The 444,396-nt window shown below is 35.0% G+C and overlaps 19 protein-coding genes and 1 long non-coding RNA gene across 32 annotated transcripts; 9 read left to right on the top strand and 11 right to left on the bottom strand.

Moving 5' to 3' along the window:
• Nucleotides 1-2,243: 2,243 nt before the first annotated feature.
• On the top strand, nucleotides 2,244-5,783 carry LOC113511166 (cytochrome c oxidase subunit 6C-like). Its single transcript, XM_026894776.3, has 3 exons — nucleotides 2,244-2,399; nucleotides 4,237-4,409; nucleotides 5,628-5,783. The coding sequence occupies exons 2-3, from the start codon at nucleotides 4,237-4,239 to the stop codon at nucleotides 5,689-5,691; spliced, it is 237 nt and encodes a 78-aa protein (XP_026750577.1). The 5' UTR covers nucleotides 2,244-2,399; the 3' UTR covers nucleotides 5,692-5,783.
• A 1,790-nt stretch (nucleotides 5,784-7,573) lies between these two features.
• On the bottom strand, nucleotides 7,574-74,689 carry LOC113511207 (NACHT and WD repeat domain-containing protein 2). Of its 3 annotated transcripts, XM_026894825.3 has the most exons (25): nucleotides 74,429-74,689; nucleotides 44,925-44,963; nucleotides 36,090-36,241; nucleotides 33,235-33,423; nucleotides 32,579-32,746; nucleotides 30,443-30,593; nucleotides 29,131-29,287; nucleotides 28,385-28,549; nucleotides 28,071-28,249; nucleotides 27,449-27,541; nucleotides 26,326-26,454; nucleotides 26,100-26,205; nucleotides 25,534-25,696; nucleotides 24,931-25,139; nucleotides 24,344-24,602; nucleotides 23,594-23,775; nucleotides 21,513-21,589; nucleotides 20,410-20,958; nucleotides 18,636-18,753; nucleotides 17,858-17,987; nucleotides 16,859-16,931; nucleotides 16,305-16,441; nucleotides 15,526-15,726; nucleotides 14,799-14,933; nucleotides 7,574-12,786 (listed from the first exon to the last, which is right to left on the bottom strand). In XM_026894825.3, exons 1-25 carry the CDS (start codon nucleotides 74,494-74,496, stop codon nucleotides 12,548-12,550), a joined length of 4,068 nt encoding a protein of 1,355 aa, XP_026750626.1. In that variant the 5' UTR covers nucleotides 74,497-74,689; the 3' UTR covers nucleotides 7,574-12,547. The 3 variants fall into 3 exon arrangements, with proteins under 3 accessions (XP_026750626.1, XP_031767920.1, XP_031767921.1); XM_031912060.2 differs by lacking the exon at nucleotides 44,925-44,963 and having other exon boundaries at nucleotides 36,090-36,262; XM_031912061.2 differs by lacking the exon at nucleotides 44,925-44,963.
• A 1,719-nt stretch (nucleotides 74,690-76,408) lies between these two features.
• Nucleotides 76,409-80,886, top strand: LOC113511208 (neurotrophin receptor-interacting factor homolog). Its single transcript, XM_052900287.1, has 5 exons — nucleotides 76,409-76,436; nucleotides 77,018-77,629; nucleotides 78,853-79,036; nucleotides 79,874-80,005; nucleotides 80,694-80,886. The coding sequence occupies exons 1-5, from the start codon at nucleotides 76,409-76,411 to the stop codon at nucleotides 80,884-80,886; spliced, it is 1,149 nt and encodes a 382-aa protein (XP_052756247.1).
• Nucleotides 80,887-81,222: 336 nt separating this feature from the next.
• Nucleotides 81,223-120,247, bottom strand: LOC113511209 (MTOR-associated protein MEAK7). Of its 3 annotated transcripts, XM_052900309.1 has the most exons (11): nucleotides 120,004-120,245; nucleotides 118,794-118,956; nucleotides 102,286-102,418; nucleotides 101,862-101,953; nucleotides 100,805-101,001; nucleotides 99,404-99,540; nucleotides 97,743-97,889; nucleotides 95,992-96,218; nucleotides 95,266-95,451; nucleotides 91,541-91,668; nucleotides 81,223-87,733 (listed from the first exon to the last, which is right to left on the bottom strand). In XM_052900309.1, the coding sequence occupies exons 2-10, from the start codon at nucleotides 118,953-118,955 to the stop codon at nucleotides 91,558-91,560; spliced, it is 1,392 nt and encodes a 463-aa protein (XP_052756269.1). In that variant the 5' UTR covers nucleotide 118,956; nucleotides 120,004-120,245; the 3' UTR covers nucleotides 81,223-87,733; nucleotides 91,541-91,557. The 3 variants fall into 3 exon arrangements, with proteins under 3 accessions (XP_052756269.1, XP_052756270.1, XP_052756268.1); XM_052900310.1 differs by lacking the exon at nucleotides 81,223-87,733 and having other exon boundaries at nucleotides 87,942-91,668; nucleotides 118,827-118,956; nucleotides 120,004-120,247; XM_052900308.1 differs by lacking the exons at nucleotides 81,223-87,733; nucleotides 120,004-120,245 and adding an exon at nucleotides 119,768-119,992 and having other exon boundaries at nucleotides 89,633-91,668.
• Nucleotides 120,248-123,557: 3,310 nt separating this feature from the next.
• Nucleotides 123,558-124,960, top strand: LOC113511059 (26S proteasome regulatory subunit 8). Its single transcript, XM_026894640.3, has one exon. It carries the CDS (start codon nucleotides 123,692-123,694, stop codon nucleotides 124,898-124,900), a length of 1,209 nt encoding a protein of 402 aa, XP_026750441.1. The 5' UTR covers nucleotides 123,558-123,691; the 3' UTR covers nucleotides 124,901-124,960.
• A 1,101-nt stretch (nucleotides 124,961-126,061) lies between these two features.
• LOC128201917 (uncharacterized) lies at nucleotides 126,062-126,780 on the bottom strand. Its single transcript, XR_008253503.1, has 2 exons — nucleotides 126,565-126,780; nucleotides 126,062-126,324 (listed from the first exon to the last, which is right to left on the bottom strand). It is a non-coding gene; the product is annotated as an uncharacterized LOC128201917 (long non-coding RNA).
• Nucleotides 126,781-127,752: 972 nt separating this feature from the next.
• LOC113511210 (prolow-density lipoprotein receptor-related protein 1) lies at nucleotides 127,753-188,615 on the bottom strand. Its single transcript, XM_052900305.1, has 36 exons — nucleotides 188,524-188,615; nucleotides 186,359-186,571; nucleotides 185,087-185,250; nucleotides 184,055-184,169; nucleotides 183,288-183,458; nucleotides 182,586-182,849; nucleotides 179,376-179,473; nucleotides 178,800-178,907; nucleotides 177,405-177,589; nucleotides 176,603-176,795; nucleotides 174,131-174,293; nucleotides 170,299-170,448; nucleotides 151,801-151,950; nucleotides 150,873-150,998; nucleotides 150,297-150,441; nucleotides 149,233-149,339; nucleotides 148,272-148,364; nucleotides 147,760-147,912; nucleotides 146,953-147,297; nucleotides 145,488-145,604; nucleotides 144,693-144,867; nucleotides 143,599-143,684; nucleotides 143,049-143,188; nucleotides 142,383-142,459; nucleotides 138,907-139,088; nucleotides 138,408-138,563; nucleotides 136,962-137,169; nucleotides 136,625-136,777; nucleotides 136,246-136,348; nucleotides 135,936-136,079; nucleotides 134,128-134,354; nucleotides 133,541-133,874; nucleotides 132,727-132,893; nucleotides 131,717-131,797; nucleotides 129,562-129,658; nucleotides 127,753-129,249 (listed from the first exon to the last, which is right to left on the bottom strand). The coding sequence occupies exons 2-36, from the start codon at nucleotides 186,558-186,560 to the stop codon at nucleotides 129,172-129,174; spliced, it is 5,457 nt and encodes a 1,818-aa protein (XP_052756265.1). The 5' UTR covers nucleotides 186,561-186,571; nucleotides 188,524-188,615; the 3' UTR covers nucleotides 127,753-129,171.
• Nucleotides 152,547-160,502, top strand: LOC128201916 (uncharacterized). 2 transcript variants are annotated; one of them, XM_052900306.1, is made up of 4 exons: nucleotides 152,547-153,050; nucleotides 154,800-154,890; nucleotides 155,221-155,355; nucleotides 159,919-160,502. In XM_052900306.1, exons 1-4 carry the CDS (start codon nucleotides 152,926-152,928, stop codon nucleotides 160,177-160,179), a joined length of 612 nt encoding a protein of 203 aa, XP_052756266.1. In that variant the 5' UTR covers nucleotides 152,547-152,925; the 3' UTR covers nucleotides 160,180-160,502. The 2 variants fall into 2 exon arrangements, 1 of the variants encoding a protein (XP_052756266.1); XR_008253502.1 differs by lacking the exons at nucleotides 152,547-153,050; nucleotides 154,800-154,890 and adding an exon at nucleotides 156,323-156,466 and having other exon boundaries at nucleotides 155,222-155,355; nucleotides 159,919-160,055.
• Nucleotides 188,616-189,731: 1,116 nt separating the features above from the next.
• LOC113511107 (trifunctional enzyme subunit beta, mitochondrial) lies at nucleotides 189,732-202,583 on the top strand. The gene is made up of 11 exons (XM_026894700.3): nucleotides 189,732-189,951; nucleotides 191,561-191,732; nucleotides 192,864-193,051; nucleotides 194,041-194,228; nucleotides 194,735-194,909; nucleotides 197,379-197,509; nucleotides 198,419-198,520; nucleotides 199,115-199,228; nucleotides 200,094-200,168; nucleotides 200,655-200,732; nucleotides 201,502-202,583. The coding sequence occupies exons 1-11, from the start codon at nucleotides 189,894-189,896 to the stop codon at nucleotides 201,634-201,636; spliced, it is 1,416 nt and encodes a 471-aa protein (XP_026750501.2). The 5' UTR covers nucleotides 189,732-189,893; the 3' UTR covers nucleotides 201,637-202,583.
• A 1,714-nt stretch (nucleotides 202,584-204,297) lies between these two features.
• LOC113511211 (uncharacterized) lies at nucleotides 204,298-239,291 on the bottom strand. The gene is made up of 16 exons (XM_052900304.1): nucleotides 238,755-239,291; nucleotides 235,234-235,485; nucleotides 234,273-234,386; nucleotides 233,640-233,704; nucleotides 232,146-232,328; nucleotides 231,795-231,892; nucleotides 230,102-230,246; nucleotides 228,225-228,358; nucleotides 220,054-220,225; nucleotides 218,869-218,985; nucleotides 217,066-217,211; nucleotides 216,080-216,317; nucleotides 214,695-214,928; nucleotides 213,909-214,004; nucleotides 213,169-213,381; nucleotides 204,298-212,487 (listed from the first exon to the last, which is right to left on the bottom strand). Exons 1-16 carry the CDS (start codon nucleotides 238,918-238,920, stop codon nucleotides 212,362-212,364), a joined length of 2,499 nt encoding a protein of 832 aa, XP_052756264.1. The 5' UTR covers nucleotides 238,921-239,291; the 3' UTR covers nucleotides 204,298-212,361.
• A 2,082-nt stretch (nucleotides 239,292-241,373) lies between these two features.
• On the bottom strand, nucleotides 241,374-255,479 carry LOC113511023 (probable ATP-dependent RNA helicase DDX27). Its single transcript, XM_026894581.3, has 15 exons — nucleotides 255,275-255,479; nucleotides 253,876-253,962; nucleotides 253,015-253,156; nucleotides 251,736-251,836; nucleotides 250,742-250,940; nucleotides 249,890-250,038; nucleotides 248,806-248,889; nucleotides 248,040-248,167; nucleotides 247,534-247,731; nucleotides 245,878-246,022; nucleotides 245,010-245,192; nucleotides 243,664-243,844; nucleotides 243,226-243,429; nucleotides 242,843-242,991; nucleotides 241,374-241,741 (listed from the first exon to the last, which is right to left on the bottom strand). Exons 1-15 carry the CDS (start codon nucleotides 255,365-255,367, stop codon nucleotides 241,388-241,390), a joined length of 2,397 nt encoding a protein of 798 aa, XP_026750382.2. The 5' UTR covers nucleotides 255,368-255,479; the 3' UTR covers nucleotides 241,374-241,387.
• Nucleotides 255,480-255,904: 425 nt separating this feature from the next.
• On the top strand, nucleotides 255,905-274,730 carry LOC113511212 (phosphatidylinositol-3-phosphatase SAC1). The gene is made up of 14 exons (XM_052900302.1): nucleotides 255,905-256,048; nucleotides 258,476-258,570; nucleotides 259,626-259,744; nucleotides 260,076-260,168; nucleotides 260,758-260,889; nucleotides 261,692-261,800; nucleotides 262,681-262,796; nucleotides 264,120-264,344; nucleotides 266,524-266,691; nucleotides 267,668-267,892; nucleotides 268,517-268,684; nucleotides 269,029-269,130; nucleotides 270,764-270,900; nucleotides 271,373-274,730. The coding sequence occupies exons 1-14, from the start codon at nucleotides 256,011-256,013 to the stop codon at nucleotides 271,452-271,454; spliced, it is 1,809 nt and encodes a 602-aa protein (XP_052756262.1). The 5' UTR covers nucleotides 255,905-256,010; the 3' UTR covers nucleotides 271,455-274,730.
• A 1,010-nt stretch (nucleotides 274,731-275,740) lies between these two features.
• Nucleotides 275,741-318,458, top strand: LOC113511213 (zinc transporter 2-like). 2 transcript variants are annotated; one of them, XM_052900300.1, is made up of 9 exons: nucleotides 275,741-276,116; nucleotides 299,134-299,262; nucleotides 300,195-300,357; nucleotides 302,778-302,969; nucleotides 303,502-303,700; nucleotides 304,810-304,903; nucleotides 305,959-306,199; nucleotides 307,716-307,915; nucleotides 308,920-318,458. In XM_052900300.1, the coding sequence occupies exons 1-8, from the start codon at nucleotides 275,985-275,987 to the stop codon at nucleotides 307,868-307,870; spliced, it is 1,305 nt and encodes a 434-aa protein (XP_052756260.1). In that variant the 5' UTR covers nucleotides 275,741-275,984; the 3' UTR covers nucleotides 307,871-307,915; nucleotides 308,920-318,458. The 2 variants fall into 2 exon arrangements, with proteins under 2 accessions (XP_052756260.1, XP_052756261.1); XM_052900301.1 differs by lacking the exon at nucleotides 275,741-276,116 and adding an exon at nucleotides 285,943-286,228.
• LOC128201915 (uncharacterized) lies at nucleotides 293,331-295,496 on the bottom strand. Its single transcript, XM_052900299.1, has 2 exons — nucleotides 293,930-295,496; nucleotides 293,331-293,565 (listed from the first exon to the last, which is right to left on the bottom strand). Exons 1-2 carry the CDS (start codon nucleotides 295,318-295,320, stop codon nucleotides 293,562-293,564), a joined length of 1,395 nt encoding a protein of 464 aa, XP_052756259.1. The 5' UTR covers nucleotides 295,321-295,496; the 3' UTR covers nucleotides 293,331-293,561.
• Nucleotides 318,459-319,763: 1,305 nt separating the features above from the next.
• On the bottom strand, nucleotides 319,764-341,482 carry LOC113511159 (SH3 domain-binding protein 5 homolog). The gene is made up of 9 exons (XM_026894769.3): nucleotides 341,252-341,482; nucleotides 340,094-340,285; nucleotides 339,124-339,312; nucleotides 337,797-337,918; nucleotides 332,833-333,014; nucleotides 332,496-332,707; nucleotides 332,010-332,229; nucleotides 330,911-331,028; nucleotides 319,764-329,831 (listed from the first exon to the last, which is right to left on the bottom strand). The coding sequence occupies exons 1-9, from the start codon at nucleotides 341,330-341,332 to the stop codon at nucleotides 329,699-329,701; spliced, it is 1,449 nt and encodes a 482-aa protein (XP_026750570.2). The 5' UTR covers nucleotides 341,333-341,482; the 3' UTR covers nucleotides 319,764-329,698.
• Nucleotides 341,483-342,219: 737 nt separating this feature from the next.
• Nucleotides 342,220-344,684, top strand: LOC113511079 (dynein light chain roadblock-type 2-like). Its single transcript, XM_026894664.3, has 4 exons — nucleotides 342,220-342,369; nucleotides 342,447-342,525; nucleotides 342,671-342,771; nucleotides 343,502-344,684. The coding sequence occupies exons 1-4, from the start codon at nucleotides 342,367-342,369 to the stop codon at nucleotides 343,610-343,612; spliced, it is 294 nt and encodes a 97-aa protein (XP_026750465.2). The 5' UTR covers nucleotides 342,220-342,366; the 3' UTR covers nucleotides 343,613-344,684.
• Nucleotides 344,685-346,760: 2,076 nt separating this feature from the next.
• Nucleotides 346,761-358,575, bottom strand: LOC113511215 (KH domain-containing, RNA-binding, signal transduction-associated protein 2-like). 4 transcript variants are annotated; one of them, XM_052900273.1, is made up of 8 exons: nucleotides 358,231-358,574; nucleotides 357,152-357,276; nucleotides 356,582-356,691; nucleotides 356,229-356,434; nucleotides 352,987-353,118; nucleotides 349,443-349,636; nucleotides 348,653-348,873; nucleotides 346,761-347,511 (listed from the first exon to the last, which is right to left on the bottom strand). In XM_052900273.1, the coding sequence occupies exons 1-8, from the start codon at nucleotides 358,439-358,441 to the stop codon at nucleotides 347,484-347,486; spliced, it is 1,227 nt and encodes a 408-aa protein (XP_052756233.1). In that variant the 5' UTR covers nucleotides 358,442-358,574; the 3' UTR covers nucleotides 346,761-347,483. The 4 variants fall into 4 exon arrangements, with proteins under 4 accessions (XP_052756233.1, XP_052756234.1, XP_052756235.1 ...); XM_052900274.1 differs by having other exon boundaries at nucleotides 349,443-349,618; XM_052900275.1 differs by lacking the exon at nucleotides 352,987-353,118 and having other exon boundaries at nucleotides 358,231-358,575.
• Nucleotides 358,576-359,784: 1,209 nt separating this feature from the next.
• Nucleotides 359,785-368,927, bottom strand: LOC116413373 (uncharacterized). The gene is made up of 6 exons (XM_052900343.1): nucleotides 368,748-368,927; nucleotides 367,571-367,652; nucleotides 366,299-366,399; nucleotides 363,390-363,477; nucleotides 361,278-361,378; nucleotides 359,785-359,922 (listed from the first exon to the last, which is right to left on the bottom strand). The coding sequence occupies exons 1-6, from the start codon at nucleotides 368,796-368,798 to the stop codon at nucleotides 359,785-359,787; spliced, it is 561 nt and encodes a 186-aa protein (XP_052756303.1). The 5' UTR covers nucleotides 368,799-368,927.
• A 6,341-nt stretch (nucleotides 368,928-375,268) lies between these two features.
• LOC128201905 (dynein light chain roadblock-type 2-like) lies at nucleotides 375,269-393,114 on the top strand. Of its 2 annotated transcripts, none has more exons than XM_052900279.1 (4): nucleotides 375,269-375,632; nucleotides 390,605-390,683; nucleotides 391,072-391,172; nucleotides 392,995-393,114. In XM_052900279.1, exons 2-4 carry the CDS (start codon nucleotides 390,626-390,628, stop codon nucleotides 393,100-393,102), a joined length of 267 nt encoding a protein of 88 aa, XP_052756239.1. In that variant the 5' UTR covers nucleotides 375,269-375,632; nucleotides 390,605-390,625; the 3' UTR covers nucleotides 393,103-393,114. The 2 variants fall into 2 exon arrangements, with proteins under 2 accessions (XP_052756239.1, XP_052756238.1); XM_052900278.1 differs by lacking the exon at nucleotides 375,269-375,632 and adding an exon at nucleotides 389,458-389,548.
• On the bottom strand, nucleotides 377,178-408,544 carry LOC113511019 (transient receptor potential channel pyrexia-like). Of its 3 annotated transcripts, none has more exons than XM_026894577.3 (11): nucleotides 408,385-408,544; nucleotides 398,368-398,482; nucleotides 394,961-395,161; nucleotides 394,216-394,433; nucleotides 387,296-387,477; nucleotides 385,515-385,696; nucleotides 384,564-384,792; nucleotides 383,219-383,377; nucleotides 381,133-382,248; nucleotides 379,020-379,280; nucleotides 377,178-378,091 (listed from the first exon to the last, which is right to left on the bottom strand). In XM_026894577.3, exons 1-11 carry the CDS (start codon nucleotides 408,398-408,400, stop codon nucleotides 377,225-377,227), a joined length of 3,546 nt encoding a protein of 1,181 aa, XP_026750378.2. In that variant the 5' UTR covers nucleotides 408,401-408,544; the 3' UTR covers nucleotides 377,178-377,224. The 3 variants fall into 3 exon arrangements, with proteins under 3 accessions (XP_026750378.2, XP_026750379.2, XP_026750377.2); XM_026894578.3 differs by lacking the exon at nucleotides 408,385-408,544 and adding an exon at nucleotides 407,024-407,180; XM_026894576.3 differs by lacking the exon at nucleotides 408,385-408,544 and adding an exon at nucleotides 399,596-399,650.
• Nucleotides 408,545-444,396: the final 35,852 nt, after the last annotated feature.

The raw sequence follows: 444,396 nt of genomic DNA, 5'->3' as shown, positions 1-444,396 counted from the left end.
TTAATACCCTAATTTCACCATATCAGCTTTAACTGTTCACTGTTAAACACAAGCCTCCCCCTTAAGAGGTTTTGCCAGTACTTGCCACGCTTAGCAGGTGAATTGGCAACCGCAATTAGGCTTTGGAGATGTTTTAAGAGGGACGCTGCTGCCCATTCCTCGTCTTCCTTAGTCGCCTCTTATGACACCCACGGGAAAGGAAGGGGTGGCCTATTCTATGTCGGAACTACATGGGAACTCAAATATATATAAAACTATTTTTACATTAAAATATTTATGATCCTTTCCCTTAGCATCTTAACAGCTTGGTTGCAGATGAAAGCAGGTAATTCGGATATATTCTTCTAATATTATAAATATGGAAGTATGTTTGTTCGATTTTTACATCTTGGAGCCTTAACGGCTTTATTAATTACTATGAATTTTGATCTTAATAGACGGAAAGCAGGTAAACTTTTTTATACAATTTTGCGTAATAAATAGGTGAGTGATTTCTTTATAACTTGTATATTCATTTTGTCTTATAAATTTTGCACCATGTTAATGCGCAAACCTCATTTATTAAATTATTAAATAGATACGTCAAGGTACATTGTGCGCGCAAGTATATAGAACACTAATAAAAAAACGAGTCGGGTAATTTGACAATAAGCTGACAAAAAGTTGATCCGTTTTTGAGGCTCGATACTCTATCTATAGAATCTAAAAATTTGATATACTCGTATTATATGGTATGGAGAAGAATATAAATGATTTTTATTCCGGTCAGTGAACATATGCCGGCCACGCGTAAGAAGTTGCGGGTAAAAGCTTGTTTATTTATATTTCAGCTCATTATAAATTTTTATCATTGACCTTTTATCCTCACCTATCATCACTCACTAGGGGCCCGCCAGTCTACATCGATAGCGCCGGTGGATTACCATTGCATTTTCGCCCATTAAAAAAACCTTTAAATGCAATTATCATATATCGTATTTTATAAAATAAATAAATTCCACACTAAATATATATTCGGTAAGATAATGTAATTTTTAAATTAAAAAAAAAAGAATATCGAAATCATTTCACTTATTAAAAAGAAATTGCTATTATTTTATTATTACATCTGTTATTATCAATAGTCTGATACCAAATTTGATCCAGACCGGTTTCTGTATTTACATTAAAACCCGGTCACGGATATACGTAGGTATACTACGTGTATGGGGTATTACGGATTATATATTTATTTTCGTGCCATATGGTACAGATTAGATATTACAGTGTAATAGGTAAGTACATAACGCATGTGACACCCGTAGATGCACTGCAATTTCCAGACAGAACTATACAGGTTTATAACATTTCGATCTGCACAATTATATTATGCTTTATATTTAATAAAATAGGTTCCACCTTTAGAATACCTGTGTAAGTAAAGAATAGGACTAGTGGTAAATTTACATATTTGCTCTCAGTAAGCTATTCAAATTTTGTCGTTCTGTTGTAAATAGCAGGATGCAGTAATAAAACATATACGTATTTGAGATATAAAATAATAAGTTTAGTGAAAAAAAAAAAATACGAGATTTGACTTTTAAAAATCTGACATAGAACAAACTTAAAAATAATACATTGTTCTAAAAAACCTGTGTCAACAGCCAGTATTAAAACTTCAACATTGTTGTAAATAGCAGGATGCAGTAATAAAACATATATGTATTTGAAATATAAAATAATAAGTTTAGTAAAAAAAATACGAGACATTTCTTATAAAAATCTGACATAGAACAAACTTAAAAATAATAGGTACATTGTTCTAAAAAACCTCAGTGTCAACAGCGAGTATTAAAATTTCAACAGTTTCTACCGCCCTCTATTATTTAAAACAGGTGTTCACAATTATATTAATTATATTTTTTTACTAATGAAAATATAACTTTATGATTATTAATAAAAATGGGCTTCAAATTTACTGAAGGTATAATGAGCCTGCTAGTAAATCCGGCGTTGAATAGAATTATTAGTCTTTGACTAATGCAATAAAAGAACATTAAATATTTTTTGTGTGGCGTACTAATAAAATCGATGGTAAGTAGTAACTAAAAATGTGAAAAAAAAAATCACATTATATATTATAATAAACAACGTCCTTCTCTTTTTTACACCACGTTAGGAATGAATACAAAGAGAACATACTGAGTCCAAAAGAAATTCTAGCATTGGATTGGTTGATTTAGTTTATGTCATATTTAGTTAGAACACAACCAATAACAAAGCTTTTGAGTTAGATTGTGTCAAATCAAATAGAAATGTCAAATGTTACGTAAATGTAATTGAAATCAGACTGATTACTTTTGCACTTGCTGCGATATATCGATTTGGTCTTAATTTTATAAATTATTTACAAAGTTACGGTAAGTAATAAAAATAATATAAAAATATCACAAAATCTGTATCAAAAATTTTCATTTTATATAAAAATGTAAAATGTTTAAATACTTTTAAGCATAACAAATCAATGTTATGTAATGTGTCCATTGACGGTGCTCACCCACGAGATTTTATCAATTTCAATTTTAAATCTCGATTCTAGCTGTGATTTGTGTTATAAAAATTTTTGAAAACGATTAAGATAATAGATATAGTCTATAAACTGTGTAAACATTGATATATCATTGTTAGAAGTAAGTACAAGATAGCGTTTTTAAGCAATTTTTTCAAGTGTCTAATAGGAAAAGAAAACTGAATTAGTTACATTATTGTTGTAAACTGTTTTTTTTTTTAATGGATGATTATGGAATGGTAATCCCGTCTGCGCTATTGGTATACACTGGCGGGGCCCATAAAAAGTGAGGGACGATAAGTGAAAATGAAGCAGGTCAGTTAGCTCATTGTGACAAATTCACCAATGGATCGGCCACGATGGTTTCCAGGGGGAACCGCGAGGAGGTCGACCTGATAGGGTATATTGCTAGTAATAGGGTTGCTAATCCCCATTACTAACAATCCCTTTTCACCCATTGTAAACTGTAATTGGAGTTAATATTATTTATTTGAAGTAAATGTCTAAGTAAAATGTAGGTAGTGTTTTCAATTTCTTTGCTATAAGCAGGTTATTAGTGTAAAATATATAGTTAGTGGATACCTTTAGGGGTGGTTTATTTTTAACAGGCTTTTCCTATGTATTAGTTTTGAAGAGGATTTTTTAGCGTAATAGTTACACTTCTTTATCTAAACATCTGATATTCTCTTCGTATTGTCCTCATGGGATAAAATATACTGAGTTGAAAGAATGTTTAAGAAAAGACATGATTATCATCATTCCGAAAAACTTTAATTCGTTCGAGAAAGGACAGTTGTACAATATTTTTACCTATTAAAATCATGTGTTGTGTCCAGAAGAACTATAGGTAGTCAACCTCAATTGGAGGCTGCAATCTCTAGGCTGGTTACATTAATTATTGTTGAAGGTTACAATATATATATCTTTTTATTTAAGAGTTTCCTCTTGTCGATGCAACTAATTCACGCATCTTCTTCCATCCAGTTCTATCCCATTTTATTTATTTAATACTTTATTGTACACACCACTTATTTATAAAAATATGACAGAGGTAATCAAATGTACAAAGGCGAGCTTAACTCTAAAAGAGTTCTCTTCCATTAATATAAATCTAGATATTTGACACTTCCTACTTGACAAGTGACAAAAAATAGCTGAGCTGATTAAAGATTGTGTCCCATAAAAAACTTACTTAAATTGTAGCAAAACTAGAAATTTTGATTTAAAAACTAAATTATTGAGCCGATTTTGATAAAATTTCTATTGTAAGTATATAATTCCAGATAAAAAAGAATTTTCCAAATTGGTTTATAACTGTCAGAGTTGTGAAATAAAAAAAAATGTACAAACACAAAAAAAATACCAAATTGAAAATCTAATGAAGTTGATTAAAAAGTGTCTTGAATTAAAATTGGTTAAATGTTATAAAATTTTAGAATAAATTTGAAACTGCTTATAATTCTCATGTTGTATTGAGAAAATATTTTAAATGTTGTCATTTAAAATAATTTCTCGGCACATTTGGTTACAAATATCTTTGGATCTGTTAGAAGTGAATCGGTATGTTATAATTTAAATAATTTTAACTGCCATTCATGTAACTCTTAGTGTTTTTTTTTTATATTTTTTTTTATTATAGCCACTAAAAAAGTAAATCATTTTAAGTCGAGACATATAAATCTTTGCAGATGGCTGGTGACAAGGCAGTGTCGACCGCGAGCAAGCCCCAGTTGCGTGGCCTCCTGACTGCGTCCATCAGACGTAATTTGATCGTAGCCATATCGCTTAGTGCCGTCGCTGCTTTCTCTTTCAAACAAATCGTTGGCAATGAGCGCAAGAGGAAATACGCCGAATTTTACAGGTTTGTTAATAATACGTTAGTATGAAAAGTGGTAAAAACGCAGTGTAGGACAATCCCCCCATTAGAGTGACAACCTGAAATGCGTTGCAGGGAGTCAGTGAATGCAGGTGGCTCAGGACCATTCTTTATGGCAGTCTATGGGGGAGGCTTATGACCAGCAGTGGACGGATAATGGCTGAAATTATGATGAAAAGTTGGGAATTATTGTTGATATATAAAAAATAATTCCCAACAATATATAAAAAACTATTATAAATTCAATTCAATTCAAATATTATAAATGTGAAAATGTATTTCTTCATTACTTCTTAATGCATTAATGGCTCAACCAATTGTTGTTAAATTTTCATGTAATAAATACCGGTTTAACTTAAACACGTCTGACACAGTCAGGCTCGTGCTTGCATCGCAGACGCTCGCGATTAAAGATCACGAATTGATTTCTAAACTAGTCGAGCTTTTTCGATCTAATTACACGTAAGTTATACCGGTAGTTACATACATTAAAATATAATGTGTGCTCACGAAATGTTTAACAATAAAATAGTCATTAAATTTTATATAAAATTACTATTGCGATGGAGAACCTATTTCCTTCTCTATCGCTCTTATTTATCTCGGTCAATCATCATGTCACATTTACGCGGATGAAAACGTGGGTAAGACCTTGTATGTAAATGTAATTGAATCCGGAATGATAGGGTTTTTTTAATGGGTGATAATGGAATGGTAACATTAACCTGCTCTATTGGTATACGTTGGCGGGGCACCCATGAGGGATGATAGTTGAGTATAAAAAAACAGTGATAAATTGAACAAGAATTAAGCACTATGGTTTCCAGGGAAACCCCGTGGAGGTCTGCCTAACAGGGTCTATTGCTAGCAATAAGACTGTTAGTCAGTATTACTAACAATCCTTTACTCTCCGAAATGATACGTTAGGTTAGTAGTTATTTAGCGAAAGTGTGATAAATTCACTACGAATTCACTAAAATGGACATGGGACTGCGTGGGGATTGTATCTAATCCTCTCTCGATCATATACTGTTTAAGAGAGCAGCAAAATATTTACTAAAATCTGTTTGCAATGCATTTATTATATGCATGTCTAGTTATAAATGTAGACAAATCAAGAGAGGTATAAGGCTGTAGACACTCTACCTACCCCATGACAGACATAGCATGAAGATAGATCATTAATACTGCTATCCTTTTCAGGACATACGACGCCGAGAAGGAATTCGAAGAGATGAGGAAGAAGGGTCTATTCCAGTCCTGTTGAACAGCGACGCATGTAGTGTAGTATTATTTTTATTTTGCTGTGAATAATGTTATACGATATATATGCAATAAAATGTACTATTATTGTTTTAATGCTCATGTATTATGTTCCTGGTTTTCGTCCAACAATTGTATTAGAACACTTACAGCGCCCCCCCCCCCCTCTCGGGTCCTTTTTTATGGGATGATAATGGAATACTATGGAAGAGATGATAATTTATTTGTTAATATATATATATATATATATATATATATATATATATATATATATATATATATATATATATATATATATATATATAACATAATAATAATAATAATCTTTATTTAAAACAGTAAATTATAAAATTGCTTAACTATTAAACCCCATATGGGTCGAGCCTGTATCTGAGGAACCTATTAAATATTTAACTTATTAAACTTGACTGGATAGTTATAATTTTAATATAAATGTATATAATAATTTGTAATAGTTTGTGCGTGTGTCGGTGTGTGTGATATGAAACTATAATATGTTTGCATTTTGATAAATATTTCAGACAATAGGTTTTATCATGCGCATACAGAGGACTTTTGTTTATTTTTTTATTGGATGAAAATGGAGTGGTAACCCCGCCAGCGCTAACGGGATACGCTGGCGGGGCACCAGTGAAGGGTGATCGAGGAGAATGAAAACAGACCAGTTAGCCCATCATGATGAATTCATCAGGAATTAACCATGATAGTTTCCAGGGAGAACCGCGAGAAGGTCGACCTGGTTGGGTATATTGCTAGCAATGGGATTCTTAGTCTCCATTACTAACAATCCCTTTCCCCCCGCATACAGAGGACTGTATGCGCATAAGTTAGAGATTGTTTCCAATTACGTATTTTTAATATTTCTTCTTTCACTGAACATCGGGTGATATTGCACTTTTTTGATATTTTATTATAAATATAAGGAAACATAAACATTGGTAAGCGGGAAGCGAAGTAGGACTTCACACAAGTTTGGTGTACAGAAGGGTCTTTTTACCGGCAGTCTGGGGTTATGACAGTAACCCCCTCCCCCCTCATTACAACAATCCCAATCCTCCCACACGAATTCCCTAGGTTTTGATTGCATCTACCTCTCAGGTGTGGTGTGTGGGCGAAAGGGTTGGGAATTTGGTATACGCTACTGGGGCATCAGTGAGGATGCAAGCAGATCAGTTGACCTATCGTGACAGATTCAAGAAGTGATCCGTTTATATTCCGTTCCCTTTGGATAAGGTCGTCGTAATAATAGAATAGAATAGAAAAATTTTGTTAACGGAGAGACTGGCGAGAACAGCGCTGTACAGCTGTACACATTGCACTGGGGCACTCATAGCATCAGCTGAGCCAGTTTCTAATGCCTAATATGAGACACTATTTATATATGTAACATTTTTGTATTTTCTTTTGTCATTATGTTTGTCTGGCAATAAATATTTTCTATTCTATTCTATATAATGTATTCGTCATGATCGTCCAATTGATGTGAGTATATCTTCATTCGTTAATCATAAACTGATACTGGAACGGCGTCCCTATCCGCGCTATCGGTTCATCACGCAATAGATTTTGATACCAGTTTTACTGATTTTTAAATTTATTATACGGAAAGTAGATATTATGCTTAATCTATGGTTTGTATACTATGTTTAATCTATGGTTTGTGTACAATGTAGTTGAACTTTTTGGTAGAACAGAAGCTATAATTAAGTGACTTCGAAAAAGAGAATCTGTCTAGTTTTCTTGAGGCCTTTCGTTTTAAGGTAGAACATTGGGCCTTTTAAGGTGAGGCATTGCCCCTCATGCCCCCCCCCCCCCCCCAGTTACGGCCATTGTGCGGGTCACTAATTACAAATGAAAATGTCCAATAATTTTCCAATAATTTATTCAGGACATCAAGTAATTACGTAACTTTCCAGAATACATAAATAATTTGAACATGAACAGCTCAATCGATTACACTATCGCCTTAACGATTATTTTACATTATATCTTATTAAATTTTTCAAATTGATTTATTCACTATAAAAACATACAGAATATCAGTAATACAGGGACCAGCCTGTTTCATCTACAAATTACAATCTAAATAAAATAAATTATTTCTAAACAAATTATATAAAATACATACATAGATTTTATTCATTTGATGTCCGTCTCAATGTTTGGATTTGACATTTTTTTGTGTAAAAGTTATCCAAACAGAAGTATGATTTTAAGCGTAGTTTTTTTTTTTAGTAAAACATTATTAATGTAACAGGCCTATTTAAATTAATAATTAAAATGAACCTAATAATGGTGCTTTTTTTTATTAAATATTAATGAATATACACTATGATAATGAGTAGGTAATAAATATAATAGGCAGATTTATAAGGAAGGTAACAAAATTTATAATTTTAGAGTAAATAATATGTTTTACAAATTGTTACTTAAATAGAATATTAAAAAGTGGTTCTTAATTAAATGACCTGCGCAGACAAAACTCAATATTCAGCATATATATTAATTTTAACCTCTCAACTGATTAAAGTACCAATCTCGGCAGGGAGCAAGAACACGAAGCCAATTCTCATACTAAACCTCACCCATTTGGAAGATTTTGAATGTAGTTTAAAGAATATTTGCGTATTGAACAGCTTTAATGAAATAAATTTTTACGAGTGATGTTGGTAGGTTCACCTCCGATCAAATGGCAACGGCCACAGACGATAAATACTTGATGAATTAATCTTAAGTACTTCTTCAAAGTTATTAACATATTTGTTTGTTTAATATTTCTAGAATATATTGATAGTTTTCGTTAGCGTCTCATTGTTTTAAAAAAATATTGTCCTACGCCAACAAAATGCCCTTCATTTGCACAGGTCCAAATCGAGTTTATTTTTTTTGTTACATATTATTGCGCAATGGAGATATGAATAACTTATTAAGTATTTATTTTTTGTTTCAAAAACTTATAAAAGTATATAGATAGTAAAAAATATTGGAATTAATGTCTAATTAAATATAGCAGTAATTCAAAAGATTTTGGAATATATGGAACGCAAAAATCGATATAGCGTGTGCTCATCGTGTTTATGAAGTTACCATTGTGTTAGAAAGAGATAGATTTAAAAACGCATCCACCTTTTGAACAAGTCCATATAAATATTATTCATGACACATAAAATTTTAGTTTTTACTTGCCTTGCCTTGCCTTAGGAAAGAGGCAACCATATTATTTACTTGCTTTTATTTAATCTGTTCTTTTCCTTCTATTTTAGTCTTTGCTCTTAGAGCAATTTACACTAAACAAATTACATAGAATTTTTTTTGAGAGAATGAATGAATGAAATTAATCATTCATTCATAAAGAATAACAATAGTAAGCTAAAATTGAAGGAGAGAATGGTATTATAATTTAACTAATATTAACAGAATCGGTAATATGTTTGTTGTATATTATATTTCCAAACGTGAATTAGCCTATGTTTATATAATATATTATTTATGATATATAATTGTGTAAGTATAGCTTATATATTATGATAAAGTAGAAAATGGCGGTAAAAAATAAAATTAGGACAGTCTTAGTACAGTTGGCTCTGTAGGAGATTCCGAACAATAACGAGCGTGTTAATTAAAAAGTTACATGTCATTATATACTACAATAATAAGTGTCACATTTTTCAAAATACATTTATAAATAAATTTCACTCAGGCAAAACCTTTAGGTATCCCCCACTGTTGTGGAAATGTCGAGAAATCCCTTTTTAAAAATAAGTACCTAGGTAGAATATTAGATTTTGGTCTTAGTGTTTCTTATTCGATTCCAGAGTCTACACATGAGGTAAAATTCTATTGGCAATGTTAAAGCATAATGCGTGGGATTGGCGTAGGTTTACTTAAAAGATAATTAAAATACATATAGTACAAGAATTGCTTGCATATTACATTGTTTTTTGTGATCTGAGTAGATTCAATGGTATGATGTATATTTGAGTTGCCATTTATACACATACCACGTCAAGTTAGTTCAACAATATGTTATGGCCCCAGGACGTGTATCAATATTAGTTTTTTGCTCTTTTCCATAAACAACATTGCTAACAGAATGTTACTTCGCCAATAAACCCTATTTACTCCAGTTAAATAATCGCATATACATTTTACATTACTTAATTTGATTGTTCCTATAATTTGGTTTGTTTTTAATTTAAACGTGTCTAAATGTTGACTATATTTCATATATTTATTTCTATTTCATTTAGAATATGTAACGCCATATTGGAGCAAACTATAGTGGTAACTGTCGAAAACAAAAGTAGGTACCTATTATGTTAGCTGAAATATATTTTTAGTATGAAAAAAGAAAAATTACTTCGGTCAGGCGGTGACATGTAAATCATACCATTTCCTTAAATAAAAGACAAACGAATGTATCGATATACACGATATCGCTACTGCGAGCATGATATAAAACGAGACAGCAAAGTCTTTTTCATGGTTACACAAATGAATATGTAGTATGAATATATTCGTATATCTGAGTGAAGTTGAGGTGAAGACAAATGGATAAAATGTGTTGCTTATATAGATAGGTACCTACTTATTACAACAATATATATGTATGTAATTGTATTATAATAATATATTTAATAAAGTATAATAATATAATAGTTTTTAAAATTAAATTACTTAACTACGCAATATATACATACGAAATACAAGTTTTTATTGCTAATGTAGGTAAACATTTTTTAATTAAAAATTCGACAGATACCATGATCTCCATCTTTTTTAATTTTATATGTGCGATCTCAAAGCGGTCACAAATATGGAGGCATTATAGTTAATACCAACTTTATAATGTTGAGTTCGCATTTTAATTATATTAATATTACAATAAAATAATAGACAATTTTACGATGAACCAGCATCTATAATTATTCTCACACCATACGTCGTGACTAGGTTGAACGAAATAATTAAATTACAGGTACTTCAAAAATACTATAAAGGCAGGTATAAAATTTATAATCAACTTTTCACTTAATATTTTGGCGTAGCATGATTAGTCGGCATGCATTTATTTTCTTATAAAAATATTACATTTCCATGTTCAAATTATATTAAAATAAAACGGTAAACTTAATTGGAATAGGTATGTGATTTGAAGATATTAATCTGTAAAAAAGCGCGGGAAACAATATACAATTTAAAATTGAGAAACTACTCTACGTGGTGCAAAAATGGTCGTAACTTATCGCGAGATTATACGATATTTGTTATATTTATTTGACTACAGTATTAAGTACAAATTTTTTATAATTTAGGTTAGATGTAAAAGAATAAATATACAGTACTTATATATTTTAAAATAATAATTATGTACAATTATATTGATTGGAGCCACAGATTAAATTAGAATTTAAATTAAAAATGTTTTGTTTTTTTTTTTTCTACGAATTGCATTTTTTTAAGATCAATGGATATAGATAAAGGCATAGGTTAATGTATGGTTTATTTCTTCTTATAAGGAAAAGTGACCAAAATATTTTGTAAGGTTCTATTGATGTGTAGTAACATTAGCAGATAGCTATTGAAAAACAAAACTGAAAATTGACTTATGAGTACAATTAATTTAACCTTACATCTATTTTTCACCACAAAATTACGTCTAAACATCAACATTATAGATAGAGAACTCACTAAATATAATTTAATTTAATAATGTAATTAATAAGCGTAATAGATCAAAAACATTAATGTTTTTTTTTTATTATTTCATATTTTCTTCATTCTCTCTTCGTGGTATAAGCCACTATGAAATTGCTTCCATTTCGTAATATTTTATAACCATTTGTAATTTTTATTAGGTATTTTGATAAGTTGTTATCAATAATTCAATCAATATTCCATTTAGAGTTTCAATTTTGTGTACTTATTTACTTAGGTATATTTGTTCAAATCGTCACGCTGAAAAAGACGTTTGGTGATTTATAAAACAGTAACTAGATACATATATATTTTGTAAGTGAATCAATTTTCATCATCATCACCCATGATCAAAATCCCATTTATAATTGTCTTAATTTTTATATTGAATACACTTGATTCCAAAAAATCATGGACACAAATCATATTATTCACCATTTATTTTTTAACAGATTTGTTATTCTTCTATGATTCATTCTGGTGATGAAAACGCTCAGTGGATTTTTATTAAGATAATTTTCATAATTTTGTTATAATTTAGAATCGTGACCACATTTAACCAAGTCTTCTATCTACATATATTAAAAGTATTCAAAATATTCAATGTAGATATGCGAAATTCGATTTTCCCGCCATTATCACATAATAAACCTAAAAGAATTTAAAACTTTGATTAGGTACTAAAGATATGATCGATACTGTTTTATTGGTAAAAAAATAGCAAATAAGAAAGCGACCCATCCCATGGAAAGTGATAGGTAACCACCATCTACAGACATGAACATTAGGTGCTATCGTAAATCTTTCTGTAGGTCGTCTATTCATAACACCATTTTAACTAGGTATCTAGGTATTTTAACATAAAAGTTTTTCATTGTTTCAATTGGAAATAAGGAAAACATTTTTGCAAATTTATGTAAAGAAATACGGTTAGGTGGTAGTAGTAGTAACTAAATAAGCTTAAAAACATTGTTAAAAAAAGGACTTAGAAAGAAATATGACAGATTTGAATATGGCTGAAATGAAATGTCAAAATTTGACATTTGACATTTAAGAGGCGGGTCGTATATTAATTTTCGTAATGATTAAACGGAGCCAAATGTAGTCACGCAACTATTAAATGATTAATTAATAAGTTATTATCAGCAGCCTTCACTGCCCCTCACGGAGAATGTTTTCCCTTCGCTGCCCTCGTCACCGTAGCCCTTGTCGTCGTACTCGCACTCCCTGCCAGCCTTCACTGAGTCCACTAGTGGGCCTTCCAACTTGACACACAGTATCTCCTTGAAGTTCTCCAGGGCGATGGCCAATACTGATCCGCCGAGTAATACTTCGCACGACGTGATTCGTTCCGGTGGCGTGTATACAGCGATTAACTTGCCTGTAAGTCAGAATAGAAAAATAATAAGGTCAAGTAATTCTTAATTTTTTTTTTTATACAGCTTAGAAAGGCAAACAAGCTGACGGCCCACTTGATTATTAGAATTGCATTTCCGTCTTATCGGGAGAGATCTGTTTCCAGTAGTGGCGTAAAGTATTTAGTTGTATATCATCAGAATCAACATTTTTTTTTATACAACTTAGAATGGCAAACAAGTTGACGACCCACCTGATGGAAAGTGGTAACCGTCGCCTATAGACATGAGCGGTACCATGGACATAACAGAGTATACTGTTTCGCTCATGATACCCCCTATGCGTTGCCATTCCTGAGGACTTTAATATATAAGTATAAAATGTAACATTATGGCTGGCATATTCGTGTCTAAACTAAGCCTAACTGTATCTTAGACACCCACGCCTTCAATCAGATACATATTTTCGTGCAGTTTTGGTATATTACAATCTATATCTACATCTACACTAACTAATAATATTATAAAGAGGAAAGATTTGTATTTTTGTGTGTATGTATGTTTGTAATGAATAAACTCAAAAACTACTTTGCCGATTTCAAAAATTCTTTCACTATTAGAATGCTACATTCACCCTGAGTAACATAGGCCATATTTATTGCTAGAAAAGATTAGGAATCCTTACTAAAACTTTAGTAACGTAACTGAAGGTGTCAATAAAATGCTATAAAATATCTTTCGTCGCGTGCGCTGCTGAAACTATTGGTGATAGAACAAAAGTATGTTCTACAATATTGAAGAAAATATTAATAACTACAAAAAACTTCGCGATATTATATGTCCAACTATTATCGTTATGTCACAATAACCACTTTATAAAATGTTGTAAAAAAGTCTACCCGTGCGAAGCCGGGACGGGCCGCTAGTTGGGTATAAAATAAATATGCTTTATTTTAACGTGAGCTAAAACTATTCAGTAAAACCGTTTCAATATACATGAATCACGTCGGGTTATGTATCGTTACATTGGTTTGCGTTCTGTCAACCATTTTACACGTGCATAGTCGAATTGGAGCTTCGAAAGTAATAAGGGAAAACATGGACGATGCTGATGAAACATATCATACGGGGAATGGATTAAACGCAGAATGAGGGACCTGTTAATAGAACAACCAATCTATTGCATAGTGTCTTCGCTAAATTAAACGTTTTATCGTCTCAATGTACAAGAATCGCGGTAGAAAATATAAATGTTTAATGAGGCCTATACAATCAAAGGCAGCTAAATGCCATAAAATCAATTTTATTTTCACTTTGTACTCAAATATAGAGGGAGTTTATAGGGAGGGAGTATATATTTTAAACCAGATTGAAAAAATATTTTAATTTTTTCAATCTGGTTTAAAATATAGAATATCGTCTATGTAGTTTCCTGAACATTTGACAGACTTAGATTTAGCTGTCTTTAATTTTATAGGCCTCAAATATTCATATATTTCTCAAAATAAACTCAAAATTTATAGGTCTATAAGTCTATTGTTAAATAAACAACCTATTAATCAACAACGTTTTATCTGTAAGTATGTTATTTTTCACAAGATTGTATGTATGTATATAATTAATTTCGGCGAACTTATTTCATTAAAGTCTTGCTAGCTAATGTTGAGAAAGGACCAGAGGGCCTACCATGAAATGTTTTCCGAAATTTCGGAGTCAAACGAAACAGAAATTTGATGTTAAAATTACATAATACATGCTGTTTGGAAATATTAAATATGTTAAAATATTGTTCCTTTGGACTTTTATGATAGGATGTATGACGAACGAAATGTTACACTCCATTTATTGGTCCGATTTTGGTATAAACAAAAACACGAAATTGTGTCCGAAATTTCGGAATTTCATTTCATGGTAGACTGGCAGTTTTATTGTAACTTATGTTAAATCGCTGCGATTAGATATTATGAACAAAAGTGGAGGTGTATTGAAAAATCCTTTAAAGGTATTGTATGAGATATCTAGTAGGATGTATAGCAACCTGCGTGGAGGTCCCAGAGGCGGACGGAGAGGTCCCGACAGGAGTGGTCGGCAGACATGAGCACGCCGCCCGACTTGGCCAGCCGCAGCAGCGACGGCGCCGCCACGTGCCCGCGCAGCGTCAGCCGACAGTTGCCTGACAAATTTATTTATTTAATAGTACATATACGTGTACAAGGCAGACTTAATGCGAAAAGAATTCTCTCCCAGTCATCCTTAGGAAAATGGTAGAATACTCGAATGCGGTACTAGTAATATACATACTAAAATTTACATATATATACAAGTATATATATATATATAAATAACAATTATATTTACACATATATAAAATGGAGCAATAACTACATGGGACAGATAAAGGAAACACTAGGCGTCATGTCGTATAGGGAGATAAAGGATATGGCCTGGGATAGAGCTGGCTGGAGGAAGATGCATGGATTAGTTGCACCGACAAGAGGAAACTCTTAAATGAAAACAAAAGATATATTATATACAAAAATGAGAATGGTAATACAATTCATCATCAGCAGGTAGATTGCGATAAACTGGTTGGCCATACCTGCTCTAGAGTATGTGATACGAGAGAAAAGTTGAGTAAAGAGAAGTAATATCTCTCTACTATTAAAAAACACGTTCATTTACACACAAACTCGTTGTAATTATTTGGCTATACATTATTACTAAACCCGAGAACGTTATTTTCTATTCCTTCATTTCAAACTCACCAGTGACCAGGTCCCAGACGAGTATTCTAGTGTCAGCCAGACCTGACACCACGCACCCATCCACCGAGCTGATTGCGAGCGCCACAGTGTCGCACCCCGGCTTCCACTTCTTGAATAACGTTCCCGATTGCAAGTCGTACACCACGATGAAGTTTGGACTGGGCTCGTCTAGTTCTCTGGACACCACGCACACATAGGAACCTGGGGGGTTTCATAATATGACACAAGTGTGTATGTTGTCGCCTTGGAGCAAAAATAGACATAGAGCAAAATTAAATAATCAAAATTGAACATGGGGCAAAATTTGATACTGGGTAAAAATAAGTACTTGTGATTATCAAATCACTATGATTTATAATTTTTTTTTATACAACATAGAATGGCAAACAAGCTGACGGCCCACCTGATGTAAAGTGGTAACCGTCGCCTATAGACATGAGCAGTACCATGGACATAACAGAGTATACTGTTTCGCCTATGATGCGTTGCCATTCCTGAGGACTCAGGTGTTATTCCTCTGTACCCAGTAAATTCACGCCTTATCCCACCGTTCAAACCGAAACACAGCCATGCAAACACAACTGCTTCACGGTAGAAACACGAATGGTACAGAGGCACCCAAGCAATCGACTTTTGTACAAAGTCTCCCTCTGGTTCCCTCATCTCATTCCTTCCTATGTCTTCAATATGGCTATCCTTATCTATGGTCCTGGTAAATAATGCAACGAAGAAAATGAAGTCACGGTCAAAAGCCAGTATATAATCGAAAATGTAAGTACCTTCGTAAGTGATGGCAGCCTTGGAGGTGATGAAGTCGTGATGCGGTATCCGCAGGTCGTAGAGCAGCTTGCGCGACGCCAGTGACCAAACCAGCAGTGGAAAAGGTTTCTGGGTCTCGTCACCGCATACAAGGATTCTAAACATAATAAGCCAAGGTTATTTTTTAATTTTTTAACAAACCTTGCAGTTGTAATAACTTAATAATTAACTATACATGACAACATTAAGCTAATAAGAAGCTACTGGGGGGAAAGGGATTGTTAGTAATGGAGACTGAGAATCCCATTGCTAGCAATATACCCAACCAGGTCGACCTCCTCACGGTTCCCCCTGGAAACTATCATGGTTAATTCCTGATGAATTCATCATGATGGGCTAACTGGCCTGTTTTCATTCTCATCTATCACCCTTCACTGGTGCTCCGCCAGCGTATCCCGTTGGCGCAGGCGGGTTACAATACCATTTTCACATATAAAAAAAAAAAAAAATAAGCAGCTACCACATATAGTTAATGAAAATTGAATTACAGTCTAGATAATTAATAAAGATATACCTTCCATCGCCCGACACCAATAAAGAATTGAGAAATCTATCTTCTCCAGCTTTGAATGTCGTAACGCAATCGCCTGGAAAAACAGAAGACAGCTTTACCAGAGGGAGACTTTGTACAAAAGTCGATTGCTTGGCCACCTCTGTTCCATTCGTGTTACAACCGTGAAGCAGTTGTGTTTGCATGGCTGTGTTTCGGTTTGAAGGATGGGATATGGCGTGAATTTACAGGGTACAGAGGAATAACACCTGAGTCCTCAGGAATGGCAACGCATGGGGGGTATCATGGGCGAAACAGTGTACTCTGTTATGTTTATGGTACTGCTCATGTCTATAGGCGACGGTTATCACTTTCCATCAGGTGGGCCGTCAGCTTGTTTGCTATTCTAAGTTGTATAAAACAAAAGATCTATATCAAACTTCTAATTTACGTTTGTCTGTCTAGTATCTCTGTCTGTTTAGTATTTACAATACAAGATGTATTGGCTTGATAATAAATGACAAAGACTTGTTTATTACTTATTGGTTTAATGATAGAGGCCGACATTAGTACAATGATGACGACATATATAGGTATATTAGCACTTATATGTATGTATTAAATGTGATATATCTTGTACCCAATAATAATTTTGCATGCTTTAGAATATAAGGCGAACATTTGTGCTTCACCTAATAGATCAATATCTGTAAAAAACAATGTAAAGAAATCTAAATCTAAAATCTATAATATTGAGAGAGGACGCGACACTAGTGATGCGCCGTTCCATTAGTGACGTGACCTTAACTACTTAAATCCACTTTGGGTTTGCTGGAAGAAAACTCTATCAGAGTTAAGCTCGCCTTTGTACATTTGTTTACCTCTGTCATATTTTTATAACTAATGTGTACAATAAAGTATTAAATAAATAAATAAATAAATAAATCTATATTCATAACACAAGAGAGCTAAAATAGTTGTGTGTGATATGAATGAAAATATACACAAACTTAATTAGCTTACCGCTTTCAATATTCATTAAGTTGACATACATCCTATTTCTAGAGAGCGCGACGAGGTGTTTGCTGTCGTGCAGTCCGTAGTATGGCATCTTTTGGTTCATAACTCCTTTTAATGCAACTAAGAATTTGCCCTGTAACAAGTTGTTAAATTATTTACATACTTACATACATATCTGTCACGCCTGTCTCCCATTAGGGTAGGCAGAAACAATGGAACGCCAAATGCTTCAAATCAAACAAACTTCTTTCGCTTCTTCCACATTCATCAATCTTTTCATACACGCTCGCCGGTTACGGGTACTTTTAATTTGGCCCTTCTTCAGCACGTCGCCTATTTGGTCGACATACGTCCGTCTAGGGCGGCCCCTATCGACATCTCCATTCATTCTTGCTCGATAAATCTCTTTCGTAATTCTTCTTTCATCCATTCTCTCCAAATGGCCGAACCAACGCAACATTCCTTTTTCGATTTTTGTTACTACATCGTCTTTCAGTCCACACTTGTCTCTAATCATAATTATTTACTTCGTTAATTATTAATTCGTTACGATTCGCTCGTTAGCGAATGCTCTTTAAAAGAAATAATAAATAAAGTTCATATATCGTGTGGTCCCGGCATAGAATACGCCATCCCTTCCTTTCCCGTGGGTGTCGTCGTTGGTTTTGGAATTAATGCACGAATCATAAATGATTTAGACCCATTACTTGTTTTAGACAATAGACTAATTAAAATAAATAACGGTTATTTATAAATATAAATTATAATAAATATATAATACCTGATCTAAATCGTACACCCTTAATTCCCTGCGGCATAGCACCACACATCTGTACTCGTCTATGGGGACGAGATTTATAGGATGCGTCACACCCACCAGCTTCCTCACTAGTTGGCACCTGAAAAATGCAATTTGTTTTTATACCAATGAGGTGGAAAACAAGCATACGGCCCACTTGATAGTAAGCGGTTACCGTAGCCTGCAATAGCAGGGGCATTGCGCGCGCGTTGCCGACCCTGAAGAAATCTCTTAACCCCTTTTTCGAAGATCTAGACTTTTGTACAAAGTCTACCAGAGGGAGACTTTGTACAAAAGTCGATTGCTTGGGTACCTCTGTCCCATTCGTGTTTCAACCGTGAAGCAGTTGTGTTTGCATGGCTGTGTTTCGGTTTGAAGGGTGGGATATAGCGTGAATTTACTGGGTACAGAGGAATAACACCTGAGTCCTCAGTAATGGCAACGCATGGGGGGTATCATGGGCGAAACAGTATACTCTGTTATGTCCATGGCACTGCTCATGTCTATAGACGATGACCACTTTCCATCAGGTGGGCCGTCAGCTTGTTTGCCATTCTAAGTTGTATACAAAAAAAATCTTTGAAGGCAATTATTCAACTGTATTTATTTGTCGTTTCGTAGTCTATAAAGAATAGTTATTTTAGCGAAACAGACTGTTGTTAGCTAATTATGGTATATTGTTCATAAAGATACATAAAGGCATATAATTATGTAATCTTAACATGCAGTACACACACCAACCCATACAGATATACCATACACACATACTTAACGCACACAAACACACTACACGCCGTCACCTAATGTTTTATAATATAAGCATTAGTAAAAAGGTACTGTTACTTCAGTTCACAATAAAGCAATGTAGTAAGAAAACGTGTCATTTGATTTTCTAAAACAGATCAAGCAAAATCATTTTTGAACCTTAAGTGCTACAACACAAACTATGTGTGGGGGGAAGGGATTGTTAGTAATGGGGATTAGCAACCCCATTGCTAGCAATAAACCCTATCAGGTGGATCTCCTCGCGGTTCCCCCTGGAAACCATCGTGATTGGTTTATTGTTGAATTTGTCACGATGGGCTAACTGACCTGCTTCACCCTCATCTATCATCCCTCACTGGTGCCCCGCCAGCGTATACCAATAGCGCAGGCGGGGCTACCATTCCATTATCATCCATTAAAAAAAAACACACACACTATATAGTTTAACCAGTCCCTTTAGACCAGTGTTTCCCAACCTTTTTTGTGCCATACCCCACTTGAACATTCCTAAAATTTTTATGCCCCCATACATAATTTTTTCCGACAAAGTTTACTTGACGACTCTAATTGCCTAGTTGATATTTTGGTAACGTCAAACGAAATTATACCTAATAAATATTTACAGCATTTTTTTTTTATTTACTTTTTTTATTAAATTTGTCACCGATATCTTCTCGTAGCATTGCATTTAAATGGCTCGGAGCAAGAGGGTTAAAATAGCTTCGAGTCCATTTTTTAATTGCCCCCCCCCCCTTTGACTATCAATTTGCTCCCCTGTGGGGCTTGGGTCCCACGTTGGGAAACACCGCTTTAGACAAATGACAAAGGAATCTATAATGTTGATTAGTGCTCAAATGTTAAAGAACAGGACACCGGACACTACCATCTTACTGTATCTGGTAGCAGTTACTAGAGCTAATGAATTATTTGGGTAGATTTGTTTGCTACTTATTTAGAAGGACATGGTATGAGAATCCAATATAATACGTACTTGGTGACATCCCAAACGCATATCTCCTCTCGCTCCGTGGAAATCGTCGCCACAAACTTCCCTCTCGTGTCGAATCGTACAATCAGATCGTACGTCTTACTATCAAACCCTTCCACCATAGACAAGTCTCTTTTTTCTTTATTCTCGACGATTTTGTAGAAGCCCTCGTTTGCGGGATAGAATGTTGGCACTGGTGGCTCCCATATCTCTTTGGACCAGTTCTGAACGATCTCACTTTTGATTGGTATCCCTTCTCTTTGTCGTTTCTCCATCGTCGTTCGCAGAAGACCGTAAAATTGTCTATGGTCGTAGTCCAAAGCGTACGAGTGTACTTCGAACACCTCTTTGAGTAACTGTATATGTTCCGGTTGAGGGTCTATGTGGACTAAGTCCAGATCTTCGAGGAAGTGGCTGCAGTCTGTGGCGGCTAATTTGTCGTATACGTAAGATAAGTCCGTGAAGTAAGGCTGGTTGGCGAATGTTTCTGGTTCGTCCTTGTACAGGTGATAGTGTTGATAGGGTATCTCGTCTAGTTTCCGAGTGTTGTAACTGAAATTAAAGAATAATTTGGGTACTAAATGAAAATAGAAATGAGAACTGTGTGCGAGTGATCCACCGTCCTTACGTATAAGGATAGAAGTGACGCGTAATTTTTTTTATTGTTCTTAAGACTTAATTGTGCTAGTACGTATGTATAAAATATAATATAACGCTCGAGGTAAGGCGAAAGTGCAATTTGATGATGTACTATTATCGGTTGCTCAACGGCGGAATAGACAATCCTGCAACTCTTAGCCGTTGTTCTTTGTACGCACCTCAACGCTGGATGCGATTGCGTGCTTATCGACTACTATCGGCACCGCCGGTTCGCACTTGTACTGCTCAGTTTGCTCCCACTTATCAAGTTATTTCTCTGCTCAATTCTCTGATTGCTCAGCAGCCAGATATTGACATATTTAATTACAAAATAAATATATTTTTAAAATGTTGTACAAAATTTGTAAGTTTGTAAAATAAAACTATGGCTCACTGCACATTTTGGGAAACTGTAAGTGTGGTGAGTAATTTTCTAATAAATAAATAAATAAATAAATAACACGTACCATTCTTCAGAAAATTTGTTCTCCTGCGATATCAGACGTCCCGCCATTTTAGGATCATTTTCTTTATACCACACACCCTGAAACGATAAACCTTATATTGTAATTATACATCTTATAATTTGAATTTTCAGAAATATTATAAAATCGATTTTGAGTTTAATAAATAAGAATCTGCGTAGATGTTCGCAGTCGGCGAGGTAGCGGTCGCGCGCGTGCTGCGCGGGCGGCCGGTCGGCCAGTGGGAGCTACGCTAGCAGTAGTGCGAGCGGCCGTACCTCGTAGTAGTGCAGCAGGGCGCGGCGCACGCGCGGCTCGCAGTCGGCGAGGTAGCGGTCGCGCGCGTGCTGCGCGGGCGGCCGGTCGGCCAGTGGGAGCTACGCTAGCAGTAGTGCGAGCGGCCGTACCTCGTAGTAGTGCAGCAGGGCGCGGCGCACGCGCGGCTCGCAGTCGGCGAGGTAGCGGTCGCGCGCGTGCTGCGCGGGCGGCCGGTCGGCCAGTGGGAGCTACGCTAGCAGTAGTGCGAGCGGCCGTACCTCGTAGTAGTGCAGCAGGGCGCGGCGCACGCGCGGCTCGCAGTCGGCGAGGTAGCGGTCGCGCGCGTGCTGCGCGGGCGGCCGGTCGGCCAGTGGGAGCTACGCTAGCAGTAGTGCGAGCGGCCGTACCTCGTAGTAGTGCAGCAGGGCGCGGCGCACGCGCGGCTCGCAGTCGGCGAGGTAGCGGTCGCGCGCGTGCTGCGCGGGCGGCCGGTCGGCCAGTGGGAGCTACGCTAGCAGTAGTGCGAGCGGCCGTACCTCGTAGTAGTGCAGCAGGGCGCGGCGCACGCGCGGCTCGCAGTCGGCGAGGTAGCGGTCGCGCGCGTGCTGCGCGGGCGGCCGGTCGGCCAGTGGGAGCTACGCTAGCAGTAGTGCGAGCGGCCGTACCTCGTAGTAGTGCAGCAGGGCGCGGCGCACGCGCGGCTCGCAGTCGGCGAGGTAGCGGTCGCGCGCGTGCTGCGCGGGCGGCCGGTCGGCCAGTGGGAGCTACGCTAGCAGTAGTGCGAGCGGCCGTACCTCGTAGTAGTGCAGCAGGGCGCGGCGCACGCGCGGCTCGCAGTCGGCGAGGTAGCGGTCGCGCGCGTGCTGCGCGGGTGGCCGGTCGGCCAGTGGGAGCTACGCTAGCAGTAGTGCGAGCGGCCGTACCTCGTAGTAGTGCAGCAGGGCGCGGCGCACGCGCGGCTCGCAGTCGGCGAGGTAGCGGTCGCGCGCGTGCTGCGCGGGCGGCCGGTCGGCCAGTGGGAGCTACGCTAGCAGTAGTGCGAGCGGCCGTACCTCGTAGTAGTGCAGCAGGGCGCGGCGCACGCGCGGCTCGCAGTCGGCGAGGTAGCGGTCGCGCGCGTGCTGCGCGGGCGGCCGGTCGGCCAGTGGGAGCTACGCTAGCAGTAGTGCGAGCGGCCGTACCTCGTAGTAGTGCAGCAGGGCGCGGCGCACGCGCGGCTCGCAGTCGGCGAGGTAGCGGTCGCGCGCGTGCTGCGCGGGCGGCCGGTCGGCCAGTGGGAGCTACGCTAGCAGTAGTGCGAGCGGCCGTACCTCGTAGTAGTGCAGCAGGGCGCGGCGCACGCGCGGCTCGCAGTCGGCGAGGTAGCGGTCGCGCGCGTGCTGCGCGGGCGGCCGGTCGGCCAGTGGGAGCTACGCTAGCAGTAGTGCGAGCGGCCGTACCTCGTAGTAGTGCAGCAGGGCGCGGCGCACGCGCGGCTCGCAGTCGGCGAGGTAGCGGTCGCGCGCGTGCTGCGCGGGCGGCCGGTCGGCCAGTGGGAGCTACGCTAGCAGTAGTGCGAGCGGCCGTACCTCGTAGTAGTGCAGCAGGGCGCGGCGCACGCGCGGCTCGCAGTCGGCGAGGTAGCGGTCGCGCGCGTGCTGCGCGGGCGGCCGGTCGGCCAGTGGGAGCTACGCTAGCAGTAGTGCGAGCGGCCGTACCTCGTAGTAGTGCAGCAGGGCGCGGCGCACGCGCGGCTCGCAGTCGGCGAGGTAGCGGTCGCGCGCGTGCTGCGCGGGCGGCCGGTCGGCCAGTGGGAGCTACGCTAGCAGTAGTGCGAGCGGCCGTACCTCGTAGTAGTGCAGCAGGGCGCGGCGCACGCGCGGCTCGCAGTCGGCGAGGTAGCGGTCGCGCGCGTGCTGCGCGAGCGCCTGGTCGCGCCAGCGCGCGGCGCCGCCGGCCCCCCAGCGCAGCCAGGGCGCCAGCAGCGCCGCCAGCTGCGGCCAGAACAGCGACGCCGGCGCCCACGGCACTGCGCCGCCCGCCGCCGGTCACCACACGTGTTAGTTTAAACGATACGCACGAGCGCCGCGCCGCCGTGTACAAACGGTGCGGTTTTCACACACCGCTGTATGCGCAGCGGCTTCCGCGGTAAAACACGGTTAATACATTTGTGTGTGAAAACCACGGAGCATTTGCAACGGTGACGTGGCTCGTGCCTTGATCTAGATATATTTTTTTATATATTGTCTTATATAACGCACCTACTGTGTATTTTAAGTAGAACTTTTTATATGCCAATGTTACCAAAAGATTAGAAAGTTGATGCAGCATAATATTTTCGAAAAGGTGCAAGAGTCTTAGTTTTAGTATTAAGAAATACAAATCTGATGCATTATTTCCATACATCTACATACTTATTTTCAATAGAATACCCCTAAAAATACATGTGCATGATACAATACACATACATAATTTCCTATCTTCGCTTCTTTATTCCTTTTAAATTTTTCTTCGTTTAATTTTAAGATGTTATATTACACTAAAAATTGAATGAAAATAACAAGAACTTTATTAAAATAGTTATTTAACAAACTTACAATATGTTTCTTCGCTTCTAAATAGTTCATCATGTGCTAACATATCTAATATTTCCGTGTCATCTAGTCCTCTCCGTGATGCTGTCAGTAAGGCTAAACAGTTCTTCACTCTCTCAGCTCCAAGTGCCGCTTCTGTCGTTATTAGGATTTGGGTCAGTTGACCTTCCAGGTCCTCACAGATGACTAGTTCAGGTGCTGTTTCAGGTTCAGACTGCTCAGTGAAGGTCTCGGCCGAGAGTGATATTTGCCAAGCTAAGATCTGGAATTGAGAATTATTAATGGAAATATTTATTGAACTTGCATTATATTTTACCATAACTATAACGATAAAATAGATTGGTGTTTTTTGTGAAAAAGAAAGGTAATTGGAAATAGTGTTGTGTAAATTAAAATTTGAAGCGAGTAAAATATTTTCTTTGATATTAAAAAAACCCAGTTTGATTATGTTGAATTTATTTCCATAAATCAAATATAAAATAATATTATAAATAATAACATTTGTTCATATGTAGTCTCATAGAAATCCGACGATAATGTTTGGTTCCAAGTATTCTGAACCAATTTCATTTACTACTTAAAGTACTTGCCTTGGCGTAAAGTGGTAGGGTACATTTTTGTACAGCTTTCACTGCAGCTTCAGGTGGCGATGCTGCTCCCGTCTTGCTGTAAGTAGCGGCACAAGCAGTAAGAACTGCTTTGGCCTCTTCGGGTCCTACCGGAGGAGCTCGCACTACTTTTGGTCCATCTTCAGACGAGAGCACTGCCATGATTGCAGAACTAGATGGTTCGTCGGTTTCTAAAATGTGTGAGAATGATAATATAAATAAAATCATGTAGAATATAGATGCTGATTTTGAGAAACTAGATTGACAATTTGATGTTATAAATACCAAAAAGCTGATCCAATATAAAAATAATTCTTTGTTATAAAATAGAAAATTAAACCTGAAATTTTATTCAGTCTGAAGCAATTTGTAGTAAAGAATAAAAAAGAATAAATAAAACCACTGAAAAATGTTGAAGAGCATACAATTATTTCTTTTAAAAGAACTTTCATACAATTATTTTTAAAATTAGGCAATAATTTTTTCTATACATTTATGTAGGTGTATTTTGATTGAAACATAATTTGTTTTTTGTTTCAATGAATAAAGGGCTTGACTCGCCTAGTTCTAGTTTCGCATACAAACCTTCAGTAACAGTGACAATCATTTTGACATTATCAGGTAGCCGCGAAGGTAGCCAGCGTGCGCCTCTCAACGCATCCGCTCCAACCACCGCTAATAGAACTGGTCGTGCGCGCCCCAAAGCTGATAATAAACGCGTCAGCGTAGCTGACAGAGATGGTACATCCTGAAAATTAGATAATGTGGCTTCATTACTTATTATATTCATTAATCAGTCTACTACAGAAACTTTTTAATTTAATACATGTGCGTGGATACATAATTTATCATTGATTTGAATAAAGCGTTTAAACAAGTCATTTAGGTTTATTTGTGTTAAAAAATAACATTAATTTACTAATATATCTAATAGATAGTGTAATATAATTGCATATTTAGAACGAATATATAAAGTAAACAATCGTATTTAAGTGTAATCAAGCAAATAACATAATAAGGTTTGGAGTATCTCAAGGACTACATCTCGGCCCCCAACTACTATAATATAGTAAATAATGCAAAATAACTGTATTTTTTGTTTATATATTATTTAAAGTTTATATTGTTTGTTATATTAATATATTACTTACATTACGTCCCCTGTATACGGTGCCTGTATGCAAAACGTGACATTGGTCCACAATAGATTTTAGCAATAAATGCGAGCTACTTGATTGTGAGGTTAAACCCACGAATCTGCAAAAAAATATGCATTGTTTTAGAAACATTATTAAATGCTCCACATTACGTATATATGTATGTGTTCAATTTCAAGATAAGCTAGATAGAGTAGCGGATAGGTTTTGCATCACTGACCTGATGATGAGCGCGAGGTCCTGCTGGCAGGCGGGCGCGAGGCTGGCCGCTCGTGCCACTAGTGTGGCTTTACCGCAGCCAGCGCCTCCTATTAGCGCCAGCGGCACATTGCTATCCCCCGTCATGTATCTGTCACATTATATAGATTATATTATTGTCTATATTTTTAACTATATATATATATATATATATATATATATATATATATATATATAACTAATTATAATTATTGTTAAACCTCTTGCTGAATCATTAGAACATAGATTAATGGCATTTTACTTTTTACGACCACTAATTAGCCATAAACAAATATGGCAGAAAAGCAGAAATATAAGTACATTCTCAATTTTTTTTTCTTAGTAAAGAAGTTATGTTTATATACTAGTCGAGTTCATGACTTCGTCCCTCTAGTGATTGAAAATGTTTGCAAAATATTTGTTTACAATATTTTAATTTTTTTAAATGGTCATCATCATCATCATCATATCAGCCTTTAACTGTTCACTTCTAAACATAAGCCTTCTCCTTGGGGCGTTCTGTCAGTAGTTGCTACGCTTGGCGGGCGGATTGGCAATCGCACTTAGGCTTTAGAGATATTTTAGGAAGGACGCCGCTACCTATCCCTCGCCCTCCCATAGTCGACTCTTACGACATCCACGGGAAAGGAAGGGGAAGCCTATTCTATGCCGGGTCCACACGATTATTAGGACTACATATTTTTAAAATTGCATAGGCTACTTATCAATATGGTTAATTAATATTCCTGTTATAAAAATAAAATTGCGGGTAATCCCGTTTTTTTTTTGATAATTTATTCAATAATTGATACCTGCTGGGTTCATTATTTGACCACTTCTTAGCAAAATGTATACAAAGGATATCTTGTGTTATGAGATAACAGGCAACGAACAGACCCTAGCCAATACCGAAAAGTTCATATCCAAAATTGGCCCGACTGGGAACCAACAAGGGATCTCATTTACGCAGAACATCGTGCCTACTATTGCGCCACAAAGGTCCTCATTTATAAAGCTAACTCTTCTTTGTTCTAAATATATATTTTTTTAAAGTTTCGTTAACAAGAATCGTGTTCTTTATACGATAAAATGACAAACAAACTCACGTTTTGAGCTCATTCAGTGTGATCTCCCTGTTGGACGTGCACTGCGCTGCCTTTTGACAAAACGACAGATGCTCGTTGATTTCGTCGAATAAACTGCCATGAAAGAATGGTATTATTTATTTATGTCTCCTCACAAACAACTTAAATTTACACATAGGTATTTAGGATAAGATAAAATTAAAATAATATGGAACTCTGCTATTTATTTATGTATTTATTTATTAGAAACCAACGGCGTTACAGTTAATATTTACAGACTAGTATTTAAAATATTAAGGCTAATAACAGGTTTCTTATTTTTATAAAAGTACAAAATTGGTTTGCGCAAAAAAAGAAAAGTACAATAAAGCACACACACATACACTCACACCATGCAAATACAATCACACCGACCCTAAGATTTTACTTAATTACCTAATTAACCTATTGATTCATTGATTCATAGTTCTTACAACAAGCTTCTTAAATGTCAATTTAGATTGAAAGAATAGATCCACGTCACTAAATTCATTATTATATACTCGAGGAATTATATGCTATGAGGAGCAGGTGTCTGTAATAAATTAAAACCTGTAGTTTAGATGAATTTTATAAAAATTTATAGAAATTTCGTATGTTATACCTGGTAGGTATGCCATTATATCCGGCGGGCACTTCGTTCTCGGCGATGAGCGTATCGAGCAGCGCGTCGAGCCGCTCGCCGAGCGCCGAGCGGACGCCCTCCGTGTACTCGTCCTCGCCGCCGGGCGCGGACCGGCCACGGATACTGGCGCGGATTATGTTCCTCTCGCTCAGGTGGAGCTGTGCAGAGGGCGGAATGAGAAGACTGGAGACTTGAAAAATATTCATTAGGAGGAGCATTCCTGGTAGTTACGACACTTAGCCTCGTGGAATTAACTGAGAAGATAGAGTATCAGATTTCTGGTAGACACATACCTTAAGGTCTTTCTGGAGGTTGTTGAGCCGTCGCTGCAGCTCATGGTGATGGGCGGCGGAGGCATCAGCACCTTCCGGCGGCGGGTCCGCTGTAGCGCCCGCGCGGCACACCCACACGCAGCGTCGTGCTGCTTCCACACTCAGCAACACCGTGTGTTGCACCTCCTGCATACGATACCATAAGATTATATTTCGTCATCCAGGAGAAGATTGTTAAGGATTTTTTTTCAAGCATAACCTCACCTGCACTGCCGATAATATACATTTGCAAAATTTTATTACAATTGGCTTGAGCGGTTTTGCAGAGTAGTCTTAACGAATATTGTGATAAGAGATTTTTGTGCATTAATATGTACGGATATAACCATAACCTGAGGTATAATAATTAAAGTTTAAAATCAGTGTATACATAAACATTTTTTTTACAACATGAAACCACATCGTCCTAAGAGAACACAGGAACAATATGAATAAATATACATAAATGCGATCAACCGAAAAAAGATTATATGTTTCTCAATGATTGGCTGCATTATTCCGGTTCATTATTTTTTAAAGTAATCAAATTGCTCTTACAAATTACTGTATTTGCTGTCTCGATCTAGATATTATTTATTTAAAATTACTACTAAATAGCAATACTGATCACCAAAAAAGAATCATTAATAGTGTGTTTTAAATAAACTTTTCCCTTGTTTTATGATCCTTCGAGCCGGATAGCTTAAAAATAAGTATTGCTCACTGACCTGCTCCACAACGGTGGTGAGGTAAGCATCACAAGCCTCTTGCGGTAGCGTTCTGACCAGGACATTGAGGGTTTTGGCCATCTCGCGACGCCAGCGCGCTGGTGCCCCTCTCACCAACCGATAGCACGGTGGAGTTGTGCTTGCATCTAGACTGTACCTGGGAAGTCAATTTTGATTATTAATAATAAAAAAAAATCATTGCATATACTCTTATCTTAATAGTGTTACGTAGCGAGAAGGTTTGGGTACCAAGGGGTGAATTAATGCAATGAAATCAAAGAAATACAATTTATTTTAAGGCTTACTTCAGAAACGATTACGATGTTACGAGACATCAATTAAACAGCCTACCTACTACATCTCTATACGTGTTTAAAAATGGCCAGAATTTTTATCGTATCACCAATGAGACTGATTATAATTGCTCCTCTCTATCTATAGGTTGGCTGGAAGAGATTGCTCTTAGCGATATTATGTCGCTTTTAGGAATAGCGATAAAGTCACCCGTTGTTTTCTCAGTGTGATCTTTTTTTTTTTTCAAGATTCAAGATTTATTTATTTGTAAAACATGCGTATAAATACATGTAGATGTTGACAATATAATAACGTTCGACATATTTAGCCTGTACGGCATACAAAAATATGTGGTTACACAGATAGTTCACATTATACATCAAGTCCATTTTATACCATTAATCGCCATCACATTCCAATTTTAAATACATTTAAATAAATAATAATTGTCAGGCAAGAATAAAAGAACGATGTTACAATGATGTTAATAAATATAAGTAAATATTCGTTTTTATCATTAAAGAATTCACATACATTATAATAACATTTATCAATTAAGATTTTTTTTAATTTTTACTTAAATACATTAGTTGGTGCATCCTTTATAGATTTTAGTATGTTATTATAGATTTTTGGTGCCATACATAATATACTATCGTGCATAAGTTTTTTCTGTAATTGTTTGTATTTATAATAAGTTTGTTACTGTAATCAGAGAGAGGAGGAGAGGAAACAATAAATAGTATCGATCTATCTATCTATTGCTCATAATAACATTGATAAAAGAACCTCTCAAGATTTGTTTTAGTTTCTATTGGAATGGATATTTTAGTAATTTAGTAGGAGGAGTCTTAGGAGCATTACTGTGTTCGTCATTTTATGATGTAAATGGCATTGTTCAAGTCTCTAGTCGACGGTTACCACCTTCCATCAGATGGTAGACACATTTTGATGGTTACAATTTGCCTTTTAAACTTTGCAAAAATTTTCAATTACCGATTACGAAGATGGTATTTACCATTTATTTAAGAGTGCTTTATCATTTTCGTCTTCAGCGGCTTCGAGTGCGGCCTTAAAGTCTGCACACTCCAGTGTGTGAGGCAACAGTGGCGTGCCCAGTCCCGAGTTCAGGAACAGTACGGGCACCACAGCACCGAGTTCTGATTGACCTGTAATATAACGCTTTTTATATCAACCTGTTAAATAACTTATATTGGGAGAAACGGATTATTAGTAATGAGGTCAAATAGCCCCATTACTAGCAGAATATAGTAACATATATACCTGACAGGTCGACCTCCACGTGGTTTCCCCTGGAAGTCATCGTGGCTAATTCTAGTTGAATTCGTCAGGATGGGCTAACTGATCTGCTTTCATCCTCATCAGTCATCTAGCACTTGTGCCCCGCTAGTGTATACCGATAGTGCAGACGGGGTTACCATACCATTATCATCCATTTAAAAAAATAACCTACATTATGGCGCGGGGGGGGGGGGGCGATAGAGACATCGGTAATAATAGGGTCCAATAAAAATGATAGCAACATACTTTATGAGGTCGATTAAGTAACTTAACTCCAGCCAATGTAATTACGTGGCCAAAGATACGCTGAATGTGATGCCAGCCTTAAGAAAATTAACGAATGAATGGTGGTAATTAGCCATTTCCAGCAAATTATCTATGTTTAAATCAAGTCCCTTGCTGAATAAGCACAATCAACCAATCGGGTGCTGAAGGTACCCTTACACATGACTTTTACTTTATCGATTAATATTTAAAGCAATGCATGGTCATGAAGATTACTGTATATTCTGAGGTTTCCTTTATGCTCTTCATGTTTACAGGGCATGATTTCCATCAAGATTAATTTAAATTGGATAAAACATATTCTATCGTCTTATTAACAAAGCTATCAGGTATAGGTACAGGTAGTTGTTACAACTAGAATTCGCGTGAAGGTATTTTACCAGAGGGAGACTTTGTACAATTGTCGTTTGCTTGGGCGCCTCTGTCTCATTCGTGTTTCTATCGTGAAGCAGTTGTGTTTGCATGGCTGTGTTTCGGTTTGAAGGGTGGGATATGGCAGTGAATTTACAGGGTATAGAGTAATAACACCTGAGTCTTCAGGAATGGCAACGCATGGTGGGTATCATGGGCGAAACAGTTTACTCTGTTATGTCCATGGTACTGCTCATGTCTATAGGCGACGGTTATCGCTTGCCATCAGGTGGGTCGTCAGTTTGTTTGCCATTGTAAGTTGTATAAATAAAAAAGTATTTCTTTCAGATATTAGAACTTTCAAGGCCACTTTAGTTGTACTTTTGTAGCACGAAAGATTCTGATACGGCCTTTTTTTATGGATGACAAATGGAATGGTAACCCCGCCTGTGCTATCGGTATACACTGGCGGAGCACCAGTGAGGGATAATTAGTGAGGATGAAAAGACAGGTCAGTTAGCCCATTGTGACAAATTTAATGACGATTTAATTCAGTCACGATGGTTTCCAGGGGGAACTGCGTGGAGGTCGACCTGATAAGGTATATTGACAGCGTCTTATGTGGCTTATTGTACGACGGCATTACGGGCCCTGGGTAGATGTTTCTTGAGCTGGTCACGAGCAAAGGGAAAGAGAGTTAGTAATGGGATCTAATAGTCCCAATGCTAGCAATATACCCTATCAGTTTGACCTCCGAACGATTTCCTCTGGGAATCACTGTACTTCATTTCTGGTGTATTCGTCATGATGAGAGAACTGACCTTAGTTCATCCTCACCTGTAATTACTCACTTATCATGCTGTACGTTGATAGTGCAGGCGGGGTTACCTTCTCGTCTTCGTCTAATAAAAAAGTACCCACAAGCTAGCTCCACATTGGTAGCGCAGGTGAAATTACCATCCTGTTATCATCCAAGTTTCATAGCTAACAATATATCCTGGCAAATCGACCTTCACGTGGTCCATTCTGGATACCATCGTGCTGAATTCCAGGTATATTTATCATGATGGGCTAACTGATCTACTGTCGATTATGCCAGCTTGACTCGCCTTTTCATTCCCACCCATCATTCCTCACTGGTACCCGCCAGCGTATACCGTTAGCGCAGGCGGGGTTACTATTTCATTATTATACATTAGCAGAAAAAAGTACTCACGAGCTAGCTCTGCAATACACAATACAGGGAACCGATGATCCCGCTGCTGTTCGAGCGGTGACCGCCAATGTAAGTCGGCGACGTGGATGCGCCATCCACGCCGCCGGGCGCGAACTCTCAGCCGAGCAGCCGCACCACATTGAAGCGCACCTTTTTCGGCACAGCAATCTGGGAAATACAAGAAGTACTACAAAGTTACAAAATCCTAGATTCTCATCAAATTTAACATCGTCATCATGATTATTGTTCCATAAATGGTGATGCAGTGTGGTCTTGACGTAGAACGAGCCACCTCTCCCTTTCTCGTAGGTTTCGTAAGAGGCAACTAAATAAATTTACTGGTTGAGGGATGGGCAGTAACGTTCTTCTTAAAATATCACCAGGCCTAACAGCGATTGGTTGATTTTTTTTATGCCACTGAGATGGCAAACAAGCATACGGCCCACCTGATGGTAAGTGGTTACTGTAGCCTATGAACGCCTGCAATACCAGAAGTATTAGGCGCGCGTTGCCGACCCTGAAGAAACCTCTTTACCACCCATTTGAAGAACTCCATGCTGTAGTCTCTTGGGAATACCTTCTTCATAAGAGAAAGATACTAGCCTACCATTAGCATGTTGGTCAGTCCCCTAAGATTAGAGAATGTTGAAGGTTACCTTGTGAGTCAGCAGCACACACGTACACGATCATCGCCCGCCGTCGCCGGGCGCGTTGGCTGGGCAGCCGGCCGAGGAGGTAGGACCGGTGCTCGTCCGGCAGCGCCGCCACGTTGGCCGGCATCGGTGGACCCTCCACATCCTCGCGGGGGGAAGCGCACGCCACCGGCGACGACAGCGAGATAGAATCTGACGGGGTAACAATATACGAATATTTTATACATGTAAAGTTTTATGACCACTTTTTCGTTTTGACATTTAGAAGTTTGAATATTTATTAGGAATTTAATTGAAATGAAATGAAATTAGTTTATTTGCATTAAACAGTCTTAAAATTATTACAAAAGCCACGTGATACTATTTTGGCACCTGTTTAATTGCCTTAAGCGTAGGCATGCAAATATTTACATTTTATAACAAAAGTGAATAACAAAATTGTGATTTAAATATATCATTTAAATTGTCATTACATATTAAAAGTCTTAAAATTAGTACAGACATAAAGGGTATCCCATTACTACTATTATAAATGAGAAAGTTTGTCAAGATGAATGGATGTTTGTTACTCTTTTGTGCAAAAACTACTGGACGGGTTTGAATAAAATTCGTCATATGGATAGATTTATATCCTAGGATATTTTATATACGTTCACGCAAGTGAAATAGGGGGAAGCAGCTAATAAATTATATTTTCTCAATTGTATAGGACACACAGGCATTGTTTACATTCGTATTAATCGAAACAACTATTGTTGATTATTGGCTTATATTTGATAAACATTTGAATTCAAAAGAACCAAATTTTATCATGGGGACAATATAGTTTAGAAAATATTAATTCATCTGTGTGGTCCCAGCATAGAATGAGCCACTCGTTTCTTTCTCATGGGTGTTGTAAGAGGTGACCAAGGAAACTTAATGTTCAAGGGATGGGCAACAATGTTCCTCTTAGGACACGAAAAGCCTGATTACAGTTGCCAACTCGTTTGCCAAACGTGGAAACTATTAGGCAAAACCCCCTAAGAGGTAGACCTATGTTTAGCAGTGGACAGTCAATGACTAATATAATGATCATGATGATACCTAGCTCAGAAAGATATATCTAAACAAAATTGGTGATGAATATGTAAAGCCAATTATATCAGAACTGTCTTTAAGACTAGTGTAAAAGTAATGGCGTCGATTGCAAAAAGAATTATTAAAATCTACTAAAGAAAAAAAATACAAACGAATCGAGGACCCTTCAGAAGTGGCTTGATCTCTGTGAAATATCATCAGAATTGATACGAAGATGGCGAGTGACATAAGCCGTGGTGGTCTACGAACAATGAGTTATTGTTACCGGCCAGTGACAAATGGACGGAGGCACATGATATTGGGCGTTCCGTTTCACGTTTTACTTCTGAAACGTTGAAACGGAAACCGTTTCGGTTCTGAATGAATAATAAGGGTAATTTAACATCGACATAGCTATAAGAGTCTTTCAGTATCGACACCCTAGCTATAAGTACACTTTCCCTTGCCTATCTGTGAGAGGCAATCTCTAAATATTTTTAAGAGTAGACTTGAAGAACATCTATCTTCATGGTAGTATATATATATATATATATATATATATATCAAGGTCGAGTTAGTAGAGGAAAGTATATTCGACGGTTAAAGGTCAATAACTCCTCACCAATATCTCCTTAACAACAGATTATCTATAATTATTATAGGTATCACTCTTTGAAATCAACATCCAGCAGCAGTATTTCCGAACCGATACGACGACATAACCTTCAAGAGAAGAGCATATTCCTTTTTAAAACGACGGCAGCACACCTGCAATATCATTGGTGTTGTAAGTGACCATAGGCGGCGGTAGTCACTTACCATCAGGTGAGCTGCATACTCGTTTGCCCCTTTGTTGTAAAAAAAAGGTATCTATGCCGTGTGGCCCCAGCATAGATTAATTAGGCCATCCCTTCCTTTCCCGTGGATGTCGTAAGAGGCGCCTAAGAGAACTTAATAGTTGAGGAATGGGCAGCACCATTCCTCTTCAAACATCACCAAAGCCTAACTGCATTGCTTGCTAAATCTGGCAACTACTGACCAACGCCCTTTTATGGGGGAGGCCTAAATTAATTAATTTATATTTAATTAAGGTGAGTTTAGGTACTTGATGCTTGATGTTGGGTGCTTGAATACAAAATGTGTGAAATCATTGTAATACTACCATTTTATTTTATTTATTTATTTATTCTTTATTGACCACATTACAAAAAAATGTCTGGTACAAAAGGCGGACTTAATACTATATAGCATTCTCTCCCAGTCAACCTTTGGCAAAACAGAAATTTTATTATGCGGTGAAAAAAATTACAACACATACAATAGAGAACTACTACACATTATGATTATATAAATATACATACATGAATACATTAAACAAATATTACATAAATATACAAATATGTAATAAAAATACCTACATACTTATAGGTTATATACGACAACACAAATATATATAACTTATTATACCACATTTTTAGCAATAAAATTCATTCATTCATACCGATTCAAGCGGGCATAGTCGCACTCATGGCGGTTAGTAGTTAATTATTATTAAAGACTTAGTCATTTTTGCTTTAGTTTACTATTTATTTATTTAATTAAATTTTATCGACCAATAAAATGTGAAATAAAAGGCGGACTTAATGCTACAGACATTCTCTACCACCTTAAGGATCTATCTGACGTATTTGCAAATATTTAGGATACTTAAGATGTTATACTGTATTGTTTAGGATATTAACTTAACAAACAGCTGGACACGGGATTTTTATATATTATGATATGAAATGTATAGACACCTGAGACGCTGGAGCCAACCGGCCTTGGTCCCTTGAGCTGAGGCTTCTTGTCCTTGATGGAGGGGGTGGGCTCGAGTAGGTGGTGCGCCGGCGGCGGCGGCTGCTCCGCGCTCGCGTCCACCGATGGCTTGGTGACGCGGTACGAGGGCGACCTGCGTGCACAACAGTTTGATCTACGCTATATTAATATGGTCAATTGAACAAGTAACGCTATATTAGTATGTTCAATTAAATAAGTAACGCTATATTAATACCTATGTTCAAATAAATAAGTAACGCTATATTAATATGTTCAAATAAATACGTAACGCTATATTAATATGTTCAAATAAATAAGTAACGCTATATTAATATGTTTAAATAAATAAGTAACGCTATATTAATATGTTCAAATAAATAAGTAACGCTACATTAATATGTTCAAATAAATAAATAACGCTACATTAATATGTTCAAATAAATAAGTAACGCTACATTAATATGTTCAAATAAATAAGTAACGCTACATTAATATGTTCAAATAAATAAGTAAGGCTACATTAATATGTTCAAATAAATAAGTAACACTACATTAATATGTACAAATAAATAAGTAACGCTACATTAATATGTTCAAATAAATAAGTAACGCTATATTAATATGTTCAAATAAATAAGTAACGCTACATTAATATGTTCAAATAAATAAATACCGCTACATTAATATGTTCAAATAAATAAGTAACGCTACATTAATATGTTCAAATAAACAAGTAACCCTATATTAATATGTTTAATTAAACAAGTAGTGTTATATTAATATGTTCAAATAAATAAGTAACGCTATATTAATATGGTCTATTAAACAAGTAACGCTATAATTATTATAGAACAAAATCTATATAACTGAGAGAAAACCGTTTTGATTATAAAAAATCATCGACATCGGTTCAGAACATGAGAATATATTAATAAATTCACATACATTAATTAACATACAAAAAATATTAAAATTTACATGAAAACGTATCTAATTGAGATATTTCTACTTTTTAAGTGTTTAAGGAACTTATGCAATTAACACACACACACACACACACACACACACACACACACACACACACACACACACACACACACACACACACACACACACACACGCACACGCACACGCACACACGCACACGCACACACACGCACACACACGCAGAGAGATACAAATCAGACAAAAACTTATAATACTCCTTTTTTACGTTAGGGGTAAAAAACACGTAGTCATACTACGCAGTCGTAGACATTCGTAGCAGAAGCTACAGGTCCGTGCCGGAAAGTCTACGCCGTAGCGCGCGTAGCCGTAAATTTACGAATGGCGTCACACATTAAGAATACGTAGAATACAATAAATTGATTCAGTAATTTGAATACCAATAAAGGCCGACCGAACTTCGATTTTCAGTGTACCTTAGGGACGAGATAGGGTTGGCACTTCATTTTAAGAGAATGCGAAAACCAATATAACCTTATTATGGAAAACAAACGAAAATATTTGTTTTGTTTCTAATCTTACAAAAGATTAACTTCAATTTTAACCCGTAGATTTTTAATTAATTACTCTGAGCTCTTGAGGGTGAGGAAATCCGTATTGTAATAAGTACATTAATGTATTGTAATAATAAATAAACAATAATTTCGAACCAGTTTTGATAATATTAAAAGTTACTTTATATATAGGTTTTTTTTTTATACAACTTAGAATGGCAACCAAGCTGACGGCCCACCTGATGGAAAGTGGTAACCGTCACCTATACACATGAGCAGTATACAGGACATAACAGAGTTTACTGTTTCGCCCATGATACCCCCCATGCGTTGCCATTCCTGAGAACTCAGGTGTTATTCCTCTGTACCCTATAAATTCACGCCATATCCCACCCTTCAAACCGAAACACAGCCATGCAAACACAACTGCTTCACGGTTGAAACACGAATGGGACAGAGGTATACAAGCAATCGACTTTTGTACAAAGTCTCCCTCTGGTAATGTACATGTATTTGTATTATTGTTTAACTTGTAACAACAAAAAGTGCATAAATAAATTAATTAATTTATAAAGAGTTTTCATTAATTAATTAATTATGTCACGACTGAAGTGAACTACTTCAGTTCCGTTCATTCCATGGATTAGAATTTTAAAATAAACACGAAAATTTCATGCCCTATTTTTTTTTAAACGACAAAATAAGCATCTTATCAGACTTTGACATTATATAATAACAGCGGCGTAGGATTGTGTACACAGAACTTCGGTATATAAAAGAAAAACATACAGTTAAAACTTCACAGAAATTTGCTCCAGTAAGCGGTATCGAGGCAGGGCCCTACTTATAGGCGTATTTAATGGGGGGCCAAGTCGGCCATGCCCACCTAAGAATTGTGTAGTAGCTATCCCAATATCTAAGTGAGGCGTGCGACATAATTTTGTATTAAGAATTCTGTAATTTTATATATATATATATATATTTGGATGTAGATCCGAGTACATTTTTACTGCGCGCTGGGCTCATAACCTATTGTAAATTTAATCAGCAGATGTATAGTCAAATATAATAGGTACATAGTCATATCTGAAAGTATATATACGTCTTTTTTAAGAGGCCAGGTCCACCCTGGAAAGAAATCTTGAATATAGCAACGACGCAAAAAAATGCCTGAGTAAGGCTCAGGCATTTTGTTGCGTCGGACAAATATAATGTTTACCAATAATATTGATTTGAAAAATGTTGGGTGAAATTGAAACCTTTAGCATGATTTTCAAGGAGTGTTCTGCCTGTGAATGTAAACATTTTCTTCAAAGAGTTATGGGCCCAAAAATGTTAATAGTATGTACATGGTACTGCTCATGTCTATAGGCGACGGGTATCACTTTCCATCAGGTGGGCCGTCTGTTTGCCATTCTAAGTTGAATAAAGAAAAAAAATCTACCATACTAACTTAATAATTAAACGCGCTGTTTTATTAGATAGATAGATACTTTTAATTGTTTCCTCCAAAAGATGACGATAGTAAACTTATTATAAATATAAACAATTAAAAGAAATAATCACAATGAGAAAACAATGGGCGACCATATCGCTTATTATAGAGTTTTGTGTCATTCTTTGATGTGTTTCTTTAAAAAAAAATGGTCAACTATACTAGTAGAAGACTGCATTAAAATATTTTTATTTAAAACGATGCATACCTTCTATATGAGGAAGGACTCAAACTATTAACACTCTCTATATGGGAAAGGAATTGTTAGTAATGGAGATGTAACACATCCATTTTTAGAAATATATCTTATCGGGTTAATTCTTGTAGAAGTCATCACGATGTGATTTCTGACCAGCTTTCATCCTCACTTATCATTCTTTACTAGTGCCCCACCAACGTATACCAATAGCGCATGTGCATTTTTTTTATACAACTTGAATGGCAAACAAGCTGACGGTCCACCTGATGGAAAGTGGTAACCGTCGCCTATAGACATGAGCAGTACCATGGACATAACAGAGTATACTGTTTCGCCTGTGATACCTCCCATGCGTTACCATTCCTGAGGACTCAGGTGTTCATCCTCTGTACCCTGTAAATTCACGCCATATCCTACCCTTCAAACCGAAACACACCCATGCAAACAACTGCTTTACGGTTGAAACACGAATGGGACAGATATACCCAAGCAAATGACTTTTTTTATACAAAAAGTAAAAAGTCTCCCTCTGGTTTGTTTATTTACATTTTAATGTACCATTTATGAAAATAATATAGTAAATTTTAATGAGGCGTAATACAAAAGGCTGCTTTATCGCTAAGTAATCTTTTCCAGACAACCTTTGGGTTGAGGACATTGAGGAAAAAGAGAAAGGGTAGGTGATCTCGGTCTTGGTAGGTCGGGTTCTCGCTCGTTAAAAAAACTATACAAGCTAAATAAGAACAATGACGATTTACGACTGACAATTGTTTAGCCGTCGGAAAAATTTTAATGCCCCTGCCCATAAAATTTCCATCTGCTTGATGGAAATTTTATTATCGAACATGCAAAAAAAAGTAGCTTCTTTAACCGAAAATATTATTAAACTACCTTATTTTAATGCATAAAGTGATGCTCAAATTCATTCGTCTGGCCAAATAAAGTTAAGCCGGCGTCTCCCCTTGCGTATCAAATCAAGCCCCCCTTTTGGGGGGTGGCGCGGTAGGGTGCGGTTTCGTTTGGGCGGATGGGGTGGATAAAGGATGTGCCAAACCGGCTCCGGTGGTTTACTTTACTAATATTGGGCTATTGGCTAAGTTCTATTGTTTGTGTTTTATTTACGTATGTTTGTGAAGCGATTTCAAAAGGTGGACGTCATCGTTTCCACTCTATTATTTTGTGCGTGTTTGCCAATTTTGATAGTTTGTTTCTGTAATCCAAAAAGCTTAGTCCCGTGTTGGTCTTATACTAATTCTATGGTCAACATATCATCGTATTGTATTAACAAAATTTGTAACTTTGTAATTTTTTTTTTCATATACCTACATAAACCGATTGTGTACATAATTATGGAAATGAGATACATATATGTACATAGTTATATATATGTACATGGAGATATGTATGTATGTATATATATATATATATATATATATATATATATATATATATATATATATATATATATATATATATATATATATACATAGTCTGTTTCAATAGATTTTAATAAAAATGTAAAGAAACGAATAAAAAAATCTATTAATTAATTAAATATTCCTATTTCTTGTTTTCGCAGTTTGGATGCTGAATGGTTTTTTAATCCTTTGAGTGCCGACGAGCGCCATCGCGCTCGTGCGCATTGCAACTAAAAGTGCCACGAGCGTCATAGCGCTCATGAAATCAGTCGCTGTTTAGCTTGCTGTAAAAAAAAATATATTAAAATTGGATAATTTTTGGAGGAGATACAGTTTTTTTAGAGACAAGGGTAAATGACATCAACACGACAAAGATTTCTTTGGCACTTTTAAGTAGATATGAGTAAAAATCAATGGCACTAAAAGGGTTAATGTTTTTTTTTTATATAACTTAGAATGGCAAACAAGCTGACGGTCCACCTGATGGAAAGTGGTAACCGTCACCTAAAGACATGAGCAGTACCGTAGACATAACAGAGTTTCGTCCATGATACCCCCATGCGTTGCCATTCCTGAGGACTAAGGTATTGTGCCTCTGTACAATACACTGCGGTATATCACCCTTCAAATAGAAACACAACTGCTTCAAGGCAAAAATACGAATGAGATACCCAAGCAAACGACTTTTGTACAAAATTTCTCTCGGCTGAAAATGGAATGGTAACTCCACTTGCGCTATTGGTATACGCTGATGGGGTAACTGCATTTAGTCATGCATCATCCACAACTGCTAGAGACAGTCCAACTATAAGACAAGATTGAGTACCGAATGCTTATGTTAGCGCGCGCCGTCATCTGGTTACGTTTAATGTCCCGCCAGTAAGAACTAACGTACTTCAGCGCGCTCCCTTAACTCACGCAGTACGGTTATCAAATAATATTATAAACATCATTGATATATTTAGTAGCAGCCTGCCAGAGATATTAGAAGCGGCTCAGAGATATCTAGAGTCGGGTTAAATACATTTATTATAACGTTGTATGTTAGCACACTAGGTTTATAACATTGAATTGGATTTTGCTGTCATAATGTTATAATTATTTTTAATGAATAAATAAAGAAATAAATAAATTATATTACAATTATAAAGTCCAAGCGTTTTACAAATTACAGTATTCTTTATGTCAAATTATCATATAAAATTATGGTTTATATTTAAAATAATGTTTCATACATTACATCTTTTAATAGATACATTGTTTTGTCATTTAAATATTCAATAACTGCATAGTAGCATTTTTCTAAGAGAAAGTGAAATAAGTTTGATTTAAATCTCTCTATCTGAAGATCCTTTATTTCCGGCGGTAAGTTATTTTTTTTTAATGGATGATAATGGAATGGTGACCTCGCCCGCGCTATCGGTATACGCTGACGGGGCACCAGTGAGGGATGACAGGTGACGATGAAAGCAGGTCAGTTAGCCAATCGTGACGAATTCAACAAGAATTGTTCACGATAGTTTCCAGGGGGAACCATGTGGAGGTCGACCTAATAGGGCATATTGCTAGCAATAGGGCTGTTGGGCTCCGTTGCTAACGATCCCTTTTCCCCTCGGAGGTAACCTATTGTAGACCCGTATTGCCATTGGATAACAGCTGTCACTGTATAAAGTTGTCGACATTGCGGGCAGCACCAGTTTATCTGGGAATCTTCTACGATAGTTATCAATTACATTACAGTTTCTCACTACATAGTATAAAACAAAGTCGCGGTCGCTGTCTGTCCGTCCCTATGTATGCTTAAATCTTTAAAGCTACGTAACGGATTTTGAAGCGGTTTTTTTAATAGATAGAGTGATTCAAGAGGAAGGTTTATATGTATAACACATGCAGAGAATAATAACATTGTAGAGAAACACTGATTAATTTAGAGGTTTCTAATGTGATATCGTAAATAAACCTCTTACCAGAGGGAGACTTTGTACAAAAGTCGATTGCTTGGGTACCTCTGTCCCATTCGTGTTTCAACCGTTAAGCAGTAGTGTTTGCATGGCTGTGTTTCGATTTGAAGGGTGGAATATGGCGTGAATTTACTGGGTACAGAGGAATAACACCTGAGTCCTCAGGAATGGCAACGCATGGGGGTATCATGGGCGAAACAGTATACTCTGTTATGTCCATGGTACTGCTCATGTCTATAGGCGACGGTTACCACTTTCCATCAGGTGGGCCGTCAGCTTGTTTGCCATTCTATGTTGTATAAAAAAAAAACATATTTATTTGCGCTTACATTGTAAACGCTGGCTGAACCCCACAAGATAAATCAAAATATTGGACTACAACAATAATAATCTATCTTCTCGGAATAACATAGGCTATTTTATGTTTTTTTTTTGTAAAGAACCCGTGCGAAGCCGGGACGGGTTTGCTAGTTTCAAATAAATATGGGCGCTGGCTTCAAATCGCCGATCCCGGCTATACTCACAGGAATTAAATAAATTCAATAGCTGTTTCCATTCCACGCAGATAAATTAATTAAGATGCCTTAATTGGATCTACTTTGAGTGCCGAATTCCATCGTAATCGAAAATCGCTCACTATAATTCCGAAGTGAATTAAACGGTTCTTAATTCTTTAAATGAGTCTTTATATTACATATGGAGGCGATGTCGAGAACAATGTAGACAATTGATGTAATATTGTTTAGTTTTATCCCTTAAAAGCCTGATTTTTTAAATCAAATTAAAAAATATATAAGTGTACCCTTTACTGTGTTTACTAATGGGGAAAAATAGTAAAAAAATCAAAACGATATTTTTATATATTTATTAAAAAAAAAAATTGGTAACATGTAAACAGCCAAATATTAAAATAAAATCTATTTGTAGGCGCCCAATGCGATTTATAATCCCGGTATCAAATTTGAAACTTCAGGTATTTAAGGGTTATAGGTAAATAGCTTTTGTCCTCCGCGGCTTTGTCCACGTGTCCGGGATACGTTTATTGACCGTGATAAAAAAACAAGATGATGGCTGCGTTTCAAATAAGACGTCAATTTTAAGTCATTTTAGGGTCGGTGACTGAAAATCGACGTCAATATGACGAGTAATTGCTACCTGGGGAGCAGTAGACACAAAAAAAAACTGTTGATTTATGTTTTTTTTTTTCTTAATTATAATTAGTATTTCTGTGTATAGTTTTTAGAAAACTTGGATATTATTTCATTGGGTTCCATTGAAACATACTATATTTAGTATGCCAGTATCATCCAAGGACAATTTGCTAAAATATCAGCAAACAACTTCCAGTCAGGCGTGTTTAGTCAAGCACGTATGTACTAGCTCTTTATGGATTAGATGTTGCTCTGTACACGGATCCTGTTCCGAATCTATCCTATCTACGCTATAGACGGGGCGGGCGTGGCCGGAGGAGGGGCACTGACGTCACGGCAGCGGCGTGACGTCAGCCGAGCGTGACGCGCGCGCCCCGACCTAGATACGAAATGCGTGAGCTTTTGAATTTCGAAGAGCTTTGTTTTTATTTTCTATCGGCTATTGTTTCACAGGTGGCTCAGGACAACGGTCCTGAATGCCAAAATGACAGCCTTATGACAGTATTAGCTCGTTCCCCGAGGCTTTGCTTGCGTGCACTAGTATATTAACTATATAAGTAACATGTGTGGATTAATAAATATATCATAAATCAATTTTTTCTAATAATTTTGACTTAAATCTATGTATAATTTACCATTAGTTGCCACCTGGAGGGGGGGGGGGGGGGAGGTAAACATGTACGAAACAGTATACTTTATTACGTCAATGGTACTGCTCATGTCTATAGGCGACAGTTACCACTTTTCATCAGATGGGCTGTTAGCTTGTTTGCCATTGTAAGTTGCATAAAAAAAAACGCTTGGCAAGCGGATTGGCAACAAGAGTTTGGCCTTGGAGATGTTTTAAGAGGGACGCAGTGGCCCATCCCTTGATTATTAGTTATTATAAGTTAGTTCCCTTAGTCGCTTTCAACACCCACGAGAAAAGGTGTAGCCTATGCTGGGACCACAAAGCATTCTGTGTTACAGGGTTTATGATTAGTATTAGTGTATTAGTAACATTAGTAAATGGTATATTATTTATAACGTGCCAATAAAAAACTGTTAAAACATTAGTCAAGCAAAATGAATGCCGTGCCGACATATACCTAACCTGTTGGATTTTTTTGCTTTCTCGGATGGCAACGTGTACCTGCACAGAAGTAATAGAAGTTTAATAAAAAAAAAATAATAATAAAACAATAATCTTCCTGTAGTTAATCGTAAAGAAAGAAAGAAAGAAGGGAATGCTTTTTATTGAAGTAAATTTTAGTTTAATCATTTTTGAATAGTCATTTTTTATGATTCTACCGTCCATTTAGAATGTAAGTTGAATAAAATGGGCAAGAAACTCGGCTGTTATTTTTTTTTCAAAAACTTTAATTTTAAAGTAATTTGTAAAAGGGTATATCAAACCGAAACCCATATACAGTGTTAATTAAACTGAATAATTTGCTCCTAAAGAAGAATACTAGAAGGAGACTTTGTACAAAAGTCGTTTGCTTGAACACCTCTGTCCCATTCATGTTTCTACCGTGAAGCAGTTGTGTTTGCATGGCTGTGTTTCGATTTGAAGGGTGGGTTATGGCAGTGAATTTAAAGGGTACAGAGGAATAACACCTGAGTAACCTCAGGAATGGCAATAATTTGTGACAGAGTGTACAATGAATAACAAACACATATGAAAAGAAAAATATATAAAAAGTAAATAAAAAAAAAATTTTATGTGGTGTGGGGATGGGTGGGGGACACCACAGTACTAATAAATTATTAGGTGCGTCGCAATTCGTATTCAGCGCCTGTTACCAGGAGGTCGTGTTTATTGACCTTGGCATTATCAAAATGTGATATTGACAAGGTTTATCTTTGATATATATATATATATATATATATATATATATATATATATATATATATATATATATATATATATATATATATATATATATATATATATAATTCCTCGTATATAAAAGGACTAACTGTAACCCGCAGCTCTGCTCGCGTGACAGTACATAAGGGTGGATAATATAGAGCAATCTCTATACATTGGTCCAATAACGAATACGTTAAACGCTGTTACCTAAAAAGTAATATCGGATAACAAACTTCTAAGATATTCAAAAATAAATATCGGACCGATATCAATATATACCATAGGGAGACTTTGTACAAAAGTCGATTGCATGGGTACCTCTGTCCCATTCGTATTTCTACCGTGAAACAGTTGTGTTTGCATGGCTGTGTTTCGATTTGAAGGGTGGGATATGGCAGTGAATTTACAGGGTACAGAGGAATAACACCTGTGTCTTCAGGAATGACAACGCATGGGGGGTATCATGGGCGAAACAGTATACTCAGTTATGTCCATGATACTGCTCATGTCTATAGGCGACGATTACAACGTTCCATCAGGTGGGCCGTCAGCTTGTTTGTCATTCTAAGTTGCATAAAAAAATTAAAAAGAAACACCGATAAATTTCTGGTTTTCAATTGTATAGACATTTTATTTATTCATTTTTAACTATAACATTTAAGTCGATTGGTAGACATGTATGCATGTAGCTACCTACTAATAAACTGTCAGTTTATCTCATATTGGGTTTGCTGGAAGAAATCTCTTTTAGAGATAACCTCGCCCTACTATGTTTATTTTTTCTTTTTTTTTATAATTTAATTCCTTTTTGTGTAGAATAAAGAATAATTCAATAAGACTAAACCACGACAGGTTCCAGGGGATCGCGTGGCGGCCGACATGATAACTAATTTCCTGTTACTGATAATCCCACCCCCCAATTCATCCTCTTACGGAGTTAGAAGCCCCTCCTGCGAGTGTGCGAGTTTGTACAGTGTGTTGTTTTAGTAATTTTGTAAATTACTCCCTGAGGGGTTGAAACGGGGGGTGAACTCCCGGCCAGTCCTATCGTATCCCAAACACAATAAATGTTATACATATATATCTGTTTATATTATACTAGCTTTAACTCGTGTCTTTGTTCGAGTGACCGGTATATGAAAAAGGGGAAAGGGATTGTTTGTAGTACTCAAGAATGGCAACGCATGGGGGGTATCATGGGCGAAACAGTATACTCTGTTATGTCCATGGTACTGCTCATGTCTATAGGCGACGGCTGCCACTTTCCATCAGGTGGGCCGTCAGCTTGTTTGCCATTCTAAGTTGTATAAAAAAAAAGTAGGGAGCAGTAGCTCCATTGCTAGCAATATACTGCTAGCCTATCAGGTCGACTTCTACGCAGTTCCCCCTGGAAACCATCCTGATTAATTCTTGTTTAATTCGCCACGATGGGCTAACGGACCTGCTTCCATCCGCATCTGTCATTTCTCACTGGTGCCCTGCCAGCGCATACCGTTAGCGCAGGCGGGATTACCATTCCATTATCATCCATTAAAAAAAGAAGACCGGTGTATGAATGAATGAAAACTCTTTATCGTTCCCTTCAAAGAATGATACAGATTATAAAGATAAACAACATGTACACAAATCTCCCTCTTAAAACATCACCAGAAGCCAAATTGCGGTTGCTAACCCGCTTGCCAAGCGTAGCAACTACTGGCAAAACCCCTCTTATGCGGAAGGTTATATTCAGCAGTGGACAATTAACGGTTGATACAAAAATAACAACAATATAAACAAAATATGTTCACTAATTGGGATAAAAAGTAGCCTACATCTCTTCTCTGTACCATATAGTACATCATCATATCATATCATGGCGTGAATTTACAGGGTACAGAGGAATAACATCTGAGTCCTCAGGAATGGCAACACATGGGGAGTATCATGGACGAAACAGAATACCCTGTTATGTCCATGGTACTGCTCATGTCTATAGGCAACGGTTACTACTTTCCATCAGGTGGGCCGTCAGCTTGTTTGCCATTCTAAGTTGTATAAAAAAATATCATATCATGGGGAAAACAGTATACTCTGTTATGTCCATGGTACTGCTCATGTCTATAGGCGACGGTTACCACTTTCCATCAGGTGGGCCGTCAGCTTGTTTGCCATTCTAAGTTGTATAAATAAAAATATCATATCAAAAGGGAGGTTTTGCCATTAGTTGCCACGTTTAGCAGGTCGTTTGGTAACTACAGTTAGGTTGTTTTGATGTTTTAAGAGAAACGCTGCTGCTCACCCCTCGATCAATAAGTTCCCTTAGTCGCATCTTATGATACCTACTTAGACCATATAGACAACAGTGTCACTATAGAAATGCTTCGAGAGAAACGGATCAACTATTTCACACAATTTGCGTGATAAACAGTTATAAGTGATTCCCTTATAACTTCTATATTTATTTTGTCTTAAATTTTTGCATTTTCTTAATGCGTAAACACTAATTTTATTTATTAAATAATACGTCTAAATATATTTTATGCATATGTAGATAAAACAAACTGAGTCAGCTAATTTGACAATTGGCTGACAAAAAGTTGACCTGTTTTCGAGGCTCTCTATAATTTAAGGATACCTACTGGAAAGGAAGGGGTAGTCCATTCCATGTTGGGACCACGCGGCCAACGATCATATAGTACGTGTATACTAAATTCCATAATGATTGGTTAAGTCGTTGAGTCGTTAAGAGGTAACAAACAAACTGACTTTCATATTAATATTTAGAATAGTGGTCTCATCAAACGCATTTAATATTGACTAAAGCAAAATCTGTCTATATGTATAGTGGTTTTGTATTAGAGATTTTCGAGGAAAATTATAATATTCTCAGGAAGATAATATTTTGCGACAAATAGGGTCTGATTGAGGCAGCTCGACGTAATTTAACTCGGCCCTCGCTGGAGGTGATATCCTCCTATGCTCGGAGTTATTACTAAGTTTGCTCTCTGTACAATGAATCCCTAATTCAACAACAAAACGTAGCTTGTATTTATTTAACTCTAATTTCGATTATGCGAACATCAATTATCCGAATGTTCGATTATCCGGATTTATTCTTCACCGCTCTAATTACCGATTTAGAAATTATGAAAAACCTTTTACATAAATATTTTACATAATACAAAAAATATATATTAAAAATAAATTATTGTTTTATTTGACTTTGAAATCGATTATCCGGGTTTTCGTTTATACGGATTACTCCTGGTTTTATTTCGGATAATCGAGATTCTGCTGTATACTACGACTATTAGAAAGATCAATTACAATGCATTACCTACGATAAAGTACAGATCAAAATATAGACATAAAGATATTGTAGGCGGTCTTATCACTAGATCAATCTGTTGTATATATGGCATCCCTAAATGATTTAGTTGGGTGTTACCAATATAAGCGTAACTACGGTTGTCAACCCGCCTGTCAAATGTAGCAACTACTGGCAAAACTTCCCAATATGGGGAGGTTTATGTTCAGCAGTGGACAGTAATGGCTAATATCATAAACTATAAAATATGCAGAGCGAAAGTTTAAAAATAAAATTGGTATCAAGGACCCCACATTTACATGCCTATGTATGGTGAACATGTTTCATACCATATACTTATATATATATTTAATATTTTCTTAGATATTTCCATTTTTACAACCGACTTGTCACCTTTGAATAGACAATACAATAAAACTATTCGACCAATTTGAAAACATTCTTATGTTTTCGAATTCTAAATTCAAAAAGATGAAAATGCCATATTTTTTTTTAATAATCGCGGGAGGTTGACTAACGACTTGACTTAAAAGACAGCTCTTGTATTCTTCCTTAAGCTTTTTATAAGTAACGCCTTATATCTCATATTTCAAGTGAATAATAAATAAATAAATAAAAGTTAATATGCATTTATTATTTTAATATTATCTCGGAGGTTTCTGATAAAATTGCATTTATAATAAATATCCGTGTTTTTTTTTTTTTTGTAGTCGATCAATAAAATTATTTCTAGTTGACACTATTTATATAAAATATTGTTTCTCACAGTGTATCGCAGGCGCGTGCACGTGCGTTATTTTTAACACCAAGGTGTCACGCCGGCGGCACTAAATACGAGACTTGTAAGAAATAATCATATAAGTTGTTTTGTATACATAATTGTATTTTGTATACAAAACAAATTACGCACGGTTATCCGGCTGAATCCCTCAAGGTATAAATATTTATTTGTTTCATAATCAGTCTTCACTCGAGAATTTATTCGCTTGTCCAGGATATGAATGAGTGAAAACTCTTTATTGTTCCCTTCAAGGAAGTGCGTGCGTGCGTGCGTGCGTGCATGCGTGCATGCGTGCGTGAATGCGTGCGTGCGTGCGTGCGTGCGTGCGTGCGTGCGTGTATGTGTGTGTAAAAATATATAAGTTAAAGTACTTAGATTAAGGTATATACCTTACATCTAAGTATTTTAACTTAATTACAAAAACTTAATATAATATATTGATTAATAAGGATAAATAATGTAATGTCTTTCTGTCTTTTAAAATATATACAAAAATTTCATGACGATTAGTTAAGCTGTGAATGCGTCAAACGAATAAACTCACTCTCGTGTTAACAATATTAGACTAATATATATAACAGACTAGTAAGAATTATTTTTAACCGACTTCAAAAAGGAGGAGTTGTTATGATCGACTGTATGTATTTTTCATATGTCATCTATAGGTACATAAATAAATAAATACAAATATACACATACATAAGTATATATTTTGTGTATAAAATTCATACGTAAATACGGGGTGCCTAACCCTTGTGTATGTTCAGGAGTCGACGATGTATTTGTTGGTGGGACAGGTAAATATTTACCGCCAAAAATTTCCGTAAGAGGTAGACAAAGAAATTTAAAAAATCTGACGTCAAATTCATTTATTCATTCAAAAATTGTTTAATAGTAATATCAATGGAATTGCTCAAAGAGTCGTTGACGATTTACCGCCAAAATTTAGAAAAAAAAACCATTTTCTTTTTTTAAGCAGACGGATTTGAGTAAAGAATTTAAGAATTTAAACGAGACAATTATTTCTTTGGATAAACAACAAGGACTTTTTTGAAGAGGAAACAATTTTTTAATGAGGAATGTTACATAGAATTGTCTGTGACATTCATTACAAATGTATCTACAAAGGAAATTACAAAACGGGAAACAATACTAGTATTTTCCTTTTTCAAACAATATATTCTTAGTTTGTAGCGTCTTTAACTAAATGTAAAAGTTGTCATAGCTTATACCATATAGACAGAGCATTGAATGTCAAAAAGAGTGCAAAATTTAGTCACTTTAGTTGATGGAATATTGACATAACTTTTTTTAAACTAAAATTATATATATTGGACAATTGATATTTATTATATACCTTATTGGGTAAATATTGCAATTACAGTATACATATTGCTTTTTTTATACAACTTAGAATGGCAAACAAGCTGATGGCCTGCCTGATGGAAAGTGGTAACCGTCACTTATAGACATAAACAGTACCATGGATATAACAGAGTGTGTTTCGCCCATGATACTCCTCATTCGTTGCCATTCCTGAGGATCCAGGTGTTATTCCTCTATACCCTGTACCACTGCCATATCCCACCCTTCAAAGCGAAACACAGCCATACAAACACAACTCTTTCACGGTTAAAACACGAATGGGACAGAGGTACACAAGCAATCGACTTTTGTACAAAGTCTCCCTCTAGTAAATATATTACTCATTTCTAATATGACCGTACTTTAGCATATTGACTTCCATGGTTCCTTCTGGACACCGTCATGGATAATTAATTCGTTACGACATACCTAGCAGACCTGATTTCGTAACATAACTCACCTCGCTAATTCATTTCAAAGGGTTCATTTTTCCACATTATTTTTTTTTCCATTAAAAAAAAGTCTGTTAAGCCCGAATCCGCGGACAGAACATTAAAATAAGAGCGCCATCAACACCTGATTCGAACGACGCGAAACTCTTTGATGTGTTGCCAAGTGCATCGCCCCGAGCGGCCGCATTTCCTACCCACTGCATCGATGTATAAAACCATTCGATTTATTACGATTAGGTGCGATGTATAAAAATCGATACTTTTAAATGGCATAGTACGTTGATGCTCTTTTAGTGATGAAAATGGAATACTAACTTTACCTGCGCTATTTTTTTTTATGGGTGAAAATGGCATAGTGGCCCCGTTTGCGCTATCGGTATCAATGAGAAGTGATAGGGGAGGATGAAAAGGCAGGTCAGTTAGCCCATCATGACGATTTCCACTAAAATTAATCACGACGGTTTCCATGGGGAACCGCGTGGAGGTCGACCTGATAGGGTGTATTGCTAACAGTGGGTCAATTAGACCCCATTACTAACAATCCCTTTCCCCTCACACTCGATCGACTAGACGACTCGACCATCAACATTCTAAGTTGTATAAAAAAAAATAGTTAAATCCTAATTTAGCACGAAGGATACTTAATGTGCTGATTCACGCGGGTAAAGCCGCGGGGAATAGCTAGTGTAGAATAATTTGTACTCTCTCACTTGGCACGTTCAATTTGATTACATCTCTTGATATTGACTTGGAGTGTGTCTATTCCAACATATATCTAGTCTCATAATGTTACAAATTGCCTCTCAATTAATTCGAGTAATTAACAATTAATTGATCAATCACAAGTGACAAGTGCCTACGTGTCTCTTGTAGATTTAGTGAGCGGACAGATACATATGTACGTCATGTGAACTGATTGGATGCAGTGCCAAATTGTTACACGTTACCTAATTGTATCGCCGTGTGGTCCCGGCATAGAATATGCCACCACTGGGGGGAAAGGGATTGTTAGTAATGGAGACTAAAAATCCCATTGCCAGCAATATACTCAACCAGGTCGACCTCCTCGCGGTTTCCCCGTGGAAACTATCATGGTTAATTCCTGATGAATTCATCATGATGGGGTAACTGGCCTGTTTTCATTCTCATCTATCACCTTTCACTGGTGCTCCGCCAGCGTATCCCGTTAGCGCAGGCGGTGTTACCATATCATTTTCACCCATAAAAAAAAATATGCCACCACTTCCTTTCCCGTTGGTGTCGTGAGGCAACTGAGGAAGGGCAAAGAATGGGTAGCAGCATCCCTCTTAAAACATCTCCAAAGCCTAACTGCGGTTGTCTATCCGTCTGCCAAGCGTGGGAACTACTGGCAAAATCGCCACAAGGGGGAGGCTTGTGTCCAGCAGTGGACAGTTAAAGGCTGATATGACGACGATGATGTTAATTATCATCGTCATATCAGTAATAATGTAAATGTATAATGATTTTTTTTAATGAATGATAATTGAGAGGTGAGAGGTTAGCCCATCGTGACTAATACACCTGAAATTTAGCACGTTTCCAGGGGGACCACGTGGAGATCGACCTGACAGGGTATATTGCTAGCAATAGAATTGGTAGTCCTCATTACTAATAATCCCTCTCCCCCATTGTAAAACGATCTTCTTCCAATACAAATACAATTTTTTAGTCCCCAGACAGACATTATGATTTTCTTTCGTTATACACTAGCTTCTTGTCGGAGAAAAAGGGATTGCTGGTAATGGGGTTTAACAGCTCTATTACTAGGGAGGGGGGGGGGGGAAGGATTGTTAGTAATGTGGACTACCAGTCCCATTGCTAGCAATATACCATGTCAGGTCGACCCCTGGAAACCATCGTGCTGAATTCCAGGCGTATTTATCACGGTGGGCTTAACTAACCTGCATTGGGGGAAAAGGGATAAATATTGTTAGCAATGGAGTTTAACAGCCCTATTGCCAGCAATATTAGCCCCCCTGGAAACCAACGTGAACAATTCTTATTGATTTTCTATTTCAGTATCACCCATAAAAAAAAACTGACCTGCATTTTCATTCTCACCTCTTGTCCTTTACTGGTGCCCTGCCAGCGTCTACGTTAGCGCAGTCGGGTCACCATTCCATTATCATCCATTACAAAAAAAAAACTCTATTACTATTATTCTTATAACTACGATAACCGCATTCAATTTGGTGCAGCAGTTTTTGCGTAATGCCAAACAGACAGATGAATATTCTAAGTGATCGTTTTATTTTCTTTTTCTCTTATTAAGATCTCTCATATTGAATTTTTCTTTTAAATATCAATTATATACAGGCATTGTATAACTTAAATTTTATAATATTTGCTAGAGCAAGATAGCTGTTGTTCGTAGCTTAAATCGGTACTTGTCTCTCGTTTTCTCGGGAATTTCAAAGAATTCCTTCCTAATTCTAAGAGAATCGAAGTCTAGTCGTTTGTTACTCCGTCTTATAGACCGCAAAAGGAATGAGAATTGAATCAGCGTTCATTCGTATTGTTGTGTTTTTTAATTTTTTTATGCAACTAAGAATGGCAAACAAGCTGACGACCCACCTGGTGGAAAGTGATAACCATCGCCTACAGACATGAGCAGTACCATGGATATATCAGAGTGTATTGATTCGCCCATGACACCCCCTACCTAGCATTGCCATTTCTGAGGATTCAGGTGTTATTCCTCTGTACCCTGTAAATTCGCTGCCATATCCCATCCTTCAAATCGAAAAACAGCCATGCAAACACAACTGTTTTACGGTAGAAACACGAATGGGACAGAGGTGCCCCAGCAACGACTTTTGTACAAAGTCTCCCTCTGGTATATATTAAATTACGGATTAACTTTCCGGTGATAGGAAACATCGATAATAAACTAAATGAAATTTAGTTTTTTATCGATGTGTCCTATCACCGGAAAGTTAATCCGTAATTTAATATACTCGTATTTGAATTTTTTAATTCTAATATACTTTATTTTACTGAATTAGGTTAACACCTGATGCTCTCTTGAAGCGAACGGTTAACACTAGGCTCCGAGCAGGGATCTAATAGTTTGCCTGCAATTGCCTCGTTTATTGGAGAAACACGTGTCGCAAAACGTGCGCAAACTAAATGACAGTCGGAGATTGATGGCTATATTATAGCTATATGAACTGAGTGAGTTTTACAGTTTCCCAATACTTTGAAAAGCATCAGTACAGTAATACATATGAATAATTAAATCGAAGGTTGTAGAACTTCTGGTAGTAATAGTGGTGGCCAATCTTCGAGTATTCGTAGTACAGGCATCGTATTAAATGCTTTTGACTTACATTCTTTATGACTCTAAAATGCGCTCGCTGATACTATCAAGACAATTTCGACTAAACCGTCATTCAAAATAAACGTTAATGCTCACTTCTATACTTTGTCTGAGCAGTAAGTACTATCAAGTACTCTCATTTTTGTGTATAATATAGTATCTTATATATATGTAAATATATCTGTTATTTATATATATTTATTTGTTTCTATATGTAAATTTTCGTATGTATATGTGTCAATTATTACTAATACTGTATTCGTGTATTCTGACACTTCCCTAAGGTTGATTGGGAGAGAATGCATTTATTTAGCATTAAGCCCGCCTTGTACATATTATGTACTAATGAATAAATAAATATTTATATTGTTGCGCCAAGATAAGTTTGGAATATTAACTTTCCTTTTAAATCGAGGAGCTGCAATGTTTTTATAACTATACCGAGAATCTGAACACGATAATTCAATCAACAACGCGTCACAGAATTTACACAGTAATTCGTCAGAAGTCCCGACACGTAATCAATCAACATTCAATCGATGATCCGAATCGGAAACTTTAATGTACGAATTTCCCAACACTAAAGAGGTATCATGAAATTGTCAAGGGACTTCGCCCAGAACGTAGAAAGAGAATTAATGTTCTTAATCTATGGGTCAATTCCATTTTGGAATCATCTTAAGAAATGGGGACTGATTTTAAGATTGTGAACAAATAGAGGATTTTTAAATTATACTATAAGAGAAACTTTTTAATAAATAAATAAATAATCTTTATTTACTACTCACAAGGAATATTTCATATTATATGACTATTTAGAATTTTAACTTAAAATTATTATCCTTGTGAGAGTCTGGAGTCTGAACTAGGTCGAAACCTGTACTACAGATCTCCAGGCTCTCTCCGTGGTTTTAAAATACTTTACTGAACATCAACATTATTATATCAATATAAGTATTGTGAGGCAAGTATTCTTGGTATTTCTTATATTTTAAAGACGAATGTATGAAGAATGTATTTTGAGTGTTATGTTTGTGTGCGAGCGTGCGTGCGTGTGTGTGTGTGTAGTATTTATAGTTATGTAGTTTTAGATTTAGTTTTATTTTGGAATTGACAACAACTTTTCAGTTTGGTCATACGACAATGTCAGTAACTAATTAGTTATCTTTCTCTTACATTTACTTTTATTTTCAGAATAGATTGACAGCTTCTTGTTCACCCTGTTGTACGGATCCAAGATATTCTAAGATTATTAACTAATAGTGGAACGGATTCTAAACATGTACTATTCTAATTCTATGGATTCAAAAGTTATATAGAGAGGTTGCTTATAAGATTTTAAGATATGGATTTCGGCATAAAATGGACCATCCCTTCCATTTCTGAAGGTGTCATTAAAGGCATAGGAAGCAGCGTTTTTCTTAAAACATTACCGCAGCCAACTTGATTGCCAATCGTGGCAACTGGCATAGCCCCCCTTTATGTGGAGGCATATGTTCAGCAGTGGACAGTTAATGGCTCTTTATAATAACATAAACTGGACTTTATATTTAAAAGTACATAAACCCTGTTTTATAATGTAGCAAGTGTGGTAGAATTTATTAACAATGTTTGTTAACTAAAATACCTAATCTGAACAAAAAAAAAAAAATTCGTATTTTACACAAAAGCCAGATGCTTGGATACCTCTGTCCCATTCGTGTTTCTACCGTGAAGCAGTTGTGTTTGCATGGTTGTGTTTCGGTTTGAAGGGTGGGATATGGCGTGAATTTACAGGCTACAGAGGAATAACACCTGAGTCCTCAGGAATGGCAACACATGGGGGATATCATGGGCGAAACAGTATACTCTGTTATGTCCATGGTACTACTCATGTCTATAGGCGACGGTTACCACTTTGCATCAGGTGGGCCGTCAACTTGTTTGCCATTTTAAGTTGTATAAATATATATATATATATATATATATATATATATATATATATATATATATATATATATATATATATATATATATATATATATAAGTACGTTCAAAATGGTGTTGGTCTAAACTATTGTTAAAGTTTTCAGCAATAACTTCTTCCTGTAACTTTATTAGTTTAAAAACATGTTTCTAGCATAATGTGCGACATTATAACAGTGCATTAACTTTTATAGCAATCATAAACTTAGAATACAGCACGCCAGTTGACGCTATAATATCTATTCTAATCCTATTTCTAAGTTTATGATAGCATTTATGTACTAAATGTCGTACATTTAGTTGAGTTTATCTAAGTCTATTTTAACTTAAGATATGAATTAGTAACCATTATTAAAAAAAAAGAATACAGATTAAAAATGCAATAGACGTAATGATTGAGAACATTCTTCTTATTGAAATAGGTTGATAAAAACCATAGACTTTTTTTTTCATTTATTGTGACTTTGGCGAAAACCATCAGCCAAAAAGTAACAATTACAAGGTAACAATATAAACCATAGACTAAAAATGCGATAAACGTAAAAAAAACTAGCACTATATTCATTGTGATATGTACACACTATACGCGCGTCAAGAAGTCTAATATTGACAAATTCGAGCCAAAAAATATAAATCTGTCACGAAGTCGCATAACTATTTCCACGATATTCGTAGTATCCAAGTATTTCGTTTCGTAATCACTCAATATTTTATTAAAACTAGATGTTCGCGTGACGGACGCACGCCGTTTCGTCACGCCAAAGACTAGACATTAAACATGTGACGTATCTACTGGATTACAAGATCAATGGAAATAACTATGCAGCAGTAAAATCTACATATAAGAAGACGTAATAATAGAGATAATAAACTTTCTCAAATAAACTCATATGAAAACAAAGTCATATAAAAATATTGCCAATTTGTAATTTTCACTAAGTGTTCACAATCAATGAACGCCAATGTAGCGATGCGCGGCTTTAGTAATCGATTACTAATTATTCGATTGAGCAAAACATTCGAATGGTTTTCAAATTATTCGTCTACTAATTTTATTCATCCGACTACTTATGTCAGTCGACTAGTGAATGAATAAATGTAGAATTGTTGTATTTGGCCCGTGGGTTTTTTTTGGTCGTCGGTCGTTATCACCGATATAGCTGTATAATAGTAGTGGACTTGGTAGTACCAGATACAGGTATAGGACATTCTTGTAATTAGTAACTAATTAGTAAAATCATTATGGAAATATTACTAATTTAGTAGTCCAATTATAAAATTAGTAATTACTAATTATACGAATAACAAAATCATTTGTATTAGCGCATCGCTACGCTAATATTTATTTCATATTGACGCCCATTCTGAGGCGTCATCTCTCTGAACTTATCTCTTAACCTAATATTTTAATTTGACAGTTTCGCGAAATTACTATATTATGGACTATCATAAACTAAATTTGTAATAATTTTGATTTAAATATATTAAAAATTTAGTTTATATTGGTTCTTTGAATAAGATTTTACTGTGATATCAAATTGAATTTTTAATTTTAGAGATAAGTTTGGAGAATTAGCACTTCAGAATGGACTCATTTTCATTATTTAGACTATAATTATAAACCACACAGTGATTACTTGTTCTGTGCTATAAAGTCTTACAATAAAGATAAATCGAAAAGCACCTTATTTGATTTCATTCATAGGTTCCAAGTTAAAAAAAATACATTCTGTCCACAAAGCAAGTGATCACTATATTATATTATATTTGTTAAAGATCGGGAGATCGGACATACTTGTTGAAAAAAGTACACTTAAAAAAAGAGATAAGCAAGTAATGAGCTAAGAACAAGAAATTACATATAAGGAACGATAAAATAAAAACTGTGAATCATATGGTTGCCTCATTTCTCCTTATGCAAATATAAATAGTAAAAAAAGGACGAAACATACACCATCAGTTGCTTTCTTGTCAATTCAAAGCATACTAGTGTATAGAAAATGTTATACGGCTGTATACATGTAATACTACCAAATTCAGATACAACTTGCTTGCATATTTTCTACATAAACTTTGTCGAATATATAATCTAGTAAAGTAAAATTTATCATCGACAAATAATTGACATATTAAACATTTTGTATACACTAGCCTGTTATGAATTGAGAAAAAAAGAAACTGATGGTGTATCTGACGTCCGCTTTTTCCTAATTAAATCTGCATAAGAAGAAAGGAGGCAATCATATGATTTACAGTTTTTATTTTACCATTCCTTCTATGTAATTCCATGTTCTTAGGTAATGAGGTCTAGTGACATAAATTAACGATATGATAATCTGCAGTTACTTTACGGCGAAAGGAAACAGAAGCAAATTATGAAAAATAAATATAAAATAAAAATTATGTTTAATATTCCGATTTCAATGGCTTTCTGAATATCATTTACCCTCGTTTAATATAAATTAAATTCATTTATTTACTTATTCTTGATTGACTACATTACAAAAAAAAAGTTTAGTACAAAAGGGAGACTTAATGCTATGTAGCATTGCGGATTAATACATTTCCCGCCAAAAATATAACATGGCCGACAAACAGTGTTGCCACACATAATTCTAAATTACACGTGCAGAAGTTCTGCCTGTAATGAAACATAGTTACATTGTATTGTTCCTCACCCTTGTCGAGGGCTTAATTGTGATAAATTTATTCTATTACAGAAATTTAAACATTATTCACGTAAGCGGCTTTTGTATGCGTGCGTATTCAGATATGTTGTAGCTATGTTGTTAGGAACTAGGAATAATACCGACTTGTCCTTGAAATGTTAGTTCTAGATATTCATAGTATGGAAGGCGTTAGAATGTTCTAATTAGATAAGGCACTTACATATAGTTTGGTTTGGGGAAATTTTGACCTTGATATGTATACGTACTACCATTTAACTATTTCTGTTATAAAGTAAATATGTATATATGTATGCATGCGTGTTTAGTTTTTGTAATTAGAAATATCAAACAAGCTGTTAGCCCACTTAATGAAAAGTAGTAACCGTTGTCTATACATATGAACAGCGTCGTAGACGCTACCTGTTTTTTTTACTAAGTACATCACAGGAAACACGGTAATATCTGAGGTAACCGTACCCTTAGACGTACCCCCATCCTTGTTCTTAGACCCCCATGTGTTGCCAAAAGGACTTAGTAAAATTACAGAGTACCTACCCTTGCATTGTAATGAAATTACAGAGTAGATGACTACTCTGTAATTTCACTACCAGGCTAGTATATAGAAAATGTTATACGGCCGTATAACCTTACCAAATTCAGATACAACTGCTTGCAAACTTTTTACATAAACTGTATCGAATATATAATCTAGTAATATAAAATTTGTTATTCACAAATAATTGACATATCAAATATTTTCTATACACAATGCTATGAATTGAGAAAAATAGCAATTAGTTGTGTACTTTTCATCCTCTTTTTACTAATTATATTTGCATAAGAAGAAAGGAGGCAACCATACGATTTACAGTTTTTATTTTATCATTCCTTTTATATAATTCCTTGTTCTTAGTTGCCATGCAAGCATAGCTGCTTAAAAGCACGAGTGCGGGGGAGGTAATTATGGAGACGACTTTTGTACAATGCCTTCCTCTGTTATGATGCTTTGATCTGAACAGTAGAAGCCGTCTACTTAGTTTCTAAAACAACAGTCTTATAATTAATATAGAATAAAATATTTATGAATATAATAATATAATTATACATGTAAATTTAATTTTAATTAGGTCCTTATTTATGATTTTACCGCTCAATTTAGAATGCTAATTTAACTGAAAAGAACGGGTAAGAAACTCAACTATTGCTTTCCCTAGATTGCATATGCATAACCTATCACGCAAACAAAGTTGCAGGTAAAAACTAGTGAACAAATAATCGTGATAAGAGCCTGTCAGTTACACATGTTACGTTTAAAGACAACCGCGAAAATTTAACTAGTTTCACATTACTTAGTCTACGGTACCTATTATTATCATTCAAAATTAAAATTAGAATTCATACAGATATGTTTTGTAATCAGTCGTTGAGTGCCCTTCGTGTCTATAACTATAACGAATCCCCTTCTATATGTATCTACTGAGCGTGGTGACCCACATACTGTATGACGCACGTGCTACGTCATTCTTTGTCTTGTTACATTGTATTTAATTACATTGCCAGTCTACGATGGTCTATATAATTCGTCACATTCTCGTAGTTATGTATATAATAACTACGCCATCGTATGCTCTGAATTGATTTCGTAACTTATGTGTTTAAAATACAATGAATTTAGAAATGACGAGAAAAACATAAAAAAAAATATACAATTACGATTATTTTTAACACAAGATGAACAACGAAAATTTGAAATTATTTGAATTTCGAATGTGGAACTGCGTGTCTAAAAGATCTTCCTTCGCAACAAACAAGAATATTTTATCTTATGTTTATTGGCCCATCTTGACAATTGTATTTATAAAACACTAGCTTTGTCTATTAGTAATAATAGAGCAAAACTTTAATTCATGATCACTAAAAAAACCTGTTCAAATATCTATTCCTTTATTTCCCGTATTGTTTCCCGCGTGTTGTAAATGGGATATTGGGCAACACTAGCACATTGCCAAATTGAAGAAAAAAAAAGCAAGTCTATATTTTGGTTTTAATTGTAACAAAGTTAATATGAAATTATCACGGAAGTAAACTTTACCGATTATATAAAGAACAGCGAAAATCGATTTAGATTTGACAATGTAACTGCGTAACATAATCACAAAAAAAGTTGCTTAAAACAGTTTCTTTTAAATAATCATATCGTGACCAATATTTATATTAAGTAGTAATTAATTTTAGAATTAAACTAAGTAACGAATATGGAATTCTGTGCATAGAAAATTTTATTAAATCGATAAATAAATAAATTTTTCAAATGTCTTTAAAGATGAATAATGATTATACTGAACCTATTGCAAATAAATAAAAAGTAGTAACCGTCGCCTATAGACATGATCAGTACCATGGATATAACAGAGTATACTGGTTCGCCCATGATACCCCCCATGCGTTGCCATTTCTGAGGACTCAGATGTTATTCCTCTGTACTTTGTAAATTCACTTTGCTTTACAGTTGAAACACGAATGGGACAGAGGTGCCCAAGCAAATGGCTTTTGTACAAAGTCTCCCTCTAGTCTTGTAGGAATGGCTGTACCACAAGGATAAATTCTCGGTCCCTTTTTAATCCTAACATAAATGATTTTATTTTACATATAAATAATATAGAAGTTAGACATCGTTTCCTATTAAATATCAATTCCTATTTTTTTTTTTTAATAAAATTGTATATTTTCCTAATGGGCATTTTGAACTTTAGTAACGAAGTAACGGAATGGACAATCAATCGAATTAATTACACGTCCGAGTGATCCAATCGAGTCAACGAAGCAGGTTAATTGATATAATTGCCCTAGCCGGTATTAGTCGGTTTGTACTCTTCATTACTTAATTCTTTTAATGTTTAAGAGTATTCCAAAAAGAGTAAGTTCTTTTCGTCTGTTTTTTTTTTGTAGTTATGTTAAGAGATATCTTTGCTAATTCTGCGCTGATTTTGATAATTATTTTTGTATTCGATAGACTTTACTCCTCTATTGAATTAAACATTAATTTCGTGCTGCCATTTTTATTTAAATAATAAAAATGAAATACGAAAGTAATAGACGGGAAAATATAATACTGTATATTTTCCCGTTGTTATGGTTTTTTATGTCACGCTTTTTCCGTAAATTCACTTTCGCAGAGCTATACATAGATAATTCCCTATTAAAATTCGGTAGTTATTTAGAAAACCTAACTTCATTTATGGGTGAATATCACACATTAAGTGTTGCAATAAAAAAAATATTACGTAACGTATTTGACCTCTAAAAAAATTGAATTTAAAAATTTCGCACATATACATTTTTGATATAGATATAATATAATAAAATACTATGGTCATTTATAATCATAAAATCATCCACGAGCCTATAACGTACCCTGGCGTACAGCCAAAAAATGTTTAGCGCGAATAGTCAAATTTTTTCATGCTGTTTACATCCTACCTATAAGTAAGCATATAATCAGAACAGATGAGTCTCTGTGTGTAAATAGTTCTAATTATAGATATGTTTATTTTTATTTCGTACAATTAGAGGTTTTATAACAATGATAAGTTGCCAGTGTCAAAATTTAACATGCGCAGTGCGTTTGGAATGTGATAATTTGAATTTGGAATTCTGTATTCGAATACGTCATGCTTGGGTCATTGTTCGGATGCCTCATCTTTTAGATGAATTACTACTATATACTAGCTGAATCCCGTAGCCTGTCTATATCAGTATGTAATGTACCCTTGTAGCAAATTTCAATCATATCCTTTTGGTCGTTGAAATGTGATTGAATAACATATATAGAAACATGTAAATATCTTTACAACTTTCACATTTATTAGTAGGATGTATTTTTACATCGCAGTTGTGTCCCGTCATTTCTCGTTCGGTGGCCTTCATTTCGCTCATAAACTTGTCGTCTCGCCTCAATATCTGTGGTCATTACTTATAATAATAAACAGTTTATACTTGCTATTAAAATAGACAGCACGTGGTTATGAAGATATTCTAACATATTACAATGTGCATTGCAGTGCATTGAGAGAGAGAGAGAGAGAGAGAGAGAGAGAGAGACTTTGTACAAAAGTCGATTGCTTGGGTACCTCTGTCCCATTTGTGTTTCAATCGTAAAGCAATTGTGTTTGCACGGCTGTGCTTTGGTTTGAAGGGTGGAATATGGCGTGAATTTACTGGGTACGGAGGAATAACACCTGATTCCTCAGGAATGCCAACGCATGGGGGGTATCATGGGCGAAACAGTATACTCTGTTATGTCCATGGTACTGCTCGTGTCTATAGGCGACGGTTACCACTTTTCATCAGGTGGGCCGTCAGCTGGTTTGCCATTTTAAGTTGCATAAAATAAATATGGTGTGTTCATCACTAAAACCTTAGAAAAAAAATGTATCAAAACGTAATACACGGAGTCAATAAAACTTAGATTAGATTATATGTATCATAAAATTCTGTTCCAATTAATTGCAAATCGATTCAATTGTTTAGTTTTTAAATTAAAATAACTGATTTTGTCACAAATGAAGTTTTTTTTTAATTTTTCTTTAATTACATTATTATGACGTAAGCAATTTCCATGGAGATTTCAAGAAGTCTTTCCTAGTCTACGAGAATGGAAGACGTGGTAAATAAATAGAAGGTAGGTAGCTAGTAACTCCATAAGGAATACAATATGGCTTCTAACACAATAAAACCGTACGAATAAGCCAAGTGAGGATTATGGAGATTTAAAATTAAAATGGAGCATTCATAAACAGCCAAATACGAAGTTTAATTTAATATTTGACAATGGCCCATTTATTAATTATTCTTCAAGAGTCGATTTGTATTTTAGTTTATTTTTTATTGCTGTTTTGACATTTGGTAAAATGCTGCGGTTGAAGACTGCGATTGTCAATCCGCTTGCCAAACGTGGCGACTACTGGCAAACCCCCTCAAGGGGGAGGCTCATGTTCAGCAGTGGACAGTTAAAGGCTGATATAATGATGATGTCCCAATTTTTATTATGTCCTTGTTACGAAACAACCTATTGGTAGACAAATTCACCTTCCATTATCGTATTGCATGTTCGTAGATATATGTATGTATATATGTACGTACATAAAGAAGCTTATAGCTTATAGCATATGCCGGGAGCTTCTTTGCGTGATAGAATCCGAAATGAGGATATCTGCCGAAGAATCAAAGTGATCGACGTAGCTCGGAGGATAAGCAAGCTGAAGTAGCAATGGGCTAGTCACATAGCTTGAAGAACTGACAACCGATGGGGAAGAAAGATTCTTGAGTGGCAACCCCGTACGGGTAAACGCAGAGTAGAACAATCTCCCATTAAACGGAGTACAGGTAGTCAGTGAATGTATGTGGCTCAAGACTGTTCCTGGTAACAGTTAACGTGTCTACAGACATTACCATTTTCCATCAGGTGGGCCGTCAGCTTGTTTACCATTCTAAATTGTATAAAAAAAAAAGTGGAAAGCGGTTTATGTTACGGACAGATAATAAAATAAATATAAAATAGATAAAAAATACATAAAGAAAGCTGATATGATGATGAGAATGAACGTAGACACACGATGTGTAGACAATATGAATAAAACAGAATTTACTTTAAAAAAAAAAACAGAAAGATTGATTTTTTTTTAGGTGAGTAGAGTAGCTTTGATATTGGATACGAGCGGCGAAGCTTTCAAAGTGTCTAGTGTAAGAGAGCTCTAAAACATCTAAGAAAATTAAATGTGGACCTTTGAGAACCTTGGGATCCCCAGGGTATTGCCCAAACGGAGCCGTCACCGTGGGTTTACTCCTAATTGGTAATTGTGGCGTCCCTGATAATCCCGGCTGTACAGAGAATAGTGGCTAGAACGACCCGAAAAACCCGCTTAATCCCAGTGACGACTATGCATAGAGTTATATAGACCTATATACTTGTGAAAGTGTAGGCAATATATCCTTACCAGCTTTATGGGCGCCGAACGGTTAACACTAGGCTCCAAGCAGCGATCTAATAATTCGCTATACACTTTTTAGCCCGGTCAGTGAACATATTCCGGTCACGCGGAAGAAGACGCGAGTAAAAACTAGTAAAAATACACATACATATCTAATATAGGTACTAAATTCTGATATATTGAATGAAATATTTATTTAAACTTTTTTTTTTAAGTAAGTGTACATATGGTGGACTTAACACCTAATGGCGTTCTCTACCACTCAACCATGAGACAATAAGAAAATTAAGTAGGCGGTGCATTGCATACATATACATCCATAAATATTTAATAATTATATAAATATAATGCAACTATAATTTTAAAGATGATAAATTTTAATAGCAAAATAAAAAAAAATAAGGCAGGAAAATTGCTACGACTGAACCAAAAAGTATAATTAAAAAGCAAAACAAAAAAGAGAGAGAAAAAGAAAGTATTTAAAAAAATATCGTCGTAATGAAACGTATTCATGAATAATCTAAGACTTAAACCCTAAACTTACATAAAGTATTTATGTACTTAAACAGAATAAAAGTATTCTCGATGATCATAGATAAGGAATAGCAGCTAGAATTGATGAGCTTACCCCAAACAGGATGCACCATTGTCAAGGCCGAATTCGATACAAGATTGTTCAACGGTTACAAAATATAAATAGCCGATTACAATTCGTCCTGCGCCTCGCATTAACTATACATACATATACAAGAATGTAATTTGTTCCGGACGTGTACCGAGTTACAAATGATACGATATTTTGCGCAGTTGTCACAAGAAATGAAATAGTTCGAGTGCTTATTGAATATACAATATTTATATTAGATATTTTATTGATTTCCTTATTATTTATAAATGGGAAAATAAGTTTGTTTGTTGCCTTTTAACGAGTCAACCAATTGTTACCAAATAATGCGTGGGATTCATAGAAGGGAAATGGAACGTAAGGTAGGGTTCAATTCTGAGGAGTCATTCTCTAAATTTATCTCTTTGATATAGTATTTTAATTTAATAATTTCGCGAAATTAATGTTTTATCATCATAAATTAACTTTATAAGGCTTTAGGCTGGCCTATACTTTGGTCAACGCATTTCCATAGCTATTCTATTTAATAAAATATAAAAAAAATATCATCTTTTATGTTTTATTTATTTATATATTACTTATATTTTATATTATATTATGTATTATTTATCGTGTATAGGTATACATTAATAACTGTTATTTTCTTTAACTATCCCAATGATGAAATACCGCGTTTGTGATTCACTGTTCATCCCAAAGGTTGACTGGTAAATAATACTACTGGTATTTTTTTTTTAATAGGTGATAATGGAATGGTAAATCTGCCTGCGCTATCGGTATACGCTGGCGGGGCACCAGTGAAGGATGATAGGTGACAATGAAAGCAGGTCAGTTAGCCCATCGTGACAAATTCCACTACAATTAACCAAGATGGTTTCCAGGGGGATCGCGTGGAGGTCGACCTAACAGGGTGTATTGCTAGCAATAGGTCAGTTAGACGCCATTACCAACAATCCCTTTCCGCCCTACTACTGGTATTAAGTTTGCGTTTTTTACCTTATTTTATTTAGGTCAATAAAAGTTATTTAAATAAATAAATAAAATTGAATTTGAAGTCGCGAATAATAATAATAATATTGTTTCCGCATTCCATTAGGCATTTACATATATCCATTAATTTGCATATAACATACCACCAACAAGTTGCCATTAAAAGTTTGTTTTTAGAATTTAGGTCGCTTTGTTGCGTGCATTGTTAGAGTAACAGAATGTTTGTAATATTTTTAAAATTTTAACTTTAATAAGATTTTCGATTGCCAGGTTCTTCTTCCAAGAAAATTTTCTATTCTTAACCAATTTTAATAATTCTTTTTGAAATAGATAAAAATTACACTTGTGTTAGTTTCATATTAATAAGAAACAATATATCTATATTTATATTGTAAAGAGGAAATATTTTATTTCTTGTACGTTTCTTTGTAATAGATAAACTTGAAAACTACATCAATGATTTGAAAAAAAATTATTATCTATAGAAAGCTACATTAACAGCGAGTAACATGGGCTGTATAGTTAAAAAAAAAATAGAATTATCTACGAAAGTTACAAAGTTACAATAATATAATCCAATATATCGAAAATTTGATTATTAAGACCAATATAAAATACTAATTCATTTTTCTTAGTAAACTCTAAATAAATATTTCTTTCTTTCTTTTTGGGTAGTAATATAGAATAAATTTTTTTGAATAGGTCTTGGGTCCTCAAGCCCCATCTTAGACCACATCACTTTCTATCAGGTGCGATTGTGATTAATCGCGGTATCCTTTCAATAGTAACAATATATATATATATATATATATATATATATATATATATATATATATATATATTTATGGCATTGCATTATTGTCATCAGTCATACATAATAATAACTAAGAACCATCCGGATTAAAGTAGTTTTTACGACTTCATATGTACATACACCACTTCATTAAAATTGCCTTGATACATTTATTTTTAGATACTCAATGAAATACGAGTAGTTATGCTAAACCAGAATACTGTTGAAAGTAATTAAGAAACAGTGATATAAGATGGCTGTATGCGTATAGTCCTTTTGCCTTTTCTGATGTAATGAGTGAATTTAAAAAAAAAATACGCATTTGCAATTATTAGCAAGTCTATGACATGCTACATGTATTGTATATTATAATGAATGGTTTTTCCCAAGCGCTAATGAACATAATTTACTATTCAATGTACAAATAATATTTTTAATAGTCTAAATAATCATATATTATTGTGAAATGTGTTCTTCATGATTAATTTACTTTAAAATTATCTGATTGTGTAATATCGTTGTGTATTTTTAAAATCGTTTAAAATAAAAAAAAAAAATAACAAACTATTTATTTCAGGCAACATTTTATTTACTACGAGTATCAAAAAAAGTCTTATGAACGGTATAGTTTATTTCAATAGTTAACGAATTTATTCTCCATGATTAATTTATAGGAAAATCTGACTGTGTAATACTGCTGTTTATTTTTAAAATTATAAAAATAATTTATTACAGGCAACACTGTTTATTATAGTAGAGCATATTATACGTTCATCTAGATCTAGTGTTAAAAAGACGTGAAAATAATATTTAAATAAATAAATATGTACACATCTAGATGAAGCGTCGAGTCGTCATAAACGTGCCTAAAACGATCAGTCAATTATAAGCTGACGTGTCATTTGTCAAAACAGGCTTCAAAAAGAGGAGCTTCTTAATTTGGCTGTATTTTTTTTATGTTTGTTACCATATAACTATTGTAGTTGTAAATCGATTTGGAAAATATTTTTTTGTCTAAAAGGATAAACTTATAAATCGGTTCCATAATAATTTTATCAAAATCGGTTTAATAATTAAATTTAAAATTAAATAAACAGGTTTTGCTTATTTTTTTTATAAAACATTATACTTATTGTTTAAATATCAATTTTCTTGTTAGGGTTAAGGTAAATTAAAAATCTAATATTTATATTATAATACATATAAAAATATAAAATGCCCCTTTGTGTGAATACCTAATCATAAAAAACAAACCACTTCAAAAAGAAGTCAGGTTGTTTTTGTCAAAGATACCTCATCAGTCCATCTAGATGTTATTAAGATAAAGATCTTACCATATTATTTAATGACTTTCTCTAATTTTAGAAATTTTTTGTGTGTTTACAGAAAAACAAGCTTCAAAATTATAATACATACAATATACATATATATATATATATATATATATATATATATATATATATATACACATTATCGTACGTATTATATCTCTATATTTATAGTATTTAAAGTAAATAAACAGAATTTCCTGCCTCCAGTCACACTGTTTATAATTACTCCTCTCTATCCAAAGGTAGCCTGGAAGAGATTGCTCTTAGAGAGCGATAACGCCGTCCATTGTTTTGTCAGTGTAATATTTTCTTGTAATTGTTTGTATTTATAATCAATTTAGTATTGTAAACTTATGGAGGAAACAATAAAGAGTATGTGTCTATCTATCTAATATTATAAACGTGAAAGTGAGCTTTTTTTTTATACAACTTAGAATGGCAAACGAGCTGACGGTCGACTTGATGAAAAGTAGTAACCGTCGCCTATAGACATAAGCAGTACCACGGACATGACAGAGTATACCGTTTCGCCTATGAAACCTCTCATGTGTTGCCATTCCTGAGGTCTTAGGTGTTATTCCTTTGTAACCTGTAAATTCACTGCCATATACCGAAACATAGCACTTCAAACACAACTGCTTTAATGTAGAAACACGAATGGGACAGAGGTATCCAAGCAAACGACTTTTGTACCTGTCAACCTGGCTCCCTCTTATACGTCTATGGTTAAGTTACCTTATTGCAATTACTATGTTTTTCATTAAATAATAAACAAAAGAGATCTCATTAATCATTAAGTAACGAAATGAAATAAAAGGCGGACTGAACTACGCAAGAGATCTTATTAAAGTAATTGTAGGTACGTAAACATCAAAAATACCAATAGCCAATATAAAAATATATAAATGAAAGCTTAATGGCAAAAGAAATGAAAACAAATATTTCGAGTAAAATAAATAAGCCACGATTACTGATAGCTATCTCTTAATATCGGGTAGATAGTTTGTTTTGTGAATTGAACGCAATGTTTGTACGGGCCGACATTACGTTCGTACATTCTAATATTTAAACGTCGTGGGAATTCTTTGTTTTTCACATCATTTCAAAATATTCTGGAATGTACTAGAAAAAAATATGCTGATCATAACAACGCTACAAATGAAACTTCTATTATTTTCGGTTGATTTGTTAGATAGATAGATAGATAATTTATTTGCATTACTTACAGCACACAAATTACAACATACATACACAAAAAGAAAAGCAAGATAACATAAATGACAAAAAAAAAATACACAAAGCCAAATACAACTTTCGTTTGTGAGTGTGCCATAGCAATACAAAGGTTTTTTTTTTTTTAATAATAATCATAGATATTCGTGTATTGTTTTATTCGAATTTCAAAATAACGTAGATTTTTAACGTCCCAATTTACTTTAGGCCTATATTGTGTTCGTGGACTTTTGATTTTAAGAGGCCATTCTTCTTTTTTCCCTTAATTTAATATTTTATTTTGATAGTTTCGTGAAAGTGTTTTTTATGGACCATCTAAAACTAAATTTATAATAGTCTTGCCTTACACCTATTCAAAATTTAGTTAATATTGATTCTGGGGGGAAGGGATTGTGAGTAATGGGGTCTAACAGTCCTATTGCTAACAATAAACCCTATCAGGTCGACCTTCACGTGGTTCCCATTGGTAACCATTGTGGTTAATTCTTGTGGAATTCGTCACGATGGGCTAGTTGACCTGCTTTCATCTTCACCTATCATCCCTCACTGGTGCCCCGCCAGCGTATACCGACAGCGCAGACGGGGTCATCATTCCATTATCATTAATAAAAAGAAAATTTTGATTCTTAAAAAAAAAAATTCGTTATGTTATCAAATTGAAATTTAATTTTAATGATATGCTTAGAGAATGTCGCCATTGTATTTGTTTGTATGTATTGTTCTTCTACGTACATTATTATCATACAATAATCAGTTTCAGGTACTTTAAATATAGTGTTGTCCAAATAAAAAAAATATTTTTTAAAGTTTCAACAGAAGGGCTGTAACTACGTCGGAATATCGGGAAATCACAAAGACTAGAAGACTCCCTCTGGTTGTATAGTGACACTAATATGCAATCAAATAGAACAACACAGAGCCATTATGTCGCTAGTATTGCAAATCGAGAGTGCGAAACGTCTCAATTCTAATTTATCGATCAATTTCAATTCGCTTCAAGAGTAACCCCATAGAACTCGTCAACAGCGCGGTCTCGAAGTCTCAATTGTTATAAAGTTTCAAGAAAGCATTCCATGTAAAATTGTGACAGACTTTAGACAGACTCATGGTGCCAGTTTCTGATTGAAGTTTAGTTAGACGAATTTATGTTTGAAGAGACAAGCTTATGTGTTTATTTGAGTACAAAATGAGAATGAAAAGGAGTTAAGGGGCCGTCTGAAAATCAGGTTGCTATATACGAGTAGGTACATCTCGCTGGAGCTGTACATATATAGCAACAGCTGAGGCGGCTCCTATTACCAGCAACATTAATTGTTGTTTTTTTCTTTTTGTTGTTTTAATATTTATTTTCTTAATAATGGTAATAAAGGTCATCTATCTATCTATCTATCTAAAATCAATGGCTTTTAACGATGAATAATCATAAGCTTCACTCTGCAATTACAAAACACGGTTACTATCCCATGAGCTTTGGAATCCATGATATCAGCATCTCTAGTGGTATTCAAATACATAGATTCTAATGTTGATCATACAGAATTTGTTACTAAAACTGTAACGTTTTTAATTGTGTATTTTAGTATTTTTTTTTATTTTAAGATTGTCGTTTTCGAAGTAAAAAAATCTGGTCACATGTACAGTGTTGCTATTGTTGTAAATTCTAAAAATGGCCAAAGTTGAACTTCTAAGACTGCCATCTTCTGCATGTTTTACTCCTTGTACTCGACCTAATGCAGACTATTAATTGTAATTATCCAGAGCCAGGGGACTACAGATATCTTAAACCACGGGTTATCGCTAAGGTAACACATAGGATTTATGAAATGATGGTATAAGGTAGGGGGAAGCACAAAAGATCCCGATGGGTCGACGTGCAACGGCTTAGCTGATCCCCATATGCGAATATAAGATAAGATAATTATGTAAAATGTTATAATTATTATTAGAGCATCCACTCATTATCACCAGTACATGTTCACATCTTGAAATCAAATATATAGTGCTGCTTCAAAGGTTCCTTCTATGATCGCTCAGATTAAAAATTGAGGGTAGTTAAATTTTTATTTAACAGTTTTGTATTGGCATTTTATAAATACTAAAACATTTACTAATATTACTTACTAATAGTAATCATAACCCCTATAGCACAAAATGGTGTATGGTCCCGACACAGAATAGGCCATCCCCTTCTTTCTCATGGGTGTCGTAAGGTAGATAGATAAAAGATGGACAACAGCGTCTGTCTTAAAACACCGCTAAAGCCTAACTGCGGTTGCCAATCCGCCTGCCAAGCGTGGCGATTATTAGCAAAACCCCCCAAAAGGGAGGCTCATATTTAACACTGGACAGTTAAAGGCTGATATGAGGATGATGGCGAAGGTAGCTCATACTTTAATTTAACATATTCCAAAAGGTTACAACATTTGTATGGGGTTTTAGATAAAAATGTGTTCACACTTCTTCAGGGTTGGTCGGATGATGTGCTTGATCAGAAACTTAACAATTAGATTTTTCCAAGAGACTACAATATGAGGTTCTTCAAAAAAGGGGTAAAGAGATTTCTTCAGGGTCGGCAACGCGCGCGTAATGCGTCTGGTATTGCAGACGATGATAGGCTACGATAACTGCTTGCCATCAGGTGGGCCGTATGCTTGTTTGCCACTTCTGTGTATAAAAAATTTTTTACAAATATCCGAATACCGTGTATTACACGGTAACAGTATATCAACAGGCGTCTCACGTGACCGATCGCTCCCTTAAAGGTAAAAAAACTGTTGCATGTCATTCATATAAGCTCCTTTAGCGATGGCGAGCATCGTGATGTAAAGGTCAAGGTCATCATATCGTCGCTATGTACAAACATCTATAGCACTAGGGGAGTCGAGTTATGGCTGTAACGCCTCTCGCAGCGCAGTGGTAGGCACGTTGTTTTACGTAAATAAGGTCCTGGGTTAGATACCCGATTGAGCCAATTTTGAAGAAGAACATTTCAGATTTGACTCAGGTTTAAGTGTTCTGGGCTGTGCCCCTAGATGTCCGTTACTTAGCTCCACATAATACAGAATATATTAGCTTAAAGACCAAGCCATTGGTTTGATAATGTGGCATTTATTATTACGAAATTACCACTCTACAATTTCGGATATTTCCGTCTTCATAATATATGTTTTTTTATTCAAAAACCTTATAGATATATCTATGGCATTAAACTAACACCAAGTTTAATACTGTCGCCATCTCATCTCATACATCCCATTGATTTTGCCCCCAAGGGAAGAAAACTTACGGCGCAGTCGAAAGGATCAACGATGTCGGACCTTGACTGCAGCCTTGACCTTACAGTCCAGACGTTCGATCCCGTGTGAACTACATGAGACGTCGACGAAGATTTTCAGTAATTAAAAGCTAATTTAGTTTTTTTTTCATATATATTAAGTAGGTAGATAGATATTTAGACTACCTACAAATGTAATTCAGTCTATTGTAGCTCTAGTTTATTGAAGTCATTTAATAAATTGAATATCATCATACAGCAAGCTAAAGACATGTTATTAACTTCAGAAATATCTATTTATATTGAGTGCTGGGTACCTATATGCATATTGATTAATATGTACCCTTTATACCCCACGATTCCCTTTTCTCCAATGAAAAAATATCGATTTATTTTCCTATATCGAGTTTACGTATCTACTGCTTGTCAATTTGAACGTATCGATTTATATTGACAATTCCAACATGCTTATCTTCTCGACTACTGTTCGACAATATTGCACAAATAAGACAACGCGTGACATTTGTTTTCAGCCAGTCCATTTAGCTAACAAGAGTATTGTAATCGAGTGTTCTGACCTTCATGCCGCATCAGTCCCATATTCATAAACGAGCTAGTACTCACTCTTCTGAGTGTTGTGACAAATTGTCCTTATCCTTGTGGGCCTGCCCTGAGCTGCACGAGTTGCCCATGTCGCCGGCTTCGCCTGGCCGCCCTTCGCTCTCGGCCTGCCCGTCACCGCATAAGTCAAGTCACAACACAAATTTTACGTGGACACAAACACACACGGAAAAACTGATGACGCCCAAAAATTTAACATTTCCCGGCGTCTCGATTTCGAGCGGCAATTCTAAATTTAAACGCAGCGCGTGCCGACTCAACGGACGCTCGACAACGAATAATCGATGGGCGCCCTCTTGCAACCCCCCCGCGCCGCGGCAGCACCGCGCGCGCGCTATCATTATCTCCATTTTTCACATAACACCACTACATCCACTAATCAAAAGCTTCCGAACGATGCACATTATGTGATTTATCATAAAAGCATCTCGAAAAAGCTGGAATTCTAATATTTGCTCAGTAATCATATCAAAAGCTTACGCTATCAGCAGGTATTGCCTATCTACCTATACAAATATCAACTACCTGCGAACTTAATCAGTATCAAGTACCTACATCCCTCAGGTGTAGGGACTAGATGTTCTAGCGACTATAGGATTCGACCTACTTACGTACCTACGTAGGAAACGTACCTATGTTTCCTAGATTAATGCTAAGCCCGATAATTTTTAAAATTGAATAGGTAGAACAATTGCTTTTATAGTTAATTTTCATAAATTTCTTTTTTTAAATTTTACTGTTAAAATTGGAGTATCGCATTCCAACTCTAATTCCATAAACAACATTAAAAAAGAAAATGATACTCGCGGTCGCCGACACTGGCAGCCGATGGCCGCGACCGCTGGATTCGAATTTGGAATTCTTAAAATAAATTTACTTGATTTCGGTTGTTTGTGTCGCGTCACAGCAAGTGCCCTACTGTAGGTGTGATGTCGGTTGAATACTTTTAATTGATATTTTACATTATATCTACATTTTAGGATATTAATTACAGTCTAAGCGTAATGCCTAAATGTTTTATAAACTCTGTACGTCCACTTAATTACAGTTTCATACATGAAACGGAGAATATTTTCAACGAAAGTAAGTATTTATGCACCGAGTTATAAGTCATCGACTCGAATTGTAACAATTTAGAAAATTTTAAATTTATGAATTAGACTGTAGAAGAATGTAATCTTGTAACTATTTACAAAAGTAGAGAAATACTATTACGGCTTTATCAGACACATTTTTAATTAATTCTCTCCATCCTGAGGTTGTCTGGAAGAGATCGCTATTTAGCGATAAGGCCGCCCATTGTTGCTTCTTCACGATGAAGAGGTAACAATGGACGGCCTTATCGCTTTTGTATTTAATTTTTTGTGTCATCATCATCATAATCAACACATCTTTTTTATACAACTTAGAATGGCAAACAAAAGCTGACGGCCCACCTGATGGAAAGTGGTAACCGTCGTCTATAGACATGAGCAGTACCATGGACATAACAGTGTATAGTTTCGCCCATGATACCCCCCATGCGTAGCTATTTCTAAGGACTTAGGTGTTATTCCTCTGTACCCTGTTAATTCATTGCCATATCCTACCCTACACCAGCCGTTAACTGTCCACTGCTGGACATACGCCTCCCCCTATTGGTGGGTTTTGCCAGTAGTTGTCACGTTTGGCAATCGGGTTGGCAATTACAGTTAGAATTTGATATGTTTTGACAGAGACGCTGCTGCTCATGCCTCGTCTATAATCATATATCAATAAAAATCGCATCCAATTTGGTCTAGTAGTTGTTGTGTGTCGCTGGGAACAGTCAGACAAAACTGTTTTGATTCCTGTTATATTTTTTTTTAATATTAAATCTCCTATATACAGATATACAGACATGATATAGGTGGTTTACTGTGATCGAATGTGCCTTTTCATAGTAAATAAAAAAGTATAGTTTTAAAATTCTTGTTGCGTGTTTCTCTGGTATTGCAAGTGATCATGGGTGAGGGTAGTCACTTACCATCAGGTGAGCCGCATGCTCGTTTGCCTCCTGTTACAAAAAAAAGTTTAAAAATATTATAAATAAAAACTTTAGCTACTCACTCATTTGGGACATTTTAATTAGATTTTATTATTATGTACATCAGCCGTTAACACTGCACTGCTGAACATAGGCCTTCCTTGTAAGGGGAGTTTCGCCAGTAGTTGCTAAACTTGGCAAGTGCATTGGCAACCACAGTTAGGCTTTGATGACGTTTTAAGAGGAGTGCTGCTACCCGTCCCTCGCCCTCCCTTAGTCGCTTCTTACGACACCGACGGGAAAGGAATGGGTGGCCAATTCTATGCCGTGACTACACGGCCATATTAAACAGATACGTAGTGGCATTATAAACAATAATGGCTGAAATGACGATGATCACTATTAAAAGTAGAAATTTTTTTTATACAATTTAGAGTGGCAAACAAGCTGATGGCCCACCTGATGGAAAGTGGTAACCATCGCCTATAGACATGCAGTATCATGGACATAACAGAGTATACTGTTTCGCCCATGATACTCCCCATGCGTTGCCATCCCTGAGGACATACAGCTTTTTGTTTTCACAGGCGAAAGCAGGCTGCGTATAACGAAGATCAATTTAAAAAAACAAAAGAATTTACTGAAGAGCAACGAAACGATTTACCACGACAAAGTGCCTATATCCACGCGGTTTTATCTACAATTGCTGAAACGTAGCCAGTTTCAAGAAAGTTTCATCAACACTGAAATCTACGAGTATGCGTCCGAGAATGAGAAAGCCGTTACTCCGCCTGAAGGTAAAAGAATCACGGCACAAAAAAAAGCAACAGATAAAACGACGTACAATTTGAGATCGAGCGACGGTAGAACGGAACGTAAGATTTTTTACCAAAAGAAGCGAACGAGAAAACGGAACGTCGATAACGGAACAGAAAATATAAATCGTAATTTAAAAATGGAACTTCCTAAAGAAAAGGCGCGAAAGGAGCCTCTGGCGCCCATTATAGAAGAAATAAAGAAAAGGGAACCATTGAAAACTAACAATAGAGGTGCCGAAATAGACAAGATTGCTGAAAAACTGAGGACTCTGATGAAAACAAACGCTGAAGTGAAGTTGGATAAAGAATTATTGACGTGCAAAGAGTCGTTTGAGGAGGCAATTATTGAGGACGCGAAGGAAAATCAAATTAAAAATATAGGTTTGCTTTTTAATTTTATCAGAATTGATATACAAGTTCATTTACAAATATGGAGGAACCACTTTTGAACTTTTAAATTTGTTTATTTAATAATTTTGTAAGCCAACAAGTAAACAGCCCATCTTATAGTAAACAGTTGCCGTAACCTATGGATGCGCACAATATTCCCGTTGCCAGAGCGACAATTTATAACAAAGGTTTATGTCTTAAATCTAATAGCTATTAATCTAATAATAATACTTATTTCTGGGGGGAAAGGGATTGTTAGTAACGGAGACTGAAAATCCCATTGCTAGCAATATACCCAACCAAGTCGATCTCCACGCGGTTCCCCCTAGAACCTATCATGGTTAATTCCTGATAAATTCATCATGATGGGCTAACTGACTTGTTGCATACTCACCTATCATCCTTCACTGGTGCCTCGCCAGCGTATACCGATAGCGTAGACGGGGTAACTATTCCATCGTCACGTCACGTTACGAATTTTCAAATTCAAATCATCTTTGTTCAAATAGATTTGTCTACAATGACTTTTAAATCGTTATTTTTTTTTTAATCAACTCAGGATCTTCTCAGCAGATAACAATCTGCTGAAGCAAAAAAAAAATCCGCAAGAAACTCTACAATTACTCTTTTAAATATCCGTTATCTAAGTACACATATATTTATTTAAATGTACTTTGTCTAAAATTACATGGTCGTTAAAAGCCCGTGCATGATCAACTAACACCATGCACGTTTGTCATTCGAGTAATCGTTTAGAGTGTAGGCTTTGTTCAATAAATGTTTTTTAATAACAGTTTTAAATTTATTAAAAGGAAGATTCAAAATATCCTTTGGTATCTTATATATTTAATGTTCATTCCCATAAAAGACCTTTTCATCAATTAAAACAATTAATTGTGTATTATATATAATATATATCTATCTATTTATATGTAATTACTTATATATATATTTTTATTTATTTATTTAACCTATTGGTCTTTTCAATTGTAAAGACATTTTATTTATTTTTAACTATAGCATTTAAGTCGATTGGTACACGTGTATGACTGTAACTACTAATGAACTGTCAGTTTTCTCATATTGGGTTTGCTGGAAGAAATATCTATTGGAGATAAGCTCGCCTTTGTGCACTATTATGTTTGTTTTGACATTTTAATAACATTTTGTGTACAATATATATAAAGAATAAAGCCATAATCATAAATTCTCAGACGTAAATCTGCCACTGAACATAGCCACTTGGTCAGGGCAACGAGCTCGCGTCAACCACACATGTTCGTATTGTGGTAAAGGCTTCGACCGGCCCTGGGTGCTGAAGGGACACCTTCGTCTGCACACAGGAGAGAGACCTTTTCCCTGTCCACATCCAGTTTGCGGGAGGACATTTGCAGATAGGTAACACATATTCAAAATTATAATATCAGGGGATTATTATTATTCTTTTTTTATACAACTTAGAATGGGAAACAAGCTGACGTCCCACCTGATGAAAAGTGGTAACGGTAGCCTATAGACAAGAGCAGTAGCATGGTTATAACAGAGTATACTGTTTCGCCCTTGATACTCCCATACGTTGCCGCTCCTGAGGGCTCAGATGTTATTCCTCTATACCCAGTAAATTCACGCATATACTTTACGCAATAGTAATGGAAATTAGTAGCCCTGTCGCTAGCAATATACCCTGTCACGTCGACCTCCACGCGGCTCCCCCTGGAAACCATCGTGGTGAATTCCAAATGAATATATAACAAGTAACCGACCTCTTTTCGTCCTCATCTACCATCCTTCACTGGAGCCTCGCCAGGTTATAGGGTTAGTGCAGGTAGGATTACTATTTCATTATCATCCTTTAAAAGAACCCATCCTATCCTAATGTTTAATAAATTAAATAAGAACTTTGTATCACCTGTTCAAAGCATATATAATATTTAATTCTATCTTATCCCAACCTAACCAATCCTATCCGGGGGAAAGGATTATTAGTAATGGGGAGGTTAGTCCTCATTGCTATCAATATACCCTATCAGGTCGACCTTCACAAGGTCCCCCTTGGAAACTTTGGTGTATTCATCATGTTGAGCTAGCTGTCCTGCCTTTTCATTTTTATCTATCATCCCTTACTAGTGACCCGCCAGTGTAAATCGTTAGCGCGGGCGAGGCTACCATTCCATTATCATTCATTAAAAAAATACCATCCTATCTTATTCTAAGAGTGGTACTTTCGTATCCTAGGTCGAACCTGCGCGCCCACCAGCGTACTCGCGGCCACCACTCGTGGCAGTGGCGCTGCTCGCAGTGCGGGAAGGCGTTCAGCCAGCGGCGCTACCTGGAGAGGCATCGGGAAGACGCTTGTCGCAAATATAAGTAAAATAATAGCTTTGAACATATTGCACAGACATAACGCTTGGGTCCCAAACTAAGCAGAATTTTTAATGGGTAAAAATGGAATGGTAGCTCCGCCTGTGCTACCGGTATACAATGGCGGGCACCTGTACAGATGGTAGGTGAGAATGAATGCAGGCCAGTTGACTCACCACGACAAGAATTAATCACGATGGTTTCCAGGAGGATCCTTGTGAAGGTCGACCTGATATGGTATATTGCTAGTAATAGAGCTTTTTTTTTATAATAGTGATAATGGAATGGTAACCCTGCCTGTGCTAACGGTATACGCTGGCAGGGCACCAGTGATGGATGATAGGTGAGAATGAAAAGGCAAGTCAGTTAGTTCATCGTGGCGAATTCAACGATAAATTAGTCACGATAGTTTCCAGTGGGAATCGCGTGGAGGTCGATCTGATAGAGTATATTGATAGCAATGGGGACTAACCTCCTCATTACCAATAATCCCTGCCTCCCCCCTCTCCTTCACTAAACAGGGTTTGTACTATGAGTACTAGACATCTGTACAGACGTAGACGTAATATATTTTCCAGTAGGGGCGGGCTGAAAGTCATAGGCTACTTTTATCCCCTTCAGTGGAACGGTCACGTAAACAGAATCGCGAGTAAAAGCGAATAGTTTTTAATTTTGTTGAATTTTCTTTTTCAAGAACACATCGTACTCGGAATAGCACAAAATGGCAAGACAACTTTTCAAATCCCATACCACAAAGTACTGTAGTGCTTGCCGCACCTTTGCATGACACCATGCAAGATGAATTACCAGAGAGCTCCCACGACATCCACGCTTCTGGAGTTGTGGATGAACCTATAGACTTGTCTATTGGTAACAAGAGATTGTAGAATAAGATTGTCAAATAAGTATTAAATGGTGGTTCGATTTAATTGTAGTTTTATTTTCAAGTAACCTTAAAAAAATAAAGATTTTCAATACAACAACATTCCATTATAATTTTATTTTACATAGATACTGTTTGTTTATGATTTATTCTATTTAAGTTTGCAAAATTTCAATTTCTTTTTTTTATGCATCTTACAATAGCAAACAAGCTGACGGCCCACCTGATGGAAAGTGGTAACCGTCGCCTATAGACATGAGCTGTACCACGGACATAACAGAGTATACTGTTTCGCCCATGATATTCCCCCTCCCTCATGTGTACAATAAATAAAAATAAATAAATTTCAAATAATTTATTATCACAATAAATTAAACAATTAAATACAATTAGATACAACCCACTCACATTTCCTTGTTCTAGTACACATAAAAATAAGCGTTCACCGTATCTCATAATTCACGTTAATAAATATCTTTGGACACTAACAAAAAAGGGTAGGTAAGTAACGATAAGTTTATTTAAGAGGATTTATCAGTATTACCTGTTCAAACTTAAATATTTTGGAATGGTAAATAAGCTGATGGAATATGGTAACTGACGGTCGACATGAGGGTGACTGTGACAGTGAGACTTAACTGGTGTCTCTCTGATCCACCTTGTTTAATTTCTACCAAAAATTACAATTATTTTTATAAACGAAAAAAAAATTTATTTAAATTATATTTAAATTTTAATAAACAGGTAATATCGACTTTCTTGGTCTTAAACACGATCTCTTAAATATATGTTGTGTTGTTACTCTATTTCAAATACAAAATTCCATTTGATAAACAGAGAAATTTAACTTAATAAAGTTTAAATTAGGGTTCAATTTTAAACATCAAAATATTTTTGTCGTATTTGAAATAGTGTAGTAATTTGACATAAGTGTGACATACATGGAAAGCTTATTTTACATTTTCTTGTTTAATTTGAAGTGAAAATTGGCCACAAGGGAGATTGGATGGCTTTAAATGTGACCATAATCTTGAAAAAAAAAAAACTATAGTGCTGAATTTTTTAGTAATGAGGTAGGAATGTCACAAAGATTGTGCTTTGAAGTAGACAAATATATACTTTATGTTATAAATAATATGGCTTTCTATTCATTGGCACTTGTTTAACATGATTAATGTATTTATATCGAGCTACAGAATTATGATTTTTGTAAAAACTGGACAAACGAAACCTTACGATTATAGCCGTAAAGTTTATTTCTAACCGTCCGCTAATTAAAACTTTTATGTGCGTGCAATTTATCTATGCAGATATAATATATTAAAAAATAATATTTAGTTGGCGGGAAACAAAACCATAGATATTTTTTTTTTTAATTTATTCATGACCAAGGATACAAGTCCTTCAGTCGCAGACATAAATGATAAACCATAGATAATGCAACTTACGCATTCGATTTGTTTTTATGTAAAATTACTACAGAGCAAATCATATTGCGTAATTGCGTATTATTTGTATTTATACCCGTGTATACGTAGTTTATTAGATTTAAAAAACAAAATATGTCTGACTAGTTGCCCCCCTAGAAAAAGTATAACATATGTTATACTTTTGTAGAACACACTATAGCTATGTGGTATAAAACGACAAACTTAGAGATTAGCATAATATGTTACCCGAATCGTTGCATATGTTTTGTTTGACGGTCAATCTCATAAGCACATGCAATTACAGCTTATAATAAATTCACAAATATATGTTAATTATTAAATTAATTGCCGTGTGGTCCCGGCATAGAATGGACCACCACTTTCTTTCTCGTGCGTGTCGTAAGAGGCGACTAAGGGAATTTAATAGTAGAGTGATGGACAGCAAAGTCACTTTTAAAACATCACGAAAGCCTAACTGCAGTTGCCAATCTACCTGCCAAGCGTGGCAACTACTGGAAAAACCCCCAAAGAAGAAGCCTATGTAGCCAGTAGTGGACAGGCGGCTGGTATGACGATAAAATTAATTGGAATTGATTCTAAAAGGTATTATTCTTTAAAACAGAGATTATTGATCTTATTTCGTTTACAACCCATTTTGAGAATCAATCATTAATTTCATTAAATATTACCAAACATGAATCACCAACATTTAAAAAGGTGCTCACTCACTTTCAGAATTATTAATTCAGAATTATAATTTCAGAAGTATTACCTATATAAATCTAACTCTAAAATTAAAACATTTATTTGATAGTTAAGCAAAAATTTCATATTTCCTTTCATTAAGAACTAATTTTAACGCGATTTCGCCTCAGATCTATTATAAATTTAATACTGATCCATGGAATAGATTTCATTATACGTGTAAATTACGACAGACCCATACTTACCACAACACTACCTAGCGGCGCAACCGCATGAAGTTAGCGCAAGTGTGACGTATTGGTCTCGGGATGGTTTGTGGGACCATCGGCTGTAGTGTTCGCACAGTATACCTACAGTGCGAGCATTGTAGCGTATGCACCATACTAATATTGTTACAGAATATGGTTTTATTTGCTTAACGGATGCTTATGTTTTGCGCTGTGGACAACTATAATTGGCTAGCATGTAGTAAATGTAATGTAATATTTATTCAATTTTGTAAAAAGCTGTTGTTATCCCAAATAAAATAAATAAATACCATCAAAATAAATATTTAATTTTAGAGATAGACAGTGGACTGTTAGAGTTAAAGCTATTGCATGCTAATGCATAATTGTAGAGACGAGAAAATAAATACAAAATATTCATTACCTCCCACAAAAGCGTTCACCCAAATAGTTTTTATATACTTTTTTAAACAAGATCCAATACAACGGGGATGGATGTAACTAAAACAAAATTAAAACGCTGTTATAAAGCGCATTTCGTTTAGAATGACATATTGAGCTAGTTATGCAGAACGGCCATATCAGAGGGCCAGTCAGAGGTCGCTGCTCGTTCAGTTCGGTCGACTTTCATTGCCTCTCTGATGTAGAAATTGTGCAAGTGCATTATTCGATCATGACAAGTCAAAATAATGGAATGGTCATTAATGAATTGTTGTGCTTCCTTCAATGTAAAGTTGATATCATGGATGAAATAAGTTTAGTGCAAATATGTGATTCAAACTTTTCTGAAAGTGCAATTGAAACGGCTAGAAATATTATTGGTGAAGCAACAAATAATATTCTGCGCTCTTCGAGGAAAGGCGAGGGCAAATCTAAGCGCTTACTGCAAGATATAATAAAAATTCTTAAGGAAAGTGAAGGCAAAACGCTGCCCATTTTTGTAGCTAAGGATTTATACAAACTACCGCCAGTAACCTTTGATTACGTGGACGTCACTACGCTTTTAAAAGATATCTTAGTACTAAAACAAGATATTCATCGCATTCGAAACGATTATGTGACATCTTCTGATCTAGTAAATATACAAGAAAAGTTGGAACAATTAACATCATCGCAAACCAAAAATAACCAAGAAGAGTGTATGAAAAATCAATTGGAGAAGCAAGGTGAGGGTAAGCGAGTTTATGATAGCAACCGACAACCGTGTACTTATAATAAGTTGACTCATTCTCCGCAACCTTCCGCGACCTCTACCGTCGCGCTGCCAATAAAAAGGGCAGAACGCCCGCTAACAGTTTCGCGGCTTTCAGTGAATAGGAATAGGATTGAACAAGAACAATTGTTGACGTATGCTGCCGCGAGCGCGTCGAGTAGCCCAGTGCAAAATAAGTTTAATAATAGTAAAACTTCTGAAAACTCCAGTGTTGATAACAGCTTTACGACTATTGTAAATAAAAGAAAGAAATTTCACAAAAATATACAAAGAAACAACAACAAACAGGGAAAACGTCTATTAACATCTGATATAATTAAAATTGTACCAAAGTTATCCTACATTTACGTTTCTAGATTTGACATACAGACTACTGAGAATAAATTGCGTGAGACAAGGGTTCCACCTAATATTACAAATATACTGGAATTTTGGTACGAAAACCAGTTAAATCAAATTAGATGGGGTAACGTGTTGTCGGAGAGCTACAAACTTACATGTGGAGTTAGACAAGGTGGGCTGACCTCACCTGTTCTGTTTAATTTATATATCAATGATTTGATTGGCCGACTCGGTGGGACTAGAGTTGGCTGCCATATCGGTGGTGTAAGCCTAAATAATATCAGTTATGCGGACGACATGGTCTTGCTGAGTCCGTCAGCCAATGGTCTTAGAAAACTAATTGAAATATGTGAACAATATGCAAAGATACATCATTTAACATATAATGTCAATAAATCGGAAATTATTATTTTTAAATATGGAAAGGGACCTGAAATTTTGCCAAAAATTAATTTATGTGGGAATACTTTAAAAATAGTTAATAAATTTAAATATCTTGGACATATGTTGACAGAAGATCTGAAAGATGATAGCGATCTGGAGAGACAAAGGCGTAACATTGCATGTAGAAGCAATATGCTGGCTAGACGATTTAACCACTGTTCGAAGCTAGTCAAATTGACATTGTTTAAGTCTTATTGTCAGGCTTTCTACACCAGCCAGTTATGGTATAGTTATACGAAAAGGGCTTATAACACACTGCGTGTGCAATACAATAACGCATTCCGAGCGATGCTCAACTTGCCATGGCGGTGTAGTGCGTCTGGCATGTTTGCAGAGAACAGGGTTAATGATTTTTTTGCTATTTTACGTAATTATAAGGCAAAATTTCATGACAGATTAATGACAACAAGTAATAATATTGTAAAGACTGTATTTCTCACAGCATACCTGACGACAAGAGATTTTATAACGAAATAATTTAAATTGGTATTTTATAATTGATGTATATTTTAAAAATAATAATAACAATTTATTTAATTAATAATATAAAAATGTTAACTATGGGTATATACCTGAAAATAAAGAGATTTATTATTATTATTATTATTATATTACCTATGATGTTAATAAATGAAAAATTTTATTACACTCGGAATGGCAAACAAGCTGACGGTCCATCTGATGGGAAATGGTAACTGGGGATACACCAATATCTATATATAATATATGGAATGAAGCAGCGGATTGTATTTAATACAGATATCCGACTGGTATGGGCGATATCGAGATGGGTGGTGACCTTTTTTCGCCATGAATGTTCAGAGAAACCCAATATTAAGATATATTGGAGGGTTACAGATTTTACCCATGTCTAGTGGTAACCATTTCAATGGATAATAATGGAATGGTAATCCCGCCTGCGGTATCGGTATACGCTGGCGGGGCACCAGTGAGGAATGATAGGTGACGATGAAAGCAGGTCAGTTAGCCCATCGTGATGAATTCCACTAGAATTAATAACGATGGTTTCTAGGAGGAGCCGCGTGAAGGTCGACCTAATAGGATGTATTACTAGCAATGGGGGGAAGGGATAGCGCGGGTGGGGTTACCATTTCATTATCACCCATTACTGGCAATGGCGCAGTTAGATCTCATTATTAACAATCGCCTCCTCTCCCTCCCTAGTGGTAACTAGCCATGGATAATACAACGCTACGCCGCGCAATTACAACAACTCTCTTTTACAAAATGTGTTAGCGCACAGCGCAGTACCGGGATATTGTTTGAGAAAGATAAAATAGGCTTTGGGCGTGGAGAAATATTTGTAAAATGTAAATAAATGCAATAAAATATAGAGTCAGTCATAGAGGAAAGTCATTTTTTTTTCGTAATATTTTTTGGCACATTTTTTTTTTATACTACTTAGATTGGCAAACAAGCTGACGGCCCACCTGTAGGAAAGTGGTAACCGTCGCCTATAGACATGAGCAGTACTATGGACATAACAGAGTATACTGTTTTGCCCATGATACACCCCATGCGTTGCCATTCCTGAGAATTCAGGTGTTATTCCTATGTACCCAGTAAATTCACGCCATATCCCACCCTTCAAACCAAAATACAGCCATGCAAACACAACTGCTTCACGGTAGAAACACGAATGGGACAGAGGTACCCAAGCAATCGACTTTTGTACAAAGTCTCCCTCTGGTCATGACATGACAAAATACAGTATAGCTATACGAGATACAAGTTATCCTGTGCCTTTAGACATAATTCTGAGTTAACACATTGATCCAGCGTAGTAAGGTGCGCCTGAGTTACCAAGTTGACGCAGAAAAAATAATTAAGTTACCCATGCCACTAGGGTAACCGTTATCTATAGACATGATCTGCACCATGGACATTACAGAATATACTATTATGCCCAGGCTACCGCTCATATATTGCCATTGCTGAACACTACCTTGCTATGTCTCTGTACCTTGTAATTTCACTGCCATATCCCACCCTTCAAACCGAAACACAGCCATGCAAACACAACTGCTTCGTGATAGAAACACGAATAGAACGTAGGTGCTCAAGCAAACGACTTTTGTACAAAGTTTCCCTCTAGCTGTTTTCTGCCTAACTAGCTCCATATTGTCATCAACTTATGTACGTATTATTAACAAGAACACAATACGAAAACAATAAATGCTGCATAATACTAAAATTATACTAATATTACATATTTGAAGGAGATGAATAAATATTGCACTATTTTTATACTACTTCTAAAAAGGAAAACAATCCGAAAGCCAGGGATAGTATTCACTAAATTATATAATATATATATATATATATATACACGAGTATAATTCTTACTAATTTAATAAATGTGAAAACAAGTTTATTTATTACCTCTTAGTGCCTTAACAGCTAAATTAACCAATTACTATGGGGAGGAGAGTGAGTTATGCCCACTTCAGGATCGAGCGGAGATATTAGCTGTGGGCAAAGATAAGAGCACATATGAGCCTTTTTAAAGGACCAGTCCTCCCCCCCCCCCCCCCCCCCCCCCCGGACAATAATCATAAATACACAATGACCTGTTTTTTTTGTCAAAAAACCACTTAATATTATTTAAGATACATTTAGTTTAATTTGCTTATTTAAGTGAAATAACCGTTTCAAAACTCCCCCCCCCCCCCCCCTTTCCATTATAGATGAGCCCTACGACCCTACTCTAATGAACGGCTGCCCCTAACCGAAGGTCCTTATTTTCACATTTCGACGTTTCGCGGGAAAAGTTTCAAGTTCTTTGAATACTATCATCGGATTTCGGATTGTTGCACTTCTATTACACCTCGTGTATACATTAATTGATTTTTAACACAGACGTACGCACAGATAGACAACGCAAGCACTTTTTTGTGAAAACTAAGCGTATCAATATTAAACTTGAGGCAAGTGATACAAAACTTACTTTTGAAACTCCCTCTCACAGTAAACCCTTTTAAAAATAATATTTGTTTTGTTGTCATCATCATGTATCAGGATTATTTCGGATTGAATTTAACCAGAGAATTAAAAAAAAATTTAATCATGAATGAATTTTTTTTTGATCCTTCAAGCCGGATCTATATGCAAGTAATCGAGTAAGAATATGGCGTGTCACCACTTCATATCCCTAGGATATCGTAAGAAATTACTAAAGAGAACTCTAAATAAAGAGACCTGTACTAAACTCTTTACCCAGGGGAGAAGGGATTGTTAGTAAATGGGGATCATCAGACACATAGCTAACAAAATATCTTGTCAGATGATCTCCTCAGTCTCCCCTGAAAACCATCACCTTGACCATGAATTAACCAGGAGGTTAATTTGTGACGATGAGTCGACTGGCCTGACTTCATTCTCATTTATCATTCCTCACTGGTGTAAACTTATTAGGAAGGGTGGGTTTATCTCTGAAAGAGATCTGTTCCACGCTTCTTAATGCAGTGACAGAGAAAGTGATCAGCGGTTATACTTAGTGATAAGCCTAATTTAGTAAAAAGATATAATACAAAAAGTGCATGCATTATCTATTTCAATTTATAATCTGTGATTTTTAAACATTACTGCAATGACTAGTTACTTGACGTAGTTTTGTATCGAATACAAAGCGAACATTAATATAAAATAGTCAAAAATTTCACTAACTTTAGCATTATACAATATAAAATGTATTGGGTGAAATTAAAATCACTAGCAACCTTTGAAAAGAGTGGTTTATCACCGACACGGGTCGAAAAACAACAAAGTGTTAAATTTCCCATACTAACTTGACAGTTAGATGAACTGTTATAAGTATAGTGTTGTGGTGGTTAATTAAGATAAAACAAGTTTCTAAATACAAACTGGTAGAATATTCCCTTTAAAGGATGCCATAGACTTATTTTTTACCTTATACATTGCATAATATGTAATTTGACTGGTGAAAGTCTAAAAAATTTCTAAACATAGCGCATTGTGCTGAAATAGTCATTAAATTCATCATCTGAATCATTCATCACCACTGTTGCACTTGGTTTTCACCCAGACCAGCTAAGGAACAACTCAAACATTTTCCAGTATAGTTAACGTAATCTACCATTTCTACTAATTTGGTAGTTGTGAACACAAGCTTTAAATATTAATTTTATATATTGACCATGTAATAATATAAAAACCTTATATTTTATATATTATACAAGTTATGTTAACTGTATAAACCGTAACTCTAATAAATTGAAATAGTAAAAAGTTTATTTTTAAACAGCGATTTTTATGCAGTACAAAATTGTAACACGATATATACTTAATTATGTGAAATACAAAAATTTTAATTCTTGAGTACAAATATTATACATACATACATATATATATATATATATATATATATATGGCACAATTCGTAAACGATCTTTGCTTCTTTTTTTTTATTGAAATATGTAACAAATAATGAAAAAAGTAATTTTTATTATAGTAAAAATAAACATTTTTGAATAGTCCTTCAATAAATAACTAACAAAATTAAAAAGTAAATTGTATAATTGGTCATATATTTTTACAAATTGGACAAAAACATACTAAGATCGTTTAGAGTTTGTGTCAAAGATATTTTTTTTTTCAATATAAAAACTATTTAATTATATGACAGTTTTGTATAAATACTAATAAGTAAGAAAAAGCGAACGGATATTTTAGGATGGCAACAATTAATTTATACTAAAATTTTTACTAATAATTCAATAAATATCATAAAAGGCACCATCCCGTAACTTTCTATGCATAAATTTGAAGTTATGAATAGATGAAGGCGGTATATGGTATTTTGGGATTTTTTTACAACACAGGGGCAAACGAGCATGCGGCTCACCTGATGGTAAGTGACTACCGCCGCCCATGATCACCCACAACACCAACGGCATTGCAGGTGTGCTGACGGCCTTTTAAAAAGGAATATGCTCTTTTCTTGGAGGTTATGATGTCGTATCGGTTTTCGCTTTTCGCTATTCTATAGTATGAATGGGCGTAGACGTTTGGAGGTGCTATGTACACACTAACATGACTTATACTTACACAAGATTACTACAAATTATGGCTAGATACAGAATTTTCGAAAATACATACAATATAAAAAGTTTCAACCAATTCAATCGGTTATTTTATAGCATTTTATATGTGATTGTTTAGATTGATATAACTTTTTTATTTATGAACCGATTGAAATAAAACAAACACTAAATGTTAAGTGGAACAAACCGCAACGCATTAGTGAAAACTGTATTAAAAATCGGCTAAGCCGTTTCTGAGAATAGCGTGCACAAATGTACAAACAGACAAAAATACTAAAAACAATTGTTTTCGGTTCTATTGCGTTATTGTAGCTCCCTATATACTATAATAGTTTTTCTTATATATCATCCATGTACAGACACCGACCAATTACTATTTTATTATATGTATTGATATACACATAACACCTCCATCCAGAGAATAAAATCTGTTTATAATTACTCTTCTCCATACAAAGGTAGCCTGGAAGAGATCGCACTTAGCGATAAGGCCGTCCATTGTTTTCTTAGTGTAATATTTTTTTGTAATTGTTTGTATTTATAATAAGTTTACTATTGTAATTTTATGGAGGAAACAATAAAGAATATGTATTTAACGAAAAATCTGAAATTCGATATATCACCTTCATACATTCATGTCTTCATTTATTGCTGTACAAACATATTACATTTTATATAAAAAAAGTTAGAAATGCAAAGAAATAATTACATACAGCTACAAGTTACTCATTTATGGTTTCATTAAGACCAAATGTAATACTATTAATGACTGATTGTATAATTAATTTGCTAAAAAAACATACTATTTTATAATTATGAATCTCATTTTTTTATGATACCAATAAAATGGTTTCAGAAAAGATATAATTAAAATAGAGTAATATACCAATGTGTATTCATACATATTTGATATGGAACCCATGTATGAATATATCTTACTTTATACCTCTTTAAGACTCTTAAAAGTACAATTCATTGTCTGATTGTCTATGGAACGGTGCAACTATAAAATGGCGGGAAAAATGTATTCACTTACCTATAGTTTTTTTTTGCCAGCTCAAACCATTTATTGTAATCATTCAATTTATCAGCCACAGTTGACAAAGCTCTTACTATCATACATCAATTTAGTCAACATTATTTATCTAATCAATTATGTACTTTTAATGACTTTGTTTATGGTCAAGTGGAGTGAAGCAAAGAAACTACCTACATACAGCCGTGTGTTCATTATAATGGCGGCGGTTCACGGATTCCTTCGCTGTGACGGGTGCGGCCAGCCATATCCAAGATGGCCTTTGCTTCTGGATTTGTATCCAAGACACTCACATCGCGTTCGTCCTATAAAAAAAAAATACGTGAAAAAAATATTTAAAAAACGAACAGAATTTGCTGCTTTCTCTGAAACTGTTTATAATTACTCCTTTTCACCCAAAGGCTGGAAGATATCGCTTTTAGCAATAATAACGACTATTGTCTTCTCAGTGTGATTTTTTTGAATTGTTTGTATTTATAATAAGTTTACTATTGTAATCTTTTAGAGGAAACAATAAATAATATCTATCTATTTATATATTCTATTAATACCTGATATTACGAATATTACGACGAGGCATGGGCAGCAGCGTCCCTCATAAAACATATTTAAAGCATGATAGCAGTTGCCAATCCGCTTGCCAAGCGTGGCAAGTACAAGCAAAACCCCCCAAGGGGGAGGCTTATGTCCAACAGTGGACAGTTAAAGGCTGACATGATGATGATGATAATTCCTAATATAGAATCAATACGGTAATCTAGTAATTAAAATACGAAATTACTCAACGCAATATATAATATATAATTATATATATATATAATTATATACTACATTCTAGTTACAAGTTCTAAGGGAAAGCGTAATACCTAAAAGAAATTATTCATATTGGCTTGCGCATATATTTTGTCTATAGACAATATTCCCTTTTGTTTCTTCGTATTCATTCGTTATTAGGTTCGACGAGAGACAGCGTACAATGTAAATTTTAATCCGCTTATAATAAAACTTAAAATCGCATGCTACAACGCATTGTACAATTCATGCAGTTTAAACAAAGGGAAATTTAGTCCGCGGACAAAATGTCCGTCGTGTGTGTGCGTGTGGCTTCATATTCTAACCGGCCGTTTGCACTTGTTTATATATATAAAAAAAAAAAAAAAAACTATATGCCACACATCGAAGTTATTTATTTAATATTTTTACAAAAGAAATTGCTCAATATGATGCCCACGGCCACTTTCTACCATCGTACGGCTCGCTATCTACAGGGACTTCACTCTCATACCCTACAGCCTAAATGGTCGCGTACAACACGGTTTCAGAGATGTTTTCTCCCACGAAGACTCAGAGCATAGGGTTTTTCAAAAGGGGGGTAAAGAGGTTTCTCAGGGTCGGCAACGCGCACGTAATACCACTGGTATTGCAGGCATTCATAGATTACGGTAACCGTTTACAATCAGGTGGGCCGTATGCTTGTTTTGCCACCTCAGTGGTATAAAAAAAACACAGTTAACAGTGTACTTTTAATTAATTTGAAGGTCCACTTGACTCGCGACATGAAAGACCTATGGTTCAGGGTTTAATTGAGCCTGGATGATAAATCCAACTAGTTAATTTTACTGGCCAGACCGGCGGGCAGAAACCAGATCTGTAGCTGGGGGCAGTAATTTAGCTAGCTAAATTACGACTGGCTGATTGAGTTTGTATGAGTTTATATAGGCATAATACTGCTGATTTAAATGGAAATAAATGATATTGCTATTCAGCAATAACATATCTACATGCTAAGGTTGTAACAGTAGGTGTGGATTCCAGAAGTAGGAATACTAATGATTTTTAAATGGCGTATCAAGCTGGAACATATACCAGATTTTAATTTCTTTCAGGAAGACAACTGTAAACTGTAAAAAGCATGTCCAATTTGATGCAAGTAGTTTTTGCGTAATACCGGAATAAACATACAGACAGATAGATAAAATTTCTAAAAATTTCTCTTCATTGTTTTGACCTCTATTAGTTATTAAGAACTCTCATATACAGACATATTTACAATTTATATTAGTAAACTGAATTTAATATGTATGACTCTACTAGGCTACAGTGTTAAAGTACTAGGCGTCAATAACCTTCTAGGAGTTCAAATTAAACCCTCTTGTTGTTTTTGACTCTATTATAAATTTCTAGGCTACAGTACTAAAGTACTAGGCGTCAATAACCTTCTAGGAGATCAAAGTAAGCCCTCTTGTTGTTTTTGACTCTATTATAAATTTCTAGGCTACAGTGTTAAATTACTAGGCATCAATAACCTTCTAGGAGATCAAATTAAGCCCTCTTGTTGTTTTCGGCATAGTGATTAGTTTGAGGTAGTTATGATCCGACTTGTGGGTCTCGAGTACACTGGTGCGCGACGATATTGTGATTGCCTGAGGAACAGGAGGAGGAGGAATAGTAGGTAAAGGGGGGGAGAGGAGATCTTAATCATATTCCTTAGTCGGCTTATGGAATTCGTCACGATGGACCGATTGACCTGCTTCATCTTCACCTATTATCCCTTACTGGTCCTCCAGCATATACCGATAGCGCGAGCGTAGTTACCATTCTATTTTCACCCATTTAACAACTCCGCCAGCATATTTTTACAACGAAGGCGGTTTTACCATTCCATTTTCATACATTAAAAAAAAATGGCAGGATTTTATAGTCACGATAATATAGAGGAGCGAAAAGTATACAATTGTATGTATGTACACGATTTTAAATTCCCGTGTTCGTCCATAATATCGTCGTGAAAAATTAAAAACATCTCCGTACATTTGCATACATTTTGCTCTCCTTATAAATCGTGATGGTAATATCGTACAATATCGTGACGTGAGACGGTAATTTATATAAGCGTCAAAATGACGTCTCGACGACAATAATCAGGTCAGCAGATGACCATTATTTCCCACTTTAATTATGTCAATTAGTCATATGTTTGATGTTATCACGCTGTGTAAAGTACTAGGCGTTAATAACACAACAGGAGGTCTATTAAGTATCGATTGATAATAAAGCTTATGACAGTGGACAGAGAGAAAGTGGTAATTGGATAGGATTATTTGATTTTAATTGATTTGAAACCCTAACTCTAATATAAATGCGATTTAAATTAGCGTAGGTTCTGATCTAACTGACAACTAATATTTGTATTAAAGGCCGTGGATAGTAAAGAACAATTTATAAACCTAAATGAGTGAGACAGTAGTAGGCCTAGTTCCTTATATTTTCAAATACGGAGTCTTGTATGCATGATAAGGAAATTAAAGTTTGAAGAAAATGCAAATTTAATTTCAATATTCAATTGTACTCTTAAAGTCTGATGATCAGTCCAGGAGGCATTATCTTTTTAATTTGCTACAAATGCTGGGAATCAGGCTAGCTCTTTGCTGAGCCATCGGTACCCTCGGTAGATATTAGAGGATTGTCGATAACTAACCCTGCCGAAATGGTCCATTTTCACCCAAGAGCATACGATGTATTTTTTTTTTATAATTTAACACAAGAATTCCTTTCACTGTCTCCTTATGGATGACAGGTTTGTCCCCATAATGCCAAACCTGGAACGGTTACCCCGCCTACGCTATCGGTATACGCTGGGATACCAGTGAGGGATGATAGGTGAGGATGAAGCTGGTCAGTTGGTACTACTTTAACAGTAAAATTAATCACAATAGTTTCCAGCGGGATCCTCGTAGTGGATAGGATGTATTGCTAGCAATGGGATTGTTAATTCCCATCACTACCAATCCCTTCTGCCCCCCTCCCCCTCACGTATGAGTTGGCAAACTTATTTGTATGTAAGTGCGGGCTGTCCACCTTCAAATATCGAATGTTAATATAACGCAATGGTTTCCACTCACCGATTCCTTATCGATGACCGGCTTGTCTCCAACGCCCCAGACCTCGAGACTGCGTATATGAAAGACAGGCTCCTTGCTGAGCCGCCGGTACCCCCGGTAGGTACTACAGGACTCCGCGGACGAACCCTCGCCAAAGGGGTCCGCGTTCACCCAGATCCCGCCGAATTCGAACTGGCCGCCCATTATCTGAGAATGTTCGAGGAATGTTTTGTTTTTTAATATATATTATAGAAATAATATCTTGAGACGGCACCAACTAATTCTAAGATAGGAGCGGCCCACCTGGCCCCCTCTATATTCTGGTATCATTAATATGCTTAGGAGACTTTGTACAAATGTCGTTTGATTAGATACCTCTGTCCCATTCGTGTTTCTACCGTGAAGCAGTTGTGTTTGCATTGTTATGTTTCGGTTTGAAGGATGGGATATGGCGTGAATTCACAGGGTACAGAGGAATCTCTGAGGAGGAAAACATCTGAGTCCTCAGGAATGACAACACATGGGCGAAACAGTATACTCTGTTATGTCCATGGTACTGCTTATGTCTATAGGCGACAGTTACCACTTTCCATCAGGTGAGACATCAGCGTGTTTGTTATTCTAAGTTGTATAAAAAATTAAGAATCCCCTTTTGAAGTAGGTAGACAAAATAATTCTAATCAACTCATAAATTTGGCAGGTTTATATTTTTTTATAGTACACGTGGACAAAATGTCCTTTACGTACCAATCCATTGGGCAGCGTCTTCGTATGATGGTTCATATATTGGTAATGATTGTTGTATGTCGTCGCCGGGTACATCCGCATCTTGGGCGCGAGGGTGAACAGGAAGGAGTCCTCGTTGCCAATAAAGTTCGGGCCCAGAGACCAGGGCACAGGGGCGTAGCCCCCGAAGATGTAGCCACTGTTGTCTTCGATTATGAGAATGGAAGCGCCCTGGTCTTGTATACGACCTGCGAAAGAATATTATAAATATGACAAACAGTTTGTTTGTTACCTTATAACGCCTTAACGGCGGTGGGGGGGGGGGGGTCGTTAATAATGTGTACTACCTATCCCATTACTAACAATATATCCTGTCAGGACGACCTCTACGTTCCCCCCCCCCCCTGGAAACCATCGTGCTGAATTCCTGGTGCATTCGTCACGATGGGCTAACTGACTTGCCTTTTCATTCTCACCTATCATCCCTCACTGGTGCCCCACTAGTGTATATCGTTAGCTCAGGCGGGGTTACCATTTCATTATCATCCATTAAAAAACGCATTAATGGTTAACTAATCAGTATATTTAGAAAAAAAAAGGAATTTTCCAAATCGGTTTACAACTAACGGAAGTATGAGGTAAAAAAAATACCACCCAATTGAGAAGCTTTTCCCTTTTTTAAAGTTCGTTGAAAACAAAAAAAAAATTCCGAAGCTGTGACAGCGCAGTCGGATAAGGTTTGACTGCGGAGATTCCAATATACCAATTTTGTTGAAATGTCTTTGGGTTCAATCTAAAGGTGTATTGCTTTAAATAAAAAAAAAAATTATAAGTGATGAAGTACTGAGGATAGCGGATAGGATAGGATAGAGAATAGGATAGGATACATTATCTGTGCCTGAGATAACAAATGAAAAAAAAAACAATGCAATCGAATTGCTCCTTCTTTTTCCAACCGACTTTAAAAAGACGAAGCTTCTCAATTCGGTTGTATTTTTTTTTGTGTGTTTGTTACCTAATATCTCCGTCAGTTGTAAACTGATTTGGAAAATTGTTTTTATAATCTGAAAGGATATTTACAGACTAGTTCCATACAAATTTAACCAAAATCGTAAAAATTGTAGTTTTATTTTTAGACGAAAACAAAAACTGCTTTTGTCACAACTGAAGTCGATCAATCTTTAATTACTTCAAAGTAGATTATAAAACATATTTTTTAAAACACAATTGAGACTTAACGCGATGTAAAAGCTTTCAGGGGTGAACAGTATCAACATACCTGGCCCTCCAGACAAGTGGCAAGCAAATTCGTCGATGGAATCGACATCGCTAGCGATCCATGAGTTGGAACGAGATATCCGACGTTGCTATCTCATTCTATCTTACGGACTTACTGGAGCTGTCGATTTCGATTCGATTCGATTGACGAATTCGCTTGCCACTTGTCTAGAGGGCCTGTGGGTCTACCATGAAATGAAATTCCGAAATTTCGGACTCAATTTCGTGTTTTTGTTTATACCAAAATCGGACCAATAAATGGAGTTTAACATTTCGTACGTCATACATCCTATCATAAAAGTCCAAAGGAACAATATTTTAACATTTTTAATATTTCCAAACGGCGTGTATTATGTAATTTTAACATCAAATTTTTGTTTCGTTTAGCTCCGAAAATTCGGAAAACATTTCATGGTAGGCCCTCTGCTTCTTTATTGCCGACGTTCCGTTCGTTTTTGGTTATTAAACATGCTCTAATTAATTCAGAGACTCACCGGCCATGGTGGAGAATGATTCACCGTGAATATGCGATGAGAAGAGGAATCTCCACTTGTGCTGATGCTTCTGCGGTATGTGGCTGTTCAACCAGACTATGTGGGAGAGATCGATGAACGCTGGGTAGTCGGGCATCGCGTCTAGACCTAGAAACAATAAAAAGTCCTTCTATACCAGAGGGAGACTTTGTACAAAAGTAGTTTGCTTGGCCACCTCCGTCCTATTCGTATTTCTACCGTGAAGCAGTTGTGTTTGCATAGCTGTGTTTTGGTTTGAAGGGTGGGATATGGCAGTGAATTTACAGGGTACAAACGAATAACACCTGAGTCCTTAGGAATGGCAACGCATGGAGGGGGGTATCATGGGCGAAACAGTATACTCTGTTATGTCCATGGTACTGCTCATGTCTATAGGCGACGGTTACCACATTCCATCAGGTGGGCCGTCAGCTTGTTTGCCATTCTAAGTTGCATAAAAAATTCAAATACACTATTGGGACTTAATACGATGAAAAATTTGCAGGTAAATAGTACCTTCATACCAGCTTCTTTATTGCCGACGGTATTTTAAATCCTGTCGTGACCACGACGTAGTGCAATCCACGAATTCACATGCCAAGCGTAGCAACTACTGGAAAAACCCCCCCAATAGAGAAAGGCCTATGTCCAGCAGTGGACAATTAACGACTGATATAGTATGGTATAGTAATGCTTACGACCGTGTGGTCCCGGCATAGTATTGCCAACGCCTTCCTTTCTGGGGGGAAAGGCATTGTTAATAATAGAGACTAAAAATCCCATTGCTAGCAATATACCCAACCAGGTCGACCTCCTCGCGGTTCTCCCTGCAAACTATCATGGTTAATTCCTGATGAATTCATCATGGTGGGCTAACTGGCCTGTTTTTATTCTCATCTATCACCCTTCACTGGTGCTCCGCCAGCGTATCCCGTTAGCGCAGGTGGGGTTACCATACCATTTTCACCCATCAAAAAAAAAAAGAGGTACGCTGCTGCCCATCCCTCTCCTTTCTTTAGTCGCCTCTAAAATGGGTGAAAATGGTATAGTAATACCATTTTCACCCATCGAAAAAAAACCCCTTTCTTTCTAGTGGACGTCGTAAAAGGCGAATACGAAGCTCTTAAAACATCACCGCCAATGCGGTGGCAATTACTGGCAAACCCCCCAACAGAGGGAGCCCCATGTTTAGTAGTGGATTAACTAACGGCAGATGTGAATGATTTCAGATTATATAGATAGAGCATCGAGCCTCAAAAAAGGGTCAACTTTTTGTCAGCTAATTGTCAAATTAGCTGACTCGTTTTTTTTTTTCACATATAAAATGTATCTTGACGTATTATTTAATAATTAAAATGAGTGATTACGCATATAAAAATATGCAAAGTTTATAAGACAAAATAAATATAGAAGTTATAAAGGAATCGCTCATAACCATTTATTACGGAAAATTTTATAAAAAAGTTGACCCGTTTATCTCGAAGCATTTGTATGGAGACACTCTATCTATATATTATATAATCTAAGAATATGGTATGTTACATTGAAACCTCCAAGGTATGGCAACATCGCAATTGTCAGTCAATTAAAAAAATAAAAAAGAAATTATTCAAATTGGTTATTTACCCATAATAGTCACTTACCATCAGGCAGCGGGAGGAGCGAGGGCATGGCAGCCGGCACCGGGGTAGGACTCTCGTCCCCCGCTTTCTTGTTTATCCCGTACAAGTTCAGGAACACTAATTCCGCTAACTGCTTTAATAACGTATTTGTTTGTAACCTAGAAAGCAAATATAATAAATAAAAGTCACTGGCTGCTTACCATCCAATTCCTTGTCGTAATATATATATATAAAGAAAATATACAATTGAATTTAGAATTTTCTCTTTTATAAAATTTTATTTGTAAAGGAAATTCTAAAACTCAACATTTTTACGAATTATTAGGTGCTTAAAACTCATTTCAACCTTTGAAGGGTAGAAATTTAGAAAAAAATCACAAAAAATATGCACTGACCATTTGGACAACTGTTCAACTGTACCAAAGTAGTGGGGTGTGTTTTTTATGCAACTTAGAACGGCAAACAAGCTGACGGCCCACCTGATGGAAAGTGGTAACCGTCAACCTATAGACATGAACAGTACTATGGACATAACAGAGTGTACTGTTTCGCCCATGATACCCCCTCATTCGTTACCTTTCCTGAGTATCCAGGTGTTATTCCTCTGTACCCTGTACCACTGCCATATCCCACCCTTCAAACCGAAACACAGCCATGCAAACACAACTGCTTCACGGTAGAAACACGAATGGGACAGAGGTGCCCAAGCAAACGACTTTTGTACAAAGTCTCCCTCTGGTGTGTACAAATACTCAAAAATAGTATACTGGAAATAGATATTATAATTCTAATCATAGTATTGCTAGACAATATATCCAATTAGACGGACTTCCATGTGGATTCCCCTTTATCTTTCACTAATACCCTGTCGGTGTGAAACAATAGTGCAGGTAGGTTGCCATTCCATTTTCACCCATTAAAAAGTCCCTTAATCCCCTTCTCGACACAAACCCTAATGCGTGTTCAACATCTTAATAAGCAACCTCTCTAAAACCCAATTTCAACCCTACTCTATAATATAGAGAGATTGGGGGAAAAGGATTGTTAGTAATGGAGACTAAAAATCCCATTACTAGAATATACCCAACCAGGTCGATCTCCTCGTGGTTCTCCCTGAAAACCATCATGGTTAATTCCTGATGAATTCATCACGATGGGCTAACTGGCTTGTTTTCATTCTCATGATCACCCTTTACTGGTGCCTCGCCAGCGTATCCCATTAGCACAGGCGGGGTTACTATACCATTTTCATCCACCAAAATATATATATATATATATATATATATATTTGGTAAATAAACTCATTTCATTTTATTTAATTTCATTTCATAATCTTCGAAAATTTCATCTACCCGTGCGAAGTCGGGGCGAATCACTAGTAAGGTATGAATTTAGAAATAATCATAAAAAATATCCACCGACCATTTGGACAACTGTTCAGCGGTGCAGTGATGGTGGGGGGAGTCCAAATCCCCCCCAACGGTGGCCGCTACCGCCTCACCCAGCGCCTGGACGTGCGACGCGCGACCTTTGAACCCCTTCTCGATCCACGTGCGCGCGCGTTTCGACGATGAAGACTTTAATATCTTTATATACGTCGATGCTATGCTTTCACAGTACTGGAATAGAAGATTTTTGGTATAAAAAATTTAAAGAGAGGTAATAATTCTTACTAATATAAGAAATGTGAAATGGACTTTGTTTGTTTGTTACCTCTTAGCGTCTTAACGACTTGACCCATTATGGTGTAATTTGGTATACACGTACTATATCATATATGGGATGGTGAAGGAAGATAGGGTACCTACGTTTTATCCCTGTCAGTGAACATATAGTGGTTACGCGAACAAAGTCGCGGTTAAAAGCTAGCTAAGTTAACATGTGCCATAAAATCTCAAGCCTATGAGATACAACCTAGAAGATCCAGACCCAATACCCAGCCGTCAACTGTCCATAGCTGAACATAGGCCTCTCCCATAAGGAAGGGAAGGAAAATGAACTGTCAGTTTTCTCATATTGGGTTTGCTGGAAGAAATCTCTATTGGAGATAAGCTCGCCTTTGTGCACTATTAGGTTTGTTTTTACATTTTAATAACCTTTTATGTACAATAAAGAATAAAGAATAAAAGGTTTTGCCAGTAGTTGCACTGCTTAGCTGGCGGGTTGGCAATCACAGTCAGGCTTTGGTGATGTTTTAAGAAGGACGCTGCTGATCATCCCTCGACCATTAAGTTCCTTTAGTCGCTTCTTAGGACACCCACGGGAAAGGAAATGGTGGCCCATTCTATACCGAGACCACACTTAAATAAATATCCACCGGACAAGAAGGAAGACCCAATATAAAGGACATAACTTGGAACACCCAGACCCAGTATCAAGTTTAAAACAATAAGGCACTAGTTCTTCTCTCTCCACCCCGTTAGGGAATTGGCGTGAAGATAGAGCGATTAGATAATAAAAAAATTGGGAGGACTCCTACTTCTTTCAGCAGCTGGTATGGTAACTCGACTGTCTCGTTGTAGTCTTTGCCCAAACTGTTGTATGTGACCATCATTCTTTCATCCACTGTACCTGTAACAATGGGATATGGCAGTGAAATTACAGGGTACAGAGCTGTCAGATCTGAGCCTTCAGGAATGGCAACTCATGGGGGGTATCATAGGCGAATCAATATACTCTGTTACGTCCATGCTGCTGCTCATATCTATAGGCGACGGTTACCACTTTCCATTAGGTGGGTCGTTAGCTTGTTAGCCATTCTAAGGTGCTTAAAAAAAAACAAATTATTGGTGTTAGTAACAGGGTCTAACAGCCCCATTGCTAGCTATTGCTAGCAATAAAGTTTTTTTTAATTATACATATTTTGTTTTGAGAGCTAATATAAAATTAGACAGAGAACTTACCTCTCACATTGTATACGTACAACTCGGCGAATCTATTGAACTCGACCGTCGGTGACTTCTGCTGACCGGAACCAAATAAAAAATTCGAGAGGTACTGCGCCAATCTCGGGTCGATTTGGGGTCCCCAGAATTTCTGTAAACGTGATCAATTAATATTATAAAGTGGAAAGATTTGAGTTTGTGTTTGTAGTGGATAAAACAATACTAAGGTCATTAAATTAAATATTACACAAAATACTAAATGGCTCCAAAATCGAGACTTGTAGTTTTTGCTGATTATTTTGTAATTAAAGATAATTTGAGGCAAAATTTCTAAATTGGCGAATGGTTTTATTTATTTTTTATCGACATAATAATAATTTATTATAACTTTTGTCTTTACTCTCTTGTATTGTACAATTTTATAAAAACACACTAGCAAGAAACAATGCAATTGTGTGGACTATACTAATTCATTCAGAATAAGATCGCGTTATCTGTTATTTCACATTTACACATAATAATATATTTATCCTCTTTTTACTTATTATATTTTATTATTAATTAAATTTTTAAAACGTGTGCTAGTTTCTGACCTCACTTTCTAATACATGAGACTGTATTAGTTTATCATAATCGTTAGAATTCTTTCAGGTTATAATATATTGCATATTTTATTATTTCCCGTGTTTACCTTCATTGCGTATAAACATGAAATATTGTACAGGAAATCCATATTTTTTTTGATGGGTGAAAATGGTATGGTAACCCCGCCTGCGCTAACGGGATACGCTGGCGGAGCACTAGTGAAGGGTGATAGATGAGAATGAAAACAGGCCGCTAAGGCCATCATGATAAATTCATAAGAAATTAACCACGATAGTTTCCAGGGAGAACCGCGAGTAGGTCGACCTGGCTGGGTATATTGCTAGTAATGGAATTCTCAGTCTCCATTACTAACAATCCCTTTCCCCCCTGCCACTGTGGTTGGTTAGGTTGACTGCTAACATTTTAATTATCATTGCTAACATTGTTATTAACTTATTGTTGTTACTGTATGTTTAATCATCATCTTCCTACCCTTATCCTAATCATTTAGGGTCGGCGTAATATGATTTTATCCATATTACAAAAAGATTTGGTTTTTAGTTTTATGATCGGCCACCTGCCTGACGTCAACCCTCTTTGGGAATGCATTTGTTGGTGATTTCCATCACCTACGGTTTGAAAGAAAGGATTGAGACAAAAAGGAAGGGAACGTTGGAAAAGGAAACTGTATGTTTAAGTACAGTAATATATATTCCCCCCAGGAAATCCAGATTTAACAGTATTAAACAGTAACATGAGATTTCCTAAATATTCCCATGTAAACAGGAACTACACAATCGATGCAGGGAGCTTGTTATAATCTAAAATTTCATAACAAAAGATTTACTTCTGTGTTGAACATATACCAATTACCAAGACTGTTTTTGAAAACATATACACATACGTTAGGGTTATTTCCCATTGGAGTGAACAAAAACAATGGAATGCTAAATACACCGATTCAAACGGACCTCTTTCGCTTCCTACACATTCATCAATCTATTCATACACGCTCGCCGCTTACGGGTACTTTTAATTTGGCCCTTATGCAGCACGTCGTATATTCGGTCAAATGTCCGTATAGGGCGATCTCTGTCGACGATTTTAGAAAAGTCTATAAATATATCAGTGTTAATTACTTGAACAACATTCGCGTATTTAGAATGTATTTCCTCATCAAAGCAATATTCCCATTCGTGTTTCAACCATGAAGCAGTTGTGTTTGCATGGCTGTGTTTCGGTTTGAAGGGTGGGATATGGCGTGAATTTACAGGGTACAGAGGAATAACACCTGAGTCCTCAGGAATGGCAACGCATGGGGGGTATCATGGGCGAAACAGTATACTCTGTTATGTCCATGGTACTGCTCATGTATATAGGCGACAGTTATCACTTTCCATCAGGTGGGCCGTCAGCTTGTTTGCCACTCTAAGTTGTATAAAAAAAAAACTACTTCAAAAAGAACAATGTTCAATTTGATTATATTTTTTTACATTTGTTACGTCATAACTCTGTCAATTATAAACCGATTTGGAAAATTCCTTTTTATCTACAAGGATATACTTACAGATAGGTTCAATGGAAATTGTAATCACAATCAATTCGGAATTATAGTTTTTAAATTAAAAAAAATTTTGAAACAATCTTTTGTGTTTTATATTTCTCGTATTCCGTTATTGTGTTCGACATCAAAGAATTAGAAACATTACAAATGGGAGTGTTATGAGTAATGAAAATTTTCCATTCGGTTAACTAACATAACATTATATTCGTTTATATTGTATTTGATTACGAAGGAACAGGGTTTTTTTTTCATATTTTTGTTCGTACCAAAATCATTTTTTTTATTTTTTATACAACTTAGAGTGACAAACAAGCTGACGGCCCACCTGATGGAAAGTGGTAACCGTCGCCTATAGACATGAGCAGTACCATGTACATAACAGAGTATACCGTTTCGCCCATTCACGAATTCAGTGAATTCACGCCATATCCCACCCTTCAAACCGAAACACAGCCATGCAAACACAACCGCTTCGCGGTAGAAACACGAATGGGACAGAGGTACCCAAGCAATCCACTTTTGTACAAAGTCTCCCTCTGGTAAGTCTCATCCCAGTAAATGGAGCTTAACATTTCGTTCGTCATGAATGCTACCATAAAAGTCCAAAGGAACGATATTTTAACCTTAGAATATATAGATAGAGCATCACACTGTCCAAAACGGGTCAACTTTTTGGCACCTAATTGTCATATCGTCATAGTCGTAGAATACTGACGGATCTGACAAAGATTACATATAAAGATCCGTCAGTATTCTACGACTATGACGATATATTCACATATTAGCTAGTTCGTCTTTTTATTAATGTTTTAGTGACTAGTTGTTTTTTTTTCGTTTTCATATTAAATTTAAGTTTACTTAAATAAAAAAAATATTTCCATTCTATTCTAATCTCTTCTGTGTATTATGTTATGTCTAACAAATGTTCTGGCACATATCAAAAGGTAACCTTGCATTTAGGTGCTGTCGAGTTGGGAGCTAAAATTTCTTAACCTCGTATAATTTAACAAACATTCGATATTACAAATATATATAAAAAAAAAAAAATAAAAAAAAAAAACTATGTGGTCTCAGTATAGAATAGACCATTCCTTCCTTTCCCGTAAGTGTCGTAAAAGGCGACTAAGGAAGTGTGAAGTACGGGCAGCTACGTCCTTCCTAAAACATCTCCAAGGCTCAACGGCGGTTGCCAATCCGCCTGCCAAGCATGGCAACTACTGGTAAAACCCCTCAAGGAGGCTTATGTTCAACAGTAAACAGTTAAAGGCTGATACGACGATAATAGGCTACAGTGACCGTTTACCATCAGATGGGCTGTATGCTTGTTTTACCTTTGTAGTATAAAAAAAAAAAAACAGATAAAATAGTTAACCTCCTTTAAAAAAATCTCTTAAAAAATTCGTCTGCATTTTATAAAGTCAGAGTCGGCAGTAAACAATGGTTAACAATATATTGTAACAGCTATTTCGGTGCATTCTAAAATAAATTTAACAGCCCCGCGCAATACGCCCGCTTGCGCCATAACTGTAGCAAACACTAAACACTACGAATTAATAAAACGTGATTTCTTTCATAAAACCCCATCGGCACCGTATCTTTCATGTGTTATGGCTATTTAATGGTGGTTTTATTGGCTGTGATGACAATAAAGGCGATGAGATAAAGATGTTATAATTTAAGTTTTTGTTCCACGAGAAACATCGACTACAAATCAGCGCCGAACGAACATCAGTCCAGCAAAAGCTGGGTTTGTACCTATTGCCAGGCGCATACGAATACTGCACAATATATTGATTAATTTATATATGTACATTATAATTTCTGTAAAGAATGGCAATAAATTGAATTATTATTATTACAATAGTGGTAAAATCAGTTATTTTGATTTAGAAACTTAGCTGCTTAACCAATTTTGATAAAATTTCTATGGTACCAATCTGAGGTTTTATCTTTTTGTACAAAAAGAAACATTTTTCAAATTGGTATATAAATGACGGATTTCTAAAGTGACAAACATAAAAAAAACAATCAAATTGAGAAACTCTTTTTTGAAGTCGACTGAAAAATGACAGTCTACGTAAGAGGACAATGTTAGTTTAAAAAAAAATAGTAGCCCTTGAATAATGCCGTAAAGTTAATTTTTTCTTTACTTATTTTTTTTTTATACCACAAAAATGGTAAACAAGCATACAGCTTATCTGATAGAAAACGGTCACTGTAGTCTATGACCACCTGCAACACTATGGGTGTCGCGTGCGCGTTGCTGATCCTAAAAATCTTTAATACACATTTTTTTTTTATGTTTTTTTTGATGGGTGAAAATGGTATGGTGCCGCCTGCGCTAACGCGATACGCTGGCGGAGCACCAGTGAAGAGTGATCAATGAGAATGAAAATAGGCCAGTTAGCCCATCATGATGAATTCATCAAGAATTAACCATGATAGTTTCCAGGGAGAACCGCGAGGAGGTCGACCTGGTTAGATATATTGCTAGCAATGGGATTCTCAGTCTCCATTACTAACAATCACTTTTCCCCCAGTTTATTAATATTGAATTAATATCAATTTTGTTATTATATTTGTTTAGAAAGAAAGAAAGAAGAAATAACAATTTTTATTCAACTTAGATTTAAGCATTTTTGAATAATATTTTTTTCATTACCGCTCATTCGGAACGCAAACTCAGCCAAGAAGAACGGACAAGAAACTCAGCTGTTGCTTTTTTTTTTCAGAAAGTTTAACTATATAAATAATTAATTTGTGTGAATACAAACTACTAAGCAGTATCAGATTATAAAATTAAAAAAAAATATATAGTATTTAGAAAACAAAAGGATGGGTCCTGTTCATATTTAAAAAATAAGTTCCTAAAATAAAAATATAATAATAATAAAAAAAAAAAATCTGAATTTGCTACGTAATCGCATAACATATCGCAAAAACAATATGTGTTATGTAATTTTAACATCAAATTTGTATTTCGTTCGGCACCGAAACTTCGGAAAACATTTCATGGTAGACCCTCTGGTGTAATTCCAGCGTTCATATAATTCCGTGCGCGGTCAGGTGACTTTGTAAGACGTATGTTGCAGACCGTACAAATATCAACAAATCGTCCACTAAACCACAGAGATATTTATTCGTGGTTATTTTTAATCAACCTCCAGAAACCATTTGAACCTCTGCGGTAGATAAATTTGTTTTTTTTTTTTTAATTCCACTGTAATAACTCACAGAGGCATTCAAAATGTACGTATTCGCTTGCAGTACGTGGCTTTGACCGCGTGGATGGGATAATGACTTGTGAATCCTTACAAATAGGTATTATAAACGTGAAAATCAGTTTATTTGTTTGTTACTTTTTAGCGCCTTAACGTTTCAACCAATCATCATGACATTTTGTATATACGTATTGTATGGGATCGATCCATGTGGTCCCGGCACAGAATAGACTACACCTTCGTTTCCTGTGGGTGTCGTGAGAGGCAACTAAAGGAACTTAAGGACTAAAGAACTAAAGGAAATTAGTTCGGATATGTGCAGAACTAGAAGTGCATGACATGTAAATTTTATACAAAACTTGAAGGCATTAAGCCTTCAAGTATATTCTTTAGACGACAAGTCATGAATGATACTCAGCTAGAGTGTACATCCTCTTCCGTGGGTGTCGTATGAGGTGACTAAGAGAACTTAATGTTAGAGGAATAGGCAGCAGCATCCCTCTTAAAACATCTCTAAGTGCCTAATTGCGGTTGTCAATCCGCCTGCTAAGAGTGGCAACTACTGGTAAAACTCCCCTTGTGGGGAAGGCTTATATTCAGCAGTGGACCAAGATCGCTCTTCAATGATAAGGCCGTCCACTTCTGCCCCCTTACCATGCTTTTTATTTAGATTTTTTTATAAAATTGTATCTTTCATTAGGAAGAACAACAAAGAGTTTTCATTCATTTTAATCCATTCATTCGCTATATAATTCGGTCTCATGACGCATCGACGGCACAAGCAATCGTTATGGAATTTGGCGTACACATAGTATTTGGTAAGGAGAAAAATGTAACTTTTGTTTTTATCCCGGCCAATAAATCCCGGTTATACGAACAAGACCGCGGGCTGAGCCAGTTTACAATATTCATTTATAATCAACCTTCCAGAAACTCGGAACCTTTACAGTCGATTAATATACCATGTTTTTTCTGTACACAAATTCTACCGTAATAACTCATGGCGGCCTTCAATATTTACGTGGCGGGTATGGTTTTCTTCAATCCTAGCCTATAACAATAGATTAATGTGCATTGTGTAAAAACGGCGATGGTTCAACGAGTTCTACTTCGAACGGAATGTAACGGAATGCGCAATTAAAAATTTGAAAAATGAAGGAGTTCAAATTTTTTTCAGTAAATGTTGAACTATGAATATTCTAGGTATAAAAATTTAAATGCAGCAAAGTTGCACCTAAAGTTTATATAACAAGCAGATTTTGTTTAATAAATAACAAAATGAAACGCGATTAACAAATATAGAAATATGTTTATAAATTTTCACATTTATAACAATAGCAGGATAAATTAGAAACCTCACTATTCTTATTTCAAAATAAATTGAATCGACGAAAGACGACAAGTTTCATAGGCACAGGATTTGAAAAAGAATATTTGAATTTAGAACGCGGAATTGCGTACAGTTTCTAAATCGACTTAAACTAAAAAACCCGAAGCCAAATTAGAAAATAATAAAAGAATTTGTGACTTTAGCTTACCGAAGTGTGGCAACGTTGCAATTGCAATATTTGTAATTTTCAAACAACAATTCATAATTTTTTCAATTATCAATTAACAGTTTAACAATATTTCTGATTAATTATTTAAAACGCTGCTGCTCATCCCTCGACCATTAAATACGGGTGGTACTTAATGGTAGAAATCGAAACTTATACCTTCATGAGCATATTATGTAAATCGCTATTATATGTCACCAGTTCTATACTATTTCATCCGTTCACTATCCACTGCTGGACATAAGCCTTCCCCATAAGGGGAGGTTTGTCAGTAGTTGTCAAACTTGGCAGGAGGGTTGGCAAGCAGTTAGGCTTTAGAGATATTTTAAAAGGGGCGCTGCTGCCCACCCCTCGCCCTCACTTAGTCGCCTCTTACGACACCCATAGGAAAGAATGAGGTGACCCATTCTATGCCAACACCATACGGAATTTAGCATATAACAGAGCTAAATGATATTTCAATTTGCATGTATTAATAATAGGTTTCTTGTTAACACAAACTGCCAATCGCAACGCGCTGTGTTATAAAATTCCATCGTATTAATTTTGTTTATTGTACCCGTCTACGTTAGATTTATTTACAAAACTGTCTATAGTCTATACAATTTACAAAGTTAGCGGATTTTTATCGCCTGATGTATTAAAAGTGTACAAAGATCTGATATTAATATAGGTTAGGTATCTATTGAAAATCTCCTCAGAAGAGAATTTCAGTTCTACGGATAGATCCTTATTGCAGAAATACACGCTTTTTTTTTAAATGGCCCGATCCTCAAGCTCTTTGCGATATTAGGAATCAGGTAATGAATGTCTGAAGACACAACCTACAACACCCAAATCTAAGCCGATTAAAAAAACTTTGAATGAATGAATGAATGAGTATACTTAATTTGCATTATACAATATAGGAAATAAGCAAGACAATTTACAAACACAACGATACAATTGTATAAGTACAGTAAGGCGGTCTTATTGCTGAGAGCAATCTTTTCAAGACAACCTTAAGGTAATGGTTTGTCTTCTAAATTGGCTCGACCGGGCCAATTTAGAAGACAAAGTTTAATCGTAATCGGGACCTACGCACTTTACGCTATACAGGTCGTCAAACTCATATTCATAATCGTCTATTTTTAAATCAACGACCAAAAGAAGTTTATCTTTTGAAATTTTGTGTATCTTACGCGATTACGCGCCAATTCTGGGGGCCTACCATGAAAAATTCTGAATTTTCGTACTCAATTTCATGTATTTGTTCGTACCGAAGTCGATCCAGTAAATGGAGCTTAACATTTCGTTCGTCATAAGTCTTACCATAATAGTAAAAAATAACGACAATTTAACATTTTTAATATTTATAAACGGTACGTATTGTTATTTTAACACCATATGGTAAAAATTTCATGGATGATCCTCAGAACCAATTTTTACAATTCTTTATGCAATCGGCAGAGTTTATTCCGTTTCTTTCCGAAAAGTAAAAAAAAAATATGTTATAATAAAAACCTAGTCGTACGAGTAGACATACGACTCCCCATTCTAAATTCAAATATTTTCAATGTGTTTACGAAATATCTAGATGTTCACAATGACTTTTTTTAACACTATCATAAGTTTTGCATTATTTCTTAATAATGGTATCCCCGCCTGCGCTAACGGTATATGCTAGCGGAGTACCAGTGAATGATAGGTAAGGACAACAGGTCAGTTAGTCTATCGTGACGAATTCACCCGGAATTAACCACCATGGTTTCCGAGAGGTACTGTTAGGTCGACCTAATAGGGTATATTGCTAGCAATGGAGTCTAATTTCCTCATTACTAACAATCCTTTCCCCTCCCGGCCATTTATTGATGTAAGTACTCGTGATTAAAGTTGTTGTTGATGTTGTTTTAAAATTCGTCAAAAATGGACAAGCAAAGAGCATGGCCCATACAGCCTTGTCATAAGTTATTATCGGTGGGGGGAAAGGGATTGTTAGCAATGGAGTTTGACAACCTCATTGCCAGCAGTATGCCCTATTAGGTCGACCTCCACGTGGTTTCCCCTGGAAATTAATGAGTATACTTTATTTGCATTTTTTTTTTAATGGATGATAATGGAATGATAACCGCACCCGCGCTATCGGTATACACCGGCGGGGCACCAGTGAAGGATGATAGGTGAGGAGATGAAGTAGATCAGTTAGCCCATCGTGACGAATTCAACAAGAATTGTTCACGATGGTTTCCAGGGGGAACCACATTTTTTAAATGAAGAAACAATCAGATAGAGAAAAAATAATCTTTCACTTGTCGTTTGAAAGCATCAATGGATTTTGTACTTTTAGAGAATTTATATATTTCGTAGAAAAAATTAAAGTAATTGTTTTTGCAGAGCTTACTTTTTGACCCAATAGAATATCTCATTCGTATGGGTAAATCTAAAAAAAAAACCGCGCCAACTACGTCACGAGCATACACTAGCTATTCTATTATACAATCGATAACCATCAACTAAACGACTCATACATTTTCCTATATTTTCTATAATTAATCGCATTATACGAAACGCATTTGACAATTAGCATTAAGGTGATGGCTGGTTTGGTAAACAAAGGGGGTTTGACGTCACGTCGAAGTCGAATCGAGCGTGTTATGAGTCGAACGACATGACACAGGTTTGTTGCTCTAAAACTAATGTATTTACAGTTGTACACGTGTGTTGTACAGTTTACACAAGATTTTAAGTAACCGCAAAAGAAACTATGTAAATTTAACTGCTAGGAGTACGTTCCAAGACACTTCCAAATTTAAAAACACTTTTAGAAATTTTAAAATTTTTGGAACGCGTATATGAAATTAATATTTTTGAACTTCTGTGCAAAATATGTCATCATGATCATCATATCAGCCTTTAAGTGTTTTTTTTTTTATGGATGAAAATGGTATGGTAACGGTAACTTCGCCCGCGCTAACTGGATACGCTGGCGGAGCACCAGTGAAGGGTGATAGATGAGAATGAAAACAGGCCAGTTAGCCCATCATGATGAATTCATCAAGAATTAACCGTGATAGTTTCCAAGGGGAACTGCGAGGAGGTCGACCTGGTTGGGTATATTGCTAGCAATGGGATTCTCAGTCTCCATTACTAACAATCCCTTTCCCCTCGTCTTTTACTGTTCACTGTTTAAGATAAGCTTCCCCTTGGGGCTTTGCATGTAGTTGCCACGCTTGGTAGACGATTTGGCAACTGTAGTCAGGCTTTAGAGATATTTAAAAGGGACGCTGCTGCTTATCCCTCGCCCTCCCTTAGTCGCCTTTTACGACACCCACGGGAAAGGAAGGGGTGGCCTATTCTAGCCATAGCCAATGTTATAGGGTATAACATTGGCTATTGGTCATATCCTATAACCTAGGGGGAAGGGATTGTTAGTAATGGGGAGGTTAGTCCCCATTGCTATTAATATACTCTATCAGGTCGACCTCCACGCGGTTCCCCCTGGAAACCATCTTGATTGATTAGTTGTTAAATTTGTCACGATGGGCCAACTGACCTGCTTCATTCTCACTTGTCATGCCTCACTGGTGCTCCGTCAGTGTATACCGACAGCGCAGGCGGGGTTACTATTCCATTATCATCCATAAAAAAAAAACAAAATGCAGGTCGCAGACACTCGAGTCTCAGCCGTGTCTAGTCACCACACCCCGCCCAATTAGTATTGACCATTAGGGCAGACATTTGCTGATGACGCACGCTCGCGCCCTCTGTTTGCTGTTAATGTTTACATATCATTGACCTGTTATTTGTTATGCAAATATTGCCAGGAAGTCTAGACAATCCCATTAGGGTTTTGGTAGATTTACAACCAAAATAAGCTGCACGGTAAGAAAAGAGTGTAATTTATTATATCCCTTTTATCACAGAAAAATAGAATAGTAATAAATTTTATACACATTTGCTTAATTCTAAGTATTTTTGTTTTTTTTTTTAAGATACAGGTGTCCGACAAAGGGCATAAAATTTAAACAGTGTGTCCAACCAACTTATTAATATATTATTTACGGGTAGTATTTAACTTAACTAGTAGAACATTGCCTAAACAATTATGTTTTTTTTTTTTTTTATTTTATCCTACATACACGTAGACGTATTTAGAGAGTAGGCCGGATGGGCCGTGACACCTCAAAAATATCTAGTGCCACCCCAGAATTACTAAGGGCCCTTTCCATAGACTGCCATAAGGATCGACCCTGAGTCACCTGCACCCACTGGCTCCCTGCTAAGCATTTGGTGTCGTCACGCCATCTAGTGTGTGTGGCACTTATTATCAGATTCTTAAAAAAAATACTTATTATTCTAATTTAAAAAATCAAGCTCTTTCGGTAAAAAAAAACACGAGTGCAAATCTAATCGTTTCTTAAGTTCTATTCCAGATCCAAAGTTTACACCTCCTTACCGATTCAGTTTGCAATAAATCATTGCGGTCAGCCATTAACAATTACGACCGTTTCAAACACGACTGCGAAGTGAGATGCGAAAAATGGCGGGAAACAGTGAGAAAATTAAATTTCAACTTTTTAAAAACTTTTAATACCGAATGACAGAAAATGTGGGTATTAAGTAGAGATGCTTAATATCCGATTTCTATATTTTCTTAATATCCGATATCTATATCTATATTTTCACCAGAGGGAGACTGTACAAAAGTTGATTGCTTTACGGTTGACAATGGGACAGAGATACCCAATCTCTGTCCCATTGTCAACCGTAAAGCAGTTGTGTTTGCATGGCTGTGTTTCGGTTTGAAGGGTGGGATATGGCGTCAATTTACTGGGTACAGAGGAATAACACCTGAGTCCTCAGGAATGGCAACGCATGGGGGGTATCATGGGCGAAACAGTATACTCTGTCATGTCCATGGTACTACTCATGTCTATAGGCGACGGTTACCACTTCGACGGTGGGCCGTCAGCTTGTTTGCCATTCTAAGTTGTATAAAAAAAAAATTCTTCTGTACATTGAGCGATACCGGCGATACCAGTCTGATATCTATATTCATTACGAGCGGATTCTTCTTTTCAATATCACATATTGGAAAACCGATAGTTAATATATCTGTTATTGCGTCTATATATGTATAGATATTGTATCTACAATATATAGATCTTGATATATATATCCTGAGTACTAAGAACGTTCATAACTTCAGCTTACCGAACTGTGGCAACATTTTAATTATCTGTCAAGTTAAAAAAAAAAACAAACAATTTAAGAACTTACAATGATTATGACTAATCCTTTAATAAGTTCTCTATTAGCGAAATGAAACATTTATCATGCTACAGTATTTTTATAAAATTTTAACCGAATTATTTTTTTTTTTTTTGGATGACAAAAATGTAATGGAAAAATTCCAAACCAAAATAAGAAGTAGATACAGTTTTCAGTGAGTTTATATGCAACGTATTCCATTATTATTATTTTAGTTCGCTAACACAGCACTTTTTAAATATTCAATCAGAACCATTTTTCAATCTTATTTTGAAAGTTGACAGATAACTGCGATGTTGCCATACTTTATTTTGAACAATGTTCCTAAACTTATTAAGAACACGCGAAAAGTAAAAATAATTTCTTTTTTGGCGGTCGGTTAAAACGTTTAAAATAAAGTCACTACACTACAGTATGAAATTCAGCGTCACAGCTACCAGTTTATGGCCCTATATCCCCACCGTATACAATAGATTTAGTTGAAACTAATTAAAGTTTTGACAATTGGCCAAGCGTAGGTCATTCGACAACTATTTTTCAATACATACCAACCAGCACTTATTGTTACTTCCCATTTTTAAATATATTTTAGCGATTTTAGTGATCTAGCAGTTTAAACATACAACCTCTACTTACTAATGCCGGTTCGATTCCCATACAATACAAGCACGGGATTTGGCGTTCCAATATTTCTGCCTACCCTAATGGGTGACAAGCGTGAAAGATACGTATGTATCACTATACATACATATCTGTATTCATGAACCAAAAATGACCAGCTGATGTTACTTATGGATAATATGGACCACTTTGCTAGTAATTTACCCTATTAAGTCGATCTCCACGCGGTTCCCCCTGAAAATCTTCGTAGTTAATTTTGGTGGAATACGTCACGATAGGCTAACTGACCTGCCTACATCGTCACATATCATCTGCCATTGGTGCCCCGTCAGCGTAAACCAATAGTGCAGAAGGGTTAACCATACCGTTCTCATCCATTAAAAAAAACCATTTGCTATATTTTTATATATTTGGCGTTGTCAGTAATCGATGACCTGCTTGCATCATCACCTATCATCCCTCACTGGTTCACCACATCCATCAGCGTACTTATTCCAATAGCACAGGCGTGACTACCATTCCAATTTTACATACGAGTAAAATAAAAAAAAAAAACTATTTGCTATTAGACACAGATCGTATGAAACAGTTTCTTAGCTCTATAATTTTTTATACAACTTAGAATGGCAAACAAGGTGACGGCCCACCTGATGGAAAGTGGTATTTCAGATTGAAGCTTTCTCTAATACACATTAGAACTTTAACAAACACAGGAATAAGACTAAAACAATGTAATACAGCTTATAAACAAGAATACCTGTAAAAACTAGGTACACCTGGAAAATATTGAAATTGTATATTACGGGATCGTTCTTCTAGTGAAATTGAACATTTATTCCAAAGTAACATTACTCGTCCTTAACTTGAAAGACGTCCTATATTAGTATGGAGAGTTCAATTTTTTTTAACGTTCTCGACATTGATATATGAGTTAACAACACAGATTCGGGGGAAAGGGATTGTTAGTAATGGAGACTGAGAATCCCATTGCTAGCAATATACCCAACCAGGTCGACCTCCTCGCGGTTTCATCAGGATGGGCTAACTGGCCTGTTTTCATTCTCACCTATCACCCTTCACTGGTGCTCCGCCAGCGTATCCAGTTAGCGCAGGCGGGGCTACTATACCATTTTCACCCATCAAAAAAAAAACAACACAGATCCACAGTTACAGACTAAAAATGCCATTGAAAATTCAGCGTAGTTACTTGAATTTTGAGCTCATATCTACATCTACATTTGAAGCGAAACGTGGAAAAATATTACTACATTTTTTTATGCAACTTAGAAAGGCAAACAAGCTGATGGCCCACCTGATGGCAATTGGTAACCGTCTCCTATAGACATGAGCAGTACCATAGACATCACAGAGTATATTCCTGAGGACTCAGGTGTTATTCCTCTGTAGCCTGTAAATTCTCTGCCATTTCCCACCCTTCAACGAAACACCCTTCACCTTCACCCTTCCCGAAACAGCCATGCAAACACAACTGCTTCACGGTAGAAACATAAATGGGACATAGGTGCCTAAGCAAACGACTTTTGTACAAAGTCTCCCTCTGATATATTTGTAAAAACGTAACGTCTAGACAGACATGTGGTTTTTTATTTACAATAAAAAAAAAACACATGTCCTTTAATAAATATTCGTTGTTTTATTTGCAATTTGGAATAGTATAACTTCTAGACGGTGTTGTAAACCTTGAGTTTTGTCCATATTAATGTCTTTCAATTTAAAAATGTTCAATTCCACTGTTAGAACATTCCATAATATGGTAATAATAAACAAATCACTCTGCATAAGACACAAGTGCCGTCTCCGAGTGTTAACAAAATACATAGACTAGTGCAAATTGTGAACAGAGATTAGCACTTCGTATGGGACTTACAAAACGAAATATACATTGGGTACGTAACTTAAAAATATACTGATATTACATACAAGTGGAAACAAGAAATTAAATACAATGATCGAATAAACAAGACAGGTTTGTTTTATTAGGTTGTTATAGACATTGTTGCATTGCGTAAATTGAGATGTTCTTGAGAAATACTGTATTTAAAAGGGTAATTGTTTAGTGCGTAATTTTAACTTATTTATGTGTATATAAATATGTAATTTTACAAGTTTTATATCTGTATTATATTCAGGTATAGTATCTGGTAACACATAAGTAATCCTAAATAAATAAGTCAAAGGCTTGGTAAATCACTACAGGCCATTAATTTGTACGTTTATGGTCCTATCTATCTATCTCACTCTATTATGCCTATTATATTCTTTTTCCCCTTATGCTTTACCATTCATTATATTATTTATCTACGAATCAAATATTACAGTGGTAACATTTATTCCTCTATCTATAATTAACTAGAACATAATACTCTTTTTGCCATTTTTATATAGGCATCATTAAAGGAATGAATAACGTTGTAAACATTATAAAATAAACACACCGACTGTCATGCGTTGCCGTTCTTAAAAACTGAAGTATTATGTCGCAATAGCCTGTAATTTTACTAGTATATCCTTCAAATCGGAATACAGCCATACGAGCACAGCTACATTGTTGAAGAAACTCAAGTGGAACAGAGGTACCGTGCAGATAGCTGTTGTACAAAGTTTCCCTGTGATTTTTTTTTTATACCACTGAGGTGGCAAACAAGTAAACGGCCCATCTGATGGTAAGCGGTTACCGTAGCCTATGAATGCCTGCAATACCAGAGATATTACGCGCGCATTGCCGACCCTGAAGATAAGTCCATTTGTGACTTTCATCTCTTGTATTTATCGCAATAAAGGCCATTAGAATGTCATTACCTCTATTCATTCATACAGAGTAAATAAACAACTAGGAACAACCCACTCCCGAAGCCACAGATTAACACATGGCTGTTTGTTGACGTCTAGATTGCGCGCCAAACCGCATTGTTCGACGTTTAAAAATGTATGAAATAGTTCTGCCATGTCAAGGTCAACGGTCTATTTTCGAATTCCAGCATATGTTTCCACAAATTATTTTCACTATTGATTAAGTTTTTTTTTAATTACGCGAAAGAGTAAAATTTACAATGAAACAGGCAAAAATCCTTAATTTCTAAAACAATATTATTTAATTTTAAAACCTGTCTTGTCTATGTCTAAGAACTGGTGATAACTATTAACACAATGGCTAGACATATACTGATGAAATTGTTCTACTTCACTCACCAATACTTGTATGTAATGGATATTCAGCCAGTGACAGGTATCAAGTGATATGAGTTTCATGATCGTTTTGAGCTCTTAGATAAACAACTGTTTGTTTTTTTTTTTTTTCATTGAATTCATCAACACACATTAAACGAATTATTTTTTATATATTAAATTTGAGCGTGTTTGACTATAATTTCACCTGATCTAAAATAACAATGAGATATAAGGTGTTGCATGTTAATTTACAAAATAATTAATATCAAATAATAATTTACTATTAAGATTTAGGTTTCTTTAATAAGAAGTATTTATAATATAATTTAATTTTTGTGACCATTAAACAAATTACTGTAGTTTAAATATGCTTATAGACTTTTTCAATAAAGATTCTGGACTTGCACATAAATGAAATATTTTTTAAATTTAGAAAAAGTGCACAAAAATGTTACATTCATATTATTAAAAGAAAATACTGTCACTGACTAAATATAAAAAATAAATTCTTTAAAAAGGAAAAACAAAAAATGAACACACTTCTAGCAACACTGCATCTACTTTTCCACTCACGATGAGATCATCCTCCCGTATTCTCTCCGAGTTTTTGCTGGCCGCCCTGAATGTTGCCGCTACATACTTCTGCTCATCTTTGGTAAGTAATGTACATTTTGCAGCTAACTTCTTACTTGTGTTGCCCATTCTAAAATAGTTATAATTAAAAAAAAAGCTGTATTGAATCTTATATTTAATTTGTTATCTTATTTATATAAATTAACATAAGTACAAAATAAAACTAAGCTGTAAAGTCAAACAACCATGATCCATTTGAAGAACACAATTATGAAAAACAAATATAAAAAATTAATATAATTTCTAAAAATAACAACAAACATATCAGAAAAAAATTATAAAATGGTGATTGAGAACCATTCACAGTTCATCACAGAACTGGTAAAAGGATATTTATTAGTTACTAGCTGTACCCATCTGTGATCAGAATTAGTAACTAATGTCCTTCTATTTCCAAATACTATACACACATAATATGCCAAATGACCTTGACAATTGTTTGAGCCCTTAAAGTATTGAAAGGAACAAATAAACTTTTATAATTTACATGTAGGTTTCAATGTAGGCGACTCATAAATAATTTTCACTAATATTGAGTAATATTATTACTGTCTAATAAAGTAAAATTTTATATTTCCCTATCACATATTATAAAATTATATATACATAAGTTAAACATAAGTACTGTGAGAGCAAATTTATTTTTTATGTATTAAAATAGGTTAAGAATATTACAAGATATAAATCTCTAGAGGAAAAACATTTGCTTATTTATGACATTTGTCACAATCACCTGACCTTACATTACAATTCAAGTTCAAGCTTGTAAGGATATGTTCAGAAAGAAGATTAGTAGGTTTTATTTTCTTATTTATATCCAATATTCTTATTATATTTTAATGTCTTTTATTATATACAAAATTCTAAGTTGTATAAATTACCTGTTCCCCAATAAAGTAATACAGAATTAAATACAGAAATAAAAACATTGATCAGATGGTTATTATATTCCTAAAAAACTATTTTTGTAGTTTTGCACACATGCCAAATGTCTACATTATGAATTAATTAACAATAATACATCTAGATAATATTATGTTCTCGAAAGATAGGGACATTTATTAAAAATCCAATCAATATTTTTAAAGAAACGAAAATAAATGTAAATATAGGTTACCTGTCAATGTCAAATATTTTTTTGTTTTTATTTTTTTTACGAACTGTTTTCGTGACGAAGATATGAATTCCGAACGGATATCGAACACAAATAACACAACTCACTCCGGTCGTCGCGTCTCAGCGACTACCTAACTCTAAACTACTTTGCCTTTTCTGCTGGAATATAACGATAAAGTTATAGTCTAGAAACACAAACATAGGTAGATTCTAGAAATAAACCTCCACAAAATACACCATCGGTCTATGAGAATATACTATTAAGGCGGTGTTTAAATTTAAAATTTACGTACGCATGTTTTTACTTAATACGTTATCCTTAAAACAATGAATCATATTGGATATATGTTCTGTTTTTTCTGTATGTATGCTTTGTTTCATTCATTCTCATCTTTAGGTACATTAGCTAGTATTCGTTATGTAAATAAACTTTATTCACGAGACTTTACTATCTTTGATCTAAAAATTGGCTAAGCAAATCAAAAAATTATGCATCAATTGCAAGAAAAATAAACAATGTGGTATTTCGCTTACTTCTCATTTTTTCACAACCACATCTAATAGATTTTTTTAATAGAAGATAATGAAATGTTAACCCCGCCCGCGCCATTAACATACACCGCGAGGTACCAGTGAGATGATAAGTGAAAATCATACCCATCGCGATGAATTTGACAATAATTAATCATAATGGTTTCCAGGGCGAACCGCGTGGAAGTCGACCTGACAGGATATATTGGTAGCAATGGGGATTAACGTCCCCATTACTAACAATGTTTCTTCCATCTAATAGATTAAGTATAGTGTTTGAATGTCTCACTAGCGACACTTCAAATGTTTCGCTTATCCATCTATTTAGGCATTACTCGATAAGGTTAGTACATAGATAATATTAGTATGATTCAAATTAACATAAGGTACAAGTCCTTTAGTAGAAATAACCACTATATAAATATCCAATATTCCAATTTGTAATCTTGTACATATATATATTCATATTATGTATTTTACGGCCCCCGCATAGAATAGGCCACCCTTTCCTTTCCCGTGGGTGTCGTAAAAGACAGCTAAGGGACGGCGAGGGATGGGCAGCGGCGTCCCTCTTAAAACATCTCTAAACCCTGACTTCGGTTGCCAATTCGCCTGCCAGGGAAATACTGGCAAAACTCCCTAAGGGGGAGGCTTATGTTCAACAGTGGGAGGTTTTTTTTTTTTAATGGGTGATAATGGAATGGTAATCCCACTCGCGCTATCGGTATACACCGGCGGGGCACCAGTGATGGATGATAGGTGGGGATGAAGCAGGTCAGTTAGCCCATCGTGACGAATTCAACAGGAATTGTTCACGATGGTTTCCAGGGGGAACCACGTGGAGGTCGACCTGACAGGATATATTGCTAGTAATGGGGCTATTTGACCCCATTATTAACAATCCCTTTCCCCCCACAGTGGGAGGTTAAGGGCTAATATAATGACGATTATGTATCAACAGTTATGCACCTAATTTCGGTTTAGCTAGTTGATTTTGTTATTTAGTGATTAAGATAGTGTTCCACAAAAAAAAAAACGAACCAAAATAAACTAAATTTTGATTTTTAAAAACTACTGCGACGATTTTGATAAAAATTCTATGGGACCCATCTGTAAGTATATTCTTTCAGATAAAAACAAAATTTTCAAAATCGGTTTACAACTGATATAGTTGATGAGGTAATAAAACATTAAAAAAATTATATTATGTATCACATCTCCCATATTTAGAACTAACAAATTTTTTTATCGTACCTCCCACCAAATTGTTTATAATTACTCCTCTCCATCCAAAGGTTGCCTGGAAGAAATCGCTCTTAGCGATAAGGTCGCCCATTGTTTTCTCATAGAGATAATTTCTTGTAATCGTTTATATTTATAATAAGTTTACTATTGTAATCTTTTGGAGGCAACAATAAAGAGTATCTATCTATCTAAAAAAAAATATAACCAAACTGAGAACCTCCTTATTGAAGTCGGTTGAAAAGTATATTATTGTTTAAGTATATATTAAATACAATATCTAAGGGTACAATGTTTCTTTCAACTCTATATTTCCGTTACAATATTTTAAATTTATAATGAATGCTACAATGATAGACGTATTAAAATATATTGTTTGGTGCCCACCCCAGAATAAGGAGCAGAGCTTTCAACTATAGGCAAAAATATATCAGAGAGTATATATTCTTATGTCTTTTTTAAGGAATTAGTTCCTCTCTGGAAAATAATCTTAAAACCTGGTGGTTACAATAAATTTGCTAAAGTCCATACAGTAGAGCATAATGTCACTGCCGCATATCCACGGAGAGCTTTCGTAAATGCATCATTTTCAATATGAGCCGCAACATGCCTATGAAGAAGTATTATCATATGAATTTGTGGCGGTAAACTTAAAGCAGTTGCTAAAAACTTGACCCTAGGGAACAAAAACCCTGGAATAAGTGTTCCAAAAACAATAAAGATGAATAAACTCCCGCTGAGGATTATGCTGCGGTGCGTTTCTTTTGGGTACACAGTAGATCCGATAATATAACTCCAATGGGCTAAAGATCCGATTCGTATGATCCACAACAATTTTAATAATGCCTTATTGCAAATTAATATAGTTAGAGAAGTTATAATGCACATCATGTACTATTTCCATCTATTTTAATATTATAGAATTCAAAGAGTACGTAAGTATCATAATATCAAATAAAATATTATGTTATATGCTGAGAGTTATATGTTTGTAACATTATGACAAAGATGACTAGGTGTTTAATACAAAATGACAAATAAAGACAGTTTGATTTAAGTAAATTATTTTTCACTTTATATTATCTTTATATATGTCAGTAACAAATTTTACATTACTAGTTGAAATATTATCCTTCTTTATATATTAAGTAGATCCTGTGTAATGCCTTAAATAATAAAACATTATATTACATAGCATAATTGAGTCCTAATTGCATTATTTTCTGTAATAAACAGCCTCATTTGTTATTAAATAGCAAAAAAAAATAAAATTAATCCACAATAGTAATTTTAGTTCCTTTATCGCTCTATAGAGGCAACACCATCGAAAGTTTGCTATTTGCTTAAGATAATTAAATTTTGTTAATACAAAATACTCAAATGAATTATTTTAATCTATCAAACAATATTTGTTATAAATAAAGCCTGATAGCAAATATCATAAAATTTTTGAGTATCGCACTATTCTGCTGTTATTTGTGGATATTACTACTAGATCGATATAGAACGAATATTATAAACACTAAATTATTGAACGAAAATAGTAACAATGTTGCCATATTAGAATTTATTATTGTTAATAGTATAATTTGCAATGATTGCAAACATATTGTATTTTAAATAAAATTATGTAATTATTAGTAAATTCTATAAAGAAAAAAGGTTATTAAATAAATGGATAATTTATTTTTTTTAAATCAAAGCTTCTCCTTAATATATGATTTTCTAGCTATTTTTACCTAAATACCGATTTCAAAATTTCAAATAGTAGAATTTTTATTCATTTATATGTCACACGTCAGCGTGACTGGGAAAAACTAATTATTGTGGTTGATTTGTGTCTTATTTATAGTGGTGAATAAAATTTAATGAAAATTCACTAATTATTAAATTAATGCGAACAACACAACATCAAAATGACTGTAACTAAAATGGAAATAGACCCTGTTAAGGGCGATGGTTTCCGACCTTACTACATAACTAAGATCGAGGAACTTCAGCTGATCGTAGCAGAAAAATCCCAAAATCTTCGGCGTCTGCAGGCGCAACGCAATGAACTCAACGCCAAAGTGCGGATGTTGCGCGAAGAGTTACAACTTTTGCAAGAACAAGGGTCCTACGTCGGCGAAGTAGTCAAGCCTATGGACAAGAAAAAAGTACTTGTGAAGGTACACCCAGAGGGCAAATTTGTCGTTGATTTAGATAAGAATGTAGATATTAATGATGTTACCGCCAACTGCCGCGTTGCACTGCGTAATGAGAGTTACACCCTCCACAAAATCCTGCCTAATAAGGTTGATCCATTGGTCTCACTCATGATGGTTGAGAAAGTGCCAGATTCTACTTACGAGATGGTTGGCGGTTTGGATAAGCAGATTAAGGAAATTAAAGAAGTAATTGAGCTACCCGTGAAACATCCTGAGCTGTTTGATGCATTGGGAATTGCTCAACCCAAAGGTGTACTTTTATATGGCCCTCCTGGCACTGGTAAGACATTGCTTGCGCGTGCCGTAGCTCACCACACTGAATGCACTTTCATCCGTGTCTCGGGTTCTGAATTGGTACAGAAATTCATTGGAGAAGGAAGTCGTATGGTCCGAGAATTGTTTGTGATGGCTAGAGAGCATGCCCCATCTATCATATTCATGGATGAGATAGACTCGATTGGTTCATCTCGTATTGAATCTGGTAGTGGTGGTGATTCTGAAGTACAGAGAACTATGTTAGAGTTATTGAATCAGCTAGATGGATTTGAAGCCACAAAGAATATTAAAGTTATTATGGCTACCAATAGAATTGATATTCTGGACCCTGCTTTACTGAGGCCTGGACGTATTGATAGGAAAATTGAATTCCCCCCACCAAATGAGGAGGCTAGGCTGGACATCCTAAAAATCCACTCTCGTAAAATGAATCTGACTAGAGGCATCAATTTGCGGAAGATCGCCGAGTTGATGCCTGGGGCTTCTGGTGCTGAGGTGAAAGGAGTTTGCACTGAGGCTGGTATGTATGCACTGCGTGAACGCAGAGTACATGTCACTCAGGAAGACTTTGAGATGGCTGTCGCTAAGGTGATGCAGAAAGATTCTGAGAAGAATATGTCTATTAAGAAGCTCTGGAAGTAACTACCTTTATTATCTTTTATTGCATAGGAAAATATAATGTATACTTAATGCTTTTTAATATATCTGTGTTTTATTTACTACCTTCATCCTACTGTTTAGGGTCATCTTGATAATTCTTTGACTTCAATCTCTCTTTGAAATATTTTATACAACCATTTATCTCTGTTCTTATACATATTATTCTATAAAATAAAAATTTCCTTTTTTTTTCTTTGAAATAATATTAAGTAGCAAAATATAAAAAGAATAATGCATGGGATTGCTGGAATACCAATCCACTGCAATATTGCTTGCTTTAGAACACTTATAATCTAAATTTGTGCTTGGAGTAAATGCCTACTATACTTATTTTTAAAATCTGTACTAATATAAATATTCAAATAAGTTTATCTTTTGGCACCTAAACGACTTGACCGAGGAGGAAGGGATTGTTAGTAACGCGGACTACCAGCTCTATTGCTAGCAATATACTGTCAGGTTGAGCTCTACATGATCCCCCCTGAATTGTATTGAATTCCAGTTGTATTCATCACAGGCTAACTGATCTGCCTTTCATTTTCACCTATTATACTTCACTTGTATCCCGCCAGCGTATAACGTTAGCGAAGGCGGGGTTACCATTCCATTATCATCCATAACAAAAAAATCGTTTTACGATCAAGTGGCAAAAGCACAAATTTATAGGGGAAAAAGGGATTGTTAGTAATGGGGTTTAACTGGCCCAATGCTAGTAATTATTAGGTGGCAAACAAGCGTGCCCCATTGCTAATAATACACCCTATCAGGTCGACCTCCACGCAATTCGCTCTAGAAACCATCGTGGCACCTTCTAGTGGAATTCGTGATGATGAGTTAACTGACCTATATTCATCGGGGGAAGGGATTTTTTGTAATGGGGAGGTTAGTACTCATTACTATCAATATACCGTATCAGGTAGACCTCCACGCGGTTCCCTCTGATAATTATCGTTGAATTCGTCACGACGGATTGACTTGCCTTTTCATCCTCACCTATCACCTCTCACTGGTGACCAGCCAGTGTATACTGCTAGCATGGGCGGGGCTAACACGTCATTTTCACCAATTAAAAAAGAACGTACATACATTCTTACCTAAGAACAAGGAATTACATAGAAGGAATGATAAAATAAAAACTGTAAATCATATGGTTGCCTCCTTTTATCTTATGCAAATATAATTAGTAAAAAAAGGACAAAAGATACACCGTCAATTTTTATTTTTGTCAATTCATAGCAGGATAGTGTGTAGAAAATGTTATACGGCCGTATTCTTCTTTTCATTTAGGAGTTTCCTCTTGTCTGTCAGTTCTATCCCAGGCCATATCCTTAACCTCCCTATAAGACATGACACATATTGTTTCTTTTACCTGTCCAATGTAGTTATTCCTTAGTCTTCCCCTTCCTCTGAAAAGAAAGAGATTGTTAGCAATGGAGTTTGACAGCCCCATTACTAGCAATATCAGGTCGACCTCCACGTGGTTCCCCCTGAAAACCATCCTGAACAATTCTTGTTGAATTCATCACGATAGGCTAACTGATCTGCTTCATCCTTATGTATCATCCTTCACTGGTGCCCCGCCGGTGTATACCGATAGCGCGGGTGGGGTTACTATTTCTTTATAACTCACCCCCTTCCTCTTTTACCTTTTATTTTTCTTTCCACTATGCTCTTAAAAAAATTGTTATGTCGTGTAAGGTGGCTCCGCATTTTGCCTCTTCTATTCTCTATATACGGCCGTATAACACTACCACATTCAGATACAGGTTGTATCTGCTTGCATACTTTCTACATAAACTGAGTCGAATATATAATCTAGTAATGTAAATGAATAACAATTTTACATACACATTCTTTATACACTAGCTTGCTATGAATTGACAAAAATAGCAACTGACGGTATATCTTTCGTCCTGTTTTTACTAATTATATTTGCATAAGAAGAAAAGAGGCAACCGTATGATCTACAGATTTTATTTTATTATTCCTTCTATGCATTTTCTTGTCCTTAAATTGTTAAAAGGAGACATTAACCTTTGACCACTAATTGTTTTTAAGCAATATAGAATAATATTAAAATGAAATGAAAAAATATCCTGCGGTTAGGTTTGCTTAGATTTATTGTTATAAAGAATCGTTGCGAAAGCAGCTTTATCTTTTTCTTTAAATTGTTTTTTCAGTGTTATATCTAATATATAAAATTCTCGTGTCGCGGTGTTTGTTACCAAACTCCTCCGAAACCGCTTTACCGATATTTATGAAATTTTGTGTGCATATCGGGTAGGTCTGAGAATCGGCCAAAATCTATTTTTCATACCCCTCAATGATAAGAGTGACCCACTCCTAAATATTTTTTTTTTGCAATTTTTTTTATTTTTTTTATTTTATTATGATTAAGCATTGAAAAATACATACAACTTCAAATTTTCACGCTTTTACGATCAACTCCTGTGTTTTAATCGCGATTTTTATATTCAGCAATATGGTTGCAAGATGACAATCGAATATAATAATTGTAGTACGATGAATTTCATGTATAGTTCTCGAAATAATGTATATGGTAAAATAACGTTTCCCGAGTCAGCTAGTAATATGTATAATGTGCTAGAGTTTGACTCAAGCCGCTAGAAGGTTTACAGATCGGACTCGTAAGGTCTCATTCATACTGAACATAAACTTTTTAATTTGATTTTGTGTCTTTATGTTAATAATAATAAGTTTTACTATTTGTTAAATAATAATTTGACGATAAGATAAACAAGGTATAAATTACATATCATAAAAAAATTACTAAGTTGGTATTCAATAATAATAAAAAATAATAGTTTATTTAATCCAAACCATACAGATAGTTACATTTTATTTAATTTTTTTCATACAATTTGCAATTTATTATGTTCAGTCATAATCAATTTTTATAATAAAATATCATGCATTATATAAAATATTATACATTTTCATCAAAAATATTTAACAATTTAGGTAACATGAATTTATTTTCCATTGAAATATATAATCCGACAAACGATAAGTATCTAGTATACATAATAAAGAGGTATCAAATAGTATGAGAAAGAATCAGTTAAAAATTTGCCCTCTTTGTCTGACCTATACTGAAATGCGGCAACGTCCGCTAACTGCCAGTATACCAAAACTAAAAAATATTGATTTTTAAGGAAATATTAACATTTTTTATTTCAACGTCTTATTCATATAAGTATTTCATTAGTATGTACCTATTCGAAAAAGATATGTTAAGATATTAAAGATAATTAATCTTTACATTAAGATAAAATACACACATTAGTAATATTATTTCTACATTCCTTTTTTTTTTCCATGTCTTGGACATGGGAAAAAAGGCATTAATACAATCTTACCATATATAAAACAACATCTATGTAATAATAGGGTATTCTTTAACTTGAATGGTAATGAAAACTCCACACTCCATTATGAAGAATCATAATTAGAAAAAAGAAGCTTATCTTAAATATTTCATAAGTATCTATCCACTAATAAATTTAAACCATTCAGTCTTTCAAATGTAACAAACATAATGTTTTTTTCTTAACAAATTGTGTGATTTGATTGTTGTAAAGTTACTCTATTATAACTTAGTACATAAGTTATTTATTAGTATTATTGATATAATGAAAAGTTTACATAACTTTATTATTTATAAAGTTGCAACAAAATGTACTCGTTTTTGTCGATGTACTTATATATAGCATATAATTCACGAGAAAGCTATTTATATCTTAGTTTTCTATTTATAAAATAAATCAAAGTAAATTATAGGATACTTATTCAATCGAAACTTAAGTAACGTTAGAAACGTTAAAGTATAGCTATCTTCCGGTACCTTAATATTTAGCAGCGCCTATTGACTAATTCAAACCATAATCCATATCTCGTATTTGATGGAGATTGTCCACCAAGCTCACACAAGTTCTGTGTATATGTAGTAGTTGGTATAAATATAACATTTAAAATTTTTTTTAGAAGTGTGCATAACATAATGTTAACGGTAAGCACTAGATTTTCGTCAAGCTGGCAGCAAATTTAAGGCTCCTGTATAACGTTTTCACCCAAACACATATTTGTAACAAACCAAGGAACTTTACTTATGCTGCCTGTCTTAAATATATTAAATCGTTATAATTATTTTTGTACCACAAAAAAAGAACCTATCTTTCAGTTATAGTATTCTAAAAGGATGGTTAATTTCAATCAATAATTCGCTGCTTCTCCTAATCATCTAGGTCTGATTCTGTGTCAGAATGTTCTTTTTCAGTCTTGGGAATTTGAACATTTAAGCCTGCTGTACCCTGAAAAAAAATGAAAAAAAAGATACTTAGATTTATAAAAAAGGTAACAGTCCATCTGATAGAAAGTGGTAACTTATAAATTACTTATAAATATGAACAAAACCATAGATATTTCAAAATATACTGTAATTCCCACGGTACCCTTCATATGTTGCCATTTCTAAGGACTATAGTTTTATTCGTGATAATATTAAATTACAGCAGTTGAGTGTTTGTACTGAATATTATATTTAAATAAATAAACCCCTTTTATTCATTCATTAATTTAATGCTAAATACCTAATATTAGAAAATTTAAACTGTTATACTTACAATAGGTTTTCTTGGTTTTCGAAGCACGGACTGGCGCCATATATCCTTCACAAACTGTATTGGGTTCATGTACTCTTGTGTGCTCTCACTAGGGGTACTGAAAATATTATATAAAAATAAATTAATGAAGAATTCCTACTATTGATAATACTCCCTACCATTATCTACTATTTATTATGATTAAGTATATAATCGAGTCAATTGATATAATATACTTAAGCTATACATATAGAATGATAATATCAGGAAAAAGAAATTATTATAAAATGTATCTCTTGTGCAACAAGTGTTCTTCATGAAGTTAAGCATATACGATACTACATTCTACATTTCCGTGTTGCTCGCGTCCGCTCTCTTTATGTACCCCTCCAGAACTTAAACATGACATGATAACAACTCCCTTCTACAAAGGCAGTCCAGCAATAGCCATTTAAGCCCCACGTGGCATGGCAATAGTTGTCCTCTCCATAAGTAAAGTCATGTGTCCCGCATCCACACTAATAGTTGTTAGACTCACTCGCCGCTTTTTGTTGATGTCCAATAGTTCTCTTTATATTCAAGGGCGTGTATTTAGCTGTCTGTCATTGCTAACGTACAGTTTTATATACACGTTATTTTCGTATTTACTTGGTATTGTGTGAAAATATAGTCACTTTCAACTTATCCAAGTCAATTGGTTTTGCTATCACAAAATGAGAGAAAAAATCTTTGAAAATTATATTCTTTTTTGGACCGATCTATTATTGTATATTTGTGAAATAGACGATCGGTCATTAAATGTAGCTAGATATGTATCTTTAATGTGGTAATTATTATTCCAATAATACATATTCGTGTGGACGAGTGCTTACTTTTTGTTGTCCTTTTTCTATTTCATAGATAAAATGTCTACTTAGTGTTGTCTATGGTAGGTGACGTCTATTTTGTTTTTTTAAAATACAATAGTTAGCGATTTTCTTTTGTTTCTTAAATTATACTACTTCGATAACTTTCTTTAGTGTAATCCATAAATATTGAATTGATTTCTATAACTATTCAAATGATATTTCTAAAATTGTGATACGTTTGATAGATTGATCAAAGTTGATTGTATTTCGTTTTCTCCATTTTGGTTTTATGTATGGGTTTTTGTGAGGAACTGTCAAATTCAGCATGTATTTGTTTTGGCTTGCTCATCTATTTTACAAATAGTTTCTTTCTTATCTTACCTGTCTTTCTAGAAATATATCCTGGTGGTTCTGTTTTAATTTACTTAATGGTTCTATATCTAAACGAAATCTTGTGTTGTCGGTTATCAAAAACTACAAAGATCGTGGGAAATTGAAACAAAATATATACCTGCATATGCCGAAGCTACATATTGGTTAATAGTAATGAAACGACAAAGGTTCATTGTTCTTGAGTCCTGTTTTTGTTTGGGTACGTAGAGAGGTTAGTTTACTTCAAATTCTACAACAATTTCAAGTGTCCAAAGCTATATTGAGTATAACATTAATATAGACTGAGAGAAGCATCATTATTGTTTGAATTAGCCTAGTCTTAGAAAGACATTATTTGTTTTGTGGAGAGAAAATGTTATAGTCTTATGTGCTTGAATTATTGATAGGGTTTATGGTTGTTAACAGACATATTCCTTCTTTTTATAGGTTATTAACCTATGTAAGTCATTAAAGACATGCAACTTGTTATATCTACTGTTCTGTATAGTCTATATCTATAACCAACTTCGAAAAAGATGAAGGTTCTATTTTGTATTATATTTCACAATTACTTTGGTTACAAATTTGCTGTTTTGAATTATGTTATTATCATGTGGACTGTTGCATTTCCTCTATTGTATATAAGGCCGTATTGCCACTTGTTATCTCAGGTTTGTCTTATTATATTGTATTGTTCTTCCTTGTTTATATTTTTAACACAAATTGTAATAGAAAACAAATTGTTATAAAAAGTTTTTCAGCTAAGAAATGTTGGTGTAAAGAGTAAAACCTGGATACCTGATGGGTTCCACTTTAAATAAATAAATAAATAATGTAAATTAAAGTAAAAATATATATATATATATATATATATATATATATATATATATATATATATATATATGAAACTGTCTTTATGTTTCTGATTATTATAAGTATAGTAAAGATAGCTATACCTTGGCTCAGGAACTTCAATTGTAGATGTTGTTTGGGATGATACCGATGGGCTGCGTGGATTGGTATTCTGAAATCTTACTCTGAAAATAACAACTGTATATATATCTCATTCAGAGATATTCTCCAGGGAGTGCCACTTCTTAGGATTAATAACTACCAAAGTAAAATAAAGAAAATTACAATTACAATTGATCATAATGCTGTGTACTGTTTGTAATATTTGATGTCTAAAAAACATAAATTTTGGAAAACAAAGCTATTTGTCATCAAATATTGAAAAATATTTGTGGCAACAACTTTCATATTGAGAACAATCTTGCCTTTTTAAGCTCTAGACATAATTTTATTTATTAAACATGAAAAATTTATTTAATCCTTGGTTGGCGATTTGTTTTTCTTATTGCATCTAAAGATGAGACAGCAAGTGGTTTACTATGTTTTTCATATTTTTTCTAAAAGCTTATTGTTACTAACTTCGGGAAGTTACATTTAAGACCTACTTGTAGGCAAATGTATTGTGCTTTCTCTTGTCAGTTGGGTCGGAATATTGTCTACGTAGCTGCTGACCAAAATTAATGGCAACTATTGTTTATATAGTTCATTCTTGCCCTTTCATATGCATATTTTTTAAAACTAGATTCATTTTGAGAGTGGCTATCCCATTTTTCTAACATTGACTTATATTATTGAAATATTAAACTTTGTAGTTTTGAAATTATAATTTGCTATCAAGTCTTGGAATACTTTTTATTTTGTCATTTATTGTTTTTAAGATGATTGTAGAGGTCCAATCAAAAATAAGTAAGGCTTGTAATAAGTACGGTTTGTTAGCTGTTTAAACTACATTTTACAATAAAGTTAATACATACATCAAAAAACATTGTCAGTGGAAGTCGGTTATATAGGCAGAGTAAGAATAAAAATTAAACAAAAAATTGTCTTTAAAAGTAGCAAAAGAAAAATTTAAAAAATTTGAAAATGTCATGGAAAAATAAAATCAATAACTTACTCCATATATGTGGAGGCGCGAATCTCCCTTGCTCGGTACACATAGCGATAGTATATGAACATAGAGAGATAGATCACAAACAGCACCCCAGCAGCGGTGAGGGCCGCAAGCACGGCTTTGTTGGCGCTTGTGTAGTCTTCCTGAACCCAGTTGTCGAACAGCGGCAGCTATAAACAAAGGGGTATTGGCTGCTTTGTAATATATCCGAGCACGGCATAGTAATATGCGAACGGCATAACGCTATCGTGTCTATCGTCATCGTAAACTTTTACGATGTCGTACTAAAAATACGTTACTTTTTGCTCTTCTCTTGTCTTATCGTGACGATAAAATCTACTTTTCATACGACTTCAAAAAGAAGTAGGTTCTTAATTTGGTTCATTTTTTTTTTTGTTTGTTACCTCATAACTCCGTTAATTCTAAACCGATTTGGAAAAAATCTTTTTTTATCTGTAAGAATATAGTTAGCTATATACCCTGTCAGCGACCAGTCAGAGGGAAGAGATCGTTAGTAATAAGGATTACCAACCCCGTTGCTAATAATTTACCCTATTAGATCGACTGCCTTTCGATTTCCTCTAGAAATCATCGTGATTGATTTATTGTTGAATTCGTTACGATGGGCTGACTGACCTGCTTCATCCTCATCTATCATCCTTCACTGTTGTTCGGTCAATGTATACTCATAGCGCATGCAATCCATTATTACCCATTATTAAAAAAATCCCTGACTGATGCTCCACCAATGTGCTCCATGGAGCACAAGTGCGGTTTCCATTCTATTCCTAATAATAAACGAGATTAAAATACTCACCATACTCCTTTCCGCCTTAGTGCAAAGTCCATTTTTAGCGAGAGTTCCATCATAACATACGCACAATGGACCTGTTTTGTCCAAAACGCAAACGTTGGAACAAGTGAATTGCTCGCAACTATTCTTCAAGTCGTCTCTTTGGACGCTCTCGTGACTTATCACAAATGTATTTGCCTCAAACATGCGGTATATGAATGGCTCGCATTGCTTTTTGCCAAAGAGCTGGCAACGACTGAGTTTTGATGTGTTATCCGCTAAGAAGTAGATGCTGTCTTCAAAAAGTGCTAACCCATTCGGTTCTTGAAGTTGTGGGTGTCCAAATATTACTGTTTTGCTGAAATAAAGACAATGGGAAAATGATTTCAGTAATGAACTGGACAATTCATGTTCAAATTAGAGTGATTTCTAGTCATTATATTTGCCCATGTGGTCTATATACAAAAAATTGCTATTTTTTAAGTTTTCACTGATTAACTGATTGTCGAGAAAGGTTTGTACATACAGTTACTACTTTTTCACCGCTATGAGTTTAACAGGAACAAGAACTCATACAGAATTTAAAAGTCGATTTGATAAAACAAACTTACTGTCTGTCTCCATCAAAGTTCATTCTGGTGATAAGTGAAGGCCCCGTTTCGGCGACATATAGCCTTTTTCTGAAGGAATCCACCGTTAGTCCCGTGCAATTTTGTACTGTGCTCAAGTCTACAACGTTTTGACCAGCTAGTGACGCTGACCATACTACAGATTCGTAGTGGTTGGTTATGCAGTAAAACATTCTGCAGGATGCAGGGTCGACTTTTAGGGACGTCATCTGTAATCATATCAGTACAGGATTAATAGAAAAAAAAAATAAAAAAAGAACAACGAAACCTATTGAACTTTAATACACTGTGTTTAGTCCACTGTTTGAAAGGCTGTACTTGGGCCTGGATCTGATACCCATCTGATGAGTGCCTTCTGGTTGTCGAGTCGAGAAATGCGATTTTATCTATTCTAGAAGTATGTTAGAGGTTATATAGGCGGATTTTTGTGACATACATATAAACCATTGAACCTTCTTTCTAGTGTTTTTTTCGGAATATGGTAGATAAAAGAGGTCCTATAAAACGTTATCCCTTCACAATGTACTTCTGTTATAGCATTTCTTAAGTCTTAATCGCTCCAGGCACCTTATATGTAAATGCATAAATTACCCAATATTTAAATGCGTAAATAATCTTTAAAAATCCTCGGTCATGATACAACTAAGATAAAATGAACGTTGGGAGTAAGCCTGGAGTTTTATGAAAATACGCTGATTTTTTGGGATATAATATTTAAATCTGTAGTCTTCAAAAATATGAAAAGTTAATCAAACCTTTGGATGATTTAAAAGTTTGATTAACTTTTCAACTATCAAATTCAGTGTTATATTTTATGCTTATTCAAACTTCTTATTCGTTTTTTTTTTACGAGGGCGCAAATGTTTGCACCATATAGTGTTTCAATTATGCTATCCGTTATTTTTCTTGAAAGCATGGGATATATAAGAATGACGAAGCCTTCCAATTGTCAGGCTTAGTGGCCATCTGGTGTGTCGACTAAGTGTTTTTTAAGATTTTGGTGTGCTAGATCGTCTATTCCAATGGCGGAGCTACTATTGTAGGACATAATAGTATTGTTTAAGTGGTAATAAAGTTTTGTTTACACTAGTTTTCTTCAAATAATTGACAAAAATGGAGTGCACGTTGTTGCTTTTAAATCTGTTGTTGCTTCATCAAACTATGAAACATCAATTTCGTTTTAAATTACAATGCACAGGCTTGTGTGTCAAGTGTGGATACAATTACACTGCTTGTAAATCGGCAGTGATTACATGAAGCGTTCTTTTTTCGCAGCTTCTTTGTCTACAGTCTTATAGTCTTTTCCGGTCTAGGTAATTCTTTACGGGATACATGTTATTGAGACTTCCTCTGTAATCTTTTTCTTCATTACCTTTTTACAGGTACCATATACTCCTCGATTGTAGATACGCAGTATTGTCATTAGTCAATTTCTTGCTTTTTATAATATATGTCGATCGAAACTCATTTCAATGAGGTGGCTGCCAACCAGAACATTGAAATGCATTGCCCACATAATTTTAAATTACAAATGTAGCCAACATTTGTAAGGTACACAGAATTATCCAATGCTAGTTACGCAGATTGGTACTATCCCGACGACATGTTATTCTCTCCATTAGAGCTAACAAATTTAAGTTAAAATTACTGTATGGGTTCTTGCGATCATTTCAACCGTTGATAAATTATATCCGAAAGCTGACTTCTGAACTTTAATAGTATTTTCATAAATAATATTATCATGCATTTATAAAATTACATTCAACAAAATTAAACTATTTATTACATACCTTTGCATTACCACTTATAGGGAGTTTCTGCAGTTTAGCACATCTTTTATTTTTAAAATTACATACTCTCATGTGGTTATTTGTTGTATTCGCCGTGCTTTTGTCTACGAAATATACATTTCCCGTTATCCAATCCACCGCAACCTGTAATGATAGGATTATTTTTTTACTTTTTCGTTATATCTCATCAGTTAAGAGTGACTAAAAGTAATTATTTTCTGTTCTTTATCTCTTATAAATAAAGGACAAGAATGCTCTTTTTTTTTTTGCAAAAATCGAATAAAAATAACTAACAAATAAATTTACTTGCCATTGTAGGTCTGCCTATGTTTGTAATTTTTATCTTATTATTGTCTTTTTGTATCTCTACCAGTTTGCCAGCATCGGGAATTGTTACATAAAGCGTACTTTCTCTGAAATAAAAGATAATGTTTTCTATTTTTGGAAGCAATAGTTATCAAGTTTGGCATTATTGAACTCTTATTACCTAAGTTTTGGTTTAATAGCCTTAACGCTATCAACTAGACCAGGAAGGTCTTTTAGGAGAATTTGTTAGTTAAAGCATTAACTCGTAATAGAATTACGAACAGAAGTATTGTAACAAGAAACGTCGATCCAGTAGGAGAAGTCTCTTTAAAATTAGTGCGCTTTCTTTTTTTATTATAAAACTAGATTTCAAGACTACTAACCGCACATTATTATCCACGTCGAAAATTTTGTCGCTCGCTTCACTATATTTTATAGTAGATGTCCCATCTGCAGATATGGAACGAACCGTGTTACCCGATACATATAATATTGACATATTGCCCTTAACCGCTTTGCAGGAGCGACGGTCAGATCTGTAAAATATTAGATACATAAACCAATTTTATAAAAAAGCAGAAGAATTAAATGAGAACAGATTTACTCCACCTATTTACAAGCCTATGACTATCAGCAGGAATAAAAGCGTCAGGTGCGCACATTTATGTGCGCACCTGAGTATGTTTATATATCCATCTATCTCGTCATGAATAGGCTTACCTAAGGGCATATCCATGGTAGCAGGAACAAAGAAAAGAGCCCGGTATATTCTCACAACGTTGCGAGCATGTATCTTTGACACACTCATCGATGTCAACACACGTCTGACCTTCGATGTCCATTTTATATCCGTTTGGGCATATGCACCGTGGCCCTGATGGCGTGGACACGCAGCTGAACCTGCACGAGTGGTTGTTACAGGCCGAGTCTGGGGAATTTAAATTAGATTTTAATAGTAATAATTATAAGTACCACACAATTACACTAATGACTAGTTTCGAGTTAGGATATCTTGTGTTATGAGAGGCTTGGCAACTAACATCTAAGAGCAAAGTATACCTACAAATCAAGTTAATGCAGGAAAGTTCGTTTCCTAAGTTGGTCCAACCGGTAATCGAATCTGTGATCATTTACGCAAAATTATGTGCCCACTACTGCATTACGAAAGTCCTCGGTAATAAGCAATAAGTGTTATCTATTTTTTTCTTAATATCTAAGTATTCTCAGTTGCTATGTAGGGGAATATGGTTTGAGATGGCATAGATTTTGAAATCATTATTTATCAAAAAACAAACTGAAATAGAAACAAAAAGGCATTCTATATTAAAAAGTAATTTATTCTTAGCTAATTAATCAGTTTCAAAGTTGAACTTGTAAAACGAAAGAATTGAAAATCCATCTCATCCTACCCCAATAGTAAGACGGCTTACTATTATGCGTAAGATGGTAGATAGATGATAAACATGCAAAATTAATTATTTGTCAGGTTTAGTAAGTACAGTTATTTAGATAAAAACATCATATATAACTGTTTTTGCTGTTTTCGGTAATTAGATGCATTCCGCATAGACACCATTGGTGGTAAACTTGGTATTGAAGACAATGTTCTCTTGCACGAGAGTAACTCCAAAGCTCTAGACAATAAATACAGATGCGTTTTCGTTGTCCGATGCAATTGGCTCTTCGATGTCACTAGAAGATTTCTTTTGAAGATTTTTTTTCACTTGTCGACCAGATTTTCTTTTTCAGCAATAATTCTTTAAGATGTGCTATATCCGGTGAAGCATTTAGCATTCCATATTTACCTTTATAACGATTACTTTTTTTATTTTAATTGCGAAGATTTAGGCAATGGGCTAATCTCTGCTATAGTAGGACTTGGACTAATTTGGATAATCCATCAGAATCTTTAATTTTTTTATTTATATTTCCCTATTATTCGAAGACACCTAAACCGATTCGAAAAATTCTTTTTTATCTGAAAGGGTACACCTACTTTCAAATTGGTCCTATAGAAATTTTATTTAAATCAGTTCAGTGGTTTAGTCTTTAAATCAAAGTAACTGGTTTTTATAATTAAAGATATTTTGGTTCTGCCACGATTGAAGTTGTTTTTTTTTTTTTGTCTGGTATTCACTTCATAAATCAAGTTGAATTAACACTCACAGCAATCGCCGCCTTCGTCTGATCCATCGAAGCAGTCGGGCATGCGGTCGCAGACTTGTTTCAGTTCTATGCATTGCCCACTTTTGCACAAGAACCCTTTGCGACATTCGTCTGCAGGGTATAAAGGTGGAGGGAAAAAACTGGACGTTCTGTTAACTGAAATGTAAAGGGAAACATTAAAAAACTGTATAAATTCAAGATTCTATTTAAGCCCAGTGATTATACCGTATCTGAATAAATTAAAAAGGATTATTATTAGAGTAACAATAGATCAAAATTAATTACTTGCACCGATAAGATAGAACTCTTAAATAAAGGGAGAGAGAGATCAAAATTTGTTGTAGTTTATTGGTAACTTACGTTACTGACCGATATTGAAAGAATCAAATACACCAATAGATAGTTTAGAGACATCGAATATTTTGTAATTAACCATATTATGTGTATTAAATAAGCAAAACTTTTTCGTTACAAAAATTTTTATGAAAAATAAACAAACCCATGCTGCAAACTTCGGGTATTTCATCCGAGCCGTCTAAGCAATCTTTGACACCATTGCAGAGTTGTTTCACAGCCAGACATATCAGTTCCTCCTTGCACTCGAAGAGACCGCGAGGTGCACAGCGCAAATCGCATCCTATCTCGTCAGTGCCGCCTGGACATTCTGTCTTGAAGTTGCATCTGAAAGTTGAAGTTACAAGTGTACTGTAAGATTTTGTAATCAATAAATGGTCGTTATGTCTTCGAAATATATTACCGTACGCAATTTGAATTATAAATAAATAAAAATAGAAATTATTTTGATATTATAGACAGATATACAAATAAGGACAGTAATTATATCGAGTAGACACGAAAGGCAATTTGATATTTTGTGATAAACATTCGACAAAATAGCACTTCCACCAGTTATTTCCATTACCACTACTTTATTATATAATTAGATATAATGATAAAGTGGTTACCACATAGTTAAAATATCACAATTGACAGTAAAAACCAAGTATGTAGGGAAAATCTTGGAACTTTAGTGGTATTACACTCCTCGTAAAAATTAAGGGAACATAAAAATTTTTGAAATTTTTGGGTGATTTTCAACAGGCTGTATTTCAGTGAAAAATAATCGTACAGGAAATTAAAAAAAAGGGTTTTGAAGCTTGAAAACTCTAGTTTTCAGATTTTTTTGTGAAAAATTTTTTTGAGCTCCGGTTTCCATGCAATTCTTAAACAAAGCTGAAAATAAATTTTTTCTAAATTTTCTAGGTTTCGTTTTTCACTCTATGGGCATGGAAAAATTTTTTCGAGCTACTCCATTGTATAGGTCTCTTAGCGTGTTTATTCAGCTTCAAAAATCGCTTTGGATGGCTCAATTACGACCATTTGTCTCCGAGATATCGAACTTTGAATGCAAAAGCATCCTTTTCCATTCAACTGCTAATATCTCTGGAACTACTGGTCGCACAGCAAGCGGGCGCCGAGTTTCTTCATCTGCATAAAATTTCCAATTAAGCACAGTCAAGAGTTAGTGAAGAAAAAATGTTTTTCCACCTCTAACATTGAATTGAAAAAAGTGGAAAAAAGTGACTTTTTCTCCTTTTTTGGTTGGCTGTATCTTCGCTAATATGGGCGGGAAAGCTAAGGTTTGAGGAAAATTTTACAGTCTATTGTTCCTTAAAGAACCCCCTAAATCCCTGGAGCGATCGGTTCAACGGTTTTTCCCGGACCAATTGATTGAAATTTTGGAAAAAATAAGGGAACAAGGTTTTTGTCCCTTAAACTCACCCTAATCCATTCAAAAATCAATAATTTAATTTGTTTTTCACTTTTTACTCAATTTTTTTGTTTTTTAAAAATTCATTATTAAAAAAATCGAAAAAAATCAAGAAAATTTTTAAGAAAATTTTTTTTTTGAAAAGTCGAAAAAAGTTTACAAAAATTTTTTTTTTCGTTTTTAAGGAAATCAAAGTTTTTGACAAAAACTTTGATTGATGATCGATTTACCGCCGGCATTAGCGTTACCCAAAGCATACCACGTGGAGGTTGCACGGTCGGATTTACGCTTCTTTTGTGCTTACGCACGTGTTTATGATATGGGATTCTTCAGAAAAAATGAGACCCTGTGGTTCGTCAGCTCCGCAGTATTTCGTGACTCCAAACTCATTTTCTGAAGAGTGTGTGTGTTAGTGTTGTGTAAGTAATTTTTAGAAGAAATGAGACCCCATGGTTCGTCAGCTCCGCAGTATTTAATGACTCCAAACTCATTTTCTAAAGTGTGTGTGTGTGTGTATCGTGTTTAGTATCGAGTGTTCCCGCCTCTACTCCTGATGACAGCTTGCAATCTTTGTCGCATATTCGAAATGCAATTTCGGATCATCCGTTGAGGGATCTGACGCCAAACTCTTATCAAAGCATTTTCTAATGCTGCAAAATTATTCAAATTGGGATAATTTTGACGCAATCGACGGCCCAATATGTCCCAAACGTGTTCTATTGGATTCAGATCAGGACTCATTGCAGGATGCCTCAACAATCTAATGTTGTTTCTCTGAAAAAATCGACGGGTGATATTTGCCGTATGATTATGCCGTATATGCCGTAGCATTATCCTGCATAAAAATAAATCCTCTCCTGTTTGCTGCTAAAGGCAACACCTGAGGTCGCAAGATTCGGTCAATATAACGTCTAGCATTGAGAGTGTTCCGAACAATCACTAAAGGAGTTCGAGAATTTCTCGAAACTGTAGCCCAAACCATCACCGATCCTCCACCGTAAGCAGCTGTCGTAATGTTTTTAAAGGGAAATTAAGGTTTTAAAGTGTCTATGGCTTCGGAAATAAGTAAGTAACTGATTATAAATTTTATTACAATGAAAAAAAAATTTTTTTTCTTGATTTTTTTTTTGATAATGAATTTTTAAAAAACAAAAAATTGAGTAAAAATTGAAAAACAAATGAAATTATTGATTTTTGAATGGATTAGGGTGAGTTTAAGGGACAAAAACCTTGTTCCCTTATTTTTTCCAAAATTGCAATCAATTGGTCCGGGAAAAAACGGTGAACCTATCGCTCCAGGGATTTAGGGGGTTCTTTAAGGAACAATAGACTGTAAAATTTTCCTCAAACCTTAGCTTTCCCGCCCATATTAGCGAAGATACAGCCAAGTAACCAAAAAAGGAGAAAAAGTAACTTTTTTCCACTTTTTTCAATTCAATGTTAGAGGTAGAAAAAAATTTTTTCTTCACTAACTCTTGACTGTGCTTAATTGGAAATTTTATGCAGATAAAGAAACTCGGCGCCCGCTTGCTGTGCGACCAGTAGTTCCAGAGATATTAGCAGTTGAATGGAAAAGGATGCTTTTGCATTCAAAGTTCGATATCTCGGAGACAAATGGTCGTAATTGAGCCATCCAAAGCGATTTTTGAAGCTGAATAAACACGCTAAGAAACCTATACAATGGAGTAGCTCGAAAAAATTTTTCCATGCCCATAGAGTGAAAAACGAAACCTAGAAAATTTAGAAAAAAATTATTTTCAGCTTTGTTTAAGAATTGCATGGAAACCGGAGCTCAAAAAAATTTTTCACCAAAAAATCTGAAAACTAGAGTTTTCAAGCTTCAAAACCCTTTTTTTAAATTTCCTGTACGATTATTTTTCACTGAAATACAGCCTGTTGAAAATCACCCAAAAATTTCAAAAATTTTTATGTTCCCTTAATTTTTGCGAGGAGTGTATAATTATGTAAGAAACGGTATTAAGTGATTTTATGATGAATTGAAATAGATACAAAAAAAAACAGCACTAGAAACTTTCTTTAAAACTACTCATAAATTACAGAATTAGAATTAATATCGCTGCATTTTAGCAACACATGCACCACAAATCCCAAAACCTTATTGGTCGACCATTTAGACCCAATCGAATAGACATTTGACGGCACAAACATGGAATCAAGACTCGGTATTTCCAATTATTTCTAACCGTGCCGTGAATGGTAAACAAATGCTTCTGTTTAGCTCACAAGAGTACTCCCTCTCTTCACAACGAGGCACCAACGTCTGCAGAATATATGTGACATATAAATATTTTAGTGATACATTAAAATATAGAAAGAGCATCTTTTCTGCTCAAAAAAACAGTAGTATCACATATGATCTGTATAATATTATGACTAGCGTAATTATAAAGCATTAACATGGTTTCAAAGTGATGAATAAATGTTGGAAAGTGTAACTATGGCCTACAGATCTGAATAGCACGATTGGATATCACAGGCCTGCATTGTGTTGCTTATTATTTTCTAGGTTTTATTAGTTTCTTGACGTTCTTTTACAAGAAAGAAACATTTTTATAGACTAATAATTATTTTTATATTTTTAATTCATAAATATGAAATATTATCAATTACTTATCTATTGAAATTTCAAGATAAGGTGATAATTGTTATGCTTTTTCTATTTCGATCTTTTATACATATTATCTTTGTTGAAATGCCGGAGTGTTAGTTTTTTTTTTTTTTTTATAAATAAGTACATTTCGTAATAAATTGTCTCTTTAAATACATTGGGTGTAAAATAGACAAATTTGACAGAAATTTTCAAATTTCATTCTGAGTATAAATGTCGAAAAGAATATGTTATTACTGACCTCACCAAACATCGTGACTGGTTCTTCGCACAGTTCCTCGTCAGAGTGATCGCTACAGTCGTTCTGACCGTCACACCTCTTCCGCATCTCGATGCAGTTTTTGTTACGGCATTGGTAATATCCGAAAGCGCAGGTCTTATCTATAGTCAAATCGAAATAAAACCTTTAATAAAAATAATGAAAATATTTTTGTTGTTCACTAAAGAACAGTGGAAGTATTATAAAGTAGTATAAAAGTATTATAGTATAAGTAGTGGAAGTACAAAACTACTTTTGAAAAATATACATTTGAAGTAGACACATACTACGGAATAAATACACTCTTATAAGATTTATGTATTATAGAATTTATTTATTTATTCAATTTAATCCAAATAGCATGATATTATAAGTTATTGCTTCTTAAATTTTAAAGAAATTTGCTCAGTAATACTCAGAGATGCGGATTTGAAAACTGTTTGATTGTGTTGTCTGGTCTCTAGCTCACTTTAGGATGATGTTACTGTAAATTTTAATACTTTTTTTTTTTTTTTTTTTTATAAATACTTACTACAATCAGCTTCATCGGAGCCATCTGCGCAGTCTTGTTCGCCATCACACTTGAAAGAGCTCAAAATACACGAACCCGAAGTGCACCTATTATAACAATAATGAATTCTTAAAATTACTTCTAATTTAAAAAGAGAAGTCTAGAATATAATTTGTCCACGTTACTATGGCATGCCCCTCCAAATTTTTGCTTCAGTATATGACTATATTCAGATGTAGTCTAGTATTCTATTTGTGTTTGTGAAGAAACATCTTCAGTATTGGTCCAGCCAGAGGAGTAATTTATATTCCTTGCTTATAAACCTTGTGAATACTTTTACTTATACATTTTTAATTCTTTGTATTTTGGAGGGGCACTGGGGCATGTTGGTACTTCTTGAAACACATATAGATAAATTTGTAGTATTGTTAAATTTGATTGATTAAAATTGAAAGAGAAGTGGATCGTTTATGAGTAAAATAAAATAAAAAGTACTTATAAGAATTTAAACAATTATAAAATAAATAAACCACAAAAAATCAATAACAACATACCAGTTGCTCTCGATCGACATTCTGCTATAAAATGCGTGGTAAAGATGCAAGAATTTTATCATATTTAATATTAATCCATCGGGTCTTTGTAGGATGGTCAGTTTTCAGCTAATTAAGCGAATATATGAATTCAAGTAGATATTTTTCAATTACAGTTTATTCATAGATATATATCGGATTATATTTCGGATTCGGTCTCCTCATCATCATATCAGCCATTACTTTCTATGCACGTTAATATTTTAGGGGTGCGTTGAAAGCGTTGTTTTATGAATGAAGTGATGTGAGTGAGATTTGTACACTTGTGGTATATGTACGAATGTAAAATGGTAATAAGTATTTTTTTTGTATACGCTTTTTTCGAACTACTTTGTCAAATACGTGCAGGGACGAGTACAGAGGGTACATCAAATTTACAAGAGGAAAACTACAGAAAGTCCTTAAAAACAGTGAAAGCAAAATTATAACAACATAAAGACAAAAAATGAAACTAAAAACAATTACCTTTAAAGAAGTGATTTCAAAAGTACACTCCAATAATAAATGAGAATCATTACTCACATGAACTCATTTTCCCTGCAAGTAAGTGTATCACAGATGCTAGTTTCTTCATCACTGCCGTTCGGGCAGTCCACTTTGCCATCGCATAGTTGGGACCTCTCCACGCAAATTGTATTGTAAATTGTAGTAGTAGTAGTGTAGAAACATTGGAACCGAGTCGGGCCACAAACAGACGCTAGAAAATACCAATTTCTATTAATGACTTCTGTGACTTGGGCATAATTCTTCGTGTAAATGAGGTCCCGGGTTCGTTCGTTTGTTAGTCGGACTAATTTTGGAAAACAAATTCTGAATTTGCCCAAGCCAGAGTGTTCTGGATTATCCCCCGTAGGTGTTCGTTGTCTGCTTCCTTATAACACAGGGTATCTTAACTTTAGGAGCAAACGATTGATGTGGTGTAATTATGTGTCCTTCTCTATCCCAAATATTATGCATATATAAAATTTCTTGATTATTGATTAAACCGTTAAAGCGATAAGAAGTGGTTTGTTACCACAAACATACATTTCCAATTTATAATATTAGTAACGATTTAAAATTTTAATAAGTGATTTACATTTAGCTGTATTTGTCTAGACTGATAAAATGGCAGAATGTCAATTTTCGTTGCTTGTTTAACCATCATGGTTTCCAGTAATGATCGTGAGAAAGACACTGGTGTCGCTGAATTCCATTACTATTACTAGCTGTCTCCCCATCCTGTATTATCTTATTATAATCCTATCTTACCTTAAATAGCCTTTTAATATTTTATTATATTTGTTTGTTATTATAAGATATCAATCGTATACTAACGTTCCGAAGTTGTGTTTGCCACTGCGGATGGACATTTTTGATCTTGATTTATGCATTTTCTGTCACACATTATTTGACCAAGCGGACACGAAATTTCTGGATTTTGAAATGGTATTTCTAAAAAAAAGAATTATCTGTATTATATGAATAAAGTGGGTAAAAGGTTGACTATATTAATTCTACTTGTTAAACGTGATCAGAATACGTTAATACAACTTCCCGATAAAATATGTTTAGTTACCCTACATTGTAAATATTGCGCAGTTTAGAGTAGAGTGGGTACGGTTGAAACAGTTTTGCTTATACCATCCATAGCAAGGCCATTAATAAAACGAGCGATACGATTATGGAGATGTGTTAAATATAAGAATGAGTATCTATCTACTATTTGCGTTCCAGGTATTTTAATTTTTGTATAAAATTAAGAAACAAATCTGATTCGTTTCATCCGTCCTCATGCCAGGGGCGGTTGAAACAGTGACTGGTGTAATGTTAATAATACAAAACATAATGTTACAACTTGCATTATTTATTATTTATTTTAATTTTAAGAGTAATTATGGCACATTGTTTTTAGGGTGCAAACCAAAGAGTAAGGTACAAATAAATACAAACGTAGTGCAAATCTTAAAGTATATAAAATCAGTCGTCCTTGACGATAAGACTATTTAACAATTATATAAAATTTAGGTATTTTTAAAAACAAAATAAAACAACAGCATTTTTCTTCAACAAAACGAACGTTCAAACGTACTTTGTTTCCACTGTCCTTTCTTTCAAACGTACCCAGTCTACCATATATATTATATACCATATACATAGATTTTGTTTCACAACGAACCTTTTTATTTAACCAAGCTTTTGCTTGGCTAAATAAAAAGGCTTTAATCGTTAGAGAATTAACACAGGACTCTACAGGAGTAAATTGTATCGATTAACAAAATTGAGATAGAATTGGTGACGTAATCGCTTAAAGTGAAAACATCCTTGTTTTGACAGTAGCTTAAAAATATCTATCGACTTGAAAGTTTTTATCGTCCTTTATATCATACAATCCGTCTTTGGTTCACTGGTGAAGATACCTCATCTTTATTATCGTCACAATTATCATTTCAGCCATTATCCGTCCACTGCTGTACATAAGCTTCCCCTATAGACTGCCATAAAGAACAGTCCTGAGCCACCTGCGTCCACTGACTTCTTGCAATGCATTTCAGGTCGTCACTCCATCTAGTGGGGAATAGTCCTAAACTGCGTTTACCCGTACGTGGTCGCCACTCAAGAACCTTTCTTCTCCATCGGTTGTCGGTTCTTCAAGCTATGTGACCAGCCCATTGCCACTTCAGCTTGCTTATCCTTCGGGCTATGTCGGTTATTTTGGTTCTTTTGTAGATATCCTCGTTTAGGATTCTATTACGCAATTAGTGATTCGTCACAATACTAATAAAATATTATACCAACTCACCATTGCAGCCTTCTTCGTCCTCGCCTTCTGCGCAATCCTTTTCTCCATCACAATATTTTGCATCAGAAACACATACGTTACTCTTATGACAATAGATCTCATATGCTTTGCAAGTGGCCTGCTTGATGCATGTTCCATTCCTGTTAAAGAGCGAGAGTGGGCACAGGCATTTGTACCCCATGTGAAAGTCGTTAGGCGCTGTGTGCGGGTGTGGGTGGGGTATTTGAACACATACATTCGAACAAGGTTTCTGGACGATACAAGGATGATTACTGAGAAGGCTGTCGTTTCTTAGTGGTGGTGTAGTTGCCAGGATGTGAAGTTTAGTGTTGTTTGGGAATATTGCTGCAATTAAAATTATAGAACTTGTTTTTATTTAATGTAGTACACCTACAATTTGTATTAACAAGCGTTGTTGTTATAAAAATAATACTATATATTTTTATTCATTATAGACCTGTTACAGATACCTACACACTATCAAACATATTATTTCAGGAATTTAGTAGTAAGTGTGTATTAGCCTGATAATGTTGAGGATAATTTTCCATTTTCCTATTATAATCTAGATTATAAGAAATTTTATTCACACTTAAATTTATATAAAGTAATACTAAGACTGTGACCAATTACATTGTTTTGCTATTTATCTCTTTTAGGGGAACACGCTTCGTTTACGTGTTAGTTCCAGATTGCACTAAGTACTAACACTTCCTCCAGGTGTTGAGCAAAGCAAGATGATACATTTAAATTTGTGATTGACTTTCATTGCAACACACTACCAAATATACCAAAAGATATACTAACAGAGCTGAATCCTGCGGGTTCTAGTTGTGACGTCGTGTATTGGGGCCCAGAACAGACGCGGTGTGCGACGATCGGCCCAGAATACGTACCCATCCGTCAGTGCTAAGGATGATATGGAGGTTGATAGTTCGCGAAATCTCTCTCTACCTATTCCTGAAGCAAGAACAAGGTTTTAGGTTTGTCAAGATTTTCTTAAAATGAGGATATTCGATATCTTTTTTGCGCAATTAACTGCTTTTTTGCTATAGTCTTGAAGAGCACCAAGGTTATCACAGTACACTGTAATGTCCCTGTTACCCTTCATACATAATTAAAAATTTAAATTGATATAATAAATGTTGTTATGTTTTCGATAATTCACTATATATGTAAATAACTATGGAAAAATTACGAAGTAGTCTCTCTTACGACATCCACGGGAAAGAATGGGGTGGCCTATTCTATACCGGGATCTTTCGACAATTTTGTTATTGTAATTGCATCAAGTTACATGGATGCAAAAGACAAAATACCTTTAGGGTGCATCAAATCAATGACGCTGTTGCCGTCGTCTGCAATATACACCAAGTCCATATAATGTGCGTAACGTAATGTTATTCGGGGACCTGTAATAATTAACAAGTCTTATTTTAAAGTACTTAAAAGTAAACTAATGTAATACATCTTGTAGAATTTAGTATAGTAATATTGATTTTATTATATACATTTCAAATCCTTTCAATTGATACCCATATTGCGGCGATCAAAAAAGACAAGATCCGCCATCTTGTAACGGCAGCCATTATTACTCCTACAATTGAAATTACTACAGTGTTATAGTTTATATACTTATGTTGAGTATTGCATTTTGTATTGTAACCAGAATCAAAGTTTTATACAAAATTTCAACTCAATCGATATTAAGAAAGTGGTTATAATTTGGCATGCAATTTCTAAAACAATAATCTAATTTAAAATAAAAGCTTTTATAAGATGAACATTACAAAAATTGTTGAATAATAACTATTGTGAGTCATACTGCATTACAACTACATATACGCATTCATCATGCTATTTGATAGTACTGCTCGCGACACAGCCGTGGACCGCGCTCATGAATAAGAGCTCCTATCGAATTCGAAACTAGTCGGATTACATCTCAGAATTTAAAACTTGAGAAAAACCCGACATAATTACTTTACAAAATAGATATTTGACATTCAGTTATGTATAGTCTCTTCGTGAATATTTTCTTATTAATTGACGTTTAGACGAATTACAATACTTAATAATTAACGAAGTGTAATACTTCTTCTATATGTAAGTGTGGCAATAAAATAAATGGTTGATTAAAACTGTTGTAAGTAGGTAATGATAAAAAATACGCCAAATTATTGTACCGAATAGTTTCACATTGCTGATTGATACTACAGTGGAAATCCAGCTTAATATACGAGTATGTATCTGCATCGGAATGTAATTTTCCAACTGTACCTCTAAGATCAGTCGTGACGACACGTTTCCTTCCACTGCCGTCCAATCCCATACTGTCGATATGTACTACGTTGTCACCATTGTCACGTACTGCTAACAGGAGTTTTCTAAAACAGCAACAGTAACAGTTTCTTTTAACATCACCTTTGATGTAACTTCAAAGTTTTATCCAAGATGCTGTTAGAGTTATATCAAAGAAACTTTTGTTGTTCTTGACACAATAAAATCATTTTGTCTCGGAGCATACACGTTCCAAGCGAGTTAGTGAAACACGTGTCTCAAAACGTGCGCGAAAAAAATGGCAGTCAGAAATTGATGGCTAATATGGAACGTTGTGGAATCTCTGGTAGTAATAGTTTTAGTCAATCTTCAAATATTAGCAGTCATACACAAAATAAAAATATTAGAATTAAACAAAATAATTATAATCAAGTAACCAATGATGATATAGACTTCCGCAAGATAACCTAGACCTAGTTCAGTAAAATAAGATAACAGCATCACGAAACCAGTGGTAGAATCATAAAAACTAGTGACGATTTAAAAGAGCTTTATAGGCAAGTCTATTTAAATAAGGATTATTTCTATTCCATTCTTAAAATAATGCATTAGATTCAAAACATTTATATTCGTAGAATATCAAGGATTCTAGATTTTCCTGCTTGACAGTAATGAGCTTAAGGAGGAGGGATGGGCAGCAACGTCTCTCTTAAAACATTCATAAAAGCCTAACTGCGATTGCCAAACCGCCTGCCAAACGTAGCAACTACTGGCAAAACTCCCTTATGGGGAAGGCTTATGTTCAACAGTGCACAATTAAGGGCTGAAATTATAATTCTGTAATCATTTTAAATTGGCGTAATGTGCTTTTCCTTCCTAATCAACTTTATTTACATCTCCAGTATACCTTCTAAAAAAAATAAAAATAAATCATATCAGTCGTTAGCTGCCCATTGCTATATATAGGCCTTCCCCATGAAGGATGTTTTGCCAATAGTGACTACGCTTGGCATGCGGGTTAGCTACAGATTTTGTGATCATAAGATATAATAATAAACACCTACCCATAATCAGGCATAACACAAAAGCTGAGTGGGGTCTCTTGTTGGGGCAATATATACATTATTACTCGGTCTTGCTTCTTCAGTGACATCACTTCTATTATATTTCTTCCGGCATCCAGCATATACAGAGAATCAGATACATAATCTGAAATAGGAAGTTTATTAGAGAACATTGAACTCCATTTTATTTTTGTTTTCATTTGTATTTCATGTCTTGGGCAACCCATTTGATAAACACAGTCTAAACAGCCGTGTTTCGGTTTGTAATCAATACTGTAGCCTAATCTTCATATCATGAGGGTCGGTAACGCGTGAATGATGCTTCTGATGTTGCGAGCATCCATAGCATAGCTAGCAATGATCGCTTACCATCAGACGTTATAGAGAAAGAAGTTTAGCTACTTAGTTTGTCCAAGCTTTTCCGCACATAGCCTCTTAATTGGGCATATGCGTGAGAGTACGGTTATTCTAGCTAACCTAGATTGTTCCAGACTACTGAAAGAGACCCATAAAAAAAAGCTATTACCATGTCAAAAACAATATTTTTTTAAATAAATATATGAAAATATTACTGACCATAATCCATGTCGATAATATTCATCAGGCCATTATAATAGAAAGGTCGTGTTAATCCTAAAGAGAAGTCGCTCATATTTATGTAGCTTAAAAGTTTACGCTGGCCGTCGTATACGTACAGGACATCTGTAAAAGAAATACAAGTAGTAGACAGATAGTTGACTAATTCAAATAAATTTAAATATAGGTGTAAACGAGCATGTTGACAAGAGACAAGCTGTCAGAAATTAGAAAAATACTTATTTTTAGTTGGAATATTGACTGATTGAAATATTAATCCCTCGAAGAGATAAGTCCGATCAATGTAGTTTGTCCATTTCTTTGTAGTTTGTTTTTATTCCGTAGAATATATGTTCAAATTAAGCTTATTCCAACAAATTATCAGTCAAACAAATATCGTTCGAAATTACAACGGAAATATATGTTTACAACTGAACACTGGCCACGGAATATCGTAGAACATATGTTTTCAAGCCCCGCTCGTTTCGAAATTTTACAGCCATCCCATAAATATGTATTAAAAATAATAGAGGGTTGGGTTTATATAAAGAAATAATATTATTTTATAGTGAAATACTATGAAATACCAAAAAACAGTACCTAATGTAATATACGTATTAAAATCCTACCGCGATGCGCGGATTCAGCTGTGTAAAGTCAACGCCACAAGCGTACGAAAACTACCTACGAAGAAACGCCATTAACCGCACGGTTTAGTTATCACGCGTCGTGTGGATTGTAACATTTCAAATACATTGCGTGACGTCAAAATTAAGAATCATTAATTATATGGTTGTAGTGCATTTCCGGTGGGGAAATAATTTGCCGCCTGATTTAGACCATTCATTTATATCAGCTGTTTCCGTTTTGGCCAACCTGTATTTTTATGTTCCTACAATTATTGTTGTCTAGCAGACATTATTTATACCTCTTGAGTTGTCGTATGCCATCGCTTGCACCCAACCAATATTAAAATGTGACGCGTGTGTCTCCGCACTTCCCAAACTGTCGTAGTGTACTTGAGTGAATATCGCTCCACTTCCTACTATCAAGTATAAAGGCTTATAATCTTCTATATCTGAAAAGCATCCATACACAACATTAAAATGTATTGGGTTTTATTTAAGCTATCGCCAATTTAATTAGTTTTATGTTTTTTAAATAATAGCGTTTGCCCGCAAAAAGAGTAGATTTGTCACCAAAATGTAATCACCAAACAATATAAAATCAATTCCACAATAAATCATCTAAAATCATGGAGATATAGGGTCTAGTAGCAAATAAATGTTTTTGTATGTATTATAATAGGTTTGCCCTAATAAGTATTTAAGCAAACTAATTTAAAGAGATCAGCAATAAATCATATGATGTTACTAGAAAATTTCATAGTTCCTACAACTTACTAAAGATATGCCTCCCAAGGATCTTAATTTCTACAGGTAGTATAAATATATTTGAATAAAATTTCTAGCAGAATAGTAAATAAAACAAAGTAAATAATTAACCTTTATTGTTAAAAATAATAATTACTGAATAATCAGCGCTGGTTTGGATTTTGAAGGGCGCCCCTTTTTTCTTTTCTGGCCGATAGGGGAGAGTCGGGTAGCCTCGGCCACATAAATAAAACTCATGATATCTTGAAAATCAACCGAAATAAACATTTATTTTTAAACTTAAACTAAACATATATCTTATAATATTAATTAAGTTAGAAACTGATAGTTTTATTATATTAGCTTAAATCAAGTCTCAAAAGCAGTCTTCAATATTTGTTAAAATAATTTTTGGAGGGTAGCCCCGGACATAGAATTACTGATGACCAAATCGTTCTTTAGCCTTGCATACGTCACAATAGTAGTAAGCCAGCGATGGATCAATATCCACACACGCTTCGTGCGCCCAGTCTTTGCATCTATGACACTGGATCCAATCTTCCTCGAACGTTTCTCCACAAATGATGCATTCTGTATCGTGGTCTCTTTCTAGCTGAGTCAAACTTTGAATATTCTTCTTTGTTTTCATTTTATTAGTTGCCGCCTGGTCAAGCCATGTAATGGTCTGCGGAGGAGGCGGCGGGGCGCGGGACGCGGAGCAGCGGCGAGCGGACTCGCGGCTCGCGGACGGCAGACATACACAGCATAGTGGCAACCGCACACGCATACGAGGTTTGTCCGGAAAGTACGTATAAAAGTTTTTTAAAAATTTTATTTTACAATTATTCAGGTAAATCAATTTTATCCCCTTCAAAGTACTCCCCCTGTGACATAATGCACTTGTGCTAACGCCGTTTCCACTGTGAGAAGGCTCCTTGAAAGTCCTCTGGTTGTAGGTTTCTCAGCTGCCCCGTCGTAGCTTTTTTTATCTCATTTATGTCCCCCAAATGCCGCCCCCGAAGTACCAATTTGGTTTTTGGGAACAAGAAGAAGTCACACGGGGCCAAATCCGGCGAATAGGGGGGGTGTTCGGTCACCGTAATGGAATTTTTACTCAAAAACTCACGGACAACAAGAGAGGTGTGGGCAGGGGCATTGTCGTGGTGAAGAATCCAACGCCCCTCTCGCGCCAATTCTGGACGAACTCGTGCCACACGAGCTTTGAGGCGTCTGAGCACATCGACGTAGAATTTTCCATCAACTGTCTGGCCTGGAGGAACGAATTCTTGATGGACAATCCCCCGAACATCGAACTCTTTCTCGGCCCTCTCTGAATCTTTTTAGCCACTTGTGGACGGTTGGTTCCTTCACAGCATCATCCCCATAAACTGTTCTGAGATCGGCAAAAATTTCACGGCCATTCTTGCCGAGTTTCGAGAGAAACTTGATTACGACGCGCTGCTCTTCAACGGAAGCGGGCTCCATGCCGACGGGGTTTCGTTAAGAGGTAACTTCACAGATGGCGTGACAAGCCAGTTCGCACCGCACGGCGGTCAGACCAGAACTGAAGCATTGTTAGGGACATAAGGAAGGGGTCCTGCGCTTACCTGGCCTCCCCACTCCTCTTTCTCGCATTCCAGAACACTTTTATACGAACTTTCCGGACAGACCTCGTATATTCGCACAATAAATTGTCGGGCTAAACTTGTATTTTACAACAACATTCCGCTCTTATTCTCCCTGAACATATGGTCCTTCGAGCTCTATTCAATTACTGGACTGTTTAAATTACATCGTGATAAATTCCACCGGCTTCCAACAACGACGCGGTCGTCTTCGATCAACGGTGCGACAGGCCTCTTTCAACGGTTTGACGGGCTTCTTTCAACGCCGCTCTTCAACGTTTTGGAGCTGGGAATTTGTTGCTGTTTAGTCTTCCGACCAGAATTCTACGGGCCCTACAACGCTTTTCAAGACAAGAAAACAAAAAGGATTATATGGATAGTGCATAAAGACCGTGAGATCGCTCCATTATCTATCTTTTTGCTTTCCATCATCATATTATCATCATTTAACCTTTCCATTAGTGAATTCATTCCATAATTCCATAATACTTAATCACTTATTTTTAATCTAAGTAGTTATTACTTTCATTTCAAACCATAAACGGTTATTGCCATTTACTTCATTAGTTTTTTTGTAGTCTTGTAGATTAAAAAGCTAAAATCGTAATATCTATTTATACATTGATTATTAATATCTCCGTAATAAGTAAATCGTAGACGCTTTTTTTAAGTAACATTTTTTTTACGCTACCTACCATAGGCAGTAAATATCATAATCGAATCACGAATCATACAATCATAATTATCACGTAGTTTTCAACGCTATTGTATTATATACTTAGTTAATTCTTTATTTTATTAAGTAAATGCGATTAATTACATCAATCTGCTTTTAGTTGCTTTAATCATATCTCACGTACCTAATTAACAGTGTAATATTTTAATACCGTACAATAATTTTTTTTTTTTTTTTTGTTTTTTTTTCTTAGGTTAGCCAGTAGTCTGCTAAATTACTACCAACCGATCAACGGACTTTGTACTGTAGCATCTGTGCAGTGTCAGACACATTATCACAGATTAGTATATTTTTAATTTGCTATCTTTTAATTAAGTATTTTTTTTTATTGTAGATAATTAAAATATATTTATTTTTATTACTTTATTTACAATTTTTAATTTTATTTAATAACTATATCTTGATTAACTTTTGCAATGACAGAAAATAAAGCAACACAATTAAATCAATTAATTAAAAAGCGTGGTACTTTTAAAAGCAAACTTACAAATTTTTGCAATTACATTAATATATTAAAAAATAGCTCAGCTGTTAGTAATGCTGTCATTCAGTTCGAGCTTCAATCACGCATTGATAAAATGGAATCCTTATATTCGGACTTTGATACTCTTCAGGGTGAGATCGAAGAAATTGCTGACGATCCTGACCAGAGGTATCAGGAAAGGGACGCTTTCGAGAACCAGTATTATGCGGCTGTCGCGACGGCTAGGAGTCTGTGTATACCGTCATTTACATCGACAAATCACGAGGTAAGCTCTCATGATGCTTGTGCGCACAAACAAAGCAATTTTGTAAGGCTTCCCAGGATCCAGCTTCCCGTGTACAATGGCAGCTATCAGCATTGGCTCGAATTCAGGGACACGTACGTTTCTATAGTCCATTCTAGTACTGTTATTGATGACATAAACAAATTTCATTATCTTCGCGCTTGCTTACAAGGTAGTGCAGCTTTAGTTATTAAAAGCTTAGACTTCAAGGCAGAAAATTATGCTTCTGCATGGGAATTGCTATGCAAGCGATACGACAATAAACGCTTACTTGTAAATAACCATGTACAAGCTCTTTTTAATGTTAATTCTATCAAAAAAGAATCTAGTAAAGCTTTGCGTTATATAGTCGATGTCACAAACAAAAATCTTAAAGCTTTGGCTACTCTTGACCAGCCAACAGACAGCTGGGATACATTAATAATTTATATGATGTCAACTAAATTAGACAGTGTTACAAACCGAGAGTGGGAGGAGTATAGAAACAATTGCAGTGATCCACCTACTCTAGATATTTTTATAACCTTCTTGTCTAACAGGGCTGATCTTCTAGAGACTTTAGAGGAGGCAAAAAACAATAAAGGTAATTCTGAATCTACTCACGTTCAAAAATCCAACAGCTTTATAGTTTCTTCAAGTAAAAATAAAACGCTTTCCTGTCCATTATGTCAACATGATCATCATTTATTTAACTGTGATACATTTAGGAAACTGTCAGTAGATGCACGCATTGAAAAAGCTAAAAGTTTTAAAATATGCTTAAACTGCCTTCGACCTGGTCATCATGAGACACGGTGTAAATTGTCACATTGCAAATATTGCAAATCCAAGCACAATACTCTTCTTCATCTTGATATTCATCACGAACCTGTCACGCATGATAGTGTTGTCCTATCTGCTGAGCCATCTCAGTCCTCAACTAATACGGGTTATATTTTATTATCCACAGCCTTGGTCAAGGTGCTTGACGTCCACGGGAAACCACATGCAGCTAGAGTCTTGTTAGACAATGGAAGTACCGGAAACTTTGTCACAAAGGACTTTTGTGGCAAGCTCAATCTTCGTACACATGCTACGAATTCAAGGGTAACAGGTATTAATCATCAAGTATCCACTAGTTCATTGTCTTGCTCTCTTACATTGGAGTCTTATGTTGGTGGCTACAGGACAGACATCAATTGCTTTGTTTTACCCACTATTACAACTTTGCTTCCAAACACATATATAGATATACATAATTTAAAAATACCGCCTGGGGTTTGCTTAGCCGATCCAAATTTCAACGTTCCGTCAACCATTGACATTCTAGTAGGTGCGGACGTCTTTTGGAGTGTGATCGGTACAAATCGCATCCAGTTAGGTACACATAAACCTACTCTTTTTGAAACCAAATTTGGTTGGTTGGTTTCTGGCACTATCAGTCAATCAGATCCTAAACAGTATGTATGTATGTTTTCTAATAATTTACAGAATAATTCTACAGACTTAAATCGTTTTTGGGAACTAGATACAATTTCATCTAAATATGAGCTCACTCCGGATGAACATGCATGCGAACAAGATTTTATGAATTCTACACAGCGCAACAAAGAAGGACGTTTTGTAGTTTCTATGCCACTCAGAGAACCTCCTGAGGTTTTAGGCAATTCTTATTCACTTGCTAAAAACAGATTTCTTTCTCTTGAGCGTCGTTTGCAACGAGAGTCACATTTGAAGCGTCTTTATGTAGAATTCATAAAAGAATATATTGATCTGGGTCATATGAGTGAAAACACATTTAAAAATCATAATCAAACAATTCAATGTTATTTGCCACATCACGGCATTCTTAAAACATCTAACATAACCACACAACTACGTGTTGTGTTCGATGGTTCTGCCTCTACGTCTTCAGGTAAGTCGCTTAACGACATACAACGCGTAGGTCCTACTATGCAGGACGACTTATTATCTATTTTATTACGTTTTCGACAGCACAAGTTCGTGGTATCAGCAGATATAGAAAAGATGTATCGGCAGATACTTTTAGACGACGCACAACGTCCTTTACAAAAAATATTATGGAGGTTTGATCCCTCCCACCCTCTTAAGTCATATACCCTAAACACTCTCACATACGGCACGGCATCAGCGCCATTTCTAGCCACCAGATGTCTTACACAGTTAGGTCATGACTCTAACAATTCTGAAGTAAAACGCGCTATATGTCATGACTTCTACGTAGACGATTTTTTAAGTGGACATGAGACTATTGAAGACACAATTTCATTGTGTCAAGGTGTAATCAACACCCTTCAGTCAGCCAAATTTAATTTGAGAAAATGGCATTCAAATAATAGTACCATATTAAATAGTATATGTCAGAACAATAAGACATCTGGTAGTGTAGATCTTAGTGCAAAAGAGTGTGCAAAAACATTAGGTATTCATTGGAAATGTCTAACAGACCACTTATCATTTTCTATTAATATTTCATCTCAAGATAAATTAACCAAGAGATTTATTTTGTCCACAATTTCACAAGTATTTGATCCATTAGGCCTTGTATCGCCATGTATAGTGGAAGCAAAAATATTAATGCAACAATTGTGGATAAATAAATGCTCTTGGGATGACAAGGTTCCCCCTCTCATAGAAAAAATATGGTCAGAATTTGTACAATTCTTACCATTACTGAATAATCTTAAGATTCCTAGGTGTATTAAAAATAACAGTACAGTCAACACAGAAATACATATATTTACAGACGCATCGGAGAAAGTATATGGTACATGTGTATATATAAGAAGTATATCTAGCGAAGGTTCAATTGATGTCCGTCTTTTGGTTTCCAAAAATAAGGTAGCTCCTATTAAAATTACTACAATCCCACGACTTGAACTTTGTGGCGCGCTTTTAGGAGCACGACTGTACAAGAAGGTGATTACATCGGTTACTCTTGAATTCAGTCGTTGTGTATTTTGGACAGATTCCACCATCGTCTTAGGCTGGATTGCTTCTTCACCAAGTCAGCTTAAACCATTTGTTCGGCACCGAGTTGTGGAGATACAGGAAGGTTCTCACGAATGGCGTTATGTACCCTCAAAATCAAATCCAGCTGACTTAGTATCCCGAGGTCTAAGAGCAGATTTATTAAACAATTCTTCCTTGTGGTGGTCAGGGCCTTCATTTTTAAAACTAGATTCATCTCAATGGCCACTTAATCCAAATAAACATAATTCCAATTTACCTGAAACGATACAATCATTTCACACAGATGACAGTAATTTAATTAATCATAAAGGTAATTTAATTTCATCTTTAATTGACAAGTTTTCAAATTTCACACGACTGCAACGTGTAGTTGCATTTGTCTTAAGATTCGTCAATAACTGCCAAAAGAATACAAATAAACTAAGTGATCAAATATCATTATTAGAATTAAATAATGCTGCCAAACTTCTTTTACGTACAGCTCAGCAAGATTCATTCCCTGAGGAACGTGAGTTACTCTTGTCAAACAAGCAATTACCTTTCAAGAATAGGTTAGTGTCATTATCACCGTTTATAGATTTTGATAACCTCATCCGCGTGGGTGGCAGGCTTAATGATTCTCATTATGACTACAATGTCAAACATCCCATTCTTTTGTCAGGCAAACATCGCTTATGTGAATTAATATTCAATATGCTTCATAAAAAATTCATGCACTCAGGGCCTCAGTTATTACTAGCCACTGCTAGACATAATTATTGGCCTATAGGAGGACTCAACTTAGCAAAACGTATAGTTCGCTCTTGTGTTAGGTGCACTAGGTTCAAGGGAAAAACCATTCAGCCCATGATGGGTAACCTACCAGAGAAACGGGTCCATCTAGAATTTCCTTTCCTAGAAACAGGCGTCGATTATGCCGGTCCAGTGCTGATAGCTGATCGCAAGGGTAGGGGCTGCAAAATTATAAAATCTTACATTTGTGTGTTTGTGTGTTTTGCCACAAAGGCGGCGCATCTAGAGCTTGTCTCGGATTTGACTAAAGAAGCTTTCATTGCAGCACTAAACAGATTCATAGCACGACGAGGCAAGCCGCAAACGATATTTTCGGATAACGGCACTACCTTTGTTGGGACTTTTCATGAGCTCTCCAAGCTCCTCAAACAATCTGAGTTGTCTACGGATTTGGCCGAACAAGGTATAAACTTTTCATTTATTCCTGCCTATACTCCTCACTTTGGAGGCCTATGGGAATCGCTTGTTCGATCAACGAAGCATCTTCTTAGGCGTATTTTAGATAAGACTCATTTAAACTATGAAGAAATGGCTACTCTTCTTATTCAAATTGAAGCCATCTTAAATTCTCGTCCTATCACACCTATTTCCGACAATCCTTCTGATATTTATCCTCTTACTCCTGCCCACTTCCTTATTGGACGGTCTATTATCTTTTTGCCACATCCAGAAATTGTCGACCGCCGCTTCAGCTCTCTTCAGCGATTTCAACGCATCGAGCTGCTCAAGCAACATTTTTGGAATCGATTTTCTAACGAATACGTTGTATGGCTCCAACAGAAAACCAAATGGCATCGGTCTTATGGCGAGCTTAAGGAGGGCACCCTCGTCGTCATCAAGGAGAAGACGTCACCTCCATTAATGTGGCTCATGGGCCGCGTTATCCGCATAATACCTGGAAGGGATGGCATCGCAAGGGTTGCCGACATTCAGACCAAGAAGGGTGTCATTCGGCGAGCATACAACACCATATGCCCCTTGCCAGTGAAGAGTTTTGAACTTGACACTTCAACGCGGGGAGTATATGGTCAAGCCATGTAATGGTCTGCGGAGGAGGCGGCGGGGCGCGGGACGCGGAGCAGCGGCGAGCGGACTCGCGGCTCGCGGACGGCAGACATACACAGCATAGTGGCAACCGCACACGCATATATTCGCACAATAAATTGTCGGGCTAAACTTGTATTTTACAACAACATTCCGCTCTTATTCTCCCTGAACACCGCCTTTCTTTTATTCGTTGTAGTTTTATTGGTTGCAGCCTTGGTTGTGTTGGTCGCAGCCTTTTTCTCTACCAACGCATTTTTGAAGGGCGAAGATGTCAGAATCTCACTTTTTTGTGTTTTTCGTGAACGCGCTGCAAGACGCCTCTTGGATGCATCGGGAAGAGGGGACAACTGCTTAAGCAATTCATTTACAGTAGCAGGTGCAGTTGATTCTGTAATTTCTGACGTTGATGCGGGCATAAATGATGGCTGCGTATTGCCACTGGCTGATGGGTGTGATATAAGACTGGTAGATGGTTGCTGGTTACTACTAGTGGATGGCTGCTGGGTGCAACTAGTGGATGGCTGCTGGGTGCAACTAGTGGATGGCTGCTGGGTGCAGCTTGTGGATGGCTGCTGGGTACCACTAGAGGATGACTGTTGATTGCAGCATCTGGATTTCTGCTGATTGCAACTAGTTGATAACTGTGATCCCACGACTGTCTCTTCAGAAAAAGCTGGTTCCTGTTCAATATTGGTCATCAATGATGGCAAAAAATCCAAATCACTGAAAATTTCCCTATTGAATGGATAAATCCCTGTGCATTTGAACCCATTCTGTGCTATTTCTAGTCTCGCTGCCTTAACGAAAGCTGAATTGACTAAAGCAGCGATGTCATAATCAGTGATCCTAGCCCCTGGATTTTGTCTCATCCACATTGCGCTTGCTGAACCAAATGCAGACTTAAACGGCTTGAAAAATACCCTGTCCAGAGGTTGCACCTTGTGTGTTGTGTGTGGTGGAGTGCTAATCATATGGATGTGATTAGCTCGAGCAAATTCTATCACTGCCAACTCTTTATGGCTTCCATGTCCATCGAGAATCAGAAGGACAGGGTTCTCCTTCGAAGGCTGTACGTGCTGTTTGAAATGCTGGAGCCACATTAAAAATATCTCACCATTCATCCAACCACTTTCGTGTGGAATAGCAATGCTATCTGGTGGAGCTCCAATCATCAAACGACCATTTTTATCCATCCTTTTCCTCGGGAAAATAAAAAGTGGAGGTATAAAATGGCCGCACACGCTCATAGCAAACATCAATGTAATGTTTCGTCCTCTTTCACCAGAAGTCAACTTGCCAACTTGCTTTTTTCCCTTAGTAGAAATAACTTTCTCATTCTTGTGTACAGTGGAGACCCCCGTTTCATCAGCATTGTATATTCTGGAGGCAGGGAATTTGTATTTATCTTGTAGTTGGTGGAGCTGATCATAAAACCGATAGACTTGTGGTTTATTAAACCCAACGGCTCTTGCAATGCTGGTTGACTCTGGACTTCTGAGAGCAATATCTGGGTATTTCTTTATGAAGCTATAATAAAAATCTTTGCCGGCCATTTTCTTTTCTTTATTGAACCTATGAGGTATTTTTAAACGTTCTGCAAATTGAAATGCCAATTTCAAAAACTCTACTTTGGTCAGCGGCATCAGGCGATTATCGAGGTCTTTGACATGGTTATATAATTGCAGTGATTGATTTTCTGAGAAGGTATGTTCATATCTCCCTAGTGTTGGCTTGAACTGTGCTTCTTGTCCACTACCGACAGCTTTTATCCGATCCTGAAGGGTGCTTCTCGGCACATCATATCTCTCAGCTGCTTCTCTCACCGATATCTTTTTTTCCAGTACACATCTTATAGCCTGTTTCATTTTATTTTCGTCCCAATTTCCTCTAGGCGTAATCCTTCCTTTGAATTTTGGCATTATCTGCAAAAGACACAAGATTTTATACACTTGTCTCAACATTGTAATAAAAAAAGACTGTAACATAGAGATGCATAGACAAACAGACATGGTGAAACTACCACGTTTCTTAATTTCACTATGCAATCCAAGAAACTAAACATTTCGTCATAAAAGAAATGTCTGGGGGTACCCGACAAAAAAGTGTCCGATTGTACCCGACCGCCTCGATCCTATGTTTTTATTCATATAGGAAATATCAATAAAAACAACGTCAAGTATTTACCTAATTTGTTAACTATAATGACTAACTTACAGAATTAGTAATATACTATGGTGAAGTACTTACATTGTATAACCAATAACCGCACTCAAAAAGTAAACGGCGCACACAAAAGTATAGGTACTGTTAAACAAACGAATGTCACGTGTTGTTCGCACATCAGTCGCAGCGCGTTTGATATGAATATACGGCTAAATGGTGCTGCGGTCGTGTGGATGTGACACTTGTGCATGTATGTGTGCGAACTTTCCTGTAACTAGCACTGACCGAGGGTACCCGCCGGCCGGGGCTACCCGACTCTCCCCTAAGCACTTTTTTTGCTCCTGGTGGGGGTTTGGCCAGCTTTAAGCGTATGGCTAATCCGATAATATGTTTGCACATATATTTTTTGTAAAACGCAGGGCAGTTGCATTTCCCATGCATCCAATCAATATTGTACTCTTCCATTTGCTGAACCATTAGACTTTGTAGTCATCAAAATCATTTTCAAAGTTTTGTATGTTGTCTGCCTACCAGCCGGTACTTCGTAGTGTTTAAAAGCATCGTCACTATACGTCAGTATTACTTCTTTAGGCAACTTCGCCCATTGGTAGGCTTCTGTCTTTCAGAGTTATAGAGTATATTTCAGAGTGAGGTCTGCTCACAAGTACGAGGTCTGCTCGTAATGGTACCCAGTTGAACTAAGGAATAGATATTTTTTTGTTACTGAGGCCTTCAACAGGAGCTTTTATTTTAAATGAGCTCAGTTGTACTTGAACTTCACTAATAGAACGACCCAAATACTCAATTTAGGTGGATCGAAATGAACGTTTATTTAAATTCATGGAAAAACTAGCAGAAGTTAATTTTTTAATTACCGGGCATAAAATTCCAAAGCCTTATTCAATTAAATATTTAAAATGAGCACGTCAGCAATGTAAACAAAGATTTTTGCAGAATCAACAAAAACTTTAAGAGTATTTTTAAGTATTCATAATAGTTTCTGGAGTGACAACAAGCTGTTAATGAAATAGATTTTTTTTCATTGGAATCCGGTGAAATCCTTTTGCCATATCAGATAATTTAGGAGACAATGATAGCAGCGGGGTGCGGTGACGTATTACCCACATTTTCAGGATCGGACTGATGATAGCCTATGGCAGATGTAAACTGTAGTGATCACTATCACACAGAATGGGGATTTAACAATATGTATTTTATTGCACTGGCTCACTACTACATCCAGTTCCAAACGCAGGCAAACGCACGCATCCATCATTGCCGGCTAACGCCAGACTACTGGTTGACGGCTACCCCCTCTACTGGTGTACATGAGACAATGTATTATACTTATTGTATAGATACAAACACTACATAGACGAAGTCGGTTGTCTTTCCAACGCAATTAAACGCGTCGTAATAATTTCTATTTACTTCCTAACATAAGGATGTTGATCGCCTCTTGTACCATTAAAACCGATTCTTCTGTAGAGGATATGTCTTCTAACTCAACGTCTCTCAGTATCAGTATTATTATTATTATTAACTCTTAAAGTGATACAATTAGTAATTCTAGTACAACAATTTCGAGATTCTTTGAGAGCTAATAGTCTAGCTTAATTAGTACAGAAGAATTTACGTTTTAAATATATTTTCCAATACGGTATATTATATAACAAAACATTATTTTTATAATTGACATGAAAAATATAGAAAAAGGACCCGTTATTTGTTATCTTAGTATAAATTAATTCATTTCCCAAATTAGATATCATTTCTTTCACTTTATTTATTTTATGGCTTGCTATTTTAAGACTTTCTAAATCTAATTTATCGTGAGATCTTAAAGGTATAAATTAAATTTTTGATATATTTTTATCTTTTATTTTTCTACAATAGTCATCATTAAAAATGTCAATAGAAGGTAATATAAAATTTTATTCACTAATTAGACCTTTTATTTCATTTGCAAAATTACGTTTACAGTATATAATTTACAACTATTGGTCATTGAAAATATACAGATCTACTGTAAAAATTTTGATCATTAATCAGTAATCAAATTTTAATAATATAAAATTTGAAAAAGTACTTTTAATAATATCAGTCTGAGTCTTTAACAAACGTAATATATCATGTTCATGAGAATCTAAATTCTTAATAGCTTCGTCATATCGTTCTGCATCTTTAGAATCTAAAGTACCAAAAAGAACTTTAAATATTTTTCCAACATCATCAATGTAATATTGTTTTGTTCTGCCAGTTAATTTCTTTAAGATGCTTTCCTGACTATAAAGTTGAGGGATAATTTGATCTAATACCAGGATTTATGTCTCACAAAGAGAAAAATTACTGAACTTTTGATTTCATATTGATTACATATTTCCCTATTTCTACTATAATTGTTATCTATTAAATCAATCTTATGATGTATTTCAGAAATATCGATATAACTTATCATATTCCATTCACTATCGTAGTGGTTGATTTTACCTAGATGTTTAAATTATATTCCGCCTTTATCTATACTAGTCATATTATACGAACTTAACCTACTTGCGTTACATCCGTAGATGATAATGAGCGTTTTCAAAACTTCAATCATAGTGTTCATTCTGAAATAAACGCATGTTTCAATCTATTGGTATGAACTCTCTTTTTATTTTTCTTCATTTTAATAGTAACATTTACTAGAGAATTTTTCAATTATTTCATATGGTCCTAAATAGTATGGCGATAACTTCTTTGACTTTTCGAGCTTAACTTATTCATTACTTAAATGCACTAAACTCATACTTTATATTATACTCTTTTACTGTTTGCATTGTATATTTATTTGTTATTTAACTTGGACTTTATTAATTTTTCTCGTGCTAACTGTCTGGATTTTCTAAGTTTCAATATTAATTCATCTAAATAATCATTGTAACAATATTTAAATTCTGGGGTTTTTACTATTGAAGTTGGTAGTTTCTCTTTATTTCCAAAAATAAGTTCAAAAGATGTAAACTGTGTTGAGGTGTGAATATTAGTATTATAAGGAAACATGGCAAAATCTATCTATTACCCCAATTTAATTGGTCATCATTTACATAATGTTTTAAGTAATCAACTAGCGCGGCATGACTCGTTTCTAGCACACCGTTGGATTGTGGGTGATACGCTGTCGTGTTTATTTTCTTTATTTTAAATATTATAATTTTGATATCTCCTTCACTAGTTTCGAAGTAAAATCAGTACCTCTATCTGTTAATAGGACATCAGGTATTCCAAATTTGCAAATAAAATTATGAACAAAATTTTATTTCATTAGCATTCTTTTCACATAATTTATTTTTCAGGTTCTTCAGGCATTCAAACAAATCTTCATATGTTACTTTATCCCAATTAATATTTTTAGGGAAAACAAAGTACAAAGAATTTTTTCCTGAGTCTTGTGAATCTATGACGTCATACTGTGTAGGGTTGTTTATTCTGATTTTTTCAAATTCTGTTTTATATTTTGCGAGGTATTTTTCATTTAAAATATCTAAATACACGATGAAAATATTATCTTATTACTTTTATTTGACATAGGATCATTATATTATTTGACAATATGAGTCTTCTTTCTATTTCTTTTAAAAATTATGAATAAGTTTCACGATTTCTATTGGTAATTTGTAACCTTACATCTTCCTCTGGATGTATTCTACTTAAAGAATTTGCATTATGATTTAATTTTCTTTGTTTATAAACAATTTCATACTCGTACTCATAGAGAAGTAGCCGCCATCTTACTTATCTTGATCCTAAATCTTTTACATTAAAGAGCTATACCAGGTGTTTATGATTGGTTATAACTTTAAACTTTCGACCATATAAATATGGGCGAAAATGCTTTACTGACCATATTATCGCGAGAAATTTCTTCTTCGTAGTGGAATAGTTTATTTCAGTCCTTGTTACATGAATTTAATTCCAATTGCCATTGTGCAAATATTTGTTTTTCAAAATAATTTTCTAATAAATGTTCTCTCAGAGCATCCCATGAATTAAATGTTCGATTTAATAATGTTGACCTGATATTTCTTTCTATTTTTGATAATACCACTGATACAAATGCAGTTCCGTATATTGAATTTAATAAATGGTCCTTGGTCTCTTGGTCCGGCTCCGGTGCTCTCGGCCCCTGTGGGATGAGGCCAGATAGCACCCACTTATTCGACTCAACCGCTCTGCGTTGGGATGCGGCAATATCCTCTGCAACCCGTTGGAGTAGGTTAGCTGGTGCAGATAAGGTCTCATAGAGACCATGGGTCTGTGCGTTCGCACGCCCGAAGTGTCCTTGTTGGTTGGGCTCTGTTGCCCGCAGCTTGTCTTTAATACCCGCTGCATCTGTAAAATCGCCCAAACTGGCTACGTACTCGGCACTTACTTGTGACTAAGCATAAGTAAAGTTTTTGAGAGAGTTGTTGAGAGTTTTGTGAAATATTTCTCAATAAACGTAGCTTGGTTGTCTTTTAGTAATTTATATTGTTCCTTTGTTGAGAGAGTCCAACGCTGTTGTTTTATTTCATTGCAAGAAGTTCTGGTTGTATGATATTTAAGTTTTCAGGAGTGCAGATATGTTCCAGGTCTACGGTGACGATAGGGTGACTAATATTTGTGGATAGATTCTCTTCAGCTAGTAATGTAATGGAAACAGTGTATACTTTACAGACATTTTCTAATAATAGAATAAGAAAAGATATATTGATGATAAAAATGAAAAAAACTAATTTTATAAGAATTTTGCAACTAAGCAAAAAGTCACTTTTGTTTTACTACATTATCTATTATTTGAAGTAATTTTGCTGGATTCATAATGGAATAGAAGTTACTGCGATTTGGAGCATCTGTAGGATTATTGCTCATGTACCTATTCATGTTGTTACGCCAGTAACTTTTAAGTGGCTTAAATAGACCCACGTCAAGAGGCTGCAATAGATGCGTGCAATGAGCTGGGAAAGTAAATAGATAAACTTGGTTATTTTTAGTAAATTTAAGATCTTCTGGTCCAATATGTGCTGAATGTGAGTACATTAGAAGGACCACAGAACGTTCGGGTGGTATGGAAGTTATAAAAAAATTTAACCATTCTAAAAATAATTCCGAATTGATCCATCCTTTGGGTGATAGTTTGATTAATGCGTTGGAAAGAGTGTCATTTTTAAGTGTATCATTCCACCTAACACCTTTAAATATTGTCATAGGAGAAATCCATGTTCCATCTGCGTAAATGCATGCCAACATTGTTTGATTTTGATCTCGTTCAGCGTAGGATCTTTTATAAATATACTTTTTACCAATACCAGCATCAACTTTAGATGGTTTCACTACATAGGACATGCCAGTCTCGTCACAGTTCCAAATTAGATGTAGTTTATTCTTGATAGCGAGATTAGTAAGAACATCGTCTAGCTAGCTAGTATCAGCCATAGAAGCCCTATAGACTGAAAGATTTTCTGGCACACATAAGAAAATTGTGCCTATATTTAAAGCTGTTCCACCACCATTAGCTTGCAATGCGATTAGCTGATGACAAGAAGTTCTCCCGACCAGCCACTTCAGCAAGGTCGTAGGCGTATTTTCTAATTTGATAAACGGTAAGTCAAAACCCCAATTCTTGCATTTCTACGAGTATAATATAATAACCTTAGCTCCATGTCAGAGGGAAGTGCATAAGGCCTCCCCATTTTTCTTACAGAATCCTCTTGATTCTCTAGGTATCGCTTTAAGGCGCTCCATGGGACGTCTGCTTCTTTGGAAGCTTTATATATGGTTTTACCTTCATTTCTTACTAAACTTCGCCGATTTCCGGCACACCTCGCCTTGTTGTTGTGAGTATGGCAGTTTCACAGGTAGGCCTGTTGTTCACGTTATATAATATATCGGGAAGTCGTTGCAGACTAATTTCCGTGGCAAAGTTCTTGCATTTTCCCAAGTTGTTTATTATGACGTATTGTTATCTGTTGCTGTTCATGGCAAGAAATGTTTGCTCTGGATGTAAGATAGAAATAGAATATGTGTTTGATAGCGTTATAGAGGTTACTACATTTTTATTCATTGTGGTGGGACTCGAAGATAGTAATTCTTTATACAAACGATTTATGGATATAATTGAGGGATGAATAGCGCCTAATTTAATGAACAAAATGCTCGTTATTATGTCGTCAGTATCTTTTTGTAACGATGTTACTGATTCTAATATTTGTATTGCTAACGTGGATATTTCTTCGGATATGTTAAAGCTGAAAATTAATTTATTCATAGTATTAAAATAAGAGTTAATTTTAGCGATGTTTTCGTTAATCTAATGTTCTTACGATTTAAGAGATTTTTAATAGGGTTTCATAAAGTTTCTGATTGTCGAAGAAATTATCCGTAGTTGTTGTCTAAGGATTACGTTATTTGAAATCTGTTGTTTTTCTAACTGTTCGATACATTCGTTGTAGTGTTTTGCATTCTTGGCGTCAGATGTTCCGATAAGCCATTGTAGTATTGAGCCCAGGTCATCCAAAAATCACATTTAGTACGTTTGTTGTTTAAGTTACCTGTGGTATAGAAGTTTAATTCACTTAGTCTGAAATCTTTTTTGTTTAAACTGACTTTTATGAAGGAACTGGTCGTAATTAGGCTCGGCAGTATTGAGTGAATAATTTCCGTTTTAAGAGATTGGGATTTCTCCATTTTGTTCAAAACAGAAACCTGATTTCGAAGGAATGGGTAGTATTCAGGTATCCCCTTCAACAAAAGTTGAGGAGTACCTGTAAAGAGAGGTTTATATTAACAATCGATTTTCAGTAGAGACGTGCCGACTAGTCGGAAAAGCCGACTATCCAGCCACTATCGTAGTCGGCGACTATTCCGCGCCGACTATAAAAACCTTAATTATTTATTATTATTATTTCATAATCAGTCTTACACATTTTGAAATTAAATGAAATGTTTCTGAAATTATTTGCTTGCAAAGAAAACATATCTATGACATTTATTAAACAAATTTTGTATCTTAATTAACAAACAAAACAACATAACATCTTCAATAAACATTTATAATAATTATATCTTATTTAAATAAAAGAGTCGGTTTTTTTATTAACAAATTAAGTAATATTAAAGCAAGATTGCATGTACATGATGTACAGTAAAAAAATATGTGCTAAAAACCATCAACTGTATCATAAAAAGAAATAGTAACTTACTTATATATTTACTTACACATATACCGATCGCAACTCTTGCCACTTTATATATTTTTTTAACTTATAATTAAACTATGATAAATGTATTAACAGCTCGGCTGCATTGAACAAAATGTCCTCTCTCAATAATTTTACGTATTGATGGGGTATGACGGTAGCGCTACCAACATTTATAAACTGCAGTGCTTTTTCCTGTTGCTTTAATAATAATAATTAATGTTTTATCATTTATATCTTTTCATACAGTATACCATTATATTAGGTTTTTAGGAATTTAAGCTAATACAAATGATTTAGTTTTCGGTATTTTACAAATTAAAAGATTTTTTTAGAGTTGTTATTAATGTTGTAATAAATGGAATAAAATATCAAACTTGTATTGAATGGTTAAATGAGTGACATCATCTTTCTTAGATGGGCATTCGCGTTCTTGGCAAAATAGCCAAGAACGCCCATAATAGGGCAGTGTCATTTGAGTAAAAAGACTTGGACTCGGCTACGTTAGTCAGTCGAAAACAGACATCCGGTGTATTAACACTATATTAACAATAATTGCTCAGTTGTTTTACCTACGCTGCGATACAAATATGTAGTGGAGCAGTGTTACTCGTAGATGAAACAGAATATTCTTACTAAGCGACGCCGCAATATTCGGTGCGTTAATACTACACAAATAACTAGGGATCACTAGTAATCTGAATATAAGTGTACAATTATTAATACATACTGTAGCAGGTATTTTGTTTCAGCCTCATTCCTTCAGGGCATGCGCAAGTGTACGTAACATTGGATGTCAGTAGACACATATGTGAACAGTTGTGCTTCCTGCATGGATTTGTCTTCTGTTTCATCAGAACTGGGTGATAAATGTGCATATCTGAAACGATGATACATTACTTCAGTGTTATCTAAAATATAATCTGCTACATATCTAATTGTGGTTAGTATGAATGACTTAGCTATAATAAAACAAGTTTTAAAGAAAATATTAACACTTTTCAGGAAGAAGATCGTAACCGCCATTTTGCATATTTTACAAGAGGTATTGTTTTATTATTTCTCTAAATATTTATAGCATCAGTTTGAAATTTTTACTAAGTGTTATGTGGGCACCTCCCTATTAATTCAAATGTTAAGATTTGTCTCAGTACTCTAAAACCACATACATTTGTCGCTTACGTTAAAACTGATGCCCGTTGTTAGCACATTAAAGGCGGGAGTCGTAGTACTACGATTTATTTCGACTATATCTTAAAGGCGGGAGTCGTAGTAATACGATTTATCTTGACTGTAGCTTAACTAGTTAACTATGATTGACGAGTATACTCGTCATGGAGAAATGGCAAAATCTCCGCGTTACCTAGCATACTTTCGTCAAGATCCCCCGCCTTTAATGTGTTAAGTAGAGCTGATATGAGTATTTCGATTACGATACTTCTTAAATATCATGAAGTAGAAATCATTTTTGTGAAGTTTTTTAACTGTGTTTACGAGATATCATGACAGACAGAAATAGATAAAGAGTCAGAAATTCAAAAAAGTAAAAAAATATAAACATTAAGCACTTCTAAGTGAATTAGATTTATTAATAAAATGAAATACAAGAAGAGTCGTGGTCTTCATCAGTCTCAAGTAAAACATCTCTTGTGTTTCTATCGCAAATTTTATTTAAATCTTCGTATTTTCTCTTCAAAATGGGATTTTATTCAATGTAAGCAGTTCTCGATTCACGAAAGGCTTGTTAATTCTGCCGAGATCTAAATGTAAAAAAAAACATCAACAGTTTGTTCGAGTCTATCATAGTCGTATTTAAGATAGAACTTGTCACCTCTTTCAAATTTAGCATTACGCAGCTTGCTTGTTTATATATTAATTTATAATATTTTTTGGGATTAGTCCGAGCATTTCCAATCAAAGTTTGCCGTTCAGATAGTGCGTTAATGGTTCTTTTCTTTACAAATCCTTCTATTGTCTCATACACAGAGTCTACTGGCATCATAGTATGTCCAGGAATAAGGAAGTTTATAATCAGCCTTTTAACAAAACTCACATGATATTGCATGAAATAATACAGCATTACAATCATGGCTATATTTTTATTATACTATCACAGTAAAATACAATTTCATTTTGTGTCCTCTCATTTTAAGGTTTTTAAAGATAATATTACAGATTGCATTGCATCCTGTTTTCGCTTCCGTTTCGTTCCAAAGATAACAAAATGCAAATCTGGTGCCGCTTTCATAAATACTTTCATTATAATAGGCAAGCTTTCTGTAATTTTATTTTAATATATTGTGGAGCGAATAAAAATACGTGTCACTTTCAGATGTACCAAACCAGCTTTACACCTTTATTAAAAATTACCATAGATAGTGAACAAGAATATTTTGATGCATATCAACACTTTCGACTATAGTAGACATTTACGCTTTGACCGTGAGGTATTGTTAAGACTTTTCGATATCAAAACTCGCACACAAAAAGTTTCTGTTGTATTTGCTTTTTTTTATCCGCTAGAAATAGGTTTAATGGTCTTTCTTCGTGAATTGATTCTATCGTTTATTTTCTTTCTTTATCATTCAAATTTTTTATTTTCTCACACATTGATCTTTGATCACATTTATCTTTGGTAAGTGAAACCCTAAGTTGAATTCCATCTTAAATATTTTTCTAAACTTTTGATAATTTACTGCACCTAACTCTTTCATATCATCATCTTTAAAGTAAAAGTTTCTATATAAATAGGTCACATCCCTAAATTTAGTTGGTAAGTACAATTTGTTACTTTTGTTTCTACAATAATGTGTTCGAACGGCAGGTAACTTTTTTATAAAATTATTTGCGTTTTGAGTTTGAGATTGACTGTATTTATTTGAAGGCGTGCTTTTGCCGTGTTAGTTAGATTTTGACATAAAACTTGCAATTTTATGCGATTCAGTGTAACGCAATGTCAATTGCGAAATATCAAGAGTTTTCAAAAGAAACTGTTGACAAATTTTAACAAATTCAATGCCCTTTGGTAAATAATAATTGCAACTTATTTTTCGACGATCACTTTCTGCTCTTTTTCGATAAATTTCACATGCCTTAATCAAAGATAAACTAAAATCTCTTTGTTTTTGTAAGTATCCAAGACTCCAATAGAGTTCATGAACGCAGTTTCTTTCGATTTCAGTAAACTTATTAGTGCAGTCGTCCCGCATTTTTTACCTAAGCAGGTATTAGGCTTGACATATTTTCCTTTTCCAGACCACCTCTCAGTTCTTTCTTTCAGTTTTTTCGGTAGTGGTCGTTTCTTCCGCATACCCTTTTTACCAACGATACCTGAGTCCTTCTCTTCTGTGCTATTAGAACTTTCTTCGGTTGAGTCCGAACTTTCAATTATGCAACCTATACCCTCATGGCTTGCATCCATATATAAATGAATTAGTACATTAGGATTGAAATTTTTCAAAGCAACGTGTTTTTTTATCTTTTTCATTTAGAGGCTTTTATCCTTTAAGGATGTGTCAGCCTCATCATACCCTAATTTTTAAAAAATACCTCCCATACTTAAAACATTAATACATAAATAAATAATACATAATATCTTAGTAGTCTATTTTGATAAAGGGAATTATTGATAAAAAATATAGTAATTAAAGATTTTGCCATTCCGGAATGTGGTTCTGCGAGTATATTTGAAAATAAACCAATCTCCTGTCTATTCAGACTATATTTCTGTATCAATACTCCCTTTTGTGTTTTGTATTTCGTACATTCGGATATCATATGGTGAACATCATCCAATGTGTTACAAAGATCACAATTCGGTTTATTAACTTTTTTCATAAGAAAGCGAATTTTGCATTTGGATAATGTCCTGAGCGTAATCTAAGAGTTGTAACAAAGAAGCAAGCAAAGTAATTTTATTAATCAACCTTTTTTAATTTCATGTACTGCTTGTTCTTATCGAGGCCCCATTGCCAGATTGCATTTTTCTTTAACAAACACGTTAATGGGCTACATAAAAGTGCGCATTTTTTGATAAAATTTCGAAAGTAATTTATTAATCCTAAAGATTTAAGTAATTGGTGAATGATCTTAGATATAGGGAAAATTTCAATTGCCTTAAATTTTTTGTTCATTTGATAAGATCCCGGCTTCCGAAATATTATAACCTAGTGTGGGCGATTATGGACTGTATGTTGATATATTTGATATATTATTGTGAATGTATTTGATATATTAATGTATTTGAAATATTTATTGTGAGCTGTATATTATAATTATATGTAAGATGTTATTAACGTCTTAAAGGGAATTGACACAGCCTACCCATACATCGGCCATACAATTATACAATTAGCTACATAACATTAATTAATTTAAAGTTATACAATAAAGTCGCCATTAAAATTGAAAATAGAATAAAGCACGTCAATCAATAGTAACAAATTTAGCCATGGTCACCATTAGTAATTATAATTAATGATAATCTTATATATTAATTAAATTATTTATAATGTCAATATAAAAAAAGAATATAATGTAAAAGAAACAACGATAACACTTACCATGAACAGGTGTATCGAAAGTGGCCAAATTTTCTCGTTTCGCAGCGATACCGTTTAACTTATCCGTCGTCTGTATGGATTGAGAAGTCCATTCGCTCCAGAACACAGTCCTTTCAAATACAGCGATTGCGTACGGGTGGTGGTAAGATCCTTCCAATAACGACTGTTAATTTAAAAAATAGATAAATTTTAATAACTAATATAAAATAAAAATAAAAGTTAATTAATGCTTCAAAACAAACAACACTCATGGTAATATGAATTCTAAATTCTTATAAAGAAAATAAATTTATAAAACTTCTTAAAGTTGATGACAATACGAGTAGTTGAGTATAATATTTTGTCCATTAAATCTAGTAAATTTCCTATTCGAGATTTCACTTCTATTTTTATAAACTTTTTTTTTTATTTCGTGATCCTCCTCAAAAGTATTTGACATTGAAACTGCAACTTTAAAGATTTAAAATAAAGTGTTTATTAACATTAAAACATTCAGTCATTGCTTTTCCCGTTAATAATATTTTCATTAAAGTTGTTCACAGTTACTGAACTATTCACAAATATCAGCGACTAAATATTTCAAATCGAAACGGCTTTTATTTTCATGTAGGTTTAATTAATTTCTTTTTAATTTTTTAATAGCAGTGTTACCTTATTTTAGTTTTAAAACTTCTTTCGTAGCTAAGAAACAATTTTCAATATTATTATTATCATTATTGTCTTTCAATTCTTATATTAGACATTGTAGGTGTGGGTGACGACCAATTTCGTTTAGATCACCCATATCCTTTTTGTCTTCAGAAATTTCTCTATTTTATAATTGTGCGAGTAAATTATCGATATCTTCATCTTTTAGTCACTTAAATATCCTAAACAAAATTGAGGGTAGCTAAAGATCAAAACACTAAAAGCATCGGCTTATTATTACTTGTGTGATAATCCAGACTTTAGCGGCAAATAATTTGTATGAGGTGTGGTTTGTGATACTTCTTGTTTCTTGTCGCTAATACTAATATGTCTGTTTTAATGTCGACAAAATTTTCTTTGTTGTTAACATCGAGGCCCGCCACAGCCAATGTTCTTTTTTTCTGGTTTGCTACTATATTTTTGCGAGTGCTCGGTGATAGGCTTTTTCGTTGTTACATTTTCGTAATGATACCAACATACCTGTTTGGGATTATTAGGTGATAGCAATTGAGTCTAAGAGCACGCACGCGAACAGTTGTATTGGTACGCAAGATAACAGGATACCTGTGACATAAGCGTAGTTCGGTATTCTCCAGAGATAATTTTACTATTTGTTTAGCTAGCATGTGAATTTTGAATAGTCGCGACATTATTATTGTGTAAGCAGAAGCTTGCTTGAAGTATAGACCAAGTGATAGCGGCTACAGCAACTGATGATGGTTTAAAATGCTCCGTCATGTTGTCGGACAGAGTGGTTGCAATTTCAAGTGATAATTCTGTGTTATTGGAAAGGACGACACGAACTTAAGTGAGCAGCTAACTGAGCCATATAACTTTAAGTGTTTAATCTGTGAGTAGATTCTGCTTATGCCACGCATTTTTCTCAATCGTTTACTAGATTTCTGCTCCCTAAACCCCAAACTACTGAGTACCTCTTGAAGTTGGTAGTAGTTGGGTTTCCTGATATTTAAATATAAGTCTGTCTTTAAAGTTTGATATTTCCCGGTACCCGATGAATTGAGTATAATGATGAGGATTTGATCAAAATCGTTATTTTTTTGTTCTTGATCGTTCTTGTTAGTGACAATGGCAAAATAAATTGAGCAAACTACATATAAATGAGGGTTTTGTCGCCAGAATAGTGATAGATAGGCAGGAATAGAAAAATGATGGCCACGTTGCTGATTATCTTTATTTATATTCATATTTCTTTATTAACCAATGTAACAGTTTTCGTCACATAATGGCAAGTCAATATTTACATTATAATTTTGAAATTAATAATTATTTCTGTGGCTTCTTGTGATTCTTTTGACATTTTTAAATGCTTCGTGACGGTTCTTCTTTTTATTTGTATAGATGGTCGGCGTCTTGATTTTTTACGGTCACCAGTTTAGGAGAACGTGCCCTTAATTTACTTATTTTTATAAGGCACTTGGTAATGATTTAGAATATGTATAAAAATTTTGGTCCTTTCATCTACTATCACAACTTGTAACACGGCACTTATTGCTTAATATGCTGATTGTAACAGACCGTTGTTGGAAAATGTGTCGATATTTATCAAAATGAAAACGGACACTGGCAAGACACTCTTTTTTATTCAATTTACAAAACACAACTAAAACTCGTGCACTCACGTGTCACGTGGCATTCGTTCGGCGCATGCGCGCCGGCATTAATTCAAGCAAAGTACTAACAGATGGCGCTAGTGGTTACAATTATAACATTTTACGAGGTGCGAGGTGCGTCGCTTACACTGATTAAATAATAAAGTTTACTCACATATGTCTGCTTATCATCTAACTTGACAGCCTTGATAGTATTGTCCACATAGTAGAGACGTCCATTCGGTACGTCCACAGCGAGGCCAGTTGCGTATCCTTTTAGATTATCAACAAGTAATTCAGTATCTGAACCATCCATTCGCGCTGCCATAATCACAGGACGGTGATGCCAGTCCGCCCAATACATTTGTCTAAAATAAGTAAAAAGGAGAGATTTGTATATTATATTTTTGTATGATTACCAAAATCTATTATTGGGACCTACGAATCTTTTCAGCGAGAGTTATTAGTTTGAAACATTCCTTTTTAATTCTATTCTGTCAGCCGTTATCCACTGCTGAACATAGGCCTTCCCTATAAGAGGAGTTTTGTTAGTAGTCGCCACGCTTAACATGCGAATTAGCAATCGCAGTTAGGCATTTATGGTGTTTTAAGAGTGACGCTGGTGTCCATCCCAAGACCATTGAGTTCGCTTACGACATGCACGGGAGAGGCCCATTCTATACCGGGACCACACGGCAAATTAAAATATTTCTGTAATAAGTAAATATTAGATTAAACTAGCTGTGGATATTTATTTTCTTCAAAGTTTCTTTTACAATTTTGAAAATACTCGTATTTACTTCTATATTTCGAAAGATAATATGTTCAGTCATCTTTTAAATCAGCTTTAAAAGATATTTTCATTGTTTCAAGACTTGATTAATGCAATTTTTTTTTTCTAAAAGTCGGTAATCTGAGTGTGTGCTCCATTGATGTGATCGTATTACAAGTATGTTTCTTATGTTAAATGTACTTACCCATATTTAACAGCCAAAGTGACGAATCTCGGGTTGTTCGTATGTGTCTTCAATATAGTACATATTGAGCCATCAGTGCGACAAACGGCGATCATACCACGCTCTGAGTCACTGAAGTAGATGTGCCCGCCCAGCCAATCCACTGCGATATCTCCTGGCTCCTCTATACCAATTCCCACTATCACCTGGTGGAGTGGTCATATCTTAATGACTTCTTTAACTTTCGATGCAAACAAAACCATTTTTGTAGGATAGTACAGGGTTATTGTGAGTTTTTCTGACGGTTAATCTAATAAGACATTATATTTTTAAAAGCCATATAGTTGCGATGTGTGTAAAAAATATTTCATAGAATATTGTAATTTGAAAACGTGCATATTCATACTGGTGAAAAGCCATATAGTTGCGATGTGTGTAAAAAATATTTCATAGAATATTGCAATTTGAAAACATGCATATTCATACTGGTGAAAAGCCATATAGTTGCGATGTGTGTAAAAAATATTTCATAGAATATTGTAATTTGAAAACGTGCATATTCATACTGGTGAAAAGCCATATAGTTGCGATGTGTGTAAAAAATATTTCATAGAATATTGCAATTTGAAAACATGTATATTCATACTGGTGAAAAGCCATATAGTTGCGATGTGTGTAAAACATATTTCATAAAATATTGCAATTTGAAAACATGCATATTCATACTGGTGAAAAGCCATATAGTTGTGATGTGTGTAAAAACTGTTTCATAAAATATTTTCAATTCGAAAACATGCATATTCATGCTGGTGATAAGCCATATAGTTGTGATGTGTGTAAAAAATATTTCATAGAATATTGCAATTTGAAAACGTGCATTTTCATGCTGGTGAAAAGACATATAGTTGTGATGTGTGTAAAACATATTTCATAAAATATTGCAATTTGAAAACATGCATATTCATACTGGTGAAAAGCCATATAGTTGTGATGTGTGTAAAAACTGTTTCATAAAATATTTTCAATTCGAAAACTTGCATATTTATGCTGATAAAAAGCCATATAGTTGTGATGTGTGTAAAAATATTTTATAGAATATTGCAATTTGAAAACATGCATATTCATGCTGGTGAAAAGCCATATAGTTGTGATGTGTATAAAAAACTGTTTCATAGAATATTTCCAATTCGTTAAACGTGCATATTTATGCTGATGAAAAGCCATATAATTGTGATGTGTATAAAAAATATAATTATATATAAATTAGGCACTAAAGAAAAATATAAATGAGGTATAACCGTATAGCTGGTCACGTAAACTAAAACGGACATATAGTTCAAAAATAATGGTGTCACATCAGATATAGAGTAGAATTAAAAAAGATTGCCTTCGGCAACAATGCAGTTATATACTTACCTCTTTAGTTTCCTGTACGTTTTCCAGATCAGCTCTCATGATAGCCTGATGTCCTTGTGCGGTTTCCACCCAGAACAAATACCTGCCATTGTATGCTACTCCATGTGCCTACAAATGATTATGAATCTTGTAAACATTGGTGTGAAAGTATAATTTTTAAATAGAAAAAAATATTCCGTTAAAGAAAATAATGAAAGATATGCCAGGTTAAGAAAAAATCCACAATTATCAGATGTGAGTGTTATATTTATATCATATGATCATATTATCTAATGAGGGATATCATTCATTCATTTATTTATTCATAACAAAAATACTTTGTGTTGAATATCATGCACAAATAATTAAAAATTTTATATCAGTAAAAATAATTTACTTCCATGCATTTATATTTATATTCTATTATCATGAGCTTATATTTTAAGTTACTTGTAATTTTACTCAAATAAAAGGACTAAAAACGAGTAAAATAAAAAACTATTTTTAAAATATATGAACATATTGATCGGGGAATCAACATTTCATAGATATTTTTAATGGACAATAATTTTTTACATTCTCAATTAATAGACCTACCTCTTTTATTCCAGTAACCAAAGTAACTCGTTCCTTAGATCTGACTTTTATGAATCCTATTTCATTTTTAGTACTGTAAAATAATAATGCTTCGGGACCTGCGAACAATAAGCAAAACTATTTTGATTTGATAATTGATAAGATTGCTCTTGATTGACTAGTTCTAGATTGATTTGAACGAAGTATTATTATTACGATCAACTGTATGTGTTTTATATAAATTTATTTAATAAAAAAAAGTTGTCATAAACAAATTAAAAAAAATGCTTTTTCAATTATCACATTTATTGAAAGATGTAGCACTACAAAGACCATACAGCTGTAGTAGCAAGTCATTGTTTCGCTTAGTCTCTTTGAATTCCATTGTCTGTGCCAACCATTGAAGTAGCTTCCAATGATGTTCACAAAGTTTATTAATTTTTATAAACAACTCTGGTGGAAAATTCTGTAATGCTGTCTTTAGTGTCATTTTTAGTTTTGGGTTCAATGTAAATACGTAGAGCAGCTGCAACTGCGGCATATTTAGAATACCAGTTTGATTTTTGAGAATAAATTGAAAGAGGAACGGGGGGGTTGTACAAAATACATTTAATTAGGGTCAAAATAATAAACTTTATTAATGAGAACAATCAAATATAATAAAAACCAGAATCTTTATGAAAATGCCTAACTAGAAAATTCCAAAAACTATATTGGCCTTAGGATGCAGATAATTTGGAATATAGTATTCCAAATTACATTCACATTATTTCTTTGTCAATTGCTTACACTTTTTCTTAGAAACTAATAGATGTCTTGTCTTTGTAACAGTTTTATTAGTCTTTAGTTCTCTAGGTAATAATTTTTTTTTAAACAACCTAAAATAACATCTAATATTAAGTAATCAGTCACAGATCATACATACATCACAGTGTTTAGTTTGAACTTATAATTTACTATTCTTAGTTACTCTTGCAGTAATCACAAATATAAACACCAGATTCATAACCACCACAAGCACCGTGAACCCACAATTCGCACATTAAGCACTATACCCATTCCTCACCCCTTTAATCCTCGCTATATTTTCCGTTACAGAAAAAGCACTCATCAGTAGGGACTGCAGTCTCATTTCTCGTTGCTACATTGTAGGAAGAGTCTGTGTTATTTCCAGATATAGCCTTTAGGATTCGAATCTGATAAATCACTGTAGGTCATATTTCTTTTCCTTGTCTTTTTGCTATTTTTTTTTCTTGCCTTTTTCCTTAATATTTTCTCTTTGTGGTCTGTTTTCTTTATCACACTTTTTAATTTGTGCATTTTGAAGATATTTTTTATAAGAAAAACTTGAAATTATTGCCGATATTGCTGGCTTACAGCCTCTTTTGCTAGTTTTCTTTTTTATTTTGTTGGGCACGGGAGAACTATGAAAGGAAGTAAACAAGGGAGTGAATTTCTGTTCTACTAGTTGACGGCCCTGGCTCATGGTCATTGAAATTCATCGATCGCAAAGAAGCAACTGTGGGAGAAGCGAGCGTCGTTGAAATAGTTTTTCAATTTTCATGCTTTTCAAAATCTGCAGCAGCGGCCATACAATCAGCTTGAATAAATATATTTCGATTAAACGGATATATGCCACCGACTCTAAAACCATTAGCAGCAATTTCTCCCGTTTGACACTTGATGTAAGCTTTTCCGAACAGCTCAACAACATCATATGGTGTTAATGGTCTATTAGTTTTTCTGAGAAACACATGAACTTCTTCACTATAATAGGATTTTAAAGGTACCATGAAAATGCGGTCTAGCGGTTGAACTTTATGCGTACAATGAGATGGTAGTGATAGGATCACATAATGTTGTTTAGCTCCATCTATCAACTCTATTTTTTTGGTGTGTCTGTAATGGCCATCGAGTATCAAGAGCACTGGGGATGCCTCTGTAAGTTTCACGTATTCTATGAAGTGTTGAAACCATTGCGTAAATAAATGAATTTGGATCCATTCTGACGTATGTGCTTTTCCGATAGAACCAACTGGAGCTTCTCTCATTAAGGTATCGGACATATTTTTACGCGGGAAAATTATCATAGAAGAAACAAATATTCCTGCAGGGCTCATACAAATTACAATAGTTATTAAGGACCCTCTTTCGGCTGACGCATTGCTCAGATTTGTTTCTTCACTTTTCGTGCTTATAATTTTTGGTATTTTAGTCTAGACTATGACGAGACCACTCTCATTAACGTTAAATATGCGCGCAGCAGGGAAAGACTTATCAGCTTGAACTTTTTTAAGATTATCGTAAAATTCGTCCATTCTTTCTTTAGTAAATCCATTAGCTAGTGCTTGAGAAGTTCCAGTTGGTTGTTTTATGGACAAAATTTCCTGATGATGCTTTAACCCTCCGCCAACCGTGTGGTTTTTTTTTGCACACCGTCAACCATCATGAACGATATCGTCCCAGACGGTAATTTGACCTACTTAGGTAGGGAAAAATTCCACAAAAAATTCAGGGAATATGTTCTAGATTTCTTTTTTCTGTTTCCATAATTTTTGACTTGAATACTTTACCCCCTGGTGAAATAGATATTTATAATCTCTACAAAAACCGTAATTTCTAAGATTTCCTTAAAAAATCGATATCTTTGATATAAATTAGTATTAAGAAGAAATGTTTTGAAGATTTATTCTTCATGTAAGCGCCTTTCAAAAAATATTAATTGGATCTTACACCACTGGAAAAAGTATATTTATTTTAAACATTTCTTTTAAGTTATTAAACGCTTCATTGTGATTATCCTTCCAGTGAGGGATGATAGGTGAGGATGAAAAGTCAGGTCAGTTGGCCCATCTTGACGAATTCAACGATAAATTAGTCACAATGGTTTCCAGGGGGAACCGCGTGGAGGTCGACCTGATGGGGTATATTGATAGCAATAGGGACTAAGCTATCCTTTACTAACAATCCCTCCCCCCGGGGCCTTCTTATTGGGGCCCAATTTAGGGATCCGACAATAGGGTCGCTGTTGCTTCTTGCACTGCCATCGGCGTACGGTGTTTCGATTGCTAACAATACTTGTATTAAAATCTAGTATAAAATATATACTAACTTGATACGTCATCTGGGTGAGGTTTAATAGATTGGTTTTTCTACTTTCGAAATCCGCGCATACAAAGCAGCGGGCAAAAAGCCATGTAGTTAAATATTAAAATCATATAGTGAACTAACCTGAAGCAAAACAGAGATATCCGAGCCTATCTTCAGTATAGCCTTCATCACAGCTACACTTAAATCTGCCGTATAAATTGTGACAAGTGTGCGAGCACAGGGGAATAGCTGCTGCACATTCGTCAACGTCTTCGCACGTATTTGTGGTGTAGTTGTACTTTAAATGATACGGCGACCCATTGCATATGCAAGAGGGACCATAACGCTCAGGGATGCAGCGTGTGTTATTGCCTTTACACGGATTGTCGGCGCAGCTCGTGTTCCCTGGAATAACAATAAGGATTTTTGTTCTTCGACTTCAAAATAATATGTGAGTAAAAAGAAATAAAAAATAATACCATCCCTTCCTATCCCGTGGGTGTTATAAGACTAAGGGAACTTAGTGGTCGAATGATGAGCCCTCCTTAAACATTTCCAAGGCCTGCGGTTGCCAACTTGCCTGGAAAATGTGGCAGCAACTGGCAAAACGTCCCTTATGGGAGTGGCTGGTATAATAATATGATGAGAGGAAACGGTTACTGCTTTCTTATATATATATATATATATATATATATATATATATATATATATATATATATATATATATATATATATATATATATATATATGTGTGTGTGTATGTGTACGTGTGTGTGTGTGCGTGCGTGCGTGCGTGCGTGCATGCGTGCGTGCGTGTGTGTGTTACAAACTGCACAGACTCACATTTATCACAAAACGCGCCCTCGTCACTTCCGTCTCTACAATCCACCATACCGTCACACATCAATTTAGCGGGCAGACAGTAAGAGGAATCAATGCATCTGTAATTATCTTTGAGGATGTTCAACTGAGAACACGTGCCGTCGTATCTTAAATGCGAGATAAGAGATTGCCCTGGAAGATGGAAACATTACATAGTTGTGACCCACGTTTTTTAAAATAAAAGTAACATTATATCTAGGACTGCTCCACCGATTAATGGTCTATGTGTCAAACATTATTACTGATAACTTTTATTATTAGTCAAGTAAATAATTAAGACAAATCATACTAGACTTGTATTTTATGCTCGTAAATTTTTTTTTAATTTCAGAGGGAGACAGTAAAAAAGTCGTTTGTTTGGGCACCTCTAGCCTGACGGCCCACTTGATGGATGAATTCGTGCTTCACGGTAGAAACACGAATGGGACTGAGGTGCCCAAGCAAACGACTTTTGTACATAGTCTCCCTCTGGTTCGCACGAGTAGATTTTTGAAAATAATATGTAGCCTGTGTAACTTTCTATAGGTGAAAAACTTTTTATAATCGATTGGCTTTTTATGTGGATAAGTTGTTATTGTTTTAAGCTATAAATTGTAAGCTGTTGGTTTTCCAATAAATAAATAAATAAATTGAGTAGTTTTTAAGTTAATCCATTATAAACAAACAAATTTATCCTTTTTATAATATTAATATAAATTAAAAATCAATACAGAAAACATGTAACTTACTGCAATTATTCTCCGTATACTCGTCAGTCTTGTCGAGGCAATCATATATGCCATCGCAGACCCATAGTTTTGATATGCACTTGTTACCATCACATGTAAAACCTTTGCAAGTGGACTGGAAAAAAACAATACACAAGTAAATTATAAATCCTTATCCCAAAGTCCATAAATAAGATACATTGAGGGTACAACCGCACCTGATGTGCCAGTGCGATAAGAACCAGCCCAAACACTAGCATTTACTATCCGTTCCGTCAGGTTGACCTCCATGCAGCGAAAGGGAGGAGAGGGGAAGAGGAAGAGATTGTTAGTAATGCGGAGGTGAGTCTGTATTACTAATAATATATGGTACCTACCAGGTCGACCTCCATGCGGTTCCTACTAGGAACCATCGTGGTTAATTCTTGTGGAATTCTAACTGACCTGCATTCATCTTCGCCTACCATGCCTCACTGGTATACCGATAGCACAGGCAGGATTACCATTCCATTATCATCCATTAAAAAAAATATCATTCTGTAATGTTCAATGGCCGGGGGGAAAGGGATTGTTAGTAATGGAAACTGAGAATCCTATTGCCAGCAATATACTCAACCAGGTCAACTTCCTCGCGGTTCTCCCTGGAAACTATCACGGTTAACTCCTGATGAATTCATCATGATGGGCTAACTGGCCTGTTTTCATTCTCATCTATCACCTTTCACTGGTGCTCCGCCAGCGTATTCCGTTAGCGCAGTCGGGGTTACCATACCATTTTCACCCATCAAAAAAAATGTTCAATGGCCATAGCTAGACCCCATGTTTAAGATAGGGCAAAAGAACTTTCTTTGAAAGGCAGAAGCCATAATTAGGTGACATTAAAAAAGCGCATCTGTCTATTGTTCTTGGGCATTTTAAAGTAGGACATTGGCCCTCAATGATCCCCTCCCTCCCTCCTTTCCCCAGCTACGGCCATAGACAACAGTTACTACTTTTCATCAGACGGGCCGTCAGCTTGGTTGCCATTCCAAGCTACATAAAAAAAAAACTTACGTTATCCTTAACGTCCAGCTGGTCTGTGCAGTTGACTTCATCACTTCCATCGTCGCAGTCGGTGTAGTTGTTGCATATCCAAGTGTGGGGGATGCATTTCTTACCGTCGGCGCATAGGAACTGGTGGCTCTTGTGGCAAGTCTCGGGATCTGGTGAGTGGCTCGCTATTGTACAAACAAAAGTAGATGATATAATAATAAATGCAACAACACATTCGTGTTTCAACCGTAAAGCAGTTGTGTTTGCATGGCTGTGTTTCGGTGTGAAGGGTGGGATATGGCGTGAATTTATTGGGTACAGAGGAATAACACCTGAGTCCTCAGGAATGGCAATGCATGAGGGATATACTCGTAATGGATGTAACAGTATACTCTGTTATGTCCATGGTACTGCTCATGTCTATAGGCGCCAGTTACTACTTTCCATCAGGTGGGGCGTCAGCTTGTTTGCCATCCTAAGTTATATAAAAAAATCTGTTACTAAGCTATATAAATTAAGCAGTAGGGTAATATTGGTACCGTTCTAATATCTCAATATCTATATATCGGATTCTTTTAGACATTTATCATTATCATTCTTCCTTCTTATCCCAATTATAATATTATTTGTGGTCAGCGTAATATGATTTTATCCATATTACTAAAGGATTTAGCTTATAGTTTTACGACCGATTGCCTGCCTGACGTCAACCCTCTTTGGGAATGCATTTGTTGGTGATTTCCGTCACATACGATTTGAAGGAAAAGATTGAGGAAAAAAGGAAGGGAATGTTGGAAATACGTAAAGGAAATTAGTAAATGAGAGGAATAAAGGGCATTGATTACATTGACTTTTAGACATTAATGACGAGAAAAAAGTCATTACCCATTCTGTTATCGCCCATACCGGTCGGATATCTTTATTAATTTCAATGGTTCTTTATTTCGACGTTAAATATTGGATTAGATATTTAACATACTCGTTGTTGGACCAATATATACATAGATATTGTAACTAAAACATATAGATATTGCTATATATTTACACATCCCTACTAAGTAGACATTGTGCTACTTACCAACTCCTATTTTTTTGTAAATATTGTATATACTAGCTTATGTGGTAGCAAACATAAAAAAATACAACTAAATTAAGAACCTGAAAAAAGAAGGCTTCTTTTTGAAGTCGACTAAAAAAAATACAGAAATCAAGAAACTTGTTCCGTCGAGTCACTTAAAAATACTTTTCCTAGATAGATTTACTCCAACTAGCATAGATTAAAACATAACTCACGACAGAAGTCCTCATCTGTGGCGTCCGGACAGTCTATGTTCCCGTCGCAGTACTGGCTCTGGAGCACACAACCACCCATCAGGCAGGCGAACTTGTCCTCCCCGAGACACTCCTTCTCATATAATTGCATCTTGTCTATGAACTGTGCACGAACGCCGCATGTCAGCATACACGCTATCATTATTACGTATATCGCTGTCATCCTCGAAGTTTCTAGAACAAGAGATGTGACAGTAACAAATTGATGAAATTATTAACATTTTATCTTTATGCAACTTAGAATGGCAAACAAACTGACGGCCCACCTGATGGAAAGTGGTAACCGGTCTATAGGTGACCATGGACATAACAGAGTATACTGTTTCGCCCATGACATCTCTCATGCGTTGCCATTCCTGAGGTCTCAGGAGTCATTCCTCTGTACCCTGTTATTTCACTGCCATATCCCACCCTTCAAACAGAAACATAGTCATGCAAAAACAACTGCTTCAGGGTAGAAACACGAATAGGACAGAGGTACCCAAGCAAACAACTTTTGTATAAATTCTCCCTCTGGTTAAAAATAATGTACCTATCAATTATATTATTAGTTATTTAAAATCAACAAGCATATATCGTCATAGTCGTAGAATACTGACGGATCTGACGAATATTACATATATAGATCCGTCAGTATTCTACGACTATGACGATATGTATTATTGTACACCTTATGATGGCTCGCAGCGAACATTGAATTTATTATATTAATGTAACACTTAAATAAAAATTATGTATCACAATACAATAAATAATCGCTATGGCTTCCAATTAAAATTTACAAAAAATACATCATTGCTGAAGTATAAATCTAACTCCAAATTTGCATAATAAGTTTCAACGAAATAACGAAACATCAACTTTAAATTGGTAAAATGGGTTTTATCGATAGACCAACCTAAAAGATTTCACAACATCGCTACGAAAAAAACCCTCCTATTAAAAAAAAAATAAACAGTTTTATTAACTAGGTGGTACAATATGCTCTTCTTAAGTGATGACTCTAAAATTACCATGTATTGCTTGTGAGTTTTCTTTTTGTACTTAATTTCATTTATTTTTTTCATGTACCTACTGTTTATGAATTTTATTCTATTCTTCTACATTTAAATACAAATTATTGTTTATAAATAAATAAGTCTTAGGACAGTAATTAAAGGTATAATTATATCTGAAAAAAAAATTTACCAATAATATCAATGTACCTCAAAATTTAAATAAAAATTCTAAATACTAGAGAACGCTCCTAAGTACCCACCTCCCTACAAATAGTTTGCAGAAACGAAATTTGGCATTCTTCTAAAATTATAAACGCTAAAGTTTGTAAATATTGTATATTTGCTGGTTGATTATCATCATATCAGCTTTTAACTGTCCACTGCTGAACGTAAGCCTCTCCCTAGCCCCCCTCCCCCCGGGGGAGTTACCAATAATTGCCACATTTGGCACATCATTGGCGGATTGACAATCGGAGTTATACTTTGGAGATGTTTTAAGAGAGACGCTGTTGTACATCCTTAGCTCTACCTTAGTCACCTCTTACGACACCCACGAAAAAAAAAGGAGTGGCCTATTCTATGCTGCGACCACATGGGAATATTTGCTTGTTAATAATGCTTAAACGGGTAAACGACACAAAAGTAAATTATATCCTAACTTGACACTTAGTATACTTGAAAGACCCGATTAACACCTAATAAACTACGATACTTAAATAGATAATCATCTCCAATCGCGCATCTTCAATACACTAATATACCCGTTATGAATTTTTGATACTGTAATAAAATGATGCCAGCCTGATAGTAAATAGTCACCGCATGCTAAATATGATATCGGAGATACCACGCAAATTGCCGCCTCTTACTACATGAATTTTGAATCAAATGTCTCCAATAATTTCGTTACATTTAATTTTGGAACGAAATGCAATTTAATTATTAAAATAGAATATGTATGCAAAATACAATTACTAGCAAAATATAGCTGTTTTTCTTTATAACCCAGGTATATGTATTGTACTTATCTTGATATCATTAGTCACGTCTATAGTTTGTCGAAACAAACTATTGACGTGGCCAGTGATATTAATTGTTAATTTAATTTTTTTTTTTTAATTTACTTACTTGATATTCACTTTATTAAAATCATTTACAAAATTGGATACCAGAATCTAATTAATTTTATTTAGTAGCAAAAATTGTTAAAATCACGTGGCTAACTTGAAAATGGTAGACGTGAGGTGAACGAATATAATATCTAAACGCTGTTGAAAAGTTATGACAAAATATTTCTGACTACCCGCCAATATTATAATTATTTGATGTGATACCTACGTGTTACATAATTTAAAAAAAGGTACTAAGTAAAAAAATCGTTGTATTATAAGTCTCATCCTTCCATAAATATAGCTAATATTTATATTTTATTGAAAAAAACAAAATAACAAAACACTTATTACCGAAAAACTAAAACAATTATTAAATATCTATATTAATTTTTTAATATGGCAATGATATGACAATACGAGAAAGAGTTTCCTATTTATAAATTTTTCGCTTAATTTAGGGGAAAATTATGAAATAGAATATTTGATTGATCCAACCGTAATGTTGTTTTTACAACTCGCTATTTAATCAATGCTAATAATAAATATAATATTTACTGTACAATTACGAAAAACTAACAATAAATTATTAGGGACTTCATATCGTATTCGACAAAGATAACAGAGAACAAAATAAATTATCTATTAAATGTCAAAATATTGTATATGAAGTTAATAATACTGGCATGGATATAAAGTTGTGTATTGATTCGCAACAGTTTTTATGGGACTATTTATGAATAATTTACCTTTTCCTAAACCATTGTTTTAATTTTTTTTGTGTTTATAAATAGCTTAGCATTAATTTTATGAAAATGTATATAGTAAAAAACTCAGTATTAAAATGCACTATCAGGTACTAAAAAAAGACTGAAAAAAATGACATTCCAATAAATGGTACACCATATATTCTATTTGAAATATTTCGAAATATTTTGTTATAAAAAAAACGTTTAAACACGTAGTTTTATATTTTTGGTACCTATTTTTTCTGCTTATGCCTTATTCCATTACAAATTTTAATTGGTGTACTTTTGTAGATGGACTTGTATGATGATTTTTGTGTATGGAATTGAGATGAACCCCAAATATTTACCTAAATACTGCGTAAATTTTAAGGACCTAAGTTATATATAAAAAAAAATTATGAAATAAAACATAATTACAATTAGGTGTTTAGATATCATGGGGCAGGGTAAATATTTTTAGAAGTTAGCAACCCAGACACAGAGTAGATGTCAATTGAAGAGAGGTTAAAGTCCAACTTTGATTTAGTTTTACAAGTTTAAACTTACAAATTACAAAATATTCTATTTGTTATAATAGAATATTTTGTTTTATTTAACCTTTTTGTGTTTCGTTTTAATCGTCAAAAGGAAAGAAGCAGCTATGGCATCTCAAGTAGCGAAATCTTTTCTAAAAGCGCACTCAACAACTGCTAAGTTTGGTAATACTATTTTTTTCGTATTTTTTACGCATTAATTTTAGATAATTAGAACTAAAATTAACAAATTTAGGAAGGTATGTATATTGAGAGAAAAAATCATCGATTTTGTCTTTGAAATAATAAAATTCCAAATATGAAAATTACGTTCGTATACAGTAAACTTTGGACTTTTGTTGCGTTGGCATTGATACAAATAGTTGTTTTTAATAGAGTTCTTCCAGATTTTGAATTAAGAAAATTGTTATCAACAGGGATATTATAGACATAGGACCATTGCAAGTTATTTTAAAACATTTTTAATCAGATTTCTGACATAAATTTTGCAGGTTATAAAATAGTTTAATTTTTTTATAAATAAGCCAGTAATACTGTAATATTAAATAATAATAATATGCATTATAGATAGTACGTACTTGTTATTGATTACTTTAATCATTATTCATATAATAATGTCTTTATTTTATATTATTATGTAAGAAAATATCTTTATAAATCCTAATTTAAATTTCATTAATTTCTGTTACAATTTTTAGAATTTTGGATACTTAATTATGCCATAGCATAAAATCTTGTCAAATTAAATATTTACCAATTCGTCATCACATTAAAAAAGGAATTATGCATTAGCTTTGTTAAAGTAATAGTTTATTATTTTAATAATTAGAGGTTTTTATAATTAAATTCAAAAAGAAGTAGATTCTTAATTTAGTTGTGTATTTTTTTATGTTTGTTACTTCATAACTCTAGTACTTATAAACTGATATTTTTTTTGCAATAAAAAATATATTCTATCTATCTGTTGGTACTTATGTTGTTATGTAAGTGTGCTTTGAATAAGAGTGTCTGTTTATTTATATGTAATTATCTAGAGATCTATCCCCAGCATTAAGATATTAAATAAAAGCAACTAATATATGCACTGAAGAAGGGTCAAATTAAAAGTGCCCGTAACCGGTGAGCGTGTATGAAAAGATTGATGAATGTGGAAGAAGCTAAAGAGGTTTGTTTGAATCGAAGCATTTGGCGTTCCATTGTTTCTGCCTACCCTAATGGGAGACAGGCGTGACAGATATGTATGTGTGTATATAGTATTAGCTAGGCTCAGTGATAAACAACAGCTTTCTATAAGATATCATTTATAAAATAGTTATATTCCTTCGTTTTACTCACATGAATATGTACTTGAAGTATGCTGCCTTTGTGTTAGGATAGCCTGCAATAGATCTACCCAAATTTATTTGAATCCAATTAGCCATTTAAGGATGAATCACAAACATTCAAATAGCCCTATAAACTCACATTTATAGTATTAGTAGAATTCTAAATGAGTTTTGCTTTGGCTGTTCTGGTTTGTGCCCCAGATATTCTATTTTTTCATAACATATGGAACTTGAGCTCGGACAATTTCCATATCACCTATTATTATTTTTCATTTCATCAGTTAAACTTTCCACTACTGAATGTAAGCTTTTCCTATAAGGGGACTTTTGCTAGTAGTTACTATGTTTGGCATGTGGATTGGTTTTAGAGATGTTTTAAGAGAGACTTATTATTATTATATATTATTATTTACTTAATAGTAATAGGTATGATTATTATGTTTTTTTAGACACAGCAAGACGAGCTCTTAGCGTTGGCGCTGCTCTTCAACAGAGGAAGACGTTGCCAGACCGTACTGGAAAAAATATAGTGCTCGTAGATGGAGTCAGGACACCTTTCCTTGTATCTTTCACCGATTATGCCAGGATGATGCCTCATGAACTAGCGAGACATGCTCTGCTGTAAGTTTCAACTATACTGTTGCTGCTTGTCTTAAACTAGCACCCTCCAGTGTCTTAAAATTCTATATTTATTTATTTATTCTTTATTGTACAATAAAACTTTGTACAAGTGGCGAGCTTAATGCCATGTGGCATTCTCTACCAGCTAACCATTATGTAAACACAGAAAGCGTATGAAAGGCAGATGTGATGAAAAATATGTGACATAATTATAGTAACATACTAAAATAATCATACGTTGACATATATTGGACTTTGTTTACACAATGATCTCTGTCAAGGATTTTCTTAGAGACTACAGTTTGATTTTCAATATGATGTATTAAGGTTTCTTCAGAGACAGTAATGTGCATGTGACAAATGTCCATAAACTACAGAATTTGAGTACTTTTAATCTTAGATCTCTAATTGCATTCAATGGGAGAAAGTGATTTTTAGCAACCCCATTGCTTACAATATACCTTATCAGGTCCACCTCCAAGAGTATTCTCCTGGTAATTATCATGAATGATGATGATATATGAAGAATCTATCATCCCTCACTGATGTTAATAATGTAGGTGCAGTTACAGTGGTAACTGCATTTACTAATGCAATGCCATTAACACCAATAAAAAAAAGAAATGAAGTCAATGATAAGTAATCAGAGTTTATAATCTATACTTATAATAAATCTGTAGAGAGGTCAATTCTGTACATGAAATATATTTCCAAAATAACTATCAGGGGGTGATTAATGATCGATACTGGTGCCAAAAATGCAATCAGTAAAATTTTTGTCTGTCTGTCTGTATGTTCGTTATAGAAACAAAAACTACTCGACGGATTTTGAAGAAACTTGATACAATTATTCTTCATACTCCTGGGCAGGTTATAGTATACTTTTCATCACGCTAAGATCAAAAAGAGCAGAGCAGTGAAGGGAAATTTTGGGAAAACGGGAGAAGTTAATTTTTGAGCTTCCATCGTGTGTGCAGCCTTAATGGCCACTTTTTAAAATGTAAAAATGTCCACCCGTGCGACGCCGAGACGGACCGCTAGTTAGATAAATAAATGCTGACCTTATTAGGGGTGTCACATGCATTCCAGGTATTGATTGTTATCAAATGTACAATTTTATATTTTATACAGTGGTCTCCTACAAAAGACGGGTATATCAAAGGATATAATTGACTACATAGTATATGGCACTGTCATCCAAGAGGTGAAGACGTCGAATATCGGGCGGGAGGCAGCCCTAGCGGCGGGCTTCAGTGACAAGACCCCGGCTCACACCGTCACCATGGCCTGCATCTCCTCCAACCAGGCTATAACTACTGGTAATTATTTTTATAGTAATTTTTACCTATTAGCATTGTCAACATTACTGGGGTAAGTTTCAACATCATCATTTCAGCCATTATCCGTCCACTGCTGGACATAGGCCTCCCCCATAGACTGCCATAAGGAACGGTCCTGAGTCACCTGCGTCCACTGACTTCTCGCAATGCATTTCATGTCGTCACTCCATCTAGTGGGGTGTGGTACTGCGTTTAGCCGTACGTGGTCGCCACTCAAGAACCTTCCCCATCGGTTGTTGGTTCTTCGAGCTATGCCAGCCCATTGCCACTTCAGCTTGCTTATCCTTCGGGCTATGTCGGTTATTTTGGTTCTTTTGTAGATATCCTCGTTTCGGAGTCTATCACGCAATATGTGATTCGTCAAAATACTAATAAAATGCAATGAGTTTGGTATGCAACATTTTTATACATAATTCATAATATGCTATTTATCTATTATTTGCTATTTATTTGTAAATTAATAGTACATTATGAAATAAATATTTTATTCATTGTAATAGGTGCATTAATAAATTAATAATTCAACAATGTCATTAAATTATGTCGTCTCTTTTACATTTAAGGTAATCCTTAATGGTATAAAAACATTTATTAGTCAGCCATTTGAATAATTTGCTCTGAAACCATTTTAAACAGAGAACATGATTGTAAAAATTCATATATGTATATTATGTTTTCATATTGTATTATTATTATTGTAAAACGTAGTTTTACCGTAAACTGAACAGGTTGACACATCCTAAATCTCCTTCCCCCCCCCCTTCCACCATCTCCTAGACAGGGTACTCAGGATACAGGTCAGTTCTCACATGAAAAAGAAAAAGCACACATCGCTGTCTCATTCTATTCCATGGACTTGCTAGCGATGACAATTCCGTCAATGGATTTCTTTGTACTTTGCCTAGAGGGGCTATTCTGTCTGTTGTACTGATGGATATATTAAACAATATGAATATTTTTCTGAACAGGCATAGGCATGATCGCGGCGGGCGTGTACGACGTGATAGTGGCCGGCGGCGTGGAGTTCATGTCGGACGTTCCGATCCGGCACTCGCGCAAGATGAGGTCGCTGCTGCTGCGCGTCAACCGCGCCAAGACGCCCGCGCAGCGCCTGTCGCTGCTCGCCACCATCAGGCCTGACTTCTTCGCGCCTGAGGTAGGCATCGGCCATATAGAGTCGATACAAATACAGCATGAACTTTATTCCTATGATGCAGGGAGGTGACTGAGTGGGAACTTTCTTTCAAATTGGTAATTTAACTCAAAAGAAAGAGAGAAAACAGTTCAACACCTAAAATACGTTTATGAGAAGTTAAACGCATTAAAGAGCTTTTAGCTAAGTTTCAGATTGATAGATTTTTTTTTTTATGGATGAAAATGGAATGTTAACCCCGCCTGCGCTAACGGGATACGTTGGCAGAGCACCAGTGAAGTGTGATTGATGAGAATGAAAACAGGCCATCATGATGAATTCATCAGGAATAAACCATGATAGTTTCCAGGGTAAGGGTAGCGAGAAAATCGACCTGGTTGGGTATATTGCTAGCAATGGGATTCTCAGTCTCCATTACTAACAATCCCTCCACCCCCCCCCCCCTATTATGTGGATTAGCAGCTTGTTTGACACTCCAAGTTGCATATACAAATGCATTTGCTCATCAGCTACCGGCTGTGGCGGAGTTCTCGTCGGGGGAAACGATGGGCCACAGCGCGGACCGGCTGGCGGCCGCGTTCGGCGCCTCGCGCCAGGAACAGGACGACTACGCGCTGCGGTCGCACCGCCTGGCAGCCGCCGCCCAGGAGAAGGGCTACTTCACCGACTTGATACCAGTTAAGGGTGAGCTTGTCCACTTTATTAAGTAGCATGTAATCTGTTCCTTATAAGACATCTTACTAGTTCTTTCTGATATAATAAAATTGGAACTAGATGATGTTTGTTCCGGCATCACCCAAAAACTACTGCACCAAATTTGATGCGATTTTCATAGTTGTATTTCTAACTTAAAATCTGGTGTATTTTTTATCATTATTATTTCAAACGATAACTGTCCACTGCTAAACATAAATCCTTCCCATAAGCACATTTTTACCAGTAGTTGCCACGCTTGGCAGGCGGGTTGGTAACCGTGGTTAGGCTTTTAAAGATGTTTTAAGAGGGGCGCTGCTACCCGTCCCTCGACCTCCCTTAGTCGACTCTTACGACACCCATGGGTTAGGAAGGGGTGGCCTATTCTATGCCGGGACCATGGTGAAATATGGTGTATGTTTTATTTTAATACACCATCTAGAAGTAGTATACTTAATTAGTTTTCTTACTTTTAAAATCCACCCGAACGAAGGAATTTATTTGTTACTAGCAATAAGCTAGTAACAAATAAATTTAAACAGAAATATAGTTCTAAAATATATGTATAATACATATATTTTAGAACTATAATATATATAATATAAATACATTACCTCATTACATACAATTCAAAATATACTAAACTAAAAGTTATAATAATGTTTATGATAAAAGTCCTCTAGATGGTGCTAGTATCGTTTTTAAATGTCACAGGTGTAGCTTTAATGGAGTGAGCACCTCACTCACCCTTACGGTGTACACGTGCGTGGCACCTGTGAGGGATGACAGGTGAGAATGAAAAGGTCAGTTAGCCCATTGTGATTTTGCTACCTGGGATTCAACACTATGGTTTTCAGGGGGAACCACCTGGAGGTAGACTTGATAGAGTATATTGCCAAATATGGGGCTGGTAGTTCGCATTACTGACAATCCCTTTCCCCCTCTGCAAATGTAGTTATCAGTATAAATAAAATATTGTTAATATTATTTAAAACAGATATTCAAACATAAAGTTTTTTTTTTTTATACAACTTAGAATGGCAAACAAGCTGACGGCCCACCTGATGGAAAGTGGTAACCGTCGCCTATAGATATGAGCAGTACCATGGACATAACAGTACACACACATACTGTTTCGCCCATGATACCCCCCATGCGTTGCCATTCCTGAGGACTCAGATGTTATTCCTCTGTACCCTGTAAATTCACGCCATATCTCACCCTTCAAACTGTAACACAGCCATGCAAACACAACTACTTCACGGTTGAAACACGAATAGGACAGAGGTAGCCAAGCAATCGACTTTTGTACAAAGTCTCCCTCTGGTAAATTCGTATTTAGTACTTTGTTGTTTTAAGATGAAAGTCTACCGAAAAGGTAAGAACATGCCGATGGGCCGAAGTACAAGAGACACTATTTGACCCCAGAGTTAGATAAGATATATTACCGGAATTGGTTACTGTATATATAAATTTAGCATAACACATCGATCAGTCGATAGATCATTATAGGTCATGAATATATTTATTGCGTAGGAATTTGTTTTTATGTTAAAAGATAACCTTATCTTACTAAAATAGTAAAATTTTATGTTGACGATGTCTGTACAGGGGAGATATTTATTTATTTAACTCTTTATTGCACCAAAAACATAAAACAAGTAACACCAGCAACTGTAAGAGATCCCTTTATGGGATAAGTCCGCCATTGTATATTAAATCATTTATCAGTGCTCAATTTGAATTATGTGCAATAAAGAGTATAAAATACAATTCAATTGAAATAAAACAGAATGGAGTCTCTTTTCATTTAAGAGTTTCCTCTTGCCGGTGCATCTAATTCATGCATCTTCCTCCAGCCAGCTCTATCCCAGGCCATATCCTTGACCTCCCTATACGCCAGCGTATCCCGTTAGCGCAGGCGGGGTTACCATACCATTTTCACCCATCAATAAAAAAAAATGGAGTACAGATCAAAATATACATATAAAGGTACAAAAGGCGGTCTTATCGCTAGGGCAATCTATTACAGACAACCTTGGGTGGATATTAATATCATTTATATATATATATATATATATATATATATATATATATACATATACATAACAGAGAAATTTGCTTCGCCCATGATACTCCTCATGTGTTGCCATTCCTGAAGACTCAAGTGTTATTTCTCAAATTTTGTCAATAATAAACCAATTTGGGGGAATTCTTTTTATAAAAAGATATACAATTTTCAGTTGTGATACTTATTGCTCGTAATAAAATACATCATTTTTTTATTGGGTGATAATGAAATTGATTACCACCGCCCGCGCTATCGGTATGCGCTTGCGAAACACCAGTGAGTACCCGATCCACTCATAAACAGCAGTCCAACGAGTACTAGTACCCGCCCCGCTTATAATATGTTAACAATCTTCCCAATTTTGTATAATATTACCGTGTCGTTGACAGTGGACGGCAAGGACGGGCTGGTGGAGAAGGACAACGGTATCCGCGTGTCGACGCCCGAGCAGCTCGCCAAGCTGAAGCCCGCCTTCGTGAAGCCGCACGGCACCATTACCGCCGCCAACGCGTCCTTCTTGGTGAGGATACACTGCTCCATAATGAAACTAGTTCATATTTATTTATTCTTTATTGCACAATCAAAACTTTGTACAAGTGGCGAGCTAAATGCCATATGGCATTCTCTACCAGCTAACCATTGGGTAAAAACAGAAAGCGTATGAAGGGCAGATGTGGTGAAAAATATGTAACATAATTATAGTAACACGTTAAAACAATACACAATACATAAGAAATGCACATTTGATACATAAACATTACTTTTTTCATTTACTTTTGCTATGTCAAAAATGGATTGTAACTCCGTCTGCGCTATCGGTATACACCGGCAGGGTACTAGTGAGGGATGATAGGTAAGGATGAAGCAGGTCAGTTAGCCCTTCGAGACGAATTCCACAAGAATTAACCATGGTGGTTTCCAGGGGAACTATGTGGATGTCAACCTAATAGGATATAAAGCAAGCAATAGCTAGCAATGAGACCGTTAGACATCATTACTAACAATCCCTTTCCCCCAATACGTCTAAATTACCAGAGGGAAACTTTGTATAAAGTCATTTGCTTGGGTACCTCTAACACATTCGTGTTTCTATCGTGGAGCAGTTGTGTTTACATGGCTGTGTTACAGTTTGAAGGATGAGAGGTACAGAGGAATAACACCTGAGTCCTCAGGAATGGCAACGCATGAAGGGTATCATGGGCAAAACAATATACACTGTTATGTCCATGGTACTGCTCATGTCTATAGTTATATATCAGGTGAGCCATCAGCTTGATGGCCATTCTAAGTTGCATAAAAAAAATTAGGGTAAATGAGACACTGGGTTCGATTCCCGGGTCGATATAGAAAACATTTTTTTCTGATCTGTTTTTTTTTAAACAAAACTTTCTGTGTGCATATTCATAGGTATTAATTAAATTGTATACAGACTGACGGCGCGTCAGCTTGCCTCGTGATGACTGAAGCCAAGGCGAAGGAGCTCGGTCTTAAACCCAAGGCCTACCTTAGGGACTTCACGTACGTCGCACAGGTAACAATTCACACTATATTATGTAACACATACATAAATGGCTCCTAGGATTTTTAACAAAATACCTAAGAGTATAAAAGTTAATCCTTTGCTTTGGCACCTCTGTCCCATTCGTGAATTTATAGGGTACAGAGGAATAACACCTGAGTCCTCAGGAATGGCAACGCATGGGGGTATTATAGGCGAAACAGTATACACTGTTATGTCCATGGTACTGCTCATGTTTATAGGCGACGGTTACCACTTTCTGTCAGGTGGGCCGTCAGCTTGTTTGCCATTCTTAGTTGCATAAAAAATAAAATATTTTTATTATCTTTAATTAATGTTTTATATAAATAATAATTTATATACCTTATGATGGAGAAACATAGCGCACTATGTTACTACAACATCAAACTTATAACTATACCTATGTTTATGCAAATAAATGATTGATTGATTGATTGAAATATTTGTCTCTCTCTATTCAGGCATTTCAAGGTTATCAGCTCTCTTTTTATAACTTTGTTTGTGTCAGGGCTTTTCTAAATTTTTAATAAATTTATACTTTTTTTAAGTCAGTTGATAAGTGATTTTTTTTATATATATCAACAGGACCCCGTCGACCAGCTGTTGCTCGGCCCCACCTACGGCATCCCCAAGATCCTGGACAAAGCCGGTCTGAAGATCAACGACATCGACACCTGGGAGATACACGAGGCATTCGCGGTCAGTATCAGGTTTTACGATTTCGATTCGATTTAAACAAAGACCAATAATTTTTTTTGGGATCGATGAAATATAAGATTTTTAAATTAACAGATGGAAATCTATCTAGGTTTCCATTTTATATTTAAGTTATATATAGTCTGTTTTTTTTTTTAAGATTATGCCCTTAATTATCCCCTGAGTAAATTCCTTTTTAGATAATTCTCTATTTTTAGTATAGTTTTTATATAGTTTTCATTTTTTAAATGTTAATATAGACATGAAAAAAAAAACCGATTAATTTCCTTTAATCTTTTGAATGTAGATTTTTCCATAAATTGATCTGAGACTTCCTGATTTGTATTGATTCAAAGGATATATAAGTAAATTGTCTATACTTATAATAAAGGTATTTCTACCTAGAAACAAATAAGTCTTATCCAGGCATAGAATTTTTTGTCTATTTATCACAAGTTAGTCGTAGTGATGGTGTTGCCCTCACCATCATCTCAGCCATTATCTGTCCACTGCTGATCATAGGATCATCCTCTCCCATGGACTGCCCATAAGGAACGGTCCTGAGCCAACCTGTATCCACTGACTCCCTGCAATGCATTTGAAGTCGTCACTCCATCTAGTGGGGGTCGTTGTGATATAGTATTCATAAAATTTTACAATTTGTCCCAAGAAGTACAGTCAACATCTCAATATACTTGTTGAATTTCTCATACGAACTTCAGCGGATACTTAATTGATTTAGTATGTCCACAATATCATCTTATAAAATTAAAATTCTCCCCATTTGGTTGCTTTTTTATAATTTACCGCAACACGTCACGATATCGTACGACTTCGCCGTCACGATAATTCCGTTTATCTATTTCAGGGTCAAATCCTGGCCAACTTGAAAGCGATGGACTCTGACTGGTTCGCGCAGACGTACCTCGGTCGCCAAACTAAGGTAATATATATATATATATATATCTTTACTTTTTTACCTTTATTATCAAATAATGGTCATAAAATATGTGGATTTTTTGTATTAATGGATGATAATGGTATGGTAACCTCGCCTGCGTTAATCATATATGCAAATGTGTGCATTTGAAGATTGAAACCTTGTATATATTTTTACTCACACATTAGATTTTGGAGAACCGTGCCATGTTATCGTAGACAGTCTGTACTCAAAAATCTTTCTAATTAAGTGATTTATTTATTTTGTAAATAGTTATTTAAATAAAAATATATAACATGAAGTTTTTTATACTACAAGGATGGCAAACAAGCATACAGCCCGTCTGATGCTAAACGATCACTGTAACCTATGACGCCTGCGATTCTAGGGGTATCACGTGCGCGTTGCCGACCCTGAAGAAACCTTCCTGTGACTTTGTCACGTTTCTGATGAGCATAAATTGAATTGAAACTAATGCATCTTTTTCAGGTGGGCACCCCAGACCTCAACAAGTGGAACATGTGGGGTGGATCACTCTCCATCGGACACCCGTTCGCCGCCACCGGGGTAAGTCAGTTATCGTCTGTCCGGGTAACCCACTCGTGTTTCTACCGTGAAGCAGGCATGGTTGTGTTTCGGTTTAATATGGAGGTATGGTAATGAAATTACTGAGTACAAAGGTATAACATTTTCATCAGGCGAGAAAGGGATTGTTAGTAATGGAGACTGAGAATCCCATTGCTAGCAATATACCCAACCAGGTCGACCTCCTCGCGGTTCTCCCTGGAAACTATCATGGTTAATTCCTGATGAATTCATCATGATGGGCTAACTGGCCTGTTTTTATTCTCATCGATCACCCTTCAATGGTGCCCCGCCAGTGTATCCCGTTAGCACAGGCGGGGTTACTATATCATTTTCACCCATCAAAAAAACATTTCCATCATTATATCAGCCGTCTACTGTCCACTGCTGAACATAAGCCTCTCCCAAAAGTTCAAATTAGAACAATAATAATATATTGATAAAAATTATAATATAATATGAAGATTAACGCAATTTAATTCATTGTAATCGATCGCTTACCGTGTAGTCCCGGTATAGAATATGCCACCGCTTCCTTTCCCGTGGGTGTTGTAAGAAGCTAAGGGAACCTATTAGTCGAGGAATGGGCAGCACCATCCCACTTAAAACATCACCAAAGCTGTTAATGTAGCTGATAATGTAGCTTTCTATAGGTGAAACAATTTTTAAAATCAGGCCAAGTAGTTTTTGAGTGTATTTATTACTAACATATAAACAAACATTTAAATGTTTTCTTTTTATATTACTATAGGTCCGCCTGGCCATGCACACCGCTAACCGGCTGGTCCGCGAAGACGGACAGATCGGCGTGATCTCGGCCTGCGCTGCCGGCGGACAGGGCGTCGCCATGCTGCTCGAGAGGCACCCGGACGCGACACCCAACTAAATGTATATATATCTAATATATACAATCACATTATGGCGCTGCGCATAGGCGACTAGCCATATCACGATTGTGCCCATGTAACACTGGACACAGAAATTGTGAATTCCCAAGATGGATAACGATAAATATGTCCACTTTTGCGAAGCGCCTTAGCTTTCTCTCACAGCTCGATTACATAAATGACAAATTCCTCATTTAAAACGTTCATTGATCTGTTCTATATTCAAATTTAATGTTGAATCGCGCGTTCGCGCCATCAACGATAAATTACAGAAAGCAAATTATATTTTTTTTATTATCGTCATTTTATTTGGCCATAGACAAACCTCATTGTCTCATAATTTTTATTGTTATTATTTATTTGTTGTATCATTACATGTAAATTATTAAATTCTCTTTTTCATTACATACTGAGTATGACAATACTAGTACAAAAATATTTTAAATGGCCCATCCCATTGAATAATTTAAAGGTAACCAAATTATAAGGTTCCGTAATTTGACCAAATCGTGCTCTTAAAAATCATTTAAATCTAAATAGTATCTCTAAATTTATTATTTTATATAAGGATCTGCTTATTATCGCAGTTGAACTGTGTGTATAATATAAAACTCCAATTATACCCTTTTAGATTGTAATTAATGAAAGATAACAAAAATCATGGCTGTTCTTCCAGATTCGTAGATAAAAGATTTTGTATGCTCTGCTTAATCAGTTAGTTGTCTGCGTGAAAGTATTCTAGTTACACATTTTTAATTGTTAATTTACCAAGGGTTTTATTTATTTTCAATGTAATTTTTTTATAGTTTATGTAGCATTTTAGAATAAGAACATTTTCGAATCGGCGTCTGTGTATAATGTAATGTTCCCAAATATGTTAGTTGCTAAGCGTATTATTGCTGTTTTTGTAAAGGTTTCTTTTACAAATATAAAATTATATTTCTAATTGAAGTTTCGTTTTTTTTATAAATGTGCATTATGTATGTTACTTTTTTTTATATAAAACCTACATATTAATAGTTTTTACAGAAGAATATTAGCTCTTTACAGCCTTATGAAAACTTTTAACTGGCAATATATCGGGTGTTGCCAGTAAGAAAATTGATTATTTTTATTTTATTAACCATGTCAAAAAAACAGTTACTGTTTCAGCTAAAAAAGTATAATATTATATTACAAATTTACAATTTTATATTAATACAAGCAAATATAAAATTATAAGCTATAAAACCATGACACGGTCTGGCAATAGAGACCATGCTGGCCATAATGCAAATAGTCATAGGTCACACGGCGAACTAAAATACCCTTCGATTACTATTAATTATTAGGCTATGCTCAGTATCAATAGAAAAATTAAAGTATCTCTGCCACAACACGTAGCACGAACCGGATAGAAAAGAAATGTCGAGTGGCAACCCCGTACAAGCAAATTCTAAATATAGCTGTTTAATTAACAGGAATATATGTTTTGGATTATCTAACGCTAGCCCAGTTGACTTAAAGATATTCGTACCTTGAACCTTGTTCCTTGAACAGTAAGGGAACTCTTCAAAGATTGGTAGTAAGAATTAGCAGAATTGTCAGTAGATTTCACTTGTACAGTTTATAAGGTCCAAACAAATAACACAAAATATATATAAACGAACACACAATATCACTTGATGTTAAAATAAAAATAATATTTAAACCATCTACTAATTTTCTATTTTCGTAATAAACGACAGTCAACAATTGCTAAGCAACACACGCAATAGGTGTCACAACGCATTTAAATTTTGGACAAACCAAAAAGTATTAACAAGTTCTGTCGCAACTATAGACAAATAATTTTGTTTACTTACCGATGAAAACCTATTAGTGTCATCGCTACTTTTCATTTACATTTTATTTAAATTTTGATATTTCTAATACTAACTAGCTGACCCGGCGAACTTCGTACCGTCTAACAGTCGATCCCTTTTTTTTTTTTTTTATTACATATTCCGCTATTCGGGACGCCGGGTCAGCTAGTAAGATAGGGGGAAAAGGGATTGTCAGTAATGGGGTCAAACTGGCCCATTGCCAGCAATACACTATCAGGTCAACCTCCACGCAGTTCCCCCTGGAAACTATCGTGACTAATTTATTGTTAAATTTGTCACAGTAGGCTAACTGACCTGTCTTTTCATACTCACCTATTATCTTTCACTGGTGTCTCGCCAATGTATACCGATAACGCAGGCGGGATTACCATTCCATTATCATCTATTAAAAAAAGCTAGTAAGATAAAAAAAAGTTAATAAGTCAACAATTACATTGTCTAAAATGAAAAATTATAAAACACGCCGTGCCACGACACTCAATTGTCTTCGCGGAACCTCTCCACTAACACTTGAACTTTATGGTATGGTATTAAAGTTCAAATTAACTTCTAAGTATTATTACGAATCGTTTGTATGGGAGTATAGAAGTGTTGTTTTTAGAGTTTTTCAGGCAATTTTTTTTCTCTCCGTAAGAAACATCCTCGTACTTCAAGGAATATTCTAAAAAAAGATTTAGCGAAGTCGATTGAGCTCTTCTCGATATTTGCGATTAGCAACACATTCAGCGATTCATTTTTAGATTATAGATAAATAAATTTTATCTGTGTAGGTCTGTTTTAAATAAAACAAAAATGTTATAAGGCAACCATTTATTATAAGTCGCCTATGTTTACTAGCAAGTTGTCTTTAATCTACATAATTAACCTATCGGGACGCGACCGAAACGTGCGCACACGTCATTACGACGTCATTTTATAGGCAATTTTTACATAAAAATACGCCATTTCAGGGACGTCCCGAATTTATCAACTACAATAAAAATACAATATAATCTGAAGGAGATTTTACACAATAGACCTTTGTGTCTAACATAAAATAATGCTCGCAACTCCCGAGTCATGGATTGTATATTTTCGAATAAGTTATATATAATAGACAAACGAATTCCGGCCGCCGTATGAGCTATATTATTAATATATCTAACTTATTTATCGCAAAATCTATTAACACTTCGAGAGAATTAAAATTCACTGTAAAAATACTAAGTGCCTACTTTACAAAAACCTATCCAATAAATATTTTACACTTTCCCCGCACACACGACACGCTCCAGAAATAAAAATATGTTTCACCACATTAACAAATAATAGACACTCTCGTATGTAATTTTGTATAGGCAATATTATCATAATTTCAGTTAATAAATATTTTCTCGATAAATTTATAAAATAAAAATTAAATTTACACAAGTTAGCGTGATGAAAAAATTTTATAATAATAATAATAGAAAAACAGTATGTTAGTTACACTTTGAGATTAAGTGTAATTCAACAATATGATATGATTTAGAAAACGCAATTATTTTCAGTGTAATCTGTATCCACAATTTCATATTTTTCACAATATACCAGCATATCCAACTAATCTAGACATTCGTGTTGTACACTTACAGTATTTAGTACGTAAAACAAAAAAATCTCATAAAAGTAGGCACTGTTAATGATCTAAACCAGGGGTCTCCAAACTACAGACTGCATGCCAAATCTGGCCCGCCAGTGCCATCAATCCGGCCCACGACAGCCAATGTTTATTATTTTGGCCCTTGGACCATACTGGAAAACCCATTGTGGCTTTAAGACTTGAAAGTTGGGAGACCCCTGAGCTAAACCAACATCATCACAGCTTTAAAACACGGGTATCTGTAACTTTTTGATATAATAACTGTTTTAATGTCATTTTATCATTTTGGTGCAAAGATCATTGTACATTATACAGGGTGGAAGGGTCAAATTGACCAAAAGGAAAACAACTGATTCAGATGAATGGTTTGAATCAGATTGCAGATTACTTTCCCACTGGAAATGCACCAGTCATATTAATAAACGATTTTTAGTTTTGCCACCGCGCAATGTATTTAAAATTTGACGCGTGATACCTACAACGCGCGATCAACGGCGCTTCTTCGTAGGTAGTTTTCGTGCACTTGTAACGTTAACCTTACACAGCTAATTCCACACGTCACGGTAAAATTTAAGGATGTTGTAGTTTTTTGGTATTTCATAGTATCTAATATATAAAATTCTCGTGTCACGGTGTTTGTTACCAAACTCCTCCGAAACGGCTTTACCGATATTTATGAAATTTTGTGTGCATATTGTGTAGGTCTGAGAATCAGCCAACATCTATTTTTCATACCCTTAAATGATAAGGGTGACCCACCCCAAAATATTTTTTTTATTATTTTGACAAATTTTTTATTTTTATTTTATTATAATTTAGCATTGAAAAATACATAAAACTTTAAATTTTCATCGTTTTACGATCAACCCCTGTATTGTAATCGCGATTTTTATATTTCACAATAAGTGGTAAAACAACGTTTACGGGGTCAGCTAGTTTCATTATAACATATTATTATTTCTTTATATTATGACATAATATCATAGATTACATGATTTAAAATGAAAAAAAATACAGGAAAAAGTTTAGAAATTTTCCAGAAAGAATTTTCACTGGTTTTTAATTCAGAATAATGGTCTGAATTCACTGTTTCAGTTTTTGCCAATCTGTCCCTTACAACCTGTATATAGCCTCTATACAAACTAGACATCTGGACGCGTCGTGTCAGTATGAGAGACTAAAACGTTTTGTCATTTTTAGACACATTTTTTGGAAATTTGCACGTGAAATAACAAACGAATCTGTCGATAGATACAACGCTGAGAACGTTCATAAAAACATTAAATATTTCAAACCTATTTTAGCTACTGAACTGTTTTGTCTCTTTCTTTTATGCTACATTCCCAATTAGAAAGTGACAAAACTGTTTAATAGCTAAAATAGGTTTGTAGTAATTTTTTTATTGTTAGAGAGGCAAACAAACTGACAGTCCATCTAATAGAAAGCAACTACCGTCGCCCAACACCTGCAACCCGAGGGGAGTTATTCTTGTACGCTTTAGTCTTTATGAATAAGGACGACAGAGTTGCTGTTATGACGCGATTTAGAAAGCGCTGGACTCGGAATGTATGCCGCCACTACCTACCTTAAATGGTAGCGTAAACGTATCTATAGACGGATTCGTTTGTTACACGTATCACTGGTAAGAGAGAAGCTTTAAAATGTTGCTAATTATATCGATTTAAATTAATACAGTACAATTTACAACAAACATTATAACGATTTCAAAGATCTTTTGAATAGGCCTACTAAAATAAAATTCAATTTAGATTTGTTGATCATTTCTGACCAATACAAATATAATATAATGAATAATTAGCCAAATATTAACAAACCAGCGTTTTAAGGTAATATTTAATCCACGAAAGCTTTCATAGCCCACGCCACATTGCCTCTCCATGATAATCTATTGTACTTAGCATATACATGTCTTAAAAATAATATATGTATGTATTTGAATAAATTGCTACATAATTTTTTCAAATAGATCAGCACCTATATTGCAATTGTAACTCACTTCACACTAAACGGTGCGGGCATAGACAAAACAAATGTTCCCATATAGGCACTGATTACACTAGTCTACGTTTAAAAAAAAATATATTTACAATATATATTTGTTAAGAAAAAAATAATAAGAGCTAATTATTTCATCCGCACATTGCGTTTCCTTTGCGAAATAAACAAATTTATTCAGGTGCATGCTTGAATCACGTAAAAATTAAATTATTCGAAAACAAAAACAATTTGTAGCATGCATATCTTATAGTTGGTAAGAATAGAGCTCTGTTATATACCACATAAGATATATTTATATACAAAGTACTGAGAAAACACTTCTACAGATTATATATTTTATAGAAGAAAAAAGAAACTTATCAATTCTTTTGCATTTTAATCTTTTATCTTCCGCAGCTCCTTTAGAATGCAACTGCTGCCAATTTAAACAATGTCAACTTTAAAACGTTTAAAAAATATATTTTAATTGTAAGTCACCGGATTAGATTTAAGTGTATACTTTTAACGAGAATGATTATCCCGGGCCCTGAATCATGAAATATGATGCAAGCGTTAGCATTCTCGTCAAAATTTATATATAAATCGACCATATTATTTTTACGATTACACACAATGGATGCGTTCATGAAAATGAATTTTTATCCATATCTGTGTACAATAAAAAAAAAATAAGAATAATTGAAGCTTGTAATGCAGAAAACAACTATTTTTTGGATTTGCATAAGGCTATTTTCTTAATAAGTAGGTTAAATTAGCATATAATTCTATTGATAGGTGCTTTAAAGAAAGAAGATTTATTACAAGTCTATAGTTCCATTTTCATTGGCGCATTTAAGATTATTCTCCAGGTGGGATCCAGCCCCTTAATAAAGGTACATTAATAATCTCAGACATGTCTGCGCTTCAAGCTCCGTTCGCATCCTGGGTGGGCACCAAACAATACTAGGGTAGGCACAGCCCATCCGACCCCCTCTTAAATACGCCTATGCCGCTTTCCCGTTCGTACACACTAGCGTTATAGTCGACGAAAATTAAAAGCAGTTTGAAAAATTTAACATTTACCTCCTTATTCATAAGAACTAAAACAAGCTAAGCTACAAACCTGTTTTAACTAAAGATTTTTTGTCACTGCCTTTCACTTAAAATAAATTAGAACAAAAAAAGGACAAAACACTTCAATAGTTAAAATAGGTTTGTAAGATGTTTAACGTTTTTTTATGAATAAATTTTCTCGTTATATGGAGTTAAAACAATCATAGGTTATCTCGAAGTTTCCACCAAACCACTCCGACTGTGGTCGCGAGATAATTCTTTGCAATATATTAGGTGTTATTTTAGCACGATATTATTTATACATAGTTTGTTTAATAAATGACGATGGAATGGGGCACCCGCTTATGCAAATGATTTTAATGGCGGGGCACCAGTGGAGGACGAAGTTTAGGCCAGTTGGAGCAACATAGCAAATTCGCTATCGTCTGAAATGAAATTCGATCACAAACGTAGCGTAAAAAAGCACTTGGCCACCATAGTGTAGCCAACTGTGAGAGTTGAACATTCTCTTTTCGTTTGATCACATTCATGGACCATATTGTCCCTGAGTTCACTCTAGATGGGGTGGTTACATGAGTATAATAAAAAAAAAAAAAAACAGAAATGTCACTGTCAAAGTGACATCTCAGCGATCGCCAACATTTCTATAGAAAATCTTATCATTAAGTCGATATTAAATTAAATTTTATAGAGCTTAAGCTCTTGACGCGTGTTCATACGCGTTCCATGATTGCTTTTGTGTTTGTATTAAGCACACTTTATATAGTTATCTATCTATCTATATATATATATATATATATATATATATATATATATATATATATATATATATATATATATATATATATATATATATATTACCATAATACTATTAATATTAATAATAGACTATTTGATTGGTTTCTAGAAAACATCTATACAGTGGTGTTTACACATTTCCCAATAATGTAGCAAATAAAAAGTATAATTTAAATGGGCCGCCGAAACGCAACCTTCGAGCAATATGGCGTCAGTGACGTCACATGGAAGTAAATAATCATCCGGTGTGATGTATGACGAGACGAGTATGGTCAATATTTATTTTTGTTAATGTTTAACGTTTCCCAACAGAAAAAATGTATCAATGGTGTAATGAGCGCAAATACTACTATAAATACACTGGAAAATTATTCGTTAATGTACCAAAAACAAAGCCCATACAAAATACATAAATACACAAAATACCAAAGGGAGACTGTACAAAAGTCGATTGCTTGGGTACCTCTGTCCTATTCGTGTTTCTACCGTGAAGCAATTGTTTGCATGGCTGTGTTTCGGTTTGAAGGGTGGGATATGGCGTGAATTTACAGGGTACAGAGGAATAACACCTGAATCCTCAGGAATGGAAATACATGGGGGTTATCATGGGTGAAACAGTATACTCTGTTATGTCCATGGCACAGCTCATGTCTATAGGCGACGGTTACCACTTTCCATCAGGTGAGCCGTCAGCTTGTTTGCAATTCTAAGTCGTATAAAAAAAAATTGTTACAACTTATTCATAGAAATCCTAATGTAAATGATTCAACTATTTTCTGTTGAAGTACACAAACACATTTTTATTTATGATTGAGGTTAGAATTCAATATTGTCACATAGTTGTCCTAAGTTTTTGATTTAGCAGTTTATTAATAAATTTAGTAATTACTAATTATTCGAATAACTAAACCATTTCGATTCGCGCATCACTACTATAATTGCAAAGGAATATTAATGACAAATATGTTGTTTACTTCCATATTACGTCATCATACATTTCAGATAGTTTCCGATCACGTGGTAGCAGATAAAAATATGATAAAATTTTGGGGGATTTATACATAATTCATAATTTTTTTTTTTTGCCACATTAATATGCACTTTTAAATCCCCTAGACTATGCGGATAATATTAAATAAAGCATTATTCTTTATATTATTAAAATAGCCTTTTGTTATTGATTTTAATTTTAGATCTTCTGAAATTGATATATGCATATCAATAATACTCTGTATTTAAATATATATTTACTACGATATAAGAAAAAAATTGCAAAAAAAAATCCAGTACCACTACATTTTGTTGTTTTTGAATATTTTTATTTTCTTGAATTGTGTTTTATCTAAGTCTTACAGTTGGTATTTTTATACATAGTTTAACCCATAAACCCATAAGGGATAAATTGCGTTCTAGTTTCATGCACAAAATTGTGAGTTTAGGCAAACATTGAAGCATTTTTGAAGTCATATAAAAAATGATCCGCCTCGCGTATTCTATCGTATCTCTTAACTTTGTATTAAATTAATATTCTTGAGTGTGAATTTCGTATAGTGTTTGAAATGGTGTTAATATACATATAATTGTTATATATTTACTTATACATATATATTCACTGTATTATTGCTTATGTGTTATCATTTCCTATGTTATATAGATAGATAGATAGATGCACTTTATTGTTTCCTCCAAAAGCTTACAATAGTAAACTTATTATAGATACAAACAATTACAATATAGTGCAAATAAAAAGTATAGTTAGACATTCATTAATTCTATTTCAAATACGTAGTCCTATACAGTACGTACAAAATTAAACTCTATGACGTGGAAAAGAGGTTCAATTAAAAAAAAAAAAAGTTTTACTATATGTCGATGACTTCGCATTTGGAATAGAGATGCGTCAATAATGAAACGCCATTCTCTATAGCTAGAACATATATTTTTTTTATACAACTTAGAATGGCAAACAAGCTGACGGCCCACCTGATGGAAAGTGGTAACCGTCATCATTTTCAATTGATATTTTTTTTATAGCACAGGTGGCAAACAAGCATACGGCCTACCTGATGGTAAGCGGTTACGGTAGCCTATGAACGCCTACAATACCAGAGGTATTACGCGCGCATTGCCGACATATGATATATGATAGTGGAATCAATATTCTAAGAACCTGTAAAAAATAAATCTATGGTGTCAGTAACTAGACAGAACTAACTTTTTAACTTTGCAGAACTAGATACGGGTAATATCTGTACCGTTTATCTATATATTGGGTTCCTCTAGTGGTGGGAAAAATGTCGTAACGTATGATATCACCCATACCAGTCGGATATCTATATTCATTTCGATATTATGTATTTGATAATGAATTAATAATACATCCGATATTGAATCAATACATATATATTGTAACTGCAATATATAAATATTGTAACAAAAATATATAGATATTGTAACTACAATACATAGATATTGTAACAATAATACATAGATATTGTAACTACAATACATAAATATTAAAACTACAATATATAGATATTGGAACTACAATACATAGATATTAATATACATTACCCACACATAATACTATTCAAATGATTACAATGAAGAACCAGGTCGTCTGTAAGAGATTGCTATTACAAATAAGGCCGCCTTTTGTAAAGCACAATTTTGTAAAAAAACAATGTTTCCCATTTTATTATTTTGAGTGCGAAATAAAGGTTATTAACCACTTGATATTTAGTTATTTAGTGGTCTAATAATACAGGTTCACTATAATGCCAAGTTAAAATTTACGTTTTAGATATAGCTTTAAAAAATGACATTTCAGAATAGACCCCAATACAAATTTAGTGTTACCAAATTTTAGAATAAGTTCCTTAGTAAAAAATCTCTTAATATAAATTTTAATTTATAAAATTAATACCTTAAGGTATTTTAGTGTCGCGCGTATAAATCTCTTAAACGATTATTAATAATTAGAAACAGTCGCATCCAATCACCTCTTATCAAATAATCATTTCTCCTGCGCCACCTTTATTTTTACAATTATATTGTAAATTTATCTAAAAGCTGCGCTATACAGAAGAATCTAGAAAGTACTAAGAAGACCTTTGAACTAAAGTATAACACTTTTAATAATTTCAACATTTCTCCACTTACAGTTCATAAAAAAAAATTTGACATTTAAATTTGGAACTCAAAAACGTGAGTAAGAACAATTTTAGTCCTAAGAAATACTCTCGTCAAATGCACACCAACGATATTCTAGTAAAGTTTAATTTCCATGCAAACACACTATACAGTGGACAGAATGTCTCGGATGTATATACATAGTGTGCTGTGCGTGTACCGTCACACGTGATTCGCTACTGGAAGTCTGCAAGCGACTGCCGCCAGGTGGCGTGGAAGGGTATGCGCAACAGTTTCAGTTTGGTGGTCGGCAGTTGCGCCGATAATAGCCGCTGGAGGGTTGGCAGCGGAAGAATCTCCACCTAAACAAACAAAATATATAAAATTTTAAAATCCTTGTATTTGGAAGCATAATTAAAATACATATACATATACTTACGATTATAATCAATAGCGAGTTAATCATAGACATTTGTCGACTATTGCCGTTATAGTGAATGCAAGGAATTAAATTATAGGATACGGATTGTTATATACCGTGAAACGGAGTTACTTTGGCACCGGGGGTAACTTTGGCACATGAGTCATTCGCTGTTCTTTTTTTTTTTCGCGGATTTTTAGGTTCCTTTCCTTGTTACAGGTCTAAATTGTCAGAGTTTATTTTGAATTTTTTCTGTATAGAAAGAAACAAGAAACACATGGGAGAGTAAATGATAGAGTTAAAAAGCAGAAGGAATGAGTGCGAAAGAGTGAATGAATGAATAAGAGAAACAGTGAGTAAGAGAATGAATGAATAATCGAAAGAGAGATTGAACGAATGAGTACGAAAGAGAGATCGAATGAATGAATAATGAAAGAGTGAGCGAAAGAAATAGTGAAATTTAGAATGAATTAACAAGTGAAACAGTGATAGAATGAATGAATGAAAGAGGGGATGAATGAATAAGTACAACAGTGATGGAAATAATGTTCGAACACAGGCGAGCAAATGAATACGTAGAAGAGCGAGTGGGGCGAGTGGTACGAGAGGTGGTGTTAGCGACCTGCGGCGGGCCGGCGACGGTGTGGCGGTGGTCGGGCAGGCGGCAGCCGGGCACGGGCTTGAGCACGGGGATGCACTCGCCCACGTCCTTGCGGCGGTCGGCGCCCTGCTCGCACTGGTCGATGAACAGCTCGGTGACGCGCAGCAGCTCGATGGTGACGCCCCACATCAGGTGCGTCAGCGTGTCCTTCAGCCGCAGCACACCGCTCAACACCTGCACACACACACACAAGCATATACTATTCACTCATAAGGGATCTCTTACAGTCAACCTTTGAAAAGCTAAAAGAAAACTGTAGAATGTACAAGGGTAATAACCGGTAAAAATTGAAACCAGGGTAAAAATTGAATATATAATACAATAAAAACAGTTGTACACACCTACATATGTAAATAATAAAGTTCATAAATAATAATATAACATTAATACATAAATAAAAATAAACTTACACACATAAATAAATAAATACATACACATGCACGCACGCACGCACGCACGCAACCACGCACATACATTATGTTTTAAATAATCAAAATATTAAGTGACAGTTCAGAGATTTGTGCTGAAATACGATTTTGGGATGCCAAGACGCCGGTCGTGTATTCTAAAAAATCCTTACTAATACTATATATGTAAAAGTTAAATTTGGTATACACATACTATATAGAATATAGACTACTTTTTATTTCAGCCACGCGGGCGAAGTCGCGAATATATGCTAGTATCATATAAAATATTACCTGTTTGTTGGTGGTGGCGGATTGCGACACGTAAGTGGGTATGATCAGGAGACGCTGGATGTTCTTGCACTCGGCTAACGCATCGTCGAAACCGACCTGCCGACAAAGTAGAACATTTATAATATATTCAAGTATTTATTCTATACGATTTCAAATTGTTAGCAAAATTTAAAAGAACGTACCCATAGATACGTTTTTAGTAGCATTCTCATGACTAATTAGAAAAGACAATATACTATTATTGATTATCTCTTTCTAATGGATATGAAATCGATTCTATCGTAACCATGGGCGCGGTAGTCACTTACCATCAGGTGAGCCGCATGCTCGTATGCCCGTGTTGTAAAAAAAAAAAAAAATATTATACAGTATTGAAAGGGAGTCTGGAAAGATGTCGAATCCCTCTCCTTACCAATCTCAGGCGACCCTCCATCTCTCGATAGCGGTCGGTTGAGTATGTGGCGAAGTAAGCTGAGGTCCGAGCCGCTCTAGCGCCGTTAGGTGTACGCCGTAAATTATCGGTAAGGGTAGACACTTCGACGCTCATCTCCCGCGGGCTTCGAGTGCACTCTGCACGCGTCCGGTGAAGCTGTTAAGGTCACCTGAGGTCAGCAGCAGGAGAGACGTCGGGCCGAAGCCGTGGCAAGCGGCGGTACCTTGACGTAGATAGTGCCGCGCTCGAGGCGCAGGCGCCGCAGCGTGCGGCCGTGTGTAGCGTGTAGCGTGTAGTGTGTAGCGTGTAGCGTGTAGCGTGTGCGGCGGGCGGCGGGCGGCGGGCGGCGGTACCTTGACGTCGACGTTGACGAGCTCGAGCGCGGCGAGGCGCGGCAGGCGGGCGGCGGCGCGCAGGATGGCGGGCGCGGCGCAGGCGGCGGTGCCGCGCTCGAGGCGCAGGCGCCGCAGCCGCGCCAGGCGCCGCAGCGCGCCCGCGAACTCGGCGCGGAACGAGCATTCGCCCAGCTCCAGCACCTCCAGTGCACCCAGCTCGCCCACCACGTCCACCAGGCACCAGCCCAGCTCCTGCGCACACCGCACATCCTATTATGATACGCATCATCTATTCCATTAAATTAATTATTACATTACTGCAGCGGCCAGCAACTGAGGCATCGATGGACGAACGTGCAAATGTGGGCCGAGGTGTAGCCGAGGCACACATACGTGAGTCCATCAATGCCTAGTTATGGCCAAGGCTTGTATAGTACTTTTCTCAAACAATGCGCGGAAATCAAAAACACAATTTTACTTTTTAAGTTCAATAACCAATAACGAACAATAATATTTTTTAACGCGCTATAATGTTCCTTTCTTTTTTTTTTTTCAATAAACAGCTTTCTTTTTGCAAGCCAGTTCGAAATTTAAATAAAACCTTTTATTAGTCACCTCTTTGGTAGCCATGTTTCGAAGTAAAAGGTCATTCTATTTTTAAATTACATGACAGATATGAGTTTACATAGTAATTTATGTGGCCACAAAACACAACAGATATGGATTTTCATACAACTTTTGCCGGCCGCTGTCCGCATGTATCTGGCCAGTACGGGAATTTTGATTTATCTCTAAGAAGATTGTCAAAATAATGCTCACATTTCCAAGCATGTTTGAGAAAAATCTTTTAGTTGTCTGTTTGTTATTATGTATGCTCTAGTTAGTCTAGGGAGATTAATAATAACGATGTCATCTTAATAAATATAAATACAAGCAAAGAATAATGCAGATTAAATGAGAATTATACAGAAAGATTCCAAGTGTGAGCAATATTGAAAAATGTGAAAAAGTAATTTGGAAAGGAAGACAGCTTCTTCAAGTGAACGTAATATTGTCTTATATAACGGAAGTAAGAAAATCGAAAATTGAAAAAAAGGCACAAGTGAACATAATATCGAATATCTAAAAAAAATAGCATAAGGTAAAATAAAGTTGAGTCAGGGGAGGGGTTGAATGGAACCCGGGTCCCCAATACTTTGGCGCGGCGACGGATGCCGTGGTGGTTTTAGCCGGTAGGAGTCCGGCAGTACCCATACGCCTCCCCCGGGGCGTATGGGTCTGCATGATGCATCTCTCTACGATAAAAAAAAGGGAGGGGTTTAATAATATTGTGTCGGCAAAGTAATAATGTAGATAATGCGATATATCGTGTGCGTGTGCGTGTGCGTGTAGCGAGGCGGCACCTTGATGGAGGTGAGCGAGAGGTGGCGCAGGTGGTGCAGCGCGGCCAGCGGGCGCAGGTCGCGCGCCAGCGACAGGCCGGCCAGGCTCTTGAGGCGCAGCTCGTGCAGCAGCGGCAGGCGCGCCAGCGGCGCCGGGTCCAGGCGCGCGTCGCGGATGGCCAGCGCCGACAGCGCGCGCAGCCCGCCCACGCGGCACAGCGCCTCCACCGCCGCCGCCGGGCACCGGCACATCTCGATCCTGCGCGCACGCCATATAACCATTACATACTATTTACATATTTCAAATTACAATTTCATATTTTAAACTAAGAACGAGGAATTACATAGGACTGATAAAATTGTTAATTCGTAGCAGGCTAGTGTACAGAAGATATAAGGTCATATAACCCTACCAAATTCAGATACAACCTACTCGCATACTTTCTACATAAACTGTGTCAAATATATAATCTAGTAATGTAAAATTTGTTAATGACAAATAATTGACATATCAAACACTTTCTATACACTTGCCTGCTATGAACTGAAAAAAAAAACCAACTGGTTGCATATCTTTCGTCCTCTTTTTACTAATTATTTTATTATTCCTTCTATGTAATTCCTCATTCTTAGATTTTTAAAGTATATAACAAAAAATAAAATTTATACAAATATGACAAATTCAAAATAAGAATAATGCACATTTTTTTTATTTTACATAATAAAAAGTAATACATTTTTTTATAATATGTAACAAAAATTATGACGCAAACACTAAACTTACTGGACTGGATTTAAAGATTGAAATAAAAATGAAAAAAAAAATTTACTGTACAACTTTCAGCGGTTTATAATTTTTATAATATCTTTTTAAATGAGCAAACTTACAAATAAAAAAAGTATAAATGTAAATAGTGTAACAAACGGAACATTTTAATCTACACATATATATATATATATATATATATATATATATATATATATATATATATATATATATAACATACCTCTCTAGTGTGTCTACTTTGGATATGTGTTCAGCGAATTGTTCCCAGAATACAGTGTCGTTCTGTGGCAGCAACATCTTGCGTAGATCAAGCCGCTTCGTGCCGTGTCGTTTCAGTGCATCACACAACCCGCCCCAGTCGCTTACCTGAGGGAGAAATATTTATTTATTTATTTCATCAACTGGATGAGCTTTACAGTCTTCCACCACTTTCTGTCACCCAAGAAAGCAGCAGTACAATAACATATTTAAAAAAAGATATAATACACATAAATAAAAGAAATAATATTAAAAATATTTAACTAGAAATAACATTAGGACCTAAATCTCTAAACACAAACACTCTGTGGTCATCCGACGAAACTCCAGCAAGTTGGAGGCAAACAAGTCCAATTGTGGATACCGGCTCAAAACATCATTGACTAGTTTCAATGCAAGAGAGAGTATGCTTAGCCAACTCTTTTCTTATGTATATGCAACCGAGAATGACAAACAAGCTGACGGCTCCACCTGATGGAAAGTGGTAACCGTCGCCTATAGACATGAGCTATAGGATCATATACTGTGTAAGTAATATTTTAGCCTTTGTATTGCCAAATAATTAACATTTATTTCCAATTATGCATGTGGTATTGTTAAAATGTGTTGATAATTCTTTAATTACTAATACTGATATCAAGTACAAAGCAATCTTTGTAGCGCTTAAGGTTTAAAAATGCTTTTGCTGATCTGTTGTAGAAAATCAAATGACACGTCTTCTTACTACATTGTCTTATTGTGAATTGAAGTAACAACAGAGGGACACTTTGTACAAAAGTCGATTGCTTGGGTACCTCTGTCCCATTCGTGTTTCAACCGTGAAGCAGTTGTGTTTGCATGGCTGTGTTTCGGTTTGAAGGGTGGGATATGGCGTGAATTTACTGGGTACAGAGGAATAACACCCGAGTCCACAGGAATGGCAACGCATGGGGGGTATCATGGGCGAAACAGTATACTCTGTTATGTCCATGGTACTGCTCACGTCTATAGGCGACGGTTACCACTTTCCAACAGGTGGGCCGTCAGCTTGTTTGCCATTCTAAGTTGTATAAAAAAAAAAACAATACTATTTTACTAATACTTATATTATAAAACATTAGGTGACGGCGTGTAGTGTGTTTGTATGCTTTAAGTATGTGTGTATGGTATATCTGTATGGGTTGGTGTGTGTACTGCATGTTAAGATTACATAATTATATGCCTTTATTTATCTTTATGAACAATATACCATAATTAGCTACAACAGCATTGTTTACTGCTATATTTACATATTAACATCATTATATCAGCCGCTAATTGTCCTCTGGTGAACTTAGGCCTTTTTCAATCTATATATTTTTTTTATACAACTTAGAATGGCAAATAAGCTGACGGCCCATCTGATGGATAGTGGTTACCGTCACCTATAAACATGAGCAGGACCATGAACATAACAGAGTATATTGTTTTGCCCATGATACCCTCCATGCGTTGCCATTCCTGAGGACTCAGATGTTATTCCTATTATATATGTATGATGTCCTTTCAGATATAATAAAAATTACAAATCGGTTTTAACCGACGAAGTTATGGGGTAACAAACATAAAAAAAAAACATAAACGAATTGAGAACCTCTTTCTTTTTTAATTTGGTTAAAAAAAAACAAACATTAATAATCGAACTAAAAATCTGTCAAAGTGGGACAATAATAATAGTTTAAAATGACAAACTTATTGGCTTAAACTTACTTAAAAACGAAAGTAACAAAATGTAGACTGTACTTACATGTGAATTTTTCATCCTGATGTGCCGCCAGAGGGCGGGCGTGGAGACGAGTTGCTGCCACAGTTTGCACACGCGCGCGCAGTGTGCCAAGTCGCGCATGCCCAAATATTGGAATATCTGACACAAAATGTTCATTTATTAATAAACTTTAATACACCTAGGCTGTGTAGATGGCGGATTCGCCACCATATGGCGTTACTTATCAGTCGATCGCCGATAGGAATAACAGAAAACGGTGCAAACAAATCGAAAATATTACACGCATAATACATTTGGGTTACTGACTAAACTGGTTTACAACTGACGGAGTTATAAGATAAAAAGATAGAAAAAAAAAATAACCGATTTGTGAACATCCTGGGTTGTCTGGAAGAGATGGCTTTTAGAGATTCACTGTGATCATTTCTTGTAATCGTTTATAAGGTTACTATTGTAACCTTATGGAGGAAACAATAGAGTATGTTAGGGGGGAAAGGGATTGTTAGTAATGGAGACTGAGAATCCCATTCGTAGCAATATACCCAACCAGGTTGACCTCCTCGCGGTTCTCTCTGGAAACTATCATGGTTAATTCCTGATGAATCCATCATGATAGGCTAACTGGCCTGTTTTCATTCTCATCCATCACCCTTCACTGGTGCTCCGCCAGCGTATCCCGTTAGCGCAGGCGAGGCTACCATACCATTTTCACCCATCAAAAAAAAAAGAGTATGTTACATAGCAAGCTACTATCAAGACCGCTGACACCGTATCGTATCCAAAATGGATCAATATCGTAAATGTCTAACTAGGTGATTGCTGATGCTGCAGCACGAGACTGGTCTACGTAACGGGTTGAAAACGCCCTCTTGGTTCACACTTTGAACTGACTTCGAACTGAGCAGTCATTTTAGTTAAAATAATAGTACTTTTCCTTTTTTGCGCAAACCAATTTTGTACTTTTATAATAATAAGAAATCTATTATTGGCCTTAATATTTTAAATACTAGTATGTAAATCTTAACTGTAATGCCGTTGGTTTCTAATAAATAAATAATTAAATATAGGAATTTTATATTGTAACTCTTAATAATAGAATTAAATCAGTTTTTTAATAAAATTTCGTTTTTTTTTTAGACCTCCGGTTGCAGTTCTCATAATTATTATCTATCTATCTTAGTTTCTAAAGTCCGTTGAAGACAATACCTGTACGACAACATTGTAGTTCTTCTCCTGCGCCTTCTGGTAGAAGGCTGTGAAGTAGTCGGTGTCATCGATGCGGGGCCGGCCGCGGCCTCGACGCGGGGACGCGGCGGCCGCGCTGGCGGCCGGCGGCGACGCCGCGCCGTTGGCGACGCGGCCTCGGCGTTTTTCCTCACTATATACAAACAAAAATATTTAATACAATTTATTAGTAAGTAACATATTAATGTACTGGAGAGTTAAAAAAACGCGAGTTAATATATATATATATATATATATATATATAACAGTATTTTTTAAACTCCCCAGAATCTAGTAATCACTAAAATAAAAAAACATTAAATATAATTATAATTAATTACCTTATCAATGATTCTTTTTAAGAATCGCAGTGGAAAACACCAAAACGAATAGAGGTTATAATTTATTATGAACACTTATGGTTTGATACATTTCCTTTATATAACTATGTACGGTTCAACATATTTTAAAATAATAAACCGTAATATTATCATACACAAAGTTCAAAATGGAATTACAAAAGGATATTACACTATATTGAAATAAACGTGATAACATGTTCATAGTTTAATGAATTTTATAAAATAACAATAACTTAGTACAAATTGGCGAAGTATTAAAAATTTATAAAGTACATATTACATACATATTTTATCATGTTATATGTGCAAAATAGATGTAATAAATTCTTGTACAATTCTGTTAGAATTTGATCCGTGTTCAGAATTAAAATAAAGTACCATAGACAATGGACCCAGTCCGTTGTCTATGATATTTTCATTTTCCACAATCCGTCTTTTTGCTACATATATACTTTTATTTTATGACAGAATAGCAAAAACAAGTTAACTAACGAAAAGTTGGGATTATACATAAAGTCGCCTATATACATAAAGAGCACTACTGACGTCACAGAATATACTGTGACGCCTGTAATATCCTTCATGCGTTGCCATTCACAAGGCTTACAGATTTTGATGGCATTGCAACTATTTTATATCCGATATATATATATATATATATATATATATATATATATATATATATATATATATATATATATATATAGTAGAAAGTTTATATCGCATTCATATTTTACAAATTTATATATAAATGAAATCGAATCTTAGATGCAATTTAAAAATCATAGACTAATACTAAACTACTTTTTTTTTTTTATAATTGGCATTAGTAAACAATCTTGTTACGTCTTTTTATTATATAATATACGTAACTGCGTTCAACTGATATCAAATAATTTATACAACATATAGCACAATAACACAACATTAGTCGGAACGGATTCACCAATAACACGCAGTTTGGTAGCAGCAGTAAAGTTTGTAACATGAAGATTTAAGTTGAAAATCCCTAGTGACTTGCTCATTATCATATATCATCGTTCAAACCAAAAAACAATATACGAGCAAGTTGTTTAACAACAGAGTTAATTGTAAAACAAATAACATTGCATAAAATTTTCACTGCTACAAATATAAGGCTTTGTGTCTTATTCAGCCAATTCAAATTCTTGTGTAGTCTGTGTAAAGCAGAACTGTTCAAACTATGGCCCGCGGGCCACAAACGGTCAGCGGATTGAATTAATGCGGCCCGCCAAATCTTTAATACCAATATTGATGTTAACAGAACTGTAAAAAATAAATTAATGAAAAAGTAATACAATAAAAAGTAATAAAATAACGATATTATTACTGTATTTTGTTTTTGCAATTATTTTGCGACTTCCCAAAGAATTTATTAATTTTTATTGGCCCTAGATCCTGTCTAATTTGGACAGCCCTGATATAAAGTGTCTACAATACTCGCCCACAATAAGAAAAAAAAAATACCATATCATGACGAGGCGACTCAATACACTACATATTAAATTTTGCAGATTTGTACGATTCCTCCCATTGACTCCCTAAAAAGTTTAAAGCGAAACCTGTTAAAACCAATAAACACTGGGTCAGTTGAATACTTAAAAATATGACCAACGAGTTTAGCATTTGGCCAAACCGTGATCCACCGTTCAGACTGCGATATCGGCATACCGCATATATATTAAAAAAAAAATTTAATTCAAATTCAGAAACAAACTTCAGTATCTAAATCTACAAAACCTGTGTTGACGCAATGATAATAGAGTTTGATTGAGTCGACCCGACAGACTAACAGACAGTACGTTACTTTCACCTTCCAATATAAGTGTAACAAACAATTACAACAAAAATTCTATAAAATACACTTTAAATCCACGTGTGCAGTGTAGAAGTTTGCTGCGCCATGTTACCTGAAAATAAAAATATTACGTTTGCATATTACACAATACCAATAGAATACACATATGATTCTTTTAAAAAAATATATTATTTTTTCAATTTTCTCTTCCTAAAATACACACTGGAACTACAATTGGCTAGCGATCAATTCAGCGGATCTTATCTTTCTAATCTTTTGTCACGGAAAGTAAAGAAACTTACTGAATAAGACTTAAAAGGGGCATCGGCCTAATGTGCGCTAGATGTACTAACATTGAAAATATTGGAAAAATCGGTTCACCCATTCTCAAATATATATATATATATATATATATATATATATATATATATATATATATATATATATATATATATATATATATATACATATATACTCTGATTTTGAAACAGTTGTAGAGTTTATACAAGAGACGGGAATTAAAACTATCATTTAGGTAAATAATGTAAGATTTTGTTCCACAAAAACACCTACTTTAATCGTGGTAAAGCCATTTTGATTTAGAAACTAAACTACTGGACTGATTTTGATAAAATTTTTATAGGATCAAAGAAGACACTCTTAAATGAAGAGAGAGAGAGAGAGAGAGAGAGAGAGAGAGAGAGAGAGAGAGAGAGAATCTGAAAGTATATACTTTCATATAAAAAAGAATTTTCCAAATTGACAATGTTCTCCCCTTCTCTTCTTATTTTTGAATCTGTTGAAAATAATAATTTACCTGAGTTATCTTGACATTTCAATCAGTTTACACTGTGGTAAACACATGGCCAAAAGGGGAAAGGGATTGTTAGTAATAGGCTTGTTGCTAACAATATTTTTATAGCGTGGCTCCCCCTGGAAAACATCGCGATTAAGTCTTGTGGAATTGCCAACTGACCTGCTTTCATCCTCATCTATCATCTCTCACTAACGCTTCGCCAGTACATACCAATAGCATGGGGTTGCCATTCCAATGACATCCTGTAAAAAACACATGACCGAAAAATCTAGCTTGATAAATTAGCATTAATTCCCGTCCCTCATAACGTACATGAATCTCTGATGTTGATAAAAAGAAATTATTATAAGTGAAAATATCTAAATGCGTGGAAATAAGCGACTCACTGGTGTGAAGATTGTACCACAGATCTAGGCACCACGATGAACCGTCTACCGTTGAGTAATGCTAGTGACTGCGGTAGCGACGCTCGCATGGCGACCGCCCGCGGACACGCAACCGCTCGCGGTTGCTGCGGCTGCGGTTGCGGTTGCAACTGTGGTTGCGGTTGCGGCTGGGGAGGAGGCTTAGCGACCGCCCACACACGTTCACCGTCTGGGCCGCCGCCCGCGACCTAGTCGTTCAACGACTCATCATAGCGAATGGACCGATCAAAAAATTGTTAAAGCGTAATTCATGGCCATTCCTACAAGACAATAGGGTCCACAAATGTCTTAATAAGGAAGCTGTGAGAGTGATACATAACTATTGTCATTTTATCAGTAAAGCAATATACTATCGTGTATGTATATATTCTTTATTGCACTTGTAAATTACATTGTTAATGCATTTACAAATATTGTGAGCAAGAGTGGACTTATCTCTGACAGAGATCACTTCCAGTCAACCCAATACAGTTAGAAAGCATGTCGTTCATTTGTATATTTATTTATATTAATATTTCTGTATATTCATGTATATTTATATATATTTGTATGTCTTCGTATTTATATATTTACATGATCATAATATCATCCGCGTATAGAATAGGTCACATTTTTCTTGTGGGTGTCGTAACAGGCGACTAAAGAAACTTAATAGCAAAGGGATGGGCAGCAGTGTCCCTCTTAAAACATTTTTAATCGACAACATCGACTTTTGTACAAAGTTTCCCTCTGGTAACCAGAGGGAGACTTTGTACAAAAGTCGTTTGCTTGGGTATCTCTATTCCATTCGTGTTTCTACTGTGAAGCAGTTGTGTTTGCATGGCTGTGTTTCGGTTTGAAGGGTGGGATATGGCGTGAATTTACTGGGTACAGAGGAATAACATCTGAGTTCTGAGTTCGAAACAGTACCATATACCTCTGTTTTGTCCATGACCACTGCTCGTGTCTATAGGCGACGGTTACCACTTTCCATCAGGTGGGCCGTCAGCTTGTTTGCCATTCTAAGTTGTATAAAAAAAAGAACTAGCTCACATCCCCTTTTTAAAATAATTTTTAATCAATTGTGGCTAATCCACTTATTTTTATTTCCAAACTAAACAACTGTACCGATTTTGATAAAATTTCTACGAAACCAATCAGTAAGCATATAATCGATTTTTAAACGACGGAACTATGAGGTAACAAACATAAAAACACAACCGAATTGAAAACCTTAATTCTTTTTAAAGTCGGTTGATACGAAAAAATACTAAAATTTTCTTAGTTACAGATTAGAAATGTTTTTATCGATAATTTCCTCGCCTCGAAGCACCCCGAGACCTACGTAGTACATCTACTAAAAAATTATGGACCGTTTTAAGCTCGATCTGAATTATTCCGAATGCATGTACCCCTCGAACAATAAAACATGTTTTCTCCCACGAACACTCAGGTTATGAAGTGAGCTCCCGGCCGAGGTTTCTTTCAAGACACTACAGCATGGGGTTCGTCAAAAAGGGGGTTAAGTGCTACGGTAACCACTTACCATCAGATGGGCCGTATGCTTGATTGCCACCTCAGTAGTATAAGAAAAAGCTTACCTTCATCCGCAGCAGCACGCGCTTATCGGGTCTAACTTTCTGAACCGGGACCGGTACCGGTACCGGAACCCGGCGCGGCACGGGTGCCGGCGCCGAGCCGGCCGCCGTCACGCCGGACTTGTGCGTCAGCGGCGGCGGATCTATTGGTGGTGACGTGGACTTGCGGCAATTCTAAAAAAAGTAGTTAATGAGATGGAGTCGTAAAAACACAGGCGAGCGCCGCAGTACGCACTCTACTAAGTACGGATGAGCAGGAAGAGGAGTACAGGCTCCTCCCTTTGGAGAAAAAGAAGGCAGAGGTAGAGGAAAAGGGAAGAAGATCAGAAAGAAAAGGAAAAGGGCGAAGGAGAGGAGGATAAATGGGGTGAAGAAAAGAAGGGCGATGAGGAGCAGGAGGAATAGGAGGAGGAGGAGGAGGAGGAGGAGGAGGAGAAAAAGGAGGAGGAGGAGGAGAACAATGAGAAGGAAGAAAATAGCGTCGCGGCGCTGTAGCCGGCGCAGTACGTACCTTGCAGAGCACGGGCGAGGAGGAGGAGGAGGGCGGCACGGAGCTGTAGCCGGCGCAGGCGGGGTGGTAGAGGCACAGGCAGGCGGCGCAGGCCAGCGTGGGCACGCCGCGCCCGCACGTCAGCGAGCACGGCTGCGCCAGCCGCCGCGCCGGCTGCAACATACCCTCACCCTCACGCTCACATTCACCCCACTCCTGGGAAACGGTTGGCGTTAGTAGAAACAGCACCGGGCTTAGGGAGGACCGCGGGCGGGCGATACGTTCGTGACGTTCGTGATACGTGAAATAAAATTATTACATAACGGTTACCAATTTCCATTAGATGCGCTGTCGACTCGTTCGCTATTTAAAATTGCATATAAAAATTATCGCATGTATAACCACCATGCACTTGCCGTGACAAAAGAAAAATACTGATGATGTGTTTCAGTTTGAAGAGTGGGATATGGCTGTGAATTTACAGGGTACAGAGGAATAACACACTCAGGTGTTGCCTCAGGAATGGCAACGCATGAGGGGTATCATGGGCGAAACAGTACACTCTGTTATGTCCATGGTACTGCTCATGCCTATAGGCGACGATTACCACTTTTCATCAGGTAGGCCGTCAGCTTGTATGCTATTCTCAGTCGCATAAAAAAAAGACAGCACTATGGTATATAATGTGGTAGCAATATTGAGTATAAAATCTGTTTTTCTTTAACTACAAACATAGGTTAATATTTTTACGAGCTCATATTCAAATTGCAATATATGGTAGTTTATTTAGATGAAATTTTGTAAGCTTCGAATTATAACCAATTCTTCCCAACTGACTTTACTCAAATTCTGCATATATCTTTAGTTCTGGTGACAAGGTAATATGCATGACTCAATATTATATTTTCAAAATGGCCGCTGTCACAAGATGGCGGATGACATTATAAACATTTGTTTTAAATATAATAATATTTTTGAACAAACTTATGAATTTAAAAATCAAAATGACCGACCTGCATATCGGGCGCGGTGTGATGGTGCGTGGGGCGGCTCTGTAGTGGTGGCGGCGGTGGCGGCGGGGGCGGCGGCGGGGGCTGCTGCAGCGGCGGCTGCTGCAGCAACGGCTGATGCGGGGGCGAGGTGGAGGGGGCCGGCTGCGACGCCGGCGGTCTGGCCACACGCAACTACACTCGCGCCGGCTCAGTACCCGCAGTGGAGGGTTAATTGCACTTGTCAATTAACCCTCCGCTAGCGTACTATCACACCAGTATTAACACTATCACATTTCACCCCGGCTCACTTGGAGTCAGAGGTGACTCCTTCACTCTTTTATCTACATTTACATATTAATGCATCTAAAAATATTAATATATTTTTACATGCCACATTCTCCCACACAATTACACTTGGAAACATAATAATATTCTTCTTTTCTACGCCATTTTGATCCACACATTTCTTAGTATGGTTAATAAACGATCATGTAGAGTTAGATACATACGGCAATATTCTACATTTTACAGAATTCGATTATAACCATATAAACATAGAATATTTATACTTTTTTTGCAAACGAAGCTAATGCACAAAAAGCATACAGCCCGTCTGATAATAAACGGTCCTGTAAACTATGGACGTGCACGTGACACCCCTAGTGTTGCAAACACTAGGGGTGTTACGTGCACGTTGCCCTTACTTTACGCCTCTCGAAAAAACTTCGATAGGAAGATCATTCCCTGAACATTCACAAGAGATAACTCCACTGAAACCGCAGTGAATGTGTGCGTGTGAACATGAATTCCGTCGATGGCGAGCGGTGCCATTATAAAAGGTGGTTGTGGGTATCATTTCTAACAATTCCTCCGAACACAATCCGGTATGCAAACGATAGAACACACAAACGGGAGGCAAAGTCTCACCAACATTATATTACAAAACAAAAGAACGAGTTGTTTTGTTAAAATATTATATATATATATATATATATATATATACATACACATAGGAAATTCATAAAATACTTATATCACATTTTTATATAATTCGTTTTATGTTTATTTGCACATTATATCACTTACGTAAATTAAATCTACAAAAACAATTGTTACAACTTATAAAATATATCTTAAAAATAAAATAACATACAATTTTAATAACAAACACATAGGAAAATGTATCAAACCATATAAATTTTATACCACTACTAAAACGTATATTCGAACGTATTTTCGCAGACATAATTCAAATATAAGACGTCATTTCTTTGACTTATGAAAGGGAATGTCAAAGACATGACAAATATGTCATGTATTTGACATTCGTGTTTATATCATGAATGAAAATGTCAAAGACATGACAAAGATATCATGTCTTTGACTTATGAATGAGAAATAATTGCATTTTATTGACAAAAAAAGTCACTGCTACAGATACTTGTATACCTCAACATAGCACGAATTTATCGTCACGATATAATTACAGAGCAAAATGTATGCAATTTTTTTATTTATTCTTAAACGACAACATCGTACCCTGTTCGTCCACAAATAGAACAAGATACAAAATTTTTATTTTATATCTGAGAGGTCAATACAGTACCTCTCAGATACAATAATTAATTTGTATCTAAAAATAATGTAGACTTCAATATACAAGGGCATTACCTGGGTTTCTTCCAGGCGGCGGTGTTGTTGTTATCGGCGCTGGGCGCTGGCTGGGCCTTCTTCTGTTGCTTGGGTGTTGTCGTGGGGGTTACGGCGGCCTGTGCACTGCTCAATCGTGACCCCACCGATTTCACCTGTATTATACAGTACAACTATTTAAGATACCATTCTACGGAATTATTCACTTTTTTTAAAAAAGTTTATTTTTTTTTTCTATTAAATGATAAAAAAAAGAATAGAGTCACATTAAGAGGTTCAATGAATGAGTTGCATTTTTTTAAAACAAGTGTATGTGCTACCACCACACATATTTCTCGATCAGGGTTAAAAGAAAGAAAGAAAACACAGTGTATGAAACTTACAAACTTTTAATAAATATTACGACAAAATTAAGAAGTATATTTTTTTAATGATTTACAACTCATGTTTGTTTAGGAAAAAATAAACTTTATGTTTTACTGGTAGAACACCTTTATACAAGGGTGCTAATGACTTTTATTTCATACTGTATGTCCCACTAGTCAAGGTTGGTCCCATGACTAGTAAGAGGGATTAAAAAAGGTTTTTGGGTTTAACAAAGTGTTAACAATATTTGATCAATCTTTTCAATCGATTTCAAAAAGAAAGTTCAAAATTCGGCTGTATATTTTTTTTATATTTGTTACCTCATTACTCCATCAGCTGTAAATCGATTTGGAAGGATCTTTGCATCTGAAAGGATATGCTTACGTATCCCATAGAAACTTTATCAAAATTAATTCAATAGTTTTTTAATTAAAACAACTGGTTATGTCATAATTGTAGTTGTTTTTTTTTTTAAGGAACATAATTATTACACGACCTTTATATTACTTTATGTATGACTAGCGGCCCGTCCCGGCTTCGCACGGGTTGACATTTTTACATTTTAAAAAGTGGCCATTAAGGCTGCACACGCGACGGTAGCTTATAAAAATGGAGTAACTTCTCCCGTTTTCCCAACATTTCCCTTCACTGCTCTGCTCCTATGGATCGTAGCGTGATGAAAAGTATACTATAACCTGTCCAGGAGTATGAAGAATAATTGTACCAAGTTTCTTTACAATCCGTCGAGTAGTTTTTGTTTCTACAACGAACATACAGACAGACAGACGAAAATTTTACTGATTGTATTTTTGGCTTCAGTATCGATCACTAATCACCCGCTGATAGTTATTTTGGAAATATATTTCATGTACAGAATTGACTTCTGTACAGATTTATTATAAGTATAGATTACGATCAGCAGGTCTATTCTTGAAACATCAATATCAATCCAATCTCTTGCTAATGACAGTTTTGTACTGCACCCATGATTCAACGACAAGGAATCACCTTAGAATTGGGATAGGTTTGCAATAGTTTGCATTGGCAAGTAACACTAATACCAGCAAAATGGGGGGAAATGGATTGTTAGGAATGGAGATTGACACCCCTATTGTTAGCAATATACCCTATTAGGTCGACCTCCACGTGGTTCCCCTGGAAACCATCGTGAACAATTCTTATTGAATTCGTCACGATGGGCTAACTGACCTGCTTCATCCTCATATATCATCCTTCACTGGTGCCCCGCCGGTGTATAACGATAGCGCGGGCGGGGTTACCATTCCATTATCATCCATTAAAAAAAAAAAAAACCACAAAACATCTTTTTTTTACTGTTTTATTGTTGTTTTTTAACTATTGCTAGTAATAAAGACTATCTATCTATCTATCTAATATGCGTCTATCTGAACAATATGGAACCATTATGTCGTTAGTATTGTATATTGAGAGTGCGAAACGTTTCAATTGCAATATCGATTTATTGGAATTTATTTGAAGAGTAAGTCCACGGGTGTGCTTAGCAGGCTTACCTTGAGCTTAGCAGGCGGCGACTTGATGGCGGGCTCGGGGCTGGCGCCCTTAGGCGGCTTGGGCTTCGGCGTGCGCTTGCCCTCCACGGGCTGCGGCGGCGCCGCCGACACCGGCGACTCTACGCGCCGGATCATCTTCGCGTCGCTGTTCCACGATCACGTTTCATTATAATATTATTCATCTATTTATTTATCTTGTAAAGATAAATATAATAAGATGGATTTATAACTATATTTATATTTACCTATTACTTAAAATTTAATTAATTAATTGTACATATTAGCGATATCATACTCATTACAAGTACTTAGTAAGTAACCCTGCGGAGTGAGGCCCTGGTGGCCTGTAATACAGGTATTCTTATACCTATCTCAGGCACCAGTCTCTCACAATTATATTTATAATTTGATTACTTTTATATAAGCATGTCTCTTTGTATCTCACTGCGATGAATTGTGAAAAGAAAATAAATCTATTTATTATTATTATTATTTAGTTAAATCTCGTTTTTATTTGTTACAATCTGTAATTGACATTTTGTCTTTATTGTAAATTTTTTAATAAAATTTTTGAACTGTTGTTTTTTTAATAAAAAATAAATAAAAAAAAGACAATTTCGGTCCCAATTATTGGTAGCGATTAAAATAAAATTTGAGAATAATGCCCGTTGTGTAATATACTGTATACTGACTGTGCCATAATGTAGACAATTCCAAAAAACATGACCTAAATTAATTCAATCATTATCGAAAACAAAATAAAAAAAAATTATAGAAAAGTAAATTTATAGCACTCTATGGAGGAGGCTTTCAGTCATTATCTGTCCAGCAGTGGATAGATAATGGCTGAAATGATGATAGAATAGTAACACGGGAGTTTCGATAAATATATAACATAACGTTCATGAAAAAAAATACAGTTTTTTTTTCTTTTTAAACAACATAGAATGGCAAACAAGCTGACGGCCCACCTTATATAAAGTGGTAACCGTCGCCTATAGACATGAGCAGTTCCATGGACAACAGAGTATACTGTTTCGCCCATGATACCCCAATGCGTTGCCATTCCTGAGGACTCAGGTGTTATTCCTCTGTACCCTGTAAATTCACGCCATATCTCACCCTTCAAATCGAAACACAGTAAGTACTTTATATTATTCTCAATTTCGTGTATAATATAGTATATGTCATATATATGTAAGTATATTTGTTATTTATATATATTTATTCGTTTATATATGTAATTTTAGTATGTATGTATATCAATAATTAGTAGTACCGCATTCGAGTATTCTGACACTCCCCTATGGTTGACAGGGAGAGAATGCTTTTAGCATTAAGTTCGCCATGTACACATATTTGTACTAATGAATAAATAAATAAATAAAACACAGCCATGCAAACACATCTACTTCACGGTTGAAACACGAGTGGGACAGAGGTACCCAAGTAATCGACTTTTGTAGTCTCCCTCTGGTAGAGTGAAATAAAAAAAAATAAGTATCATTATTATCTCATCCTTTAATTGTTCATTACTGAACATAAGCCTCCCCCATAGACTGGGAGGTTTTGCCAGTAGTTGCCACGCTTGGCAAGCAGATTGAAAAAGGAAAGAGTGGTCTGTTTTACGCCTGGACCACATGGACTAAAGACACATAAAACAAATATGAGTTTTATTATTATATATATTTACCGTATTATCTCTTTTTCGGGATCGTCGACTCCCAAGGGTTCTTTGAAAAACGAGAAGTTTTCCAGTGTCAGCCCAGTCCCGGAGAGATTCTCTGCCACCTTTAATAACAATAGAGTATTATTTTAAAAAAACATCTTATGCACTACATTACTTGTAATTAATATATCCAGTAATAATTACAATGAGAATTTGTAGTAGATTTTACTGTTTTTTTTTTTTTTTTAAGAAACAAGCTGTAACTCTAACCCTAGTCGTAGCCGTAGCCGCAGCCGCAGCTGCAACAGCCCACGGGGAAAGAAAAAGGTAAGGTGAGGCAAGGCGAATGACCTCGCGCGGTACGTGTGCACGTACCTCGCGCGTGGAGCGCAGCTTCTTGCCCTGCGGCGTGTAGTAGTAGATGTCCGCGTTGCGGCGCGAGTGCGCGTCGAGCGCGGCGCGGTAGACCAGCTCGCGCCGCCAGCCGCGCTCCAGCGGCACGCGCAGCAGCGGCGACCACATCTCCGCGCCAGTGCGACGCCCGCGCGCGCCCTGCGCCTGCACACCACATCTTCGTCATACTTACTTCACCACAAAGCATCCGTCTATGCACGGCCATGACGCGAGTACGGAGGGGCAACACACTCCGCAGGGGGGAAAGGATTATTAGTAATGGAGATTGAGAATCCCATTGCTAGCAATATACCCAACCAGGTCGACCTCCACGCGGTTCCCCCTGGAAACTATCATGGTTAATTCCTGATGAATTCACCATGATGGGCTAACTGGCCTGTTTTCATTCTCATCTATCACCCTTCACTGGTGCTCCTCCTGAGTATCCCGTTAGCGCAGGCGGGGTTACAATACCATTTTCACCCATCAAAAAAAAAAAAAACACACCCCGCACTGCTGCCCACACTTGCTCCTCCACACGAGAAAGTGACTAAGACTACGCGACCGACATGTTTCTAATTAAATGCCGTATACACCCCATCGAATTTTTCGGTCTAAACGCACACAAATATGTGCATAACATAAGACACGTTTTGGTAGACAAGCTTATTCAGGTAACAGCTATCGATCTATGTCGACATAGACAAGATGGTGTTTTATTATCACGAGCTAGCACGAATAGAAATAGAGATGTAACATGGGTATTAACAGGATACTTGTAAACTTGAAATAAAGATCAATTAGTTCAGACACTGATTTGATCATATCATTACAGTTTCAGCTTCATGAAAGTGGAAATGTTGAAACAATTTCCATTGTTATCATTTCAAATCAAATAGAACCTAACTTTTTAACCTTTAACCTTTGATGCTTTTAGATGAAGAATAAATTATTACTCTATTAATATTCCATTTATCTTTTAATTCTTTATCTAAAGTAAGAATTAAATCGGGCAAACATTACTCGATTTTATGACCTTATTAATATAAAAACTTTAGACTTACAATCGGAACCAGGTGAGCATACTTCCAGAAGAAAGCATAAAAAAATAGAATAATTGTAATAAATTTGTAATTGGATCTTATACGGATCATAAATATTATTTTGACTGATTATTAATTTAATTCATTGTCTAATTAATACATTATTGTAATTCAAATGTAAGTATGTAATAACATCTATGTTGAAATATTATTATCATAATTGTAATAAATAAGTAAGTAATATTAAAGATTAAATATATATATAATTATATTTATAATTAGTAATTTCATTTATCCTAACAAAAAAAGGATGTAAAAAATTTGAACACCAATTCTTTTGCGTTCGATTTCATACAAGACATACCAAACATTCATTAGATCATTTAATTAACGCAAATTATAATATAGGTGTGATAAAACTGTGTAAACTTACATCAGTGGATACGATCCCATCTCCATCAGACCTTGATGATAAGGCTGACGAAGGCCGCGATCCATCTAAAATGAATAATACATTATACGATGATAATCTGTTAATGATAATACATTATATACATATATTAAATCATGACTATTCCAAATTTGAAAAATTTATACTAAGGTTGTTAAGTTTTTTTTTTTTATACTACTTAGAATGGCAAACAAGCTGACGACCCACCTGATGGAAAGTGGCCTATAGACATGAGCAGTACCATGGACATAACAGAGTATACTGTTTCGCCCATGATACCCCTCATACGTTTCCGTTCCTGAGGACTCAGGTGTTATTCCTCTGTATCCTGTAAATGTGCGGTCGATTATCCAAATAATAATATTGGATAGCAGGCATTTAACATATTCGAAAATAGATATCCAACCGATACGGGCGATATCTAAATGGGCGATGATAATTTTTCGTCCATCAATGTATAATATATAATATAAGATATAGTATCGGTATTCATATTACCCATGCCTAGTATAAAATATATATAAATTGAACTCTCACTTCTGCAGTAAGCTTCTCTTTTGGACCATTCAATGTGTGATAGTATAGATATCATGAAGTATTCCTTCCTATACTTACCAGTGTCTTGCCTAGCCCGTTTGCTGGCTCTGACTGGTACGGACGGTATAGCCATCACACTCCGCAACGGAGTGAAATCCTTTGTGGCTGCTGACACCTCCGCTTCCAGACGTTCTGGTTTAAAACAATTATCCTTAAGCCTTCAGTCTTAATTTATATTTAAAATAGATCAATATATATTATAATTTATTTGCATAAATAACAGACAAAAAAGAGAAAAAAAAAAATTATGTACTTTCAGTTTTTAATTTTTTTTTTAAGAAGTAACATATTTTTTTCTTTTCGTGTGTACCACAGTAACACAAAATGGCCATAACTCAGTTTATTGTTTTGTCCTAAAAAGAGTTAAAAATATAATAGCTCTGCTAATTTATTATAAATGCCTTACATAGAGGAATGATTATTAGGTATAGTAAAAATGGGAGTGCACTTATATTATTATTGCTGTATTTCAATTTGAAGAATAGAATATGGCATTGTAATTACTGCTTATCAAAGAGTTGTAAAAAAATATATCTTTTGGATCCAATTTTTGTAGAGAATTTAAAAAAGTGGATTGGAAAATTAAAAAGATAATTTGAAAATAGAAGAAAATTATTATTTTACAAGTAAATTATTACCACAGAAAAGCAAGTAAGAAATATGTATTTTAATTTTTTTTTTGTAAATATCTATGTATAATATGTATTAAACCTGATAAAAAGTTACGTAAATATATTATATATTGAAAAAATTTATATTTTTTAAAGAGTGTTAATATATCTCAATAAATTGCTAAACAGTATACAGTTTCTGAAATGATCACTGTATAATTTTAAATGTTAAATAAATAAATAAAAGAAAAATAAGTATTTCTATTCGTTGTCTAGTAAACGAAATACAAGCTTTTAGTTTCAAACTAGATGGCGTTGTGTAATATTTATTATTGTTACTACAATATTTATTATTATATGATACTTACCAATAACTCGGCCGTAGTCTACAGACACATCTTTGTCATCGACAGAATCAAAACCTTTAAACTGTTCATCGTCAGCATCACTGAAAGCAGCGGATGCTCTACGTTTGATTCCTCGTTTGTCATCATCATCATCTTTCATCTCCGTGTCGAGTTTATCTCCTGCAACAGCCTCTTCCTGCTCTTGTTCTACATCTGGCTCCGTTTTATTTACAGCACATGCTTCTGTATCACTCTCCTTTGAATCTCCTACATCTGTCAAGCAGTATATTATTAAAACTTTTTAGTCATTTCAATATTAAGAGCTAAACATTCTTTTATTTTAGCTCATTGAAGTGTGGCAACATCGCAAATGGCTGCCAATTTTGGAAAACAATATATATCATTGTTTCTGCTTAATTGTTTAAAGCGGTATTATTCAAGGCGTGGGTCGCGACTCTTTCAGATTCCCGAGTCCCTACAAGGGGGTCACAGAAGGTCACGAAGCAGTGAAAAAATAACAGTTTCATAAAATAATCGATGTCTGTTTTAGATACTTCAATATGTCATCATCATCATCGTAATATCATCCTTTAACTGTCAACTACTGAACATAAGCCTCCCCCTTGGGGTGTTTTTCTAGTAGTTACCACGCTTGGCAGGCGAATTGGCAACCGCTGTCAGGATTTAGAGATATTTTAAGAGGGATCCTGCTGCTCATCCCTCGCCTTCCCTTAATCAGTTAGTTGAAAAGGCAGGGGTAGCCTATTCTAGGCTGGGACCACAGGGCCATTTCATTATGTATTATTTATTTACTTTATTTAAGTGATACCTAACTATAAATATAAATAAAACTGTAGGGATTCCATAATTATACTATAATAAAATACATACAGGTGCTGAACCGCAGAGGGTATGGGGTCACAAGATATTTTTACATACTAAGGGGATCACCGCTATGATAAAGATTGAAAAACACTGATTTAAAAAATGCTTTCATAACAATAAAAATCTAATCTTGTAAACCAGTCAAGTGTGAGTTGATCTCACATGCTGAGGGTTCCCTCCATAAATATGAGATAAACTGACCAGGCTTCATTATCATCAGTGTAGCACTTTAATAATTTAACCAATCACTATGAACTTTGGTATACACATACTATATTTTTATTTATTTAATAATAAGGTTCACATACAACTTTTACATTTTACATGCAACTTAATAACACAAAAAATAATTTTGTCTAATGTAAAAATCTTTTATAGGCGAACACCACATGCACTATTATAATATTTAATAAATCATTAACAATAACAATAAGATTATCTGAATAATAAGTAGATTAAGAACTTATGTCTAAGATTTTCCGCAATAAGCTATATCTGCTGTTGGTGGGTCCAAAATTGATGTCAATTTGATCGCTGTGAGCATTCAGAATCCTACATAATCTGGGCACAGGCGAGTTGGCTCCTAACACTGTTCTTCTTAACGGAGGACATAAAGGTGTTATCTGTTTCTGAGGTATTCTAGAGGGAACACGAAAGTTAAACAATTGAAGCATTTGTGGACAATCTATTATATGCGTCAGTATATGGAATGAGAAAGCATATAAGCTATTTATCTGGGTCAATGAACATATCCCAGTCATACAGACAAAATTTAGAGAAAAAATCAATCAGTCGCTCAAGTCAGTGACTCAAATTAAAAAAAAAACTAACTTTTTTTGTAACTTTTAGGAACATGTAAAATGTATAGATTAATACTAATAAAACAGTTAAGGAATTTCTGTACATAGAAAAAAAACGCTAAAAACTGTGTCAGGGGTTACAAGTGAAAAAGAACACATTCAGATTTATTCAATTTTTTGTTTCTTTCTGTTTTTGTTTTTATGACTAATCTCTGAATCTGTTGTACCAATTTAAATGAAATTTTGCATGGTACCTTACATCCCCTGTCAACATTTTAGATACTTTTAATTGTGCCCCCTGGTATAGTTGAAAAACTATAGTAACTTATACAGCTTAGTACACAACCTACTTGGGTAAATTAATTTTAACCTAAGACAAAGAGTAATTTTTTAAATTAAGTCCAATATTCCTAGACATAATAAATAGATAGGTACATACATTGATACATACTAAACAAGAATAACAAACACCACAGGGACAAAGTCGCAGGCATCAACTAGTCATTATTAATTTGTATTCCCAGAATTTATGATATTGCCGTATGGTCTTGGCACAGAATAGGCCAAACCTCCCTTTCCCATGGGTGTCATAAGAGGTGACTAAGAGAGGATGTTGGATTGGCAGTAGCGTCCCTCTTAAAATTTCTCCAAAGCTTAACTATGGTTGCCGATCCACATGCCAAGCATTGTAACTACTAGCAAAATCCTCCTAAGGAGAAAGGCTTATGTTCAGCAGTGGACAGTTTTTTTTAATGGGTGAAAATAGAATGGTAACCATATCTGCACTATCAGTATACTCTAGTAGGATGCCATTGAGGAATGATAGTTGATGATGAAAACAAATCAGTTAGCCCATCATAACAAATTCCACTAGACTTAACCACAACCTCCTCCTCGATCTCCGAGCAGTGGACAGTCAAAGGCTGATGTGATACAACATGGAATAAAAAATTATATAAGCTATTTAGCTCGGTCAATAAACATATTCCAGTCATGGAGACAAAGTTTAGAGTAAAAGCTAGTACTCACGCAATCAAATTTAAAAACTCTGTAAAGAATATTCATAACATATAATCATTATTTTGTATTCCTGGAACTTATTGGGATAATTTTTTTTAATCTTGCAATTTTATTTAACTGTGTAACTTGCAATTATATTACACTATGACCCTTAGTACTGGATTGACCAATAGACTATGTCTTATGGGTGACAGATATAAGAGACGGCAGACTTTGCAACTTTCTTCTTAGAAGGGTAGCACAACACGAAATGACCTATATATAGGTCATTTCGTGTTAAGAAAAAAATAAAAACCTGTTGCTAACAATTTGAATTGTATACATAGAAATTCTGCCTATCTGAACTAACTGAAGACAAATAAGTTTAAACTGCATTAAGTTGAAACTTTTACCAACTGCTGTAAAGTGTAAGTTGTCCGGATTCCACTATATATAAAAAACACAAATAATCTTCATATGCAAATTTGTTACAATAGGTTGAACGGTTTCAGAGACTACCATAAAAGAATATCATGCCTCGGAATATGAATATATTAAGATAAAAAAATAAGATGAATACTCGCTATGCAAGAGCAAACATTCCAATACTAAATAATGTAAGTAGAACCTATATAAACTTTAAATGAATAACTTTTTACCTTATATCCAACAATCCACTTCCTTATGAGCGAGTTTAATGTTTCAATATTTACTAAAAAAATCTAATTAAATGATGAATAAAAACTAATAAAATAGGTATATAATACCAAATAGGTTATATTTTTGTACAATTAAAATGGATTTAAAGTAATGTGGCATAATTTGACATTAAATATATAGGTTATGTGAAAGTTATACCTTCTGTAGAAACAGACGGCTCCTCTGTTTTAAGTAGTACAGCCTCAGTGGGTGGGTCCGGAGCTACTGCTTCGGCATCCTCGCTGCCCTCTGGTACTGTCTCATCACCGTTTACCTTCACTTCTTCATTAGAAGCATTATCACCAATCGCCATTTCATCCGACATTGTCAAATTTTGCAAAGTATGTCACAATTGCACTGTCAAAGTCTAAATGAACACATAACAAGACGGTTATGAAATTCTAGCGAACCTCTCCACGAAATAAATTGGTATAATGCGCGTCACAACGGAGGTTTCCCGCTTTATCGGAGGAGAAAAAAACTTTGGTCTTTTTAATGTAAACTGTACGATTCCAGCCACGTTTTATATGCGTACTTTGACACTGGATGTACATTACACGAAATGTACAATTAAGTTGTTTGATATTTATCAAAATATGCGATAAATTCAATAAATAGACATTAATTATGTTTTGTAAAGGAAAATGTTGATCATAAACAAGATCCGCTTAGCGACGACGCCACAGATATGTCTATGGTTGTCATTCGTACGTTCTTATTGTCTATAACGGAAACTGTCAATTATAATGACATCATAGACGGTTATTTATAATGTTTAGTTGTTTGAATAGCTTTTAAAAAATAAGATGTTCCTATATTGGATCATTGTATAAAGAAGTCTCCTAAGACTTTTTGGACCATAGTTTTATTAATAATTATTTATATTGTAAGTTTATTATAAAAAGGATCTTCTACATAAGATAAACTAAATAAAATGGTGCTCTAAAATCGATTAATCGATATATCTGTTTTTTCTAATAAATAAATCAATATTTATAATTGATATATAGCTTTAAATTAATCTAGCAAATCAATACTCCATTCTAGAAAATAGATTTTTTTTTTCTGCATTGTCAAGTAAAATATATTTACAATTATGTTCTTGAAAGTGTATAAATACATGAAAGTAAATTTACAAAATAAATGATATAGGGATTTGCAAAAAAAAGTGATGAAATATCAATTATTAAGATGATCGTTTCGTTTTCCATAATTAGATTTAAATTCATTTTAAATGCACAAACTCGAAAAAAAATTGATCATTGAGATCTGGTTTTTTAAGCTTCGATTTAATTGTGAGTCAATTTCTCAGATTCAAATTGGAAGAAAATGAATGAGTCGCCAACCCTAATTAAATAAATAAACGAGTTGCTGAAGTCAAGCCACTCGTAAGACAGATGTTTAGATATACCTCCGTAGATTTACAGTGCGCAAATATGAATGATTTTGTTATTCAAATAATTAGTAATTACTAATTTTATAATTCAACTACTAAATTAGTAATACATTAATTTATATTTCAATGAATATATTAATTAGTAACTCGATCTAAACCACTAATAAAGGAAAAAGGCATTTCCCAATATCCACTACATGTTCAGCGGTAAACAGTTAACGGCTAATATGATGGCACCGACAGATCGGCCTCCACACGGTCGCCACTAAAACCATTGTCAATTGTTGATGAATTTGTCACAACGTTGTAACTAACTTGCTTTCATGGGGGGAAAGGGGTTGTTAGTAATGGAGAGCTTTTTTTAAAGGGTATAAATGGAATAATAACCCCGCCCGCGCTTAAAACACTGGCGGGGCACCAGTAGAAGATGACAGGTGAACAAATGAAAAGGCAGGTCAGTTAGCTCATCGTGATGAATACACCTGGAATTTAGCACGATAGTTTCCAGGGGGGACCAAGTGGAGGTCGACCGAACAGGGTATATTGCTAGCAATGGGATTTGTAGATCGCGTTACTAACAATCCAGTAATGGAGAGCTAATAACCACATTGCTAGCAATATACTCTATCTGGTTGACCTCCTGACGGTTCCTTGTCGAAATATTTTTTATTAATTCTTGAGAAATTCGTCATGATGAGCTAAGAGACCTCCTTTAACCTTCACCTATCATCCCTCCCTGAAGCGCCGTTAGGGCATACTGATAGGCGGCCGGTCGTGAAACTATATGCCAAATCTTTTAGTAATATGGATAAAACCATTTTACGCTGACCCCAAATAGTTATTGGGATAAGGGTAGGAAGATGATGACATGATGATAATGAAATGATAAACAGCACTATCAATGTGAATAATTTAATTTTCAATACAAGGTGAGGCTGTATCGAAAAGCTAATAACTAGTAAGGAAAGTTTTCAGGTGCCATATTGAGACTTTTATCTTGTATCCAGTGGAAAATATCTTAGTTGGGGCAGGCGCATGAGAATGAAATTATTTATTCGAATATTTTTTTGCCGATATCATTTATTAACAGAAAAAAAACAAGACGTTAAAAAAATCAAATTTTACAGTCACATTTTCAATCTTTTGTTCTGACATGTTTAATTTAATAGTGTAAATCGTTGTTTTTTTTTTTTGTATAGTAGTAGTCATAGACTTAGTATAACATACTAATCTAAGGTAGTAGTACTATCAATTTATCCACAATGGGAAAGGCAAAAGAACTAAGCCATACAGCCTGATCTTCAGTAGAATTTTTTTTCGTATATCAATGGCAGTGTCCATAGATAACAATATTTTTTTTATATAAAAATAAAACAAAATACTACAAAGGTAAATTTTATTTGTTTTGTCTTCGTCCCTGTTTTGGCGCTTGAGGTTTGCCGAATGTCTTATTTTTTCCTTTTGCGAATCCTTTACCTTTTTGGGGTGTTCCTTTCCCTTTAGAGGATTGTCCTTTGCCTTTTTGGTGCAATCCCTTTCCTTTCTGAACCTTATTCGCATCGTAACGTAGTCTTTTGGCGGCTTTTTGAGATGTATCTGTTAGGTCATTGGCGAAGTTATTCTGCTTTTTATTTTTGTTCTTAAATGATTTTTTCTGTGGAATTTGTGGTCTGTCATCATCGTCGTCAACGGTGCGGATACGACGTTGTTTCTTCTTCCGTTTCGCCATTCTTGATTGGAGAAGGGCCACCTGATAAATAAAGACTATTCAAAAAACTGAATGCAACTATGAAAATTAAAAATTATGGAAAATTATGAATATAACTATCCTTGAGGATTCCATATTGTAAGAGGAAGAGAATGTTACACTAAGTCTATGGTAAATGGATTTTGTAAAAAAGTCATCCATATTGCTCAGCAGCAATATAAATGATTTTTTGCATGGTTTAAAGGATGAGACATGGCTGAAATTATAGGGTATAGGAGCTTAACATTTTAGTCGTCAAAAATGGAATTGAATGATGGGTACCATAAGCATTCTGTAATAGCCATGGTGCTGATAACATTCATAAAAAACTGTTATAATTTTTCATGAGGTGGGTTTGCTTGTTTGCATTCAAGCTGCATAAAAATTAATTAAATCTTTATACAAAGGTTTTTTTTTTATACAACTTAGAATGGCAAACAAGCTGACGGCCCACTTAATGGAAAGTGGTAACCGTCGCCTATAGAAATGAGCAGTACCATGGACATAACAGAGTATACTGTTATGTCCATGGTATTATAGTAGTCGCCCATGATACCCCCCCCCCCCCCATGCATTGCTATTCCTGAGGACTCGGGTGTTATTCCTCTATACCCAGTAAATTCACACCATATCCCACCCTTTAAACCGAAACACAGCAATGCAAACACAACTGCTTCACGGTAGAAACACAAAAAACGATACGCAGCCGGTAGGAGCGTGTCAGCAGCGTCCACATCAGTCATTAACTGTCCACTGTTGAGAATAGGCCTTCCCTCATAATTAGGTGGGTCTTTCCATTAGTTGCCACGCTTGGTGGGCGGGTTGGCAACCGCAGTTAGGTTTTGGTGATGTTTTAAGAGAAACGCTACTAAAGACGCTGCTAAATATAAAGGCGGCATATGAAATGGTAACAGCAGCTTTCAATATGTGTATAATTATACTAACAAGAAAATTTATTGGTTAGAATGTATAATAGTTTATTAGGAATATAATATACTCTTGCTAATACAAATAATAATCTCCCTACTAGCAAATAAGTATCATCCGTCACTCTCGTGAACGTTCACGAGTATGACGGACATGAAAACTTATACACAAAATTACCTTTTCCATCTCTCTTCTAACACGTTCCTCGGGCGTGTCTTTCGGCTTTTGCTTGGTATTCTTCTTTCGTTTCTTGCCGCTGCCTCCGTCGTCCGAATCATCGTCAGAGTCATGTTTACGTTTCTTGCCTTTGCCTTTTTGTTGTTTATCTAAAAGTAATATTAATTAAAAAAGAAATATAAAGACAAAAAGTATATGGATCATTAAAAAGCGGAAAAATAAAAAAAAAAATCAAAATGTCAGTTATCAAATTAGAATCGAGTAAACAATTTGTTTGGATCAAAACAAGAAACTAAAATATATATTTTATTTTATTGAATTAATTGTTATTTCAATGAAAGTTTTAATGAAAAAAAATATCAAAATTTGAAATTATAATATACCTTTCCCCTGATGCTGAGAAAGAGCTAGTCTCTCCTTTTCTTCTCTTTTCTCTTTATTAGTCTGGAACCATTCGTGCTGCCTCTTCGTTTCATACTTGGGGCCATCCTGACCTTCCTCCTTCTTTAGTGTGCCTTCTAACTTGGCAGTTTGCTTCTCCATTTTCTTCAGTTGCTTATCCGCATATTCTTCATCAAGTATTGCAGCTGGAAATATGATAATAGTGATATATTTGAATGAAACAAAACTTTTATTGTATCATAAGTGAGATTTCGCCGTGTGTAGTCCCAGCATAGAATAGGCCAAATTCAACGATAAATTAGTCACGATGGTTTCCAGCGGGAACCGCGTGGAGGTCGACCTGATAGGATATATTGATATTAATGGAGGCTAACGTCCCCATTGATAACAATCCTCCCCCCCCCCAAAAAGTAACTTACCAATGTCGGGCTCGAGCCTAGCCAGCCGGTCCCTGTACTTGGCGACGATGTCGGGCGGCACCTGTCGCGACTTGACGGGCCGCCGCGCGCGCTTCACGATGGCCTTCACCAGACCTCGCTCCGCCTCGCCCGCCAGCGACACCGACACGCCAGCGCGACCCGCCCGAGCGGTTCTTCCCACCTAGACCAAATTTCATAGGGGGAAAAGGATTGTTAGTAATCTAAAAATTTAATCATGGCCGCACGATCCGGACATAGAATAGACCACCACTTCCTTCTCCGTGCTTGTCATAAGAGGCGACTAAAGGAGGTCGAGGTATGGGCAGTAGCGTCTTTCTTAAAACATCTCTAATGCCTATCTGCGATTGCCAATCTGTCTGCCAAGGGTGGCAACTACTAGTAAAACCTCCCAAGAGATAGGTTCAGCAGTGGACAGTTAAAGGCAGATAGGATAGTGTTTAATGGTGGGAAACTTACTCTATGGATATAGCTCTTAATTATAAGACTTACTCTGTGAATACAGTGCTCTATGGTGGACAACTTACTCTACACATATTGTGCTTTATGGTAAGTAACTTACTCTATGGATAGAGCTCTTAATTATAGGCACACATACTTCGTTTTTTTTTTTTTTTAATACTATATTATTAATATTGAATAGTGATTGGTAATGGACACACACTATTAGTTAAATTAATTTATTTATATTTATTATTATTATTTTGTTCAAGAATTCTCGCGATTGGCTTTTGACTTTGGGCCATAACAGGATATCAAGGTTTTGCTCTTTTGAGGGCAAAGCAATAAACTGAGTTGTGACCATTTTGTGTTACTGTGGCACACTCACGAGAAATTGTGTTACCTCTTTTATGTACTTTCTTTTTGTTTTTTTTTTGTATATGTTTTGCTGTTTTATTTCTTTTTAAATATATACCAATAGCTAATGTTATTTGTATGCTGTAAGTGAATTAAATAAATTATATATCTATCTATCTACAACTTACTTTGTATATATTGGTACTTGACGGTTTTTTTAATACAACTTAGAAAATGCAAACAAGCTGACGGCCCACCTGATGGAAAGTGGTAACCGTCGCCTATAGACATGAGCAGTAGCATGGACAAAACAGGGTATACTGTTTCGCCCATGATACACCCTATACGTTGCCAATCCTGAGGATTCAGGTGTTATTCCTCTGTACCCAGTAAATTCACGCTAATCCCACCCTTCACACCGAAACACAGCCATGCAAACACAACTGCTTCACGGTTGAAACACGAATGGGATAGAGGTGATGGTGGGTAAATAACTATATGGATATAAGTGCAGACGGTGGACGACTTACTCTATGTATGTAATGTTCGATGGTGGCGGGCAGCGTGAAGTTGAGCACGGTCCTGACGCCGGGTATGTCGAGCCCGCGCGCGGCCACGTCGGTGGCGACCAGCACGTCGGCCAGCTCGTCCTTGAAGCGGCGCAGCGAGTCCAGCCGCTGCGGCTGTGTCAGCGCGCCGTGCAGCTCCGCCACCTACCACCACCACGGTATGTCAGTCGATGGGAATGTAGACTTTTAATGGATGAACATGGAATGCTTCACCTATATATACTAACAGTATGGGACCACCACACCAGTGTAGGATGAAGATAGTCAGGTCAGTTGGCACATCGTGGCGAATTCAGTAACAATTAACCATGATGGTTTCCAGGAGGGACCGCGGGGTGGTGACCTGACGAGGTATATTGATAGCGATTGGGGACTAGTGTCCCCGTTAATAGCAATTCTACCTTCCCCTAGATATACTGTAGAGGTGAATATTGTGATCCATTGAAAGAAAAATTTGAAAAAAGCAAAACTGCTTCAAAACACATCATTATAAGACATATGTGTACTAAAGCAGAAGACAGTACCATTGGTGTATTTAAATTGGGGAGGGGAAGCGTGTCTTCCCCAGGCTTGTCTGGTATCTACTTCAGAATCAAATAAAATGAAACAAGTCAGAATAGATCACGATAGTATTCCTGAAACTGGCCTATAAACCGCGCGGTCAAGTGTGATCTATTTAGTATACAAAGCCAGGTTTTTCCAGTATTAATCACAATTTTCTCTATTTTTTTGCTTTACTCTATGATAACTAGGCGTCAATATGAAAGGAATCTCCTATCTTGTGGCACCAATATCCATTCTCATGGACAGACACCTCACAAACAAATACCTTTACGCCAAGGAGTCCCAGTGCCACGTGCAGCCTGTGCGCCTGTTTCTTGGTCTGCACGAAGATGACGGCGCGATCCCTGAACGTGCGGCACACCAGCGCCGCCAGTATGGCCTCACGGTCGCTCTCACGCTCTCTCCGTATCCTGCAGCGAACTCAGGTATAAACATTGGGCGCACATAATAAAAAAAGTCACAAAAGAACTAACGAGACTAAAAAGAACTGTGAAAATCAGATCGTAATTGGTTGCTGACATAGGCTTCCCTCTATTTTGTATTTGCTACTAGTTAATAGTTGTCATGCTTATGCATGCGAATTATTCAATACGATGCATGCGGCCATCTTCTATCATCGTACGGCTCGCCATCGACAGGGAGTTCACCCTCATACCTTACAGCCTAAATGGTCGTGTACAACGCGGTTTCAGAGATGTTTTCTCCCACGAACACTCAGGTTATGGAATGAGCTCCCTGCCGAAGTTTTCCCAAGAGACTACAGCGTGGGGTTCTTCAAAAGGAGAGTAAAGAGGTTTCTTCAGAATCGGCAATGCGCGCGTAATACCTCTGGTATTGCAGGCGTTCATAGGCTACGGTAACCGCTTACCATCAGGTGGGCCGTATGCTTGTTTGTCACCTCCGTGGTATAAAAAAAATGCTTAGCAAGCGGGTTGCCAACCATAGTTAGGCCTTGGAGATGTTTTAGGAGGGATGTTGTTGCCTATCCCTCGACCATTAAGTTACCTTACTCGCCTCTTAAGACACCCATGGGAAAAGGGTGGCCTATTCTATGCCGGGATCACACGGTAAACGACTATAACAATATAACTCTACATAGGGAGACTTTGTACAAAAATCGATTGCTTGGGTACCTCTGTCCCATTCGTGTTTCTACCGTGAAGCAGTTGTGTTTGCATGGCTGTATTTCGGTTTGAAGGGTGGGATATGACGTGAATTTACAGGGTACAAAGGAATAACACCTGAGTCCTCAGGAATGGCAACGCATTCCCATGCGCCTGTTTCGCCCATGATACCTCCCGGTATCATGGGCGAAACAGTATACTCTGTTATGTCCATGGTACTGCTCATGTGTATAGGCGACGGTTACCACTTTCCATCAGGTGGGCCGTCAGCTTGTTTTCCATTCTAAGTTGTATAAAAATACTCGTAATACAAGTATTGTACTAACCTCTTAAGCTATTTCAATTGTACTTGTATAAGTATTATTGAAATGAGTTAAGAAATATACTGAAATATGATGATGCATTAAAAAAACCCAAGGCAAATATTTTTACTGAGAGCTTCTTAAGTAATCAAATGTAATTTTTACTTAAAGAAACTATTTCTAAAAACAAAATTGGCAGGGTGCCTATATTGTCTAATAGGAAAAGCGGTCCTTTTTTTAAATGGGTGATAATAGAATGATAACCCCGCTTGCGATATCAGTATACGCTGGCGGGGTACCAGTGAGGGGTGTCGATGAAAGCAGGTCAGTTAACCCATCGTGCCGAATTCCAATAGAATTAACCACGATAGTTTCCAGGGGGGAACCGTGTGGAGGTCGACCTAATACGGTGTATCGCTAGCAATGGGTCAGTTAGACCTAATTACTAACAATCCCTTTCCCCCCAAATCCGGTCCTCATCTTAACACAACATACCTAACAAACTCCTGTCTCAAATTGAAAGCGACGTCTTTGTTGGAGTCGACGAACAACTTGACCGGCTTGTTGAGCGACACGGCGGCGAGGTCCTTGACCTCGTCGCTCATGGTGGCCGAGAACAGCATGGTCTGCCGCTTCGGTGAGCACTGCTTGATAATCTCCTTCATTTGCTCAGCGAAATACTCGTCCAGCATTCTGTGGGAATTATCATACTACTTTAGCCGTTAATTGTCCACTGTTCCACATAGGTCCCTATTGGAGGGTTTTGCCAGTAGTTGCCATGCTTGGCAGGTGGGTTGGCAACCGCAGTTAGATCTTGGTGTTGTTTTAAGAGGGATGCTCCTGCCTATCCCTCAGCCGCTAAATTCCTTTCGTCGGCTCTTTAGTCGACACCCATGCGAAAGGATAGGATAGCCTATTCTATGCCGGAATTATATTTGCTCTAGTGTAGATCTGGTTTTCCTGTGAATAAATAAATAAATACGAAATCATAACCAACTCACCTGTCAGCTTCATCCAACACCAACACTTCAATGGAGTGGAGGCTAAACGATGGTGTGTTCCGTATATGATCGATCAGACGGCCGGGGGTCGCTATCACAACGTCGGGGTTCCGACGCAATACGCTCTCCTACAATTTGTTTTTACATATTATTATTAAGGCAGGGGAGTCCTACAAAACTCTTACAAACTTGATAGGTTAGATCACGTGATCATAATCCAGCCTTTATTGTCTATGCTTTTAGTAACATTTAACAGGACTAATGAATTTAATCTGTAAAGGCATGCTCTTGGGGATATTTGGTGAACCAATGGTAAAATAGTACGGGAACATAATATTAATATGAAATTTTATTAATATAAAAAAAAAATCATGTTACAAATAAAAAGTTTTATGTTAAGAGCATTTTATTTTTTTATTATTCATAGATGGGCAGATAGTTATACTTCATTGATTTGTTTTAACTTATTATAAATACAAATAATTATAAAAAATAATTTAGTGAAGATTTTTTGATGATATATCTAATCATGGCCTGATAACTTATTACATTGGAATGTGCATAAATAAAGTTTCGCTATTTCGCCAACAGTATACTTTATGTCCATAGTACTGCTCATATTTATAGGCGACGGTTACCACATTCCATCAGGTGGGCCGTTAGCTTGTTTGTCATTCTAAGCAGCATAAAAAATCTTTTTTTTTTTTTCAAAATATAGAAGAATTTTTAGCATTCATAAAACTACGTATTGAAAAATATTACTTACCTGGTATTTGACGTCAAGACCGCCCACCGACAGTCCCACGGTGACCGTTGTGAACTGTGTCAATTGTCTAGTCACACCATGCACCTGGACAATCAAATATTAGGCAATATTCAGATTATGTAGACATTTAAACAAACAGAACTAATAAAGACACAAAAATCCATGTGTAAAATCTGTAAAGTGCAATAAATTTTACTAAGTTGACCATTTATGAGGGCTATATTTATGTTGGCATGGAGACCTTAACATTGCCACAAATAAAATAAATGTTACAATATCCCATTCATTAATACCTATGGAGTAATATCGAGTACAGATTGGGCCAATAATTAATCTGTCATTTTTTTATCTGGTTCCGGATATTGATTTACAGGCTTTTTACTTTTTTTTTCATTCTATTTTTACAGTTACACTATAATCGCTATCTATACTACTCTAATCTTATATCTACAATCTAGTTGCCTTCCTGGCCAGGGATGCCTATTCTACGTTTTATTCAGTATGTTACATTACAACCAGCTTTCTTACTTCTACTTGTTATATTGACTAAATTTTGGACCATATACTCATTTTACTTTATTCGAGCAGTAAGTGCTTTATATTATTCTCAAATTCGTGTATAATATAGTATATGTCATATATGTGTAAGTATATTTGTTATTCATATATATATTTATTCGTTTATATATGTAATTTTAGTATGTATGTATATCAATAATTAGTAGTATTCGAGTATTCTGACACTTCCCTATGGTTGACTGAGAGAGAACGCTTTTAGCATTAAGTCCGCCATGTACACATATTTGTACTAATGAATAAATAAATACATGCCTTCAATATAGCATTACTTGGTGGCATTTTCTTTGTTCACTTTTTCAATTATTTTGCTACTATATTTCAGAAATAGCCATCTTGTTTTACTGTTTTTTATTATCTCTTTATATTGATTTCTTGTTATTGGTAACTCTATTTGTGTCTCAGGCTCCATTTTGTCTCTTCCGACATATTATGTATGGTTCTGTATATTGTAAATTAATTGTTAGTACTCGTATTAAAAAAAATCCTTAAATGTACAAAATATTACCTGTGCGCCGAGTTCTCTAGTGGGCACTAAGATGAGTACCCTGGTGATGCGGTCACCGCTGGCGCGGTACAGGAGCCGCTCCAGTATGGGCAGCATGTACGCCGCCGTCTTGCCCGTACCGGTCGCTGCGCACGCGCACACGTCCTTGCCTGTTGGGAAAATCGTTAAAATAATAAATATAATACAATAACACTAATCGAATAAATAGAATTTAATCAAATAAGATATATACATGATTCTCTCTTCTTCTCAGCTAAAATTGCATTTCGAAGTGGGCAGTTTATTTTTTTTTCTTTATTTATAATGCAAATAATAAATATAGACTTTCATTGAAACCGGTTGAATAGTTTAGTAGTTTAGCATGAATTAATTTTTACATATTAAACTGTCCAGACCATTTTCCTCATAACGAAGTATTATCGATTTTTTTTACACTCACCAACTAATACAAAAGGTTATTAAAAGATACTTATAATTAAATTTATATCAATAATTTCTTTATATCTTTTTTTTTTATTTATATTAGAGTAAACCATAACCATCAAATAAATTTAAGTTAAATTGCTTGAGTGGTTTTGAAGATTAACATGAATGGACTTTCACATATTAATATATCCAAAACAATTTCACTATATCTAAGGCTTTAATGTTTATCAAACTCAAGGCATGCTGTGGTTGCTTATAAATGTAAGAACAGTAAGATCTAATCCATAAATACCAGTAATTGACCATACAATACCATAAAATACCAGTGTATTGTATTAAAATGTTTACCTGTATCTTATGTTGGTAATCCTATAAATAAATAAATAAATTTTTACTAATTTTTGCTAATACAAAGGTTTAACTTACCAAGTAGGGCAACGGGTATAGTCGCCGCCTGTATAGGCGTGGGGTGGACATAATTCAGTGCTGAGATCGCCTTGAGCAGAGGACGTGAGAGATTCATCATGTGGAAGGAAGCCTGCTCGTCGTATGGAGGTGGCTCCTCGAAGAAATCAGAATCGTATTCGATGCGAGTCCCTTGCTCCGCGTCTAGTTCCTTCATTTCCTATAATAAAAGGTTAGAATTCAAAGTTATTTATATATGTTGATATGAAGTTTAAGAACATAAATATTGAACGCAACTTTTTTGTTATTGTTATATGATTGCGACTATAACCACAGTGCCATAGAGTCAACCTGTCTACTTTGTAACTTTTTTCTTTCTAATTGTGTATTGTCTATGAAAAGCATAGACTTTTGTTAATTGTAATTCCTAATATTAAATTTATTTCTTATACATTTAATTATTTATCCAAGATTTGACTTTATTATAAATTTATACCATTCATTTTAATTAACGATTTCCATAGTAATATTATAAAGGTGTTTATCATCAAGAGGGATTTGCCAGTAGTAGCCACGTTTAGCAAGCGAGATGGCAACCGCAGTTAGGCTTTTGATGATTGTATTAAGAAAGACGTTGTTACACATCCACTGACTATTTAGTTCCCTTAGTTGGCTCTTACGATACCCATATATACGACACAAATAAATATTATTTTTATTTATTTTCCCTCACTAACCTTTAGCTGGAATGAGCTCCCTGCCAAGGTTTTCCCTAGAGACTACTCTCTAGGGAAAACCTTGGCAGGGAGCTCTTTGTATCAGTATGGGGTTTTTCAAAAAGGGCATATTAAGGTTTTCTCAGGATCGGCAACACGCACGTGACATCTCTAGTGTTTCAGGCGTCCATAGACAACAATGATCGTTTACCGGGCTGTATGTTTGTTTGATACCCTTGTGGTATAAAAAATTTTATCCAAGTCCTTCTCCAGACCAAAATATAGTAATAAAAAGATACCTGTTTCAACTTCTGTTTCTTAGTGAGTTTCTTGTCCTTTGTTTTAATTTCATCCTTCTTGAGTTCATCGTCGGATATTTGTAGCTCATCAACGTCTTCATCTGTTGTAAAATTAAAACAAAATAGTTATGATTTCATTTACTTTAATATTATAATTATAATGTAGAACTACACACTTTTTTGTTAATGGATGAAAATGGAACGACAATCCCGCCAGCGCTATCGGTATACGCTCACGAGGTACCAGTGATAGATGATAAGCGAAGAAAGGTCAGCAGGCCCATCGTTAAGAATTTAACAAGAATTAACTATGATGATTTCCAGGAATCCCTCTATTTCCCCCGCGTGGAGGTTGACTTGATATTGCTAGCTATCGGGCTGTTCTTTTTTTTGATGGGTGGAAATGGTATGGTACCCCGCATGCGCTAACGGGATACGCTGGCGGAGCACCAGTGAAGGGTGATAGAGAAGAATGGAAACAGGCCAGTTAGCCCATCATGATGAATTTATCAGGAATTAACCATGATAGTTTCCAGGGGGAACCGCGAGGAGGTCGACCTGGTTGGGTATATTGCTAGCAATGGGATTCTCAGTCTCCATTACTAATAATCCCTTTCCCCCTGCTATGGGGCTGTTAGAACCCATTACTAATAATCCCTTCCTCACACCCCACTCCGAACAACACACTTTAGAAAATGTGTGGATACTGCTTATTACCTACTTAGAAGGAAAGTGCACTGGGAATTTATTTTCTGTGTCCTCTATGACAAGGTATCTGCAGACATTGACCTGTACCAAAGTGGATAAAAGCTGAGTCCTCAGAAATGCATGAGGGGTATCATGGGCGAAACAGTATACTCTGTTATGTCCATGATACTGCTCATGTCTATAGGCGAGGGTTACCACTTTCCATCAGGTGGGCCGTCACCTTGTTTGCCATTCTAAGTTGTATAAAAAAAAAAAATGTAGGGTCTCTACATGCATTCTAGTATATAAAGTACCAGTCACAGAGCAGGGAGGGGTACTGGCCCTGCAGTGTTCAGGAACAGGGGTGAAGCGCTGAATTCTAAAAAAAAATATTTAATAAAGTATTGCATCAAATTCGACTTTGAGGTGAACAGTGCTAATCCCCAATGACCTTTTTCGTCGTTTCGACAAAAATATCTCTTTTATCATTATCAGTCAGGGAGTCCACTGACGCTTCATAAACTTGCTCTGAGACACCAAGGCAAGCTGTGGGTGTAAAGGCAAATAGATGTAGTTATACGAAATTCCTTACCTTTCTCATCAACATCGGAATCAGTGTCAACATCCACAGAGTTCCCATTCACCTTCACCTGCGCCCTTCGTTTCTCTATCTTCTCGTCCAAGGTTTGTTTGACATTCCTACGTACATATTTCTGCAGATCATCCCAGGTGTTCTGCAATAAGATAAAAGATTGGTACAATATTTTAAAGTTGATATAAATATCATTTTTAGTCATTTAAGAATTATATACTAGCAACCCACCACGGTTTCGCACGGGTGAACAATTACATCACATCAGATTAGAAACCTCTAAAATTATCAATATTTCTCTACTATATTATGCACATATTAAACATATAAACTTTTCTCTTGAATCACTCTATCTATTAAAAAAAAAAAAACCGCATCAAAATCTGTTGCGTAAATTTAAAGATTTAAGCATAAATAGGTACAGACAGACAGGAAGCCCCTTTGTTTTATACTATGTAGTGATAGTGATATGTGTGATAAGATAATATGTATATACATAAAATGTAAAAAAATAAAGATTTATTGTTTACAAATCATCTATGCAAGAATGTTGGGATAATGACAGACAAACTCCAAACAAATATTTATATCATTGTTTTTGAGGTTGTCCAACCAGCTTCACATACAATAGAAGCTCTTACTTATGCATTACTACAGCATGGTTCACTATGACATTGCAAGCAGCAAGTTGTTTACTAGAGTCTTCACACTACCACAACATTCTTTTTTCAGTTACTATGCAATATCATTATGAACCAATTTTGATGTCTTTAACAAAGATTGAGATATTTCTTTACAAATTAGCTATTCTTTTATGAATATATGAACTAACATTAATAATATAAAAATATATAAACCAACCTTATTGTACTCTTCTACTGAACCCACAAACTGGAAATTGGGATTAAAATCAGCTTTCTTCTTTACTTTTTGCTTCGATGGTTGATACTGAAAATATGGTTTTAAGCACTTTCATTTATACGACTTTATAGTAGTACAATCAATTTATGTAATAAACTTTAGCAAAACAAAACTATGTGGTCATCATTGTATCCGCCATTGGGGGGAAGGGATTGTTAGCAATGGAGTTTGACAGCTTTGGCACAACCTCCATGTGGTTCCCCCTGAAAACCATCATGAACAATTCTCGTTGAATTCGTCACAATAGGCTAACTGACCTGTTTCATCATCATCTATCATCCTTCACTGGTACCCCGCCGGTGTATACCGATAGCGCGGGAGGGGTTACTATTTCATTATCACCTATAAAGTATCTGCCATTACTTGTCCAATGCAGAACATAGGCTTCCCCCTGTTGCGGGGGTTTTGCCAGTAGTTGCCATGCTTGGCAAGCAGGTTGGTACCCACAATTAAGCTTTGGCAATATTTTAAGAGTGACACTACTACACATTTCTCAACTGTTAATTTCTCTTAGTCACCTCTTATGACACCCACAATAAAACCATGTAAATATTGTTAAAGATGAATTTAACTTTTAAATTAGATAATAATCTTTTTTTTTTAAATCACCACTAGTCTAATCCTAGAAATTTGACCGATTCTGTAGCCTCATGAAGATGAGGGATATTATTATGGTATAGCCTGATCTACTACCAGGGACACTTGTTCCTTAGATATCTTCTTTATATGTGTCCAAAATAAAAAGTGAGATTTTAAAATTACAACCAATCAATGACCGTCAGCCAATTATTTACATTTATAGTTAGATGTAGCATTATTTATGCATCATTTATGAATATGGACATATCTTTTACTAACGGACTGATTTACTTATATATAAACTAAACAGCTGGAGTTAGAAATTTAAACTTGAAAGTCTGTAGTTCTTATTATGATAGAGGCATCTAGTAACAAAACCCTATAAAAATGGAAAATAGTGGCATTTATGCAGGCGAAGTCGTTTTGAAGAAGTAATCTTATAAAAACATGTGCAAAATTTAAGGACATAAAATAAAGTTTTATGCTTAACTTTCAGACGCCACTAATGACACCCACTGATTAAAATATTGATCATTCTTATATAAAAAATGAAAATGATAGTAGTAAGGAAAACATATTGCAGAAAATAGTTGGAATACAGTTGCTCGAGTGTGATTCAATTATTGACATAATTTCGCTTAGGAACATAAATATTGGATATAAAGGATAGTATATAGAGTGGAAGTAGATAAAGAGTGATAAAGTTTAGTGAAATACATCTTGCATGCGCGTATTATTTTAATATTTCTTAAATAAAAACCTCAATTTCTTCGTCTGACTCTTCGGAAAAATCTTCAATTTCTTCGTCATCTGCTATTGTTTTTATAAGACCTGGATGACCTTCTACTTCCATAGTTATATTAAAAAGCTAATTTAACATAATAATGTAGTAAAAAAAGAGTATTTACAAAAACAGATGCAATGAAATTTTGAGGTTATTTTATTTGTCAAATGCGCCTGTCAAACTCACATGTAGCAGAATGAGTTTTTTTTAATCAGAGATTATTACGGCTTTGGATGATTACATTATATTAGGGGAATAAATCGCTTAAAAACTACTTATCTATCGATTTGAATATTCAATATCTTGATATCAAACTGTATGACTTTCTAATTCATTATTATTAGGCAGTTTATCAAATCATCAAGTTTCAATATTTTATAAGGATATATTTCTTTCTGTTTTCTAATTAGAACTATGAGCACTGCAGAGAGTGTTAAATGTTGAATATTTTGGTTTAAATTTACGAAGTCGACTTGTCCAGTACTAAATCATTATTTACGTATATCTTGTTATAGAAAAATCCAACATCTTTATCTATGACTCCAATAGATGTTATGTGACAGCCAGTGTCAGTTATCGATAACTTTGTCTCTGTATGTCATTCATTCAATCAATCAATTTATTTCATTGTTGTTTTTGGTTTTACCTTTTAATACCGCTACTAAAATTATTATAAAATAAATTATAATTAATTTGATTGAAGTCTTTTAAAATGGCAGATCGATTATTAATTCACGATGATATTAAATTGTAAGTACAAATCCTTTTTCTATTTTATAATAAGTAATTTTACACAAAGTTAAAGTTCATTGAACATCTGCTTGCTTATCGCATATTTTCTTTGAATCCTTACAAATGTTTATCTACATTATAATTAGTGCTAACAAATTTATACTAATTAACATATTATGATTCTTCAAATATTATTTACTTATACTTATAGATTGTATACTGAACAACCAAACCAGTGTCTATTTTATTATTTTAATGAAATATTTAAGTTTAAATTATAGTTAATTAAATGCAATAAATGTAAGAATCTGCCTGAATGAAAATCTATATTTATGATAGGCATTAGCATATTTGAGATTATTAACGGTTGAGTATTTTTTTTAATGGCTGATAACATTAGCCCATTGTGATGAATTCCATTAGAATTATCCAGATTTCCAGGAAGAACCGCGTGAAGGTCGACCTGATAGGGTGCATTGCTAGTAATAGGTCTATTAGACACCATTACTAACAATCCTTTTCAGATGAAAAGGATTGTTATCTATGGTTTAGTCTGTTCCTGTAAAAAATAGTATAACATAATGTTACATATGATGATGTAAACTACCGAGGATGTGAACTCTCACATCCTCTGGTGGGCACGAGACTATTATGAGGTGGGCATGGCCTACTCTTAAATATGTTTATGATGATAAGCTTTAAAGTATTTTTTTAAAATGCTGAAATTGTAAAACAACCTGAGGGCCCACTTGATAGGGAATTGTTACTGTAACTTATTGGATAGACCCAATAGTCATTGAATTAGTTATTGCTCACAATACTTTTGTAATGTTAATATTTGTGACTATTACATATTAGTAAATATTAACTGCTTTGCAACAAATATGATTAAAATTCAATGATAAATACCTATACTTTTAGAATTATCATTAAATTAAAATATTGTAATATTTATCGTGATTGAAAAAATTAAACAGATTCAAACCCTATTCATTTCAATCAATCATCATCATCATTTCAGCCATTATCCGTCCACTGCTGGACATAAGCCTCCCCCATAGACTGCCATAAAGAAGCTGAGCCACCTGCATCCACTAACTCTCTGTAATCTCCATCCATTTTAATCAATATACATATATATTTTCTGTTAGTAAATAAAACTTTGACTTGATAAAAATAAATTCTTTCTTCACTATACCAAAACATAATTGGAAAGAAAAATCAGATAGTCAATTATCCAGTATGGCAAACTTTGCTGGTTACATATAATTTATCTGATTGGGTACTTTATCATTGACTTTGATGAATTACAATATTATTTAGGTAAGTTATATTATCTAATATATATATAAAATATAAGGTAATAAACTCTGTATAAAGGTAATTTTATAAATTATTTAAACAGTAGTATTTACCTATGACATCAGCTGCATGAGTGTAATATAGTAAAAGTTCCTTATTCATGCTTCCTTAATTTGCGTTTTCACTATTTGCAGATCTAATTGGTACATATTATTAAAAAGAATTTTGTATCCTTTGTAAAGGCGTAGGCGAATGGATTAATAAAAAATTAAAACAAACCTACACAACTACGCCTAAAGTATGTTGTCAAATATTGTCACGCTATATAAGTGATTCGGCTTTCTATATTCATGTTTTCTGTATTCGCTGCATTTTTATGGAAGCTTATACTGTATATTAATTGTTCAGGATAAAAAGTACCTAGATTTTATTCAGAAAAATAAGAATATATCACTATATATAATCAGTAAAGAAAAAAAGTAAAACCTTTTTCCTTTACATTGTGTTCATATTTTACTTTGTTTTTTTTTCTATCAAAACACAATGCTAAGTATTGGGTTAAAATGCATAACCAATCATCCACTTCTCTCCTTCCTAGTACCTTTTGAATCAGACAATGGAATGATAATCTCACCTGTGCTATATCGGTATATATTGGTGGGGTACCAGTGCATATATATTAAGATATGTATTTGGGGGGAAAGGGATTGTTAGTGATGGAGACTAAAAATCCCATTGCCAGCAATATACCCAGCCAGGTCGACCTCGCGATTCTCCCTGGAAACTATCATGGTTAATTCCTTGTAAATTCGTCATGACGGGCTAACTGGCCTGTTTTCATTCTCATCTATCACCCTTCACTGGTGCCCTGCCAGCGTATCCCGTTAGCGCTGGCGGGGTTACCATACCATTTTCACCCATAAAAAAAATATGGGTGGGAACCATGTGGTGATCAAACTGACAGGGTATATTGCTGTCAATGGGAGCACTAGGTCCAATTACTAACAATCGATTGTAACTTATATTTGTGTTATATAATTACATATAATAAGAGTTATTACAACTAGTTGATGAATCATGACTTCATTCTACAAGGTCTACTATCTATGGATTATGATGTAATACAAATTTTTTGTTTTTCAGGTACACAACATCAGATAAGTTCTATTTCGAGCCAACTATTAATCCAACAGAGATTATGGTTATTGACAGAGTGACGGGAGAGGCTACTGTCAAAGGTATTTCAAATAAATACTACTGATCATGTTACAAAACGCCATCTAATCACAAAATTTTAATGAGTTATAATGGAATGGTAAATCTGTTTGCGCTAACTGGTGGGATACCAGTGAGAGATGATAGGTGAAGATGAAAAAGCAGCACAGTTGGCCCGAATACTTGGGCATTTCTGTCCCATTCGTGTTTCTACCATAAAGCATAAAGTTGTGTTTGCATGGCTGTGTTTCGGTTTGAAGGGTAGGATATGGCGTGAATTTACAGGGTACAGAGGAATAACACCTGAGCCCTCAGGAGTGGCAATGCATGGGCGAAACAGTATACTCTGTTATGTCCATGGTACTGCTCATATTTATAGGCGACAGTTACCACTTTCCATCATGCGGGCCGTTTGCTTGTTTGCCATGCTATGTTGCATAAAAAACAATAATACCTGGATATAAACTGAACGGGTTTGGATAAAATTTCTATGGGACTAATCTATAAGTATATCCTGTTGGATTGAAAAGACTCCCAAATTGGTTCTGAACTGACAGAGATGTATGGTAATAACCATAAAAAAAAAATACAAACGAATTGAGAATCCCCTTTCTTATGAAATTAGATGAATAGGTAATAATTATTTTAATGTCAATATAAAAAAACATGAGTATTTTTATTGAATTTACTATTCTTTTGCTCACTACTTCGTACATGTGCATTTCGGATATAAGAATCCCAATGAACTAGACTACTTTCAAATGATATGACAAGATTAAAGTACACAAAATTGTATAGGTAGACCTCCAGAAACATGACTGAAAACTGCATCTGATATGATGTAGCGATTCTTGCGTAATGTTGAAACATACGTACAGACAGACAGATAAATAGTCCGACAGACAAACGGACATACAGACAAAATTTCAAAAAAGTATTTCTTTTTACACTTATTACCTTTATTAAAACTGCTATATTTTTTTAGATACCTTTCATGTACAGACAACATTTAGTTACAATTTTTATTATTATTATAGTGAATTATTTTTTATCGTATAGCTTTTTTTTTTATCCATAGAATATGGCTCAGTAAAGATCCCAATCCCAGCCAATGCATACAAACCTGTATGTGGGTTCCTTGGCTCTATCAAGTTGATATCTGGACTCTACCTAGTTGTAGCCAAGTACCGGATATTGGTAAGTGAAAGAGGTAATTTATTTTTTCAGAATTTTTTTTTATTTTTATTTCTCCGATATTTCGTTTATCGGAATACGATAAGGAAATGCATCCATCTAATAAGTTATATTAGAAAATATTATTGCTTTAGGTGGCATCGTGTTTTTTTTAACCATACAGGTGTGCATGCGAAAATTTATTTTATGCATAAATAAATAAGAAAGTTTTTATTTTATTTTATGATAATATATATAAAAACGCATTCATTTGTTTCATACTGAGCAAAAAGACATTTCCCATGTAGGTTGCCCTTAATTAAAAAGCCCGGTGCTAATATATGTTACTTTGCAGGTGGGAAGGCTGAATGGCCATGACGTATACGAATTGGCTGGCACTGACATCATACCGTACGCGCGCTCCACCACGCATCTCAGTAGTAAACAGGTTTGGTTTATATTATACTCTTTGCCTATGCTTTCTTTAAGCAAATTACTTTGGTAGTTCACTCGATGTGATGCCCTGCCAGCATATACCGTTAGTGCAGGTAGGGTTACCATCCGTAAAAAGGCTTTTTAGGCCGACTTCCACGTGGTTACCCCTGGAGACTATTGTGGTTAATTCTTGTGGAATTATTCACGATGTGCCGACTGAATTGCTTTCATTGTCATCATTCATCTCTCAATGGTGCCCTCCAGCGTATATACATAGCGTCGGCAAGGACACCAATCCACTTTCATCCATCTAATAAGAAAGTATAAAGCCCTATCAGTAAAAAAAATATTTAAGTAAAATAAAATACTCAGGTAAAATGTAAAAAAAAAATGTATATATATATTTTTTTGAACTCGCGGCCTCTTTAGCCGGGGCCCTTTTGGGTCGGGAGCCCGTGGCATTTTGCCAGCCCTGCCACCCTATTGTTACGCCACTGGAACTATGTATCATGCATCCTATGTAAATCCTAATGTGTACCCTGTTATTTTACTGCCATATTTACGGACAGTATTTTATATATTTTTTTTATTATGATTACCAGATCGAAGACAACAACACATACGAACGTATGTTGCGTGCGGCGCTGGAGACGCCCGGCATATACTTCTCGTACGGATATGATCTCACACACACACTGCAGCGGTTGCATTCGGTAGCCGCCGATTTCCACAAGGTAAGAGATTTGTCCTATGGTCCTGGCATAGAATGGGCCGTCGCTTCCTTTCCTGTAGGTGTTGTAAGAGGCCACTAAGGGAGCTTAATAGTCGAGGGATGGGCAGCAGCGACCCCCCTCCCATCGTTCAATGTAGGTCTCCCCCTAGTTTTCCCTTCGAGTTTTCTTAATAGTTCCTATGCTTGGCAGACAGGTTAGCAATCGCAGATAGGCTTTGGTAATGTTTTAAGAGGGACGCTGCTGCCCATCCTCCAATCATTGAGTTCCCTTAGTCATCTCTTATGAGACCCACGGGAAAAGAAACATATAGAGAGACAAAAATTCTAAATTTTTTCGTTTTGGCTTCTATCGTTTATATTAAGGACACTCATACATATTTTCATAAAATATTTGTAAAAAAAAAATATGCAACTTAGAATGGCAAACAAGCTGGTGGCCCACCTGAAAGAAAGTGGTAACCGTCGCCTATAGACATGAGCTGTACCACGGACATAACAGAGTATACTGTTTCGCCCATGATACTCCCCATACGTTAGCATTTTTGACGATTCAGATGTTATTCCTCTGTACCCTGTAAATTCATTGTCTTATCCCACCCTTCAAACCGAAACACATCCATGCAAATACAACTGCTTCACGGTTGAAACACGAATGGCACAGAGCTACCCAAGTTAACGACTTATGTACAAAGTTTCCCTCTGGTTATTTTATTACCTTAGTGATAAGAAGATTGTCATTTGTTTGAATTGAAAAGTTCAGAGGTTACTCGTACTGTGCTAAAGATTTCCTACTTGTTCACAAGATGTCGCTGGCGACACGTGCAGACTCCAGGTTCCTGTGGAATGGCCACTTGCTCAAAGGTTTCTCACAGGACCAGTTCGCCAGGTTCGCGCTACCCATCATACAAGGATGTATCCTTTGAAAGATCAAAATTTATGGCTTATTTTTTTAGTAACATCAGCAATTATTCTAGACAATTTAAAAAAAAAGGAAAAGTAATGGAGAAATTTCGCAATTCGGTTGTATTTTTTTAACGATTGTTACCTCATAATTTCGACATTTATAAACTGATTTTCATTTTGTTTTTATCTAAGAGGAATCTTTCAGATTGGTCTCATGAAAAAAATTATCAAAATTACTTCAATAGAAGGGGGAGAGGGAGACCGAGACATAGTTACATCAGGCAGACCAAGGAAGGAGTTGGTGTCGTGTCGTATCAAGAGGTGTAGAGACTCGCTGAAAATCGTAGTGAGTGGCAAGAGCTCCACCGATAAGAGCGCAGCTCTTAAATAGGATAGATAGATAGACTTCAATAGTTTAGTTTTTCATAACTGGTTGTCCACAAATGAAATCAGTATTTTTTGTTGTTGTTCTGATATAAATGTTTTTGTTTTCCCTCTAGTTTAGTATTTTAAATTAAAAAAAAATCTAAAACTTAGGTAAGTTGACTACTTTAAATAAAGAATTTTTATTTTTTAAAAACTTTTTTTTTCTTAATTTTTTTTACTTGTCTTTTCTTGTCTTTACATTATACGTAACTCGTGTAATTGGATACTTTGTTTTTTTTTGTTTTTACTGTTTCAACAAAATGGGCTTTAGAGTTGGCTAGTTTAGTCTTATGTAATAAAACATACATACATACATATCTGTCACGCCTGTCTCCCATTAGGGTAGGCAGAAACAATGGAACGACAAATGCTTCGATTCAAACAAACCTCTTTCGCGTCTTCCACATTCATCAATATTTCTTATGTAATAAAACTGTGCAGTAATCCCTTAGCCAGTATACAGTCGTATCGATAAACAACGTGACGGTGAACGGTCACCAGCTGACGTGGTCGCTGGTGTCGCGCCGCAGCGTACACCGAGCTGGCACTCGCTTCTACATGAGGGGCGTCGACTCACAGGTAATACATATTCAACAGTTTTTTTAATGAATCATAACTTGACCAGATGGAAAGATAATGACCCCGTCTGCGCTATTGGAAGACACTGGCGGGGCACCAGTGAGAGATGATAGGTGAGGATGAAAGCAGGCAGCATTGTGACGTATTCAAGAATTAATCACGATGGTTTTCAAGGAGAATCTGATGTAATAAAATTATAATAATTTAATTATAAACCTTTTTAATTACTTAAAATAAGCAAAAAATATATACAGTGATAATAACGCGCGGTCACACAAGATAACGCATGGAAGCCAAAGGAAAGAGAATAAGAAAAACTACACCTACTAGACCCCATTACTAACAATCCCTCCCCTCCGGGGGGAAAGGGATTGTTATGAAACTATCATGGTTAATTCCTGATGAATTCGTCATGATCGGCTAACTGGCCTGTTTTCATTCTCATCTATCACCCTTCACTGGTGCTCCGCCAGCGTATCCCGTTAGCGCAGGCGGGGCTACCATACCATTTTCACACATCAAAAAAAAAATCCCTTCCCTCACCCCTCATTAGACAGGTTTACTATTTCTGATACAGGGTAAGGGAAGGGTTGTTAGCATCAGGGACTTTTAGCTACGGTAAAAGTTATAGAAGTTTCGAAAATCTTATTGTTTTAATTTATTTTCAATGATGACCGTACAAATTTTATTATATTTAAGAAAGAAAGAATTTTTTTTTATTTGTCTTATATAAATAACAGTTACAACTAAAACATTTATATATAATTATAATATATAATAATAAAAAAGAAAAAGGAAATACGTAAATAAACTTATAACTAATTAGGAATCATGCGATCAAAATGGTCACCACTCAACTAAGTATAATTTAGAAACTAGAAGTATTTTTATTTTATACAACTTAGAATGGCGAACAAGCTGGCGGCTCACCTGATGAAAAGTGGTAATCGTCGCCTATAGATATGAGCAGTACCATGGACATAACAGAGTATACTGTTTCGCCCATGATACCCCCCATGCGTTGCCATTCCTGGGGACTTAAGTGTTATTCGTCTGTACCCAGTAAATTCACGCCATATCTCACCCTTCAAACCGAAACACAGCCATGCAAACACAACTGCTTCACGGTAGAAACACGAATAAGACAGAGGTACCCAAGCAATCGACTTTTGTACAAAGTCTCCCCCTGGTAAAGAAGTTTCCAATTTACACTTAGCTGAGTGGTGACCATTTTAGTAGCATAATCCAATTTGGTGGTAGGCGCTGTGTAATGCGTCCGTTAGTGTTTAATTAATTATTATAATCATATCTCATTGTTACCAGGGGAATGTAGCCAACTACGTAGAGACAGAGCAGATCATAGAACGCGGCGGGGAGAAGTCTTCCTTTGTGCAGACCCGAGGATCCATCCCGCTGTACTGGAGCCAGTACCCGAACCTGAAGTACAAGCCCAAGATGACGCTGTCCCACGAAGATCACGTGGCGGCCTACACCAAGCATCTGAGGGATCAGCAGCAGAGATACGGCAACCAGGTGTTGGTAAATTTGGTAAGTGGACGATTTCATAGCTTTGTGTAATAAATGTTCGATGCAGAAACACGAATGGGACAGTGGTACTCAAACAGGTGATCTTTCTACAATGAGGTCGAAGGGGAATAAAATTGATATTAAGCAATTAGTTTTACAGCCCCAATGAAAAGTCACACTCGACCATATTTCATCAAGAATATTTTTTACAGTAATTTTTTTTATCGAGACAAGCACCTATACTATAACATCATCTTCCTACCCTCATCCCAATTATTGTTTGTGGTCGGCGTAATATGTTGTTTACACAATTTATTGAATTTTATCGATTGGATGCTTTCAATGATAAGGATAGATAAGAGCAAACAGCAATTTGTTTATTTACTAACTGTATCCCGCGGCATTACTCGCATGACTTTAGACGTTAAAATACCTATCCTATGTGATAATGTAAAGTATTGTTTTTCTGCTTATATTAACAATTTATTAACTCTTTACAAACACATTTATATGCCCGTTTGCTAGCAATGGGACTGCTAGCCCGCATTACTAACGATCCCTTCCCCCCACATTCGGTAATTGATTTTGATTTATGACATAGTTAATGCCCTTTTCATCCGACTTTAAAAAAAGGCAGTTCTCAATTCGGTTGTATTTTTTATGTTTGTTACTTCATAACTCTGTCAGATGTGAGCCGATTTGTAAAATCTTCTTTAAGAATATACTTACAAATTGGTCCCAAAGAAATTTCCCAATTACACGGATAAAGTCGTGGGTAAAAGCTAGTCGTATAAAAATGACAGTGTAATATATCCTTTACAAACATTAATTAATAAGTGATTGAGAGATTAATAACATCTTATCATTTGAAATGATAATAATGTGTTTGGGTTTAATTAAGAAAGGTCAAAGGTCATTGTTAATTGTAACCTCTTGCATGTCTTTTTACCCTTCGCATCAGCTGTTAATTATCCACTGCTGAATACAGGCCTTTCCTATTGGGGGATTTTTCCCAATAGTTGCCACGATTGGCAGGCGGGTTTACAACCGCAGTTAGGCTTTGGTGATGTTTTAAGACGCTATTGTCCATCCTTTGCTCATCCCTCAACCATTAAATCCCCTTAGTCGCTTTTTACGACGCCTACGAGAAAGGGAGGGCTTTTTACCCATAGTCCCTGCAATGTTGCATTTACTGGGTGGAATAAAGTTTTTGAAACTAGCGATTTGCCCCGGGTTCGCACGCGTAGAAAAGATAAATTAGTATTTTTATAATTTAATTTATAATATTACAAATAGTATAGATAATGTAATCATTCATTAATTTTTCATTTTTCTGAACATTTCCTGAGATAAAAAGTAAATATTGGATATTGTAATTATCTAGGTTTTTTTTTTAGTATTTTTAGTACTTCAAAAGGTGGGTAAAGAGGTTTCTTCAGGGTCGGCAACGCACGCGTAATACCTCCGGTATTGCAGGTGTTCATAGGCTACGGTAACCACTTACCATCAGGTGGGCCGTATGCTTGTTTGCCACCACAGTGGTATAAAAAAAATAGTAGTGATTTTGATTAATTTTCTTTTTCACTAGTTGTCGTTGTGCTAAATTTAATACGCGATATAATTTTGTACCACTTCTTTTTGGTATATTAAAATGCAAGATTAGTTATTTATGAGTTAGCATTTGTGCTATATATAGTATCAGAGAGGTGTCCTTCTCTAGTCTTTCCGATTCTAGAATAAGGGCATACTTGTATGCGACCCCGGCCTCCCGAGTCGCTGCAGTGTCCCAGTCCTTCACGCAACTGCATTTCGCCCCCATTCCTTTCCCTCACAAGTCCCTTATTTCTATTATTTACCAATTTCCTTTATGCATTTCCAATGTTCTCTTCCTTCTTGTTTCTCAATCCTTTCCTCTATATCGTAGGTGACGGAAATCACCAATAAATGCATTTCCATAGACGGTTGAAGTCAGGCAGGCGGCCGGTCGTAGAACTATAAGCCAAATCTTTTTGTAATATGGATAAAAAATATATTACGCCGACCCTTTATAATAATTGGGATAAGAATAGGAAGATAATGCTGATCTGTGTTATATACAGTCCGTTAAATATATATATATATATATATATATATATATATATATATATATATATATATATATATATATATATATATATAATGCCGTATGTTTTGTTTGCAGATCGACCAGTGCGGCGGCGAGGAGGCGCTGGAGCGCGGCTACCGCGCGGCGGTGGCGGCGGCCGCGCTGCCCGGCGTGCGCTACGAGCCCTTCGACTTCCACGCAGAGTGCCGCGGCATGCGCTACCACCGCCTCAACGTGCTCATCGACCGCATCGCGCACGAGCAGGTACATAGATATATAAACGGTAATATACACTTTACAAATGTTAATTAATAATATCTTATCATTTCAAATGATATTTAATGTGTTTGGGTTTAGTTAAGAAAGGTCAAAGGTCATTGTTAATTGTAACCTCTTGACAACAACCTGCTGAACACAGGTCTCTCTTGGGGGACAGGGATTGTTAGTAATGGGGTCTAACAGTCCCCATTACTAGCAATATACACTCTCAGGTGTGACTTTCTCACGGTTGTCCCTGGAAACCATCGTGGTTCATTCTTGTGGAATTCGTCACGATGGGGTAACTGACCTGCTTTCGTCCTCACCTGTCATCTATCACTGGTGTTCCACCAGTGTATACCGATAGCGCAGGCCAGGTGACCATTTCGTTATCAACCATTGAAAAAAAAAAACAGTCTCATTACTAGAGTATATTTGTTTATTTATTATATCAAGTCGAACTTCACACGGTTCCCCCTGGAAAACATCGTGGTTGATTCTTGTGGAATTCGTCACGATTGGCTAACTGACCTGCTTTCATCCTCACCTATCTCCTGTCACTGGTATTTGTTATCATCCATAAAAAAAAAAATACCGCGCTGTGACGTACTACCGGTTCAATGCGTTTAGCGACCGCATCGTGCGCGAATATGTTTTAAGAGAACGTTAGCAAAATCCGACCTAATGGTATGGAACCATTTTAGTGAAAAACTTGCAATATCAGAGACATTTATTTATGTATTTTATATAATTACTTAGCGAGTATGCCATATTTTACCCTATAAACCGAGACATAGAATGCAAGTATGTACCTTCTTCTTCATGATTAATCTATTGATTTACTGTCATCCTCATCTTTCATTCTATGTAGGGTTACCATTAATAAAAATTGTTAATTTGTCAGGATATTATTATTGTAAAAAAAAAAAAAAACAAATACAGATGTTCGCTTTTTTCATGTATCATTAAAATTGTTGCCCAGACGGAGTTCGGCTACTTCCTGTCGCGCGGCGGCACGGTGCTGCTGCGTCAGAGCGGCGTGTTCCGCACCAACTGCGTGGACTGCCTCGACCGCACCAACGTGGTGCAGTCGCTGCTCGCGCGCCTGCAGCTCGGCGCCGCGCTGCAGCTGCTCGCCGGCACCTCCGCCTCCTCCGCCTCCTCCGCCTCCTCCGCCTACCCGCATCTCGACGCGCTCTTCAACAATGTCAGTCCAGTGCACACACACACACACACACACAGTATCTATAGTTTCTATACATTGGTTTAATTTAAATTTAAACCAGAGGGAGACTGTACAAAAGTCGTTTGCTTGGACATCTTTGTCACATTTGTGTTTCTACCTTGAAGCAGTTGTGTTTGCATGGCTGTGTTTCGGTTTGAAGGGTGCGATATGGCGTAAATTTACCGGGTACTGAGCAATAATACTTGAGTCCGCATGTGGGGTATCATGGGCGAAACAGTATACTCTGTCATGTCCATGGTACTGCTCATATCTATAGGCGACGGTTACCACTTTCCATCAGGTGGGCCGTCAGCTTGTTTTTCCATTCTAAGTTGCCATATCCCACCTCTCGAATCGAAATACAGTCATGCAAACACAACTGCTTCACGCTAGAAACACGAATGCGACAGAGATGCCCAAGCAAACGACTTTTATGCAAAGTCTACCTCTGATTTATATGTAATATGTTAAATGACCAATATTTAATATATCCATTATTGGGCTAATATATAGATATTGTAACTGTTATTTATTGTTATTTAGTGACAGGTATTGCTCAATATGCTATATATTATTTGTCCCTAATCTATTTAAATACGCCGTCAGGTGTGGGCCGACCACGCAGACATGATCTCCACCCAGTACTCGGGCACCGGTGCGCTCAAGACTGACTTCACACGCACGGGCAAGCGGACACACATAGGGCTCGCGAAGGATGGAGTCAACTCCCTGACCAGATACTACAAGAATAACTTCAGTGACGGCTTCAGACAGGTATGGTGACAATCTCTTTTATAAGATCTAGTGTTTTTTATGCAACTTAGAATAGTAAATAAGCTAATGGCCCATCTGATGGAAAGTGGTAACCGTTGCCTATAGACATGAGCAATACCATGGACGTAATAGAGACGTCATGGACGTAACGCATGTGGGGTATCATGGGCGAAACAGTATACTCTGTTATGTCCATATTACTGTTCATGTCTATAGACGACGCTTACCATTTTACACACTTATTTCACATAACAGAGTATACTGTTTCGCCCATGATACCATAATGATAACTATAACTATATTCCAATATTTTTTGTAATAGTATCAATATGTAATCGTTACAGGATTCGATAGATCTAATACTGGGTAAGTATGTGGTGGCGGAGGGCGAGGGAAACACCGTGCCGTCTCCGCTGCGCAGGGACCGAGACTGGAAATATATCACAGTGAGTTAATAGATTTTTTTTATTTTACAGACAATGGGGTCGATTCTGAGGCGTCATTTCTTTAAACCTATCTATCTATTATCTAATTTCTAAATTATGGAATTAAAATTAATATTTTTATTCCATAATTTTGTGAAATTACTGTTTCATGAACCTTTATAAACTTATTTTACTTTCTTCTTTTCATTTAAGAGTTTCCTCTTGTCGGTGCAACTAATTCATGCATCTTCCTCCAGCCAGCTCTATCCCAGGCTATAGCCTTGATCTCCCTATACGACATGACGCCTAGTGTTTCCTTTATCTGTCCCATGTAGTTATTGCTCGGTCTTACTCTTCCTCTTTTGCCTTCTATTTTTCCTTCTACTAAAAAATCGTCATGTCACTAGTGGCCCAGCATTTTGCTTCTTCTATTCTCTATTATTTTAATTAATGTTCTTTTCTCGTTCACTCTTTTCAGGACTTCCTCATTCGTTAGTTTTTCTGTCTAGCTTATTTTACTTTATATATTGGAAATTTAATGTATATGCTTACGCTTATCGCTTTCTCTTTCTTAGATTGGCTGTTGATATCAAATTTAGAATTAAATTTTTAAGCTAGAGAAATGTCGCCTCAGAATCGGCACCACTGGCAAATAACTCGAAAACAATATTCATTACATGTGAACAGTAATCGTTATATTAATAAGAGACAACTGTATAGGTTATAGAGTTAACAAAAATTGAAAAAAAAATACGGCGTTTGATCAAAAGTATCGTGTAATAGACACATGAAATAAAAAGATTAAGAATATAGTATCGTGTATAATATAGTATATATCATATATGTGTAAGTATATTTGTTATTCATATATATTTATTCGTTTATATATGTAATTTTAGTATGTATCTATATCAATAATTAGTAGTACCGCATTCGAGTATTCTGACACTTCCCTATGGTTGACTGGGAGAGAATGCTTTTAGCATTAAGTTTGCCATGTACACACATTTGTACTAATGAATAAATGAAATGAATGAATATAGGAATAGTACAATGTTAAACGTAAATATTATATTTGTCGGTAGATGGCCATAGCTAAGCTCTGTTTCCTCCGACTCAGCCATGGTTAACAAAAACTAATCTACCGTGGGCGTGTACTAATAATAATCAATAATTAGAGCAATTACAAAATCACACTTTATTTTTAAACTACAATCATTTTCATTAATGTAAGAAATAAAAACGAATACAATAATATCAAATAAAATAGAACTAAATTAAAACAATATCAGCTAAGACTCGAGACACAACGATCCGTTGAAGCCGCGCGATGTTCGACAGACGAATATCGCCCCACTTCCTTTCATTATCGCTCCAACGTTTTGTCAGCGCTCCCCTCCATTTTTTGCGCTTGTGTCTCGAGTCAATAGAATGTCTTTTTTTCTATTTTGCGCCGACATATTAAATAAATATAGAAGAGTTTGAAATAAAACTGTATTTCAATAGCTTGAGTGACCTTTGAGCTGAGGCAACTCTCGCTAACCGTACCGATTATCAATAATTAGCAAGGCTCCATATTGATCTAGCCAAGGCTGAGTTGTTGTCCAGTGTGACAGCGTGTTGAGTATTAAAGTTGTCGGTGGTTACCGTGCAGTTCCCGTCGGTGCTGCTGGTGGCGGTGTCGATGTTCTGCGCGAGCGCCACGCTGCCGGCGCGCTACTCGAGCGAGGTGCTGCTCTACCTCATGTTCTGGGGCGCCGCCGTCGGCGCCACGCTCTCATTCATATTCAAGTTAGTATACCGCACGTCTACGTACTTACGTACGCACACTCATACACGCACGCATCTACGTACACACACCTCATATTTAGACTACATTACCATCTTATCATCAGGTGGGGGAGGGGGTATAGTCCGTTGGATGAGTACAAAAAAAAATACAATTGAAATGTTTTAAAGCTAATATCTATGAATCTTCTCATGTGTGGTTTTTTTTAAGGATTCTATTTTTCTTTTTATTATTTTAATGTGCGCTGTATCTAACATCACCTGATGATAAGAGATGATAACGTCACAGATATAGCGCGCTTGTTTACTAAATGTTTATTCACTATCTACTCATTAAATAAATTCAATCGTGATTAATATTGACTAGTAATATCACTGTGTGTTTCTGCGAAGCACAATGTACTTATGTTATAAAATATGTCGAAAGTTAGTAAGTTTGAGAGTTATCCTAACTATGGTTATGGTTTGTTTGCAGGCACGGCAAGGAGTTCGTGGACTGGCCGCGCCTGGACAACGGCGAGCTGGCAGCGGCCCGCGCGCCTCAAACGTCTTTATGATCCGCGACCTGCCGCTCGTAGTCGTCGTCTAGCCGACCGTCCCGTATACTCACTACTTGTACACTCGCCCGCATTGCGACACCGCACTTTCATGGCGCACGCCGAAACTGGCTATATTTTTTGGTAACTTTCAGTGACACAAAATAAATGAAAACTAGACTGACATAATCTGATTTTTCGTCATGACGTATTTAGTAAACAATCCTGGCAGATTGTTTTTTTTTTTTTTTAATTAGTAATAACTAATAATATAAATGTGAAAACAAATTTAACTTTTGGCGTTTGAACTGCTTAATCAATCGTTATAATACTTGGCGTACACATAATATTTGGAATAGAAAAGAGTACAGACTACTTTTTATTCCAGTTCATCATTATACGTTAATAAAAAAACCTGTAATATATTAAAATTCAAACAGAAATGTTTTTATTTCAAACGACAAGCCAAGATTGTTTAGCAAATAATAAATTAATTCAGTATATATACATATACACCTGCATTGTACACCACATATCTATGGGGCACATCTAATCGGTTGATTTCCAACTAAAACTCCAATAATATTGAAGTCTATTTACGGCTATTTTTAGGTTAAGCGTATGCTGAATAAAAATGCTGGTGACGTAGTTTTCGCAGCATAGGACAGAGTTGATTTTGTAACATAAGTATAACTATAATTGTAAAAGCATAAAACTGCATAGATACATGTCGATATATACACATACACAGGTATGTGTGTAGATTATTGTTGCATAGATTACTGTGTGTACATGTTGACATCCTTTTATAATTTTAGCGCCTTTTTTCTATTTAAATATCAGTCAAAGAAAAACGTTATTTTTTTTTTATTACTTAAATGCTAATTAAAGACTATGAACAAGCTATACTACCTAACTATTATATTAATTGCAATATACATCATTTATCTACACACTCGTGATCAATTCTGTACTATGCTGCACAGCGTCATCATACCATACGCTTTACCTTAAATCCATCTATAGCTAGATAGCTTAGTGACAGTTTATGGACCATAAGCTAAATTTAATGTATTATGGACCCATATTAATTTCTCTCTGGTATCAAATTAAAACTTTAATATGGAAATAAAATGAAATTAGAATTTACATTTGAAAATAGAATATATCTAGTATTCCATTTTCAATAAACTTAAAAATAAAAAGGAGAAACCTAAAATGTAGTTCACTTTAATTTATAGCGTAAAGTGATTTATGCTAAATATTTTTTGGTGGTTTTTTAACAATTCTATTTGCCAAAGTACATTTTGTGCATACTACGTATGCGCATCTCATATGCTTCCTTGTGTAAATGTGTTTCCATCTTATTAGAAAAAGAAATATATGTAGTAGTAGCTGATGAAAATAATAAAATAAAAAAATGTGAATTAAGTAAAATATTAGTGAACCAAACGATTTTATTGCAACGAATATCTCATATCACTGTTTCCTCTCAATCAATCACAAACGATATTATAATTATTTGTCCTTTGCCTTTTTAATTGTTTACTGCCCTTCTAAGAAAAAAGCATAAGTCACAAATTTCGTGATATTAAATCAATTATACTTGTAGATGTGAGAAATAAATGTAGTTTTTCTATTTACATAATATATCATGTTATATTCAACTCTATCAATCAAATTAAATCGCTAAGTTCACTTTACCTAAAACTCACTTCATCAGTTTCTTAGGGCAGCAAAATTAAGTAATAGTTTATATTCTGAATTCGATTTAGCGGTTATGAATAAAAAAAAAGTATTTTTGGCGGGAAATCTTACTCAATATTTCATTATTTTTGTTATTAGTATCATGAAGTGTAATTTTCTGATATAAATGTTTATACAAGGATTCCATATTTAGAAATTGTTTTGTATTGGACTCCATTTTGCTAATTTGGGTTAGAAAAAGCCCAATTTGAAGGAGTCCAAAGTGTAAACCGGGTCCACCAAAACTAAAAACGATTTGCGGCTTAATTGACTTATTACCTTACTTTCATTTCATTGGTTTAAATATTTTGAACTCTAATTTTTTACTTTTACAGTTAATTTAATTTCAATCTCTTTGTTATTTCATTAAACATAAACAAATATTATTTGTTTGCAGTATTTTAAAATCTCAACTTATTATGGGTTAGGATGCTAAATAAAATTTTAAAAGGATTCGGTACCATAGACAAGTTGAATTTATCATTCCATTTTAAGCTGTTTGAGGTCTTTGTTTGAATTTGAACAAATAATATATTCCAATGTGGTTGTAATGTGAACTGATTGAACAAAGGAATCTAGAAACTTCGGTGTACAGACACGAGTGTTTTGTCCTTCTTAAATCTGGATGTTAGGTTGTAGCAGGAAACAAATTAAATGTGCACTCTATTGTTTCAACATAAAATGCATTTTTGCCTTTTATTTTCTTTAATTTTTTATGTTGTTTTAAAAAAGTGGTGTCTAGTGTACGAAAATGTCTGTTTTCGTAATAACAGATAGATGTTTGTACATGGGCTGTGTATTTATTTATAAAATATTAAATTTGTGCATTGCATTCATACATGTACTCGTATAGCTTTCTTATACGAAGTTTGATTAACCGTGTACTCATGAATTTTTATATTTATTTCTATGAATATTTTATGATTTAATTTTTATATATTACAATTTGTGTATGTAAAGTTTATAAATTATCTTTGAGATGGGGTAAAGTTATAAGGATTTCGTACGCCATAGCATAATTCACTTATAAAAAATAAATTTAAAAAGAAGGCAAAATACTTGTGTTTTGGGATGTATTCAGAGATGGCTAACGACGAAACGAGGGCATGGTTATTTTTTTTATAGAAATGACATTGCAATGGTATTAATTTGTATATTAAAAATGGCAACACCATTGATGTAAGAGTAAAATTGTCAATTGGTAAGAGTATTTCTTTGATACTCGACTCTCCAATTAGATGTATATGACCTAGAATAAAATATAAATTCTAAAATTTTTATTTATATTAATGTATAAAAAAGGAAAAATATATAATATGTATGGTAATGATATTTTTACCTTATTAAGATATATTTTAATAATGTGAATTATTAGTATATTAATTCTAATGTGTGTTGCCATGCTGTCACATAAAAAAAAAATGTAAATATTTTATCATTCAATGAGCGATGTTGTTTCTAATGTAATATTGTTATTAATTTTTTTGTGATTAATTTAATTAATAATTATTATAATAGTTATTATGGAAAGGATTAAACTATATTAAAGCATTATTTTGTTTCATTTGATACTTATAACTTATATTTCTTTAATATAAAAAGGAATAGCAAGCCTGCGATAAGGTATGCTAGGATTTTAAAATGAAAGCAGGATAGTTGGCTCATCGTGGCCATTTCACCAAGAATTAATCACGATCGTGTTAATATGAGACTTTGTAAAGGTCGACCTACAATTACGATGTCTCTTTTATCAACAATCTCCTCTCATTAACCTCCAGTTATTAGTTTACTACAGTATAATTGATGGAATAGGGTGGAAGGGATTGTTAGTAATGGAAAGGTTAGTCCCCATTGCTATCAATATACCCTACCAGGTCAACCTCAACGCGGTTCCCCCTGTAAACTATTGTGACTATCGTTGAATTCGTTACGACAGGCTGACTTAGCTTTTCATCGTCACCTATCACTTCTTACCGGTATCTCGCCAGTGTATACCGATAGTGCAGGCGGTGTTACCATGCCATTTACACCCATTAAAAAATAACTGGTCGAATAAGTACTTATGGATAAAATATAAATATTCTGCCGAAAAATGTCTAGTGCATCTTTCGTCATGCAATAATGTTTGAGCTACTGGCGATTTGCACTAATGTAGACCAAAGGTGTATACGGGAATCTTTGGATAAATAAAATAGTACAGAGAAAATAATTACATAAATATATTGATATAAATGTATTTGGAACGCATCTACTACAGCTGTCAATAATAGTGTCAAAGAGGCGTTTAATGTCAGATGTCACTTTTTCTGATTCGCGACCGTCGTTTTGAAGCATGAATTTATTTCCATTTCATAATTTAAATAAAGGGTTATTTCTATACATATAGTTTGATTTAGATCCAATAAAAGTTGTAATTTAAAGTACTATTAATTTTCACTATATTTAAGATTTATTAGCCTTATAAACATATATTTAATCATATAATAACAAACTTTTTTATTTTCTTAAATGAATGATTCTGTAGATTTAGTTTCGAAACGCACCATATCAGTATCAATCTTTGAGTCGCGGAAATTATACATTTTTTAAGTCGTCTCGCGTTAGTCGTCTCTTTTTATTTACCGTTCTAGTGATATCAGACAAACTCTTATTGTAAATAAAAGACGAATCTATGATATAACTGTATTCTATTTACATTGGCGTTCAGATTATTAACATCTCGGTCTTTGTGTGATTTGTAGTTATGTGTTCGGTAACATAGTGAGAGAAATTTAATTTTTTGCTAGTACTAGACTAGGCGCCAGAATGTCTGATGAGTTAGAAGCCAGGATGTGGGATGACGGGGGCTCAAGGTACGAGTCCAGGAGTCGGGGCGCGTACTTCGAGTCTGCATTTGCATCTTCAGAACATTTAGATAGAGCTCCTTTGTTATCTGAAGTGAGTATAACATTTATTGTCAATAGTTTATTAGATAAATTGTGATACGTAATTTAAATAATTTAGTTGATTATTCCGTATTTTTAATTTTCCACTAAATATCCTTCTTTTTCTTGTAAAGAAAATTATTTATTAATTAATCTGTAAAACAGAGATTAGGTTCATGCACTTTCTATGTTTATATCTCATAAAAAAAATTAAACTCAAACTGCTTTTTTTGTTGTTTGTATGTTTGTTAATTGATAATTTTTTAACTAGTAAATAATGTCAAATTTTTATTTACCAGATCATGATACACAAACCATAATCCTAAATTGTGTTAGAATAATAAAAAAAATCTATTCTATTCCAATACTTTTATTTATTCTAATCTCTGCTGGTAAAGCTGTAGAATATACCTAACTGCCATACTCGGAGAGATTAGTTAAATTAATACTAATGAGATGTAATAAGTTAATAAAAATTTAAATTGTTAATTGATGTAATAACAAAATTGGTAATTGCTTTTAACAGCCCCTAAATCCTTTAGTAACTCTGAGATGGACTTTTTTAAATGTATACTGAGGAGTTACCTGAATAATCATTAAACAAGTCTGAGTGTGTCAGTAATTAAGATGTGTAGTTCTGAATAATGCCTTATATAAATTGAAGTTAGTAGATACATTTTAAGCAACATTTTTATGCAATTTAGAATATTATTGAAAATTATGCTCTTCATCTATATATAGATATGAACAGTGCCATGTATATTGTAGAATACTCTGTAATATTTAATGTATTATTTTTCCTATAGTCAAAATATTATTCTTCTATGTGTGTTATTTATATTGCCATTACATACCATTGAAATAAAGCCAGACATTTATGGATGGTAGTTTGGCTGCAAAAACATTTTTTTTTATACAACTTAGAATGGCAAACAAGCTGACGGCCCATCTGATGGAAAGTGGTAACCGTTGCCTAACATGGTAACATGAGCAGTACCATGGACATAACAGAGTATACTGTTTTACCCATGATACCCCCATGTGTTGCCATTCCTGAGGACTCAAGTGTTATTCCTCTGTACCCTGTAAATTCACACCATATTCCTTCAACCGAAACACAGCCATGCAAACACAACTGCTTCACGGTTGAAACACAAATGGGACAGAGGTTCCCAAGCAATCGACTTTTGTACAAAGTCTCCCTCTGGTAAACATGAAAGGGACAAGGTTTGGGTAACTTTATTAACACCTATTATACAAATTAATTTTAACTAATAATTTTCTTAATACTAATAGTCATCTAATATGTTAGATGGTTGGGGGGAAAGGGATTGTTAGTAATGGAGACTAAGAATCCTATTGCTAGCAATATATCCAACCAGGTCGACCTCCTCGTGGTTCTCCCTGGAAACTATCATGGTGAATTCCTTGTGAATTCATCATGATGGGCTAACTGGCCTGTTTTCATTCTCATCGATCATCCTTCACTGGTGCTCGACCAGCGTATCTCGTTAGCACAGGCGGGGTTACCATACCATTTTCACCCATCAAAAAACAAAAAAAAAACCGGTAGAGAAAAACATGAATCTATCAGGCTACAGCCGAAATGTTATTTCTGTTTGTACATTCCAATTTATATGAGTGTGATAACATATCATAATTTATTACTGTAATAAGTATAGTTAATCTTATTTTTAAACAGTTGATAAATATTGGTAAATATTTTTTTTTTTCACTCAATACTTTGAGATTGTAATTTAATTTAATTTTTTAATATTCATTTAATACTAACAAAATTGTAATTGTGCATGATAATTCAAAAAGTTATCTGTAATGTTATTTGTACGTCAATATTCAGAAAAGAGAATGTTAATTGTGTTAACAAGTAGTAAAATAAATAACTATTTTATTTAATTTTTTTAAATATTTGTTATTTATTAATTATATTCTACAAAAAAAAATATGCAATCGAACATAGAACCTCTTCCTTTTTTGAAGTTGGGTAAAATATATAATTACTGCATCTTTTCTATCTCTTTTATGGTATAAAAAATAGATTATTGGCCTATGGGTTAATATTATGCATTTAATTTTTTAAAATTTACTCCATTTTAATGAGTTTTATGATAGTACGTACATATAGTATGTATTAATCATTGAATGTACTTCTCGACCGATAACTGTATTGACCCATACATGATGACTGCACCTGATAACAAGATAGAGTCAGTACACACTGACAGATTTGCGCTTGCAGCAAAGTACAATTATGATTGGCAATTAGCGATCTGGCCCGAATTCGCACGGGTAAATAGAATTTTCGAAAATAACCTATAACCTATGTTACTTCCTGATAATATAGTATTTAATAGATGAAAGAAATTTCAAAACTGGTTGAGTAGTTTTAAAGTTATCCATTACAAATAAACAATCAAATTTTTCTTTACAGTATTAATACTGATATACCTGTGAAAGTAAGCTTGATGATATAAGAATAAGAATAAGAATAATTTATTTGCTCGAAATGTGGTATAAAGGTCTTAAATGGTAGCTGAGCTACACATTTCGCCTTATCTAAAGGCATGCAAATTTTGTCTTAGCACATGTTAAGTAAAAATTTATCAATTACGTATGTCCAAATAATTATTCTAAATACATATTATTATATACATAGATATATAGAAGGAGTGAAAGAAAGAAAGATTTAGTATGGGATAATATAAATAATAATATTTACAATAAATAAATCTAGGCATATAATAAATAACGAATTATATTTTTCGTAAACTTAATTGTTAAAGAAGAGTGTCAAGCATGTCACTATTTATTTTTCTAAAACTACATAGGTTCTTTTATTTCTTTATTTATAGGAACACATCAGCATATTGCATTATAACAGATACATATAACAAACATTAAATACATAATTAGTGCACATGCTTTTTAAAGGTATTCACAGCATTTGCTTTAACATAATTATACAGTATGAAGGTTGACAGCCTACATCCCTATCTGGTTGATATCCACACGGTACCCCTGGAAACTGTCGTAGTTAATTAGTGGTAATTTCGTCAAAATGAGTCAACTGACTTGCTTATCATCCCTCATTGGTGCCCCGCCAGCGCATACCGATAGCGCAGGCGGGGTTACCATTCCATTATCGTGTCATAACAAAAGCTAATCTGTAATGATACATATGGTAACCTTAAGGTTGTCTTGAAAAGATTGCTCTCAGCAATAAGACCGCCTTACTGTACTTATACAATTGTATCGTTGTGTTTGTAAATTGTCTTGCTTATTTCCTGTATTGTATAATGCAAATAAAGTATACTCATTCATTCATTCATTCATATGGTACAAACGGGAAAGAAATGTTTGTTCCATTCTTTGTTTGTAATAGATAAATAAAAAAAAAACTACTCAACCTATTTTAAAAATTCTTTCATCAATAGAAACATACATTATCAACCGTTATCTGTCCACTGCTGAGTATAGGCCTCCCCCTGTTGGCGGGTTTTGTCAGTAGCTGCCGCGCTTGGCAGGCAGATTGACCTCTGCAGTTAGGCTTTGGTGATATTTTTTTTTTGATGGGTGAAAATGATATGGTTACTCCGCTTGCGCTAACGGGATACGCTGGCGGAGCACCAGTGACGGGTAATAGATAAGAATGAAAACAGGCCAGTTAGCCCATCATGATGAATTCATCAGGAATTAACCATGATAGTTTCCAGGGAGAACCGCGAGGTCGACCTGGTTGGGTATATTTCTAACAATGGGATTCTCAGTCTCCATTACTATCTCTTTCCTCCGAACTTTGGTGATGTTTGAAGAGGTATATTGTTGATCATCCCTTGACCATAAGTTCCCTTAGTCGCCTTCCGACACCCATGGGAAAAGATAGGGTGGCCTATTCTATGCCGGGACCACATTATCACCAAGTAACATAGGCTTATATACTAACTCCTTTATTACTACAAACTAAAACCTACAAACCTATTTTAACTGGGAGGAAAGGGATTGTTAATAATGGGGTCTAACTGACCCATTGTCAGTAATACACCCTATCAGGTCGACCTCCACACGGTTTCCTCTGGAAACCATTATGGTTAATTCTAGCGAAATTCGTCACGATGGGCTAACTGATTTGCTTTCATCGTCACCTATCATCCCTCACTGGTGCCTCGCCAGCGCATAGCGATAGTGCAGGCGGGGTCACCATTCCATTATCACCCATTAAAATAAACCTATTTTAATTATTACATTGTTTTGCCACTGTCTTTTAAATTGGGAATTTAGAACAAAATAAAGAGACAACAGTTCAATTGCTAAAATAGGTTTATGAGAGTTTTTATGTTTTTTATTAATAAGAGAGGTAATTATTTTAGAAAATTCTATTTACTCGAGCGAAGCTGGGCCGGGTCACTAGTTTACAATGTTGTTTATCTTTAAAGTAGTAGCTAGAAAATGTTTATGCACGTAGGTTCGGCGTGTGTGCCCCGGCATAGAATGGGCCACCCCTTCCTTTCCCATGGGTGTCGTAAGAAGCTTAATGGTCGAGCGATGGGCAGCAGAGTCCCTCTTAAAATTACTGGCAAAACATACTTTATGGGGAAGGCTTATGACCAGCAGTGGACAGTTAATAGTGAAATAATAAATAATAATAATAATAAAACGTGATACCAATATGACCGGACATCAAATCTCGCGTTGTAAAATAAAGTGTACCGTTTTGTTATCGCTTGAAGTTTATGGTGGCATACAAATTACTTTGATAAAATTTTGCTATTTGTGTTATAATATAGGCATGAGTAATAAACAATATTGTTAACACAATAATGCACGGTTTAATGACATTCGACTCAGTGGTATATATAATAGAAAAATATTATATTTAATCTATGGTTGTGAATAGTCGTGGATTGATGGCAACCGCATTCTGCGAACAATGTATTTGCCTGGGTGTTTATTTTTATCGTAAGACACTTTGTTTCCTGAATGAGTTTGAAATAGGTTGAAAAGGTTTACGACGAGGCAAGATACGAGTACATATAATACATAGAAGATATTTAACAAAAAAATATATGAGGTTTTTTTTTATACAACTTAGAATGGCAAACAAGCTGACGGCCCACCTGATGGAAAGCGGTAACCGTCGCCTATAGACATGAGTAATACCATGGACATAACAGAGTATACTGTTTCGCCCATGATACCTCCCATGCGTTGCCATTCCTGAGGACTCAGATGTTATTCCTCTGTACCCTGTAAATTCACGCCATATCGACTTGTGAACAAAAACACGAAATTGAGTCCGATATATATATATATATATATATATATATATATATATATATATATTGTTATAATAAGTAGTTTAATAAATTATATATGTATATTTGATATTTTTGTGCATTACAAGTTTTTGTATTTTATGCACGAAAAATGATGAATTCACTCTTGCGCCACCTATGCACTTCTATATGCCTTATCAAGTCGACCTCCACGTGGTTCCCCCTGGAAACCATCGTGAACAATTCCTGTTGAATTCGTCACGATGGGCTAACTGACCTACTTTATCCTCACCTATCATCCTTCACTGGTGCCCCGCCGGTGTATACCGATAGCGCGGGTGGGGTTACCATTCCATTATTACCCATTAAAAAAAAACTGTTTCGACCACAAGATAGTCTATTTTGTGGTCGAAATAGTTATGTATTTATTTACATTTTCTTTAAATTCTGTTGAAAGAAATTATACTGTAGGTTTTCAAAATCATTGTCAATCCTGACACGAGATAAAATGAAATATGTATCGAGTTATATGATAGGCAATAAGTGGTAGATAACTAGTTATCAAAGGTACTCGCGTTCAAGGATTTCAAGTAATAGAATTTACTACGTGATTGTCGCTTTACCAAGCATACGTCTATTCGTATTGTATTTTTTGAGATACCTTTTACTAGACTAAACTCCATTTTTATTTTTGATGGGTGAAAATGGAATGGTAACTCCGCCTGCGCTTACGGGATACGCTGGCGGAGCACCAGTGAAGGGTGATTGATGAGAATGAAAACAGGCCAGTTACCCCATCATGATGAATTCATCAGGAATCAACCATGATAGTTTCCAGGGTTAACCGCGTGGAGGTCGACCTGGTTGGGCATATTGCTAGCAATGGGATTTTTAGTCTCCATTACTAACAATCCCTTTCCCCCCGACTAAACTCTATTTTGGAATTTATATCAGTACCGTCTCGATATCTACTCGTGTATATTAGATTCTTCTAAACATTATCATGTATTGGGTTTTGCCAGTTTGTCACGCTTGGCAGGCGGATTTGTAACCGCAGTTAGGCTTTGGTGATGTTCTAAGAGACGCTGCTGCCCATCCCTCGAACATTACGTTGCCTTAGCCCTCTCTTACGACGCCTATGGGAAAGGAAGGCGTGGCTCGTGCTATGTTGGGACCACACGGTAATTCTCTGGACTTTGGTGGCGAAAAAACAGAACATCATCTATTTAATATCGCCCATACTAGTTTTTTTTTATGGGTGAAAATGGTATGGTAACCCCGCCTGCGCTAACGGGATACGCCGGCGGAGCACCAGTGAAGGGTGATAGATGAGAATGAAAACAGGCCAGTCAGCCCATCATGATGAATTCATCAGGAATTAACCATGATAGTTTACAGGGGGAACCGCGTGGAGGTCGACCTGGTTGGGTATATTGCTAGCAATGGGATTTTTAGTCTCCATTCCAACATTCAACAATCCCTTTCCCCCCAAGATCACCCATACTAGTTGGATATCTATAGGTATATACATTTTTATCACGCGCTTTATTTTGATATACATATACTTTTATCTAATGATATGATAATTTTTATCCGCGACTTTGTCTGCGTGACTGTGTATGTTCATTGACCGGGATAAAATAACCTATGACCTTCTCCATCTCATACGTGTTTACTAAATTTCATAACAATTTGTCAAGCCATTGAGACGCCAAGAGGTAACAAGTCACTTTAGATAGATAGATTGATACTCTTTATTGTTTCCTTCAAAAGATTACAATAGTAAACTTATTATAGATACAAACAATTACAAGAAATTATCATAATGAGAAAACAATGGGTGGCCTTATCGCTAAAATCGATCTCTTCCAGGCAACCTTTGGATGAAGAGGAGTAGTTATAAACAATTTTTTTTAAATTCACTTTCTTATTTATAATATTAATAACTGATAGGTAGGATTGAATAACTGATAGGTATTTAATATATCTGTTATTTGCTCAATATATAGATATTACAACTGGCGTGTGTACATACAGTTATTTTGCTTCGTAACTAGCAGTTTTTTTATTCTGCAAAGAAAAATGTGACAAAAACGGGAGAAATCCAAAAAGATTATGTTATGCAAAAATAATACTGAAAATCGGTTTGAATCGGCTACATAAATGTCGATATTTTATCGAGCAAAATGTAGGTACTTGTTATTTATTTGTTTGTTACCATTTGGCGCCGTAACGTAACGTAGTTCAAGTATTCGTTCTGAAATTTGGCATACTTTTACATCCCTTGCTCATAAAAACGACAATCTTCCCAATATTATAAATTTGAAAATTTTTATAAGTGTTTGGATGTATGTTACGCTAAAACGGATGAATGAATTTGTGTGAAATTTGATACAGATAAATTCGCTCATAGAGTACTTTACATATAGAATACTTTGTGTACTAATGCATACGGGTAAAGCCAAGGGTATTAGCTAGTAGTATTTTTCTTTTGTTCTAAATTTCAAATTTGAAAGGAAGTGACGAAACTCCAAAAGGTAAAATAGATTTTCTTGGTGGTCTTTTCAATTGTAAAGACATTTTATTTATTTATTTTTACTATAACATTTAAGTCGATTGGTACACATGTGTGATTGTAACTACTAATGTACTGTCAGTTTTCTGATATTGGGTTTGCTGGAAGAAATCTCTATTGGAGATAAACTCGCCTTTGTGCACTATTATGTTTGTTTTTACATTTTAATAACCTTTTTGTACACAAAAGGTTATTAAAATAAAGAAAAGATTTGAGGTTTTAGTTTTTATAAAAATAAGGATAGTATTTGGAATGGGGAAGTTTTTTTTTAATGGGGTGAAACGTGAGGCATCCGTCACTGGTGCCTCGCCAGCGTATTATCACGGCTTGTTCCATCATGGGGATTTCACTAAGAATTAACCACGATAGTTTCCAGTGAAGACTTTGTGAAGGTCGACCAGATGGGATATTGTCAGCAATAAGAACCAACTGCTCATTACCGATTATTCATTCCTTCCCCGGAATGGAGAATTACATAGGTTATTTTGTATCATGATCTATAACTACTAGGTGATAAATCACCCGTCTTTATTTAGTCTTATCTATTTATACATACAAGAGATGTTTTTGATGGGTGTAAAGGGTATGGTAACTCCGCCTGCGCTAACGGGATACGCTGGTGGAGCACCAGTGAAGGGTGATAGATGAAAATGAAAACAGGCCAGTTAGCCCATCATGATGAATTCATCAGGAATTAATCATGATAGTTTCCAGGGGGAACCGCGAGGAGGTCGACCTGGTTGGGTATATTGCTAGCAATGGGATTCTCAGTCTCCATTACTAACAATCCCTTTCCTCCCACATACAAGAGATAGTAAAATATTTTACTGATATTGAATGTGCGTCACTTTAGTATACTGATATATTGGTTAATATATATGAAATTCAATTAGTGTTTACATATGTGTGAATGAATGAATATACTTTATTTGCATTATACAATACGAGTATAAGGAATAAGCAAGACAATAAATTTAACTATCATGATTATTTGGGCGTGTGTGTGTTGGTTTGCCTTTGCCGATTGGGTATTTTTTTTTATGCTATGTATTGGATTTGAGTTCCCAAGAAATTGCGTTTGGTGTACGCTCGCATATGTCATGGTTTGCAGCTGGTTGACTTATAATATGGGTGATGGATTTGGGCTTCAACATTGAGTGGGTACTGAGAGCTTATTGCCGATTGGGTAGTTCCAAGTTTATTTTACTGGGTTTGCAGTAATAACGAGTTTGTTGTTTATTTGGAGATGATTTTAATATGTAAGCAACTGAACTATATAAATTTACAATACTTTGTATATACATATATGAAACGAAGAGGTGACGGTATATAAGTAAAGTATAACGAATGACGTGAATGTGGCTGCTGATTAGTAGGTCGTCGCAATTTGCTCCACACTTCACGATACTTGCAGCAACCATAGATTATGCAGTAACAATGATATCAGTTTTTAACTGTCTACTGCTGAACATTAGCCGTCCTCTTGCGGGGTTTTGCCAGTAGTTGCCACGCTTAGCAGGCGGATTGGCAACCGCAGTTAGGTTTTAGAGATGTTTTAAAAAGGATGATACTGCCTATACCTCGTATTTCTTTAGTCGCCTCTTACGACACTCGACACGAAATGGGGTTTGACAGCCCATTACCATCAATTCTTTTCCTCCCTATAATATATAGTTATGATAGCAATCAAGTTTCAACTGTGAAGCAGTAGTGTTTGCATGGCTGTGTTTCGGTTTGAAGGGTGAGATATGGCGTGAATTTAGTGGATACAGAGGAATAACATCTGAGTCCTCAGGAATGGTAACGCTTGGGGGGTATCATGGGCGAAACAGTATACTCTGTTATGTCCATGGTACTGCTCATGTCTATAGGCGACGGTTACCACTTTCCATCAGGTAGGCCGTCAGCTTGTTTGCCATTCTAATTTGTATAAAAAAAATATTGTTGTTTATTGACATTACTGCGATCCCAAAACTGTATAAGGCCTTTGTCTAAAAGGCAAAATCAGTGGGTCATACACAAATCAACCCATTGATTTTTTGCTCCGCTGACCTTAACGGGCCGCCGAACGACGTAAGAAATTAGGGACGTGTCTCTTTACACATCACTTATTCAACTACCCACATAGGAAAATAAAAAATCTATAAAAATATGCGGCACATGAATAATAATGATATTCAATTGTTAGTGTGTGGGTGCTTATGGTGTTGTTAAGTGACAATTTATACAGTTTGAAACGCAGCCAAAATGGTAGCTAATGTAAGTAATTATTTACCTACGCAATAGAAAATCATTAGCATAATTTTCAACTGAATTCAGATAGGGAGACTTTGTACAAAAGTCGATTGCTTGGGTACCTCTGTCCCACTCGTGTTTCAACCGTTAAGTAGTTGTGTTTGCATGGCTGTGTTTCGGTTTGAAGGATGGGATACGACGTGAATTTACTGGGTACAGAGGAATAACACCTGAGTCCTCGGGAATGGCAACGCATGGGGGGTATCATGGGTGAAACAGTATACTCTGTTATGTCCATGTATTGCTCATGTCTATAGGCGACGGTTACCACTTTCCATCAGGTGGGCCGTCAGCTTGTTTGCCATTCTAAGTTGCATAAAAAAATAAAAAAATTTTGTATGTATGTAATATCATGAATGTGAAAAATTAACTCACTTTCACACTTACAATACTAGGTGTTTTCCGCTGCTTTACCCGCATGCTTTAATATATAAAATATTCTATACATTGAATTATAGGGTTTAACCTAGTCTTGTAGGGGGAAAGGATTGATAATTGAAACTGTAGAAACACGAATGGGACAGAGGTACCCAAGCAATCGACTTTTGTACAAAGTCTCCTCTGGTTATACATACATATCTGTTACGCCTGTTTCTCATTAGGGTAGGCAGAAACAATACAACGCCAAATGCTTCGATTTAAACAGACCTCTTTCGATGCCTGCACATCTTAGCTCCACATTTATATTACTTAAATAAGGATAAAGAAATACATAACATATTATATATGTATATAACTAAGTTTGGTTCGAGTGCCTTCTGAATTTATTAGTTATTTCAGTTCATATTCGACCCTTATAACTTTGATATAAGGTTGAAAGTAATGGGTCGGACGTGTATAGGTATGGATTGTTATTTTTATCATATACTAGCGACACGCCCTGGTTTCGCACGGGTGCACATTGCATCACATCATATTAGAAACCTCTTAAATTATCAGTGTTTCTCTACTATATAATGCATGTATTATACATATAAACCTACCTCTTGAATCACTCTATCTATTAAAAAAACTGCATCACAATCCTTTGCGTAGTTTTAAATCTAAGCATACATAGGGATAAATAGACGTGAAGCGACTTTGTTTTATACCGTGTAGTAATAGTAAAATTCCTCGTAATTCTAATTCCTGTTCGTACCATGCTTCTTTGTACATACTAGGGGTGGGTAGCAATATCTATATATTTCAGTTACAATATCTATACACTAGTCCAATAATGTATACGTTAAAAGTCTGTTATAGATAGATAGATAGATAGATACTCTTTATTGTTTCCTCCAAAAGATTACAATAGTAAACTTATTATAAATATAAATAATTACAAAAGCAATATTTAATAACAGACGTAACATATTTGAAAATAGATATCTGACCGATATGGACGTTACCGAAATGGGTGATGACTTTTTATTCGCCATCAATATCCAGAGGAATCCAATATATAGGTTTCGCATTGATATTCAATATATAGGTTTCGGATTGATATCCAATATATAGATTTCGGATTGATATCCATATTACCTATGCCTAGTATACATCAGTATTTTTTAATATATAATAATGGAATGGTAATCTTAGGCGCGGTTATCGATTCCATTTTCATCTTATTAAGAGCGTTCATACTTGATTTTGCCGGAGTGTGATAACGTCGCAATTATGTGTCAATTAAAAAAAAACAATTAATTTTTTTTAATGTTTTTAAAAATGGCCGTGTGGTCTCGGCATAGAATGACCCCTTGCTTTCCCGTGGGTATCGTAAGAGGTGAATAAAGAAACTTAATGGTCGAGGGATGGACAGTAGCGTCCCTATTTAAATATCAGCAAATTTTAAATAGGGACGCTACTGGTAAAACTTCCCAATAGAAGGTACCGAACATAGGCCATGTTCAACAGTGAACAGTTAACGACTGATAGGATGATGATGATGTCATTTTTTTTTATACAACTTAAAAGAAGCTGACGGCCCACCTGATGAAAAGTGGTAACCGTCGCCTATAGACGTGAGCAGTACCATGGACATAACGGAGTATATTGTTTCGCCCATGATACCCCCCATGCGTTGCCATTCCTGAGGACTCAGGTGTTATTCATCCGTACCCAGTAAATTTGCTGTAATAGCAAACTATCACCCTCATATAAATACGTCAGTATTTAATATTATTTTCCAGGGGGGAGAAGGCTTAAAATAGGTGCATATGTATTCTGAGACATGTACTTGTGAAGCTTCCCTCGTATACTTGGTTGAGCAAGAGACAACTCTAGAGTGGACAATAGACAATTCTGGAGTGAGCAATAGACAATTCTGGAGTGGGGAATAGACAATTCTGGACTGAGTAATATACAATTCTGGTGTGGGTTTTAGATAATTTTGCTTATTGAATTTAAACAATTTAATCTATTAACAATTTAGACATTTATGTACATAAAAAGCATTGTGCGAACCAAAGTAAATTAGGCTAGTAGGTAGGTAAGTTGTTCGCAAACTTTTTACAAGTTACTCTTGACCCGCTCGCTGGCCAGTGATTGTGAAACTGTTTATTTTATGTTGGACGTATCTAATTTTGTGTAAATACGATAACAAAGCTGTTTGCGGGAGAAGGAAGGTAATACAGGTAATGGGGATTAACGGCCCCGTAAATAGCAATATACCCTACTTTGCGGTCCTCCCCCCTGAAAATCTTCGTGGTTAATTTCTGATGAATTCGTTACGTCGGTCAAGTGATCTGATTTCGTCTTCATCAACGATCACTCACTGGTGTAATATATATTATGTTCTTTATATTATATTCTTTATTGCACTTGTAAATTACATTGTTAATGCATTTATAAATATTGTGAGCAAGGGTGGTGTTATCTCTGACAGAGATCACTTCCAGTCAACCCAGTTAGAAAGCATGTCGTTAGCGGGCAGCTGAAGTGCTACAACTATTAGTATTTAGAATACATAAACAAATATACAGTTAAATAAAATATTAAGATACATAATAAAATATTACATAAATACATATACTATGAATAAATATAATACCTACATACTTATACAATGGATGTTAAAATAAATGAAAATTTTTAGAACTGGCTACTTGAAAGCAGAATATTAAAAAAAATGTTAATATTTTGAAAATTGAACTTTTTACGAATAATATTGAGTATATAATTTATTCGTTTGTCATTTGTTTTACGGTTTGGCGGCAAATTGAAAATAGTCTGTGTAACGTTTTCACAAACTTAACACGAGAAAATTTTTATGCGATGATTTTTTATGACTTTCGATGTCATCTAAGTCAACAAGAAAGTAATGATAGACTACGATTGGCCTTTCACAATGAAGCTCCGTCTCGTGCCACTGTTTACAACTGGTTTAATGAGTTTAAACGTGGTCGCACTAATCTCATCGATGATGTGCGTGAGGGACGGCCTTCTACGGCGACGACTGAAGATAACGTTATTGTTGTGCGGCGTATGATAGACTGACAAAAGAGTGGCCTATCAGCAGATCCGGGCAAGCTTAGGGATTGGTATGAGTTAAGTGTACAAAATTCTCCATGAACATTTGGCGGTCAGGAAGCTTTGTGCCCGGTGGATACCTTATAATTTGACCGAGGCTCAAAAACTCCGTCGTGTTGATTGGTGCCGTGAAATGCATGAAAGATATAACCGAGGTGACTCACATTCTGTGTTTGACATAGTTACGGGAGACGAAAAATGGATTTGCTGTTATGATCCCGAAACTAAAAGACAGTCAGCTCAGTGGGTGTTTCCTTCCGAGGAGTTGCCAACTAAAGTGAAGAGAGGTCGAAGCGTGGGATAAAAGATAGTGGCCTTGTTCTTTGGAAGGATAGGTCATTACGCGACAATTGTTTTAGAGTATCGAAAAACAGTTACTGCAGAGTGGTACAGTAACAATTGTTTGCCACGATTTTTGGAAAAAGTGCCTAAGAAACGACCTCGCTGTAGGATCCTCCTTCACCACGACAATGCTTCGTCGCACACCGCCATGCAAACGATCGATTATTTGGCGACCTCAGACGTAGAACTACTGGGTCATCCGACTTTTATTTATTCCGAAAAATAAAAGAAACTTCGAGGAAAACGTTTTATTGACGCCGACGAAGCTGTGGCTAACGTAGCCAGAAGGCCGTCGAAGAGATCCCTAAGGACGAGTGGGCGAAGTGCTTTTCTCAGTGGTTCTATCGGATGCAGCGATGTATTGACGTTAATTGATGACTATTTTGAAAATATAAAATAAAGGTAAAAACTTGCTAATTTAATCAGTTTTTGATTTTCTAAGGATTTTCAGTTTGACGCTCGTATCATGTGTATAAAACACCTTGTTTTAAAATTAGAACACTGCGAACATTAGTTATAATTACATATTCATTTTGTAACGGTTGAAGTTGCTGTTATTTGCGAAACAAAATTGACTTGTGACAACTATGCAATCTACTTAATACTAATATAATAGCAATACATTTTACTTCCTTATTGGCATTGGTCTGATATTATTGTTGGTCTGTAAAATCTTATACCTATGATTAATCTTTTTTTTAATGGATGGTAATGGAATGATTACTCCGCCTGCGCTATCGGTATACACTGGCGGGACACCAGTGAGGAATGATAGGTGAAGATGAAGCAGGTCAGTTTGCCTATCGTGACAAATTCACTAATGTATCAATCACGTTAGTTTCCAGGGGAAACCGCGAGGAGGTCGACCTGGTATGGTATATTGCTAGTAACAGGGTTGCTAATCCCATTATTAACGATTCCTTTTCCCCCCATGAATAGTCTTTGCCACGATTTCGTCCGTGTGACCGGGATATATTGCTTGGCCAGGATAAAAAGTAGCCTAGGTCCTGATGAGCCGTTAAAGCGGCAAGAAGTGATAAAGAAACGCATTTTCAGATTTTGTATCAAAATCTTAATCCTTCTTTGCATAATGATGGAAATTTCCATCATAACATTAAATGCTCAAAAATTGTATAAAAAAACAAGTTCACTTTAAGTTGATCGTGTCTGGATACCTTTTTAATGTCCAATTCAGAAAAAAAAACATAGCTGTCGTATTATTTTTTTTTTCTTTAATTTTCTTTAACTTTGAATATGTATTATATCACTTTGGTTTATTTTACCAATAAAAAAAATCATGCAAAGAAAAGTTAAAATTGATAATTATCATTAGCATAGGTCCCATGCATATGATGCGCTTACATACATTCTGTAATTGATTTTTATTTAAATATATAGATTTCACACTTGCAGTTTACAATATAATTGCAAATTGATATAGAGATTTTTTATGGGTGATAATGAAATAGTAACCCCACCCGCGCTATTGGTATACACCAGCGGGGCACCAATCAGCCGGGTCAGCTAGTAAGTAAATAAATTAATGAGTGATCGGTTAAGCCGTTAAGGCGCTATAAGGTAACAGAAAAACAAACTCACTTTTACATTTATAATATTAGTAATGACGTAAATCACATTGCAAAAAAACCCGTAAATAACGGTCATGAGTTTTTCGTCGACTTCTAACGTCGACTGTACCGGGTTTTCGAGGTTTTACGAAGGTCATCGGTTGTACAGATTTAGCTATAACCCAAACAATCATCTAACGAGTCTATGCTAATTTTTTTAAGAAAACAAACTAATATGATAAAATTACAAAACTAGTTTTTTGCAGAGAAAAATAATCTAGGTTGTATGTATTTATTTATTATATAAAAAGATTATTAAAATATCGTATAATTCCCAGAAGCATAATCAGAAAACGGTTGGACGAATTTACCTCATAATTTGTATTTATATGTGTAAGTATATTTGTTATTTATATATATTTATTCGTTTATATATGTAATTTTAGTATGTATGTATATCAATAATTACTAATACCGCAATCGAGTATTCTGACACTTCCCTATGGTTGACTGAGAGAGAATGCTTTTAGCATTAAGTCCGCCATGTACCTACACATATTTGTACTAATGAATAAATAAATAAATAAAGTTACGAATAGTTTACTTTTTTAATGGGTGATAATGGTATGATCCTTTTTAATTAGTGATAATGAAATGGTAACTCCACCTATGCTATCGCTGGCAGGTACCAGTGAGAAATGACAGGTGCGGATGAAAGCAGGTCAGTTGACTCATAGTGACAAATTCGGAAAGAATTAACCAAAATGGTTTCCAGGGAAGAGCGCGTGGAGGTCGACACGATAGGATATATTGGTAGCAATGGGGGCCGCTAGTCTCCATTACTTTCCCCTGTTGTTATTGTAATAATCTTTATTATAATTAATTTATATTGAATACTTAAAAAATATTTATTTACATATACGGACTTATCTCACAGAGGGACCTCTTACAGTCAACCCTTGAGAAGCTGGAAGAAAACTATATAATATTCAAGGGTAAAAACTGTACATTTCATGTAATTTTTTTGTGATTATGTTATACGATTACGCCGCTATGTTGTAATTACGTATTTTTTGCAATCGTCGCTCGATTTGTTCGGTCATTTATTAGTTTGTTTATAATTTTATTGAGTTCTTTGGAAGCAGACTATACGAAGCAGTATATGTGTTCAAAAAAAAATCCCTTACTTCTTACTTAAGACGACTACGATTTAACAACTTATCAGTTCTTAATTTGACTTTGTTAAAATTTCTATGGGACCAATTTTAAGTATAGCTTTTTAGATAAAAAAAGAATTTTCCAAATCAGTTTTTCAACTAGCAAAGTTATGTTGTAACAAACATAGAAAATAAAAGCGAATTGAAAACGTCCTTCTTTTTGAAGTCGGTACAAAAAAACGGACTTCAGTTGTGTTCAATCGACTTCAGTAAAACTTGGTGTTTTAATTTAAAAAAAAATAAACTACTGAACCGATTTTGATAATATTTCTATGGGACCAATCCGTAAATATATGCTTTATAGATAAAAAAATATTTTCCAAATCGGTTTACAACTAACGGAGTTATAAAGGTAAACAAACAACCGAATTGAGAATGTTCTTTTTGAAGTCGGTTGACAAAAGAGCGTTTTCTCGTAGTGTTGCCTTAAGGGGTTATATACAGTTAATGGGTCGAAAAAAAGCGAATTTTTAGGAATTTTTTTTGAGAAGCCGTTAAAATTTATTGATTCCAAAAGTTTACATACTTATTATGGTATTATTCAACAACATTTTAGTGCTTATTATTAGTAAAAATATTTCTCTGGAGAAGAGCTACAGCCGATCTCCAGGAGGTCCTCTAAAAAAAGACGTCTTGCGGTGACCACTCTATCTCTGAACTGGATCATCTGAAATTAAAAAAATAAAAAGATTTAGTTAAAGTAATGTTAAATTCAATTATTAATCGATGGAATAAGCAAAAAAAAATTTTTTGTCAAAATGGCGCCTTCTCAAAAAAAAAAGTCGATTTTTCACCAAAATTTCAACTTTAAATTGTTTATAAAAAATCGAAGTTTTTATTGGAAAAATAAAAGCTTCGATTAATAACTGAAAAATATATTTAAGAAGCTTGTATCAAAATTTTAGACGAATCGGAGAAACCGTTTTCGAGTTACAGTGGTCACCGACTTTGAAAACACCATTTCGAGAAAAACGCGTTTAAAGTTTTGAGTGCACTTTACATGGGATAAAAAATTTTTTTTTTCAACTTACATGGTGTCATCTATTCCAGGCCCATATAAGAGACCTTCTGCTGATTCATTAGCTTCCAATAACTCGAGCTGATGTTGTCTGCGAGCCATTCTTCCATCTCGGGTGCTATCGCGCGCTCTGCGGTCGGAGATGTTCACGCGCTGCTCATCTTCTTTTTCGGCATATAAATGTGCGTTGGGTCCAAGTGTAATTCCTATTGCATTCATATAATATAATAATGAAGCCATTCCTTCATTAAAGACGCCAGCAGCTATGTATGCAGCGGTTTCTACAGTTTTCGAGCCTGCCGGAACAATTTTGGGAGAGATTTTCCAAATCAGTTGATTATAACTCTCGTTGTTGTTTTGGTTAAAACCACCGACACATCTTTCCAATAAACTTTTATTGCTGAGGTCTATAAAAATCGGACGTATAGCTTCAGCAACATCATCAGGTAGTGGCTCATAATCATGTTCGAAAGTAGATACTTCATTGGCAGCAGCAGCCCTCTGCCAGCTGCACCATGAGTCTGGTCCACTCGGACAGTTGTCGTGCTGAGGTTTTTGGTCAGATGAACAATAGTGATAATATGTGGCCCAGATAGCATTATACATTTTCTCAATGGAATCACAATTTCTACGTATTGCTAAGCCATAGTAAACTGTTAACTTATCGATCATCTTTCCAGTGAGTTTTCCTTTTCCACCGAGAGTTTTCTTTTGTATTTTTTTTCCTTTCGCATTCTCAACAGTCTCAACATTTTTTTTTACACAATCTCGAAGTCTCGTACCCATTCGTTTCTGTACATGTCCAATACATTCTTTCTTTACAACTTCCTCATCACCATAAGGTTTAACTTTTAAAATTCCCGAGTACGTTTTGGAATCACCGTCTCCGATATAATTTTTATAGATGACTCCGAGTTTTTCCAATGAACGTTTGAACATTTCAACGACTGAATCAACTTCCATTTTCCCTGAGGAACCAGCATGATTTGCAGTGCAAGTATTTTTATGTTCTTCGTACCATTCATTATACTCTTCTGTATCAAGTTTCTTCTTCCAAGTTTCACACAGTTTACAGTAGGCACTTTTAACAACTATATCTATTATTTTACCTGAATAATATCCAATCAAAGAGGTCACACCGTACAAGGAAGTATACCCTCGCTTTTTCCATGTGCCATCACCAGATACAGTTAATTCTGTTGAATGTTCGTTACCTTGATTATCGGAAGTCAAATTTTTCTCTTCGGTACAAGCCTGTGCAAAAAGTTTTTCAGTGGCTATTTTTACACTGGAGTGAATGTTATTTATTATCAAATCATAAGTTGGCTGTGATATAAAAGCTCGCATGTCCATTAATCCACAAAATTTTGCTGCACCTTTCAATCCTAATCCGAGAACTCTCATGACAAATAAAAATCGTCGATTTATTTCATAAGAATGCGTGACGAACGGACTAGAATTTACGCTACGGTCGGCACACTTATCACACAGCACAACTATTTGAAAACCAAGTCCTCGTTCAGAAGTTGTTTGAAACTTGACATCTCCGTCACAGACTTTACACTTTACATATTCAGCAATTGCTGTAAAAACAGTAATGAAGTTTAGTATGCGATACTCAACAGACGGATCACGTGTGACGGAGATTTCCTCTTGCTCTTTAAATTTTTTCGCCGAGGCACTGAAACTCCTTTCATCTGTTTCAGCTGTTTTTGGGTTGAAAACATTTTTACGTTTTTTTACTCTCGACTTACGTACATTATGAGATTTTCTCATTATTCGGGAAGACTTCATTTTCACTGGAAATTACACACAAAAAAATAAACGATCTCACAAGTTTACAGCTTGGCTTGGCTCCGTATACTGACTACCACTCTTAAATATGTTCCACTTTAGGGTCGAAAAAATATAAACTCACTTTTCAGGTATAAAATAAAATAATCACACTGTTGATTTACACATCTAAACACTTTAGAAGGGGAATGCTTACAATAGACAGATGCATGAAAGGGACAGCGCTCAGGTAGTCGATGCCGCTCCGGCCTTATACTCGTACTCCCAAGCGCTCCGAGACGTCGTTACAAATATGCGTGTAACTTCGAAAATATTTGCCGGATCGATTTGAAATTTCTTGTGTGTATTCTTGAATATATGTAGAATCAGAAAATAAAATAAAAAAAAAATCGATTTTTTGAAAAAATTAACTGTATATAACCCCTTAAAAGTGTCAGGGGCAGGAAACAAAGATCCATTTGCCAGCTGCCCTCGCGAACGGGAAATGGGGGCAATTCGTACAAGTAGTGCCGTTTCTGCCACGTGTAATTTATTACCTACTTTACGCAAGTTCACTGTATGTATTGTTAATACAGATGCACGTAATACCGTTTTTTAACGACGGTTCTTAATTGAAAGGTTAATCCTTTGCATAATGGTGGAACCTTCCATCAGAACATTGAACGCCCAAAAATTATATAAAAGACCAAGTTCACTTTAAGTTGATCGTGTCTGGATACCTTTTTACGATACATAACATAGCTGTCAAATTGTATTTTTTTTAACCATTTTTCCTTTAATTTTAAACATGAGTTATATCACCTTCATTTATTTCACCAATAAAAAAAAAACATGCAAAGAAGGGTTAAGTGGACACAGGTGTTATCAACAAATAATAGCAATTACGCCGTCTAGTGCCGGTATAGAATGGGCCATCCCATGGGTGTCGTAAGAGGCGATTTAGGGATCTATCTTAATGGTCGAGGGATGAGCAGCAGCGTCCCTCTTCATAAAACATCACCAAAATCACATTATTGTACGCATACATATATCTTTATGTATTTAAATAACGAACACAGTTTCGTGCCTCCAGTCAAACTTTTTATTACTCTTTTCCATCCAAAGGTTGCCTGGAAGAGACCGCTCTTAGCGATAAGGCCGTCCATTGTTTTCTCAGTGTAATATTTCGTTGCAATTGTTCGTATTTATAATAAGTGTATTGTAATCTTATGGAGGAAATAAAGAGTTTACCAATCTATCTATCACCAATAATCTAACAGCGGTTGCCAACCCGCCTGCTAAGCGTGGCATCTACTGGCAATAATTCCTTTATGGAAAAGGCATATGTTCAGCAGTGGACAGTTAACGGCTGATCTAATAATAATAACAAGATCAACATTTTAACCATATTTGCAAGCATTTTTAACTTGTAGGTATAAAAGTTAATACTTCGCTAAGAGGAAAGGAATTGTTAGTAATAGTGTTAGTTAGTTGTTAGTAAGAGAGAGAAACCATTTCATTTTCACCCATAAAAAAAACAAATATGTTGTCATCTTTACCTATCATATCTCACCTGCACCTACTGGATTGCCAGCGTTAATTGATAACGCGAACAGAGTTACCTTTACATTTTCACGTATTATAAAAAAAAAAACCTATGAATTACTTTGCAACTTTTTATACAGGGTAAAAGTGTAATCATTAGGAATATGTAAAACTAAGTATCTAGCCATGGTCCCATGTTATAGCACCAGATCATGGGAAGATGTTATATGGCATATGTTCTATAGAAGACGTCGGGACAGAAATGACGTTACCAATTCAAAATTTTAAATCAACAAAGGATTTTGAAGCTTCAATATTGATTGAACGACTAATATAATAAAATTAATATAAATATATAGATATTACATTGAATTTCAATAAGCCCAAACAAATCGCATAGAATTGATATCGCATCAATCATCCATTTCGGTCGTTTGTCTCGGTACAACTGTCCCAAACCCAACAAAAAGATAAATGCGCGGACGGGCCCAATTTCGGCACTAGAACAGTTGGGGTTGACAGTTTCGAGGAAACAGGAAAAAAGGAATATATATTATTGTTATATTTAAAAAATGATTTCACTTATTACAAGATATTTCGTCTCATCATTATATTTTCGTTTTTTTTATTTATTTTTGGAGGTTTAGTTATTATGTCCATTTTTGATAAATTCATACACGCAAGTACAAGCACACATGCTCATATTATACACACACACAGAGCAGCACGCACGCACGCACGTACCCACGCACGTACGCACGCACGGACAAACACAAAGGGAGACATACACACGCAAACACGCACTCACACAGACATTGACCGTCCCTAATAAAGTTACTGTAGCAATTTACATTTCCGTCTGGTTCTTTGACAATAGTAAACAGTCACTATAGTAGTGAATTTGTTGATTTTTTCCATGGTACCCGAATAAAAACTATGTCACGGTTGTGGCATAGATAAAACAATAATTCTTTGGTAGCTTTTACTCGTGACATTGTTCGCGTGACCGGGATAGAAGGTAGCCTATGTCCTTTTCCATCCCATACGTACTATATGTGTATAGCAAATTTTATATTAATTTGTTAATCTGTTACGGAGCTGAGAGCAAACAAACTCACTTTTACATTTGTAATATTACTAAGGATGCTATGATTACTCATTCCAAATTATTCATCAAACGAAAAATAAAAATGGGCCTTTGTTTTATCGGCTAAAAGTGTTTCTAAATCACAATCGAAGGAAGCTGTCAACCCGTCGCACCGCGCGGCATTAATCAGCCCTTCGCAGAAATCTTCGGCAAGTCTTGGAATATAGAATGATTTCGGCGCCGTGCCCCCTCCCATTTGGACTTCAATTACTGTTGTTTGAGGAAAAATGGATGGTTATGATAACGGTATTATTAAAATTGTTATTTTCACTCTCATTTTCAATGTTTATAAATGATTTGAGAGTCGTTCACAGACTTTGTCTTCGTGATCGGATGTTAAAAAAGGATATATGCTTGGTTGTATGTCATTATATTTTTTTTTATAAAAAGCAAGTTTTTTTTAAGCAAAACCTTCCTTTCTACTAATATTAGAAATGTGAAAAGTGAGTTTGTTTTTTTACCTTTCAGCGCCTTAATTAACGGCTTAACCAATAACTATGACATTAAGAATTGTTAGTAATGCGGACTTCCAGTCCTATTGCTAGAAATATACTCTGTCAGGTTGACCTCCACAAGGTCCCCACTGGAAACCATCGTGCTGAATCCCAGGTATATTCATCATGGTGGGCTAACTGACCAGCCTTGTCATTCTCACCTGTCATCCCTTACAGTGTATACCGTTAGCGTAGGTGGGGTTGACGTTCCATTGTTATTCATTAAAAAAATGTCCTAATACAAAATTATCTTTTCAGGAAACTTACACAGAGGTGCCGGTGTCTCCGACGCCAGAGGCCGAGCACTGCCACTGGAAGCCGCAGTCGGAGCCTCCCAGCGCGATACCCCAGCTGTTGATAGCTCTAGTCCTGTGCGGATTCTTTATGGTCAGTTCTTACGTCATAGCTTAGCATTAAGTTATATATAAGATATTAGTAAAGAAGGTACCTCTATTATTAGGTATTAGGTACCTCTGTCCCATTCGTGTTTCTACCTTGAAGCAATTGTGTTTGCATGGCTGTGTTTCGGTTTGAAGGGTGGGATATGGCGTGAATTTACTGGGTACGGAGGAATAACATCTGAGTCTTCGGGAATGGCAACGCATGGGGGGTATCATGGCCGAAACAGTGTACTCTGTTATGACCATGGTACTGCTCATGTCTATAGGCGACGGTTACCACTTTCCATCAGGTGGGCCGTCAGCTTGTTTGCCATTCTAAGTTGTATAAAAAAAAATACGAGTAGGTACTGCTCTATCGACTAAAACTCCACGATGTACCGTCTCTTCGCTGTAGTGCCGGGGCTAAAAATTGCTTTTTATGCTTTTGTATTCTACCGCTATCCCGGCACATTTAGGACTCTAGCTTTGTTTTTTTTTAGCTAGACTCTAGCTCTAGATCAGGGGTTAAAAAATTTTTAAGGTAACGGAATGCCCATCAATTAACTTTTATTTTATGGAATTCCATATCAAACGATTACAAATCAAAAACACTAATTTCAATAAAAAAAAAAGCTTTTATTAGAAATATTTTAATAGTTTAATACTATAGTTTCCTTTAATTTTTAATGTGAAGAATGAGATTGTTTCACTGTATAAATAATTTCGCAGAGCCCTGGTGACTTTTTTACGGAGCACTAAGGTTCTGCGGAACCCATTTTTAGGAATCGCTGCTATAGATCGTAGCTTATTAGTAAGGAGGACCTATCAGCTTCATTGCTAGCAATATACCCTATCAGGTTGACCTCCTTGTGGTTCCTCCTAAAACCATCATGGATAAATTTGCCACAATGGACCAATTCATCCTCATGGTATTGACAGATATGCGAGCTGATCGGCGGGTATCTGGCGGGCAGTTTGTCGGTGATGTGCGACGCGGCGCATATGCTCAGCGACTGTGGTGGGTTCGCACTGGCGCTGCTCGCTTTCCACTGCGCGAAGCGGCCACCCGATGTCTACATGTCGTATGGATACAAACGGGCCGGTTAGTATGTTTTTTCCTTTATATTTGACAGGAAATAGCACATAGCACATACATCTGGCTCGGAGACAAAGTGAGAGGAGCCATCTCTCTAGGCAACAGAGGGCAAGGGACTTCAAAAAGCCAAATGCGAAATTTACAGCAAATTTTTAAGGTGTCTTGTGAAGGATGTGTGGGGGGAGGCAGTGTATCCCGAAAATGGAATATTTCCGAACCGATACGACAACATAACCTTCAAGAAAAGAGCATATTCCTTTTTAAAAGGCCGGCAGCATACCTGCAATGCCGTTGGTGTTGTGGGTGATCATGGGCGGCGGTAGTCACTTACCATCAGGCGAGCCGCATGCTCGTTTGTCCACTGTGTTGTAAAAAAAAAATGGAAGTAGAATTTACTCGAAGTCAAAATGTCGACGGAAGGGCTTGAAGATACAATCTCGCTTTACTCTAGGGCTGAGGAAAGCGCTGGATTGCCTAACTACGGTTGCGAATTCGCCTGCCAAGCATGGCAACTACTGGCAGAAACCCCCTGAAAGGAGGCCTATGTTCAGCAGTGGACAGTTAATGGCTGATATGATGGGTGATGATGATGAATAATTCTATGCAAAGATAATCAATGTTACAAGGTTACAGTATTTAATCGTGTGAATACGATGCAGACGAATTCAAATGTTCACGCCTGGCTGACTGCAGATGTCAGGTAGGCTTATTGTCTGTCGCATAATGGCTCCACGTGGAAGAGAATATGGAAATTGTTTTCTCAAACTTTATGATTCTGATAAGTGTTTTATAAGATAATGTTATAGGTACTTATATGTATAATAGTTATTCTATGTTTATATATATTTATTTATATATGTATCAATATGTATATGTATATATTTATAATTTTGTTTATCTATACTCTGTTACTAACAATATAGCTGCTCATAATATAATTTATTATTTATTATACTATTTTTGCACCATATATGTTATGCTTTATATACAAATCCTATAGACAGTTTCTGCTTTAGAGTTCTCAAGGTTGTCTGGTGGAAATATCTTTAAAGGATAAGTCCGCCTGTGTACATTTTTGTTATAACTTAATATCTATATATGTACAAAACATATTAATATATAAATAAAAATAAATAATGCTATTTGGTACATTTTCGACTATTTGCAATTGAATTATGTATTGTTAAATATACAAATATTATTAACAAGTTTCTTGTCCGTTACTTCGTACGCTTGAATTTCAGAAGTAGGTATGGGTATTATGAATACCGATCCAATATCTATATATTGGGTCCTTTCGGACATTGATGGCAAATGAAAGGTTATCACCCATTCCGATACCGCCCATATCGGTCGGATATCTATTTTCGAATATGTTAAAAGTCTGTTATCTAATTATATTTTTTGGATAACAGACTTTTAACGTATTCGTTATTAGACCAGTATATAGATATTGTAACTAAAATATATAAATATTGCTATATATTACCTATCCCTGTTCAGATGTAGGGAGGTTCACCAGAGGGAGACTTTGTACAAAAGTTGATTGCTTGGGTACCTCTGTCCCATTCGTGTTTCTACCGTGAAGCAGTTGTGTTTGCATGGCTGTGTTTCGGTTTGAAGGGTAGGATATGGCAATGAATTTACAGGGTACAGAGGAATAACACCTGAGTCCTCAGGAATGTCAACGCATGGCTGTATCATGGGCGAAACAGTATACTCTGTTATGTACATAGTACTGCTCATGTCTATAGGCGACGGTTATCACTTTCCATCAGGTGGACCGTCAGCTTGTTTGCCATTCTAAGTTGTATAAAAAAGTTAAAGTAGGAAAACCAATGGTGTAGATCTTTTCTAGATAATGTATTAAAAAAACATAAAATACCATTGGGAAAACCGTTGTTTTTGTATGATGCCAAAACAGACAAACATACAGGCAAAGCAGACAAAATTTATATATTCGACAACAGATATTCTACCGATATGTGAGAAATCGAAATGTATGATGACCTTTGGTTTTGTCACAATTAAAATCGTTTTTTTTTAAACACAATTTTAAATTGTATAAAATAACGAATAAAATTAAAAAAAAAATGTATTTATTGGAACTATAAAAAATTACAAAAGTAGGGTAGTGTACAATAACAGCCACATTAGTTAAAAATAACTGTGTCGTGGCTGTCAACGCCCACCTCCTCAAGGCAGAGGCGCTAGCGTTCCAGTAGAATTAATAAAACTGTTAATTAAACAAAGAAAAAGCATGTACCTACATGTAGCACATATATATGTGCCCAACATACATATAAATATTTAGACGTTTAGTTTACATTATATTATTATATTAATAATTTTATATGATTAGTTTAAATGGCTAATATCAAGTCTGTTAGTTTGTGAAATAAATTATTATATCCTTTTTCCTTCAGAGGTGCTGGGTGCGATGGTGTCAGTTCTTCTGATCTGGATTCTGACTGGTGTGTTCGTGTACGTGGCGGCCGTCCGACTACACACGGACGAGTACGACATCGAGCCGAACATAATGATGATCGTGTCCGGCTGCGGGGTCGCCTTCAACGTCATACTGGCGCTCGTGTTGCATGGCTGCGCGTCAGACATAGGTCAGTTTCTCTCAGTTTTATTTTTTTGAGTATTCGGCTTGAAGGACCAAAAATATGAATATACATATATATATATATAGTTTTTTATTACAGATGAGAATAGAAACGAATAGGAGGCTGCGTGTCTGATTTGTATCGATTTAAATGTTATTGGGTTATTATAAGGCGGTTTCTATTCGTTATACTATTTTTTGTTTTTCCTAATTGGGTACATTTAGTCAAACTAGGTGTCCTAAATTTACAAAATTTAGGTTGATAAGGTTCTTTCAAAAATGGACCTATGTAGTATCCGGCTTGAAGGACTAAAAGGATTTGATTACGCTCATGTTTGTATTGAACGACTGCTCAACTTCATATCTGTCAGAGGTCTTTATATTTAACGAAACTATTAACATCAGAGGGCGATTCTCTTGAACGAATAGCAATTTAATAAGTAACTGATATTCAGGGTATTTGTAAGAGATAGATACACAGAGATAGATACACATAGTCATACATTATTAAGTAATATAAAGTTTTCCTTCTTCACCAGCTCACCACCATACACACGGCGGCGCAGCGTGTCCACACACGCACACACATAACCACGACGCGGACACGCCACGCGTCGGGTTCCGTCTGTTTAGAAGATCCCGCGAACACAAACAGACGAACGGTGCTCTAGTAAATGGTGATTACAGCATGAAGGATCTGTCCAACGCTGAGGCGAATGTCGTCGGGTCCCAGGCCAGGTATATTGCCTTCTTACAGCTAGTGTTTTGTGGTATACAATTTTAGAGATGAAAAAAAAAAAATAGATTTATGCCTGGAAACCAATGAAATCAACCGTTTCTGAAATAAAATACCGATGTAAAATCTATTTTTATTGTCTCTTCCCTGTTTCCATATATTTTTTTCACTCGGCGTTATTCCAAAAATGTAATTCTCGCATAAATACTTTTTTCCCGACCGACAGCCTTATTACTTTTTTTTCATCCGTCCGTTTCTTTCCCACTTTTTTTCGGCCCTGACACCTTGTTTTCTTTATGTTACTATTTTTTTTTATTCATGACATTTCTTGATGACGTATCAAGATAAAATGCGCACCGGATTTCCAGTCCATGTACGCGTAGAATGAAAAAATGCCTGGACATTTTTTCTGTTAAAATATTTATGTCATTTACAAATTGATTTCGTTAAATCAATTTACTCTCTCTGTTTAGCGTAACAGTTGACTGGTAGAGAATGCCATCAGGCATTTTAATGTATAGAAAAGTATAAAAAAAAAGTTTTTGTTTTTCAATTTTACTATTCAAACAATGTTTTTCGGATTACAAGGAATATTGGAAAAAAATTGCCGAATTTTTTTTTAATCGTTCCCGAGTTTTTTATTTAAAATAAATAAACATATAAATAACATCGCTTTACCCGCTGAAATTGTTGCTCCTTTTAACTTTGGGTTTGTTGGAAGAGATCTCTTTTAGAGTTAAGCTCGCACTTGTACATTTGATATTTTTATGTACTATCATTGTGTACAAGAAAGTATAAATAAATAAAATAACTAATGGCGATTCATTTTCATTTAAAAACATAATTAAAATAATTATGTAAATCAAATTCCAATAATTATTAAGCGATTGAAAAATATCCCGAAATGGGCGGAATTTTGAATCCGCATCTTCTACGCTCTGCAGGGACTAGTTGAGCTACTGAACGCCTGTTTAAAATTAACATTTAAAATTTTTGTATTACCTATATGTCTGGGACGTTTGCATACATTGTCGTATATTTGAATCGTCAAGTTAGTTATGTATCCAGAGCTAACTAGATAAGTGCTTTAAATATATTTTTTATATTCTAGGAATATCAACCTGCGCGCGGCTCTCATACACGTGATAGGCGATTTGATACAGAGTTGCGGTGTGTTGCTCGCCTCTGTGATCATCAAGTTTTACGTAAGTCATTCTCCTTGTATTCCTTTGTCTAAATAGATAGTCACAAACCATTCTCGTTTGTTAATGGGTTGCCTTTTTTTTAATTTTGTTGTATACGTTCTTTATTTAAAAAGTTGAAGATAATTTTTTTTTCAACATTCTAAATTTAAAATTTATGAAGGAATTCGATATTTAGTCAGAGTTCAAGCGAAAGAGAAAGATTTTATTTAGTTTAGCCTTATTATAACAAAAAAACCACAAAAGAACATCTATTTAAATCTTTAAGTATGTGTGTTAGTGTTATTGCAGTAATGAAGAGAGAAAATGCTAGTGATGGGGTCTAGTGGTCTTACTATTAATAATAAATCTTGTAAGATCGATTTTAACGTGTTTTCTTATTGGAAACGATTGTAATCGATTCTTAGTGTATTCGCTACGATCGACTAATTGATCTAACTTCATAGTCACCTATCGTCATTCACCGGTACCTCGCCAGCGTATACTTAAAGCGCAATTAAGGTTACCATATCATTATATTCCGTATAATATCGAAATGAAATACTTAATCAAAATAAATATGAATATCTGACTGGTATAGGCGATCCCAGAGGGAGACTTTGTACAAAAGTCGATTGCTTGGGTACCTCTGTCTTATTCGTGGTTCAACCGTGAAGCAGCTGTGTTTGCATGGCTGTGTTTCGGTTTGAAGGGTGGGATATGGCGTAAATTTACTGGGTACAGAGGAATAACACCCGAGTCCTCAGGAATGGCAACGCATGGGTGGTATCACGGGCGAAACAGTATACTCTGTTATGTCCATGGCACTGCTCATGTCTATAGGCGACGGTTACCACTTTCCATCAGGTGGGCCGTCAGCTTGCTTGCCATTCTATGTTGTATATAAAAAAAAATAGTAACGTCCTTCTTTTCCATCATCAATGTCCAAAGAAGCCCAATATCTATTGGGCTTCTATTATATATATATTGGGTGGGTTGTAATATTGGCACCGCTGACGCGTGCCTAGTACTGAGTATAGGACGAGCGGCACTGTGTGCGGCGGTGTGTGCGTGTGCAGCCGGCGGCGAAGCTGGTGGACCCGGTGTGCACGTTCGCGTTCAGCGTGGTGGTGCTGGCGACGTCGGCGCGCGTGGTGCGCGACGCGCTGCGCATGGTGCTGCAGGCGGTGCCGCCGCGCTTCCCGTACCGCGAGCTGGCCGCCGCGCTGGCCGCGCTGCCCGGCGTGCGCCACGTGCACTCGCTGCACGTCTGGGCGCTCTCCACGCACCACCTCGTGCTCACCGCGCACCTCGCGCTCGGTCTGTACTACACGTTTCTCACTTGCGTGCCTCTTCGTACATACGTTCATTTATTTATTTGCCACAACATGATGTTTTTACAGATATTGATTTATTATGAAGTTCCCAAACTTATTTTGTCTACTGCCCACTTTGAGAATAAATTCTTTTTTAGCGTCCCCATTTTTTCACCTACTTAAAAACTATTATTACTTCAAATTACAAATTACCCCCCAAGCCCTCTACACGACGCCCCCATTTTTTTTCTGGGTCTCTTACTGGTACTCATTCTTGATCTCATCCATTCTTGTCACATCGTCACAATTCGTCTTTCATACATCACTTTTACGCGCCAGTATACTGTACTTCATCTATTTTATGTTAATTTCTGTGCTTTATTGGTATCGCATACTCCGTCAGATCTAATTACATGCGGTCGCTCCTGGAAAACATCTTAATTACGTTGAATTCGTCACGGTGGGTCAACTAACTTGGTATGCGGGGGAAAAGGGATTGTTAGTAATGGAGACTGAGAATCCCATTGCTAGCAATATATCCAACCAGGTCGACCTCCTCGCGGTTCCCCCTGGAACCTATCATGGTTAATTCCTGACGAATTCATTATGATGGGCTAACTGGCCTGTTTTCATTCTCATCTATCACCCTTCACTGGTGCTCCGTCGGCGTATCCCGTTAGCGCGGGCGGGGTTACCATACCATTTTCATCCATCAAAAAAAAACTTGGTATGCGACACCAATGAGTGATAAAAGGCGAAGATAATAAATTTTACCTATTGTTACTCACTGACTGGGATACCGTACCATTTTGATCCTTTAAAAAAAGCTCACACGAAAGATCGAATTTTTTTTTTATTATTTATTTATTCTTTATAAAAAAATGTCTGATACAAAAGGCGTACTTAATACTATATAGCATTCTCTCCCAGTCAAACTTTGGCAAAGCAGAAATTTAATTATGCAAGGAAAAAAATTTAATATTGTTACAAATAAATATTTACACGTACGTATCGATATACTTACAAATCACGACACATGCACATGGAGAACTACTGTACATGTTATGATTATATAAATGTACATACATGAATACATTAACACGTTGAGCGCCACGCGTATTTCTACAGCAATCCCGTTCAGGCCACGCGCGCCGCTTCGAAGCGCTGGTACTGCACGAGCTGGTGTTTCCTATCGTAGTAGAAGGTAGTTTACGTTTGGAACGTGATTCCTATAGGCATTCATTGAACACGTTACGCACCAAGTCTGTTTTTTTTTCTGTAATTCCGTAAAATAGTGTAAAATTTTATAGTTCTCATGTTACACGCTGTCAGACACCGATGGCTGACGCGGCCTAAACGGAAAGTCTAGTGTCAGCCACCGATGGCTGACATGGCGCTCAACGTGTTAAACAAATATTACATAAATATACAAATATATATCATAAAAACATACATACAAATATAAATATACATGCATATGTATATTTATGTGTACAATGACGTGTGACTTGTGTTGGCAGACGAGCTGGCGGAGGCGGAGAGCGTGTTGCGCGCGTGCCAGCAGGTGGCGCGCGTGCAGTTCCCGGTGCAGGCGGCCACGTTCCAGCTGGAGCGCTACTCGGCCGCCATGGCCTCGTGCCGCACCTGCTGCCAGCAGCCCGCGCTCGTGCCCTGACACCTCACCACGCTCTCGCACTAGCTGCCGCCTCGAATACGCTCTGTACGCTTTTATTTTATGCAATTTAGAATGGCAAGCTGACTGCCCATCTGATGGAAAGTGGTAACCGTCGCCTATAGACATGAGCAGTACCATGGACATAACAGTATACTGTTTCGCCCATGATACTCTCCATGCGTTGCCATTCTTGAGGACTAAGGTGCTATTCCTCTGTATCCTGTAAATTCATTGCCATATCCCACCCTTTAAACCGAAACACAGTCATGCAAACACAACTGCTTCACAATTGAAACATGAATGGTGCGGAGGTACCCAACAACCTTAGCAAACGACTTTTATACAAAGTCTCCCTCTGGTAAACGCACTCTTACTGTCTGCGTAGACGGTGGACATATTGTTCGCTAACTAAAAGCCCCATTATGTTTGTGCCTCATCTTACCAAGTTTACAAAGCCAACGAGATAATTTTAGTTCTTAATAAACCCACTAAAATTGTGTGCAACAAAACACATGTGTTGTAAAACAATATAGGTTAAGAAAGGAAAATTTAATCCGCGATTAAAATATTCCTGCGCCTGCGCAGACCTCTGAGCTTTTACATGCAATTGTCGTACTATTTCTCGTAACCTAAATAAATAAATAAAGTTTGGTATCAATGTTTATAATATCCTTAATGTGTTGCCCTTAGATGCTATGTTAGTATATGTATATATACATTCAGGCGTAAAAGAATTTTTCAAATCCTGTTCGTCGTATAAAGTAATTTAATGTTTCGCAAAATATCACTAGATGATGTTGTTAAAAATCTTCATCGAGCTATGATTTATCCTTCATTGTTTCTTGTATTTTATATTTTTTTTGTTCTAGGAGTTCAATTTACACTCGAATATATCCTAATTTTGTTATCACATTCGGTGTTTGATTTCTTGGCCTTTGGAAGTACAAATCCGTTTATAAATGACCGAGTTATGAAGTGACAAACATAAAAAATATAATTGAATTGAAAACCTTTTTTGAAGTCGGTTAATAAATTAATTTTCTTTACAGGGTGTGAAAGAGGTGTAATATTTCAAGTCTCGTGAACGCAGCTTTTGTGAGGTGAGTTCTATGTCATATGACTGATATTATAAAAGAAAGAGAAAAAGGAGACGTGGAAAAAGCTAGACTGAGCTGACTGTCCCACCGTGGAAGTGTTAAAAGGGCATAGACTAAGAATCGTTACATTCGTGGCTTAAGATTATATAAAAAAAAAATATTGGCTTATTTTTTATGTAACCTTCATCTATGGATAGCTTCAGAAATGCATAATGAATATATATACAATTAAACATACAACGTTGTTCAAATTTAGAATACCGTAATTTATATTTTTTGTGAGCTCCCGATCTTTATTTATTTATTTAACTGAATTAAGTATATTTCTAAATATTAATTATATTTTTATTTTTAATAAAATATATAATATAAAATTTGTATTAAAAAACGAAAAAATTGTAACCTGCATAATATCACAGTGGAAGGAATAACCAGTGGTTAAACGCCTTTAACACGTTCCGAATGATAATATAGCAGCTCGGGACACTTTGCAGTGCTGCAGAGTCTATACGTTTGACCACTGGTTGCTAAGAGTAATAACTTGTTTATACTGTGACCATATGTTATAAAAAAAGTACAGTATTCCAGAACATTCCATTAAATTATTTGTATATACATAATGTAATATTAAATTAATAGTATTTTAAATGTGCCAATTTTTTATTAGCAACTGTTCCATACATTTTTTAACATTGTTATTAAATAAATGTATTTAGAATTGACATGTATTGGACAAATAATTATTTAGAGAGCACATACTGTAAGATTGACTCCATCTGTATTAATTCTTAATTTAGAAAATAAACAAAGTAAATCTCTTGATTTAGTACAAAGACGAGCTGTGAGAATAGACGACGATTCCAAGCTCACAGGCGGTATCGAGCCCTAAGGCTAAAAGTCTAAGGCCTCTTTGTGCGTTCTACCATTTATATAACGGATTGTGTTCTTAGGAATTGTTCGAAATAATGTCCACAGCTACCTTTTATCATCTCACCGCTTGCTATTGTCAGGGAATTCATTCTCACACGCTTGGACTTAAACTCAAAAACTTAAACTTAAAAAGCTCAGCCATTTATAAATAGATTTGATTTTTTTTTATTTGAACAGATATACTTTCAGATTACTACCATATAAATTTCATCAGAATCGGTTCAGTAGTTTGAATCTTAAATAAAAATAACTGGTTTTTCCACAATTGAAGTCAGTGATTTGTTTTTTTTGTGAAACAAAATCGACTTTTTCAATTTATTGCCCTATAAAAATTGTTTTTTTAATTTACATAGTTTGGAATTGGGTAATGTCGTTTGTATACGAAGACAGTTAATACAGGTGTTGCCAGTCTTAAAGTATAAATTCTCCTAAATGTGTAATTAGATTTAAGGAAAAGGTAAGAGGCGCCAAAATGAAGTTTGATAACAAAAATGATATTTACATGACTGAAATGCACAATATAAATAATAAGTATTCTATACAGAGGGTTTTTGTAAATGCATGAATATGGAATGGTAACCCTGGGTTATTAATTTACGCCGTAATTTACGTGGGGTGTCAGTGATGAAGTTAATATGTAGATAGATTAATTAGTCCATAATATATTTTATATTCTGTAGCTGTTAAAATAAAAAAAAAGTGTATTATATCTTTTTTTTTTTTATATAAACCAGTTTGAATTTCTGTTTTGTTCCTCACTAGCTAATTGTAATTGTCGAATGTTTAACTTGATTAGTTATTAATAAAGTTATTAGAATTTTCCCATAAGATGTGATCATGTGGTCAGTTATTATTCTGTCTATTTATTCAGCCCACATCCACCCACTGCTGGGATTATTACAGCATTTACTTTAAATCCATATTAAAAAATAATAAATAGGTCATTTTACTAAAGTTGGTGACCCTGTCACCAACTGTAGGAATTTTGCAGGGTCACCAACTGTACGAATTTTTCTAGAACTTTTTGTTTCTGTCCGGATTTTAGATAATTGTAAGATTGACCGAATATTTTTCTATTTTATTACAAAAATATTGAAGGGATATAAAATTTTCGAATTAAAAACGTAATTTCACTGGCGTCGATTCTGAGGCGTCATTTCTCTATAGCGACTTCTAAAATTAACATTTCAATTTGACATCACAGCCAATTCTTTATTGTGAGGATCTATATGAAATAATTTTTGACTAGGTTGAAGTTAAAATAATACTATATTAATTTATATAATAATAATAAATTATTAGATTAAATTGCCTCAGAATTGGCTCCATTGTGTAACTGTTTAATTTCCGGTTTTTTAGATATTTTCAATTTCTGTATTATTATTGTAGACCTTGTGAGATCTGACCACATATTTCAGAAAACGTTAATCCTTACAAAATATGGAAATAGTGAAAATAATAATACATAATATAAATAGAATAAAAAATGTATTATTAATAGTGAATAATTAAAATAAGGTTATGTTATAATTTAAACAGGGTTTGAAGCTGTTGTCCAAGTCAATTGCGACTACAAGATATAATATGTAAGATAAAATTATGATTAGTAATAATAGGTCTCGCTATATAGTAAATGCTTTCGACATTACATCACTCAGATTGAAAGTTCCGGTAGTGTGGCAACGTCGCAGTTATGTACCAATTTTTTTTCTAATAATTAAACAATTTATATTATAACGTTTCTGAAATGATGTTGGGACTCCCGCGCTTTTGTTGCGCATCAGAAATTTTCGCTCAAGTATGTATTGATGGTTTCCATGCCATCATTCGTCAGAATGGCGCGTTCATAGTGAGAAGAATGCGTGGAAGTGGCAACACCATCTTTAAAATGTCAGTTGAAAATGTCCATGCACCTGTGATGATAGGATGTGCATTTCGTCAGGATGATGACTAAAACACAAAATAAGTATTCCCTCGTTAGTTTAACCTTCTTTACTAATATAATTTTAAGTTTGTTGCCAGCATGAAATTTTGTTGTTTGATTATAAATAAATTTGGAATTGTTTCTAATTGATTATTTAAAAAGTGCTCTGATAGCGAACCAAAATATATGTAATGTAAATCATTAAATAAGTTGTGATACCTACCACTAAAAGTGTTGCACTCACTTCGTATTTTGCTTCGAATATATTCAAATATATATATTTTTGCTATCAAAATGCGTATTCTCAGATATAACTTTATAAGAAACTTGTTGAAATAATATTTTAGTTCGCTAACAATCAGTAAAAAATTTATGAAATATTATTATTGAAATTATTTTTCAAAATTGACAGATTTAATTTCATTCGATGGAACCGAAAGATGTAATATATATAGTTGTTTTAACCATAAGATAGTTTGCTGATGTCAATAGTTAGTACAAATAAAAAATCGATCAGTCAATTGAATGTTTCGACTTATTATCGATTTAATTTAAAAACTGTTTCTGTGATAATTTTAACAAAATTTCACGAAATAAAATACAAAAATTTATTATATTTTCATTACGTTCTATTGAAATAAATTATGTACTTATTTATTTATTTACACTTTATTGCACCATATATAAAAATAATAAATACAGTTAATTATTAATTATAATACCAACGTTGCCATACTTCAGTAAGTTTCGATATGAACGCCCTAAACTTTTATTTTTCCAGTGTTTTAAAATAATGCAATTGGCTTTAATCGCGTAACATTCTATTTAGTAATTTACGCTTATCCTTAAACAAATGTTTTAAGTATATAAATAAATGTATAAAATATATAGTTATAAAATAGTTATTATTATTAATACTGAATACTCAGACCAACAATTAAACGTACAGATGGAAAATTGTAGTTTGTATGTTGGGAAGGAATGGTTCGATGAAATAATTTTGAGGTTAAATCTTATTAATGGCAACACCTTTGTATTCGAAAAAAAAAATTGACATGTGATGAACATATGTAATTTTGATACGAATTTGTAAGTACGTTTAATAGATTAAGGATCATACTTGCGGTCCTTAATAGATATGATTATGCAATGACTGTAATTGTTAAAACGAGACACCATTATAAGCAAAACACGGATGTTTGGGCAAAATAGGATATTTTTTGTCTTGCCCTGTATACGATTTTATTTTTGGGTGACTCAACTTATTTGCGACATCAAAAGATTTATGTTTATATTACCCGTTTAAATTAAATAGCTATGTAATTATTATACGTCGCAAATAAGAAGGTACTTTTTCTATTTGTTCGTTTGCCCAATGACATCAGTCTGTTGCTATTTCATATTGCATACGCTCACAATATTATATAGGTTTTTGAGATATCATAATGATATCGCGTAATGATCCGTCTGTACAGGGTGAAATAGAAAATAGAGGTTCCAATATGAAATTGATAGCTGGATTTTGAAGCTAAAATTTGAAGTCTATCATTACAAACAGCACTGTGAGTTAGTATGAAAGACTTTAATTTGTTGTGGTTTTCCTACTTATATTTTTTTAGGAAAAGTCCAGTTTCTCTGAGCGTATAGACTTAATGGATTCTAATGATTTCGTTTTAACCCCGTCATTGATTTGTTGGTCTGAGTTTAGGTAATGAAACAGAAACGAGATGAAATATAATATATAATATCCACTGGATTATTACAAATGTATAGCTTAAATTAAGATTATAACGAAATTGTTCCAAAAATATATTCGTAGTGTAGCTAATGATTGTTATTTTTTTTTTTTTGTAATTAGTTTTAGTGTCTGTTTACATGTTGTTGTAATTTATTAACTTTTTAGAAATATGTATGTAGAAAAAATTGTTTTGAATTAAATTTGTTGAATAAAAACGAAGAAAGGTTTGTACCGTGATTTGGATTAGTTTATTTGACCTTTGACTTTGTAAGTAGGGTTACTATCGATTTTAAAATCAAATCAAACAATACATAATTTTATTTTAATTTTTTTTTATTTTGTAATAACATACATCATTTAGACAATTCGATATAAAAAAAATACGAGCTATAAATATATTTGATTACATAATACCTATTCACCCATTTAATACATAATATCATTTCTAAATCTGTAATTAGAGCCGTGAAGAATAAGTCCGGATAATCGAATATTCGGATAATGAAGATTCTATTGTATTACTTAATTTAGCTTCTCTAAATAATTTTAATAGTAATTTATATTTATTAATTAATTCAATATCTTGGTGTAACTTCTATGAACAGATCAGCATGTATTGATTTTCACTTAAAATTTATTTTTCTATATATATATATATATATTTTATTATTAGATGTAGTTAATGGATTTTGTGCTCAAATAGTGAATTTAATGTGATAGCTTTTTAGATAGTACTTGTAAATGATGTCATGTTAGTTAAATCTGACATTTCTGCGGTATATATCCTCTTTATATACCTATATATTATATACAAATCTTGTAAGTAAATAACAAAAAAAAATTGTAATGGATTATTATAATATAGTCGAATTAAACATTCTCATTTTTGAAGTTGGCTAAGAAATGTAATTATGTAAGAATTATACTCTGTACGTTATAGCACAGTGCGAATGACAGGTTATTAAAATCACGAAAAAATACGGATTCACTTTAACATTTGACTTTGAGAAGTACCAATTGTTATTTTTTTTTTTTATGTTTTGGAGGCGAAGTTGTACTCAATACAATATTTTTAAACTGAACACTGCCATAACTGTCAATTGTCACACGCACCGTGCTACAATGCGCATAATATAAGAGGTAATCTACTGCGGCTTGTTAATTACACTAAAGAAATATCTATGTCGTAAGCCAGATCTTAGAATTGATCAATTGATGTGACCAACCATTCATGAAACTCCCAACGCGTCTCTAACGGTGGATCATTATTATATCAGTCGTTAACTCTTTAGGGGGGGGGGGATGCCAGTAGTTGCCATGCTTGGCAGGCTGATTGGCAACCGCAGTTAGGCTTTGACGATGTTTAAAGAGGGACGCTTCTATCGATCCCTCGAACATTAAGTTCTCTTAGTCGCCTCTTACAACAAGTCGGAAAAGGAGTGGCCCATTCTATGCCGGTGCCATACGGCATAATGGTGGAATACTGTCTCATGTAACTATATTACGATATGACCACTAATCTTTGACCACATCACGAAGAAGCCATGCATTTAGCTGTTCATATTGTCAAACGTTGATTTATTCATTGACGTGGCCAAGTTGCATCATGATGTGGGCTGTAGGCATGGGTGATATGGATGCCGATTGTGTATCTATCAATTGAATTCCTCTGGATATTAATGGCGGAAAGTCAATACCCATTTTGATATCGCCCATATCAATCGGATGTCTATTTTCGAATATGTAAAAATTCTGTTATCTAATAATATTTTTTGGATAACATATTCGTTATTGGATCAGTATATAGATATTGTATCTAAAATTACCAGAGGGAGACTTTGTACAAAAGTCGATTGCTTGGGTACCTCTGTCCCATTCGTGTTTCAACCGTGAAGCAGTTGTGTTTGCAGGGCTGTGTTTCAGTTTTGAAGGATGGGATATTGTGTGAATTTACTGGGTACAGAGAAATATCACCTGAGTCCTCAGGAATGGCAACGCATGGGGGGTATCATGGGCGAAACAGTATACTCTGTTATGTCCATGGTATTGCTTATGTCTATAGGCGACGGTTACACTTTCCATCAGGTGGGCCGTCAGCTTGTTTGCCATTCTAAGTTGTATAAAAAAAATATAGTAATTGTATCTAAAATATATAGATATTGCATCTAAAATATATGGATATTACTATATATTACCCTAATGATCTTTAATGTTCGACTATATCACGAAGTATGCGTTTAGCTGTTCATATTGTCAAATGCTGATTATTTATTGATTTGACGATATCATAACTTTTTTTATGCAATTTAGAATGCCAAACAAGCTAACGGCCCACCTGATTACCACCGGAAAGTGGTAACCGTCGCCTATAGACATGAGCAGTACATAGACATAACAAAGTATACTGTTTCGCTCACGATACCCCCCATGCGTTGCATGTATCTTTATGTAGGCAGTGGGTATTTACCATTTCATGAAATACCAGTACAACCATGTCATGAAATGCTCGGCTACATCATAAAGTGATCAATTCTAAGATCTAGCCATGACATCTACGTTAATATTTTTTTTAATGTATAATACGTATTTGTTATATTTTCAAATGCTACTTGTTTAGCGGGGCGGTATACTTAATTCGGTAATATAATACGCACTTGTTGCGTAGTGTAAATAGAAAGTTACTCAGCTGAATAGCTGAGGTATACAGGTTCGAGCCCTTGTGAAAATTTAATTAAAGTTTGATACATTTACATATGCAACATGGCGTCGATTCGCTGAGCCGCTATTTCTTTAAACTTGTCTGTAACTTTAAAATTTCAATTTGGTAATACAGAGAAAGTGAAAGCGAAGTGAAAAATATCCAAAGGTTGCCTGGAAGAGATCACTCTTAGCGATATGGCAGCCTATTGTTTTCTTAGTGTAATATTTTCTTGCAATTGTTTGTATTTATAATAAGTTTACTATTGTAATCTTACGGAGGAAACAATAAACGGTATCTATCTATCTATCTATTAAAGTGAAATTTTTATTTTAAGGACCAATATGAACTGAATTTCTTACAGATTTAAATCAATATTGTATTCAATTTAGTTTTTTTTTTAAAGTTAAAATAGTAATTTTGTGAAATTATCAAATTAAAGAATTAAGAGATAAGTTTAAAGAAATGGCGTCTCGGAATCCACTACAATTATAAAAAAGATGTTAGATTAAAAATAATAAATGTAACGATATTTATATATAGTGTGAAATAGTCATTAGTGTAAGTACAATATAATGTAACCATTTGTATGGGGCATGCCGTATGGTTTCTATTGATGTAGCCAAGTTATTTGTTATATGTGGAGCGAAGACGCCGAGGCTGTTTGCTGTTAGTTATTGCATTTATAGGATAAATTCAAATCGTCTTTATTCAAATAAACTTGTTTACTAGCACTTTTAAATCGTCTTTTTTTTTTTAATATGTAAAGATGTAAAGCTTTGCGCGAAAAATAGGCTCTCAAGACACAGAGTTGGTGTACTTAGGATTGCTTTTTAGGACTTGGGCCTTTAAAGAAGGCGTATATATATACTCTTAACAATGTCTTTGTAAACCGTCGCTTGGATCCTGAAGTGGGCATGAAGAGGAGGGCCTCAGAATTACGCCTATCTATGGCTTAGCATCATGTTGGCCATAGTTTTATACATATTATACCTATTTGTAGGATAAATATGTCCTTGCTTTGTAGGGTAACATCAGCCTGTCGGGATGAAGGGGGGGGGGAGATTGTTAGTAATGGGGACTGGCGGTCTCATAGCTAGCAATATACCTTATCACTGGGTTAGTCTTGAAATAAAATCTAGTAAATCGACATTGGAATTGAGACTTTTCGCACTATCGAGTTGCAAATTGAACTTACGACATAATGGTTCCATACTGTTCTGAGAGATGCATACTATTGTTAATAGATGCATATTATTGTCTCTCTCTGCCTGCCCGTATATATCGATATCGCAGGCGGAGTCAATATTTCATTTTTACCGCCTTTTTTATTTTCCATTTTTAAACAATTTCATTCCATCCCTTTAAATATAGATTAGCGCAACCATGAGAAGGAAAGACGCCGGATGTTGGTGTCTTGTTCTGATTCCATATACGTTATGGCGATATGTACGTTCCTTTTTAAAATTCAAGCATTGAAATGGTCTATTCTAATTATTACTATTTTTATTCAAGCAAACTGAACTTTAAAGTACTTTGTATAGTCATTTTTAGCTAAGATTAATTTAAATCCATAATTAAATTTTAGCTGAAACTTTATTTTTCAAACAGAAATGGAATTTTGTATTTGTTTGGATATCAGTCATTGAGTTCGATTCTGAAATGGCATTTCTGTGAAGCTACTAACTTAATATTTGTTATTTTATATTTTTGTGAATTTTCTGTACCATCTTAAACTATATTTATAATAATAATAACTTAAAACTATTTGAAATTTAGTTTATATTCATTCTTAGAATAAAGATTTCGCTGTAATATTAAACAGATTTTTTAATTTTAGAAATAGTTTTAGGGAAATGGCGCTTCAGAATCGACGTTATTGTGTTCAGTATTTAAAAATAAACTGCTAACTTTTTTTTAACAATCGCAGTATTATTTCCCGCCTTACACCATGCGACGTAATTTATAAATGACGACAACTTCAAGGTCTAAAACTAGCAGCATCGAGCCTCGTAGCAGTTGCCAAATGGTGTAACCAAATAAAATATTTTTGTATAATAAGATGATATACTTACCATAAATGTTATGATTATGCTATTGTTTGTTTTTTTTTTTTTTTGTTAGTATAATGCATGCGTTCTCCGTCCCTGTTCGTAAATTTTTGTTGTATCCACTGTACTGAGGAATAAAATTATATAATATTCAATTGTTTTATTCAAGTTCCAATGTATTAAGCTAAAAATAATCTTGTTCATTTTTTTATACGACTTAGAATGGCAAACAAGCTGACGGCCCACCTGATGGAAAGTGGTAACCGTCGCCTATAGACATGAGCAGTACCATGGACATAATAGAGTGTTCGCCCATGATACCTACCCCCATGCGTTGCCATTCCTGAGAACTTAGGTGATATTCCTCTGTACCCTGTAAATTCACGCCATATCCCACCCTTCAAACCGAAACACAGCCATGCAAACAACTGCTTCACGGTAGAAACACGAATGGGACAGAGGTACCCAAGCAAATTAATTAATGAATAAATGAAAAAAAAAAATGTGTCCAGCTGTGTAGTAGGGGTAGATGACATTTTGTCGTTTCTCTGTCGTCAAAATAGAACAGACAGAATGCATTTTATAAAAATAAAATTATCTATGTACGAGTAGTAGGCGTGGGCAATCAAATAATATTTAATGACGAAGAATCCGATCGAAATCAATAAACACATCCGACCGGTACGGGCGACTTCGAAACGAGCGACCACCTTTTTCCCGCCATCAATGTCCAAAAGAATCCAATATATAGATATTGGAGCAGTACCAATATTTTTTTTGATGGATGAAAATGGTATGGTAACCCTGCGCTAACGGGATACGCTAGCGGAGCACCAGTGAAGGCTGATAGATGAGAATGAAAACAGGCCAGTTAGCCCGGTTGGGTATATTGCTAGCAATGGGATTCTCAGTCTCCATTACTAACAATCCCTCTCCCCCCCCAGTACCAATATTACCCATGCCTAACGAGTAGTAATCCGTCTCTGAACTAATAAAGAGGAAAGATTTTGTTTATAATAGATAAATTTAAAAATACTTAACCGATTTCATTGTTTCACCCACAGAAAGCTGTATGAACAGCGACTAACATGGGCTGTATTGTTGTAAAATCGCCGTGTGTTCCAGCATAGAATAGACCACCCCTTCCTTTCCCGTGGGTGTAGTAAGAGGCGACTAAGCGAGAGGAGAGGATGAGCAGTAGCGCCCCTCTTAAAACATCCCTAAAAGCCTAACTGCAGTTGTCAACCTGCTTGTCAAGTGTTGCTACGACTGGCAAACCTTCCCTTATGGGGAAGGCTTATGTCTAGGACTGGACAGTTACGTAAAAGTAAAGCCGAAACCGGTCGCTACTCTTTGTTAAAATGTATACCTTCCTTCCGTGCTACATAGTGTAAAAAATAGGTTGACAGAACTGCAGGAATTAAAAAAAAAAAATGAAATAACAAACAACTCAACTACTTATATATATTTATTATTCTTTTGAAGGCAATTATGTCAACACATAGTTTATTTACAATACCACTATCTAATTACATGACGCATGGCTTAATTTGTACAGAGTAATATCACAACAGCGAAAACAATATCGATTTAAAGCTGCCTCGAAAACTATCACTGCCGTTAGCTACTTTATTTAATAGTCGAGTTTTTATTTCATTTAAAATGACAAAACTGTTGATGGAAAGTGCTAACTAACTCTCAGTTTATTAATTAACTATTAAATTCTAAAATTACCAAATGTTAGTACATACATGTGACAATTTTAGTTTTAACTGGTTATTCCCATTTTTTTTTGTATATTGTAGTAACACTAACTAATGTTCTTGAGGTTAACTTGATTTTGGTATTCATCAAATTTCGAATTAATTTCTTGCGAGAATTAATATTTTTTATAATGTCAAAAATATAAAAACTCGACTATTAACAAAAGCTTTATTACGCTAAGGAACGATTTCCCAATTTTCAGATAAGATTAATACAGCATTTCGTGTCCAAAAATTTAACAAGTAATTAGAATATTATTAGCTATAAATTGTAGACCATTCAATATGGCCACACTCTTTACCAAGCAAGGGGGTGAAATGTAATGAACATTGTAAAATTTTAAATGTAAAATAAACATAGATATGTTATCTACAATTAGACATATTAATAAGGAAGCTTACAGTAAATTTATTACGATGGGGGCGACACAGTGTTCAAAACAATTTTTTTCTTTGCACCTATACGGGAAAAAAAGTTTAAAAACTTTAATTTCCCGCCATTATAGATTTTTTTTTTAATTACTCTGTCCATTAACTTTCAATAACATTGTGGTTGTTTACGTTGTAACATGGTGGCGCCACCTTCGCAGAAAAGTTTTCCTCTTGCAAATTGTAACATTTAAAATGTTACAAATTCAATTTTATGTTATAAAGGTTTTAATTTATTATCTGAGAATTGAAAAATTTTACAAATTATCCTAAATTACTTAAACAATTTTTACATAATACTATTATGTTGTGACAATATAAATTTCATGACATTCAAAGACAAGACGCTGAACATTTATCAAGTAAGACGACAGTTCAGCAACTTTCGGCGACGGTTTGAAAAAGCAAATTAATATCACACATTCATTCATCGATTTAGGAAGAAAACTAAATAATTAAATTTTTATAGTTTCGAAATAATCATTCTTTGTTAAAATTATTAATTATAATATATTTTTATAAGGATTGATAGAAAAAATAATGAAACAAAATACAATAGTACATTGCAACTACTCCGAAACTGTAAAAATTAATTTATTTCGTTTTACGAGAGTAGTATGAGAACTATGAACTATATCGTAATAATAAATTATCAACATATAATACCAATAAATTATTCTTTATAACTGTTTGAATCTTTAATACCTTAATTTTTTCATCAAAATTAAAATTATCGGTTATTAGAAACTTATTGCAAGATTCACATTTTGGTTTGTTGTCAGAGTACGTTTTAAATAAACATTCAGCAATATTGTTTTTTTTTTTTTTTAAATAACAGCTTATTCTTTTTTACAGTTTTATTTAGATATGACCTCTCTTCATTGTTACTGTAACACGTCTACAACAATAGTTATATAATATATGGTATATATATATATATATATATATATATATATATATATATATATATATATATATATATATATATATATATATATATATATATATATATATATACACACACACACATTTGATAATAACTTTATATTTGTGACACTAGTTGGCATCATCGTTATACAAAACCACACGTTGTGCGATGATAAGCGTAATTTACTGACAGAAAGCGTTTCCTATATAATATCTAGTTAAAACTCGGACCAAGAACAAAGTATAGACGGATCTCTGAGCACTGCACTAGTGAAGCTGCAAACTTATGCATAATCAAATGAAATATAATAAATTCATTCAAATACACACAAAAACGAGTCATCGCTTATCGAAATATTTTTTAGATTTTTACTGATAAAACATAGGTGTTGCCAGAAATCAAATAAGAAACCATTTAAATTCAATCTTAAATTTTATAAACTATCATTTTATCTTATTGGCATAATTGTATTAAACTAGCTGCCCGCACTGGCTTCGTACAGGGTTTTAACGTACAATTTTTAATAGATATTATTTTTTATATCAAACCTTCTTCTGTCAATTCCAAACAACAAAAAAGCAATTGCCAAATAGATGTAGTCGTTCAAAAGTGATACGGTTACATCCATTCCGCACTTGATTTTTATTTATAAGATGACGCCAATAAGACCGTTTATTTACCATATTTATGAAAAAAAAAAATATAAAAATGGCAACACATCTTAACTCACCTTTCAAAATAATCTGTAAAGTTTGAATATTCCGTCTATACTATTATTTTGGTTGAGTATTCAATAACTTACACTAAATGCCTGACCGAGACGCTCATAAAAATAATTAATAAATGCATTTACAACTTAGACAAGTTATTACTAAAATTTGTCATTCCTGTTCACTCCGTGGGAGTCCTAGCATAAACATATAGATATATTGTCAATTCTATTGCTCATGGTTGGTTGTAAAAAAAAGTCCTGATCATATATCTATAGTCGGACTAACCTATTTTTAAAATATCACACATTTTATAACTAGGAGTTTTAAATTTGAAATAAATATTTCACTAATTTTGACAAATAAAAATAAAGACAATTAATCAAATCGGGTTTCATTTTTTAGTTTATTATAAACTGACAAATTTTGTCATGAAAAATTGAAATCAAAGTATATAAAAAATATACTTACTAGACTAAACTTAAATAATTTACGTCCAGTCTGGTCAGGCTTAATAGAAAAAAAAATAGCTAATCCACTTAATTTTTACATGATTACAATACAGTTTTATTTATTATAATTATAATATATTTTGATAAAACAGTGATACTGTGTAACAGTTATAAAATAATTTAAAACACCATGGAAGACTGAGCTAAAATAAATTAATGTACTCATGAAATATAATTCTATTAAAACATAGCTATAAACATATAAAAATAATAAAAGTTATAAAAAGTGAGTATAAATCATCACCATAGACACTAACTATGTCTAAACTTTTTTTTTCAATATATACTTAATAAAAAAAAATATAAATAAAAATGGCGGGAAATTGTACTCAATACAAACATGGCGCCGACTACAAAACTAACGATCTAAATAGTACAAAATTAATTTAATAATACTGAGTAATAATAAAAAATATAACATATAAAACATTAAATTAATTCAATTTTGACATTAAAAAAATGATTGCATACAGTAAATAAGTATAATATTTACTTAATAATTTTCTCACAATCTAAGGCAAGTAATTTAAAACAAGACACGAAAATGAAGCCAATAAATTTGAGTATGAAATATATTTCTTTCGGATACTACATCGTATAGCCTTAGATTATATAGATAGAGCATCAAGCCTCAAAAACGAGCCAACTTTTTGTCAGCTAATTGTCTTGTTTTTTATCAGTATTCTACATACTTACGCGTAAAATGTATCCTAACGTATTATTTAATGAGTGTTTACGCATTAAAAAAGCTGCAGAATTTATAAGACAAAATAAATATAGAAGTTAAAAAGAAAACATAACTATTTATTACGCAAAATTGTATGAAAAAGTTGACCCGTTTATCTATGGAGACACTCTGATGGAGATGCTAAACAAAAGTGATCTACTATCTCGCTTACTAAAGGAGAAGTCTTTAAAGATCAAATTTATTGGCAACAAAATGCATTTCAGAGTGTATTACTTGATGATTATTATTAAACAAGTTTAACTGAGTTTACTCTTAGTTAATTGACCGTAAAAAACGAATCTAATGGAAAATTTAAAATATCGAAAACACATAAAAACCCGAGTATTTACTTACCATAATCACTGCCAATATTCGTCACATGTATTTGATAAACTTACGAAAATTAACAAATTTAATAGTTTTAGGCAATTTCTCAATTAATTTAAACACACACCTAGCTAATGTTTACATTATTATCATTTCTCTTATTGCATATAATTGATTTTTCTACTAATCTAAGGCATTTTATTAATTTATTAATAATAAATTACAATATTTTATTATAAATAAAACAAACTACATATCTTACGACTTCACCATTATTGTATGATTTGAGAATAATTGCTAATAGGATCCTATACGCAAACCATACATAGTACAACCCCTTCGTGAAAAAAAAAAGTCGTTAAGTAATTTATGTCGGTTTAGAGGGAATCACAATTGATTTATGCACTTCATAGGCGTATTTAAGGGCTAGGGGGGGGGGGGGGGCTGGTGGGCCATGGTCATTCTAGAATTATTTGGTTCCCTTTTTTAAGAGAGGCTAGGCTCTAGGCTCTCTCTAGAAAATAATTTTAAATACGCTAGTGATGCACTTTGTCGTAAATTGATATTTCAAAATACTATCGCTAGATTCAGTTTGTTACCTAATGGCGACCGTGGCCCAGCGGCAGATACACTGCCTTGCGTTATGAGGTCCCGGGTTCGATTCCCGGTAAGGGAAAATTTGGGAAACGAATTTTTCTGAATAGTGTCCGGTCTGGCGTTCCGGGTTCGTGGCCACATACATGTGTACATGTAAAGATGTATGTTGCCTGGTTCCTCTATAACACAGGGTGTTTTAGCTTGAAGATCAGACGATTGTGTGGCACTTATTATAATTATTTCCCTACGTTATAATGAAAAATAATAAAGGTTGACAAGAGTATGTTCATATTAATTGAATGTTTAAATCAATAATTACTATTATTATTAGGTATTTAGAGGGGGGAGAACGGTTTTTTTTTTAAATGGATGATAATGGAATGGTAACCCCACCCGCGCTATCGGTATACACCGGCGGGGCACCAGTGAAGGATGATAGGTGAGGATGAAGTAGGTCAGTTAGCCCATCGTGACGAATTCAACAAGAATTGTTCACGATGGTTTCCAGGGGGAACCACGTGGAGGTCGACCTAACAAGGTATATTGCTAGCAATGGGGCTGTCAAACTCCATTGCTAACAATCCTTTTCCCCCCTGAGGGAGAAGGGTTTGGGTTGGTAATGGGGATTAGCTTATTTCATTGCTAGCAAAATACACCTATCAGGTCGACCTCCTTGCAACTTCCCTTGGAAACTAAAGTGATTGATTTATTGTTAAATTTGTCACGATGGCTTACTGACCTGCTTCATCATCTCTCATTCCTCACTGGTATATATGTATCTGTATACTGATAGCGCAGGCGGAGTTACCATTCCGTTATAAGACAGTATTTAGAGTTTAATTGAATGATACTTAAACCAATCATATATTATCACTAAATGATTGTATATTGTTCTGTTATAAATATATATAGGTATATACCTATTATATGTATATACACGGGTGAACAAACAAACCCGCTATCTCATTATATATAATTAATATAACTATTTACTATGTACATATGAGTAACTACAAGTACAATATATGTATATCTGTAGCTATAATAAATATTTAAAGATTTAAGCACTAAATTATTAGTTTGAATATTATTATGTTTTTATTTACATTTCATAAGCGTTTCATATTTTAAATACAAATAATAAATAAATAATTTCATAATAAAAAAAAATAGGCAAGTGACATGGCAAGAAAAATTTTCGATATCGCCATAAATATTATGTAATATTATAAAATGTTATTTGCGTGGATTGGAACGCGAGGTGTGAGAAGGACAAATGCATGATTGAAAAGTGTAACGAATTGTTCGAAATTCCATAGATTATTAATGACATTCGAGTAAATAGAACAGAATTCCATTTTATTATCTGTGTATAAAGAAAGCTATTCCTTCCCTCGTTACAATGTAATATGTATGACATAATTTATAACTTGTAACTGAAACAGTTATTAATTTTATATTTCAATACTTATAAATATTAATTTTCTCAAAATGCTTGAAAATGTGAGCATTATTTTGACAATCTTCTTCGAGATAAATCAAAATTGCCGTACTGGCCAGATACATGCGGGCAGCGGCCGGCAAAAGTTGTATAAATATCCATATCTGTCGTGTTTTGCGGCCAGATAAATTACGTACTCACGTATGTGTGGCTCGGCTACACCTCGGCCCACATTTGCACGTTCGTCCATCAATGCCTCAGTTGCTGGCCGCTGCAGTAATGTACTATTTTAACAAGAAACTCGTCATACGGGCGTGAAGGATTCAATAGGGTTAATCGGGGAACCCATATATAAAAAGATCCCATGTTTTAAAAATCTGTTACCAATTGTTTGACAAATATGAGTAAAGGAATTGAATATTATGTTTCTTTATGATTTTTTTTTATAACTATTATGATATGTATAATATTTATTACATTTTTTAGTGGAAAAATATTGCGTAGTATTATATGGTGACAGGCTTAGGAATTATTTATACTAAATGACTATTACTAATTAGTACTTTAGTTACTTGACTGCGAGATATCAAGATCGAATCAAAGTCAAAACCTTGGAATTTTTAATGTTTTTAGGATTAGAAATATGTATATATTATTATAATAATGGAATGTATTTTAAATATTGATGATTGTACTAAAAAATATATTGCATACAATTAACACGTCACGAGAATCGAACTTGCGACCTGTGACGTAACCTTATATCGTACCGTCATATCCTTTTACTTGGACAAAAATATCATTGTTTCTTCACAGTCTAAATTGTACCTACAATCCCTTGTAATAGTGTTCAATATTGCATACTTATACATAGGTTTCATTATAATTAGATGCTATACACTTAGATAGAATAGAATACAAGATAGTCGAGTGCGAAAAACGTTCCAACAATTATAAGCTGAAATGTAAAAAAAAAAGCGCGCCATTTTCAGTATTGCCAGTAAATTTTAATATTTTGGTATTACTTCAATCCGAGAATGAACTGATAAATCTATTAAGTATTAATGAGTGTATTTAAATATGGTTTATAATATATAAATAAAAATAAATATAGTTGGGACTGATTTTGGTAATGCATTTGTAGAGAATTTCCGTCTAGAAATATTAAATTTACATTACATTTATACATTTTATCAATACGTATAGTATTTGCACTATTGTTATGTAGATATTATGAGAAGAAATTATAAAGATGGATTTGGACGAAAGGAAAAAAATGTATATAACAAAAGTACACATAGCTAAGCTAGCATAAGCCGGTAAGGCTTATTCATAAAAACAAATCTACGACCCTTTTTCGACTACAATGTTTTTTTACGTTCTTCCTAATTATGAATTTAGTTCAAAATAAGGAGATAAAACATTTCAATACTTATAATTTAAGATTACGTTCCACGAAAAAAAAATGCGACTTCAGTTATGGCAAAATCATTTATTTTTATAATATATAAAAACTATGTTACTCTACTTATTTTGATATAATTTCTACAGTTATATCAATCAATCAGTCAACAACTGACAGAGTTATGAGGTAACAAACAAACAAACAACACAATTGGGAACCTCTCCCTTTTCTGAAGTCGGATACAAAAGAATCGAGCTCGACAAGTTTTGCGTATTTATGATTAAATCTGTGTGATCTCGTAAGTCAATGTCTTGGGTGACTGTTATTTTTAATTGTTTCAAATTATATTCTTTGATTGTATCTGAAGCATTGTGAAGTCACAATTGTAAAACCAAAATCCCTAAGAAACGTAATAAAAAACTGTAAAAGAATAGTAATCTATTTTATATATGTGGAAAGATGTATTAACAATAGACAAGTTAAATTTTTCTTTCATTATTTTTTTTTTAAGATGGTCAAATATACTAAATAATATATTTATTATTGGTACCTATAATGAGACTATTAATATTATGCTAAATCAAGAGTTTTAACATAAAAAAATCATCAAAAGCGATCCTACGTATAATTATTTTAAATTTGAGCCACGAAAAAAAAAGAATAATTTTTCTCTAAATCCGCACAAATAAATATTGCACCTTATTTTTTACGACATACGGTTGACATTTATCATTATCTATTTACCATAAACAAAATTGTACTTTATAAACTAAAGATCAAGAATATCACTGGTGGCTTATTAGGGTGTTTACAGACTGATTTAGCGATTAAGTTAAGCGACAAGTAATTTAGTAGTATCTACATGCTTTTTTTGTTTATTTATACTATGTAAATGAACAAAATAAATACGTAGTAATTTTGTGAAATGTTTAATTATTCAGCATTTTACTAAATTACTAACTGTACTTATTTCACTACTAGTACAGTGGAAGGAGTTTTCATTAGTAGTTCTTTATATTGTGCTATTAGTGTCGGTAGTGTAAAACCTAAGTAAAATTTTTTTAGTAATTTAGAGGAGTGGCGAATGGTTAAGGAGTTAAATGTATTTGATTAATGAAAATAGTTTTAGATCAATCAACTAAATCTGGAATCTCACCTGTATGTTAGTTTTGAGTTTTAAACATTTTTATTTATGGTTAGATACATCGACAATTTATTGTATTATTGCGAATTGATATAGAATATATTATTAAAATTCAAAAATCATATTTGAATAATTGTTAAGTAAACAAAAATTTTTTCGAAAGGGTTTCCAGTGAAGCGGTAGCATAATTGGTATGAACGTCAGCCCCAGTTAAGTTCAAAATTTGACTGCTTCGAAATTTTTTAATCACTTGATAATTATTTAAGGGATAATAACATATTTTTTTATTTTTCTAGTTTTAGTAATTTAGTCGAGTGGCAATTTAATAATAAATAATCTTTATTTACTATTATTATTATTAATCTTTATTTACTATTAATAAGAAATTAAGGTGTCTGAATATAAGGAAATATTTATATTGTCAAGTAGTATTTACTACTAAATTACTCGCCAATTGACTAATTAGTTGTAAAGAAACTAAACATCTAAAATCTCACTGGTTTGTCAGCAAGTTTCGACAGTTTTAGTAATTTAATCGAGTGGGCAATCGATATTTTTTATTAAATTACTCGCCAACTCACTAAGTTTAACAGCTAAATATCTTAAATCTCACTAGTGTATCGACATGTTAAACTAAGTTCCGATTGCTTTATTAATTAAGGCGAGTTATTTAGTAATTAAAGAAACCTCCACAAAAAATAAGACGATTTCATCGAGTAGTGATGTTTTTTTTACTAAATTATTAGCAACTCAAATATTTATCCATTAAGGATAGAGTCACATTCGTCCGTTTGCACGTATGAACTGGTCAACACATGTAACGAATTAGGCCTTACATGCCAACGCATGTAAGGCCTAATTCAAAATATTTTGTAATTTAATCGAGTGGCGAATAATTTGAATATTTAAGTGTCTGAAAATATAAGTAAATATTATTTCACAAAGAAAATCGACTACAATCGTGGCAACACCAGTTATTTGATTTAAAAACCAAACAATTGAACCAATTTTAATTAATATCCTTTCAGATAAAAAAGAAATTTCTATTTTTTTTTTTTTTCTAATTCTGACGTAACTAATATATTAAAAACAATGGATTCGAAACATCTTTTCTACAATCGAATAAAAAAGTAAACTTTCCTCAAGAGATTATGATTGAATCATACATATACTATATGCCATTTCCGACAAATGTTGCCACTTCATCCACCGTGAAGTACTTCAAGGTGAGTAAGGTACTTACGTGAGATTGATTTTGATGTATTTGTATCGAAAATACTTGACTAATATAATATTACATATATATTCAAGTACTCTTACTAAATTACTCGCCACTATACTAATCGTTACTAAAACAGTACAAACTAGGATAAAGGAGAGTGCACCTTATGTATATAAGGTTACGGTTCAAAACCTGGCCTCGGGCGAGTTCGGGGAGCGCGGCTGTCGGACCGCGACGCCTGCCAGCCGTTCGCAGACCGCCTCCAGCTGCGCATCCAGCATAAGTGATGCTATCTGGTCGTCTGTTAACATCTCCACGCTGTGATGAAGAAAACAAAACATATAAGGCCGAGATCATGTCAACATGTAAGGCAGAGAATGTCTATAGAATTTATTTATTATTACATGTATGTGTACATGGCGGACTTAATGCTAAAATCATTCTCTCCCAGTTAACTTTAGGAAAGTGTCAGAATACTCTAATGCGGTACTAGTAATAATAAATACACATACATACTAAATAGCCGTGCGTCCTCCGCATAGAAAAGGCCACCACTTCCTTCCTTTCCTGTGGGTGTCGTAAGAGGCGCCTAAGGTCGCTTAATGGTCAAGAGATGGGCAGCAGCGCCCCTCTTTTAATATCTTCAAAGCCTTAATGCGGTTGCCAACCTGCTTGCCAAGTTTGGCAACTACTGGCAAAACCTCGCTTATGGGGGAGGCCTATGTTCAGTAGTGGACAGTTAACGGCTGATATGATGAAGATACATATTAAGATTTATATATATATAAACCAATAAATATATATAAATAACAAATATATTTATACATATATAAAGTATATTATGTTATACATGACAATGAGAATAGTTGACAATACTTAACTATTATAATTAGCATTAAGTTATCTTTGTGTATCACATTTTATTGGTAAATTCTATTATATAAACGCTCAGGCTGTCGGACGAGCTCCTTACTGAGATTTTCCCTCGAGACTACATTATGGTCAAAAAGGGTATAAGGCTTCTTGATGGGTCGTATGTGACACCCCTAGTGTCGCAGGCGTCCATAGGCTACAGTGATCGTTTACTATCAGACGGACTGTATGCATGGTTACTATTTTCGTGGTATAAAAAAAAAATGTAAAATAAGCCTTGGTTTTTCTGTTACAAATAAATAAATAAAATTACCACTTCATGGTTTTCCCCTTTCAATTAGTGGGCCTCTTGTTTTTCATAGTAAGAGTATCATTATTGGGATATTTCAGATTATTATTCAGGGGAGGAGGAATGGGTATCATGGGACTCATAGTAGAAAGCTCCGCTCGTACCGTGGGGTGGGCACGGTCCCCGCGGTCCCCGCTTAAACAAGAAGGATCGGCTAATAGTGTAGGAGTGGTACCTGGCGAGGCTGTCGGTGTCGGAGGCGCGGTCGTCGGCGGAAGATCGAGCGGGCGACGCGCGGCGCGGCGACCGCGGCGCCGACGACGAGCCGCGCCGCTCGCCGAACAGCGACAGCCCTGTGGTGAACACCATACGTCATGGGGGACACCGGCGGCACAGTATTACTTATACTGTGCCGCCGGTGTCCTCCATCCATCATATGGGGGGAAGAGATTGTTAATAATACGGTCTAATAGTCCCATTTGCTAGAAATATACCCTGTCAGGTCATACTCCACGTGATCCCCGCAGAAACCATCGTGATGAATTCCTGATATAATCACCATGATGGGCTACCTGACCTGCCTTTTCATTCTCACCTATCATACCAGAGGAAGACTGTACAAAAGTCGTTTGCTTGGAAACCTCTGTCCTATTCGTGTATCTACCGTGAAGCAGTTGTGTTTGTATAGCTGTGTTTCGGTTTGTAGGGTGAGATATGGGGTGAATTTACAGGGTACAGAGAAATAACACCTGAGTTCACAGGAATAGCAACGCATGGGGAGTATCATGGGCGTAACAGTATACTCTGTTATGTCCATGGTACTGCTCATGTCTATAGGCGACAGTTACCACTTTCCATCAGGTGGGCCGTCAGCTTGTTTGCCATTCTAAGTTGCATAAAAAAACCTATGACACCTCACTAGTGCCTTGCTAGCGTATACCGTAAGCACAGGCGGGGTTATGACTCCAATATCATTATAAACGTATAAGTAATAGTACTAAATTACAATATGGATACTCCCTGCCGCCCGCTGCGATCTCACCTCACCCCTTCTCAAACACGCGTCAACATACAAACTGACTCATGCTCAATAGTAATAAAACCATATATTTTGATTTAAAAACTAAACTACCTAATCGATATCGATAAAAATTGTACGTGACCAATCCTCACAGTACAAAAAACGTATTTTCCAAATCGATTTATAAATAATGGAATTATAAGGTAACAAACAAAAAAAAAGTTTAAACGAATCGAGAACTACCTTCCTTTTTAATTCAATTGAAAATAAAAGAATACCACCGATAAAGTTACGGTAATAAACCGCCACTGACCTTGAAACATCTCTTTGACCTTCTCGCCGGTATCGTGCAGGATCGCGTCGAGACTCTGTCGCCTGCCCTTCTCCAGCTCGGCGCGGAGGCACGCGTTCCTATCCACGGACCTGATGATGCGGCGGGGGGACGCCGCTGACACCTTCGACTCCATCGGGCTTGGTGGGGAACACTTCTCTGGTGTGGAGCGCGGTCGTAGCGAACACTTTTCGAAACTAACCTGTAAGGGGGGGGGGGGGGGGGGAAGGGGGTTGTGTGTTACCAATAGCTCTGTCGTTAACAATAAATATTCATTACTGTTACAGTTTGGAATTATAAAGTACAGATGCCTAGCACAGACGGAGTTACCATTCCATTAGCATCCATTAAAAAAAAACTGCGGTAGCCAACCCGCCTGCCAACTATTGGCAAAACTCCCCTTTATGGGAGAGGCTATTCAACAGTGAATAGTTAATGGCTGTTATGATGATGATGAATCGAACTTACTTCCTCCGGACTGGAGTAGTCCAAGTCTATCTCGGTCCATGTGTCTGCGTCCGTCAGACAGCGAGGCCTCGCGTCCGCCGTCCGTCGCAGCCACTCCCGGACGCTGGCGTCCGCGCTGTGGTCGCACAGCTCCTCCAGTTTATCACTTGTCGTTGTGTTGGTATCACTGGCCGTGTCCGTTATTGTGGACCGGTCGATGTCTATCGGCGTTCCTGTTTAATGTATTTATTGATTTACAGCACCATCTATAATTTGATGTGAGAACTATATGGAAATATTAATATATCTATTGCTGCTAAGAACTAATTAAATGCGTTGAGTGCACGTAAATACTTACCATTCCTAGCAGACTGTCTTCTTGACCGATGCTTATGAATTTCATCAGATATCCTCTCCAAGTTCCTTAGGGCTGAGGAGTATTGCTGCTTTGCTTCGGCTACCTGCTCCTCCAAGGTCTGAATCCTAGCTTTTTGATTCTCCAGCGCAGAATTAATGCGCGCCTTCTCTTCAAAATACGGCCTGAAAGGTGTAAAAGTGAAGTATCCGGCTCGAAGGATCAGAAGCTCTAAAATGACCACTTTAGTGTTTCACATTAAGAATCTAATGATTAATAACCACTATTTATATAGTATTAGATGAAAATTTGAAAATTTTTCAATACCACGATGGCGGCCAACGAGCATACAGCCCGTCTGATGGTAAAGGGTCACTGTAGCCTATGGACGCCTGCATCACTAGGGGTATCAGACGCGCACTATGTCGACCCTGAAGGAACCTTAACATACCCTTTTTAAAGAATCCCATATAATTTTTAAAAGATTTAAAAATCATAATAAACACGATTTTTCCATACTAAAACGACGCGTCCGCATTTGCCACGTCAGTAGGGAAATTCAAAATCTTTACTAATTACAAATATCAAAGTGTTACCTCTTGGTATCTTAACGGCTTAACCAATCACTATGAAATTTGATATACTATATACGGTCAGACGAAAAAAGTCACGGGTAAAAATTAGGCTAGATATATAGCAAATATATTATAGATTTAAGATCATATTGTGAAACATCTAAAGTGGATATTTTAGATAGGAAAACCAACCACCAAATAAATGAGCTAGTTTGGGAGAACAAGCTAAATGTAATACAAAAACAATATCCAGCTCCTAGACTATGCGGGGTCTGTCATTTATATTTAGTCTGTTTATTCTTAAGATTTTTTGTCTCTGTGAGTAGACGTGCAAATATTTGGTCATTTATAGATTATTTAAAAATGTTTTATTTAAATTATTTTATTTTACAAAAAAAAAAAAATACACCGACGACTGCAATAGTGGCAACACTAATTATTGAAAAACTAAACTACGGAACAGGTTTCGATAAAATTTCTGTGGGATCAATCTGAAAGTACATCCTCTCAAAAAAAAAAGGATTTTCTAAATTGGTTTATAAATGACGAAGTTATGAGGTAACAAATATTAAAAAAAAATAAAACAGCTAAACTGAGGTCCTCTTCCTTTTTGACTTCAAAAAAACAACTGATAGACATAAGTAAATTTATTGTAAATACATTTATATTAATATACAAAGCAGAAGATTGTTTCTTTCAATATACTAATCTTTGGATTTATTAATCGGATTTCAAAAAGTCTTTTTGCATTTGACAGTTCATTTCTAGAGAAAAGTCATAGGCTATTCGACATTACGATACAATTACGGGCGAAACCGCAGGATACAGTCAGTATATTTATGATTAAAAACACAATCATGCAAGCATACATATCACGCTATTGTTAATGTCACTTTTGTCTTAAACTCCAAAAAAAAAAAGAAATATTCCTTTTTTAAACTTTAAAAATATTTAGCCTGTTCTCCCAATTATTATTTTTAACATTTAATATGAAATGAAAACTAGTTTAGTTGGTTTAAATTAAATTAGTAATATTCAGTCAAATTATTTTATTTCTTAGTTAAATGATTTTTACATTGGGTTATGCCCAAATTGGGTAAAATTTACCTTACAAATTTTGAGAATGTAATATTTATCGAATGTAATACTTATATTGTTTTATAATTATATCAACTTTAATCGCGCGGCACTGCTTGCGACATAGGCGTAAACCACGCTCATGTATAAATGCTTCTTATTGAGTCAAAAACTAATTTGGCAACCCTGAATTTAATACGCGAGTAAAGCCGATATAAATAAGTATAATATAATACTTTACAAAATTTAACGAAGATGTTGTATTATAATTGCCAATGACAAACTAATATTTTTTTATTTAAATTTACTTTAAGGACCGTGTCATTAAATAACATAAAATAAAAATAAAGTTAAACTATCATCAAAAAAGTTCGATTTCTTAGTAAGGAGCTTTATCTACATGCAATACCCAAAACGTCTAAGATAAACAAGATTTGGAAATCACGGGAGTGATCGATAGTACCGCCATCTAGTGTTACAGGCTACAGAGTTCATTAAATTAAGAATTTCAATTAAGAAGCTTAAAACCAAATGAAGATTAGAAAGTAAATATCAAAATTTTAACTTTAGAGGACGTAATTGCTAAGTGTGAAGATAAAAGAGAAATCACTATTGTATTGCATCTTTTAAATACTGATGGCAATTTATTGTTTACAAATTGCTATAGAAATATAAAATTAATGTTTCTTTTTTCAAACACACGATAATAACGGATAATACCTCACTATGAATTAATAGACGTACGAAAGCAAGTATATGGCCAACGGCTCACAGACATTATCTTATTTTCATTCTATACTATCCACATCCCCGCGTACTATGCGCTTATTACTAAATATAATACTCATAATTCTCCATTTGGTTTCTTCCGAATACTAATTAAAATAAGACCTTCGCAATGAAGCATGGCAACGTCGCAATTATCTGCCAATTTAAAAAAATAACTGGAGATTATTCCTGATTATTTACAAAGTGCTCTGCCTACGAATTAAAACGTCAATCGAAGATTACGTTGCAGATAAATCTATAAGTAAAAACTTTGCACCCATTTTATATTTAAAAATTTTACAAATATTTTTTTGCCATCAAAATTCCAAATTTCTTCTCTACCTCCCGGTAAACGACTTGACATAAAGCTAGAGAGATAAAATCAAAATTTTCAGTGGTAACTGCATAAGTATATTACTGCGTGATTAACATTTTAGTTAGTAGGCAGAACAATTTATAAATAACCAGTCTGAAATATTTATAATTCTTTAATTGCTTTTCAAAATTGACAGATAACTGCGACGTTGCCACACTGTCAAGCTGAAGTCATGAACGCTCATAAACAAACTAAAGAAGGAACTACAACAAGCATGCGAGAAGTAAAAAGAGACATGCAAAAGAGATAGTGAAAATAAAATTAGTACCAAACGTGAAGGTGGCTCGGTCGGCGTGGGTCGGCCTGCGGAAAAAATACGTTTGTGCTACTAATAAAGCGGAGGTTACACTATTGCGTGGTCATTCACAAGACTTGGATGCCTTTCAGCAGTGCTTGTGTGCTTGGGTTTATATTTTTATTCCCGTCAACAAAACGGGTGTTGTAAGATGCAAGTCTTTGTAACTATCTACTTGTATTATCATAATCTCTAAATGGATGGACCGATTTCGACGTGGTGAAAATCTTGCCTAAAATTTCGGATTTTCCCAAATCCTTTTTTTTTCCAAAATTTTACAAATATAATAAAATTGTAATTAAACTATGTCTGTAATGAAAATTTATACGAGGTGGCTTAATAGAAGCCAAAACAGTATAACTTAAAAATTTTGTCTGTCTGTATGTTTGCATCACGCAAAACTATTCAATTAAAATAAATATGGCTTTTACAGACGTGTTTCTGAAAGCATTACTTAAAATGGCATAAGTTTTACGTTGATACGCCAATAGAAGTCTAGAAGTCTCTAGTCTATTCATTAGTTTTAATACTTCGTATAATTAAAGTGTACGTAGTAAAGCTAGTGTTTAATATAGAATGGGCTTTTTTGACAGTATTTCTTTCATGTTTTTAACCAGTAATTATGGAATAATTTAATGGTACGTAAGCTGGTTTTGTTTGTTAGAAATCAATCCATATTTAGCAACTATGATTGAAAATATTTCATTAAACACACTGAAAATATTAAGTTTAACTCTGGTTTGTGAAGGCTTGCGGAGATTATGTATTCACATTCACATCTCAAAGGATAAATAAAAATTAAATCATGAAATTCTGGTTACAATTTTATAAGTTTCGAGATATATTAAAAAAACAAATAAATAACAATATTGGTATGTATCTTATACAGGTTAAAAATAATTATTTTTATTAATTTGTAATATAGGTGAATAAATTAGAGATTAAATAATTAATTATTTAATATTCTTTTATATATTGTACATTTATCGTTAGATAAAATAGCTGTATTTTGTAAGCGATGAAATCTATTATAAAGTCTATAAATAAAAAAAATATGTTAGTGATTCTTTGAAAATTAATCGAAGCTGAGTGAATTCTACTGCGCAACGAAATTGAAATTTAGGAAATTCTATAAAAACTTTGTCATTCTACAAAAGCAATTCTTTATTAATTTAATAAACAAAAACTACAGTAAAACTAGTAGAAGTAATTATAGACTGTATTAAATAATATGCAGGCATTTGTTTTAAGGATCGTGCATACAACTACAATTTATTTAAAACAGTACTTAGTGTTTAGATGCTATTTGTTGAAATTGAAATTTAGTCTTGTTGTAGACATATCACGTTTACACTTTTCTATTTACAACGCCATCTACTACTAAGGTACATTTGTTACCACTAGATGGCGTTATATATAGAAATTTAGTAAGAACAAATTAAGATTGAGACTCAGAGGACACATTGTTTTTACTTTTACAAAACTAGTTAAGAAAAAAAAATTCGAGAACAATACCATATAAGGACAGACCTCGAAATACTTTAAATTTTCTGCATATTATTTCTTTAACTTACTTTTTAGATGCTTTTTATTGCAATTATATTTATAAGAATGTCCTCCAAAGTTCAGGGAACAATTTCAATGCAATCAAAAATATAAAAGAATGAAAAGTACATACAAAACTTTACTTGAAAACTTTTATTTTCTAACGTTATAATATCGCCAATAAACATGTTTACTTACTTCAATATTAAACTTGTTACGCCTTATTCACTCTATGGCATTACATAACATTTTGTTGTAAAATTTTCTTGTGCATCTAATAAATAAATATTGTTAAGTTGGTATGCGCGATTTTTTTTATATATCCACTTACCTAGATTTAGCTATGTGTCGTTTGAGCCCATTTTGTAATTGCTGCACAAGTGCGGTGGCGGCGCGGTGAGCGGCCGCCTTGGTTCGCTGCGTCACCGTCGCGTGCGCTCGGTCTGACTCGGCCTTAACAACACATTATTGAGGAATGGTTACTCTTAACTAACCAGTATCATGTGGTGTCCGTGGCGCTGTTCATGTCTATATACGACGACGGTTATGACTTTATATAAGATTGGTTACTAATTTGTTTTCCAGTTCAAGTTGCAAAAAAAACTTAGTATGAGATTTTAATTCTTAACGTAACTGAAGGGAGACAACATATTTTCTTTGGGAGGAAAGGGATTGTTAGTAATGGAGACTGAGAATCCTATTGCTAGCAATATACCCAACCAGGTCGACCTCCTCGCGGTTCTCCCTGGAAACTATCATGGTCAATTCCTGATGAATTCATCATTATGGGCTAACTGGCCTGTTTTCATTCTCATCTATCATCCTTCACTGGTGCTCCGCCAGCGTATCCCGTTAGCGCAGGCGGGGTTACCATACCATTTTCACCCATCAAAAAAAAACATTTTCTTTAGACGTATAAAATAAGTAAGGCGTGCTCGACCGCCTTAGTTCGTTGTGTCACAGACGCGTGGGTTCAATCTGTTATAGCCCTAACAAAGTACTCGTATTAGAAATGTTGTTGCGACAAAAGGATTCCATTCGTGCTCTCACCAAGAAACAACTGTGCTTGCAAGTCTGTGCTTCGGTCTTTAGGTTACGGTAAGGGAGTAAAATTACAGGGTGCTGAGATATAGTTCTCAGGAATGGCAACACTTGAAGCTCTTATCATGGGAATTTTAAATGAGTGAGTATGGAATGGTAACCTCGCCTGCGTTATCCATATACGTTTGCGGGGCACCAGTAAGTGGTAATAGGTGAGGATGAAACTAGGTCAGTTAGCCCATTGTTACGGATCCAACAAGAATTAATCACGATGGTTTCCAGAAGGAACAGCGTGGAGGTCGACCTGATAGGATCCATTGTTAGAAATGAGGATTAACGTCAACTTTATTATTATTAACAATCCCTCTCCCCCATAACATGGATATTAGGTAGAATTTTGTAATATCCATGGTGCTGTTCATGTGTATAGGCGACGGCTATCACTTTCCATCAGGTGCGCCGTAAGCTTGTTCATCATTTTAAGTTAGGTAAAAAAAAATATTGAGCAAACTAATAAAAGCTTGAAAGAGCGAAAACAAATGAGAGGTAATTTAGAAAACTCAATATACTACCCTTAACAAAAATAAGAATAAAGATGCTGTAAATTGTCTGATTACCTGGTTGACTCTGTGTGTGGCATGATTAAGCATCTCCTGCCAGGCAGGGTCGAGGGTGACTCCACCTTCGGAACCCTCCGCGAGCCTCGCCAGCCCCTGTTCAGCGAGGAACACCATCTCTCTTGCTGCCGCATGAGCACTGTTGGCTTTGTCATACGCAACTGTCGCTGTTTGAAGTTCTTGTGATGTCTGTAAAACATCATTTTATTTTAAAACTAGTTTTTACCTGCGACTTTGTACGCGTGTTCAGTATACATTGATTGGCTGAGATAAAAAGTGGCCTACTTCTTAGTACTTCTCTACTCCAAATACCAAAACGAAATAAATATAGGATTATGCTGTAGACAAGTATCAAAAACAGGAGGAGAATTTTTTTGTATGTATGTATGTTTATATATTCACTGGGTGATTCCGGCATAGAATAGACCACCCCTTCCTTTCACGTGGGTGTCGTAAGAGATGACTAAGGGAGGGCGAGGGATGGGTAGCAGCATCTCTCTTAAAACATCTCCAAAGCCTGAGGTTGCCAATCTGCCTGCCAAGCATGCTAAGTGCTGGCAAAACCCCCCAAGGGGCAGGCTTATGTTCAACAGTGGATAGTTAAAGGCTGATGATGTGTTTATATAATACACATCTAGATCCTTATCCATTAAAGATCTTATACATTAAACATAATAGTGATAATTTGCTTGTAACATCTTTTCATCAGCGCGGCAAGTTTTTGTATTTTCAAAACTTAGAATAAAAAAATAAAATAATCTGTGCAACCATTTTTATAGGAAATTTAACACTTCAGTTTTCAGAAATGGCAATGTATAAAGGGTACTATGGCACTGTGCATTGTGATGTCTCCAGTGCTGTTCTTGTCTATGGGCATCTATACTCTTTCAACCAGATAGGCTGTCACTTTTCTGCTATTCCAAGTTGCATAAAAAGGTAGTTCAACCAACAAATGAATAAATCTACTCACAATATTAGCCCTAAACCTGGCTTCATAATATGGTCTAGCTTTGTGTACACTGGTTCCCAACTTCTTTGTCAACTGCTGAATGCGGAGGTGGCCTTCGGCTAGGAGGCGGCGGAATGCAAGACGAGCCTCATCGAGTTCTACTTCTAGTCGGTTAATCTCATCTGTGGCTGTGTTCAGTCTTTCTAGTTCGATCTGCAGTTAAGAAAGAATACATTAATTGGTTGTTAAAAAAAAATTAAACCTATACTAACATGTCATGTCCAGCAGATCAAATGGGAAACTTATATGTTATCTATATTTATTTTGGTGAAAATTTCAGTTTCTCATGATACAGCACTTGTTAAGAATGTTAATGACTTTCATATATTTATATATATATCATATATTTTACCTAACTAAATAAAATAATTAGAATCTATATAGTCTCTTTAGAGTAAACGAAGACTGCAGAATTTTAGGGGTTTCAAAATTGAATCCCAGTCTCAACCTAAGAATATTTTAAACTCTTGTTTGTATCACTTAAAATTCACTTATTTATTACTTCATGTTTCAGAAGGCTTTAAAATCATGTCTGTGGCAGTACATATAGTATGAAATAAAATTTTATTAATATCAAAGTGTGCCACTCTTAAATGTATTAGGAGGAGTAATATTTCATAATAATTATTGAAGAGGCATACCAATAGTAAATTGTAATATAAATTAATCACAAATAGAATTCTTATTAGAATTTTTTTTTTTATATTGATGGAAAAAAGGTTTTTTTTTTGTTTCTGAAAACAGACAATTTTTTTACACAGATAATGCTGGTTCAGTATAAACAGTCTTAACTATAATAAATAACATTTAGACATACTTTGTGTAAGTTATTATTATTATTAATTGGATATATTTTACACAGAAGTTATAAAACTTATATTGTTCGTCTTTTAATTAAAAGCACTGTATGGACTTTTATTAATAAATTAATAAACTTTTTAAACTGAATATATATTATGTGTAGGCATTTAAAAATACATTTATGTAATCAGCTGTAAATGAAACATATTTCTTTAACTTTGTTGGTCATGAAGGAACATTGTTTTTTTGTTTGCATTACAGACACAATGGTATGTCCATGTATCATCGGTTACCATCAAAACTATTGATTTTATTCACCTGTACTCTGGGATCAAGGGCCTCGGAACATTCAGCACCGCTATCGTTCATTGTTCTCTCAAAACCAGCGCATTTTAACATACATTACATTCAATAAAACTTTTTGTTTTATCACTTTTATTTTATGAACTCATCTTTGACCGCCTCCGCTAAAAGTTTCAAGTTTAATTAGTATTCATTTCCCGATAATCGCTACTGCTTCTCGCTTCCGCCTTGGAAAACAATGAAAAATTGAAAACACAGATCACAGAACTGTCAATCTGTCAATCTTTCATTAAATTGTCTGTTATAGATGTTTCAAGCCCGGTTTATATTATTACAGTACTTTTAATAAATAGCACCTTCTTCATAAAAATTAAAACACATTCCAGACCTATTTTATCTATTGAAGTGTTTTATTACTTTCCTTTAATTAGAGAATTTAGTGCAAAAAAAAAAGGAGAAAACATTTTAATAGCTGAAATAGGTTTATGAGAGTTTTGACGTTTTAATTAATTATTTATTATATTGAAATTAATTATTTAATTTCAGCAAAGACAGTACCTGGGGGCCTACCATGAAGTGTTTTCCGAAATTTCGGAGCCAAACGAAACACAAATTTGATGTTAAAATTACATAATACATGCCGTTTGGAAATATTAAAAATGTTAAAATATTGTTCTTTTGGACTTTTATGTTAGGATGTATGATGAATGAAATGTTAAATTCCATTTATTGGTTCGATTTTGGTATAAACAAAAACACGAAATTGATTTCATGGTAGACCCGCTGGTATGCATATACGAAGAAGTAAATCTATGCGTTCCTATATAAGCGTCAAGTTTCATTACCTATTTATATACATGGTAATATGCTTGAAAGATTTCGGCATAGATCAAGGACAGTACCCAGCATTTTTTTTTTAATTATGCTTTCTTTTAGTAAGTTAGTCCTTAACTACCGGCTTTTGATTGAGAGCTAAGAAAAAGGATTAAGAGTAAATTTCAACAGCTGACAGTGACATTTAATCTGATTAACAGTTAGTCAGATTGACATATCAGTTGGATTTGTCATCGCGATTTCATTGCGTCGTTTGTTTCTACTTTTACTTTTATATTCAAGAAAATTTTCAAAAAATGGTATTTATTCTTAATGTCCAGTAATTTGTTGACAGTGTAATCGAGTAAATATGCTGACAAGTTAATTTACTTTTCAGGCTACTGAAGTAGAGGAAACCATCAAACGAATTCAGGCTCATAAAGGTGTGATGGGTGTCGTGATTGTAAATCATGAAGGTTTGATCAATTTTTGTACATATCCATGGTTACTAGCCTATATTCTCATATTTAAAAGTTTTTAATCTCTAATCTGTCCTAGAAATGTATCGATTTTGGAGGTCAATTGTGTAAATTTATTCGTAATGTATCAATTTCTTTTCAGGTATTCCAATAAAGAGCTCTCTAGACAACGCCACATCAGTTCTTTATTCAGGATTGATTAGTCAATTAACAGAAAAAGCACGGAATGTTGTAAGAGAAATGGTAAAATGCAAATTACTATTCTAAATTTATTTGTCCTATAACAATAGTTTCATCTAGATATGGCAAGTCTATAAGATTGAAATGTGTCTGAGTGAAGAGTCTAAAGTTTGCAGAACAGTGTGCATGCATAAAACGATATGAAACTTATGAAGTAAGACATATATATAAGGATAAAACTTTTATATTTGGTTCTCTACTTATCCCAAGTGATTTTGTATTAAGTTATATTCTAATCGTGTGTTTACTGAAGTACAGGTGTACAAAAAAATACTGCAAACTACAAGTTTTATGATCATGCAGTTCTTAAAATATAATTTTTTGTTGACTTGAAATAGGATTTTTCTAAATCAATTGTACTTTTATTATATGGAAATAGGATAAACTGTTATTCTGATATAGCTTATAATTGTCAAATTGTAACAAAGTTTGTAAACCGTAGAAAAAAAAATGCCAGGACTGATGAAGTATAGTAGAGCATAGTCCTCTACTATACTTCATCAGTCCTGGCATTCATTCTCTGGCTTCATATCTGTTATAATTTTTCTCCGCAGGGTAGTTCCATGCATCAGACGTGTTTTGTTTATGCTTCAAGTAACAAAATAAAAATTAACTAGTGCCATATAAATTTCATAACAGAATAATTCTAATGGCAGAATCTTTTAAAGTGACACAGATTGCATTAACTGCAGTGAAATAACATAGTGGAAATTAATAAATTCAATGTTTTCAGGATTCCACAAATGAGCTGACATTCCTACGGCTGCGGAGTAGAAGGCATGAGATACTGATTGCACCGGATCGTGAATTCATATTGATTGTTATACAGAACACATCTGATTAATATTAGTTACAGCGAGCGACTTGAAAAAATAACTATAGACAATGAACTTTGTACAGTAGACACTTTTGTACTAAAAATGGTACTGTACAAATTATAATCTGGTATTAAAATCATACTCAAGTTATTTGTTGGTACTTAGGTATAAATGCACTGAATTCATCTGCTCATAACAGTTGCTTTGCTTGTATTTTGATTCATGTATTCTTTCTGAAAATATCCCTACACACTATGAACTACAGGCTTTATTCTTTTAAATGAAATAACTATATGCAAGGAAAGTACCAATTTCTGCCTGTAGAAAATATCTTTAAGGTGTCACTATGGAATAGTAGTTTTAACTGTATGTTTCTGTGTTAAGTATAAGAGCTATTTGATTTTGCAGTATGTAGCACTGCATATATGAAAAATGTACCTTGTAAAACTGCAGTAGTAAGTACCAAGTATCATCGTAAAATATTACCATTCCGCTGCTGGACACGATTCTAGTGATATTAGAACACAAGGATATAATAAATTGCTTTGTTCCTCTAGTCTTATAACATCTGAGTCTTAAGTAGCAGATTTTGTTAGTTGCAGGGCTGGCCTAGCATACCTGATGTTCCTGGCATATTTCTAACGCTGAAGATGGGGGGGGGGGGGGGGGGGAAGGATGTGCCTTATGGTAATACGACATCCTTCCTTCAACTAGTGCACAGTTTAAAGATTCCATAACTTCATGTACAAGTGTTTTCTTCTAACATATATCGGATTACTAATATATTGAGAACATTCACAACAAAGCTTAGCAAAATATGGCAAAATGGTAAAAAGCTTTGATAGCTACTTAACATTTTATTATTCAAAACTTGGATTTTGTTGGCAAAATGTTTGAAAGATTTAGAAGTAGAATAATTAAGGTTGCTATACTTCAATATGAATGTTCTAAACTTTTGACGACTTACATATAAGGTAGTTTTATATGTTTGTCTTAATACAAGAACAATTGCATGAAGATTGAGCTTTTATCAAGACTTTCAATTATTTATTTTATAATAACAATGATTATCTAATAAAATGCAGTATCTACACTAAATAGTTGTATTATTTTTAAATGAAACAACAGATTTTGAGTTTCTTTAGATTGTTTTTATTGATATGCCTGTTAAAAGAAACACAGTTTACACAATATTTACAGTTAAATTTTAGCGGATTAAGATTCATGTTTTGTACTAGCAGTTGATTGACTTTCACCTTAGAGTCCCAGATTCGATTCCTGGTAGACCAATTTCTATTTTGTGGGACCATAGAAACAGGAAGGTCGGATATAATTAACATGATATTTGCGATCAACTTTTTAATTGTATAATTATAGTATGCATTTTTTATTGACTAAAGATGGGAGATAATTCTCAATTTGACTATATCTACCTCATATGGTAATGTTGTCACTAATTTGAACCGATTTTGATGATTTTTTTTAAATAAAAAGAATTGACTTTTGTAGTGGTCCTATACTTATTTTGTTGAGATTGAAGTAGTCTATTTTATTGGACTTTTTTATACCATCGAAGTAAAGAAATTGAATGTAATAATTGGCGCAAATATCATCCGACTAGTTTTTTTTTCCTAGTCCAATAAGGTGTATGGCACTACAGGAGCGAGACACCAATTAGTATCTCGTGTTCTAGTATATACTGTTAGCGTATACGGGGTTAACATTCCATTAATATCTCTTGTAAGATTACGCTGGCCAAATATGTGCAACTTGGAATTGTAAATAGGCCAAATGATCGTGCGGTTTAATGAAATGATGGTAAATGACTACCGCCGCCCATGATCACCCGCAACACCAGAGGTACTGCAGATGTGCTGCAGGCCTTTTAAAAAGGAATATGCGCTTATATAATTTACGTGCAAAATCTTATGTTCCATCTAGTTTACTGTAAATTAATTAATCAGGAAGGTTATTTGTACTACAATATATTATAGTTAAGTTTTATTTGCCAGCCACCCTTCATATTTCTATGGCCAGAAGCATACTAATTAGTTTTTTTTTTTCAATACACTAGGTGTTGAAAAACTTTGAAAGCAATTTAAAAATAAAAGTAAAATCGGCTAAGTAGATTTACCTTAAAAAATAGACACTTGAATAAAGTAATGATCACTTTTGAAGTAAATAAATACCACTTACCTTTATGGAGCGAGATGATGTAATGGTTTTTTTGGTCGGCCATTTTGTTGTGTTTATTATCTATTTTAACTCAAAAGACGGGTTATAAGTTTGAAGCTTTTATATTTGTACAGGCAGATGTAGCTCTCAAACGAACGGTACTATTTTAATGTATAGTTTTTTAAGGGAGGTTTAATGACAATTATACTTAGCTATTGATTCAAAGTCAATCTCCCTAGACAGCCAGGATGTAAATTTGCTTACATATTACAGCTAAAACGAGTTTGCACTCAATAGTTTGTAACATAGAGATTCCATATTTAAGATTAGGATTAATAACAATATTGAGTATTACAATTTCGTCTTAAGTTTTTAATAAATTTAGTTCATGCTTTGTATCTTTTAATTAGAAATCGAAATTTTATGTTTATTAAATTGTTAGTCAAAAATTAAGAAAGCGACCAGCAGTCATGTTTCTTATTCAAGTTTTTAAGACTATTATTTCGTGAATTTGTCAATGGGCTTCAATATAATTAATGAAAAAACAAACACACCTTTTATTGGAAAGAATTAGGATATGAATTTGTAAAGGTATTTTTATTTTCATCTTTCACATAGCTTAAAATTATTGCAAAAACAGAACTTTTGTAAGAATTTATATTTTATAAAAATTATATTTTATATAATCTTTGGATGATATTATATAGTTTTATTCAGTCATTAGTACAAATTAAGCATCCCATTTTGTTCACAAACTGTATTTATTTTGACTTGCAATATTACTGATTTATTTACTTTAGAAACTAGGATCTCATTTTTTTTTTATTTTACATTAATTACTTTTTTTTTCATATTTAAATAATTACAGTTGTACAATTTTTATTTAGTCGTTCGAGAACTAGTTCCGAGAACAGTTTTCAGTGAAATTGCAAATTAAAATATTAATTTTTTTTATACATTATCGGGTATCGAGAGTCCAATTGTTTAAAATCAAAATCATTTTTTTTTATAGTTAGGTTTATTTATTTCAAAGTCACACAAACTTGCAGTACAATATTTTTGTCATATGTTCAACATGTTTTAACATATTTAACTGCTTGAAGGAAGCCACATTTTAAATATTTTTATTCATATTTTGTGTCATCACTTGAGTTTTATTTTTTAATCAAAACATGTTGAAATAATAATTTTTACCCTAAGACTATTTGAATAAACATGACCACTAACTTATGTTTAATTTTTTAAGTGAAATAAAAAAGTATTTTGTTCATTAAAAACTACATGTATACTTTTTTTTATATTAATTATTAGTCACGGAATGCGCACGCGCAAATCGAGATTAACGTCAATATTTTGCAAATATCTAATCCAATGCATGCATAAAATGGTCTTTATGTGCAACCTCTACATATATTTAAGACATTTGATAAATAAAAAAAGACTTTAAAAATACATTTAATATAAAAGGAGAATGATTTTTTATTGTTTTTGTCTCGATCTTTATTTCGGTATGCGCCATACCAATTACATCTGGGACACAATTGTTAAGATTTTGGTCCATTTCATGAGAATATTATAATTATGTTGTTTTTAGTAAACCTACAGTGATGTACTTCTATTTTTATTTATATCATTTGGTGAGCTCTTCATATTTTAGATGTTTTATTTTCTCTTCAGGTTTGTTTGTAGAATTTTAGTTTTTCGAGATTGAATGATACTCACCTACTGCGAACGCTTTTTCGTTGCGGTCCTGTAAAAATACTTTCAATTAGTAAAGTAACAGCCATTTATTGTATGATGAGAAATAAACGATCAAAGCAACTGAAATTAAAAAGTAAAATTGTCTATGTGAATGAAGGATTTTTAAAAAGCGAACAAAAAAAAAGAAATGTGCATTGGCGCGGGACGTTGGGCCGAATTAATGTATTTTGACATATTCATATTTTTGAGGTTCTCCCTGTGCGAAACTTATTTTCTATTTCCCAAAAGGACAGGAGGAATCGGCGGTGGGAACTGGACTGTTACAGTGGGTTTACTTGGAATCGAAAAAACCTCATCAGTTTCATTACAATTTGTTCTCAAAAATTTTAATTTCATAAAATTTTTAAACAATGAAAACAGAATATCGATTCTGTCGAGGTGATAGATGAAAATCCGCCGAGGTCTCAGCATAGGATAGGGCACTTTTTCTATCCCATGGGTGTCGTAAGAGACGACAAATGAGGGCGAGGGATGGGCAGCAACGTTCATCTTAAAACATAAAGCCTTACTGCAGTTGTTAATCCGCCTGCCAAGCATGGCAACTAACATGACAGTTAAAAGGTTGATATGATAATAGGTGAAAATGAGTCCCCATTACTAACAATTCACTCCCTACAAAATACAACTTTTTTATGCATGAAGATGGAATGCTATTTCTGCTTATACTAATGGTAAATGGTCAATGTAGGGCAAAATGATAACGAAGTCAGGTTACATATGTTATATTTATTTTAATCTATAAAACACGGAACGGTACACCCACCTATGCTAATAGCATACAATGGTGGGGTCAAGAAAGAGCATGAATGATCAGTTGGTCCATTTAGAAGGAATTAACCAGAATGAGGCAGTACAATGGGCACGGCAGCGGCGAACAATGAGACGATGAAGTCAGTCTACATAGATAAGTGACAAGAGAATTTATTAGTAAAATCATTGTTGTTAACAAATCCACGAGTTAGAATGAGATGGCAACATGTATTTTCTCATGCGAGCGCTAACCATTTATTATTCAATTCGTTTGTCAATCGTCTAGGGGATGCAAGGAGGATTGAATCGAGGCTAGTAAACTTATGGGGCCAGGAGTGCCCGCGCCATACACTGGACTGATACGAACAGCGGGTAGCTACTTGGGCGGGCGGGCGTAGGGCGAGGCGCGCGCGTAGTGGCGCGGCTGCTGCGGGTGCTGCGGGTGCTGCGGGCCGGGCCGCCGCGTGCCCACGTCGCGCGCCGACGTCTTGAACTCGCGCGAGTCGTCCTTGTAATACGGGTCGTCCTCGTAGTACCGCTCGTGGCTGCGCTCGTAGTAGAAGTCGGGCTCGGGAGCCGCGCGAGGACCCGGGCCGCGTACCTGTAGGTTCATTATAGATTTAATTAAGTGTTTTCCACGACTTTTCCCACATGAATCTCTACCAATATATGTGTTTATTACTTAGTGCCTTCACGGTTTAACATATTACTATGGGGGGATAAGGATTGTTAGTAATTTTTTTTATATGTTTTTTTATACAGCTTAGAATGGCAAATAAGCTGACGGCCCACCTGATGGAAAGTGGTAACAGTCGCCTATATACATGAGCAATACCATGGACATAACAGAGTATACTGTTTTGCCCATGATACCCCCCATGCGTTGCCATTCCTGAGGACTCAGGTGTTATTCCTCTGTATCCTGTAATGTAATGTAGTTTACAAAATTACTAACTAAACGTAAAATTGCTGTCGTTCAATTTAAAAAAAAAAAGTTGATGTGATGTACTCATTAAAGTTTAGACTGCAACAAGCCCCCCGCTGCAGCCACTCCTCTGGGTGACGTCCGGGCGGGTGGCCGTGAGTTGCATTGTGACATATTATTGTTTATTATTTCCTACATCTACCTATCACCACACCAGGAGGACAGCACAAAAAAGCGTTACTCACCGGCGGCTCCGCGGGTCCGTAGGGGTCGTCGTAGCTGTAATTGGACTCCATGGCGGAGCGGGCGCGGTCCAGGATGCTGATCACCTTGTTCTTGGCGGGCATGGGCCGCGCTAGTGGTGGCGGCGGTTGCATGCGCGGCGGCCGCCCGTGGGGGCCGGCTGGGCCCGGCCTAGGACCTGGACGGGGAACAGGCACTGGAAATTTTTAAATAATAAACACCACTGGAGATGGTACAGGGCGCCATCTAGTTTTAAACAAAATTTTTTTTTATACAACTTAGAATGGCAAACAAGCTGACGGTCCACCTGATGGAAAGTGGTAACAGTCGCCTATAGACATGAGCAATACCATGGACATAACAGAGTATACTGTTTTGCCCATGATACTCCCCATGCGTTGCCATTCCTGAGGACTCAGGTGTTATTCCTCTGTACCCTGTAAATTCATGCCATATCCCACTCTTCAAACCGAAACACAGCCATGCAAACACAGCTGCTCCACGGCTGAAACACGAATGGGACAGAGGTACCCAAGCAATCGACTTTTGTACAAAGTCTCCCTCTGGTAAATCGGTTCAGTATATTTAATTTAGTTTTTATACCAAAATAACTGGTTTTGCCGCAATTGAAGTAGTTTTGTTTTGTGGTTCTTAAAATATAATAATTATAATCAATAAGAAATATATTAATAAATCTTATGTGAATATTTTTATGGGTTTAGACCTAAAACCTGACATAGATCAATAAAGGCACGTTTATTGTTAATATAATGAAATACCACAAATTTTGATAGAGACTGTAACGTAACATTATTTTTTTTATTTATTTATAACTTCTTTTAACCTTGTTACATAAAAAAAAAATAAGAAAAGAAATATATGTATAATAAGATTTTTATCTATAAATAACATATATTCTTAATCTATTGTAAATGACTTAGACTAAGAATAAAGAAGTTAGTCACAGATTAATAATGGACCTACTACCGTCATTAATATAAGTAGAATATATCGGAATATTCAGAGTAGGTTAGAATAATGCTTCTGTAGAAAGAATCACGGCTATTTTTGAGACACATTCAAGATCATTGAGAAGTCTCCCTCACTAGTCGACGATAGAAAAATATTAATTTTTATTTTCTTTATATGCAAAAAAAAAAAATTCAACTTTTTTACAAGAGTTATATTTCAAATTGATTGAATAAATTGAAGTGTATTGTTAATCTTTGTCGGGTGCCCCCGATACAAGTTCGCCTAGTGTGGGGCCCATTGTATCTTGTGTTCATAGCTTTGTGTTTTTTGTTAAATAATAAATTTTTATTTCTAATTTCTATCTATTTAAATAAAAATATTTATAGCCTTGTGCTAAGTGAAATAGTAGTGTGGTCCCGGCATAGAATAGGCCACCCCTTCCTTTCCCGTGGGTGTCGTAAGAGCCGACTAAAGGAACTCAATGGTAAAGTGATATTTTGTGCATATTGTTGCAAATTTGTATCTTTGTATATTTCCTTTTTATATAGTAGTAATCTATAATTACGTTGATGATGGTGCAATTAATCATATTTAAATGTAAAATAATTATCATAATATATTGTATTACTGTTGCTTAACTGCAATAAAAAGAAAAAAAAAAATCAATCACTTTCGAATATCAATTTAAGGTGCAAGAATTTGCCTACCGTCTGTCTGTCTCTATGTATGCTTAGATATTTTAAACTACACAACGGATTTTGAAGCGTTTTTTTTTAATAGATAGAGTGATTCAAGAGGAAGGTTTATATGTATAATACATGTAAAATATAGTAGAGAAACACTGATAATTTTAGAGGTTTCTAATGTGATGTCGTTAAATAAACATATTTTAAAATTTATTATATATTGCAAACACTGGCTGAACCCTACGTGATAGATCAAAATAATGTACTACAGTATTATACACCTTAAGACGATATACAAAGAAGGCCGCAATGGTATATGTACAATCTCTTCTATCTAAAAATAACTCACAATAAAAAAAAAAATTATCCTTTACTTTTTACGAGAAATAATGGCTTATTTGCAAAGCAATTTTAAGAAATATAACATACATCCTTATCAAATTAAGTACTTTTTAATATAGATCAATATGGCCCTTTACAGCATGTAATTTAAATGAATATTTTCGAAGATATTACAGATTTAAAATTCAAGGACATAGCGGTCGCGGCGATATGGTTTTAGTATCCAGCATCTTCAGTTGATAATAAAATGCAACCAGTATTAAGGTTTGACCACATCGTTGACGCCATGTATGTATAGTGCGCTGCGACATAGGGCATTAATGGTTTAAGACATTTTTTATTTCTCTAAAGATTTACATAAATTACTTAAATGAACATTAATGAATGTATTATATGAAATAAACAAGTGTGTCACGAGTGAATTTTTTTTTACTTTTGTTATTTTTCTTCTTTTCCGACTTGACAAAGACGTAACTTTTATTCCTCTTCATTTCAAGGTCGTTGCCTTTTATTTTGCTTTTTGTAATTAAATAATTTCTTGTTTTGTATATTTATTGTTAATCTTTCCAAGTGTTTTCATTCATTCCATAATTCCTCTTATTTTTTTTTTATAGGTGATAATGGAATGGTAACCCTGTCTGCGCTGTAATACACTGACGGAGCACCAGTAAGGGATGACAGGTGAGGATGAAAAGGCAGGTCAGTTCATCGTGACAAATTCCACTAGAATTAACCACGAGGGGTTCCAGGGGGAAACGTGTGGAGGTCGACCTGGTAGGGTGTATTTGCTAGCAATGGGTCAATTAGACCCCGTTACTAACATTCCCTTTCCCCCCTAATTCCTCCTACTGATAGTAGTATGAGTATATGCTCTTTCTTATTCACCTATCCATCAACAGTTGCATATCTGCAGTGGAACACGGCAGAAAATATGTATTAGTAGCAGTGAGGCCACGAACCAGCGCTTACTGAGCAAATTGGAAACCTATTTGATAGATAAATTAATAGCATTCATAACTTTAGCTTACCAAAATGTGGCAATGTCGCATTAATTTGTCAATTAAAAAAATAAAAAAAAAAACAAAATTTTGTATATTTCCGACTAAAACTACTAAAAAGTTAATAATAGAATAATATTTTTATTAAGTAGTCATAGAAAACTTGAATTTAGATAATAAAAAAGTATTTGAAAAATTCTTTAGTAAAATGAAGAAGTTGATTCAAATTTCGAATGATATATGATTTATATGCAACATATTTTACGATTAAAGTCTTATTTCGGTAGCAGAGCATATTTTAAATAATCAGTCTTCTGACTGAAGATTGAAAATTGACATATAATTGCGACGTTGCCACACTTTGGTAAGCTAAAGCGACGAACGCTCTTAACATTATCGCTGACCAAGACAGAACGAGACAGGAATATCAGGGCGTCTTGTTCTTTGTCATGTATACGTCAACAACGTAACGTACGTATAGAATTGAGGCTACAACTGTAGCACTAGAGAGTGTCATGCCAATATATTATGTGTAATGGGGTCTCTACCTTGTTTTTTATGTGGTATCACATCGTGATCATTCACGGGGTCTTGGTACGACAAGGCTCGTTTTGTGACGGCGTATGTATTGTACTGGACGCCGGGACCAGGCTTCGGGTGCGGCCGCGGCGGTCCCATATCTGGTAACAACCGGATTATTGTTGTACTATAGTTTCATTTGACAAATACAAAGAGGATAACACCGTTTGGTGATCAAACAGTAAACAGCAGGTCTACTCTTGAATCCAATATCAATATCAATCCAATCAATTGCCAATGTCAATTTTATACTGCACTCATGAAACAACAATTAGGAATTAGAGTAGAAATGGGAAAAAGTTTACAATAGTTTGCATTGGTAAGTTACATTAATATGCATCTATAAGAAAAGTATGGAACCATTATATCGCTAGTGTTGCGAGTCGAGAGTGCGAAATGTCACAATTTCAGTATGGATTTATTGTAATTTATTTCAAGAGTAACCTTACAGAATGGGTTTAGGTACAGTTTATTGAGTTGTAAGACACTGGAGTAAAGCACAATACAAGAACAAGTACAAGGCGTGTGAAAAAACAACTTTTCTTCAGATATTTCATCAATATTATTTTTAACATCACTAACTAACCTTGACAAACGTCATCCATCGTTTTATAAATTACCATTTGAATTGTATTTAAATTTTTGAATAAACGAAAATGTAAACAATCTTAAAAATACGGCCACAATACCGGATTTGGTCAACCATGAAACAATTCCGAATATTTGGATCGATCTTCTCTTGCAATAGAACACATTCGTAGGTATCAAAATCTGCGGGAGAATTGAACGACGTAATCGAATTAGGATTACGTCGAAATACTCGCTTCGTAGGCACGTAAACGGAATTTTATTTTATTGAACTAGGTGTTATTTTGCAGAAATAATTAGCCACTCACTGACTACTACGATACAGGCCTGTGAGCCTAGTGTAGTAATCACTGTTTAATAAATTGTGTACTCGATTTTTAGCTACAATAAAGTTATTATTATTATTATACACCTATCCCCCGATTTACACGGTACTTGTTTTACACGTTTTCGCTTTTACACGGTTTTCCAAATAAGGTTTTTTTTTTGATCGCGCTCTACTAAATGCTACTGTTTGAACACGTGCGCTGTGTACACATCTCACGGGGAATCCCGAGCTTATGTGCTGACTTGCTGCACATGCACACTGTGTCTGTATTTATTCGCATAAAATTAAAGTTTTATCTACGGAAAATTGTATTTGAGTGAAAGAATCACAGTGTCAGAAAGTTTTAATTTTTCATATTCATAAATTACAAGTGAGTGCATAATTATGATTTTTATAAATTAACATAAATTAAAAAAATGATTATAGGCTTATAATGTCGAAAGAAGTTAAAAGAAAAGTTATTTCTTTAGAAACTAAAATCGAAATTTTGGATGGCTTACGAAAGGGAGATAGAGTAGTAGATGTTGCACAATCATATAACATGAACGAAGCTACAATAAGAACTATTAGAACAAATGAAAATTTTTATTTTTATTTCTGTGTACACGTAAAAATATTGAAAAAAATCACAACTGTTAAATAGCAAAATTATGCATTTTCTGCAAGATTTTCTTTTTACACGGTTTTGACTTGAAAATTTTTAATTTTCGATTTACACGTTTTTCTCAGGAACGTATCTACCGTGTAAATCGGGGGATAGGTGTATATAAAAGGAAATTAACGAATTCGCCGTGTTTTGCCGTTTCCGACAATCGTTGCGACTTCATCCGGAAGACTTCTTCAGGGGGTGTACAGCACTTTGCGGCACTACCATAAAGAAACTTACTGATGGCAATTACATTTCAATATTAAATTTGATATATATTTTATGACTTAAATAATTGCCTCATCCATTGGCAGGTGAATGGCGATTAGCCCTCGAACAATATAGTAGTAGATTATAAATGGGTTGCTTCAAATGAGTAAGTAATTCTTGTAACATGGTTACATATCAAATTTTGTGGTTTTTCAATACATATTATTGTTATGTTAACATTTTTGCAGAGTATTTGCGAAACAAGAGTGTGATTTTATTGATAGACAGTTCAGTTTATAAACGGAGTAAACAATTGGGATGCCTAGTGTTGTACAAAAGTTTAAGTTATGAATCGTTTGTACTGAAAACTCAACTGCGCCTCTAGTGGATGGTTTCGGAAACTCATTTCCATATATATTATTACTACATTTCTATTTATGTGTCAAACAAGTTGACGGTCCACCTGGTGGAATGTGACGTAATTTTGTATTTATAGTAATAAACTACATAAGAATGTTTTTAGTGAATATACAATTTCTTGACGAATGACGATATTACACGGTTCAAATAGTTTTAAACTTTTGTTTATATAATTTAGAATGTCAAACAAGCTGACGGCCCATATGATGGAAAGTGATAAGTACTACTCTTTATTACTAGTCGACTAACACATACTATATATTCATTTAGATAGTAATGTGCCTCAAATTCTCATATAATACAGTACTAACAGTTCAGCAGATGTCAAAGGTGTCAGACAACTGATAGTTTACATACACTATGGATTAATTGAAGATATGCTGTGGTTGAAAGGAGAAGAAGTAAAAACTAATGTTATCTGTCTATAAGCACTCCTCTCCATCCAAAGGTTTTTTTATGCAACTTAGAATGGCAAACAAGCTGACTGCCCATCTGATGGAAAGTGGTAACTGTCGCCTATAGGCCTGAATAGCACCATGGATGTAACAGTATACTGTTTTGCCCATGATACCCCTTTACCATTCCTGAGGACTCAGGTGTTATTTCTCTGTACCCTATTAATTATGAGTATGTCTCACAGCTGTCTCGTATACATCGTACAAGCTCTGCATAGTTAGACTTAAAAGGTAGTACCTTAATATATTCTGCAGTATTTATATTAAAAAAAAATTACAAATACTCTGTGTTCCCTTCAAAAGATTACAGTAATAAACTTATTATAGATATAAACAATTACAAGAAATGATCACTATGAGAAAACAATGGGTGGCCTTATTTCAGTAATGACTCCCATACAAAATTTATCTATTTTTGATTTTTCTATTTTTGCTGGACTCTTTATAATCATCACTGTATTATAATTAATTCGGTTAAGATGTTTTCGACTTTTAGCAAGACAAACAGCTATTCATATATATATATATATATATGGTTTCTTAGCATGTTAATTGCCGACAAACCTCTGTCCATGATATCACGCATCTGATTCTGCCGGATCATATCATTGGTGTCCGGCGACAGATGTTTCTTGACCTCAGCAAGGGCGTAGGCGATCCGGGCGTGCGCTTCAGCAGGAGGCGCCAGTGCCGATATCTCCACATGCAGCTCGTCCGACAGGTGTGAGTATTTGGGGTCCAAGGAGTTGCGTAACTCTTCTTCCTTTTGTCTGTTAATTTTTTTTACAAAAATTATACACTTTGTACTGAAAATAGTTGTAGTATCTGCCTGTGACTCAGACGAAGAAAAAAAAAATTGTAGCAAATTAGACACTTAGTTAGTTAATAAAGAAAAATAAAAAAGTTTGTAAACTGACCTATCTCTCATTGATCCACGTCCTAGAACAGCCATTTTGCACATGGTCTCATCTTGCATTTGCTTCATGGTGTTTCCTTTAGGACCAAGCAGTTTCCCCACAAAATTGAACTAAAAAGAGAATTGCCAACATTGTATTCATAATTATAAAATATTTATGTTTTACTAGAATAGTGGTGGCCATGATTCTTTGCATAAATGTAGTCTCTGGTTTGATTCATAGTTAGACAAAATTAGGAAATGAATATTGCTAAATTGACCTAGGTCTAGGTTTTTTTATAAGATTAAAATGCATTGACAACCTCCCTTGTCCTATCAGTATATGCTGGTAGGGCAGCAGTGAGGGGTGATACTCATAGGTGAGGATGAAGGTAAGTCAGATTGCACATCATGAATGAATTATGACATTTTCTAGGATCTTTATACCATATGGAGGTCAACCTGATATTATACCTGTGTGTTCTGGGTTGTGCCCCCCAATATTTGTAGCTTGGTTCCTCATAATATAGGTAGATTGAGGATTAAGCAATTAATATGATTGTGTTATGGCATAAAAAAAAAATCAGCTCACCTTTGGGTGCTCTTTAACAGGCACCAGAACTTTAACAGTGACTTTGACTGGTTTCTCATTGTATACATCAACATATTTGAAGTCCTTCACGGGAGCACGACCTGAAGTCTGTACTCGGGTGACCTCTAAAAAATAATTTGTAAGTTTATAATTCAATAAAAATTATCTCTAGAAAAGTAAAAGCCTGTGCCTCTCTCACTCTATAAAATACTTATTTCTATAATTTACAAAATAAAATACTATGGTAAAAAATTTGCAGATGTTCAGTATGGTATGGTCAGGGGAAAATATTATTAGTAATGGGAAATAGTGGACACACTGCTATTATAGGGTAACAGAGTAACAATTTATGTAAACCTGTAACAGAGTAAATATATAATCATCCTTGTTATAAGACAGTTGTTTTAGTCACATCTTCCAATAGTATCCTTTATAGTATATGGTAACTCTATCAGGTGAAATAATGAGGAATAATTTTTAACATATTACACACAATAGGGCAATTGACCTAGTTTCATCCTCGCCTATGATCATCCCTCATTGGCAAACTATCCACATATACCAATAGTGCCTGAGGTGGATCCATTCCACAATTACATATTAAAAAATGTCACAATGCAAGAATCACCCAGTAACCTAACAACTGGCATAAAAATTATTAAGTATGTATACGATAAACTGGGATGTATTGTTGCCTAGTTGTCTTCATTGAACAACTGGTAGAGGAGATTGCTTTAGACTGTAGTCTTTAAAATGGCGGGAAATTGGTAAAGTGTGTTAAAAAATATGATTAAGTATTTTATATTTAATTCCACGCTTGTTTGGCAATATTTGGGTGGTAAACAAGAATTTCATAGCAAAATAACCTTATTATATTTTTTGCGTATTTATATGAGGAATATTACTGTAAAAATCAAACAATACTGAAGGACGAAAGGTCATTCCGTATCATACCGATTGTAGCGATTGTGGAGAGAGTTCAATGTATCCAAATATAATTATCAAGTGGCAATTACTAACGGTACTGTATTTCGTAAGAGAATAATGGAAATAAATTATTAAATAAAAAATAATGTTACCTTGATCAATTAGCTTAATGGAAAGTGGAAATTTTTGTGTGTGCAATTTGATTTTCTCGCTAAGCAATTCTCTCATGTATTCGCCGGCTTTTTCATTTAATTTGGATCCGTCTTCGCCATCTTGGTCGAGATCGTTTTGAGAACCGGAATTTGGGTTGCGTTTAAAATCACCACTGTTGTAACCGTTTTTATCAAATTTTGCGTCCGCCATTTTCACAATTCACTTAATATAAACACTACAATAGTCCGTATTTATAATTAAATACAATTATGTCGAATATAAATTATTCCGGGTGGTACGGAATACTGAAAGGGACGCCAAGACAATGAATGAATGAAAGATGAAAAGAACGAATGAAATAAACAGGATTGCCAGATGTGATTTATGAATGTCAAATATTTTTTTTATAAATCAATACGATTTCTTTACTTTTTCCACAGATAATATCATACATGACGACTTAACTGACGTAATCAGATGGCGAGGGTTTAGACCGGCCCCCCGCCACGACCGGGTAACCGTGTAGCGTGGGACTCCCCTTACCACAGATAATACTATCTTTTACCCAATCACAAACATTTGTCCTTCATTATTATGTTTGTTTTAGGGACGTAAACAAATGTTAGAACCTCTTTTGTAATAAGTCGTCTAAAATTGTATTAAATATCTTTTTACCCCAAGTTCAACTTTTTCGTGGTAAAACAGTCAGGTCAGTTTATAATAATTTATATGAGGTATCGTAGGTGCAAAATATTCTTGTTCTTACTTCAGTGTAGGTACTTTCCTTAACCCATGATCTGAGGATTTGGAATATAAGTTAAAGATTAGTTAGAACAAAGAAGTGGTTATACTGACCACTAAGATCATAAAGCTATAAATTTAATATCAATAATAGATCTGTAGTTTGTAAATCCGGTTTAAAGCTATAATGTGAGCGACGTCTTTCAATTGTTTTTCAAATGATACTGCTCTCAATTTTGCTGCCCCTAGTTTTTACCTTATTCCCCTAGATCAAACCGTGCTTACCATTTTGATTTTATACACTTTTGGCTCCAATGATCGCAATTTGTGGACAAGTTGAGGTCTATCATCTTCACTGGCATGCCACCAGCGTTAGTATCCATTCCACAGCATAGACGTAATATCAAAAATATATAGTCATTCCATTTTAGTGTTAGTACAACGCATTTACGTTTTCACACAGACTAGCAGAAAAAAAAATTTAATCGTATTTAAAATAGAGTTTTTATTGCAGTACTTTAGGTTTATTTTTACGTCATATTTCTTTTATTACATGAGAATGTTTAAAGGACAATTAAATTTGTATTAAATTAATAAAATTGTATTTTAAACACTTTTAAAATCCTCTCTCTTTTCCGAGTCGGTTCTTATGAACGAACATTTACCGTTTCACTTTAAAGTTTTTATATTATCAAAAAATCGGAGGCATGTGCGATTAGGTGCGATTATAATTTGGGATTATAAAATGAATACTTTTAATTTGTAATTAATATATAATTCTATAATAATTAAATTTACAATAAGTCACACAATTACTTGCTATCTTTTATGCGTTTTATTTTGTGTCTGGCGTGTTGGACAATTGTAATATTGAATTCTGTATGTGGTGCCACTAGCATTTCTATCTTTTTCGTATTTATTCGTATCACTAGTACTTCGTCAAATGGATCCTGCATTTGGAAAAATATAAATTAGTTTTTTTTTTATTGTTAGAGAGTCAAACGAGCAGACGATCCACCTGATGAAAAGCGGCGTTTCCGGCTTTTTAAATCGGTATAGTTTATCTATGACAAAATGGCATGCCCCTCCAAATCCAAAGAATTTTTGTATATATTTGTTTATATATAATAGTGCGCCACCTACCCTTTGTTTTTCTTTCTTTTCTCAATGTCCTCTACCCGAAGGTTGTTTGGAAGAGATTGCTTAGCGATAAGGCCGCCTTTTGTATCATTTCTTATTACAGTTAAATGTATTTACTATTTTATAAATGGTGTAATAAAGTGTAAATAAATAAATATTACGAGCTTTTGACCATGAAATACGAGTATATAATACTCCTCTGGCCGGGGCGCTACTGAAGAGATTTCTTCACGAACACAAACAGAGCACCAATGTCTGTATATCTGTATATCACACATACTGAAGTAAAAAATTGAAGGCATGTGTTTTATTTACATACACAATTTATAATAAATTTAATTTATTTTTATGCATACAATACCTAAATTCTGTCTATGTTAAGTTGTATACACCTGATATAAGACTAGCAGTATCCCGCGGTTTTGCCCGTAGCACTATCATATGTTGATTACTCTGTAACTTTGGTCAAGACGTAAACTGTTAAAATTAATCCAAAAAGATTTCTTCAAATCCAGGTAGTTTAGAAATTAACGCGTTCAAACAAACAATCTCGTTAGTAAATAAAAAATATTTTAAAAATGCTTCTAGAATGATGCCAAGCTCTGATGAATTACTATGGGTTGCAAACTTTGACAAAATTATTTTTATTTATTTATTTATTTAATTCTTTATTGTACACACCAGTTATAAGAGTATGACATAGGTAATCAGATGTACAAAGGCGAGCTTAACTCTAATAGAGTTTTTTTTAGCAAACCCAAAATGGAAAGAAGCATCAATGTCAATGGGTAGAGCGGTGTACAATATTTATTGTTTTTTTTTTCTTAATAATCATAATACCATTTACCAGAGGGAGACTTTGTACAAAAGTCGATTGCTTGGGTACCTCTGTCCCATTCGTGTTTCAACCGTGAAGCAATTGTGTTTGCATGGCTGTGTTTCGGTTTGAAGGGTGGGATATGGCGTGAATTTACTGGGTACAGAGGAATAACACCTGGGTCCTCAGGAGTAGCAACGCATGGGGGGGTATCACGGGCGCAATAGTTAACTCTGTTATGTCTATGGTACTACTCATGTCTATAGGTGACGGTTACCACTTTCCATCAGGTGGGCCGTCAGCTTGTTTGCCATTCTGTTGTATAAAAAAATAATAATAATGAATTACCAATTCCTTAATATAGTTTTGTGTCAGAGTTCCAAATCGTTTTAACGCTAATCCGAAGTTCGTGGCTCGTCTCAAACTAATATTGGTCAACACTGGTGCACCTGAAATCAAAAATAAAAAAAATCATACTGCTGTATTTTCCTTATATTTTCAACCGAATTAAAAAAGAATATGGTTCTCTAATTCGATTGTATTATTTTATGTTTGTTACTTCATAACTCTGGCAGATTTAAACCGATTTGGAATTATGTTTTTTTTTTATCTAAAAGGATACACTTACAGATTGGTCTCGTAGAAATTTAATGAAATGCGGTTTAGCAATTTAGTTTGTAAATAAAAATAACTAGTTTTGCTATAATTGATATAGTTTTTTTTTTGTGGAACACAACGATAAATTTTATTATCGAATTTATTAACGAATAATTTACAGTGGCACCCTGCACTTTGGTTATGTTTTGTTAAGAGAGGGACTGGCTTAAAACCAGCGCTGTGCACAGTATCAGCTGAGCCGGTTCCTTTTGCCTAGTGTGGGACACTTTTTGTATATGTTATTTGTATTTTATATTGTAATTGTATGGCAATAAATGTTTCTATTCTATTCTATTCTATAAATTATTATAATATTACCATTTTACAGTTAGGTGGGCTGTATGCTTGTTTGCTACTTAACCTTGCGGTATAAAAAAAAAATTATGAGTTCGTAGCTTCTTGATATAGAATTAATTAACAAACCAAGAAATTAACACTGTTCTTGGTGCTTTAACGATTTACATAATTGTTATGAATTTTCGTACACAGATATGGGATAGATAGATAAACTCTTTACTTGCGGGGGAAAGGGATTGCTAGTAATGGGGCTATTTGACCCCAATATACCCTGTCAGGTCGACCTCCACGTGGTTCCCCTTGGAAACCATCGTGGCTAATTCTAGTTGAATTCGTTAGGATGGGCTAACTGACCTGCTTTCATCCTCATCAGTCATCTATTACTGGTGCCCCGCCAGTGAATACCGATAGCGCAGGCGGGGTTACCATACCATTATCACCCATTAAAAAAAACTCTTTACTTGCATTTAGAGAAATACATAGACTGTGAAAATGGCGACAAAAAAAAAACTTAAAAAAAATTAACAATACGGCGACATAGACAAAATTGTATACATACATCTAATAATTATGTGAAAATGTAGTGTGTGTCATAAGGATGCAAAAAGGCGATTTCTCAGCGAGTTGTTTGCTTAATAAGAGAACCACTAATTTCTGTTGCTGCCTGAAAGAGTCCCCAAAGGCAACGACAACGCTGTGTCCGACACATTTTGATATATTCATTAACTTTTATTAAACTGAACATAGAATTATGATGGGATGGACGAGGATGGAATGGTAGGCTATATATTTATCTTGTTCTATCGATCCATCCTGATTATGGGCACATAATCGTAGAAATAGTTATCGACAAATAAAAATACTAACGGGGAAGGGATTGTTAGTAATGGGGTTTACTTTTCCCATTACTAGTAATACATCCTATCAGGTCGACCACCACGCGGTTTCCTCTGGAAACTATCGTGGATAATTCTAGTGGAATTCGTCACGCTGGATCTACTGACCTGTTTTCATCCTCACCAATCATTCCTTACTGGTGTCCCACTAGCGTATATTGATAGCGCAAGCGGGGTTACCATTTCATTATCACACATTAAAAAAAATACAAGGCCCTTCTAATGTATCTAGAGAATAGTTTCGGTCAGCGCTTGTATGAGAAAGAACTAGACAGCGCATATCGCTGTCTCATTTTGTCACATGCATTTGCTAGCTTTTCCGTCTCCGTGCGGTTCCGGCTACTCCTTCCTTTTCCGTGGATGTCGTAAGAGGCGATTAAAGGAGGGCGAGGGATTGGCAGCAGTATCCCTTTTAAACCATTTTCAAAGCCTAATTGCGGTTGCCAATGCGCCTGCCAACCGTGATAATTACTGGCAAATCCCTCAAGGGGAGGCTTATGTTCAGCATTGGACAGATAAAGGCTGATATGATGATGATAATGATAATTTGCGCTAGCGATAACGATTCTATCGACAGATTCGATTGCTACTTATCCAGAGGGACAGTCACCGTCTTTGTTAGTCATAATAACGCCTTCAACAGATTCGTCCTCCATTATTCTATCCACAATTGGATTCACTGTGTTGACTTTAGCAGTCTGAAAATTAAATGGAATTAGACAATCTTCACAACTCTCTAGAAATTATATGTAAGTAGGGCTTGTGTTATGGCCATTCGCGTATTTAGGGTTATTGTCCAGAGAGGGTCTGGCCCCTTAAAAAAGGAGCATATGCACTTTTAGACATATTTTTGCGAATTTTTTCTCACATTTTAGGTGAACATTGGACTATTCTAAGGTAGGCATGGCCCACCCGGCCCCCTCTCTGAAAGACGTCTACGACTATGAACTTATACTAAGAGGCAATATCGTACAGCTCAAGTATAAGGAAAAATATGAAATAAATTTGTAGTTATATTATAAAAAAAAGGATGTTTGCAATGTAAAGATGATGAGAATGATGAAAAATAAAATAAATGATAAAAAATTGGGATTCCGAGGCCGACCACATACTCTTTTGTTGCAGTATCCGGCCGTAGTACTTTCCTAATGCCCCTCAAATATTGCGTCTAAACTGCGCCCACCATGTACCCTCTTGTATAGGTATTCCGTCACCCGTATCCAATAGCGAGGACGGGATGCCTTAAATACTGTACCGCAAATTATAAAAAACAAAAAAACGTTATACGACTTACAGTTTCCACCAGCCACTCGTCTTGACGGTCTTTTAGTAAATTATTTATAATCTTCATTATTGAAATAGACCTTTTTACCGTTTCTTTTTACTTGTGCTTGTCTGAAATATAAAGTATTTTTTTTAAATAGGTAAAAGTGAAATGGTAACCTCGATAGAGCTATCAGTACGTTGGCGTGGCACTAGTGACAGATGATAGATGAGAATGAAAATAGTAAATGGAAAGTGGTAACCGTCGCCTATAGACGTGAGCAGTATCATGGACATAACAGAGTATACTGTTTCGCCCATGATACCCCCCATGCGTTGCTATTCCTGAGGACTCAGGTGTTATTCCTCTGTACCCTGTTAATTCACGCCATATCCCATCCTTCAAACCGAAACACAGACATGCAAACACAACTGCTTCACGGTAGAAACACGAATGGGACAGAGGTACCCAAGCAAACGACTTTTGTACAAAGTCATTTATTTATTATTGGTTGATTTTAATATTTCTCTGTCATATGATTTGATTGTCGTGTAATCCCGGCATAGAATGGGCCATTCCTTCAGTTTTCATGGGGATCGTAAAAGGGGACTAAGGGAATTTAATAGTCGAGCGATGGGCAGCAGCGTCCCTCTTTAAACATCACTAAAGCCTAACTGCGGTTGCCGAGCCTTCTGCCAAGCGTTGCTATTACTGATAAAGCTACTGGTAAAAACTTTAGCTCCCAAGAGGCAGACCTATGTTTAGTAGATAGTTAACAATTGATATGAACGGGGGGGGGGGATAGGAATTGTTAATAAGATTTAACAGATCTATTACTAGCAATATAGGGTATATAACAGGTCGGCCTCCATGCGGTTCCCTCTTTTTTTTTAACGCCTGGAAAATGCTTTATGCAGACCCATACACCTTGTGGGAGGTGAATGGGTACTGTGGGAGTCCCCCCGTAAGGCGGGGGTGTACCCACCAAAAACCAGACGATATACCCTCGAGGTGCCATATAACGGAGACATGGGTTCGCATTCGCACTCACCACATCTCCGAATGCGGGTCCCCCTGGAAACCATCGTGGTAAATTTTTAATGAATGCATCACGGTGAACCAACTGACCTGCTTCATCTTCATCTATCATCCCACACTGGTGCCCCGCCAGCGCATCCCGATAGCGCAGGCGGGGTTACTATTCCATTTTCATCAAAAAAAAACTAATAAGAAGATGATGATATGATTTACTGGTGATGAAAGTATTCAATAAATGAAACATTCATAAAGCAGTACTTACAATACACAGCCTGTTCCGTAATCATCAAATAAATGGACAATTGTCGGCGAGAGTATTTATTATTTGGATTTTCTCTTAATTTTATGTACGACGCAAGCAGCGAACTCTTTATCCCCGGCTACGGAGATTTCGAACGAAGCTGTCATAATTCTATATGCAATTAGTTCATCCAACAGATCCTGTTGGTCATGACGTTATTTTTTTAATTTTAATAGTCAAAATGATTTGTTTAATAGTAGCTGTAGGGGGGAAAGGGATTGTTAGTAATGGAGACTGAGAATCCCATTGCTAGCAATATACACAATATACCCAAATGCCTATTCGTATATTGTCGCTATGTTTTTTTTTATGGGTGAAAATGGTATGGTAACCCCGCCTGCGGTAACGGGATACGCTGGCGGAGCACCAGTGAAGGGAGATAGATGAGAATGAAAACAGGCCAGTTAGCCCATCATGATGAATTCATCAGGAATTAACCATGATAGTTTCTAGGGAGAACCACGAGGAGGTGGACCTGGTTGTGTATATTGTTAGCAATGGGATTCTCAGTCTCCATTACTAACAATTCCTTTCCCCCCATTGTCGCTATGTTAGGAACATGTATATAATAAAAGCAAAGAAATGATTGTTATGTACACACACTTCACGGTACAACGTCTGTCCTCGCGCAATGCTCCTACAATACTGACCGCCACTGACATTTTTTACGTATGTACCCTCATGTATACACTAGAGATAGTGTGCGTATTGCCATATCTCTCTTCAATCGTACACTCTTGACAGAGTGGTCGTGGTTTTTACAATGATAGTGGATCGTCGATGAGGCCCTCCTTTGCGATTGAGGTCCACGCAATATGTCTCCATCTCCTTCTGTTCACAGCCGAGCGAGATTGTCAATTACTACAGGTATATTACATGTAAAATGCATCTTCTTTAAAATGAACTTGGTACTCACAATTTCATTTAAAGCCTGCATTGTAGCAGTATTTAGATGAGGCAACTTCTTCGACAAAACAAGCGCCATGGTTCTCGGTAGAGTTGATAGTTCAACCCATTCTGTAGTGGGGGGAAAGGGATTGTTAGTAATGGAGACTGAGAATCCTATTGCTAGCAATATACCCAACCAGGTCAACCTCCTCGCGATTCTCTCTGGAAACTATCATGGTTATTTCCTGATGAATTCATCATAATGGGCTAATTGGCCTGTTTTCATTCTCACCGATCACCCTTCACTGGTGCTCCGCCAGCGTATTCCGTTAGCGCAGGCGAGGTTACCATACCATTTTCACCCATAAAAAAAAACATTCTGTAGTATACAGACATAAATTAATAGAATAGGTTTTATTAGAGTTTCGTTCTACACTGTCTTCGTCATCATCAATCAGCCTTTAACTGTCCACTGCTGAACATAAGCCTCCCCTTTGGGGGGTTTTGCCAGTAGTTGCTACTTGTTGGTGACCATAGTCAGGCTTTAGAGATGTTTTAAGAGCGACGCTGCTGTCCACCCTCGCCCTCCCTTTTTTTTTTAATGGGTGATAATGGTATGGTAACCCCGTCTGCGCTATTGGTATACACTGGCGGGGCACCAGTGAGGGATGACAGATGAAGATGAAAGTAGGTCAGTTAGCCCATCTTGACGAACGTAATACCTCTGGTATTGCAGGCGTTCATAGGCTACGGTAATCGCTTACCATCAGGTGGGCCGTATGCTTGTTTGCCACCTCAGTGGTATAAAAAAAAATTAAACTAGAATTAGTCACGATGGTTTCCAGGGGGAACCACGTGGAAGTCGACCTGACAGGGTATATTGCTAGTAATAGGGCTATTTGACCCCATTACTAACAATCCCTTTCCCTCCTCGCCCTCCCTTAGTCGGTGTTTACGACACTCACGGGAAAGGAAGGGGCAGCCTATTCTATGCCGGGACCACACGGCGACTACACTGTATATAGCTTTTATCCGCTACTTCATCCGCATGATCAATTAATCAATCAAATCAATGGTTAACGACATTTTAACCATTTAATTAACCGGGATAAATAATGACCTATATACTTCTCTATTTCAAATAGTAGGATGTACATGTATATTAAATTTAATGACTAGTAGTTGAGCCGTTAAGGTGTTTAAACGTAAACAAACAAACACACTTTAACATTTGTAATGTTAGTGAGGATAGAGTAAGGAAGTAAGATTAAGGATTAACCTTTGTTATCATGCCACTTACTGTTCCGAAAATACATAAGTCCAACAACATTATGGTTGCCTTCTAAGCATGATATAGTATTTATAGTTTTCTTATCAAAGTCCTGTAAAATAACAATTAATGCATAATTTATTAATTATTAATTTAATTTATTTTTATTTTATTTATTAGGCGTACATAACAGAAGTTTACAAATACAAACTTAAACTATAACATGCAAGTACATTAATGTATTGATCAGGTAAACTTGCCACAACATGTGCACACAGCATGATCCAATAATAAATGCGATAATAATTATGTAATTTATTTAGTTATATGCTTTTGTATTTGATATTAGGTTGTAACAAAAGTGTACACAGGCGGACTTATCCCTTAATCCTAAAAAGCCTGATTTTTTAAATCAAATTAAAAAATATATAAGTGTACCCTTTACTGTGTTTATTAATGGGGAAAAATAGTATAGAAATCAAAACGATATTTTTATATATTTATTTTGAAAAATACATTTGGTAACATGTAAACAGCCAAATATTAAAATAAAATCGATTGTAGGCGCCCAATGTGATTTAAAACCTCGGTATCAAATTTGATACTTCAGATATTTAAGGGTTAAAGGGATTTCTTCCAGTCAACCTTGAGAATCCGAAAGAAGGAAGTTAATAGTAACTGATATAATTATTGGTATATATTTTTTTTATTACCATGTTGTTTGTATGGTGGTATGTAAGGTGGCGCCCTCTAGAATCAAAACCTCTAGACAGCTGTATAAATTCTAAAATGAGAGGCGGCAAAATTGAAGCGGTTGTTCAATAAAAAGTTTTTTTTTTGGAAACTACTAGTTCAACATTTGTTTTATAAGAGAGACACAAACAGTAGTGGAATATAAATGGTTTGTTTTATTTATTTATTCATTAGTACAAATATGTGTACATGGCCGATTTAATGCTAAAAGCATTCTCTCCCAGTCAACCATAGGGAAGTGTCAGAATACTCGAATGCGGTACTACTAATTATTGATATACATACATACTAAAATTACATATATAAACGAATAAATATATATGAATAACAAATACACTTACATATATATGATATATACTATATTACACACGAAATTAAGAATTTGAATTGAATCGAATTAAGATTTGTTACGGTGCGTATGGTATAAATATTCATAATTAAGGATAATGCTTACTTGTGGCAATTGCTTTTTAAAAGCTACAGCTTTCTTTAATTCATGAGCCATAATCGAATAATAAATAAGCGATATCAATACGATATTAATTAGAAAAGATAAACTATATAAAAACAATTTTTATAAGGTCATATAAATATAAATAACGTTGTATAAAAATGTTTTACATCAATTTGTAGTTGTTTGGAGGAAATAAGTAACAACCAACTCGATTATATTATTGATTTTCATATAATGAGAGAATGACAGCAGAAATTAATGTGAGAAGTAAACGTCGCTGTCATGTCTGTATGTCCAGTGCGAAAGATAGAAAGAGGTGAAATATCTATGTACAATTAAATTAACCTACTTGATGGAGAAGAAAGTAATGATGTTGACAAGTGGCTATGAGATGAATATTTACAATATTAATTTACAGACGCCACAAATTTTATTGACGTTGAATCTATTTGGTTACGAATAAGGATTGCACCCTCTTTTTAACCGAAGACAGAATGAGGTTCTTAATTCAGTTTTTTTTTTTACAACACACGGGGCAAACGAGCATGCGGCTCACCTGATGGTAAGTGACTACCGCCGCCCATGATCACCCACAACACCAGAGGCATTGCAGGTGTGCTGCCGGCCGTTTGTGTTTGTGTTTTTTAAGTTTGTTACATCATAACTACGTCAGTTGAAAATTATTTTTTTATTTGAACACATACCAATACTTATAGCAGTGATTCTCAACCTTTTTTTTGTTGCGGCACATATTTAACGATTTCAAAATTTGGCGGCACACAAAGAAAAAGATAAAAATTATTTACTCACTACAACACACTGCATAAATAGTTTATGACAAAAATTTTAAATATTTGCAAAATTTGGCGGCACACTTTTAAAATTTGGCGGCACACAAAAGTGCCGCGGCACAGTGGTTGAGAATCACTGACTTATAGAATGATCCTATAGAAATTTTATTACAATCGATTCAGTAGTTTAGTTTTTAAATAGTTAACACATTTTCAACATACACTTGTCTTTTTTTTTATACAACTTAGAATGGCAAACAAGCTGACGGTCCACCTGATGGAAAGTGGTAACCGTCGCCTATAGACATGAGTAATACCATGGACATAACAGAGTATACTGTTTCGCCCATGATACCCCGCATGCGTTGCTGTTCCTGAGGACTCAAGTGTTATTCCTCTCTACCCTGTAAATTCACGCCATATCCCACTCTTCAAACCGAAACACAGCCATGTAAACACAACTGCTTCACGGTAGAAACACGAATGGGACAGAGGTACCCAAGCAATTGACTTTTGTACATAATCTCGCTCTGATACTAACTTAGGATCCAATTCTTCCCTCAACAGACTGTTATCATCGTATAATAAAGCCGTAAACGTTAACCATAATATCGACATCTTTGGTAATTTTTTAGTGCAGTTTACTAGGCTTTGTAATAATATGGATTGGTAGTTAGGTCTTCTCTAATTGTATAATTGTTACTTAGCATACATTGACGCTTATCTGTGAGAGCTGTATACACCTTTAATTGATGTGTTCATATGGCCTTAAGCTTGGTAGTGAGGAATGAGATGTTTTTGTTCAAGTTAACTTAGATTTAAGCATTTTTGAACAGTAATTTTTCACTTTTTACTTACTTGTAACATTGTACATTGTCTGCTTAGTTGTTGTGAGCATATTGTTGGTGCGGTGTGTCTTTTATAAATAAATAAATAAATAATTTAAAATAACTGGTTTTGTCACAATTGAATTCGTTTTCAATAGTAAACAATATAAAGTGTTACCTTAGTGTTTTTAAAAAAATAAAAATCAACAATAGTTGAAAAGAAATATTATTTCATTTTTGAACTAGTTTTTTACCCGCTATTTTGTAGGCGTGGATTTTAGATATAAGAAAACTAATTGAATATATCACTTCTAGAAGGCGTATCAAGATTAAATATATACCAAATGTTAAATTAACCCTTCAAGAATATAATTATGAAAACCGCATCCAATTTGCTACAGTAGTTAGGCGCAAACATAGTTTACTATATTGGGTATACATTTATAATGACAGACGTTAGCAATATTTTTTTTTTTATATTTAAATCAATACATACTTTTTGAATCGTTAGTTTGTATAGCAATTGTTGTAATCAATTTTAATTACCTTGCTGGCGAATTTCTTTTAAATTATTTAACTCTGTATGTTTTTTTTTAAATACATGTGTAAATGTGAAAATTTAAAAGCAACTTCTGAAACGGCAGCTCCCTTTGGCAGTATCAGACCAATAAGTACTTTAGATACTTTCCAATTTCGTTTCCCATTTATTTCTCGAATAGTGTAAGATACGCTGTACATCTTAAGAATTTATTGTCAGTTGTTAAAAGACTTAATTTTAAACGTGAAAAATGCGAGACTTACTTTCAACTTTTCAAAGTGGTCTTTCTTTACAGACAAAACGAATGGTTATGGCATTGAGATGGGAGGAATTGAAAGAATTTTGTTGCATTGTTGTTTTAACGGTGGATTCTTGATTATCATCATTATTTTAGTCACTGCTGAATATGGGTCTCCCCTTATTCTCCGATAAACAATGGTTTTCAGCTAATTTATCGATTTCCTAAGATCTGTAAGTTTTTTTAGAGAATAATGGAATAGTAAGTCTCTTACGATTTTGGTATACGCTGGCGGGATACCAGTGGGGGATGATAGGTGAGGATGAAGTCAAGTCAATTGGTCTGTCGTGATAAATTCACCAGGATTTAATAACGATGGATGGAGTTCGACCAAGGGAAGCTGCATGGAGGTTAACCTCTGTCAATAGAACTAAGAATTTCTATAAGTACTAGTATATAAGTATATATAGTATTATACTCTTTAAGTATAAGTATAAGATAGTAGTAATGGTAATAAATTAATTTCCCCTCATCCAATCATTTGCATTAAATGAATGAATAAAGGAACAAGCTTGACGAAATCATTACTTATTTATATTTAGTATTATTATTATATTATGGTATCAAAAAGCGGTGATAGCCCAGTGGTATTTGTACTGGACTGTCGTGCATGAGGGTCTTGGTTCGAGTCACGGCTGGCGCCTGTATTAATGAGTTATTTTCTAACTTATGTACGGATTTAGCAATTTTTCCAAATTATCACTCGCTTTAAACGGTGAAGAAAAACATCGTGAGGAAACCTGCATACGCTAGAGAAGAAATTTAAAGGCGTATGTACCTACAAGCACCCATATAACGGGAAAGCTTTCTCCTTTAGGTTAAGAGGTCAGACGGCAGTCGCTCTTGTAAAAAGCTGATCTTGTCAAGTCACATATGGTGTCGCTTGCAAGCGTACCCTGAGCTCCAATTAGGATGCAACCGGGACATACGCTCGGATGATTATTTATTATATTATGGTATCAACTGCATCGTATACACTGCTAAAGGCCCCCATAAAGAAGATTTTGCCAGTAGTTGCCACGATTGGCAGGGGTATAAACAGCTGCGGTTAGTTTTTGGTGATGTTTTAAGAGAGATGTTGCTGTCAATTTCTCGACCTTCAAGTTCCTTTAGTCGCTTGGTATGACACCTATGGAAAAGGAAGCGTTGACCCATTCTATGCTCGGACCACACAGCAGTAACATATATTATTGTATTGTATTGTAAAACCTTTCTTGTACATAACTCAGATTAAACACTGGTAAATGATTTAATATACAATGGCGGACTTATCCCATAAAGGGATCTCTTACAGTCAACCTTCGAGAAGCTGAAAGAAAACTGTAGAATGTATTAATGAGGATATAGAAATCATAGAGTTATTATTGAAATGTTTAAAATAATAATTTTAGACTATTAATTAAAGAACAAAACTTTAGTTAAACCCGAAATAATATTACATTCCATTTTTGGTCAGTCGTGGACAAAAAAAAAAAAAACATTTCAGTTCTGTAACACAGAAATGAGGGTGTAATTTTCATTTTTCGAGGTAATCCTATTGGGTCTCATTAAGGTCTTTCGAATGAGTTGAGGGGTCACACATCCTTTATGTGTGTAATTAATATTTTAATATTGTATAAAGCCCGTGTTATTGGGCGTAGAACCGACACATGGATTTAAAATATCCAAATCCATGCAATATTTTTTTATACTTAACACATTTACGTTCTCAATAAATTGGGTAGATATATTTTTGTATTGAAATATTAATATTTTTTACCCATAACTTTGTCCGAGTTTTTTTTACATCACTGAAGTGGCAAACAAGCTTACGGCCCAGACGACGGTAACCAGTTATCGTAGCCTATGAACGCCTGCAATACCAGGGGTATCACGTACACGTTACCGATCTTAAAGAAATCTCTTTACCGTTTTTTTTAACAACTCCATACTGTAGTCTCTTGACCTCGACAGAGACTTATTGCACAATCTGACCGTTTGTGTGAGGAAACATCTCCGAGATCGCAGTATACGCGACCATCTAGACTCAAAGGTATGAGGGTGAACTCCCTGTCGATGGCGAGTTGTTCGATGGTAGAAACTGGCCGTGAATATCATATTGAATTCTTTTTTGATATTCCTCTGAGCACAGCCCGTTGTATAGGCGGTAGAAAACGCAGAGTGAGGTAAAATCTCTGCTAAGATTTAAGGGTTCGATATCGTTTGTACCGAGACACCGGGATATGTTTACTGATTGGCACGACATACTAACGTTCATAGCAATCGGTGAGAGGTTACAAATTAATAAATACATACAGTCTTTCTTTATTTGTTTGTTTATTATAAATAAACTCACTGATAAAATTTAAAAAGTTTATAAGTAAGGATGGGCATAAGTGTATTACTATTAAAATACTTAGCAATAGTTAGATGACGTCAAGTTACAAATTATTAATAATTTTTAATGTTTTCGACTCTTTTGTAGTCAAAGGGGGAATGAGGTAGATAGATTTCGGGTATATATGTATATAAAAAAAAGAATAAATCTGAGTAGGTAAGGTATGAAGGATCTTTTAAATTTATAATCGGGACTAAACATGATGTGGTTACGTAAATAGTGTCTACATACCGGATTTTTATTGCGGATGTTTCAACATGGATTGCATTACGTCGTAGTCACGGTAGGACTGAAGTGGACGGTGTCTTTTTTTAGCAACCCGCGTAATTTAAGTCTCAATTGTGGATTTAAAATATGTGTAAACGACGCGAAAGTTTAAAATTAAGTTTTTGAAAGATTTTCTTCTGTAATAGATCAGATACTATCCTTTATCTATGGTAGTAGCTTATAATCGCTAAGTTACTAGTGCTAGTGTTTAGCGTAGTAAAAAATATTCTGTGAAAAATAAAATATTACATAATTTATTTTTTTTATTTTACATATGTATAATTTTTTTACTCCTCTGTAAATCATTTGAATTAAGCATTATTTAATATTTATTTTAAAATATTATGAATGTGTTACTCTCCATTTGAGAAATAGTTTTTTAACGACTTTCCATTGCGCACTCATATCATAATATTAGGTACATGTTAATGTATAGTTTTATGGTTTCGTGGTTTTATTTATTATGCATGTTTTATTTTAAACCAGGTTCTTTATTTTATGGCTAAAGGTTATTTTGGGTATGCGAGGAAATATCTCACTATGCCTACCTTACATCTTATTTATACCACCGTTACTACAGTAACTTTATTTTATTTATTGAAATAAATAAATAAATTGAAAATACTGGGGCGTAGTTTTCAAAGCGTTGCTTTCATTGAATTCGTGTGAAAGTTTGATGGGCTGACTGAGTTATGAGCAGCAACTGCTTAATATTTCAAAAGATTGCGCTCTGGGATAGTATGCTAAAAATAAGGTCGAATGGCGTTGTTTCCTTATCCTAACGTATAGTTTTAAAATAGTCGACATACTACGAAAAACATAAGGCATCTTAATTTTAAGGATTATTAGTAGTAGTTTAATTTATCCCACTCAGGGAAAGGCAAAGGTACTGAGCCATACAGCCTAATCTTCAGTTTAAGGATTAGGCAGCAAGTAAACATTGTCATTTTTAAAAGTCGGCACTTCCCTTATATTAAAATAAATAAATAAGTAAAATAAATTTATGTAATCACCTAGAAATTTAAAAATACCTTAAACGTAATATCATAGTGTTGTACGTTTTAATAGACATAATCGTCTATTACATGTTTTTATCCAAAATATTAATACTAATACTTATCATAAAAAAACCTAGCTACATAAAAATGCAAAAATTTAAAATTCACTAAACTGATTGTGTATCTTTTATACAAACATTTGTTCTAAATAACGCGAGCCTGATAACAGTAACTTAAAAAAGTACTAATATCATAGATTAAGGATAGTACTTGATTTCTACGTCAAAGATATTGGATATAATTTATCTGTAAGCAGGTTTATTCTTAATCTATGTATCAAGTGCTATCAAAAGCGCTATTGTAATTTTTCAGCCAGTAATTTTTCAACTTTACGCAGATGGTAGGTGCCAGCAGGTATTATATTTAATCTGTTGTGCAAACTCAGATATATGTCTTACATGTCTGTATGTGTGATTAAAAACAACAATTTGTTTAAATATAAAACAAAACAATTTTACATTTTAGTACTCGAAATAGAAACGAAACTGAGTATTTCATGCAGTACCCTAAAAATAGAAGTTATGCTCATTCACTGGAGTGAAGTATTATATTTCCACGCGGCTTTTCCTGTTTGTGGTCGACTTTATTAACAAAGTTCCATCCTTATTTGCCCCAAACTTACTTTTTGTTTCGCATAATAACTCTGCCCTTTTTAATAAGTACAGTTTTATGTTATCGTGGTACTGTTAATGACAGTTTTCTGTTAACTGACTTCGTTGGAATATAAAGGTTGGTTTGTTCTGAATGCGTTTATTTACCTTTTACTGTTTTAATTTTTATCCGACTGTAAATGAAAAGAGGGTTATGTGTTTTGAGTGCTTGTTTTGTTGAATTCTAATAAACGGGACGTTATTACAGACTCTCACTGGAGTCCCGCCAGGCGTTTTCAAAGTTAATTATTTAAAAAAATTCATAAAAATATCATTTAGACCATATTATACTTGTGCATTTAAATAGAGCAAGTGTGGAGCGTCCAAAAAAAGTCAGGTAAATTTATTATTTATCATATTGTTTATGTCCCCCATATCATGAGATCAGCCTTTAACTGTCTACTGCTGAACGTAAACCTTTCCTTTGTGAGGTTTTGCCAGTAGTTGCCATGCTTGGTAGGCGAGTTGTCAACTGCAGTTAGGATTTAGAGATGTTTTAAGAGGGACGCTGCTGCTCATTCCTCGCTCTATATTAGTCGTCTCTTACGACACAAACAGGGAAGAAAGGGGTAGCCTTTTCTATGCCGGGACCACACGGCGTATACGACGCTTTATATACAAACCCTATAGATACTTTCTCATTTTGGGTTCTCAAGATTGACTGCAAGAAATCGCTTCAAAGATAACTTCACATGTACTTTGTTATTTTCTTCATAATATGATATTTGTATTAATGTAAATATATATTAAAAAGCTTATACAAACAAACAAACAAATGTACATTGATGCATAGTAATTCTAATATTTTAGTATTGGCGTATATACTGACAAATAGTGATTGTCTATGTGTAATCTATAGTATGATAGAATAAACTTTAGAATTCTCTTTCCGGCTACGAATTTCCTTCTTCCTATAATCCTGCAGAATTTAAGAGGTATGATAATATATTTGCAGGCTGCAAGATAATGATTGCCAACAGCTTACAATATGCTGTGATGGTAATTATCAAATTTGGATAACATTACTTGCTTACCATCAAGTGGTGTGTGTTCCTTTTGACTAGTCACTATTGTTAAAAGAAAGACACAAAATGAAGTTAGCTGCTTTTGGTTAAGAGTTTGTAAAGAGACATACCATTACACACGAGGTTTGGCCATTTGGAGAGGATGAATAAAAGAAGAATAACGAAAGAGATTTAACGAGCATGATTGGAGATATCGGTACGTGTCATCCTAGACGGACTTATGTTGACTAAATAAGCTATGTACTGAAGAAGGGTCAATTTATCCCTTTGCACTCTGTTGTCGCCGTATTTGCGACATCAAAATGTAACATTAAATCCACTGCCATGGCTTCGGCGACGCGATTGTTTTACTGACTCAGCGCCCTTAACACTTAGGTAAACGAAACCGTCTGTGTTTATCCTATAGTGTTTACGATATGTTTATAATGTTTACATTATAATAAATTATTGTCAAGTTAATGAGTTATTGGTATCCTCTATGAGTTACTAGGCTGGAGTGCAAAAGGTTAGAAGTATCCATAACTGGCGAGTGTGTATGAATAGATTCATGAATGTGGAGAAAGTGAAAGAGGTCCGTTTGAATTGGAAAATAAAAGTAATTCTAATGGAATTGTTTAATTTCATACAAACAAAAAGGATTTATCATTTATAATTGTCCAATCTTACTCTCTAATCTGCTCAAAAACTGTTTAATTTCCTCTATTTCTAATGACATCTGATCCATTTTTACATTTAACATATCGATCGGTGTCTTAGAACTGTCCGCATTGGTTGTTATTTGGTGTTTCATATCAGACATATCATCGTCTAGTTCATTTAAATGTCTCATTATTTCCTCGTGTCTCAATGTATTTTTGTCTGGTGCATTTTGTTTTTTGGCTACCTCAGTTTCTAATTGTTTATTCGTTTGATTCACAACATAGTTATATATTACGTCAATTTTCTCCTTAAACTCTTGGAATCCTTGTTCGTCGTCCATTTGTTTCTTTTGTCTTTGAGCCTTCTCAAATATGGCGTCTCTTATTCTTGACGGCAACACTTTGTAGTGCCTCCATTTTGGCTTCCCCGGATTCATAGTGATAATGCCTCTGACATTCCGTTTATTTTTTATATGAGCATTAATTTTTCGTGGCAGAAGATTCTCGAAAACTTTGTTGTACACTAACGTATCTAGGGTACTCAGAAATTCTACTTGTTTAGCTAATCTCCTTATATTACCCAGCACCTCTAAATCATTAATGTCATTTACAGCAACACCGACCATTAAATTCATAAGCACGATCGCGGCTAATATTAAAAAAATAAGGAATATCAATCTAACTATTGTTAGAGACGTTTCAAGTTGGTCTGTGTGTTCTTCATCGAACATCGCTTCGTAATCAAATTCCGATGTCATCATGACCATGGTCTTGACAAGGGCAGCCAGTGGACCTTCGAATGGCATTTGGGAATGAAACTGTATCATGAAACTCAGGGAAAATCCGATGACGAGAAACATAAACGTGCACAGGATCTGAAAAATATTTTCAAAGATCAAATATAATCCAAGGCTTGTTTTGTAAATATTGTTATACTAATGGCAATGGGGGGAAATGTGGTTAGCTTTCTTGGTACCATTTCTTTTAGTCGAGACCTTTTTGACTTTTAAAGTAGACTCGGAAATGAATATAAAGTCCATCATAATATCAATGTTAAACACTACGAATTTGTATGAGATTTTTTATAGAAAAACTCAAACATCTATAATGAAGGTTTTGTTTAATTTCTTATAAAGTTTCCATATGTCTCTCATATGGAAACTATAAGAAATTAAACAAAACTACATACATAATCATATCGTATCAATCGTTAACTTTCCACTACTGAACATAGGCCTTCCAGACTAGGAGGGTTTTGCCAGTACTTGCCACGCTTAGCAGGCGGATTGACAACAGCAGTTAAGTTTTGGTTAAGTTTTAAGAGGGATGCTCATCCCTCGTCTATGAAAGTTTCCTTAGCCGCTTCTTTAGACACCCACGGGAAAGGACATACATAATACGATTGCTAAGAAACTAATAAATATAATTTACTGTCTTATATAATGTCTTATATACTTACTTATATCTAATCTCGAGATAGCATGAAAAATAATAAGATCTGGTAAAAATATAATATAATAAGTGTATGTAGATGTATATTGTATCAAAATAGATGATAATTTACGTATGTCGACCAAATAGGCGAGAAAGGCCAAATTAAAAGTACCCGTAACCGGCGAGCGTGTATGAAAAGATTGATGAATGTGAAAGAAGCGAAAGAGGTTTGTTTGAATCGAAGCATTTGGCGTTCCATTATTTCTGCCTACCCTAATGGGAAACAGGCGTGACAGATATGTATGTATGTATGTAATTTACACAAATAAATAAACACCGTAAGAGTGAATAAATAATTTCAATACCCACCTTGACCACATTGGAAGCAACTTTCCCAAACATCAGCACATAATATCCCCAATTTGGAAACCTTGATAATAGAAACATCATTTCTAACCAAGATAACAGTAACGCCAAAGTTGCTACGTGTCTAGGCCATTCTGCTTCTGACCAAGAGGCTACGAATACAGCGAGAGGTAATATTGTGGCTAGCCCGATTGAGCCAAATTTGACCCATGTCTCCAGTTGTAGGAAGTATCTGCTTGTTTTTATGTTCATATACAGTAACTCCTGAAAATGGTATAGGGAAAAAATGAGTAATCCAAATCGACGTATCAGTGCGATTAATATAAGCTTTAAGGAGGATCTTATTTTTTAAATAAACACATTCTTTAGTGAGATTTAAAAGTGTAACTTTTGAGTTTCATGCGGATTCTTCTTAGCAGATCTGAACCAAGCAATTTTATAGAATTTTATACACCTTTTTTATAGAATTATAAAAAAGGTGATTTTTTTGTTTATATGGCACAGCATAGAGTGAATCCGCGAAATACAGAGATTGGGGAAGTGCATTTTTTAAAAGGCGTTTTGGCCAACGGAATTTAAGATAAGGATGAGAAGAGCTTGTAAACAAGTTTATTTGAATAAAGATGATTTTGAATTTATGACGACAAATCTATTAGATAGCAGATAGCATAAATAAGTTTTGTTTTTCCTTTCGAGATAAGAGAAAGTGACATAATATAAGATATAACTGCTTTTTAATTGCATGTTGTGTTTAAGGTAGACAGAGAATCAAGATTACCTATTTTTTTTTTACAATCGATTGTGTCTACTTATTCTATCGTTTACATTGCTTTGGTCAATATCTACATTTCATAAGTAAGAACTATCTACTACTTTTATTAATTAATCATCACCACTCTCTGAGAGACAAAATACTTCAATATTAAGATAATCCAAGACCTACGAAAGCATTATTTAAATATTTATCAAAAAGGAAAAAGCTTTTGGCTTATACGGGTACATGTAATTTGTAGAATTGAGACCGCAGCTACTATACTTAATTTTTAATGTAATTAGGCCATTCATAATTCTGTCTGGCAACGTAAAATGATATGGGACTGATAAAGGAAACATTAGGTGTCATGATATATATGGAAGTCAAAGATATGGCCTGGATTAGAATTGACTGGAAGAGAATACATGAATTAATTGCATCGACAAGAGGAACTCCAAAATACATCTTAAGTAAAAAAAAAAACACGTAAAATGACAGATAATGTGCACATTTGTTTTTTTCCTGTTCCTATGGTGTAGCACAGAGTAAGTCTGTTAAAAAGAAAGTTTGGGAAAGTAATTTTTGTAAAGGGAATTTTGGACGCCATCTGTTATTTAACAAAATTAATAATCCTTTTTTTAATTTCGGCAAGGGACCATTGTTGCCCATTATGCCATTAAAACGAGACGGGATATTAAAAACAAACGGGAAGTATTTTGGTATTAGGTAATCATGGCTAATCTAATATTTTACAAACGTGGAATTTTCGCGTCTTTAATCTATAAATTTACAGAATAGCTTTCAGCAAAGTAACAAGTTAATCATAGATAAAATTGCACATAAATCATCATCAGGAACTGTTTTCTAAATCTATATTTATCATAATTTGTTTTCAACGTTTACAAATTCTTATTATAAATTATCATCATTATCTTGTCTTTTTCTAAATTTGGGGTCGGCGCAGTATGTTCTAAATTAAATCTAAAATTTTAATGATTGATAATTTTTGAGTGATAATTTTTGTAATAAGATGATTAATTTTTTAGTCCGTTATCATAGTTTAATCAAAATTATGGACAATTGGTTATTTCTAATTAGTATTCTATAGTTGAATCGTGTACTAAAATTTATTTCAATCCCGTTCAGTTGTTTAGGCGTGATTGAGTAACAAACAAATACAAACATCCAAACGTTTGTATAAAACTTTATTGAAAATTGTTAAACAATGCAAAGTTTGCCAGTTTGGTATGAACGTGAACGAAATACTTAAATATACTTAAATATTACAACAACGTGACACTTTACCTTGTGAGAGTTTAAACTGTTTTATAAAATTTATTACTTTAATAAAATTAAACTTACTTGTAAAACTATTAGAATTATCGTCGCGTAAACTAGATAGCCCCATATATATGGACTCAACCAAAATGGAGCCCTACCTTCAGTGTCTTTATAAAAAAAGAGTGATATTATAAAAGTGGTTAGAGACATAACAAAAAAGGCATACACTGCTATTATTGTGTAGAAGAATGGCAGTAAAGCCTTCCATTTTAAATACAGAAAACTTTCAATTAATGGATGAACAAGTAACCTTTTTTGGTTATATCTATTCCCAGTTTTTAATAAAGCCTCTATAACTTTCATTTGTTCCATTTCACACACTGTGGGCATTAGAATTCTATAATCGACAGTGATCTCGCAATTTGCATCTTGGAGATTTAAATTATTCGATGATATGTACGAATCGAATATGTCTTCCAAATACTCTGTGGGTTTTGACAGGTTATTAATAATCATGTCTATTGCAGTTCTCTTAAACTTCTTCGGGCCATCAGTGTAGCCTGAAAGATCGGCGCCTTCGCGCAAAAGAATACTAATCACATCTCTGCTTCCATGATGACTTGCAGAATGTAACGGAAACCAACCCATGCTGTTCACTTCATAAATTGTGGTCTTATCGAAGTCCAAAATGACTTTTGCTATTTCTACGAAATTTTTCACGGCAGCTATGTGCAAAGGAGTTGATGATCTATGTGGACTGCATCTAGTTCTCAATCGTATGTCAGCTTTCTTTGATAGCAAAAGTTTAACACATTCCACATGGTTTTCTGATACCGCAAAATGTATCGGACCAAATCCGCGTCGGCCTCCATCGGTCAAAGCGTTTATTAACTTTTCAGTTATAGCATCGTCATATTCAAGTAATACTTTTAGCACTTCAACATTGCCAATTTCGGCAGCAACATGTAATATATTTGCATCTCCCTCTATAGTTATTTCCAATGACGCACCTTCATTTAATATAGCTTTTAAACAATCTACATGTCCATGGGTTACAGCTTTAAATAATGCCGTTTCACCTTTCTCATTTTGATAATCGATTGAATCTTTTTGTTTAGCAACACTTAGAATTTCATTAAGGACATCTAAATTGCCAAGTGCAGCTGCTGAATGGATGGGTGTTTCTCCATCATTAGCCTGAAATTAATAGGATTAAATAACTAGCAAATCGTCGCAAATTCGTATGGTATTTTGAAAACTAAATATTTTCTATTATAGCTCATATTTTATAATACCATGTATTGAACAACATAATGTCTATTTCTATAGGTGAAAAAATTTTAAAAATCGGTTGAGTATTTTTTTTAGTTTATCTATACAAGATACAAACAAAATTCCTTTCATTAGTATAGAATTAGCGTTGAGTTTAATTAGTCAGATCCGATTGACAAAGTAACTGAATATCAGATCTGGCATTGTTAAATAGAGACAGGTTAATTGTATATATCTCGTGTACGTCCTATTAACTACAAGCACTAATTGGACCAATTTACAAAACCAGTTATTTTGTTATTAACTTGGATTACAGTAGCTTTGGTTGACTTCTAATTTTTTCTATGGCACAAAATCGAGTTTTATTATTCATAACATAATTTTAGCGTTAATTTTATAAAAGAACAAGGCTTATTTTTTATATGTTTGTTAACAGAGCAAACGAGTGCAATACTAGTGTTTTTGCCTTTATTTATTTATTTAAGGACAACCAACCAAGCATATATTCATATAAATTTAAAATACGTAATAATATAGTTACATTATAAAATGTTGCTTTAATTAAAGACCGCCATGACATGTAATATTCATATTACGTATACAATAAATAGACTACAGTAATATACTAGATTTGTACACTTATAATCTTGAAATAGTTGTATTTCGCATGCATAGTTTTCATGCACAGGTTTCATTCATACATGGCAGTGTTTCATTTTGAAGGGTTGGACATGTCAGTGAAACTACAGGCTTTGCACCATAATGCATATGTCTACTGGCAACGGTTACCACATTTCATATGTGGGACGTCAGCCATTTTCAATTTTATGTGCTGTAAATAACCAATAGTTAAAGAAAATTAACGAAACATGCCATATCCCTTTCCTTCTCTTACCTTCAATGTAACATCAGCACCTGCTTCCAAAGCGACGCATACTCCAGGCACCCAGGCTGCTTCGACTGCAGCTTGTAGTACTGTATGACCTTCTTTGTCTTTCACATCAACTATAGCTGATAAAGGATCAGCGTCATTGTTGCCATAGTTTGCTAAAACCTAAAATTGTGAAACACAAGTTATAAATGTGAAAGTTTGTAATTTACTAGTTATGATCTATGACTTTGTCCGCATGACTGGAATATACTGATTAACCGGGACAAAATTTGCTTATATCATTCTCCATTACAAATCGTATCGTCGTTAACAACCGTTAACCGTCCACTGCTAAAAATACGTCTTCCTTATAAGAGAGGATATTGCCAGCAGTTGCCAGACTTGGCAGGCAAGTAGGCATCTGCAGTTAGACTGGTGACTTTGCACGGGTGCACTTTGCATCACATCACATTAGAAAACTCTAAAATCACCAGTGTTTCTCTACTATATTATGCATGTATTATACATATAAACCTTCCTTTTGAATCACTCTATCTATTTAAAAAATCCGTTGCGTAGTTTTAAAGATTTAAGCATACATAGGGACGGACAGACAGCGACTTTGTTTCATACTATGTAGTGATTTACCAGAGGAAGACTTTGTACAAAGTCGATTGCTTGGGCACCTCTGTCTCATTCGTATTTCTACCGTGAAGCAGTTGCGTTTGTATGGTTGTATTTCGCTTTGAAGGGCATATGGGAGTGAATTTACAAAGTACAGAGGAATATCAAGTATCATGGGCGAAACAGTATACTCTTTTATGTCCATGGTACTGCTCATGTCTATAGGCGATGGTTACTACTTTCCATTAGGTGGGCCGTCAGCTTTTTTGCCATTCTAAGTAGCATAAAAAAAACCATACACGTACGTTTAATTAATTGGACGGACAGTGAATTGATCGAGGGGATAATCTCGCTAATTGTAACAACGCATCCTTCGTTTTGTTGTTTATTATCAGTCAATCTAGATGTAAGCATTGAGTCTAATTGGCATTTGTTGATTTCTAGCATTACGTGGAATTTGTTTTGTTGTTGTGCCAATTTTAAAATGTCTGTTGCAGGTTGGTGAAATATTATCATTATTATATCAGCCCTAAATTGTCCACTGCTGAACATAAGCCTCCCCATGGGGGGTTCAGCCAGTAGTTGCCACGCTTGGCTGGCGGATTGGCAACCGCAATCAGGCTTTGGAGATGTTTAAGAGGGACCGTGCTGCCCATCCCTTAGTCGGTTCTTACGACACCCATGGGAAAGGAAGGGGTGGCCTATTCTATACCGGAACCATACGGCCATATATTTATATATGTACCTGTAAGATTTCTTCGTACTGTTTTTCCACGCAAACATGCAGTGGGGTCTTTCCAGCGGTATTCAAACATGCTATAGAGGCGCCAGCTTTCAGCAGCTCGTTCACGCCGTCGAAACTTTCAAGATGAACGGCCGTGTGCAGGGGAGTGTCGACGTTTTTCAGGCCTCTGCTCTTCATTGTGTTGAAGACACCACCAGCTTTTATTAGCGTCTTGATAACTTCAATGAAACTGTAGAGAGTATATTATAATGCTTCGTAGACACATCATCTTCATCATATCAGCTGTTCAACTGTTCACTGCTGAACATAGGCTTGCCACTCTTGGGAGGAGGGGGGGAGGGTGCAATAAAGAGATAAATAAATAAATTGGGTAGCAGATGCACAGAGATGCAACATCTCTACGCAGTTTCAGTGGGTCGAGTCGGACAGTAAGGTGCCGATCATCAATAATTGAGGTGAGAGCAGTATTCCATATGTGGCCTGACTTGAGCTTTACATAATTAACTAGCGGCCCGCCCCGGCTTCACACGAGTGGATACTTTTACAACATTTTAAAAAGTGGTTATTGTGACATAACGATAATAGATGGTCACATAGTATCGGGAAGTTTTTTGTAGTTATTGATATTTTCTTCAATATTGTAGAACATAACATACTTGTGTTCTATCACCAATAGTTTCCGCAGCGCAGGCGACGAAAGATATTTTATAGCATTTTTTACACCTTGAGTTATGTTACTAAAGTTTTAGAAAGGATGCCTAATCTTTTCTAGTAATAAATATAGCCTATATTACTCAGGGTGAATGTATCTTTCTAATGATGAAAGAATTTTTGAAATCGGCAATGTAGTTTTTGAGTTTATTTATTACAAACATATATACACACAAAATTACAAATCTTTCCTCTTTATAATATTAGTATAGATTAATAGGAACCAAAACAGATACCAACTAAGCGGGGTTGACGTCCTGTTCGTAATAGTACGCTGTGCCGACGACATCGAGCGCTGTGCGGCCTTGGTCATCACAGATGTTGGGGTCGGCCCCAGCTGCCAGCAGTAGACGGGTACAGTGGCGGCGGGCGCATGAAGACGCTACGTGTAATGGTGTCCATCCGGCTTGGATGAGGGGAAGCTGGAAGTTGGATTGGTATAGAACATAATTGCTTTTCGTAATAATAGTTTTTAAAGACTATAGAATTTATTTCTTTTCTGTGCAAAATTCGAATTTGTGATCAAGCTGGCAGTCCATTTTATGATGGACATATGGACATCGACTTCTACGCGGTCCCTTTTGGAAACCATATTGAATAATTCTTCTTAAATTTGTTACGATGGGCCAACTGATCTGCTTTTACCCTCACCTATCATTTTTCACTGGTGTCCGGTCAGCTTATACCGATAGTGCAGGTGGAGTTATTATTCTTTACTGCGGCCCATAGGCACCCACAATCAGAGAAATTGCAGATGTATTGACAGCCTTTTAAGAAGGTGTCTTGAAGGTTTCAATGTATACCTATAATACTGTTATGTTGTCATTACTGCTAGAAAGGTGTCTGAACTCAATTAACGAATTCTAATTTTTTTTTATTTATTTATTTTTTTACAACACAGGGGGCAAACGAGCATGCGGCTCACCTGATGGTAAGTGACTACCGCCGCCCATGGTCACCGACAACACCTACGGCATTGCAGGTGTGCTGCCGGCCTTTTAAAAAGGAATATGCTATTATTATAATTATAGTAAATTTGAATATATATATATATTGTTTATGTTAAGAGATGACTAAGTGACTGTAATATTTGTTTTATGCTTAATTTAATTTATATTTTATGTGCTGTATGAAATTATTGTATCTACTGTGACATTCAAATACAAATTTTCGTGTATGAATAAATAAAATAAAAAAAAAATACTCCACTTTTTAAATTCAGCATGATTCTCCATTGAGAACTGAGCTTATTCTCAACATTGAAACAGATCTGATCTATGAGCCAATGCTTATATGAGAGTTTACAAGCATTTGTGAATAGTCAAATCTTGTTTCTACCAAAGTTAGATAGATAGATAGATAGATAATTTATTTGCATTACTTACTTACAGCACACAAATTACAACATACATACACAAAAAGAAAAGCAAGATAACATAAATGACAAAAAAAATACACAAAGCCAAATACAACTTTCGTTTGTGAGTGTGCCATAGCAATACAAAATGGCCACAACTCAGTTTATTGCTTCGCCCTCAAAAGAGCAAAGCACTGATATTCTGTTGCGGCCAAAGGGATTCACGTTTCTTTATTGAGAAGTGTCAGTTCATGGATTCTTTATTGAGAAGAACTGTGGTTCTTCTCTGATTAATTAAAGAGGAGGTATTTAATAAATGGGTGACTTTTTTTTTTAATACAACTTAGAATGGCAAACAAGCTGACGGCCCACCTGATGGAAAGTAGTAACCGTCGCCTATAGATATGAGCAGTACCATGGACATAACAGAGTATACTGTTTCACCCATGATACTCCCCATGCGTTGCCATTCCCGAGGACCCAGGTGTTATTCCTCTGTACCCAGTAAATTCACGCCATATCCCACCCTTCAAACCGAAACATAGCCATGCAAACACAACTGCTTCACGGTTGAAACACGAATGGGATAGAGGTACCCAAGCAATCGACTTTTGTACAAAGTCTCCCTCTGGTATTGTGTGACTGTGACTGATATGATACATACACTGCCCTTTATGTCTTTGCAATTGTGGTCAATGTTGTCCTTCCAGTGGTTTGGCAACGGCGCCTTGTCTTCTTCGATGACGACCCTTACATTTGCCATCGTTTTGGTCTTCTCACATAGTTTTTTTACATCGTCCTCGACTTTTGAGAACATTGTGGAGTCCTCTAGCCTATCGTGCATATCTGTTAACAGTTATAAAGTATTAAAAAAAAATTAAACTAAATTGAATTCAAATTCAAATCATCTTTATTAAAATTTGTTTACAAACACTTTTAAATAATTTTTTTTATGAGTTCAAAGTTTTGAAAGTCTGCAAGAAACCAAAACAGTTCCTTTTATAAACCCTTGTAATATTAAATGTGTATATATTAATATTAAATGTACTATGTCTAAAATTACAAGATCGTTAAAAGACCGTGCAAGATCGACTAACACTATGCACATTTGTCATTCAAGTAATCGTTTAGTGTGTAATAGGGTTCGTTCAATAAGTGTTTTTTAATAACAGTTTGTAACTTATTAAAAAGTAGATTCAAAATATCCTTCAGTATCTTATTATAATATTTAATTTCTATAAAGGACCTATTAACTTTTTCAAAACGATACTTTGAGTATGATCAGCAAGTTTGAATTTGTAACTAGTGTTAAGATTATTAAGATCGCATTTTTTATTTGTCAGCTGTCTAGCGCTTATAATACAAGTTCTGCTTAGTTTAGGACTAGATGGCGCTGTGTGTATGTATTTATTTATTTTTATTTATCTATTTATTATACTGAGTTAGGTGTTATTTCTATTAATAGTAGTCAGCTATCATTATAATTTTTTTAAAATATTATACCTATTGTCTGTATCTGTATATATGTTATGTATTTTAACACATGATTTCAGTGTTTATAACATTATTTTTCTATCGAAAGGGTCTACTCCCGTGTTCGCCTAATGCAAATTTTGTTCTTGGGTTGCATAAGGTATGTAAATTTTGTCAAGACCGAAGTAGGTTTCAGGTTTTTAAGGATCAAAATTGAACGCCGTGAAATCTCGGTTAATACTTAACTTATTAATTTAGACTTCTGCGTTGCATGTTTTATTGTTTATAAGAGACGGGTATTAACAAATTAGTGCTAGTTTCTAGACTTTGGTATTCTCTCTCAAATAATATCAAAATGGTACAGACCGTTCATGCCTTCAAAGCTCAAAAAAAAAAAAAGATTTTACAATACAATTGACAGTTGAGTTACTTATATTTATAATAATTATTTTATTTTTATATATATTTATTTATATTTATATATGTATCTGTATGTATATGTATATATTTATAATTTTATTTATTTATACTCTGTAACTAACTATATAGCTACTAATAATTTATTATTTATCGTATTATTCTTGCACCATATATGTTATGTTTTATATACAAATCCTATAGATACTTTCTCCTTTCGGGTTGACTGAAAGAAATCCCTTTAAGGGATAAGTCCGCCTGTGTACATTTTTATTATAACCTAATATCTATATTAAAAGTATATATATAAAAGCATATAAATAAATAAATAAACGCGATTATTTAGATAAAGTATGATAATTAATTTCTCTCTCTTATAAACTATAAACCATGCAACTCGAAGGTCTAAGTTATTAAGTATGATGGGTAAATCATACCTACTCTATTACTCAGATTCAATATTTAACTTTCTAACTTATTTTTCTTTTTTTTTTTGTGCAACTTAGCATGGCGAACAAGCTGACGACCCACCTGTGTGCTTACTCTCGAAACGCAATACCAATGTCCAATTCCTATCTCAATCGAAAAAACGTCAAATAGTACTGAAAAGTGGTAACCGTCGCCTATAGACATGAGCAGTACCATGGACATAACAGAGTATACTGTTTCGCCCATGATACTTCCCATGCGTTGCCATTCCTGAGGACTCAGGTGTGACGTGACATATAATACTTAATTTTTTATTTCATTACTATTGAAATCGTAGTGAGTGGCAAGAGCTCCACCGAAAAGAGTGCAGCTCTTAAATAGGATAGATAGATACTATTGAAATGTTAAATCTCGACTAAGGATACCTCTAAATAAAAAAAACTATTTATCTTTTTAGAAAAAGAATTTTACACATCGAAAGAAATTAGTTTTGACAGATAACCTTAACTTGTCAATGTATAGAGAGAAGCAGACTTGACTTTTTGATTGTTATTAAAAATATTTAAGTGTTAACATGGAAATAGCTCAAAATTTTATGGTAAGACCCGCTTACTCTTGTGGTCCCGGCATAGAACAGGCCACCCTTTCCTTTCCCGTGGGTGTGGTAATAGGCGATTAAGGGACGGCGAGGGACGCGTAGCAGTGTCTGTCTTAAAACATCTGCAAAGCCTAACTGCGGTTGCTAATCCGTTTGCCAATTGTAGCAACTACAGGCAAACCCCCCAAGGGGAAGGTTTATGTTCAGCAGTGGATAGTAAAAAGCTGATATGATGATAATGATGAAATACCATAAAATACTTTTAAATAAAACAGTACGTTTTATTGGTAGCTAAATCCTATATAAATTTCTAATGTACGAGTAAGTAGTATATTCATTTATTTTAACATTTATTATATAAGTAGGTAGGTATTATATGTATTTATATTGTATGTATTTATGTAATATTTTATTATATATTTGAATATTTTATTTAACTGTATATTTGTTTATGCATTAATAGTTGTAGCACTTCAGCTGCCCGCTAACGAAATGCTTTCTTACTGTACTGGGTTGACTGGAAGAGATCTCTGTCAGAGATAAGTCCACCCTTGCTCACAACATTTATAAATACATTATTTTATATGTAACTTACAAGTGCAATAAAGAATATATATATAAAAATACATAATATGGGAAGTCAAGAGTACGATCTATAGAATTCTTTTCTACCAGTTTTAGACGTCTAGAACTAAATAGAAGATCCGAATGGCCATATAATCGTTCGGGACATGTCAAAGGGTTTGTATCCATTAGTTAAGAGTATGGTTTTTTCATAATTTTTTATACAACTTAGAATGGCAAACAAACTGACGGCCCACCTGATGGAGAGTGGTAACCGTCGCCTTTAAACATGAGCAGTACCATGGACATAACAGAGTATACTGTTTCGCCCATGATACCCCCCATGCGTTGCCATTCCTGAGGACTCAGATGTTATTCCTCTGTACCCAGTAAATTCACGCCATATCCCACCCTTCATACCGAAATACAGCCATGCAACACAACTGCTTCACGGTAGAAACACGAAACAATTTATAACAATTTGTGTTTCAGGGTCCAGGTGCTACCAAGACAATGGCCCGCATCAACGAAAACGGAAATGTCGTTGGTACAATTATAGTCAATTGTGAAGGTTTGATATTGCAAATATTCTCTTGCTCCGTTTTAAAAAGCCCATGTGCACTTTACCCCCTATTAAGGTAATTGGTGATTAAACAAAATTAGACAAGAGATGGCGGTGAAATCGAGACTTAGGGTTATGTTGATTATTTTATAACCAAAGATAACTTGAAGTGAAATTTCTAATTTATAGAGTGATTTTTATTACTATAGATAATTGTAAAGTGACAGATAATCAACCAGTCAATTAACACCATATCCCACCCTTCAAACCGAAACACAGCCATGCAAACACAACTGCTTCACGGTTGAAACACGAATGGGACCCAAGCAATCGACTTTTGTACAAAGTCTCCCTCTGGTATTCTATTTACGCTACGAAAGTTAACACTATGTTTCAGGGTTCCCCGAGACAACGACCCTGGACAGTCTGACAGCTGCAACGTACTCAACACACATGCGGAACCTTTCGCATCATGCCAACAACTCTCTCAAAGAAATTGTAAGTTTGAATTGTTAAATTGATCACAGTAACAGGTTGCAATGCCGTAGGTGTTGTGGGTGACCATGGGCGGCGGTAGTCACTTACCATCAGGTGAGCCGCATGCTCGTTTGCCCCCTGTGTTGTAAAAAAAAAAAAAATTATATTCTGCCAGTAACACTGAACATTTTATTCAAATATGGTAAACATGGGTCCAGAAATGACAACGAATATGCCAATTATGTCTATACATATGTATAACGTATCCTGGTGTCCCGGCATAGATTGTGTTCCATACCTTTCTGTTCCGTGGGTGTCGTAAAAAGCAACTAAAGGATCTTAATGATTGACGGATGGGCAGCAGCGTCCTCCTTAAAACATCACTAAAAGCCTAACTGTAGTTGTCAACTCACCTGCCAAGCGTGGGAACTACTGGATAAACCACCCAATAAGGGGAGCCTTATGTTCAGCAGTGGACAGTTAACGGTTGATATATGATAATAAAGCTTGCTAGTACGTAATTTAGTATTTATTTGCATATCCAAAAAAATTACTAAAATGTAGCTGTTTCCATATATACATACATAGGACACTCAGAAAGTTTTGCGACACTAAAAAAAATGTTCTATAGTTACCTATAGAACATTTTTTGAGACGTGGTAATTTTAATTTGCTCGCAAAAAATGTGGAGGGAAGTTTTGAATTTAGAACGTACCTATTTTTACTTATAAGTAATCATATTTTTAAATAAATTATAACTGGCCAGTCTCACATACATAAAAACTTTTTCTCGCGATACTTTCTGAGTGACCTGGTACATATGTGTCACCCCTGTCTCCCATTAAGGTAGGCAATTTCAATATATGTAAAATAAATGCATTGTGCACTAAAAATCAATGTCACGTATTACGTACGTGCAACGAATGCTTTTAGATGTTTATTTTTTATTGTGAAGAGTACAAACGAACTAGTTGTCCATCTGCTGTTAAGTGGTTAACATAGACGCATGGGGGAGGGGGGAAGGGATTGTTAGCAATACGGACTACCAGTCCCATTGCTAGCAATATATCCTGTCAGGTCGATCTTACGTGATTCCCTTGAAAACCACCGTGCTGAATTCCAGGTGTATTCACTCACTGGTGCCATGTCAGTGTATACCGGTAACACCCGCTGTGTTACCATTCCATTATCATCCATTAAAAAAAAACATAGAAATGTGATCTAAACCGGTCAAGGTTTTAGAAATTTTTAATAAGCCAAGACCTCATAAAGGGTATCATGGATGGCAGACTACATTTTGTTATGTCTATGGTACTGCTCATGTCTATAGGCGACGGTTACCACTTTCCATCAGGTGAGTCGTCAGCTTGTTTGCTATCCAAAAACCTTAAATTTTGCCAATGACGCAATTACATGTTAAGATTTTTTTTATGCTTACCAGAGGGAGACTTTGTACAAAAGTCGATTGCTTGGGTACCTCTGTCCCATTCGTGTTTCAACCGTGAAGTAGTTGTGTTTGCATGGCTGTGTTTCGGTTTGAAGGGTGGGATATGGCGTGAATTTACTGGGTACAGAGGAATAACATCTGAGTCCTCAGGAATGGCAACGCATGTGGGGTATCATGGGCGAAACAGTATATTCTGTTATGTCCATGGTACTGCTCATGTCTATAGACGACGGTTACCACTTTTCATCAGGTGGGCCGTCAGCTTGTTTGCCATTCTAAGTTGTATAAAAAAAAAGACGGATTGGCAATAGCAATTAGGCTATCAAAGTTAAACCAGCTTTAAAAATCTAATAATAATTTTATCGCAACTCATGGTTAATACTACTCGTGTTTTAGGATGTGACTGATGAACTGGTTGTACTGAGGCTGGTCTCCAGAAAGACAGAAGCTGTGGTTACGCCGGACCACGAGTTTCATCTCATCGCCGTAATGAGGCGTACATGAAGCCAATCAAAGATTATTAATTACATTATATTTATTTATGTTAATTTCTGAATACAGCTGGTTTAATTTCTTTTTCTAATATACCAGACAGATCAGGCGATGGTAAAACGGTGTGTATCGCGCTTTTGGTCATATCATATCAGCCGCCTATGATCCACTGTTGAACATAGGCCTTAAAAGAGGGGTTTTGCCAAAAGTTGTAACGTTTGGCAGGCGGATTGGCAACCGCAGTTAGGCCGAGATGACGTTTTAAGAGGGACGCTGCTGCCCATCCTTTGACTATTAAGTTCCTCTTACAACAACTATGGGAAATGAAGGGGTGGTCTACTCTATGCCGGGATCACACCGCGCTTATGATGTTTACATGTAATTTGAGGGATCAAATAGATATATTCATGATGGTGCGGTGATCGAACTTGCGGTCATTGCAATGTGAGGCAGTGTGGTAAACCGCTAACCAAGGTAGTTAAATATAATCATTACGAGTCCAACACGGGTTTAAAATCTACAGATTGCATATGGAACAGTTAATTTATTTGTTCAGAATCGTGTAACATACACAAATACATGCAGATTTTTTTTATACAACTTAGAATGGCAAACAAGCTGACGGCCTACCTGATGGAAAGTGATAACCGTCGCCTATAGACATGAGCAGTACCATAGACATAACAGAGTATACTGTTTCGCCCATGATACCCCCATGCGTTGCCATTCCTGAGGACTCGGGGGTTATTCCTTTGCACCCTGTAAATTCACCCCATATCCCACCCTTCAAACCGAAACACAGCCATGCAAACACAATTGCTTCACGGTTGAAACACGAATGGGACAGAGGTACCCAAGCAAACGATTTTTTTACAAAGTCTCCCTCTGGTAAGATACTCTCAGATACTTAAGAACTTATATACTTATATCTTTTATAGTCAGTTGATATTTTATATAAATAAAGTGTCATTTTGCGCTAGGATAACCTATGCTATGCAGAACCAGGCAACGTATATCTGGGAGCAAAATCCAAAACACCCAGACCTGAGTTAATTTAGAAAAGTTCTTTTATTGACTCGATCGGAAATCGGAACCTCGCGAAGCATAGAATATATTACCGCTTACCTTCAGGAAAGTCCAGAAGTACGGCCATTTGTCTGGCGTTACCGGCCCACGCGGCCAAATGTAATGGCGTTCGGCCTAGTTTGTCCAGTCGTAACTTCTCAGCCCCAAATTTGGTGATCAGAGACAGAGAGTCTCCACCAATAATGGCGGCAAAGTGACACGCCGAAACCAGGTCCAAGCGGCAGGTCGCGTTTGGATTGGCACCGGAATTGAGGAGTCTGGTAAAAGAGAATTATTAATTTAGATGAGAACTCTAGGATGTAAAGAATCTAGATCATAAACACTTAGATGGAGCCCCGAGCACCAAAAACGGCTCATATATGATCAGTCAATCAAAAAAAAGTTAAATTATACGGTTGGAGGCATCTTAATCCTCAGGAATGGCAACGTAAATTCATCATAGTGAATTCTGTGATATCCAGGGAGCTGTCCATATCCATAAGTGACGATTACCATTTTCCACCATGCCTCTGGTGTCCCATTAGATTCTTTAACGAGCCAAATTGTATATTTTTTTTCTCCTTTTTAACAAAAACACTTAAATGATTGTCAAATAACAGCTGTCTATACTAAATAGAAATATGTTGATGAGTACTTTTCCAAAGATGTGCAAACAATGGTGCTGCCATCTTTATGTTGACATCGGAAATTTTAAAACCAACGTTTTCTTTGTCAATAAATTTACTACTCGTATCAGGTGAGGGTAGTATAGTGCAAACCCATTTTGAAATAAAAAGTAACTAACCTCTCAACTTCTTCCACATCATGCCCTTCAATGGCTTCCAACAGTTCCGTATTTAATCTCCTCTGGCGACGATCACTCCTTCTCCATTTCTTGGGTATGTTCTCCACGGATTCTGCGACTGGCGTGTTGCTTACGGTGGATGGTTCTGATGGAGTCCAATCCGACATGGTGACTGTTGAGGGGTGTGGATTCCGGAAAGACCTGTTGATAAAGAACCTTTTAATGTAGGTAGATTGTTTTGTGAAAATGCGGTCCTGGATTTGATTCTTGGTCGGACCTATTTAGAAAACAAATTTTTCTATATTCACTCGAGTCTGAATGCTTTAGGTGACCCCAGGTGTTTGTTTTTTACAACATAAGGATCTCAGAAGTTCATGTATTTGTTGTGATTGCAAAGAATTAACAAACTCTTATAACATAAATGAAATGTTTAAAAAAAAGTCTTCAATTTTGGTAAAACCAAACTGTCGAACTGATTGTGACAAAATTTAGGTGGGACCAATCTGTAAGTAAACCCTTTCAGATAAAAAAGATTTTTACAAATCGGTTTACAACTGAAAGAGTTAAGAGGTTCTTCTTCTTAAATAGTTAAAAAAGGACCTCCATCTTTTTGAAGTCGGTTGGAAACCATCCGTAAATAATTCATCATAACACGCTTGTGCCTGGAGAGATCTATAACTCTTTTATTAGGTCTCAACAAATGTAATTCGAAAGAACAACATGAAGAGTAGGAACAAATAAAGTTCGTACGTGTTGTGGAGTTAAAGGAATAGAAAGTGAAGAAAAGTGTAGTATTAAAACAAAAAATCGAGGGAAAAGTTATTAGTAGTTATGTTAGTTAGTAGCCACTTTGTAAATGGAATACTTTATATTTAATTCCACCGAAACGAAATAAAAGTAATTATTTTTGAGGTTAGCACAAAATGGCGGGAACTGGCGGAAATATCAAATTATAGATGTATTTTTTTTTAAGATCTACGGAGGCGTGAAACATTATTGAACTCATTACAACTTAATATAGTTTTAAAAGACATTTCCGTGTATAGCAGTAGATTAAAAAAAAAAAAACGATTTAAAAGTGCTTATATACAAGTCTATTTCAATGAAGACGATTTGAATTTGAATTTGAACAGGTGCGTGATAGATTTTATCTATGCTTACCTAAAAATATTATTCGTTATATATTCGTATATTCGTTAAATAATCTAACCTATACTTTAGGTACTTGGTACTTCGATTGTTCCAGAAATTTGAAATTTGCATAAAGGAATATCTATTAGCGTATGTAAGGGAAAAACCTATTTATGAAATCATCATAAAATGTAAGTAGGTAATTATAATTTTTCTTGAAATTTCGTTAAGGTTTCCTGATACGATATCTCTTTGTAAGTGTGTCGTAAAAGGAAACGGTTACCTTTAAAGAAAGGTGAAACGGTTCTCCCCAATGATGCTCTTATTTTTAATACGAATAACGGACGTTGTGTTTGTCGAAGTGACTTTCGAATGAGATCCGAGAATAAATGACGAAGAAAGTGGATAAACAGATATGTTTACACTTTGCCCTTTGGTCGTACCCTCATTTCATCAGTGACTCTTTCAAAAGGGTCGAAATATCGGCCAACTCAAATAAACAAACATGGCGGGAACCCGTCAATTATGCACAGGAACAACCGTGAAAATATAAACTTTTTATAAGGGGATCTTATTTAAACCAAGGAAATTTATGTACTTTTTATGACATAGGGGTCAAACGAGCATGCGGCTCACCTGATGGTAAGTGATTACTGCCGCCTCTAGACACTCTCAAAACAGCAAAGAAATTACAGGTATATTGTTTGTTTTTTAAGAAGGATAATGCGCTTGAAGGGTTCTATCAATCAATTAAACATTTATTTTGTGAAGATTTGTTTAATACCACTGAGGTAGCAAACAAGCATACAGTCCACTTGATGGTAAGCGGTTACCGAAGCCTATGAACGCCAGCAATACCAGGGGCATTACACGTGCGTTGCCGACCCTGAAGAAACCTTTATTTCAAAAGAAAGGGTACATACATATGATATGGTGGTAAAATACAATGGGGTCCTTTATTATCAACCTTATAGGCATACAAAATATTCTTAAGTTTAAACAAAAACTTTTCCTTAAACTTGAAGGGGCACCAGTAATCTTTAAAATCGTATCTGTTCTGAAATACTATTGTTGATAGTTGGTTCCATACTAAGTGACTTCTAAAAGAAGAAGCATAACTTAGTTACTACATGCGTCTATACTCTGTAATTTCACTATCATATATATATTCTTTAGACCGAAATACAACTACCCATGTATAGTTTTTTTATGCAACTTATAATGGCAAACAAACTGACGGTCCACCTGATGGAAAGTGGTAACCGTTCCCCATAGACATGAACAATACCATGGACATAACAGAGTATACTGTTTCGCTCATGATACTCCCATGCGTTGCCATTCCTCTGTACCCTGTAAATTAATTGCCATATCCCATCTTTCAAACCGAAATACAGCTATGCAAACATAACTACATCACGGTAGAAATACGAATGGTACAGAAATGCCCATGCAAACGACATTTGTACAAAGTCTCCCTCTGGTAATGTAATGGTAAAAATTGCTTAGTGAGACAGTTATCCACGCAAGCGTTTCGCATAATCGTTTGTTTTATTTAACGAAAATAGAATGGTAACGCTGCTTGGCTATGTACTGGTGTGAGCAGCAGCGGTGAGTGATGATAGGTGAGGATGTAGTCAGGTCGGTTTACCCAACGTGATTAATTTACCAGTGATTAACCATGAAGGCTTCTAGAGGTAGTGGCTGAAGGTTGATCTATATAGTCGAGGCTATACTACTTAGCAATGGTACCGCTAGTTTTTGTTATTAACAATTCCTCCTTTCCTTTTGTGTCATCATCATCATCGCAGCTGTTAGGTGTTCACTGCTGAATATAGGTCTCTCCCACAGACTACCATAAGGAACGGTCTTGAGCCACCAGTATGCATTGACTCCCTGTAATACATTTGAGGTCGTCGCTCCATCTAGTGGAAAGGTCACTCTACACTGCGTTTGCCCGTATGCGATCGCTACTCAAGAATCTTTCATCGGTTTTTGGTTTCTTGCGCTATGTGACCAGCTCATTGCTACTTCAGCGTGTGTATTCTTCGGGCTATGTTAGTTATTTTGGTTCTTTTGGGGATATTTTATTTCGGATTCTATCACGCAAAGAAACTCCGAGCATAACCTTTTCCATGGCCTGCTGAGTAATTTGTAGTTTTTGCAATCGTGTAGGACCATGTTTCGGTTTTATAAGTCATCACTGGCGATACGCACTGGTCAAAAACTGGTTTCCTTTTGTGTAGTTAGTGTCATTATGTAGAACTAAATCATACCCCAAATTGAAAAGAGGTAGATTGATCTGTCTGGAGGGCGGACGTCCATTTTCGGGTATGGTGAAAAGCAGAGGCCGCAAACTCTCGGCTCCGTCTGTGCCACCCTGTTCTGGATCTGGAAATAAACGAAAATATCATGTACATTCAATATTTACTAGAGGGAGACTGTACAAAAGTTAGCTGTAAGCAGCTTTTTTTTTTATACAACTTAGAATGGCAAACAAGCTGACGGCCCACCTGATGGAAAGTGGTAACCGTCGTCTATAGACATGAGTAGTACCATGGACATAACAGAGTATACTGTTTCGCCCATGATACCCCCCATGCGTTGCCAATCCTGAGGACTCAGGTATTATTTCTCTGTACCCTGTAGATTTACGCCATATCCCACCTTTCAAATCGAAACACAACCATGCAAACACAACTGCTTTACGATAGGAACACGAATGAGACAGGTACCCAAGCAATCGACTTTTGTACAAAGTCTCCCTCTGGTAAAGCTAATTTTTGTAAAGTATCGTTAAAGTAAGTTTTTTTAAAGTATCGTTCTGGCAACCAACTGGGGGTGGCGTCATCATCCTTTGATTTTTTTAAAGCGTCAATGGTCAAACCAGAAGGGTATTTTCTTAATCGACTGACGATAAAATAACATTTAAAAAATTTCTAGATTTGTGGGAAACGGGTTAGTCAGATGGTTCACTAGCTTTTAGACAATCAATTTATTTATTTAGGCACAGCAACAGTAATACAATTCACATTAAATTGACTATAATAAGCTTCATAACTAAGTAGTTGTTTTAAAATTGTACACCGTTAATTGCTACGCACAGCGTTAGCTTATACTAGTTTCAATATTATATACAATAACTATAGAAAATGAGAACAATTATATATTAAATTTAGACATTTCTTTTGCCATTTTAAGTAAAGAATTTAAACCGTAAGCAAGTATCATTAAAAGTTATTTGTTAGTTAAGTTAAATTAAAGTTAGTTAAGTTAAATTAAAGTTAGTTAAGTTAAATTAAAGTTAAAGTTAAATTAAATAAAAGTTAAGTTAGTTAAGTTAAAGTTAGTTGTTATTACAATAAGGTACATGAAATAATTTTAGTATTCTCTTATTACCTTCTGTTTTAAACGAAACACGGCTTAACAGATCGATAAACATATACTCGTACAGACATGAAAATGTTTTATAGGTTTCTTATACAGAATAGAATAACCGCTTACCTCTATAAAAAAGAGTTGAAATTGGATCTCTCGTCCACATCTAATAATTTATTCACTGTATACTACTTAAGTTTAATATCACTACTTGTTAGAAGAAGAAGAAGAAGAAGAAAAATATTTTATTATGGGTAATGTTATATATAAATGAATGCAATATATCACTTGCTTGTAACACAAAAATTTTGATCATATTGCATGCGATGATTTCACTGTTTTTGGTAATTATTTTTAAAGTCCCTATTTAAAAGTATTACCTAATCTAAAACAATTTTATTGATACATAAAAACCTAAGATGTACATTAACAGAGGTATTCCAAATATAGTGCATTTAAGCAAGTTCTAGACTCATTTCAATATAATCAGTGATATTTGTCGTCAAATATATACCATTGTTATTAAATTTTGTAAAAAAAATTAAGAGGGACTTTTATATATTCGGTAAATATTTCACTCAATAACTATTTTTTTTTTAATTGTAATTGATAAGTTTTGTGGGGAATGAGAGTGGAAATATGAGTATTGTAAAATCTTTATTGTACATAATTTATGTTGGATACATTCAAAGATTTAATATACAATTATGGGATAAGTCCACCAGACTTATCCCATAAAGGAATCTCTTACAGTCAACCTTTGAGAAGCTGAAAGAAAACTAAAAAATGTACAACGGTAAAAACCATACAGCTAATGATAAACTAAATAATATGTAAAAAAGAAATTAAAAGTAAAAAGAAAAGTAAATATTGAATATATAATACAAAAATAATAAAATAACATTAATACATAAATAAATAATAATAAACTTACACACATAAATACACACAGCATACACATAAATATACACACATATATATAATATATAGACACATACAGCTATATTCACAATTAGTTCAATGAAAAAGGAGTTTCAGACTTCAGTATTGTTTTTTTTGAACAAAGAGGAAACTGCCATGAAATTAATAATGGTTTCACAAAAGTCGTGTTTAATGTTTCGTGACATAAGAAATATCTTAAAATGCTTCTAATAATTAAAGTAAATAATAATTAAAGTAATAAGTCAACAAATTTCCCTTGATACAATTTTTTAATTTTTATTTTTCAATTAATTGTTAATTTTAAACTTTCGCGTTGTTTACATATATAATATTTAAATAAACTATCAGGACTTAACGCGATGTAAAAGACTTTATAGCTAAATAGTACCTACATACCTGCTTCTTTATGCCGATGTTTCAACGTGGATTGCACCACGTCGTGATCACGACAGGACAACGTCGACGATAAAGAAGTAGGGGGTCTACCATGAAATGAAATTCCGAATTTTCGGACTCAATTTCGTTTTTTTTTGTAGATACCGAAATCGGCTCAGTAAGTAGAGTTTATAATTTCATTTGTCATAAATCCTATCATAAAAGTCCAAAGGAACGATATTTTAACATTTTTAATATATTTAAATGATATGTATTATATGTAATTTTAATATGAAAATAGTGTTTCGTTCGGTTCCGAAATTTCGGAAAAGATTTCATGGTAGGTCCTCAGGTATATAGGTACTATTTATCTGCTAAAATTCTTCGTCGCGTTAAGTCCCAATAGTGTATTTAAATATACAATTAATTGGTTGTGATAAAATGCACTGTCCTTTGGTGGGATGACTATGAAATGATGTCATTGCCTGGGCTATTGGTTTACGCTGGCGGGATATTGGTGAGAAATGATAGCTTAGTGATTCTCAACAAGTGTGACCTCTTTAGTACACTTCAACTGTGCTTTCAACTTCGAGTCCCTAGAGAAGTCAATGCCCCCGAAATATTGAAGCGAGCATTTTATAAAATACTTTCTGTGAATGCCAACTTTCCTGAAGACTCGAAATCAAAAAAGTTCATCGAATTAGAAATCATACTTGTTTTTTTTCTTATTGGATGGCTAATGGTATACGCTGGTGGGACACCAGTGAGAGATCATTGGTGATTAAAGGCAGGTTAGTTAGCCTATCGTAATGACTACACCTGGAATTCAGCATGATGGTTTCCAGGGCGACCACGTGGAGGTCGATCTATTTAAGAATGAAGTTAGGCCAGTTGGACCATCGAGACGAATTCCACTAAAACTTAATCATGGTAGTTCCCAGGTAGAACGCATGAAGAATGAGTTAATTAGTGCTAGCAATGGGGCAGATGGGGGGAAGAGATTGTTAGTAATGGGAAGAGTAAAACAAATACCCTCCTCAGTCAGGTCGACCACCACGCGGTTCCCCTTGGAAATTATCGTGACTAATTTATCGTTGAATTCGTCACGACGGGTTATCTGACCTGCTTTTTCAACCTTACCTATCACCTCTCACTGGTACCCCGCCAGTGTATACCGATAGCGCAGGTGGGGCTACAATGCCATTTACACCCATTAAAAAAATGGGCCAATTAATTCATATTCCAATAATGACTTCCTTTCTATGGAAGTCATAAATGATGTATTAATCCCTTTCTACTTTTATATAATCATACATCATACATACATACATTATAAAGGATTGTAAACGCGACCGCCATTTTAAGGGATCGCTAAAGACGGACATACGTCGACCAAACCAAACAGGTGACGTGCTGACAAATGGCTAACTTAAAAGTACTTACAGGCGAGCTTGTATGAAAAGATTGATGAATGTGGGAGATTGGACATACATATATATACACAGGTTAGTTATCTTCTATATAAATACTGATTATATTATTAATATAAGTAGTATTTATGTGTTATATGTGTATTTCTTATGTATTACTATGTATAATTCATTCAGTATGTTGCTATAATTAGGTCACATATTTTTCACCACATCTGCCCTTCATACGCTTTCTGTTTTCACCTAATAGTTAGCTGGTAGAGAATGCCATATGGAATTAAGCTCGCCACTTGTACAAAGTTTTATTGTGCAATAAAGAATAAATAAATAAATAAATAAAAAAAAGAATTATTATAAAAAGGAAAGGTTTGATTGTTTGTTTGTTATGGATAAATTCAAATATACGTATAATAATAAATTATTCAATCGATTTTAAAAATTCTTTCACGCACAAAAAGCTAAATTAACCTCGACTAATATCGTTATTTATTTATATTTCAATTATTGTCTGTAAGTATAGAAAATATTAGAACAGAAACTTCGAGAATAAAAATGCTACAATTAATACAAAAATCTAGTAGTGAAACTAATCATTTTTACCAAAGGAATATTTGTCGAAAAACGACAAATAATTTTGAGTCTTCCATACTAACGTAACGAAAAAAAACGTAACGTAAACCAGAGGGTGACTTTGTACAAAAGTCGATTGCTTGGGTACCTCTGTCCCGTTCGTGTTTCAACCGTGAAGCAGTTGTGTTTGCATGGCTGTGTTTCGGTTTGAAGGGTGGGATATGGCGTGAATTTACTGGGTACAGAGGAATAACATCTGAGTCGTCAGAAAAGGCAACGCATGGGGGGTATCATGGGCGAAAGATTATACTCTGTTATGTCCATGGTACTACTGCTCATGTCTATAGGGGACAGTTACCACTTTCCATCAGGTGGGCCGTCAGCTTATTTGTCGTTCTAAGTTGTATAAAAAAAAAACCGACTTAACGCGCCGTGTTAGTATTGAAGATGCAGTTTTTTACTTCTGACGTATGTTTCCTTGAAGAAATGATCGGTTCCGCTTGCATAACACTCTCTTTAAAGATGCTAAAGATATGAATTTCGTATTGCTAAGTAAATACATATTTATATACATTTAATAAACGGTATATGAATAGTAATGCCGTCTTTCATAGCAATACACTGGGGGCACCAGTGAGGGATGATAGGTGTGAATAAAAGCAGGTTCGTTGACCTATTGTGACGAATACATAAAAAATTAGTCACGAAAGTTTCCAGAGGGGATCTGTCAGGTGTGAAGGTGTTAATAGGGGACACTAGTTCCCGTTACTAACAATCCCCCGCACATGGCCATATATATATTTAGTTTTGTCTACTTCAGAGATTTTAATAATTAAAAAAGTCGTACATTTCTCATTTTAAAATGTTGATGTTATCTGGACATATTTGAATTTTTTTTATACTACTTAGCCATGCAAACACAACTGCTTCACGGTTGAAACACGAATGGGACAGAGGTACCCAAGCAATCGACTTTTGTACAAAGTCTCCCTCTGGTTATTTTAGAGGAATTTAATATTCTGTCTTGCACTTTAAATTACAGTATTAAATATAATTTAAAAAACAATGTGAGCAGAGCTGAACTTATCTTTGAGAGAGATCTCTTTTAGTTAATCAAACACAGCGGTTTAGGAAGTTGTTAAGTGCCATAAAAAGATTTTTAGATAATAAACGAATTAATGACTGCATTATATATTTATTTAAGTATGTAATTTAGCTGTAAAATTATGTATAATTAATCGAAGTCAAGGGAGTATTGCGTTGTTAACCCACTGACCTGAATGTACGAACCATTTTGTAAAAAGATTTCATTGGAACTGATGTGGACTTAAAAATTTAAAAGTCTGTCTGTCGGTCATTGAATAAATATTATATATATTTAATTGTTGCAAAAAATTGTCGGGATATATCACTGTTCACACAATGTAACATTTTAAAAAACACTCATTATTAGGTTATAATGCAACTAGTTTTTTTTTAATTTATCAATAACGCGTTTTCCTTTAAAGTATCTTGGCTTCAACTGACGTGAGATAACAATTATGTTTAGCGTGTAGATGCTACTCAAGGTCTACTTAGGTATCACATGATGATAATCTATTTTGAACTTTTTAACGAAGTGCCAACGTCCATTTTTAATTGAGCCCAGTTATGTAAACTTTATGGTTTGATGGCAACGCACTATTTGGTCACGGTTTGTTTACTCTGTCAAACTATTGTAGTTTGTGATTCTGTGAACGCGCCATGATTACAAATGTTTTTTTTTTTACAATTTTTCCCGCCATAAATTTATAGTTCAAGATACGTATTTTTTTTTTAATTTGGCAATGAGCTAGTGTTGTCCAATATACCACTTACAACAGACGGAAACCGGGACAGGAAATAAAGGAATATATAGGAATTAGGATAGGTTATTCGAGTGATCTTGTATTTATACTGTTATTACTAATAAATAAAGTCAGTGTTTTGTTAGGATGAGCTAACAAGTAGAAAATAGAAGTAAGAAATGGAATTTTCAAAGAGATAAGAAAGTTTGTAAATGAGGGAAGATTATAAATAGGACAAGAGAAGTAAATATGATTCAGATTAATACGTGCAAATGCAGGAATGCAAACATGAAGATATATAAATGCGTATGTCATATATTGTACATATAGTCTATCTCGACGTCTTAGATTAGGAATAATGGTTTAGTATTCAAAATATTACCTAGAGATTAAAGTCGTTATCATTAGCATCCTTTTATGATAGTGTTACAGTAATGAAATAAAACTTTTTTCCACTTTACCACTTTCCATCAGGTGGGCCGTCAGCTTGTTTGCCATTCTAAGTCATATAAAAAAAAGTTAAAATATCGGTTAAAATGGTAAAAAATGTATTATATCTCCCATCATTGGCGTATTTAAGATAATTTTCCAGTAGTAGTTGGGGCGGGTGAACTATTAGAAGGCTGCATTAGTATGTACTCTAAAAAGGATTAATAAGTACCTAATTAAAGTTAAAATATTTTATAGGTACAATTTGTGCCACTAGATGGCGTTGTATGCAAAAAATATGCGTGCACAAAAACGGGATAACAACAGTCTAATTTTAGCATAATGTATCTAATTAAAAAAAATGGCAACAATAACACAATTCTAAATTTAAAAACTTAGATATGGTTCTCATTTGTGTGATAATCACGAAGATAACATTTTATATGACTGTTCATACTTCAAACATTCAAGTTTGAAGCATGATTCATTACTGATAATATTGCATTCTTCTTATTTGATAAATTATAAGAAAAAAGACGGAATGACGAAGGACAAAGGAGTTGCCCACGTATAAATTATTTCTTACTGCTTTCCCATAGGAATTCTCATACATTCTTCCTTGCCAGATAAAAAATAATTTATTGTCAGAAAAAAATAAACAATGAGCACTCACTTGCAAAAAAAGACAAGTAAAGTATACTATAGGGAGACTTTATACAACAGACATCTGCATGTGTTGCGTACCTCTAATCTATACTTATAATAAATCTGTAGAGAGGTCAATTCTGTACATGAAGTATATTTCCAAAATAACTATCAGGGGGTGATTAGTGATCGACACTGATGCCAAAAATGCAATCAGTAAAATTTTTGTCTTACCGTCTGTATGTTCGTTATAGAAACAAAAACTACTTGACGGATTTTAACGAAACTTGGTACAATTATTCTTCATACTCCTGGGCAGGTTATAGTATACTTTTTATCATGCTACGATCAATAGGAACAGAGCAGTAAAGAGAAATGTGTCTGTTACATCAAAGCCACTGAACCGTGAGGAAAGACACTTATTTAGGCCACTTATTTTACGAAAAACGACGGGAACGCGGACGAAGTCGCGGGCAACAGCTAGTATAATAATATTCTTACTATCTTTCTTCAAAATTCAATTGATAGTACAGTGGAAAGGTCCATCGAAATTGGATAGAGATTGCTCTTGTTGAAAATCATCCGTTAGGGAAATAAATTTGTGATTTTCTTATAAATTTCTTACATGCTTACTTTCTTACATACTTAGATTCTTTGTTCTTATGAGAAGAATCTGTACCTACAAAGCTCAATAGTTATTTTTAAAAAAGGGTTTAACGGTTTAAAAAGTAATGTGGGTGACTGTCACAAATAGCATGTTAATATATAATTTAATTATATATGTAATTCAGAATTGTTATTTTTAATTACTATATTAAAAATTCTCTTCGTTTTTGGACTGGGGCTGGCTGAAAACCAGCGCTATGCAGCTTTTTTTTATACAACTTAGAATGGCAAACAAGCTGACGGCCCACCTGATGGAAAGTGGTAATCGTCGCCTATAGACATGAGCAGTACCATGGACATAACAGATTTTCTGTTATAAATGTGTTTTTCTGGCAATAAATATTTTCTATTCTATTCTTTTCCGTGGCTGTTGTAGGGGTTGACTAAGAAAACTTGAAGCTTTGTCGAAGGATGGACAGTAGGGTCCCTTTTAAAACGTCTTCAAAGCTTAACTGCGGTTGCCAACCCACTTTCCAGGCGTGGCAACTACTGACAAACCCTCCTAATGGCAAAGACAGTTGGAGAAAGTAAGGTATGTTCAGGAGTGGAGAGTTAACAGCCGATCTGATGATATATTATATGATATATAAATCAAATAAATTATATGATATATCACATATTATATGATATATAAATAGGTAATAAAAATGGGTAATGAGAACAGATCTTACCTTTCAACTTTTTCATTTCACTTCATAATATTTTCACAATAATGTATCACTATATTAAATATAGAAATTAAATATATAAAATATATATGTGTAAATATTTTATTTTTAAATCAACAAATTGTACTAAAAAACTTATTCAAAACACGTCAATTGCATAGACCGAAATCGACACATACCTACGTTGTAAATTGTAATGTGTTTTTATCAGTTTCTTGGCTAAATAGGGATGAAGAGTTAGATAAAGTTAAGACTTGAATATGTATAGTTTTTCGGTTATGATTAAAGCTTATTCTTTCAAGAAAATGCAATATGTATGTATTTTATATTTCATATATGTTATATACATATAAATAAATAAATAAAATAAAATAAAAATAAAATATACAGATTCGTGTACGATATTATATTGACCGGGATAAATGAAAGTCGGGATTAATATAACGGAAGTATTGTAGAGAGGGAGACCGAGACATAGTTACATCAGGCAGATCAAGGAAGGAGTTGGTGTCGTGTCGTATCAAGAGGTGAAGAGACTCGCTGAAAATCGTAGTGAGTGGCAAGAGCTCCACCGACAAGAGCGCAGCTCTTAAATAGGATAGATAGATAGATTGTAGAAATAATGTTTGTTTCCATTCTAAATAGGTAGGTACTAAGTGTAGCGTAGTTTGAGCCACTACGCCGTTAGGAGGTAACAAATGAACAAATACATTTTTCTTATTAATAAGGACTTGTTTATTTAAAGATATTTAAGCAATTTTCGTATTTTTATCAAAATAATAGTACAAAATATAGACCAACAATTTAAAATAAGGCCTTTGTTTTAAGCATTGACCTCATATTTTGTCTACCTCCAAATGACTAATTTAGAAAAAGAAGTAGCACAAACGTTTACTAAATATGTAACATAATATATATATATATATTTAGGGGGAAAAGAATTGTTAGCAATGGAGTTTGACAGCCCCATAGCTAGCAATATACCTTATTAGGTCTACCTCCACGTCGTTCCCCCTGGAAACTATCGTGAACAATTCTTGTTGAATTCGTCACGATGGGCTAACTGACCTACTTCATCCTCACCTATCATTCTTCACTGGTGCCCCGGGTGGGGTTACCATTCCATATATATATATATATATATATATATATATGTTATAATATATAACAAATTATGGATAAGTACTTATATACTTCACTTATAGGTTTTTTTTATTAAGAATCACTTATTAAATTAATAAATTCTATAATATGATTCCGTACATAAGTTTGTACAGTGCTCCAGTATTATTATCCTAATATATGTTAAGATTTCTCTAAACAAAATAATAATATATATTAGAAATTGACAAGAAATAACTCACCTTTTAAATTGGACATTTCCGTAACCGTGTGAATATATATTAATTTATTTAAATCACTTAATAAAAATCACATATTAAATTAATTAAATGTTGAAGAAATATATCAAAATACGTCAACTTCACACACACAAATAGATTATTATATGCATATATGTATAGATATACAATAGATTACATTGTATTATCAATTTGTTTTAAAATAATTGTGACATAGAGAGTTAGGCGAAGGTAAGACCTGAAAATCCTATAAATACTGCTTGAACATTAATGCTTCGTTCAGTTACATATCAACCGTTTAATGTCCACTTTTTGTTATACAACTTAGAATGGCAAACAAGCTGACGGCCCACCTGATGGAAAGTGGTAACCGTCGCCTATAGACATGAGTAGTACCATGGACATAACAGAATATATCGTTTCACCCATGATACCCTCCATGCGTTGCCATTCCTGAGGACTCAGGTGTTATTCCTCTATGCCCTGTAAATTCACGCCATATCCCACCCTTCAAACCGAAACACAGCCATGCAAACATAACTGCTTCACGGTTGAAACACGAATGGGACAGAGGTACCCAAGCAATCGACTTTTGTACAGTCTCCCTCTCCCTTTAAGAGCCCAGTTCTAAAACCATAATTACTGTACCCTTATAAAACTATAATATTGCTATTAGTTAAGAAACTACAGTTATGTTTTTTTTTACGAATAAATCTCATTTCATTTCATTTCATTTCACTTCAATTCAACTGACTCCAAAAATAATGAGGTTCTCAACTGAGATATAAATATCAGAAAGTAACCGATTTAGTTTTTTTTTTTTTATATTTGTTACCCCGTAACTCCATCAGTAGTAAACATTTATTTTTTATCTGAAAGAATATAGGTACTTACAGATTAATCTTATAGAAATTTCATCAAAATCGGTTCAGTAGCTTAGTTTTCAGATCTAAATTATTGGTTTTATCACAATTTGAAGTCGGTTTTTTTTTGTGAGACACAATCTTTAATTATAATTGTTAGAGTGTATTTTTTTTATGGGTAAAAATGGTATGGTAATCCCGCCTGTGCTAACGGGATACGCTGGCGGAGCACCAGTGAAGGGTGATAGATGAGAATGAAAACAGGCCAGTTAGCCCATAATGATGAATTCATCAGGAATTAACCATGATAGTTTCCAGGGAGAACTGCGAGGAGGTCGACCTGGTTGGGTATATTACTAGCAATGGGATTCTCAGTCTCCATCACTAACGATCCCTTAAATATATTAGAGTGTATTGTTTATGTCTTTCATATTGAGAAATTAGTGCAAAAGCAAAGAATAAAACACTTCAATAGCTAAAATAGATTTATGTGTAGTTTGACGTTTTTATGGATTAGGAGGTAATTCTTTTTCGTAAGAATTTTGTTTGATACGAATGTTCCTATCTGAAATATTCATATGTCTATGGCAAGGCGGTCGTTATCAGAAGATAATGTGGCCTGTAAACACGATATCTGATCCGTGGACAGAGGCGGCATGTTATGTACACTATCGTAACGTAATAGGGTTCATTATTGTATAGCAATTTTAGTTCTTCACTACTACATCCTGACGACTCTATGAAATGCCTAATGTTTTTTTAGTCATATTAAATATTTCGAAATTCGATTATTATTATTATTATCATACAACATTATACATAAATTCCAAATGATAATTGATAGTACAGTGGCGGTATAGGAGATTAGGGAACCCCCAACGTTTTCTCTTCAGGCGAATTAATAGAACGCTGCTCAAAGATGCCGCGTTTAGAGGTGAAACACGTGTCGCGATATGTGCGCGGACTGAATAACGGTTGGAGATTGATGACTAATATGGAAGGGCGAAGATATTTTACTAATAATAATAGTAGATAATTTTCGAGTGTTGGCAGTCGCACGCATACTAATGGTAGCGGAATTAAACGAAATAATTCTATATTCAAATAACCTGTGATATGGACTTCTGCAAGATAACACCTAGGGTGGAAAGGGATTGTTAGTAATGGAGACTGAGAATCCCATTGCTAGCAATATACCCAGCCAGGTCGACCTCCTCACGGTTCTCCCTGTAAACTATCATGGTTAATTCCTGATGAAATCATTATGATGGGCTAACTAGCCTGTTTTCATTCTCATCTATCACACTTCACTGGTGCTCCGCCAGCGTATCCCGTTAGCGCAGGCGGGGTTATAATACCATTTTCATCCATCAAAAAAAAAAGATAACACCTAGTTCAGTAAAATATTTACAAATAAATAAATAAATATTTACAAACATTTGTATTTATACAAATATTTGACTAAAGGAACTTAATGGTTGAGCGATGCGTAGAAGCGTCCTGTTTAAAATATCACCAAAAGTCTAACTACGGTCGCTAACCCGCTTGCCAAGCGTGGCAACTACTGGCAAAACTCTCCCATATGGGGAAAATCTGTGTTCAGCAGTGGACAGATAACCGACGATATATGATTAATTTCTATAAATTAACACCAGAGGGAGACTTTGTACAATGTCGTTTGCTTGGGTACCTCTACCTTATTCGTGTTTCAATCGTAAAGCAGTTGTGTTTGCATGACTGTGTTTCGGTTTGAAGGGTGGGATATGGCGTGAATTTACAGGGTACAGAGGAATAACACTTGAGTCCTCAGGAATGGCAACGCATGGGGGTTATCATGGGCGAAACAGTGTACTCTGTTATGTACATGGTACTGCTCGTGTCTATAGGCGACGGTTACCAGTTTCCATCAGGTGGGCCGTCAGCTTGTTTGCCATTCTAAGTTGTATACAAAAAAATACTTTCTGTGGTTCTATGGTTATTTTAATAACTCAAAGTTAACTTACAATCGAGTTAAGTAACTTATAATTCACCACAATGTTTGAGGATTCACAAACTTAAAGCCACAGAGAATTCAGTCTGGTTTAATCAAACTTACCCTGGAACTCTTCTTATATTTACTTGTACTACTACAGCGTCTATGGGTCACCATTACAATACGTGTATGTTAGTTCTATGACCCGTATTTTTTTTTGATGGGTGAAAATGGTATAGTAACCACGCCCGCGCTAACGGGATACGCTGGCGGAGCACAAGTGAAGGGTGATAGATGAGAATGAAAAAGGCCAGTTAGCCTATCATAACGAATTCATCAGGAATTAACCATGATGGTATCCAGGGGGAACCGCGAGGAGGTCGACCTGGTTGGGTGTACTGCTAGCAATGGGATTCTCAGTCTCCATTACTAACAATCCCTTTCCTCCTCCATGACCCGTATTTGATAATCTCAAGTGATTAATTTTATTGAACGATAATGGAATTATGACCCCGCCTGTGTTTTCGGTATATGCTGGCAGGGCACCAGTGAGAGATGATTAGTGAGGATGAAAAGGCAGGTCAGTTAGTCCATCGTGACGAATTCAACGACAAATTAGTCACGATGGTTTCCAGGGGGAACCACGTGGAGGTCGACTTGGTAGGGTATATTGTTAGTAGTGAGGACTGACCTCCCAATTACTAACAATCCCTTACCCCCAATCTCAAGTGATTAGCTTAGATTATATAAATAGAGCATCGAGCCTCAAAAAACGGGTCAACTTTTTGTCAGCTAATTGTTGTTTTTAGTTTATTTAGCTAACTCGTTTTTTTTTCAGTATTTTATATAAATACGCAAAAAATGTATCTTGATGTATTATTTAATAAATAAAATGAGTTTTAAAAGATGCAGAATTTAATGCAGAAGACAAAATAAATATGAAAGTTATAAACTCATAACTATTTATTACGTAAAATTGTATGAACAAGTTGAGCCTTTTTTCTCGAAGCATTTTATTGAAGACATGAGCATGACCATTTCTATATAATCTAAGATTATTAATATTGAGTACTCATTTTGATTAAACGAGACATTTCAACCGATTTCAAAAAGAGTGAGATTCTCGATTCAAAACTCCAAGATGTTGTTTTTTTTGTAAAACATTTTTTTTATTCTATTTAGAATGGGAAACAAGCTGACGGCCCACATGATGGAAAGTGGTAATCGTCGCCTATAGACACGAGCAGTACCATGGACATAACAGAGTATACTGTTTCTCCCATGATACCCCCTATGCGTTGCCATTACTGAGGACTCAGGTGTTATTCCTCTGTACCTAGTAAATTCACGCCATATCCCACCCTTCAAACCGAAACACAGCCATGCAAACACAACTGCTTCACGGTTGAAACACGAATGGGACAGAGGTACCCAAGCAATCGACCTCTTTTGTCCTCTTTTTACTAATAAAATTTTCCATAAGAAGAAAGGAGGCAACTATATGATTTACAGTTTTTATTTTATCATTCCTTCTATGTAATTCCTTGTTCTTAGGTTGGCTCACCGTGATGAATTCATTAGAAATTAACCAAGAGATATCATTCCGTTGAATATCACCTACATAATGTATAGATCCATTGACTACTACAAATCCTAACTAGAGTCAGAACTCGTGTGTTGCCAGATTGGACGTTGACCTAGAAATATGCACCAAATTGAAGGTTATACAAAACAAACCCTTCCTACCTGGACATTGAGTGAATTATTCAAAACTGCTCACATAACAATATGACGCGGCACTAAAGGTGTTTGTACACTGTAAATTTAGAAAATTTATATTTCTTTAAATAGGTGTATAATTTCTTAAATATTTTTATGTTCCACGTCGTAATTTCATTGCCATATCTCACATTTGAAACTAAAACAGCCACGCCAAGACACCTGTTTGGAGGTAGAAACATCAGTGGGACAGGAGGGACAAAGTCTCCCTCTGGTGATTTACTATTGAAGTTGATATTTTGAAATAGAAAAGTTTTAACCTACTTCCAAAAGAAGGAGGTTCTCAATTCGAATGAATTTTTTGGGATTTTTTTTATCGGAAAGGTTATGCTTACATTGATTACATAGAAATTTTATCAAAATTGTATCAGTACTTTAGAATTTAAATGAAAATAACTGGTTTTGTGACAATTCAAAATCGTTTTTTTTTTATGTAACACAATTTAATTTAGTATTAATTATCATATATATATCATATATGTGGAAGGACATAGGCTACTTTTTATTCCAGTCACGCAGACGAAGTCGCGGGTAAAAGCTAGAACTATAAATAATTGACAGTGTACACTCCCCTTAACAGTCAAATAAAACATTTAACATAACTTGTGGCGTTTTGCTCACAATTTTGATCTTAAATTTATGTGCCTACAAACTGCAGTGTCTCCGGGTGAATGAATATTGTATACAATCCGGACCGTAGAGGTTTTGCGATGTACATTTTAAAACAATTTCCTAGTTTTAAATTTAGAATCCTAACTTCTCTAACACCTCTCTACAGCTAACCTAACATCCCCCCCTCTATTATTACGAGTAAGATAAGATTTAATTATTAATTATAAAATATAATTATATTATATAATTTAATTCTAAAAAAAAACCCAGTGCATTTTTTTGTTTAATAAAAAAAGATATCATTAATTAACTTTAACCTTGGCAAGACCAGTAATTTTTATTTAAAAATTGAATTTATAAATTGATTTTGATAAAATGTCCATAGTACCAATCTGAAAGTATAAAAAAGTAATCCAAATCGGTTAATATATAACGGAGTTTTGAGGTAACAAACATAAAAAAATATAACGCAATTGTGATCCTTTTTTTGTAGTCGGTTAAAAATTATAATACAATTAATATGAAACCAGGACGGGAGAAAATATTTTGCCAATTTTAAATCAATCTCGTTCTAAAGATTGATTTTAACGCAAAATTTGTTAAAAATAAAGCGGCGGGTTTTTTTGTTTATGAAACATAATGTCAAATATTTTTTTTAATGCACAAAATTGACAGCGTACAGTCCACAGAGTAACAAATGTAATGGACTATTTGTTTTTTAAGCCCCTATCAAACGATATGATCTTACAAAGTTATCCCTAAGTTAGTGGACTATAGCCGAGCACCCTCCCAAGCAAAAACAAGTTATGCTCAAGTTAAATTAACATTATTCCGACGTCGGTTTATCTTATTTTGGTATCGGCTCTAACAATAGCTCTGTATTCACAATCTTTAAACTTGAGATGAGGGTAAACTTTGTATTTATATACTACTGGATTGCTGCAGTGTTGCTCGCTTAAAAATGCCAATTATTGTGTACATTTTTCAGCTTAAGTGTAATATCGCGCGCGCATATATACTTAGTTCATTTTTTCCGCCAAATTTTAATAAATTTGTCGGCCTGTGTCAATTATATAACTAGTTAATTTAATTTATTGTTTATCATATTTATTGAATGGTAACCCCGCCTGCGTTATCGGTATATACCGGCGGGGCACCAGTGGAAGATGATAGGTGAGAATGAATGTAGGTCAGTTTTTTTTTTTGATGGGTGAAAATGGTATTGTAACCCCGCCTGCGCTAACGGGATACGCTGGCGGAGCACCAGTGAAGGGTGATAGGTGAGAATGAAAACAGGCCAGTTAGCCCATCATGATGAATTCATCAGGAATTAACCGTGATAGTTTCCAGGGAGAACCGCTAGGAGGTCAACCTGGTTGGGTATATTGCTAGCAATGGGATTCTCAGTCTCCATTACTAACAATCCCTTTTCCCCCTGGAGTAAACAGATTTCTTCAGGGTCAGCAACGAGCGGGTAATTTCCATAGTACTGTAGGCGTTCTAGGCTATGGTAACCGCTTACCATTAGATGGGCCGATACGGGAATTATACCATATAATCTCTCTCTCTTCAGTCGTACAGTCTTGATAGAGTGGTTGTAGTTTTTATGATGATAGTGGATTGCTGGTGAGGCCCTCCTTCGCGATTGAGGTGCTCGCAATGCGTCTCCATCTACCATACCATACTACATATTATCAGCCGTTAAATGTCCACTGCTAGACGTAGGTCTCTCCCTATTATTAGCTAGTAGTTACTAACCGCAGATAGGTTTTGGTGACGTTTTCCATCCCTCCCTCTTGGGGGGCTTTGTCAGTAGTTGCTACGCTTGGAAGGCGGGTTAGCTTTTTTTTTTTTTTTTTTATACAACTTAGAATGGCAAACAAGCTGACGGCCCACCTGATGGAAAGTGGTAACCTAAAGTGGTAAGTGGTAGCTATAGCAGTTAGGCTTTAGAGATGTTTCCAGCCATCCCCCGCCCTCTCTTAGTCGTTTCTTACGACACACACGGGAAAGGAAGGGGTGGCCTATTCTAAGCTGGGTCTACACACACACACACGCACGCGCACGCGCACGCGCACGCGCACGCGCACGCGCACGTGCACACGCACACTCACACGCACACGCACACGCACACGCACACACACACGCACACGCACACGCACACGCACACGCACATATGTATATTTAAATTTTAATGCACAGTAAAATTCTATGTACATTTGGCGGACTTAACGGTGTTCTCTACCAGTCTATACATATGCACATATATATTATAGCAACCTATTAACCCGATGCACGTGACGGATTTCATCCATTAGAGGAGGATTAGCCGACTATTAGTACTGTACTCAGGTAATTTGGTTTATGATATTGTTTCGGGTTTTCCTTCTTTTGTACCTATGTATTTTGCTTTGTTCCTTTAGCTTCTAACGATTTTTTTTATAGGTGATAATGAAATAGTAACCCTACCCGCGCTATCGGTATACACCGGCGGGACACCGGTAAAGGATGATAGGTGAGGATGAAGTAGGTCAGTTAGCCCATCGTGACGAATTCAACGAGAATTGTTCACGATGGTTTCCAGGGGGAATCACGCGGAGGTCGACCTAATAGGGCATATTATTAGCAATGGGGCTGTCAAACTCCATTGCTAACAATCCCTTCCCCCCTCGCTTCTTACGATTAGACATGAGTAACATTGGGTTTATGTGATGATGTCTCGTATCTATGTATTGGGTTTTGATATAGATATATTACTAATATATTTTGATATCTATATATTGCCTAATCTTTCCGGTCCGACATGTTCTTATTGAATTCTTTATTTATGATTGCGAAAAAAACGTCATCACCCATTTCTATATCAACCTAACCGGTTTGGGGTTTGGGGGGAAAGGAATTGTTAGCGATGGAGATTGACAGCCCTATTGTTAGTAATATACCTTATTAGGTCGACTTCCACGTGGTTCCCCCTGGAAACCATCGTGAACAATTCTCGTTGAATTCGTCACGATGGGCTAACTGACCTACTTCATCCTCACCTATCATCCTTCACTGGTGTCCCGCCGGTGTATACCGATAGCACGGGGTTACCATTCCATTATCACCCATTAAAAAAAATAACCGGTTTAGGGAGGGGGAAGAATTGTTAGTAATGCGGAATACGAGTCCCATTGCTAGCATTGCTAGCTGTCAGGTAGACCTCCACGTGGTCCCTCCTGGAAACCATTGTGCTGAATCCCAGGTGTATGTATTACGATGGGCTAACTGACCTGTATTTTAATTCTCATCAATCATCTCTCACTGGTGCCCCGCTAGTGTATACCGATAGCGCGGGCGGGGTTGCCATTACATTGTCATTCATTAAAAAAAAGATACCAATTTGGCACTTAGATATCGTCTCATCTTACACAATTTGTATGATGTGAGATCATTTGTGTGAGATATGATAAGTGGGTAGAGGAAAAAATTTCAGCCTCGCCAGCGGACACATGACAGCGCCTCATCAGTCTACTCGTGACCTTCGGTGTAACCTGGAGGGGGGAAAGGAATTATTAGTAATAGAGTCTACCAGTCCCTTTGTTAGCAACATCAGGTCGACCTCCACCCGGTTCCCTCTGGAAACCATCGTGGTTAATTCTTATTGAATTCGTCACGATAAGCCAATTGATCTGCCTTCATCTTCACCTGTCATCTATTACAGGTGTTCCGCCAACGTATATCGATAGTGCAAGCGGGGTTACCACTCCATTGTCATCCATAAAAGAAAACCTGGTTGGAACGTCGAGTAATTTAGGTAAAATATCATAGTTTTTTTTTATACAACTTAGAATGGCAAACAAGCTGACGGTCCACCTGATGGAAAGTGGTAACCGTCGCCCAATAGACATGAGCAGTACCATGGACATAACAGAGTATACTCTTTCGCTCATGATACCCCAGATGCGTTGTCATTCCTGAGGACTCAGGTGTTGTTCCTCTGTACCCAGTAAATTCACGCCATATCCCACCCTTCAAACCGAAACACAGCCATGCAAACACAACTGCTTCACGGTAGAAACACGAATGGGACAGAGGTACCCAAGCAATCGAATTTTGTACTATTGCTCAGTATACAAATAATCTGGTGAAAATCATTGACCGTACCCTCATGCAAGCCACCCAGCGGGATTATCTAGCAAATATCTCTAAACTGAGCTTGCGGTTTCCTTTGTGAATAATTCAGCCTATAACTACGATATTACGACTACGCATGGCTCTTTCCACTGTCCGTTGCTGATTCTGGCAAATAAATTCTATAGTAATGTTAAAGCAATCTCCGAAATAAAAATTTCAATTTTAATTCTAACAATACCTCCACGCGTTCCTAAGAAAAAGTCTCTTGACGAACAGACGGACGGGCGGACAAGGAAGTGATCGTATAAGGCAGTGATTCTCAACCTTTTTTTTTGTTGCGGCACATATTTAACGATTTCAAAATTTGGCGGCACACAAAGAAAAAGATAAAAAATATTTACTTACTACAACACACTGCATAAATAGTTTATGACAAAAATTTTAAATATTTGCAAAATTTGGCGGCACACTTTTAAGATTTGGCGGCACACAAAAGTGCCGCGGCACAGTGGTTGAGAATCACTGGTATAAGGGTTCCGATTTTTCCTTTAAAGGTACGGAACCTTAAAAATTAACGTCACACCTCTTAAAAACACCAATGGATGTAAAAACGATAATTTTTATAAATTTTCTAATAAGATTGATAAGGTAGAAACCTCTAAAATCAATCTTGTTTTGTATTTCAATGGAATTTAGTTCAATATGAAGTTGCATAAAGGTACTGACGGTAGACTGCCTTACCTCGCTGTAGAATGCAGTTTTGTTTAATAGTATATTGGTTTGGAACATATTAAATACCAGACTACATGAGAGGTAATATTAAGATGCCGAGCTATGCCAAGGTGAATGCCGCTGTGTCGCATATTATCGGATTCCAACCTCAAAATGGGTCATAGAGACGTGTAAATGACCAATACCACGTGAGAAATGTTGTAGGTGGCGCCCTGAGTGGTGTCGTTTGAATTATTTATGGTTATTATACTTGTTTGAAAATGGAATTATCGAATTTGATCAATTTAAAAATTGGTTTCATAGTATTGGTAGTTATTTCAAATTATATACTTACAGTTGCGGTTTTTTTTTTGTGTAACATAGAATGGCGAAGAAGCTGACGACTCATTTGTAACCATCGCCTATCCCTTTCAGACCCAAGATTTTTTTTCTTTCTGATTAAATATATTTTCGTGTTTTGGAGCCAAGCCATCCTGCCGGCACGCGCGAGGCTACTGCACCACCTAACCGCTAAAATGATTTCTTATTGGCTGGTTTAGAATCTCACTATCATGTTATTTCAGCTTTGTGCGTAAAAATGAATTGCGCGCGGTTTTAGAATTTTTTAAAGTTACGACTCACGCCCGTATCGTTCAGGTCTGAAAGGGCTATAGACATGAACAGCATCATGGGTATAACAGAGTATATTGTGCCTTCCATGTAAATGCCAAAAAGTGTTTTTAATTAACTAATCATCATCATTTCAGCCATTATCTGTCCACTGCTGGACATAGGCCTCCCCTATAGACTGCCATAAGGAACGGTCCTGAGCCACTTGTATTGACTGACTCCCTGCAATGCATTTGAAGGTGTCACTCTATCTAGTGGGGGGTCGTCCTACACTGCGTTTGCCCATATGGGGTCGTCACTCAAGAAGCTTTTTTCCCCATTAGTTTTAATTAACTAATGTTAGCCGTTAATTGTCTTTTGGTGAACATAAAGATCCTTATAACAATGACCAGTTAGACTTCATTACTAACAGTTTTTTTCTCCCTACGTCTATTGGGTTTTATTCTCTATTGGATAAAAATGGTATGGTAACCCCGCCTGCGCTAACGGGATACGCTGGCGGAGCACCAGCGAGGGGTGATAGATGAGAATGAAAACAGGCCAGTTAGCCCATAATGATGATTTCATCAGAAATTAATCATGACAGTTTCCAGGGGGAACCGCGAGGAGGTCGACCTGGTTTGGTATATTGCTAGCAATGGGATTCTCAGTCTCCATTACTAACAATTCCTTTCCCCCCAAACATCTATTGGGTTAGCTAGTAGATGGAAATTGTGGATAATCACCACCATCGTACCAGCCGCTAGCTGTCCACTGCTGAACATAAGCCTTCCCCATAAGGGGAGTTTTGTCAGTAGTTGCCAAACTTGGCAGGTAAATTGGTAACCGCAGCTAGACTTTTAGTGATGTTTTAAGAGGGACGCTGCTGCCTATCCCTCGCTCTTCCTTAGTCGCCTCTTACGACACCCACGGGAATGGAAGGGTTTGGCCCATTCTATGGCGGGACCACACGGCGGTTGTGCATAATAAAATATAAAAATTATTGTACAAAAGCCATAACAAATGCTAGCTTTATATTAGATTTATTGGGAACAACAGTCCTAACATGAGTTAGGAAGGAACAAGTATAACTTGATCCATGTATACTCGTAAGTTAAGAGATTTCCCGCTTCTTCTGTATTTTGTAATGTAAAGAGGAGGGTGGTAGGTCTTATATAAGTGGATGCAGCGAGATTGATACGCTTGGTGAATAATGATGTAATGTCATTGAGTGAAAACATACGCACAGGTTTTGGGTTCGTAACCGTTGCGTTTATTTTCGTCAGAAGGAGAATAATGCGAACACTATAAAACGATGAACATGTACTGTAGACGTACTGGCCCATAGCTTTCTCGGATACTAGACTGCAGGGTTTTATGGTGGTGGGGCCGTAGAAATTCTTTTTTTTTTAATGGATGATAATGAAATGGTAACCCCGCCCGCGCTATCGGTATACACCGGCGGGGCACCAGTGAAGGATGATAGTTGAGGATGAAGTAGGGCAGTTAGCCCATCGTGACGAATTCAACAAGAATTGTTCACGATGGTTTCCAGGGGGGCCCACATGGAGGTCGACCTAATAACGCATATTGCTAGCAATGGGGCTGTCAAACTCCATTGCTAACAATCCTTCCCCCCCCCCCCTGGGGCCGTAGAAATTATAATCGGATCGTCATCTTAATTATTTTTAAATATTAAATAATTTGAATATAAAGCGAGACATTCACTTCACATAAAGCTGGGTAACATAGAGATTCTATGTATGAAAATTGTAATTTATAATATAATAAAAAAATATTAAGATTCATCATCATTATTATCATCTCAGCCATTATCTATCCACTATTGAATACAGGCCTTCGCCATTACCAGATTGCCAAAAATAACGATCCTGCATTCACTGACTTCCTGTGTTTAAGGTGTTAAGGTTCACTATTGAATATCCATTTAAGGTGCAAGAAAACACACGTCTTTACTGAAGTGGATATATTTTCAACTAACTTCAATTTTATGACATTGTTGCTTTTAAACCTACAGCGACGAGACATTAGTAATAGAATGGCATGAAGTTAACCAGTGTTTGTTTCTATTGTTGACATTATAAGTAAATTACGTTAACACCCTGCAATGATTAATTCTAATGAATTAATTGTACACTTTCTAAATTATTTTCGATGTCAACGTACCCTTTGTATAAAAATCTTTAACCTACTCATGTTTCTTTCACCAAGCAGTTGTGCTTGCGTAACAGGTTATGATATATAGGGAAATTACTGGTTACAGGTACGGAGGTTACAGTGCACAGTCCGACCGCCACGAATATAAATTAAAATAATAGTAAATATTTATTATTTTTGCAACTACATTTGCATAAAAATTCTGAACACACACACGCACATATTTATATTATACGTATACTAGTATAATTCAATTATTATTTATGATTGGACTTCTAGTCTGTCAGTACGTGGGCACGTTATCCTACGTCTATGCTTTGTAGGTAATACGACTGGACGGTTGCATGGATGATTTTATTTCGTATGTATTCATATAGTTTGTTATTATTTTACTATAAAACAAAAGAAATCGTGCATCGCTGTTGCTTATAAAGAATTTATAATTATTTTCACACAATTTATTAATATAAATTAATTTAGTATTTATAGATCTCGTAATGGTAAATAGAAAAAAAAATCTGTGAATCTACATGTATGTATGTAAATTACAAGTATATTTAGAGATATTATTTTTCTTCATAAGATGTCTTAAAAATAAAAAAAAAAAACATCTAAGCTAGTATTTTTAATTTAAATTTTATCCGGTCCCGAATACTTGATTGTCTTTATACATTTATTTTGTTAATTAGTTTATTTTTTTAAAATATTATTTATTTATTTTGTAATTGTTTATTGGATACCACAGTGAAAAACTAAATACATAGACAAAAAAAAAATAAACGCATGTTGTGTTATTTTTTTTCTATAATCATTATTTGTTCAATTTTTAAAATGCTTCTAATTGTAATTGAATTAATAAGACTGACGTCATTTGGAGGAAGCTACAAGCTACATAGATGGCTCCTGCATATCCTGAAATCACATTTAATCTGTAAAATCAACATAGTAGCACTCAATGTGGCAAATTGCAATGCTAATGGAATGCTAATGAACGCTCTCGTAATGGGTATGTTATGTTTCAGGTTATTAAACCTTAAGGTGCAGCCACATTGCGACTGTTCTAGCTGCTGGTGCCGTGAGTAAGGGTTGGGTTTAGGTAGTAGCGATATCTGTATATATATATATATATATATATATATATATATATATATATATATATATATATATATATATATATATATATATATATATATATATATATATATATATATATATATATATATATATATATATCATTGTATATTTTTTTTTAAGCTGCAATTAAGAGTTAAATAAAGCAGTTGTGTTTGCATGGCTGTGTTTCGGTTTGAAGGGTGGGATATGGCAATGAATTTACAGGGTACAGAGAAATAACACCTGAGTCCTTAGGAATGGCAACGCATGGGGGGGAGGTATCATGGGCGAAACAGTATGTTATGCCCATGGTACTGCTCATGTCTATAGGTGACGGTTATCACTTTCTATCAATGAGTCGTCAGCTTGTTTGCTATTCTATAAAAAAAAAAGTTAATAATTATATATAATAATAATTCTATATAAAAATAAGAAAACCAATTGGAAAGGAAAGGGTGGTCCCTTCTATGCCGAGACCTAGACATCTACAATGTAATCTGCAACATAGACCATACCCAAATCCAGAGAAAGTTATCCGCGCCGGTAATTTGTTGATAATGGCTTGTTCACATCGAAGCGGTGTTGGTAGTGAACGCAACATTATCGCTTGTACACGGGGATGAATTAGGAATGATACAGTTCTAAATAATAATGGATTTATTTATTTTATTTTATTTATTTACCAGAGGGAGACTTTGTACAAAAGTCGAAGCAGTTGTGTTTGCATGGCTGTGTTTCGGTTTGAGGGGGGAATATGACGTAAATTTACAGGGTACAGAGGAATAACACCTGAGTCCTCAGGAATGGCAACGCATGGGGGGTATCATGGGCAAAACAGTATACTCTGTTATGTCCATAGTACTACTCATGTCTATAGGCGACGGTTACCACTTTCCATCAGGTGGGCCGTCAGCTTGTGTGCCATTCTAAGTTCATATTTATGTAATTTACAAGTGCAAATTACATAGATAAGATAAGGATAAGATACAATTAGGATAATAGGATACAAGCGGACGAAGCCGCAGGAGAAAGCTAGTAAGCAATAAACCTGAAATCAGGAACTGCCCTTGACTGTATCCCATATTTCCTCCCCTAACAAATTGCAGCGCCATCGAAATTGGTTCATACCCATATATTACACGGAACGGGTCATTTAGTCTGGCGTGTTGTCACAGCATATATTTATGCTTATTCTATTATATATTGGCGTGAATTTACTGGGTACAGAGGAATAACACCCGAGTCCTCAGGAATGGCAACGCATGGGGGGTATTATGGGCGAAACAGTATACTCTATTATGTCCATGGTACTGCTCATGTCTATAGGCGACGGTTACCACTTTCCATCAGGTGGGCCGTCAGCGTGTTTGCCATTCTAAGTTGCATAAAAAAAAGATGTATTAATCCTTACTCATCATCATACCAACATATCTGTTCATTGCTGATCATAGGCCTCCCCTATAGACTGCCATAAGGAACGGTCCTGAGCCATTTGAGCCTGAGCAAATTCCCTGCAATGCATTTGAGGTCATCATTTCGTCTAATGCAGGATCGTGCTGCAATGCGTTTGCCTGTACATGGTTGCCACTCAACAACCTTTCTTCCCAATCGGTTGTGGGTTCTTCGAGTTTTTTTTTTGACGGATAATAATGGAGCGGTAGCCCTGAGTGCACTAACGGTATACGCTGGCGAGGCACTAGTAAGTGATGATAGGTGAGAATGAAAAGACAGGTCAGCTAGCCCATCGTAATGATTACACTTGGAATTCAGTACGATGGTTTCCAGGTGGACAGGGTATATTGCTAGTAATAGGGCTATTTGACCCCATTACTAACAATCCCTTTCCCCCCAAAAGTGGGGATTAGATTAGTGTAGCTCAATTGATAGCAGGTAGAGGTAAAGGTAGATCTTCTCGCGGTCCTTCCTGGAAACGACCGTGCTCAACTCCTAGCGAATTCATCACGATGGGCTTACTGACCGGCCTTTTCGGATAATAGGTAAGGATTCACCTATCATCCCTCACTGGTGCTCCGCCAGCGTATACCGACAGCACAGGTGGGGTTACCGTTTCATTTTCAGCAATTAAATAAAAAAAAAATCTTGACGAACACCATTTCCATTCTGCTAGTGATTTTTGTTTCAACTACACACGTGTCATCATTATACTGAAATCCGTACATACAGAACTAAACTTTTCCTTCACAGTTGGTTAAAAAAACAACTAACTATAAATTACTTCACTAAACAGACGCCGGTGTGGTACAAAAACAAAGGTTTTCATTGCGAGCAATCAAACAGTCGCCGGCAACAATACAATCTCGATAAACAAATAAAAAACGATATATCGTATTTGTTCGAGTTCGGCGAACGTTCGGAAAACGTTAAAACGTATCGTTAATGTTCGTGTTGCGATTATTTATGTAACGTTCTAAAACCAAATTAATTTTGGTTCCAATTCAAACAAATAATGAACGTTGCCGCAAGTTACGAGCGGAAGCGTTTTCGTTAACATTGATAAAAACTATTTATTAGTTACATTTAAAACTGTTAATAGAAATAAATAAATAAATATAAACATACTTACATATATATGTGTCACGCCTGTCTCCCATTAGAAATAAATATTTTGGTAAAATATAATAATAACTGCATACTATATAATATATAATAATTAATATATATTTTATGCACGAAAACATATTGATTAACTTTTGCCTCACCTACCCACTTTTATCTGTTCTCCTTTAACCAAAGGTTGTCTGTAAGAAATCGCCCTAGCGATAAGACCGCCTTTTGTATCTTTACGTGTGTATTTCAATCTGTATTTATGTTACTGTATATCACTAGAATTATTCACTGGTCATTGTATATTTTTATTTATGGTGCAATAAAGAGTTAAATAAATAATAAATAAATAAATGTGCTTTAATAAATAATTGCTCTGTGGTCCCGGTATAAAATAAGTCACCCCTTCACATACGAGTACATTCTTTCCCGTGGGTGTCGTAAGAGGCGACTAAGGGAACTCAGTGGTCGAGGGATGGGCAACAGCAAAACATGGCTAGTCAAACGTGGCAACTATTAGCAAAACATCCCTTTTGGGGAACCCTATGTTCAGCAGTGGATAATAGACGTCTGGTATGATGATGATGACAACTTAAATATAATTACTTAAACATTTTTTTTATACAACTTAGAATGGCAAACAAGCTGACGGCCCACCTGATGGAAAGTGGTAACCGTCGCCTATAGACATGAGCAGTACCATGGACATAACAGAGTATACTGTTTTGCCCATGATACCCCTCATGAGTTGTCATTCCTGAGGAATATAAAATGTTTAAGTGTCTTTATCTAAACTCGTTATGTTACTTGTAGGTACTTAGTTAAGACGACCGTACGTTACTAGAGAGGGCGCTAGTGTAGATAGCGTAAACAGCTACCGTCTCGCCATAAAAATATCAAACTTGTGATAAATTACATTTTCATTATATTTACCGCTACCTCCTAATACTTAAACCTGTAAACCGTTACCTATCAACTTATAATGACGGGTACCGACTGCGGTAGAGGGCGCTCCAAACTTCACAGCGTACCACAGCGTTTCGCTGCCAGTACCGACCGATATTAATCGTAACTCTAACCAGTTTTTGCTATCGGTACTATTTCGAGGTTAATTAAAATCTAATATCACCTAACTAGATTTGTGGGGGGGGGGGGGGAAGGGAATGGAGACTGAGAATCCCATTGCCAGCAATATACCCAACCAGGTCGACCTCCTCGCGATTCCCGCTGGAAACCATCATGGTTAATTCTTGTTGAATTAATCATGGTGGGCCAACTGAGCTGCATTCATTCTCACCTATCATCTTTGACTGGTGCTTCGTCGGTGTATACCGATAGCGCGGGCGGGGTTAACATTCCATTTTCATCCATTAAAAAAAACTAGATTCGTGGTTATAGTTCTGCCCCGTTTGACAGGCAAAATATTTGCTTTAATACGAATCGAAAAAACTTTATATAGATAGGGAGGAAAGGGATTGTTAGTAATGAGATTTAACAGCCTCATTGCTAGCAATACACCTTATCAGGTTGACTTCCACGCGGTTCCCTCTGGAAACCATAGTGGTTAATTCTTGTTCAATTGGTCACTACGGGCCGACTGGTCTGTCTTCATCCTCACCTGTCACCCTTCACTGGTGCCCCGCTAGCGTATACTGATAGCGCAAACGAAGTTACCTTTCCATCTTCACCCATTAAAAAAAACAGATAGATACTCTTTATTGTTTCCTCCAAAAGATTACAATAGTAAACTTATTATAAATATAAACAATTACAAGAAATGATCACAATGAGAAGACAATGGACGACCTTATCGTTAAAAGCGTTCTCTTCTAGGCAACTTTTGGATGGAGAGGAGTAATTATAAAACGTTTGATCGGAGGCACGATGAAAATTCTGTAATTATTAAATATGGAGATGTAACACGAGTACATGTAGTAAATAATAATTGAAATATATTTTTAAGAAGTTTATTATAATAAAAAAATCATATTTTTATAATTATTGTGTTATTGATAAAGTTTCGAAGTGGGCGTGTTTAATCAGGCGGCAAGGCTGTGGCCCCGCTAAGTCGACGATAGAAATCTAATACAATATATATATATATATATATGTATATGTATATGTATGTGTATATGTATATATGTGTATGTTATGCTAATAAAGTATAAAAGGCGGTCTTATCTCTTTTAATATAATAGTGTATAAAGTTCTAAGTATTTTTTTCCAGACAACCTTTTTTTATTTACTTATTTACCAAAAATCTGGTACAATTATTGCATCAGGCACTCTCTACTAGAACCTTTAGTATGTGCAAAAATATCTAATAGCAGTTTTAATAATAAAATATGTAATTCATATGTACCATATTCATATTCATAAATATATATGTATTGTATATATATATATATATATATATTAGATTGTACTTTATTGTACGTTATTGTACTTAGAAATATACATATATACACATACCCTAAGCAAGCTAGCTTTTATTTAAAAAGCTAGCTTGCTTAGGCTGCGAATGAACTGGTCATAAAACACAAATTGTGCACCTACTTCTTAGAAAAATCACTTTTCTTTTAAACTCCTTCTGCTGGTTATACTCTCTTTAAGTCATGGATTGCTATTATACTCGTATTACAGTTGTTTTATTTAATTGTTTTATATATAGTGATATTTTATGTATTTGTATAGAAATGTATTTATTTATTTTATATGTTGGGTGTATATTTGTCTTATTATTTGTTTATATTATATGAATATAATATCAAGTATTTCTTTATTTTTCTCTATTCAATAATGCACCGCCTACATATTTCTCTGTTCGCCCAATGGCTGACTGGTAGAGATCACCGTCCGGTGTTAAGTACGCAAAAATGTACCTAGAATTTTACTGTGCATTATAGTTTAAACAAATGAATATTATAAGCAAATAAAGTTATTATTCATTCATCCATTCATTTATTCTTTAAGTGGTACAATAAAATACATACAATCATACAGCGTTAAGCAGGACGCGGTCGAAACACTAAACGCCTTTACCCATGATAGCGTACCGGCTCTGTACCGGTAACTACGCGATACCTGCACCGCGGAAGCCGTACCGCCGGCTCTGACTTCCGGCAGCTTATCTAGTAACGTGTGGGGCACACCGGTGGAAGCTTGCTTCCATTTTATTATCACTGTATTATTTTACTTATATGTTTTTTTTATACACAAACTCACGCTTAACGGAAATGGTCATGAGTGTAAAAAAGACTTGCGCTTATTTTTTTTATGGGTGAAAATGGTATGGTAACCCCCGCCTGCGCTAACGGGATACGCTGGCGGAGCACCAGTGAAGGGTGATAGATGAGAATGAAAACAGGCCAGTTAGCTCATCATGATGAATTCATCAGGAATTATCCATGATAGTTTCCAGGGGAAACCGCGACCTCCTCGCGGTTCCCCCGCGATATATTATATTTTTTTTAGTAAAAATAATATATTTACTAAAAAAACTGGCAAAAGTTATTTTGATTTAAAAACTAAATTTCTGAACCGATTTTGATGAAATTTCTATTAAGGAATATTGAAACACATACACACACACACACATACACACGCACGCACACACATACAAACGCACACTTAAGCACACATACACGCGCGCGCACACACACACACACACACACACACACACACACACACACACACACACACACACACACACACACACACACACACACACAAACATGAATCTATACTTGTATTTGTATACGTATTTGTACATAGACTATCGTATCACATATATATTGTAATGTGTTCGTATTTTATTCTTTTGCTTACTAATTTTGTATCCATTTATTTCTTTATTTTTTGTTTTGGCTTATAATAACGGATTCGATTCTGAGGAGCCATTTCTCTAAATCTATCTCTAAAAAAGTATTTTAAGTCGACAATTTCAGGAAATAGTCGATTTATCTATAAAACGATAAATTCGTGAAACTATCGATTTCCGATCGAGGGTCTACCCTCATAAACTAAATTTATAATAATTTTGACTTAAAACTATTAGAAATTTATTTCCTAGAAGCTTAGCTTTTGCTGTGACATCAAATTAAAATATTAATTTTAAAGATTCTTTTATTACAACAGGAGGTTAAAAAGCATGCATGTTGGTAAGTGACTACCGCCGTCGTGATCACTCGCAACATCAGAGGTATTGGGGAGATCAAGTATGCTGCCGACCTTTTAAAAAGGAATATGCTCTTACCTTGAAGATTACGACGTCTTATCGATTTAGAAATACTGCTGCTGAAAGTTGATTCCAAAGAGTGGTTGTGCGTAGAAGAAAGTGCCTTGAAAAACGCATGGTGAAAGACCGTCACTCGTCCAGATGATTGGAATGAAACTTTAGTTTGTGGCGGGTTGTACGGTGGTGAAAATCAGCAGCGGGTATCAATCCGAACAATTCCTCAGAACACACTGATAAATTTAATACAAGATGCATAAAGAATTATATATATTTATTGGCGGCTTAGAATCAACTCTAGAATTTTTTTTTATTTCATATAGAAATAGTTAAAAAAAAAAAACCAATCTACCGAGTATCTCTGAACATGGTAAAGAATGCCTATAACATTAAATTCGTATTTTGTATCACATTTTAATGGCCAATACAGTTTAAATAACCTTGCTTTTTGCAATCCGTTCGAAAATATAATGATAAATAAAAAAAAAAATATGTATCCCAACCTTAACCCATCCAATATTTGTCACATACGAGTACCCGGTGAAGGTTTAGGGATAGCGTTACAGATAGGATTTTACGACCACCCCCTTATTGAGGGGGTAACTTTATGACGTCATACGTTTGCTCTTTACACGCTAGTCTTATCTAGGCGGTCTATTTTTTACGAAACCAGGTGATTTAAAGTACTTTCACCTAATTTGCAGGGTCGAGAGTAACTTTTAGAGTGCCGTGTCGTTATCTAGACTTACGAGGTCGCCGATTCGATTCTGATCGTAATAAAAAATTGGGGGTTTCAACCGACTTCAAAAAAAGAGGATTCTAAATTTGGTTGTACCTTTTTTGTGAGTTGGTTTGTAATTTACTCTGTTAGGTCGATCTTCAGGGGGGAATCCCCTGGAAACCATCCTTGTCGAATTCTTCACTACAGGCCGATCGATTTCATCCTCACCTATCATTTATCACTGGTACCCCGTCAGTGTATACTGATAGTGTAGGCGAGGGTTACCAATTTATTTTTTTCTTATACAACTTAAAATGGCAAACAAGCTGACGGCCCACCTAATGGAATGTGTGTTTCGCCCATGATACCTCCCCATACGTTGCCATTTCTGAGGACTCAGGTGTTATTCCTCTGTACTCAGTAAATTAATGCATGATGATTCTAGAATTAATTGACTCCCTCAAACAGTATATCATTCCATTTGATTTTTAAATACACTTTTATTATATTTCAATAGTTTTTGTCAAATTTGATTATGATATATTTTTTTATAAGTGAGATATATTTTTTTTTATACAATTTAGAATGGCAAACAAGCTGACGGCCCACCTGGTGAAAAGTGGTAACCGTCGCCTACAGACATGAGCAGTACCATGGACATAACAGAGTATACTGTCCCCACCCTTCAAACCGAAACACAACCACGCAAACACAACTGCTTTACGGTAGAAACACGAATGGGACAGAGGTACTCAAGCATTCGACTCTTGTAGAAAGTCTCCCTCTGGCGTTGGGGGTGGAAGGAAGAGACTGAGTATACCCTTTCGGGTTGAACTTTATACGGTTTCACATGGAAACCGTTGTACTTTTTGTGTTATTCGTCGTTATCACTCGCACTTCGCGTGGAGCTCCGCCAGCTTTTGTCAATAGAGCAAGCGAGGTTACCATTCCATTTTCACCCATTAAAAAAGTCTTCGGTGTTGGTACCATATCCAGTCTGCTATTTAAAATAGTTGCAGTTTTTCGTCGCAAGATTTAAAACCACTGGCGTCACTGGCGTTCCATTAATTTTAAAATTAGAATTACTAGTTTTTTAACGAGTATACTTTTTATTTTCTTAAATTAAAAAAAAAACTGCATACCATAGATTATAATATGTTATACTATGTTGCATACCATGAACATAGACAAAAATAATCGGGCTTCAATATGTGTTAACGCCCTAACAATTTACTAGTAATAAAATATGGTTAGATTGAAACTTCCCAACTTTATGGTCCTAACCTCTTGCGTTCCGTGTAGCTGTCAAATTAATGTCAAAACTTCGACAAACCACAGAGCAAACTGTGTGGCATCTCTCCTTCAATTAATTTAGGGATTTGAGCCGTCTGAATTATTCATATCTATGAGGATGCCAGTTTTGGTTAAATAATATTATATTTGCTGGCATTATAATATTCATTCTCGTGTAAAGTTCAATGTAAACGATAATATTTGTAACAGTCCGTGGAATTGGTTGATTACATTTAACAGCTTTTATACCGAAATGTGGCAATATATTTTAATTATTTATCAATCTTCAATAATGTATATACGAGTAAATTAAATTTGCCGTGTGGTCCTGGCATAGAATAGGCGATTCCTTTCTTTCTAATGGGTGTTGTAAGAATCGACTAAGGGAGGGCGAGGGATGGGCAGCAGCGTCCCTCTTGAAACTTCTCTAAAGCCTAACTGTAGTTGCCAACCCGTCTGCCAAGTCTGGCAACTACTGACAACCCCCCAAGGGGGAGGCTTATGTTCAGCAGTGGACAGTTAAAGGCTGATATGATGATGATATAAATTAAAACCAATTGATGAAAAAAAAACACTTTATGATTTTTTCATCTATATAAAGCTATATTACCAATGAGCAATATGGGCTTTATTTATTTAAAAAAAAGTGAAGCGAAACCGGGGCTGCTCACTAGTTTTGTTTAAAACTTAAGAGAACAACTTCCCTAGTGCATTTTCATTCTCAACTTCTCCGATATAAACTGTCATCTTAACGAAATGGGACGTCTAGAACATTTATATGACTTAAAAACATTTGCAGTTAAAATTGAGGTAGTTAATTTAACTGTTCGAGTGGCAGTTAAAGTCGAAATTACGTAACAAGTATGTATCTTGTCGATATGAAACTTAAACTAACTAAATTCGAAGTTGAAACTAAAGTAAACCAAGTCGTTTATATATACTGCGTTTATTTATATCAGGGTTGCCAGATGCAAAATTAAGTTTTTACCCAAACGTCAATTTTTTTTTCGAAACCGATATGCTTTTCAGGGGTTTTTTTACTTTATTATATAGGTGTATCAATTATTACTACGTCTTGCAATGTGCCAAAATATGAACGACGAAAAAAGAGATCATTCCGTCTGTATAATACTTTTCCCTCTCTTTTCGTTAAGGTATATTCCTTCAATTATATATTTTTACGCTTTACCTTACCTTTTTTTTATACCACTGAGGTGGCAAACAAGCATACGGCCCACCTGATGGTAAGTGGTTACCGTAGCCTATGAACGCCTGCAATACCAGAGGTATTACGCGCGCGTTGCCGACCCTGAAGAAACCTCTTTACCCCCTTTTGAAGAACCCCATGTTGTAGTCTCTTGGGAAAACCTCCTTACCTTACTTGTACAGTGTTTATAAGTTCAGCAATTGTAAATTATTATTTAGTACTTGTAATATATTATCAAAAAAAAAAATCCAAAAAAGATAATCAAATTTCTCCAAGCTCATTTCACTTTTCTCCAAATATTTCAAAGAATTCTTGGAGAATTTCTTTTCTTAAAACTTGGCGAATAGAAAAATATATTAACCAAAATTGAGAAAAAAAGATCTGAATTAATATCCTTACTAATATTATAAATGTGCAAGTGAGTTTGTTTGGGAGTAGTAGCCTCTCAGCGTCGTAATGACTTAATATTAACTTAACTATCGTGAAGTGAATATACATATAAATATATAGAGAATAATATAGGCAGCTAACGTAGACTATGTCACGGTTAAAAACTAGTTACATACGTAATTATTCTCATATAAAACATTGTTTTCATTCCTATGTAAGAACACGGACATATTAATTTGAATATTTTGTGGTTTTACAATTAAAATAAATAGCACTGGATCATTGCTATACTAAAATCCCAAGATACACGATCAGAGATTAAATGCCATTGAAAATGCAGCATATTTTACCAATTTATGCACAAATTTTTCATTAAATCGTGATGCCAGTGTGAACGTTAACTGCAAATGTGAACAACATATAATGTCTAGACACTGAATTTCCTATTTATTGTTATTATTTGACTCCACTGAGGCTTTGTACGTTGACAGCTGACCTAACTGCAAATTGGGGGGGTGGGGGGGGGGGGGGAGGAATTGTTAGTAATGGGGTCTAATTGATTTATTGCTAGCAATACACCCTATCAGGTCGATCTCACATATTTGGGTCACTGCGATACACTTGGTGAAAACATATCTCCATACTTCATCTTTTGTTTTATATTTGAAAAAAAAATTTTAATAATCAGATTGTAAAAACTTATTTATTAATTTACGTGTGTCATAAATGGCTCAAATAAAGTGTTTATCTCCACGTGGTTCCTCCTGGAAACCATCATGATTAAAACTAGTGGAATTCGTCATGATGGGCTAACTGACTTGCTTTTATGATCATCTATCATCTCTCACTGGTGCCCCGCTAGCGTATACCGATAGCGCAGGCGCGGTTACCATTCCATTATCATTCATTAAGAAAAATAACTGAAAATTTAGCCAACTATGGACTCTGGACCTCAAAGAGCAGGTTTCGTAACACTAAGTTACGATAAATACGAAATAAAGGTGTATTTTTGACTAACAAAAATACACCTTTATTTTTCTTAAAAAAAATAAAGATAAATATATAACTATACTATAAAATCTGATTTATTTAATAGGTTGGTATTACAGTTTTATGTGTTTTATGCGCTAATAAATATTTTATCTATTTAATTTTAATTTCAGTTAAACAAAATTTTGAGTTTTTTTAATATTTAATAAAAGATATTTTTCTATTATATTTAATAAAAGATTTTATTCAGGGGGGAACCGCGAGGAGTTCGACCTGGTTGGGTATATTACTAGCAATGGGATTTTCAGTCTCCATTACTAACAATCCCTTTCCCCCCTTACCATACCATTATCACCCATTAATAAAAAAAAACCTTTTTCTTTTTGAAGTCGTTTAAAAATGAATGAATACAAGCATAAATGAATATTTCAGTGGATCCGCAGAAGGTAAGTGAATAAAGCAATGGGCAGTCGGCAAAGCCCCTTTTATCCTGTATTCGGAAGGCCACTACGAATAGTAAGGTGGCGTATACATAAATCGACCCTTCATAATTCCTAGATTGAATGTCCTATCGTAGTATTTTTTATTCGTTATAAACCGACCGCCAAAAGGGGAGGTGATGTTTTTCAGATCATTAACCTGAGCTTGGACTGGTCACATAGTTTGAAACATCGACAACCGATGGGGGAAAGAGGTACTTGAGTGGCGACTCCCTACGTGCAAACGCATTGTAGGACGATCCCCCACTAGATGGTATGACGATCTCAAATGCATTGCAGGGAGTCAGTGGATGTAGGTGGCTCAGGACCATTCCTTATGGCAGTCTATGGGGGAGGCCTATGTCCAGCAGTGGACGGATAATGGCTAAAATGATAATCATGAACATGAGCTTATAACTTACTTACTTAGCTGAGTAACTTATATATTAACTTATAAATTTCTTTCAAACCTGTTGAGTATCAAATTTCTATAGATGCAAACATCGATCGTCTTTATTTATCAAATTTTAAGCCGATTTCATAAAAAGACCAGAGGGAGACTTTGTACAAAAGTCGATTGCTTGGGTACCTCTGTCCCATTCGTGTTTCTACCGTGAAGCAGTTGTGTTTGCATGGCTGTGTTTCGGTTTGAAGGGTGGGATATGGCGTAAACCTGAGTCCTCAGGAATGGCAACGCATGGGGGGTATCATGGACGAAACAGTATACTCTGTTATGTCCATGGTACTGCTCATGTCTACAGGCGACGGTTACCACTTTCCATCAGGTGGGCCGTCAGCTTGTTTACCATTCTAAGTCGTATAAAAAAAAGGTTCTCGGTGGCCATTTTTCTATGTTCGTTACCTCATAACCACGTCACTTATAAACCGTTTTAAAATGTTCTCTTCTTATCCAAAATGATATACTTCCAGATTGGTTTCATAGAAACTTAATCATAATCAGTTTAGTACCTTTTTTTTTAAATCACATTTTCTATTTATTTTGCCACAACTGAAGTCCTTTTTGTATACAATATTATAGATTTGAAATGTTAACAAGATCCGAGCATAACAATAACGCATGTAGTAACTTATTTAATGTACGGAACAAACGATAACCCATTCCAATAGGTATTTTATTCAAATATATACGGCACGGGACGGTTCCACTGTCCTTTGGGACGGCTAGTGATGCGACGATGTAATATTGTTTTTATCGATTGTGTTTTTCTAAAGAAAAATGTTTCGAACACAGCGCCATACAGCACATACAGGCTGTGAGTAAAACAATGAATGGCCAGGATTTGTTATTTGCGTGAAAGTGTATGCAAATGTTAATAGCGACGCAAATTTAGCGACATATTCAGTTTTCTTTTCCTTTATTATTTAATTGAATATAGTATTTCAACATACGAGTATCTCGAAAAAAATATCATAATTATTTAGACCTAAGTTGTGACTCTTGTACTAACACACGCACATCTCACACGCACACGCACACGCACACGCACACGCACACGCACACGCACACGCACACGCACACGCACACGCACACGCACACGCACACGCACACGCACACGCACACGCACACGCACACGCACACGCACACACGCACACACGCACACGCACACGCACACGCACTCGCACACGCACACGCACACGCACACGCACACGCACACGCACACGCACACGCACACGCACACGCACACGCACACGCACACGCACACGCACACGCACACGCACACGCACACGCACACGCACACGCACACGCACACACACACGCACACGCACACGGACACGGACACGGACACGGACACGGACACGGACACGGACACGGACACGGACACGGACACGGACACGCACACGCACACGCACACGCACACGCACACGCACACGCACACACACATACAACGTCGTTCTATATATATTGTATGTAAGGTAATATGATTATTATTATATGTATGCCATTTCAAATTATTCTTTTAATTTAATATTGTTTATTACGTTCTACCAATAATTATTTTCTGTTATTCCTGTCTACGGGCGACTGGTAGATAACGCCATATGGTGTTAAATCTGCCATTTACACTGTCTAGGCGTATTAAAGTTTAATTAATAAATATATTTTTTTTCCTGATAGGGACATCCTAATCACCTAGCGGTATGAACTATAGTTTACAACTTATACTTGCTAAACATATATAAAAAAATCATAAAAATTGGTCAACCCGTTTGGAACAGTTCGACTACAAACACCATAATACGAGAATTTTATATGTAAGCATATTTCTAAGTTATGTGATTTATAGATAGGTTACAAATTACACACACAGGCAGAAGAACAAGGTACAAATACAATTGATAAAGATATCGAGTAACAGAAAACACAAAAATAAAGTCAAATTCAGAAACCGATTATAATAGAATAATCGTAAATTTATCGATAGATGTTTTCCCAACAATAAACAGACCGTCAGAGGGTCGAGAGTTATCGATAACACGCCATTTTTATTGTTATTCTTACCTCTAGTGAATTTATCGTATGACAGTGGACCATTTACTAACTTCCCGGTACACACTTGACTCCGAATTGTTTTTCTAGCAAAATTGATTCGTAAACTACGTGCTGTAGGTATTCTTAGTGTGATATTACGCTACGCAATAGTGGTATTTCAAAGGGAGAGAGATGGAAAAAGTTATTTTATGACGCTTAGGGGAAACTTTTGCGGTTATGACATTAAGAAATTTGGGAAAATTTATTACAAACCAGCTTTATACCCGATACGATAGGAAAAGGAGACGGTCTCCTCACCAGAGGGAGACTTTTTATAAAAGTCGTTCGCTTGGGTACCTCTGTCCCATTCGTGTTTCAACCGTAAAGCAGTTGTGTTTGCATGGCTGTGTTTCGGTTTGAAGGGTGGGATATGGCGTGAATTTACAGGGTACAGAGGAATAACACCTGTGTCCTCAGGAATTGCATCGCATGGGGGATATCATGGGTGAAATATATATACTCTGTTATGTCCATGCTGCAGCTCATGTCTATAGGCGACGGTTATCACTTGATATCAGGTGGGCCGTCAGCTTGTTTGCCATTCTAAGTTGTATAAAAAAAAACGTGAACGAAGAAAATATTAGTAATATAATAAAATTGTAACCAATCATGGTCGTACAAAGAAAGTATGTTTAAGGGAAAGGGATTGTTAGTAATGGGGTCTAATGAACCCATTACTAGTAATACAACCTTTTAGGTCGACCTCCACGTAGTTCCCCCTGGAATCGTGAACAATTCTTGTTGAATTCGTCACGACGGACTAACAGACCTGCTTCATCCTCATCTAACATCTCTTTCAACAAGCAATCAACTTTTGTACAAAGTCTCCCTCTGGTAAAACGTGATTTGGACATGTTCATTGACCAGGAAAAGAAGTAACCATAGTTCTTCTCCATGCCATATAGTGTGTATATTAAATTTCATAATAATTGGTTGAGCCGTTAAGGCGCTATAAGTTAACAAACAAACATACTCATATTTTGACATTTTTTTTATGCAACTTAGAATGGCAAGCAAGCTGACGGCCAATTTAATTCTCGCCCTATTATCTCTCACTAGTCTCACGCCAGCGTACACCGTTAGCGCAGGGTTGCCATTCCATTATTATCCATTAAAAAAAAATATCTCACGTTTTTAGATATAGAATACTGTATACACCTTTAATTGATGTGTTCATATGGCCTTAAGCTTGGTAGTGAGGAGTGAGATGTTTTTATTCAAGTAAACTTAGATTTAAGCATTTTTAATAGTAGTTTTTCACTTTTTAATTACTTGTAACATTGTACATTGTCTGCTTAATTGTTATGAGCATATTGTTGGTGTGTCTTTTATAAATAAATAAATAAATAGAAGTAAATATTGGCGGTGTGTTGATCAATCAGGCTGATTGACGTTTATATATATATATACACATATAGTGTGTATGGAATATATATATATATTTTTTTTTTCAGAATTTATTTCCCTCAGTCGCCTTTGACGACACCCACGAGAGGAAGGGTTTATTCCCGTGTTAACGTTATATTAATTTACAATGACGAAACTACCTTCTACGGAGCAAAAAAATGTTTGATAGACATTATTTATTTATTTAATTCTTTATTGTACATACCAGTTATAAAAATATGACAAAGGTAATCAAATGTACAAAGGCGAGCTTAACTCTGATAGAGTTTTCTTCCAGCAAACCCAAAGTGGAAAGGAGCATCAATTTCAGCGGATAGAGCAGTGTACAATATTGTGACAATTTTTAAACAGACAAAATTAATTATTTTATTAATAATATCTAAATTAAAATTTATATATGCGCGAAAGTCGTCTGTGTGGGTGTACATCTGTCTTATAGGTGTTTTTGTAGCAGTTGCACTTGCATGGCTGTGTTGCAATTTGAAGGGTTCGATATGGCGGTTAAATTGAATGGTACGGAGGTACAGCACTATGGTCTTCAGAAATGGCGACGTATGTCATTATGTATTATTTAAAAGCAAGGCTTCATGTTTAAAATTGATGGTTACCATTTCCCATCAGGTGACCCACTGTGGTGGTTCGTTTGCTGTTCCAATTTGTATAAAAATTTAAAAGGGGGTAGTCAAATAAAAGGCAATATATCTAGACTGTATTTTTATTTCCTACTATTTGATTTCAGTGCATACTCGCCAAACAAGTTCCTTTATATATTAATATCGAAGCAGTTTTTCATAATGGTCAATTATTTATGAATCAATGACGTACTAAATACAATCACGAAATGGTTGAAATTGTCGAGAATATAAAGTATAAAAAAATACATAGCTTATATTATATATACATATAAAAAACTGCTTCGTATACTTATTACAATAAAACAATTCATAAAATTCATGATAGAAAAAAAAACATCGCAATTCCACTGTGGAAGACTTAATTAAAACTATACAATTATTAATTATATTACACAAAATAAATGAAACTACATTAAATATTACATTAAAAATACTGCTCATAAAATTTAAATTTAAAATTCGAACAATAAATATATTAATTTCATTAAGATACAATTATTTACAGAGATATATGAAATTATAATAATTAGTTGGTGTTATCGAGTTGTTGTGGTATATATATTATATTTATATATGAACCTGGAACAGTGTATACAGGGTGGAAGGGATAGGTTGGTCAAAAATCAGATCAGATAGAAGATTATTTTCCTACTGGATATGCACTACAGCTATATAATTAATGATTCTTAGTTTTGACGCCGCGCAATGTATTTGAAATTTTACGATCCACACGACACGTGGTACCTACAACGCGCAAACAATGGCGCTTCCTCGTAGGTAGTTTTCGTACGTGTTGACCAGAGCTGATTCCGCGTGTTGCGGTAGAATTTAAATATGTATATTAAACTGCTGTTTTTTCATATTTCATAGTATTTCACTATAAAATATTATTGTTTCTTTATATTATGACATAATATCATAGATTACTTTAATAATTTAATAAAAAAAAAACAGACAACTAATTATAAATTTACCGAAATTTTCACTGACTTTTATTTCAGAGTCAAGCAGTGAATTCAGACCATTGTCTGCAATCACTGCTTCAGTTTTTGCCAACTTGCCTCTTGCGTCCTGTATATACATATATGTTACAGAATTAAGAAAAAATTATATCATACATTGATAATTTTAAAAGAAACAATAAACTATATAAAGTTGAGAGGATTTTAAAAATTATATATCCTAAATTATAGTACAGGGGTACGCAATTATTGTATATTGTAAATTTTCGATCTAACTACGCGGATATCACAAAACACAGACGAGGTTCATGAAGCGATTAATACATATATACTTATTTACATTTATTTTTTATTATAATCTATTATTGTTATACATCTATATTTAACAGTTTTGACACCCATTTAAAAATTTTATTATTAAAAATGTCATAATGTTTGAAAATGTTCTCCAACATTAATCGTATTTTCGTATTATCAAGACTCCATTTTCAAATATTGTGACGTATTTTATTCGATTTAATTTTGAACTGTTTGGACGTTGCCTTTAATGAATTATTTTATAATATTATCTATTGTTAATTATAGCTTATTTAATTGAACTACATTGAACTTTTACTACATTTAGATCTATGATTTAAAACATTATTTATTTTCTACTTATTATTTATTATAATGATTTTGGGATAAATACCTTTTCCGTACTTTTACTGGTTTGTCTTAAAAAATATTGTGATCCTAAAAAAAATCGACAGCTTCTTTAATAAAAAATATTGGTTTTTTTTTACTTAGGTTTCCAGTTTAAAGTACGTCACAGGTTTATTACATGTATAATTGATTTATGCTATTTTAGTTTTTTTTTTGTAAACTGTAATAGCAAAGAATTAGTTTACAAACGTGCACGGTGTAATTATTTCATCTAAATGTGATTAATATAATTTATAACGCAATAATGTGGTAAATTTATATTGTTATATAAAATATGGTAAGACATTCTCTGTAAAATGTTACAATTGTGATAAAAGCTGTATTAATATCGCTTAGGTTTTTCGCTTAAAAATATTATATTATATTAGTTGTGTATAAGTATAATTATATATTTTATATAATGAGTAATATATTTTCTAATGAAAATATCTTACCATACAATATATTATATATAAATTATAGAATTTATAATTAATTTCATATACAATTTCAATATGTTAATATATTTGATGCAATAATTTTTAAATATTTCGTCTGTATAATTTTTTGGCTTAAAACTATTTTTTTTTATATTTGATAAGTATTTTTCTTAGATTACATAGATGGAGTATCTCTATACAAATATTTCACCAGAAACAGGCATGCTTTTTTATCCACGTGTGCGCGAATTAGGATACCGACTGTAAATTATTACTTTAAATTAAGAAAAGTGGGTAAAGGTTGTATAAAATATCATTATTATTATTTATTTAATCCTATATAATATTTAAGTTTATTTATATATCTAATTTAGTATATAATCTTTTATTATTATATTAAAATAATATAAATAATCATACTGAATAAAAATTATCTCATTAGGAATATTTCGAATTTTTTTCGAATACTTGCAACACTGAAAAATTACGCGAATTTTATCATATATAATAATACTGTTTAAAAAAATCGAGTCAGCAAACTTGACAGTTTACTGACTACATGTTATCCTGTTTTGGATACTCGATGCTCCATTTATGTAATCTAAGGTTTACAAACAAACTTATATACAAACTTCACTAAAAGGCATAGAGTAATATTAAATACACCATGGTCCTTTAAACTTACATTTTTAAACATAATTTATCAATAACACTATGGGGCTATGAATCAATTGACATTTTAAGTAACGTTTTTAAATATTTATTTTTAGATATCTCTAGTTTTTTGTTGATAAAAGAAAAATAAAGTTTTATTGGTTGTAAGTAATACTCGTAGATGTAACTTAAAAAGAGACAATTACATTTTAAGTTGGGCTAATATCTATTTAATTAGTAAATCCTTTTTTTTTATTATTTATCTTTCTAAAATAATTTAAAATTGTGTTTGAAAATTGTGTATGTATTTATGTAATATTTTATTATATATTTTAATATTTTCTTTAACTGTATATTATAATATTATTTAACTGTATATTTGTTTATGTATTAATAGTTGTAGCACCTTCAGCTGCCCGCTAACGAAATGCTTTCTTTACTTGGTACTGTTGACTGGAAGAGATCTCTGTCAGAGAAAAGTTCACTCTTGCTCACAACATTTATAAATAGATTATTTTATATGTAACTTACAAGTGCAATAAAAAAAAATATATATATATATATATATATATATATATATATATATATATATATATATATATATATATATATATATATATATATATATATATATATAAAATAAATAAATACTTGTGGGACAGACAGAAGCATCGATTGTCACCGTTGTATTGCATTGCAATTGGATATACCAATTCCCCGAGCATATTGAATATGTAAATGTATTATTATTGCGACAAATATTCAAACGACAAATGTGTAGCTTCGTAAAATAAACAAGGAAATTCCATTGTGACTAAATAAATATTGACAATTCGTCATCATCATTTCAGCCGTTAACTGTCCACTGGTGAACAGGTGAAATAGGCCTTTTTCGTAAGAGAAGTAAAACTTCCCTTATACAGTTATTCAAAACTTTTTGTCTGACAAAGAAAAAAGCAGTTTTAATCGTCACAAAATTAATATGGTATCGACATGGAAATAAACCCTATAGATTGTAAAAAGAATAGTCCAAATCGGGTTGGAAAGATGGCGATGTAATCGAGCAACACAGCACACACGGGGAGAAAGGGATTGTTAGCAATGGAGTTTGACAGTCCCATTGTTAGCAATATGCCTTATTAGGTCGACCTCCACGTGGTTCCCCATGGAAACCATCGTGAACAATTCTCGTTGAATTCGTCACGATGGGCCAACTGACCTGACCTGCTTTTACCCTCACCTATTATCCTTCACTGGTGTCCCGTCAGCGTATCCCGATAGCGCGGGTGGGGTTACCATACCATTATCATCCATTAAAAAAACACAACACACAAAAACACAAACACACACACACAAACGCGCGCGCACAAAATCTCCATATGTACACATAAATATATACATTCATATAAAAACAACCAACACACACACACACACACACACACACACACACACACACACACACACACAAACGCGTGAGCGTGCACACATAAAAACCCTATAGATTGTAAAATTAACAAAAAAAAAATGTTCAGAATTGGTGACGTAATCATACGAAGAAAGAATAGATCAATTGAGAAACTCCTCCTTTTGGAAGATCAAAAGTATATATCGACGAATTAACAATTCCTTCCTTCCTGTTATTGAATGGTAGCGTATTCCCATATGATGGAATCAATTACCTACACGTCTGGAAACTAGCAAAAGAAATCCATCATTTATTGAACTACTCCCTAGTGAGTGATCCTCACTACATCAACCAGTTCCAGTAACGTCTATCTGTGTTTTATATATATATATATATATATATATATATATATATATATATATATATATATATATATAATTTAATCTATACTTATAATAAATCTGTAGAGAAGTCAATTCTGTACATGAAATATATTTCCAAAATAACTATCAGGCGGTGATTAGTGATCGATACTGATGCCAAAAATGCAATCAGTAAAATTTTTGTCTGTCTGTGCTGTATGTTCGTTATAGAAACAAAAACTACTAAACGGATTTTAACGAAACTTGGTACAACTATTCTTCATACTCCTGGGCAGGTTATAGTATACTTTTCATCACGCTACGATCAATAGGAGCAGAGCAGTGAAGGGAAATGTTAAAAATGTCCACCCGTGCGACGCCGGGACGGGCTGCTTGTATTTATATATATTAATAATAATAATTATATATATATTTATTATTATTGACTTTGTCCGCGTGACCGATATATATTCACTGATCGGTATAAACAGTAGCCTATATCTTTCTCCATCCCATATAGTACGTGTATATTAAATTTCATATTGATTGGTTGAGCCGTTAAGGCGCTGTAAAGTGACAAACAAACTCATTGTCACGTTTATAAGGTAAGTAAGGGTACTTTCCAGTTACAATACACAGTATAAAGTAGATTCTAAAATGAAATATATATATTTTTTTTAAATTAAATTTTAATTTTTAACAACTACGAGTAGTATTGAAATGTGGCATTGAAAACACTAAAAGCTTTTGATTTTTTTTTAATTCACATTAATAAGTTTAAAGAAACTTTTAATTTTCGAAAATAAAGTTTTCTTAAACATTTTATCAATTATACTATTAAACATCAGCCCAACTTAAAAACAATGTGTTTTATCAGAATCGGTCAAGCAAATTATGTGATATAACTTGACCTGTCCAATGTATGATGTCGTTTACATACTAAATTTTAAAAATAAAAAATTATTTTAGATCCCGACATTCCATTTATTTCATCCAATCTATCAATGCGCCATTTGACTGACATACGAACATACATCCAAAAAATATTAAAGTCCTTAATTGAGAATCTCAATAGAGGAATAC

This window comes from Galleria mellonella, unplaced genomic scaffold (genome assembly GCF_026898425.1).
Source record: "Galleria mellonella isolate WM207_F2 unplaced genomic scaffold, CSIRO_AGI_GalMel_v1 utg643, whole genome shotgun sequence".
NCBI lineage: Eukaryota > Metazoa > Arthropoda > Insecta > Lepidoptera > Pyralidae > Galleria > Galleria mellonella.
Note: the sequence above shows the minus strand (reverse complement) of the source record. Positions and strands in the feature narration are given on the sequence as shown.

Bases quoted from the DNA above. Each gene is read 5' to 3' on its own strand.
- LOC113511166 (XM_026894776.3), top strand. From the start codon at position 4,237: ATGGCTGGTGACAAGGCAGTGTCGACCGCGAGCAAGCCCCAGTTGCGT. The intron at 4,410-5,627 runs GTTTGTTAATAA...TATCCTTTTCAG, and splicing joins AAATACGCCGAATTTTACAG to GACATACGACGCCGAGAAGG.
- LOC113511207 (XM_026894825.3), bottom strand. From the start codon at position 74,496: ATGGGCAACTCGTGCAGCTCAGGGCAGGCCCACAAGGATAAGGACAAT. The intron at 26,455-27,448 runs GTGAGTTTGTTT...ATAATGTGACAG, and splicing joins ACACTGAATGAGCTCAAAAC to ATACATGACGGGGGATAGCA. The intron at 21,590-23,593 runs GTACGGCCGCTC...TTATCGTTTCAG, and splicing joins CCCTGCTGCACTACTACGAG to GGTGTGTGGTATAAAGAAAA.
- LOC113511208 (XM_052900287.1), top strand. From the start codon at position 76,409: ATGGGTGAGGGTAGTCACTTACCATCAG. The intron at 76,437-77,017 runs GTGAGCCGCATG...TTGTTTTCACAG, and splicing joins GGGTAGTCACTTACCATCAG to GCGAAAGCAGGCTGCGTATA. The intron at 79,037-79,873 runs GTAACACATATT...TTCGTATCCTAG, and splicing joins GGGAGGACATTTGCAGATAG to GTCGAACCTGCGCGCCCACC.
- LOC113511209 (XM_052900309.1), bottom strand. From the start codon at position 118,955: ATGGGCAACACAAGTAAGAAGTTAGCTGCAAAATGTACATTACTTACC. The intron at 96,219-97,742 runs GTGAGTCTCTGA...ATTCTTTCGCAG, and splicing joins ATCATTCTCCACCATGGCCG to GTCGTATACAAGACCAGGGC. The intron at 91,669-95,265 runs GTGAGTGGAAAC...TTTTTTTTATAG, and splicing joins CGGTCATCGATAAGGAATCG to GACGAACGCGATGTGAGTGT.
- LOC113511059 (XM_026894640.3), top strand. From the start codon at position 123,692: ATGACTGTAACTAAAATGGAAATAGACCCTGTTAAGGGCGATGGTTTC.
- LOC128201916 (XM_052900306.1), top strand. From the start codon at position 152,926: ATGGTCTGCGGAGGAGGCGGCGGGGCGCGGGACGCGGAGCAGCGGCGA. The intron at 154,891-155,220 runs GTATATTTTTAA...GATACTCTTCAG, and splicing joins AGACACATTATCACAGATTA to GGTGAGATCGAAGAAATTGC. The intron at 155,356-159,918 runs GTAAGCTCTCAT...TGGCTCCAACAG, and splicing joins TTACATCGACAAATCACGAG to AAAACCAAATGGCATCGGTC.
- LOC113511210 (XM_052900305.1), bottom strand. From the start codon at position 186,560: ATGACAGCGATATACGTAATAATGATAGCGTGTATGCTGACATGCGGC. The intron at 150,999-151,800 runs GTATAAATAATG...TTTCTTTTACAG, and splicing joins GGCATACGACAACTCAAGAG to ATGTCCTGTACGTATACGAC. The intron at 148,365-149,232 runs GTACAGTTGGAA...TAATTATTACAG, and splicing joins CGTCACGACTGATCTTAGAG to GTCCCCGAATAACATTACGT.
- LOC113511107 (XM_026894700.3), top strand. From the start codon at position 189,894: ATGGCATCTCAAGTAGCGAAATCTTTTCTAAAAGCGCACTCAACAACT. The intron at 189,952-191,560 runs GTAATACTATTT...ATGTTTTTTTAG, and splicing joins CTCAACAACTGCTAAGTTTG to ACACAGCAAGACGAGCTCTT. The intron at 197,510-198,418 runs GTGAGGATACAC...AATTGTATACAG, and splicing joins CCGCCAACGCGTCCTTCTTG to ACTGACGGCGCGTCAGCTTG.
- LOC113511211 (XM_052900304.1), bottom strand. From the start codon at position 238,920: ATGTCGGATGAAATGGCGATTGGTGATAATGCTTCTAATGAAGAAGTG. The intron at 218,986-220,053 runs GTATTGTCTTCA...ATTTTGTGTCAG, and splicing joins ACTACAATGTTGTCGTACAG to ATATTCCAATATTTGGGCAT. The intron at 216,318-217,065 runs GTATGTTATATA...GCGTGCGCGCAG, and splicing joins AAAGTAGACACACTAGAGAG to GATCGAGATGTGCCGGTGCC.
- LOC113511023 (XM_026894581.3), bottom strand. From the start codon at position 255,367: ATGGAAGTAGAAGGTCATCCAGGTCTTATAAAAACAATAGCAGATGAC. The intron at 248,168-248,805 runs GTAAGTAATATT...AACAAATTGTAG, and splicing joins GTCTTGACGTCAAATACCAG to GAGAGCGTATTGCGTCGGAA. The intron at 243,430-243,663 runs GTAAGTTACTTT...TCATATTTCCAG, and splicing joins TAGGCTCGAGCCCGACATTG to CTGCAATACTTGATGAAGAA.
- LOC113511212 (XM_052900302.1), top strand. From the start codon at position 256,011: ATGGCAGATCGATTATTAATTCACGATGATATTAAATT. The intron at 267,893-268,516 runs GTCAGTCCAGTG...ATACGCCGTCAG, and splicing joins TCGACGCGCTCTTCAACAAT to GTGTGGGCCGACCACGCAGA. The intron at 269,131-270,763 runs GTGAGTTAATAG...GTTACCGTGCAG, and splicing joins GAGACTGGAAATATATCACA to TTCCCGTCGGTGCTGCTGGT.
- LOC113511213 (XM_052900300.1), top strand. From the start codon at position 275,985: ATGTCTGATGAGTTAGAAGCCAGGATGTGGGATGACGGGGGCTCAAGG. The intron at 299,263-300,194 runs GTCAGTTCTTAC...TGGTATTGACAG, and splicing joins TCCTGTGCGGATTCTTTATG to ATATGCGAGCTGATCGGCGG. The intron at 302,970-303,501 runs GTCAGTTTCTCT...CTTCTTCACCAG, and splicing joins TGGCTGCGCGTCAGACATAG to CTCACCACCATACACACGGC.
- LOC128201915 (XM_052900299.1), bottom strand. From the start codon at position 295,320: ATGAGAGTTCTCGGATTAGGATTGAAAGGTGCAGCAAAATTTTGTGGA.
- LOC113511159 (XM_026894769.3), bottom strand. From the start codon at position 341,332: ATGTTAAAATGCGCTGGTTTTGAGAGAACAATGAACGATAGCGGTGCT. The intron at 340,286-341,251 runs GTGAATAAAATC...TCTTAACTGCAG, and splicing joins CCCTTGATCCCAGAGTACAG to ATCGAACTAGAAAGACTGAA. The intron at 331,029-332,009 runs GTCAGTGGCGGT...TGTTCACCACAG, and splicing joins GGTCAAAGAGATGTTTCAAG to GGCTGTCGCTGTTCGGCGAG.
- LOC113511079 (XM_026894664.3), top strand. The intron at 342,526-342,670 runs GTTTGATCAATT...ATTTCTTTTCAG, and splicing joins CGTGATTGTAAATCATGAAG to GTATTCCAATAAAGAGCTCT. The intron at 342,772-343,501 runs GTAAAATGCAAA...CAATGTTTTCAG, and splicing joins GGAATGTTGTAAGAGAAATG to GATTCCACAAATGAGCTGAC.
- LOC113511215 (XM_052900273.1), bottom strand. From the start codon at position 358,441: ATGGCGGACGCAAAATTTGATAAAAACGGTTACAACAGTGGTGATTTT. The intron at 356,692-357,151 runs GTGAGCTGATTT...TTCTCTTTTTAG, and splicing joins CTGTTAAAGAGCACCCAAAG to TTCAATTTTGTGGGGAAACT. The intron at 353,119-356,228 runs GTTTGTCGGCAA...GGTTGTTACCAG, and splicing joins GCGTGATATCATGGACAGAG to ATATGGGACCGCCGCGGCCG.
- LOC116413373 (XM_052900343.1), bottom strand. From the start codon at position 368,798: ATGGCTCATGAATTAAAGAAAGCTGTAGCTTTTAAAAAGCAATTGCCA. The intron at 361,379-363,389 runs GTGACTGTCCCT...TTTTGATTTCAG, and splicing joins TATTATGACTAACAAAGACG to GTGCACCAGTGTTGACCAAT. The intron at 359,923-361,277 runs GTAATTCATTAT...TTCCAAATGCAG, and splicing joins AAAACTATATTAAGGAATTG to GATCCATTTGACGAAGTACT.
- LOC128201905 (XM_052900278.1), top strand. From the start codon at position 389,525: ATGGAAATAGCTCAAAATTTTATG. The intron at 390,684-391,071 runs GTTTGATATTGC...ACTATGTTTCAG, and splicing joins AATTATAGTCAATTGTGAAG to GGTTCCCCGAGACAACGACC. The intron at 391,173-392,994 runs GTAAGTTTGAAT...CTCGTGTTTTAG, and splicing joins ACAACTCTCTCAAAGAAATT to GATGTGACTGATGAACTGGT.
- LOC113511019 (XM_026894576.3), bottom strand. From the start codon at position 399,635: ATGTGGACGAGAGATCCAATTTCAACTCTTTTTTATAGAG. The intron at 394,434-394,960 runs GTTAGTTACTTT...CTCTTTTACCAG, and splicing joins GATGTGGAAGAAGTTGAGAG to ACTCCTCAATTCCGGTGCCA. The intron at 385,697-387,295 runs GTATGTATCATA...TCCAACTTCCAG, and splicing joins GCAAAGACATAAAGGGCAGT to CTTCCCCTCATCCAAGCCGG.